The following is a 521,907-nucleotide window of genomic DNA, read 5'->3' on the forward strand; positions in this document are numbered from 1 at the left end:
ACAAAATGTGAGGATATTAAAAAGCCTTTTATTGTGTCCATCTAATGAAATTGAACTAACAAAGCCAAGAAGAAGAGATATCAGGTCCATCTCCACCTCCATCCCCAAGGCCTTCTCTATTTCCCCTACGACAGCGCTCCAGTATGCCCACAGTTTGTGGCAGGACCATAGACAATGAGTAAGCAAGCCATGCTCACTTTACATTTAGGACACACTGGAGATGCTCCCGTTTTAAATTTAGTGAGGTGGTCTGGGGCCAAATAGACCCTGTGGAAAATCTTCAATTGCAAAGCCTGGGTCCAGTTGCAAATCGAGATCCTTCTTGCTTTTTCCCAGATATCCTCCCATATTTCAGAAGAGATTTCAACGTCCAACTCCCTCTCCCATACCTTACAGAGCCGTTCAGTCTCGTCTGAGGAATCCTCTCCCAATAGGTGATAAGCATTGCTGACAGATAATGTACCCTCAGCACTCAACACCCTCTTCTCCATGTTGGACCAGTTAGAAGGATCAGTTAGAAGTGTGATGTCTTTTTCTATAAAATTTCTAATTTGAAAGAAATGAAAGAGGTCCCTTTTGGGCAATTCATATTTCTGAGCCAACTGGACAATGGACATCAATATGTCCTCTTTGAATATATCACTCCGGCTAGATACGCCACTAGCTGCCCATAGTTTAAACCCAGAGTCCATCAACCGTGGCTGAAAGCCCGGCATACCAACAATGGGTGTTAAAAATGATGTTTTGGCAATATTGCCCTCACCCTGATACATTGCCTTGACAGTATTGATGACTATTTGGCTATGGCAATATTCCTTAACTGTTCTCATTTTGTCTAAGAACAGCTGCCTATTAAGGGGGCAACTTGCCTGAGATGCTTTGACGTCCAATCAAAGTGAGTGAGGGTCCCCCCCGGGCCCAATCATTTACATATAATAGCAAGAAGCTTAACTGATAGTTTTTGATATCTGGGAGGCCCACTCCTCATAGTCTGTAAGGCAACTGCAATTTAGTCCATTTAATTTGGAGCCGCTTGCCATACCAGATAAAAGAACTGAACCAGCCGTTCGGTCTTCTAAATATTTGCTTAGTAAAAAGCAGTGGAAGCATTCTCATAGGATACAACAGGCAGGGCAGAATGTTCGTTTTAATGAAGGCTGTCTGACCTAACCAAGAGATCAGAAGCACTTTTCATCTACGAAGGTCCTGCATGATTCTGTCAAATAAATGGGCAAAATTAGCTTTAAATAGCTAATCATAAATGTGAATAATAAATATACCCAAGTAGAGAAAGCCCTACTGCGACCATCTAAAGGGGAACCAAGAACTGCCCTCAGGATCAGGCACTCTCGGGTGACCACCCATGGGCATGGTCTCTGATTTAGTAAAATTGATCTTATAACCCGAGAAGCCACCAAATAAATTGATGCATTGTATCAGGTATGACACTGAGATTACTGGGTTTGATAACAAGACAAAAACATCATCCGCATACAGTGCGATTTTATGTGACTTTGTCCCACGTCTGGAGCAGTTATATTGGAATCCCTACGTATTGCCTCCACCAATGGTTCGATCACCAATATGAAAAGCAATGGTGACAAGTGACTGCCCTGTCGACTGCCCCTTCAAATATTAAAATTGATTGACCGTACACCATTGGTGAGGACTGCAGCAAGAGGATCATTATACAAAACCTCCATTCACCTGATGAAGGTCTCTCCAGGCCAAACTGCTCCAACGTATGAAAAAGATATAGCCACTCAGCCGGGTCAAATGCCTTTTCCACATCTAAGGAGATCACCAATCCCTGTACCGATTGCTGTTGACATACTTGGATCATGTTAAGCAATCCCCTGACATAATCCATCAATATGCGACTTTTTATGAAACTCCTTAATGATGGAGGGCAGTATAGTTTCTAGCTTAATGCCAGAGTCTCAGATAGGATTTTGAAGTTGACATTCAGGAGTGAAATGAGCCTATAGGAAGCACAGTCCTCCAGAGTCTTCCTGTTTTTAAGAATGAAAGAGATGTTTGCCTCTCTTAGAGATGGTGGAAGGAGGCCGTGACTATATAAGTCATTAAACATACCAAGCATCGATCCTGACAATATACTTATAAATTCCTTATAGAACTCACTGGGGAGCCAGTCAGGACCTGACACCTTTCCATTCTGGAGCTGCCTCACAGCCTCCTGCACTTCTTGCTCTGACAACAGGGCAATGAGGAGAGACTCTTGTTCAGGGCTCACTCCCGGAAGGTCCAAATTCTTAAAAAAAGACTCCATCTTAACTCACCCACTCTCACAGCTTTCAGATTGGTATAATTCAGAGTGAAATATCTGGAATGCTGCATTAATCCTTTTAGAATTGTTGGTTAAATTTCCAGTGCACGCTCTGATTGAGGTAATGGCTTGGGGGGCACTCTTTTTCCTGGCAATGTACGCTAGGTACTTACCCGGCTTATCCCCATGCTCAAAACAGCCTTTGATTTGCAAATTTAAGCTCCCTCTTGGCTGTCCATGTTAGCATGGAGTTCAGTATAGACCGAAGCGCTGTGATCCTCTGCAGTTTAACCAGTGAAGGTCTGTCAAAGTATGCCTTTTCAGCTACTTTCAGAGCAAGTGTTGCCGCTCACCCGTCTGTCGCTTCTTACTGGCTGAATAGGAAATAACCAACCCCCTAGCATAGGCTTTAGCTGTTTCCCAAAGAACGAATGGGCTACTGGCCAAGCCATGCCCTCTGTAAAAACGCCATCCCATATTCCCAATTCATTCGTCTCCGCCGCATCTGCTCCCAGGAGGACCAGTTCCAATACCGTACAACCAAGATGGCCTCCTTCTTCAAGGACCACAATTTCCCCCCAGACATAATCGATGATGCTCTCCACCGCATCTCCTCCACTTCCTGCTCCTCTGCCCTTGAGCCCCGCCCCTCCAATTGCCACCAGGACAGAACCCCACTGGTCCTCACCTACCACCCCACCAACCTCCATATACATCATATCATCTGTCGTCATTTCCGCCACCTCCAAACAGACCCCACCACTAGGGATATATTTCCCTCCCCTCCCCTATCAGCGTTCTGAAAAGACCACTCCCTCCGTGACTCCCTCGTCAGGTCCACACCCCCCACCAACCCAACCTCCACTCCCGGCACCTTCCCCTGAAACCGCAAGAAATGCAAAACTTGCACCCACACCTCCCCACTTACTTCCCTCCAAGGCCCCAAGGGATCCTTCCTTATCCACCACAAATTCACCTGCACCTCCACACACATCATTTATTGCATCCACTGCACCCGATGTGGGCTCCTCTATATTGGGGAGACAGGCCGCCTACTTGCGGAACGTTTCAGAGAACACCTCTGGGACACCCGGACCAACCAACCCAACCACCCTGAGGCTCAACACTCCCCTTCCCACTCCACCAAGGACATGCAGGTTCTTGGACTCGTTCATCGCCAGGCCATAGCAACACGACGGCTGGAGGAAGAGCACCTCATCTTCCGCCTAGGAACCCTCCAACCACAAGGGATGAACTCAGATTTCTCCAGTTTCCTCATTTCCCCTCCCCCCACCTTGTCTCAGTCCCTCGAACTCAGCACCACCTTCCTAACCTGCAATCTTCTTCCTGACTCTCCGCCCCCACCCCCACTCCGGCCTATCACCCTCACCTTAACCTCCTTCCACCTATCGCATTTCCAACGCCCCTCCCCCAAGTCCCTCCTCCTTACCTTTTATCTTAGCCTGCTGGACACACTTTCCTCATTCCTGAAGAAGGGCTCATGCCCGAAACGTCGATTCTCCTGCTCCTTGGATGCTGCCTGACCTGCTGCATTTTTCCAGCAACACATTTTCAGCTCTGATCTCCAGCATCTGCAGTCCTCATTTTCTCCTGAAGAGTAGATTAGATTCCCTACAGTATGGAAACAGGCCCATCAGCCCAACAAGTCCACACCAACCATTCAAAGAGTAACCCACCCAGAACCATTCCCCTACCCTATATTTACCCCTGATTAATGCACCTAACATTATGGACAACTTAGCATGGCCAATTCACCTGACCTGCATTTCTTTGGATAGTGGGAGGAAACCAGAGCACCCGGAGGAAACCTACGTAAACACAGGGAAAATGTGCAAACGCCATACAGACAATTGCTTTTAATATCTATAAAAGCCCTGAACTCAGTAGAAAAGAATTCAATAAACCTGCTATCCTTGAGGATGAAGGGGTCCAGTCACCAGTGCCTTGAGCCTACCAGAGTAAGGATACTCTTACTCTTAACCATTAAATACACTGGGGCGTGATTGGAAATAGTGATATTACCAATTGTACATGACATCCAGATATGCTGGCAGGGGTCAGAAAAAGATCAATCCTGGTATGGCATTTATGTGGGTTCAAAAAGAACGTGAAGTCCCTGCCACTAGGGTGAAGGTACCACCTCCATCTACCAATCCCAATTCAGCATGCAAATCCCTTAAATGTTTCATATTGAAAGATGAAAAATAAATCCGGTTATACCCATTTTGGTGCAGCTTCAAATGCTCTGCATCATCCAAGTGTGTTTCTTGTAATAAGGCAATATCCACCCACTCCATTTTAAGGCTGGAAAGTGCCTTCTTCCTCTTGACAGGTGAATGACTCCCCTTTATATTCTAGGTGCACCCCTTAAACATATACTTAGCCAAAACTTTCTATAGCACCATTTAGACTCCAGAGGGGAAGAATCTTAACTACAGATCACTGAGCTTTAATGCAAAAGGATCCACAAAACCCAAAAACTACACAGACTAAAATAACTACAGCCAACAAATCTACAAAACGAACAAAAATTATATATAGCAAAAACAGAAAACCACGGTGGCACAGTGTTTAGCACTGCTGCCTCACAGCGCCAGAGACCCGGGTTCAATTCCCGCCTCAGGCGACTGACTGTGTGGAGTTTGCACGTTCTCCCCGTGTCTGCGTGGGTTTCCTCCGGGTGCTCCGGTTTCCTCCCACAGTCCAAAGATGTGCAGGTCAGGTGAATTGGCCATGTTAAATTGCCCGTAGTGTTAGGTAAAAGGGGTAGATGTAGGGGTATGGGTGGGTTGCGCTTCGGCGGGGCGGTGTAGACTTGTTGGGCCGAAGGGCCTGTTTCCACACTGTAAAGTAATCTAATCTAATCTAATCAAGACATCACCAAAGGCTCTGATTTGAGGAATTTACCTCTCATTCAAAGGGGGTGCCTACACATCCTACAACCTTACTAACCATCCCAACTGCTCTTTAAAATCCTCCCAACTAGGGTTGCGCCACATACACTGACCACCCAGGAGAGAAAAAGCTAGAGTACTTTTAATTTGGTGTTAATCTCAATTGACCGAGCGTTATCTCATGTTTACCGATCATTACTGTCTCTTAATTTCACCTAGCATTATCAAGCAAAGAAACTACATCCTTCAAGGTGCTTTCTTTCATAGCCATTCATTTATTTCTATATTTTTCGACACCAAAACCCAACAATCTGAGGAGACAAATTTTGTCTCAATGGTATCCTTGGTTCTATATCTATTGACTCAAGTGGCAGGTGTATGGAATGAGCTGCCAGAGGAAATGGTGGGGGCTAGTACAATTGCAACATTTCAAAGGCATTTGGATGGGTATATGAATAGGAAGGATTTGGAGGGATATGTGCCAGGTGCTGGTAGGTGGGACTAGATTGGGTTGAGATATCTGGTCAGCAGGGATAGATTGGGTATTCCTGATGAAGGGCTTTTGCCCGAAATGTCGATTTTACTGCTCCTTGGATGCTGCCTGAACTGCTGTGCTTTTCCAGCACCACTCTAATCTAGACTCTGCAGCATCTGCAGTCACTATTTTTACCTAGGGATAGATTGGACTGAGGGGTCTGCTTCTGTGCTGTACATCTCTACGACTCTATGACTGTACTGGATGGTTGTCTTCCTTTATCTAAGGATAACATTTCCCAATAAAATTTCCCATTATCCTATGCAAATTTTTATTTTGTAAAGCTTTCTGGATGATTGTCTAATTCAAAAATACATTCTAATCACTGATTCTGAGAGATAACTACAGATGACCGGAGGTGGGGTAGACATGAAGAATCAATAGTTTAATTGGCTGAACACATTTTACAACAGTGGCGGTAAGTCATCTGACAATAACAACAACAATGATTTGACAGAGTGAGTTATTGAATTTATATTCAGTAATAATGAGAGTATGATATAATGATATTTAATAAATCAGGATGGTGAGTGATTCAGAGAAACTTGCAGGTGGAAGCAAACCCATGCAATTGCACCCTCCTTCTCAGTAGTTAAGATTATGGTGGTTTTGAGATGTACTGTCATAGCAGATTCAATGAGTTGCTGCAGTGCAATGAAACGCATTACAGCTAATTTTCGTTACTGAGGGAAAGATATGTTTTGAATTATCAAATGTTTTTTTCAACAAATGGCTAATTATAATATTTCAGTCAATATGTTACTAATTACGCCATTTGATGTGCTGTTTTATTTTAGAGATCAATTTGAGGACACAAGCTCCCAAAAATTTATACTGGGGGAGGTGAGGGCCTATTATTGCTAGACTACTAATCCAGAGAAACACATAATATTCTGGAGATCTGGGTTCAATTCCCACCAAAGCAGATGGCGGAATTTGAATTCAATAAAAATCTGGAATTAAGATTCTAATGATAAGTATGAAACTGTTGTCAATTGTTGGAAAAAAACACATCTGGTTCACTAATGTTCTTTAAGGAAGGAAACTACTGACTTTACTTGATCTGGCCTTCATGTGACTTCAGACCCAAAGCAACGTGGTTGACTATTAATTGTCCTCTGGGCAACAAATGCTGACCTAGCCAACAATAACCATGTCCTGTGAATGAAAAAGAAAAAAAAAATCCACCCATTCCATTTTGTTCATCTGAGCTTTTCAGCATTTCTTTCTATTTCCTTTTCTCGCAGATGATGGTCACATTTCCTCGTGAGACCATGCATGCTATGCTTCCATTACTTCCCATGGCAACGAGTTCAACATGCCAAACAATCTCTGAGTGAAGAAATTCCTCCTTGTTTCTTAGCTGGGGACATTTGTAACTTTTTATGTCTACAGTTATGCATCCACCCGGAGCTTAGCATTCCACCACAAGGGGAAATGTTTTCTATTTATTTATGCACAGTGGCATAAATTGTGGCTATGTCTACATCTGAGATGCCTTGTGTAGATTCACTGCTATCAATAATTGTTATTGATATTAGTCTAGTTACTGAGAAGGATGTTCATGTGAAGTTTTAAGCAGAAGAGAGACTTAGTATTCTTGAACAGAATAGTTTATAGCAGTTAATTGCTTGTTATGTTACGTCTGAATTACACAATGTTCTCTTAAGAGACCTCAGGTCAGATTTAAGAGTAAGTGTACATTATTGTTTCTAAACTTTAAGGAGCTAACTGCCTTATGGAACACTCCCAAAACCATATATTATTTTGAAAACCTTGATCAAGTTTCCTCTCAGTCTTCTCCATTCAGAACCTTGAACACACATACCAATAGGTTCAAGAACAGCTTCTTCCATGCCATTATTAGACTGCTTAATGGACTCTCTAACTTCAAATAATCTTGATCTTGCTTTGTGCACCTTTTGTGCTGTTGTAACCTGGATGCCTCATTCTGTCTCAGCACCCTATGATTTGTATGTCCTTGGTTGCTATGATCGGCATGCACTGATCACAAAACAAAGCTTTTCACTGTACTTAGGTACATGTGAATACAATAGAGTGAATCAGAAGGGCAAAAAGAACTCTTGTTCCCAATAGTTGTAATCTCTCAGTTCTGGTGTCATCTTGTAAATTCTATTTACTCTAGCAATCCTCTTTTTTATATAATTGGAAGACCAGAACTGTTCATAACACTCCTAGGTTTGGCTTAACAAGGGCTGAATAAAAGTTGAACATAACTTCACTAATTTTGAATTCTACAGCAAAAAAAATTAGTATTGCTAATTGCTTTGTTGACCAGTGTTGCTTTTACTGATTTGTTCACCTGTATTTCTAGAACCCAATGTTCTTTTACTCAATTCAGTTTCTTATCTTCTGAGTGTAGATCTTTCTGATTGCCCTAATGAAGTGAATCATTTGTTTATAACTATGTTAAGTCTAAACTGCCATATAACTGCTCAGTCTTCATGTTTTGAAAGACTTTTTGTATTATGTTGCCTACTTCCTTGATGTAGCTATCATGCACAATTTTTATAATCTGGAAATTTTGATATTGAATTATGTAGTCCCAAATTCAAATCGTTAATGTACACTATGAGTAATAGTGGTCCAGCAGTCATCCTGTGGGAAATTGCTTTCCATCATTTTCCAAATAGAAAGACTATTCTTTATCCTTACTTTTTTTTTGGCTGATATGCTACTCATTCAGCTACTTGTTCTCTGACTCTGTATTACCAAACTTGTCGGGAGTCTAGCATGTGATAGCTTATCACACCCCTTTTGAAAATCTATGCATATGTGATCTTTTGTTTGTTTATTCAACAATCACTTCAACAATTTTTATCAGGTTATAATAGCCTTTATTAGGCACTCAAATGAGTGCAGTGAAAAGTTGTAATGTTGCCTTTCAGTGCCAGCTTAGCCACAGGATACCTAGGTTCAGATACCTTGTGTTTTTACAGAATTGAAGTAGTTAAAAAAAGGACTAGCATAGTAATACAAAGTTTAAATAGTCCAGACTGAGAATGAAAAATGTCTTCAAAATACTCAAGTTATCGTCTGTTTGTCATTGAGTCCATGCACACCAGGCTTCAGAACAAGAGGGCTCGCTGCCTCCATGCACTGGCCTCTGTCCAGGAACCACCTCCAGGACCTGTCCCCATGGCTGGCTTGGGCTCATTCTGCTCCCACTCTGAACTCCAGCCCTGGCTCAGCTCCCAGCTCAGCCCATGTTCATTCAGCTCCCCACTGCAGAAAAACTGCAGCAGGAAAAAAGAAAGAGGAAAAGGAGCTGGCGAGCAGAGGAGCTCTGGCTGGAGTTAAACATGATTTTACCTTTTGGAATCCATGCTGACATTTAATTATGTTTTCTTTCTCATTGATGTTTTTCAATAATTTCTTTCTTGTACAGATTTTAGTATCAGTGATATCATTGATTTCAGCTGACCATTTTACAGCTTCCAGGTTCTGATGAAAAGTTACAACCTGAAATATTAACTATGTTTTTCTCTCTACAGATGCTGCCAGACCTGTTGAGATTCTCCAGCATTTTTGCTTTGATTATGGTTCCAAGATTTTGCTGTGTCTCCTTTTTCTTATATCATGTGCAATGGGTTTTCCATAAACAGGATGGGATTTTTTTTGTTAAAAATTGGTAGGCCTGTAGTAGAACAGTATAAAAAAGCTTAATCTTCCTAATTCTCTTCTCTCCTTTCAGGCATGCCTTAAAAGCTTTTTTTTAGTCAAATGTTGCTCTATCATACTTCTGTGAAATGCTTTGGGGCATACTATTACACTAAAATTGCTGCAGATATATAAACACTATAAGGACTACTCATTTTTATTTTTTGTTTTAAAAAACCGGTGGACTGAAAAACCAACATTTGGAAGGGTGACTGCAGTTTTTACAACAGAGAACTTTTTATTTGCCAACAACTGTGTAATTAGTTTTTAAGTAACTGATTAGCTTGGAGATGGTAACATATTGCAGGAGAGAGGAGAATTCATTTCTTCACCAGCTCAGGAACAGTCTCTCTGTTCTTTGCAGACAAAACTCACTGTAAATTTGTAGATTTTTCCAAATATTTGTTTGTACTTCAACCTGCAGTTTGTTTCCAGGTGACCTTTGTGAAATAACATGCACTCATTGAGATATTCAGTAAATATCTTTTACTGATGAGATTTGTATGGATTTTGTTTTGCTTTCTTCAGATTTATTGTTGGAATTTAATTTGACGACTCTAGGTAGCAAATAATCATTAAAAATAGTTTTTGTAGCAATAGTTCCAAATACACAACCTTCAAGGCGAAAGAAAGCACACGCTTCAAAGTTATCCTACAAGATACTATCTTAATTTGTACATCGTTCACAATCCCATGTATTCTCTCACCATAGTAGGATAAGAAGAGATTTGATAGATATGATTAAAACATGAGTAGGTATAGAGAACTGTTTCCAACATCTGAAGAGCTCACAACAAGGATATACAGGTAGTGTAATGCGTATTGCCATCAAATGTGGCCATGATGTTCATCTGTATTACAATTGCTGAATAGCTCACCCCCACCCTCTCAAAGGCAATTAGGGATGAGCAACAAATCCTTCACTGAGCCAGTGAAGCTCAGATTCCACTTTCAAAGTAAGGAATCAGAGCCCAAACAATGCACAAAGATCTGAATGAATTCTAATTACTCTTAAGTTAAAGTGAAAGTTTTTAGATCTTGATAAAGACAAGATTTTAAAGTTCTGCATTGAGAAGCATATTTCAATTCTATGGCATAGAGATGAAGTGAAAAGTTGACTTTATTGCTGTTTATTAGTTTCATTTTATAATTGAAATCCATTAAATATGTGCATGAATAGATACATAGGTTGACAAAGAATGAAAGTACCTTAATTCCTATTCATTAAAAGATAGCTTTTAAATATTTTTGGGAACTCAGTCTCTTAATGAATTTGACTTTTATTTTATCCAAATATAACAGCTTTTAAAATAAAAAATCCACCTTTGCATCAGATTATTACCAAATCTATAAAGCAACTAGGCTGAAAAAAAACAGATATTGCAGTTTCAAGTCTTGAGTTTGGATATTACATTAAGAATAGATGCATCTCAAGACAAGTCATTATTCACATTTTATAAGGTGCACTGAAAGCTTCATAATACACTTCTTTGTGATGTTAGCTTTTCACTTAGAGCTTTGAACAGTACAATGGTTGCCATCTCCATTACCATGTAATTCCGAACAAATCCTGAACAATTATTATAGATTATAATTGCAATATCCTGTCGCCATGTTTACTAGAGGAACAGATGCAGTTTCCCAAATGTTGTGATCTTTTAAGATACTATTGATGACCTGACATGATTTATTTGAACCCTAACAAATCCCACAATAGCAGCAATACTGTCCACAAAACCAGAGACACACATCCTGCCTGGATGTGCATAAATCTTTGTAAGTTAACACTTTTCCTAGGAGTCATTTGTAATTTTCATTTTCTGTGCTAGAATTTTTGGAGATCAGATTAACTGAAAAAGCACAAGAGAAAATGCTAAAGAAATGTATATTTCATAAAATTCCCAATGATGAAAATTTATTTTTAACTTTCATTAGCTGTTCGCAATTCTTAATTTAGATTTGCATTGTTTTCGAAAAAATCCTTGGATGATAACATAAATATTAATATTCCAATGAACCAGCAAGAGCAGATTACTGTTTAAATATGAAGACATCAAATCATATATTTTTATAGGCTTTAGTTTAACTACACTGTTGGAGCTATTGCTTTGCTCTTTATTAATGAAATATAGTTCTTGAGTTAAAATAATTAAATAAAATGAATGATGAGTTTGGGGGTGGAAATTTTGCAGGCAAGCAGCTACCATCATCGGGAAATGGAATTGCTTATAAAAGTTTACACTCTGTTCATGTCAGACATAACCACAAGATAAATCTTACCTAAATCTTACTTTCGACAATATAATCAGATCTAGAGACAAACATCACCAGAAATATTTTTAAACTTTATTAATAACCTATTTTCATGGCCTAACAGGTTGTTTTGCCACTTCCAGTTATATAAACAGTGCGGGCAGTGCAGACAAAAAAAAAGGAACATCATAAAATGTCTTTAAAAGAATGAATTTTTTAAATATACTCTTCTCATGACCTTAGGATATCCCAGCATAATTCATAGCAAACACTTTTAAAGGTTACAGAAACAAAATGTTACAATAGATGGAAATTCAAAAGCATGAAATGCTGGAAATTCTCAGCAGGTCAGGCAGTATTTGTAGAAAATAAAACAATGTTTAACATTTTAGACCTGAGGGTCACACAGACTATTTAGGTCCTCAAATGTGCAACACCATGTAATTAGATCATGATTGTAACCTCAAATCCAATTCCAGTCTGACTTCGATAATCATTCAGACTCTTGCTTACCAAGAATCTATCTACCTCTGCCGTAAAAATATTCAAAAGCTCTGCTTCCCCCAACACTTGAGGAAAAGAGTTCCAAAGATTCACTATGAGAACAAAAATCATCTCTTTTCAGTCATAAATATGTAATCCCTTATTCATAAACAGTGACTGCTGGTTCTAGATGAAACAAATTTCTGAGTATCTAAAAAGAAACAAAAAGAACTGCACATGCTAGAAATCAGAAACAAAAACAGATTGCTAGAAAAGCTCAGCAGGTCTGACAGCATCTGTGGAGAAAAATCAGAGTTAATGTTGCAGGTCCAGTGACTTCTGAGGAAAGGTCACTGGCCCCGAAATGCTAAATCTGATTTCTCTCCACAGATGCTGCCAGATCTGCTGAGCTTTTCCAGCAATTTCTGTTTTTGTTATCATCTGAACATCTACCCTGCCAAGACCCCTCAGGATCTTATATTTCAGTTACATGTCCTCTTATTATTCTACACTCCAGCATATACAAGTCTAGATTGACCAACCTTTCCTTATAAGATAACCTGCCGAATCCAGATAATTATCTATTAAACCTTCTTGAACTGATTCCAACACATTTATCTTGCCTTAAGTAAGGAGGCGAATATTGTATGCAATATTCTATGTGTTTTCACCAGTGCCCTGAATAACTGAAGCATAACCTTCCCTTTTGTATTCCATTTCTCTTGTAATAAATTATAACATTCTATTAGCTTTCTGGAGAGCTTTCCACTAGCATTTTTTTTTCAATCCATCGCCATTCTATTTGACTGTCTCTGATTGGAAACAACAGAGGTCATGCACCCAATAGCTGCTGATCCCATGTACAACCAACAGGACACTTTCCTCCAGGATTATTTGATGTTAGTAAGGTAGGAGTCTGGTCTGCACTGTGTCTTTTTTGAAATTTTTAATAAGATGGCTACCCCAGTTTGTGTACCTCATGGTAGAGGTCACATACCTGCTCAAAACCAAGAGTCACATTGGTGCAGATTGCATTTCTATCTCACACATCCATCTTTTCATACAAAATAATACATTATCAAGTACATTTTGACCAATATATATACTATTCTCACACTTTAACATTTCACTATTTTCATCAATCTCTGATAATGAATTGCACACATAGTCTTTAAACTGTTGTGGTCTCTCAATGATTCTTGTCAGTGTTCTTGATGGCTGCACACCTGGAAGATTAGCGAGTTTGGAGAAGATTTGTAGCTCAGGTTGAGGTTCTGGATGTAGGTTTGCTTGCTGAGCTGGAAGGCTCATTTCCAGATGTTTCATCACCCTACTAGGTAACATTTTCAGTGGGCCTCAGGTGAAGCACTACTGATAATTTCTGCTTTCTATTTATATGTTTGAGTTTTTTGGGTTGGTGATGTTATTTCCTGTGGAGAAGTCACTTCCTGTTTTTTTTTCTCAGGGGGTGGTAGATGGGGTCTAACTCAATGTGTTTGTTGATAAAGTTCTGTTTGGAATGCCATGCTTCTAGTGCGTGTCTTTGTTTAGTTTGTCCTAGGATGGATGTGTTGTCCCACTCGAAGTGGTGTTCTTCCTTATCTGTACATAAGGATACTAGTGAGAGAGGGTCATGTCGTTTTGTGGCTAGCTGGTGTTCATGTATCCTGGTGACTAGTTTTCTGCCTGTTTGTCCAATGTAGTGTTGTTACAGTCCTTGCACGGTATTCTGTAAATGACATTAGTTTTGCTTGTTGTCTGGATAGGGTCTTTCAAGTTCATTAGCAGCTTATTTAGTGTGTTGGTGGGTTTGTGGGCTACCATGATGCCAAGGGGTCTGAGTAGTCTGGCAGTCATTTCCAAGATGTCTTTGATGTAGGGGAGAGTGGCTAGGGTTTCTGGATGTGTTTTGTCTGTTTGTTTGGGTTTGTTCCCATATTAGTATTTGGGAATTTGGATTTTTAAAATAGAGACAGATACATTTTTTAAGAGGTCAGAAAGCCATTTGAAAAATTGACTTAAATACATAATTTCTAAGAAAGCTTGTGACTTAATAAATACCGAGCAGGATACCTGTAGCATTGCTTGATGTAATGTTTACATTCCTGAATTTATGACATACAGCAAACAAACAAATGATCAGTGGCCACTGGTAATTTAGTTTGAAGTCAGTTCGGAAGAATGAGATTTCAGCTTCATCCCAATAGAAGAGTAAGATTTGAAGTTCAGCAGAATAATTTCACCCTAGCAGAAGGGTTTTAGTTTCTGAAGTCTTCGAGCTGTCAGATTGTGCAGGTCGTACAAGATTGTACAAGTTGTCAGAACTGAAGGACACTTGTAGGGCATCAAACCTGGAAAACGTCAATTAAGAAATAAATTAAAGAATTAAGACAGGAGAGACGTTTCACTGTATTTGAGTATTTGGAAAGGATGTTGCTGGAAAAACGTTCCTAGATTCATGCTTGGTTCAACTGGTATGTAAACTATCATCAGTGGCTCTGTAGCTTGCTTGGCCTAGTACACAATGCAAACATTTTACTGCCTAATGTGGTCCTTGATTTTGTGCTTATGGTTGCCAAGGAGAGGACATGTCTTGCCTTCTTCAACTTTGATTCAATTTGTTTGTGGCCTGCATTGTTGCTCCTACTATCCCCTCAACTCTTTAGGATGATGACTCCATTTCTTTTGTACAATATGCCATCTCAAACTGTCAATTCACCTTTGTATGCCCAATATGCACTTATGGAAACAGGAGTGTTTTTGATGGTTTTAGGCATCTTTTTATCACTAATTCTTGCAGCATTCAGATAATTACACCTCATTTGGTAGTTCATTTGATATGAGCAAAATGCTTGTGTGTTATGTTCACTCTGTCTCCTGGGTTAATGACTTCCATGAGGAGCTGCTGAGACTCTACCAAACTCTACTTTGTTCACCAAGAGTGCTACTCTTCACAACATGCCAGAGACCTACATCTGCATTCCTTGCTTGTATGTTACATCAACATGATATTTCTATAACCAGAGTAACCTTCTTTGAAGAAGCTTTGGAGTGGATATTAGTGGTTTGAGAAAAATTCTATATATAAAATGGCTTCTGGTCCAACTTGATTGTCACTTTGTCACTTCCTAATAGTATTGATGGAAACATTCACCAGCAAAGATAATGCCCAGGCATTCTTTGTCTGCTGTTTTACAACCTGAGTGCTTTGACACATGACAATTGCTTTCATGAGACCAGGTTTCTGCTCTTGTAGTAACTGCCTTCTCAGTGCAAGATCTCTTATGCCTAATATAATCCCATCTTCAATTAGATTATCTTTTAGTTGTGCAAATTCACATAATTCTGCAAACTGTGTTACAGAAGTCATATATTAAGATTCTTTTGCACTTTGAACCTTTAATATTGAACACGTACTGCTCACAAGTTAAGTTCACTTGGGATTCAAAGCATGCCATCAAGTCTTTCAAAATTTCTGCAGTTTATCACTTCTGTTTTACAGAGAGATTTAAGATGTAACACAAATTAACATTGTCTCTTTCCAATGATGAAAGGATATAGATATTCTTAGCTGTTCAAGTTTGTGAAGCACAACTGTCACAATTATGTAATTTTGTCATTGTATGTGGAAAAACTGCCAGTTTGGATCAGCTGTCACAGCTCAGAACTGTAAAGATTGTAACAATGTCAGCCAGGTGGTCCTTGTAGAAGACGAGTTTCCTGATTGGGGCAGTTAACCTGGTCCAATCGGGGAGCCCTGACTGACAGATATAAACAGAAGTATCAGAGGTTGTGTTCACTGAAAGAGCTGGATCAGTGTCAAGGACACTCCATGTTTCAATAACTGGTGACTTGGTGATGAGATACCAGCTTCTGTACATTATTTCATGAACATTCTTGTGCTTCTCTGTGAGTAGATTTTTTTTGCATCTCTTTAACACTCAGTCTCAGCTACACTTCTGACACCATGCTCTGTGTTCACAAGATGGAAGTCTGATCTATTAGATGTTTTTATTGCAGTGCCTATAAGAAGACTGCCCCAGTATGTGTGCTTCATAGTAAAGATCACATGATTGTGCCAAGCTTGGAAGCATAAAGGTATACATAGCATTTCTATCTCAAACATAGATCATCTGTCAATGATGCTAGAGTGGACTGAGACTGAGGCTGATGAGGGAGAAAAGACCAAGCCTAGGTTCGATAAGGTAGTTGGGCTTATGTCAAGAGTGGGACCAGGGATATGTGCAGAGGCTGAGAATTTGAATGGAATGGGGTACAAGGCTGAGAGCAAGTCCATGTGAATCCAGAATGGCACAATTGGCTTGAAAGCCAAACTCGCTGTTGACTTTAACCCTGCAAAATCTTTTTGTTCACTTACCAATTTTGTGTTGATACATATCTCTGGCAACAACTCTGGCCTTCTCTCCATCCCTGACATTAAGGAGTGAAGTAATTTAACTGATATTTGCAGTGGATATAGTGCCTAAGATTCAAATAATTTCGCTCATGGTATTCTTTAGCTACACAGCTCTTGAATTACATCAAGAATTCAAAACATGCAGTATGCACTCCTCAGAAAGTCTGATGTGCTCCTTCAGAATAAGTTTTCAAACATATACCAGTTGGAAAAACAATTGGCACTAAAATTTAGTGCGAACAAATACAAAGTGGTACACATAGAAAGAGAAAATAGAGAAGTATGAACATCATGAATTGTGTTGAAATATGAGCCTAGCGAACTCTAGACTTGATGTTAAACATGTCCAGAGCAGCAACCAATAAGATGTTAAACTTTACATTTAGTAGAGAAAGAAGGTAACTAATCAAGCTTTATAGTTCTCTGACCCTACCATAGCTTGAATATTGTGTTCAACTTTCATACCAAAAAAAACCAAAAAGACCACCAAATGCTGGAGGTGGAGTTGAAAAGACCATATCAAAAAAAAAGAGCTGGAGTAAACCATTCAGCCCTCAAGCCAGCCCTGCCTTTTTATAACATCACAGTCAATCTGCCCCAGGTCTCAATTCTTCTTTTGAGCCAATTCTTTATTGTCCTTAACTCCATGGTATTTCAAAAATCTATCTGCCTCCTCTTTCACTAATTTCAGTGCTCTAGCCTCTACTGTGCAGTCCAATACAAAATATTTTTACAAAAATTGCCATTACCTTGTACCATTATCCATACCCAAGTCACATCCCCCAAATGTCTCACACTTACTTTTGCTACTCATCTTATGGTCTAAAGAAGTTCTTGCTGTTTGTTTTTATATTTTGCCTCCTTACTTCCATTATTATATTCTCAATTTTTATAAGTGTTTTAGTCATCAGCTGCTGATTCCTACCTACCTATCCACCACTAATTTTCACTACTTTTTATGTCCTAGTTTTAGATTGGATACTCTTCTTGATCCCCTTTGTTAACCATTGGCTGAGCCACACTTCTTATTGAGTCCCTCTTTTAGACTGGAGTAAACTTTCATCTTCTATGTTACCTTGCCCGTCTGATTTGTTCAGGAAATGTGCAGATTAAAATCGCCCATGACAATTGTAGTGCCCTTCTTACGTGCTTAAACGTTTTCCTTAGTCCTACTGTGAAGGAACTCTTTTGAGGACTACAGACAACATCCCCCATGACTTCTTTGCCTTGCTCATCCGTATTTCCATTCAAATTGACAACATCACTATCCATTGCACTGATACCATGACTGACCACCACATTTTCCCTCCATTTCAAAGTTCTGCTCCAGCCCAAAAGAGATACACCCAACCTTAGCACCAGGCAGGCAACACAGTATTTCATACTCTCTGTATTTGCTGCAGAGAACACCATCTATTCCCCTAACTCCGCAATTCCCTATCACTGCGACATTTCTTATTTTACATCCCACTTGAATGGCTCTCTCGACCATAGTGCTGTACTTATTTCACTTATCCTTACAGCTGTCTGTGCCCTCATTCACACCAATTGTCCTTCATTCAAAACTGATTCCTGGTCTTGAAGATGAAAATTGGAGTAGAATTTATATTTTGTTCAAATCAGATGATTCCACTTCTGCGATCACTGTAAGGCCTGTAGCAGGAAATCGTTCCATACCTCATTTATTTATAGATCATATGCGATCACTTCCAACTGGATTTAGGAAAGAAGGCCTGTAAAAGGTAGCAGGCTTCCTATTTGAAAAGCTATTCGGAGAAAGTGAGAACTGCAGATGCTGGAGAGTCAGAGTCAAAAAGTTTGGCGTTAGAAAAGCACAGCAGGTCAGGCAGCATCCAAAGAGCAGGAGAGTCAACATTTCAGGCATAGACCCTTCATCAGGAATACAAGGTTAAGGAGCTTGGATATAGTGTCAAGCATCTGAGACCAGATAGCTGCTTTCCTTCACTCCAGCTCTCTCATATCCAGAGAACATGAAGGTAGTAAAACAAAAGGTCCACTCAGAATGCAGGAGGTGGTACAGGACGCCCAGAGTCTATTGCCCTCAATATGATTTCCTCCAGATGAGCTAGGTGCAGTGCCTCTATAGATTGAGAATGTCCTGATATGGTAACAGAACTGTATCATCTTCAGGAGCAGGACCTGCGATGTGAAGAGGTGAATAGCCATCCTGTCCCCGTGGCCATCAAGGTTACAGTATTGTGCTAAAATTTTACGCAACTAGCTGCTTGTAATTATATAACAGGAGCCCATATGGTTCCTTTTGATCCTCAGCCCACAAATGTATCCAGGTTGTTACTGATGGAATTGTGCCAGATCATACCATTTCCTCCTGTTCCCTTATGATGAGGTCAGTGCTGCAGCCTGAGAAGTAAGCTTTGCCAATGTAACTGGCTTCCCCAGATGTAAAGTGTTATAGACTCTACACACATTGTGCACGTCATAATACAGCTTCCATTAGGTCAATGTCCAAATCATCAATAAGCATCAGTGCCACATCTTAGAAATCTCCACCAGCATAACTGGGACCTTCCTTGCAAACTCTTAGGTTCCTGCTTAATTTCAAGGACTAATGCCTGACAAGGACAGTTACTGGAAGATGAGGGCTATTCTCTTCAACCGTGACTGATGACTCTGTTACTGAAATAACTTCATGGAGGCCAGTGTCCTGTCACCAAGTCAACTGTTATTTAAACTTGGAGAATTTTTAACACTGATCCTGAGAGAGTCCTTGACACTGGTCCAGAAAGAGTCGTTGACACTGATCCAAAGACAGTCCTTGACACTGATCCAGGGACAGTCCTTGAAGCTGATCCAGGAGAGTCATTGACACTGATCCAGCTCTCTCTGAGCCAGCTCTACCTGGCTGACCTCATTACAATCACTATACTTACACAACTCCTGACAGGGCTGAACATAGAAACAGTACAGCCCACTCTTCAATCAGGGGTCATCAGGAGCTGACAAAAGATCTCCTGATGATGAAGTTTCAATGCTTGAGGAAGTCTGCAATACATTCCAGACAGAGTATGCTACATATTGCCTGCATGTTGTGCTCTACCTAACTACAGTAGGCAAAGTGGCCATATTCAGTGCTGGGACAACAGTAGCAATCTTCTGCAGAGGAAGATGAGAGTATTGAGACAGAGGAGCAACACCTTCAGTATGATAGAGTAGTACAGAATCAGGTGCAACAAGCCAGTCAGGACCTAATTGAACCTCTTTCTAATAATTTAGAATGGGAGAAGTCTTCACTCATTGATAGTAAATTGTTGTTGCTCAAAAAACAAGTAGCACCTATTTAGTCTCAGAAACCCAGAAACAAATGCAGCTTTTTTGTTTGCTTTGTTTTGCTTTTCTTATTGTTTAGTAAAAAGTAACAGATTTTAATTGTTTGAAAAGTTTCCAATATGGTTCCACATGTGTGACACTGGGCATTAGAGGAAGTGTAGCATTTCTTGAGACTGGGTTTGAACATGGTACTGTGCTAAGAACAGATAGCCTTTGAAGCTTCACCCTTGTAGCTGCAATTACTATGACAGTCGATCAGGCAGGCGATGATTGAAAGAGGCAATATATTGACAATTGTAGGAATCTATTTCCAGTGAAACCCATGTGCCCTCAGGAGCTTTCTTTCTCATTTCCCACTATGTGCATTGTGAAGGCCAATTCCTGGCTAATAGTGATTGATCTGGTGCACACCTTTGCATGAAATATGATGTCAGTGTTGTGAATCCCAGAAGCTCCTAACAGCCGCGGGTACTTCTGCTACTGGTGAGTGCAAGACAGTGCAAACACAGCAACATAGAGGCTTGGTGCATTTGTGGGCGGCACGGTGGCACAGTGTTTAGCACTGCTGCCTCACAGCGCCAGAGACCCGGGTTCAATTCCCGCCTCAGGCAACTGACTGTGTGGAGTTTGCACGTTCTCCCCGTGTCTGCGTGGGTTTCCTCCGGGTGCTCCGGTTTCCTCCCACAGTCCAAAGATGTGCAGGTCAAGTGAATTGGCCATGCTAAATTGCCCGTAGTGTTAGGTAAGGGGTAGATGTAGATGTAGATGTAGGGGTATGGGTGGGTTACGCTTCGGCGGGGCGGTGTGGACTTGTTGGGCCGGAGGGCCTGTTTCCATACCGTAAGAAATCTAATCTAATCTAATCTAAAAAAAAAGTAATCTAATCTAAAAAAAATATAATGAGATGGGCAGTCAAGAATAGTATGAGATAACTGGCTAGAGCTCATGGAGAGAAACCTTTTAAAGTGGTTCATGCCATTTGGCAAATTTTATGGCAACATGCTGCCCCACATTTTTAGGGACTCAGGTTTGATTCCAGCCACGGGCAGGAGGTTTGCACATTCCCCCTATCTGTGTATCTGTCTCTCTGGGTGCTCCAGTTTCCTCCCACAGTCCAAAGAAGTCCAAACGCAGGGTAGGTGGGTTGGGTTAAATTTTCCATAATGTCCAGGGATATGTGGGCTAGTGTGGGGGATTAGCCATGGGGAAATGCAGAGTTACAGGGATTGGATAGGTCTGGGTGGGATGTCTTTCGAGGGTCAGTGTGGATCCGATCGGCTGAATGGCCTGCTTCCACACAACAGGGATTCTATGATTCCATGATTTTGATACAATTCAACCCTTGATTGCTGCCCCTTTATTGTTGCTGTGTCAAAACTCTGAAACTCCATCCCTAACAGCACTCTTGCTGGACTTGGACCACATGGACTCCTGCAGTTCAAAAAAGTGGTTCATCATCATCTTCTCAATGACAATTAGGGATGAGCAACAAATGTCACCCTTGTCAAATGGCATAAAATAAAGATTAAAGATTACTCTCAAAGCCTCTGCAACTTATTGTTATTTGTTTGGTTACTGCTAATAATGGTGGTGTTGTTGACACTGAACTAGTAAGTGAACAAATCTACTATCAAACTGACATCCTATGAACTATTAGTCACAATCCTTTTTTTTAAACCCCTCAATCTCAAAGGATCAATCTATTATTAGCTTCTGCCATCCTTTCTTAAAATACATCAAATAAAAGGGGGGCACTGCTGAAAGATGATGATAGCAATGAAGAATTAGGCAGTTTTATTTTCCCTCATGTTGCCAGTGTTAGAAAATCTCGCTACTCACTAGCCATACTTAGACAGCTTCCGGGTAGAAGATAAGTCTAGCCAGGTAGAAACCTATAATTTCAGACAGAGAATCAAACTCTGAGTGAAGCTAGCCAATTCTGAGCAAAATCTGAATGGAAAGGAGCATCAAGAGGCTTCAACACCTTAATCACATGTTACAAAATACTACTTTTATTTAAAAAAGCAATAAACAGAGATTATTTTGTTCATATTTTTAAACCAACAATAAAAGACAAAAAGTAAAATAGTTGAAATGCTGGAAATGTAAAATAAAGAAAAAAAGTGATGGAAATGTAGAGCGATTGCTGTAGTATTTGTAAAGTAAAAAGTTATCATTTTAGTCCAAGAATGGATCTTGCAACCAATATATGACCTGTCTTTTCTCTTTGCCTCTGTTGTCAGAAAAAAGTAAACATCGAGAAAACTTCAACACTGTGAATTCCTCGAATATATGGATAGCTGAAGCAAAGGCTCTCCAGGTGGAACAGTGATTTTATTGTAATCCTGTGAAGTAGGAAATTGAAGTTCTCAAAACAATGGGCAGGATAATGCCACAGATTTTGCAGGTGCCAACTCCACATGTTCCAGGAGACAGATTGGGTGAGGCTCAGGGGCTTTCCAATAGGCAGCTTTCACATTCACTGTGCTTATGGGTTGGGACATACGTAATGGTGATAATGGTACATTGATTTTGGCGGAGCTGTAGGTAAAATACTTAAGCTTTTCATTTACATAGTTGGGGAGTTCAGCCAGCTGCAAAACCAACTCCATGGAAATAAGTGTCATTGCTAAGCCTTCTTTTCCAGTAGAAGTTATATCCCTCTGCCCTCACCCCTGGAAAATAGGTCTCACTGAGGGTGCTGATGTCCTGATAGATCATGTGATAAAATTGTAGTTCTTCTTTCTAGTGCCTCTTGAAATGATCCTTGAGTACTCTAACACTGCAAGTTGCAAAATTTAAAATGTTCTTTCTTTGACCACCAAGATGGGTATCCTACAGGGTGTGCTTGATAGACGTTTTTTTGTGTCCATGGGAAGTATGCAGCCATCACTAATTACTCAGCCATTACTAATTAATCAACCACAATGCCATTGGTTTGGAGTTATAATTAGGCCAGACCAGCTAAGGATGGCAGATTTCCTTCCCTCGAGGAACCAGATGAGATTTTACAACAATTGACATGGTCAACAATAAGCTAGCTTGTTATGACAGATTTTTAATTGAATTCAAAGTTCACCATCTGCCATGGTGAAATTCAAACTCATGTCCCCAGAACCATGTCCTGAAATTCTGGATGATTAATCCAGTGACTTTACCACTACATCACCCCCTCAAATTAACCTTATGTGTCCCTGCCAGACCCTATTTGATGGTAACAGTGGTCTTCTGGCCAGGGGAAATTGGGACATATTTTATATTCCTTTCCACATTTGAGGATGAACAAAGGGTATCCTGAAACAAACTGCTCAGTTACAGATATAGCTGCCAAGAGATACTTCTGTCCAAATATAATTGCTCAATGACTTTTTGCATCTGTTGCTGTGTGCAGTTTCAGAACAGGGGATTCCTAGATTCACAGACCAATCCTATTACCAATTCTTCATTGTCAGAGGACCTGGCAAATGGACCCTGGTAGAAACCTGCACCTGACCTGGTTTAAAGAAGGGACCTTGGGGCACCAGCTTTAGAACATAGAACATAGAACAGTACAGCACAGTACAGGCCCTTTGACTCATAATCTTGTGCCAAGCATTTATCCTAATCTGAGATCAACCTAACCTACACAACTCTCAATTTACTGCTGTCCATGTGCTTGTCCAGCAGTCACTTAAATGTCCCTATATCTCTGACTCTACTACCACCACTGGCTGTGCATTCCACGCACCCACCAATCACTGTGTAAAGAACTTACCACTGACATCTTCCCTATACCTCCCTCCAATTACCTTAAAATTATGATCCCTCATGACAGCCATTTCTGCCCCGGGGAAAAGTCTCTGGCTATCTAATCAATGTGCCTCAATCCTGATGAAGGGCTTTTGCCTGAAACATCGATTGTCCTGTTCCTTGGATATTGCCTGACCTGCTGTGCTTTTCCAGCACCACTCTGATCTAGACTCTAATCTCCAGCATCTACAGTCCTCACTTTCGCCTAATCTATCAATGCCTCGCATTACCTTGTACACTTCTCTATCAAGTCACCTCTCTTCCTTCTTCTCTCCAATGTGAAAAGCCCTAGTTCACTCAACCTCTCTTCATAAGACAAGCCTTCCAATCTATGCAGCATTCTGGTAAATCTCCTCTGCATCCTCTGTAAAACATCTACACCCTTCCTATAATGAAGCGACCAGGAGTGTTCACAATATTCCAAGTGTCATCTAACCAGGGTTTTATAGATCTGCAGCAAAACCTTGCAGTTCTTAAACTCAATCCCCCTGTTAATGAAAGCCAAAACTCCATATGCCTTCTTAACAAACCTTTCAATGTGAGTGGCAACTTTGAGGGATCTATGTACATGGACCCCAAGATCCCGCTGTTCCACCACACTACCAAGAATCCTGTCTTTGATTCTGTCTTCAGCAATCAAATTCGACCTTCCAAAATGAATCACTTTGTATTTATCCAAGTTGGATTCTATCTGCCACTTCTCAGCACAGTTCTGCATCCTATCAATGTCTTGCTGTAGCCTGCAACAACCCTCAACACTATCTTACTCAATCTTGACAGGCTGATGGTCAGACCACCTTGATCCTGTGATAAAAGCAAAATGACGCAGCTGCTGAAGATCAGAAAGAAGCACAGAAAACACTGGAGAAACTCAGTAGGTCTAGCAGCATCTGTGGAGAGAGAAACAACACCTTGATGATCCAGCCTTCTTCCACCTTTGCAGCTAATGAGATGAAAAAATGTCTTTGGCTTGTTCTGTCTCTGAGGACCTTTTGGACTGCAGTTTTTCTGGCTATTTAGCCACCATGAGTGGCCTGAGCAGGAGCAAGATGCTTCGAATGGTATTACTCAAGGGAACTTTGGACAGCACAGGCCTCTCCAACACATCAAGGTGGTGATCCATGCAAAAGGAACATCACATGTTAGTTTAAAATATTGTCCATCAAGCCTCTAAAGAAGTGGCAGATTCCTGTATTCAGTATCTTCAACTACAAGGCTGTAAGTGAATTTCTAAAATAAGCACTACCACTTCCAAGACAGCTAAAAAATACATTTCAGCTACCTTCTTCGTTTGTTGATATTTATCAACTTGGAAAATTCAAAGGCAACCCAGGATATTCTTTCATTTGATAACACAACGATTATAATTTTTATTGCCTTGAATGCCTTGGTGGAATACTAAATTCTTCTACAATATTAATAGAGGGTTAAATCAATTGAATACAAAATTTTGTTTTTACACTGGACTTCTCCAGCATGTGGCAAACAGATGTTAAGAAAAATTAAGAACATATCAGTATAATGTAAATACAATGAACTTTGATGCACATACAATGTTTCAGTCCAAAATTATGAAATAGTTTGAAATAGTTTCAATGTAGAATGTAGAAAGCCTGAATGATGTTAAATACATTGAGAAATACTGCAAAAAGTAAGAGAAATCCTGAACTTTTTTTAGTTGACATAGTTATGTTTTAGAGCTTAAAAATGTGTTGCTGGAAAAGCACAGTAGGTCAGGCAGCATCCAAGGAGCAGGAGAATTGACGTTTCAGGCATAGGCCCTTCTTTAGGAATGAGGAGGGTGTGGCAAGCAGGCTAAGATAAAAGGTAGGGAGGAGGGACTTGGGGGAGGGGCGTTGGGAATACAATAGGTGGAAGGAGGTCAAGGTGAGGGTGATAGGCTGGAGAGGGGGTGGGGGTGGAGAGGTCAGGAAGAAGATTGCAGGTTAGGAAGGCGGTGCTGAGTCTGAAAGTTAGGACTGAGAAAAGGTGGGGGCAGGGGAAATGAGGAAGCTGGAGAAATCTGCATTCATCCCTTGTGGTTGGAGGGTTCCTAGGCAGAAGATGAGGCGCTCTTCCTCCAGGCATCGTGTTGCCATGGTTTGGCGATGGAGGAGGCCAAGGACCTGCATGTCCTTGGTGGAGTGGGAGGGGGAGTTAAAGTGTTCAGCCATGGGGCAGTTGGGTTGGTTGGTGCGGGTGTCCCAGAGGTTGTTTGAGGACGTGGCTGAAGAGCTTCAGGGCAGAGGAGATTATGTTTTAGGTTATGTTTTAGGCATCCATATCTCCAGAGGTTATAAGAATGTAAAAATAATCATGAATCTTGCTCACTTGATGTGTACACGTGCACATGCACACACATGTGACTCATTGATAATTTTTTTAAAATCTTTTTGACAATGTTAAATCTGTGGAGATAGTAAGAACTGCAGATGCTGGAAATCAGACTGGATAAAGAATGAAAAAAGCACGGCAAGTCAAGCAGCATCAGAGGGGAAGAAGAGTTGATAATTCAGATTGGAACCTTTCATCAGGACTCAGGGAGAGGAAGGGGGCTGTGAAATAAATGGGGGGGTAGGGCTGGGGGAAAGGTGGCTGAGATGGTGATAGGTGGCTGCAGGAAGGAGGTGGTTGTGATTGGTCAGTGGAAAGAGCGGAGCAGATAGGTGGGAAGGGAGATGGACAGGTAGGGTCAGGTTAAGGAGGCAGGGTGGAGAGGGAGTGCTGGGTCTGGGATGAGGTGGGGCTGAGGAGATTTGAAAGCTGGTGAACTCTGTGTTAAGACCGAATGGTTGTAAGCTGTCAAGGCGGAAGTCAAGTTGCTCTTCCTCCAGTTTGCCTGTGGCCTTCTGTTGACAGTGGAAGATATCTAGGATGGACATGTCGTTGGGGGAGAGGGGTGGGGGGTGGATGTTGAAATAGATAGCGATCAGAAGGTAGGGTTGGAGTGTACAGACCAAAAATGTTCCCTGAACCACTCCTCATGTTTGCACTCAATCTCTTCAATGTCGATGAGACCACATCGGGAGCAACAGATGCAGCAAATCAAATAGAGGAAATGCAGCTGAATCTTTGCCCCGAATTGGAATGATTCTTTGGGGCCTTGGACGGAGGTGAGGGGAGAGGTGTGGGGTCAGGTCTTGCACCTGCTGCGGCCACAGGGGAAACTTCTGGGTGCAGAGTAGGGGTTGGTAGAGAATGTGAACTGAATGAGGGAGTCGTGGGGGATATGGTTCTTGTGAAAAGCAGGTCGGGATGGTGGTGGAGTCAGACTGCAGGTGGTGGAAGTGGCGGAGGGTGATGTGTTTTAAATCTGTAACCTGTTAGGATCACCATAAATATTTCAATTGTCAAAAAGTATACAAACCGTTTGTATTGATGTAATAAATGATCATTACTCAATTGAAGAAATGTAACTACTTAATTTTGCCTTCACACTAATTTTCCACATTTTTAAAAGATCTACCTGAAATAACTCCACGAAGGCCAGTATCCCATCGCCAAGTCATCCTTTTTTCACATGTGCTGGACATGACACTGACCCAGTTAGGTCAGAGTCGGCTCTGAGAGTGAACAGAACACCTGAGATTCCGTTTTATAAAGATCTGTCGTCAGGTTCCCTGCACGAACCAGATTAACAACCTCAAATGAGGAAATCATATTCTGTGAAGTCTACCTGGGTGGCCTTGTCCCAATCACTACATTACCTTTCCAGTTGTAAATACAGAATATGTTTGAAGAAAAATAATTCAGAGGTTCACTTATAGCACATAAAGCCCTAATCCCACTGAACAAAGATGTAGGGTGCAAGTATAACCTCTGTGCTACCGAAACTGTCATTTGAGCTGCTGTACAAAACTTTTCTATTAGGGGAAAACTGAAAGAAGAGAAGCTGGTTTCTTTTACAGAATATCACAATTTTATCTATTGGTTCAGCAGATAAATGCACCACATGGTGTAGTGTGAAGTGGTAAAGATTGGATTCCCTGCTCTGTGCTGATTTATTCACTTCAGTCTGTGGTACATTCAGTATCCTGTGGCTAGGAAAGATAGAGAAAATAAATGTAGTTTTTGGTTAAAAAAAACTTGGTTGGAAAATACTTACATGAACCTTTCCACATCATGAAATGATGCTTTGTGCTGCAGTGGTCATCTCTGTGGGAAGCATTGCTTCGTGTGGCTCAGGAGCCCTGCATAGCAGTCTCTACCACATTTGTTGCAGAATAAAACAGTGGACTGAGAAGGTGCACAATTTAATGCCCTTTGTTTTCTCTTGGCCTAATTTTTGGCTCGCTGAACTTTCTATTTCTGCTCGCCTCTTCTATTGTCCTTCCAAAAGTAAGCTTCCAGAGGTGATGGCGTTGACAACACAGTTGTTGGTGCCAATGTCTACTATCCACACATCACACTTGCAACTGACCTTGTAGCAGAGGAATGGATGTCCAGCTAGCTGATTGTGTTTAAGTGCCAGTTCATAGCACAAAAGATTTGTGAGTGTACAGCTGTCACGTATCTGGTGAATGTGGCTGAAGAAGTGCAGATGTCACTGGCTCAGTAATGAATGTATGCTGATGGAATTAGTAAATACCAAGTTTGGCACCATATCCTAATGTAGAAATTAACATAACATATAATAAGATTGAAAATCAATACTTGCTACTGTGCTTTGAAGAAACTTGTTTCATGAGTTAAAAGGTGTAATTAGAGAATAAAATTGTTCGCAGCAAAAATTAACTTTAATGAATTTCCATTTGTACAACACTTGTCACACAATGGTTGAGAAATGTTACAACCAACAACAATTACAAAGACAATATAATATTGGATGGAAGTGCTAAATTGTATCTATCAGTTCGGAGACAGCAGTATTAACAGCAATTTCAGAACGTGCACAATTTTACCAAAGTCCACATATCTTCTAATACTTAGTTGTGTATATTTCTAAGGAATGTCATTGCATGGACTGTGACTTCTTGCATTAACATTGCTGAATTAATTCTCTTAAAGTACTAATCTAATAAAGCATTTTAGTCTAAAAGTGCTATGGAAAACACTTGATATTTGTGTCAATTCATATTTGTGAGATCAGCCAGAAAGTCGCTTTCAAAGACGACCTAAATAACAACCTCCTTCCCTTCACAGAAGGACTCCTCTCACTCTAACAATATCCTTCAATCCATGCCAAATCTTACCTCTAATGCAGGTACTGTCCTGCTCTAGCCTTCTTTCTCTAACTCTGACTACAGCCAATTACCCAGGGTGTTGACAACAGTCCAGTTCAGCATTACATGTGCTGATGACTCATTGGAACACTGCAGATTCTGTGTCAATATGAAAAAGAAGAGAACTGGAGGAGGAAAAGTAAAAGACTGAGAGAGGGAGGACAGCAGTAATTTGAAGTTACAATTGTACTGCGAAGAAAAAATACAAAGGAGTAATTATTAAGACAGGTATGGTGGAAATCTTACATCTTGTAAGATGATGGTTTGTGCTGTAGTGATCGATTGTGTGTTAAGAATTGCCTGTTGTGGCTCAGGCGCCCAACTTTGGCATAGCTGTCTCTGCTGCTGATAAAGACAGTGAGCAATTCACTTACCCCTGTTTCCTATGGGCCCTCTTCTTAGCCAGACGAGCATTTTGTTTCTACCTGTTTCTTCCCATGCCCTTGCAAACAGTCACCTCCACAGGTCATGAGCATCAGGAATTATCTCCCATTGTCATTGTCAATGTCGGCAATTTTAATATCTTGCTTGATGCTGTCCTTATAGTGGAGATGAACAGGAGCTTGGCCATTGTACAAAAGATCTTTAGATTTGCCACTAACATTCGTCTGGTGGATGTGACTGTGTCAGTGCAAACGTCGTAAATTTAGCAAGGAGTGAATGCTGATGGAATGAGTCTGTTCTAGATCTTGGTTGGTGACTTTGTCAAGAAATGTCATGGAAATGCCTGAGATGGTGAAGGTGGAAAATATTCAATCTTAACTCTTCATAAACACAAAATATACGAGAGAATCACAGCAGGTCTAGCAGCAACTGTGGAGCGAGAAACAGAGATAATGTTTTGAATCTGATATGACTCTTCTCAAATTTGAAAAGTATTAGAAAATATTCCTTTTTTTAGTTTTGAGAAAGCAGAGGAAGAGCAGGAGGGTAAATTGTTTCAAGGCCCCGTACAAAAGATGAAGTGGTTGCGAACAAGAGATGTAAAAAAAAGTGTAAAAATGATATAAGGTGTACCAAGTGCAGAATAGACAAAACACAAATGAAACAAAGCTGTGGGGGAGGGTAGGGCGAGAGAATGTAAGAAAAAATGGAGAACAGACATAATGCAGTCAACTGCTGAAGATGTGGAATTCAATATAGAGACATTGGGGCTGCAAAGTGCCAAAGCTGTGAATGAGGTGTTGTTCTTGGAGCTTGCTTTGTCATTTGTTGGAAAATTGCAGCAAGCACAGGACTGAAATGTTAGCATGAGAGCAAGATGGTTTATTGAAATGGCAAGAAACTAGGACATCAGGGTCATTCCTAAGGACAGAGTGGCAGTGTTCAATAAAGAGCACCTAGTCTGATCAAGGTCTCATCAAGGTAGAAGAGATTGCATTCTGAGCAGCAAATGCAGTAGACTAGATTGAAAGAAATCCAAGTAAAACACTTTTTCTCTTGGTAGATATGTTTGGTGCCTTGGACAGTAAGGAGGGAAAGGGTGAATGAGCAAGTGTTCCACATTTTGCAAATGCATGAGAAAGTGCCATGGGGGAATTAGGAGTGATGCAAGAGTGAACCAGGGTGTCATGGATTGAACAGTCCCTGCATAATGCTGACAGCAGAAGGAAGATATGTTTTGTGGTGGTATTCTGCTGGAGGTAGTGGAAATGGCAGAGGATGATCCTTTGAATATTGGAGACTATTTGGGTGGAAAGTGAGGAGAAGCGAAATATTATTATTGTTGTGGAAAGGAAGGAAAGGGCGAGGGCAGAAATATAGGAGATGGGTCAGATATGGCTGAAGGTCCTGTCAACCATTATGGGAAGGAATCCTTGGTTGAGGAAAATGAGACATCATGTCAGTGGCAGCCTGTTGGAAGGTGGCAACAGATGCGAAGGAGAAGGAGAAACTGGAAGGATGTCAGCATCCGTCTAGCATCTGTAATATTTTGCCTTTGTTCCACTTTTCTCCTTATATGTTGACTAGATGGCATCATTATAGAGGAATGTGTGGAAGATACAGGATTAGTAGACAAGTACTGAGTGATTAGGAGAAATGAACATTTGTGGGAGATCCTTGACTACCTGAAAGAAATACTTGAACTTTAACACAGATTGCATTTCATTTTTTGATTATTTATATGACTGGAGATGAGAAATAAAGTGTGGATGGAGAATAAAGGAAAGTGGGAAAGGAGAATGAAGAGAAGGAGCAGGAAGAATGAGCAAGAGTCAAAAAAGATGGGCAAAGGGAAAAGACTGGTAGGAGAAAGTGGGATAACAAAAAGAAAGAAACAGGTGGCAGGAAGTGGACAGGAACATTGATGAATGTATGGAGAAAGAAGGGTGAAAGGAAGGAGGAGGCAAGAAAGAATGAGTGGAAGGGAGGTTTAAGGGAAAAGAGAAACGGAAGGACTTAGACAAGAAGAGGGAAAAGAATGTCAATGCAGGTAGAGGAAAGAGAGGGAGAGGAACAAAGAGTGGGAGGAGTGGTAAAGTAAAATAAATATGTGAAGAACAAAAGGGTATATGTGGAAAATGAGAAGGTTAGGAAAGAGAAAAAGGAATAAAGGAGAGATTAATAAGAAAAATCAGGAGATGCACTTGGGAAATAATTTGTTTTGAAGTAAACCTACTTAATCATATGTTATTGTTGTCCATTTGACACTTGTTTTGTGTTTGTCAAGACTAAAATATTTTTAGAAACTGTAACTGTATATCAATTCTTAAAAGGTTTTGTATTAAGGAACTGTGTATAGAATATTGTTTAAATTGTCAGGAAGTGAAAGCCTAGCGGTATTGCCACTGGACTGTTAATGCAGGTCATACTCTAGGGACCTGGGTTTGAATCCTGCCCTGATGGAATTTAAACTCATTTTTTTTAAAAATCTGGAATTAAGTGTGAATTCACTGTTGGAAAAACAGTGTTCATGTTCACTGAAGGAAACCTCCAATATGGTTTGGCCTAACTGCATATGACTCCAGACCCACAACAATGTGGTTGACTCTTTACTGCCCTCTTGGCAATTAGGGTAGGGTAATAAATGCTGGCTGAGCCAACAATGACCTCACCCTATGAAAGAACATTAAAAGAAAGTCAGCTTTTAATCTTGTGTTATGGTCAGTTATATGTCAAAGAGGCAGTAAAGCAATCCATATTACTTCTGAGCAAATACAATACAGCACAGAAGACATATTATTTTATCCTCTACTTGCTATTTTTACAAATAAGAATACATACTTTTACTACCCATCATCTTCTACGTGATCTTTTTTTGAGTATACATAGTAATTATACACAGTAACATAGCCTGACAATTGCAAAGAGCAATGATCCCAGCACATGCACCTTAAATCTGTAGATAAAACACTAGCAAGCAGGTCAATTACAGTCATAGTTACATGCTGTGCCCATTTTCATTTTGTAACTGAATTTTGGTGTCAGCAAGCTTCTCCATACACACCAAATGCGTACACCTGCTATACCCTGAATGTACATTACAGTTAATTGGTGTGCAGCAACTTAGAAAAATCAGGCCTCTTTAAATCACTTCAGAGCACTTGCTCATTGTCGGGTTGAATGGGTGCTAAGTAAAAGAAAGCACCAGTAGAGCTCATTTTACTGTTTAAGCCTACATTCTGTGTTTCAAAAGACAACAGCACTCAATACAGCTCTATCTTGAAAGTCTTCCAGTACATAAAGAAAGCAAATTCTGCCTAACAAACAATGTGGCAGTTCCTGGGAAAAATATCATGAAACTGGCTCCATTAATTGGTACAACCAATTGTTTCAACAATTAAAACAGATGCTTTGTTGCAGCAATAAGGTCCACAATTACTTAAGGAGTGTACTTACATAAGAAAGTGGTGCTACCTTTCATCATCAATGAAACTAACAATTACAATGAACCAAACCAATAAGCTCTGAGGCCTCTCCTAGTACTGTTTCAAGCCCAGATACATTATGCTAGCCTAAAGAAAATATTGTGTAAAATCAGTTGAGCCTCAGAAATAAATCAGGTCTGAGTAAATTGAAAGAAGCAACTTGTTTGGCAAATATATAATATTAGTACATTCAACATAATGTAACATTTTAATAACTTGGCTGTTGAAACCAGTAACCTTAAACATGAAAATGTAGAGTTCATTTTTAAACAATGTATCAAACTATATGTTATACATTTACATAAATTTAACAAAATCTGCCATGAGCATGTTTGGATGATAACTGATTTAAATTCAGCCTTTTTGCCTTTCCTTTCTTCCTATTACTCTATATTTTGAACAAATGAAAGCCATTTACTGTATCAATATGGTGGGTTCTGTTCTCACCTGCTTCATTATTCAGCAGGCTATATACATGATTGAAGGGTCTAAACAAGTTTAAAATGTCTTTCTGAACCAGGAGTGCAAAATAAATTATCTGGGTACAAAGTTTTGACTGAATTAGTTGCCTTATTTTTACCTTCCTTATCATTTGACTTTAAAAAATGTGAAAAATATAAAATAAATATTGCAGTACAATTGTATTCACATGATTGACAAATGTATTTTAATCTGCAGATGGTATTCTGAAAGCATCAAGGAATTAGTCAGGCAAAGCTTTATACTTAGATTGCAAAGCACACATTTAATTGAATACATTAACTACTTACCTTTAACCATGAATATTTGATGAAGTTCCCACAATAAAGTATATCTGCTTCTCACTGGGCAATAAAATTTAATGAATTGATTTTAGTTAACAAAACCCTGCACAGCCACACTAGTCTGCTGTATGCTTGACAGCATGTTCAATGAAATGAACTTGTCTATTATTCATAGATTGTGAACAATACCCCCCTGGTTTTAGTCAGCAGAATTTGTACTGCGTTCAGCTGTAATGTTTGTATTGTATCCATTTCCACAAGGACTAACATAAGAACACTTTTTATTAACTTGCTAAACAGCTCTTTTACAGCATTTACATGCATGATGGTCATTAGTTCTAAACCAAGACCCTGGCTGCTTGGCATTCAAAACAGGGAAATTAAGAGGCCCAGAACAAAATGTGCTACAAAAGGCTAATACAACATGCTACTAATTCCTTTCCTTTCAAACATCATCCCATTTCTAAGTGGAAGTAATGCACCTGCAGATGAATAGCACTTTATTATTCTTCTACAACCAATTTTAGAGTAGAGGACTCTACAGGGAGTCAAAGGACAAAAAAGTTTTTTTGTTAATGTTTCATCCTTTGGACCACTTCTATTTAATTTTCTCTCTGCATTAAAAAAATGAACTATTTAGCAGTTGAAATACAAGTCTTGCCAATGTTTCACCACAGTTAGGTTCTATTTTTGTTTATAGTAACTATTATTTTACTCCATGATTTCAAAGATTCCTTATAGCACAATCTATAGAAAACATTTTTAAAATAATTTACACAAATCAATCTCAGGTTTGACCTTGCAATATTTTACATGCATCAAAAATAAAACTTTACTCGACCTGACATCCAACATCAAAAGTGTACCCCTTTAATGGTCTTTTCAAAGTTTTAGTGACAGATTAGTTATCATTTGAAAATACAAAATGCTGTTTAGACATTTCTGTATTAGTTAAATCACTGTTTGGAAAAATCAATCACCCAAATTGAATGAGTTGGGTGCCTTTTACATGTGAAGTCTTACAAATAGGAATTTATTTGTTACCTGACCAGTGACTATGCTTTTTGGGTCTTATTTGGCAGAACAGGGGCTCTAAATGATCATGTCTAGCAATTATCAGTGAGATAGCAAGTAACCCAGTAATTAAACTGGTCAGACTTACATTATTCTCGAAGACTGTTGATAATATCTCATTAATAGAACTTGAATGTATAAACCTACTGCTGAGGGCTAGAAAATTTTCTACTTAGCTCAATATAAGCCAATTGCCTAATAGATATCGTGATGAAAACTGGTCAAGAGTGGATAGCAGTTCTGGTCTAATGCATTACTTTAGCTGGTGAAGATCCATTAGATAAACAGGAATCCTGCAAGTCAGTACAGATTCTTGGTACACTTGTTTGAAGACTCCTAAGCACAATTGCAAATTATGTGACCACATCCAAGGTAGTTTGCTGCTTTAATGCAATATGCTCCTGTTATTATACTTTGCACCATAATTAGTACTGCAATTTTTTGTCCCCCCTGGATTTGATCAGGGGTTAGTGCATACCCAAATGAAAAATTCTTTCAAAGAGAAGGTCAGGGAGGAAAGGAAACACATTTACTTCAACACCTGATATTAAGATATGATCATTACAACTTCACATGTTCATTACTATTTTATTACATGCCTATCATTCAAGTTTGTATTATGAGTACACTGGAAACATCATTGTGTCCTTACACCTTTGTAAGTTTATGAAAATCATTTTCCACAAGTGAACTTTGTAGAGAATTTAGTGAGTGTATATAAATCTGGCAGAAATTTATCTAACTTCAGAAAGGGAAACTCTGCAAAAACATTTTTCAAGTTCTCAGAAAGCAATTACCCTAAAAGCTCAGTGCACATCACTCTTATATTAGTTCTGAAGAAAGGTCTTTGACTTGAAACATTTATTTTGTTTCCTTCTCCACAGATGCTACTAGACCTGCTCAATGTTTTCTGTTTATATTTCAAGACTGGCGATCCACAGGATTTTGTCTTAGTCATGAATTGTTGCACCTTCAACCTTCTTCTCCCAGTGAATGCAAGAATTCTTGATCTTTTAAGATTAAGAAGGGGGCTGGAAATTGAATCTACATCATTTTGTGAGCATGGGTATCATGACTTATAACTTGTCCACACCATTTGAGGATGGAGTTAAGCAGCTCACACATTTCGTTAATTTGCCTGATTGCAGCATAGGGTTGAGCATCTCCTGTGCTACATACTGCCTGTTGTACTCAGCAGGCAGCTGTGCAGTGTTTGCTTTTATCATGTGGTGTACACAGCCTTCTGTTATTAATAACAATCTGTCTCCCCTTAAAGGGATGCTATATTGAATTACAGGAGCTATTGCTGAACTAGTGACAAAGAAAAATGGAATACCAGGGTAGACAGGGCCATCCATGCTGCACTACAGACCTTCATGATGAGGTGCACAAGAGGAGTACTAAATTATAAGTAAACGGCAGACATATTGTGTTCAATTTTGGGTAGTACACTTTTGGAAGGATGTGAAGACATTAGACTGCAGAAAAGAGTTACAAGAATGATTCTAGGGATGAAAAACTTCAACAATTTGCTCAGATTATTCTCCATGGAGAAGAGATATCAAAATCACGAGAGTCAGGTTAGAATAGAGAAAAAAAATGTTCCTATGGCTGAAGGATTGAAACTAACTGCTTCACTGCCCCTGGGCCTTGCAGACAATTAGAAGCCATAGCTTCCCAGCCCTCCTATACTCCATGAGATAATACCATTTTGTACTGAATTGTTCCCTTTCATCATAATTATTCCTCAGTGATTCAGTTAAACAAACCCCAAGCTCAGACCTGAACCTCCCACTTGCTCCAGATCTACACAGGTTGCCCTCTGAAAAGCCCTTTTTCTGGTAATGCCCCAGGACTGTCCAGGGTCCATCCCCTGAAGATGGTCCATTCCCCAGGTGATGTCTCCACAACATTCTGACTGACAAGCATGTAATCTCTTGACTGGTGGCACTTGACCTGCAGGACAGACAGTTTCCCAATCTCCGGACAGCAAGAACACCATTCCCTGGATTCTGGTGGGATAAAGCATTTGAGCACTGACCATGCTCAACCCCAGACTAAGATTGGACTAGCCACTTGACCAGTCATGGTGGTACCCCCTGACTGATTGTAGTGCCCCTTCACTTCATGAAGAACTGGCCTCTTTTGATTTTAGATGTAACAATTTTGTTTACGGCCATGCAGCACATTTGCTGTGCATGCTGCTGGCATATACTGCAGGTGTGACATTGATATAGCATGATGCCATATACAGCAAAATGTCTTCTCCTCTTTGACAGTTCACTGCTCTGAATTGTGACTGGTTCTCCATCTGTGCTGAAAAACAATGTAAGCCAGAGAGGCTCGCATCTTCAAATAAACACAAAGTGAGTGAGCAATATGAAAGTAAGCTAAGAGCCATAAGATGCATTGTGTGTAGATGCATGGGATATGTGTGCGTTTTTTACATGCAAAACAACCTGTCAGAAGCATGCAAGACATAACTTTCCTTGTGCTTCAAAGTCTCGAGAGGCTGAAATTGTTTGTGAGTTGGGTTGAAAGTAGCCATAATGATGTGGTGAGGCTGGTGGTTTGCATGGATAGAGGGTGGAGAAGAATAGTGTCCATACAGCATGTAGAGATGATAAGGAAGATGGAACTGTCCAAAGGCCCAAAGAAATGAGCTGTGAGCTACTAACTCCAGGGAAGCAGAAAACCGTGTCGAAATGAGGCAAGATTAGCTCATCATGAGATGCGAATGCATGGAAGTAAAGCAGTCACTGCTCATTAGCGAAATTCAGAACTCACTGTTTAGGGGAAAATTGGAAATTACTTTTCCTTGAAATCAAAAGTCTGATTTTTCCATTTTCAATGTTGTTTCCGAACTTTCTTGTCATTAACCACAATCTTAAAAGGAATGGAAAATCCTACTTATTTTCTGGGCAATTAATAGCTTCTGGAGAGTCTGAGAAGAGTCTCTTAAGTCAAATATTATTGTTTTGATGAGTAGATTCTTGAACAATGTTCTTTAAACCATGACAATATTCTCAAGGATAAGTGGGAATTCAGCAGTCATTTAAGGTAGGTAAGGTCTGACCTTATTTGTAGGTTGCTTCCAGCACATATTGGAATAACTCAAAATTTGTGAGAATACATTTCTGTATACCAGAATCACTGCCAGTATCATTAGAAACTTATGTCCTTGCAAAGACAGTTATTTGCTAACATAGGTCCTCCACCACCTCAGGAATCTCAGGGTCATTGTATCGTTGTATTATATATTCATTATGTTTAAAAGTAGAATTCAGTAACAGAAAGTATTAGATCCATAATTTATAGGTTTTCTAAAATAAAATTCCAAAACTAGATATCCCACAGTTATTCATTCACTCATGAATTCCCAGCACTTTCCCAACTTCTGTAGGTTGTAACATGTATGGAGGCCAATAACCTTAATTAAATGAGGAAAATTGGCCTTCTGTAAAGACACAGGTTAATGAATTGGCCTGGAGCACTGAAGATAATGTTATTAGAACTAAAGTTTGAATGGGTTCCCTTTGAATGGGAGATAAAGAAGCCTGACTTGGGGCCAGGAAGAAACCAGGCATCCTCATTCTTAGATATAACAGACTTGTAGTGGATTTTTCAATCTGTGTGGGAAAGATGGCACTGGAGATGTGCTTTCAGTGGCGCAGGCATGCACCAAATGCGGGCAAATTAAGTGTCCTTTCTCCGACACTTTGAGTGGCACCACTGTGAGTGCAATTGCATCATTACTGCCAGGGTCACGTTCATACAAAATATTAGGATCATAAAATGTTATTTTCTTATGATATAAACTACCTAAAAAAAACTTTTTACATCATGGAACTAGAATGCAGCTTTTCACATTGTACAGTGGATAGCCATGTCTTCTTTTAAACGAGTTTTATTAGATTTATGACGCTGTAGTGAATAGCAGTGAATTGATTGCTACTTGACATTACAATGAAAGGGAAAATTTTCCTTTTAAGTGTTTCAATCTTTCAAGATCTCATCACAGGAACAATTTAAAAAATCACCTAGTTTGCTTGACATTTTCAACAATGAAGTTTCCTGCTGTAAATTAGGATGTATTTTGCCACAAACATTCTGATGCCTCACTTGCACACAAAAATGTTAAGTGGTTGAACTTAATGTGACAGCCGATGTTTTATTAAAACAGATAACAAACTGTGTATGGGTATATTATTGAGAAATTAGTGGTTAGTTTCTTTGTGTAAGTATAGATTTGTTTAAAAGCCAAGAAGAGTTTCTGCTTGGTCATATGGTACATTGTGAAAATATGCTTCCCATCTGCTTTTTACATAAACATCAGCACTTTGAGCTCTTTTCACGCAATCATTGCAGACTTCTGCCCAGGATCAAGGGAATGCAAAATTTAAAAATCACTCCATAAGCTTCCAATTTAGTTCTCATGTTTCTGCACAAATGATTTGGCCAACAGACAGTGAGTGAGAAGAGGGAGTGAGTTAAGTTATTAGAGCAATGGATAAGCATTGTCAAGTTGGATGAACATCAGTAAATGGAGTTTTCTACTGTGCAAGGCATATCTGAAACATTTGATTCCTGTAATTTAATGCATTGTACCCCTAATGTATTCAATTAATTGAATCCAGAATAATTTTTTATTAGTTTCAAATGCTGAATCTTGGAACACTTCAAAATATAGGAAAATGTGTCTCTTTTGGTATATTGTTTGTTCCCCTACAGTAAAATTGGTAGAATATTTAATTTGATTTACTTATTGTCATGTGTATTTTATTACAAAATACAGTGAAAAGGGTTGTATAGTACCGCCATTCTCTGGTGCCATCTTAAAACACAGAAAAATAAACTAAAACATAGAATATAAAGGCAAAAAATGAAGAACTAAAGAAAAATTGTTCTACTTTACAGTCCTTCTTGTTAAGTGCTCCACCATGGGCCATAGGCTGAGTGGCCAGGCATGAGTGCCCTTTGCTCTGCCACTGCTGAAACAAAAGTTGCCACTCTTTGGTGCCATCTCACCTCCACCAGATGCCCTCACCACTTTGAATCCTCATTGGACATTGCCAATGCAGATGCTACCAACCCTGCTGGTACTGCACAAGTCCAAACTCAATTCTGCTAATGCCAAGAGTCTGTTTTGGGCACACCTCACCGATACAGCTTCTGTTGATGCTACGGGTCTTATACTGGGCCCAAACTCACCTCCACAGCTGTCACCATGGATCTGTGCTGGACGCAGGTGCTATCGGGAGCCCAAACCCACCTCCATTGCAGTGGCTATCAGTTAGCGTGAGAACCGCCTCATCAATGCAGTTGCCACTGGGAACCCAAACCTGCCACTGTGCCACCACCAAGCGTCCATGTTGGCCCACTCAAACCCTTTCTGGGCCCATTAACTGCTGCCATCTCCCTGACTGAGCTCTTCAACAAAATTTAATTATAATAAAATAATAAAAAGAAAAACATGGAGTAAAGAGAAAAAAAGGAAAAGAAATGAAAAGAAAAGTGGATGGAGCAGATGAGTCCTGGGCTCAGTAGTCCTACTTCACTGCCATCTTACCGGAAGAATGGCATACAACTGTAGCTTAAGTAACACCAACTACATGTTTCAATGCAAGAAAACAAGAAATAGGAGCAAGTATAGACTATGTAATTCATCAAGTTTCTTGTGTCACTGAATATGATCACTACTTATATTGGGCTTCAACTGCACTTCCTCATCAGCTCCTCATACTGTTAGATTCATTGAGAGACCACAACTCTGTCTATCCCAGCTTTAGCTATATCCATTAATGGTTTATCCACAATCCTCTAGAACAGAGAGAAACCAAAGGCGGATACATTTCACCTCTTCTGAGTCCTAAATGATACGCCCCTTAAAGAAGATTCTGCCCCCAATATCTTAGTCCTTGACTAGAAGAAACCATCTCTTAGCATCTACCTTATCAAGCCCTCTTCATAGACCTGTATGCTTCAATGAGATCGTCTCTCATTTATCTGAATTCCGGATAACACAGGTCCAATTTAGTAGATGCTATCATAGGACATTGGACCAATGTTGTGAACTTTTATTGTACTGTCTCCAATGCAAGTACAACTTTCCTTAAATGGTATTGAGGCAAAAACTCCACACGTTATTCCAAATGTAATCTCTTCAAAGCCTTGTACAATTGTAAAAGAACTTTTTTTCCTGCATTCCGATCCCCTTGCAACAAAGGTCAACAATCCATTTGCCTTCTTAATTGCTTGTATTTTTTGCACCCTCATCCAAGCACATTCAAGTATCTTTGAACATCATCGTTATGCTTTTTTTCAAGTTTGAACTAAAATCAAATGGCCTTACAAAGGACATAATAAAGACATATTGAGAATACACAGATGATACCTTGTTCTACCAACTATGTCTTGACACCCTTTTGTCTACTGGTCTGAGTAGTTGTCCAGAGCTGGATAAACTGAAACTTCCTTAAATATTGGGAAGAACAAACAATCAACTTCAGTCCCCAGGTTCATCCTCCATCCCTCTCCATTCCCTCTGAAGCTGAATCAAGTTGTTTGAAACCTTGGCTCATGTTGGTTGCTGAGATGAATTTCCAATCACATGCAATATCAGTGTTGTCACTGAGATAACTTATTTCCATCTCCCAAAAATTTCCTGACTTGTCACATTCTCAAATCATCCACTGACAAAACTGTCTATCATCTGTTACCTCGGACTTGATTTTCTAATGCATTTCTGGTCAACCTCTATCTTTCTACATAAATTTGACAGAATCCAAAACTCTGCCACCCATTTCCTTACTTATATTGTGATTATTTCTCACGATTGCCACAGGAGTCTCGGGGACAGGTGTACAATTATTTATTCATGCCTGACTAGCTAGAATAGAACTCTGTTGATTACAAGAAAAAACATCTTTTTGTACACATTTGGTCATGCATTCAAAGTCAAATCTTGACTGTGCATAATCATCTCAAAGGCAGATTTATCCAGTCCTAGTTAAACATTGTTTATTCACTTAGGCAGGGGTTGTTTAATCTTACCCTAAGTTGACTCCTTATCTGTTTAATTTCTGTTTATTCTCGCCTCCCATTTCTGTCTTCTAACCAATGGCATTGGTCAGTGTGGTATACAAACTTTGTATGGGGAATTCTGTCCCTTTAGTTTTACTGTGAACTTAGAAATATCTATTTAACTTCTGCAAATTAATTAATGCTTAGACTTATCTCAAGTCCCAATAATCCATCATCCCAATACAGACCTACACTGGCTCCCAATTAAGCAACACCTCAATTTTAAAATTCTCATTCTGGATTAGTGGTGCTGGAAGAGCACAGCAGTTCAGGCAGCATCCAAGGAGCATCAGGAATAAAAAAAAGCTTTTTTTTTATTCCTGATGCTCCTTGGATGCTGCCTGAACTGCTGTGTTCTTCCAGCACCACTAATCCAGAATCTGGTTTCCAGCATCTGCAGTCATTGTTTTTACCTCTTTAAAATTCTCATCCTTGTCTCTAAACCTCTCTATAGTTTCACCCCTTCCTACCTCTGTTGAGTCATCATTCCCTGCAAATCCTCTGAGTAATCTGCACTCTTCCAATTCTGGCTCCCTGAGCAATCCCAATTTTGACAATTTCATCAGTGGTTACTGTACCTTCAGCTGACTACATCCTAATTTCTGAAATTTCCTTGTCAAAACTCTTCATACCTCTACCAAAAAACAGAATTGCTAGAGAAAGTCAGCAGCATCTGTGGAGAGAAAACAGGGTCAATATTTTGGATCCAATGGCCCTTTTTCAGTTCTATTTCTGTTTTTGTTTCTGATTCCAGGATCTACAGAAGTTTGGTTTTCTTTTTCTCTTCGTATCTCTCTCTCACTTTCTTATTTTACGATGCACCTTAAAACTGATCTCTGGCCAAGTTTTATTCATCTGCCTCAATATTACACATAAGTATGTGACTTAGTGTTATATTTTGTTTATAATTGACATAAAATATTTGATTATGTTAAAGACGCTACTTGAATGCAAATTCATTTGCCTTGGAATAGTGGACTTGGACATAACCCTTTATTTACGTTTGTTGATTAGTTTTAAGTTGCCTTGAATTGTACATTTTTTTGAAGTTGTGACAGTTTGACCATTTTCCTTGTTTGTAGGTTTGTGGTAGAAATAAAGAGTTACCTGTGGGAAACACTGTTGTTCAAGATGCCAATTTCAAACCACGAAATGTTTCATCCTCAGCTCTTTTTTTTGCTTATGATTGGCATGAAAAGGGAGCCTACCACTGCATTTGTGATGCAGTCATAGGCTCCCTACCTGGATGTGCTGGTTGCTGATTTGGTAGAAAGGAGGTGCCACAGGCTTACACTCAGATATCATATACTGACTGAAGCTTTAAAAGCTACCTAATCTGTCTCACAGACTGCTACTTCCTCCCTAACAGTAAGGAGAAGTGCAGATATTTGGATGTGGGATCCTTTGAAGATCCAAAGCACATAATCATATGGATAAGAAGACATTTATTCAGCAACAGAAAAGTTCATGACATACAATAATTACGAGGTCCACATGTACAATCCATCCCCTTGCATAGTTACAGTTAGATAGGTGAATATAATAGCTCTGAGGAGTTGCCTTCCACTATCATGTGTGAGAAGTGAGAAATTGCAATCCAAGGTGTGATTTTCAAGTTTGTGGGTCCACGTATATTTGCTGATCTACCGTAACAGGAGGGCAATTGAAATCAAGAATGAAATGGTCATGATTGCTGGTGGCCATAAGTTTTATTGTTCATTCTTATAACCTGCCAAAGAATTGCAATTTGCTTCCAGATTGGTTGCATTTCTGAATCAGTGGATATATGAATAATACAACTGCCCCAAATAAGACACTTTGGACAAAGATTTATACGCTGTCCCTAACAGAGAAACAGCGACTTGTTCTGTCCATTCTACAGCAGGATGCCACCACCAGATAAATTCCTCTCCCTCCCTTGTCAGCTTCCACAGAGACTATTGGCTCAATGGCATTCTTGAATTATTGGTGCTGGAAGAGCACAGCAGTTCAGGCAGCATCCAACGAGCAGCGAAATCGACGTTTTGGGCAAAAGCCCTTCATCAGGAATAAAGGCAGTGAGCCTGAAGCGTGGAGAGATAAGCTAGAGGAGGGTGGGGGTGGGGAGAGAGTAGCATAGAGTAGGAAATGACCTGGGAGTTGCAGTGGGAGAGGGACTCCCTGAGATTCTTGTAGAGAGAGGAGGAAAACTTCTTCAAGGCAGGCATCCTTGCAAGAGGATTCGCAGTAGGGTTAAAATCAACGAGGTAAAAACAATAACTGCAGATGCTTTACCTCCATGGCATTCTTGTCCAGTTTCTCTTCCAGCCCCAAAACGTCCCCCTCCTCACTCTCTCCCCACCCACAGCCCCATGGCACCTTCCCCTGTAACCACATTAGGTGTAACACTTGCCCATTTACTACCTCCCTCTTCACAATTCGAGGCCCCAGATACACCTTCCAGTTGAAGTAATGATTTAGCTGCAACTCATATGATCCCCCATTGTACTCTATGCTACTTTCTCTCCAACCTCACCCTCCTCTAGCTTATCTCTCCACACTTCAGGCTCACTGCCTTTATTCCTGATGAAGGGCTTTTGCCCAAAACGTCGATTTCGAAGCTGCCTGAACTGCTGTGCTCTTCCAGCACCACTAATCCAGAATCTGGTTTCCAGCATCTGCAGTCATTGTTTTTACCTCGTTGATTTTAACCCTACTGCGAATCCTCTTGCAAGGATGCCTGCCTTGAAGAAGTTTTCCTCCTCTCTCTACAAGAATCTCAGGGAGTCCCTCTCCCACTGCAACTCCCAGGTCATTTCCTCTGCCCTGAAGCTCTTCAACCATGTCGTGAAACAAACTCGCTACCACAGCCACATTCGCTTCCCCGTGGCCCAACATTTCAACTCCCCCTCCCACTCTGCCGAGGACATGGAGGTCCTGGGCCTCCTTCACCGCCGCTCCCTCACCACCAGACGCCTGGAGGAAGAACGCCTCATCTTCCGCCTTGGAACACTTCAACCCCAGGGCATCAATGTGGACTTCAACAGTTTCCTCATTTCCCCTTCCCCCACCTCACCCTAGTTCTAAACTTCCAGCTCAGTAACTGTCCCCTTGACTTGTCTGGACTTGTCCTACCTGCCTATCTTCTTTTCCACCTATCCACTCCACCCTCTCCTCCTTGACCTATCACCTTCATCCCCTCCCCCACTCACGCATTGTACTCTATGCTACTTTCTCCCCACCTCTACCCTCCTCTAGCTTATCTCTCCACACTTCAGGCTCACTGCCTTTATTCCTGATGAAGGGCTTTTGCCCGAAACGTCGATTTCGAAGCTACTTGGATGCTGCCTGAACTGCTGTGCTCTTCCAGCACCACTAATCCAGAACCTCATATGATCTAGCCTACTGTATTCACTGCTCACAATGTGTTCTCCTCTATATTGGGCAACCATTTTGCAGAACACCTATGTTCTGTCTGAAAACATGACCATGAGTTTCTTGTTTCCTGCCATTTCAGGACACTACCTTGTTTCTTGGCCAACAGCTCTGTTTCGGTCCTGCTGCAGTGCTCCAGTGAGGCTCAGGGCAAACTGCAAGAACAGCATCTAATTTTCCACTTGAGGACCCTGTAGCTTTCAGGAGTCAATATTGAGTTTAATAATTTTAGAATGTGATCACCTTCTTCTATGTTGCACCCCAGGCCCTGTTTTTGCATGGCCACTTTCATCACAGCTAACTCAGTTTCATGCACGAATGGTCCTTATTGCCAGTTTTTCTTGCTCAGTATTATCCATTCTTTTGTCTTCCCAATTGCTGTTCTCTCTCTCTGGGCTCTATCTCCATCTATTGTTTATTTCTTTAGCCTTCCCACCACCCTCTGTCTACAAGCTACAATCAGTTCTGAAGAAGGGTCATTGGACCTGAAATATTAACTCTGCTTTCGCTCTACAGATGCTGCCAGACCTCCTGAGTTTCTCCAGCAATTTCTGTTTTTGAACTTGATTTACAGCATGGTTTTAAGTTTGAAAATAATCACAGGCTTTAATTTCATTCAGTTGATCATTTGAGCTAGCACTGCAAATATTGTCTTTTCCTGTCCTATGCTTTTCGTCAGGCTTCTTTTTGAAGATTTCCACTCCACGGTCCTGTTGCTGAACATACTAAAATTCATGGCCAGCTCTCATCCATGTTACCTTGTAACATAATGAAGACTCGTAGTTTGTCTAATGATGAATTACTGGGAACTGCCATTAAGTATTTTGATAGTCTCTGAGCAATGTTGGTCTCCTACCACAATGCTAAATATTTTTGTGCCATAAAGCAGTTATACTAACTGACTGTTTCTTTGAAGTCTTTGTTGGACCCTGAGTTTGCTTTGATCCATATAAATGCATGAAAAGATGTCACATTTCTACTAATGATAAAACCATTCTGGTGATTTTAAGGACTCATTCCAATATATACTTCTCAAGATCAGTTTATTGGCTGGTTTCTGTCTCATTCAGTTTTGAATATCTTCTTCAGTGAAATCCTTTTTCTACTTGCAAGATGGGTCTTCACAAACACTGAATTGTCTTGCTCCAGCAGTTACTAAATGAGTTAGTAAATGTCATGACTGTTATATTGAAACCAGCTTCATACTTCTTCTGCTTTGTTGGAAGACTTGCTGCCTTTGCTTGCTATGCGGGGATCTATACATATGGACTGGACATACACTACTACATATCTCCACAATACAGTCGCTATTGCCTACTCATTCCTTTAATTGAGCTATTAATTGAAGTTGGTAAAACATGTATTTATGGGGTCAAAAATTGAGGTTGGTCAATAACGCAAGAATATCATGATGTGGCTGAGAAGTATGGATTGTATGCCAAGTGCAAAAACATGATTCTTGGAACTGGGAAAATGAGCTGTCTTACATGTCAAATCATCTTTTACCCCACAGTCTATGGCAGTGGTCTACAACCTTTTTAAGTACAAGATCACCTTATGAACTTAAGTGCGACCCAGCATTTACTCATAAGAAAATATAAACAGATGTTTTTGTGCCATTTAAAACTAAAACCAAGTATATATAATTATTCACTTTTTTCTTAACTCAACAAGTCTCGGTGTGACACCTGTGACTGCATATTATCTGCCAGAGCCTTGGGGACTGGTTGTAGTTTGAGACTGCTAGTTTATACATTGACCAAATGGCTAAATGTGAGGTGGGTGTGATATTTGATTTTTTTGGGGGGACAATGTTGTTTCACAGAGGTATGTGGAACCAAAACATCTTTTCACTTTAAAAGTGAGGATAGAAGCCAGTGTTTTTCACAGTTTATAGGCCTCAGAAAATTGCTGTCCTTTGATCTGACTTTCAGCTCAATATCCTTTTGCGTAGTATTTCCGTATTAAGTCCACTGCTTTATAAATCAAGCAGCTAACATTACTGAAAACCAACTCATCAATGCCTACTTGAAGAAATGGATTTGAGACAAATATGAGAATTTGTTTCATCACATCTAACTCCTGAAATTGCCTGCGGTCGTGATTTATTTCTGTCAGCTTCTGTCACTCAGATATTGGGTGTAGGACAGGTCAGCATTCCCCGTAAATTTTCTTTTTCCTGTATGGACCTCAGAACTCCCTGCGCAGCTATGGCTTCCAGAAGTGGAAGTCATGGAATGACATGACAATCAGCATGCATGCCCTACTTAGAGGGAGTGTTGGCACTGCATTCACTGTACAGCAGAGTTTGGCATGGGCAAATGATAGGCTGACATTGGAAGCGACTGTCAGAGATTTAGTGATCAACCAGTCGATCATGATGTACAGATTGGAAACCATGGATCAACAGTCCCCAATTAATTTTTGAACACCTATTATAAGTTTCCTTTCTGTGAATTATAATCAAATGATTGATATATATAACCAAATAACATATAGTCACTTTTCTTTCTCTTATAGTTAATCATTTGTGTCTGCACATTTACAGAAATATCCTCTGAATCCCCAAGTCAGAAAATGAGGCAAAGGCATTACAAGTTATGCAGTTTTGCTCCACAGCGATTCAATGAGAATATACAATACGTCATAACATTGTGTCAATGGATTCAATTCATTGACTTTTTGGAAATCTAAGGACCTATTTCTAATGTTATCAATAGTCAATCAGAAATACACTATCCACTTGTTTTGACCCCACATAAGTTGACATCACACCTTGACAATCATATGTTAAAGAACTGATCCATTTTCCTCTTTGCCTTTTCAATTTTCATCTTGCTAGCTCAATGTCGACACAGTGCGTTAACCTACATGTTGAAAAGCAGACTTTGTTCCCACCCTAAAATAAGTATACAAAGGCAGCAGCTTCTGAGGAAGCAGCTGAAGAGGATGAGATGTAGATGGAAACAACATATCCATACAATGCTAGTGCTAAAGTATTCAATAAGCTACACTCATTACGTGATTATTTTCAACAGGTCACCAATATAAATGGAAAAGCATTGGACCAGCTTCCCAGTAGAGAAGGAACAAGTGTCAAGAATGAAGCAGCTGTCATGAAACTGTTTTCAAAACAATTGATGATAATCTATTGTTAGCCATGTATTCTATTGCTTGTATTTTCCTTATGAGCAGTTCTACAAATGAAAATGGGTTTCAGGATTCTGTGATACCCATTTTTCTTTTAAAAATGATCATCAGTAGTGTGCATCAGAAAAAATTGATAAGACAACCTATTATCACTCAGCACATGATACATACTAATACATTTGATCCATCATCAAACTGGATCAATAATATCAACAACCTATTATGTCAATAAAGTTTATATAGGTTCAGACATAAATGGGTAATACGTGATTTGAGTCTACAATTTCCTTTCAATTTAGGACTTGTTCCACAAAGCTTTTGTGCTCTTTATTGCTGCTATAACTTCCACTGGAAGTCAGAATCAGTACAAAAAAGGGCCGATCCTCTTACCAACAGATGTAAGGAATTGATAAGATAATGACAGCATTAATCCAGCATCCCACAATTTCCATTAGGATTATCTCACATCTGGAGACAAAGGCATAAGTGGGTACAGCTGTCGACAAATGACAGAAGTACTTCTATTTTCTTGCAGATTTCTATGTTTTCTACAACAATTGATAACTTAGCTATTTCTGTAGCATCCCGAATTTAGATTTGAATTCATAATGGAGTGTCTCTTCTTGCTTCCATCTACCATCTGTGGCAATCTGTTTTTTTAAAAAAGTCATTACATCTCACTTTGCCTTGGATTTTCTCAAGGAAAGTACTCTGTACACTATATTAATTGAGTTAGAATTAGAGAGAGAGTTGAAGATTGCTTGGAATTCAGATTTCAGGGCAAGATACTGGGTGATTTGCAGTGTTAGATATCATAGGATTTCGATGAGACCTATTACATCCACCTGGTTCCAAGACTATACAGGCTTTGATGCTCCTTCCAGGATGTTACTCAAACAATAGTTTAAAGGGTGTTTCCTTCAACAAAAGTGTTTTGGATAAGCAATGCCTCATCCATAAGCGGAGCTACAACTCATCACCTCCAGTGGAGAATTTGTTGTTCATGTCATGTTAACAATAGTACTTAAGAATTTTTATTTGAGGTTCTTATTAGGATACATTAGGAAATTTTACAAATACAATCATCATTAAACTGTCCACTTTTGCATGCCATCAGAATTCATCAACATTATCATGTCACTCGCATGACAACATAAGGAAGATACTTTGTCACAAGATGGCCTCCCCAGAGCACAAAGTCACCCATCTGAGCCCAATTGCTTCTTTTCTTGACCCAGTGGAATCAAAAGAATGCATTTCCTTAAATATTCAATTGGTATCTGACCAATATTATGTAATGTTTCATGCCAATTTTCTGATAGCTGCCATTGACTCTTTTATATTATGGTACTCCTATAGTTCAGTTATCTTTCATAATAAAGTATCTGGTTGATTCCTGAAGGAGAATGACAACTGTTTTTTTGATAACTCATGCCTAGATAACTGCAATAATTGCTGTGGAAAGATATAATGAGGGTCATTCCATCACTATAGAGTACAACACTGGCAAGTTCAAGGAGAATTCCACAATCAGCATTGTTATGGAGGAGCTAAGTAATGCACTCTTTGTAAAATTTCATTAATTGTAGTTGCTTGCTGTTTTCTTCAGAGTTATGGTCTGCAACAGAGTCTTATGATAAATGCAGCTGAGGTAAAAACTGAAGGAAGTGTGAAACTATGCTTTGCAGAAAAAGCCACAACAGATATTGAAGGCATAAGAACAGCTGAGATCAGTAGCAATAGAGATTTAACATCAGTTTATTAAAAAATAACTCTTTGCATGAGTGGATTAAAGCAAAATCATTTACTACTCATTTTGAGTTCACCTAATAGCTTGACCTCTCCAAGGCGCCCGAGAACAGTTCTTTCACAGAAAGAGCCCACATCCAGAAAACCTATCACAGTTCATAATATTGCCATTTACCCCATCATAATATTATCAGTTTGTATCCAAGCTTTTAATATAGCCATAAGTAGGCTATTTTTCCCTTCTTCTGAACATTGTGTGCTTACTTAGGTGTTCCTTAATCCTATTTAAGTGCTGGCTAGGTATTTCCTGAGGGGTACTGGAATGGGAATCATGGCAATGGATGACTTGAAACTGGGGGCAACTGTGTCCTGGGAGACTTTGCTTCAGGCTGTATTTTCACGTGTGGCAATGAAAAATAATGCCCTCAAAACTCTCAAAAACTGCTTTCTATTTTTATCCCAAATGATTTTCCAAGGTCCTAAGTCAATAACTACACGAGTTAAAGATGCATACTATTGTGAAGGCCTTCCTTATGGGGAGATGAATGCAGCTGTTTCTAGCAATGGGGGACTCATTCCATCCAGCAATTATTGAAACTTTGTCCCAAATTATAGTACAGGATTAGCATTAGGCTCCATCATGATCCCTGCCAACTGCTTTGTATCCTCTACAATGCTCTTCAATGTCTGCACATAGTTGTAACACTGATCCATTATTGTGTCCCTTTGTCAATTAATAATCTCCTGTCCTACTCTTCTGAAAAAATAAGCATACTTCGTTTTGACTGATATATTGAACGATTTAGAAAGAATCATTCATGTACCTTTAACAACAAACACAGGTTAAATACCAGTCAAAGCCAACTTTTAGGAAAAGACTACACCATTCAGAATTTGCACTGTTCATTCTCCTCCCTTCATCCTATAATTAATGGTCAAAATTCTCAATTCCATCATTTGGTATGAAATATTTATCGCAATGCAAATCTTGTGTAAAAATTTAATTATCATTGCTGCACAAAATGGTCTCAGCACAAGATTGCCATTGATTGTACAGCAGCAAGTCAGTATTAAAGTATCACAGACAGGGTATTATCTTTTTAATCTCAGCACAATGGCTGTGACCTTTGTTGCATAATACTGTCAAACCCTTTTTTCTAAACTACTTAAAAATTATTATTGATAATGTAAGCTTACGAAAAGCTTAGGCAATTTTCATGCTGGTTTCTGTGCAGCTGGATAATTGTTCCAGTGCATAATTACAGTCAAAAGATAGATTCATGATGAAGTTTGTCAGGAATCCACGAAGTACAAGTTTGAACCAATTGAAACTGATGCTGATTTTCTCTGATGTATCATATTAATGTTAATGAATAGAAATACAGCAGCATGAATAAATGTGTATCAATTTGATGGATAGTCCATCTTCCCAGCGATATGAAGAAACTTTTAAGTTTACTTAAAATTCAAATGAGAATCTGAGTTGCTTGGGTGACAGGTTACCCAACTGTAACTATTGATAGTTAACTGGGGAAACTGATCATCATAGTCCACTGGGCTGGATTTTTGCAATTAAACACGTAGCTCAAATCATGAAATGTCATGACTTGCTGGACCTGCCTTGGTAAAGATTGCCTAAGTCAAAAGAACTTTAGCTCAGCAGAACTAGGGTAGAAAAGAGCCAGGTCTTTTGACCTGGCAAACACAGCATGTGTGGCGTGATAGGGATGAGTACCAGGGTGGGTTGGTTAGAAGACTTTGGCCTGTAGGGATAATGGAGAGAATGGGAGTTTAGATCAGAGTGGTGCTGGAAAAGCACAGCAGGTCAGGCAGCATCTGAGGAGCAGGAAAATTGACATTTTGGGCAAAAGCCCTTCATCAGGAATAGAATCAGGAATCTATTCCTGATGAAGGGCTTTTGCCCAAAATGTCAATTTTCCTGCACCTCGGATGCTGCCTGACCTGTTGTGCTTTTCCAGCACCACTCTGATCTAAACTCTGGTTTCCAGCATCTGCAGTCCTCACTTTTGCCTAATGGAGAGAATGGGTCTGACTAGATTGGCTTAGAGAGATGAGATGAGTTTGTTCTGTAGAAGTTGATAAGCCAAGTGGCATCCTTCTTAACTATAAAGACTCTCTAGCTCTTTGTTTCTTGGACAGGAAGTTTGGATGTAAACCATCTTCATTGATTCCCTAGTTTTCAAACATGATTTACCCTTTTCCAAGGTCTGTATGTCAAATACATCATTCTTTAAGGTGGTGAAGGCCAATAGCACTGCTGACTGAATTATATCTGTTATACACTCGGGTTGAAATGATAAGGATAAGACACAACTGCTATTATGAACATTAGTGGAATCAAGTTTACTGAACAGTGTAGAGAATTTGTTAAGTGGTTGCTACAGCTAATGACTAGTTGGAATGGACTTTGTTTTTGACATTTTGTCTTTTAATTTGTTTACTTTAAGACATGGGAGATCGAGATAATTCCAGCCTCCACTGCAAACAAACAGTATGCATGTACTTTATTCCATTATCATGGAGGGATCAGTGCAGGAGCTACAAGTATTAGAGAGAGTGTTGCATTTAGGTAGGATGAACAATGTAAGATATTACACCATATCACTTTGAATGAGGAACGTTGGATATAGGAAGACTTCATTGAGGAAATGTTTATTGGAAGAATGTGTTTTGTCAATGACAAAGTGGGTGAGCTTTTCAATCGAACTGCATGAGAACCTTTAACAAATGTTATCTGCTCAAGCTACTCTGTGGCAATAATGGTTCTGGCTAATTTGAGAGGCCACAGATGATCTCTGTACTGTCAGTCAGTCTGCAATAAGGATACACTTTAGTCAGGAAGTTAAAAATAATCTGACAGAAAAGCTGAGAATTTATCAAACTAGCTATCACTATTTTACAGTTGTGTTGATTTTCCTAAAGCTGTGAGTAACAATGATGGCAATCCCATTACCTTCTGAATTCCTATAGACAACCCTAAACTACATAAACAGGAAGGAATTCCTCTCTGAGAATGTTTGAATTGTCTGTAACAACATGCAAATGATTTAAAGATCAATGCAATAGCTGGAAGTTAACTTGAAGCATTTATTCTTCAAATTTCAGCCTTACCTATTTTATTTCAAAAAAGAAAATGTGAGTCAAGGGAAGAGTTATCTGTTGGTCCAATGGAAATGGAGTTTTACAAGAGAGTTCTGAAAGGCAGTAATGAAATGCTGCTTCTGAAGCACATGACTATCTCAGCATGTTTACCAAGAACTCCATTCAGGCATTTCTGAGTCAGCAGCTCTCTGGTAAGTTCCAACTTGTGTATCCTGCATAGCTTTAACCTGCTGTACCAAACACAACCTCACTTTAAAATAAAGAAGCTATCATTCAGTCCTATATTCACCTTAAATATGACAACATATCTGACATCTCTACAGCTCCGACATGATAATTCCCATATTAATCACCTGAATTCATAAGTCAGGGTCAAAACGTGCCCTCACGCAATGTGCCTCAAATGGAAAACGTGAAACTTGTGTATGTGAAAAATATGATCAGATCAACATCACAATTAATAATAAATTTTGAGAGACTTAAGTGACAATGAAACCTTGTTCATTGTTGGGGTTAGAAAGTAAAACTGATCGTATGACTTCCAGGCTTGATTGGATTTTTTTTTGTGTATGGAATTTTGGGTAAGCTGAAGTGAAACTTCAACACAAGCTGACGCAAGCTCCATTTAAATAGGATAATTTGTTAAATTTGAACTCATTGAGAATTGCGAAACATTCCGATTATTTATAAAAACAATACTATTTAATGTAAACAACTAGTTTGCTCTTGTTAATTCTATTCATGAATTCATATCTCTCGTAATAGTGAGACAATTATACAAAAAGCACCTCTCTTATCTTTCAATTTTCAGGCAATTGGACCTCTGTATAACACTGGTTAGACAAACTAGAGTATTGGGTTCAAATGAAACATGACACTTTAGAAAATATGTCAAGTGATGGAGATGGTGCAGACAAGGTTGAACAGAATAGTTCCAAGGTGAAGGGTTACTGACTCATTCAGATGCACAGCACGGAAACAGACCCTTCAGTCCAACTCGACCTTGTTGACCAGACATCCTAAAAATATCTGGTCCCATTTGCCAGCATTTGGCCTACAATCCTCTAAACCCTTCCTATTCATATACCCATCCAGATACATTTTAAATGTTGTAATTGTACAAGCCTCCACCACCTCCTCTGGCAGCTCATTCCATACATGCACTACCTTCTGTATGAAAAAATTGTCCTTTAGGTCCCTTTTAAATGTTTTCCCTCTCTCACCTTAAACCTACGCCCTCCAGTTTTGGACTCCATACCCTCGGGCATGTTTAGGAGAAGGTATGATCGAGGTGTTCAAAGTCACGAATGGTTTTCACTAGGAAAATAAAGAGAAACATTTTTTAGTAGCAGAAGGACCACGTAATCAGAAGCTTCAGATTTAAGGTGATTGGCAAATAAATGACAGGTGAATTCATTACACAATGAGCTGTTGTGATCTGGAGTGTACTGTCTGAAAAATGTCATAGTAGCAGACTAAAGAAAAGGCACATATTTGAAAAGAAAGAAATACAAGACTAAGGAGGGAGCAGGGGAATAGAGTTCATTGAATGGCTTTGTTACAGGCTGGCAGACCAAATAATCTCCTTCTGTGTTGCATCATTCTATCCTTGTTATGACTCCATCAATTGTTATTGCTGGATCAGTTAGAGCCCAGTCTAAAATCTAGCTTGATAGATCACTTATTTTTAATTATCCAGATTGCATTTCACAGAAGCACAAACACACGCTGTTGAGAAATGGTTTTAACAATAAAACAGAACTTTATTACATTAAGGAAGATAAAATAGAATAAATCAAGGAACTTACATATGACATAAATTTGAAAGACTTGAAAGACTCAGTAAAATACAACATTCCATACGCAAACAATAAACTTTATAGTTCTCAAATATCAGAGACAATTCCCTTTCAATCACATCTATAGATTTAACTTAACTTACTTTTAATTTTTGGTTTTGAAAATTTGATAGTCTCTTCCTTGAGTATTCACACAACTGACCTTGGAATTCTACAGCATCATGTAAGAGTTTCAGGGTTTTAATCAAAGCTTTTTGTTTGGAACGTGCAATCTGAAAGCCTTTTCATTGAGGTAACCTATTTCTAGTCTTACCTTGTTCCAGGAGAACTAGTTCAAACATCTACCTTATTTAAACAGGATGCTTGAGAACTGGAACAACGATCCCTGATTCTTCGAACTACAATCAACTTTTATTCTCTCTGTTTGTTAAACTCTTCCATTGCAAACAAATTCCTATTAATATAGTAGAAACTATCACTCTTATTCTGTTCTTTTAAAAAAAGTTCCAAAAATGCTGAGAAGTTAAAACCCATCCGTAGGTGTTCAAAGTTTGGGAGAAGATTTGTAGCTCAGGTGCTCGTTGTTGTGGTTCTGTTCGCCGAGCTGGGAATTTGTGTTGTAGACGTTTCATCCCCTGTCCAGGTGACATCCTCAGTGCTTGGGAGCCTCCTGTGAAGCGCTTTTGTGATGTTTCCTCCGGCATTTATAGTGATTTGTATCTGCCACTTCCGGTTGTCAGTTCCAGCTGTCCGCTGTAGTGGCCGGTATATTGGGCCCAGGTCGATGTGCTTATTGATTGAATCTGTGGATGAGTGCCACAAGACAGCAGACTTCCTAGCAGCACTAGAATGCACACTCAGAAACAATGGACTGACAGACGAGACACAATAAACAGTGAGACAAAGTATCGTACCCCTGATAACAAAGAAAAGACAAACACATAACCTCAACACCAAGGAGAGGGAAGCACTAAAAGCTCTAAGAAACGTTAAGAACATAATCATACTACCAGCAGACAAAGCAGAATGACGGTCATCCTGGACAAAGCAGAGTACAACCAAAAAGCACAACTACTTGCAGAAACCAACACCTGCCAAAAGACGGAGTTTGATGCCACCCTAGAGCTCACCAATAGGATAAACAACACACTGAGGAACCTACAAAAAAACGGACAGATAACCAGGTCTGACCTACAGAGAATGAAACCTGAAAGCAACAACACCCCCAGATTCTATGGACTACCTAAAGTGCACAAACCAGACATCCCACTCAGATCCATAGTATAACTACCAGGGACACCATCACACAAACTGGCTAAACAACTACAGCAGAAACTGAAACACCTGATCAGTGGATCCAGACACTCTATACAATCAACACAGGAATTCTTGGACATCATCAGAAATATGCACATAGACAAGGAAGAAACTATGGTCTCATTTGATGTAATGGCACTGTTCACCTCTATCGACAAAACCCTAGCCAGAGAAACAATAGCCAACCTGCTGGACATACAGAACAGACAACAAGACGTTGAACCTATCAACAAAGACAGCATACTCAAACTACTGGACCTGTGCCTCACAACACACTTCACATTCAACAACCAAATATATTAACAAATCAACGGCACACCCATGGGCTCACCCATTTCTGGACTCATAGCAGAAGCGGTAATACAAAGGTTAGAACAAACAGTCTTACCGCAAATTCAACCCAAACTCTGGGTCAGATATGTAGATGATACCTTTGTAATCATTAAAAACACAGAAATAGAGAACACACACCGGATCATCAACGTTACACTCACAGGAATCCGATTCACTAGAGAGGAAGAAAAAGACAACCAACTCCCATTCCTAGACGTGATGGTACAGAGAACACCGAATGGAGAATTCACCACAAAGGTATACAGGAAAGCCACACACACAGACCAAGTCCTGAACTACGAAAGCAACCACCCCAACACGCACAAAAGAAGTTGCATCAAGACACTGTTCAAAAGGGCCACAACACACTGCAGTACACCAGAACTGCAAAAAGAGGAAGAAGAACACCTATACAATGTATTCACCAAAAACGTATACTCCCGCAATTTCATCAACAGATGCCTAAGGGAAAGACAACAGAATGAGGACATGCCACAATCCAAAGGACTAGCCACATTACCATACATCAAAAACATTCCTGAACTGACAGCCAGACTACTGCGACCACTAGGACTCATAACAGCACACAAACCAACAGCCACTCTCAGACAACAACTCACCAGGACAAAGGACCCGATACCCAGCATAAGCAAAACCAATGTAGTGTACAAAGTCCCATGCAAGGACTGCACAAAACACTACATAGGACAAACAGGAAGACAGCTAACGGTCCGCATCCATGAACACCAACTAGCCACGAAACGACACGACCAGCTATCCTTAGTAGTCACACACTCAGATGACAAGCAACATGAGTTCAAACTTGGACAACACTACTATTATAGGACAAGCCAAACAGAGAACAGCCAGGGAATTCCTAGAGGCATGGCACTCACCCACAGATTCAATCAACTAAGCACATCGACCTGGACCCAATATACCGGCCACTGCAGCAGACAGCTGGAACTGACAACTGGAAGCGGCAGACACAAATCACTATAAATGCCGGAGGAAACATCACAGAAGTACTTCACAGGAGGCTCCCAAGCACTGAGGATGTCACCTAGACAGGGGACAAAACGTCTGCAACACAAATTCCCAGCTTGGCGAACAGAACCACAACTTTAAAACCCATCACACACACAGAATAAAATCTATATGGCACCAGTTCAAAATTCAAGCTGTAAAATATATTAGATTAATATATAGATAAATCATGTACTTTACATTAAAAAGTTTAATAACTGTAAATATAGTCTAGTCTACATCAGTCTAGAATTTCATATTTTCATTTGGGAGTAGCAATGTTCCTTGGAAGTCAGGCTGGGTGATGCCTGAGTGAGTGTGAAAGCTACTGGGTATAAACAAGATTTGTGACAGAGCCTTCCTCAGAACACCAGCGTTGTGTGAAAGATTAATAAAAAAAGGAATAAAGCCAAAGTCAGCCTTCCTTCACATTCCCCTTACACCCCTCATCCCCATAGACATTCTCCATGATCCACCCATGTTTCTCCAAATGGATATCCTAGTTTTGCAAGAAAATGTACAAACAATACCTTTGATATGATCTGTTCTGCTTTGCACACATCGGGTTGCATAATGAAGAGTCAAGATTAGAGTGATGCTGGAAATGCACAGCAGGTCAGGCAGAATCCGAGGATCAGGAAAATCAACGTTTCATCAGAAAGGGCTCCTACCCGAAACATTGATTTTCCTGATTAAACATCGATGTTCCTGCTCCTCGGATGCTGCCTGACCTGCTGTGTATTTCCAGCACCACTCTAATCTTGACTCTAACCTCCAGCATCTGCAGTCCTCACTTTTGCCCTGCATACTGAAGGGTGCCAAAGTTTGGTTTGACTGGAGGCATCTGATCATTTCAATGCTCAGCTATCTCTGAACTTCAGCTTGGTCCCAATTCCATCAATATGACAATACAAAGTGCCACATTTAGGATGGTTCATCCACCATTTTTCACATTGACATAGTGTCTCTTGTTTTGGCAAAATATCAGGTCAAGGAGATTATAAAAGTATTTTTTTAAAGAACTTATGACTTATTTTCTCCAATGTGATATACTAATGTCAATTTTCTAAAATACTCTTTGAGCAACTCAAATAATTTGAATTATGGTTAACTGAGGAAGCTAAAAATAATATCAAATTGAAACAACATAAAATATTGCCAACAAGATTGCCAAACCAGAGGATTGGTCAAGTCTTAAAAGCTAACAAAAGGTGACCAAAAAATAATACAGGGAGAAAATAAACATGAGTAAACTAGCAAATAATATAAAAATAGACATTAAATGTATAAAAAGAAAAGACAAGCTGAAGTGAACAGAGGCCCCTTACAGAATGAGGCTGAAATAAATAACAGGGACCAAGGAAATAGCAGAGTAAATTAATAAATACTTTATTCAGTCTTCATGGTAAATGACATAAATAGCATTCTAAAATAAAAAGTAGCCAAGCAGCTAAAAGAAGGGGAAGTCATTAAATACAATAACTAGCAATGGAGAAAAAATAGTAGGGAAGCTAATGGGGCTAAAGGCTGATAGGTCCCTGAAACTAATGGATTGCATCAAGGATTTTAAAGGAAGTAGCTGCAGAGAAAGTGAATGAACTGGTATTGGTCTTTCAAAAATCCTTAGGTTCTGCAGAAGTCCCACAGGATTGGCAAACTGCCAATAACACACTTACTCAAAAAGGGACAGACAATAAACAGATAACCTTAGGCCAGTAAGTCGAATATCTGTCATTAGGAAATATGAAGACTGTCATACGAGAGCATTTAGAAAAATATATGATCCAGCAGAATCAGCAAGGCTTCACAAAGGAGAAATTATGCCTGTCAAATTTATTAGAATTTTTTGAGGAGGCACTAAGCAGGATAGATAAAGGGAAACTAGTAGGTGCAATGTATGTTAATTCCCAAAAGGTGTTCAATAAGGTATTACACATTAGGCTACTTAATAAGTGAAAATTCCATGGTTCCTGAGGGTAGCATATTCACAAGGACAGAGGATTGGCTGACTTATAGAAGACTTTTGGAGAAAGGGGCTACTTCGAGGATGGCAAACTGAAGCTATTAGATTGCCACAGGGATCAAATCTGGGCTGCAATTATTTACAATAAATATGAACTACTCAGATGAGGTAACTGAATGTATATCACCAAGTTTGCAAATAAATGAGAAAGCATATAGTGAGCAGTGACACAAACATAGATTTGGGCAGGTTGACTGAGTGGACAAAAACTTGAGTGATGAAAAAGAATGTGGGAAAATGAAAATTCATGCACTTTGGCAGAAAGAAGTGATGAGCGGAATGCTGCAGGATATTTGGGGGTCCTTGTGCATGAAACACAACAGGCTAGCAGCAGGTAACAAGCAAGGCTAGCAGCAGGTAATCAGGAAGGCTAATGGACTGATCACCTTTATTTCAAAGGAAATAGAGTATCAAAGTAGGGAAGTCTTGCTAAAAAGATACAAGACATTAGTCAGATCACAGCTGGAATATTGTGAACAGTTTTGTGTCCCCCAATCTAAGAAAAGATATACTAACATTTGAGGGGGCCCATCTCCAGCAGCAGGAGCGGTGAGAGTGAGGACTGGGGGCTGCTGGGAAGGTAAGTTCCTCCTTTAAAAGCTTACCTCATGGGATCAGTGGCCTCCAATTCTGCAGCAGCAGCAGGAGTGGTGATAGCGAGGACCGGGGGCTGCCAGGAAGGTAATTTAGGTGTTTTCTATCAGCAGAGAGATGGAAGAAAAGATAGGACTGTAGATCTTGGAAAGGTGCAGATGTTAACAGAGTTGTTGTTATGGGTGACTTCAACTTCCCCGATATTGATTGGAACCTCCTTAATGCAGATGGTCTGTATGGAGCCGATTTTGTCAGGTGTGCCCATGAAGGATTCCTGACTCAATATGTAGATAGGCCAACTGGGGGAGAGGGTAAAAACAATGACTGCAGATGCTGAAAACCAAATACTGGATTAGTGGTGCTGGAAGAGCACAGCAGTTCAGGCAGCATCCAACGAGCAGTGAAATCAACGTTTCGGGCAAAAGCCCTTCATCAGGAATAAAGCTTTATTCCTGATGAAGGGCTTTTGCCCGAAACGTCGATTTCGCTGCTCGTTGGATGCTGCCTGAACTGCTGTGCTCTTCCAGCACCACTAATCCAGTAACTGGGGGGGAGGCCTTATTGGATTTGGTGCTAGGCAACGAGGCCAGCCAGGTGTCAGAACTCCTGGTGGGAGAGCTGGGAGGGGACACAAAAAAGCATTGGCTGGAAGGATTAGGGAAACCCCAAAGGTGTTCTACACTTGTGTGAGGAACAAGAGAATGATCAGAAAGAGGGTAGGGCCAACTGGGGTAGTGGAGGGAACTTGTGCCTGGAGTCTGAAGAGGTAGGGGAGGCCCTAAATGAGTTTTTTGCTTCAGTATTCACTAGAGAGAGGGACCTTGTTGATAGTGAGAACATTGTGGACCAGGTTAATAGGCTGGAACAGATTGCTTTTAAGAAAATGGATGTGCGAGAAATTCTGAGAAGCATCAAGATAAATAAGTGCCCAGGGCTGAACCAGATATATCCAAGGTTACTACAGGAAGCGAGGAATGAGATTGCTGCGCTTCTGTCGATGATATTTACATCCTCACTCTCCATGGGAGTAGTACTAGATGATTGGAGGGAGGCAAATGTTGTTCCTCTGTTCAAGAAAGGGAACAGGGAAATCCCTGTGAATTACAGACCAGTCAGTCTTACATCAGTGGTAAGCAAGGTACTGGAAAGGATTCTGAGAGATCAGATATATAACTACTTGGAAAAACATAGTTTGATTAAAGATAGTCAGCATGGCTTTGTGAGCGGCAGATCATGCCTCACAAGCCTTACTGAGTTCTTTGAGATGTGACGAGACAAGTTAATGAAGGTAGAGTAGTGGATGTAGTGTGTATGGATTTCAGTAAGGCATTTGATAAAGTTCCCATGGTAGGTTCATTCAGAAAGTTAGGAGGTATGGGATACAGGGAAATTTGGCTTTTTTCATACAGAATTGGCTGGCCGAAAGAAGACAGGTAGTAATAGTGGATGGAAAGTATTCCGCTTGGAGGTCGGTGACCAGTGGTGTTCTGTAGGGATCTGTTCTTAGGCCACTGCTCTTTGTAGTTTTTTCTCGATAGTATCGAGAGCTGTTGCAGCTGCAAAAAGACAATAACAAGATGTAGAGCTGGGCTGAGAAGTGGCAGATGGAGTTCAACTTGGATAAATACAAAGTGATTCATTTTGGAAGGTCGCACTTGAATGCTGAATACAGCATTAAAGGAAGGATTCTTGACAGTGTGGAGGAACAGTGGGATATTGGGGTCCACCTACATAGATCCCTCAAAGTTGCCACTCAAGTTGATAGGGTTGTTAAAAAGGTGTATGGTGTTTTAACTTTCATTAACAGTGGGATTGAGTTTAAGAGCTGCGAGGTTTGCTGCAGCTCTATAAAACCCTTGTGAGACCACACTTGGAATATTGTGTCCATTTCTGGTCACCCCATTATATGAAGGATGTAGATGCTTAGAGAGGATGCAGAAGAGATTTACCAAGATGCTGCCTGGATTGGAGGGCATGACCTATGAAGAGAGGTTGAGTGAGCTTGGGCTTTTCACACTGGAGCGAAGCAGGAAGAGAGGTGATTGGATAGAGGTGTACAAGGTAATGAGAGGTATAGAAAGAGTAGATAGCCAGAGACATTTCCCCAGGGCAGAAAAGGCTGTCATGAGGGGTCATAATTTTAAGGCCATTGGAGGAAGGTACGGGGAGATGTCAGAGGTAGGCTTTTTATGCAAAGAATGGTGGCTGTGTGGAATGCACTGCCAGTGATGGTAGTAGAGTCAGCGACATTAGGGACATTTAAGCGACTACTAGACAAGCACATGGATGGCAGTAGATTGACGGGTGTGGAGGTTAGGTTGATCTTAGATTAAGGTAAATGCTCGGCACATCATCATGGGCCGAAGGGCCTGTACTGTGCTGTACTGTTCCCTGTTCTACGTTCTAAGTTCACTCAGCTGATCCCAGGTTTTTCTTACGAGGAGAGTTTGAGTGAGTTGGGCCTGTATGCTTTGGAAATTAGAAGAATGAGAGAGGAAACCTTATTGAATCAAATGAGATTTTGAGGTGGCTTAGTAGGCTGGATATTCAAAAATGGTTTTCCCTTGTGAGACAGTCTAAGACAAGATGACATAATCTGAGAATAAGGGGTTACCCAATTTGACAGAAATGAGAAGGAGCTTATCTTAGAGGAATAGTGAAACTGTGAAATTCTTCACCACAGAGGGCTATCAAGAGTGAGTCAAAGTATATTCAAGGCTAAGACAGACTTATTTCTGATCAGTAAGAGAAATAGGGATTATTGGGATAAAGCAGGAAAGTGGAGTTGAGAATTATCAGATCAACATGATCTCATTGAATGAACAGACTTGATGAGCCAAATGCCTACTTCTGCTCCTATGTCTTATGGACTTACCTTTAACTAGCTTAAACAACAAATTTATAACTTAGAATATTCAATAATTCTAATTGACTTATGAATTATGTAATGTTGGATATTTGATCAATCAAAAAATAAAAGTTATTTCAAAAGTTAAATTATTCTAACAAGAAAATAAAGAACAACCAATTTAATGCAGTTTTTTCCTGAACCATCGCTACTCATTGATTATCCCACTAGCATCAACACCTCACACTCATTTGGTTCTTGTGGTTTCTTCATTTTTCACCCTATGAATTCCCACATGGTGCAACTTCCTGCACTCACTCACTTTCATGAATTAAAACAATATTTCAGACAAAAGATATTCCTACCAATGTCACTTCCATTTTGCAATGAATTCTGTAAATGCTAATTATTATCACCCTTGAAAACTAGAAAATGAATACTGACATTGAACAAGAAATAGATTCCTTGCTATGTGCAGATTTTAGTCGCTTTGACAAACATGGCGCTTTGCAACGATGGGTGATCATTAAAATAGGTTGTTGATCATCTTGGAACTATGAGAAATTGTGCCCAAGTTCTCATCTACAAGAAAAGTATTACTGGCTGCAAAGTCAGAGATGAATGAAAAGGCAAACTCTAAAGCACGTGATGTAATAATTAATTTATTCTCAGCTATGGCCCGTGCCATAAACAAGCTAAAATGAAGTTCTGCAGCTGAACATTTACTAACCAAAATGCTGTTGATTTAACTGAAAAGGAGGCCTTCATTAAGTGAAATGAAATGCTTTTTGAAGTAATGCTTGAAGATTGTTTGAAGCAGTTGAGGATAGATTATAATGCAGAGCATCATGAAATTAAGAGGATCATTAAGGAAATTAAACAAAATTAGTTAGACACCTTCATTAAAAAGGGCTTGTAATTATACAGAAAATAGCTCTGTGAAGGCTAAAGTTCGTTATCAATTGTTGTTGTATGTGTTCCTCTGGGTCAGTATTCATTATTAGGATGTCCAGCAATGAAGACATCTGGAGAAAGCAAATTGTGGTTAAGGGCAACTTACAATGATAAGAACATAAGAACAGAGGAAATAGGAGAGGAGTAGACCATTGTGTCCCTCAAGACAGCTCCATCATTCAACAAGACCATGGCTTATCTACCCAAGACCTCAACTCCTCTTTCAAGCCAACTATTCATAGCCTTCAACATTTTAAAACAGCAAAGTTTTTATTAACTGGCATCTATGGGACTAGCAGTGTGCCAGTTGATCAAATTTTGCGATTGAGAAGGGGTTCACATAATCAGAATAAAAACACTAAGTAATAGAAATGTAATGGAGGGACTATATACATCATTGCTATACTTTATTTACAGCATAAATCACTTAAATAATAATGAAACTTTGCCTTAAATAAAACTTACTGGCAGAGAGCCTTCTCATTCGCATCCTTAACAGACTACTTGGGCTAATCGCAGTCATACAGTATTTCAGGACTTTTTTGGCCAGTTTATCAAGGTTCATAAGGTGGTGGTTAAACAAAGCTTGAAGTATTTCAAAAAGCTATCACCTCCTCTTTAAATACTGTCAGTGATCAAACCTTCCCAACTCTTTGGAGCAAAGATTTCTGGACATTCACTATCCTCTGAAAGAAGAAATTCCTTTGCATCACAGTTTCAAATGAGTGCCCCCAAGTTCTGAAACTAAGTCCGCAGGCTTGAGATTCCACCATTCGTGGAAATGCCCTCCCAATATTGATCCGTTCAAGTCTTTCATAATCTTGTAAGATCACTGTGCATTCTTCTAAATTCAAATGAGAAAAGGTCTTTTTAGCCGAAACAGGTTTTGGTATTTCTTGTAAAAGGAATAGAGTATAAAAGCAGAGAAGTGTTGGGCAACTGTGCAAGGCATTAGTGAGACCACCTGGAGTATTGTTTACAATTTCAGTTCCTTTACTTGCAGGGGGGATGTAATTTTATTAGAGGTAGGTCAAAGAAGGTTCACTAGATTGATTCCAGAGATAATGGATTTCCTTATGAAAAAAGATTGAACAGTTTAGGCCTATATTCTCTGAATTTTAGAAGAGTGAGAGGTGATCTAATTGAGGTTGGTAAGATACTAAAGGTAATTGACAAAGTAGAAGAAGAAAGGATGTTTCCTCATTTGGGGCACTCTAGAATGTTTAGTTTAATGTTTTTTATTGTCACTTATATCTAGGGAGATACAGTGAAAAATGTTCTGTTACCACAATCTGGTGCCGGTTTGAGGTAGAAAGGAATAAGAAGAAAGTACTTAAACAGAGTTCATCTTCATCAGCTAGGATCCCAACACGGCTCTCCAGAATTTATACAAGGTTTCTGCAAGGACTTTGTTCCAGGCCTACCACAACAAGAAGTCCCCACTCAGCCATTGCTGCAGCCAACACCTTGCTGCTAATTCCAGGAGTCCATCCATTGGGCCTACAAAGCCAGGAGTCCCTGCTCTGGTGACTGTCACACTGCTCCAGCCTCTCTGCGATGTCAGGAAGATGAAGAAGGAAAAGAAAGGACAATAGATTAAAAAGGTAGAGAAAAAAAATAAATGCAGCCAGCCTGGAGCCAATGGGCCTATTGTGCTGGTACTGTCATTTTGAATAGCTGGGCTCATACTTCTAGGATGAAGGTTAGCAGATTTAAAACAGAGATAAGGAGAAATTACATATTTCAAAGGATTGGAAATCTATGGAATTTACTACCCCAGAGTGCGGTATATGTGCAGACATTAAACAAATTTAAGGACAGATTTTTAATTAGTAACAGGTTGAACAGTTTGGAGTACAGGACAGATGATGGCGTAGTGGTATTATCAGTAGACCATTAATCTAGAGACCTAGGTAATGTCCTGGGGTCCTGGATTTGAATCCTGCCATGACAGATGGTGGAATTTGAATTCAAAAATACTTTGGAAATAAGAGTCTGATGGTGGCCATGAAACTATTGCCATTTGTCAGGAAAAACCCATCTGGTTCACTAATGTTCTTTAGAGAAGGAGGTCTGTTGTGCTTACCTGGTCTGGTGAACACGTGACTCCAGCCTCACAGCAATGTGTTTGACTCTTAATTGATCTCTGAGCAATTAGGGATGGGCAATAAGTGCTGGCCTAGCTAGTGACATCCACATCTCATGAAAAAAAGGCATGAAAGTGGAGCCAAGGCTAAGATGAAATCAGTCATGATCATATTGAATGGCGCAGCAGGCTCTTGGGGCTGAATTTCCTACTGTTGCATCTAGCTTTTATGTTCTTATGTTTTTGATAAGTCAGCACTATCATCCCAAGAATCTTTTGATCTACCTCCAATGCCAACCTTTCTCACATACAAAAACCAAAAGTGTACACAATACTCTAGATTAGATTACTTACAGTGTGGAAACAGGCCCTTCGGCCCAACAAGTCCACACCACCCCGCCGAAGCGTAACCCACCCATACCCCTACATCTACATCTACCCCTTACCTAACACTACGGGCAATTTAGCATGGCCAATTCACCTGACCTGCACATCTTTGGACTGTGGGAGGAAACCGGAGCACCCGGAGGAAACCCACGCAGACACGGGGAGAACGTGCAAACTCCACACAGCCAGTCGCCTGAGGCGGGTATTGAACCCGGGTCTCTGGCGCTGTGAGGCAGCAGTGCTAACCACTGTGCCACCGTGCCGCCACTCTAGGTGTGGCCTTACTAATACACTGTGCAGTTATTACAAGACTTCCAACTCCAACCCATAATAGTAAAGGCCAAAATTCCATTTGCCTTCTTAATTACTTGCTGAACCTACATGCTAACTTTTTACCTACACTAGAACATCTAGATCTTTCTGAGCAATACTTTTTAGGAGTGTCCCCCCATTTAAATAAAAGTTTGTCTTTGATTCTTCCTACCAAAGGGCATGACCTCACACATTCTGACCATAAATGCCATTTACCAAGTTTTTGCCGAGTCACTCAACATATTTATATCTTCTTGCTGATCCCTTATGTCCTCATCATAACATGCCCTTTGACTGCTTTTGTAACATCAGTAAATTAAGATACATTATACTCTGTGCCTTCGTACAAGTCTTTATATAGACAGTAAATAATTGAGACCCTAGAACTGATCCTTGTGGCACTCCACTAGTTACATTGTTTCAACCTGAAATACTGACTCTATCTTTTGTATTAACCAATCCTCAATTCATTCTACTCATTACCCTTAATACCATGAATTGTTATCTTGTGCAATAACCTTTTCTGTGGCATCTTATTGAATATCTTCTGGGAACCCAAACACATACATTTACCAATTCCTATTGATCAACTCTGTTTATTATATCATCAAAAACTCTGATAAAATTGTCAAACATAAATTTATTTACACAAAACATGCCGATTCTGTTTTATTATGCTAAGCTTTTCCAGAGGTTCTGCTACTTCTTCCTTAATAATGGACCCTAGTATTTTCCTAATGACTGATGTTAGGCTAACCGGTACATAGTTTCCTGTTTTCTGTCTCGCTTTTTTCTTGAACAGAGATGCCACATCAGCGAGAACCCTCTGGAAAATTTTGACTGATATCTCCATTATTTCTGCAACTACTTCACTTAAAATCCTTGGATTCATACCATTAATCCCATTAGTTTGTCAAATAATTTGTACCTTGGGATATCTAGAGAGTTCATGGAGACTAATGCAAACTATTAGTTTAAATTATACACCGCTTCTCAGTTCCCCATTATTAATTCTCCAGTCATATCCTCCAAGAGTCCCACACTCACTTTACTTACTCTCCTTCTTTCTATATACCCATTGAAGCTCTTGCTGTTTGTTTTTTATATTTCATTCTAATATACTTTCAAAGTAAATAATTTCCCTCTTTATTATCTTTTTAGTCACCTACTACTGGTTTCTAACATAATTCCCTATCTTCTGGCCTATTATTAAGTGTGTCTTCCTTTTTGATTGGATATTCTTTGACCACATTTGTTAAGCATGGGCGGTTCATCCTTCTTGTCAGGTCCTTCTCTTTGACAGGAAAAACTTTTGCTGATTGTCATGAAATATCTGCTTAAATGTCTGCCACCTGACCCTTCTCTTAGTCTATTTTCCCAGTATGTTTTTAGACAACTCTTTCTTCATACCTTTGTAATTGCTCATATTAAAGTTGAGGACATTTGTCTGAGACCTGAGTTGCTCTCCATCAAACTTAATTTCAAGTTTTGGGTGGAGAGTGTGGTGCTGGAAAAGCACAGCAGGTCTGGCAGCATCTGAGGAGCAGGAGAGTTAACATTTCAGGCATAAGCCCTTCATCAGGAATGGTTTCCTGCTGGAGAGCTCATACCCGAAATGTCGATTCTCCTGCTCTTTGGATGCTGCCTGACCTGCTGTGCTTTTCCAGCAACACACTCTTGACTCTGATCTCCAGCATCTGCAGTCCTCACTTCCTCCAACTGAATTTTAAATTCTACCACATTGTGATCATTGCCCTGGGATGATCCTTAATTGAGAGGTCCCTTATTAAGCCTCATTTATTGAGCATTTCTAGAGCTAAAATCATCTGTTTCCAGCTGAGTTCTACAAAGTGCTACTGCAAAAAACTACACCTGATGCACTCTACAAATTCATTTTCCATTATAACCTTGCCCCCCTGATTATCTAGTCAATATGCAGATTAAAATCACCCATGACAATTGCAGTGCTTTATTACACACCTCCATTATTTGCCAAGTTATACTTTCTCCTAAATGAAACAACTTTTCAGGGCCCTATAGATGACTCCAACTCATCACTTCTATGCCTCACCATTACTTATTTCCACCCAAACTAATTCCAGATCATGATCTATTGCTCTTAAGTCACAACTTACCACAGGACTAATGCCTTATTTTATGAACAAAGCTACCCAGTCTCCTTTTCCTTATGCTTCCAGAATATACAATACCTTAAATACTGAGATTGCAGTATGGGTTACAGTGTAACCACACAATCCCAACAGCTGTCAACTTATGTTCATCAATTTCTATATGTGGCATCAACACACCTATCTTGTTATAAATGCTGCAAGCATTCAGATAAAGTGCCTTAAGCTTTGACTTCTTAGCATTATTACTTATTTTGGTGCTAATTTCTGTTGCACTCTTCTGCTTATTTTTAAAATAGAATCCCCAGAGTGTGGAAGTAGGGCATTCAGCCTATTGAGTCCACACCGGCCCTCTGAAGAGCATCCCCCCCATCTTATCCTTGTAACCCTCCATTTTCCATGGCTAATCCACCTAGCCTGCACATTCCTGGACACTATGGGTAATTTAACACGGCCAATCCACCTAACCTTCACATCTTTGGCCTGTGGGAAGAAAGTGGAGCAACCAGAGAAAAGCCACCCAGACACTGGGAGACTGTGCAAACTCCACTAAAACAGTCCACTGAGGCTGGAATCGAACCTTGGTCCCTGGCACTGTGAGGGAGCAGTGCTAATCGCTTGTCTGCCTCACCTGTCACAATTTAATTATAGTTCACCTCTTCACTGTCCTGCTTCTTTGCTTTCTCTCTTTTTGAATTTTTCAAACTTCTCTTCAGTTGAACTCTCTCCACCACTCATTAGTTCAAAGTCCTATCTCCAACCCTAGTTATACAATCTGCCAGGGCACTGGTTCCAGTATGGTCAAATGAAATAAACACTGGAAGTTCTTGAGAAACTCAGCAGGTCTGGCAGCATTTGGGGAGAGAATGCAGAGTTAATGTTTCGGGTCTAGTGATTCTTCTTCAGAACTCTGCTTTCTCTCCACACATCTTGCCAGATCTGCTAAGTTTCTCCAGAAATTTCTGCTTTTGTTTCAGATTTCCAACATGTCTCATAGAGCATAGAACAATATAGCACAGAATAGGCCCTCGGCCCATGATGTTGCGCCCGACCTGTGAACTACTCCCAGCTCGGCCCCCTACACTATCCCAAAATCATCTATGTGCTTATCTAAGGATTGTTTAAATCTCCCTAATGTGGCTGAGTTGATTACATTAGCAGGTAGGGCATTCCACGCCCTTACCACTCTCTGCATAAAGAACCTGCCTCTGACATCTGTCTTAAAACTATCACCCCTCAATTTGTAGTTATGCCCCCTCGTACATGCTGACATCATCATCCTAGGAGAAAGACTTTCACTGTCTACCTTATCTAATCCTCTGATCATCTTGTATGTCTCTATCAAATTCCCTCTTCACCTTTCTTCCTGTCAATGAGAACAGGTCCAAGTCTCTCAGCCTTTCCTCATAAGACCTTCCCTCCAGACCAGACAACATCCTGGTAAATCTCCTCTGCACCTTTTCCAATGCTTCCATATCCTTCCCGAAATATAGGGACCAGAATTGTACACAATATTCCAAGTGTGGCCACACCAGCGTTTTGTATAGTTGCAGCCTGCATTCCCCAGTACTGGTGCCAGTGCTCCATGAATCAGAATTCATTTCTCCCACATAAATCTGTGAGCCATGCATTTATCTCTCTAACTTTATTTACCTGATGCTAACTTGCATGTGGCTCAGGTAGTTTGGAGATTATGAATTAGAGTGGTGCTGGAAAAGCACAGCAGGTCAGGGAGCATCCGAGGAGCAGGAAAATCGACGTTTCGGGCAAAAACCTTTCATCAGGCCCATTCCTGCACCACTCTAATCCAGACTCTGCTTTCCAGCATCTGCAGCCCTCACTTTTGCCTAGTTTGGAGATTATTACCATTGTGGTTCTGCCTTTTAATTTAGCCCTGAGTTGCTTGTAACTCCTCAGCAGAACCGTTTTCATTGCCATTCCTATGATGTTGGTACCTATGTGGACCACAATAACTTGATCCTTCATCTCCCACTTCTGTTTCCACTCCAGCTCAGAAGAAACATCTTTAGTTTAGCCACCAGGTTGGCAATACAACTTTTGGGACCATCTGTCTTTCCTGCAGAGAACTGTATCTATTCCTCTGTCTATGCTATCCCCTATTTTAACTTTATTTCTTATTTCCCTCCTGTACAACCTCTATCCCCCCCAACAACAACCTCTACCCCCCACCACACACACACACACACACAATACTCTGCTGTGATCAGTTCACTCATCCTCCTTGCAGTCTGTGGCTTCATCCACAGCAGAAGCAATGACTCATAGCTATTTGAAAAGAGCAGTGGCCAAGGCATCTCCAAAGCTAAATTCTGGATCCCTAGAATGCCATTCCCAAGTATCCAGCACAGCTTAAGGTGCCTAAGAACCATTTCCTTGAGAAGAAATGCAGTCTGTTTTGTGCTAGGTAGCTAAACGTCACACAGCATTGTCACTATTTATCTGAATTCGCAAAAGTGATGAAGGAAGTGATTGTTGAAGGTGACTGATGGGGTACAAATCAAATAAGATGCTTTTTCATAGAATCATAGAGTACCTGTAATTGAGTTCAGCACAAAAATAAGCCCTTAGGCCATCATGTCTATGCTGTTATCAAGCACTTTGTATTTTATTTAGATTTTCAAGTTCTTGTCTGTATACTTGCATGCTTTGATGTGTCAAATATTCATCTAAACATTTCTTAAATATTATAAGATGGTTCCTGCCTCTACCACCCATTCAGGCAATGAGTTTCAGAAACTCACTATTCTCTCGGTGAAATAGAATTCTTACTTAAATCTCTTCTAAGCCTCCTGTCCCTTATCCTAAATCTATGGTGCCTGCTGATCATCTTTCTACTAAAGGGTAATGTTAGTTCCTATCTTCCCGATCCATGCTTTTCATAGTTTGGTAAGTCTCACCTCTCAGGTTCCCCCTCAGCCTTCTCTGCTGCAAGGAAAATAACGCCAACCTATCTAATCTTGCTTCAGAGCTGAAAGAACCCAGCCCAGGTAGGCAAATCTCCTTTGCATCCTTTCTTGTGTTTGTTGTAGTGCGCTGACCAGAACTCCGCACGGTACTCTCGTTATGTCCTAACTAAGATTTTCTACTGTTCCATCACCAGTTCCCTGTTCTTGTATTCAATGTTTCACCTAATAAAAGCAAGTATCCAATATCCCTTCTCAGCCACCATATCCACTCGTTCGGTTGCCTTCATGGAACTGTAGACAACAAGTACCCTCTGATCCTCTGTTCTTTTTAGGGCCCAACTATTTATCATGTACTCCAGTGCCTTGTTAGACCTCCAAAACTGCATCACCTCATACATTTCAGGATTACATTCCATTTGTCAGTGTTCAGTCGATCTGACCAGGCACCTACATCATCCAGCAATCTAAGTCTTTCCTCCTCCCAATTTACCACCAATTTTCATAGTTAAAAATCACACAACACCAGGTTATAGTCCAACAGGTTTAATTGGAAACACTAGCTTTCAGAGCACTGCTCCTTCATCAGGTGGTTGTGGAGGACACAATTGTAAGGCACAGAATTTATAGCAAAAGTTTACAGAGTGATATAACTGAAATTATACATTGAAAAATACCTTGATTGTCTGTTGAGTCTTTCATCTGTTCAAATACCATGATAGTTTCATGTGTAAATCGCAAAACATTTTTTTAAAGTTGCATTCTCAGGTTAACTGTAACAATTGGTGTTAGCTAGACAATATGTTAAAGGTTCTGGATTAGTGGTGCTGGAAGAGCACAGCAGTTCAGGCAGCATCCAAGGAGCAGCGAAATCGACATTTCGGGCAAAAGCACTTCATCAGGAATAAAGGCAGTGAGCCTGAAGCGTGGAGAGATAAACTAGAGGAGGGTGGGGGTGAGGAGAAAGTAGCATAAAGTACAATAGGTGAGTGGGGGAGGGGATAAAGGTGATAGGTCAGGGAGGAGAGGGTGGAGTGGATAGGTGGAAAAGAAGACAAGTCATGGGGTCAGTGCTGAGTTGGAAGTTTGGAACCAGGGTGAGGTGGGGGAAGGGGAAATGAGGAAACTGTTGAAGTCCACATTGATGCCCTGGGGTTGAAGTGTTCTGAGGCGGAAGATGAGGCGTTCTTCCTCCAGGCGTCTGGTGGTGAGGAAGCGGCGGTGAAGGAGGCCCAGGATCTCCATGTCCTCGGCAGAGTGGGAGGGGGAGTTGAAATGTTGGGCCACGGGGCGGTGTTGTTGATCGGTGCGGGTGTCCCGGAGATGTTCCCTAAAGCGCTCTGCTAGTAGGCGCCCAGTCTCCCCAATGTAGAGGAGACCGCATCGGGAGCAACGGATACAATAAATGATATTGGTGGATGTGCAAGTAAAACTTTGATGGATGTGGAAGGCTCCTTTAGGGCCTTGGATAGAGGTGAGGGAGGAGGTGTGGGCGCAGGTTTTACAGTTCCTGCGGTGGCAGGGGAAAGTGCCAGGATTGGAGGGTGGGTTGTTTGGGGGCGTGGACCTGACCAGGTAATCGCGGAGGGAACGGTCTTTGCGGAAGGCGGAAAGGGGTGGGGAGGGAAATATATCCCTGGTGGTGAGGTCTGTTTGGAGGTGGCGGAAATGTCGGCGGATGATTTGGTTTATGCAAAGGTTGGTAGGGTGGAAGGTGAGCACCAGGGGCGTTCTGTCCTTGTTACGGTTGGAGGGCTGGGGTCTGAGGGCGGAGGTGCAGGATGTAGATGAGATGCGTAGGAGGGCATCTTTAACCATGTGGTCTCTAAAGAAGGAGGCCATCTGGTGTGTTCTGTGGTGGAACTGGTCCTCCTGGCAGCAGATCCGGCAGAGGCGGAGGATTTGGGAATACGGAATGGCATTTTTGCAAGAGGTAGGGTGGGAAGAGGTGTAATCCAGGTAGCTGTGGGAGTCGGTGGGTTTGTAAAAAATGTCGGTGTCAAGTCGGTCGTCATTAATGGAGATGGAGAGGTCCAGGAAGGGGAGGGAGGTGTCAGAAATGGTCCAGGTAAATTTAAGGTCAGGGTGGAATGTGTTGGTGAAGTTGATGAATTGCTCAACCTCCTCGCGGGAGCACAAGGTGACGCCAATGCAGTCATCAATGTAGCGGAGGAAGAGGTGGGGAGTGGTGCCGGTGTAATTACGGAAGATCAACTGCTCTAACCAAACTCCAGTTTCCTGATGAAAGGCTCTGGCCCAAAACGTCGATTTTCCTGCTCCTCAGATGCTGCCTGACCTGCTGTACTTTTCCAGCTATACAGTCTCAACTCTGATCTCCACCGTCTGCAGACCTTACTGTGTCCAAACTCTAGAAAAGCTGAGCTGGGAGAACTGGCCACTCCCTTTTCATTGGACAAATGTTTTTTTTTAACTTAAAAGCCATTGACCCTTCATCTTAGACTTTTCAGAGTCTGTATCTTTTATGAACTCTCTGAAAGAAAACCAAGGACAACATAACCTCATTAAAGGAGCAGCATCATCACAAGTGGATAACTTCACACTTTACCACAATGTTCTCCACTTGATGACACTACTCACTGACCAAACTTCTCTATATTTGCCTGTAGCTACATTGTTTGCTTCTCACTGCTTCTCTTCACATGGAATTTTATGAGTAACGGCAGATAAACTTTGGTCTCATTTTCTGTTCTGGGGTCATGCTGGTTTTTATTCGATTCTATTTATTCATAATGCTACTAGTCCATGATTAGGGAATAAGTCTTGTTCTTAGTTAGAGTATGCTCTCAACTGGCATTAAGTGGTTCATTCTTTAACCACACAAGAGGTAGTCATCTTATTCAGTGCGTGATTTTGCAGGAAATGGAAAAATGCAGATGATAAAAATCTTAGAAGTTATGTGTCGACAAGCCAATACATAGTTTACCTTTTAAGGTAATATGTTAGTGTTTATTACAGAAATTCATTCTAAGTTCAAATCTCAACAAATTGTGTTAAAAATGAACTGATCGTTTGCCTACGGGAGTTCTTGTTGAAAGATTTCTGAATCTGTAATAATGGGGCTTTTAAAGTTCTTGTTGTGACAAGTACAAGTGTTCACAGATAGGCATAAAGACAGTGATATAACAAATTCCTCCTATTATTTGCAAAAGTGTGAAATAGGAAGCATAGAATTGATGCTCAAAGATGGGGAAAAAATACAGTATAGCTTTCAAGCAATTGTTATCTTTCATAGGCTGAACACTGTATTTAAGGCTAGCACTGATTAATTTCCTTTGCATGTAAAAGTTGATCAATATTGTCAAACCATAAAAATTATCCAAGTGCAAATATATTCTCAATCAACCACTATTTTGAGAGTCACCACATTAATTTCCATGTCTGAGTTGACAGATCTAAGAAATTACAAGAAGCTTTCTCTTGATGAGTAAAATGACAGACATTTTCACATTTAACTAATTGGATAACTACCTATCTACTCTAACACCTGATGTGCAGAACGACTGGCTGAGAGCTTCAGTAACTAAATGGAAAACAATGCCTCCAAATGATCAGTTCTGTAATTTTTATTCATCTTATTCACAGGTGATATTTGGTCCTGCAGTTTGGAACATTGACTTGTTAAGAAATTACATATTATTAACGGAACAGAAACACATTAACAGCAAATATCTGCCAAAAATGTATTTTCTAACTACATTGAAATATTGAAATAAATATGCTTCATGTGAAGCCAATACCAATCCTTACATTCTCAGCAACCATGTACTATCAGCATCAATAATACATCTAATCTCTACCACCCATTGTTCATCCCCAGGAAAACACATGCCACAATTTCACCTCTTCCACTGGCACACTTATGGCTACCTGACCACAAATACCTCATATCTTCCCTGTCAATGCCTTTGTTTTTTTTAATCAAAGTGCAGAATACATAGTGCATAATGTACAATTACCCATTGCTCTTTCAAATGAATGTGCAGGACTGCAGAAATTTAAACTTAACTGCTGGGTGTATGACTGCTTAGTTATGTCTGTGAGATGCTGATTGGCATGCATGTCGATCTAGCAGCAATGATTGTTTTAGGTGTGCCCGGCATTGCTCCTATGGGATGATGCTGCTCCTTTAACAAGGTTTTTCTGTCCTTTTTTTTGAGAGGGGTCATAAAGGCAGAGATTCCGATATGTCTGAAGCCTGCCTTAAAGCTTTTTTTCAAAAAAACATTTATACAATGAAAGAGGAGTGGCCAGTTCTCCCAATTTAGGTTTTTGTTTTGTTTGGTTTTAGCAAGCAATCTGTTTGAGGCTGCTGGCCAAAGAAACAGCTCCATGCTGATCCTCTCCCTCTCTCTGCAATCTCTCTCTGCTAAGAATCTGTGTTTGTTATTATTGTTTTTGCCAAGGGGGTGTTTATGGGGATGTTGCAAGTATTTGGAACAGCATCATTAAGGTGGGATGATCTGTTGGGTTTTCAGTTAGGTTAAGTTATTCAAAATTCAGTTCTCTTTTGTTCATGTTTCATTCAGTAGCCTGTAAATAAATTCTGTTTTGTTTAAACCTGTGTGGTTGGGACAGCTGAATCACTCCTGGAATATCCACTTTAAACCTGCTTAAAACAACTAGAAAAGTTAGGGTCTGGGCTACCTTCTTGAAATGTTTTGAGGGGGTCTGGCCAAGTCAATAGTACCTGGTATGCTGTCCTGCGCACCGATTCCATTTACTCATACATCTCCATATCCTTTATTTTAGAATAAATGGTGCTGTAATTATTAGTGAGTTAATCCATTGTAATATGACAATAAGTGATCAAAAGAGTTAATGGGATCTGTTACACTTCATTTCTATGCTCTTAGCAGCCCTTCAGTTTTCTAGTTGTTATTTTGTATGGCTGGTGCAAGTACCCACCAGTCTGTCATTCATTATGTTAGATAAGTGAGCAAAAAATCTTATTGCAGCTACACAGGGCTTGGTGAGACTACATCTGGAGTATTTTGTGTGGTTTTGGTCTCCTTACCTAAGAAAATAAAGACTTGCCATAAAGGGAGCACAGCGAAGTTTCACCAGGTTGATTCTTGGATTGGCAGGTCTGAGATGGTTTCTTTTTTGAGGAGATATTGGTATGACTGGGCCTGCATTCACTGGAGTTTCAAACAATAAGAGAGGATCTCATTGAAACATTTAAAGCTTTCACATGGCTGGACGGACTTGATTCAAGAGTGTTGTTTCCTTGGTTGGGAGGCCCAGGTAAAAGGAATATGGCAGTTAGCCTCTAACAATAGGCCTTAATTAACCTTTGATAGGTTTAACCCGTTCACCACTACCCATCCTTCCTCCAACAAAATGGTCCGGCTTTGGGATGGAGCTGGGGAATCAGCACATTGGTCGGCAAAGCAAAATCTCACACCCACCCCTGCTTGGGTCCAAACATTTAGCCACTAAGACATAGCAAAAGCATTCAAAGCTTTCTCTTTAAAAATCGAAGTGATTGCTTCTCCTATGACAATCTCCTGCCTGTCTAATCCTGTCTGTTTCTGTCTAATCACCTCTTCTTTAGATGAGCTATACGAAAAAGCTGCATGCTCAGAGCTAGAAAATTTCAGAACACAACAGATAGAGTGCTTATCAATTATCGAAATGTGAACAATATGCTTGCTGGTTATAGTCGAATCACACAATTTTATGGCACTGGAGGAGGTCACATAGCTCAATGTGCCTCTTTGAAAGTGTTGACCAATTCAGTTCACACCTTGTTTTCTCCCCAAATACAAATAAGTTATTTAAATATATATATCCAATGGTCATTTAAAGATTCCTATGGAATCTGATTCTATCACTCTTTGGGTCATGCATTACAGATCACAACAACCCTCAGTGTGGAATAATTCCTGTTTTCCCTTCTAATTGCTTTGCTGATTTTTAAATTTCCGCCCGACTGACTCAGTTACAGAGGAAACAGATCATCCCTATTTGAAAAACACTTGATTATTATGAATACCTCTATTAGGTCTTCTCCTGACATCCTCTCCTCTTAGCAGAATAATCCAAGCTTCTCCAAACTCTCCACATAACTAAAGTCCTTTGCCCTTGCAATTTTTCAGATAAATCTCCTCTATACTCTCTCCATGGCATTGGCATGTTTCCTAAGCAGATGTGCCAGTTTCTCTAGCCCAGCTGAGGCCTAAGCAATGATTTGTAAAGGTTTAACATTCATTCTGGTTTTTGTACTCAATGTTCTTACTTACAACATACTCTTTCTTAACCAGTTTATAACTCTGACCTGTCTGGCCTTGCAGCTTCCTCAAAATAGTATCATTTGGATCATGTTGTCACTCCATGTTGTTTCTTTGTGTACGCTTGAAGTCTGCTGCTAACTTGATTATTACTTATCACATTTCCAAGTGTTGTGTTAAGTGCAAACTTCATAATGTTACTCACAATATCCAAGTTCAGGTTATTTAAACATAACAAAAAAGCAACTGTCCAATAACAACACGTGGCATCCTGCTGGTCAGTAAAGCATTCATTTCCCCACTACCATCTACCTCCAATCCCCAAAACAATTACATTCTCAAACCCTTTAATATCATACACTTCTATTTCTGAGTAAGTCTGATATGTGGTTCTTACTCAATGTCTCAAAGTCCAGTTAGTGAGTCATAATTTGTCACTAACAAATCACTGCTGGCTATCTCTTATTAACCTACACGTTTCAACTGAGATTTAATGTTGTCCTTAGTTCTTGTCTCTAGTAGATTTCCTACTGTAGATATTAACCTGAATATACTGGAGTTAGCAGTTTTATCCCTCTTCTTTTTTTGAACAAGTATTAAACATTTGTGGTTCTCTAATCTTTGGACACCACATACAAAGTGGATCAAAAGGTTGTGGTCACAGTTTCTCCTATCTTCACCTCAGTTTTCCTCAAAAGGCTAGGATACAGTTCACCAGTAAATACTGCATTCTGGAGCTCACTGAACCTTTCATTGCAATGCTGCTGTCAGGCTGCTTTGCAGGCAGAGACAGGCACTTTCTCATGCTTCAGAACAGGGTGTATCCCAGCTAGCCGTTGAAACTTGAAAATGGGAGAAAAAAACCTTTTTACCTTTATGCCTAGAATCTTGAATTTTCAATCTCACTGTATTTTCCCAACTGTCCTTCCATTGCCCATGCCATTTAAAGGCTGGAAAAATTCTGCCCATTGTTATTGTTGTAAGGAAGCATCAGAAGCACCAGTTTGCAAACAACAAGCTCCTATAAACAGGAATCAAATAAATGACCAAATAAAATGTTTTAGTAACTGTCTGAGAGATAAGTGTTGGCCAGGACAGCAGGAGCACTCTCCTACACTATCATGAATAATATTCTATGATCTTGCCACTCATCTTAGAAATTTAACTTAAAGTCTGTTCTAAAATAGTACATTTAAAAAACATACGATTCCCTCAGTACTGCACCGTTGTATTAACCTATATTAGGTACACAAATTTCAGGATTAGAACACAGGTACAAGTGTGGGTTTGCAGACAACACAACCGGGATTTAATGGTTTGTTTTTATAGCTACTGAAGTTGAGGTGATGCTGCATCAGGTCATAGAGTCATAGATTCATACAGCATGGAAACAGATCATTTGGTCAAATTTGTCTGTGCTGACCAGACATCCCATTTGACAGCATTTGGCTCATATCCCTCTAAATCTAGATTAGAGTGGTGCTGGAAAAGCACAGCAGTTCAGACAGCATCCAAGGAGCAGTAAAATCGACGTTTCGGGAAAAAGCCCTTCATCAGGAATATAGACAGAGCTCCTGAGGGGTGGAGAGATAAGTGAGAGGAGGGTGGGGGTGGGGAGAAAGTAGCACTGAGTACAAAAGGTGAGTGGGGAAGGGGATGAAAGTAATAGTTCGGGGGGAGAAGGTGGAGTGGATAGGTGGAAAATAAGATAGGCAGGTAGGACAAGTCATGGGGACAGTGCTGAGCTGGAAGTTTGGAACTGGGGTGAGGTGGGGGAAGGGGAAATGAGGAAACTGTTGAAGTCCACATTGATGCCCTGGGGCTGAAGTGTTCCAAGCCGGAAGATGAGGCGTTCTTCCTCCAGGCGTCTGGTGGTGAGGGAGCGGCGGTGAAGGAGGCCCAGGACCTCCATGTCCTCGGCAGAGTGGGAGGGGGAGTTGAAATATTGGGCCACAGGACTGTGTGGTCGATTGGTGCGGGTGTCCCAGAGATGTTCCCTAAAGCGCTCTGCCAGGAGGCGTCCACTCTCCCCAATGTAGAGGAGACCACATTGGGAGCAACGGATACAATAAATGATATTGGTGGATGTGCAGGTGAAACTTTGATGGATGTGGAAGGCTCCTTTAGGCCCTTGGTTGGAGGTAAGGGAGGAGGTGTGGGTGCAGGTTTTGCAACTCCTGTGGTGGCAGGGGAAGGGTGGGTTGCAGGGGGTGTGGACCTGACCAAGTAGTCACGGAGGGAACACTCTTTGCAGAAGTCGGAAAGTGGGGGGGAGGGAAATATATCCCTGGTGGTAGGGTCCATGTGGAGGTGGCGGAAATTCCAGCGAATGATTTGGTTTATGCGAAGGTTGGTAGGGTGGAAGGTGAGCACCAGGGGCGTTCTGTCCACGTTATGGTTGGAGGGGTGGGGTCTGAGGTCGGAGGTGCGGGATGTGGACGAGACACGTTGGAGGGCATCTTTAACCACGTGGGAAGGGAAATTGCAGTCTCTAAAGAAGGAGGCCATCTGGTGTGTTCTGTGGTGGAACTGGCCCTCCTGGGAGCAGATACGGCGGAGGTGGAGGAATTGGGAATACGGGATGGCATCTTTCCAGGAGGTGGGGTGGGAAGAGGTGTAATCCAGGTAGCTGTGGTCGTCGGTGGGTTTGTAAAAACTGTCGGTGTTAAGTCGATTGTCATTAATGGAGACGGAAAGGTTCAGGAAGGGGAGGGAGGTGTCAGAGATGGTCCAGGTAAATTTAAGGTCAGGGTGGAATGTGTTGGTGAAGTTGATGAATTGCTCAACCTCCTCGTGGGAGCACGAGGTGGCGCCAATGTAGTCATCAATGTAGCAGAACGAAGAGGTGGGGAGTAGTGCCAGTGTAATTACGGAAGATGGACTGTTCTATGCAGCCAACAAAGAGACAGGCATAGTTGGGGCCCATACGGGTACCCATGGCTACCCCTTTGGTCTGAAGGAAGTGGGAGGATTCGAAGGAGAAATTGTTAAGGGTGAGGACCAGTTCGGCCAGATGAATGAGAGTGTCGGTAGAAGGGTACTGTTGGGGACATCGGGAGAGGAAGAAATGGAGGGCTTGGAGGCCCTGGTCATGGCGGATGGAGGTGTAGAAGAATTGGATATCCATGGTGAAGATGAGGCACTGGGGGCCGGGGTAATGGAAGTCTTGGAGGAGGTGGAGGGCATGGGTGGTGTCTCAAACGTATGTGGGGAGTTCCTGGACTAGGGGGGATATGACAGTGTCGTGGTAGGTAGAAATGAGTTCAGTGGGGCAGGAGCATGCTGAGACAATGGGTCGGCCGGGGTGGTCAGGCTTGATCTTTGGAAGGAGGTAGAACCGGGCAGTACGGGGTTCCCACATGGGCCGTATGGGCCCTAGCTATGCCTTGCTCTTTGCTGGCTACATAGAACAGTCCATCTTCCGTAATTACACCAGCACCACTCCCCAGCTCTTCCTCTGCTACATTGATGACTGCATTGGTGCCACCTCGTGCTCCTGCGAGGAATTTGAGCAATTCATCGACTTCACCAACACATTCCACCCTGACCTTAAATTTACCTGAACCACCTCTGACATCTCACTCCCCTTCCTGGACCTCTCCATCTCCATTAATGATGACTGATGCCCTCCAACGCATCTCGTCCACATCCCGCACATCCGCCCTCAGACCCCACCCCTCCAACCGTAACAAGGACAGAACGCCCCTGGTGCTCACCTTCCACCCTACCAACCTTCGCAAAAACCAAAGCATCCGCCGACATTTCCACCACCTCCACATGGACCCCACCACCAGGGATATATTTCCCTCCCCACTCCTTTCCGCCTTCCGCAAAGACCGTTCCCTCCGTGACTACCTGGTCAGGTCCCCACACCCCCCTACAACTCACCCTCCCATCCTGACGCCTTCCCCTGCCATCACAGGAATTGCAAAACCTGCGCCCACACCTCCTCCCTCACCTCCTTCCAAGGGCCTAAAGGAGCCTTGCACATCCATCAAAGTTTTACCTGCACATCCACTAATATCATTTATTGTATCCGTTGCTCCCGATGCGGTCTCCTCTACATTGGGGAGAGTGGACGCCACTTAGCAGAGCACTTTAGGGAACATCTCTGGGATGTACCAATCAACCACACAGCCCTGTGGCCCAACATTTCAACTCCCCCTCCCACTCTGCCGAGGACATGGAGGTCCTGGGCCTCCTTCACCGCCGCTCCCTCCCCACCAGACGCCCGGAGGAAGAACACCCCATCTTCCACCTCGGAACACTTCAACCCCAGGGCATCAATGTGGACTTCAACAGTTTCCTCATTTCCCCTTCCCCCACCTCACCCCAGTTCCAAACTTCCAGCTCAGCACTGTCCCCATGACTTGTCCTACCTGCCTATCTTCTTTTCTACCTATCCACTCCACTCTCCCCCCCCCCCCCCCCGAACTATCACGTTCATCCCTTCCCCCATTCACCTATTGTACTCTTGCTACTTTCTCCCCACCCCCACCCTCCTCTCACTTCTGTCTCCACCCTTCAGGCTCTCTGCCTGTATTCCTGAAGAAGGCTTTTGCCCGAAACGTCGATTTTACTGCTCCTCGGATGCTGCCTGAATTGCTGTGCTTTTCCAGCACTACTCTAATCTAGACTCTGGTTTCCAGTATCTGCAATCATTGTTTTTACCTCATATCCCTCTAAACCCTTCCTATTCATATACCCATCTAGATGCCTTTTAAATATTGTAATTGTACCAGCCATCTCCACCTCTTCTGGCAGCTCATTGTGTTCACAGATCACACTCTACATGAAAACGGTGCACCTTAGGTCCCTTTTAAATCTTTCCTCTCTCATCTTAAACCTATGCTCTCTAGTTTTGGACTTCCTTACCATGGGGAAAAAATCTTGGCTATTCACCCTATCCATGCCCTCCACGAATTTATAAACCTCTATAAGATCACCCTTCTGCTTTAATTATTTTTAGTTAAAGAGTTTCTGTTTGCCATTCTGCAAAGATAGAGACAAAAAAGCAGGTACTGGGATCCAAAGTGGACAGGCAGGATGCTAGAAGAACACAGCAAGCCAGGCAGCATGAGAAGGTAGAGAAGGGTTGAAGAAGAGTTACACCCAAAACATTGACTTCTCTACCTCATGATGCTGCCTGGCTTGCTGTGTTCTTCCAGCCTCCTGCCATTCTACAAAGTTGTTCATTAATAAATCAGTGCTGCAACATGTTTGCAAAAAATACTGTAGTTGGGTACAATGTATAACTCTACAGGTGCATTGTGCTGCAGTGTAAAAGCAATTTTCATTACCTGCCTTTGCATGGAAGTCAGCAAACTGTTAATGGAGGCAGCTAGATAGTTTCTGGATCGTTCCAGCTTCTGAGCAATCATGGCCAGCACATCACAGGACTGGCAGCATCACTCTGTTTTCTTGGCGAAACCGCAGGGTCCTCTCCTGCTCGTGCTGAACAGGTGCCTGATCTCTGCTACTACTCTGGCTGCAAGTTGCCTGGGTTGTTTCTCCCTTCCCCATCTGTACAACAATCAGTGTGAGGTTCTCAATAGCCTCTGATCCTAAATTCAGTTCATCTTTCGATCCCACTGACATTTCATTATCTGAGGTGGTGGGGGGTCCCATGTCAATGCTTTCTCTGGGCCATGAACAAGGGATGCTGGTCTTAGGGATATTCAGTGAGAGGCATGTCACTGTAAGAACATGTGGTAAGACAGGGTGCAAATTGGATGAGATACTCGCTATTGAGTGGCAACAGCAATGAATGCAGTTTGGTAAGATATAGTGAGGTAACTTGCTCAGTCTTGTGGTGAGGAGCAATCCACCAAAATTGATATGACTTGTGCTTAGGATAAAAACCACAAGATTCAACGATTCTTTTACTTGTAAATTATACGATTGAAAGTATATTGATGTTAAAGCATGCTCTACACCAGTGTTTCTCAACGGGGGCGGAAGCACCCCCTGAGGGGCGTTTGCCTTCCATCAATGGGCATTAACTCAAAGGGGACAGCAAGGGGGCACTGAATGATTTTGTGGAGAGTTAACCAATCACTTGGAAGACTGCCGTGTCCTTGAAGTCATGATTTGGAGATGCCGGTGTTGGACTGGGGTGTACAAACTTAAAAATCACACAACACCAGGTTATAGTCCAACAGGTTTAATTGGAAGCACACTAGCTTTCGGAGCGACGCTCCTTCATCAGGTGATGACCTTCAATTACCTGATGAAGGAGCGTCGCTCCGAAAGCTAGTGTGCTTCCAATTAAACCTGTTGGACGATAACCTGGTGTTGTGTGTCCTTGAAGGACATTGCTGTGTATAGATGGATAGTCGCATAACACAAGTCTGTTATTTTCCCTGCACCCATGGAGGCGTGCGCTCTGATTAGTTGGTGCGCTATTATTGATAGTCTTCTCTATGAATGGCAAATCATTTGAACTCGTTCGCAGTTGGCACTGATTCTACTGCCGAGATCAATATCACCTAACTTGTGTCGCTTCTAGGAAGACGAAACACAGCTTTTCAACTGTTTTACCAGGTGGCAGAATGAATGCACATTACAGCTAATTAGCCAATCAAATTTTGCCACTTGTCTGAGCATCTTATCGTGATAAGGTAATATCCATCAGGGTATTCGAGTGACAGTGTAAAAATGGCCGCATCGAGTAAGAAAAAGTGCAGGCAGTATAGCATGGACTATTTGCGATATGGCTTTATTCAATTTCCATCTAATAAGCAGTTACCACTGTGCTTGCTCTGTGAACAAAGTTTTTCCAACAAGGCCATGAAGCCTTCCTGTCTTATTAAACATTTGGAAAAGAAACACAGTGACAAAAAGGACAAAGATTTGGCATATTTTCAAACATTAAAGAATAAATTCAATCAGCAACCAACGATTTCCACTGCTTTTTCAAAGATGGGAGCCACAAATGTAGATGGCCTTGTGGCATCATACAACATAGCGAAGCTAATTGCAAAATGTGGTAAACCTCATTCCGTGGGTGAATTGTTGGTGCTTCCAGCTATTGCCGAAGTATTATCAACTTTGCTACATCAGGAACCCTCAATGACGATCAAGCGTATTCCTCTTAGCAATGACTCCGTGAGAAGGTGCATCGATGAAATGGCCTCAAATGTTGAGGATAAATGATGTTTCCTTTTGATATCGAAATAAATCACCTTACAAATTAATGAAAGTACTATATGCAGAAATCAAGCTTTACTTTTGGGGTACGTACGTTTCATCGACAAAAATGAAATATGAGAAGAACTACTTTTTGCTCTGGATCTACCGACAAATACCAAAGGTAAGACCATCTTTGACTGCGTCAAGGATTATTTTGATAAAAAGTCTGTTCCCCTCAAAAACATTTATGCTTGTGCTATGGATGGCAAGTGTGCTATGACTGGCCAACATCGGGGATTTATTGCATTATTAAAGAGAGAAGTGCCACATGTTTTCACAGTACACTGCATTATCCATCGGCAGCATCTGGCTGCAAAGAAACTTAGTGAAGCCTTCTCTCTACAAGTGGCAATAGATGTGGTAAATTATATAAAGAGACATGCTCTGAATGAACCACTTCTCCGCCAACTCTAAAGATAATGAAGATGAATTTCTGCAATTGCTGCTACACACAGAAGTGAGATGGCTCTCGAAAGGAATATGCCTCAATCGTTTCCATGAACTGTTCAATTCTATCATTGAATTCCTACACAGAAGTAATGAAAACCTTTGTATGAAAGCCGAAGCTGTAAAACACGACTGTGCATATCTTGCGGATATATTCGATAAGTGCATTTAACTGACCATGCAGATACAAGGAGATAATGTGAGTTTCATAAAAGCAAGGAATGCTGTCACATCTTTTATTGCAAAACTTGATCTCTTTCATTGGAATATCAGTCATCATGAGTTTTACCAGTTCCTGAGTTTAAACAAAATTGCGGAGGATGTTACTGATAATCAATTACTTATCTGCTCAGCTTTCATTTGTGCACTGCAGGATGATATGAAAATACAATTTGCTGATCTTATTGAGATGGAGATCCCTACATGGCTGACTGACCCCTTTATCTCATGCGCAGAAGAAATGGACGTTCGCCTTCAGGAAGAAATGACAGAGCTCCAAAATGACACTGCAATGAAAATTCGGTTTTCGCAAATGGGTGAGCCCCTTTTTTAGATTCAAGATGCCACCCAATGTCATTTCCTGCTATTAAGCGAAGATGCAAAGCGGTTTGCACTACCATTTCTTACCTCTTATTTGGTTGAGAAAGGATTCAGTGCCATCGCCAGAATACAAGATAAGACCCGCAATCACATGGATGTCGTTCAGCGTGGTGACCTGAGATTGCTTTTGACAAAAATTGAACCAGATGTATATGATTTAGCAAGACAACATGAACCACAAGGATCGCATTGACTATTTTGCTATCATAGACTAAATTTTATACAGAGTGAGCCAAAAGTAGGTGGACAGTAAGAACAGTAATAAATGATAACATTTATTTTTTGTTGTATATAAAACATATTTCACAAAAGTTTTCCATTTTCAGCACTGCAGTGTATTGCAGTTACATGTGCAAAAACAGACTTTGGTGATTGGGGGCATTGCATGATTTCAAGATAAGAAGGGGGCGTTGAATACGGAAAGATTGAGAAACACTGCTCTACACGATTAAATATTTAGTAATATAATTGAAATCACCATAATATATAGTAATTTAAAGGATGATCAACTAGAATGAAACTAGTGAGAAATCATTTTAACTTGGGATACATTTGTAGTGAATGTAGGTTCCCAATATGAATTACTATTAGGTAATTGTTTCTGGTAACTGCTTGTAATTTTCACTGGAATCCTATATCCAGTCTGTTTTCAAGACCCATTATTAATAACAGAAAATATATGCTACATTACGTGCCCAGTATTTTGCAGTATGTCAAAACCATATTTGTTGCATTTTTCAAATATAGGAAATTTTATTTAAGACCAAAAGGCATGTTAACAGATGATTTACTGTATTTTTTGCTCATTTTTTTATACTGCTTTCAATTGTCATTAAATGTAAATCTTGTCTGTTTTTAACGTAAACAATTTATTGTAATCTATATTCGATTTCAAAACTGTCTAAAGTAAAGTTTAACTAAGTTAACCCAGTTAACAAATGGCCAATTGGAAAACAACCAAACCTTTCAAAGATAGTCTTAATTTGATTTGCTGCATAGGTCTCGAATAGTGTTCCATTGGCACCCAGCCCAGATGTAGCACCTGACCACCGACTTAGTTCTACAGAGTGTACAAAAGTGGACTCTTCACTTATATATTTTCAATACTGATTTTAACTATTATCAGCATTGTTAGTTTTGGTGAGAAACTGTATCCATTATAAGAAAAAGGAAAATGTGTTTAAACTTCTTCCAATCACCAAGAAGCATCCAGTCCTTGCTCTAGCAATCTTTGTTGTTACCTTAAATTCTACCGTCAGAGATCAGTTAGCTCAGTTGGCTAGACAGCTGAGAGGTCCCAATAGTATTCCAATTTCTGCACCAGCCGAGATTAATGTAGAAGTTCTGCTTTCTCAATCTCACCCCTCACCTGAGATATAGTAATCCTAAGGTTAAACCCACTACCAGTCATCTTTCTCTAATGAGACTGTGGAACTATAAATTTTAGAGTACATTTCATTTTTATTGATCATTTCATAGAAATGTATCTGGCAAGTACCAAGATGAAGAAGGAACACCTGGGAATATCTGAATGTTTGTTCTCAGGATGGAATGGAGAATGCTGAGGCAAGAAGGAAAATGAAAATCCTACATGTTCCAATGTAACAACGTGAGAAACGTTTGTTTAGAATGTGGAAATTGCACAGTAAACCCATGAAACGTATTGTGTTCGCCATCAATAAACCAATATCCTATTTTTTAAGTTCAGCAAAAAAGCTCAGATGAAAATTGAGATTTAATGTATGTTAGAAAATCACTTGACAGAACCTAGTCAAGCAGTTGGAGTTTGTCGGTTGTATTAGTTCTGAAAAGATAAATTTGCATAATTTAAACAGGCCATAGTCCTGCTCTCTCTCTCTCTCATTAAAGAGAGATGACTTTTGGTGATTTAACCTGAGGGTTACAACGCCTTAGGCAAGGGGAGAGGTTGACAAAGAGAATTTTGCATGATAACCTCAGCCAGTGTGGGAATTGAACCCATTCTTGGAAGAGTGAGCTATGAGGAGGATGCAGAGATGTTGCAGTTGATTTGTACAGGCCGACTGAGTGAGCAAATGCAAGGCAGATGCAGTATAATGTGGATAAGTGCTAGGTTATTCAAATAGGAAGGCAGATCATTATTTGAATCGCTGTAAATTTAGAATGGAATGTTTGATGAGACCTGGGTGGCGTCGTGCACCAGTTGTTGAAAGTAAGCACAGAAGTGCAGCAGACAACAATGAGGGCAAACTGTGTGTTGACCTTCATACCATGAGGTTCTGTGTACAGGAACAAGGATGTTACACAGCTACACAGGGCATTGGTGAGGCCACACGTGGAATAGTGTATGTAGTTTTGGTCTCCTTATTTGTGGAAGGATATTCTTACTACTGAAACAGGGCAGCAAAGATTTACCAAAGTTAAATCATGAGGGGCATAGATAAAGATCTCTTCCCTCGGGTCAGGGAGTTCAAAATTAAAGGGCGTAGTTTTAAGGTGAGAGGAGAAAGACTTAAAAGGGACCTGAAGGGCATTTTTTTCACACACAGGATGGTTCATAAGTGGAATGAACTGCCAAAGAAGTGGTGGATGGAGGTATATTTACAACATTTAAAATACATTTGGACAGGTACATAAAAAGGAAACGTTTAGAGGGATATGGGCCAAACACAGGAAAACAGGGTTAGTTTACTTTGTAAAACTTGATCATCATTCATGAGTTGGACCAGTGTCTTGTTTCTGTGACTATATGTATAAGGGAAAATTGAGTCTTTTAGGATTGTATTCACTTAGAAGCATAAGGGGGAATCTGATAGAAACTATAAAATTCTAACAGGACTAGGTAGTTTAGACGCAGGAAGGATATTCTCAGCAGTGGGGGAAGTCCACGACCAGTGGTCATGGGTTAAGGATAAAGGACAAACCTTTTAGGACGAAGATAGGAGAGCTTTTTTTCACCCAGAGGATGATGAACTTGTGGAATTCACTACCAAAGAAAGTGCTTGAGACCAAAATATGCAACTTCAAGGAGGTAGCGCTCCTTGTCTCATAGCCAGAGAGGGATCAGGGAATGTGAGGGAAGTGGTGATTAGGGTATTGAGCGTGATATCAACCATAAATGGCAAAGCAGACTCGAGGATCTGGTTTGCAGCATCTGCAGTCATTGGTTTTACCTCGTTGATTTTAACCCTACTGCGAATCCTCTTGCAAGGATGCTTGCCTTGAAGAAGTTTTCCTCCTCTCTCTCTACAAGAATCTCAGGGAGTCCCTCTGCCACTGCAACTCCCAGGTACTCTATGCTACTCTCTCCCCATCCCCACCCTCCTCTAGCTTATCTCTCCACGCTTCAGGCTCACTGCCTTTATTCCTGATGAAGGGCTTTTGCCCGAAACGTCGATTTCGAAGCTCCTTGGATGCTGCCTGAACTGCTGTGCTCTTCCAGCACCACTCATCCAGAATCTGATTTCCAGCATCTGCAGTCATTGTTTTTTAGCAGGTTGAATAGCCTCCTCCGGCTCCTGCTCCTGTCAAGATTTCTCTGTAAACCCGATCAGTCAACTCGATCCACGTATATTACAGAAATGTAAATATGTGATTCAGATCCAACGCCCCATTTTCTCCTACCCCTCCCCTTCCCGTCCCCCACCAGGAGCCGCGAGCGCCGTTACCCGGGTGACTCTCTGACCTCTGACCCCTGACGTTTGCGCGCCTGCATTCCGGCGTCTCGTGACATCACAGTTGCAGCATGGCGGTCAAGGTGACACAAGCGAGATTCCCTGTCTCATTGTAGCTTTAACAGAGATTCACATTGAGGGTTGTACTGTAGATTCTGTCAACTGATGAAGGGTTTGACTAGTAGATCTGTATTGTATATATTTCAAATGAACGGTCGTCGTGTTTGTTTTTTTTGCACTCTGTTGATGTTTGCAGGCCTAGCGCTTGGCCTTGAGTTACCTTTAAACGATTTTAAAAAACGAAGTGTGTATTTATATTGAACAACTTTACGTGTTATTATCCGAATATGAGTGTTTTGAATATATGTATACTGCAGGCAGCTCACTGTCACGGTAAAGATTTATAATGTTTTGCGGATCGAAAGAGCTAAATGTGTTGTTTCGTATAACTGAAATAATGAAACTTAGTTTCTAAACGTAAAGTCGAGGCAGTTCGGACGTGTGTGAGCTTCTGCTAAAAAGGAAGGGTTAAGAAATCCTTATTTGGGAGCACCTTCTTCAGTGTCAAGCTTGCATAACTAGTTACAACCAGGAACAAGAGATAATTAGTATCATGTACCCATATATGTCAATTGAGCAAATTACAATTTAAATACTGTTCAAAATTGTGAAATGAATTACATTATTTAATGTACTTCTTTAGATATCATTTTCCAATATAATTCATTTGTGTAACAGACATAACAAGTGTTTTTGTTATTTCAGGTGCAGTCTACTAAAAGGGCAGACCCCAGTGAATTAAAAGCAGTATTCTTGAAGGTAATGGAAAGTTTATGTAATTTCGGTAAACTCTAATTTTTATTTGTATTTTAACTGTTACTATAGATTAAATAGACCTTTGGACTCAATGTGAGAAGTAGATCTTAACATTTTAAAATTTATATTAAAAATTATAAACAAAGTTTTAGGGCTTATTGATTCAATTAACATTTAAGGATGTACTAGGTGTATCAGTTGTGAATGATGAATTAATGCAGTATTGTGATTTTGGGAGGCAGGTGTACTAAGTAAAGTAACATTTGTTTGTGATTAGTTTCTTGTGTTTGTAGTGCTGAATGCAGTGTTTTCTTAATAGTGGAAATCTGAATATGAAATTCCCTTGACCTGCCTTTGTTCAACCGTTTAGAGGTTTAGCCACTAACAAAGAGATGATTATTTTCTGCAGGCTTTAACATAAAAGCAAAGTACTATCAATTTTGTAAATATTATGTAAAAATAGGTGGGAATGCTCTGCAGTTCTGTTACTATCTATGGAGAGAGAAATATAACTTGTGGGCGGCACGGTGGCACAGTGGTTAGCACTGCTGCCTCACAGCGCCAGAGACCCGGGTTCAATTCCCGCCTCAGGCGACTGACTGTGTGGAGTTTGCACATTCTCCCCGTGTCTGCGTGGGTTTCCTCCGGGTGCTCCGGTTTCCTCCCACTCTCCAAAGACGTGCAGGTAAGGTGAATTGGCCATGATAAATTGCCCGTAGTGTTAGGTAAGGGGTAGATATAGATATAGATGTAGGGGTATGGGTGGGTTACGCTTCGGCGGGGCAGTGTGGACTTGTTGGGCCGAAGGGCCTGTTTCCATACTGTAAGTAATCTAATCTAATCTAATCTAATCTAATCTAATCTAATAACTTGCATCTTGGCTATGTGCATGCATAGGGTGAATGAGACGCAACCGCATGTGGAAATTATTGAAAACATTGCATATAAAATTTCTCCTTGACTCTGCCATGCTCTGTAGTTGTAATTTTTATCCCCAAAAACTGAAAGTTGAGATAAAATACAGCCTTTTTTTTTTCTGTGCTGGTCTCTGCAAGTGCACATTTTGTCATGACAGCCGAAAATCACTTTTTAAGTCACTGATTCGCTGTGATACAATGAGGACGAGAGAATACCTTTAAGTAGACTTGGAAGTATTAGTGCTATATGTATTGTAACAGGTTAAACAAAGATCCATTAGAAGTGTTTAAGATGTCAAATTAAGGTATGGAATATTATGAAATTTGGACGAATCTGAGTCAATAATGATATCTGTGTGCAGATGAGACATGCACATAACAAATATTAGAGGATACTCGAATGGAATAGGGAAATAGTAGTAAGAGAGGGTGTTACATTATTCTGTTTTTTTGTCTATGAAGTTTCTTGCGTATTTAGTTTAAACCACTACAAATCATCTAATAGGGTACTAAGTGCTGCCTGTTATATTCCTTTGATGCTAGATATCAGCCTTTTGGATGGTCTCTGCAGTTTCCTCTTGCTTGAATGTTTGTTTTGATTTGGTGACCAAGCCCGAATCCAGCATTGGTGTTGTCAGTCATTCATCCTTAAAAGTGAAAAGTACTCCCTTGTGGTTTCTTTTGTCCTGGATGATCTGTTTGTGATAATTTAAAAAATGCGAACTGATTTACTGTTACATTAAAAACCTACAATAAAATATATTTTTGCTTTATTTCCTATATTTTCAATATTTACTTTGAGCATTTAGCAGTAGTCTTGGGCTGAAAGAAAATCATTTGTTCAACCAAGGAATTCTTAAGAAAGCAAAGCAGTTGTGTGCAGTGACTTGCCACAGGGATCAGTGCTGGATCCCATATTGTTTATGTAAGTTTGTGATGATACAAAGTTTTGTTAGGTGGTTGACTGAAGAGGTGGTGTTTGGTAACAGAAAGATGTTGAACAAATTGGTCAGGTGGGCAGATCATTGGGTGGAATTTAACCCTAATATCAAGGAGGAACAAGACAAGGGAATACTTAATGACTTGGCAGGACATGAGAAGTTCAGAGGGATCTCTGCGCGTTTGCCTATGCATTCATGAAGGTTGATAGAGTAATTAAGGCATACGGGATACATGCCTTAATCAGTGATGGCGTAGATTATAACAGCAGGGGCATCATATTGGAGCCTTACAGAATTTTGGTTAGGCCACAGTTGGACTACTGTATGCAGTTTTGGTAACCATACTGTAGGAAGGATATGATTGCACTGGAAGGGTGCAAAAGAGATTTACCGGGAAGTTCCCTGGGATGGAGCATTTCAGCTATGAAGAGAGGTTACATAAGTTCAGGTTTTCTTTTAAAGTTTGAGGGAGGAACCTGACAGAGGTGCATAAGATTAGAAGGGACGTAGACAGGGTGGATGGAGAGTAGCTGTTCCCTGTTAACTTGTTAACCTAGTGGGATCTGGAATGCACTGGCTGGGAGGATGATTGAAGCAGGAAATCTTGGAACCTTTTGTTTTTAAGCACTTGGTTGCCATTTAAAGTGTCATAACGTTCAAGGTCTTATGTGGCAAAGTGAAACTGGTGTCGGTAATGGCATATTTTTGGTGACACAGAATTGATGAGCTGATGGGCTTCTGTGTTGGCTGATTCTGTGCTTGCATTTATATGGCACCTTGCATTTATACTGCCACAAAGCATTTTAAAGTTGAAGTAATTTTGAAATGTAACTAATGCAATAACTATTGTCAATTATTATAAATGAAAGGTTAAATAGTAGTTTTCAGTTTCTGCAGAATAATCAGTAGTATTTCCTGACAAATTGTAATATCTTGGGGCATGCACTTAAAGTGAGAGGGGCAAAGTGCAAAGGAGATGTGAAAGGCAAGTTATGTTTACACAACGTGGTAGGAGTCTGGAACGCACTGTCAGGGCTGGTGGTGGAGGCAGATACAATAAGGGTGTTTAAGATACTTTTAGATAAACTCATGAATATGCAAGGAATGGAAGGGTATGGACCAAGGGCAGGCAGGCAGAGATTAGTTTAATTTGGTGCTATGTTTGACACAACATCGTGGGCCCAAGTGACCATTTCTCTGCTGTACAGTTGTGTTCACTGTACTGTCTCAAAATAGTCTGTTGAAGAATATGACAGCAACATTTGAGAAAATCTTCTGGAACTTGAATGGATGTTCACATTCCTTCATACTAGAAAGATGTCATGACATTTGATTCAAATTTTAACTGTTGTGGCTCTAGGCACGAGTTATGAATGGAACTGCATTAAGCTATTAATGTGAAGTATTATTTACATCCTAATAATGTTGTGACTCCAGCACGCTCCCGTGCTTTGCACTAGGGAGTGTAAGACTAAACCGGTTCCTAATTAATAGGGCATATATGCCTGGCCTATATTTGGCAACGTGAAGAAGTAGTTTATGTCAGTTCAGCATATAGTTTAAAAATTGCCTCTTGATATTTGCTGTAACGTTGTAGGCTGTCATTTGAGTCTTTCTTTTGCCTGGTACAGGTTGTCTGTTTTCACAAGCAACCTGGTAGCTTAGCCAGTTAAGTGCTATATTGCTATGTCTGTAATGCCACCTAACCTCCTGTAGCTGAATAAATGTCATTGGCACTTGAGGCTACTGTAATGGATGCCATATAAAAGTTAAATAGTTGATTTTGGAAGAAGCACATTTTGATAGAAGTGCTGCCAAAGTTTTTGGGAATTAAAATTGTACTTAGCTGACAAGGTATCACAGTATTGGCATCTGTAGTTAGGACTTTCTGAACCTTGCTTTTAAAGAATTTTGTAGGTTAGTGGGAAGGAAAGAGGTCTGTAGAAGTTGATAGTTTGGCAAGTTTTTCAAATACATTTTTATGGAATTAGTATGCAGTAAGATTTATTCTCCTTGATTTAAAAGCTGTATATTGGTATGTCAAGATGATGTGAACAAATTAGTCATAGAGCTATCCAGTGCAGAAAAAGGCCCTTCAGTCCAACGAGCCCAAAAGAGCCACCTAACTATTTTAATTCCATTTTTGGCACATAGTGGATTCTGTATACCTGTTTATCACTTATGCTGACTTAATTTACATTTAAAAGGTTATAAATACACATTAAAGTTAGGATGTGATAAACTTGGCACTTACGTAATGCAAGCACTTTACATCTATCACATTAACTTAAGAATGCTGGTAGTTAGTTCCAAAGTAACAATTTATTAATAATTTGGCTTGTCTTGTCTCTTTAAAAGAGTTATTGAATTAGTCCAGATCTTGAGCTATTTTTCCATAATCTTGCAAATTTGAAATAACTTTTTAACTATGTGGTGTATACATGCTTATGTATTATTGTATTGCTTTTAATTAATCTTGATGGGCCAGAATTTGCTGCAGCAGTTATTTGAACATTTTGTTGTCGTTTCACTAAGCCTTGCATGTTTAGGGTATTACATCGAGTCGTAGAGATGTACAGCATGGAAACAGGCCCTTCGGTCCAACCCGTCCATGCCAAACAGATATCCCAACCCAATCTAGTGCCACTTGTCAGCACCCGGCCCATATCCCTCCAAACTCTTCCGATTCATGTACCCATCCAGATGCCTTTTTAACTGTTCCAATTGTACTAGCATCCACCACTTCCTCTGGCAGCTTATTCCATACATGTACCACCCTTTGCGTGAAAGAGTTGCCCCTGAGGTCTTTTTTATATCTTTCCCCTCTCACCCTAAACCTATACCGTCTAGTTCTGGACTCCCCGACTCCAGGGAAAATACTTTCCCTATTTATCCTATCCATGCCCCTCATGATTTTGTAAACCACTATAAGGTCACCCCCACCCTCCAAACTTCCGACGCTCCAGGGAAAACAGCCCCAGCGTGTTCAGCCTCTCACCATAGCTCAAATCCTTCAACCCTGGCAACATCCTTGTAAGTTTTTTTTCTGAACCTTTTCAAGTTTCGCAACATCCTTCCGATAGGAAGGAAACCAGAATTGCATGCAATGTTCCAAAATTGGCCTAACCAATGTCTGCAACATAACATCCCAAATCCTGTACTCAATACTCGACCAATAAAGAAAAGCATACCAAATGCCGCCTTCACTCTCTTTCAAGGAGCTATGAACCTGCACTCCCAAGGTCTCTTTGTTCAGCAACATTCCCTGGGAGCTTGTGTCTTTTAGTGTGTCCAAGAGCTGAAAATGTGAATATAGAAGGTGAAAACAGTTATCTACCAAGTGATGGGGAGGCCACCAATTTTGTATCTTCTAAGCAATCAGGTTGAAAGACTATAACCCTAAAAGTATTAGAATTGAGAAATGCAAAAAAATGCAGGTGAACTCAATGCCAAATTGGTTACTGGAGGAAGTAGACATGAAAAGAAATTGGATTAAGGGTTGATGTGGAAAATGAGACAGGTAGCAAAAATAAAACTTGATAACGTTTTAAATTAAATTAAAACTTGACTACCATCTCCCCAGTAGTAGTGGATTGGTTAAAATTTCTGAGTCTCTGGGGTCTTTTGAAAGTGAGTGTCACTTTTTTTAACTAAAGGCAACATATTGCAGATACTAGAATTCTGAAACAGACACAAAATGCTGGAGAAACTCAGGTCTGGCAGCATCTGTGGAGAGAGAAACTTTATTCTGAAGTCTTTATTCTGAAAAAGTCATATCAGACTCAAAATGTTAACTCTGCAGATGCTACTAGACTTGTGATACTTCTATTGCAATGTTAAAATAACATTTAAAACATAGATCAATTATTGTCTTAAATTATGCAAAATCTAAAGAACAGATCAACTGTATAAAGCAACAACGCCGTGGTGGCGCAGTGGTTAATGCTGTAATCTCACAGTGCCAGGGACCCAGGTTCGCTTCCAGTCTTGGGTGATTGTCTGTGTTGAATTTGTACATTCTCCTCGTGTCTGCGCAGGTTTCCTCCCGCAATCCAAAGATATACTGGTCAGGTGGGTTGTCCATAGTGTTTCAGAATGTGCAGGCCAGGTAGATTCGTCATGGTAGATGAAGAGGGATTACAGGGAAAGGGTAGAAGGCTAGATCTCGTTGGGATCATCTTCGGGTGTTTGGTGTGGACTCAATGGGCCAAATGGCCTGCTTCCACACTGGAGGGATTCTGTTTAAAAAAATGGTGTGCAGTATTTATGTATCTAAGCTAGTGTAAAGCTAACTTCTGCCTTCAGTCCTTGTAAATTGCTTCCAAATAGACAACTAGATTTCCTTTTAGTTTGAAAGTTCAGCTTGAGGTGGAGGGAAAGCAATTACGCACATTGCAAGGAATATAATGCCTTCTTTCAGATGAGCACAAATTTAACTTAAGCAACAGACTCAAAATGTTTATTTTAAATCTTTAATTCCCTATTCTCTATGATCATCTTAAAGGCCATAGTAAAATAATTTGATTGAATGGTTAATTTTTCTCCTAACATATATGTACTCGTGCAATGCATATTGAATAAACTTTCTTAAAAGTCAACTTGGTAAGGGAGAAATTTTGTTGAGCTGTGAGTGGAAAGATATAGGAATAAATGTGGATGGCTTTTTGAAAGAGTTGAACATGATGGACATAATTACCTCATCTTTATCTGCTTGCTAGTTCTTGATTATCCCAAAAAAATGCAACATTTTTTCCCATCTAACCAGTGAAGACCCTCAGGATCTTATGTTTCAATCTTGCTCTCTTAAACTCCCAACAAGTATAAGCCTAGCCTGTCTAACCTTTCCCCATAAAGCAGCCCATCTATTCTAGGCATTAGACATGTGATAAAATAATAAAGACATGGATAGCTTTCAGAGTAGATGAGTTGGTCTGAGGCAATATTACAGAAGTGGAAATAGGTGGTTTTTGTAAAGGCAGATACGTGGTCACAAGCTCATCTTGGAATCAGCTGTGCAACCAAGGTTGCAAACTGTCTGGTTGAGCTCAGTTTCTGAGAGGCATAGGAAACAGTTTGTTCCTAGTACTAAAGGCAATCATATTTGCCTTGCAAATATTTAAGCCAAGCAAATTTTTGCTTAGTACTGTTAAAGATTTTGATTGCTAAGTTAAATTGAGATAGTTGAGAGGGCTGCTGCTGAGCTAGAGTTGGGTTCGTCAGTACAACTTGTGGAAACTATTGTATGATCTCACTAAGGTGCATCATGTAGATGAGAATAGGAGCGCTGAAGTGTATGTTATTGGTTGAAACTAGATATAGCAACCAGAATTGGGGAAAAATTGCTAGCCCTGGCTCAGTTGAAAACATTGTTGTCTTTGAATCAGTAGCTTGTGGGTTCAAGTTTCATTTCAGGGTTTGAGCACACAAATCGAAGCTGATAATATTGAAGTGACATTGAAGAGTTAGAGATTTTAAGAGTTTTGGTAGCGGTAATAATGTTATTGTAATAACAATTGCTATTTTGAACAACTGCTGCAGAAGCATAAATTCAAACCCCACCATCGAAGCTGGATGAATTTAAATCAAATTAATAAATCTGGAACTAAAATACTTGCCTCATTAGTAGCAATCATGAAACAATATATTGTTGTAACAACTCACCTGGCTCATGATGTTCAGTGGAGGAAACCTGTCTTCTTTCCCTGTACTGGTCTATGTATGCTTCTAGTCACATATGAGTGGGCCAGGTGCAAAGTTAATGTGTTCATTTGAGGAAGTTGGGAAACTCAGCATTTAAAAGATGTAAGAAGGACTTCATTGTACTCCGAATGGACCTGGAACAGCAGGAACCTTTATTTTAGGCCTAGCTAAGCCACCACCCTTGCCCCTACGATCATGGATCTCTGTTCAACTGACCATTGCACCATCTCTCCCAGCCGTTGTGATCTCTGTCATTCAGCAACCCAAAAAGCATAATAATTTTGTACTTTGTTCTGTTGGATAGCCACGTTAGTAACACCTTTGAATCAGGTTGGCTTCTGGACAGGGCTCTGCTTTTTACTTGTTTCCAAAAATAGCAAAATTCAGGGAATCTGCACTGTTTTCTCCCTCCATTGTTCTTGACAGGGTATGTAAGTAGTCCAACTAGGGAAGGCATTAAACTGGACCTGGTTTTGGAAAATGAGGCTGGCCTCGTGAACGCAGTTTTAGCAGGGGAGTATTTTGCGAATAGTAACCATAATACCTTGAGTTTTAAGATACTTGCAGTTAGGGATAACAGCAGACCTTTGTATCCTCTTTGGCCACAGGCAAGGTCCCAGACGACTGGAGAATAGCCCATGTTGTACCATTGTTTAAGAAGGGTAGCAAGGCTAATCCTGGAAATTACAGGCCTGTGAGTCTAATGTTGATGGTAGGGAAATTTATTGGAAAAGATTCTTGTGGACAAGATCTATATGCATTTAGAAGCAAATGGACTTATTAGCGATGGCATAGTTTTGTGTGGGGGAGGTTGTACCTCACGAATTTTATCACTTTTTTTTGACGAGATGACGATGATTGATTGTTGTTTACATGGACTTCAGTAAAGCCCTTGACATGGCAGACTGGTACAAAAGATGAAGTCACATGGTATCAGAGGTGAGCTGGCAAGATGGATACAGAACTGGCTTAGTCATAAAAGACAGAGGGTAACAGTGGAAGGATGCTTTTCAGAATGGAGGGTTGTGACTAGTGGTGTTCCACTGGGATCAGTGCTGGGACCTGTATTGTTTGTGGGCTACGTAAATGATTTGGAGGAAAACATAGCTGGTCTAATTAGTGAGTTTGTGGATGATACAAAGTTTGGTGGAGTTGCGGATAGTGAGGAGGATTGTCAGAGGACAGCAGGATATTGAGGCATGGGCAGAAAAATGGCAGATAGAGTTTAATCCGGACAAATGTGAGGTGAAGTGTTTTGGAAGGCAAAATGCAGGTGGAAACGATACGGTGAATGGCAGAACCCTTAGGAGTATTGATATGTAGAGGGACCTGGGTATGCGGGTGTGCAGGTCCACCGGTCACTGAAGGTGACAGCACAGGTAGGTAAGGTAGTTTTAAAAAAAAAGCTTATGGCATGCTAGCCTTCGTTGGAAGAAGTATAAGGAAAAACAAGTTATGCTGCAGCTTCATCAAACTTTAGTTAGGCCACACTTGGAATATTGCATACAGTTCTAACAGAAAGATGTGGATGCTTTGGAGATGGTTCACCAGGATGTTACTTGCTATAGAGGATTTTAGCTATGAAGGAAGGTTGGAAAGACTGGGTTTATTTTTGCTGGAGCACAGGAGTTTGAGGGCAGCCTAATAGAAGTTTATAAGATTGTGAATGGCATGGATAGTATGTGGCTTTTTCCCAGGGTGGGTCAATTACAAGAGGACGCAAGTTCAAGATGGTGGAGGAAGGGTTTTAAAAGAGATATGCAAGGCAAGTTTTGTACACAAAATGTGGTGACTGCCTAGAACGCATTGCTAGAGAAGGTGGTGAAAGCAGACACAATAGACGCATTCAAGAAGCACCTGGACAAATACATGAATAGAAAGGGACAAGAGGGATACGGATCCCGTAAGCAGACACTGTTTTAGTGTGGATGTATTGGTGCAGGCTTGGAGGGCCAAAGGGTTTGTTCGTATGCTATATTGTTCTTTGTCCTTATTCAGTAATTATCACAGTCGTTTTCTACCAGTTAATGCCTAAGCACACTTAAATTCCCAGACTACAATATGTGCTCCTGCTTTGAAATGTTTTGTTACAAAGTGAAGTCTATTTTGACATGTTTAATACAACATTCAGGCAAAAAATTGCCTTATTTCATGTGTCGAAAAGTTAATGTTTATATTGCAGTAATGCATTAAGTCAAACCCAAAAATCAAAATCTGTTTGTGTGTTGGAAGCTAGCTCTCCTTGTCCAAACGTTCTGTTTTACTTTATTCCTCCATCATTTTTCTTTATAAACCAAGTGGTCCCCTCAAGACACAAGCCATGTTGACTTGGAACTATATTGCTGTTTCTTCACTGTAGCTGGAATATGATCCTAAAACTCCTTAATAGCACTGTGGTGCACTGCACCAGGTGGACTACGACAGTTCAAGGCAGCACCACCTGCATGAGAACAATTTCAGATTTGCTGATGATGCACCTCATGGAAGACCTTCCTGAAAATAAAATCTGATCTTTCATATTCTTGTTTTCCCACTATTCAACGTGTAAGAATTTAATGGGTTGGACTGTTGAAGTTTTCATATCTGCTTTTAAGAAAAATTGATATGAGAGAACAATTGGGAAGGGCATGCCAGAGAAATGTTTGTAAAAGCATTTCTTTGTGTGTTTGAGTTTTGGAGTTTTATCAGTGTGAATGCTTGTTTAATGATTGGTTATGGTTTGACTTGCAAATCATACTATGCAGATTCTTAATAAATTTCCTATGTAGGGCATTCTGCATTTGTAGCTCTACATAATCCACTTCCATCCTAATATATTTAACTTTTTAGTAAATGAATTAGTGCCTTGTGATTTTGCTTTGTCTGAAAATAGTTTTCATAGATGATCTGTAGCATGATGTTTATACTGAACCTTGCATTTTAAATTTTTAAGATTTTCTTCAAATTACAGAAGATATGCAGTACATTTTGAAGTTAACATTAAAATAGCAGTTGAGCTTTCTACCATTGAATCTTACAAACTGGGACTATTTAATAATTAGTGGCAGTAGAACTCTTTCAGCTCTGTTCTTGTAGTTACCATCTAAGCAGTGTACATTGAAGTTTACTTATTTAAAAACTTAAACTGGAATTCTCACTCATAATTTTCAGACAGTCGGTCTACTTCACCTATATCTAAGGTAGATATTACTGCAAAAGAAGATAAGTACTAATGCATTATTTATGGATATATGGTTTTCCACATATGGTAATTTCTTTACAGTTGGACATGACATATTAGTATATTCAGTTTCTTATTCTCAATGTTTAACTGAAAAAATTTCAGGCATGTATGTCGTCAGATAGTAAGTAACTATCTTAGCTGTTTTGCATTGATTTTCAGTGATTCAGTCAAGCTTAAACCTAGGATCTCAAATCTGAACACAGTGAAGTATGAGGGTGAATTGGCTCTAGAAGTTTGGGAAGCTGTAAATTTAAAAAAAAACTTTAGAGAATCAATTTGTAATTTGAAATAGCTGTATATATTTTCAAAAAACCATGAGAAAGTGGTCTATCCATAGCCATCAAGAAGTTGATTGAGTAGATTGAAAGATGCTTGCAATGTTCATAAAAAAAGTACTAAACCTGACAAATGGAAGGATTTTAGAATACAATATTGTCTGATCAAGACATTAATGATGAAGGGAGAGAAGAAAACAATGAACTAGATAGAAACCTGAAATATACTGCAAAAGCTTCCATAGAAGTGCACAAAGGAACAAATGAATGAAAATAAATGTGGTTCCCTTTTGGGCAATGTATTTGCAGATATATTCTATTTTCGCTCAAAAAGTGCACAACCTGCAGGAAGTCAATCCATATAACATTTCATAAATTCCTACTTTGGAAATTTAACCAGTCTGACTCAAGATTGGGATACAGATGAACTCTAACCCCACGCCTTTAATGCATTGTCTGAGCTGAGATGTCACCTTTTTTAATCAAACCTTAAGTTATCTTGAGAATGTGGCTTAAAAGTTGTTCTGGGATTTACATATTAATGAAAATTACATATTAACCAAAACCTGCAACACAGTTTAAAGACGAAAGACTTAACAGCAATCTAGGTTTGTTCTATATATTGTTTTAATTGCATGAAACTGTGATCTTTTGCACTAAATTCTGTGTCTTATGATCCTGCCCCACTAGTTACCTGATAAAGGAGCAGTGCTCTGAAAGCTAGTACTTCCAAATAAACCTGTTGGACTATAACCTGGTGCAGTGATTTTTAACTTTCTCAAATTTCAGAGCTGTCTTTTCTAAAAAAAAAAGCCATAACATCATAGTGTAATGGCACGCTGTGGCCTCTACTCTGGCCCATCCTGATGAAGGGTCTCGACCCGAAACATTGACCTCTCCACCTCCTGATGCTTCCTGGCTTGCTGTGTTTGCCAGTCTCCTTTTGGTCTACTTTTAAAATCCAATTGTTATGAAGAAACCTGACCTTAAACCTCCCTGTAAGGCTTGAAGTCTATGCACAGTCAACACATGCACATGCCATTATCTAAGGTGTCAAAAAGCAGACCCTGCCCTCTGAATCTTTAACAACCAAGCCACACAAGCTTGTTGGCAGAATTCAGAGAAGGTCTTGTGATCCTTTTCATTCCATTATTTTGCCTTAAAGTGACATTCCAAAGCTTCATAATCTTTTAAACTTTGTTTGTAATACTGCATATTATTTTGGTAATAGCTGCGTTGTCCTTTTTTTTTGGTGTAACGTGCATTAAAGGTCGTCCTATTCAATTCTACATACCTCCAACAAAGCAAATATAATTTAATTTTACTTTTTTTTTCAGTTTTGTAGTGTCACCAAGGATGGGGAGCATTACATGACTCCAACAGATTTTGTGCAGAAATATTTGGGATTACACACCGATCCACATTACAACCCCAAGACTGTACAGCTCCTAGCTGGCGTGGCTGACCAAACTAAAGATGGGTAAGGTGATATTTAACTTTTAATTTGCGAAATAATCTAAAATGTCTTTTTCTCGCACTCTTTCTGTACATTTTGAAAGATGTTTGTTTATAGTTGTGCAAAATTAAGCACAAGATGTTCCTGGTGATAACAAAGAATCGATCATTTGTGATGTTTTGTCATTATCGCATGAACTCCAAAAGCAAGGTTGTGGACAACCAATTGCAGTTCAGGAAAATGATAACTAAGCTGTCAACTTCCACAAAGAAATTTATAACTTTACTACATATTTTTCTGCTCTTGTTCAGTTTTAAATAAATGCATATAATTAAATGATCAGAGTTTAGAGAGTGGGAGTCTTTTCCAGAAAGCTTTTTTTTATTGAGTTGAAGAGAAATGTGTGTCATTTGCTCTTCTACCAGGATTCAGTGAGATTAACTTTTAACGTTAAATTCTGTAGGAAAGATAAATTGCTGTCATTTTGCAAATCTGGCCATTAATCTTTTTTCATGTTTTCAGTGCAGTATATTTATAAGAAATTAAAAATTACTCAAATTTACTGAACTATGTCATTCACATTGCTTCTCTTAATTTGGAAGAATTTAGACTTTTATAAAATATTCACTCTCACAGAATCATACAGTACAGAAGAATCCCTTTGGCCCATCAAATGTCTACTGTCAAAGCTGCACTAATTCCACCTTCAAACATTAGGCCCATAACCTTGAATGCTGTGACATTTCAAGTGAAGCTTGATGTTGGTGAATGAGCACCAGTTACTTAAAATAGTGTTGTCATTCATAGCAATTGCAACCGGTTGAATTTCTGAAGCCATTAAAATTTTGTTCGTTTTTTTGCATTTGTTCAATTCTGTTTGTGTTGATGACAGATGTTGCTGCTTTACAAATTCTTAGAGAAGACTCTATATGCAAATTATCACTTACTTTTGTGACTAAAGAAAACTGTAGCTTCCTGATTAAGTGCTTTCTCCTTTTGATTGAGATTAGCACTCCATCACATCTGCTGCTTTAGCTTGCTCCCCCTGGATAAGGCTAAATCTTCACTATATTGCAAGGTGAATGTTGTAGTATCACATCACACTGCAGTTAATACAGAAACTGCCTGATTAGAACTCAGCAGATATCTGACAATTATTAAAACACTGCAAAGCTTTCTTTAAAATGAGAAGTCAAACAATCAAGTTTTGAATTGATTCAGCAGATACGTTAACGGTGTATTATACTTCTTTCAAATATCAGCTTTAAAAGAGGTTTGTTGTGTTCATTTACAGGAGCATGCCAACATGTCACGTTATGTCAAGCTAATTTGAGTTTTTTAAATTATCCTGTGGAATGCAAACACTTATATTTTAATTAGTAAAGGAATCAAGTATTATAGTGAAAAGGAGGGAATTAGAGTTGAGGATTATTGGATCAGCCATGAATTGAATGGCAGAGCGGTTGATGGGCTGAATGATGTGCTTCTGCTGGAAGGCCTTATAGGCCTAAAGCAAGTAAATGTTGGCACTATAAATAGTTGTGCATAAAATGACAACAGATGGATAAATAAATTGCTGTGGAAATTCCAAACATAAAATTACATATCAGCTATTTCCCATAAATAAATATGGTACAGCTTTAATTAAAATTTTGTATTTCAGTAAAAGTTAGCCTAGTATTTTAAATGACTTTTTCTATTTTTTTTCCTATTTTCTAAGATACTTATTGAAGAACCAGCACATATGAATTGATTGTGAAGTGAATTCTAATAAAACTTTAAGACAGACTGGATGTAATGAAGTGAAACAAGGTTTCAGGGTAAATTGGCAGGATATCAGAAAATATTCAAAAGAGAAAAGCCAAAACAATATTTTGATACTTTTTAATCGAGCCGTATAACTTAACGAATGAAATACTTGTGACATAAAAATTAGGCGCAAGAGTAGGCCATACGTTCCAGGGCTCTTCTCCATCATTCAATAAAATCTGCATGACCTCCAGTTTTCTGCTGTATCACCGTGTCTCTTGATTTCCTTTTGTGTCCAAAACATTAGCAGTTTTGTTCTTGATTGTCTTCAACTGGATGTCCACATTTCTCTAGGGTTGAGAATTCCATAGATTCACTGTCTTCTGGATGAAAACATTTCTCCTCATTTTAGTCATACATGACCAGCCCCTTATCCTAAAACTGTGAATCCCAGTTCTAGTCCAGGCTCGTCCAATAGAGCTCTGCTGAGGAATCCTCTGTGTCTGTTGAGCTGTTCAAAATATAGGTAATCATGATAATATGCATCTTTTGTCAGAACCTTTCATCATGGTACTTATTGGGATAATTTGCAAGATGCCTTGATGTGTATATGAGGAAAAGTTTTTTTTTCCCCAGGAGACTTCAAGTTCTATGCTACGAAACTGTTATATATCTAAGTGTAACTGGAAGATCTTGCAAAATCTGTTCTCCAATCAGCCTGTTTCTCTCCTGTATTTGGTGCTGATAGGTTCACTAAACACTGTCATTGGCAGAGTAGCAAGTGTTTCAACATTAGTTTAAATCAGCCTGAGGCCTTGAGACACAGTGTGGGTCTGTGGCATGGGGATTTGGAGGATTGTAAAACACAGTGGTTTTGGTTGAAGAAAAATGAGAGCTACATAACTGGCTGCCAGGTGGTTAGGAGTACAAGAGTCAGGCGTTTGCAGGAACGGTAGCGGGAAGTTCAAGAGCAGCTGTGATGTTGATCAGAACATGTGTTTGTACCTTCATGACCACGTGTCCCTTCAGTGATATTAATCAGGCAACCTTCTGGCTGTGAATGGATTAGTGAATGAATTACTGAGAAAGGATGGGGAATTTGGCGAGCGAATGGGCGCAGGCATGTTGTTAAGTTGGTGAATCATTGTGGTTGAGTCCATCTGGGTGAGTGTGTATATGTTTCTGAGCTATTCATACAACCTCCTTCCCCAAAAGCCTTTTTCTCAAAGCAGGGTAGGAGTGGATGAAAATTCAGGCTGAAAGGCAGTCCACTTCCAATCCCCACTTTCCATGGATTCTGCTGACGCCAGTGCAGAGTGTATGCTACGAGATGCAAACCAAAGTTGGTGTTAGTTAAATCAATTTTTAAAGTTTGGTCCTGGTCCCAATTCCATTCCTGAATTATTCGGGCTTGTGGCCTAGTTTTATTCTGTCTTCATCTCAGTTTCTGAACTGAGATGGGGTAGAAAATGGTTTTGCAATTTGGCATAGTTTCAGTGGGCATTTTTAACAATTACTCATTTGAATTCTCAACTAAATTGTAAAACTTAACATTTCTGCTGAAGGGCTTATGCCTGTAATGTTGATTCTGCTGCTCCTCGGATGCTGCCCGACCTGCTGTGCTATTCCAGCACCACTCTCTTGACTCTGATCTACAGCATCTACAGTCCTCACTTTCTCCCTATTGTAAAACCTAACTTGCTTAACTTTGATTGTTCCCACCCGTCTCTCCAGGCCATTCACGAGAGAACTATTGAAATATGGCCCCCAGTGAAAAAGTTGGTGAACCCTTTTCTAGACCCTACAACAAAGGGAAACAACTTTGCAACATTGAGTTTGTCAAGCCCTTTAAGAATTTTTGTTTGTATATTTCAATGAGACCATCTCTTACTTTTTAAACTCCAGTGTGACTATTCTACATGAATTCTTTTGATTCTAGGAATCAATTTAATGTGCTTTCAGTGTACCATCTATAAGTTAGAAATATATCCTGAGTGCACAGTGCTCCAGGTGTGGTCTTACTAGAGCTCTATAGAATTGCTGAAAAATGTCGTTAGTCTTTTAGTAAAGGGTAACATCCCATTTACATTCATTGCAATTTATAACAATGAAGGAATTGATTATCAAATAAAATTTTCAGTTTTATCCTAGATAGATGAATGACATTTGAAGCAAACGGTGTTAAGTTAACTTTTCAGGACAAATAAAGACAAGCTGGAGAGTCATTAATAATTTAATTGAATCTGAAGATAATTATGCAGCCTAATGCAATGGTGGCAGGAAGTAAACAGAATTTTAAACTAATTGTCAGACCTGAAATGAGAGTTATGTTTTGTTAGAAAGCCAGTCATTAATTATGCTTGGACAGAAAAGCAAAGCTAATGCACAGTCCAGTGTACAAAGAATTCAATGAATCTGCTTCAATTGCAGCCATTTTTAATTTTTCATAAACTACAAATTTCTCATTCTAGGTGATCAGTACAATTTTTATGATACAATATTTCATTGGTTTATTTTCTATCCCCACAAACCCATGGACCTGGATTGGATACACTTTGACCTCAGTTGGCTCAGAGATTCCATTACCACGTGTATATACGTATGCACTGGTGCTGCACCGTAGCTTAATGTTTCCTGACATTTGGCCACCTGGTGATACAGGACAATGTAAACAATGCAGATTTGATCACTGTCCCAGCTGAAGTAATTCCTGGGGCCTGCCTCACCTCCAGTATGATATGAAAAGAGTGAGAGTAATATAGTAATACTTTCTATCCAAGTTTGTTTATCGTAGATAGGTTAAAGTGGTTCTGAGAAGAACAAGGGCCCATTGCTGCACTATTTTACAATTGTTTTGACTCCAGTGCAATTACTGCTGGATCAGTATGAAGATGTGAGATGGTGCTTCTCGAGCAATGTCTCATGTACAGTACTTTTATCCATATTGAAGTTTTTATTTAATATTGATATGAAGCAGAAACCTCTTCTACAAAACTGAAGTCGATAAATTATGCTGTTGTGCATCAAAATGTATTTGGCTCCAGTGGATGATAATTTTTTCCTGGCAGTCTGAATATGGAGAGGGATTCCTTTTTCCTTCTGTCACCAATTCAATATTCATTTAGTTGACGACATCCAGAATTTGAAAAAGTTGATATAAAAGAAATGTAGGGTACTTTCTTTTTAGCAAAGCAAGTTCTTTATAATATGCTGAGGTTAAATATGAATGAAAAGGGACTAATGTTTTTGTACAAAAATCTGATAATCATTTCATGTTACATTTGGTTCTGGAAAGTTCTTGTCTCTTCTGACAATGTTTGTATAATTTATGTTTAGCATGGCACTGTTTAAAAACTGGGAATAATGCTAGATATTTTTGCCATCAACTTTGTCTATGTTCATTGCTTGTACTGTCAATATTTATTGTTATAGATCATTCTCAATTGAAGAACTGCAATGTGTATTGCTTTCATAAAAAACTCAGCAATATTAGAAAATAGTTGGGTAATATACCATATGGTGTATATTCAATGCCACTAATATTTTAGCAATCCCATTGCAATGATATGTGACTACCTTTTCCATAAGTTTTTTGTTGAAGTGCAGTTTAGTGTTGCTGTTTTGAAGTGAAGAATTCTGACATATGCTTTATATCAGTGCAACAGGATGTCGAAAATCAGCATGTGTTGATTGAAAGGAAGACCAAGGTTTGTGAAGGCTGCCATTACTGAGAGTTAGGATTCAGCAGCAGTTTGTCGTAAGCAGGCAGCCCAGCTTTGTCTGACAGGTGACTATTTAAGAGGGTATGATCCATGTTGCAGGATAGATTATTATGCAGTTAATTGAACTGAAAACCAATTTTTATCTAAAAGTTTAAGTGGTTAAAAACCACCCAATTTAAGTTTTGAAATAATGATTAAATAGTACAGGTGGAAACAGATGTAACAAACAAGTGCAGTTTTATGATTTTAAGTGCTTTGTCATGGTCAGTAAATTATTAAATAACTTGTGACACAACTAATTCAACAGTTCATACGTAATGGTGTGAACTACTATGGTCAGGATTAGGAGTAAGGTATAAATGTCAAAAAGTGTCCAATGCTTGGCTTCTACCCTGCCAAACAATGCTGATCCCTGATCCTGGATAGAGTGAAAATCTTGGAAAAACTGTTTCCACTTTTGTAAAATACAACCGTGCATAGCTCTCTTTTCAGAAATAGGTTCTTTATTAAATATTGTCTATTCAAAAGTGAATTAAGAAGCAATTAAAATGCCTTTTCTGAGAATCTGATGACATGCTCTAGAATACCACTGTAGTTGATGTTGGGCACTTGCTGTAAATTTTACACATTTTTAGACAAGTGGTCAGCTGTATGCTTAACATTTTGAATGCATCTATGAATGTATTATTGGGGAAAAAAATCTGGAATTCGTAATCCAACCATTTTACCTCTTCCTCAGTCTATTTTCTGACTACGTGAAATGATGAATCTCGTTTGACTCAATGCATTATGTACTGGTGATCAGGTTGCAGCTGAACAGGAATTCTGCTGTAATCTGATCAACTCACTTACCACCCAGTCCTAATGGGAAGCATGAGTTGTTGATATTTCTTTAAATGTGTATTTGTTGGAATTGCTATTGTTGTAATTCTGGCAATGTCAAATTAATATAGACACCTTTATACTGAAAATCCAGCAATGAATTTAAAAGTGTACTCTATAATTTGACATGAAGCAACTTGTGTTTGTTTCTTTAAGTATCTCAATTTTTGATTAGCCTTCTTTGATAACTTTTGCATTGCAATTATAGGTTGATCTCCTTTCAAGAGTTTCTGGCATTTGAATCTGTTCTGTGTGCTCCTGATGCCATGTTTATTGTGGCTTTTCAGCTGTTTGACAAGAATGGCAATGGAGAAGTAACATTTGGTAAGCACTGTAAGATACAGTATAAGTGCAATACTAAAATTAATTGATGTTGTTACCCTGTTATTTTTCCTCCCATTGTAGTGTTTAATCTGCAGGCATGCTGTTATCAGCACTTTAGCATGTTTTCATAACTACTCACTTGGATATAAATGTAGATAGTACAGACTGCATGAGTAACTAAATATAATGGAACAGAAAGTTCTATTACTTTGTGGAGAATTCCTTGGAGTAAGCATCAATGTTCATAAAACAGCAATTTGAGTAGTGTTTCAAAACTTAAGAAGCAAGCATTAGTTGTAGATTGCAAGTCTGACTTTAACCCTAATCTTTACTTGTTGGTAATGAGAATCGTGACAATCAAAAAATATTCTTTGCAACCAGAGGCTGCTATTTGTCATTTATGTTCGCGACAAATTTGTGTTGAGTGTTTATTCCATGATTCATGACCTTCCGTGTGACAACTGGTAAAGCTTTTACTGTGGGCTTCAGGACTCTAGTGTTGCACCAGGGCTGTCTTGATTGTGTTACGACAGGTTGTTCCACCATCTGATCAAGGATGGTGGGCAGGTTCCTGATTTTGCAGACCCAAAGAATCTGCAAAAGGGGAGGTGAGAGATCTCAAGGGTGTTACAGAATTGGTGTATCTTCAGACAGCCAAGCTAAATTTAAAATTTAGGAGCCGAGGGACATTATTATTGTCTATTTGAGAAACTGGGAATTTCTCGTTAAGAGCTCCAAGAAATGTTTTTTGACTTCTACATATAAGAGTAGTAGCCAGAGATTAAAGATGTGGGACAATGTTTGAAATGCCTATCTGTAACATTTTCTAGATATGGTGACCGGGTTTAGCATATCCATGTTGGTAAATAAGGTAGTCAGATGGACTGTAGTGAGCAAAGTCATGAAAAGGCACAGGCCTTGGTTTACCAACAAAATTTTTAATAGATAATACAGTTGAATTTCAAATTCCTTTAGATGGTTGGAAGGTTTGCCTCATACTAATTTGTATATGATTGGAACCCAAACTGCTTTTAATACATATGATGAGCCACCAGTACTGGAAGGAACAACGATCAGCGCTATCCTTTTTGCATTCATCTATGTGATTCACAGACAGTGTATTGGCCAGCAAAGTCAGAATACTGGTGGATGACCACATTAGTAGTACATGTGAGAAAGTCTACTGGAAAGTTAAAACTTGGCAAAGTATCCAAGATAAAGGGCAAGAAATGAGGGGGTGGATTGGCAGAATAGATTGAGAATGGAGAACTAAAAAATGTAGTGCTAGTGCTTATTTGGGGGATACATTTAGGAGAAAGAGCAGAAAGATTTTCAGCAGACATAGAAATACAATTATGGATGTTGGGCGGGAGAAGAGCTATCTGGATGCTTTATTCTGTAGGCAGTTACAGGTTTTGGGTTAAGTAGAAATTTTGAAGTTGATTAAAAATCAGAGACAGAAGGGTATGACTGTGATTCAGAGTGCAACAGGTGTGGGGGTCTAACATAGTAAAGGAGGAGCCTCAGCATTTGATTCTGACCAACAGGTACAAATACTTGTCTTCTCTCTGTATAAGAACAAGAACTGTAGGGTGAAAAACAAAGTAAGTTGCAGGATGCTTTTAAGCTGGGTAGAACAAAAAATGGAATGTGATGGTGTGGGGACAGTATAATTGGGAATAGATATTGCTGCTTGTAGCTACAAAACTGTTGGAGGTCATGTTGTCTGTCCAGATCAAGGATTTATGGACACATTTTCATGGCTATAGACAATTGAGTAAGAGGTGGAGGATTAGTGTGTTGTGGCCCATGTGGAAACTGAGCATAGCGGCTCTGATGGGAGTGGTGTGTTGGTAATTAAGCCCCCCTCGTCCATGGATTATACCAAAAGTGGAAGTGTCTTATTGAATCACCAAAATAATAAATTTATCTCCTTTGTGCTACAAAAAGAAATGTCCATCTGGTGCTTTAAACAAACTCAAAAATAACTCCTTTATGAAAAGCAAGAACGTTTTTCCAAGTAAGTTGCAAAAATGGTTAACAACTAAACTGTAATTAAGTATACTTTCCTCTTGGTTTCAAACAGGTCGATTCATACACATACAAGTTACACAGCTCTGCAGACATAATTATGGGTTGGAATGAAAAAGGGGAAAAAAAAGTCACCAAGTCAAGGGCACAGATTTAGAAGGTAGAACGTATTGACCTCTCACAGTTCCTTTGGTCCCTGAATCAACAAGATCAACTTCTTGGCAGTCGCAGAATGACAAAAGATCTTCAACTCAGAGTTTAGATTCAAATAGATAGGAAATAATTAGGAGTCTTGATATTTGAATTATTATCCTGTTTTCCAACTGCTGACAGAGATTTTAGCAGGTTTTGCTTTAAGGTTTGTCCCTTACAGCTTTCTGCTGCATGCCTGTCTGACAACAGTTATATAGATCTGTGAAAACACACAGCTCCACAGTCAAGAAGCTGTTGAAATAGCATTGATTCTAGAACTTATCCAAGTCTGTTTAGCCAGCAATTAAGAATCTTAAAATTCACCTCTTATATCTTCTGAAAGCTCCAATAGACTCTTCACTTGAAATCACTTCCCTTCCAAGAAACAGCAGCTACTCCACTGTTCTCTTTGACCTTTTGATTTTTACTTTCTAAAAGGATTATATGATAAATGAATGGGTGCAAAAATATCAAAACAGTTCTATGTTTCAGTCTTTCATAGTCCAGAAATATGTTATTTCATAATGAAGGTTTTTTTGGAAGATGTGAACATAATACAGTTCGATACCATGTTAAGTTTGAGAGCCATTTATTCAATCCCAAACAATAATCTTAAGTTGTTTGGGTAATTAGACTAAAAGGGATGGTGCTGAAAATGTGTTGCTGGAAAAGCGCAGCAGGTCAGGTAGCATCCAAGGAACAGGAGAATCGACGTTTTGGGCATAAGCCCTTCTTCAGCCCTTCTTATGCCCGAAACGTCGATCCTCCTGTTCCTTGGATGCTGCCTGACCTGCTGCGCTTTTCCAGCAACACATTTTCAGCTCTGATCTCCAGCATCTGCAGTCCTCACTTTCTCCTAAAAGGGATGGTGGTAAATAAACAGTGGTAAATGCATTTTGGGAAAGCAAATCTTAGCAGGACTTATACACTTAATGGTAAGGTCCTTGGGAGTGTTGCTGAACAAAGAGACCTTGGAGTGCAGGTTCATAGCTCCTTGAAAGTGGAGTCGCAGGTAGATAGGATAGTGAAGAAGGCATTTGGTATGCTTTCCTTTATTGGTCAGAGTATTGAGTACAGGAGTTGGGAGGTCATGTTGCAGCTGTACAGGACATTGGTTAGGCCACTGTTGGAATATTGCATGCAATTCTGGTCTCCTTCCTATCGGAAAGATGTTGTGAAACTTGAAAGGGTTCAGAAAAGATTTACAAGGACGTTGCCAGAGTTGGAGGATCTGACCTACAGGGAGTGGCTGAACAGGCTGGGGCTGTTATCCCTGGAGCGCCGGAGGCTGAGGGGTGACCTTATAGAGGTTTACAAAATTATGAGGGGCATGGATAGGATAAATAGGCAAAGTTTTCTTCCCTGGTGTCGGGGAGACCAGAACGAGAGGGCATAGGTTTAGGGTGAGAGGGAAAAGATATAAAAGAGACCTAAGGGGCAACTTTTTCACGCAGAGGGTGGTATGTGTATGGAATGAGCTGCCGGAGGAAGTGGTGAAGGCTGGTACAATTGCAACCTTTAAGAGGCATTTGGATGGGTATATGAATAGGAAAGGTTTGGAGGGATATGGGCTGGGTGCTGGCAGGTGGGACTAGATTGGGTTGGGATATCTGGTCGGCATGGATGGGTTGGACCTAAGGGTCTGTTTCCATGCTGTACATCTCTATGACTCTATGCATTTAAAGAATCAATTAAAAATGTTCAACAAAAATGCATTAAAAATCATTTTAAAAAAAGCAAAAAAGCACTGCGAGAAAAATCTATCTGGCGTATACTAAGGCAGTAAAGAGTATTATTAGGAATAATAGCAAGCCTGAGGATTGGAAATGTTTCAGAAACTGGAAGGCCTCCAAAAATGATGAAAGGGGAAAAACTGGAATTAATATCCCTTAATATAAAAACAAGAGCTATAAGAAATTGGTAAAATGAGAGTAGCTGAGGGAAATATTAGTCCTTTTAAAGGCAGAGACAGGAGAAATTATTACAAGAAGTAAGGAAATTACAGGGATATTGTATACATATTTTGTGCCTATCTTCACATTAGAACTCTTAAGTTACATGCCAAAAATATAGGGCAGCTGAGGAGCTAACAAAAAAAATTGGAACCTAATGTATTTAGTATGAGCTGAAACAATGAAGACTGACTAAATCCTTACATCATAGCATTCGAGAAGAGGTAGCTGCAAGATGGTCGAAGTGCACGTTATGGTTTTCTAAACTTGCCAAGATTTTAGAGCATTAAAATTATTTCTATTTGCTCACAGAAAATTTACAATGAAACAGCTGCTGTTCAGGAAAGAAGGCTGAATAAAACCATCCAGTTACAGGTCATTCTGGTATAACACACATTTTGTCAATGCAAATTGGCTATAACACAGTTGATGAATTATCGATACTGTTCAGATAATGCGAACTTTCTATTGAATGGATATAACTATCTTTTACAGCGTGATTTTCTGTAGCATGAAGTTGTAGAGGAACACATCTGTTGTGTTATACCAGATTGTACAGTGTGGGAATCAATTATGAAGGAAGTTTTTAACAATGAATTTAGCAAATCATAATATGAACAGACTAAGCCATATGATTACCTGAAAAGGAAATGATGCCTGAAAAGTATCAGTTTTGTTTGAGGATAGCTCCAGGATGTCACGCAGTAGCACAGGATATCCTTCAGGGAGAGGTGATCAGTCAGAAATCATGAGGGACGTGATGGTCTGGTGATATTATCGCGGGATTGTCAATCCATAGACCCAGATAATATTCTGGGGATCCAGTCTTGAATCCTGCCATCGCAGGTGGTGGAATTTTAAGCTTAATATTAAAACCTGGAATTAAGAATCAAATGATGCCATGAATCTGTTGTTGATTGTTGGACAAACCCATCTAATGTCCTTTATGGAAGAAAACTGCCATCCTTATCTGGTCTGGCAACATGTGATTCCAGAACCATGGCAATATGGTTGAATCTTAAAAAAATCAAAGCAAATTACTGCGGATGCTGGAATCTGAAACCAAAAGAGAAATGCTGGAAAATCTCAGCAGGTCTGGCAGCATCTGTAAGGAGAGAAAAGAGCTGACGTTTCGAGTCTAACTGACCATTTGTCAAAGCTTTGACAAAGGGTCAGATAGACTTGAAACGTCAGCTCTTTTCTCTCCTTACAGATGCTGCCAGACCTGCTGAGATTTTCCAGCATTTTTCTTTTGGTTGAATCTTATCTGCCCTCAGGGCAATTAGGAATGGGTAATAAATGCTGGCCTAGCCAGTGATGCCCGTCCCATAAATGAATTTTTAAAAAAATGGGTAGAAGAGGGATCAGGTTGGTCTTGATTTTAGGGAGCAGTAAAAGAATTTAAATAGCAAGACCTCGTGCTACAATTTCAGGATTACTCCCAATGTTATTTACCAGCGAGCATAGAAATAAGGCCATCAGAAATAGGAGTGGAAGTAAGGCCATTTGGCCCATTGAGTCCACTCCGCCATACAATCGTGGCTGATGGGCTTTTCAAAGCCTCTTACCTGCACTTTCCCTGTATCCCTTAAATCCTTGAGAGATTAAGAATTTATCAATCTCTGCCTTGAAGACATTTAACGCCCCGGCCTCCACTGCACTCCGCAGCAATGAATTCCACAGGTCCACCACTCTCTGGCTGAAGAAATGTCTCCTCATTTCCGTTCTAAGTTTTACTCCATCTAATTCTAAGACTGTTCCCACGAGTCCTAGCATCCCCGCCTGATGGAAACAATTTCCCAGCGTCCACCCTTTCTAAGCCATGCATTATCTTGTTAAGTTTCTATTAGATCTCCTCTCAACCTTCTAAACTCTAATGAATACAATCCCAGGATCCCATTCCAGGGATCATGTGTGTGAATCTCAGCTGGACATGCTCCAGTGCCAGTATGTCCTGTCTGAGGTTTGGAGCCCAAATGAGGCCTAACCAAATCTTTATAAAGTCTCAGTAGCACATCACTGCTTTTACATCCAACCGTCTTGAGATAATTGACAACATTATATTTGCTTTCTTAATCACGGACTCAACCTGCAAGTCAATGCCTAGAGAATCTTGGACTAACACTCTCAGATCCCTTTGTACTTTGGCTTTATGAACTTTCTCACCGTTTATAAAGTAGTTCATGCCTGTATTCTTTTTTCCAAAATGCAATACCTTGCATTTGCTCACACTGAATTTCATCAGCCATTTCTTGGACCATTCTCCTAAACTGTCAATCTTTCTGTAGCCTCCCCACCTCCTCAGAACTACCTGCCTGTTCACCTAACTTCGTATCATCGGCAAACCTCACCAGAATGCCCCTAGTCTCTTCAAGTAAGAGGATCTATTGGTTAAATCTCTTCTCATGGGGATTTGATAAGTGCTGTTGATGATCACTTAAAGTAGCTTGTTATGGGGGTAGAATCCTATGAGACAGCTAAATTGGAAGGAATTAAAGTTGGTAACAGGAACTGGAGAAGTGATGAATGAAATTAAAGGTATGCAAAATAAAACCAAGCATCCGCTAAGGTTAGAATATAAAGTAATGTTAAAGGCACTCCAACCTGAAAGCACGCAGCATTCACAGCATGGTCAGTGATTTAAAGGCACAAAGACGGGTATAATCTAATAGCTGTTGCAGAAACATGATTGTAGAGCAACCAGGACTGCGAACTTGGGATTCAAGGGTACAGGCTTGCAAATGTGTTCTCTTCTTGAGTACATTGGCAAGCTGATTTATATTCAAGTTAGAACACAATGTAGGATAATATAAAATAGGCATTCAGAAGTACAAGGAAACATTTGCATGTTAATCTTTAAAATTAATACAGCCTTGTATGGCAATTCATTTTCATGTATGAGCGTTTGTAATTAGAATGTTTGTTAATCGCGGATGACCCATATTTGTAATTTTAGGAAAGGTGAAAAAGAGGTGTGGTGTTGTGTTGTTGATAAAGGATGGGATTAATGGGCGGGTAAAGAGTAAAGTCGCCATAGTCCCTGAGGGCTGCTGTCTCATTTGGAGCAAGATGATTGGTAGTGGTTTAATTTGTCAGGTCACCAAACCTCAGGTAAGGGGAGAGATTGAGGAGGAGATTCCATCATGGTAGCTTGAGCATGTACAGCAATTGAACCTATGCTATTGACGTCACTCTGCATTGTAAACCAGCTGTTCATCTGAGCTGAGGACCAAGAAATTGATTTTTAAAAAAGGAGCAAATGCAATTACCGAAAAAAAAAGACGTTTCCATAGGTATTTAAATATTTGAGAGGATTTGTAACTCAGGTTCTGGATGTAGGTTTGCTCGCTGAGCTGGAAGGTTCATTTTCGGATATTTCGTCACCATACTAGGTAACGTCTTCAGTGAGCTTCTGGATGAAGTTGGATGTCTTTTCAGTGTTGTTTCTAATACTGCTAAGAAATCTTGCTTGTCCGCATCCTGGAATTTATAATTTAATGTATTCAAAAAGAACTGGGCCCAACAAACACAGTCCACCGATTTCTCAGCAACAAACCCAAATAAGCAGACAAAACACATCCAGAAACCCTAGCCACTATCCCCTACATCAAAGTCATCTTTGAAATGACTGCCAAGCTACTCAGACCCCTTGGCACCGTGGTAGCCTACAAACCCACCAATACACTAAAACAGCAACTAATGAACTTGAAAGACCATATTCAGATAACAAGCCAAACTAATGTCATTTACAAAATACCGTGCAAGAACTGTAACAAACACTACATTGGACAAGCTGGCAGAAAACTAGTCACCAGGATACATGAACATCAGCTATCCACAAAAAGACATGATCCCCTCTCTCTGGTATCCTTACATACTGATGAGGAAGGATAGCACTTCGACTGGGACAACACATCTATCCTAGGGCAAGCCAAACAGAGAACATGCATGAGAATTCCTAGAAGCATGGCATTCCAACAGGAACTCTACCAACAAACACATTGACTTGGATCCCATTTACCACGGGGGGGGTGGCAGGAAATGACATCAGCATAGGAAATGATATCACCACAGGAAATGACATCACCAACCCTAGGAAATCCAAACATATAAATAGAAAGCAGGCCACACCATCAGTGCTTCATCCGGAGGCTCACTAAGGATGTTACCTAGTATGATGATGAAACATCTGAAAATGAACCTTCCAGCTCACTAAGCAAACCTACATCCAGAACGAAAATGTTTGTTTAAGGCAGATGTGGCTCCATTACAAGCAGTGAGAAGAATTAAAAATGATTAATGGAGGAAAAGTCAGAGAAGCTAAATGGTTATTTATATTTGTTGTCTTTGAAAAAGAAACAAGAAATCTTCGAAACTTAGATATCCAAGGTACTAAGTAAAATGAGGATTAGAAGAAATTAATGGGTCTGAAGGTTGATGAGTTCCCCAGGACATGATATTCCACACCCCAGTGTGTTGAATGAGATACCTATAGTGATAATGGATACATTGGTGATCATCTTCCATTAGTTCCTGCAGATTGAATAAGTAGCACATGTCACCCCACTATTTAAGAAGAGAGAGAGAAAACTGAGAGCTACAGTCCTATTTGCCGTAAATCAGTAGTGGAGAGAAATGATATAGTCAAGATATTCTCTAACTAACCTGTTTGGAGATGTTATCACACTTATAGAGCAGATTAGACTTGAACCCAGGCCTTCTAGCTTGGAGGTGAGGAAGAGCCCACTGTGCCGAATGCTAGAATATATTATAAAGAATGTGATCGTTCTTGACTGATAGTGATTTGATTGGGCACTGTCAGCAGAAGTATTTGGGTAATTTTCTGATCTAGTGATAATAAATAATGTGACAAATGCTTTGCTAATTTGGAATTTTAACCATCTAATTTTTTTTAGTGCTCCTCTTTTATTTCTACGAACTCAATCACTGATGTACAAATGTCCTTGATAGATTTGCCTGTATCATTAACTATTGCCTAAACTTATTGTAACTTTTTAAGAAGCTAATGCATGTAATTTTTATTCTGTAATTTCTTTAAGTCCTAACGACCTTCTCAAAATTATTCTTAGAAAACATCAAAGAGATCTTCAGCCAGACAATTATGCATCATCACATTCCTTTCAACTGGGATTGTGAGTTTATTCGGCTGCACTTTGGCTTTGACAGGAAAAAGAATCTTTCATACTCTGAATTTACACAGTTTTTGCAGGCAAGTAATAATCTCGACCAATTATTACACCTAAGGGGAACCATCATTTGATCTGATCCGCGTATTAGATGTATGTCTGTGTTTAGTCTTCCCACTGACCTTCGCCAAGTAATCTTGTCTTTGCCTCCTTGTCTTAATTGCATTTTATAAATATTCTGCTTTTTTAATCATACAAAGTAAGCTCCTAATATGTTGTATGTTTTCTATAATACATGGTTTTCTTGTAATTTTTATCATTATTGAATTCTACCTTAAACAGGATAATTTAAAATTATATATATTCCTTTAATATAAAGAGAAAAATATAAAATCTATCTTTGAGTAGATTTATATAAAACTTGCATGGGACATAGATATCACAGGCTGGATCAATATTTGTTGCCCCTGAGAAAATGGTGTTGAGCTGCCACCTTGAACTGCTTTGGATCGTTTGTTATGGTACCCTCGCATGCTACGAGATAGGAAGCTCCAGGATTCTGACTTAAGCAGCACTGAACAAATAGTGATTATATTTCTAACTCCTAATTAAAGTGAAACAATTCTTGTTTCAAGAAGTCTTGTACAAAGTCACTTGATTATGAAAATGATTAAACCTGTGTATATATAACTTGAACAAATTGCATAGTCTGAAACAATCAGCCTTAACTTGAAATTAATCCTTGTTATTTAAAAATATGTTGCATTTAAACGTTATTTACATTAAAATCCAATTATGTCAGGCTCATGTTTGTTAACAGGCAATGGACTTGTTAGTCTACTTGACTCTTGTTTTTTCTGAAAATATGGTCTTATCTTGGCTACCTGTTCGTATTGGGAGGTTTTTCCTTCTGCAACAGCCATTGAGATATTCTGAAGTGCACATCTTTCTCCACATGTTCTGCAGTTGAGGGCTTATTTGTGAGAGTACTCCCTGCTGGTCATTTCTGGGATTCTCAACAAGTTTTCATGGTAACTGAAATGGTACAGGACCCAAGGAGTCATGCTTTCATTTTAGGAAACCGTTTCTTACTCGGGTTCTGTAGCAAAGAGATGGATAGTTCAAGGAACATTGAACCAGATTTGTTTTCTTCAGGAAGGGAAAATAAGAAGCAAATCTTTTGAGTTCACAGTTGATTTTATGACCAAGAACAAAATGTTCAATGAGCTCCAAGAATTCCCACTACAAAGCAAAGATTGCCTCATGACTTTGTCTCAAATATATATGTCTCAGTTCTAGATACTGGCAACAAACCCAGGAAAGATTTCTGTACCTAACCTGACCTGATTATAATCTGGAATGAAATTATTGACATAGAAAGGCATGCCGACACGAATGGCATTCTTCTCATCAACTGTGCAGAATGCAAGCTCAGCATCATTATCCTTTTGCAGGAGATGAACAGGTGCAAAATATGGCAATACATATGAGTACCTGATGTTGCTTTCTGTGCTCGCAATTGCAAAGATATTCATATTGCCACAGCATTGATAGAAGCTGCTGACGACTGGAATGATCACTGACTTCATTCAATCATATCCATTAAATTGGCTCCCAAAAGATGAATGCAACTGAAAACATGTCCACATCAGATTGATGTTGAAACTCTGAAAGACCCACTCAAAAGAGACCAAATCCAAGGATAGCTGGGAGGGAAAAGCTTTCTAACTCCAGAAAATGAATGTCCCTGGTTGCTTAACTATCCTTGAACTCAGTATCATTAGTGCCTGCAAAGATGTACTTGATTTTTTTCTGACACAAAATCCAGATTGATTTAATGAGGATGATCAGGATCTTAATGAGATCTGAAGGTTGATAAATCACCTGGACCCGATAGACTACATCCCAGAGTTTTGAAGGGAATAACTGAGGAAGATTGTAGAGTTGTTGGTGATCTTTCAGGAATCGCTAGAGGGAAGGTCCCACAGGATCATAAGACACATAAATTATCGCAAATGATCCTGTTCCACAGCCACTTGATGAAGGAGTAGCGCTCTGAAAGCTTGTGTTTCCAAATAAACCTGTTGGACTATAACCTGGTGTTGTGATTTTTAACTTTGTACATCCCAATCAAACACCGGCACCTCACGTCCTGTATGTTATGGTCTTGTAAAGCAAACTGATTGTAAGCTTTAATGTTTCTGTGCTGGCAGAATGTCCAAAACTCAAAGTAAAGGATTTGCCGACAGAGGCAGAAAACAGCATAACAACATGAAGAACAGGCAGTGGGTACACAAGGCAAAAGCAATTAACATGCTGACATGAATGGAAACTGTGGCTTCTTCACCGCCACAAAGACTATTTGTGTTCTCAGTACAGAAGGACAATATCCTCTGCAGCCTAGAGGTTTGGGAGGTCTGATCAAGAAAAGTGAAACGTCACCTGTTAGAGGGAGCATTTTGAAGATGCAAAGGATTCACTGTTGACAAGTATTTTCAATTCCAACCACAACACCCAGGTGGGGACAAGCTCTGAAATTTGCCAATGCCTATGGAGTAATGAAAGTGATGGCACAAATAAAGAACAGCATTGCATCAGGGAGCGATGGAATTCCCGCTCAAATCTTTAGGTACATGACTGAGGAATGAACATCTTTGCTTTATGTTCTACAAGTCATGAATGAAGAGGAGCTCCTGAATGATGGAGATGACATTATTGTGACAATTTTCAAAAAGGAGGGGAAAATCAAAGTATAAAGTGCAAAGGCGTTACCATGATGTCCAGTGCAGGAAAAGATCATTACAAAACTTTTTTTTTGAACTGGCTCATTATTTGCAGAGAGAATACTCCTGAAATCAGCACTAAATGACATGGTGGATATTACTTTTGCAGCTTTTCAATTTAAAAAAAAGTCACAAGCAACATAATCCTCTTTATTGCGTTTTTTTGATGTGCCAAAGCTCTTCCTATTCAGTAAATTGTGTGCCAATCTGTAGGATTCTGCTCAAGTGTGGATGTCCTTCAAAATTTGTCGTCCTTCAAAATTTGTCATCCTTCACCTGCTTCATGGTGCATGAGCAAGTGACCCTTTGCAACTAATCCTTTAACCATTTGAGGTTTGCAAAGGTGTTGAACATGATTGTGAGACTGTCTCTGTTCTTTTATCTTCTGAGCTGCAATGGTCCATTGATTAGAGACAAGTTTCCTGCCAGAGTGCAGTTTGTTTATTGAATGACCTGTAAACATTTAATTGCTGACTACAATCAAACTGAGACCAGCCTGACTTCTGGTATTATGCTCCATTATGTTAATGATAGTGAGCAACTGCTGTTTTGGGAACAGACATTCAGAGACTTAACAACTTAATTACCAAAGCCATTGCAAACCTGGGACTTGGGCTCAGTATTCAGAAAAGCAAAGTCCTGCATTTAGCAAGTTCCCAGTGTGCAAAGCTGAGCCCCACTGATCAGTATTCCTGATGAGTGCCTGGAAACTATCTTTAACAGATAACTGGCATTTGACAAAGCAATCCAGAATTGCCTGAAATCTGTTGGTGCATCCTTTGGCCATCTATGGAAGCAGGCGTTTGAAGATTTAAACATCAAATCTGAAAATAAGCCCATAATCTACCATAGAGCCATAATCCCTACCTTACAGTTTGGTGTTGAAATATGAGCAATACATAGGAGGCACTTCAAAAACAGGAGTCATACCATCCACACTACCTGCAGAAGATCTTGCATATAAAGTGCAAAATGATGCACCAGCATCATTGCTGTCTCATGAGCATATTGCCATCTGCCATCAGTTTCATTGTGTTGATCATATAGTTTGGATGTCAGATACCAGACTCAAAGTAGGTTGTTTTCTCCCAGCTAAGTTGGGAGAGGCACACCAGAGAAGGACAGACAAAGTACTTCAAGGATATTACGAAAGTCAACACGAAGAAATGCAGAAAATGCTAAACAAACTCAGCAGGTTTGGCAGCATCTGTGGAGAGAGGAATAGCGTTAACGTTTTAAGTTCAGGTCATAACGGACTTGAAACATTAAACCTGTTTCCCTCTTCACCGTTGCATCCAGCCCTGAGTTTTTCTTTGCATTTGATGTGTTTACTTCAGATTTCCAGTATCTACGCTACTTTGCTTTTATATGAGGAAATGCAATCTTAACAACTACTCCTGGGAGATGCTTACCCTTGACCAAAACAGATGGAGGCAATCTATGACAAGAGTTCCAAATTTTTGAGACCCAGCTATGACAAAAAAAGGAAGGAAAGTGAAAACAAAAAGAATAAGTCCTGACTCATAACAAATAATGCACAGTGGGACATAACATGAGAAATGCCCCATCTTTGGACTTGTGAAAGGCAACTGTCCTTATCCTGAGAAATGGCCATAAATGTTGTTTCTTTTAATTTGTAAAACAATGGTAGTGTCAAAAGGATAGTAGAATTTCTGGTGAACTTTTCACAGTGTTTGATTTAGTGATCGCTAATTTACAGTTTATATGATGGGTACAGATGTTGGAGTGAATCTTCTGATTTAATTGTTCTCAGTTTATTATTACTGATATTGTCCTTTTCGGAAGTTGTTCTGATTCCTAAAGGTGGTGATGGCTCTAATCCAAGAGGGAAATAATGTTTTTTCTTAAATGCATGTATTTTTGATTCTCTTTTTGCAGGAGCTACAGCTAGAACATGCAAGACAAGCCTTTGTACAAAAGGACAAAAACAAAAGTGGCACAATTGTGGCATTAGACTTCAGTGATATTATGGTTACCATTCGTTCACACATGCTAACTCCTTTTGTTGAAGAGAACCTTGTCTCAGTAAGTGAAATTAGCAGACTTTTTTCCCCCAAAAGTAGAGCTTGATGTTGTTTTTATAATGGAAAGCTTGTTCAAATAATTAGCTTCTATATTGAATACTATCAATCTTAATAATTTTAAAATTCATCACATTTACAAAATCAGTTCTCTGTTGCTTTAGATCAGTTTTGTCCAATGAAGGCTTGCACACTTGTTGAGTTGCCATCATGTGTGTATCAGAAATACACCTATTAAAAATTTAGTTTGTATTTTGAGTTTTCACTGGAATCAATTTCCTGAAATACTTCTGTCTTAGTGCAGATCAAATCAACATTTACAGTATCTAACGTAACACTGAGAATTAACTACAGCTGAGAGACACTCAATGTTTTTAAAAACAAGTAGATGAAAGCAAATGACAAGTGTCAATGGATGTTTTTTAACTGAACAGGACTTAGTTGGAAACCATACTACTGACAAGAAGATAACTCATTTTTATAACTGAGGACTATGGATGTTCAGTTTCTGCCATCAGGCTTGTTACGATGTGTCAATGCACACAGCAGGCTCACTGTTGAGCCTAAAAGCCTATTGGAAATTTTTGGTCTTTCTGCCTTTACCTCTCAGTAGATCTCTCCTCCTTCCCACCAATATGAGACATTAAAATGTTGAATTTGAGTTGGTTTCATGTGGAGCATGTTTGTAAACAGTGTATCTATTCCTGTGCATGATGCACAAATTTGTTACAACGGCAACTTAATATGCAAGTCATTGTTTTAATTGTGAACAGCTGTACTTTTTTAAGTTGTGAAGACCCAAGTTCCATTACTTTCTGGGGAAAAGAATTCCCCACGTGAATAACTCTCATGTGAGAAACTATTTTCCTAGAGTCTGCCTTAAAAGAGAGACTGCTGATTCTTAATCCTCCAGATTTAGTGTCCCTGAAAAAAGAAAAATCTTCAAGATATCCATCCTAAACAGTCAGTGGTTGACTAGAATTAAGTATTGTATTAGACTAAAAGAAGATACTTATAATACTGCAAAAATGAATAAAGTTGAAGATTCAGCTGTGATAAGAAACAGCAAAGAGCAACCAAAAAATTGATGAGCAAATAAAATATAAACTAAACAATTTTTAAAAAAAAACTCTATGCTTTACAAGTATATAAAAAGGAAGAGAGTAATAAAAGTAAAGCTCTTTTGAGACGGAGACGGGAGAAATTATAATGGGAATATTACTTAAATTTATATATACCTTCGTGGCAAAGACATAAAAAACGCACCAAAAATAGTTGGATATTAAATGACTCGTTAGACTGAAGAACAAAGAATAATTAATATTCATAGAGGAAATTAACTGGACATCCTAATGGAACTAAAAGCCTCCACTTCCCTAGACTGAATGGCCTAGCGTTCAAAAAGGGTGACCACAGAGATGGTGAACATATCGATTGTGGAATTGCAAAGTTTTCTTAAACAATCTTGACTGGATTTGAAGACAGTAAATGTAATGCTGTGTGGTGGCTCAGTGGTTAGCACTGCTGGCTAACAATGCCAAGGACCCAGGTTTGATTCCAGCCTCAGGTGACTGTGTGGAGTTTGCACATTCTCCCCGTGTCTGCGTGGGTTTCCTCCAGGTGCTCCTTTCACCTCCCACAGTCCAAAGATGTACAGGTTAGGTGAATTGGCTGTGCTAAATTGCCCATTGTTTTCAGGGATGTGTAAGTGAGATGCATTAGTCTGGGGTAAATATAGGGTAGGGGAATGGGTCTGGGTGGGTTACTCTTCCGAGGGTTGGTGTGAACTTGTTGGGCCGAAGGGCCTGTTTCCACACTGTAGGGATTCTATGATTCTATTGTTGACTAAGAAAAACGGAGCAGGAAATGGAACTTCAGGCCAGTTAAGGATGACACATGTGAAACAATGCTGAAATCTACGAATGAGGTGTTACTAAGACTTCACTATGTAGTCTCCATTATCATATGAAAGGGGAAGCTAATGGTGAACATAGTGGATGTGATCTCTGTTGGTATTGAACAGATGCCACATAAAATGTTGTTGTACAAAACAAGGGATTATGGTTTTTGGAGTAATTGATTAGAATTAATAGATTGGTTAATGGACAGAAAACAGAAAATTGGTATAAATGTGACATTTGCAAGTTGGCAGGCTGAACCTAGTAGGGTGTTAAGAGGATCAGTCTTGGATTTTTGATAGTAAAAGTCTCAATTCATGACCTAGGTTACAACCCAGTTAAGTATGGCTGACCCTCAGGTTCTTGGTCGATAGTTGGGTGCTGGTAATACCATTGAATATCTTGGAAAGCTCTTTAGATTCATTCTTGTTTAATTTGTCATTACCTAATACTTGTGTGGTGAAAATGTTACTTGCCACTTATCATTCGAAATCTGAATGCAGTCCATGTTTACTGCTTGCAGACTTGGTTTACTTCATCATGTGAAGAGTTATAAATGAAACCGAACACAGTGCAAACATCAGTGTGCATTTCCATTCTGGTCTTCCAGTGGCAGGAAGGTCATTGATGCAGGAACTCTAGATGGTTGGGTCCAGGACACCATCCTGAGAAACTCCTGCAATGTTGCCTTGGGCTGAGATGATAGATCTCCAACAACGACAACGTTCCTTCCCATGGCTTGGCATAACTCCCTTGGCTTGTCATTGAAGAGATTTCCCCTGATTCCCATTGATTTCAAGTTTACTAGGACTACTTCTTGCCACATACACTGAAATGATACCTGATGCCTCACCTCTTGAATTCATCTCTCTTGCCCATGTTTGGGATGTAATGAGATCAGGAGTTATGTGGTCCTGGGAGAACCCAAGCTAACTATTGCTGAGTGAGTGCTGCTTGATAGCTCTGCATGTGACCTCTTCCTTCATGTTGCTGATTGAGAATAGATTGGTTTGTTAATTGGTCAGACTGGAATTTTGCTGTTTTTTGAGGACATTACATACCTGAATAATTTTCACTCAGGTGTTGCCAGTGCAAGAGTTTTGGAGCCACTTTGCCAGAGGTCCACCTAAGTCTGGAGTGCACGTCATCAGCAGTAAAGCTGGGCTGTTGTTAGGCCAGAGGCTTTTACTGTATTGGATATGTTCATCTGTTTCTTGGTGTAACATTGAATGAACCTACTTAAAATCTGGCATTTGTGATGATCGGAGGAGACATTAGGAAGAGGCCGCAATGGCTGTCTGCTTTCTGGTTCTAATTCAAAGTAGTTGCAAAACCTACGATTTCGTCTTCGTACTCCTAACAGCTCCCCCACACCATCTAGAGTGGGAACATGAGGATAAACATGCAAGTTTATAAACAGTAAGACAGATGTCAAAAGTTTCTTTGTTTTTATAAAAGGGAAGAGAGGGGCCAAAGTTAACATTGACCCCATAGAGAATGAGGCTGGAAAAAAAAATGAGGAATCGGGAATCGGCAGAGGAATTGAATTTTTTTAAAATTAGTCTTCACAGTAGAAATTATATAGCATTCCAAAATAACTAAATAATCAAAGGGAGAAAGGAGAAGAGCAAATATATAATTAGTGGAAAAAGTGCTGAGGAAACCAATAGGTGCTCAAGACTGATAGGTCTCTTAGACCTGATGGGATGCATCCTAGATTATTTTTAAAAAAGTAACCACAGAGATAGTGGATGTGCTGGTAGGAAAATTCCAGGAAATCTTTGCTGGAAACATCCCAGAGAATTGTAAAACTGCCAATTTAAAAAGGGAGCAAGACAAAAACAGAACTATAAATTATTGAGCTGAAAATGTGTGATTGGAAAATGTCCTTAATAAAGGGCGTAATAGAAGTGCATTTAGAAATATATAATATGATCAAGCAGAGTCAGCATGGCTTCAGAAAAGGGGAATCATGCCTGACAAATTTATTAGAATTCTTTGAGGATGTAACAAATGGGATACATAAAGGGGAAGCAGTGGATCTAACATGTCTGGATTTTCAGGTAGTGCTTGGTAAGGTAGCAAATGGTAGCCTTCGTAGTAAGACAAAACCCATGAGTTGGAGATAGCCAATCCTTCATCCTTGCTAATATTCTAAGTAATAGAAGACCAAAAGTTGGGATAAGATGTGGGTTTATAGGATGTCAACCTGCAGCTAGTGAAGTGCCACAGGGATCAGTGCTGGGGCCACTGTTATTTACAATATATACTAATGACTTGGCTGAGTAAAGTGAATACTGTCACTAAATTTGTGGATGACACAAAAATAGGTGGGAATGCAAGTGATGAGAACTCTGGATGACGCAGGTGATATGCATGTTAAGTGAATGGAAACCTACTTCACAGATGGAATGTAATGTGCAATAAATTAGACGTCATGCATTTTGATAGGAAGAATAAGGAGCTAAATATTATTTAAATAGAGAAAGTGCGCAGAGCAAGGAATCCTGTTGCATAAATCACACAAAGCCAGCATCCAAGTTCAGTAGAAAATAGGGAAGACAAATTGAATTTTGCCTTTTGCATATCATGCCAGTTGGTCTTTGAAATAAAGAGAATGGAGTATAAAAATAGAGGGGCCTTGCTAAAAATATACAAGATACTAGTCAGACCATAGCTGAAATGCTATGAACTGTTTTGGTCCCTTAATCTAAGAAAAATATTCTGGCATTGAAGACAGTCACTATGGTAATCCTGGGTGTGAACAGACTATTCTATGAGGGCGAGTTGAGTAGATTGGTCCTGTACTTATTGAAATTTGGAAGAATGAGAGACAACCATATTGAAATATACAAAGATTTGACAGTAGATGTGGAAAAGTTGTTTCCCAGTGTGACAGTGACTAGGATCCGAGGGTGTAATCTCAACATAAGGTGTAACCCATTTAATATAGAGAGAAGGAGAATTTCATCCTGAGGGTACTGAATCTGTGAAATTCTTTACTGCAGCGGGCTGTCAATGCTCTCATTAAATATATTCAAGGCTGAGATAGACAGACTTTAAATCGGTTAGGGCTGGTTTTGAATATTATGGGGAAAAGGCAGCCAAGTGGAGTTGAGGATTATCAGAAAGCTGTAATCTCATGGAATGATGGAGAAGAAATGATGGACTGAGTGGTCGACTTGAGCTTCTATGTCTTATGGTCTTGTGGAGACTCTTCCACGTGATTTAGATGGAGCATAATCTAGGGAACAGGAATTGAAGTAAATGATTTGGCTTATTGAGGCTGTTCTGCCATTCAAAAGGACCATAGCTGCTGAATCATCATCCTAAGCCTTGTCCATCAGAAGTGGCAGCACACTAATGTATGATCGGCAGGTAGTAGTCCTGGGAGCCCTCCGCTTTGATTGACTTCAGGTCAAACCTGGGCAAGAAAACCTCCTGTTAATCACCATTGGCTGCCTTGTGAATCAGTATTCCTTACTGTTGAGCTCCATACAGAAGAGTCATTGAATGTAACAAGGACATGAATGGGAATTTTGGAGTTCAAATAGACAAAAGAAATTTACAATAAAACTTAACAAAATAGTTAGTATATGAGTCGTTCTGGGCTGGACTGATTATCTCAAATTGGTCGTTATGCAGCAAACCATAATGAATCCAGAGCCACCACATGGCATCCGTTTAAGCATCGGAGAAGACATTCAAAGAAATGGCTCTGTCGATGCTGTGAAGTCCTCCTTGCTAACATTTGGGGGCTAGTGCCAAAATTGGGAGAGGTGTCTCACAAACTGGTCAAATAACAACCTGACATTGTCTGTCAGGTATGATTCTGAGAGTATGACTATGTCCCAGCCATCACCATCGCCATCCCTGGATACGTCTTGTCCCATCCAGCAGAAGTATAGCGCAATAGTATACAGCCAGAAGAGAGATGGCCTCAGAGTTCTCGATGTTGACTTTGGACTCGTGAAGTCTCATGGCTTTAGATTAAGTATTAGCAAGGAAACATGCTGATTATCATATATCATCTTCCCTCTGATGATGAGTCAGTGCTCCCACCATGTTGAACAACATTTGGAGGAAACACTGGAGGTGGCCAAGGCACAAAATGTACTCTGGGTGGGGGATGTCTGACACCAGGAATGGTTTGGCAACATCCCTGCTGATCGAGCTGGTCAGGTCCTCATGGCAGATGGTGAGGGAATCAACAAGAGGGAAAAACGTACTTGACCTCAGCCGGCTGCAGATGCATTTGTCCATCACAGTATCCAAACGTGTGACCACCCTCATAGTCCTTGCAGAACCAAAGTCCTGCCATCACAGTGAGAATACCCTGCAACCATCGCTGTGGCTCCATCACTCTGCTAAGTTGGACAGACCTCAAGCATAGCTAGCAGCTCAAGACTGAGCATCCATGAAGCGCTGTGGGCCATCAGCAGCAACGGAGTTCTCCTCCAGCACAATCTACAACCTCATGGTCCAGCATATCCCCCGCTCAATCGTTACCATTAAGCCAGGAGATCAACCTGGTTTGATGGAGAGTGCAGGAAGGCATGCCAGGAGTAGCACTGATAAATCTAAAAGCTACCAAACAGGACTACTTGTGTACCAAACAGCATAAGCAGCAAGGGATAGAGCTGAGCAATCCCACAACCCACGGATCAGATCTAAGCTTTGCAGTCCTGCCATAGTCCGTTGTGAATGGTGGTGAACAATAAAATAACAGACTGGAGGAGGACGTTTACACACATCCCCATCCTCAGGGATGGAACAGCCCAGCTCATAAGGCAGAAGGTCAGGCTGAAGCATTCGCTGTCATCTTCAGCCAGAAGTGACAACTGGATGATCCATCTCTGCCTCCTGCAGTTGTGCTCAGCATTATAGATACCCCCCATTCTCTTCAACCAATTCAATTCACTCCACATGACATCAAGAAACAGTTGGAGGCACTGGATAGTGCCAAGGCTATTGGCCCTGACAACATTCTGGCAATAGTATTGAAACCTTGTGCTCCCGAACTTGCTGCTCCCCTGGGCAAGTAACATTTGCACCACACAAATGCCAGGCAATGACCATCTGCAATAAGAGACAATCTAGTCGCCATCCCTTGACACTTAGTGGTGTTAGTATCACTGAATCCCCCACAATAACATCCTTAGAGTTACCATTGACCAAAAACTCAACTGCACTTGCCACGTAAACATAGTGGCTACAAGACCAGGTCAGAGGCTAAGAATACTAAAGCAAGTAACTCTCCTCTTGATTCTGCAAAGCACTGTCTACAAGGCACAAGTCAGTAGTCTGCTGCTGGATTGGAGTATTCCATCAATGTGTATAATCTACAAGATACACTGCAGAAAGACACCAAAGGTCCTTAGATAGCAGTTTGAAACCCGCAACCACTTCCATCAGAATGACGAAGAAAACTGATATGTGAAACCTGTAGTTTCCCTCCAAGCCAAGCCCCAAGCCACTCACCGTTGTGACATGGAAATATATCAATATTCTTTCACTGTCACTATGTCAGCATCCTGGAATTCTCTCCCTCAGGGTATTGTGTGTGAACCCACAGCATGTGGATTGCAGTAGTTCAAGAAGTGGAGGAGCTGGTGTTGGATTAGGGTGGACAAAGTTAAAAATCACACAAAACAAGGTTAAAGTCCAACACGTTTATTTGGAAGTAGTAGCTTTCGGAGCACTCCTCCTTCATTAGGTGACTAGTGGGGCAAAATCATAAGACACAGAATTTATAGAAAAAGATCAAAATGTCATGCAACTGATGTGATATATTGAACACACCTACATTACTGTTAAGTCTTTCATCTTTTAGAATGAGTTGCAGGTATCGATTTAATCACACCTTTAATGCGTTGTCCAAGCTGAAATTGCACTTTTTTATAACACCTTAAGTTATCTTGGGAATGTGAATTGAAAGAAGTTCTGGGATTTAAATATTAATGAATCGGTACCTACAACCCATTCTAAAAGATGAAAGACTTAACAGCAATCTAGGTTTGCTCAATATATCGTATCAGTTGCACGACACTATGATCATTTGCTATAAATTGTCTTATGATCCTGCCCCACTAGTTACATGATGAAGGAGCAGCGCTCTGAAAGCTAGTACTTCTAAATAAACCTGTTGGGATATAACCTGGTGTTGTGTGATTTTCTAACATGGTTCAAGGAGGCAGTTCATCATCACATTCTCAAAGGCAACTAGGATTAGGTGCTGATGAGCTGACACCTTGATCCTTTGCAGTTCATTTGCTATATGTACATCCACTGCTAGGGAATGAACTACAGGATTTTAAACCAGGGATACAGGAGGAATGGTGTTTTTTATATATCAAGTTAGGACAGTGAGTAACTTGGAGAGAAACTTACAGGTAATGATGGCATTCCCTTGCTCTGTAGCTGTTATCCTTCTAGATGATAATGGCCGTGGATTTTAAAGATACTGTCCCACGAATATTTGGCAAATTTCTGCAGTGCGTTTTGTAGATAGTGAACATCTGTGAAGGAGGGAGTGAATGTTTGTGGATTTGGAAGCAATCTAGTAGGCTGTGTTTTCCTTGGTGTAATTTTTTGAGTATTGAAAAGCCTTTAGTTTCCAGATACTTTCTTCAGGAAAATACCTCAGCCAATGATTGACTTGTTAAATAATCACCACCCCTTTTCTGGTTTGCATAGATTGTTGATTTTTTTCAAAATTTGAACTTCCTTGTGTTTGTCCTGATGAGTGCAAGGGAAAATCCTTCAGCATGTCTGTCACTTCAGTAATATTCAAGTTCAGTTCTATCAAGTGCAAGCAACTTTTAGTACGTTTATTAGAATGATTGATTATGTTTAGTTGTATCCCCGAAGAATAATATAATTGCAACTTCGATTGCAAAATGTCTTCTAACTCAACCTGTGTAATACCATTGAAATTTAAAATGACAGTCAATAAAATCTTTGGGTTCCTTGTAATGCAAAGCAGTTCCTAAAGGCTTTGTGCTTTTCAAATGAAGCCTGTCACAAGAGATTCCAGCTGATATTTTGTTGGTCGACCCTCTTTTTTGACTTTAATTATTTGGCCCAGCAATCTTGTTCAAAAGTCCCAAAAGCTTTGTTCCATAGAACTTGCTGAGAGTTCTTCAATACTTGTTTAAAACTCTTGAAATCTTGCTGCAGGTTCTCAGCAATGGCTGGAAATGTGACTTTCACATCTTGGGCAAAGTCAAAAGTCACATGGCACCAGACTATCATCCAACAGGTTTATCTGAATCACAAGCTTTTGGAGTGCTGTTCCTTTATCAGGTGACCTCACTTGACGAGAGCAGCGCTCCAAAAGCTTGTGATTTCAAATAAAACTGTTGGACTATAACCTTGTATCGTGTGACTTCTGACTTTTTCCACCCCAGTCCAACACCGGCACCTCCACATTATGCTTCACATCTTGGAGAGAGAGAGAGAGAGAGACTCATAGTCATATTGCCTCTGAGAAAAGACTTCTTTGCTATTTTGACAGAAAAGGAACACTGATTGGAGTTGGGAATTTTTGTTTTTGAGAGTTTTAAACCAAGTTTTTAAAAAATGTTTATCAGTGTTAATACACCAGATCCTTTTCTAATCAATGTTGGCGAAACTCTCTGCAATATCAGTTCAAAACTTCGACAAGTGCTCTGTAAATTGTATCATAGAGGCCATGATTGACTGTGATGCAATTACAGCTCCGTCTGAGATCTTTTTTTTCCACTTACAGTCATGGCTCAGCTCTTGATTTTCATGCAAATGTCCATTTAAATATTTAACTAAAGTCTGAAGATTCTTGTGATAAGTCTAATATGTTCTGTAGGATTGCTTGATTTTGTTAATCATGCAAATTAGTAACCCTGTTATAAGACTGTGAAATGAAGCAAATCACAGCTGTGCCCATCAGTAATGATTAATATGGTAATAATATTGAGAATCATTGCATGAAGCATTGCAGTCTGTTTGTCACACTTGCACTTTCAATCCCCACCTTGAATTTCAGCTGCAGTTTTTAAACTTCAGTGTTTCTTCACTAAGCAGTTTTTAAGGTGAATGACCTGTGCTAAACAAAAGTTAGGTGTTTATGCTCTTTTAAATAACAGATCTATTTTGCCAAAATACTGCATTGTGTATTACATGGTATAATACTCGACTAATAGTAAATGTGATTTATAAAGAAAGATCAAAGAGACCTATGTATGTAGATTATTTATGTATTCTGTATGCAAATACTGTTAAAGAATTGACAGTGGTGTTTTATTAAACAGGCAGCAGGTGGAACTACCTCGCATCAAGTCAGCTTTTCTTACTTCAATGCATTTAACTCCTTGCTGAATAACATGGAACTTATTCGGAAGATATACAGCACTTTAGCAGGCACAAGAAAAGATGTACAGGTTACTAAAGGTAAAAATATCCACTTTTGTTTCTGCACCCTCACCCACAGCTAAAAAACAATTTGTAGTTAACTTATAATTCAATGAGTTTGAATCTAAACTCTTTCCAATACATTGTAGCTGAAGAGTGAGCTATGGAGTTGACCAGTTCCAATTTGTGTTTGCCTGGCAGTGGCCTGACTCATCAGAGTTGATTTTCCTGGTTTGAATTTAATAAGTTAATTATAGTAGTTAGAAGTCCCTTGCTGTATCTCCACGTGATTTAAAAACCAACCAATCAGGAATCTCTGTGTAAATATATCTTTCTAAAGTTGCTTTTCTTGTGTTTGGACTTGAATGGTGCAACACAAAAGGCTTCGACTTCATGTTTGTTTGTGGCAATGTTTAAAATTTGTACGACCAAACAATTATTTTTTCTAAATTTTATCATTTCTCTTAATAATCCCCAGTTAATTGTATCATAATTTCAGTGATTGACCATTTGTAGGTTTTATCGATTTAATAATCCTGTCTGATTCCAAAATACTATCTAATGCCCAGTTTTTCTTTTCAATCACTTTTAATGGTAAGGTGTTGTTGTGGTTCTGTTCGCCGAGCTGGGAATTTGTGTTGCAGACGTTTTGTCCCCTGTCTAGGTGACATCCTCAGTGCTTGGGAGCCTCCTGTGAAGCGCTTCTGTGATGTTTCCTCCGGCATTTATAGTGATTTGTATCTGCCGCTTCCAGTTGTCAGTTCCAGCTGTCCGCTGCAGTGGCCAGTATATTGGGTCCAGGTTGATGGTAGTGTGGCTAGTCCTTTGGGTTGTGGCATGTCCTCATTCCGTTGTCTTTCCCTTAGGCATCTGTTGATGAAATTGCGGGGGTATCCGTTTTTGGCGAATACATTGCATACTCCATACATCAAAACATTTGAGCTGACAGCCAGACTACTGCAACCACTAGGACTCATAACAGCACACAAACCAACAGCCACTCTCAGACAACTCACCAGGACGAAGGACCCGATACCCAGCATGAGCAAAACCAATGTAGTGTACAAAATCCCATGCAAGGACTACACAAAACACTACATAGGACAAACAGGAAGACAGCTAACGATCCGCATCCATGAACACCAACTAGCCATGAAACCAGCTATCCTTAGTAGCCACACACTCCGGTGACGAGCAACATGAGTTCCACTGGGACAACACTACTATTATAGGACAAGCCAAAAAGAACAGCCAGGGAATTCCTAGAAGCATGGCACTCATCCACAGATTCAATCAACTAAGCACATCGACCTGGACCCAATATACCGGCCACTGCAGCAGACAGCTGGAACTGACAACCGGAAGCAGCAGATACAAATCACTATAAATGCCGGAGGAAACATCACAGAAGCGTTTCACTGGAGGTTCCCAAGCACTGAGGATGTCAACTAGACAGGGGACGAAATGTCTGCAACACAAATTCCCAGCTCGGCGAACAAGAACGAGCACCCGAGCTACAAATCTTCTCCCAAACTTTAATGGTAAGGTCCTGGGGAGTGTTGCTGAACAAAGAGACTTTAGGAGGGCAAGTTCATAGTTCCTGGAAAGTGGAGTTCCAGTTAGACAGGATAGTGAAGAAGGCGTTTGGTATGTTTGCTTTTATTGGTTAGTGTATTGATTATAGGAGTTGGGAATTCATGTTGGGGCAGTACATTGGTTTGACCACTTCTGGAATACTGCATTCAATTCTGGTGTCCCTGATAACAGGACGGATGTTGTGAAACTTAGAGGTTTAGAAAAGACTTAAAAGGATGTTGCCAGATTTGGAGGGTTTCAGCTATAGGCTGGAGCCATTTTCCCAGGAGCGTCGGAGGTTGAAGGGCGTCCTTATTGAAGTTTATAAAATCATGAGCATGGATAGGGTGATTAGCCAATATCATTTTTCTGGGGTAGGGGAGTTCAAAACTAGAGGATATGGGTTTAAGGCGATAGGGGAAAGATTTAAAAGCGACGTAAGGGGCAACTTTTTCATACAGAGGGTGATGCATGTATGGGGTGAGCTGCCGGAAGTAGTGGTGGAGGCTGGTACAATCACAGCATTTAAAAGACATCTGGATGGATATATGAATAGAGGGTATGGGCCAAATGCTGGCAAATGGGGCTAGATTAATTTAGGATATCTGGTCGGCATGGAAGGGTTAAACGGAAAAAATTGTTTCCATGCTGTTCAACTCTGTGACTCTAAGCTAGTTGAGTAGAAAATCACTTGTGATTTTCAAAGCTGGACTAACTTTTTTCCTTGGAGTTTGTTGTATGATTGCTGGTCTTAATGGTTTTCTTTTGATAATACTAGACTAATAATTCAGAGAAGGTGAGTTTAGATCCAACCGTGACAATTGGGAAATTTGAAAACTGGTAAGAGTAAAAATGACTATGAATCTAGTAGACTGTTCCTGCTGATTTGCTAAAATCCTCTAAGCTGTAATATCTGACATTGCTACTGGTGTGGTCTGCTTGTCATGCTATTCTTACACCAAAGTGGTTGACCCTTAATTTAATGTCAACTGAGGATGGGACATAAATGTTAATGACATTCTCATACCAAGATTGAAACAAAATAAGAACTTTTAGACTTCGTTCAGCTGCATGACACTCGGAATTGATGAGTCACACAGATCAAGAAAGACGTACAATATGTAGGAATGTAGAGGAATTACTATATGGAGTCAGGTTTTTTTTAGATTAGAATACTTCCAGTGTGGAAACAGGCCCTTCAACAAGTCCACACCGACCTGCCGAAGTGCAACCCACCCAGACCCATTCCCCTACCTTTACCCCTTCACCGAACACTACGGGCAATTTAGCATGGCCAGTTCACCTAACCTGCACATTTTTGGATTGTGGGAGGAAGCCGGAGCACCCGGAGCAAACCCACGCACACTGAGAGAATGTGCAAACTCCACACACAGTCACCTGAGGCGGGAATTGAACCCGGGTCTCTGGCACTGTGAGGCAGCAGTGTTAGCCACTGTGCCACCTTGCCGCCCATTCATTGGTACAACTAGACTTTGTTGCTACTTACACTACATGCTGATTTCAGCTTTGTCCATTCATGAGCTAGTGAGAAGAAACCACATGTTTTGTACTGTCTTTAGTGGAACTCTTGAGACATGGGAGATAATGGAACTAAATATAGCTGCAAAACTTGGCCTCCACAATGCTGCCTCCTATCCTAGAAGCGACATATATATGCTTAAGGCAGTTTAGGACATTGTGCTGAAGAATGCATCTCTAATCTTTGCTTTTCTTTTGATATATAGAGGAGTTTGCTCATGCTGCCAATAAATTTGGACAAATTACACCTTTGGAGGTTGATATCCTTTTCCAGCTTGTGGCTTTGTACAGTCCAACAGGGTAATTAATCTTTAATTCAATAATTTGTATTTTAATATGGATATTCAAAACTTTGTTCATTTGACATAGAGTAGGTGATGTAGACGGTCTTTATTTAGGTGCAAATAAATTTGTGTTTGATCATTTTAAATTTTAAACAATACAGTAGGCTTAAGACCCAAGTAAACCTCAAGATTTGTTTAAATTAATCTGCTTTATAAAATGAGGTGATGCCAGTATAGGAAAGCAACTGATTAGTGAGCAGTTGATTATTTCTTCAAGTCTTCAGTTTTGTTTGTTCTCATGGCATTGCTAGTTAGGCCAGCAATTATCCCTCGTTGCCCTTGTGAAGGTGATGATGAATTGCATTCTTGAGCTGCTGTAGTTCATATGCTGTAGGTAGAAACACTATGCCATTAGGGAGGGAATTCCAGGATTTTGACCCAGTATGTCTGTTAAGTCAGTTATCCTGATATAGAGCTGAAAATGTGTTGCTGGAAAAGCGCAACAGGTCAGGCAGCATCCAAGGAGCAGGAGAATCGACGTTTCTGGCATGAGCCCTTCTTCAGGGATGAGGAAAGTGTGTCCAGCAGGCTAAGATAAAAGGTAGGGAGGAGGGACTTGGGGAGGGGCATTGGAAATGCGATAGGTGGAAGGAGGTCAAGGTGAGGATGATAGGCCGGAGTTGGGGTGGGGACGGAGAGGTCAGGAAGAAGATTGCAGGTTAAGAAGGCGGTGCTGAGTTCGAGGGATCTGACTGTGACAAGGTGGGGGGAGGGGAAATGAGGAAACTGGGGAAATCTGAGTTCATCTCTTGTGGTTGGAGGGTTCCTAGGCGGAAGATGAGCGCCTCATTTTCCACCTAGGAACCCTCCAATCACAAGGGATGAACTCAGGTTTCTCCAGTTTCCTAATTTCCCCTCCCCCCACCTTGTCTCAGTCCCAACCCTCGAACTCAGCACCACTTTCCTAACCTGCAATCTTCTTCCTGACCTCTCCGCCCCCACCTCCACTCCGGCCTATCACCCTCAACTTGACCTCCTTCCACCTATCGCATTTCCAATGCCCATCCCCCAAGTCCCTCCTCCCTACCTTTTATCTTAGCCTGCTGGACACACTTTCCTCATTCCTGAAGAAGGGCTCATGCCTGAAACGTCGATTCTCCTGCTCCTTGGATGCTGCCTGACCTGCTGCGCTTTTCCAGCAACACATTTTCAGCTCTGATCTCCAGCATCTGCAGTCCTCACTTTCTCCAATCCTGATAGAGGCATGACAGGACACCTTGTCATTTTCAATGCACATCTTGTTCATTGGGTACCACATGACGCTACTTATTTGCTATGAAACTAGCTGTGCAGGAGGTGTCTTCAGCTGCAGTAGATTGAGCTTCAAGTTACAGAATTTGAGTAGGAACTCCTGTTATTTTCGTGCATCTACAAGTCTGTGGATAGCTTGTTCTGGATTTGGTCACCCCACAGTTTGAATGTGCAGCAGAGGGGGAATGAGTAACTGACAGGCATTTTAGAAGTGCCAGAGATGCATGAGTTTCCTGAGTGCATCTTGCTGTCCAGTTTATACTGAGTTCTCTACACTGGTGAGAGTGTTGAAACTAAGTGGCACCACAGCTGACTGAGCTGTACAAAAAGCAGAAGTAAGTTTGGAGAAAGTATTAATCATTATGAATTCTACAGTTTGAAGAAGCAAGTTAGGGGATTGTGTAGTGCAGACATGAATCCAGGACGGTATATTGCTTCCCTGATGCTGGAGTCAAGGATGTCACCAAGTAGCTGCAGGGTGTTGTGTAGTTGGGAGCAGAGGGAGTGAAAGGGTGAGCAACCAATAGTCATGGGTCATGTTGGTGCCTAAACGATGGGTAAAAAGAAAGTTAAGCACTGTAGAGAGATTTTAGGGAGCTAAGTAGCAAGTTGAATCCCAAAGGTGGTCTCCAGATTAACGCTAGTTCTATTAAATAAAGGATGTGGAGGAGCCAGTGCTGGACTGGGATGGGCAAAGTTAAACAATCACACCATACCAGGTTATTGTCTAAAAGGTTTATTTGGAAGCACTAGCTTTTGGTGCGCTGCTTCCAAATACATCTGTTGGATGATAATCTGGTGTTGTGACTTTTTTTTTGAAACTATTAAATAAAGGAACAGGAGGGTATAACGTGAATGCTTGTTTGGAGAGATGGTGCAGGGTGGAGCATTCTGACTGGTTGTAGGGAAGTAGAGCCTGTATATGGTGGAGTAGCTGGTGGGGTGATTTCCTGTTTTTTTTTTTGGCGGGGGTGTGGCGGAAGGCGGGAGAGTTTCAAGCTATGTCAACAAGGATTAGGGAAGCAAGAAGTAAGCTGCACAAAGATTTAAGACAGGCAAATTACTCTTAAGTGAGAAATAGGAAGGGAGAATGCAGTAAAACTAAGGTTCATGGTGCATGTATGTAAATGCATTGAGTGTAATAAATGAGGCTGATGATTTGTAAGCTCAAAAAGCCATGTGTGAATGAAGTGTTATGGAGATAACAAGCCCTGAATCAACAAAGGATACAGTGTGTCCAGGAAAGGTATGAAAGAGCAAAGTGAGGATGGATGGTGGAACTGAACTGGAATGTTGCATGTTGGAGGGACTGTGTGTTCAAGAGGGGTCAATTATCTGATTGATTATCTGATTGGTTAAAGTTAAGGAACATTGAGATACTATTTAAAATACTATGTATTCTGTATGTCACCAGCTAGTGGGAAAGATGCGGTAGAGTAAATGTGAAGGAAAATTGTGGAGAGGTGTAAGAGCTATAGATCAGATATAATGATGGACAACACAGAGTGGGAAGAGTTCAGGAAGTGTGTTCAAGTGAATGTTCTAGATCAGTATTTGTCTGGCCCAATGAGAAAGGAGACATTACTAGACCTGGTTCTGGAGGACGAGGTTAATGAAATGGGTCGCATGTCAATAGGTTAGCATTTAGGGAATAGTGAACATAGTATCACAATGTTTGGGTTATTTATGGACAAGGAGAAGGAACATTCAAGATTAAAAATATTAAATCAGAGCAGGATTATTTTGCTTGGATTTCCTTGGCTAGCAGGCAAAATATATAACAGAATGCCAGACAATATATTGATAATACAAGTGAGACTAAGGTTGAATATAAAAACTTTTGGAGGGTGCGGTGAGAGGAAATAATGATAGCAAAGAGAACATGAGAATAAACTGGCAGCTACTGTAAAAGGACAAATATTCAACATATTCTATTGATATACAAATATCAAATCCTTAGAAGAGGGGAACTGGCTAATTAGAGACCAAAGTGGCAATTTGTACATGGCTGTGGTACTAAATAAGTGCCTCACTTGTGTCTTTACCAAAGAAAAAGATGCTCCCAAAGCGATATTGAAAAAGCAAGTATTTGAGGCACTTGATGGTCTTAAAATTGCTGAAGGGAAGTTATCAGAAAGGTGGGTTGCATTCAAAATTGTTAAGTTAATAGATCTAGATCATCAATGTCATCCGATTTAAGAACAATGGAAATTATGAAAATACTGGACATAGTGTTCCAATCCTCCTCATTTGGAAGGAAGGGAAATTGCAGATATTACACCACTGCTTATATATGGATAAGCTCAGCAACTACAGGCCAGTAAGTTTAATCTTTGGAAAGGTTTTGAGAAACAGTCTGGGACAAAATTGACTTCCACTTGGACAGATGCAGATTAAATGAGGAAAGCCAGTGTCAATTTGTTAAATTGCGTTTATGACTAACTTGATTACATTTTTTGATGAAGTAATGAGGATAATGTGTTTGATGTGTTGTATGTGGATTTCCAAAAGGCATTTGAAAAAGTGTCACAAAGTATTGTCAACAAAGACCATTGAAGAAAAGCAGCTCACTACCACCACCTTTAGTACAATTAGGGGTGGGCCATAAATACGAGTCGAATCAGTCATTCCCACATGCCTTGAATGTATTGGAGTAAAAAAAAAGGATATGGCACATGATTATACACTTGACTGTGTAAACGCTTATTGGGGACTGAGACTATTTAATGGTTGTTTTTCAGACTAGGGGAAGGTATTGGTGTGCTCCTCTATGGGGATGATTGCTTTCCTTGGCTGTTCAAGATTTCAATTCAGTTGCATGGCACAATTTCAAACGTTGCAGCTGTCATACCATTTTTAGGTAATGAGAACTGGGGAGGAAAGTGTTAGAATTTAGGAAGATATAGACAGGCTAAAATAGTTGGACACAGCAGGTGAAATTTAATGCACGTCATTGTAAAGTGAGACACTTGGGTAGGAATATCAGCTGATACCAATATAAAAGAATATACCAATATAAAAGAAAGCAATTCTTAACAGCTGCAGAAGAGAAACTTGGAGCTTTATAAATAAAGACATTGATTATAAAAGCAAGGAAATTATAGTGAACCATTGCAAAATCCTAGTTTGATCTCGACTGGAGTATTGTGATCCATTCTGGGCCCTGCTTTCTGAAGGATGTGAAGGCATTAGAGAGGGGACATAAAAGACTTGTAAGATTATTTCCAATTACTTGGTTATACAAAATTAAACATTATCAAATTGAGACATAAAGTTGGAGCTTTATATTTTATCATCACGATTAAAGCACACAAACCAACTTCAGAAAGTAAACTGCAGTTTAGACAACATGAGAAGACTTTGGTTATACTATGGGAGAAAGTGAGGACTGCAGATGCTGGAGATGAAAGCTGAAAATGTTGCTGGAAAAGCGCAGCAGGTCAGGCAGCATCCAAGGAGCAGGAAAATCGACGTTTTGGGCATGAACCCTTCTTCAGGAATGAGGAGAGTGTGCCAAGCAGGCTAAGATAAAAGGTAGGGAGGAGGGACTTGGGGGAGGGGCATTGGAAATGCGATAGGTGGAAGGAGGTTAAGGTGAGGGTGATAGGCCAGAGTGGGGGTGGGGGCGGAGAGGTCAGGAAGAAGATTGCAGGTTTGGAAAGTGGTGCTGAGTTCGAGGGTTGGGACTGAGACAAGGTAGGGGGAGGGGAAATTAGGAAACTGGAGAAGTCTGAGTTCATCCCTTGTGGTTGGAGGGTTCCTAGGCAGAAGATGAGGCGCTCTTCCTCCAACTGTCGTGTTGCTATGGTCTGGCGATGGATGAGTCCAAGGACCTGCATGTCCTTGGTGGAGTGGGAGGGGGAGTTGAAGTGTTAAGCCACGGGGTGGTTGGGTTGGTTTGTCTGGGTGTCCCAGAGGTGTTCTCTGAAACGTTCCGCAAGTAGGCGGCCTGTCTCTCCAATATAGAGGAGGCCACAACGGGTGCAGCGGATGCAGTAAATGATGTGTGTGGAGGTGCAGGTGAATTTGTGGCAGAAATGGAAGGATCCCTTGGGGCCTTGGAGGCAAGTGAGGGGGGAGGGGGGAGGTGTGAGCGCAAGTTTTGCATTTCTTGCGGTTGCAGGGGAAGGTGCTGGGAGTGGAAGTTGGGTTGGTAGGGGGTGGGGACCTGACAAGGGAGTCACGGAGGGAGTGGTCTTTTCGGAACGCTGATAGGGGAGGGGAGGGAAATATATCCCTGGTGGTGGGGTCCGTTTGGAGGTGGCAGAAATGACGACGGATGATATGATGTATATGGAGGTTGGTAGGGTGGTATGTGAGGGCCAGTGGGGTTCTGTCCTGGTGCCGATTGGAGGGGCGGAGCTCAAGGGCAGAGGGGTGGGAAGTGGAGGAGACGCGGTGGAGAGCATTGTCGATCACGCCTGGGAGGAAATTGCGGTCTTTGAAGGAGGCCATCTGGGTTGTACGGTATTGGAACTGGTCCTCCTGGGAGCATATGCGGCGGAGACAAAGGAATTGGGGATATGGGATGGCGTTTTTACAGGTGTCAGGGTGGGAGGAGGTGTAGTCTAGGTAGCTGTGGGAGTCGGTCGGTTAATAGTAAATGTCCGTGTTGATTCGGTCGCCCGAGATAGAAATGGAGAGGTCTTGGAAGGGGAGGGAGGAGTCTGAGACGGTCCAGGTAAATTTGAGGTCAGGGTGGAAGGTGTTGGTAAAGTGGATGAACTGTTCAACCTCCTCGTGGGAGCACGAGGCAGCGCCGATACAGTCATCGATGTAGCGGAGGAAAAGGTGGGGGCTGGTGCCAGTGTAGCTGCGGAAGATGGACTGTTCCACATATCCTACGAAGAGGCAGGCATAGCTGGGGCCCATGCGGGTGCCCATGGCTATTCCTTTGGTTATACTATGGTTGACATGAAGATGCAGCAGGACTAGTTAATTGATTACATTTAAGCCAGGCTGGTCAGCTTTGGTCAAAGTGTTGCTGCAGGGCACAGCTGGAATTGCCTAACTCAAAACTGTTCATTCAGTAAAAATGGCATGTTGTGTGCACTTATTCTTTTGCCTGCAAAAATGCAGCCATATGTATGAACAAACTTACCTTCTGGCATTTGCAAATCAGAGTTCAAAAATGACATTCTACCTACAACGAGCAATATAGTGTACAAGCTTTTATGTCCTGGGATGTGGGCCATACATCTTAAAGACTGGTGGACCATATTGAATAGCACATCCTGCTGACTATGCTGAACCAGTCTATGCTTGCAAAACTCAAGATCGTGACCAGCGTTAAATGTGATTCTGCTGTTGGGCAACAGTAACAGAATAATCCTGACTATGCTAATATGCATGTGTGGAATGAGCTGCCAGAGGAAGTGATGGAGGCTGGTACAATTAAAGCATTTAAAATGCATCTGGATGGATATATGAATTGGAAGGTTTTAGAGGGATATGGGCCAAGGGCTGGCAAATGGGACTAGATTACGTTAGGATATCTGCTTGGCTTGGACGAGTTGGACCAAAGGGTCTGTATCCGTACTGTATATCTCGGACTCTAATTGCATTGGAAGCCAATTTAAGATTATTATTTGAATTTGCAGAATGATTCCTTTGCGTGCTGGAAGTTATTGTGCAGGAGTTAATCCTTGTCATTCTCAAATACTCTCAATGTTTAAGCTCACAATAGAGACTATTATAAGACCTTTCTTCCCAATGGTATCTTCCTTGTCTGTTATCATTGTGACAATTATATAGTTGTTCCCACCACGAGGACTAATGCAAGATATTTTAATTTATCTGCCATTTGGATGGCACAGTGGCTCAGTGGGTTACTCTTTGAAGGATCGGTGTAGACTTGTTGGGCCAAAGGGCCTGTTTCCACACTGTAGGGAATCTAATTGTAAAAGATTTCTGTTATCAGTTCTAAATTTGCAACCTCCAAGGGTCATACTCTCACTTGGACTATTTTTTCTTTTTATATACTGTTACAAGATCTTGCATTTTTTTTAAAAAACTGCTTCCCAATTTTCTTTCATAATCAATTTCCTCCTGCTTTTTAATATGATTTTAAGTCATCTAGTTCCTAAAAGCGATTCATGATCCTCTGGTCTACCAGTACTTTTCACTATTTTGCCTTTTTTTTTGATTGGATACTTTCCCTGACTGCCTTTGTTAACTACAGTGGTTCATCCTTCTCATTAAGTCCTCTTTCTGGAATAGTATAGATTCTTGTAAATGTACAGACTAAGAATAAGAGTAAGCCACTCTGCCCTTTGAGCCTGCTCCAACATAGAGAAAGGCTGATTTGATTTTTAACCTCACCTACATTCCTTCGTATCTCTGATAATCTTTGATCCCCTTGGAAATCAAGAATATATCTACCTTGGCATTAAAAATATGTAAAGATTCTGCATCCACTATCTTTTAAGGAAGAGAATTCCAAAGAGTCAACCCTCTGAGAGAACTTTTTTCCTTATCTCAATCCTAAATTATCGATTACTATGACCTATTTTTCGATTCGCCCACAAGAGGAAACAACCTTTCTGAAGCCTTTCTGGAACTTGTTTGTTTCAATAAAGTCACCGTTGACACCTCTAAAACCTGAAAGTTAGTAGTTTAACTTATCTGGCCTTTCCTCATAAGGCAATCCACTCATTCCAAGTATTAGTCTAGTAAACCTTCTGTGAACTACTTCCAATGCATTAACATCCGTCGTAAGTATGGTGACCAATGCTGTACACAGTACTCCAGGTGCAGTGTTACCAATGCCCTGTATAACTGGAACATAACCTCCCTACTCTTGCATTCAATTCTTTTTATAATAAAACATAACCTACTATTAGCTGTCCTGAATAATTGCTGTACCTGACTGCTAACCTTCTGCAATTCGTAAGTCACATGGTATCAGGTGAGCTGGCAAGATGGAGACAGAATGGTTTAGTCATCAGAGAGAGGGTAGTGGTGCAATGATGCGTTTCAGAATCGACCATTGTGACTAGTGGTGTTCCACAGGGATTAGTGCTGGGACCTCTGCTGATCATGCTATACATAAATAATTTGGACGAAAACATGACTGGTCTAATTAAGTTTGCAGATTATACAAGGGTTGGTGGAATTGCGGATTAGGAGGATGATTGTCAGAGGATACAGCATGATATAGATCAGTTGGACACAGGCAGAAGAATTGTAGATGGAGCTTAATCCAGACAAATATGAGATGATATATTTTGGAACGTCAAGTACAGTAGGAAATTATACAGTGGATGGTAGAATCCATAGGAGTATTGATATGCAGAGGGATCTTGGTGTGAATATCCACTGATCACTGAAGGTGGTAACGCAGGTAGAAAAGGTAGTAAAAAGGCCTATGTCATGCTTGCCTTCATTGAAAAGAGGCGTTGAATATAAGGAGAGACAAGTTAGGCTGCAGCCTTCTAGAACTTCAGTTTGGCCACACTTGGAATGTTGGTCACACTACCAGAAGGATGTGAATATTTTGGAGATGGTTCAGAAAAGGTTTACCAGGATGTTACCTGGTATTGGGAATTTTAGAATACTGATCCTGTACGTGAAGACTCTTTTAGTATGGAAGAGCAAAATGTGTTGTCACAGGCTCGGAGGGCCAAGTGGGCTGTTCCTGTACTGTTTTGATCTTTGTTCTAATAGCAGGCCCTGTTTATATTATAGCCCGATGTATATTGTAGACTAGAACACCTAGATATCTCTGCATATTTTTGCTGAGTGTTATGAAATATCTGCTTAATGTCTGCCATTGCACATCCACTGTCTTTCCCTTTATTGTATTTTCTCAGCCCACTTTAAACAACTTTTCTGCCACTGTAAGTACCCTCATTTAAGTTGAGGGTATGTTTTGAGTTCTCAGTTGCTCTCCATCAAACTGAGGTTGAAATTTTATGATGATGTGATAATTTCCTGCAGAGGACCCTTAACTATAAGATCTCTTATTAATACCATTGCACTTTACTATATCTAAAATAGCCTGTTCACTGGAAAGATCTGCCACACACTGCTCTAAGAAGCCATCTCTGATGTACTGTAGGAATTTGTCTTCTCTTCCACCCTTGCCCACTTGATTTGTCCAGTCAATATGCACATTGAGATCAACCATGGCAATTGGAGTGCCTATTTTACCTGTCTCCATTACTTCCCAACTTGTACTTTTTCCTGCATTGAATGAGTTTTCATTAGTTTTCTTGAAGATTATTTTGCATTCTAGATTATTGTGACAAAATATTTGATAGGATGAGTAGAATGTTTTATACTTCTCTCTCTTGTTTCCCTCCAGGCGAGTCACTCTGGCAGATATTGAAAGAATAGCACCATTGGAGGAAGGGGCTCTACCATACAACCTGGCTGAAGTCCAGAGGCAGGTACGAGAGAATAAGTCATGCCTGTCAAATTTATTAAATTCTTTGAGAAAGTAACAGGATAAATAAAGGGGAAGTAGTGGGCCTTATGTTTTATGGTCTCAGAGGCAAATATAGTTGATCACTTTGAAATATGTGGATATTGTTGAGTTTGGAGAAGGGGTTTTGACATGTTTCATGTAAATAAATGACGTATCCCATACTACGTTACACTGAATGCGTGTTTGGGGATAAACCAAGTTAGTTGCCTGTTGCATTGCACGTAGAGATGACACATGCTATGACACAGGGTCAACTTCTCTGCTAATTTAAACCCGACACACACAAGATTCACCCCGTGCTGTAATCTGTGAAAATTCGAGAAGTAAAGAACTATCCCAAAAGTCACTATTTAAAGCAAAAATTAACAACTTTAATTTTTTAAAAGTCTCGTAAAATAATTAAGTAATAACTATTTACAACTCATTTATCTAAACCCACCGTTTACCTTCCCCTCTACAATACTGCTCCGATAAAACCCCCGATTAAGATTTACAGAAAAATTCAAATCTCAAAACCAGCCAGCTGTCGAATCTCCTCTTTGTATCTTCCTCTGTAGATTTGCTTTCTAGGTTGGTGTCGATGTTTTTTCTTGTGCAAACTCCTTCTCAGAGTTCTTACCTGCAGCCTACGTCTGTTCGTCTTTCAGCAGTTCTCCCCCAACTGTTCAGTTTTTCCCGTCTTGTACCCCAAAGCATTGCATCGTTTCATTGGTTTTAATATTGTCAAAATATCCAATTCAAACTTGATTGGACTTTAGTATCTTGGTGCATAATTTAAACAGATTGGCTGAATTTGAATTTGTTATTGTCTCATAGCAACCCAGGTACTGCTAGCTGCTGGACAAAATGTTACATTGTAAATTCTCTAGCATTCTGTGTGCTTGCAAGTCCTTCACCTCTCTTAAGGGTACAGTATCCCTTATGCCTTCATAAAAGACATCAGCCAGAAATTTTCAAGTGGCAGAAATCTTGCCAGGGCTGATGCAGGAGTTGACTTTGTTTTGGTAGGCAGTGGGACCCTGGACTGCTCCCAATCAAAGATGATGGCCTTTACCCAGAAGATACTTGCCGTGATCAGAGGGCTAGCGATGTCAGTCACGTCACTGCTAGCAATGGCCATTGCTATGGCGCAAGCTGCATAGTGAGGGTATGATGACAATAGTGGTGGTAGTTCAAGCCTTGAGATGTGATGGTCTTGATGAACATGTTGTTCCCAAAAAGCCAGCCATTGCTTCTAGAGGGCACATCCACACAGCAATGAATTGCTCCAAAATGAGCTCCCCACAACTGGAGATGACTAGATTTCACTGGGTAATCTCCCCACAAAAGTGGAAATGGCTCTTATTTGGATTTTTTTTTCCTCTTTGTTAAAATAATCTGATGGCAAATGTGTCAAAGTACCATCACTTACTGTGCCATTTGGATTGCCTTCCTGCCCCTTTATCGACTGATCAAATTCAATCTTAAAAGTACTATTATAATTGGGTACTGAAGAAGAGGAAGCAATAGGAAAGAGGGCAGAGGAAGGAAAGCATCAAGAAGAAGTGAGAAGACCATGGAAGAGCTGCATTTTGTATTGGAGGAAGTGAGGAAAATAGGAAGGGTTTAGCCAGACCAAGTACTGCTGACATTTAGATACAACCAAGAGAGTGGAGAATGAAATGGGAGAGGAGAGAGAAAACATTAATCATTGGAATGGATGACAGATGTCAGTACCTTTCTTGGTATGTTTTTCTCCAGTTCTCCTGTTTAAATCCAAGTTATTGTTAATGGGCTGGTTTAGAATGACAAATTGGTCCATTGAAGTGGGGGTTTCTCTAGCTTCTAGCCTTTTATTTTTGGGAAGGAGAAATAGGTAAATGCCATGGTCAGCAACTTGTTGTGTTAACATTATTTTTGCAAGGTAATTCAGCACAAATATATTTATTTTACTGAATACTCACCTAAGTAACCAGCCAAAGCTACAACAGTTAGTCTCCACTGTCTGCAACAAGCACTTGCAATGCCACAAACTCTTGATACGTGGAAAAAGTAGGATGTTTAATTGCACTTTGCCACAATGTTTTTTGTTGATGTAAGTACCCAGAAGTGCAGCAAGTTGAGAACATTATTGTTGTGTTTCATTTATCTTGAGCTGACCCTGAATCTCAATATCCTCTGAAGATATGATGTACAAATATAATTTGTTGAAGTTTGGAAACAAATTGGTTTATCCGTCTTGCCTGTAATTTTGTCATCACTGGTGTTTTGACTATCGAGTCTGAATGTTCTGTTACTGGTCTTGCATCTTCTGTTTAGTGAGTGCAGTGACCATCTCCAAGTATTGCTTAGATTACTTACAGTGTGGAAACAGGTCCTTCGGCCCAACAAGTCCACACTGACGAGCAACCCACCCAGACCCATTCCTCTAAATTTACTACTCCACCTAACACTACGGGCAATTTAGCATGACCAATTCACCTAACCTGCACATTTTTGGACTGTGGGAGGAAACTGGAGCACCCGGAGGAAACCCATGCAGACACGGGGAGAATGTGCAAACTCCGCACAGACAGTTGCCTGAGGCGGGAATTGAACCCAGGTCTCTGACGCTGTGAGGCAGCAGTGCTAACCACTGTGCCACCGTGCCACCACTTTGACAGACGTGCACACTCAGAATTAGAAACTGCCAAATTCTGTGACAGCTTAGCCTAATCATCTGCTTCCGGAAAGTGGGATTAGTGCAATTTTCCAACTTTCTGAAACCATACTTCCAACTGGCGCTGTGAGGCAGCAGTGTTAACCACTCAGCCCCTGTGCTGCCCCAAAAATTTCTTGATTGGGAATTGAACCTGTGCAGTGACTATGAAAGTGCCAAATCCTAACCACTTATTGAATCTGTACAGGTAGACAATCCTTTATTCGAAATTCCAAAATCTGAAAGGTCTGAAATCCAAAGTTATTTTCTCCATAACAAGGTGGTTTGGCGTGCAAACAGTTAACCCAACTCCACACCCACTCGACCCGTGTCACACAGATGTGACATAGTGACATGGCCCAGCACTGACAGGCGTCAATTCTATCTCAGTACTTGTAGTACAATCTGCTATTGGGTAATTTTGAAAAATTTTACTATGAAAATGTCATTTAATTCTTTATCCGAAAAGTTCCGAAATCCGAAAGACAGCTGGTCCTGAGGGTTTCGGATAAAGAATTGTTTACCTGTACGACTTGATATTCCTGTGAATGGATGCAAACTTGCATGCCTTTTCTGAATGGTTTCGTCAAGAGGTGGTCATGCCTGACCAATCTGTTAGAATTCTTTGAGGAGATAACAAGCAGTTTAGACCAGGGAGAGCCAATTAAGGGCCCATGCTGTTGGAGGTAAGGTACAAGCACAGATAGAAGATTGGCTGTCTGGCAGAAGGCAGAGGCCAGTGATACAAGGGTCTTTCTCAGGATGGAAGCTGGTGACTAGTGTTCCACAGGATCAATGTTGGGACTACAGCTTCTCACTTTATACGTTACTGAAGGAACTGAGGACATTCTGGCAAAGTTTCCAGATGATACAAAGATAGTTGGAGAGGAGGTAGTGTTGAAGAGGTGGGGAAGCTGGGGAGAAATTTAGACAGGTTAGGAGAGTGGGCAAAGAAGTGGGAGATGAAATACTGGGAAAGTGTGAAGTAATGCACTTTGGTAGGAAGAATAGAAGCATGGAGTATTTTCTAAATGTGGAGAAAATTCAGAAATCTGAAGTGCAGAGAGACTTGGGAGTCTTAGTCCAGGTTTCTCTTAAGGAAAACTTGCAGACTGAGTCAGTAGTTAGGAAGGCAAATACAATGTTGTCATTCATCTTGAGAGTACTTGAATATAAACACAAAGATACTTCTGAGGCTTTATAAGGTTCTGGTCAGATGACGTTTAGAGTATTATGAATAATTTTGGGCCCCATTTTTCAGGAAGGATGTATTGTCCGTGGAGCAGGTAGAGAGGAGGTTCACAAGAATGATCACAGGAATGAAAGGCTTAACATAAAGGAATGTTTGAGGATTCCGGTTTATACTTGGAGTTTAGAAGGATTATGGAGGGCGGGGGGGGAGGGGTGGTGATTGAAACTTAGAGAATATTGTATGGCTTGGACAGAGTGGATGTTGGGAAGATGTTTTTATTAGCAGGAGAGATGAGGACACGAGGGCACAGGGTCTGCAGGCCAGGTCACTGAGTATATTTAGCGCAGAGATAGGTCGGTTCTTAATTGCAAAGGGGATCAAAGATTATGGGGACAAAGCTGGAAAATGGGATTGAGAAAGTGAGGACAGCAATGTTGGGAATCAGAGTTGAAGAGTGTGGGGCTGGAAATGCATAGCCGATCAGGCAGCATCTGAGGAGCTGGAGAATCGACGTTTCGGGCATAAGCACTTCAATCCTGATGAAGGGCTTATCCACAAAACATGGATTCTCCTGCTCCTCGGATGATGCCTGACTGGCTGTCCTTTTCCGGCACCACACTTTGAAAAATCTATCCGCCATGATCGAGTGGCAGGGCAGACTTGATGGGCCAAATGGCCTAATTTCTGCACCTTTGTCTTATGGTCTTTATATGTAATAGCTTTAATGTCGTAAAGCATTTCCAATATATTTCACAGGAGGGTTGTCAAATAAAAAGTTTATACTGAGTCACAAAAGTGATATTAGGGCAGTTTTCAAGGAACGTCTTGAAAGAGAGAATGAAGTGGAGATGCTTGGGGAGGGTTTGGCAGTAATTGACTCCCAGGCAGCTGATGGCTCTGACCATGGGGAAAGTAGTTCGTAATACTACTCCCAATGATCTGATATATTCTACACTTATACCAGAAATTGTTTGCTAGCAGGTCTTCCTTCCTTGAAGGAACAATATGGAGTTAGGTTTCCATGCAGTATGCAGGGAACACACTGTTTGTATTGATATTAAAAAAATACAACTTGTGTCCAGCTGTACTGTAAAAATGCTCTAAGCACCATGAGATAAACTAAAAGATTTGTCCCATGATATACTTGGCTTATTAACAACTGATATTTCATCCTGAGCTATTTTCTTGGCAGTTTTTGCCAGTGGAGGCTTGAGATTATTTTCCACATTCTGGAAGGGTGATTGGACACATCTCAGGCTTGCTTCAACCAGAACAAGAATCAAACCTGTGCTGTTGGCACTCTCTTTAAGCACATGTCAGCCATGAAGGCATTGGGCTAATTGGCTTATAATTGGGAAATGAATCCTGGTTTGCATTCACTATTAGATATTTTGCTGTTTCGTTGGGTGACTTGTACTTTTTCTTGCAAAATAACTTCAAGAAGAAATTAAAAATCCCAATGGCCAGCTTAAAATAGTTGTATGAAAAGTCTTCAGCCTTTTGTAGTAATAAACAGATGAAAGCAACAAATACTCTTAACAATGGAAAACCATCTTGTTAATGCTTTAACGTTATTAAAATCTCCCTCACGATTACATTTTCCTCTGTTTAGTATAGATTTTTTTTTTAGATTAGATTACTTACAGTGTGGAAACAGGCCCTTCGGCCCAACAAGTCCACACCGCCCCGCCGAAGCACAACCCACCCATACCCCTACATCTACCCCTTACCTAACACTACGGGCAATTTAGCATGGCCAATTCACCTGACCTGCACATCTTTGGACTGTGGGAGGAAACCGGAGCACCCGGAGGAAACCCACGCAGACACGGGGAGAACGTGCAAACTCCACACAGTCAGTCGCCTGAGGCGGGAATTGAACCCGGGTCTCTGGTGCTGTGAGGCAGCAGTGCTAACCACTGTGCCACCGTGCCGCCCTTAAGTAGATGCACCCTTTCCACAGTTAATCCAAAGCAATTCTTAGCTCCTGAGCACTTGCTTTCTTTTCTTATCTCACTAGATGATTTTGAATTCCCAAATTGGCTTTTTATGTGGGTTATCATGGCGATTCCTTCCTCCAGCCAAAATTATGTGAATCTTAAATTCTCAGAAACTTGAGCTCTTCAGTCTGAGCACACATACTCAGCTGTGTTCTTGCATGGCATACTATGAAGATTTGCTACCTTTATCTCTTGGTTCTCGCCACCTCATATTTTGATAGATTGAAACCGGCTATGAGGTTCAGTGATATTTTAAGAAAACTCCCTGTAAGTGGTCCTACCATGGCTTCCTGTGAACTTTACTCTTCTAAGGACATCTCTATGGCAATGTGAACCACATGAATCATAGAATCTCTGTAGAGTGGAAAGAGACCATTCAGCCCTTCAAAGAGCATTCCATCCAGACCCAGCACCTCACTCTATCCCCGTAACCCTCAATTTACCATGGATCATATCTAATCTGCACACTGCGGATAATTTAATATGGCAAATCTACCGAACTTGCACAACTATGGACTTTGGGAGGAAACTGGAGTACCTGGACGAAATCTCCACAGACACAAGGAGAACATGCAAACTCCACACACAGTCACCTAAGGTTGGAATCGAACCTGCATCCCTGGTGCTGTGAGGCAGCAGTGCTAACAACTGAGTCACTGTGCTGTTCCACATGTCCAGATGGAAATGCAGTTAGCTATGATTTAGATTGCTTGATTGACTGCATTCTGTCCTGAAACTAACTTGATAGCTGTACAAAGCCTAACATATTTGTGGGATTTTGGAGGCAAATTGTCCATCCTGTGCTCATACAAATGCTCTCACCATTCTCTATAGGCGTGTACGTTGTGCATGTTCTTCCTAGTAAAATAACCTGTCTTTTTTTCTGTCAATTCAGCAGAATTCAACAGGTCACGATTTCTCCTCTTCGTTTTTACCAGAAGTGAAAGACACTGGCAAAAAACCCCACAATTTTAATGGAATGTTACATTTATTATGAGTGTCATGTTTTTTGTACTTTCTAGTGTTCTAAGAAATTTGTGAAATACCAGAAAATTGAAAAGTAAAATAGATTCCTTCTGTTCCTTACTTTGCCCCTTTGCAAGGAATAATTTAGCGAGAAGTGGTAACTTTTGATTCAGCTTCAGGTCAAACAAACTGGTGCAGTTTTCGAGGTTTGCCATGAAGCAAAAGAATGTCATGTCGGGCAGCAGATATTTGCAATAGCATCATGTCATCAAAACACAATCCTTTATTTTAATGATCCAACTGATGATAACTTTTGAGGTCTCAAATTTGTGGGTCGAAAATTTGAAAAAGTAGATCAGTTTAAAAACTGACAGGGATGAATCTATTACACAAATTATCTAAATGAACTGGTAATTCTATCAGTATAAATTGTACCTACTGTATTTATAATCCATGACTACATAAGTTTATGAAAGTTTAGTCTTTATTGCCGCACTATATCTGATTCCAAAGCTGTATGCTGGTTTGTGTTTTATTTATTAAAGAAATTTCCATGTGAAAATATTACTTTAACAAATGGTAGAGCAATTAATATTGAAGGTTTTTAAAATTGTGTTCAGTAGAATACTAATTTTAAAAGTTTTACACTGTATGAAGGCAACTGTTAAAAATGATTGGTGCCGTTTTAAGTAACTTATTTCAAATTATTTAAAATTATTCCAATAATAATGTTACTTAAATTTAAGCTAATTCCAGTTTTCCATATTTGCCAGTTTATGGTATCGAGCTACCAGTGTAACCGTAGTGTTAAGGTAACTGAGTCATATTCCTTTCCCCATTCATCCTTTTTTGTTTTTTGTTCTCTCTAGCAATCCTACAGTGATACTAGCAGGCCTATTTGGCTCCAGGTTTTTGAGTCTGCTTACAGGTTCACTTTGGGCTCAATTGCTGGAGGTGAGTGACATGTCTCAGTGCTGTTTTCCGACCCAGGCCATTGTAATAGGATCCAGTCAGACCAGTACAGATCAGCCAGGGTACAGGCTGTTGTAATAAAGGGCCAACTTTGGAAGGCTCTGTAAAGTTCCTTTTATATTTACTTGTGATCAGAAGATCTGACAGAGTATTACCATGTCATGTCTGGCTCCAGACTGTCTTCAGGACAAAATCTGAACAATTACATTCATCTTCCAGACCCAGCTGTGAATCATGCTAAATATTTGGTGGGAAAAAGAAAAAAAAAGTTTAAGGAATGAACTTAAGAATATCTTGGGCTAAGCTAAAATGTATGCTGTTTTAAAATTTCTCTACACAATGGCAGTGGAGAGAAACTACTCCAAAATAATAAATACTCTTTGATTTTACATTCTGCTTCCAATTTCAGAAGTGTCTTGACTGCCTTAGACTGAACAAAAATTGTAGGTAATGCAGAATTTCCATAAATAAGTGTTAAATTTGGCAAACTGCCTTTTTACCATACTTTGACATGTTGATAAAACTAAGTTCAAGAGACACATTCATATAGACTTTTTATACGCTACTGATAGAGATGAAATTTGAAAACTAACAGCTATAATTAGAAATAATATTCTGTAACAACCATAATATCTAAATGGGTCTTAATAATTCTAAAGAAGGGCTCATGCCTGAAATGTTGATTCTCCTGTTCCTTGGATGCTGCCTGACCTGCTGCGCTTCTCCAGCAACACATTTTCAGCTCTGATCTCCAGCATCTGCAGTCCTCGCTTTCTCCTTAATAATTCTGAACACAATATTCTATTATTTTTGACATATTCTTTTTCAGTCAAACTTTATCATATTTTATTTAAAAGGCTACAACAAAATTTGAAGGAAAGATGCAAGATATTTATTTAAAATTCTGTTTCACTGTAGAAATAGTGCATTTCCATTCAGGACAGTAGTTACCATTGAACATCATCTACATAGATATTTGATATGCAATTCAGCTGCAGTTCATCTTAACCCCATAACAATGTTATTCAGGGCGAAAAGGTATTAGAATGAACATGGATAATAATTGGAGGGTTTGTTTATATCTAAAACAAACAAAGCTATTGTGGTTGCTGTAAACTAAAAAGTGGCAGCAGGCTGTTAAACTTCTAGTAATCTGCTGCTGTGCTGCTTACAAAGTTGTTCCATTGTTTATACTGTTTCTGCTTGCTTCGTCTTTACTTGATCCTGTCCTGATTTACTTTCTTGCATCAAATTTATTGTCCAAATTGTTACCTTTTGTTGCTACAGGAGTTTTGCATTTGTTTTGTTCAGAATCAGGCATACTATTCTGCTTATTAAAACCTGTGCATGATTAGAATTGTCTGGGGCCTCTTGGTTATGTTTCATCTTCATCGATTTGAAGTTAGATGGCTTTATGCTACAGTCAGGCAAAGGTCTAGTAGAAGTGTAAAAGCTTTGACCTGATGGCATTACTGAAGTTTTGATGAAATTTTAACTTCAACATTCAGAAGGTGTTTTTGGAGCCAAACCAATAACTATGCTCTGGCAACAGTCACAATGATGAGAAGAGGCTACAGTAAGATATGACCATTAGATCGGGGGTATCAGAATTAGGCTTTTCACTCCGTCAGGTTTGTTCCATCATTCCAGTTCATGGTTGACCTGATAACTTTCACCTCTACTTTTCTGCTATTTCCCCATAACCCTTGATTCCCTTACTGATTAAAATTTTGTGTATCTCCATCTTGATTGTACTTAATCCAACTGGTGCAGCTCTCTTCAGTACTCTGAGAAGAAATTCCGTCTCACTGTCTTTAAATAGGTAACCCCTTACTTTTGAGATTATGCCCTCTGGTCCCAGTCTTTCCCACAAAGGTAAACATTTTGTCTGCCTCTACCAAATCAAGCCTGCTAGGAATCTTGTATGTTTCAATAAGGTCTCCTCTCATTCTTCTTAATTCTAATGAATGCAAGTCTAAACACCACCATACCCAGATCAGGCAGTGCACCTACAACCGGCACTCATTTAGTTTATGATTTTTAGAGCCCAGTTGTTCCTGGTCAGACTTAAAATGAACCCCAGTATCTCAATCATAAAAAGAAATAATAAAAATATTTTATGGGCACGTAAGAAAGAGGTTTACCTTTGACAGGCTAAATGTACAGTTGGTGTTTTCTGTTTTGGGAGAATCTAGAACTGGGACCTCTGATTAAAAATAAGTGGCTATCCACTTAAAAGCAATGAGGTTTTAGAATGCTTTTCTTGAAAAGACAATGGAAACAGGATCTTTGAATATTTTGTAAGGCAGAATTGAATAGGTTCATGGAGGGCAAGAAGCTGTAAAGTTATCAAGATTAGGTCGGAATGTAAAATTGAGATTACAGTCAAATAACCATGATCTTGTGAAATGGTGTAGCAGGTTTCAAGTGCTGAATGGCCTAGTCCTTGCTCATATGATTGTACTAAGGAGATAATAACAGGGCATTTATAATGTCAGAATTCTATCAGGTAGAGCCAGTATGGTTTGTGAAATGAAAGTAACATTTGACAAATTGGTTGGGTTCTTTTGACCAAGTAACAGGCAAAGTGGAGGAAGAGGAACCTGTAGTTGTGGTCTATTTGGATCTTCAAAATCCATTTGATAAGATGTCAAATCAAAGGCTACTAGAAAAAATAAGATCCTGTGATGTAGAGATGGGGAATGCATTTGTATTGATGGAGGATTGATTGGCTAACAGCATGCAGAGTGTGTGGATTAATGGGTTATTTACAAGTTGGCAAACTGTTATATCGGTGATTTGGATTAAGGGCAAACATGGCTAAACTTACTGATAGCACAGTAAGTAAGTTGTCAGGACGGCATAAAGTGTCTGCAAAAGGATTTGGATTGGTTACGTGAGTCCGATGCAATTTGACAAATGAAAAATGATTTGAAAAAATGCGAACTTGTCTATTTGGAAAGGAAGAAATGAAAGCAATGTTATTTGCATGGAGAGAGACTGCAGAACTCTAAGCTATTGCAGTCTTAGTGCATGAATCACAAAACATTAATTTATGGGTACAGCAAAAGTGATTCAGAATGAAACAGGAATTTTGTTTATTGCATTCTAAACGGTGAGAAAATTCGTAAATCTATAAGTACAAAGGGATCTGGGAGTGCTAGTCAAGGATTCTCTAAAGGTCAACATGCAGGTTGAGTCCGTGATGAAGAAAGCGAATGCAATGTTGTCACTTATCTCAAGAGGGTTGGAATATAAAAGCACCGTTGTGCTACTGAGACTTTATAAAGCTCTGGTTAAGCCCCATTTGGAGTACTGTGTCCAGGTTTGGTCCCCACACCTCAGGAAGGACATACTGGCACTGGAACGTGTCCAGCGGAGATTCACATGGATGATCCCTGGAATGGTTGGTCTAACATATGAGGAACGGCTGAGGATCCTGGGATTGTATTCATTGGAGTTGAGAAGATTAAGGGGAGACTTAATAGAGACGTACAAGATAATACATGGCTTAGAATGGGTGGATGCTAGGAAATTGTTTCCGTTAGGTGAGGAGACTAGGACCCGTGGACACAGCCTTAGAATTAGAGGGGGTCAATTCAGAACAGAAATGCGGAGACATTTCTTCAGTTAGAGAGTGGTGGGCCTGTGGAATTCATTGCCGCAGAGTGCAGTGGAGGCCGGGACGCTAAATGTCTTCAAGGCAGAGATTGATAGATTCTTGTTGTCTCGAAGAATTAAGGGCTACGGGGAGAATGCAAGTAAGTGAAGTTGAAGTGCCCATCAGCCATGATTGAATGGCGGAGTGGACTCGATGGGCCAAGTGGCCTTCCTTCCACTCCTATGTCTTATGGTCTTATGGGTATAAAAGCATACACATTTGGAACTGTTGGTAGAGTTGCAGAAAGTGTTAGCTGAACTGCAACTGGAGCTATGTGTATAGTTTAATTTAAGAAAGGGTATAATTTCATTAAAAGCAGTTTAATGTGGAAATAGTGCAATAGAAGCAGTGTAGAGAGTATGGTCTTGACTGATTCTGGAATGACAGTGTTATCCTTTTTGGAAAGGTTAAGCTGATTGAGAATGTAATTTAGAAGAATGGGATGACCTTAGTGAAAGAAGCAGGAGGCAGCATCATAGGATGGCTGATTTCCCTTTGTGGGGGTTAAGACAAGTGGCCAGAGTTTAAGGGTGTCCCACTTAAGGTGAGAGTGATGAAAAAATTGTTTCTCTCAAAGGGTCACCAGTGTGTAGAATTCTGTTCCCAACAGAGCAATGGAGATTGATTCATTGAATATGTCCAAGGCTGAATTTAAAAGATTTTTAATCAAAAGGGAACTGTGTGTATTGGGTATGATAACAGCCATTATATGGTCAGAAACAAAATTAGAAATTGTTGGAAATACTCAGCAGGTCAGGCAGCATCTGTGGAGAGAGAAAGTATAGTTACAGTTTTGGGTCCAGAGACCTTCAGAACAGATAACAGCTAGGAAAAGGTTGATGAGAAAGAGCAGCGGAGGGGGGGGAAAGGGTAAATGATAGGTGGAGATGGTACCCAGATAGGTTAGGCAGATAAAATAATGGGTAAAGGTCAGCCTGGAAGAATGAATAGCTGCTGCTGAGGACTGTTAGTGGCTGACAATGGGTTGTTTGTGACAGTAGTCCATGTGATGACTGGGAGCAACTGGCCAAAGTTCAATGGTTTAATACCTTAACAGGGAAGACCGTGGAGGAACAATGGCAGATATTTCTGTGTATAATGCAGAAGATGCAGGATCAGTTCATTCCTAAAAGGAAGAAAGATCCCAGGAGGAGACATGGGCGGCCGTGGCTGACAAGGGAAGTAAAGAAACATATAAGGTTAAAAGAGAAAAAGTATAACTTAGCGAAGATAAGCGGGAAAACGGAGGACTGGGAAGCTTTTAAAGAACAACAGAGGATTAGTAAGAAGGAAATACGCAGAGAAAAAATGAGGTACGAAGGTAAACTGGCCAAGAATATAAAGGAGGATAGTAAAAGCTTTTTTAGGTATGTCCAAGGCAAAAAAATGGTTAGGACAAAAATTGGGCCCTTGAAGACAGAAGCAGGGGAATATATTACTGGGAACGAAGAAATGGCAGAGGAATTAAATGGGTACTTCAGATCTGTGTTCACTGGGGAAGACACAAGCAATCTCCCTGAGGTAACAGTGGCTGAAGGACCTGAACTTAAGGGAATTTCTATTTGCCAGGATTTGGTGTTGGAGAGACTGTTAGGTCTGAAGGTTGATAAGTCTCCGGGACCTGATGGCCTGCATCCCAGGGTACTGAAGGAGGTGGCTCGGGAAATCGTGGATGCGCTGGTGATTATTTTCCAGAGTTCAATAGAATCGGGGTTGGTTCCTGAGGATTGGAGGGCGGCTAATGTTGTGCCACTTTTTAAGAAGGGTGGGCGGGAGAAAGCAGGAAATTATAGACCAGTTAGTCTGACCTCAGTGGTGGGAAAGATGCTGGAGTCTATTATAAAGGATGAAATCACGGCACATCTGGATAATAGTAACAGGATAGGACAGAGTCAGCATGGATTTATGAAGGGGAAATCATGCTTGACTAATCTTCTTGAATTTTTTGAGGATGTAACTCGGAAGATGGACGAGGGAGATCCAGTGGATGTACTGTACCTGGACTTTCAGAAAGCTTTTGATAAAGTCCCACACAAGAGGTTAGTGAGTAAAATTAGGGCGCACGGGATTGGGGGCAAAGTACTAGATTGGATAGAGAATTGGTTGGCTAATAGGAAACAAAGGGTAGTGATTAACGGCTCCATTTCGAAATGGCAGGCAGTGACCAGTGGAGTACCGCAGGGATCCGTGCTGGGACCGCAGCTTTTTACAATATATGTAAATGATATAGAAGATGGTATCAGCAATAACATTAGCAAATTTGCTGATGACACAAAGCTAGGTGGTAGGGTGAAATGTGATGAGGATGTTAGGGGATTACAGGGTGACCTGGACAAGTTAGGTGAGTGGGCAGATGCATGGCAGATGCAGTTTAATGTGGATAAATGTCTGGTTATCCACTTTGGTGGCAAGAACAGGAAGGCAGATTACTACCTCAATGGTATCAAATTAGGTAAAGGGGCTGTTCAGAGAGATCTGGGTGTTCTTGTCCACCAGTCAATGAAGGCAAGCATGCAGGTACAGCAGGTCGTGAAGAAGGCTAATAGCATGCTGGCCTTCATAACAAGAGGGATTGAGTATAGAAGCAAAGAGGTGCTTCTGCAGCTGTACAGGGCCCTGGTGAGACCACACCTGGAGTACTGTGTGCAGTTCTGGTCTCCAAATTTGAGGAAAGACATTCTGGCTATTGAGGGAGTGCAGCGTAGGTTCACGAGGTCAATTCCTGGAATGGCAGGATTGCCTTACACGGAAAGACTGAAGCGACTGGGCTTGTATACCCTTGAGTTTAGAAGACTGAGAGGGGATCTGATTGAAACGTATAGGCTTATGAAAGGACTGGACACTCTGGCAGGAGGGAACATATTTCCGTTGATGGGGGAGTGCCGAACCAGAGGACACAACTTAAAAATACGGGGTAGACCATTTAGGACAGAGATGAGGAGAAACTACTTCACCCAGAGAGTGGTGGCTGTGTGGAATGCTCTGCCCCAGAGGGCAGTGGAGGCCCAGTCTCTGGATTCTTTTAAGAAAGAATTGGATAGAGCTCTTAAAGATAGTGGAGTCAAGGGGTATGGAGATAAGGCTGGAACAGGATACTAATTAGGAATGATCAGCCATGATCATATTGAATGGCGGTGCAGGCTCGAAGGGCAGAATGGCCTACTCCTGCATCTATTGTCTATTATCTATTGTCTATTGTCTATTGTTTAGGGTTGGGAGAAGGTGATCAGGCCATAAAGTTGTTGAACTCAGTATTGAGTCCAGAAGCTTGCAGAGTTCCCAAGCAGAAAATGTTATTGAGTCTTATCAAATGGCTGTAGAGTTTTATGTTCCTTTGAATGGGTCGAGAAGATATGTGAACAATGAGATAACATCTGATCAAGTAGAAAGTAAAAACTTTTTAAAAAACAATCCGAAGTGCCCAGTCAGAAGATGAAATGTTCTGCTGTTTGAGTTTGAGTTGAACTGCAGTTGGGACACTGCAGCAGGTAAGGTTACAAAAGGCCAGAGTACAGCAAGATAAGAGAATTGAAATGAGAAACATCCGGAAGCTCATCTTTGTTAATGGACTGAATTGGATGTGTTCATATTGCATTCCCTTGTCTGCATTTAGACTCCCTAAATGTGGATAGGACTACATAATGGTGAATTCATTGTGCTAGATGTATTTGATGACATCATGTTGGAGGTCACAGAAATGACAGAGGATGATCCCTTGAATATGGAAGCTGGTTTGGGTAAGGAGATGAGGACAAGGATAGCCCTATTGTGGTTCTTCGAGAGATGTAGTGACAGAAAAGGTTTATGAATTCGAATTAGCCCCTCCCAGCAACATCAATCCTTTTATATCCTCCCTTTTCACCGGTTTTGTTTACTGTCAAATTAGCCAGACACCACCACCCACAACAAATCCGTGCAGATGACCTTGAATCTTTGAAATTTCAGTTGAATTTCTGTACTGCTGTTTATATGTTTATGCACTTCTCAGCACTTTGGCTGCACATTTAGTCCTATTTCCCTCTAACTCTTCCCCACTATTAACTTCTGTTAAGTGTCATAATCTCAAAGCCTTCCATCACGTTATCCCTCATTCTTTTTTCAAGAGAAACAGAATTGCCCTGTTCACCCTCTTCCATGCTTTCCTTATAATTCTTAAACTCTTTTTATAATCTTCAATTTGATTTATTATCACATGTACTGAGACACAGCAAAAAGTATGGTTTTGCATGTTAACCAGAAAAATCATACCTTACGTAAGAGCATCAGGGTAATAGAACAGAATGCAGAATAAAATATTATAGCTGCAGAGAAGGTGCAGAAAAAGATCAATTTTAATATGACAGATCTGTTCATAAGTCTGAAAACAGCAAGGAAGAAACAGTTCCTAAATCAGTTGATATGTGTTTTCAAACTTTTATATCCTCTGCCGAACAGAAGAGAGTATAGCCCGTGTGGGAGGGGTGCTTGATTATGTTAGCTGTTTCCCCAAAGCAATGGGAAATGTAGATGGAGTCATTGGAAGGAAGGCTGGTTTACTAGGTTGTGTTCACAACTTTCTGTAATTTCTTGCGGTCTTGCACAGAGCAGTTGCTATACCAAGCTATGATGCATCTGGATAGGATGCTTTCTATGGTGCATCAATAAAAATTACGAAGAGTCATTGTGGATATGCTGAATACCCTTCGTCTTCTGAATGTGCCTTTGTGACTATGGCATTAATGTTAAAGGGCCAGGTAAGATTGTTGGCAAGATTTACTCCTAGGAACTTCAAGCTATTGACTACCTCAGTCTCAGCATCATTGATACAGATAGGACGTGTCCTCCACCCAGCTTTCTCAAGTCAATGACCAGTTCCTTCATTTTGCAGACATTGAGGGAGAGGTTGGTGTCTTTACACTATGCCACTAAGCTGACTCTTTCCTGTATTTTGTCTCCGTGTTTGAGATCCAATCCATTACAATGGTGTCATCAGCAAATGGAGTTAGGGCCGAATTTCACCACATGCCATACTTGTGTATAAGGAGTATAGTAAGGGGCTGAGTACACGACCTTCCAGGGAAACCGTGTTGAGAATTGTTATGGAGAAAGTGTTGGCACCTCTCCTTACTGATTGTGCTCTCTTGGTCAGGAAGTCAAGGATCCAGTTGCAGAGCGGGAAGCAGAGTCCTAGGTCTCAGGGTTGGGAGACGAGTTTGGCAGGAATTGTGGCGTTGAAGGTGGAGCAAAAGCGAATAAATAGGACTTGGCTGTCGGTGTCCTTATTATCCGCATATACAAGGGACAGTTGTAGGACCAGGGAGATAGCATCCAGACCTATTGTGACAAAGGCGAATTGCAGTGCATAAAGGTAATCTGAGAGGCCAGAGATGATATGTCCCATTATTAACCTCTTGAAGTACCTCCGTGATGGATGTCATTAAGGCAGATTGCCTGATTTTTCTTTGGCACTGGGATGATAGTAGTCTGTTGTGGTTCTGTTAGCCGAGCTGGGAACTTGTGTTGCAGACACTACGTCCTCTGTCTAGGTGACATCCTCAGTGCTTGGGAGCCTCCTGTGAAGTGCTTCTGTGATGTTTCCTCCAGCATTTAAAGTGGTTTGTCTCTGCCGCTTCCGGTTGTCAGTTCCAGCTGTCCACTGCAGTGGCTGGTATATTGGGTCCAGGTCGATGTGTTTGTTGATAGAATCTGTGGATGAGTGCCACGCTTCTAGGAATTTCCTGACTGTTCTCTGTTTGGCTTGTCCTATAATAGCAGTGTTGTCCCAGAGACAAACCACTATAAATGCCGAGGAAACAACACAGAAGCGCTTCAAGAGGCTCCCAAGCACTGAGGATGTCACCTAGACAGGGGACGAACCACAACAACGAGCTACAAATCTTCTCTCAAACTATGATAGTAGTCTTTTTGAAGCAGGTGGGAACTTCACGTTGTAGTAAGGAGAGGTTGAAGATGTTTGTGAATACTCCTGCAAGCTGATCCACGCAGAATCTGAGTGCATAACCGGTACTCCCTCTGGACCTGTCACTTTCTGTGGTTTCACTGTGCAGTGGTGACTGTGGATACAGGTGCATTCTGAGGCTGTGACATCATTTCATTGACCTTCTGTTCAAAATGAGCATAGAATGCGTTGAGCTCATCAGAGAGGATGCAGTGTTGTCAGCGATTCTACTCACCTTTGTATCCCTCCAATGCTACTAATTCTTTGTTATTTTATGGTGCCAAGAATTGTTCTTAATCCTCCAGGACTGTTCCAAATACAGAGTTAGCAAAGGTTATTTATTTTTCAGTTCCATCCCTAATTTACCTTTAATTTATGTTGCTACTTCTGATCGTTTGTTTTGAACAAGTTGCAATTGTAAAGTGGAATTTCTCACACTAGCAGCAAGTAAGAAATTGTGTCCTCCTAAGATTACATGAAAATATAGGAAGATGTAAATTTATTCAGGGGTGGAGGCATGAAATGCTATATTTAATACAGTCAAGAGTGTCGTTGCTCATAGTGTTCGGAGAAATATGGAAGATAATAAGCTAAAAGGGGCAGAACAGGGAAGAGATGAAATACATTGATACTTTTACATTGACTAGATATTTAAAAGTACAAGCAAAGAATTGAGATTCACTTCTGAAATGAAGGCCAATCGGGGAAGTAATGCAGAGCTTTGTTTGGGGTGGTGTGTGCCATTCTAGTCACCAAACTACAAAACGGATAGACTGGGGAATAAGAGCAGGCCTGGTAGAGGTCTTCACTTTCTGAAAGGTTTTGACATGGTAGGCTTGAATCACTCTATTCTCTTGAGAGTTAGTTGAGAATCAAAATGGCAAAAATACAAGAAAGCTGCTAACAAATCAAATGACAAGTTTGTAAATAAGTGTTTTCTTTGGAACAGAGAAGGTTGCGGAGGGACTTCAAGGAGGTGTGTCAGATTGAGGTGCATGGGTAAGGTGAAGAAACAGCCATTCTGCTTAGTTGAAGGGTCAGTAACAAGGGGCTGTAATCTTAGTGAGAAGCAGGAGGGTTAAAGGGGATTTGAGGAAAAGTTTTTCACCGTAAGGGTGGTGGAGGTCTGGATGTATTGTCTGAGAAAGTAACTGAACTCTTTAAAAAAAAAACCTGGATGAGCACTTGAAATGTCATATCATCCAAGGCTAAGGACCTGATACAGGAAAGTAGGAATAGTATAATTAAGAAAATGTTTGGTGGGACAGATTGGATGGGCCATAAGTCCTCTTCTGTACTGCAAGATTCTGTGAATGTCTGCCTCTCACCTACATTTAATGAGCATCAATACATTTAAAGTGAGCCTTATTGTTTACATGATGGAGAAGAAAACAGAAAGATAGTCATGTTGGAACAGCCTCGTAGAATCTAAACACTGTCATAAGCCAATTGGATCAATTGACCTGTTTTGTGCAATACATTCTTTGCACATTCATCTTAGTGGTCTTACTTCCTCAACTCTTCACAAATTTCAGATAATCCAGAACATTAGTGCTCAACTCTTATAGTCTGCTCTTGCAAGTACTTCTCAAGCATTTTGCCTCCATTCCGAAAGAATGTAGTACCTTTGCCCCAATTGGTTTGTTGTGTCTTCTGGTAGCAGCCTATTACTGGTTCATGGCTAAACTGGTAACTGTCAACTCTGATTATGGTTTAATTTTGTTTTATGAAAGTAATGTCTGATGATGCAAAATTATAAATCATTGTAGTTTTAAAGTTAATTATTTGAAGGAGCAGGTATATTGGTCATTTTGAGATTTTAAACAAAACGAATGTTCAAGATCAATGGAAATGTTGTGCCTGTTTAGTAATATCATTTGTGATCTTGTTCTTTACAGTTAATTGTATAATTTTAATAATTCTGGTAAAATACTGAGTCAATATTGTTCACAATTTTCTTACAATTTTCTAAAGGTTAGTTTTCATATACAAATATATGCACCATTTATTGTCATGTTGATCAGTTCTGTTCGTTATAACAGTTTAGTTTACATTACAACATTATTGACAGTTAAACTATCAATGCTCCAGACGTTATCGAGGTAGTACATCATGAAAACCTAATAAGTTAATCCAAGTGTGTTAAAGGTAAAATCATATGACAGAATTAGATAAGTGATTCACAATAGTGATGATAGTAAAGTTGATTTTCATTTGTTTGCCTTACCACCTTATTAAATAGGCACTGAAACTATTGAGCTTCAAAGGCAATGATAGCAATTCAGGAGCTTTTGAAATTGGCCACAGCCCCACGCCCCTCCCATTTATCTCTCCACCTCCGAGGCTCCCAACCCCATTCCTCATGAAGGGTTTATGCCCGAAACATTGATTCTCCTACTCCGCAGATGCTGCCTGACCTGCTGTGCTTTTCCAGCACCAAACACACACTCTACTCTGATCTCTACATCTGCAGTCCTCGCTTTCTCCACAGTTCCTAGGAAGCAACTGACTTTGTTGTTTGCTTTGCAGCACTGCATCAACGTCATCTTGTAAATTTTTAACACACAAAAGTTAGTAAGTTTGAAATGGTTTATTCCTTTCAATCTATGGCTTTAACCGACAGGAGCAGAAATATTTGTACTCCAGGTAATCAAACCAAGTTTCTTGGTGGAGAATATCACCTGTACCCTCAACACTTGCTCCATAGCCAAGAAAGCCCAGCAGCGTCTCTACTTTCTGTGCAGGCTGAGGAAAGCCCACCTCCCTTCCCTTATCCTCACCACATTCTACAGAGGGTTCATTGAGAGTATCCTGAGCTGTCGCATCCCTGCCTGGTTCAGGAATTGCACCATCTCTGATTGTAAGATCCTACAATGGATAGTGAGGACAGCTGAGAAGATAATCAGGGTCTCTCTTCCCTCCATTACAGACATTTACGCTGCATCCGAAAGGCTAAAAGCATTGTGGAAGACCCCACACAACCCTCACTCAAACAGTTCCTCCTATCATCTGGCAGACTATGCTGGAGCATACGGTCTCTCGCAGACAGACTGTGCAACAGTTTCTTCCCCCAAGCCATCGGGCTCCTTAACACAGTATCATCGGGCTCTTTCCCATCTGAAATTCTTTTGTATTGTTGCTGGAAAAATGTCTATTATTCATCATTTTTCTGTTACATTACTGTGCATGTTTTGCACTTGTGCACTTTATGCCACATACAATTGTCTAGTTTGTGCTGTCCATGTAGCACCCTCGGTACTTGAGGAATGCTGTCTCATTTTTACTGTATCCGTGTATATGGTAGAAATAACAAAAAATCTTCTCTAACAAGACCTGATAAGCTTATGGAATTGCTTAAAATAGTTGGTATTGTAAAAGTAGCACCTTTGTAGTTGATTTCAATGATGCTGGAAATTGGTTCTAGGAATGTATGTTATATACCCTATTATTTACTGTAAGCATAAGCTTTGTAACTGTTCGAGACACGATTTAAATTTTAGGAACTAATGTGATTATTCATAATGACTTAAAAGCTATTCAACTGAATTTACCATTCTCTTTTTTTCATGTAGCGGTGGGAGCTACTGCAGTTTATCCTATCGATTTAGTGAAAACAAGGATGCAGAACCAGCGCTCTACAGGATCATTCATTGGAGAACTGATGTACAAAAATAGTTTTGACTGTTTTCAGAAAGTTGTACGATATGAAGGCATTTTTGGCCTTTACAGAGGTAAGAGTTTAGTCCAGTTATACAGTTCCTAATAATATTAAGAGAGTGTTGTGAATGTATGTTTTTCTTAGCCATGAAAGAAAGTTATCCAATTTATCACTTCTACTAAGAACAATAATATGCTTTCACTTCTGTACTTCCAGTAACATGGCAGTTTTGTAATGATGTAGATGAAATTGCAAAATCAGTGGCATAAGATATTCTGACTTTGAGCAGATTGGGATGCGCAGGGAATAATGTTTTATTTAAAAATAAATATTTTTGTTCCATTATAGATGCTACCAATGTATAATATATTAATTTTTCATTGCCCAGAGTTACTGTGAAAGTATATTTACATCCCTCTCTCTACACCAAAAATCCTCTTGTATAACATTTGAAAGACAGCCTGTTCATTCCCTCCATCACCACTTTTTTCAACTTGGGCTTTTTAGATCTTGTGGGTTCAAATTATGTTTCCTACTGAATGAATAGATTAATGAAACTTAGATGAAAAAAATGCTTATCTAGTCCAAGCCATACTTCCTGTTGCTCCATGTTTTTGACAACATGGGTCCAAATATTTAATGGTTGTCTTTGGAGAATCAGATAAAGTAGTCTGTTCATACTTTTCATTCTGATTGTCAGGAGTTTTAAAAAAAAGCACTAACTGAGCAAATCTAACTGAAGATAAATACCACTAATACCTTTCTAAAATAAAGGAAATACGAATAATATATAAAACAAATATCTGCAGGTGCTGGCAGTTTGAACAAAAATAGCAATTACTGAAGAAATTCAGCATGTCTGGCAATATTTGTAGAAAGGAATCAGGGTTAACGTTCTGAGTCCAGTGTCCAGTTCTGAAGAAGGGTCACTGAATTCAACATTAACTCTGATTTCTCTCCATGGATGAGTAGGCTTATCAGGATTTCGTTAATTGACCAAGATGTGCCTTACTAAGTTGCATGATCTGCCTATTAAGAAAAAAAGTAAAGGAAACAAAATTACGAAGAATATCCACCTTTCAAGCGAAGCACAATTCTGTTTCTAAGATGTATTCTTTTTTATTATTGTAATAAATGAAAACTAGATTGCTAATTCAGATCAAGGAAGGAGAGGCTGCCATCTGCTGATGACTTATTCCAGAAAACATATTAATTGCAGAGTTGGTGTTCTCTGACCTTAATGAGAAACTTTGACTGGCAGCACCAGGTATGCATGACTGCTTTGGCTGTGTACCAGCAAAAGTAACTCAACAGTTTTTTTTAAGAAGCAGATCAGGTTCACTGGCAGACATAAAGCATATGAAAAGGACTAAGGCCATCATTCTAACCTTTGAAAAAGAAACAGATTTGATGCATACAGAGGAAAAGCAGTAGATCGTGAGGTCCTACTAGGAAGTTGAACTTTCTTGATTAACGTAATTACTTTGAGTATATTTCCATGTTAAGGTCAGTTGTAGCATAGCTCCCTGTTTCGAATAACTTGCTCTGTATTTTTGGGTGTTGCATAAACCTTCCTTAAACCTTCATTAGGCTTTTAACATACCTGCCTGGTGTGCACCTTAAGATGTTTCTGCATTCAGAGTACTGTATAATTCAACTTATTGATGAACTCTGACATAATATTTGGAATATTACTCTACTGCAAGGGTCGGGGTAGGGAGGGGTGAGATGCAGATGAAACCTGGATCGTACTGCTGGTACTCGGCCAGAACAGTCATGCATACCTGGTGCTGCTAGTAAAAGGTCCTCATTAAGCTCTCAAACAACAGCATGTCATTGAGGTAATTTTCTGGAATAAGTCATCAACAGATGGCAGCCTCTCCTTCCCTATCTGAATGAGCAATCTGGATTTTGTTTATTACAGTAAAAATAAGTGCATGTCACAGAAACAGAATTTTGCTTAGCACAGAGGGTGAACATTCTTCTTAATTTTCTGGGTTTTTTTGATTAATGGGTAGAACATGCAACTTGGTAAGATACATCTTAATAAATTAAATTGAGGAAATCTTTCTCCTACAATTACTCATACTTGCCTTCATTTTAAAAAAAAGTATTGTTGGCATTTATCTATCATTTATTGTTATACTGTTTCTCAATATTTCTGCTTTTTATTTTTTCTGTGCAGTTAAGGTATTTTTGGAAGGAAATAAGTTCATTTGAGTATGTTTTACTCAAATTACAGCCCTGTTTTATAGAGAAAAATGTTGATTTGGTGTCTTTTGTAGTGATGTAGCCGAACAATGTAACATAAATATTCTATAATTTAAAAATAGTTACATGCCAAGGGACCTTTGGTTTTTGCTTGGGTTGGAGCTTCATGAAAATAAGCATTCATCCTGTGGAAGGCTCGTCAGTCCCTCAGATATAATGCTAGACTTTGCAGTTACATGTTTTTACTATTGTAACCATCTTTTGATTGAAATAGCTATGTTGTCTCTACATTCTGGGGCAAAAGTATTTTTGCAGTCTATACAGTGAATTTTGATTGTTAAAGTTCAACCAAGAGTCAATAAATATGGTAATTAAATAAATTTAACTGCTTTTTTTTAGCGGTAATTTAATGCATGTGAATCATTTTGTTCTTTGAATGGAACTGCGTTAAGCTATTTCGTCTTTAATGTGGGCAGCCAGTCAGGTTGTTGTCATTGCCATCCGTAACTGGTCATGGCATAGATAATATATGAGCAAAGGAGTTTATTTTCGTTTTAAACGTTTTTCAATCTGCAAGTGGAAAGAGGTATTGCATGGTCTACCTGGGAAACCTAATTACATTTGATTTTTGGCCCTCACTAAAATAAACTTATTGCACTGTCAGTACTAAGTAAGCATTGACAGTGAATTTACCAATCAGGGAGGTAGGATGGAAAGTCCTTCGTTCTCTGCAACTTTGATTGTACTTCATATCATCTTATGTGATTACATGGCTAGATATTAGTTTAATGTGTCTACCATTTTGACGTTAATGATTGCGATTTCTCATATTGCTTTTTTAAGGTACCCATTTAATTTTGCTAATCTTTTCCTTTATTTGTGTTTGTGAAAGCTCTTACTTGTGTTCAGTTTTCTTCTATCAATTTCTTGGACTTTTGCTGCTTTATTTTTGAAAATAACTTTTAAAACCTCAACCACTGCCTTCTTAAATCTAATGCTATTCTTCTACAGTTACCCATCTCATTTTCAATGACATTTTTAGTCATGAGAATATATATGCATTGAAAATTATGAATTCTTTAAATGTTCACCCATGATATAATGTCGTATAACCTAAATTTCCAATGAACCTCTAACATTGGCTGTTTTTACCTCTGTAAATGGGTTTATTTAAATTTAAGATCCTTTGGCTTTAACCACGTCACACTTGAACTTAACTGGATTTAATTTCAAATAAAGATTTCTTTTCTCCAGAGCATCCTTTTTTAAAGATCCTAAATAACTATCCTGTAATTGATTCCTCACAATGTTTCTTTTTAAAGTCTATGTGCTCCATAAATCTGTGTCTCAAGCTAATTTTTCAAATTTGGTTTGCCAAATCTATTATGAAGATTATTACATTACCCTTATTGCATGCTCCTTTAATTTCCTAACCAAGTTCTTTATTATGCTGGAATGTTGAAGTAGTCACAGAACTTGTCCTAGCTAAGATTCACTAGTTTTCTACAGATGATGGAATAAACCAGGAATCTTTCTCATTGGTATGGAATCTCATTTTTCAGTTTCTTAATTAGCTTTGGCACTGGTGTCTGGTAGCAGTCTGGTGAAGCAACATGCTTTCACTTCCCTTTATCCCCCTGCATCTTGGATCAGATTTTGAGTAACAGAATCCCATTATTCATCTAAAGCTTATCAAAAAACAAGGAAAAGAATGCAAGATTTTTTGACGTAGTAATTGCACAACTATATAGTAGTTGGTTTATGATACCGCAGCTGCACTATTTTTGTAGATTAGTCTCTGTTAATAGTGAAATCAGTTTACTGAATTTTGTTAGAAAATCAATAAAGTATCTTCATTAATCATTTGATTCAATTGTAACATTTTTGTGTTGTTAACATTCCAGTGACAAATTTATATTTATGTTTCATTATTGTTAATGGTTTGCACTATTCTTTTAAACACTTAGGTCTCTTACCACAGTTATTGGGTGTTGCTCCAGAAAAGGCCATTAAACTCACTGCAAGTATTCATTTTATTCTTTATTCTTTGTTTTTATTAGTTTACTTACTGTATCAATATGAACAATAAATACTCTAAAGTCTTTTATTTTTACATTCTCTGAGTATTGCTGTCTATTTAACAGAATTGTTCCGTGTAGAAGGTATATGCAGACATGCCTTGTACTTGATTATAAGCAATTTACTATTAATAACATTCTACTTGGTGAGTCCTAAAAAGCAAAATTTTAACCGATTAATCTAAATTTTGTGCTATACAGTATGGTACTGGTACTTTTTTAGTTTATTTTTTGAAAATGGATGCTCAAGTGTACTATGTAAGAGAGCCCAATGAACAGAATTGTATGTATCTAAGTTAATATACCCAATCTAAACAAGTACTATTCCCTCTTGCATTTGACACATCTATGTTATTTAAATTAAACACAAGGAAGTGATCTGCAACTTGAATTTTTGTAGCATTTCTTAACTTGTCAGGTGTCACAAGTTTGCAATGTTTGATCTCCTATTGAGGTAGGCTTCTTCTCCTAAACACGTTAAAGATTAATTTACTCAACTGGTTTCTGATATTTATCTCTAATATTTACATTTGCTGACTTTTTGTTCTATTTCCTATGTCTTAGTCACATCGATTCCAATTTTCTTTCTTTTCTCCTTCCCTTTCCTACCTCTTCTGCACCACCTAAGCAATCCCTTCAGGTTCTTGACCCTCTGTCCTGCTTGTACTTAATTGCAGCTGCAACAATAGCACAGCATTTGGTTATGATGGTTTCCTCATCAAGCCATTGTTTTAATATGTACAATCAATTGAATTCTGGCAATTTTTCTATGTCTTTGACTGCTTATTAACTCAACCACCAATGCACCCACTGAAGTGAAAACAGAGGATTGTGTTTGGCATTACTAGCTTTTAAACAACTTGAGAAATAGTTTTCTCTCAAGACCCTGATTTTTTTAATATATATTGACCAACACAATGTCCAGAGACCAGCAACTCCTCAACAAAGCTACTTTCAAATCTTTCTAAATCTCTATCTCTGTTTTGGTCCTCTGTTTGTTACAGCATTTCTCTAGCTACCATTCTGCTTAACATATATTCACCTCCACCTTTGATACCCTTGACTGCATTTAAATTGTTACTCTCACCACGTTCATTTCCTCTAGTGCAGCTTCCATTTCATCCCCTTAAGTACAAGGGCTGGAGGTTTGAAAGGATGTGGCAAAGAATTGGATTAGCCATTTGCTAGCTGATGAGGCTAGACTACATAAAATATAATTAGGTCCTGCCCTTGTGAAAAACCTGCAAAAATATCCCCTATTTTTATCTTTTGGAAATCTTTGTATTGAAAACCATCTCTTTGGCCTTCTTGTCTTGCATCTCCAAGAGTAAATTCAAGAATCTCATGGATTTCACTGCTAGTAAGTTTAAGACTATCCAATGATTCACTCACCTACTGGATCAAATGCTCTTTTTGCATACCTTCTGCACTAACCTTGAGCTGATATCTTTTTCTCCTACAAAGACAGAAATTGCTGGAAAATCTCAGCAGGTCTGGAAGGATCTATGAAGAGAAATTAGTTAATGTTTCAGGTCAAGTGAGGAATGTCACTTTCTGTCCACAGATGTGCCAGACCTGCTGTGTTTTTCCAGCAATTTCTGTTTTTGTGTCTGATTTACAGCATCCAGTTTTTTTTTCAGTTTTATCTTTTTCTCTTGTCTCCCTTCATCCCCTCTTAGGTCAGCAGCTGCTCTTTTCTACTAAATTGCTGCAGTACTTAGTTCCTGGCTTCCATGCTAGTTAAATTTGTAATGGATCTCCTTGATCACTCTTGCTGCAAACTGCAGCACACTCTCTCCAACCTGCTTTCCTCTCCAAAGTCCTAAGGAAAGTAAAATGATGTGGATGGGCCTAGCAGTGAGATTCCAGAGCTTGGGGCCAAGGCAAACAAAGTCACCGCTATCAGTGATTCAAAATCTGAGATGTTCACAAGACCAGAATTACAGGAGTTTGGATATTCCAGAGTTGTGGGGCTTGGATTGTTGGCAACCTTGACATCATATTTCACCCTAGGATGAGCTTCCAATTGCATTACATTACAAAGACGGCCTGTTTCCAACTCCGTAACATCACCTGGGTATGTCTCACTTCAGCACTTGCTGAAGCCCTAATCCATACCATTATTCCCTCTAGAGTTGACTGTTCTAATCTATTCCTGGTCACCCACCCAAATTCTACCTGCTGTAAATTTGAACTAATCAAAAACTCAGCAGCCCTGTCCTATCTTGAACCAAATGTTGTTCACAGTATGATCAAGACATTGATCATTTGTCCTATGATCTTTGTAGCTCAGTTTTGTACTTTGTCTTATAATACACCTGAGAAGAACTTTTCAGTTGTTTTATTGCATTAAGCCATTATATATAAATGCAAGTTCTTGTATATGTCCCAGGTCTGATGCTTGTGGGGTTGCTTCCAAGTTCCAGTACTTTCTTGAGACTTATGCATTTAAATAGCAAAAGCCACCAGAGTAACATCTTATACAATAAAAGAAAAAATTTTCTACCCTGTGATCTGGATTGTATATGACAGTTACAAACATTCAGGTTATTAAATCGACTATCTTATTTGACATTAAGGGCAATGTAGTCTTAATCTGATTGAGACTCACATGGAGGCTTGTTTTTGAATGCTGGACAAATCTGCTTGAGCTTTGAGCTTGAAGCCACAGATCACTTGTCAGATTCTGACAAAGTCTACACTCTAACAATTAAACTGTCCCTTGTCTTTTGAATGTAGACATATTTTATGGTACACGTTTAGAACTGTTAATTTTATTGTATATTGAAATGCAAAACTTGGTCTTAATCTGAGACAAAGGTATTTACATACAATCGTAATTAACTTTTTTATGATATAACAAATTGGTAAAGATGCTAAGCAGTTTGTTATTATTTTAGGATTGGTAGTTCCCATGGTCACTTTTCCATTTCCTCAGATTGCTCACGGTTATGAAACCTGTCACATATTATAAGCTGATACTGGCCTTGAAAATTATAATTCTTTAACATCGTGATGATACATAAGAACCACATTTATTTTCAAATTGTCTCAATTGTAAGGTTGACTAACTAACCGACTAAATAGTGTTTTACCTTACCACTGATCTGAAATAGCTGTTGACCAAATGAATGTTGCCCTCTGGGTAGAAGTCTGATGCCTTCTCTGAAACACTGCCATTGAGAGTTGCGGTATTAACTTGAAGATATTTATTGTTATCAGATATTTGGACTCGAAATAGCATAAGATTTGGACATTGTTGCCATTTTCTTAATTTGAATTTGAAGCCAAGTTTTATCTGTGTGCAATTTTTCTTATTATTTCCTAGTTTTGCTGAAAGATTTTGTTTAAGAACCCACCACAAATATTGCATTTCAAAGAATAAAAGTCTAAATTTTCTTTGCATTGTAAAATTGAACTTCTGTAATTGCTTTGATATCCTAGTCCCATGTTCCTAACTATGCCCTGAGTTCATCTGCCTTCCCTATTAGGCCCCTTGCAATGAAATAGACGCAGTTTAATTTATTAGTCCTACCTTGTCCCTGCCTGCCCTGACTGTTGGACTCTCTTCTGTTCTCAACTGTACCAGTCTCAGATTGATCTCTTTCCTCACTATCTTTCTGGATCCTACCCCACTGCCCCACCTTGCTAGTTTAAATCCTCCTGAGAATCTCTAGCAAATTTCTCTACCAGTATATTAGTCCCCTTCCAATTTAGGTGCAATCTATCTATCTTGTACAGGCCACTTCTACCCCAAAAGAGATTCCAAAAATGTGAATCCTTCTCCTATACACCAGCTCCTCAGCCATGCATTCATCTGCTCTGTCCTCCTATTCCTGCCCTTACTAGCTCATAGCACTGGGAATAATCCAGATATTATTACTCTCGAGGACCTCCTTTTTAAATTTCTGCCTAACTCTCTGTAATCTCCCTTCAGAATCTCGACCTTTCAGAATCTCCCTTCCTGTGTCGTTGGTTCCAATGTGGACAATGACCTCTTGCTGGCCCCTCTCCCCCGTGAGAACATTCTGCACCCTCTCTGAGTCATCCCTGGGGTCAGGATCAAGTTTACAGAAATATGGCTCAGGGTTGGGCAGGACTGGCAGCTTAATGTTCCAGGATGCAAATTCTACAGGAAGGATAGAAAGGGAGGCAAGTGATGGGGGGGAGGGGGAATGGCATTTTTGATAAGGGATAGCATTACAGCTGTGCTGAGGGAGATTATTCCTGGGAATACATCCAGGGAAGTTATTTGGGTGGAACTGAGAAATAAGAAAGGGATGTTCACCTTTTATTGGGATTGTATTACAGACCACCTAATAGTCAGAGGGAAATTGAGAAACAACCTTGTAAGGAGATCTCAGCTCTCTGTAAGAATAATAGGGTAGTTATGGTAGGGGATTTTAACTTTCCAAACACAGACTGGGACTGCCATAGTGTTAAGTGTTTAGATGGAGAGGAATTTGTTAAGTGTGTGCAAGACAATTTTCTGTTTCAGTATGTGGATGTACCTACGAGAGAAGGTGCAAAACTCGACCTACTCTTGGGAAATAAGGCAGTGCAGGTGACTGAGGTGTCAGTGGGGGAGCACTTTGGGGCCAGCGACCATAATTCTATTAGATTTAAAATAATGATGGAAAAGGATCGACCAGATCTAAAAATTGAAGTTCTAAATTGGAGAAAGGCCAAATTTGATGGTATTACACAGGAACTTTCGAAAGCTAATTGGAGGCAGATGTTCGCAGGTAAAGGGATGGCTGAAAAATAGGAAGCCTTCAGAAATGAGATAACGAGAACCCAGAGAAAGTATATTCCTCTCAAGGTGAAAGGGAAGGCTGGTAGGTATAGGGAATGCTGGATGACTAAAGAAATTGAGGGTTTGGTTAAGAAAAAGGAAGAAGCATATGTAAGGTATAGACAGGATCGATCGAGTGAATCCTTAGAGTATAAAGGAAGTAGGAGTATACTTAAGAGGGAAATCAGGACGATAAAAAGGGGACATGAGCTAGCTTTGACAAATAGAATTAAGGGGAATCCAAAGAGTTTTTACAAATACATTAAGGACAAAAGGGTAACTAGGGAGAGAATAGGGCCCCTCAGAGATCAGCAAGGCGGCCTTTGTGTGGAGCCGCAGAAAATGGGGGAGATACTAAATGAATATTTTGCATCAGTATTTTCTGTGGAAAAGGATATGGAAGATATAGACTGTAGGGAAATAGATGGTGACATCTTGCAAAATGTCCATTTTACAGAGGAGGAAGTGCTGGATGTCTTGAAACGCGTAAAAGTGGATAAATCCCCAGGACCTGATCAGGTGTACCCTAGAACTCTGTGAGAAGCTAGAGAAGTGATTGCTGGGCCTCTTGTTGAGATATTTGTATCATCGATAGTCACAGGTGAGGTGTGCCGGAAGACTGGAGGTTGGCTCATGTCGTGCCACTGATTAAGTAGGGTGGTAGGGACAAGCCAGGGAACTATAGACCAGTGGGCCTGATGTCGTTGGTGGGCAAGTTGTTGGAGGTAATGCTGAGGGACAGGATAGGATGTACATGTATTTGGAAAGGCGAGGACTAATTAGGGATAGTCGACATGGCTTTGTGTGTGGGAAATCATGTCTCTCAAACTTGAATGAGTTTTTTGAGGAAGTAACAAAGAGGATTGATGAGGGTAGAGCGGTAGATGTGATCAAATGGATTTCAGTAAGGCGTTTGATAAGGTTCCCCATGGGAGACTGATTAGCAAGGTTAGATCTCATGGATTACAGGGAGAACTAGCTATTTCGATACAGAACTGGCTCAAAGGTAGAAGACAGAGGGTGGTGGTGGGGGGTTGTTTTTCAGACTGGAGGCCTGTGACCAGTGGAGTGCCACAAGGATCGGTGCTGGGTCCTCTACTTTTTGTCATTTATGTAAATGATTTGGGTGCGAGCATAAGAGGTACAGTTAGTAAGTTTGCAAATGACACCAAAATTGGAGGTGTAGTGGACAGCGAAGAGGGTTGTCTCAAATTACAACAGGATCTGGACCAGATGGGCCAATGGGCTGAGATGTGGCAGATGGAGTTTAATTCAGGTAAATGCGAGGTGCTGCATTTTGGGAAAGCAGGACTTATACACTTAATGGTAAGGTCCTAGGGAGTGTTGCTGAACAAAGAGACCTTGGAGTGCAGGTTCATAGCTCCTTGAAAGTGGAGTTGCAGGTCGATAGGGTAGTGAAGAAGGTGTTTGGTATGCTTTCCTTTATTGGTCAGAGTATTGAGTACAGGAGTTGGGAGGTCATGTTGCGGTTGTACAGGACATTGGTTAGGTCACTGTTGGAATATTGCGTGCAGTTCTGGTCTCCTTCCTATCGGAAAGATGTTGTGAAACTTGAAAGTGTTCAGAAAAGATTTACAAGGATGTTGCCAGGGTTGGAGGATTTGAGCTATAAGGAGAAGCTGAACAGGTTGGGGCTGTTTTCCCTGGAGCGTCGAAGGCTGAGGGGTGACCTTTTCGAGGTTTACAAAATTATGAGGGGCATGGATAGGATAAATAGACAAAATCTTTTCCCTGGGTTCGGGGAGTCCAGAACTAGAGGGCATAGGTTTAGGGTGAGAGGGGAACGATATAAAAGAGACCGCAGGGGCAACTTTTGCACGCAGAGGGTGATACGTGTATGGAATGAGCTGCCAGAGGAAGTGGTGGAGGCTGGTACAATTGCAACATTTAAGAGGCATTTGGCTGGAAATATGAAAGGAAGAGTTTGGAGGGATATGGGCCGGGTGCTGTCATTTGGGACTAGATTGGGTTGGGATATCTGGCGGCATGGATGGGTTGGACCAAAGGGTCTGTTTCCATGCTGTACATCTCTATGACTCTGATTCTACTTTGCAAATGTGTACGTTTTGGAGTATATGCCAGAGGTTTTCAAGTCTACTAGGTTGTTAGGACACCAGATGCCTGTAATTGACTTTTAATCAGAGATCCATCCTTAGCATGATGAGGAAGCATCTTTAACCTTCATCGAACATTAATTCAAATTATATTTTAAGGTTGAAGTTAAATGTAAAATTAGTTTTCCTTCATGTTGTCTGTTGCTTTAAATCAAAAGTGAAACAAAATTCATTGTACTTATGCTTAGATTTCTGAAATCCAAGGTTTTGGTTTTCTCATTGGCAGCAGCCAAATGTGAAAAATGGCAAATGTCCTTTATCAGCCCTGAGGCATTTTTAGTACCTAGTGCAGATTCAATATGCTGAATGGCCTCCTTCTGAGTCATATTATTCTATGCCACGGGTCAGTTAGCACTATTGCTGGATGGCTGATTTTCAATGGGTGGGTTCAGTTCCCTCATTGACTGAGGTCACCATGAAGGACTTCCTTCTCAACCTCTCTTCTTGCCTGAGGTGTGGTGACCTCCCAGTTAAACCACCACCAGAGATCTCTCTGTAATGAGAGAGGAGCCTAATAGAACATAGAACAATACAGCACAGAACAGGCCCTTCAGCCCACGATGTTGTGCCGAACTTCTATCCTAGATTAAGCACCCATCCATGTACCTATCCAAATGCCGCTTAAAGGTCGCCAATGAATCTGACTCTACCACTCCCTCGGGCAGCGCATTCCATGCCCCCACCACTCTCTGGGTAAAGAACCCACCCCTGACATCTCCCCTATACCTTCCACCCTTCACCTTAAATTTATGTCCCCTTGTAACACACTGTTGTACCCGGGGAAAAAGTTTCTGACTGTCTACTCTATCTATTCCGCTGATCATCTTATAAACCTCTATCAAGTCACCCCTCATCCTTCGCCGTTCCAACGAGAAAAGGCCGAGAACTCTCAACCTATCCTCGTACGACCTACTCTCCATTCCAGGCAACATCCTGGTAAATCTTCTCTGCACCCTCTCCAAAGCTTCCACATCTTTCCTAAAGTGAGGCGACCAGAACTGCACACAGTACTCCAAATGTGGCCTAACCAAAGTCCTGTACAGCTGCAACATCACCTCACGACTCTTGAATTCAATCCCTCTGCTAATGAACGATAATACTCCATAGGCCTTCTTACAAACTCTATCCACCTGAGTGGCAACCTTCAAAGATCTATGTACATAGACCCCAAGATCCCTCTGTTCCTCCACCTGACCAAGAACCCTACCATTAACCCTGTATTCCGCATTCTTCTTTGTTCTTCCAAAATGGACAACCTCACACTTGGCAGGGTTGAACTCCATCTGCCACTCCTCAGCCCAGCTCTGCATCCTATCTAAGACCCTCTGCAGCCGACAACAGCCCTCCTCACTGTCCACAACTCCACCTATCTTTGTATCATCTGCAAATTTACTGACCCACCCTTCGACTCCCTCCTCTAAGTCATTAATAAAAATTACAAACAGCAGAGGACCCAGAACTGATCCCTGCGGAACTCCACTTGTAACTGGACTCCATGCTGAATATTTACCATCTACCACCACTCTCTGACTTCTCCCGGTTAGCCAGTTTTCTATCCAATTGGCCAAATTTCCCTCTATCCCATGCCTCCTGACTTTCCGCATAAGCCTACCATGGGGAACCTTATCAAATGCCTTACGAAAATCCATGTACACTACATCCACTGCTCTACCCTCATCCACATGCTTGGTCACCTCCTCGAAGAATTCAATAAGACTTGTAAGGCAAGACCTACCCTTCACAAATCCGTGCTGGCTGTCCCTAATCAAGCAGTGTCTTTCCAGATACTCGTAAATCCTATCCCTCAGTACCCTTTCCATTACTTTGCCTGCCACAGAAGTAAGACTAACTGGCCTGTAATTCCCGGGGTTATCCCTATTCCCTTTTTTGAACAGGGGCACAACATTCGCTACTCTCCAGTCCCCTGGTACCACCCCAGTTGCCAGTGAAGACGAGAAGATCATTGCCAACGGTACTGCAATTTCCTCTCTTGCTTCCCACATAATCCTAGGATATATCCCGTCAGGCCCGGGGGACTTGTCTATCCTCAAGTTGTTCAAAATGTCCAACACATCTTCCTTCCTAACAGGTATCTCTTCTAGCTTATCAGTCCGTTTCACACTCTCCTCTTCAACAATACGGTCCCTCTCGTTCGTAAATACTGAAGAGAAGTACTTGTTCAAGACCTCTCCTATCTCTTCCGACTCAATACACAGTCTCCCACCACTGTCCTTGATCGGACCTACCCTCGTTCTCGTCATTCTCAGGTTTCTCACATATGCATAGAATGCCTTGGGGTTATCCTTGATCCTATCCGCCAGGGATTTTTCATGCCCTCTCTTAGCTCTCCTAATCCCTTTCTTCAGGTCCCTTCTGGCTATCCTGTATCCCTCCACTGCTCTGTCTGAACCTTGTTTCCTCAACCTTATGTAAGCCTCCTTCTTCCTCTTTACTAGACATTCAACCTCCCTCGTCAACCAAGGCTCCCTCACACGACCATTTCTTTCCTGCCTGATCATAATGGCCTGGGAAAGATTCTGGAAACTTTACCTTTTTACTATTCTATGTTTCTAATATTGTTAACAATGGGTATTCAGGGTTGCTTGGCAGTAAGTTTCCTCAAGATGTTGGAAAGGGTACAGAAATAAAATGTGGTGCAAACTTTTGCCTTTTACTGATCCTTTTTTGTTGTTGTTTTTTATTTCACTTCTGGCACTTGGATTCTGACAAACCTTTATGCCAATTGTATATATGGAGAAAGGAAAGGACCATTAATTGATGCCAGCAAGTTATGCATCATAAGAATTGGTTTTGTGCTTATGTAAACAATAGAGAAAATGTTTCATTATGCAGTGTATTGCAACTGATGAGGCACTGACATGCCTACCACCTTAAATTGGCCTGCAAAGGGGGTTACTCCATAAAACTATTAAGACTAATTCTGGACTATAAAGTAAAATCTTCTAACCTTGTCAAAAATAAAGCTGTTAAAAAAATCTGTGTTTGTGCTGTCTACAAGTAGACCTTTCTTCCTCAAAAAATGAAGCCGAAGTTACGTTTTAACAGTTTTCTTAGAAAAGCTTCAAAGAGGTTTTTAAAGAGGAAAAATAGCTTGCAATTCCTGATCTGCTGCCTAGCCAACTAACCACCCCACAAAGGAATTCCAGGCAGCTAATTCCGGTTTTGAACTTTTTGACTGTATCTGAAAAAAATGCAAGGTCTGTGATAAATTGGTATTTCTCAGTTGCATTATGCGTCAATATTATTGCTAATCAAATTACATTTCCAATGTCCTTTTCAATTGAATCTCCAACCCTTGAGTGTTTATGAGCATGCCTGTGATACAAATGATAGATTATTCCCCCTGTGCCAATGTCTAAGAATGTGTGAAATAAACCATTCTTTATGCTTTAAATTTACAACAGTACATTGCAACCCCATTTTCAAAAGGGGTAAGATTATTTTAAAAATCAAAATTTATGTAAGTAGTGAGAGACTTGTTTTAATACTTATAATGTATCCGTAATTGACGTTGGGTCCTTGTATCCAGATTGGATTAAGTAAAATGAGCTAAAATGGTGCAAAGTTTGGCAAATGCCTAAGTATAAGAAACAAGCTAAAGTAAAGTGACTTGAAACAAAATGGAACAATTGGATCGCTGAAATGTCTACCAGGTTATATGGCTCCCAGAATATTGTCAGGACATGTTAAAAAACATTCATACTTTTCCATTATCTGGGTGTGTGGATACTCAAAAATTAATGGCCTGAATAAGCAGATACTTTTTTCTCCCCGGTCTTGTCTCTGGCTTGATGTGGCTGAATACTGTAAAATCTTCGATTCTTGCCAGATTCAAAGGAAATACCAGGCCACCACTAAACATGCCCTGTCTAAGACCCACGCATAGTTTTGGGGGACCTTTCTACCAATGGATGCTGTGGGGCCACTGTCCAGAACCAATACTAGCCACCAGTACCTCCTCACCATGATGGACAACCAACAGATGCCGAGGTCATGCTTCTCAGCAAAGTTACAGTATGCCTAATCCAGTTATTTACTTGGTCAAATCCACCAAGATAGATTCAGTTAGGTTGGGGAGCTAACGTCATGTCTCAAGTGTCTCAGGAGGTGGTGCACAGTTTAAAGATCAGCTGAAGTCTTTGTTGTATGACCCTCCAACTTCAGCAATATTAACAGACCCTAAAAACTGTGATCAGGACACATTGCACCAAATATTTATGTGACTGAGTTTCATGCTATTTGCTGCCAGGTACTCCACAATCAAGTCCACAGGCTTCAGTCTCTTTTAGGTTAATTTACAGTTATGATAATGGGGTTCCCTGCAGCAACTGACAAGCAAAGTTCTGGAGGCCAAGAAAGAGTCCCCAACGTATCTACCTCGCAGTTTCTTTTCAGTGCCTATGTCGTGGCCAAAGAGTCTTTAGAAATGTCAGCAAACACAAAGATGGACAGTCACGGCCAAGCTCAGATGCACCAACCCAAAAGCCATGTCCTTATGCTGCTTCCGCACCCCACTTACTCTCTTTCTAAGCTGAACTGGATGGTCAAAAGGATCAACAAAGTCAGTTACCTGATCAGTACTCCTGATTGGAGAAAAAGGCACCTGCAATACTACATTAACATCTTAGAGAGATTATTGCGAAAGCAGTCAATCTGTGGATGTTTGTCGGTAAATGCAAACATCTGAGCACAGTTGGGAGGAGTCAGCTCAGGAGGGGGTAGCTGTAGGGTCTCTAGTTGAACCTTTCGCTACTAAGGGGTTTATACTGTGGTCTTGGAAACTTAAAAGCCTACCTGACCCAAAAGCAGCAGGATAATGTGCCCATTCTGCTATGAAATTTAAAGAAATCTATCAGCACTAGACAGTGTGTACCATGGTAGCAGTTTGCAATCTAGGGATTGAGCGCACCCCAGCGATTAAAGCAAACCCCCCCCGGTTGATTCTTGATGGGCCAGCTCTGGTCAGGCAGAAAACCCAGTATGTGCTGGATAATAATATAAATGCGTTTAGCTAGAGTAGTTGGAGTTCTCATTGTACTGGTCCCAAAGCTGGATGGATTGACTGAGCTCTGTATCGACTACCAAAAGTAAATGCACTTACCTGGGCCAACTCCGATCCAATCTGACATCTTAAGAATTGTATAGACAGGATTGGCTGACCTTTAAAAAGGTTAGCAAGGCCCCCTGACCGCAAGAGTAAAAGAAATCGCAGCATTTGTCTCTGCATGGGCTGTCTTTGTCTCCATGTTGCCTTTAAAATGTGAGGTTATGTCCTTTGACCTCAAAAAATACTGCCACAACCTTTCAAGTTCACCAGTCAGGCAGTACCTGTATTCAGCAGTTGTACATTTACAGTGACACTTGGTATGACCATTTAAACCACCTGGAAGCAGTGGTCAAGGGTATGGAAAAGACTAATGTTGTACTGAACTTTACAAATGTGACTTTGCTGTGGCCAAAGTAATTTATCTAAATTATGAAGCGGAGAGCAAAACTGCTACCCCAGACTCCTGAAAACAAAGGGAGTTAATGTGTTTTCTAGATACGACCATGTTCTACTGCACGTATGTCCCGAACTTTAACACCATGGCCACCCCTCTGACATTAACCCTGACAAGAAAGTAAAAGGCATGCCAAGATCCTGTTTTTAAAATTGAAAACCATCTTGGCAAACCTTCCTGTACAGATGCCCCAGGCTTCAATAATCAATGCCAGCAATGTAGGGCTAAGAGCCGTCATCCTCCAGAAAGATGATACTGGAATCAAATGTCTAATTGGCTTTCTTTTCTTGATAAAATGCAGAAAAGATACTCTACCATGGAGAAATAATTTTTTTTTGTTAGTTTTGCAACATTTCGAAATCTGTGTTTGCCATGGACAAAGACAGACCCCTGTCCATTCTACACTGATCAAAAAAAGTTTAAATTCCTAGAAGTATTCAAAACGGTTAATGTTACATTTTTCTACTGGAGCTTGCTCTTGCAGCTCTTTAACCCAAAAGTAAACCATATCAACATTACATTGTTCTGTGCCTTGTCCCATTGGTAAGCGTCCACAATGTAGTAGAGAGCTATCATGGCACTACCTAATTGTGAGCTTGATTATTCTTACCCTAGTGTGAGTGAGAATGAATGTATACCTCTTCGTTTTCTTCCTTCTTGAAGGCATTAGATTTTTAAAAAAAGCAATTCGCCCCCAACCCTGGTGAAATGTTTTATATTTAGAGCACCTGAAATAACCCAACCAGGGGTAGTTGCTCCATGCAACGTTTGCCAACAGTAGCAAGATGTCTAATTCTGAGCAACGAGTAAAACAGCCCATACCTATGATTGCTTCACTTGTAGAGAGCTCAATGAAACAGAAGTTATATTTCAGCAAAAACATTTAGGAAAACTTTGAAGAGGTTTTATTTTAAGAGAAGAAATAGTGTACAACTCCTGAACTGTTGGCCAGCCATTCTTTCACTAATGATTTCTAGACCATTAACTACAGCTTTAGACTTGAATTTCATCTTAAAAGCAAGGGCATTGATAAACTAGCATTGCAAGATTACTTTGTACTTATGTTGCTAATTGAAAAACCTCTGTATTCTTTCTGATTCAGTCTATCCCATATGTATATACTTGTGTGCTTGGAAGTACTGAAAGTATTCCAACTCTCCTGTCTAAAAGTCTGTGAAGTAAACCATACTTGTAGTTTTGCTTTACTACAATGTTGCTGCAGTCCTTACAGAAATACAACTTGGCAATTTCATATTTGTACTCTGAAGTTTCCTTGGCTTACTTCTGCCTGTTTGTTTTTCCTAGTCTTCTGTTTCTTTTGCTATAGAAACAGCTGATAATTGCTTCAGAAGCAGTGATTTGCTCCAAAGGCTTTTAGAATATTTGTCACACTATTATGACTTCAACTTTTTAATTGTCCTAATTCCTATAAATTCGCTTACATTTAACTTCTCTCTGATACCAACGCTTGATCTTTTGATCCATCTGAATCTGAATCTGAGTATCATAATGAACTAATCTAGGAAAGTTGGGTGTAAACAGCGCAATCTTTTAAATCTATCGAAAGATCATACTATTCTTTCTGATGAAAGCAACCAAAGAATTGAGCTTTTATCCATGCAGCTTGCATTCTTTGACCGATTATTTAAGAATGAAAAAATTTACTTTATTAAATTGAGTTGGTTTGTCTAAATCGATAAATTGATATATTTTACACTGCTGCCACCTTGTATGTAATTCTAAGTTAACTGAGATCTTACTTTAGTAGATTGGGTTTGGATCTGCTAAACTACAACACCTACCTTTTATTGAGCATTATTGTTAGAAATTTTCTACCATTCTTGCTGTTTTGCTAGACCAGACTCTTATATTTAGAAATTTTGATGTGATGACAAAGAATATCAGAATAATTAGTAAGTACAGTTGGGCATCTTGTACCTCTTGTTTCTTTCTTTGAATTAAGCATTTTCTGCAAAACCCTCTTTTCCCAACTATATCGTCTGTAAGGATCAAAATGTTAACTATCTGGTTTCAGTTCTTGGATTCCATATGTATTGAAATCTCTCTGCAGATGAAACTTGATTAGCATTCTACATAAACTGATTTTAGGAATTGGATACACGTTAACAATGAGACTTATAAGTTTTACTTCCTCCTATGTTTGTACTTGGCAAATGTTTACTTTTGAGAGAATTAGATTGGGTGTCCTTTTATCCTCACATAATCTCAACCTCCATAAACAAAATCCTTACCTCACATTCAGTCCCTGCTTTTGAACTTGCCACATTTTATGATCTTCAAATGCCTATCATATCTATCCACAGATCAGACTACCTCTGATCACTTTCTTGTATCACTCTCCAGTAACATTCCAGCCATACCACCTTCTGTGTCTGTTCCCTGGCAAAACTAAGTCATGGCATAAAAATGAACCTGGCATTAAAGCTGACACCTTTTTTTTTAACTGGCCTCCAAAATCTCAACCCTGTGTTTTGGAAGGAGTTTTTGAAGCTTCATAGGTCTGCTTGTGTGGTGCCAAAATTGTAGCCTTCCCTCTGTTCTGATACATTTGTATGGACTCCTCATAAAGCACATATTCACTGTACCTGGTACAAGTGACTGTAATAAATCAAATCAAATCTACAGTATCTCTAAGGAACCCTCCTGTGACACAGTGGCAAGATCCCTTCCCCTGTATCAGGAGGCCTTGGTTCAGGTCCCACCTCCTGAGGTGTTTAATAACATCTCTGAACAAGTTGATTAGAAAAATAGGTTCACTATTAAAACTGCCTAGCTGTTCATGACATTTTTTCAAATTTTTGCTCCCTCGCTTAAATTTTGATGTCTTTATCCTCAGACTTTCCAAATTTTCTGGGGTCAGCCAAGGCATCGTTTGAAACAACGACCAATCTCTGAGTAGAAAAATGTGCATTAAAGTCATATTCCCAGAGCATACAAATCAAGGCTGACACTCCAGTTCAATACTGAAGGAGCACTGAGTTGTTGGTTGTGCCATCTTTCAGATTGACTGTGAAACTGTAACCTTTTCTGCACTGTTCGGTGGGCTTAAAAATCCCGCAGCCCTATTTTGAAAATCAGTACCACAGGTGGTCGTTATTGCATTGTTGTTTGGGGGACTTTGTAGAACTCTGAGCTCAAAAACTGCATGAATTTATGTAAGACTCCGTTATCTCACTTTTTAGATTAGAATCAATCTAAATATCATGGCATAGACAGAGAACACAGGAGGCCAACACCTTCAACATATTGTCTTGCTATCACCATTGTTAACAGCTAACCCGAGAATACAACCTTTTTTTAAAAAAAGGTTTTGTGATTTACACATGGAAGAAGTAGAACTATCACTGTATTCTAACAGATGAAAGGCTTAACAGACAATCAATTTTTCTATGTGTAATTTCAGTTACATCACACTGTAAATTTTTGCTATAATTTCTGTTAGGATTGAGGCCTCCACTATCACCTGATGAAGGAGCATCGCTCTGAAAGCTAGTGTGCTTCCAATTAAACCTGTTGGACTATAACCTGGTGTTGTGTGATTTTAACTTTGTACACCCCAGTCCAACACTGGCATCTCCAAATCTTGTTTGGGGGAGCTTGCCCTGCTCAAATTAACTACTGCACTTGCTACATTTCAAGGGAGGCAGGAAGTTAGAATTTAATGTTCGTAAAATTGTAAAATATGGAAAGCATTGTGTGGTCCTTTTTAAAAGATTATGCTTTTTCTGTGCTTAGATATTTAAATGGATGTCTGTCAGTAGCAGCTTGAAAGTTTTCTAGTACACAGAACCTGAACTAAAGCATTCGTATCTAAAGGCCGTACAGTTAGCAGGCCAGGCTGCAGTTTTTACCAAGACAGCAGGCTTTTGAATTTAGCCAATCAATTTGAACCAGACACTTAGAAGCCAAAAACCTATTCAATTTAAATCTGATCATTTTGACAACTGAGCACCAATCTTATTATATGAAATATTGATATGTCATCAAGGGTATAAAAGAAGGGGGCAGTTGAATAAAGATCCGAGAGCAAGCTGCCATCCACCAGAGCTAACATCCCTGAGCTCTCAAAAGGGAATTGCTGGCTCCCATGGCCTTATCAATGTCTTTGAGAAAGCACCATCTCAATAACAATGCTATCAATGATGGTGAAGACATTCCTGACAGACAAATTGACGGAGAAGACGCAGAACTTCTGGAAGACACACAACCTGGCTGTAATTTCAAGAGGCTAAATTCTATTTCTTTTATATAAGAGTGGGATTTGTATTAGTTGGAGCATCATACCATTAGAATATTGTTTTATTCAGGAATAGTTCGTCGTTAGAAGTGATTTATTCAATTTGTTGATAGTTAATTTGTTCACTGTTAGAGGTGAATAAATAAATCGTTACTTGTTGATTTTAAAGTGAGTGTCTGGAATTTATTTTATTTAACCACTAGAATTTGCTAAAGAGCAGGTTACATCACTTATCACACTCTTTTTCACAGATTATAGGGTGAGGCCCTCCTCTTTGGGTTCTCAGAGGGGGATCAACCTCAGCTTTATAACACAATATTGCAATTACAGTTTAAGCATTGACTGCAAAGTGTTCTTAGACATCCTATAATCATGAAAAGGGGCACGTTGGTAAGCTCAGTTGGCTGGACATATTGTTTGCAATGCAGAGTGCTGCTAACAGCATGGGTTCAATTCCCACACTGTTTAAGGTTACTATGAATGATTCCTCTTCTCAAGCTCTTCCTTGCTTGAGGCATGGTGACCCTCAGGTTAAACCACTGCCAGTTGTTGCTTTCTCATGAAAGAGCAGTCCGATGGTCCAGTGTCACTGTGGCAACTTTACCTTTTAGACATAAAAGACAATTAATAAATTCAATTCATTTAAATAGTTGTATCTTTGCAGCTTTCAGATTTTTGTTCAATTTGGAAAGGAGACCACTCATACAATTAGTCTGTGAAAATAAACAGGGAAATGGGAACAACCTGAGAGTTGCAGATTGTGATTTAAATTATATATAAATAAGGTTCTCTGCCTTTTAAATTAATGGTTGCTGTTGGTCAATAAAAATAATAAATGCTTTTTCCCTTGGCTGAGGTGGAGAAGTAAATATGAGATACTTCACTATTTGGAACAAGGGAAGTCTGTGGGAGATTTATTTTTGGCCATTCTTGGCACTTCCTGTGAAGTGGTTTCAGCACTGTCTGCCCAAATAACTTGCCTGTACATCCATCCACCTATAATAATTTTAGAAAATTGGGAAGGAAAAGGAATGCATATAACCAAAAAATATTTTGTCTTGCATGTGATATTTTAAGTCTTGTGCATTTTCTCTTTAACAGGTAAATGATTTTGTACGAGACAAATTCACTCGAAGAGATGGCTCAATTCCTATTATTGGAGAAATCCTCGCTGGTGGTTGTGTAAGTATTGCTTACACTTTCGCTACACATGACATTTATAAATCAAATCAAAATCTTCATGTATCGTGAAACTTTGAATGTTCTAATCTTTGGACTTTGTTGTGAAATTCTTTGCCTCAGTTGGCAAATTTGTACCTTACTTATTTTAGTTCATTTTTTAAAAGTGGGTTACAACTCGAATAGATAGTGATGACCCAGGCCAAAGGAATTTTTAAAAAGCCCTCAATATATTGCTATGTAAAAGCTGGCTAAGATGGAAGGATACAAAAATATTTTGACATTGTCATTCTAAGTTTATACCTCAGCGAAGTAAAACAATAGCTCTGTGTTATGGTGGGTGAGGACAAAACAATTAGAGTCATAAAGATATACAACACAGAAACAATCCTTTGGTCCAACTCTCCCATGTCGACCAGATATCCTAACCTAATCTAGTCCTATTTGCCAGCACTTGGCCCATATCCCTCTAAATCCTTCCTATTCATATCCCCATCCAGATGCCTTTAAGCTTGTGAGCAAACTTGGGAGAAATTGGAGCTATGGTTTTATGATCCAAAACCAGACTACTACCTAACGTTATGATCCCAATAGGATCACAAAATTATTATTATTTTGGTTAGGGGCAACTAACATTTATTTTTAAAATAGACAAAAGGTGAGATCCAGAGAATAAAGCCGCAATATTCCATAGTTCTGAATAAACAAGAAATATGCAATATACATGTTTGAATAGAAATACAATATATAATACATGTGAAAGTTAATTCTAAAAGCCATAACTAACGTGCTAAACATGAGTAATGTACTTTGATCAAATATGTCACAGCTCACAACAATTCGCAAATGCAATTATGACAGATTCTACAGATTTTGCAATAATTTCCCACAGACATTAATGTCACGGTTGCAGACCTCATTAAATTTCATCAGTTCCTCACCTTCGCTAATTTGGCTGTGAAACTCCCTCTTAAACTGTTCCATCATAGACTGCCTCAACGTCTGTTCTCATTCTGATTGATGACCTTCCTTTCCTGGGTCCACACTCTGGACTCTTGAGAATGGCATTCCAGTACTTATTCAAAAGGAGATCCATTCTTTCATCGATAGCTCCAATCTTGCTCAGTTACATAGTGCTTACGGATCTTTCACCCTCTTTGTTGAGCTAAATAATAGTGCTCCTTTTGAGCTGTTCACAGCTCTAGGGTTTCTCAAGCCTTTATTACCCAAAGTTGCTCAACTGATGTATTCCTTGATTACTCACTACACACAATCTGAGAGTTTCAGCTGTCTTTTAGCAGCACAGTTAATGACAACTCTGCCATAAACTTGGAGGTTCTATCTGTCTATTCTTCTCCGACTTGTTTTGACCCCAAAACTGCACCTGCGTGATCCCAAGCTATTCTGTCTGACCCATTGAAAACTTGGAATTAGCCCTGTCCCTATTTTGGTTGAGTTAATTGTAATTAATTTTGGAACAATCGAATGTAGCAATCATTAGAATTCTCTATACCCCTGAATGTTAAAATGTTGCCATTTTTTGCAGTTTTCAGTGAGCTTTCCATAGAATTCATCATAGCCTGTACAGATTTCATTCAATGAATTAATTCAACTTGATTGATCCTGACATAATCGAAAGTTTCACCCATATGTACAAATCTAACATTCTTCCTTGCTTATTTATTTCTGTGATTTGGAATTACTATCCTTTATAAGGAATGTGTATCCTGAACCGTCAGCTAATCTTCCTCTTCTGCTGCCTGGGCGATAACCTGATATTTGTTTTCTTCTATTTTGGTAAGCAGATAGCTCGTGTTTTAAATGAGAAAAGTTTGCAACCTCTATTAGAGCTCTAAATAAAAATACTTCATCTTATTCCAAACATTTTGGACAAGTCTGTGGTTCATTGTGTTACCAGAAACATTGCAAAAGATGGGGGAAGGGGTTACTGGGGCAAAGGATGATGCATGTCAACCTGGGGACTACAAATACCACTTGAAGCATGTTTTTCCTTAAAAATATTTCTGTTCCAGTCTATGCAGGGGATAGTAACTGAATAGCTATTCCAAAACTGAGATTGGATAATAGAACATTTTTCTGTTCCTGGCAAAGTTAAATCCCACAGGAAAATTCACAGTTCTGTACTTGTTGGTCAGGTGCTAGTCAGACAAACAGACCAACGGCAAATACCTCCTGTGGCCATCTGCAAGATTGCAAACTGGAACATTCAACATTATTGGTCCTAATTTGAGAGCCAGTGGTAATTGTCTTGCTATTGCTATGGCTTTTAGTATAACTGTATCAAAGCCTGCAAGTTACCTCCAAGTCACACACCATCCTGACTTAGAACTGTATCAGTCAAAGTCCTGGAACTCCCTTTCGAACAGCAGTGTGGTTGTACTTACCACCCCCAAGTACTGCAGTGATTCAAGAAGGTAGTTTCCCATCACCTTCTGAAGTACAATTCGGAATTGTCTGTAAATAATGGCTTTGCCAGTGCTGATCACATCCCATGAACATTTTTTAAAAAAAAATCCTCTGAATTCCACTGTCAGCTTTCTTTCTGCATACGTTTATCTCAATGTTCTAATTGTACACCTCGCTTAATGCATGAGGATGAATTTTAAATTGCTTAGTTTAGGTTCTAGTCAAGTGCCTTGAAAATTCAATTCCCACTGCAAAGTTCCCTCAAAATCTAATTTTTTTTTTTAAGAATCTGGTCTCAAATAGCTGGAAGTACTAGTCTGTTTTGTTGTATTTAATTTCAGTACTTCTGCTGTTACTTTTAGATTCAATGCTATCTGCTCCAGGCAAATAATTGAGTATATCATAGATTCAGATCTTGTATAGAGCAGAATGAGAAGAGATTATGCTGGCTGTACAGCATTTAATTAACTGGAAAGGCCAATGTACTCAGGCATTTTTCTCCTGTAGAATGATATTCTTATCTGTTTGGACAAATGAACCAAAAAAAAGACACATCATTCATGGACTGGGTAATCAGAAACTTAAAGCAAGAGTTTTGTTTCATGGTGAATTCACACTTAAAATAGATTCAGATGAAGAAATGTGGCATGTACTTTCTGCCCATAAACCTTTGCTTTATTTCAACAGTTATTTTTTAAACATGTTATATAGTATTTTCATGGATATTAAATGTATTTAAGCATAATCCAATAACAGCAAATGTCATTATTTAAATGCAGTCTTTCAGATGGATTTGTAATACCCCAGATCACGTCCTTTTTATTCATTCATTCATGGGATGAGGGCGTCACTGATTAGGCCAGCATTTATTGCTCAGGCAGTTAAGAGTCAACCACACGTGGGCCAGACCAAATAGGAATGGAAGTTTCCTTTCCTAAAGGTCAGGAGTGAACCAGGTGGGCATTTCTGGCAAAAAAATCAGCAAAGAATCCATGGTCATTGTTAGACACTCCATTCCAGATTTATATTGAAGTCAAATTCCACTCTTTGCCGTGGCAGAATTCAAACCCAGGACTGCAGAACATTACCTGGGTCTTTGGATTAATCATCCGGTGATAATACCGCTTGACCATTGCCTCCCCTCCAGCACCTAACATCTCTGTCCTGGGCTTTCTGTAAGTTCTGTGGTTGACCAGTTTTTGATTTTCCTGGTCTGCCTCAAAATAATTAAGAAAGTGAAATCTTTGAAACTCTTCTCTAGCTGAAAGTTTGAGGTTTTACTGATAGTGTTCCTCCACCTGGTAGATATTGTTTACATGGACTTTAGCCAGGCCTTCAACAAGATTGGTTAGTAAGGCTAGACCACATGGGATCCAGGGAGGTCTAGCCAATTGGATACATAAGTGGCTTACAGTAGGAGAGGGTGGTGGTGAGGGTTATTTTTCAGACTGGAGGCCTGTGACCAGCGATGGGTCACTAAGATCAGTGCTGGGTGTTCTGTTGTTTGCCATTTATATAAATGATTTGGATGAGAGTAATGGAAGCACAGTTAGTAAATTTGCAGATGATGCCAGAATTGGTAGTATAGTGAACAGTGAAGAATGTTATCTAAGAGTACAACGGAATCTTGATCAACTGGATCACTGCGCCAAGGAACAGCAGATGGCATTTAATTCAGATAAATGCCCAGTTCCCAGGGCAGGACTTGCGTAGTTAATGATAGGGCCTACGGGAGTGTTGTCGAACAGAGACCGAGGTGTGCAAGTATGTAATTCCTTGAAACTGGTCACAGATATACAGGTATGCCTTTGGCATACTTGCCTTCGTCAGTCAGTGCATCAAGCACAGGAGTTAAGATGTCATGTTACAGCTGCATAGGACATTGATAAATTCACATTTGAAGTACTGTGTGCAGTTCTGGTTTCCTTGCAATGATAATGATATTAAACTGAAAAGAGCGCAAAAAATTGACAAGGATGTTCCCAAGACTGGAAGTTTTGACTTATAAGGAGAGGTTGGATAGGGACTTTTTTCACTGGAGTGTAGGAGGTTGAGGGGTGACCTTGTAGAGGTTTCTAAAATCATGCGGAGCTTAGATAAGGTGAATAGCTGAGGTCTTTTCCCCAGGGTAGGGGAGTCCAGAACTAGATTTAGATTTAAGGTAAGAGTGGAAAGTTTTAAAAAGGACCTGAGGGGCAACCCTTTTCATGTAAAGGGTGGTGCGTACATGGAACAAGCTGCTAGAAGAAGTGGTAGAGGCAGGTACAATCACAACGTTCAAAAGACATTTGAAGAGGTACATAGATAGGAAAGGTTTTGAGAGATATGGTCCGGAAGCAGGCAAGTGGGAATAGTTCAGTTTAGAAAACCTGGTCAGTGTGGACGAGTTGGGCCGAACAGCCTGTTTCTGTGCTGTATTCCTCTGTGACTAATGCTTGAAATGCAGATGCTTTGAATTCTACATGCCTACACTCTCTTTTAATGAACTCCTCATTGCATAAAGCTTTTCTGTATTTTAAAACCTCTTGTGATGCAATGCTCTGCCAATTTACTTCAATTTAAAACAATTTCCTTGTGCCGTTTAAAAAAAAATTAAAGCTTATTTATATCTAAAATTCCTTAAACTTACTCAGTTTACAAATTTTCTCATCACTATTCATCCTGCTGTCCATAATTTATTCTAAAACATACCATCCCTTTCTCCTACATTGTCTTGAGATTCCAGCATTGCCCATCAAATGTTTACCTCTTGCTGATTCCCATGTTACTGTTCTCGTCTGTGGATACTTAATTGATAAATAATTTGCCATGTTAACCTTAAAAGGTTTGTTTTTGCTAAGTGAGTTTCTGTTGTCTCTTTCCTCCACTTGATTTGTTCTTTAAGTGTTCACTGTTGTCCTTTCCCACTGCTTCCTATCTTAATGTTACATGTTTCAAATAGTTTGTCACTGGCTATTTTCTTATTACTGATCTTTTTCCATCTTTCCATACAAGTTAAATTTTTAATCTCAACATTTCCAGCTTGGATATGTCATTCAAAGTTTGTGAGAAGATTTGGATATGTCATCTTCCGGTTTAGTTTGAAATGAACATTTTGCTATGCAATTTCCAATCCTCTCCCCTCCACTGTTTCTCTGCTGCTCTACTGTTTAAAAATTCGTTCAGACTTTTTCAGTTTGCTTAATTGCCACTAACTTAATTACCCTTTAAAGGAAGTGTGCAAGAGGGCATGCTAGAAGTGGTATTGGACATATCTAAAAATGTGGAAGTACTGCACTGGACTACTTGCATGCCAGACAGTGGAAGCAACCTGCGACGGGCGTAGCTGAATAATGTCACAACCAATGGATTAGATCTAAGTTTTGCATTCCTGCCACTTCCATTGTGAACGGTGGTGGACAATTAAACAGCTATGGGGAGGCAGAGGTTGCATTAATATACCCATCCATAATGATAGAAGAACTCAGAACATCAGTGGAAAAGATGAGGTTGAAGCATTTGCAACAATTTTCAGTCTGAAATATTGAGTGAATGGTTCATCTCTGCCTCCTCCAGCATCACTGAAAGCACTGGATATTACAAAAGTTATGGACCCTAACTGCATTCCAGCAATAGTAGTGAAGATATGCTTCAGAACCAGGCAAGTTGTTCCATACAGATGCAATACTGGTATGTACCAACAATGTGGAAAGTTAAACAAATATGGCCTTTTCACAATAAAAAAAACAATCAGTCTGGCCAATTACTGTCCCGTTAGTCCCCACTAGATCAACAGTAAAGAGGTAGAAGGTGTTACCTACAGTGTTATCAAGTGGTTCTTGCTCAGCAATAACTTGATGACATGTTCCACAAGACTACTCAACTTCTGAGCTCGTTACAGCCTTGGTTCAGACATGATTAAACGAGCTGAACTTTTGAGGGGAAGTTAGTTTGACTGCCCTTTAAATCAAGGCAGCATTTGATTGTGTATGTCATCACACTAGAAAACCTGGACTCCAGTGGAAATATATTCCACTGTACATAGCAAAAAATATGTCAGTGATAGTTTTAAATGCTAATCTTCAGTCATAGAGATGTACAGCATGGAAATAGATCCTTCAGTCCAACTTGTCCATGCCGACCAGATATCCCAACCCAATCTAGTCCTACCTGCCAGCACCCAGCCCATATCCCTCCAAATCCTTCCTATTCATATACTCATCCAAATGCCTTTTAAATGTTGCAGTTGTACCAGCCTCCACCACTTCCTCTGGCAGCTTATTCCATTCATGTACCACCCTCTGCATGAAAAAGTTGCCCCTTAGGTTTTGTTCATATCTTTCCCCTCTCATCCTAAACCTATGCCCTCTAGTTCTGGTCTCTCCCACCCCAGGGAAAAGACTGTGTCTATTTATCCTATCCATGCCCCTCATAATTTTATAAACCCCTCAGCCTCCGACGCTCCAGGGAAAACAGCTATAGCCCATTCAGCCTCTCCCTCAAATCCTCCAACCCTGGCAACAGCCTTGTAAATCTTTTTTAAACCCTTTCAAGTTTCACAACATCTCTCCGATAGAAAGGCGATCAGAATTGCATGTAACATTCCAACAGTGGCCTAAACAATATCCTGTACAGCCGCAACATGACCTCCCAACTCCTGTACTCAATATTTTGACCAATAAAGGAAAGCATACCAAACACGCCTTCACTATCCTGTTTACCTGCAACTCCACTTTCAAGTCCTGGAACATTGCTGCAGTAGTTCCTCCAGATAGTGTCCTGGCCTCATCTATTTTCAGCTGTTACATCAATGGGGCTCATTCCCTCATAAAATCAGAAGTGGGGATGTTTGCTGATGATTATACAATGTTGAGCATTGTTTCCATCTCCTCAGATACTAAAACTGTCCATATGCTGCAAGACCTGAACATGTTTAGCCTGATAACTTGCAAGCAATATTCACAACATAAAATGGGTCAGGCTATGACTAAGAAGAGAGAATCTGATAATTTGCCAATGGCAATCAGTAACTATTTTTACTGAATTTACCAGTAATACCCTGTGTTTAAAATTGTACTGGACCATCCCATTAAATTCTGGGGCTACAGCAGCAGGTCAGAAGCTAGGAATTCCGCAGAGAGGAACACATCACCTGAATATAGTGGAACACCTTACTGGTTAAGTGCAGCTCCAACTATATTCAAGATGCTTAATACCATCTAAAATGAAACAAGCCAATTAACTGGCATCCTATCCATTATGTTCCCCATTTAGTCCCTCCTCTACCAATGCACGGTGGCAGTAGTGTGTATAAAATCTACAAGAAGTCCTGAAAATCCATCTAAGCTCCTTCAGTAGCACCTATGATCTGTACTATTTGGAGAGACAAATACAGTGGATTTGTGAGCGTACCACTACCTACAAGTTCCCCTCCAAGCCCCACACCTTCCTTGCAGAACCATCTATCACAATCCTGGAACTTCCCTTCTAAAAGATTGTGGGTATTCCTACATCACGTGAACTGTTCAAGATTGCAGTTGACCACCTACGGTGAATTAAGGGTGAGCAATAAATTATGGCTTTTAGCCAGCCACATACGGACCCTTAAAAATGTATAACAGAAGGCTAAATAGGTTTGATTTAGTCTTTCCCAACTTACATGCTAACCCCCTTTATTGCAACTTGACTCAAAAGAAAACACACAATTCTTGTTTTATTGTACTTGCTATCTATTAAACTCAACTAGCTACACTTTGTTCATTACATGACTAATATGGTAATGTAGTGTATTCTTTGACTTGATGTCAGCATTTAACTTGCTAATACATTTCTGAAATGCTTGCTACCTGATTTGATTTGATTTATTGTCACATGTACCCAAGTACAGTGAAGAGCTTTGGTTACGAGCAGTACAGGCAGATCATAGTAAGCATGGATTTACAGATCATAAGGTGGAAAATAAAAGCTTAGAGGCAAAGTCAGAAGTCACATGACACCAGGTTATCATCCAACAGGTTTATTTGAAATCGCACAAGCTTTCATCAAGTGCAATGAGAGAGCATTGCACACTGACCCAGAGTTTATAGGCAAAGAGGTCAAAAGATCGTACAACTGGTATGAGTGGATAATATGTCACATAATATGTGGGTGACTGAGAGTGTCTAGACGGTATGGGAAGTGTTTATAAAGTCAGTATCAGTGCTGTGCTGTCATGACAATCAGGCAGAGTGATAGGAATATACAAAATGTGACACCTCAGGTCAGACACTGAATTTGTAGGTGTGAGGCCTTGTTCAAAATCTGTCTCAGAGTTTTAACCTGGAATCAGGCTGGTTTTATTCTGAAAACTGGAATTTATAAAGTACCACTTCAAAGACTTGATTATATGTGGACTTGATAAATATATAAAGAGACTTACTAGCAGAATTAATGAGGGGGGTACCAGTGTATGGGGTATGTTTGGAATTTCAAAAGATTTATATGAAATCCCACAGAAATTAAGGTGCACTGGTAGTGTGTCATCCTTTGGTAGAGAAGGCCTTTGTTTAGGTTGATTTTTTTTAAAAAAAAGAAAACGAAAGTATATGGAATTGGCAGTACTCACGTAGATTGAGGATTGTTTAACAGGCAGAAAGCAGAGGGTAGGAATCAATAGGTTGTTTAGGATTTGGCACTAGTTGTTCATTATCTGTTTAAATTATTTGGATATTGAGATCAGTTTTAAGGTTTCCAAACTTGCTGATGATACAAAACTTGGACTGAGAATTGTAAAGGGGAGGCAAAAAAGGCTTCAAGGGCATTTAGACTGGCTGAGTGAGGAAACAATAACATGGCAGTTGGAATCTAATTTGACTAAGAGTGGCATTCCTCCCATGGTGTTTTTCTTAAGTGGTGCAAGATTAGAAAGTGTTGATGTCCAAAGGGACCTGTGTGCCATTGTTAATAAGTTACTGAACACTAACATTCAGGTGCAGTAAGCAATTACAAAGGTAGACAGCATATTGGTCTGTATAACAGGTGACTTGAACACAGCAGCAAGGCTTGTTTCAATTGCTTAGAACAGTGGTAAGATTGTACCTGGATTATTGTGTGTTGTTCTGTTACACTTGCCTAACAATACATTGAGGGATTGCAGCAGAGGTTCACCAGTCTGCTTTCTGAGGGAGTAAAATTGTTCTCTGAGAAGAGATGAAGAGACAGCATGTATTCTCTGGAGTTTAGAAGAACTCATGGAATTTTATAATTTCTATGAAATTCTAATTGAGATGGAGAGTAAATGCAGTGCTGTATGAATCTGGTGCTTCCTTTGGCTGTGGGATCTGGGATGAATGGTCATGGTCCCAGAATAACAGCAAGCCATTTTGGACTTTTGGGAAGGAAGTCTTTACTCAGAGCAGTGAAGCTTTGAAATTCTCTACCTTTAAGTGCTACAAAAGCTTAGGCATTAAGAAAGTAAGTTCGACACAAATTGACCGTTTTCTGGTTATGACATAAAGGATCTGAGGAAAACCGAGATATGGCATTGAAGTCAATGATTAGCCATTACCTAGAATGCCAGCCTAGATTTGAAGGGCTGAATGGCCCAATCCTTTTAAAGTACTGATGGAGTGAGCAACTGTCACAGATTTAGTCTTTTGAATGAGGAGCAAAACCTGCCTTTCCAGGTGGATATATAAAAAAAATTGCTCAGTTCTGTGTCAAATACTTACATTTCAATTAACGTTATTAAAACATTTGTATTGGTGGAACCTTCCAAGCACAAGTTATCTGTTAGGTTTCCTACATGAAGTGACTACTCTTAAGTGACCAAAAAAGCGAAACACATTGGCATGTCCTGAAGTCACAAAAGGCACTACATGGATACAATATTTTCCTTTTCTCTTTTCCTATTCGATAACTAATACATCTGGGAGGTTGTGGTAGAGTGGTAATATGGACTAGTAATCCAGAGCTCCTGGCTGATGTTCTGGAACATGGGTTCAAACCTTATCATAGCAGATGGTGAAATTTGAAATCAGTAAAAATCTGGAAATAGTAGTTACATTTAGATTTTATTGTCACATGTAGTTGAATACAAAAGTAGAAGATGACTTGATGAGCTGTCAGGGTTACATCATAGGATATTAAAAGAAATAGCCACAGACGTGGTTGATATACTGATAGTTCCTTAGATTCTAGAAAAGTCACAGACAACCGCAAAGCTGACAATGTTAGTCCCTTTATTGAAAAGGGAAGGAGATAAAATAAAAGGACAACCACAGGCCAGTTAGCTTAGAATCTGTTATTGCAAAAATGTTAGAGTCTATTATAAAGGATAGAATAAGAGTGCATTTAGAATAACATAATATGTACAAGCAGAATCAGCAAAGCTTCACAAAGAGGAAATTGTGCCTGACAAATTTATTGGAGTTCTTTGATAAGCTCGCAAACACAGTAGATAAAGGGAAAGCAGTGGATGTAACATATTTGGATTTTCAGAAGGCATTTGCTAAGAGATATCACGTTAGGCTACTTCTTAGAATAAGAGCCCATGATGTTGGAGACTGACTAGCCAACACAAGATAAGACAGTTGGGGTAAGGGGTGCATTTTCAGGATGACTACTTGTCACAAGTAGAGTGTTGCAGGGATCAGTGATTATCTACAATATGTATCAATAACTTGGCTGAAGAAATTGCATGTACTGTCACCAAGTCTGTGGGTTACACAAAAATGGATAGGAAGGCAAGTGATGAGGATAATAGTTTGCACAGGGATATAGACATGTTAAGCAGAAGGGCAAAGACTTGGCAGCTGAAATATAATGTGGGAAAATTAGAAGTTATTGATTTTGGCCGGAAGGATAGAGGAGTTGAATAATATTTAAAGTAAGACTGTAGAAAGCTACAGCACCGGGATTTGGGAACCTTTGTGCATAAATTTCAAAAAGTTAGTGTATGAGTTCAGTAAATAGGGAAGGCAATTTGCATATTGGCCTTTAATTCAAAGGGAATGAAGTATAAAAATAGGGAGTTGTTACGAAACAATAGAAGGCACGAATTAGACCACACCTAAACAAGGGTGGCATGGTGGCTCAGTGGTTAGTACTGCTGCCTCCCGGCTCCAGGGACCCGGGTTCGGTTCCAGCCTTGAGCGTCTGTCTGTGTGGAGTTTGCATGTTCTCCCCGTGGCTGCGTGGGTTTCCTCCGGGTACTCCGGTTTCCTCCCACATTTGGAAGAATTGCAGGTTAGCTGAATTGGCCATGCTAAATTGCTCCATAGTGCTCAGTGATGTATAGGTTAGGTGCATTAGTCAGGGGTGAATGTAGCGTAATGGGGTAGTGGAATGGATCTAGGTGGGTTGCTCTTCGGAGGGTTGATGTGGACTTGTTGGGCTGAAGGGCCTGTTTCCACACTAGGGATTCTATGATTCTTTGAACTGAATAGTTTTAGTACTTTATTCAAATGAAGGTATATTGACGATGGAGGCGTTCTGGAGAACGTTCACTGGGTTGATCCTGGATTTTGAGGCACTGCCTTATAAGGAGAGACTGAGTAGGTTAAGCCTATACACTTTGAGTTTAGAAATGAGAGGCTACAGTATTGAATAAAATAAGATTCTTAGGGAATTTGATAGGATAGATGCTGATAGATTGATTCCCCCTTGTGTGAAAATTGAGGACCCGAGGGCATAATCTCAGAGCAAAGGGTTACCCATGTAAGACTGACGTGAGAAATTTCTTTTCTGAGGATATCAAATCTGTGAACCTCTTTGCCGTAGAAGTGAAATTGAGCATTATTATCTCAGTCTGATCTCATTGGTGGAGCAGACTCTGGTTGAAAAGCCTTTCTGTCCTTCGTCTTATGATCTCAGACACTGAAGCTATTTGTGCCAATATGTGACAAAACCTGGATAACATCCAAGCTTAGGCTGATAAGAATAACATTTACACCACACAAATGCCAGGCACTTAACCATCTGCAACAGGAGAATCTTAACTTTTGCTCCATGGCTTTCCCACTGAGGAAGCTTGACACCATCTAGTACAAAGCAGCCCACTTGATTGGCACTCCAAGCACTATCTTCATTTATCCCCCTCTCCATTGATGTACAGTAGCAACAGTGTACCATTTATAAGATATACTGTGGTAACTCACCAGGGGTCCTTTGACAGCACCTTCCCAACCCCTGTCCTGTACAGCCTAGAAGGATAGGGTTCAGCAGATGCACAAAATCACAACAACTTAGAAGTTCCCCTCCAAATTACAAGGCATTCTCATTTGGAATATATCTCCATTCTGTCGTTACTGGCTCAGAATTCTAGATTTATCTTCTTGAGAGCACTGTGGGTCTCCTGTAAAGGGAGCTCACTCCCACCACGTCTAGGGCAATTAGGGGTGAACAATAAATTCTTACACAGCTGGTGGCAACCACAACCCATATGCGAATAAGAAGAAAACCTAAATAGATGCTACCAGTAAAGAAACTTCTACCTTTCAGCTGTACAGTATTTGTAGTATTCATTACTGCCATGTACAACCTGCTCAGCATCAGTTGGAATGGATTCTTTCTGACTAGACTAAAACATTTCCTTAACACAATGGTGTCTGTGATGAGCTTTGACATAAAATTGAACGCAATTCCTTTGCTGAACCTTCTGGAAGTTTTCTTCTCTTTGGTAATTAGATTATATATTTGTGTGTATTTATTCTATGTATTTGATATGATATATATACTTTGGAAAACTGGTTTCCCAAGTTTTCTTCTGATACTCCGTGCCCTACTTTATGGAGATTACTTACTGGAAAAATTAATGATTATGTCTGCTCCTCTGGCACTTGGATTTGTGTTGCTAGATATTTTATTTGGGGAATGTCATTAAAAGTCAGAGTAAAAAGCCATGGGTATGTGATTGGGAGTCCATACAGAATAGGAAAATTGGAGTGTGTCAAACTTTGTATAGAACCTTGTATCAGGAATTTTAACATGATTTTTATTTTTTTCAGGCTGGAGGTTCTCAAGTAATCTTTACAAATCCTCTGGAAATAGTGAAAATTCGACTCCAAGTTGCAGGAGAAATTACCACAGGTCCTAGAGTCAGTGCGCTTTCTGTAATGCGTGACCTTGGGTTTTTGGGTTTATATAAGGTAGGTAACCATGTTAGCCTAGGCATGACAGCTTAAAGCTTTATTCCTGTAAGGAATCTATTACAAAGATAAATTGTTTGTACGTTGAATTTTTACAGTTTGAACACAGGCTTTTTTCAAGGTATATGGTTGTGTTTAAAGTATAAATGAAGGAATGGAATGATATGTTGGTATCATCACATTCAGATCAGATTGCTCAGGAACCAGTTAAAATATTTACATATTTAATTCACGGTCTCAAAATCTATCTGTGTTTTTTTTTAACGAGTTACCATTCAGTTGATATTCTTTTATTTTGTTACTGATTTGTTTCACTTTGAGTGATCCAGTTTATTTATTTTACAGAATTGTTCTTGTTCACTTATTTTCATTGTCAATGCAGCTGCTTGAATTCCTTCCATTGTGTACTTCAATCAGAGCCTTTCCTGATAAATTAATTTATCTTTTTTGTAACTATCTACAATCTTATTCATTTATACACTTCTTCCTGTGTCCTTTTCTTCCCCCAATTCTTGACAGGACCATAGAATTGTTATGGTGCAGAAAGTGGGTATTTGGCCGTCCTATCTGTACCAGCTGAATGACTATTATGACTTCTTGCCATTTTCCTGCCTTTATCCAAAACACTGAATACAGTTAGGTTTTTATTATTTGAATTGTCCCTGAATCTTGATCATCATTTTTACTTGCTGCATACCTCTCATAAAAATCTAATTATGTGCAATATTACAGCAAAGTTAACATTCTAATTAATATATTGTGTTATATAAACATTTTTCTTTATATTCATAGTTTCTGAATTTGCATGAGCAATCATCTACGAGATTATATAAAAGCAAGATGCATTGTCTGTTTTAGATGGATGTGTTTAAAATTTTTTGTCAATTTACAATATTTGACCTTTTAATCAAAATAAAGCACCTTGCATGATTCTGTTATTTCACAAAAGCAAAGTAATCCTATACCATTTCAAGCAAATGTGATAACTTTCATAAGTGTGAAAATGAGAGTTCAGAATCATTCTGTTCCTGTTTGAGTGAAAAGTAAGGCTTGTAGAATTGGAGAACAATGAGTGAATAAAGATATTGAGGTTCTAGTCAAAACTAAAAAAAAATTTGATATAAACAACTGGATTCAAATCTTGAGCAGTATAAATAGTGTAGGGGCATTCTTAAAAGGGGATCAAGAAGGCAAAGAGAGAATAGAGAGCGCCTTGGCAAATAAGGTTAAAGATAATCCAAAGACATTCTACAAGTACATTAAGAGCAAGAGAGCAAATAGAATGAGATTAGGGCCCTCGAAGATCAAAGAGATCGTTTTGTGCTGATTCTCAGGAGATGGGAGAGATATTGAATGAATATTTTGCGTCAGCTTTTACTGTGGAGAAAGAAATGGAGGCTAGAGAATTCAGTACAATGAATGTTTTGAAAACAGTTTATATTAGAGAAGAGGAAGTGCTGGAGGTCTTAGAAAAAATAAAATGGATAAACCTCCAGGCACCTGATCTAATGTATCCCAGGATTTAGTGGGAAGTTAGGGAAGAAATTGGGGGGCCATCTGCACAATTATTTGTATCATCGATAAATATGGGTGAGGTACTGAATGACTGCCTAATGTTTGTTTAAGAAGGGATCGAAGGAGAAGCCTGGGAACTATAGACCTCTGAGTCTGACTTCAGTGGTTGGTGCATTATTGGAAGTGATCCTGAAAGATAGGATTTGTATGCATTTGAAGAGGCAAGGAGTGATTGGGGATAGTCAGCATGGTTTTGTGAGGGGCAGAACGGTATACATTGTTTACCTGGACTTTAGTAAAGCCTTTTACAAGGTTGCGCGTAGTAGACTAATTGGTAAAGCTAGATCCTATGGGATTCATGGTGGGTTTGCAAATTGTATAGAACATTGACTTAACGGCAGGCGACAGAGTGTGACACTGGAGGGTAGTTTTCCAGACAGGATGCCTGTGACCAGCAGTCTTACACAGGGGTCAGTGCTGGGTCCACTTTTGTTTGTCATTTATATAAATGATTTGGATGAGAATATAGAAAACATGGTTAGTAAATGTGCAGATGACACCAAGATTGGTATAGTAGACAGTGAAGGAGGTTATCTAAGATTACAAAGAGATCTTGATCAATTGGGTCACTTTGCTGAGGAGTGATAGATCAAGTTTAATTTGGATAAATGTGAGGTATCGCATTTTGTAAAACAACCAAAGCAAGAACTATACTAAAAGTAGGGCTTGGGTTGTGTTGTAGAATAGAGACCTTGGGGGTTTATGTATTTAATTCTTTGCAATTTGCATCACAAGTAGACAGGCTAGTTAAAGTGTTTAGCATCCTTGTCTTCATTGCTCAGACCTTTGAATATAGGAGTTGAGACATCAAGTTGAGATTGTATCGGACATTAATGAGGCCTCTTCTGGAGTACTGTGAGCAGTTTTGTCTCTTTGTTACAGAAAAGATATTATTAAGTTGGAGAGAGCTCAGAAGAGATTTACTCGGAATGTGCCAGGAATGGAGGGTTTGGATTATAACGAGAGGCTGGATAGACTGAGACGTTTTTTTCTCTAGAGCATAACAAGTTGAGAGGTGACATTATAGAGGTTTATAAAATGATGAGGGGTGTAGATAAGGTGAATGGCAGGTGTATTTTCCTTAGTTTGGGAGATTTCAAGACAAGGAGCCATTTTTAAGGTGAGAGGTGAAAGATTTAAAATGACATAAGGGGCTTTTTTTAACAGTAGTTCATGTGTGGAATGTAATTTGAGAGAAAGTGGTTCACACAGGTACAGTTACAACGTGTAAAAGATATTTTGATAAGTACACGAATAAGATGTTTGGAAAGATGTGGGTCAAGTGAGGTAGGTGGGTCTAGTTTAGTTTGGAATTATGATCTGCATGGACTGATTGAACCAAAGGGTTTGTTTCCTGCTGTATGACTCTTGAGTGATCTTGATCATTAAAACCCCTTGATGAGGAATGTTCTTACCTTTTCCAAATTTTAAAAAGTCACGCTGCAAATGTTGGATATAAATATTACATACCAGCCATTACATAATGGGAAAAATGTGAGCCTCAGTAAAATGTTTACCCACTTATCAGAAGTGGAACAAGCTGTTGTAACTGCTAACACTTCAACAAAAACTTCTAAAATAGAAGAAACAAGTTTAACAAAGCAATTATAATGAATTACTGTCTGCATTGATTAATGCATTATCGAAAATGAGCATGAACTCCGACTTTAGACACACAAACTTTTTTGGCTATGTCAGTCTTTCTGATGGATCTATTAAAGGACAAGGGAAGTTAAAAGTGATCATTATTGTTTTGAAAGTCAGCGTTTGGTTGAGAGGTGTAGTTAGGACTGCAATGATAGCAGGCAGGGTTAGATTTTTCCACCCTGTTGTGTGTGTGATGTGTGGTAAATCACTAATGGAAATTAAAATTGTATCTTGTATGATGAAATCTATTTTTAAATTATTTTATTTAACCTGTTTCTACGAAATTGGTGTAGATGGGACGTTAATGTGGATGTTCTGTCCAGAGGCGGAAGCACTGCCACTATGCCACAGGAGTGCGAATTCTTTTTGCTGTATTTTAGCTGGTGTTCAGATTCATCATATTCTGCCATGTTAGTAACTCCCTGTCTGAAGTGTAATTAAAATGAATTAGAACCGTTGTCACTTTCAGAATTGTCCCAGAGTTTTAACAATCTTGGATATTCTGAATGAATTTAACACATTTCATTTAGCAGCAGGAATTTATGACTATGAAGTTTATTGTAGTGCATGGCATTCATATTTTTTTTGGTTTATCATGATACTAAACCTTTAGGCTAATCTTTGAGCATTCACCAATATAATTGCCATTCCTAATTCTTAACTTTGCTCTTAGAAGAGGAGGATTCCACTTGGTCTGTCATGGCCATTTCAGCTTTCTGTGGGAGCTGCTCAGCTAGTCTCTCTCATCTGCTTTTTCCCTGTAGTCCTTCTTTTTACTTTGTGTGTCCCTTTCTCTCCCTGCCACAGTTTTCCCAGCCGCATTAGAAGCAAAGAAAGTATTGCAATAATAGAATTTGGAAGAAAAGAGAAATTAAATTGCACATTGGAAGGGGTAAATTTAAAGCAGAAGACCAGAGCAAGTAATTACTTGTGCTGGCTTCTATTTGCAGGGAACTAACTCTCAGATTGACTTCAGCAGCAATGTAGTATCTGGAATAAAAGGGGGCGAGAAGGACAGCAATAACAGAGACTCAGACCTTGATGAAAAAATACAGAGGAAAAGAAACCTTGTTGGAACTAGGGCAGAAAGAGTACTTTGAGTCACAAGTGAGAGTACTTCTTGAATTATATTTCAGAAGGTAGTTCAAGTTAATGCTAGAATTTTAGCAGCAGCTATTTACTTTAATATAATTTTGTTTTGGAGATGCCGGTGTTGTACTGGGCTGTACAAAGTTAAAAATCACACAACACCAAGTTATAGTCCAACAGGTTAATTGGAAGCACTAACTTTTGGAGCACCATCTGATGAAGGAGCAGTGCTCCGAAAGCTAGTGCTTCCAATTAAACCTGTTGGACTATAACCTGGTGGTGTGTGATTTTTAATATAATTTCCTACTTCATCTTTCTCACAGACCTTTTATATGCCTTTTTTTTTCAGATATTTATTTCTTTTTCAAATTATATTCTCATCTTTGTTTCAATAACCACTTATGAGAAAACAGTCTAATGGCTTTAGTATGAAAAATATTTTAGTTTTTCTTCTAATGTAATCCTGCTTCTCCTGCTTACTAATTCATCAATTGCTGGATAAAACTATCCTTTCAAAATCTTTCTTAATCTAAAAAATCTTTGTTCCTGTGACTTTCTCTATTACACAAAAATCACCCAATTAATAGTCTTCCTTCATTGCTGTGTGTTTAACCAATTACATCTGTGCCAACACTTTGTTAGAGCAATCCAAAACAAATGCCCCTGGACAACCTACTCTTGTTTTTAAAATATTAATGCAGTCTTCTTCAAAAAGACACAGTGAGGTTTGCCTCAGAACTCCCTGTGGTAAAGCATTCAATTTTCCAACGTTCCTGTATAACAAGTTTATTTGGACTCTTCTATTCATTCAGTGATTACTTGTCATTGATGTCCACTTCATTACTGATTCTGAACTGGAAGAAGTACATTTTTCTCTCTCTCTATGCTGTCAGAATTCTTCACATATTCTTCTGTTGAATCTCCTGAGTTGTCTCTGCTTCAATAGAACTAATCCCACTTTGTCCTTTTAGCTGTAGTTTCCTAAGCCTGATATAATTATTGTGAATCTTTATTATACTTGCCAAGGCTTACTCAAAGCTGCATACATAAGAACAGGAGTCGGCTGTTCAAGCCCTCAAGCCTGTTCCACCACTCACTGAGATCATGGCTGATCTGTGGCTGAACTCTGTATTCCTGATTTTGGTCCATATTCCTTATAACTACTATCTAACTGGTTCTAGACTCCCCAATCAATGGAAATGCTACTTTGTTTTTTCCTGTTAATATCTTGAAGATGTTTATCCAATTATCCCTTAACCTTCTAAATTCTAGAGAAAACAAGCCTATTTTGTTTAAACTCTCTTCATAGTTTAATCCTAAAATCCAGACATCATTCTTGTAAACCTACATTGTGTTCCTTCCGAGGCCAATATATTCTTCCTATGCCATTTTGCTCAGACCTGTTCACAGTAATTCAAGTTGGTCTAACCAGGGTTCTGTATATATCTGTCATAACTTCTTTGTCTTAATACTCCAGATATAAGGGGAAGCATTCAATTAGTTGCCTTGATTTTTTTTTGCATCTGTTTGTGACATCTTAAAAATCTACGCACCTGAATGTACATTGCACTCCATCTGCCAAAATTTTGCCTGTTCACCTAGACTATCTTTGTATCATCAGCCATTTTGGATACATGACTTTCTTTTCTATTATCCAAGTCATTAATAAATAATGTGAATAATTAAAGCCCTAATATAGATCTTTGTTGGATGCCACTGATCAGATCCTGCCAGTTTGAATACCCATTGTCATAACTTTCTGTTGCCTGCCACTCAACCAATTTCCTAACCATGCCAGTAATTTGCAATTCCATGGGTTTCTACCCTAGTTAATAGTATCTTAATGTGGGACTTTATCAAATGCCTTCTGGAAGTTCATATAAAAAACATCCATAGACATTCCTAACCACTGCTTTAGTCACCTATTAGTGAGGTTTGTCAGGCATGGTCTATCTGCCATGAATTCATGACTCTCTCTGATTAACTGAAAATATTCAAGTTGTTCACTTATGCTATCCTTGATTATAGACTTCAACAATTTCCCTACCACAGACTTTAGGCTTAGTGGTCTATAATTCCGAATTTTCTCTCTTTCCCTTGAAATATGATTGAGTGCCTAAACCAGTTTTTTTTACCATAAATAATCATAACTTCTTGTCTGTCTTACTCTGTACCCCCTTTATAAAAATCCATATTTTTGGTAGCCTCTTTAAGACCTGATTATTGTTTGACGACGGCACGGTGGCTCAGTGGTTAGCATTGCTGTCTCAGAGTGCCAGGGACCCGGATTCATTTCCTGCCTCAAGCAATTGTCTGTGTGGAGTTTGCATATTCTCCCTGTGTCTGCGTGGTTTCCTCCCACAGTCCAAAGATGTGCAGGTCAGGTGAATTGGCCATGCTAAATTGCCCGTGGTGTTAGGTACATTAGTCAGGGGTAAATATAGAGTAGGGGAATTAGTCTGGGTGAGTTACTCTTGGGGGGTTCAGTGTGGACTTGTTGGGCTGAAGGGCCTGTTTCCATACTGTAGTAGTCTAAACCTGAATGTCTCTGTTTATCTGTATTTTCCAGTGTTTTCCATTAGGTTTATAGTTCCCTTCCTTGCTTTTACTTGCTCCCAAAAGTCATTAACCTTCACATTTCCACATTAAATCATGCATTTATAATGCCCCTTCCTAAATTTTAACCTAATTTTTGTTAAGCATTTTATCCACCAAATCTATTGCTTGATACTCTCCTCTTTTTTTTGCTTTAGTAGAATACGTCTGTTTTTTCTTTACCCCTTGTTGCATTTAGAGATTTTCCACCACTAATTTGTCAACCTACTATCCAGCTGTCTTGGTCACCTATTTTGGGCCAGGTTCGCTCTATCCTTTTACATTTTTTAATATGGTTTGATTGTGCACTTTTCATCAATATTCTGGAACTAAAAGATCTAATACAGAGATTGTTTTATCTTCACAAGCTATGTGGAGAAGCTTTTTAATTGTATTGGTTTATAGGAAGTTTTATATTGAATGATATTTACAGTTTTCATTTGTTTATTTTGAGCTAGCAGCTTATCTTTTAAGTGTTAAAAGTTGAGGTTGTTGGTAGTGTGATACTGCGGAGAAAAAAAGACCTCAGTCTGTGAAATGGCATTGTTGATGTTTAAAATTGTTTTTATTTACTTATAGGGTGCAAAAGCTTGTTTTCTCCGTGATATCCCTTTCTCTGCCATCTACTTCCCAGTGTATGCTCATACTAAACTGGCCTTTGCAGATGAGCAGGGTAGGCTGGGTGCGTTGCAGCTTCTTGCAGCTGGTGCTATTGCAGGTAAGAATGACCATTAATTACTTGAAATTGGTAGCTAACAATTGTTTTGATTGCAATGGTTTCACTTTTATTTTGACTAGTAATTTTCAGTTTAGTATGTGTATTTTAAATATTGGGCACTTTAAATGTTGCATTGTACAATGTTAGAACTGATGCAAGTAGAACATAATTTCAGAAATAGGAACAAGAGTTAAGGAATTTAGCCCTTCAAGTGTGCTGTACCATTCAATAAGATTGACTTTATTTCCACCTTCCCATGCCATCCCAGCATCAACCTTTTCAAACTCATTTAAAAATGTTATGTTTCATTGAGATCAAACTTCATTCCAGATCAAAGGAATATATGTCTGGTTTACATGTTTTTTTAATGTTCATTCATGGGATGTGGCTGTTATTAGCAACACCAGTGTTTATTGCTCTTGTTAAGATGGTAGTGAGTTGCATTCTGACTTGTGCTTTGTAGATAGTTAGCAGGCTTTGGGCAATTAGGACATAAGTTACTCCACACACAATTCCCAGATTGTTGTAGCCAGAATATTTATGCAGATTGTCCAGAGTAATCCCTGGGATGTTGATGGTGAGGATTTGAAGATAGTAATGCAGTTGATCATTAAGGGAAATTATTTATGTTCTTTCTTGTTTAAAATGGTCATTGCCTCAATAGTCATTGTACCATGTCATTTTCAGGTCTTGCTACGTGCTGGCATGGACTTCTTGAAAGGTGGACCACAAAACTGATGTAAAAAGGGAGGATATAGCATTAATGTAAATGAGCAAAGAACATAAAAATGGACTGTAAATGCTTCTGTGATTATGTAAAGGAAATTATTTAGATACATGAATTTATTGGAGGTAGAAACAGGAAAATTTATGATAAGGAAATGGCAGAGAAGCTAAATTTATTTTTTTGTCTCCATGAGAAAGATGTAAGAAATCCTCAAAAGGTGAGAGGTGCAAAATATCAGAACAAAAGTTATATTTAAGAATTTGAATATAAGTACAGATATGTCTTGATTCAATTATATTGAACCTCAGTGAGACTCCATCTGAAGTATTATGTGTGGTTTTCATCTTGTTGCCAAGGGAAGGATGTACCTGCTATTGAACTGCAATGGAGGCTCACCCAGAATAACACCTAAGGTTATAATATATGGAAAGAGTGAGAAAACTGTTTTGAGATTCTTTTTGAGTTTAGAAGAATTGACAGGAAAAAACAAGGTGGATAAAGATAAACTATTTCCACTAGTTGGGGATTTTGAACCTGGGGGACATAATCTCAGAATTTGGGCCAGATCGTTCAAGTGAGATGTTAGGAAGTACTCCTGCACACAGCATCGTAGATGTTTGGAACTGTCTTCCACAAATGACAGTGGATGCTGGATTAATTTTATATCGGCAATTGATAACTTTTTGTTAAGATATCAAGGGATATGGGCCAAAGGTAGGTATATGGAGTTAGGCCACAAATTAGCCATGATCTCATTGAATGATGGAACAAGATCAAAGGGCTTGAATGGCCTACTCCTGTTCCTGTAATGATAGTTGATTCAATTAAAACTTACAAAATTCTTAAAGTCTGCACAAAGGCTGTTTCATCTAGAGTGCTTAGAACCAGGAGACATTGTCTCGGAATCATAAGTAAACCATTTCCGACTGTAATGAGGAGGAATTTTTTTACTCAATCTTTTGAATTCTGTAAACCAGAGGGCTTGGGAAGCACAGCCATTGAGTATGTTTAAGATGAAAATTGATTTCTAGATACTAACAATTACAAGGAATATGAGTATAGCATATGAAAATGGCATTGAGGTCAATTTTCAGCCATGATCTCGAAAGGAAGAACAGGCTCAGGAGGCTGAAAGTTCTACTGCTCCTCTATCTCCTGTTTGAAGGGTTGCAAATGGCATTGAACATTGCAAACACTGCAAACATCAATGAACAACCCCACATTTGATCTTATATCAGAGGAATGATAATTGATGAAGCAGCTGAAGATGATTGGGTTTTGAACAGTGCTCCAAAGAACCTATTCTGAGCCAAAAGGCCTGTATTCAAATCCTACCTGCTCCCGAGGTGTTTAAGCACATTTCTGACATGTTGGTGGGGGGGAGGCATGGAAACATACTCTCAGCATTTACGTTGTCAAATCCCTTAAAGAATCTTGTATGTTTCAACGAGATCACTTCTGATTCCTGTAAACTGCAGTGAGCAGAATACCAATCTGTTTAGCCTTTGCTTATAAGATAATCCCTTCACATCAGGGATCATCCTGGTGACCCAGCTTTGAACTGTCTCCAATGAAATAATATATTTTTAGTTATGGGGACCAAAACTGCTCTCAGTGCTCGAGATGTGCTCTCACTATTCAAATCTTTCTATTCAAATTCCTTCCCAGGATATGGGTGTCACTGGCCAGGCCAGCATTTATTACCCACCCCTGATTGTCCAGCTGTTGTGTGAACCAGATGGGGTTTTCTGACAATTAACAGTTCAGGTATTTATTGAAATCAAATTCCACCACCTGCCATGGCAAGATTCAAACCCAGGTCCCGAGAACATTACCTGAGTCTCAGGATTGATAGTCTAGTGATAATATCATGAGGCCATCACCTCCCCTTCCAGCTGCAGTAAGACCTCCCTACTTGTATATTCCAAACTTATTGAAATTAGAGCCAACGTTCCATTAGCTGCCTTGATTACCTCGAAACAAAAAAAAGAACTGCAGATGCTGGAAATCACAAAGAAAATCAGAAATTGCTGGAAAAAGTAAGCAGTTCTGGCAGCATCCGTGGAGAGAAAGCAGAGTTAGCATTTTGGGTCCAGTTACCCTTCTTCAGAGCTAACACCTATCGTTAACTCTCTTCTCCTCCACCCCTCGCCTACCCCAATCCCTTCTCTTGCATATATTTTCCAAGCCACTACTCATTCTGAACAAAAACTGAACCAATGTTTCACTGGACTTGAAACATTTAACTCTGCCTTCTCTCCACAGATGCTGCCGGACCTGAGTTTTTCCAGCAATTTCTGGTTTTCTCTCTTGCTTACTTGCAGAACCTACATGCTTGCTTTTTGTGTTTCATACACAAGTGCCCAGACGTCCCTTTGTGTTGCAGCTTTCTGTATTTTTCTCCAAGTAAATAATATTTTGTTCTTTTGTTCTCCCTTCCTAAATGAGCGTCACATTTTCTCACACACTCCTTTTGCCAATTATTAACCACTTATTTAACCTACCAATATTTCTCTTTAAACTGTTTATATCTTTTTATGGCCTGGCTTTCTACCTATTTTTGTGCTGTTTACAAATTTGGGTACAGTATATTTATTTCCTTCCCTCAAGTTATTAATATATACAGTATTGTAATCAATTGTGGTCCCAGTACTGATCCCTGTGAAATCCTATTGGTTGCATGTTACTAACCCGAAAAAGCACCTCTTAATCCCACTAGCTGTTTTCTGCCTGTGAGTCATTTCTCCCTCCAACACTATGGGCTCTTGTGATTCCTGATTTTAATTTTGCTGGGTTCCTTCATACGACACATCAAATAATATGCTGTTGGGTGGTAATTTTCCAGATCTGACTTGTGCTGCTTTCTGTGGTCAGAACACGCTTGAACAATTATCCATTCAGTCAGGTAGATAATAGTATTGTCGCTGTGCTGGAACAGCTTGACCAACCACATGGCTAGTTCGACGCACAAGTCTTCACTGCTATCATTAAGATGTTGTCAACCTTTACTGTTTCCAGTGCACTGTGATGCTTCTTAATTAACACAGAGTGAATTGAAAACTGGCAACCTCGGGAGGACAAGATGGATATCCAGTTGGCACTTCTGTTTGAAATTGAATTCAGCTCTCTCTTTAATATACTCAGCTGCACAATCTTTGAAGTTTGAGGAGTCTCTGATTAGTTGTTTAATTGTTATCCACCGTATTGATTGGGCAAGGGGTTCTTTTGTATTTTCTTGTCTCAGTCAATTGCCTGTGGCTTTTCTGCAGCAATAATACAACTGAGTTGCTTGTTGACCATTTCAGAGGGCTCTTAGTAGTTTATTACATTGCTTTGGTCTAAAGTCACATGTAGGTCAGACTGAGCGAGGATAACAGATTTCCTTCCGTGAAGGATATTAGTGAGCATTTTTTTTTGCCCAATCTGGTAATTTCATGGTGGTTATTACTAAAATTGGCTTTTTAATTCCATATTTTTATTAATTAATTGAACTTATATTTTTTTCTCCAATAGTAATTGATTTGAAATTGTGTATCTAGACCATTAATCGTGGTCCCTGGCTTATTGGTAGAGTAATATTACCACGATGCTACCTCTCCAATCTCTCTGATACTGTTCATTAACTTGAGGCTGTGTTGTGTATTTTAGACCATAGGGTATTGGAGAATAATTACACCAGCTGTTGTAAAAGCTTCAGTGTCACAAAAGTGATGTCATTTATCAAAGTCATGTATTTTCTAGCACCTAACTCATGTCAGAGGAATAGTACACTTAGAAAATCAAGAAATGACATAACATAGAAATATCATTTATTCCATTGTGATTGTGAACCCATTGCTAGTGATATCCAGTTTGTTAAATCTAGTCTTTTCCTCCCGGACCTGAAATGTTTACTTCACAGTGACGTGATAAGCAAACATTGTGTGCTTTCCAGTTGAAAAAAGCAATTGTTCGCCACTACTTTGTGCTGTCTGTGTCCATTGCTAATTTTGTATTGACAGTGTTGTTTCATCAATTGCATTGCCATTAGTTTTATTGACATATCTTGTGTTTCAGTTTGTGTATCATTGATGTTAGTTTGATTGGCTAGATTTAGTTTATGAACAGATATAACATTTCTAATTTTGACTTGGTAAACATTCTCTCCCAGTTGCATCTTATCTGTAGTTTGAATGAAAAGTATATCAGTGCTAACTTTTTCTTTGTATTCACAATGTAACGTGCTTATTCAAAATTATTTTTAAAGGTATTCCTGCTGCTTCCTTAGTAACTCCTGCAGATGTCATCAAAACAAGACTTCAAGTCGCAGCTCGTGCTGGTCAGACTACCTATAGTGGTGTTATTGACTGTTTTAGGAAGATCTTAAGAGAGGAAGGTCCCAGAGCTTTATGGAAGGGAGCTGGAGGTATGGAATGCTAATGCTTCAAATGATTAAGGCTTGAATAGTAGAGGATAATCTATATAAAAATATCAGTCAAGTAACATGAAGAAACTTGCTTTTTAATTTTCCCACAGCTCGTGTCTGCCGGTCCTCACCTCAGTTTGGTGTAACTCTGGTGAGTTACGAACTTTTGCAAAGGTGGCTCAACATTGACTTTGGGGGAATGTAAGTACATGTTTGCAGTAAGTGTTTTGCCTGTGGCACAACATGACCAACAATTTGGATGTAGTTTTCATGTTATTTCTGATTTATGCAAAAATGACCAGACGCACTAGTTTTGTCTTGCCCTTCCTATCCTGTTCTAGCAATGCACTGCATAGACACTCCATTACATTACATACACACAGTAGTGTAAATTTTAGATTATGAAAACCAAACAGAAAAAAGCAAGTTATTGGGTTTTTTTTTACAAACGTTATAAGATAGTAAAGGATCTTTTATTATTTGTAATGCCATTGAAGCCTTGTTCTGGGGCAGCTGTTAAACAAATAATATTAACAATGATAATCGTGCAGTCTAAGCTGCTTTCTATCTACCCTCTCCATGTCACCCCCAGTTTCCCTGCCCACTTTTCTCTGCTTCAAATAAAATGGCCCTATCCTAGACAACATCCTGGTGAATCTTCTCTGACACCTCTTTAGTGCAATCACATCCTTCCTATAGTGTGGTGACCAGACCTGCCCACAATTCTCCAGCCATGGCTGAAGTCCTGGACATCTCCAACATAATCTCTTTGCTTTTATAACCTATGTCAAAATTGATAAAAGCAAGAGTGCCTCTTTAACTAATCAATTAGACTGTCCTGCCACCTTCAGGCATCTGTAGACTAGCACTCTGTTGCAAGAATTTCCAGGGTCTGATCGTAGCCCAACTATCTTCTATCTCCAGGGAGTTACCTGAGAAAAAAAATCCTTAGTGTTTAATAGTCCTTATTATTTAGCTATAACTAAGGAATTTAAAAACAATACCCCAGAGACTTGGAATAAATGATTACAGAGACAGGTACCACTGATGTTTTAGTGGCTTCTTCAGATGTTCAATGAATAAACAACTTTTTTTGACGGTAGGCTTTATCTTATGTTTCCCTTTGCTATCTGCAGAAGAGTCAGCTCCTAGAATAAATGGTCCTCTGCATTGTTTAACTAACAGTTATGTGTCCTTGTGAATTATTCACAGGTAAAAATTCACAACTGTATTATTGAATATTGCTGTACAAGTTATTTCATTAAGGTATTATTTTTTAAATCCTTTCCCACTCCAAATCACTAAGCTCTGGTGTCCTGCCATTCATTGAGTACTCCCTTGTCTTGTTACTATTTCCAATATGCATCACCTCACACTTCAGTTAAATTCCACCTGTCACTGATCTGACCAACCTGTTTATATCCTCCCGTAATCTCAGACCTTGTTGCTCAGTCAACCACCTGCCACTCTTCGTTTATCTGGAAACTTCTTCTCCCACTTCACGTTTTCTTCTATATCATTTACATCACAAACAGCATGTTGCAAATAGTAACTCACCAACCTACTCTAACACCTAGAAAGACAAGGGCAACACATGCTCCTGGCCACAATCCATCCTGATACGGAATTCCCCTTCTCTTTGCACTTGGGTATAAGGCAATCAATGCTTGCAAAGTGAGTGACACCCACATTCCATAAAGAAATAAGTTGTTAAAATAGCTTATACTTTGCTGCATAATCACAACAGTTCAGACCTGAGTTTTCATTGATACAGTGTACTATCAAATTAAGCATGTTCAAAAAAATTGTTGATACTAGTGGTCAACTAATTTTTAATGTTGGGTTCTGTTCCTGGGAGTTTTCAATCCCGTTCTCTTCAGTTAAAGTTAAAAGAATGCTATGCTATTCATTCCCATTACTTCTAATGCTGAAAATTGCCCATTAATACAATTTAATTGTATTCTAATTAGCTGAATTTTTCTTTTCCCATCTGGCAAACCGAAGAATAATTTCACAGTGCAGACATAGACCAGCACAGTCTGGTTTGAGAGCATGAGATGGGATGCAATTTTAAAAATCAGCTTGACTGAGAGAGATCATTCCTATTCTCCTGTTCAAAGTTGGCATTTTAACAAAACCTCTGCATTACACCTGTTTGAAATTCATCCTGAAAGAATGTGTAATGGGGGAGAAGTGCACTGTATTGTTTGTTTTGCTGCTTCCTCAAATTTCTATTCCATGAATACAGTGTTGGTGTGTTGCTCTCATTCTTGCAAGTAGTTTTCACCAAAGTCACTGCTAAAATCTTTTATTCAACAGCAAACCTGTTGGTTCTGAGCCCACACCGAAATCTAGGATCTCCGACCTTCCTCCAGTCTCGCCTCATCACATTGGAGGATACAAACTAGCTGCTGCCACTTTTGCTGGAGTTGAAAACAAATTTGGCCTCTACCTGCCTAAATTTAGATCATCAGGTGTGGCCTCAATCCATCCACAAACATCACCTGGTTCTCCAGAATCTTAAAAGATCTCCCAAAGGAATGAGGTGCAATGTGTAAAGCTGCATGTAGGTGGAGGTCAGTTGGAATTTGATTGAAATCATGTATTTCTTAATTAAATTTTTGTAATAATACTAAATGTTTGAATTGTTTGCATTGCAGAAAATTGTTGCTACAGAATTTACTTGTATAATTTTAGAGATCATGTGTAAAAGATGAAACAAAACTCCACCTACAGCTAGAAATAAATACTTAAAACCACTTAAATTTCATGATTGTTTCAAAAAGCAATTATTCAATTGTTGACTTCAGACTTGAATTCTGTTGATATATGTTGTGTTGACTGCTATGGACACTTTAAAAAGTTGCTTTATTCTTGATGTGCTTTTTCTTGATCTTTTCTTCTCTTGCTTATGAAGCACCAGAAAAAAGTTCAAAACAGAACTTATTATTAATGAAAAAGTATCTAATGTTACAAAGTTTAATGCACATTTTATTTTGTTCATTCATTAAAGTGCAGAAAAGTTATTTTAACTTGTTTGGGTTCAAAAATTGTTTTACAATAATGCAACTGATATCAAACTTGGCTGTAAATGTGGGCAGGTTGGTTAATGTTTTACTTCCGCACATTAAGACTCAAGCTTAATGTGTGGGCAGAGCTCATGCACATCCACAATGATCACCAATTGGTTTTTGCAATGAGAACACTGCTATAACATGAAAAACTATTGTAGTGAAATAACTCCCACCCTGACTTTTGTTTAATAATGTTGTCACTGAAGAAGGATTCTCTATAAAGTCTGTATATTAGACACAAGTTGAAAAGATGAACGAGTGTGCTCAGTATAAAGCAGAATTCTTTAAAAATGCGACAGGAGTAGTCAAGTAATGACTAACCCTAAGAATTTTCATGCCTTTCACGAATGTAAAATAAATGCCAGCTTCTGGCTGAACCATGTCCTCAGCATTGCCTAAAATCAATAGCTGTAATACATACAAAGGGAGTTGATTCTTCCTTTTGGAATTGGGTCACTTTTCTAGCTGGCATAATAATCCAACATTAATACTGATTTTAAATTTTTTAAAAGATTGCATTATTTTAGATTTTGCTTTACAAAACTTGTACTTGATATACCTGTACATATTGTACATCTGTACAGACACCATAGGGACTGAGTAAAACAGAAGTGGTGCAATAAGCTTAAGTTAAAGGTTGGTGGAAGACATTGTACAGATTATAATTTTGTTAAATCATGCCAGAATATTACTGTTTAAAGAAATCAATACAATGAAAATTATGATTCAATGAGAATGAGGCTGTTAGATTTGGTGTCTGAATTGCTGGGAAGTCTGGATCTAATTTTAGGCCAATAGATAAATCAACCTTAGCTCAAAAACTTGCTTTTTATGATGTATATTTCAGCACATTTGCTGAAGGTGTTCTTTTATTTTGTAATTGGGTGTTTCTCAGTAAATTGAAGCTGCATCTGAATTGTGTACAGACTAAAATTGCATTATTCATTAACCTACTACCAGCAGTTTGTGTGATAAGGAATACATCTAATGTGACATTTCTACAATTAAACTGTATATATGGCAGATAAAATCTTTTGCATTTCAGTATGTTTATGGGGAATTAAAAATTAATAGTAAATGTATAACTTGGAGCAAATAGATGGTGCCTGAACTTTTTCAATGTGGTTGAGAGTACGCTTGTGGTCTTGAACCACAATTATTTCCTCAATAAGGCTACTTTTCCTTTCACAGGAACTTTGCACTCCTGCTGCAAACAAAGCAACTAAACAAATAATGGAAGATTTGAAAATAAAAATGTAAATACTTTTAAGTATAGGCCACTTGGTACTATGGTAATAAGTTGACTGGTAATTTCACACCAATTCCTACATGAAAACCAGAACACATTTTTACTTGTTTTATTATTTATGTAAAACTGTCATTAAAACTAGTACACAACTTTATAAAGACCAAGTCATTTTTACCATTTTGTTAGTTTAATGAGCACAATATTTTTCTCCATTGTAATAGTACTGGACAAAATGCTCTACTCAGGATAACAAAAACCAGGCCAGTGAAATTCAGTAATTTCTGGAAATAATTCTTAGCTCTCAAACTTAATTGAAAGGACATATAATAAGCGATAGTCAGTTCAAGGGTCTTCTGTAATGGGGGATGGGAGTTTTCCTTTTTTTTTAGACCCTTTAAAGGAGAAAGGTTTTGAGCAAGAAATTGTAACCACTGGTTATTCTACCCCTTTTTTTGTCCACATGCCATATTACAGGTTGTCCAAATTACAACAGAATGGACCAGTTTAGGACAGTTACCACTACCCTTACCACTATTAGTGAAGAGAAATAATCAGCAAAAGTAGCAAGTGCAAATTTTATTCCCTGTGTTGTGACTTTGATATTTTTGAACCTATTCTAGAAAAGCAAATAGGTGAAAAATTCTTGCATCTGGCTCAGTAATCCATGGGTGAGGTTTAGGAGCTGGTTTACTAAGCCATCAAGTTATATTGAGAAAAAGCATAGAAAAATTACAAACCTGATTTGGAAAAGATAAAATTAAATTTGGAAGTACTCTACAATCAAGTCATGCCTTGAACTCTAATCTGCTATTCATGCTGTAATTTCATCTTCTGCATCAGCTCTGTTTGCATTTATTTCTGCCAGTGTCCGAGCAAATCGTGTCCATTCATCATTTCGAGGAACTGCTATTTGCTGTTAAAAGAAATGAGCGTTTAAAAATGCTAATCATTACCTTCAATATTAAAACTAAAAGATGCAGTTAAACGCAGTATTTAGAGTCCTTCTTCCAATTATTGATTTTACTGACCTGATAATATTGAGAATTAGTGATATTCCACCTGATTAGTTGATAGAACTAAACTGGAATTCAAATTTAAAAAATACTTTTTGCACTGAAGGTTCATGGAAAACATAATTTCCTATATTGGAGCAAAGGATCTAGATATTGTCTTGTTTATAATGTCGGGCAGTGAGATGATCATAGGGAGTAACTGTGCTAAGTGTTATTAGCACAGATAACCATGTACTCGCAGAAGATATCACTGAGCAGCACCATAGAAGAGGAAACATGTAATGGACCGTTGCAGAACTTGAGGTCTTAGAACTGACTGTGTGGAGTTTGCACATTCTCCCTGTGTCTGCGTGGGTTTCCTCCCACAGTCCAGAGATGTGCAGGTCAGGTGAATTGGCCATGCTAAATTGCCCGTAGTGTTAGGTAAGGGGTAAATGTAGGGGTATGGGTGGGTTGCGCTTTGGCGGGTTGGTGTGGACTTGTTAGGCCGAAGGGCCTGTTTCCACACTGTAATCTAATCTAAACTAAAAACTTAGAACATAGAACAGTACAGCACAGAACAGGCCGTTCAGCCCATGATGTTGTGCCGGCCATTGATCCTCATGTATGCACACACAAATTTCTGTGACTATATGCAAGTCCAGTAGTCTCTTAAATGTCCCCAATGATCTTGCTTTCACAACTCTGCATAAAGAACCTGCCTCTGACATCCTTCTATATTTTCCTCCAACCAGCTTAAAACTATGACCCTTCATCCTCACTGCCTGTAATCCTCTAGAGCTGAGCTTGACCCTAGCTTCCTCCACCTTCTGTAAGCTACCTTCTTCCTTTTGACGAGATGCTCCACCACTTTTTACCTTACCCCTTCTTGCCTGTCTCAGAGGGACATATTTGTTCATCACTCGCAACAACTGTTCCTTAAGCAGTCTCCACATGTCTATAGTGCCTTTACCATGGAACAATTGCTCCCAGTCCATGCTTCCTAACTCATGTCTAATCGCATCATAGTTTCCTCTTCCCCAATTAAATATCCTCCCATTTTGCCTAATCCTCTCCTTCTCCATTGCTATGTAGAATGTGAGGCAGTTGTGGTCACTATCACCAAAACGCTCTCCCACCACAAGATCTGATACCTGCCCCGGCTCGTTTCCGAGCACCAAGTCTGGAATGGCCTCTCCCCTCATCGGCCTGTCAACGTACTGAGTTAGGAAACCCTCCTGAACACACCTTATAAAAACAGCTCCAAATCTTCTGCTCGAAGGAGGTTCCAATCAATATTGGGAAAGTTAAAGTCATCCATTACAACAACCCTACTACGTCCACACTTTTCCAAAATCTGATGACCTATACTTTCTTCAGTCTCCCTGCAGCTATTGGGGGGCCTGTAGTAAACCCTTAAAGAGGTCACTGCTCCCTTGCTGTTCCTAATTTCCACCCATACTGACTCGGTAGGCAGTTCTTCCTCAACAATGGAAGCTTCTGTAGCTGTGATACCCTCTCTGATTAGTAGTGCTACACCCCTTCTTTTTCCCCCCTCCCTATTCTTTTTTAAATGCTCTAAACCCTGGAACATCCAGCAACCATTCCTGCCCCTGAGAAACCCATATCTCTGTTATGGCCACAAAATCGTAGCACCAGGTACTGATCCATTTGGATCGGGTCTTCATTTGGAAATTGGAAAAAATGCTACTGGTGGAGATGTAATGGAACAATTAAGAATAGAAGGGAAATCCTGTTGAACTTGACCCCTACAGAGGTATCAAAACTCCAATCCTTGAGGACATTGTTTGTGATTTTGACCAAGCTTAACTTGTTACTTTGGGAAGGGTACAGCCTCATTTGTACAGCTGAAAAAGGTCAGTATGTTAATCCTTTCATACCAAAATCCAATCTACTCCAGCAAACAAAGTAATATGATGAATTACTCACCTCTCCTACGTCATAAATCAATATCTGCCCTTCTGAGTCACCTACAGCTATTTCTCTTCCAGTCTGAGTCCATTTCACACGATTTAGTGCAGGATTACTCTCAACAGTAATGCTTGCAGTTGGCACCTAATTTGGATTTTAGAGAAAAAAAAAGTTTGAAATAATTGCCATGAATTTTGATTATCTCAAAGAAGTGAAAATGTAAGACAAAATATTTTTACTTCAGAATATCTATTTTCTCCAGACGGTACAATACTACTGGTACAAACTACTCAATATTAAACTTCCACCTAATTCTACTTACTTCAGTGTCATTGTTGAGATTCCATAAATCAAGTCTTCCCATTCCATCAACACAAGCAAAAAGGGCAGGATGTGTCGGTGACCACATGACATCATAAACATAATCAGCATTATCTTCAAAGGAATACAACGGTTTGTTATTCTGAAAGAAAGTATGTTTATATAACTTAAGGTTTTTTTGTACATAAAAAACAAATCCATAAATCAAACTATACACATTCAATTTCATTCAATTATTGTTATGAACTCAGAAGATTATACCTATGAAATTTTTACTTTTATTTTGTAGATTTTCTTCCATGCAACAATGTGCCAATCTGAAGTACTACAAGTTGAATATATTGACAGTATAAATACAGTTAATACCAGGAAGTCAAATTACCTTAGTTGTCCAAAGTTTGACTGTCCAGTCAAAGGAAGAGGTGACAAAAAGATGAGAGAAGTCAGCTGGTCCAGCTGCAGTGTGATAATGAATACCTGTGATCGGTCCTTGATGACCATCAAAAATCTCACTAATTCCAGCCTTGCTACAAGAAACAAGAGTTTTGATTACATAAATTGCTGTTAACAAAAATGTATAATTGACATTATAAAGTGAATACAAAATGCCCTTGTTCAGACAAATGTGAACTCTTCAGTTTTCTTGTCATCTAATAGGGAGAGGAAAGTTACTGAGATAAAAATATCTGGTCAACAAATTTTTCAAAATGGTTTTTCTTTAATGGAAGGATCAATTGAAAATAATTCTTTAAGCAAACACCCCTTCTCACAGTATAAGGAGGAAATTAACTAAGATTTACAGTTAACAATCCCTGTTCTTGGTCCTTGCCAACTTAAGTTTAACCCTTCAGCACTTCTCTTGCTCAGAAATTGTTGTTCCTTCACTAAGTTTGGTTTTTTGCATCCCAATCCTGATGAATCCAAGATGGAAGCTTTAAATTTGTTTATTTTGTAGTAATATTTAAATTCTGTACTAAAAAGGAATTATTTATAAAAAGTGCAGAAAGATGTCAGCACCAAGGAGACATGAGTATGAATTAGACTTCGGTGCCTTTCGGTGCACTCTTAGTCACCAATTTTCAATTTCATCACCTTCATTTTTATGATGGGTTACAGGTCACAACCCAAAATTCAAAAGTGACTCAACATACAAAAAAAATGAATTTTATTAATTTTCTCCAGCCACTTATCAATAAATACCTTTTTGTTTAAGGTGTAGTGTATTAAATGGGGTTTGAATATAACTTCAGAAAATTGCATTTTGGTGAAGCAAACAAGAGCAGGACTTATACAGTAATGTTGGCAAACAGAGACCTAGGGGGTTCAGATACGTAGTTCTTTAGAATTTGTGTCACAGGTAGACGGGTGGTTAAAGGTGGTGTTCAGTACGTTTACCTTCATTATTCAGTCTAGTGAGTATAGGAGTTGGGACGTCATGTTGAAGTTGCACAAGATATTGGTGAGGTCACTTCTGGAGTACGGTGTACAGTTCTGAACACCCTGCTATAGGAAGGAGGGTTCAGAAAATATTTACTAGGATGTTGCTGGGAATGGAGGATTTGATTTGTAAGGAGAATCTGGATAGACAGACTTTTTTCACTGGAGCATAGGAGGTTGAGGGTTGACCTTACAGTTTATAAAATGAGGGACGTAGATAAGATGAAGAGCATAATTATTTTCCCTTGGATGGGAGAATTCCAAACTAGGGGCCAATTATGACGGCAACAAGTGAAAGATTTAAAAGGGACCTGAGGAGCAACTTTTTCACATAGATTGGTTCATACTGGAATGGTCTGCCAGAGGAAATGGTATATGCAGGTGCAGGTGCAGGTACAGTTACAACATTTAAAAGACATTTGGAGAGGTACTTGAATAGGAAAGGTTTAAAGGGATGTGGGCCAAATACAGGCAAGTAGGACTATTTAGTTTGGAAAACTAGGTCGGCATGGATGAGATACCAAATGATCTGTTTCACTGCTGTTGGACTCTGACTCCGTAACAGCTTTCAAGGCATATGAGGTAATTGAAAGATTCACTGTATGTTCTACGCTGGAAATGTGAGAGTCATACAGCACAGAAATATTAATTGCTTAGTATAATAAATAAGCTAGATAATTTGAAAAAGAAAAATGCTTCAAGTGATCATAGTGCTTAGACAAGCTCACTTTTACTGTAGTTTACTCAATCCTCACACTAAATTTTGAGACCCATTCATCTAGCCAGAGGAAGTAGTGGAGGTTAGTACACTTATACCATTTAAAAGACATCTGAATGGGTATATGAATAGGAAGGGTTTAGAGGGACATGGGCCAAATGCTGGCAGAAAGGACTATTTGCTTGGGATATCGCTCAGCATGGACAAGTTGGACCGAAGGGTCTGTTTCTGTGCTACATATCTCTAGGACTCTATATCTTGTTTGAGGTTTAGAACTCCCAAGTCTCTAAATCCTTGTGCTCCATCATGAAGGACAAGGTGTGCAAGTGCACCATCACTTTCAGGTACCCCTTTGAGTCACATTCTATCCTGTCTTGGACATGTATTGTTGGTTCTTCTTTGATGCATTTTTCTGGAACTCCCAACCAGCAAAACTGTCGGGCATCACCCACAATCACTGCAGAGGTTCAACATGATAGCTCACAGTAACCTTCTCAACGGCAACAAATGCCATCAATATTCATATCCAAACTTTAAAATCCTCTAGCTTCTAACATACCTTTGTTATGCTTTGTGTCTTTTGTTTATATTTAAGGCACTATGTAAATAAAATTATTTGTTATTACTGAAAGCTGAATGAAATTGTTCTGGATTGTCAAGTTCCTTTTGTTGTATTTGAGACACTAGTTCAATAATCTGACTGATTCCAAGATACCAATCTTCTCCATGTGAGTGTATTCAAGCCAATCATCCCCACATTGGACTTCCATTGGTTACTAAGAGAATGCCAATGATTCAATGTGGTGATGGAAGGTGTTAGGATGGTTTAACAAAAAAAAAATGGAATATTTTTCAGTTTCAGCTGGAGTACTATACACAATTCTGGAGACCAGAGTTTAGGGAAGATGTTAAGACCTAGAGAACGTTCACTAGGGGATAACTGAAATCTCTAATACCTGCAATGTGAAGAGATTAGAGATGCTAGGATTATTCTTAGAGAAAGTTATGAGGAGACTTAAAGGATTTCAAATTGTTAATGACTTTGATAAGTATACTATAGAGAAAATACTGCCTTCACAGCAAGTAAATAATAACCAGAGATCAGATTTTAAACGATTGTTTAAAGATCTAGAAAAGGAAGGAGGAGAAATTTCTTTTGAGGATTGGTCAGATCTGGAACATATTACCTGAAATGGTGGTAGATCAGATTTCATGGGAGTTTATAAGTAATTAATGAGGGATCATTTGTAGTGTTAGGAGGAAAAGCTAAGGATGAAATTGGACTCTTTCAAGGACTAGTACAGTTGAGAGAGACTCAAAAGCTTCTTAGCAGGCTGTAAATTTCTATGATGAAGGACTTTTGCCCAAAACGTCGATTTCCCTGTTCCTCGGATGCTACCTGACCTGCTGTGCTTTTTCAGCACCACTCTGATCTAAAAACTGTAAATTTCTATGATTATAGCTTTACAACTTTAATGTCCTTTGAATTGTAATGTGAATAATGCATTTCAGGCAAAAGATTGTTCAACAGTCAAGCATATTTCAAAATTATATGAAATAACTGCTATTAACAAGGCAAATTTGAAACAGAAGAAAAAAATACCCCTAGTATATGTTTAATAAAGGAGGAGATAAAACAATTAAAGATTTAAAGAACTCAAGTATTAAAGCATGTGAGAGAGATATAGTATTTCACAAATGCATAAATAAGACATATTGACTGATGTATGAGCAGATGTTGAATTGGGTAGGATTACATTCACTAGAGTTCTATTAAAGGTCCTAAACAAATGCACAGTTATTGACCTGAAAGTAGTAGAGAAAAGGTTTCCGCTTATGGGAGTCCAAAACCAGAGATTATATTTAGAAGCTGATCACTAACAAGGTCAATAAGATATAAAGCTTTTCACTCAAGAGAGTGGAACAATGCAAAAACATAACTGGGAGAAAAAAAATCTACGTGTCCTTAATGGGGATACTTTATAGGCACGAGAGAGAGATTGAAAGGCTATGATGAAATGGTTTGATGAAGTAGGGTGGGAGGAGACTGAGTAATAAAGATTAATAAAGACCAGTTTAGTTGAATGGTTTGTTTCCATGCCGTACATGTGATGCAATTAAATGTGAGAGACTGTTTGTGGAGACCATGAACCTTTAAAGGGATTATGGTATTCTCCCCTCAAATATTTCCCTTGGGTTTTGTGGTTGGTAAAGATTACAGGTTTGCCTGCCAAGAAACCTTAATGGATTGCTGCATCACATCTTGTAAATAGTATACATTGTAGTGGCTGTGAGCTGATGACTAAAGGAGTGGATGTTTAACAGTAGTTGGTGAATATCCAACTTTATTCTGGCTGGAGTGGAGTTACCCGCTGGCTGGAGTGGAGTTACCCGCTGGCTAGAGTTATTAACGATCAAAGCAGGTAGAAAGCAATCCATGAGGTGGAGAAGGTTTGGGGAGTTGGGTGCTTAACTACTCATCTCAGAATGCCAGCCTCCGTCCTGATCGAGTGGGCCTAACATTTTTGTAGATGATCCAACTCAGTTTTTTGTCAATACTTAAGAATTGTGATTGTGGGCCATTTGGGAATAGTAATAAGATGGTACGGTGGGGGCAACAAGTGAAAATTTGACACCAAAGTAAGTTTATTTGTTTAAATAAGCACTAAAGCTTTTACACACAAATTATTCAATTTCAAAATTAATTAATTCCTCATAAGCACATAGAATCCTTATAGTCCAGAAAGAGGCCATTCAGTCCATTGAGTCTGCACTGACCCAGAAGCACCCTAACCTGACCTAGCCTCCGACCCTATCCCTGTAATCCTACATTTACCATAGCTAATGCACTGAGCTTGTACATCTTTAAACTGTGGGAGAAAACTGAAGCACCTAGTAAAAGTCCATGCAGTCCCCCAATGCTAGAACCGAATCTGGGTCCTTAATGCTGAGAGGCAGCAGTCCTAACACTATGCAACTATGCCCTGCTCTCTGAGGTTTTCAATAGGTTTACATTCAAAATTTCTAATGACAAAGTGATTTTTTCAAAAATCAGTACAGACTTATTTTTCATTAGCAGAATGTAAACTGGAATCTTACAGGGAAATAATTAAAACAAAGCATTTCAAATATTTTCTGTCTTACCTTCCATGGCGACATGCTGTGTATATAGAACCTTCTTCACTACCAACCACAAAATTATTAACATCACCCAATGGGAAGGACATGCAAGTAACAGCCACTGCTTTGGATTGCTTGTGCATCAACTCCATGCTGTCCTGTGCAAAACAAAACATTGTTGTTGATGTATTACTGTCTTTGTGAATCAAGGTGACAAAAGCATTTTACCTGATTAGTTACTTGCTCCAACATGTTGTGAAGGCAAGATATGTCATAAGGGGTTGTCAGAAATACTGAATGTCAGGAGCACAGAAAGAGTTTTGATGTTGTAGGTGGGATCTGCATTCACATCTGATGCTATTAAATTTTGAAAAGAAATTATTTGGTGCTAAGCAAAAGGAATTATCATCAGTCTCTCTCTTAAATATAATCAGAATTGGAGGAGAAGCAAGATGCCTATATACCCAGCCAAGAGGAGAATGGGTTCAGTGTCGACAGAAGGACCCAACAAGATGACACGAAGCTGAGTGAGAGGGTGAGCTGTAAGGAGGATGCAGAGGTGCTTCACTGTGATTTGAACAAGCAGATTGAGTGGGCAAATGCATGCTGAATTCAGTATAATATGTATAAATGTGAAGTTACCTTCCTTCTCTGAGGAAGGATGTTTTTTCTATACAGAGTGCAGCAAAGATTCACCAAGCTAATTCCAGGGATGACAGGACTGACATATGAGACGACGTTAAATCAGTTAGGGTTGTATTTTCTGAAGTTAAGAAGAACAAGAGGTGGATCTCATTGAAAACTAAAATTCTAATAGGACTAGACAGGGTAGATGCAGGAAGGATGTTCCTGATTACAGGGAGGTCCAGAACCAGGGGTCACATTCTAAGAATACAGTGTAAACGAATTAGGACTGAGATGTGGAGACATTTCTTCACCCAGATTGGTGAGCCTGTGGAATTGCTACCACAGAAAGTTGTCAAGGCCAAAACTTGCATTCTTTGAAGGAGGAGTTCAGTATAGCATTTGGGGCTAATGAGATCAAAGGATAGGGTGAAAAAGCAGAAACAGGCTGTTGCAATGGATGATCAGCCATGATCATAATGAATGGAAAAGTACGTTTGAAGGGCTGAGTAGCCAACCCCTGCTCATTTTTTTAACGATTGTATGATTTAGAAACAAGGATAAAAACTTTAAAGGCTGAGGGAATGTCAGTACAGAACTTATGCTGTGCAGCAAACACTCAGGTTCTGGGTAAATAAGTCTATAGGCAGCAGAGGTTTGCATGAGCTCAAGTTCATATAATATGCTCGCTGGATGGGCAGTCAGGAGAGCAGTGGAATAAGGTCCAGAAGTAATAAGGCCATGGATGAAAGCTTCAGCAACAGATGAGCTGAGGCATGACAAAAATGGCAATGTAATGAGAGAATTAGGCAGTCTTGCTGATTGAGAAAATGCAGAAACGCTGGGAAGATGAAACAGACTGCTTTGCAGAACATCTAAGTTGTGTCCTCAAAAATGACCTCGAGTTTCCAGTTGCCTGACACTGCAACACACCACCGTCTTCCACACCAACATCTCTGGCTCAGGTTTGCTGCAGTACTGCAGAAAGACTCGGTGCAAGCTGAAAGAATAACGTCCCAATTTCCGCTTGGGGACTCCACAACCTTGAGGACTCAAAACGGAGTTCAATAATTTTCATGCCTGGGCATATTCTTCCATCTCCTTCATCTACCCCACACACCAGGCCTTGTCATCACATGGGCTGCTTTCATCTCAGCCAACCTAGTTTCATATACTAATGGTCCCCATCAGGAGGTTTTCTTTCTCCTCAGCTCACCATTTTCCATTCTTTCATCTGCCCAGCTGCTGTTGTTTCTCTCTAGACTCCTTCACTATCTATCATTTACTTCTTCTCTTCCTCCCCCACTCCTTGTCATCAACATATATACCACTTTTCCCTAGCTAGTATCAGTTCTTAAGGAGAGGCACTGGACCCAAAACATTGACTCTGCTTTCTCTCCACAGTTGCTACTGGGCTTGAGTTTCAGATTTCCAGCATCTGCAACTCTGTGGGGGTTTTTTGTTACAGATTTAAAATAACTGGCAAAAGTAAAAATAAGACAAGAAAAATATGTTTACTCCTTTCAAGTGGTTAAGGTCTGAAATGCACCTCCTGAGACTGTGGTGGAGGCAGGTTAAGTATTCAAAAGAATATTGGATTGGTTGCTGCAATGTGCAGGTCTACAGGTATAAGGTGGAGCAACGGCAATAGACAAATAACTAATTTGCTGAATTTAGTGCACCACAGTGTGTCGAATGGTTTCCCTGTAACTGTTCCATGATTTTGAGATTAACAGATAATACATTTTTATTTATTCATTTTTGAGAGATATAATCATTGCTGACTGGTCAGCATTTATTGCCTGTGCCTAGGCGGCATCTATGGTAGTTTTTGCTGTAACTGTAAAGTTTGAACTGCTGTGCAATTGATACTTTTCAGAATTTAATGTTAACTTTTGTATTAAAAAAACCAAACATGCAAATTTAGTAGTTAAATGCAGGAAAATATAGGGAGAACAGTGGCACAGTATTATTGTTGTTTCAACACTTTGATCATGGAGAAGTAGAAAACAGAAACACATTCAGCTCCTTACAGTGGTTGGATCTCAGGGCATGTTTTCAGTTCACAAACTTCAGGAGCTGAGGAGATGACGCATTAGGTGTTTTACAATAGAGATAAATAAAGGTAGAAATCTAAATTCAGAGCTTTCTTTCCCAACATTATTTTTAAAAATAATGAACAAAATGTATTTGCTATTAAGAATAAGCCATATTGTTAGTCCGTAAAACTGTTAAAGGACTGCCTTTAACTGGTTTCTCTAGTTCAAGTATATAAAAACTGGGAGCAGTAGTAGGCCATTTGGCCTTTCGAGCCTGCTCCACCATTCAATAAGATCATGGCTGATCCTTTTGTGGACTCAGCTCCACTTACCCACCCTCTCACTGTAACCCTTAATTCCTTTACTGTTCAAAAGAATTATCTATCTTAGCTTTGAAAGCATTTACTGAGGAAGCCTCAACTACTTCACTGGGCAGGGAATGCATTGATTCACAACCCTCACGATGAAGAAGTTCCTTCACAATTCAGTTGTAAATCTGCTCCCGTTAATTTTGAGGTTATGCCTTCTTATCCTAGTTTCACCCGCTGGTGGAAACATCCTCTCTACTTCTATCTTCTCTATTCCTTTTATAATTTTGTGTGTTTCAGTAAGATTTCCCCCTCATTCTTCTAAATTCCAAAGAATATAATCCCAGTCTACTCAGTCTCTCCTCATAAGCCATCCCCTCAACTCCGGAATCAAGCTATCTGAACTTTCTCTGCATCCCCTATAATGCCAGTACATCCTTTCCCAAGTAAGGAGACCAAAATTGTATGTAGTACTCCAGGTGTGGTCTCACCAGCACCAGCTGTAACATAACCTCCCTGCTTTTAAACTCAAACCCTTTAGCAATGAAGGGCAAAATTTCATTTGCCTTCTTAATTTCCTGTTGCACCTGCAGACCAACCTTCTGTGATTCATGCGCAAGGACACCCAGCTCCCTCTGCACAGCAACATGCTGCAATTTTTTTTACCATTCAAGTACAATCCTTTTTACTGCTATTCCTACCAAAATGGATGACTTCTCATTTATTAACATTGTACTCCAATCTCATATGGCATAATAAAAATGCACTGAAAATCAAAGAACTGTAACAACCATGCAATTTTTAAATTAGATTTTCTTTACCTGTGGCTGAGAAAGCATATCCAAGCTCCATGAGCAGATCTTCCCATCAGTAGAAACGCTGATCAAGTTATGAGCATTCTGGGAACCAACGACATTCACACAGTAGACTGGATGCTGTAGGCAGATCAGTTTCTGCTTAATACCTTGTCCAATATGATTGTTATAAATGTTTTAATCATTTTACCAATACATGCAAAGTTTAAAAAACATTAAAAGGTCAATTCTACAATTTTTTTCAAAAATGATTTTTAATCTCTGATCTTCAAAATCTTAATTTAGCTAGTTGTTATTTTTGAACTGTACCGTGTGAGCAGCAGCAGAGAGTGGTGTTCTTTGGACTGGTGTCCTTTTATTACTGCGATTATCCCAGAGCACAATCTGGCCAGAATATGTTCCTCCAACTACAAGATTTGGATGAAATCGTGCAAAGGATGCTGACATCACAGATGACTGTTGAAAAACATAATAAAGTCAGTTGTCTATCAAGAAAAAGGAACAGAGCAAATTTCAATTACATTAGCTAGGTAGTTCCATTAAGGACTAAACCAGAATATTATGCTCATTCAGATGCTTTTTAATCTCACATCCATTAGACAATTTAAATTAATCTTTCAGCTTGACTTATTTCTTTGCAATAACAGACCATAGCAGGAGTAGGCCATCAAATCGATACAGCCATTTAACGCGATTATGGCTTATCTGATTATCCTCAATTCTAATTTCCTGCCTTATTCCCATAACCTTCAATTCCCTTAATGATTGGAAATGTGTGTGTCTCAGCCTTATACTGAACAGCCCATCCTCAACTGCCCTCTGTGGTAAAGAAATCCACAGAATCACTATATTGCTGAGAGAACAAATTCCTCCTCATCTCAGTGCTAAACTGGCATCTCCTTAGTCTAAGATTATGACCTCTGGTCCTAGACTCTCCCATAAGGGGAAACTACCTCTCTGCATCTATCCTATCAAACCCCAAAGATTCTTAACATTTCAGTAAAGTTTCCTCTCATCCTTCTAAACTCCATTGAGTACAGGCCCAACTCATTCCACCTCTCATAAGAGAACCCCTCCATTTCCAGGGTCAAGGTAATGAATATTATCCGGACTGCCTCTGATGCCAGAATACTTTTCCATGGAAAATGGGATCAAACTACTCCAGTATTCTAGTTGTGATGACTAGTACCTTGTATAGTTTTAGCAAAGCCACCTTTTTATCTGCTATTCCCTGTGGCATGAAGGGTAACAGCCCATTTGCCTTTCCTATTACCTGAATTTCGATGCTAGCTTCTTGTGATTCACTCATTGGAACTCGCAAATCCCTCTGTATTGCAGCTTTTTTGCTGTCTTTTCCAATTAAATAACCTCCAACTCTTCAATTCTTACTGTCTAAATGCATGACCTATCACTTTCCCACATTATATTCCACCTGCTGAGTTCTTGTTTACTCATTTCACTTGTTTATAACTGTAGACCTCTTGTGTCATCCTCACTATTACCTTCCCACTAATTTTATGTCATTTTCAAACATGATGATAGTACATTCACTTCCGTCATCTAAGTCAATAAAAAATACTGCGAATAATTGTGACATCAGCATTGATCCCTATGGCACTCCATAGCTACAGGATGCCATCTGAAAATGCCTCTTTTATCCTAACTACAATTGGTTCTGCTATAACAGGTGTTCCTTCAACACAAATTGGCTTTAACATGATTGAAGTACTTAGACTGTTATTTGCAGAAAGCAAACTTTTCTTACCCGTATTAGCTATAACGTGATTCTAGCCTGGTTAGTTTAAATGGCAGTTATTGCGCGATTTTCTTATAACACGAGATCACATGAGAATGGAACTATTGCATCATATCAGAACCAACAGTATCTATCTTTTATTCTATCCTCTATCTATTCTAATATACTTCCCAAGCTCATGGATTCTTATCTTATTAACTAGTCTTGTATATGGTACCTCAACAAATACCTTTTGGAAATCCAAATGTATTACAGCTACTAGCTCCCTTCATCTCTGCACTTGTTACCTCCTCAAAAAAACTGGATTAAGTTTGTCAGGCATAATTTCCCTTTCATATAGCCATGTTGACACTGCTTGATCATAGTATAGGTTTCTAAAATCTGAAAGAACTGCAATGCTGTAAATCAGAAACAAAACCAGAAGTTGCTGGAAAAGCTAAGTAGTTCTGGCAGCATCTGTGAAGAGAAATCAAGAATTAAACATTTTGGGTCCAATGACCCTTCCTTAGAACCAGAGATTTGAGGAAGGATCACCAGCCTGAAATGTTAGCTCTGATTTCTCTTCGCAGATGCTGCCAGAACTGCTTAGCTTTAGCAGCAACCTGTTTTTGCTTTATGTGTTTCTAAATGCTGTTTTATTACATCCTTTATAATGCTCATAATATTTTCCCAATAACAGATGTTAAACTAACTGGCTTTTGTCCCCCTTTTTGAATAAGGGGGTTACATTGGCACTTTTCTAATCCTGTGGGACTTTTCCAGAATCTAAAAATTCTTGGAAGATTACAAGCAGTGTATCCACTATCCCTGTAGGTGCTTCCTTTAAAATCATAGGTTGCAACCCATCAGGCCAAAGGGAACTTATTGTCAGTTGGACCCATTAATTTCCCAAGTACATTTCTCTAGTGATAGTTAGTGTTTTATTTCTTTTCTCTATGACCACAATGCCTCCATACTTTAGCCCTATGATTCTTTAATATTTTTGGGACACTATTAATATCCGCTATTATGAACTCTTCTGCCGTTTTGTGGCTCCCCAGTATTATTTCCCCAGTCTTGTTCTCTGAGAAATCCACACTCACTGTTGCCTCTTTCTTCCTTTTTCATGTATTTAAATCAGCTCTTACTACCTGTTTCTATATTACTTGCTAGTTTATCCCCATTGCTTATTTTCTCCCTCATTACTTTTCAGGTCATGTTTTGATGGCTTTTAAAACCTTCCCAATTCTCTGGCTTTCCTCTAATCTTTGCTACATTGTATTTTTTTCCCCCCAATTTGATACAGTCCTTAACTTCCTGGTTAGTTGTGGTTAGTTTAACACCTTTCTAGAATCTTCTTTTCTCATTGGAAAATATCTTTGCCGTGAGTCAAATGTCTGCTATTGTTCATTAAACATCCTTTCTGCTAAACTCTTCTCCCTATCCACTCCAACCAATTCTGACCTCATTCCCACCTTTTTCATTTTAGCACAGTTATCTCCGATTCAAATTCTTGCTCTCAAATGAATGCTAAATTCTACCATATTTTGGTCACTGCTCCCAAGGGAAACTAAGATCATTTATTAAACCTGCCTCATTATACATTACCAGATCCAAAACAGCCTGATCCCTGGTTAGATCCGAATATATTATTCGAGGAAACTATTTTGAGTATACCTACAAATGTTTCCTCATAGCTACCTCTGACAATTTTATTTTTCCAATCTGTATGATTAAAATCACCTATAATTAATATACTGCCTTTCTCATATGCCCTCATTATCTCCTGATTTAATACTTCTCCTACATAACTAGGTGCCTGTAGATCTCTGCCACCAACGTTGCCTTCTCCTCGTTATTGCTTAACTCCACCAATGTGGATTCTACACCATTTGGGCCAATATCAAATTTGCATAATATTGCAAGTGTATAGTCTTTTAACCCATACACATATCCATTGTGAGGACACAGGTATAATCTTCATAATAATCTTCATAATCTTTGCAAATGTGACTGTGTTAATTCACTTCTGAAATTTGAAAGATTATTTTCTATGTTGCTATTAAGAAAGGCATGTTTCCTAACCATTTTAGGTTGAACACATAAGGGTAAACTCAAAAATGCCAAATTTCAAACAATTCATACCAAAGGAGAGTGGAGTACTGGTTGGTTGACAAGTTGTCTCTGATTGTTTTCTTCACGACAGTGCCTCAGCCAATAGAAAAACTACAGGTCCTCGTTACTCCCAGTAATTCAATCAATCAATCATTAGGATATAAAATTTAAGCACCTAGTATCACAATGTCACCAAAATTCATACACTATACTCAACTGTATGGTCGCTAGGAAATCTTTTCAGTACTGGCATGACGCCAGATAGATAAGTCATATATCTCAGCAAGTGGCTGATTGAATCAAACTGCACGTCTTCAGTTGTTTGCTACAGACAGACACAAACCTTTACAACATACAAAACAAAATATCCACTGTTAGATAGAATTTTATAGTTGGGCAACATTTGCTGAACAATCGTGACTGTGCCAATTGCTCAACTGGCAACTAACTTAAGATAAGCAGTCAAAGGTGTAACATGGTACATTTACACTTGCTGGAACCAACATATATACATAAGCAAGGACTTGCTCCCTGCAAAGGAAGGATTTTAAGCCTTTCATGTTTTTTGAATTACCTATGAGTTTAGAGGGACTACAATTCCCCATTGTTTTCATTACAGAACCACTTCAGTCAAAAACAGTTGATCAGCCAAACAATCTGCACTTCCTTCAGGATATGTTGTTGCCACTGTTTGAGATTTAACATTTTTCTGTTTGTCCTGACAAGTGCAAAATGAGGAGCTTTGCCAAAATGTCTATCCTTTCAGCCATATTTCCGACAACAATTATAAATACTTCCATTTTACTCATTTGCATGTTTAACTCTGTATAGTTAGAGGCCCTCTCTTTTGTTTTGGTTTGGAACTGACAGTTAAGGTTAAGAATTAAACTTTGAAAGTTGGTTTTAAAGAAGTAAACAAAGATAGATGTGAACTGGCCTAGAAAATACTGCAATGCAATTACTATTTTAAGGACACTAGACACTTTGGCACCAAGATGCTGCTTTGCCCAGCTGGTTGGATGTTGAATTGGTCAATCAAGTAAAGACCAGTTCTAATCAGCCGATCACCGAGAACTTTGATTGGAAAGAAATTTCAAAAACCTTTCTGACTAGGTTTTTAGAAGCTCCAGAGACTGCTGCTGTGTTTTGCTGTCTCTAATTTTCCATCAAGTTATTGAATTGTTAAATGTTCTGAGAAAAGAATCCCTGTCAGTAGGAAATAAGTGAAAGTTTCAGAAGACCTTCAGAAACAATTTGCATTCACCAGTGACTTCAGATTTCAAACAAGCTCTAAATACATACAAAGCTTTCTCCCAGGATTTTATGAAAAACTGATATCCATCATATGAAATGATTTATTTAACCAGCAAATTACAATTCACTTATTTTCTTTAATTTTCCCTTAGCCATGGTCTGCTGTCTGTGTGACTGGAGGATTGATCAAAAAAGACTTTTTTAGGTTGCACATTAAAATATTAGTTGACCTTGAACATCAGTGTTCAACTAAAATTATATTGTTGACAATACATTGTTAATTTTTGTTTAAGCTATAAATGTAGTGTCCAAAATCTCTTATTAATGGTGTCACGGTGGTTCAGTGGTTAGCACTGCTGCCTCCCAGTGCCAGGAACCAGAGTTCAATTCCAGCCTCAGGCGACTGTCTGTGTGGAGTTTGGACATTCTCTCCAAGTCTACATGGGTTTCCTCCGGGTGCTCTGGTTTCTTCCTACTGTCCAAACACGTGTAGGTTAGGTGAATTGGCCATGCTATATTGTCCATAGTGTTCAGGGATGTGCAAGCTAGATGCATTAGCCAGGGAAAATGTAGATTAATAAGGTTGGGGAGTGGGTCTGGGTGGAATACTTTCCAGAAGGTCAGTCTGGACTTGTTGGGCCAAATGACCAGTTTCCACACTGCAGGGATTGTATGATTAATAAAATCTTGTTCGAACAACTGGGCAATTTTGAGAGTCATTGAATGTTTTAATTTAAATGTGTTGCAAATCCAGTGATAGTAAGGCTGATTTGGTTTGGTTTGCTATCTGTGTCATAACAATAGTAACAATGATAAATGGTCAATGTAGTTATGGGATATATTTAGTGGTATGACCAGCTTTTCTAAACATAGTTATTAATCTCACAGAGCTGTTTTAGCTGGAAGGCAAAACAGAGAAAAGTGTTGACTTGCATTGTTCATACCTAATCCTTACCAGCTGAATATTGCTGAGACTGGAAAATAGCTTCTTTGTTGAAACTGGATTTTTCAGCCATGCAAATAACACTGGGATAGCTGACATCTATTATGAATGCATTCACCAAATTCATTTCCATTGTTACAAGACATTAGACAAGAACTTTCCAAAGTTGACTTGGGGTGTTTGGGGTGTTTGGGGGGGGGGGGGGGGGGGGGGTGTTTGCAGGTAAAGGTACTGCTGGAAATGGGAAATTTTCAAAAGTTAGATGACAAGTGTCCAGAGAAGGTAAATTCCTGTTCCGGTGAAAAGCAAGGCTTGTAGGTGTAGGGAATGTTTGATGACTAGAGAAATTGAGGTTTTGATTAGGAAAAAGAAGGAAGCATATGCCAAGTATAGACAGCAGAGAGTAAGTAAACCCTTAGAGTATAAGGGCGGTTGGAGTATACTTAAGAGGGAAATCAGGAGGGCAAAATGGGGACATGCCAGCTTTGGCAAATAGGGCTAAGGAGAATCCAAAGGGATTATATAAATACATTAAAGACAAAGGGGTCACTAGGGAGAGAATAGGGCCCCTCAAAGATCAACAAGGCTGCCTATGTGTGGACCGCAGGAGATGGGAGAGATACTAAAAAGTAACTCAATGTTTACTGTGAAGGAGGACACGGAAGATATAGAATGAGGGGAAACAGATGGTGTCATCTTGAAAAATGTCCATATTACAGAGGTGGTGGTGCTGGATGCCTTTAAACATAAAGGTGGATAAATCCCCAGAAACTCATCAGGTGTGCACCAGAAGGCTGTGGGAAGCTAGGGAAGTGTTTGCTAGGGCCCTTGCTGAGATATTTGTATCATCAACAGTCACAGGTGAGGTGCCAGAAGACTGGAGGTTGGCTAACATGGTGCCAGTATTGAAGAAAGGTGGTAAAGAAAAGCCAGGGAACTATAGACCGGTCAGCCTGACATCGGTGGTGAGCAAGTTGTTGGAGGGAATCCTGAGGAACAGGAATGACATGTATCTGGAAAGACAAGGACCGATTAGGGATAGTCCACATCGCTTTGTGCATGGGAAATCATGTCTCACGAACTCGACTGAGTTTTCTGAAGAAGTAATGAAGAGGATTGATGAGGGCAAAGCGGTGGATGTGACCTATGTGGACTTGAGTGAAGCATTCGAGAGGCTCCTCGTGGTAGACTGGTTAGCAAGGTTAGATCACATGGAATACAGGGAGAACTAGCCATTTGGATACAGAACTGGCTCAAAGCTGGAAGACAGAGGATGGTGGTGGAGGGTTGCCTTTCAGACTGGAAGCAGTGACCAGTGGAGTGCCACAAGGATGAATGCTGGGTCTACTGCTTTTTGCCATTATGTAAATGATTTGGATGTGAACATAGGAGGTATAGTTAGTAAGTTTGCAGATGGCACCAAAATTGGACGTTTGGTGGGCAGTGAAGAAAGTTACCTCAGAGTATAACAAGATCTTGATCAAATGGGCCAATGGGCTGAGAAGTGGGAGATGAAGTTTAACTTAGATAAATGTTAGGTGTTGCATTTTGGAAAAGCAAATCAAGGCAGGACTTATATACTTAATGGTCAGGTCCTGGGTAGTGTTGCTGAATGAAAAAACCTTGGAGTGCAGGTTCATAGTTCCTTGAAAGTCACAGGTAGATAGGATAGTGAAGGCGGCATTTGGTATGCTTTGCATTATTAGTCAGAGCATTGAGTACAGGGGTTGGGAGGTCATATTGTAGCTGTACAGGACATTGATTCGGCCACTTTTGAAATAGTGTGCGCAATTCTGGTCTACCTTCTTCCTATCGGAAAGATATTGTGAAACTTGAAAGAGCTCAGAAAAGATTTACAAGGATGCTGCCAGGGTTGGAGGATATGAGCTATGGAGAGAGGATGAATGCAAAGGACAAAGAAAATTACAGCACAGAAACAGGCCCTTCAGCCCTCCAAGCCTGTGCTGATTCAGATCCTCTATTTAAACCTGTCACCTATTTTCAAGGATCTATATCCCTCTGCTCCCTGCCCATTCATGTATCTGTCTAGATACATCTTAAATGACACTATTGTGCCCACCTCTACCTCCTCCGCTGGCAACACCTTCCAGGCATCTACTACCCTCTGTGTAAAGAACTTTCCACACATATCTCCCTTAAACATTTTCCCTCTTACCTTGAACTCATGGCCTCTAGTAATTGAGTCCCCCACACTGGGAAAAAGCTTCTTGCTATCCACTCTGTTTATACCTCTCATGATTTTGTAGACCTCAATGAGGTCCCCCCCCCCTCAACCTCCATCTTTTTAATGAAAATAATCTTTATCTACTCAGCTTCTCTACATAGCTAGTGCCCTCCATACCAGGCAATATCAGGGTGAACCTTATCTGCACCCTCTCCAAAGCATCCACATCCTTTTGGTAATGTGGTGACCAGATCTGTACACAATATTCAAAATGTGACCAAACCAAAGTCCTATACAACAATAATATGACCTGCCAACACTTGTACCCTGTCTGATGAGGCAAAGCAAACCATATGCCTTCTCGACCACTCTATCGGCCTGTGTTGCTAACTTCAGGGTACAATAGGCCTGAACACCCAGATCCCTCTTTTTCCATCAATTTTCCTCAGGACTTCTCCATTTACTGTAAAGTTTGCTCTTGAATTAGATCTTCCAAAATGCATCATCTCGCATTTAGCCAGATTGAATTCCATCTGCCATTTCTCTGCTCAACTCTCCAAGCTATTTACATTCTACTGCACTCTGACAGTCCCCTTCAATATCTGATACTCCACAAATTTTAGTGTCATCTGCATACTTGCTAATCAGAACACCTATACTTTCTTCCAGATCGTTTATGTATATCACAAACAACAGTGGTCCCAATACGGATCCCTGTGGAACACCACTGGTCATAGTACTTCATTTTGAGTAACTCCCTTCCACTACTCTCTATTTCCTGCTGCACAGCCAATTCTCCATTCATCTAGCTAGTCCACCCTGGACCCCATGCGACTTTAGTTTCTCCATCAGCCTACCATGGAGAGCCTTATCAAATGCCTTATATGACATCTGCAGCCCTTCCCTCATCAATCAACTTAGTCACATCCTTAAAGAATTCTACTGAGTTGGTAAGACATGACCTTCCCTGCACAAAACCATGCTGCCTGTCACTGACAAGCCTATTTTCTTCCAAATGTAAATAGATCCTAACCCTCAGTATCTTCTGAGGCTTTCCTACCACTGACATCAGGTTCACCGGACTACAAATACCTACATCATCCCTATCCTTCTTAAATAAGGCTGGGGCTGTTTTCCCTGGAGTATTGGAGGCTGAGGAGTGACCTTATAGAGGTTTATAAAATCATGAGGGGCATAGACAGGGTAAATAAACAAGGTCTTTTCCCTGGGGCGGGGGAGTCCAGAACTAGAGGACATACATTTAGGGTGAGCGGAGAAAAATTTAAAAAAGACCTAAGGGGCAACTTTTTAAACAAAGTGTGGTGTGTGTATGGAATGAACTGCCAGAGGAAGTGATGGAGGCTGGTACAATTACAACATTTAAAAGGCATCTGGATGGGTATATGAATAGCCTGACCGAAGGGTCTGTTTTCATGCTGTTACATCTCTATGACATATACAATATCTTATATAGCTAGCATGTGACACAAAGTATTTAACACTATTACCAACATAAAAGTGTTGAAAATTAACGTATATGCTAGAGTAATTAAATCATTAAGTTGACAAGCATGAGAAAGTCTTAAGCGATGGGCCACATTTCTAAATGAATTAAATAAAGGCTTTGGCTGAACGAGATCTCATACTGTACCTGGCAATGGAAGACATATTCTGGAGTAGTTTTCTTAAATTTCATGTTCCACACAAGAGCTACACCATCTGGTTCATGAGGAACATCTTCATTGTTGTTATATGAAGCAACAAGTAGTTCTGGATACTGTTGACAGCAAGATCAGAAAAGAAACATTAACAGGAACAGTAAGTTGCCTGAGGCACAGCAATACTATGCTACTCGGTAGTTAACATATTAGCTGTACATCAGTCACTATTACAAACAGATGAGGCTGCAAACTGCCACAAGCTGAAAATCTACATAGTATTTCAGAACCTTTAGAGAATCAGAGAGGGCTGTGGTGAAATATAATAGTTTGTTACTAAGGATATTGATGGGATGCAAGTTAAACACATAACATTTAAGTGACGGACTACAACCACTCGTTTTTCTATACAGGTCTTTCCTGATTTAGACTGTGCATGTCAGGGAGAATTCTTCAATCTGACTGATTGAGGATGCTAAACATGTATGCCTAGTTCACACAGATCTTCTGTAAAGTATGCAGTTTTGCTTCAGGCTCAGTCACTAACTTAAAACACTGTTTGTCTCTCCATGAATGCAACCAGGCTTGTTGTGTATTTTTAGCATTTTCTACTTTTATTTCAGAATTCCAGTATCTGCAATATTCTACTTTTAGATTAAGGTAGAGGCTAAAATAGATCATAAACTTAACCAATGTATTGATTTATTGTGAATTTATCATGATATATAAAATGTTATTTTCTAAACATAAAATTCATTTTTCAGAATCAAACAGGTTATTAATTAAGAACTTAATACATTATAACGACTCAGTCACACTTTATTCAATACATAGCTTCTTCAAGGTTTCTGTATCAAGACTAAGAGTGCAAAAGTAAAATATTAACAGTGGACACCACAGAGAAGTATGTAATCCATGACTGAATGCATACATGCAAAATCCAGTAGTGCATTCCGAGATGTATGGTTTTATGTGCCAGCATTTTTTCTACCATGTTCAATATGACTTCCCTAGCTATCATTATAGTATCTAATTTAAATGGGGTAAGTCAAGGATGGGGAGCTCAAGGCACTCCTCCTGCTTATGTGGCAAGTTGGGCACAGTTCCAGTGCTTGGGACCAAAATGTGTGCAGGAGGTATCTCCATCTGCATCTCCTGGAAGTCCCAATTCCAGAACTTGATCAGTGACTTGGAACACTGTTGAGTATCCCCTCAGCTGAGTGTATCGTGGATAGCACACACAGAGAGAGAATGGAAGACCACCAGGCATAGGAAAAGGACCAGGCATGCAATGCAGGAATCCCCTGTGGCCACCTCCTGCAAAAGAGATATACCACTATGGATACTGTTGGGTGAGAATGACCTCTCAGAGGAAAGTAGCAACAGTCCATTTTTTTTTGCACCTTGGTGGCCTTGCTGCATGGAAGAAGAAGCATAAGCCTATAAATGCTACAATAGGGGATTGTTACTATAGGGCACTCTACCCGGAGTGCTGCTGTGGCCACAAACAAGATTCTAGGATGGTATGTTGCCTCTTGGGTGCTCGAGTCCAAGAATGGTTTGAAGCAGCACAAGATATTCTGGAGTGGGAGAGTGAATAGCCAATGGTCATAGAACTCATCAGAACCAACAACATAGGTAAAAATAAGGGACGATGTCCTAAAAGTACAACATAGGAATTAGGAAGTGGTGAAGCAATACATGCTGGACAGATTGCACCAGATCAGGAACAAAACTGATTTCCAAGGGAAATATTTCCAAGTACACTCAGGGAGGACTTAAACCAGAAAGGCCAGGGAATTTATACAGGGAAACAAGATGGAGGACAAAAATGTCAAAAACAAAATATAGAATGGATAAGATGATAAGTGATAGGCAGAAAATTCAAGGGCATGAATCAAACAGGGCTACAGTGCAAAATAATGCAAACGAGACCACTATGAAGTGAAGTGGAATCTGTATTGGTAGAGCTTAGAAACACCAAGGGGCAGAAAATGATCATGGAGTTATACAAATAAATTGTAGTGGTAAAGTTGAAGAAAGAACGAAACAGGAAATCAGAGATGGCTGCAATAAAAGTACAACTGTCATTATGAGAGATACTAACCTGATATAGATTGGGCAAATCAAATCAGCAACAATGCCACATAAGATGAATTCCTGGATTATGTGCAAGGTGGTTTTCTGGATCAACATGTTTAACTGCCAACGGGACAACAGGCCCTCTTAGATTGGATAAAGTGCAATGAGAAAAAAATAATTGGCAATCTAGCTGTGCGAGGCCCCTTTGGATAAGAGTGACCATAATATGACAGAATTCTTCATTAAGATGGAACGTGGTACGGTTGATTCTGAGACTTAGATCCTCAATCTAAATGAAGGAACTATGATGGTATGAGGCAAAAGTTGGCTATGATAACTTGGGAAATGTTAGTTAAAGTGATGAGTGGAAAGTCAATGGTAAACTTTTAAAGAGTGTATGGAGAAACTGCAATGATTATTCATTCCTTTCTGGCACAAAAATAAAACCAGAAAGGTGGCCCAATCAAGGCTAACAAGAGAAATTAAGGATAATACAAGATCCAAAGAAGAGACATACAAATTGGCCAAAAAAAAGCAAACTTGAGGGTTAGATGCAGTTTAGATTTCAGCAAAGGAATGCAAAAGAATTGATTAAAATGGAAGAAAAGAGAGTACAACAGTACAAAGAGCAAGCTAATTGTAAAAACTTCAAGATGTATGTAAAGAGAAAAAGGTTAATGAAGACAAGGTGGAAAAAGTACCCTCACATAGAAAATAAAAGTTGAACATTCTACCTGAGGTGACCAATCCATGCATGTAACAACGCGATGTTTTGACCAGCGCTCATCAAAAAACTGTCTGTTTATAGAAAGTTTAGCTCCACCTTGAAGTTCTCTGTTAAGAAAAAGTGCAAGTCAAAAATGCTGTTCAGTTCAGAAACAGTCTAGCCAAAATACATAAAATAACGAATAATACCCTTCTTTTTCTTCTAAATCCTTGCCACTGTAGTCAAAAAAGAGATCTTTATGTTCTGCAAGAGCTCGTTCAATTATTCTGGTGCTGTGATCAAAGAATGTGAGGAATTCATCAGAGTGAATAATTTGCTGTCTTTCCTCTTCTGTAAGTTCACGTGGTGCACCTGGTGAAACAAGGTGAGCAAATCTTTCTTACTTTAAGTTTGTTTTGAACATGCAATTCAGAAAGGTACTTTACGTCTTCACTTGGCCGTCTATTCAATCCAATTTCCTTTAAAGATGCATCAAAGTTCTCATTAGTGTAGCATTTAAGCATGTGGCCACAATGTCTAGTGCAATTTCTTGCTGAAATTCAAAACCGTCAACTACAAATTGATAAAGAAAAGGCAGTCCTGACATTTTTTTAAAAAATCTTCCTCATGCCAAAGAAAAATACATATAACATTCATTTCATTCGCATGTCAGAGTCATACAGCATAGAACCAGACCCTTCGCTCCAATTCGTACATGCTGACCAAGTTTCCCAAATTAAACTAATCTCACTTGCCTGCATTTGGTCAATATCCCTTTAAACTTTTCCTATTCATGTTCCTACCAAATGTCTTTTAAACGTTGGAACTGTACCTATATCTACCATTTCCGCTGGTAGCTCATTGCACGTATGAACCAACCTCTGTGTGGAAACGTTGCTGCTCAGATTTAAAAGGGACCTTTCTCTTCTCACCTTAAAAAATATGCTCCCTAGTTTTGAACTGCCCCACCTTTGGGCAAAGCCCTTTGCTATTCACCTTATCTATGTCCCTCATATTTTACTTGATCAATGAACTTATTTGCTCATGACCTAAAATATTTTTCTCTATACATAATGTCAAATTAATCTTTAATTAATCAAATTAAGATATTCTTTACAGAAAACATATAAATGGTGTGTTATTAACCCACGGAGACCAATAATGTCTCTGGTTATAACGTCCTTCATTTTGATGTTAGCTCATTTTAAATAAAGCAACAGTAGAAGCAAATCAAATCAGCACGAAACCCAGAGATGGAAGAAGTGACAAAAGAATGATAAAACTATACAGTGCTTTCACAATCTCAGGATGACTCTAAGAGATTCACAGTCAATCAAGTTTTAAAAGTGTAGCAATTTGCTATCTGGGTAGTAAATTAGATAATTAGTAAACAGCAGTAAGGTAAATGACCAGTTAATCTCTTTACTCTCTGGCAAACAGAGAATTATTCTTTGTTTTAAATAGTGGAAAGGATCTTTAAATCCATCTCTACCATAAGGGCCTTAACTCTATGTCTTTTCCAAAATCAAGAGCTGGGACATTCATCATCAACTAATTTCACCATCAGATGAGTTGACCATTATTACGCTATGCGCAGTTTCAGATGTTTCCAATGATGACACTTTGAAATACATATTTGTCCAGTGAAGAACTTTTGGGCTGTAATGATGCTCTAAAAATTAAGTATTTTTTTTCTAGATCCTCAACCTGGCAATAAAATTAAGCCGAGTGCTCAGGCCCTCTGAACCCAAACGTTCTGACAGCTGCAAGAGATTTGTCCCTGAGCCAGCCTTTTTGATTAATAAAGTCTATTAGCACTTTCACAACAAGAGCAATATCAAAAAGTGTTGATCCAATGTGATCCATCCTCTATCTAAAGTTTAAGATCATGTGCAGTCCAAGAATTCGGACCTAATCCCAGAGGATTAGGTATCATGTATCATTTCATTAAATGCAACAGCAGGTTGTAGGGTGTCAATGGCCTACTCCTGTTCATATACTTGGAAATATGCAATTCTGCGAAAATGATAACAATGTATATAGGCACAAATAATTGCCTACAGAACAGCAAGCACAATTTATTACAGCTGACATTAATGCACACTAGATTGAAAGTCTCCAAAATTATATAATGCATAAAAATTCACTGAGACAGACCACACTTAGAATTCTGTATTCTAGAAGTATGCACATAAAGAAGTGTGTATGTATATTATATATGCATACATCAGAAATGGTACAAGGCGGTGTAATTGCAGAAAAAAATTGCTGACAAATAAAGAAAGAGGACAGGCAACATAATCTAAAGAATGCAATTGTAAAAGGGTTGCAGGAACAAAGATGCCTGGAAGTTAATGTGCAGAATTGTTTGAAGTGGCAGGGCAGGTTGAGAAACTGTTGAAAAGATACTTGGGGTTACAAATTTGTATAAAGGGAAGCACAGAATCCAAAGGTAAGGAGGTTATTACAAAATGTTATGAAATACTGATTCGTTACAAACAGGTAGTGTATCTAATTATAGACACCATGTTTTAACTGGATGTGAATGTTTTGGAGAGGGTGCTGAAAAGGTTTACAAGCAAGGTTCCAGGAATAAGGAACTTCAATTACATGAACAGATTGAAGAAGAGCAAGTTTTCTCCTTAAAAAAGAGAAAATGGAGAGGAGATTTGATAGATTTTTTAAAATCTCCAAAACCTCAGGGTATTTAAAAGACACTGTTCTCAAAGTTGTGGACCAAAGGATACCAACTTAAGATGACTGGCAAAAGAAGCAATGGTGATTCGAGGATGATCTTCCATTTCACCAAGTGTTTAGAGAGTCTAATGTTCTACAGAAAAGTATGGTGGAGGCAAATTCAATTATGGCTTTCAACAATAAAGTTGATAAAAATCAGAAAAGTGAACAATTTCAGGGTTACAGAGTTAGGGTGGTACTGAAAGAATTGCTCTTGTAAAGAATCAACATAAACATGAACAGCCAATGGCCTCCTTGTGACATAATCAATTGTTTATCTCTTGACTAGCCATTACTAGCCATCCAGCCTAATCTTATGTTCAAACTCTTGGTCCAAAGCACTATTATTTTTTTTAAATGTGCATAGGGTGTCTGCCCCTCCCACTTATTCAGTCAGTGAGATCTAGACCCTAAACCACTCCGAATGAAATGTATTTATTCTTAATTCTCCTTGCATGCTTTCCTCAATTACATTAAAGCTTAATACTCTGGTCACTGACTTCTCTCTTCACGATAATACATCTTTCTTCCTATCTGTTCCATCTGGGCCCTTTACATTCTCTATAAAGGAATGTATCTGGTTTAATTAAGCCCAGAGAGCCAAGAGTCAGGCTAGGAAAAACAGCCAGTTGGATACAACCTCTCCATTGCAATAAACCTTCACAGTGCACTGGAGCAAAATTGGAAGATTTATATTGTAGACATTCCGCCCATCAAATCCACATTGATCCTCTGAAGAGGATCTCTCCCAGATCTCTCCCTCTACCCTATTCCTATAACCCTGCATTTACCATGGCTAACACACCTAACCTGCACATCCCTGGATATAATGGGCAATTTTAGCATGGTCAATGAACTGTGGGAGGAAACTAGAGCACCCAGAAGAAAGCACGCAGACATGGGGAGAATATGCAAACTCCATACAAACAGTTGCCAGAGGCTGGAATCAAACGTGGGTTCCTGGCACTGAGGCAGCAGTGCTAACCAGTGAGCCAATGTGCCACCCTCTTTGCTCCTCAATAGTGCCTGGAGTAAAATTATCAGTGTGTTCTCTTGGTTCCAAATTTCCAATGCAAGGTAACTCACCTTGAAGTCAGTTTGACCTCAAAGAAAAGCTGAGGATATTGAAGTGAATGTAAACAATTAAATCACACAGTAACAGATCTCTGCAATTTTGTATAATTTATATTATATACAGAATGGTAATATAAGACACTTAGATGTATTTATGACTTCAAATTAAATTTCCAAGGATCAATCCTCAGTCGCCATCGTATTGCCCCTCCGTGACATCACCAAATACACAGCATTAGTTTTCACTTTTATGCTGACAACACCTAATTTCACCACACAATCAGGTCTTTTGACTCTTGCACAGCTGCAAAATTATTAAACTGCTTATCAGATGTCAGTAGTGGATGAGGAGAACTTTCCTCCAATTAAATATTGGGAAAGACTGAAGGCATTGAAAGACTGGAGACTGATTACTATTCTTGGTACTCTCAGACTAAGCCCCACTCTCTGCAACTGGAGTTCGCTGATGACACCACCATAGTCAGTCGAATCTCAGATGGCAACAAAACAGACTACAGACGGGAGGTGGAAGACTTGGAAAAAATGATGCACTGAGGAAAACCTAGCTCTCAATGCTGGCAAAACCAAAGAACTCATTATTGACTTGTGGCAGGATGTTAATCGTACCCCTCTATACATTAACAGCACAGAGGTGGAACGAGTGGAGAGTGTCAAGCTCCTGGGAGTGGTCATCCACAACAAGCTTTCTTGGACTCTTCATGTGGACGCACTGGTTACAAAAGCCCAAGACATCTCTTCTTCCTCAGGCAGCTGAGGAAATCTGGAATGACAGCAAATACCCTTGCCAACTTTTATAGGTGCGCCATCGAGAGCGTTCTGTCTGGATGTATCACTACCTGGTATGGGAACCGTAATCATTCAAGATCGGAGACAGACACAGAGAATGGTGAACTCAGCCTGGACAATCATAAAGGACAACCTCCCAGCTATAGAATCCACCTACCAAGCCCGCTGTCAAGGAAAAGCCACCAGCATTCTCAAAAATCCATCCCACCTTGGCAACATTCTTCTACAACCTCTACCATCAGGGAGGAGGAACAGAAACCTGAACACGCACCAGTTTTCTACCCTACTATTGTTAGAATACTGAATGGACTCACAAACTCTTAACATTCGCCTGTACCTGCATCTTTGTTTTTGCTGATGTTTACCTACTATTTACTTATTTATGCTACTTAACTATGTGATCTGCCTGTATTGCTTGCAAGACAAAGCTTTTCATTGTGCCTCGGTACACGTGACAATAAATTCAATTCAATGCTTTTTATCCCCAATCCAATCTCCAACCTTGGACATCAACTCCACCCATCGCCCTAAGGCCACTCTGAGACCAAGCCAGTTTGTTCACAAAAATGTTGTCATATTTGATCCAAAGATGAGCTTCTGAATTAATGTTCGTGCCATTGCTAATATTGTGCATTTCCATTTCTGTAAAGTTATCCAATTTCATCCATTTCAACTCATCTGCTGTTGAAACCGTTATTCGTGCCTTTTTTACTACTATGCTCTATTTTTCCAACACATTCCTGGCTGATCTCTCATGCTCCATTCACTGCAGATTTGATATCGTCCATAAAGCTCCTGATTATGACTCAACTTACACCAAGTCCTGTTCCCCTATTAACCCTGTGCCACTGACCAACAATGGCTCTTTCTTAAGCAACACCTTAACTTTAACATTTTCATCTTTTTTTCAAACTCTCTTGTTGCCTTGCTCCTCCCCTTCTCTGTTATCTTTTCCAATCTCTCAAAACCAGAAGATGCAAGAGAAGTATGCTGCTCATCGAGCATCGTTTGTTTGGCCCATCGAGTCTGCTCGGAGATATCACTGCTTCTTATATTCTGGTCTCTTAAACAATCTCAATTATTACTGCTTCAAAATTACATAGATAACATGCTCTGAAATTCGCGCTGTGCACCTCTTTGCTTCAACACCTCACTTTAAACCTTTAAGACACTCCTTATCCAAGATTTAGGTCATCTGACCTCACACCTCTAATGTGGCTTTGTTCCCAATCTTCCTGTGAAGTGATTTGGAATATTTTGTTATGTTAAAGGAACTGTATAAATTTAAATTGTTTTAATAGTTTTGCTTCAACAATAACAAACTTGATAGTCAAGTGGTTGTCTGGGTGTAAAATGATCACCGTTGACACCAAATCACAGAACTGCATATGCAAAGTATACTACTATAATCAGGTTATATTGTTATGCTCTTCAGAACAAATTTTCACTATAAAATACCTTCTTTAACTTCTTCTTTTTGTATTTGTTCTGGTTCCGGTTCAATTACTTGCTTAGGTACAATGTCTTCCTCTTCCTCTTCAGCTGCAAAATAACAGTTTAGAAAATTTAGTGTTGCAACCTTGTAGATCCCTTGGAACATCTTACATTTAAGCACAACATTTTCATTCTGAAGTATCTGCAACAAATGTTCCCTTTCAGAAGCTATTAACATATTGACTTTAATTATCTAAAGAAATGTTATTCATTACTAAAGATGATGAAACAAGTAAATTATTTCATAGCTGTCTGAGTTGCTACTTGTAATCTTCAGGCCATCAATGTCAGGGCAATGAAGAAATAACTAATGGCTTCTATCTTGAAAATGGCATGACAATCATTTCTTGACATTACTATTGTCAGAGGTACTGACATTTAACTGCTTTTTACTTTGCTCAGTGCTTACAGCCATAACACCATAGGACTCTTACCAGGAAAACTAAATTTCACAATACACTTAGCGATTCCACATATGATATTCACACCAAATAATATTTAAATTCATTTCCTTTTAAAAATACAGTACAGAAAAACCAGTCAGTTTTCAACCATGTTAACTTTTCAACTTTTGTGGTTCATACCTTGAAATTCTGAGCAGATATTCAATTTTACTAAATTCATTACTAAAACAGTATAATTACCTAAGACTAATATAAACCATTCCAATTTGTTTTCTTTAAATTCACTCTTGGGACAAGGGTATCACTGGCTGGGTCAGCATTACGCCAATCCCTAGTTACCCATGAGAAGTTGGTGGTCAGCTGCCTTTTTAAAGCACTGCTGTTGGTGTAAGTTGACCCACAATGCCATTAAGAAGGGTGCTCCAGGATCCAGGTCACCCAATGACACTGAAGGAACTGCAATATATTTCCAAGTAAGGATGGTGAGTGGCTTAGAGGAGAATATGCAAGTGATTGTGTTCTCACATATCTGCTGCCTTTGTCTCACCCCAGTCCAACACCAGCACGTCCGCATTTGTCCTTCAAGACTGAACTGATAATGGGTTTGCAGAGTCTTTTCTGAGCAGTTTTGTAATGCATCCTGTAGATCGCACATAGTGTGGTTAGTGAAATTCAGTGATGAAGGGAGTGGATGTGGTATCGATAAAAAGAGCTACTTTGTCTTGGATGGTGTAAAGTTTCTTGAGTGTTGGAGCTGCACTCATCCAGGCAAGTGAGAAGCATTCCAATGCAGTTTTGAGTTGTACAATATAAATGGTGGATGGGCTTTGAGGAGTCAGGAGGTAAGTTACTCACTCCAAGATTCCGAGCCCTCATCTGCTGTTGTAGCCACTGTACATATATGGCTGGTTCAGTTTAATTCTGGTGAGAGAATTCTGATTATTCAGTGAAATAAGATATTGAACACTAAGTTAGTCAACTTAAAGATACAAGACAACTTTCAACTTAGACCTATAATAATGTCTTAAAACATCATTGTTTTTCTGATCAATTCAGTACTGGCACTGAACAGCAATCACAAAATGCCTCTTTGATAATACTTCAATATATAAATCGGATGAGATGAACTCTTATAAATGTTATGGTTCATTTTCCAAAGTTAAAAAATAATAAAGTTCAAGAATCCTATAGTTCCAACTGTCTTCTGTTTAGTAAAATACGAGATTGTCATACATCAATAAATCTACTGAGTTAATCAATTGAATTATTTGAAGTATTCAAATTTAGGGAGAGGTGGCAATGTAATGGCAATATCATTGGACTTGCAATCCAGAACCCCAGGCCAATGTTCTGAGGAAGGTTAAAAAACCATCAAAAGTGTAATCTTTGGTTTACTTTTGGAGACAAAATAAAGGAATAAAAGTACAGGAGAGATAAATCAATGGCTGAACAGATGGTACAATGTGCAGGAAATCAGTTTCTTGGATCACTGGGATATCTTCCTAAGTAAGAGTGAAAATAGAAAGAGAGATGAGGATGGTTCTGAATCAGAAAAGAGCAAGTTAATTAAGGAAAAACAGTCAAGAGTAAGTTAGACAATGATGTAACTGAAGAATTAAAATGCATTTATTTCAATGAAGGAGGTCTTCCAGGTAAGGCTGATGAACTCAGGGCATGTATGGAAACATGGGAATGGAATGTTGTAGCCGTAACCGAAACTTGGCTGAGGGAACGTCAGGACTGGCAGCTCAATGTTCCAGGTTTTAGATGTTAAAGGTAGGGAGGGGGGAGGGGGAGGTGTTGCATTTTCATTAAGGAAAACATTACTACTGTGATTAGAGATATTTCTGCAGGATCATTTAGTGAATATGTACGGGCTGAAATTAGAAATAATAAAGGCATGATCACCTTGATGGGATTGTACTATAGCCCCCTTCAATAGTCAGAGGGATGTTAAGAAAGAAATATGTAGACAGAGATCTCAAATACATATAATCATAAGGTTGAAATAGTAGGGGATTTTAATTTTCCAAATATTGACTGGGACTATCACAGTGTTAAAGGTTTGGATGGTGAAGAGTTTGTTAAATGTGTTCCAAGAAAATTTTCTTTATCGATAGGTATATGGTCCTACTACAGGAGCAAAATTTAACCACTCTCTTGGGAAATAAGATAGGGCAAGTGACTCAAGTGTTAGTAGGGGAGCATTTTGTGATCATAATACTATTAGTCATAAAATAGTTAGGAAAAAGGATAAGTCTTCCATAAGAGTTATTAACTAGAATAAGGCAAATGTTAGAATTATGAAACGAGAACTTCAAAAATTTGATTGGAGTAAACTGTTTGCAGGTAAAGGGATGACTGGCAAGTGGGAGGTCTTCAAAAGTGTGATAATGTAAGTTCAGGGGCATTATGTTCCTGTCAAAGTGAAAGGTAAGGCTGGTAAGATTAGGGAACAATGGATGAACAAAGATATTGAGGTTCTAATCAAGAATAACAAAGAACCATGTCATAGATATAGGCAACTGGGATCAACTGAACCTCTTGAAGAGTGTAGGGGCATTCTTACGAAGGAAATCAAGAAGGCAAAGACAGGATGAAATAGCCTTGACAGATAAGGTTAAAAATAATTCAAAACGATTACAAATACATTAAGAGCAAGAGAACAATTTGAAAAGAAATTAGGACTCCTCAAAGGTCAACTAGATCATTTTTGTGTTGAACCTGAGGAGGTAGGACAGAAAATAAACTGATATTTCACTTCAGTTTTTTTCTGATGAGGAAGAAATAGAGGTTAGAGAACTTGGAGATAAAATATTGAAGTTTTGAAAACAGTAAACATGACAGAAGAGGATGTGCTGGAGGTCTTAGAGAACATAAAGGCATATAAATATCCATGACCTGATCAATTGTATCCCAGGACATTTTAGGAAGTTAGGGAGAAAATTGTGGGGTCCTGAGCAGAGTATTTGTATCATCTATAGAGAAGGTAAGGTACCAGAGGATTGGAGGGTGGCTAATGTTGTGCCATTGTTTAAGAAAGGCTGTAAGGAGATGCCTGGAAATACAGACCTGTAACTCTGACGTCGGTGGTGGGTAAGTTGTTGGAGATGATTCTGAAAAATAGGACTTACATGCATTGGGAGCAGCAAGGATTGATTAGGGACAATCAGCATAGTTTTGTGCAAAGAAAATTAAGTCTCACCAACTCAAAGGAGTTTTTTTTAACAAAGTTACCAAAAAGATTAACGAGGGCAGAGCGGTAGACATTATTTACTTAGACTTTAGTAAAGCCTTTGACAAGGTTCCACATAGCAGACTATTTAGTAAAGCTAGAACAAATGGAACTCAGGGTAAACTTGCAATTGGACACAAAATTGACTTTGTGGTAGGAGACACAGTGGCAGTGGAGGGTTATTTCTCAGACTGGAGAACTGCAACCAGCAGTGTTCCACAGGGATCAATATGGAGTCCACTTTTGTTTGTCATGATTTAGATGAATATATAGGAAGCATGGTTAGTAAGTTTGATGATGACACCAAAATTGGTGGTATAGTGGAAAGTGAAGAGGGTTATCTAGGATTACAAAAACTAATGTTGATTGTAGGCAAAATCCATCTGTTTAATTAATGTCATTAGGGAGAGAAATCTGCTAGCTTTACCTGGTCTGGTCTACATCTGACTTCAGACCAATAGCAATGTGGTTTAATCTAAACTGCCATTTAAGACAACTGGGAATGAGCAATAAATACTGGTCCAGCTAGCAACGCCTGGATCGCATTACGAATAAAAGGAAGAAAAAGGATTTATTTTCAGTTACATTTCACTTAGAAGCAAAATCAACAAATTAACTGTGTAATAATTTGACTTCTTCTAGATCCTGATTACAAATAAATCAGTCAGCCTAATACTGTTCTTCTCAGGACTTTGAGAGATGTGATAACATTAAATATACAAGAAGTCACTTCTACCGATAGCTAATGGAAAACAACTCCATTCTTGTAACTGATGACTTCCATTTCTCAGGAATATATAAACGGTTTCTGTGCAAGTTCTAATGTTGGGTCAATAATTAATTAAAAGATATACAAATCAACAAAAAAATGGCACAAAGTGAGAATATTTTGCACAGCTAAGGACCACTACTATAATTCTATTACAATTCACAGGCATAACATTAGAAGAGCGAATTCTAAAATCAAGGCTACTGATAATTATGAAATTCTTATGAATAGACATAAAGTTTACAAACTGGTGCTGCATAAACACAAGCATATTTTGAGCAGCACTGTCTAACAGAAGCAAGAAAGGAATTTGTAATTAAGTAGCCCCGTTCAGATTCTCAAGAATTCCATTTCTTTTATTTGAAAGTGATATGTAATTGTTTACATCCACATCACCAGGCAGACAGAGCCTGAGCTTAACATCTCATATGAAAAACACATCCAAATACCACATCAAGGTATTAAGGTAGATTACATGCTCAGGTCACGCAATGAGGTTTGAACACACAACCTGCTGATCCAGGTAAGACTACCAACAAATAGCAACGCTAGCACCTTTGGTCATTTGCCAAACATTGGAATATGATTTTGCCACATGACCCAAATCTGATACACTGACTGGCCTAAACGATTATATAATTCTAGACAAGTCGAACACAAAGGGAAGAAAAATCTAAGGACAGTTCTTAATCCCTTATGTACAGTCGCTTCTGCTATAACAGGTGTTTCTTCAACATAAATTAGCTCTGATGCGATTGAAGAATTTAGACTGTTATTTGTAGAATATGAACTTTCCTTATCTGTAATGGTTATAATATGGTTCAGCCCCAGTAATTTAAATGGCGTAGCCATTGCATGATTTTCTTATAACACGAGATCATACGAGAATGGAACGATCTTGTTATATCAGAACCAACTGTATAAACAAGTGTTCCAGGAAAGAATTCAGTTGTTTCAGAAAACTACTTATTTTATCATTGGTATGGAAATCTTTGATTAGGATATCCCTCCCTGTTCAACCACTTTAGTGATCACAATTATGAGTGCTCAAGTATTGTCCAACTTGGCTTCAACCCAGTAGAGGACTGGGTGGTAGTGCAAATTGCAACTGAGAGGAAATGAGGTTGAGAAATTACTTTTATTGTTTTAAACTAATTGTTGTAAACTAAATAGTGAAAAAAGAAATAAATACGAAATCTATACCACGTTCTCAATAGAATGTCCTCTTTCATTCTCAAACTTGCATAGTTATGTCGGAAAAATAAACCAGTTCATATAATGAACAAAAAGGAAAAAAATCCAATAATTCCAAAGGGTTTAGAATTTATCCTACTGTTGCCACTTCCTGGGACTACAATATACAGTATGTCTAAGTTTCTATTTCCATCATATTCTGCCACAATTATTGCTTAACGTCTGAAAAAAATGTGGTCTTGTCAAAGGCTTCCATTCAACATGCTGGTTCAATCTTTGGAACCCTGCTATCATTTTACTATTATTCCACTTCTTCCAGTTCTACAGAATCATCTGGACTTTCTACCAAAATTTTCTAGACTCCTATTTGCTGTCAGGAATCCCCAGCTTGTTAAACAGGATATCCAGCCCAAACCTTTTAGCATTTAGGAAAATCCAGCTCTCAAGGCCCCTGAGCATGCAACTAAATATGGGATTCAAAGCTTACACGACTGACCTGGTAAACTGGAAATAAGGAAAGAACTCTTATTATTTTCATAAATTGCCCTCAGAATGGGGTATGATGCAATAAAAGCTTATTTATTGCCCATCTTCAGCTGCAAAGTGGCAATGTTCCTTTTCAGCAAACTGCTGTAAGTTTTTGTACTAATGACACTTAAATACATTTGGTACAAAATTCTAGGGTTTCAATACAGTCAAGAAACAGTGATGTTATGCTGTTATATATTCAACTGAATAGTGTGCAATTTAGAGGTAAAATTAAATTAATAATCTTGTTATTCTTAGAGACAGATTCTGGGATTGACCGGTGTCATTAAATTTTACATGTTAAGTTTTAGTGCATTCTTGCAGAGGACTTACTTAGTAGAGTGAAGAAAAAGTAACTCATGCCCTGGAGTCACATTATATCTAGGGTACTAGCAAAACTAGTTTCAAAAGTTACACTTTCCCTACACCAAGCTATTATGTGGCTTCAATTTGAAAATATGCATATTTTAGGCATGTGTTTTTAAAATATAGTTAATTCTGCATTGCTGTTTCATTCTAAACCTGAGATTGTGTGGTAAAAGGTCATCTTTTGTCAGGTCATCTGTCAAAAACAAAAGGACCAGCAGGAAACTTTCCTTTACTTTGAGAAACCAGAGTACAAGTTGAGTGGTGTAAGCTGTTCTATCACATAAGATAGGCTGGTCAGATGATGGGAAGCAGCTGCCTAGATCAGGTCTCAGCAGCCCAGCCAGATGACTAGACAACAAAGAACAGATGGTACTGCTGGGATTGTGTTCTTCACTACAAGGTGGCATTGGGATGGCACAAAGTTTTCTGCCTGACTGCCTCCAATCACATCTCCTCTGACAGCAAGACTGTGTAATTACTGGCCCACCAGGGGAGTTAAAGGCAAGCATTCAGGCTGAAAACTGAATAAAATACATCTTGTAGGCCATAACAGCTGCCAAGCCACACTAATCGCCACATTTTCATATCCTTCACAACAAACACATTTAGGCAGACAATAAAACATAATTAAGCCTGCAAGTAATAGAGCTGAGAAAAATAACAGTGAAATGCACACTATGATGTTAACTTGTGCTTTATCGAAATGATAATCGTATGTGCAAATTTAACGGTAGATGGAAATTGAATCTGCCTCCAATTCTGACAAGTTTACAGAAATGGGTTAATAACATGAACAATTTCAATATCCTGCAGATATGCTCATACTTTCAACCAAATGGGGAAGTTAAAATCTTTCCTTTCAAGGGCTTCAATCAGCTGCAAAGGAAAACAGTAATCACTGTCTTTTGAGCAAGCTCTGCTGCATTTGTCAGCCCTTTCTCTAAGAATGCAGCCAGAGCAATCAACCTGCCATCCATTCAGAATGGAAAAACAATCTGAAAACACAGGGTATAATGCACCTGCCAGAGAAAATGGCCATTTCAGGAGAAGCTAGTGATCTGCATGACCCCACTGAGGAGGCGGTGGTGCAGAGGGGAAGAAATGCTTAAAAAGAATTCACAGTGATTCCGATCTCTCACACACTGACACTTCCTTACAAAGCATGCCAATTATAGCTTTTGTGCTACTTAAAAAAATGAAAGCTTTTTTTCAAAAATAATCACACTGAGACACAGAAGATGCACATCCTTTCACAGAAATCACTTATACACTGGACAATCTATTAATCTGAAAGCAGTCTGACATGGTAGGGGTCCAACGTTGTTCAGCACAAAACCAAAAACGCGACACCCAAGATTGAAATAATCTCTGCAGGTGTGCTTGCCCCCCATGCCACTTTGTTGACAGTTTTACATACAATCATCAAATCTAAAACCTTTACAATAAATAATTTTGAAATGAACGTTTTCTCAGGACCAAAAGCTTGATACTGTAATAACTGCATTTTAAATGATAAGTCATCTTAAACTAAATAATGAAATACAGCTGCATTTGCTTATTGAAAAATACAATGAAGTACTGTTTTACCAGTTTGTCTTACTTAATCTTACAATACCTTGACAATTCTTCATACTTTTGTAGAACTGACCAACGATATTTCACAGTGAAAAGATATAATTTCGTTTCCAATGATATGGTAATGTATATTAAAGCAAAACTGATCTTAGCAGGAAAATATTCAATAAAGCTGCAGAATTTGAAAAGACTAAAAAGGTTAACACTGCAGTAAAATATGCTGCATTAAAAGAATGCTGATCTCTGCCAAAGAAAACTGCTGCCTGAATAACAACCCAACCTACAAAAAAGCAAAATGTAAATAAAGCATTTTGTGGATCAAATAATTATTGGAATCATTATAACAGAGTATTGACAATTTTTGATGATTAACATTCGCAATTGCCCATTAAAATTTGGACAGATGTTAAGCTTTAATGGAAACTGTTATATGAAAAATTACACCATATGGAAAATCATCTGCCATTTGGAGAAACTCAACTTGCCTTGAGAAAGACAATTACAAATTTATGATAAAACAGTTGAGTCATGCTCTACAACTTAAACTACCTACAGAAATCTGACGAGTAACTGGTTGTACAGGTTGTTCTGGTATAACGCGCATTTCATCAATGCAAATGTGCTATAACTTGATTGACAAATTGGGGATGCTGTTTCTACAGTGTAAACTTTTAAAATATGTGTTGGCTGTAACACGATTACAGCACTAACACTAAGCGCTGTTTCTAAAACCCAATTTTTCAACAATGCAGGTTTACACAAGAATGTAGCTATCACATTATAGAAGAACTGACTGTACTTAGAGGCTCAATTCTTAGGAAATAATTGACAAAGTGAATTGATGTTTTGGTTTTAAAATCTGCATTGATATCCTCATTTGATCTAAGGGATGTTGATCTATTGCTTGCTTCATGTAACCAGGAGAAAGTGAGGACTGCAGATGCTGGAGATCAGAGCTGAAAATGTGTTGCTGGAAAAGCGCAGCAGGTCAGGCAGCATCCAAGGAACAGGAGAATCGACGTTTCGGGCATCAGCCGCTGAAACGTTGATTCTCCTGTTCCTTGGATACTGCCTGACCTGCTGCGCCTTGCTTCATGTAACCGTCAGTTCTAAAATAAGCTTGGTTACAGATCAACATCCAAAAAATGAATTTCCACTTTAAAACAAAAAAAATCAGCACTAAGTTAACATCTCTTGGAAAGAATCTGGCTGATTTGGGAAATAGAAATACTCACAGTAGGGTACAGTGGTCTTTTCAGAGATATTAGGAATAATGTTAACCCTAAGCAGGAATTTGGCAGAGACCAAGGCAAGTACCAAATATCACTGACCTCAGCAGTTAAACATCCAGGTAATTTTAACTCCCCATGCATTCATATGCCCTTCATCTCAAGTCAGCTCCATACTCCTAGACTCTCATAATTTCCAAAAAGGAAATATTTTTGAAGGTTGTCAGGTTTCAGAAGGGAAAGAGAGAACCTAAACTTTCCTTATGGGTTTTCTCTTGATCTCAAAACAAGTAGCACAACATTTTACAAAGAATATGTTTGGGCCTCTTTTGTCCTCTATTTCTCTTCATACAAACTTTACCCAGCTTTTGTATTATTGGAAAAATACCTTACCTTTCTCAACTAGATAATTCTAAAGAAAACAGCAACATTATCTTCAGGATACTAATCATTGTAGGCATAGCTGGGGATGAAATGGGAATTAAAAACCTCCCTTGAAACTTGATTTCTAAAGAAGTTCTAAAAGAACACAATTTAGATCACTTGTTAGAACACAGGAGCTCAGATGTTCTTCCTTGCCTAGTTAGTTTTATTTCATCCAGAAATTCACCTAGCAAAAAATCAACTTGGTTTGTATGCCAATATGTTCAGGAGGTTCTTGCTGCTAATGGCAGTGAAGTTACTTACAAACTAGCAACACATAACTATCATTTGGGATTCTTACTTTAGAGATAGTTTATTTTCTGATAATATTATTTCCATTTAGGTTGTTTTATTTGAATTGCTAGATTAATAGAGTAAATATATCCATTTGAGTCTCACAGTGAAATCCCCACTTGAAAACAGACCTTTTCGAAATAGCTTGGTTTAATCTGGTAAGCTTGTGTTCCAGCACACACTAAAAGAAACACCGATGTGATCAATCATGCTTTTGTACTGCAGGCACCAATTTGATCCTCGTGTCTTTTGCCAACAAAATTAAATTATACTGCTCAGTCTGATTCATTTTAAAAATGGCTTCTCACAAGTTGGTTATTTTCTTTTGTAATCATGAGCAATAATTCAAAATATGAAATGTATCTAGATAGATTATTTTGAACTAATTCTATTTCCTTTTATGAAATACAGTTATCATTTTGGTTTAATATCTATGAAAAAGATTGACAGAACTCTGATTCCATTGCCCAAACAAGTTCCGCATTTGACTTTCCAAAACTTTTGAGTCTCCAAAACTTTTGACTCTTACTTGGAAAATTAAGGTTCAAGTTGAAACATTTATCATACTAGAGGAACAAACACTAAAAATATGGTTAAATTAATCTTCAATAACAGCTAGTTCTACACCCATCAGTTCAACACCAATATTGCTTAGACCTGAACCTTCATAATTCCAATGCTTTATGAGGAATGCACATGGAAATTTTATTTTCTTTCAAGTAAAGGACATTATTTCCCATTCAACAAATAATAACATGCCTAACAGATTTAGATACAAGAGAGTAGACATCAAAGCATCAAAATACTATATTGTCAATTTTTAAAATAAAACACCATATGCTTCATGCTTACCACAGTCTGGTTTTCATCAATAGATTTCACTCCAGCAGACTATACAATAAAGACACTGCACTAAAATAGCAGTTACTGCAGAAGTGACCAACTATTGTCGATGAACACTGAACACAAAGGTTAATGAACCACTGAGATTTTACTCTGTCTTAACATCAAAATTGTGATGTATTTCGTTGAGGTGGAAAGAAAGGCATTGCTGTAAATTAGGCTGCACCCAGCAATAACAATATGAGTGAAGTTACAGTTGTCTAGATGATGTGTTTCTATGGAGCAGGTTAATCAAAGTTAAATCATCTGTGAAATAGCTGTGTTTTGTTAACTTGGGTGTATTTGTATCCTTCCAGGCATACAAGGCATTTGACTCATGTTTTACTTCCTACATACAAAGACACAATCATCCACATTTTTGAAGCATTAAATCATCTGAACTCAAATAAATTACAATTCAAATATGCCTTTTAAATGGTGGTGAAAATTCCTAATAGAAGAAAAAACTTGAAGGTAAATTGAGGGCACATCTGTCAGTTTATGTTGTTCAAACGAACATTGAAGAAAGATCCCATTGTATAATTCGTAGAAGTGTCCTGAGCAACACATCTCTTTCAAACAACATTATTAAATCAGCTGGCTGTTGATCTCACTGCTGTTTACCATGCTGTAAGCTAGTTTTAAAATTATATCCCCTTGTCCTAGATGACTCTCGTTCACAGAAACTATCTACTAATTACTTATAAAATTCTTTTTAAAAAAGTCAAATATTCTGGGACCTTCTCCATTTCAGGAAATAAAAGTTTAACTTACATCATCTCTCACCACAATCTCTATTCCTTGCCACATAGCTAACATTCTGCACAATATGCAGTTGAGTGAAATGAGGGGGAGTCTCATAGAAATCTACAAAACTGACAGGGCTAGATAGGGTAAATATAAAAAGGATGTTCCCAAAAACCAAGGAATCCAGAACCAGGCATCACAGTCTAAGTTTAAAGACTAGGCCATTTAGGAATCATGACAGATTTCTTCACACAGTAATGAGTCGGTGGAATTTTCTACATTGAAGACGGTCAAGGCCAAAACGTTGAATTTTTTCAAAGAGGAGCTGGATATAGCACTTGGAGCAAAAGGACCAAAGGATATGGAAAGCTAACAGGATCAGTCAAGGTCTGATCAGGGATAGTCAGCATGGATTTGCACACGGCAAATCTTGTCTCACAGATCTTATAGAGTTTTTCGAAGAGGTAACCAAGAGGAAAGATGAGGGTAAAGCAGTGGATGTTGTCTATATTAACTTTAGTCAGGCCTTTGACAAGGTTCCACACAGCAGGCTAGTCATGAAAGTTAGGTTGCATGGTATGCAAGCAGAACTAGCTAATTGGATGCAAAATTGGCTCGATGGTAGGAAGCAGAGGGTGATAGTTGTAGGTTACTTCATGAACTGGAGGCCTGTGACTAATGGTATGCCACAGAGGTCGATGTAAAGATCTTTGTTATTTACATAAATGATCTGGATGTGAATGTACAAGGCATGATTAGTACGTTTTCAGATGATACAAAATTAGGACGTATTCTTAATACTGAGGAACTTTATCAAAAATTACAGAAGGATCTTGGTCAGATGGAGAAGTAGGCTGAGGACTGGCAAATGCAATTCAATACAGATAGGTGTGAGGTGTTGCACTTCAGAAAGTTAACTCAAGGTAGGTCATGTACAGTAAATGGTAAGGTCCTGAGGAGTGTTGAACAGAGGGACCTAGGAGTACAGCTACATAGTTCTTTGAAAGCAGTTTCACAGTTAGACAGGATGTTGAAGGAGGCATTTAGCATGCTGGCCTTCACTGGTCGAGGCATTATTTATAAGAGTGGGGATGTTATGTTACAGTTGTATAAATCGATGAGGTTGCGTTTGGAGAATTGTGTACAGTTTTGGTCACCTTGTTACAGGGAAGACATAGTTAAACTGGAAAGAGCTCAAAGAATATTTACGAATATGTTGCCAGGCCCAGTGGGCTTGAGTTATAGGGAAAGGTTGACCAGGATAGGACTCTATTATTTGGAACATAGGAGAAGGAGGGGTGACCTTATTGAGGTGCATAAAATCATGAGAGTCATGCATATAGTCTTTTTCCCAGAGATGGGGAATTGAAAACTAGAGGGCACAGGTTTAAAGTGAGAAGGGAAAGATTTAAAGAGGACCTGAAGGGCAACATCTTCATGCAGATAATGGTGCTTTTATGGAACAGGCTGCCAGAGAAAGTGGTTGAGGCAGTTACAATTGCAACATTTAAAAACATTTGGACAGGTATATGGATGGGAAGGGTTTAGAGGGATATGGACCAAATGTGGACAAATGTAGCTGAGTGGGCACCATGGTCAGTATGGACTAGGTTGGGCCAAATGACCTGTTTCCATGCTGTATTACTCTATCAGGGAACTGAGTTGGATGATCAGTCATGATTATATTGAAAGGTATAGTAGGCACAAGGGCCAAATTGGCCACTCCTGCTCCTATTTCCTATGTCTCCATATTTCTATACTTAATCATTGTATAAAATAAAACTATCATTTCAAGTCCAAACATTTTTCAACCTTCTCTTTCAGTCAGATCAAAATATTTACATTCAAAGCAACCTGACCAGCATTTACCCTCTCCTTTAAAATATACTTTACAGTTGTTGTAGTTCTGTTCGCCGAGCTGGGAATTTGCCTTGCAAACGTTTCATCCCCTGTCTAGGTGACATCCTCAGTGCTTGGGAGCCTCCTGTGAAGCGCTTTTGTGCTGTTTCCTCCGGCACTTATAGTGGCCTGTCTCTGCTGTTTCCGGTTGTCAGTTCCAGCTGTCCGCTGTAGTGGCCGGTATATTGGGTCCAGGTCGATGTGTTTGTTGATAGTGGATGAGTGCCATGCCTCTAGGAATTCCCTGGCTGTTCTCTGTTTGGCTTGCCCTATAATGGTAGTTTTGTCCCAGTTGAATTCATGTTGCTTGTCATCTGCGTGTGTGGCTACTAAGGATAGATGGTCGTGTCGTTTTGTGGCTAGTTGGTGTCCATGGATACAGATCGTTAGCTGTCTTCCTGTTTGTCCTATGTAGTGTTTATTGCAGTCCTTGCATGGGATTTTGTACACTACATTGGAAACAGCACAGAAGTGCTTCACAGGAGGCTCCCAAGCACTGAGGATGTCACCTAGACAGGGGACGAAACGTTTGCAAGACAAATTCCCAGCTCGGCAAACACAACCACAACAACGAGCACCCGAGCTACAAATCTTCTCCCAAACTTTGAATACTTTACAGTCACTTTTCATTTTAAAAGTAGTTCAATTCACCATTGAAGTTTTAATCGTGCTAAGAATTTATTCTTGCTTTCCTTTATTCCATTATTAAAAAGCAATGCAATGTGAAAAGCTGAGTTTCAGGCTCATACAATTTTGAGTTTAGTCTTGTTCTCCAACTTATTGCAACATTACACTAAGTTTTGAACACAAGGATAAATTTTAATTTAGGTAGATAAAAAGTAAGACAACTACAGGTAGACAACCCTTTATCCGAAAAGTTCCAAAGTTCGATGGTTTTTTTGTGAAGTTATTTTTCTCATTAACAAGGTTGTTTGGCATGCAAACAGTTAACCCAAACCCACACTCACTCGATACATGTCATTCAGATATGACATGGGGCGGGGCATTGCCCAGCACTGGCAGGCCTCAATTCTGTCTCAAGGCCACCTTTACTCAGTGAGTCTGCTCCTCTAGCAAGATTTCTTAAAATTTTACCATCAAACTGTCACTTATTCTGAAATTCCAAAAATTCTGAATTCTGAAAACCAGCTGGTCCCAAGCATTTCAGATAAAGGATTGTGCATCTGTATTATTAGTCGTTCCAATCTAGTTTCACTTTGAGTTAGGTTTTACATAGAAGCAAGGGAAAAAACCCCAAGGATGGCATTTGAATTTAATGCTTACAGATTCTTGCGAGGAAGGACATTTTAAATATCGATAATGAAAGATCGGTCAGTTTGTGTCAAAGGATAAGTGAAATTATAAGAAAGAAGTTCATTGCTCTTTTAAAGTTCCAAATTGATAAAGAGCTAAATTGGTATCGTTCCTGAAACAATCTTTTGACAACAGGGATAAAAAGCAAGGGTTCCCTTCAGCTGCAACTTATAGAAACTTGTTTCTATGAAACAAAAAGAGATGGCTTCCATGTGCGGGGGGGCGCGCGCGCAACCCAGGCTCAGCCTGTCAACTGCATTTAAAATTAGTTGGAGTTGAAGACTTCTAGAAATGTTGCATTAGGAACGAGGTGTTCCAAATATAGGGAAGACGTGACTATCATATCAAATTGCCCAAACATGGTTTTGTATTTGGTCTTTTAATATGAGCTAAATAACTGTTTCTGTACAGTTATTATATATAGGCTGTTTTTGATTAGTCAATCATCAAGGACAGGTTATTTTAAGGATAGAAAGTGCAAAATAAAAATCAAAAACGCTGGGGAAACTTAGCAGGTCTGTTAGTGACTATGAAGAAAGAAATAGTATTAATGCTGAGTGAATGACTCCTTTTCAGAACACAGATTTAAGTTTGAAGACCAGAAGTTCTCTTTAGTTCAAAAGGTAGTACAGCAGTTATTAAAATTAATCAATGCAGTTGTAAGACAGTGAAAATTGGAGTGCACGCAGTAAGTAGCATTTCCATCATGTAAGTGCTAGCCAACAACTACCATTTCCAACAGGAAAATGTCTATCCACTGTCATTAGATATTCAACGGCATTACCATAACCATTATCATCATCAACCTCAGAATCACTACTAGCTGAACAAAACACACAGAGGGCAAGAAAAGAGGAATACAGAACAGGACATTATATTGAAGATATGCCCCCTCCTTTAACCAGTATATTTTAAATAACAAGTTAGCATGGTTACTGGCTATTTTGTCCCGAAGTATAAAATACAGGATACAATGAAATGTGTTTTTTTTAAGTATTAAAATGTATATTTTAAATACAGACTGAATAGCCTTACAATCCTGATGGTCTAAGGATATTTCTTAATCTGTTTAGATTTAGATATTAGTGGAGTCACCAGCACTCTCTCAAACTTGCCAGATGGGAATTTTAAGGTTTTGGCTCAGTGATAATAGAATGGCAGTTATTATTCAAAATTATGTTGGTGTGTGACTCATCAGGGGATTTGGAGGGATAGTGTTACCATGTACCTACTGCCTAAAGCAATATTAGTAGTAGATTTAGCAAATCCTATCAAAGGAACCCTGGTGAGTTACTGGAGTGCAACATGTGGATAGCATGGCACAATCTGCATTTCACCAGTGGTGGTGAATGGGGTGTTGACCAAAGAGACCGTTTTGCCCTGGATGATGTCATAATTCTTGCATGATGTTGGAACTAGAAAGTGTTCAATCACAATCCTAATATGCTCTTTAGGTGGCAAAATTTATTGGGGAGTTCAGAGGGAAGTTACTCACCACTCTGCATTTGACATGCTCTTATAAGCACAGTATTTCATGGCTGGTTGAGTTAAGTTTCAGATCAATAGTGATCCTCTGGATAATGAAGGTTATGGTAATACCTTTGAATATCAAAGGAAGGTGGTTAGACCTCTGCATTTTGGAGATGCTAGTCAGTAATCAGCACTTACGTGATGCAAATGCTACTTATCACCAAAACCAGAGGTTATCCAGCTCTTGCTGCAGTCAGGCATTGACAGCTTTAGGAATTGAAATGGAAAGGGAACACAGTGCATTCATCAGCTAATGTCCCTGCTTCTGAATTTATGTTGGGAGATAGGTCATTGATGAAGCTGAAGGTAGGCAGGTCTAGGGAACCACCCCAAGAAATTCATACACCAATGCCCTTGGGCTGACATAATTGGCTTCCAATAACTCATTCATCTTCATTTGTGCTAGGTCTAGGTCAAAATAATAGAGAGCTTCCCTGGTATTACAAGGGCTATTTTCTATTCATGATGTTGGAGAAATGAGGGTGCAGCATGTACCAACTTTCTGGAATAGCAATTCAGATGATGCACAAAGTCTGCATATATCTGACTTATCCATTCTGTCTCCAGTAAACCTTGTAAAACAATGCAAATTCAGGACCACTATCTTGATCAATCATCATCAAAACTTTCTTGGAACAGAAAATGCTGGAAATATTCAACAGGCAAGTGGCATCTGTGGAAACAGGAGTAAAGTTAACATTTCAGATAAATAATCTTTTATCACAGTTAGGAATAGTTGAAACTGCAATACATTTTAAGCAGCTGAAATAGAATGAGTAGAAAAATATCAAACGGGAAAATATGTGATGATGTGACAGACAGGAGAGATTAAGTAAGAAAAGAGGTGGAAGTAGTAGTAGTGGTTGAGGCTAAATAGAATGGGGATAGTATCAACGAGGATAAGAATGAGCCTGGAGTAGCTAGGTTTCAGAAAATGATGAACGGCTGCCATCTGAAAGCTTAAACAAGAAACAAAAAGACGATGACCAAATTGCAAAGAATAAGAAACAAAATGGGCAGAGATAACAGCCTGAAATTACTGAACTTATTGTTGAGGGGAGATAACTGTGAAGTACCCAATTGCAAGATGAGTTTCTGTTCCTAGACCTTGAGTTGAACATCAATGGAACACTGCAGTACTGTGAGGATAAAAGGGTCAGCATGAGAGCCAGATGGCAAACTAAAATCTTAAACTACCTAGGTTCAGTGCAAACCCTGCAAAGTGATCAGCAACTCTGCATACAGCATATATTAACAGTCTTGAAAGGTAAAGAGATAATATGGCACATGTTATACCTCCTGTTTTTGCTTGGAAAGATACTGGGGTGTTGGGAGTGATTGATAGTGGACTGAGTGCAGGGGAAAGAACAATCATTTCAGGATACTGAAAAGCAGGGGAAGAAGATGTATGATAATCCATACAGAGCAAGGTGAAGTTATCTTGCTGTAGGTAGTAGAAATGGCTGGAGGATGATCTGTTGAATACAGAAACTGAAAACTTGAATGTGCGAGACAAAAGCGAACCCTATTATGTCTCTGAAAGGGAGGGGAATTCATGAAAGTAAACGTACAGAAAATATCATCATCATTGTCACTGGCTTTGCCAACTAATTTGGGAAAACCCTGAGTTGAAGAAAAAGGAGGACCTATCTGAAGCCCTGCTATTAGCATATACAACAAACAATGAAACTGTGAGAAAGGAATTAGAATAAAATTGCATGAAAGTGGTTGTGAGGAAGTTATAGATCAAGTAGCTGTGAGCATTAAGGGAGCTTATAATGAACATTGTTGATTATCTCAATTTCTGGGATGGTCCAAGATGATGATTAGATTACATTCACTACAATATGGAAACAGGCCCTCCAGCCCAACAAGTCCACACCAACCCTCCAGAGCAATCCATCCATCCACTCACCTACATTTAACCCTAACTAATCCACCTAACACTATTGGCAATTTAGCATGGCCAATATGCCTAACCTGCGCATCTTTGGACTGTGGGAGGAAACCAGAGCACCCGGAGGAAACCCACGCCAACACAGGGAGAATGTGCAAACTCCACACAGGCAGTTGCTCGAGATGGGAATTGAACCCAGGTCCCTGGCGCTGTGTGGCAACAGTGCTAACCACTGAGCCACTGTGCCGCCCTAAGGATTGATGTAGACTATTTGAAGTTAAGAGAAAGGAGTGGTAGTTTTCCAGGTCAGGCTAAGGATAGAAATAGCACAGATTTAGTTATCAAAATAGCCTCCACCACCCATTTCACCAACTTAAAATCTGTCACACTTATAGATTTTTCCAGTTTTAATGAAAGGTTATTGACCTGAAACATTCAGTATTGCTTTCTCAACAGATGCTAATTTACTGAGCATTTCCAGTATTTTCAATTTGAATTTCAGATTTCCAACATCCACAGTATTCCATTTTATTGTAGAAACACACTGACAGCATTGGAAGTGGAAAACAAAGCATCCAATTATATTAAATTCCTGATCGTTAGTCCCTAAAGGCACTTTGATGCAACTGCTCATTTCAAATATTTCAAAGCTAAAATTAGGACTTATTTAGTAGGATCAAGCCCATATCTTCCAACTAAAAAGTCAACACGTGCAACGCATGCCGCCACTGAATCAATCAAAAATATAGAGATTATTGGAACATATTAATGTGTTATCATTATTAAAATAAATGTTAATGTTTAAACAGTTATTTTTTACAATTTCAATTTACAGTTAAAACAGATACCTTTTTAAATGATATTTCCATCCTGAGTAAATAGGAGTGACAGAAACAATGGACCATATTTTCTGAACAGCGGCAATCTGTGAGAGAATGCCACTCCATTCTTTCCTTTTTAGGGAAGGGAACTGATTTATGACAGGAAATTCCATTCAGAGCTCCTTCAGAAATACAGAGCCATATTTTCCTTGACAGGTCTAACGTAGTGTAGAGCAGTCAGGGGAAAGCAAACCACGCCCCATGTTTCACAGCAGTTAGTTGTTGTATTCTGTAATTTAATGGTCCAGCATCACAGACAGCCATTTTGAAGCTTATATCAAAAAGTAAGTATGTAAGGTGATGATGAGTAGTGTATCGTGCAATATAGGATGGGGTGACAGGTAGATACAGTGTCAGGTGAGTACGTGCAGGGTGCCAGGTGAGTAAAGTCTTCGGTCCAGCCCTAGGAGAAGAGGGGACTGTTGAATCAAGATCTGAACATTTTGGAGATCTGGAGAAGACATAGTTGGGATGTGAGATACACTAGGAAATCAGTTGAATAATTATTTAAGGGTTAGATGAAATGTGAGTTGTCCAGAAGCATTTGTAAAAACACTGTCAGAACTGAAAATAGATGGGAAAGGATGGTGTTTTTGCTGATGATGGGGGGGGTTCAATACAGTACATGGAGATGTGGCCCAGTGACAAATATATAGAGAGAGAAGAGGGAGGAGAAAGAGAGTGTGAAGGGGAGGGACAGAGAGGGGTAGGAAGAGAAGAAAGGGAGACAGAGACAGAGTTAAGGAGAAAGAGAAACAGTGAAGGAAGGAGTTGGGGGTGTAGAGAAAAGGAGTGGGCACAGGGAGGGAAGAAAGAAAGACAGGAACAGAGAGGGGAAAGGCATTAAAGAGAGACAGACAGACAGACAAAGTGACGTGAAACAAACAAATAATGAGATAAGTTAAAAGAGAACTGGTTAAGGTGCTAATGAGAAGTGTATATGGTAGAAAATGGGTTGGTGTGCTAGGAGCAACACACATACAGGTGTGGGGAAAGGGAACGAAGGAAGAGGGTGATTAATTTTCTGAAATTGTAAAGCTCAGAGGACAAACTTGCTAATTTACCTCCTCCCTCTTCACTAGTAGCTAGAAAAGTCAAATGTAGCAATGTATTGGAACGGTCTGTTTCCTGAATGATATAATATTCATAGATTGCTGGTTTATACAGTAAAAAAATGGGTGAGAGAGTACAGTATTTACTCACACTAAATATGCAGTGCACATGGTATTAAAAAACGTTGACAAAATGCTAATCTGCACTCCAAGCAAATACAACCCATTTCTATAATATGGTATTTTAGGTTTTATAGCACATTGAGCTAGAAGATGAATTTTCCATCAAAAACATTTTAGAAGTTTTTTTAAATTTAATATTTACCCATGCAATTTACACCATCAATTAAACAGCACAATAATTTTTGTTCAAAAATATTACTTCAGAAATTCACAACACTATCAAGAAAAAAGTGCTTCATTATTTTTCGTACTTTTCTAGTAACATACATACATATCTGTCAGCTTACTTTCAGTATTTTGTGTAATCACTGGAGTTTGAGTTTCCTTTGTGTATGTAACAATCTCTCGTGGAGGAAAGTCTACTTGCGTGATTTTTGCCATCTCCAGTTTAATGGGTCCTCGTCTGTCAGTAAATGATTGGGACAGGGAGAGAGAATTACTGAAGTTATAAAATAAGTAACTGTATACAAAGCTAAAAGAGCATATGAAAAACATCGATTGATAAATATTTAAAACAAAGATGTAACTTTATCCCTCAATTCTGCAGACTAGCATGTGAGAAATATACAAATGGCAGAAAAGTACAATAAATAGAATGAATAAGCAATACCCAATATCAGCTTGAAGCTGCAGAACTGAAGGATCGGTATCCCAGTGAAAGGTCCTAAGTGATTGACAAGTCAACCGTGCAGCATTATCAAAAAAAGTTTAGATCAGTAATGTTAATATTGATGTACATTTAATTCAGACATTCATTTTCCATAAATATATTTAAACCAAGCACTAATTTTTAGCGTACTGTTTATTGTAACATTACCTGTTGTACAGGTGAATAATATCATTAAACATTTATTACTTGATGCTTGTACATTAGGAAGGATTTCTATGTTAAAACAAAATACTTAGGAAAAGTCACATTTCAGCTAAACATCAGACAATTACAGGCTGTAAGATAACTTTAATGTAAATGTTTTAAACATCACACAATATTGAGAAAAATAACTAGCAGCATGAAAAATAATAAACAGCTAAAGAAACAAGAAATGAAAAAGGATTGTAGGAAAAGTTATTACAAAAGCCAAAGACAGATCATCTTAGAATAGATATGGGGGAACTGTGATAGTGACGGGTTGATTGAAAGGAGACTTGGTTAGTGTCCAGGTGGCTGCCAATTGTGTTTTTTTGAATTTTAAAGATTTGCTTTTTGAACTTTGATAAAATGAACCTCACTACAAATCTCAATTTTTATTAAAATCAGGTCTCAAAAATAAACTTAATTAATTTTTCAGTTCTGAAATATTAGATTAATTTAATGGTCCAGCATCACAGACAGCCATAAGTTATGGTAAAATTAGAGACTTTATTTGGTGCCTACCAAAGGAATCTAAGGAAGTCACGAGTCAAACACAGTGGAAGCTGAATTACACAAAGGCAAACACTAAGTACTCACAAAAAAACAATAAGATGGCAAACAATTTCGCCAAGTTTCAACATGTTTTCCATTAATTCATGCCTATTCCAATCCATATCCAATGTGGTATAATGATTTGGAAAAAACACGTAATTCTAATTACCAAACAAATATAAACAAGTACTGATTACTTGGTTCACACTGAATCCTGCATTTGCAAGACCTCTTTCAGTGCATCATCTGCAAAATCAAAGGCACACTGTTCAGTTCCCGTGAGAAACACTGCCCTATAACCTCAAGTTCATCCTATCTTGCAACTTCATCACGTTGAGTCCAATGACGTGTCCTAATAAATTTAGGAATGCTACAAAGTATACAGCTTAGCAATTGCCTTGATAGTTCTTTCCACTGCAACATTGTTTGTGTCTTCTGTCTCACTGTCACTGAAACTTCCCTTGCAAGCTCCAAAGCAAATTACTCCAGTTAGCCATTTGAAGTGTTGTCCAACTGTTGCTTCAGTTTTGGAGTTTTCAGCATCATTTTCTTAACATTGTCCCATAACTTTTCCATCTCATCTACACATTTTTCAACATGGTTTTCAAAAACATCCTCAAATCATTCCTCCATTTACTATCTGCAAACCATCTTTCAGTTATTTTGCTCTCAGCAATTTTCTTCTTTGAAATATTTAGGCTACATTTTATCAGAGGCACCATACTATAAAACACAAAATGTTTCTCATGGTGGTAACATCAGTGTAGGTTAAAAACCATTAACACTAAAATATTGATGTTGATGCAATTGATGAGGCTCCTTGCCAGTTTGCTCAGCAGTCCGACAAAGAAAACAGTAGATGACAAATGTCTGCTTCCTCAACAACAGAACATTCATCAGTCACACTGACCACCTCAAGCATTAAAAGATGTTTACCACTATAAATAAATTTCCCCTGTCTAATGCACCTAACCAACACATCCCTGAATACTATGGGCAATTCAGCATGGCCAATTCACCTAATCTGCATATCTGTGGATTGTGGGAGGAAACAGGAGCACCGGGAGGAAACCCATGCAGACATGCATACTTCTCCCAAAGGGTTGTGAATCTGTGGAATTTGCGACCCCAAAGTGCAGTGAATGCTGGGACAGTGAGTAAATTTGAGGAGGAGCTGGACAGATTTTTAACCGTTACTGAGTTGAAGGGTTATGGGGAGAAAACAGGAGGAGGGAGTGAGAAGCATATCATCCATGATCAAATGATTAAGAATGAAAGTCAAAGTGGTTACTAGATTTCATAGAATCATTGGATGGTTACAAGCAATAACAGGCAGCTATTTGGCCTGTCATGTTTGTGCTGGTGCTCTGAAGGAACAATACAGATAATTGGAGACATTCCTGATGAAGGTCTTATGCCCGAAACGTCAATTCTCTTGTTTCTCGGATGTTCCCTGACCTGCTGTGCTTTTCCAGGGCAACACGTTTCAATACAACTAATACCATGCCACTGCTGTTCCCCGTAGCCTTATAAATCAGATAAAGATAAAGATCCAATTCCATTTTGAAAGCCTTAACTGACCCTACCTCGACCATGCATTCAGTTAGTGCATTCCCAGATCCTAAACACTTGCTGCATGACAATGTTTATTATTCCACTATTCCTTCTTCTCTTAACAACCTTAAATCAGTGCCTTTTGGTTATCTATTCTTCCTTAAAATGGAACAATTTCTCTCTATCTACTCTGTGGACTTGAATACCACTATCAAATCTCCTGTCATCGATCTATTCTCCAAAGAAAACAGTCCTAAATTCTCCAATCTTTCCATGAAACTGACGTTCCTCATGTGTGGAGCTATTCTTATTAATGTTTTCTGAACCCTCTCTCTAATACCTTCCTAACTTTTTCAAAGTAAGGATCTAGATGCACTATTTTATTCGAGGATAAACACGTGTTTTATACAGGTTTTACATAACCTCCTCACTTTTGTACTTTCTTCCACTAGTGTTAATTGGCCTGGTTGCCACATGCATTATTACTTGGTCTCTCAATCTTTCCTGCCACTTTAACAAATTATGCAAATATATACACACACACGCACACACACACAAAGGAGCATCTGATGAAGGAACAGCACTCTGAAAGCTAGTGTGCTTCCAATTAAACCTGTTGGACTATAACCTAGTGTTGTGTGATTTTTAACTTTGTACACCCCAGTCCAACACCAGCATCTCCAAATCATATATTTCCAAGGCAGGGTGGTGAGTGGCATGGATTGGAATTTGCAGCTAGCAGGGTTCCTGTCTACTACTCCGGGCCTTCTAAATGGAAGTGGTCATGGTGTTAGCTAAGGAAACTTAATGAATTTCTGCAGTAGTACATACTGCTGCCACTGTGTCAGTGGTGGGGAAAGTGAATGTTTCTTTGTGGATGTGGTGCCAGTCAAGCAGGCTACTTTGGCCTGGAGAGTATCAGGTTTTTTGAGTTTTGTTGGAGTTGCTCTCATTCAGGTATTCTATTGCACTGTTTCCTGTCACTCAGTAGAGTTTGCTTCCATGTTGTTCCGGACTCTCTTAGCACATGAGTTCTAACTTTGCTCACAAGTCTGTTCTCCAGCACTACTTTAATATTATTGGAAGACAATGTACACCACATCAACAGCACTACTCATGTTAACTGTCTCAGTTGCCTCAAAAAATTCAAGCGAGTTAGCTACAATTTTCCTTTGACAAATCAATGCTGGCTTTGTTTACTTAACCTACAACTGACTATTAATTTTGTCCTAAATTAAAATTTCTAGAAGCTACCCCGCCACCAAGGTTAAATTGAATGACTTAAAGTTGTGGGACGCAACTTTATACCTTTTTTTTGGAATAGGGATGCAACATATGCAATTCTCCAGTCTTCTGGCATCAGCACTACATCTGAGGAGCTTTAGAGTTATGAGAGTGTCCATGTATCGCCTACTCTCATTTCTTCCAACAGCCCCAGCTTCAACTTATCAAGGCCCAGCACCTGATCAACTTTAGGTCCACAGAGCCAATCGATACCTTCTCATCAAGTCTAAATACTTCAAGTGCCTGAACTATCTCCCATTTCAACATAACACTATTCCTTGATAAAGACAGATCTAAGCACAGAGCTAATACCTCAGCCATTCTTTTCATCTTCATATATAAATTGCTTTCATGATCATCCTACCACATACTACTAATATGCCTATAGAAGACTTTTGGATTTCATTTTATATAACTCTTATTTCTATACTCACTTGCAGGATCACTACTTCGGAGATGGGTTTGCATGCTAATTTCCTAACTAGCTCAATAAATTCTGACTACAGGACATTTCATTTTCTACCTACCTACCTCATTGGTGAGCCGTGAGGGCCATCTACAGCCATCCAGTGACATTCTTCACCTTGGCACTAGGAAGGCAACATACCATCCAAATCTATATGTGTGATTACAGAAATGCCAGTGTCCCACTAACAATTTGTTATACCTCCTTTATTGCTCATCTCATCTTCCTCTTGACCACTGCACAGCAGAATCAGCTATAGTGCCATGGATTTAACTCTAGCTGCACTCCTCAGATGAACCAACACTTTCATCAATATTCAGAACTGATTGATGGTTGAAGAGCTAGATGTACTCGGGGGCAACTGCATTACTTGCCTATTTGCTTTTGACTGTCATGTGATCACCCATTTAATCTCTTCCTGCAGACTGTTAAGCTTCACAATAACCACATCTATAAACATGAGACTAACAAAGCTCTTTCTTCATGGATATGTCCCAGTGATGTCAGTGCTACTCAAGCAGAGAAATTGACAATCCAAGCTGTTGCAGCTGACAACACTTCATATACATATAGCTATGTACATCATAGGTACTTTTATGGAGTTCGCACATGGAACAGGATACACATTCCCGGGGATCGGAGTTTCCCAGTTGTAAGAATAAAACTTCTCCTGTTGTCACTTAAGAAGGGAAACTAATTGAAATGTTTTATTTAACACTAAGCAAAACAAAAAAAAAATTAACTTTCCAGCTCCTTAGAATAACTTCCTAACTTTGGCGAATAATAAACAAAGCAACAACACTCATCGACTAATCAAAGCATGGGTTTCATGTGATGTCACAGTTTGATTCTTTTCTCTTCCTCAGTTCAGTGATCAGAGCTGAGCTGCTCCACACTGCTTCATAGTGATCCCGTACAAGTACTGCAATACCTGCTAATGAATCCTATAATCTGTCTACTAACAATGGGTAGAGTAACTTGTATTTCTGACCTAGATCACGTAGAAATATCTATCAGTTGCTGACTCTCTGTGCAAAATCCGAAAAAAGAATTTTACTCCTTTCCTCTGAAACATATATATACACACAGCTAAGTGCCAAGCTTTGAGTGCTTCTGAACTGAAACCAGCCTTAGCAAACATTTGAATTAATTTACTAACTCAGAAACAATGACGTTCTTGACCAGAGTCCTGTTGAGCTGCTATTGGCAAGATGGTGTTTACAATCTACTTCTCACCCTACACCTAACAGAGATCATCCTTTTTAATTCATTTATGGGCATCATTGACTGACTAGCATTCATTGCCCATCCCTAGTTGCTCTTCTGATACACTGATTGGTGTGCCAGGCCATTCCAGAGGAAACAGAGTCAAACACACTACTGTGGCTCTGGAGTCACATGTAGGCTAGACCAGGTGAGGCTGATCTTCTTCCCTGAAGGACATTAGTAAACCAGATGGTTTTTCCGACAATCAACAATGGATTCATGGTCATCATTAGCTTCTTAATCCCAGATTTTTACACAATTCTAATTCTACTATCTGCCACGGTGGGATTCAAACCCAAGTCCCCAGAACATTAGCTCACATTCTGGTTTAATAATCTAGCAATAATACCCCCAGCCCATCACCTCCCCTTGGATCTAATCCGAGCCAAGTAGAAATTTAAAAGAAGAGGAATTATTCACATAACAGCATAGTAAAAAAGCAGAATTAGTTCTCATTTCAAAATCCTAATCATGGCCCATCATTGCAAGATGAATTCATGAATTGAAGCATATTAGGACCAAAGTACTGGTAAATCACATAGCTAGGACTGTAGATAGGGATTTAAACTAAATACTGGAGAGGAAGGGCTCAATTGCATGGAAATTTTAAAATTAAAGGAGAGGAAAGAGTGTAGGTTAGTGATGAAGCACATTGTTACCAAGAAAAAAAAGGAAGGAAGTGTGTGGATGTCACATTGCACAAAAGAATCATAAAAGAGTAGGGATCGGCTTAGACCCCACCCTCCTCTCATTTATCTCTCCACCCTGCAAGCACTCTGCCTCTATTCCTGATGAAGGGCTTTCGCCCAAAACGTCGATTTTCCTGCTCCTCGGATGCTGCCTGAACTGATGTGCTTTTCCAGCACCACTCTAATCCAGAATCTGGTTCCCAGCATCTGCAGTCATTGTTTTTACCTCATACAACAAACTTAGCCAAGGCGCACAATTTAAGGAGGTTATGCTGGAACTATATATATGTTGGTTAGGCCACAGCTAAATTATTTTCTGCAGTTCTGGAATCCACATTATAGGAGGAATGTGATAGCGCTGGAGAGGATGTAAAGGAGATTTTCCAGCATGTTGCTATTCACTGAAGAGTTTCAGCTAAGAACAGAGATTGGACAGACTGAGTCTGTTTGCCTTAGAACACAGGAGATTGACAGGAAACATGATTGAGATGCATAAAATTAAGAGGCATAGTTAGGGTAGATTGGAAGAAACTTTTGTCATTAATTCTTCCTGAAGAAGGGCTCATGCCCGAAACGTCGATTCTCCTGCTCAATGGATGCTGCCTGACCTGCTGCGCTTTTCCAGCAACACATCTTCAACTCATTAATTCTTCCATCAAGGAGAAGGGGGCAAATATTCAAGGTAAGGGACAGAAGGTTTAGAAGAAATGCGAGGTAAACATTTTTATTCAGAGCGTGGTTGGAATCTAGAACTCTCTGCTTGTAAGAGGCAGAATGGCTCATAACATTTAAGTATTTAGATATATATTTGTGATGCCAAGGCATACAAGGTTAGAAAATTGAATTAGAATAGTTAGACGGTTGTTTTCAAATGGGCTATTTTTTTTTAAAAAAAGGGCCCTTTTCTAACAATGCATGAAACATTCAGGATAAAATTAATGAGTTAATAGTGCTATCAGAGATAAATAGGTACAATTTGATGGCAATTACTGAGACGTGGTTGCAGGTTGACCACATTTGTGAATTGAATATTGAGGGGTACTCTGTTTAAGAAGGATAAGCAGGAAGGAAAAGAAGTGGTATTTCTTTTGTGGGAAAGAACAAGATCAGTGTTTTAGTGAGAAATGATATAAGCACTAGGGAACAAGATGTAGAATCAGTCCTTTTTTTATTTGTGGTATATTGGCATCACTGACTGGCCAGCACTTTCATTGCCTGTCCCTAGTTGCCCTTGAGAAGGTGGTGGTGAGCTGCCTTCTTGAATAACTCTAGTCCACCTGCTGTGGGTTGACCACATTGCCAGGATTTTGACCCAAGGACAGTGAAAAAACGGCAATATATTTCCAAGTCAGGATGGTGAGTGACTTGGAAGGGAACTTGAAGATAGTGGTATTCCCATATAGCTGCTGCCCTTGTTCTTATGGATGAAGTGGTCCTGGATTTGGAAGGTGCTGTTTCAGGATCTTTGGTGAATTTCTGCAGTACATCTTTCATATAATACACACTACTACTACCACCACCACCACTAGTGGTGGAGGGTGCTTGGATAGAATTAAGAAATTGCAAGGGAAGGAAGTCATTGGTGAAGGTTATCTATAGGTCCCCAAACAGTAGTTTCATAGTAGGGCAAGTATAAACCAGGACACATTGGAGATTTGTTATAAAAAAGGAAAAGCCAGAATCACAAGTGATTTTGATATGCCTGAAGGATTGTTTATTGAATATATTAGAGCGCGTTTCTTGGAGCAATTACTTCACTTGATGAAGGACCAGCGTTTTGGAAGCTTGTGATTTCAAATAAACCTGTTGGACTATAACCTGTTGTTGTGTGACTTCTGATTTTGTCCACCCTAGTCTATTACTGGTATCTCCTATCTTCCTCAGAGAAACAGGCAATGCAGAGACTACAGAAAAGGAAGAACTTAATGAACTTAAAGAAACTTAACTTGGGAAAAAATGTTGAGAAAATTATTGTGATTAAAGGCAGACAAGTCCCCAGGGCCTGATGGGCTACAGTCTAGGGTGTTAAAAGTAGCAGCAGAGAGAAAAGATCCATTGGCTATAGTCTAAAATTCCCTGGAGGCTGGAAAGGTTCCAGTGGCTTAAAAAATGTGAATATAAAGTGCTCTTGCTCAAAATGGGAGGGAGGCAGACAATAGAAAACCACAGAATATTTAATGTCTATCACTGGGAAATTGCTAGAATCCATTATGAAGGAAGTGATAATTGGACATTTGGAAAGTCAAAATGCCTGTCAAAAGTCATCAGAGTTGGTATGGTTTCATGAAGAATAAATAATATTTGACTGGTTTGCTACTGCATCAGACTCAGCATGATGTCACGAAGAACAAGTCACGTTTGACTAATTTGCTAGAGCTCTTTGAAGATGCGATTAGCAAAATGAACAATGGGGATACTGTAAACATCATATATCTAGACTTTCAGAAAGCATTTGATAAGATGCCAGAGTAAAAGTTAATATACCAGATTAGATCACATGGGGTTAGGGGCAATATATTAGCTTGGACAGAGGATGGGCTTACCAATAGAAAAGAAAGTCAGGATAAATTGTTTTTTGTCTGGTTTGCAAGATGTAAGTGGTGGAATGACACAGGATTTGGTCCTCAGTTCCCAACTATTTACAATCAATGTCAATGATCTGGATGCAAAGATAGAAGGTGACACTAAATTAAATGGGAAAGCAAGTGTCAATAAAGAAATTTACAAGTGGATATGGATAAGTTAGGTAAATGGGCCAAAAATTGGCAGATGGAGTTTAATGTGGATAAGTGTTTGGTGATCCAATTCAAATGGAAAACAGAGAAGCAACTTATTATCTGGTGGAGAGAAACTTCAGAGTGCTTTGGTGCAGAGGGATCTAGATGTGCTTGAAATTACAGAAAACTAGTATGCGAGTACAATAGGAAAACAGGAAGTCAAATGGAATTTTGGCAGTGATTGTTAAAGTGATAGAGAATAAAAGTAGGGAAGTGTTCCTGTAATTGTACAAGGCATTAGTGACACTGCATCTACATGTAATTTTGGTTCCTTTAAGAGGGATGTAGTTTCATTGGAGGCATTTCAGAGGTGGTTCACTAGATTGATACCAGAGATGAAACTTTTGTGATATGAAGAAAAAATAAACAGTTTCAGCCGATATTCTCTAGAGTTCAGAAGAATGAGGAGATCTGTTTGAGATGGGAAGTGGAGGAGGCCGGTACAATTGCAACATTTAAAAGGCATCTGGATGGGTATATGAATAGGAAGGGTTTGGAGGAATATGGGCCAGGTGCTGGCAGTGGGACTAGATTGGGCAGGAATATCTGGTCGGCGTGGACGAGTTGGACCAAAAGGTGTTTCTATGCTGTACATCTCTATGACTCAATGACTGTATGATATCTATGCAAGATATAACGGGCATTGACACAACAGAAGTAAAGCAGATTCTGTTTTCCCTGTGAGGCAATCTAGAATGATAAGTTATAGATTTAGGATAGAGTTGGAAATTTTAAACAGAGATGGAGGAATTACTTCTCTCAAAGGGTCGTGAGTTTGTGGAATTACTGCTATAGAATGCAATGGATGCCAAAACAGGAGACAGACAGATTTAAGGATTTTGGAAAGAGATCAGTAAAGCTGAATTGAGGCTGAGATGGGATTTGCCATAACCCAACTGAATAGCTGAACAGATTCAATGGGTTGAATGGTCTACACGTGCTCCTAGTTCTTATGTTCTAAGATGTTAAGGAACAGCACAGCACTATACTATAGGTGGAGGAGGAAATAAAAATACATCTTAAAATGAAAACAGTCACTAGGCTGATACTATGTACCACCCAGCAGCTGCCTGAAGAATGGTATTTATAACCAGGTACAAAATCACACAATGTAGCTTCCAAAAACTGTAATGGGAGGAAAAACTGTAGAAATAAACACATTTCTTACTTTTGAGACAATAAAATCATAAAATTCATACATATCAGAAATTATACACTGTATAGATACAACAGAAAATGCAGAGTGAAATGTAAATAAGTGGTCATACCTTGCCCCAAGAGTGCAATCAGCAGAATCCTGGCTTCCAGCCTCACTTGGTGTACTCACCGATTTTGAGGGAGGAGATGTAGGAGGGACTAAATAGTGAAACAGACAGGTATCCGCTGTTACTACCCGTAGTGGATGCACTGGTAATGATGTTTCAAAATTAATTTAACATGAAATATTGAATAAAACAAAGGTGATGGCATTAAAGAAAAATACATGAATGAAATGAAATTTAAAAAGAGAGAAAGGAGAAAGCAAAGTTAAATTCCATGCAGTGGTTCATGCACTTAAAAATGTATGCAGTCAGTGCTTGGATGAAATAAATTTGGAATCATTTGTGCACTTTAGTCATGCTTTCCTCAAATATAAAACAACAGTATCTTGCTGATTATTCAACAAATCCAAACATGCACTATCCCTTTTGCTGACTAATACATATCATGGAGCAAAAACTGTCACACAGCATTTGTACTGAAATCACAAAACTTTTTAATACAAATAACATTCACAGTCAATAACACATCTGTTTAGCAATTTGTGAAAATAAACATTTATGCATAATTCTTTATGTAGTGTGTAACAGCTCCTTTCTAGAATCAAATATCATATTAGGTCAGAGAAAAGGGATCTTGCATAATAGGCGAATATGCCTTCAGTGAATGGGGGAATTGGAACACAAAGGGTACTACAAATGTGATGTTTTGCTTACAAGTCAATGATTAATAGAAGTAAAACATGATACAATGAAATAGTTCAGAAAATTGTATCTTAACATCAAGAATGACTTGCATTTAACAAAAAAAGTGTGACACACATGCAAAAATAATTTTTAAATCTTTTAACCTCTTTCACCACATAGTATATACAGCACAAAAACAAGTAATTCAGCACAACTAGTTCACTTGCCATTTAAGTTTAAATACATTTAAATATGTAAATATATAAAAATGAATATTTTTAAAAATGCCTTAAGTTGTGTGACAGCAATAGTGTTATTCCCAGGCCAGAAAAGATCCTACTGAACACAAATGTCAAAATGTGTGTGCCAGAGTGCGCATATCATACATGAAACATTAGAGACAGAAATCTTTCACAAATTTCATTTATAACTTGCACAATTTTTGAAATGTATACAGCTTAATGTAATAAAATAAAGGGTGTTACACAGATTCAAATCAACTCATTATATATATTGTAAATTCATGCTAGTAGAATTGGTGAAGACCTAGAAGCAGAATTACTGCTCTGTCCATCAATTAATGGATATGAAACTTTAATACTTAAATATCTGTATACCTCAGCAGGATTGAGCCACATGGCCTTGATCCAAATAGTTTGTTTGTTTTTATTTCTACCATATTGGCCATAGGAAGAACATTGATTTTGCAGGAATTCAGATATATCTTTGATATAAGTGCAAAGTCTCAGCGCCTGGAAGCATTATATCAATTCCCTTCTTTGGGGGCCGGTGGGTGTGGGGTTGGTGACGAGAGAAAGAATGCTAAGTATTATTTGTCCAACATTATTGAAACATTATTATCACAGTCCATCACCTTCCCATTTCTATATTGTAAAAATATTGAGGAATATGGAATAGTGCAGGAAAATGCTGATAAGATAGATCAGTCATACAGCTGTACAGCATAGAAACAGATCCTTTGGTCTACTCACCCATGCCAACCCGATATCCTAAATTAATCTAGTCCCATTTGCCAGGATTTAGCTCATACCCCTCTAAATCCTTCCTATTTATGCGCTCATCCAGACACCTTTTCAAAGTTATAATTGTATCAGCCTTCACCATTTCTTATGGTAGCTCATTCCATGCACATACCACCCTCTGTGAGAACTAAATTGCCCATAGTTTTCAGGGATGTGTAGGTTAGTAGGTTATGTACATGAGTCAGGGGTAGATAAAGGGTGGGGGGGGTTGGTAATGGGTCTGGATGGGTTACTCTTCGGAGAGTCGGTGTGGATTGTTGGGCCGAATGGCCTGTTTCCACACTGTAGGGATTCTATATAAAAAAAGGTTGCCCCTTAGGTCAATTTTAAACCTTTTCTCCCTCATCTTAAACTTATGCCCTCTAGTCTTGGACACTCCTACCCTGGGGAAAAGACCTTGGCTATCCACCCTATCCATGCCCCTCAAAGTTTATTTTATAAACTTCTGTAAACAGCCCTGAGCCTCAGACGCTCCAGGGAAAATAGTCCCAGTCTATTCAGCCTCTCCCTACAGCTCAAACCCTCCAATGTGGCAACACCCTTGAAAATCTTTTTCTGAACCCTTTCAAGTTTCACAGCACTCTTCCTTTTGTAGGGGGAATAGAGCTGAACGCAGTGTTCCAAAAGTGGTCTAACCAATGTCCTGCACAGACGCAACACAACCTCTCAACTCCTGTACTCAACACGTGCCAACAAAGACAAGCATATCAAACAGCTTCACTATCCTGTCTACCTACGACTCCACTTTCAAGAAACTACAAATCTGCACTCCAAGTTCCCTTTGTTCAACAACATTTGCCAGGACGCTACCATTAAGTGCATAAGACCTGCCCTGATTTGCCTTTCCAAAGTGCAACATCTCACATTTATCGAAATTGAACTCCATCTGCCACTCCTCGGCCCATCAGATCAATGTCCTGTTGTACTCCAAGATAATCGTCTTCGCAATTTTGATGTCATCTGCAAACTTACTAACCATACCTCCTTTGTTCACATCCAAATCATTTATATAAATCACAAAAATGCAGTGGATCCAGCATCGATCGTTGTGGCACACCACTGGTCAAAGGCCTCCAGTATGAAAAGCAACCCACCATCACCACCCTCTGCCTACTGCCTTCGAGCCAGTTCTATATCCAAATGGCTAGTTTTCTCTGCACTCCATGTGATCTAACCGTGCTAACCACTCTACCACGAGGAAACTTGTCGAATGCCTTCCTGAAATCCATATAGATCACGTCCACCACTCTACCCTCACCAATCCTTTGTTACTTCTTCAAAACTCAATCAAGTTAGTGAGACATGATTTTCCACACACAAAACCAAGTTGACTATCCCTAACCAGATCTTGCCTTTCCAAATACATGTAAATCCTGCCCCTCAGAATCCCCTCCATCAACCTTCTCACCACTGATATCAGGCTCACTGGTCTATAATTCCCTGGCCTTTCCTTACCACCTTTCTAAAGTAGTGCACAAAGTTAGCCAACATTCAGCACCTGGGCTGAAAATGTGTTGCTGGAAAAGCACAGGTGAGGCAGCATCCAAGGAACAGGAGAATCGACGTTTCGGGCATAAGCCCTTCTTCAGGAATGAGGCAAGTGTATCCAGCAGGCTAAGATAAAAGGTAGGGAGGAGGGACTTGGGGGGGGGGGGGGCGCGTTGGAAATGCCCCTCCCCCAAATGGGGTGGGGGCGGAGAGGTCAGGAAGAAGATTGCAGGTTAGGAAGGCGGTGCTGAGTTCGAGGGATTTGACTGAGGCAAGGTGGGGGGAGGGGAAAAGAGGAAACTGGAGAAATCTGAGTTCATCCCTTGTGGTTGGAGGGTTCCTAGGCGGAAGATGAGGCGCTCTTCCTCCAACCGTCGTGTTGCTATGGTCTGGCGATGGAGGAGTCCAAGGACCTGCATGTCCTTGGTGGAGTGGGAGGGGGAGTTGAAGTGTTGAGCTACGGAGTGGTTGGGTTGGTTGGTCCGGGTGTCCCAGAGGTGTTCTCCGAAATGTTCCGCAAGTAGGCGGCCTGTCTCCTCAATATAGAGGCCACATCGGGTGCAGTGGGTGCAATAGATGATGTCTCCGCCCCCACCCCACTCCGGCCTATCACCCTCACCTTGACCTCCTTCCACCTATCGCATTTCGAACACCCCTCCCCCAAGTCCCTCCTCCCTACCTTTTATCTTAGCCTGCTGGACACACTTTCCTCATTCCTGAAGAAGGGCTTATGCCCGAAACGTCGATTCTCCTGTTCCTTGGATGCTGCCTGACCTGCTGCGCTTTTCCAGCCATACATTTTCAGCTCTGATCTCCAGCATCTGCAGTCCTCACTTTAACCTCCAGCACCTCACCTGTAGCTATCAACGATACAAATATCTCAGCAAGGGGCCCAGCAATCTTTTCTATAACTTCCCAGAAAGTTCTAGAGTACACCTGATCAGGTCCTAGGGATTTATCTACCTGTATGTATTTTAAGACATCCAGCACCACTTCCTCTGTAATATGCATGTTTTTAAGATGTCACTATTTATTTCCCAAGTTCTCTAGCTTCCACATCCTTCTCCACAGTAAATCTGTTTAGTACCGCCCTTATCTCCTGCAATTCCACACATAGGTGCCCTTGCTGATCTTTAAGGGGTCCTATTATATCCCTAGTAACCCTTTTGTCCTTTATGTATTTGTAGAATCCCTCTGGATTCTCCTTAACCCTAATAGCCAAAGCTATCTCATTGACCTTTTTGCCCTCCTGATTTCCCTTTTAAGTATTCTTCAACTGCCTATCTACTCTTTTAGGGATTCACTTGATCCATGCTGTCTATACCTAACATATGCTTCCTTCTTATTCTTGTCCAAAATCTAAATTTGTCTAGTCATCCAGCATTCTCTACACCTACCAGCCTTACTCTTCACTCTAACAGGAACATACTATAGCCGGACTCGGTTATCTCATTTGTGAAGGCTTCCCACTTTCCAGCCATCATGATTTCATTACTTTACTCATATTTCTTGTGTTCTTATATTAATGCCAGGGTCCACTACTCCGATAATCACTAATCCTACCTTCCAGTCTCATTGAAGCTGTAATCATCCAACTGCAGTTCAAATCCTAACCTGGCCCATGGCTAGTACATCAAGCATATGTTCGCAGCAGCCTATGTTGTCCCTCAAATCCTCCAACACTGGCACAACACCAGCATTTCCCCTGATTTTCACTGACTCAGTTCTGCTAGGTTTTCATTATGCAGACTCTTAAAATACTACCTTGCTGTCAAGGGAGTTGCACATACATCATCTCTGGTGTTGAGCTCTTTTGTCCATGTTTGGACTAAAGGCGCAATATGGTAAGATAAATGGCCCCAGCAGAAGCCAAACTGAGCATCATTCAGGAGGTTATAGCCAGATAGGTGCTGCTTAATATGGTCAACAACACCTGCCATCACTTTGCTAATGACCTTGAATAGACTGGTGGAACTGTAATTAGCTGAGTTGGATTTGACCTGCATTTTGTGGACCAGACATACCTGAGAAATATTCCATTTTGCTGAGTAGATACCATTGTTGTAGCTTTACTGGAACAGCTCAGCAAGAGGCAAAACTAGTTCTGGAGCACAAGTCATCAGTACTATTATCAGACTGTTATTAGGGCCCATATTCTTTGCAGCACCCAAAGCCTTCAGTCATTTTTTGATATCATGTGCAGTGAACCAAATTGGTTGAAGACTGTAATGCTCAGTTAGGCACCCCAGGTTTCCATTACACCTGTCTTGTATATGTTTTCCTTTTCTTCAATTAGGTTCCTATAACATGCCTTAGTGCATTTGTGTTAAAGATGCACGATAAATGCAAGTTACTGTTTTATCAGTCTCACTTTTCTGGTCTCTGGCACTGTGCTCATCCTGTTTTCTCATTAGTCCTTCTTTTCACTCACCCAAGCTCTCCTGCCAACTCGAGCCCAGCACTGCTCTTCATTTTTATTTCCTTCCCCAATTTCAGTTCATTCAATTCCCTGAACATGCCTTAACTCTAGTAGTTAATTCTCTTCAAAAACCTCAAGGAATAAGCAAACAACCAACATTCTTTTTAAGAGTTTAAAGAGATATATTTGTAGTATTATTATTTTATTGAAAAATGTGGTTTTAGCCAGTTTAAAATAGATTTTCTCATGGTAGTGAGAAGAAATAGGACAAGTTGAGAAGATAGTGGATGGGGGGAATGTGACAGGAAGCACAGGATGGCATATGTGAAGAAAGACGACAAAAGGACGCTGTCAGGAGGAAAGACAGGATATGCTGGAGGGGTCACAAGAATGGGTTAATAAATTAGAGAAAAAGAGGAATAAAGAATTGAAGAGCAACAGAAGAAATAAGAGAGGAGAACTGCATAAATACAAAGAGATGAGTGCAAGACATAAGAACAGGAAGATGCTGGTAAGATTAATCGGGAATGCATAAGGGGTGGTTTTGCAGTTGTGAGCAACTGTAAGCAGAACCCAACTTTTGTTGACAAGGAAAGCAAATCAGAATAGAAAGGGAGGAGGTCAAGTGGAATTGTAAACAAAACAGCTGTGGGAAATATATGAGTTGAATGAGCAGTCTAAGTGAAAGGGATATGGGGGCAAGGGGTAGCAGGACTGAATTACAGCAAGGGTGAAACCAAAAACAATAAGGAAGCCCATTTGTCTGGTGTCTGTATTCTCACCAAAATGTTTACCATGTATGAGTCCATTCTTGTCCTCATTATATTATCCAATCTACCACTGCATGCCCAAAAGAAAAGTAAAAATTAGAGAGGATAGACAAGTCAAAAGAGATGCCCACACTTTAACAGAGCAACTTTAGACATCACTTTTAATGTATGAAAATATTTTTAAAAATTAAAAATAAAAAATATTCTCAACAGGAACAATCAAACATATTTAACACAGAGCAACATGAGATTTAGGACAGATTAGGAATAGATTGGCAAAAACATAGCTATAAGGAACATCTTAAAAGGTGAAAGCAGAGACAACAGAACAGCAACGCAAGCTAGTAGCACTAATTAAAACAGAAACTTCAGACTTAGTGTGCAGCATCAAGGAGGATCCACTTGTTAGTATATTGCAAGTCTTCAATATAGTCTGTATTGCTTGTGAATATAGCACTTTGCTGTCACAGTTGGTAGTGCTGTTTCACAAATGAACATCTCCAACTCATCTGAGCAATACCATAGTAGATCTGCTTTATGTTATTCTACGTCTTTGTAGCAATGACAGTAACAGTGTCAGTCCCAATTAACATTTCCTTGCAGAGCAAATGCTCTTTTTGGGATTTAACTCTCAAAAAATCAATACAACAAAACAAAATTGAGAGACATAGGTTTAGATTACCGTTTTGGTTTTTCCCAGTTAAACTTGTTATTCATAATTATATATTGTGTCTTTAAGGACACAGTAACATAATGATGCTCTACTGCCATCTACTGATAGCCCAATATCGTTATCTGTAATGTTAACATTTGCTAATTTATTTAGGAGTTAAGAAATGGATAACATAAAATATAAAAAAACACAAACTTTAGCTCTCAATATTTCAGTAAGCCAAAAATAATTAGAATCTGTTAAACCTTCATTCTGATTAACATTTGACATGTTTAGACAGTTATGTCAAACAAATCTGACATCATGTAAAAACAAACCTAAGTGCTACTCCCGTTGTAAATTATTAGCGAGCACTGTTTACTTTCATTTCCATGGCTCCAATTCAAATCTCACTTTAAACTGACTTTCATAAAACAAAATAAAACAAAACAGCACCTAACTTAGTAAAGTATTCACAAAGAAAACAAACCATATTCTCACATAAAATGAAACATACCTCATTAACAAAATCCACATACATACCAAAACAGGGCTCAGATGTAATGCCCATGCTCTGCAACAATGCCTCAGCTTCTCTTCGTTTCTTTTCAATATCAGATTCTTCGGTTTGTACCAACTCTTTTTTCTGATCGGCCTAAGGTAGAAATGACAAGTACAACACTTTTAGAAAAAATGGTCATGAATTGTGATTATGCAATAGAACTCAAAAAAAAAATGGTGCATCATCTATTTCAAGCCATGTTATCGTTGATTGTTCTTTTAACCAATTTTTTTTCAATCTCTCAGGTGCTCTCAGCTCTCTGATACTTCCTAAACATGTTCACTCTTAAGGCATTATCCTAGGTGAAAATACTTGACAAATTATTTCAGAAGAACATTATAATCAAGTCCAAAGCCATCGTCAAATATATATCATCATCTAATATGGTCTGAGGGAATGCCCGAGACCTAATGGAATGAGGGAATAGCTGATGGATATATAATACATGGAATTTAATTAACTAAATTTAACTAAGGAAATAAGGCTCTCACTAAAAGTGTGGACTTGGGACTCTATCCATTACCTTTTAATGTATAATAGTGGTAGTAGAGGATGGGTGAGTTGAAAAGTCCGGTGCTGGAAAAGTGCAGCAGGCCAGGCAGCATCCGAGGTGCAGGAGAATCGACGTTTCAGGCATAAGCCCTCCTTCAGGAATGAGGCTGGTGTTCCAAGCGGGTTGAGATAAAAGGTAGGGTGAGGGGTGCTGGGAATACAATAGGTGGAAGGAGGTGAGGGTGAGGGTGATAGGCCGGAGAGGTCGGGAAGAAAATTGCAGGTCAAGAGGGCAGTGCTGAATCCAGGGGTTGGGACTGAGATAAGGTAGGGGGAGGGGAAATGAGGAAGCTGGAGAAATCTACATTCATCCCGTGTGGTTGGAGGGTTCCTAGGTGGAAGATGAGGCGCTCTTCCTCCAGGCGTCGTGTGGCCAGGGTCTGGTGATGGAGGCGGCCAAGGACCTGCATGTCCTTGGTGGAGTTGGAGGGGGAGTTAAAGTGTTCAGCCACGGGGCGGTTGGGTTGGTTGGTGCGGGTGCCCCAGAGGTGTTCCCTGAAACGTTCCGCAAGTAGGCAGCCTGTCTCCCCAATGCAGAGAAGATCACATCGGGTGCAGCAGATACAGTAAATGATGTGTGTGGAGGTACAGGTGAATTTGTGACAGATATAGAAGGATCCCTTGGGGCCTTGGAGGGAACTAAGGGGGGAGTTGTGGGCGCACGTTTTGCACTTCTTGCGGTTGCTGGGCAAGATGCTGGGAGTGGAGGTTGGGGTGGATCTAACGAGGAGTCACGGAGGGAGTGGTCTCTCCGGAACACTGATAGGGGTGGGGAGGGAAATACATCCCTGGTGGTGGGGTCTGTTTGGAGATGGCAGAAATGACGGAGGATGATACGATGTATCCGGAGGTTGGTGGGGTGGAAGGTGAGGACCAGGGGGGTTCTGTCCTGGTGACGATTGGAGGGACGGGTTTCAAGGGCAGAGGTGCGGGAAGTGGAGGAGATGCGGTGGAGAGCATCGTCGACCACGTCGGAGGGGAAATTGCGGTCTTTGAAGGAGGCCATTTGGGCTGTTTGATAGTGGAATTGGTCCTCCTGGGAGCAGATGCGGCGGAGGCTAAGAAATTGGGAATATGGGATGGCATTTTCACAGGGGGCAGGGTGGGAGGACGTGTAATCTAGGTAGCTGTGGGAGTCGGTCAGTTTGTAGTAAATGTCTATGTTGAGTCGGTCGCCCGAAATAGAAATGGAGAGGTCTAGGAAGGGGAGGAAGGAGTCTGAGACAGTCGAGGTAAATTTGACGTCAGGGTGGAAGGTGTTAGTAAAGTGAATGAACTGTTCAACCTCCTCATGGGAGCACGAGGCAGCGCCAATACAATCATCGATGTAGCGAAGGAAAAGGTGGGGGATGGTGCCAGTGTAGCTGCGGAAGATGGACTGTTCCACATATCCGATGAAGAGGCAGGCATAGCTGGGACCCATGCAGGTGCTCACGGCTATTCCTTTGGTTTGGAGGGAGTATTGGAAGGAGAAATTGTTAAGAGTGAGGACCAGTTCAGTCAGTCGAAGGAGGGCACACCAGCCTCATTCCTGAAGAAGGGCTTATGCCCGAAACGTCGATTCCCCTGCTCCTCGGATGCTGCCTTGCCTGATGCGCTTTTCCAGCATCAGACTTTTCAACTCTGGTCTCCAGCATCTGCAGTCCTCACTTTCTCCTAGAGGATGGGTGAGTCAAAATGTCTAGTTTCAGTGTATGATTACTCAATGGTCTTCTGAAAATGAGCCTCAAGGCCATTGTTTGATTGAAGTTGTGATGCAGACGTGCGTTCCTTCTTTATCAAAAAGGAAATGAGATGTGGCTTTAGCACTTTCATGATCAGTCAGAAGCAGGATAAAATTCAACTTTTTTCTGGAATTAGAGCCTGATGATTTAAACATGGATGAAGTTTGGAATGCTTGTTAACTTGCATGGGAATAATTTCTCAAAAGATAATTTACTGACTGCTTATTAGGCATGGTCAAACTTTGATACATTTAAAAAGATTGAGAATAAGACCATTGAAAAGCACATAATGAAATTTGTAGACTGCGTGTAAAACTGCAGGTGGAAATGTGTGGAATAAACTGGCTAAAATGCTACCTCGCCTCTAAGTACTAAGGGTTGGATGAAAGCTAAGGAATTTGAGAGTGCTACCAGTTTCAGATTCGGGGATGATAACACAGTAAAATATTTGAGAAATAGTCATCCGTTATGAAACAATCAAAACTGAACATTTAGTTATGCAGCACCCAAGGAAATACTGTTACTATTGAGTAGGCGATGGTGAAAGCACACTGGATATGGAAAAGAAATCACTGAACTTGCATTTTACACAACTGGTACATTATAGTACAGGATGTAGAAATAAGGATGGTGAGTTCAATAAGAGTTAAGAGATAAGTGATAAATGTGAGAACTAATCGGCAAGTACACCATCGTGATTGATAGTAAGTCTCACCTTAACGAAAGATTTCAACACGAGTGTGGCTATTGATTTACAGATATAGATAATGTTTATTTTCACTTTAGATTTGTCAACCAGGTTTTGTCAGTCAACAACAACATAGCAAAACTAAGAAAATAACTGTGGATATGGTAATGGACAGGTGCCCAAAATTGGACCACTGACAAAATGTCTCTCCAATAACAGTGATGGAATTTGCAAAAAAATTCATTAGAACACATGAACATTATAGTTATGAAGACAGCAGCAGACAGCATTTTTAGCAACAGAGAAAGCAAAAGCAACCATTCAGAACCAAATTTATAAAATTTTGGCAGATTAGCCGAGCTGTAAACATCATCTGTACTATCCATGCTAAGAGTTTGTTGCAGATGGTTGAAGGGTACAGAAATCTCAGGTAATTTTTAGCAGGAATCCTGAAGTTTCATCAGTAACAAATGTTCAGCCCCCGGCGTGGGTTGGGGCTACAATTAACTCTACATTTTTCAGAGCATAAGCCCTTCTTCAGGAATTTATATTCCTCAAAAAACTCCAGCATCTGCAGTCCTCACTTTCTCCTGAATAGTATGGATTACAAATTTGCAAATTCTGAAAGCGTTGTAAAATATAACGAGTGAGGTACCTCTCATACCCAACATTGCAGAGCTATGTCAAAACTGTTGTGATTGAGAGTTTGTCTGATGATGAACAGATCAGTTCAGGCCACTGGTCCCAAAGGATAACTGCCAAAAGTGGGTACGAACCTCAAATATTTACGAGAAGTGGCTAGTCAATGGATAAATGTGGCCACTATAAGTAGAGCAGGGAAGGTCAATGGAAAATATAAAAGCTGAATGATTGTATTGAAATGAAGTGCAGATGGCTAAGGTCATGGATTGGGAACATGAGGTACAAAGATGAAAAGCAAGAAGATGCAGTATAAGTTCTAACAGTAGGTTGAGAAGCCAACACTCCCCTTGAAAGAGATCACAAACTATTGAAAGGAATCCTTTTACTTCCAGGGGAGATCAAACTGTAGTAGCCCAGAAGGAGATAGAAGGCCAAGAAATAAGTCATAGTTTTAACAAGGTTAAGAAATACAGTACAAATAAGGAACAATACCAAGAACAGAAGGCTTTGCTTTCCAAGAAGCCTTGGAAAGTCTTGGTGACTACAAGCAAACTAGAAGACAAGTTAATAAATGTTAGAAAATAACAAGAATTTAAAAATTGGAATGAATCTGGGGTTACTTGATAGGGTTCTTGTTAGGGAATAATCAGCTCTATCAATTAGGCAGAAATGCACAGAAAGGATATCACTTGCTGGGACTTGTAAGACTAAAACAATGAGGTTTTGAAGAGAAAATGGACAACCAAGATACAGAAGTGGATACACCAACAGCAGGAAAAGCAATTTTGAACTTTTTTTTGGTTCTGTTGTTAACAAATATTTGGGAGTGTAGACCAATTGATATTAAACCTGCATTTCTACAGGGAGAATCAGTTCAAGATGGAAATTTTTCTTTGTCCTCCAAGAGATACCAAGCACAATGAGGACACTCTGGAAGTTAAGTAATGTGTATATGTCCTGAATGATGCCTCTATGGTTCGTTATTTCTCAGTATGATCTGTCATATTAACATTTGGCTGCCTTCAGTTAAAAACAGATCCTGCCATGTTTTACTGGCAACATAAGGGACAGGTTTCAGGCATCTTTATGATGTATGTAGATGCTTTCTTTTGATGGCATGGGAGCATGAATTTTAATATATCATAAACAGGCTTAACACAGAATTCAAAATTGGAAGACAAGCTTCTGGGGCTTTTAAGATATTGCCAAAAAGCAGGAAAGCGGATTGGAGGATTATCAGAATTTATGATCTCACTGAATAGCAGACTCGATGGGCTGAATGGCCTACTTCTGCTCTTATGTCTTGTGGTCACTTTCGATATATATTTATTACATTAGCGAGAGGATTCTTGCACTGGTAATTAATCACAATGTTTCATAATGATATCCAAAGGAATTATTTCTTGCCTACAGGTATTGAAATATTAATCAGCTGGATGTTTCTCCATTCTTATATTAAAATGAAATTTTAATCTAATGACCCCACTGCAGCATTATGTAATCATCTTAAGTCTATCTTCAATTGCTCAATACTTTCAAATGCAGAATTTGATTTACATCCTTTTCTTTAAAAAAATCTAGCTTTAAATTCACCAGATATACTAGCAGCAATGTATCTGGAAATATACAAAAAATTAATTTGGTTAGGATATTTTTTTTTCTTGTTACAGGATAAAAGCAGTTATAGCCATAAATAGAATAAAACTCAAAAAATGCAAGCTGCATATATACAAGAGAGAAATATCCATGGACGATACAAATATATGATTTCATTTATGACTTACTTCTTTTTTCTTTCTCTCCTCTTCTTTCCTTGACTTTTCCTTCCTGATTTGAGCCAAGCGCTGCTTTTTGCGCTCTAATTCTGCTTTAAGTTCACTTTTGTCTTTGTCTGACATAATTGCAGCCCTGTTTTCACAAAATCAGAAGACAGGTATCAGCATAACGGTTTCATAAATAAATCCTTAATTGTCCTTGACATGTAAAATACGTAACTTAATTAACATTTTACACTACTTAAATGCTGGAAAACCACAAACAGTTTATACATTTTCAACAATTAAGAGTCTCATGCATTTTACAGTGGAAAAAAATTGCACGCTAGCCTTTTTTTAATTTAACCATTATTTCTGTTTTCAAAGTACAGAGATAACAAGTTAAAGACTAAACAAGAGAGCTTTAAAAAAAAACAAATGCATAAATTTACTGACGTTACCAATTAGAACCAAATACATGTACTCATTGCAGGATTCCACAGCAAGTCAGAGGTTAGACAGTCAGAGATGTACAGCACAGAAACAGTCCCTTTGGTCTAACTCATCCATGAGTCTGCGGCAAGTAACTTGCCTCCTGACTCCCAAAGCCTATTGACCATCTATAATGCAGAGATCAGGAGTGTAAGGGAATGTTACCCACATGCCTGGTTGAGTGCAGCTCCAACAGCAGTCAAGAAGCTTGATACCAGGAAGGTCAAAGCAGCTCACTTGATTGGCACCACATCCACAAATATTCACAACCACAACCACCACCACACACAGTAGCATAACTTATCATTTTTAGCCTGCACCCCAAGTCCTAGATTCTCCAAACAGTTTCTTTCATTTGCCCTTTCTAAGAATAAGTTCATCACCGTTTAAACTTATAATTCCAGGCAATACAATCTAGTTTGTGTATTTGTTCCTCTTAATCCTTAGGGTCAAGTATGATTCTGGCAAACATACCCTTCAAAGCCAATATATCCTTCTTAATTTGTAATGGCCACAACTGCTGATAGGCCACAGCTGGAATAGTAACTAGAGCTTGGATAATTAAAGCAGATCTTCAACCTGCTTTTACGTTAATCCTCTGGGTGTAAAGTCCAGCATTCAATTAGACTTTTTGATTATTTATATTTGTCATTATGACATTTTAAATAATTTCTATTGCTGTATCCCTAAGTATTTTTTGGATCTCCTATGTTTTCAACTTTAGAAGGCACTCTGTTCTATCCTTCTCAGGTTTAAAGTTGGGTGGCCACACATTTGCCTACATAGAAATCCATCTCCACTGTTTTGCCAGTCCATCAATTAATAAGTTTGTACTTTTTTTAGCTTCCATTGGCACAATTTATAATGCACCTATTTGTTTTTGTTTTCAGTTAATTTGAATATGTTGGTTCCTAGCTCATCATTATAATCATTAATAAATAATGATTATCCTATTTTGTATTCCTGCCATTCACCAACTCCTAACCGGGTCAATAATCTGTTTTCATTTCATAGCTTCATCTTTGGCTAACAAGTAGCATTTTGCTATGCTACTTCCATCAATTAGCTTAAAAATGATCAGATAATTCAAATATTTTTAAACATGAAAATCAAGAGGGAACTGTGTCCTACTAGCTGATTTAGTTATAATCTGTGGAGTCAAGGCCAAAACAGAACAGCACTATGCAGGCACTGATTTATCAGAATGTTCCACCCTTCAAAATAGATGTTAGAACAAGGTTTTGCAGATCTGTTTGTGGTTTGCATAGCTCCTGAAAAAAGGTTCATCCAATGTCCTGGTTCAACATTACTCCCTTTGGGCAGCACAGTAGCTAGCACTCCTGCCTCACAATGCCAGGGAGTAGGGTTCGATTCCTTGGGTGACTGTATGGAGCTTGCACATTCTCCTAGTATCTGCATGGGTCTCCTCCCACAGTCCAAAGATGTGTTGGTTAGGTGGATTGGCCATGCTAAATTGTCCCGTAGTGTTAGGAACGTGCAGGCTCGGTGGGTTAGTCATGGTAAATGTGGGGATAGTTTGGGGATGCTGGGTCTAGAAGGGATGACTTTTTTAGGGTCAGTACAGACTTGATGGGCCAAATGTCCTCTTTGCACACTGTAGGGACTCTATGATAAACCAACACCATCATCTCGCTGTTGTGGGATCTTGTCTCCCACATTCCTTACATAGCATACAATGCAGTAATACAATAAATTTACTGAAAAAAACAGCAGTGAAAAGGAAAAATATTACAGGTCAGTATTCCTAAAACTCACTTGCCTTACAAATTCACTTCAATTTTAGTTGCTTAGTATTTTTAAAAATTGCTCAAATTGCAGTTAACTTGATCTTTCCAAACCTCATCATCAATATGCACATTAAAAAAATATTTTGCTGTATATACACAATGTGTTGCTTTTGGCCTCTTTTGCAGCTAATTGATTTGTTCTTCGATCCTGCTTCTCCAAAATTTTCCTTCTTCTCGGTTACATGTTCAATTACTGAAAAAGATCATGCTGGTCTTTTAATTCTGATGTTAAATAAGTATGTCTGGCTAGAGCTAGTGTTGGGGTGGAACCACTAAGGATATTTTCCCACTTCTAAATCTCCCATAACCAGATCTATGGTCCAAGTTGCCTGATGTGCTGCAACGTCCAATACCAGTATCTTCCTTAATCACACCATCTGGTGTAATTATCAATCTTCTCCAGCAACACAAGAAAGACTGATCCCAAACAGCTGTAAAATATAATTTAAGCAAAATTTAAGTTAAGTCCTTTGACAAAATGTAGGGTCTTTTTCCTGCTCCCACCACATTGTTGCCATTTGTTACATAAAGAGTATGTCTTTTTGTACATGTATACTTTTGTACCTCAAATCAATGTTGATACATTGTTAAAATAGATTTAGACAGGTTATGTGGATAACATGGCCAGGAGATATAATCAGAAAAAGCCTTCTTGTCATTTCATAGCAGCAAGAACAAATTATAGCTCTTATGATGTAATTCTATTTACACTAAAGATTTCACCATAAGCACTTAGTCTTGTTTTTTAAAAGTGCCAGCTTAAGATCCAGGCACCAGCAAAAATGGCAAGGGATTAGTGAGTTTTGAGAAGACTTGTAGTTTAGATTGAGGTTTTGGATGTATGTTTGCTCACTGAGCTGGAAGGTTCATTTTCAGACATTTTGTCACCCTACTCGGTAACATCTTCAGTGGGCCTCAGGCGAAGCACTGCTGATAATTCCTGCTTTCTATTTATATGTTTGGGGGTTTTTTTTGGGTTTGTGAAGTCATTTCCTGTGGTTATGTTATTTCTTGGTGAAATCACTTCCTGTTCCTTTTCTCCGGGGGTAGTAGATGGGGTCTAACTCGAGGTGTTTGTTGATAGAGTTCTGATTGGAATGCCATGCTTCAAGGAATTCTCGTGCATGTCTTTGTTTAGCTTGTCTTAGGATGGATGTGTTGTCCCGGTTGAAGTAGTGTCGTTCCTCATCCTTATGTAAAGATACTGGTGAGAGAGGGTCATGTCTTTTTGTGGCTAGTTGATGTTCATGTATCCTGGACATGATATCGGGATACATCCAAAACCTCAACCTGAGCTACGAATCTTCTCAAAATTTGCTAAGACCTATGGGTGTAATACACTAAAAATGGCCTGAAAATGGGAAACGAATGCCACGCGACAGAGTGCTATCCACAAATAGCTGTACTTCCTGCATGAATGCCTAAGAAAACTGGTACTACCTAAATGCCTTAAATACAAACCTCTCCTTAACACCCCACTAGCCAAACAAATAGCAGAGCAAAACAGCCACAGAATGCTTAGAGAAATGATTAATGATGTCCACAACAGATTCCGGAAATACAACCAGGAAATTTTACTCATTCATGCAACAGACCATGAATGGATAGACACAGTACAACAAGCCATAGATATTAGACAGCGACAAACTCAGAACATGAAAAAAATTAGACAAACTTACACAAAGTAACAATATTGACAACACAGAAGCATGGATAAAAAGCTTATCTGACCAACCCTTAACAGACACTGAAAAAGCCGTCTTAGTAAGAGGATTAAATTACAACTGCCAGGATAAGGACAAGAAAGATTTCTTAGCAGCATTAGAAAAGACAAAAAGACAACCAACTCACAGAAGAAACCCTGCAAACCATCCGACAGGTAGTCGCACCAACATTAAGCAGAAAAAAGGAAGGAAGCATACTCAATACACAAGAAAGGAAAGCACTGGAAAGACTGAAAAATGATAAAAACATTGTTATCCTACCTGCAGATAATGGAGACTACACTGAATAAGCAAACACACTACTTACAGATACCAACAAGTGGCAATAGACCTGACCCCACAACTAGAGAACAGAATCACAGCCCTGCTCAAAAAACTTCAGAAATCTGGAAAAATAAATAAAACTGAATTCCAAAAAATAAAACCAGATGAATCCAACACACCATGCTTCTACGGATCACCCAAAATTCACAAACCAGGAGCCACCCTCAGACCCATAGTCTCACTATCTGGAACACCAACTTACAGATTTGCCAAAGAGCTACACCAAAGACTAAAATACTTAGTAAAAGACTCACACCACTCCATCCACTCGATCCAAGAATTCCTGAAGACCAAAGACACTAAGAAGAGGATGAAATAGTGGTCTTCTTTGATGTAACAGCCCTGTTTACATCAATTAACATTAACCTGGCCAAGGAAACACTCACTACACTATTAGAAGACCCAAAGACACAGACATCAAACACCATTAATTTCATTAACAAGGACAGTATCATCAAGCTAGTGGACCTATGCATTACCACATACTTCACCTTCAACAACAAAAGCTACAGACAAACCAATGGAACACCCATGGGACCTCCAATATCAGAGTTCTTAGCAGAGGCAGTAATGCAGAGACTTGAACAAACAGCTCTGCCAACCATCCAACCCCAAATTTGGGTCCGCTACATGGATGACACCTTTGTCATCACTTAACAAAACAAATTAGAGGAAACCTTCAAGACCATCAATAATACACTTACTGGCATAAAATTCACTAAAGAGGGGGAAAACAACAACAAACTGCCATTCCTAGACGTCACAGTAGAGCAAACAGCCAATGGGGAACTTCAAACCAGCGTCTACAGGAAAACACCACATATGGACCAAATACTGAACTACAGAAACTGGGACAACACATCCATCCTAGGACAAGCCAAATAGAGACATGCACGAGAATTCCTAGAAGCATGGCATTCCAACTGGAACTCTATCAACAAACATATCAAGTTAGACCCCATCTACCACCCCTGAGAAAAGGAACTGGAAGTGACTTCACCACAAAAAATAACATAACCACAGGAAATGACATCACCAACCCAAAAAAAAAACCCAAACATATAAATAGAAAGCAGGAATTATCAGCAGTGCTTCGCCTGAGGCCCACTGAAGATGTTACCTAGTAAGGTGACAAAATGTCTGGAAATTATCCTTCCAGCTCAGCGAGCAAACCTACATCCAAAATGGCAAGGGATTTTGAACACTGAGCAATTGATTTTATTAAAAAAAAAGATTCATGGGCATGAGTTTTATGATCAACTGGAAAGAATAAATGTCTGCCTGGCACTTCATTAGAATTTGGTATTTTCTACAAGGACCTGCTGGGTTTGTGCACAAGGCAAGTAACAAGAATGGATAAAGTGTGGCACTGGATAAAGCACAGCAGGTCAGGTAGCATCTGAGGAGCGAGACAGTCGACATTTCGGGCTTAACCCTTCATCAGGGCTTGCTCCTCAGATGCTGCTTTATCTGCTGTGCTTTTTCCAGTGACACACTATCAACACTGACTTCTCCGGCATCGGCATTCCTCACTATCTCCAAGTAACAACAATGATCAACCAATCAGATTGAAGAATTCTCACAGGCAACAACTGGGGAACTCAGCATTAGGAAATATAAATTATACTGAAATAATGGTACAGTTTCAATCAAAATGTGGCAGAGAGCTTTTTTTTCCAAAAAATGATATGAATATTTAAATTTCTGATGGAATGCAATTTCACATTTGTGAAACCAATTTTTTTCAGAGCCAGAGATTGCTCAATAGCAATTCTGATTTTGTACATTGTTTAAAAACTCAGTTACTTGTAACAGTAGCTTTCACAGAAATTTTTAATGGTATTTACAGTTAGCATAATGGATAGTTAGTATTACTAACTTGGTATGAAGTTAAACTAAGTTGATTGCATTGGCAAAGACTATAACTGCCCATCTTGTGAAGAACAATACTGTTGACGTTAACTAACATGATTTTTACACTTAATTGTGTCTCACCACTGTTACTACAGGAAGTTCCCTAGGTTACAAATGGTTTCCATTCCCATGTACATTTGTAAGTCAATCTGTACACAAGTCAGAACGTAATGTCATACAATATAAAATATCCAGTCGTAAGTACAACTGAATGCTTGAATTATAAAGTTGGATATTAGATTATTATTATGGGAATGCTCGGTGGCACAGTGGTCAGCACTGCTGCCTCACAGCGCCAGAGATCCCAGGTTCATTTCCCGCCTCAGGCGACTGACTGTGTGGAGTTGGCACGTTCACCCCGTGTCTGTGTGGGTTTCCTCCGGGTGCTCCGGTTTCCTCCCACAGTCCAAAGATGTACAAGTCAAGTGAATTGGCCATGCTAAATTGCCATAGTGTTAGGTGACGGGTAAATGTAGGGGTATGGGTGGGTGAAGCTTCGGCAGGTCGGTGTGGACTTGTTGGGCCGAAGGGCCTGTTTCCACACTGTAATGTAATCGAATGAAAAAAATCTAATGGAATGGTAATGATTAGATTAGATTACTTAGTGTGGAAACAGGCCCTTCGGCCCAACAAGTCCACACCGACCCTCTGAAGAGCAACCCACCCAAACCCATTCCCCCACATTTACCCCTTCACTCAGAACAGTTTAGCATGGCCAATTCACCTAACCTACACATCTTTGGATTGTGGGAGGAAACCGGAGCACCAAGAGGAAACACAGACAGTTGCCCGAGGCGGGAATTGAACCCGGGTCTCTGGTGCTGTGAGGCAGCAGTACTAACCACTGTGCCACCCACTACCTATGGGATCTCATTTGTAAGTACGAGTGCTTGTAAGTCGAATGTTCATAAGTCAAAGACCTTATGTACTACAAATTCTGGAGAAAGACATTTTTCAAGGTTTTTTTTGCATATGCTGCTTTATAAAGGCTTTGGCCAAAATTCAACTTCTGGCAATGTTCAAGTCATATAATCTGTTGGGCAGGAATAAAATTTAAGAGAGTACCCAAATAGGCAGGTCACATTTCAATTTTATTTTTGTTGACTTTACAAATCCTATTGGAGAATGGATTGGTGCATACTATGCCTATACTTACAATGCAAGGAAAAGATACAAGTAGCAAGATTTACATCTTTTTCAAGCCATCTTTCATGCCAATTTCAAACTATTGTGGTCTGTCATATCAAAGGATTTCCTATGGAAATCAACTCTAATTGGGAAAATAATAAATCTGAATGAGTTTTATTAATTATTTCCAACATCTTCAAGCATAGCCAATACAGGTAGAAGATCCTTTAGCTGAACATCCAAAAACCGACAAGCTCTGAAATCCGAAAGTTTGTTGTGAAATTTTTTTCAAATTAACAAGGTTGTTTGGCGAGCAGTTAACCCAAGTCGACACCTACTCTACATATGTCACCCAGATGCAGCACGGGGGCGGGGGGGGGGGCCGCATCTGGAGTATTGTGTGCAGTTTTGGTCGCCATACTATAGGAAGGATGAGGCGGCACTGGAACGGGTGCAGAAGAGGTTTACCAGGATGTTGCCTGGTATGGTAGGAAGATCGTATGAGGAAAGGCTGAGGCACTTGGGGCTGTTGGCCAAGAACAGACAGGCCTGGGGTTTCTCTGCGATTGCCCCAAAGTCAACACCCACTCGTTTCATGTCACTCAGATGTGACGCGAGGGGACATGGCCAAGTACCGACAGGCCTAGGGTTTCTCTGAACGCCCCCAAATCGACACTCACTTGATGTATGTCACTCAAACACGACATGGAGGGGTGTGGCCAAAGACGTTCTTACTTAGATGCCTGCTCCTCCAGTAAGATTTTTTTTTAAATTTCACCATATAACTGTCACTATTCTGAAAACCAAACAATTCCGAATTCTGAAAAACAGCTGGTCCCAAACATTTTGGATAAAGGATCTTCTACCTTTACAATGGTGCAGCAACGTGCCGCAGCCTGCCCGCCTCTAATAAAATGGACAATTAGAGCATGATATAGGCTACTGCCCAAAACTGACATTATCACCAACCGTAAGACCTGAAATATAGTCAGAAATACATTGAATTGTCAAGCTACGGACCTACTCTGTCCCAAATCTAATTCCTAAGTGGCCGAAAATAATTTATGTTTAGCTATTTACCACAACCAGAGTCAAGAAGGAAAACAGCTGTCAAAAACAATGTGCAGAAATTATTCAATCAATTTAATTGATTTAAATAGCACTTGCTGGTTTGTGAATTTTAAGTTTGAAAGCAAAAAAGAAAAATATTTGTCTAGTTTTCTGCTACTCATCCATAATGTACCTCATTGCAACTTCAAATTCATAGCCATTTATTCAATCAGATGGGAAATAAGTTTTTTAAAATGGTCTGAAAAAATTTCAACTGAGTAAGCTCTTCCTGTATTGAAAGTAAATATATTTCAAACAATTTAGACTCTCCATTTTTAGTACCAAACTTCCAAGTAACCTTCTATCAGTGGCCTTAATTAAATCACAATACATTGTATCCATTGTTCTACTCTATCTTCTTTGTCACACCCTCAAAAGAAACTAGCAATTTAGGTTGGCAAAATCTCTTCATTCAACAAACTTGCAATGGCTATCCTTTATTTCATGTCTACTCAGGTATTGCTTGAGCTTTGATAATGTTAACCACAATGAACATCAAGCTCACATTGACTATCATGTCTTTCACCATTTCTGAGTGCTAAGCGTGTGCATTTGTTGAGTAAAAGTCTTCAAATATTTGTGCAAACTTAATTTGGCCTAATTAAGATTATAATTTGTAATTTAATCTGTAGACAGGATCTTTCAGCAGGTTTGTTTTCAAGGGATGCATTGAAAGATCAGACTAATTAAGTACCAGCTGAAACTGGATCATCATTAAGAGAGGAAACTATGTGTTTTGTGTTGGGAGGATATATAAGCAGTCAAATTAGTGTGCATTACTGCCAGAGTTGAGTGTCTCAAAGAATTCAATGGAGGAAAGAGGGAAGTTTTTGATTACTTTTGTCTAAACAAAGCAATTGCTTGATATTTCTAGTCATTGAATTAAAATTAAGGTCTTCAGTTTGTGTTTAGGTCTCTATCCCTGCATCCCATTTTTCTTAAAGTTAAAAGTCACAACACCAGGTTATCGTCCAACAGGTTTAATTGGAAGCGCACTAGCTTTCGGAGCACTGCTCCTTCATCAGGTGGTTGTGTGAACAACCACCTGAAGGAGCGGCACTCCAAAAGCTAGTGTGCTTCCAATTAAACCAGTTGGACTTTAACCTGGTGTTGTGCGATTTTTAACTTTGTACGCCCCAGTGGAACACTGGCATCTCCAAATCATTTTTCTTAAAAATAGCTTATTAATTTTAAGATTGATAGTGTATAAAACAGAAAATTAAAAAGTACAGTAATGTGCCACAGTGGGGATTCCTCAAGTGTAAAGAGCAGGGTTACTAGAGTGATTTAATTAATTGAAAGAATTGATAGGTTGGGTGGTGTGTTGTACTTGCAAAATATGGCAGCAGCTGAACACAAAAGGTGATCCACAATTAATACATCTGTATCAAAAGTTTGCAGCTTGAGCAACTTTGGACCAGAATTGAGGAGCTGCAGCCCTTTCTGAGGACATTGTATCACAACTGGAAGGCTGAAAATTATTTTGACACTTCATTACAAGTGGTGGCTACACACATTCTGTAATTTAAACCTGCTGTGATTAAGGACAGGTGGGTGTGATTATAAGTGTTACAGATAATGAAGCCCTAAGAGGCAGATCTCCAAAGACATTTGTAAGGACAGAGGCTCTAACAGCTAAGAAAATTCTAAAGGTGTGTGAACAGCAGTGGGGGCTATAGGTAGGATGACAGAACTGACCATAACACCATGGTACAGGCAGCCACATAGGAGGAGGAAATAGGAACGTAATAGAGAACAGTACAACTTGGGAAGTAGATACAGACCTATGGAGCCATAAGCAGACACCCTGAAGGCTGTGTAGCCTGCCTGATTAAGGACATCTCAAAGCTGGAGAAGCATTTTGGAGAGGAGAAATCCTGTTGTCATTGTTCAGACTGGTACTAACAACGTTGATAGACTGGAAGGGAGGTTCTGAAGGGTGGGGTCTGTTTGTAGGTGGCAGAAATGGCAGAGGATGATAAGATGTATCCAGAGGTTGATGGGGTAGAAGGTGAGAACCGGGGTTCTGTCCTTGTTTCCATTGGAGGGTTCAAGGGCGGAGATGCCAGAATTGGATGAGATGCGCTGCAGGGCATCATTGACCACATGGGCGGGGAAATTTCAGTCTTTGAAAAAGAGACCATCTGGTGTGTTGTGATGGAACTGGTCCTATTGGGAGCAGATGCAGCAATGGCGGAAGAATTCCTGGCATTTGTGTGGTGTGAATGTTATCATTTCACTTGGCTAATATGCCTAACCTACACATCTTTGCAAACTTGACACAGACAGTTGCCCAAGACTGGACTGGTGCTATGAGGCAGCAGTACTAACCACTGAGCTATTCCTGGTCTTGTAACATGGACAATCACATTCCGAATACAATTTGCTTTGTCAGTTGAGTTTAACACTAAAATGAAAGGTTAGAGATATACAGCATGGAAACAGACCCTTCGGTCCAACTTGTCCAGGCCGACCAGATCTCCCAACCCAATCTAGTCCATTTGCCAGCACTTAGCACATATCCCTCTAAACCCTTCCTTTTCAAATACCCATCCAGATGCCTTTTAAATGTTGTATTTGTACCAGCCTCCACCATTTCCTTTGGCAGCGCATTCTATACACTCACCACCCTCTGCGTGAAAAAGTTGCCCCTTAGGACCCTTTTATACCTTTTCCCCTCTCACCCTAAACCTATGCCCAAGACTTTGTCTATTTATTCAATCCATGCCCCTCATGATTTTGTAAACCTCTGTAAGGTCACCCCTCAGCCTCCGACACTCCAGGGAAAACAGTCTGAGCTTATTCAGCCTCTTCCTGTAGCACAAATCCTCCAACCCTGGCAACATCCTTGTAAATCTTTTCTGATCTCTTTCCAATAGGAAGGAGACCAGAACCACACGCAACATTCCAAAAGTGACCTAACCAATGTCCTGTACAGCCGCAACATGACCTCTCAACTTGTACTCAATACTCTGACCAATAAAGGAAAGCATACCAAACGCTGCCTTCACTATCCTATCTACCTGCGACTCCACTTTCAAGGAGCTACGAACCTGTATTCCAAGGTCTCTTTGTTCAGCAACACTCACTGGGACCTTACCATTAAGTGTACGAGTCATGCCCTGATTTGCTTTTCCAAAATGCAGCACCTCACATTTATCTAAACTAAACTCCATCTGCCACTCCTCAGCCCATCTGATCAAGATCCCCTAAACACAAATGTGTACGTACGTACGTACGTTAATGCATTTGAGAGACAGGGCACCTAGGAACCACAGACACTCGTCTCCTCGGCGTATCTGAGCTAATGTTGTCTTGCAGCTGCGGAGACACTGAGCCCTTGGCTGTACTCCTCTAAGGATACTGAGCCCCCACTTAACGCACACAAGAGACACTTAAAACAACAACCCGTATCCCCGGGGAGAGCCCACCCCCACAATGAGCACCCTCCTCCCCTGCCATACACCAGGGGGGAGGGGAACGACACCGGGCACACAAGGACACCCCAGTCTCACACCGAGCGCCCCCTCCCCCAGACCGAGCAACGCCAAGCCCCTCCTCCCCCCCCGCGTACGCCGAGCCCTCGCCCTTTCCCACATCTCGGGAATATAACTCTTTGGCGACAGCGGCCTCTGCCAGCCCCGACACCGGCGGAAAGTACGGCCCCGCTCCCTGCAGTGAGAGCCGCAGCTGTGCCTAACTCGGTCATCCCTGATGGCCTGCCCTGCCCAGCCCAGCATCACTGACTGACCTGAAAATTATCCACAGGAGTCCCCCGGAACCGTCACAACTAGACAAGATGGAGCCGCAACCGGAAACGGAACTGGGAGCCACCACTTCCGGCCAGCTGGCAGCGGGCGCACAATCAATGAACGAGGAGAGCGGTAGCAGGAGGGAGTTTGCAGAGCCAACAGTAATATATAAACCATCAACATACAAAACTAACAGTATTACAGTATACATGAAAAGCAACAGCATCGTATACATATAAAACCAGCAGCTTTACAGGATACATCTAAGACCAGCAACAATATCGCATACAGATAAAACCAGCTGCAATATATTACATATGTAAAATCAGTGTCAATATAGTATGTATATAATATGAACAGAGACTCATATCTACAGAAAAATCTGTATCTACTATACATATAAAATCATATCGACTATACATATGAAACCAAGTCATATATATATGTTATATATATATATGTGTGTATACAAATTCAAAACCAGCAGCAATATAGCATACACAAAACCAATGTCATAGGTATACTTATAAAGCCAGCTGCTATGTATCATATATGCATATATATAAAGCCTACACAGTGATATATTAAACCAGTTGTCTTCTATGACAGTGATATATCTGACAAGATTTCAATTAGATGTCTCCTTAATTATCTATAAACAAACGAGCTTCCTATACAAACTGTCCTCGTCATTTACCCCCTAAGCCCAGATATCTTTCGTGTGAATCTGTTTTTCACTTTCTCTAGTGCTTATATAGCCTTCCAATGTGCAATATCTAGAACTGAATGAGGTACTTTAGATATTGCCTAATTGGAGCTCTGTATAATGATAGCATAACAACATCCCTCTGTATTCCAACCAGTACTAAATGAAAGTTAACATTCTATTAGCTGTTTTTGTACCTATCCACTGGTTTTAATAGTTTCTGTACATAACTAAGAGTCATAGAGTCTTACAGCACAGAAACCAACTCTTCGGTCAAACTTCTCTGCGCAACCGTCCCAATCCAACCTAGTCCCATTTGCCAACATTTGGCCCATAGCCTCTAAACCCTTCCTGTTCGTACAGATGTCAGTTGTAATTCTACCTACCTCCACCGCTCCTGGCTGCTCATTCTGTACACACACTATGCTCTGCAAAAAGGTTACACTCAGGTCCTCTCTTAGATCTTTTCCCTCTTACCTTAAACATATCCCTCTAGTTTTGAACTCTCCCAAACATAGGAAAAAGCCTTTGGCTGTTCACCCTGTCCATGGCCCTAATTTTATAAACTTCAGTCTCCAAGTCTCCAAGGAAAAAAGCCCCAGTCTACTCAGCCTCTCCCCATAACTCAAACCCTCAAGTCTGGGCAACATCCATACAAATCTTTTCAACAGCCTTTCAAGTTTAACAACATCCTTCCAATATACCAGTGACCAGAATTGTACACAGTACTCCAAGTGGTGCCTCGCTAATATCCTGTACAACCTCTATAAGATGTTCCAACTGCTATACTCAATGTTCTGACCAATGAAGGCAAGCATGCCAAACACCACCTTCACCACCCTGTCTACCTGCAACTTCACTTTCATGGAACTATCCACCTGCACCCCTCGGTCTCTTTGTTCAGCAACACTCCCCAAGGCTCTATCATTGACTGTATGCCCTGTCCTGACTTGCCATACCAAAGTGCAACATCTCACATTTATCAAAATTAAACTCCATCTGCCACTCCTCAGCCCATTGGCCCATCTGGTCGAGGTCCCATTGTACTTTGAGATAATCTTCTTCACTGACCACTACACTACCAACTTTCTCTGTCCTCACCATTTAGAAATATTCTTACAAATTAGAAATTAGATTACCATTTAGAAATGTTCTTACATTCTTACAATGCCTTTTCTCAACTGTCCATTATAATTTCTTCTGTTTCTTAAGGCTTCAACCCTGGCCTCCTCCTATCACCTTGATGCTGCATCTCAGTGACATTATTTAAAAACATGAAATTAGGTTCCATTCGTCTGAAATGAGTGATCTCACATTTTTGTCCAATCACTTTGATCCTTTGCAACTTTTTTCTCCTTATGCATTACACACTGCATCATTTAACATGGTCCAATCAACATTTATACAAATGCAAAAACAGAAATTGCTGGAAAAGGTCAGCAGATCAGGCAGCATCTGTGGAGAGAAATCAGAGTTAACCTTTCGGGTTCAGTTACCCTTCAGAATTTTATACATATGTCAAAGTAGTTGACAAATGTAGTGAAATACATAAACCTCAGGGATTGCTTCTGGCAACCAGATACCCAACACTGACCTGAAAATAGCAAGCCACCAGAGCCCTAGGGCCTGATTATTGGGCCTTGGGCCTCAGTCCAAATCCCTGTATGGGCCATATATGATTAAAATGCTTTGGCACCAGCTCAGGTGCAAGGTGCTCACACTTAAAATCTTGGACACCCCAATTCAGAAGTCTGCTATGGTGATTACTGAAATAGTTTAGCCTCATTTGTTTGCTTTTCATTCTCTCATACAAGAATATTGACATAATCAGTCCATTTCTTTCACAGATTACAATCTTGCAACTACAACCGATCTCTTAATCTATAATGTTTTGAAATATGTAGATTTCAAAATCTACATATTTTGTAAATGTAGATTTACATTTACAAAAGTTACTATTTACCCAGTAGATTTATTAGTTTGGTTATCATGCTGCTTTCAGCACTGAAATGGTCCAGACTTCTGATTAATCACCATGGTGACAGCTGATGTCTTCTCATCTCAGTTTTTGAAATGATTAACACCATTCTTCTTTATCACCCTCTCCTCCGAAGCACTATCCTCAAAAGGTTCGCCCATGCCCAGCTGTGCTATTGAAGTTCTTACAATGCTTTCTCTCACCCATCCTGCATTGTAATCTCTTCTGTTTCTTAAGGTTTCAACCCTGGCCTCCTTTTATCACCTGATGCTGCATTTCAGTGACATTGTTTAGAAATGTGAAGTTAGGTTACATTATATATTACAATGTTCAATTTTACCTCCCCACCTAAACTTTGATTGACTGTCCAACTGCATTTCACTTCATAAATGAGCTAGAACTTTTTTTGGCTCAACACTGGCAAGATTGAATTGAGTTAAAAATCACATTACACCAGGTTATAGTCCAACAGATTTATTTGGAAGCAGTAGCTTTCGGAAAACTGCTCCTTCATTAGGTGGTTGTGGAGTATAAGATTATATGACACAGGATTTGTAACAAAACAATACAATGTGATGCCACTGAAATGACAGATGGAAAAAAACTAGATTGTTTGTTATTTATGCAATTTTTGAGCAAAATAAAATGTAATTCTGCAAGTGCTCCGAAAGCTAGTGCTTGTGAATAAACCTGTTGGACTATAACTTGGTGTTGTGTGATTTTTAACTTTGTCCAACACCGGCACCTCCAAATCAAGATTGAATTGTGTTTCGAATGTTCTTAGCCAGTCATCTCAATTTTTTAGATGAATGCTCAAAAACAAAATGATAGTGAGTCTCTCCAATGTTTAATTTGAGCTTCAAACTACGCTACACTAATGATGCTGAAACCAGCATTCATTCCTTTATCAAAACCTGTGGTGTTTTTATTTCCAGGCCCTCTTTGCCTGAGTGCAAGCTGCCCCTTTATCTGTTGTCTCTCTCACTCTTTCTCTCTTGGCCTCTGCTTTTCATAAATGATATCTCATCTAGAACACTGTCATATCCTACAGAAAAAGTCCTTCACCTACCATCCAATGCTTGACAACATCAGCTAGCTCTGCCCTTTCACATTTGGATCATTATATACGGTTTCCTAATCTGTCCCATTTCTGGTGGCAAGACTTGTAGCTATGTCATGTTACTCTGTGAATGTCTAGATCCCTCTCTATCATTACATTTCACCTAGTATCAAAAGCACTATTCTCATTGACTTTGGATGCAGTCCAAATCTGACTTTTCATTATTAATGTTCCTTTCTCTCTTTCCTTCCCAATGCACACTCTGCAGTTCTCAAATCTTCAATTCAGATCCTATCTCTCCATGTCTGTTGTCAATACAGATGACGATATGTTTTATTTGTTCATGAGTTGTGAGCATCATTAGCTAAGCCATTCCTAATAGTACTTGAGAACTTGCTGAATTTTATCAATATCCTGGGGGTTACCAGCAACCAGAAACTTAACTGGACTAGCCATATAAGTACAGTGGCTAAAAGAGCAGGTGAAAGGGTAGGAACCATAGAGTGGTTAAGTTGCCTGACTCCCCAGAGACTGTACATGATGTACAAGGCACAAGTCAGGAGTGTGACAGAATGTCCCCTTCCCTTCCTGGATGAGTGAAATTCCCAAAACACACAATCCAAGACAAAACGTAGAATCATAGAGATGTACAGCGTGGAAACAGACCCTTTGGTCCAACCCGTCCATGCCGACCAGATATCCCAACCCAATCTAGTCCCACCTGCCAGCACCCGGCCCATATCCCTCCAAACTCTTCATATACATATACCCATCCAAATATCTCTTAAATGTTGCAATTGTACCAGCCTCCACCACTTCCTCTGGCAGCTCATTCCATACACGTACCACCCTCCATGTGAAAATGTTGCCCCTTAGGTCTCTTTTATATCTTTTCCCACTCACCCTAAACCTATGCCCTCTAGTTTTGGACTCCCTGACCCCAGGGAAAAGACTTTGTCTATTTATTCTATCCATGCTCCTCATAATTTTGTAAACCTCTATAAGGTCTTCCCTCAGTCTCTGATGCTCCAGGGAAAACAGCCCCAGCCTGTTCAGCTTCTCCCTGTAGCTCAGATCCTCCAACCCTGGCAACATCCTTGTAAATCTTTTCTGAACCCTTTCAAGTTTCACAATATCCTTCTAACATGCAATGTTCCAACAGTGGCCTAACCAATTTCCTGTACAGGAGCATCATGACCTCCCAACTCCTGTACTCAATACCCTGACCAATAAAAGAAAGCATACCAAACACCTTCTTCACTATCCTATCTACCTGCGACTCCACTTGCAAGGAGCTATGAACCTGCACTCCAAGGTCTCTTTGTTCAGCAACACTCCCTAGGTCCTTACCATTAAGTGTATAAGTCCTGCTAAGATTTGCATTTTGGGAAAGCAAATTTTATCAGGACTTATACATTTAATGGTAAGGTCCTAGAGGGTGTAAACAGTTTGTTTGATTGGCACCACATTCACAAACATTCACTCTCTTCACCATGACACTCAGTAGCAGTGGCATGTGCCATCTACAGAAATCTACCAAGGGAAAATTCATCAATCATCCAAAATCACAACCATTACCATCTAAAAGGACAAGGTCAACAGGTAGATGAAACACCACTATTTACAAGTTGCCTTCCAAACCACTCATAATCCTAACTTGTAAATATATTAGTGTCAGTGGGTCAAAATTCTGCCTCTCCCTTTCCAATCATATTGGGAGTGTACTGACACCAAATCGACTGTAGTGATTCAAGAAGCCCTGGAGCATCAGAGGGGCTGACGGATGACCTTATAGAGGTTTATAAAATCATGAGGGGCATGGATAGGAAAAATAGACAAAGTCTTTTCCCTGGGGTGGGGGAGATCAGACCTACAGGGCATAGGTTTAGAGTGAGAGCGAAAAGATATGAAAGAGACCTAAGGGGCAACTTTTTCATGCAGAGGGTGCGTATGGGTGCGTATGCCTATGGAATGAGCTGCCTGAGGAAGTGGTTGAGGCTAGTACAATTGCAACATTTAAAAGGCATCTGGATGGGTATATGAATAGGAAGGGTTTGGAGGGATATGGACCGAGTGCTGGCAGGTGGAACTAGATTGGATTGGGGTATCTGGTCGGCATGGATGAGTTGGACCAAAAGGTCTGTTTCCATGCTGTACATCTCTATGACTCTATGACTCAGGGCCACAAGGGGTGGGCAATAAATGGTGGAACAGAAAGCAATGGCCACATTCCATGAATTGATAAAATAAAATCATCCTTGATGTCCTGGGGCTGTCATGTTTGATCCCCAAGAATCATAACAATCTTCCAACCAGCAGAGGAGTCCCTAATGATTTCTATTGACTCCAATTTTTTGAGAGCTCATTGATGATATTTAAGTCAGTCAAGTGCAGCTTTGACGTCTAAGGTAGTTGCCTCACCTCTGAGTTCAGCTCATTTGTCCATGTTTGGACCAATGCTCTCGTGAGATCAGGATCTGACTAGCCTTGGAATAACTCAAACTGAACATCAGTGGGCATGACAGCACTTAAAATGACTCCTTCCATAACTTTGCAGATGATCAAGAATAGGTGAGATATTTGGCCAGGCTGGATTTTCATGGACAGGATATATTTGGAAACTTTGCACATTGTTGGATAGGTAATAGCTGAACAGGAAATGTTTGATGAAGTATTCCTGATGAAGTATTTGGGCTTATGCCCAAAATGTCGATTCTCCTGCTCCCCTGATGCTGCCTGACCTGCTGTGCTCTTCCAGCGCCACACTCTTGACTCCTCACCTGCACTCCTCACTTTCTCCCAGGAAATGCTTGGCCAGGATCCAGCTAATTGAAGAGTATTTAATTGTAAGATAAAATGTATAGAACTGTAGATCTTGGCTTAGAACTTCAGGATTTGCAAAAAGCCGCTGAAGCTTCGAGCATTGTGAGCATGAAGTATATGCTGTTTATGAAGTATATGCTGTCTATGAAGCTTATGCTGTTCATGAGCCATCTACCATATTGGTAAAGGCCAAAAACAATTCAACACTGCCCATGCTTCCTGATCTTTTTAAATTACATATTAGAAACAGGCTGAACTCAGAAGTGAGGCAACTACTTTAGACTTCAAAGATGCACTTGACTGACTTAAATATCATCAATGAGCTCTTAAAAAATTGGAGTCAATAGAAATCATTAGAAACCCCTTCGCTGGTTGGAGTCATGCCTAGTACGAAAGAAAATTGTCAGTTGGTTTAATAGATACTAGTTTGATAATAATGAAACCCAAGAACAATATCAAGTGTGTCTTGGGTTTTAACATTTAGTCACAAGATGAGTCACATAAGCCTGAAAAATAGGGTACCATATAATTTTAGGCTGTGCATGTCAACAGTTCCTGATATAACAGTCATGCTGTATGCCGATTGGTACTTTTGTGTTATTTGCTTCTTGATCTGTTTCTCTCCACTTCTCCGCTATAACAACATTTCATCTGTGACTGGTAAAGTATATCAGACAAGAGTTTGACTCTGAGGTCACACAGAAAGGACATTAGAACCTCCTGATCAAATTTTATATTTTTTTTACTGTCAACAAAGGTTCTTGAGAAATATTCCTTTGTCATCAATTCCAAAAATAGAGCAGTTATATAATTTGTGAAATAGTGGTTACTGATTACACAATGATAATCATGGCATTTGGATTCAGTCACCGAGCCTATAATTAAAGCTCAACTAAATAGAGATAATGAATTGTTGTTTTGAATTGCTTTAATGATGATGGGGTCTTCTCTTTGTGGCATTTCTATTGTTAATATTACTGAAGGTGTTTTTATAAATGATCAATTCACTCTTTGTGGATATCACTTTTAAAATGTGCTGAGCACAAAGAAATGAGAGAGGAATTATAGTTAGTAAAAGTTTACAGACTAAAGCTACTGATGACATTATTCTTCATTATATATGACTAAGAAAACCGATAATGTAGTGATTAAATGAAAAAGAACTAGCTAAATAATTTATAGAATAAAAATAGTTAATGCTGAGTGATTAAGAAATGTTCAGTTAATTAAGAAAGTTCAAACTGTCTCAAAAAATGGGAACAAAATTTTATCTTTTTAGAATGGAGGGAACCCAAAAGAGACAAAAGTTCAATCATTCTTTCCTCATATCATGCCTTCCTCTGTAACAAACATACTGTTTCTTCTCCTATTGGTTTGCATCTCAGGTGCAATTTGAGGGCCAATAGTATAAGAAATGGCTGATTGCTGTTGTGACACAAAAGGCTCTTGCAATTTAAAGGCTCTTCTTGGCAAATTGAAAGAAAGAGCCTGTATTATATTGCAACTGTTACATAAAATTGAACTGCAAAAACTTCGATAGGTATGGAGAAAGGAATTTTTTGGCTCGGGCAAATGTGCGTCAGCAGAATTTATAAAGGAGAATAGAGAAATGGTGGAGAAGCAAAATGTGCCTTGCCTTGTGTCTGTTTCACTGAGGATGATAGAAGAAATTTTCATGTGTTGGAGAGCCAAGAGACTAGGGAAAATAAGGAGCTGAAGGAAATTGGAATTAATAAAAAGGGTTTACTGGAATAATTAATGGGGCTAAAAGTTGTTAATCCCTGGGACTTGATAGTATACATCCCAAAATGTTGAAGGAGGAGACTAGGGAGAGAGCTGATGCATTGGTAATTATCTTCCAAAATTCCAAGGATTCTGGAATGATTCCTGCAGTTTGGAGGCTTACAAATGTCACCCTCTTATTTAAGAAAGAAGCAAGTGACAAAAATAGGGAACAACAGACCCATCAGCTTTCCATCAGTAGCAGGTAAAATCTGACATTGAGATAAAAATGATCTGATTGGGCACATTCAGCATGGATTCATGATTAGAAAATGTTTGACAAACGTGGAATTTTTTAAGGCTGTTACTAACAAAATTGATAAAGGAGAGTTGATGGCTCTAATATATTTGGATTTTCAGAAGGCTTTTGTAAATGCTTTCCATAGTGTGTAGGTTAGCAATATTAAATCACATATGATGAGAGATAGTGTATTGGCATTGATCAGGGATTGGCTTACAGATAAAACAGCAAGTAGAAATAAGTGACAGACTGTGACTAGTGAGATACCATAAGAATGAGTACACCTGGTCACGGGCAGACGGGTCTATCCGCTCAAGGATAGATTACCTGTTTGTGTCCCGAACGCTCTCGGTCAGAACCACCGACGTCAAGCCGGTGTTCTTCTCTGACCACTGCCTCCTGCTGGCCGACTGTCACCTACAGTACGAGCAGCGGGCGGACAAGGGAACGTGGAAACTGAACAATAAGCTGTTGACCCTGGGAAACATCTAGGAGCTCAAGAGGGACTACGCAGGTTGGAGAACTGTGAAGCCCCTCTTTGAGTCTCCAGCAGACTGGTGGGAAACGGTAAAAGGGAACATCAAGAGGTTCTTCATCCTCAAAGGTGTTCAGGAGGCAAGCGAGAGGTGGGGAAAACTGTCCCAACTCCAGGAAAGTATGCAGAACCTGCTCCTGCTGCAGATTTTGGGGGTTGATGTCACAGAGGACCTCCAGGAGGTGAAGGACCAGCAAGCCTCGCTCTTTGCCTCGGAGGCCTCCAGGATAATCTTCCGGTCCAGAGTCCGCTCCGTGGAGCAGGACGAGACATGCTCACGTTTCTTCTTCCAGAATGTGCACAAAGAGACCTCTATGCTCAGCAGCCTGAAGGAAGAAGATGGCTCGGTAACGTCATCTCAGGCTGACATCATGAGGATCAGCAAATCCTTCTATGCCAGTCTGTCTGACTCGAAGCCAACCGACAGCGCGGCCTCCCAGTCGTTCCTGTCCTCTATCACGGAGGTCCTAGACGACGGAACACGAGAGAGGCTGGACCAACCGCTATCTCTGGATGAGCTGACCAAGGCCCTCGAGTCCTTCAAAAAGAATAAAACTCCCGGAAGCAACGGCTTACCGGTCGAGATTTATTCCGCTCTTTGGGACTTGATCGGCCGGGACCTGCTGGAGATGTATGTCAGTATGCTTCGAGCAGGTACCATGAGTGAATCCATGAGGAAAGGCATCATCAGCCTCATCTACAAGCAGAAGGGGGAGAGGGAGGAAATTAGGAATTGGAGACCGATCTCACTGTTAAACACAGACTACAAAATCTTGTCAAAGGTCATCGCCAACCGGGTCAGGTCTGCTCTGGGATTGGTGATCCACCCTGACCAAACCTGTGCTGTACAGGGCAGGAAGATCTCTGAGAGTCTTGCGCTCCTCAGGGATACGATCGCCTACGTGCAGGACAGGGGGGTGGACACCTGCCTCATCAGCCTGGACCAGGAGAAAGCCTTTGACAGGATATCGCATACATACATGAGGGATGTCCTCTCCAAAATGGGCTTTGGGGAGGGAATCGGAAATTGGATCAGACTGCTTTACACCAACATTGTCAGTGCAGTCTCAATCAATGGGTGGGAATCAGATAGCTTCCCTGTAAGATCTGGAGTCAGGCAGGGCTGCCCCCTCTCACCCTCCTTGTTTGTGTGTTGCATAGAGTCATTTGCTGAATCCATCAGGAAGGATGCGAGCCTGAGAGGGGTGACTATTCCTGGCAGCGGGGGCCTACAGGTTAAGGCCTCTCTGTACATGGATGATGTTGCCGTTTTCTGCTCGGATCCGCTGTCCGTGCACAGACTCATGTGCATCTGTGACCAGTTCGAACGGGCCTCGGGGGCCAAGGTAAACCGAGACAAGAGCGAGGCCATGCTCTTCAGGAACTGGGCCAACTAATCCTCTATCCCCTTCACTGTCGGGACTGACCACCTGAAGGTGCTGGGTATTTGGTTCGGGGGGGGGTGGGGCGTGCGCCAAGACCTGGGAGGAGCGGATCAGGAAGATGAGACAGAAACTAGGCAGATGGGAGCAACGGTCGCTCTCAATCGTGGGAAAAACCCTGGTCATCAGGTGTGAGGTACTCTCAGTATTGCTATATGTGGCACAGGTCTGGCCTATCCCCAGAACCTGTGCCGCCGCAGTCACCCGGGACATCTTCCACTTCATTTGGAAGTGGAAGACACAATGTACAAAGATCGGTGCAATGGGGGAATAAACACGCCCAATGCCACCCTCACCCTGATGGCCACCTTTGTGTGTGGCTGCATCAAGCTGTGCGTGGATCCCCGGTACGCAAACACCAAGTGTCACTACGTACTGAGGTTCTACCTGTCTCCGGTGTTGCGAAGGATGGGCCTGGCCTCGCTGCCGCGGAACGCTCCGAGTAGTTGGACCATTCCGTACCACCTGTCCTTCGTGGAGAAATTTATGAGGAAAAACACCTTTGACCACAAGTCCATCAGGAAGTGGTCAGCACGTAGTGTCCTTGAGACCCTTCGGGAAAAGGAGAGGGCGGATCCTGTCGAGCGGTTCCCTGAGCAGACTGTCAAAGCCATTTGGCAGAATGCCTCATTGCCAGAACTTTCCAACAAGCACCAAGACATGGCTTGGCTGGCGGTGAGAAGGGGTCTGCCTGTGAGATCCTTTATGCACACCTGGACTCTCTGCCGCACTGCACGCTGCCCTCGAAGCGGCTGTGGGGGGGACGAGACTGTCACACACCTCCTTCTGGAATGTGCCTATGCAGAGGAAGTCTGGAGAGGAATGCAGTGGTGTTTGTCGAGGTTCGTCCCGAGCAGCGCCGTGACGCGGGACTCCGTGCTCTACGGCCTGTTCCCCGGGACTCACACCGAGACGAACATCAGCTGCACCTGGAGGATCATTAACTCGGTGAAGGATGCTCTCTGGGCGGTCCAAAACCTGTTGATCTTCCAGCTGAAGGAGTTGACCCCGACTGAGTGTTGCATTCCAAGGTCCAGGACTACATGTTGAGGGACGTGCTGAAGCTTGGGGCAGCTGCCGCCAAGGCGCGGTGGGGAAAGACCACCGTGTAACATCTGCCTGCCTAAAGAAGAACAGGGGGCCCATGCAGTCATTGGGCTCTGCTGATGCCTCAGCTAAATATATGGGCATATGATTGAGAAATGCACAGACCTGTATATAACAATGATAAATTCTGATCTGTGTATGTAAATGTTGACATATGTATGGCATGACCAAATGTACAGACCATCAAATCATTTTATGAATAAAGTATATTTTTGAAATGAAAAAAAAATAAGAATGAGTACTTAGGTTCCAACAAATCACAATATATTTCAATAATTTGGACATGGAGATAAAATGTAATGTTTTCAGATTTTTAAATGATAGAAAGCTGGAAGTGTTTTGACAAACTGGTAGAGTGTCTTGGACAGACACAGTGATTGGGCTAGAACATGGCAGATGGAACATAATGTGGAAAAATGTGAATTTATCCACTTTGGTGGAAAAACAGATGTTCAGGGTACTTCTTAAATGTCAAAAGATTGGAAAGAGGTGCAAAGGGAATTGGGTGTCCTTATCAGTAAATCATAGTAAAGTAAAGTTAAAAATCACACAACACCAGGTTATAGTCCAACAGGTTTAATTGGAAGTACACTAGCTTTTGGAATGATGCTCCTTCATCAGGTGGTAGTGGGGGCCGTACTACCACCTGATGAAGGAGCGTCGCTCCGAAAGCCAGTGTTCTTCCAATTAAACCTGTTGGACTATAACCTAGTGTTGTGTGATTTTTAACTTTGTACACCCCAGTCCAACACCGGCATCTCCAAATCATAGTAAAGTAAGGCTAACATGCAGGTATAGTAAGCTATCAGAAAGGCAAATGAAATGTTAGCATTTATTGCAAGTGGATTTGTAGTACAGGAGTGGTGATACCTTTCTTCAGTCATATAGGAGTTCAGGTTAGACTAAACCTGAAGTACTGTATGCAGTTTTGGTCTCCTTATCTCTGGAAAGATACCAATGCTACAGATAGCTTGCATAAAAGCTCCACCAGAATTGTCCCTGAGATTGTAGGACTCTACAATGGAAAGCAATTGGGGAAACTGAGACTGTATTTTCTAGAGTTTGAAAAATCATTGTCACCTATAAAACATATAAAGGATAGGTGCAAGTGAGATGGAAGCAAAGAGGTGCAGGTAAGATGTTTCCTGTAAGTTGTTGAGGAGTCTAGAACTAGGGGTAATTTTTTTCAATAAGGGGATGGCATTTAGGATCAAGATGAGGAGAAATATTTTCGCACGGGGGTGATGAACCTTTGGAATTATCTCCCCCAGTGGACTATGGAAGCTCAGTCTTAAGTGTTGTGGTTGTATATCTTGCAATACAATTGAGTGAATTAGGTGAGAACTAGCATTTAAGAGATGTCTGCCTGCTAACATCAAAAAATGTAATCAGCAGATAGCTGCTAAAGGAACATTTATAAGATTATATTTCAAAATTATTGTGATGTTGTTTCAGAAAATGCTAACACACATGATAAGGTCTTGATCAACTCTCTTACTAATTAACAGAGTTTAGCCAGCTCTGCAAGGGAGAGGGCAGTGTGTTACCTTGTCTTCCTTTATTAGGTCATTGAGCTATTTCCAATGTCAATTAGCAGTTCTGATGATGAGAGATATGACAGTCAGTGTCAATTCCACCCTCATTTATATGGCTCTTGAAACTTTTCTGTTGTTTCCTCCCACAGGTACCCAATGGTTTATTTCTCCATACATTTTACTCTGATGTGTCCAAAGTCCAATTCATGTACTGGTTGTTGGCTAGATACTGCTTGGATTTTGAAGCCTTCAAAATATCAGCCTCACCGCTTACATAAAACCAATTAGAAGTGTGTCATCTGCCGGTTTTAGGAAGGGCAAACAAGAAATGTTTCTTACCCATGCCCTAAGCAGGTGTTATTATTCCTTTCGCATATGTAATTGGCATAATCAATCCTACTCAAAGTTCCTGCTGCAAAATTTGTTTATCCTAAGGTCGCCAACCCTGAAGAATTTGTGCAAAGAAGTTGTTATTTAACTGAACCTAGAAGAAAAGATTCTTACCAATCCATGCTTTGGATGTTCCTGTTCATTAAGCTCCCTGCTAGAACTTCTTACCCTCCTTTCCCCATCTACCTGGACTTCCAGGCTCATGATATCCACCACTATATCCATCCATAGTTCTGACCACTTTTTATCCACTCGATGCCAACCCTAAGGCTCCGAAGCTAGCCTTCAATGCAGTAGATTAATGTCAACAGCTCCCCCAGAGACCTTCAATTATTCTAAAGGTTCACCTTAGATACAGTACTTTTATTTAACTAGAATTAATTAGCAATATGAATTCCTTCCCAGAAATTAGAAGTTATACCAGACTAGTACAAATGATAGTATTTGGCGTAGTAGGAATTGGTGAATCCCAGTTGGCCACCATTAGACCTTTTCTCAAGTTGTTGGAGATTTGTTACTGGTGACATTCCTGTTGCCGCTAGCAGTTGGAAATGGTTGTCACCAGTCGAATATTTTTTACTGGCTCATACTGGTATTTTCTGGACATAATGAGCACGCAAACCCTTATGATTATGATTGTTTCTCCAGTCTGCAGATTTTAAACATATGGTAATGTGGATCGTCAGCTAGATTAATAAAAGTAAGCTCGAGGGATCCTGGCTGTGAGCCAAATTAACTTGTCACAAGGCAAAGAGCAGCTCAATTAGAATTATTTATCAACAAAACCCAAAACATGAAATTAAATTTATGTACAGGGAATAATTAGCATACAACCGCAACATTTATTTACAAATTGTACACATAATGCCAACAATTATTAAGTCATTGTCCAGAGCTTCTTGTTCAAGTCTTGGCTAAAATATAGGCATTCATCTTGTGTATGAAGCCTTCTACCTTAGAAGCCTTCTATCTACTTAGGCCCTGGGTGTGAAGTGGCTGGTGAAATGTACTTTCAATGTAGAAAACAAAGAAATCTTAAGTATAAATTCACATTGCAAAATGCATGTCAGTCCAATAAATAAGAAAGGAACAGGTGTTAATACTTCACACAGCATTCAGCTTGACTGACAAAAGCACTGGCTTTGAAATGACCTTGCAATTCATAGATGGTGGGCTTGGTTGCGTCAGACTGATTTTTCCTGCACCACCTTTGTTCCTCAGATTCCAACAGCTATGTTCTTTATAAACACTGAGTTTGTCTTCTGGCTGCAGATCAAGAATCACAGGTGCTCCAGGATCTCGATTGCACATATCAGTTCATCCTGTAAGTTAAAAAAAGGAAATAGCAATACACAAAATTGACAAAACTGATCTATAGTGATGGTGCTGTTAGTACTCTATTTGCTGTCACTGAGCCAAGAGATTGGGTGGTGCCCTGGAATCCTGCCATCAATAGATGTCTAAGTGTTTGCAGCAATATCTCCAATGTCAAAAAGCACTGGGGACACAACAACGTGTGCATTGTCCCTCAGACTATAATGTAAAAAAATACAGTACCATTAAAGAGAATTTCAGATCCAACATTTCTACATAGCCACATAAAGAGGATAAAAGCTAACCTGATTCTGAGTGCATTCTCAAGCTTCATACTTTGCTCCTCGAGTACTGCAGGGTTGACCCCTCTTCCTCCACATTGTGCTACAGGGCTAGCCCCTTTTCTTCCAAACTCTGCCTCAGTGCTGCCCTTTGTTCCCTGAGGCATCCTCTCCTGCAGCCTGGTGATCGTCCTGCTTCTCATCAGCTGCAATTGGATGGACCTGAGGTCCACTGCAGTGCAGAGTGACCAAGCTCTCTCACCCGCTGCTGGGCAGTGAGTTCTTCCATCCAGGGCTATGAGGTTGCTTTCTGCTGACTCTCCTTCTCTGCTATTATTTCATTCAATATCACATAATCATTCAGCTGATTATTGTGAGTCTTTTCTCTGCTGAGGCCTTCTTTTATTTGTGGAGAAACAGAAATAAAAGCCACAGCAGCATGCAGCCATCATGCATATTTATGCAATACCTTGTGTCTATTCATACTTCCCAGCAACTGCTTTACTCTCATAAATTCTGTGCGGGGTACATCATCCCCATGACAGCTACCAGTCTCAGTGCTCATTGGTGGCATGGGGACTCTGCGCAAGTTTGTTTTTAAAATTTCATGATGATCTTCTAGATTACAAAACACATCAATGAGGTTACATTTAATCAGCAACTACCAGACATGTGGCACAAATGGAAGATCTTTGAGATTTACCTGCCAGCTCCAGAACCTGCACTTTGTAGAATTCATGAGATTCCAACAGTAGCACTCGTTTGTAGATCACATCAACTATTATTTTGATATAAACTGTACAGCATCAAGAAGTAACTTAAACTATTTGATCCTTTCAGCATTACATGGACTTTCCTATTCTGAACCTCAAATAATATTTCATTTATTCTGAAATCTGCAGAAATTTTTATTTGCGATGATATAAAACAGAAGCATATTTCAAAAGCAGAAGAAGGTTTTCTTAGGAATCAAAGCATTAACTGTTAGAAGACTTTTTTTTAAAAAATACTTACGTGATTTCTTGAGAGTGCTTTCTGTTAAGATCCCAGACCACAGGAATAAAACTTAATTTGCAGCCATTTGTTTTGACAGAAGCTTGGCTTATTGATTTGTTGAGGCAGTGAGGAGTTACAGTGAAGAGAAGACCACCAGCAGCAGCACCAGCAGGGATATGAATAAATATCAGTATGTGAAACCATTAATGATCATTTTCACTCAACTCTTTAGCTTTGGTCAGGTCACCAAAACCTTTTCCAGGTATTACAAATACAAACTGAACTCTGATCAGTTTTGCAAGATAAAACTGGACAATGCCCTTTTCATAAAAATGCTTTGTGACAGAAGTATTATTAATTGCAAATAAAAATGCAAATAAAAATTACAACCTGAAATCAATGTGCTTTTGGCAAGGGGACATGTAAAATATTCTACCCCTCCATAAAATGATAGGAGGGTGTAAACCAAAATTGACAGATTGATGTCATTTTTAAAAACATAATTTAGTGGGTAATTGAGTTTTCGCACAAGCCAATTAACCTGAATATTATAACATAAACCTTTTTTCTTTCTTAAGGAACAAAATCTTCAAAAATCTCATATGCATTGATACTCCTCCGTATTTTTCCTCTCCTCGTCTTCCCTCTGACTTGAGCCTTCTTCCAATCCCATCTCTTGCTGTATATTCACCATATACTCTCCCAATTATGATGCTTAACAAACTGTGTTCTTTTCTTCTGTTGCCTTCGACTCCATGCCTACTTCTTTGGACAGAAGTTCTCGCCCCATTCCACAAACCAAGAATGATCCATAAGACTATAGACATAGGAGCAGATTTAGGCCATTTGGCTTATTGAGTCTGCTCCACTACTTAATCATTCACCTATCTTCACAGTATCCTATCTTCTCCACGTAATGCTTAATCTCATTACTAATCAAGAACCTATCTCTGTCTCAAAGACATTCAATTATGTAGCCCCCTTAGCCTTCTGTGGCAATGTGTTCCACAGAGTTGTCACCCTCTGGTGAAGAAATTCCTCTTTATTTCAGTTCTCAAGGACTGTCACTTCATTCTGAGGCTATGCCCTCGGGTTCTAGTCTTTTCTACAAGTGGAAGCACCTTCTTAAATCCACTCTATCCAGGCCCCTCACTATTCTGTAATGAGATCCGCTCTCATCCTTCTAAACTCCATCGAGTACAGACCGAGAATCCTCAACTGCTCTTCATATGACAAGCCCTTCATCACTAGGATCATTCTTGCAAAACCTCCTTTGGACTCCCTCCAGTGCCAGCACATCCCTAACTTCCCAGTTGTTATTTCAATACACCATTGTGATTTTGTGAAAAAATCTCCCTTTTGAATTTGTTGCAGTGTTCCAGCAGAGCTCAATACAAGCTGGAGGAACAGCATTGTATTTTTCACTTGAGTAATTTACAGGCTTCAGGACTCAACAACGAGTTCAACAGCTTCAAAGCATGAACACCCATTTTGATTACACTTCCTTTCCCTCCACCCTGTATCTTGTTTGAATGGTTTGTTTGCATTTTTGGCTATTCACACCTACCATTAGCACCTAATTTGCATCAAGATTACCCTTAACCAGCATGTGCACATATTTTGCCAAAAGCATCCTCACCAGCTGTTCCACTTGCTCTACTTCCCCCTTTGTCAACAGTATAAAAGCCACAATTTTCCAAGCCCTTTTTAGAACCATCAGATCTGAAACATTAACTCTATTTCTCTCAATGCAAACACTGCCAGACCTATTGAGTTTCTTTTGCACATTGTGTTTATATTCCAGATTTCCAGCATCCACAGTATTTTGCTTTTATTCAACCTGAATATTATGTTGTCCATTCTATAATAGGCGGGGATGAGCTTAGCGGCAGGTGTTCGAAGACTGGTTTGGCAGGAAAGAAGTGGGGTACCTACTTCAGAGAGGAGGGTGTTTCCCTATCCCAGATGTTACCATTCCTCCCATTTTCACTTTCAACTTGGTCACCAAAACGTGCCCTCCAACACCTTCTCTAGGCTCCATGATACCTCCCTACCCTTAAATCCATGATATATCTATCCTTAATCTTCACGGGACATCTTACATCCCAGTAATACCTACAACTGAGCTCCAGTTACTAGATTCACTGGCCAATCAGACTGACTGCAAGCTTTCAAGGACAGCAATTCCCCCCTTTGATAGACAGAAGTGTGCTGCTCACCTCTTTAGGGTTGCCTGAGCAAATTATGTTTGCAAGGTGACCTTCCATAATGTCAGTCTATTTGGGACCCACCTTTTTTCCAGAGTGGAGGGATGGCTGAGCCTTCCTTTCTTTCTTGTAAGAGTGTTAGACAAAAATGTTTATAAGAAAGATCAGGTGTTTTAATCAGATTCAGCAGTCGATAGGATGTGAGGTTTAAGGCTCAATTTTGAATAAAACAGAACAAATTTTGAACAAATAGTTTGTATAATTTAGGCTTTATAGTTAAGAGACAACATAATTTTTTGAACAACTTGAAGAACAAGACAATATCTGAAACAGGAGCAACCTGAATGAGATGCTGTTTGAAACAACAAGGCACCCTGATTCTCAGATGCACCTTTGGAGATGGTACTGACTAAAATAAGGATTTTAATACACTAATATATTGTATAATACAATACAATACAATTCAATACAACACAGGAACAGGCCCTTCAGCCCACCAAGCTTGAGCCAATTCCTAATCCTTATTCAGACCCATAATAAAAATACCCATACACAGTTTCTATCCCTTTGTTCATCTCTCATTCATCTGCCTATCAAGATACACCTTAAACAATGCCTGCTTCCACCTCCGCTGGCAGGGTGTTCTAGGCACCCATCACCCTTTATGTGAAAAATTTTCCCCACACTTGTCTCCTAAACGTTCCCCCTCATGTTGAACCTGTGGCCTCCTGCAGTTGACATTTCCACCTTGAGAAAAAGTCTCTGACTATCCAACCTATCTATGCCTCTCATAATTTGTAGACCTCTATCAGGTTGCCGCTCAGCCTCCATCTTTCCAGTGAAAACAATCAGTGTTTATCTACCTTCTCACAATTAAAACCTTCCAAACTAGGCAACATCCTGGTAAACCTTCTCTGCACCCTCTCCAAAGCAACAACATCCTTCTAATAATGTGGTGGATAGAACTGCATGCAATGTTCCAAATGTGGCCTAATTAAAGTTTTATACAGCTGTAACGTAACTTGCTAACTTTTATATTCAGTTCCTCAGCTGATGAAAGCAAGCATGTTGTATGCCTTCTTGACCATCTTATTCACCTGTGTTGCCATTCTCAAGGATCTGTGAACCTGTATGCCCAGGTCTCTCTGTACGTCAATGTTCCTAATGGTTCTACCATTTATTGTACAATTCGCACCTGAATTTGATCTCCCAAAATGTATCACCTCCAATATTTGTCTGGATTAAACTCCATCTGCCGTTTCTCTGTGGAATTTTCAATCTATGTATATCCCACTGTCTCCTTTGACAATCCTCCTCACTATCTGCAATTCCATCAATTTTGGTATCATCCACAAACTAACTAATAAAACTAGCTACATTTTCCTCCAAATCCTTTTTATATATTACAAACAATAATGGTTCCAGCATTGATCCTTGTGGAATGCCACTCGTTAGTGATCTCCATTCAGAAAGGCACTGTTCCACTGCTACTCTCTGTCTTCCATGGTCAAGCCAGTTTTGTTTCCATCCACCCAGATCCCATGAGACTCCCATGAGATAAGTCTCAGTCAGTACAATCTCCATGGCCATCAGCCATTGGGTTCAGGAAGTTCAGCTTCACAAGGTTGGAAGGGAAAGTCATAACACTGTTGCCAATATATATCCTCTGCCTCCCAAAGGGCCTTCATGTACCTTTTTCTTTATCATTCTTTTTCTCAACATCTCGGTTTCAGGGAATATTATTTCTTCTGATTCATATTGCCTGCAATGGCACTTAAAATTGCCTCTACATCACATCATCACAGGATACATGCACTCATATGATGCATGCAGAAATGGGAGGATTCTATTTTCTATCTCTGTTAGAAATTGTGTAAACTTTTATGGAATATACAAGAGGCTGACAGCCCATAATATTTCTGTAATGTGAGGATTCCAGGAACAGCTTCTAAGTGTTTTTCTAGTTTCCAAAGTAATAGCAAACATTACTGCAAGAAATATTTTAAACAGACTTCTTTCAGAAGTTTATCAAGATCTGTTTGGAATAATGCAATGTATACTAACATTGATAAGTTATACCTTTGAGCCAGTATCCAGCATTAATTAGTTGCAAGGAGTGGTTGCAGATATTGTGATTTCTCTGGAGAGTGACATTTAATCTTCTTCCTTCGAGCTTCCTATGGTGCTTTCCGTGAGTTAGAACATAGAACATTACAGCGCACTACAGACCCTTCGGCCCTCAATGTTGCACTGACCTGTGAAACCAATCTGAAGCTCATCCAATCTAAGCTATTCCATTTTCATCCATGTTTATCCAATGATCATTTAAATGCCCTTAAAGTTGGTGAATCTACTACCATTGCAGGCAGGGCATTCCATGCCCCTACTATTCTCTGTCCTATATCTATTACCCCTCAGTTTAAAGCTATGTCCCCTCATGCTAGCCATCACCATCCGAGGAAAAAGGCTCTCACTGCCCACCCTATCTAATCCTCTGTTTATCTTATATGTCTCAAGTCTCCTCTCAACCTTTTTCTCTCTAATGAAAGCAGCCTCAGTTCCTCAGCCTTTCTTCATAAGACCTTCCCTCTATACCAGGCAACATCCTAGTAAATCTCCTCTGAATCCTTTCCAAAGCTTCCACATTCTTCTTATAATATGCACACAATACTCCAAGTGTGACCACACCAGAGTTTTGTACAGCTGCAGCATCACCTCATGGCACTAAAACTCAGTTGCCCCTACCAATAAAAGCCAATACACCATACGCCTTCTTAACAACCGTATCAAACTGGATGGCAACTTTTAGGGATCTATGCACATGGACACCAAGGTCTCTCTGCTTGTCTACACTACCAAGAATCTTACCATTAGCCCTGTACTTGGTATTCCTGTTAATCCTTCCAAAGTGAATCACCTCACAACCTTCTGCATTAATCTCCATTTGCCATCTCTCAGCCTAGCTCTGCAGTTTATCTATGTCCCTCTGTAATCCGCAACATCCTTTGGCACTATCCAAAACTCCACCGACCGTAGAATCATCTGCAAATTTACTAATCCATCCTTCTACACCCTCATCCAGATCATTAATAAAAATGTCAAACAGTGGTGGCCCCAAAACAGATCCTTGCGGTACACCACTAGTAACTGAACTCCAGGATGAACATTTCCCATCAACCACCACCCTCTGTCTTCCTTCAGCTAGCCAATTTCTGATTTAAATCATCAAATCACCCTCAATCCCATGCCTCTGTGTTTGTGCAATAGTCTATTGTGGGGAACTTTATCTAACGCCTCACTGAAATCTATATACACCTCATCAACCACTTTACCCTCATCCACCTGTTTGGTCACCTTCTCAAAGAACTCAATAAGGTTTGTGAGGCACGACCTACCCTTCACAAAATCGTGTTGACTAACCCTAATCAACTTCTTCCTTTCTAGCTGATTATAAATCCTATCTCTTATAACCTTTTACAACACTTAACCCACAAAGAAAGTAAGGCTCACTGATCTAGAATTACCAAGGTTGTTTCTACTTCCCTTCTTGAATAAGTTTTAGGCCTTTTTCTCCTTACCCTGCAAGAGAAAGATGGTGGTCACGGACTTTCAATGACAACCATTGCCATGAAACAATATCCTTAAAATTACTAAGATTCCAAAAGGACAATCACAACAGTCTCAAGTGATGTTTGTTTAATGTCTGCCACAGAAAAAGAACACAACAATACCTACAGCAGAGTTAGCGGTCACATTACTTCAGTATGCCAGGCATCACAATAAGCATAATAGCATTTCTCCAAAGATCCATTTTTTATAAAAAAGCAACAAAAATATACTGCATGTACTTCCAATTGTGGTTACAAGTATTAAAAGTTACACAATAAACATACTCACAAAGAAACGTATCCTTCATTAATGGATTAGTAAGGTAACTCTAATCAGTCCTCTTTCATCAGTCTTTACATTGCACACATGGTCTTTGAATACTACAGGTTTCCTAATGGCACACATGCACTTTGTTCTTGGCTGTTCCTCTGGTATCAACACATGCCTGTGTATTGTTTTCCCCTGAGAGTGTTGTTCACATGTCAAGTGCTGTTACTGTCATAAACTTTGTTGCTGAATTATTTCTGTTTCTGACGAATAGTGGACATCTGGGATGATAGTCATTTTGGAATCTGCAGGCAGCAGGAGGAGATCACTTTTTTTCTGGTTTGCTGCCTTCAATAAAGGAACAGCTTGTCTCATTGTATGTATAAGTCTGCAGCTGCAACTGACAAATTATCAACTACTCAGCTCTGACCATGACTTGGCAGTTTTATCAAAGTCTCATTTCACCTTGATTTTGTGCTCCATGTTGGCACCAGCAATGTAGGCAACAGTAAGTAAGAGGTCCTGTTTGGGAGTATCAGAAATTAGGAAAAAATTAAAAACAGGACCTCAAAGGTAGTAATCTCTGGATTCTTATCTAAACCATATGCAAATTGGCAAAGAGATAAAAAGATTACAGAAGTAAATGTATAGCTAAAGGAGTGGTATAGGAAAGAGAAGTTCCATTTCATGGGGCTTTGGCATTGCTATTGGGACAGGAAGGAATGGTACTATCAGCAAAGAATCCATCTGAACCATCTGGGACCAAGATTCTTGTGGAATAGGATGGTTACAAGGGGAAGCTCAGGAGAGATTTCCAGAACAGTACTAGGGCAGAGATTATGGAAAGGGTCAAGAATCTAACCTCAGGCATATCAGATAAGGGACAACTATGAGAAGGGGGCAGGGTGAGGTCAATGCAGGGCTGAGGGTGTTGTACTTAAATATGCATAGTATATGAAACAACGTAAATTGAGCTAGCAGCACGAATTGAAGTTGGTGGGTACAATGTTGTAGGCATCACATGGGGTTCAGAGCTAGGAACAAAATATCCAAACATAAATGTCCTATCAAAAGGACTGGCAGATGGGCAGGGGTGGGCAGGATTGCCTTGTTAGTAAGAAGTTAAATTAAATTGATAACAAGAACAATATAAGTTCAGTAGACATGGAATCTATGTGGGTAGAATTGAGTAATTACAAAGGGAAAAAAAGACCGTGATGAGAGTTGTGTACAGGCCCCTCACAGTAGTCAGGATGTGGAGCAGAAAATAAACTAGACAAGAGAAAAGGTGTGTAAGAAAGGTACTATTATAATTGTGGGGGACCTCAGTATGTACATGGACTGGGAAATATCAGGTGATAGTGGATCTCAAGAAAAGAAATTTGTGGAATGTCTAAGATGGTTTTTGGAACAGTTTGTGGTACAGCCCACTAAGGAACAGGCAATTCTGGATTTGGTGTTGTGTAATGAGTCTGATTTGATGAGGGAGTAGGTGAAGGAACCCCTTGGGGGACAATGACCACAATATGATAGAATTCACCCTGCTGTTTGAGAAAGAGAAACTGGAATCAGGTGTAATGATATTACAGTTGAGCAAAGGTAACTACAAAGACATGAAGGAGGAACTAGCCAGAGTTACTCAGAAGGGGAGCCCAACAGGGAAGATGGTGGAGCAGCAATGATGCATGTTTCTGGGAATAATTCAAGAGTCACAGCAGAAATTCATCCCAAGGAAGAAGAAACATATTAAGGGGAGGACAAGGCAATGGAAGTCAGGATCAGCATAAAAGCAAAAGAAAAAGCACACAAAGTAGTGAAGATTAGTTGAAGCCAGAGGGTTGGGAAACCTTTAAAAACCAGCAGAGGACAATGTAAAAAGCAATAAGGTGAAATATGAGGTAAGCTAGCTTGTAATATAAAAGAAGATTAGAAGGGTTTTTTTCAGATACAAAGAAGATAATAGAGAGGCTAGAGTGAACATATTACAGAGGAGGAAGTGCTGGATGTCTTGAAACACATAAAGGTGGATAAATCCCCAGGATCTGATCAGGTGTACCCTAGAACTCTGTGGGAAGCTAGAGAAGTGATTGCTAGACCTCTTCAGAGTCACAGGTGAGGTGCCAGAAGACTGAAGGTTGGCTAACGTGCTGTCACTGTTTAAGAAGGGTGGTAAGGACAAGCCAAGGAACGATAGACCAGTGAGCCTGACCTCGGTGGTGAGCAAGTTGTTGGAGGGAATCCTGAGGGACAGGATGTACATGTATTTGGAAAGGGAAGGACTGATTATGGATAGTCAACATGGCTTTGTGCGTGGGAAATCATGTCTCACAAACTTGATTGAGTTTTTTGAGGAAGTAACAAAGAGGATTGATGAGGGCAGAGGGGTAGATATGATCTATGTGGACTTCAGTAAGGCGTTCAACAAGGTTCCCCATGGGACACTGGTTAGCAAGGTTAGATCTCATGGAATAAAGCGAGAACTAGCCATTTGGATACAGAACTGGCTCAAAGGTAGAAGACAGAGGGTGGTGGTGGAGGGTTGTTTTTCAGACTGGAGGCCTGTGACCAGTGGAGTGCCATGAGGATTGGTGCTGTCTCCTCTACTTTTTGTCATTTATGTAATTGATTTGGATGCGAGCATAAGAGGTACAGTTAGTAAGTTTGCAGATGACAGCAAAATTGGAGGTGTAGTGGACAACGAAGAAGGTTACCTCAGATTACAACAGGATCTTGACCAGATGGGCTAATGGGCTGAGAAGTGGCAGATGGAGTTTAATTCAGATAAATGCGAGGTGCTGCATTTTGGGAAAGCAAATCTTAGCAGGACGTATACCCTTAATAGTAAGGTCCTAGGGAGTGTTGCTGAACAAAGAGACCTTGGAGTGCAATTCATAACTCCTTGAAAGTGGAGTTGCAGGTGTATAGGATAGTGAAGAAAGCGTTTTGTATGTTTTCTTTCATTGGTCAGAGTATTGAGTACAGGAGTTGAGAGGTCATATTGCAGTTGTACAGAACATTGGTTAGGTCACTGTTGGAATATTATGTGCAATTCTGGTACCTTCCTAGTGGAAAGATGTTGTGAAACTTGAAAGGGTTCATTAAAGATTTACAAGGATGTTGCCATGGTTGGAGGATTTGAGTTATGAGGAGAGGCTGAACAGGCTGGGGCTGTTTTCCCTGGAGCGTCAGAGGCTGAGGGGTGACCTTATAGAGGGTTACAAAATTATGAGGGGCATGGATAGGATAAATAGACAAAGTCTTTTCCCTGGGGTGGGGGAGTCTTAAGGGCATAGGTTTAGGGTGAGAGAGGAAAGATATAAAAGAGACCTAAGGGACAACTTTCCACGCAGATGGTGGTATGGATATGGAATGAGCTGCCAGAGGAAGTGCTGGAGGCTGGTACAATTGCAACATTTGAGAGGCATTTGGATGGGTATATGAGTAGGAAGGGTTTGGAAGGATATGGGCCAGGTGCTGGCAGGTGGGTCTAGATTGGGTTGGGATATCTGGTCGGCATGGACGGGTTGGACCAAAGGGACTGTTTCCATGCTGTACATCTCTATGACTCTATGAATCTATGACATTGGACTACTGGAAAATGAGACTTGAGAAGTAATGGGGAACAAAAAAATGGTGGCGGAACTGAAAAGGTACTTTGCATTAGTTTTCAAGTAGAATACGCCAGTAGCACTCCAAACGTTTAAGAGAGTTGGGGCACAGATGAATGTAGTGGTCATCACTAAGGAGTAGGTGCTAGGGAAGCTGCATTGTCTGAAGATGGATAAATCACCCAGACCAAATGGACTACAACCAGGACTCTGGTAGACCAGCTGAGAAGATTGTGGAGGTATTGATGGTGATTGTTCAGGAATCAATGGAGTTAGGGAGTGTTCCAGGGGACTGGAAAATAGTTAATGTGTCATCCCTATTTAAGAAAGGAAAGAAGCAGAAAACAGGAAATTATAGGTCAGTTAGCCTGACCTCGATTGTTGATAAGATTTTAGAGTCCATTATTAAGGACAAGATTGCAGAGCACTTGGAAGTGCATGGTGAAGTAGAGCTGAGTCAGCACAGCTTCATTCAGGTGAAGTCATGCCTGAAAAATCTGTTAGAATTCTTCATAGAATCCCTACAGTGTGGCAGGAAGTCTTTTGGCCCATTGAGTCCACGCTGATCCTCTGTAACCCTGCATTTCCCATGGCTAATGCACCTATCCTGCACATTCCTGGACACTATGAACAATTTAGTTTGACCAATCCACCTAATCTGCACATTTTTGGACTGTGGGAGGAAACTGAAACACATGGAGGAAACCCAGGCAGATATGGGAAGAATGTGCAAACTCCACACGGACAGTCATCTGAGGCTGGAATGGAAAGGATAGGGCAGCAATGAAAACTGCCGGAGGAAACATAGAGAAATCATAAGGCCATAAGATATAGGAGCAGACATAGGCCATTTGGTCCATCATGTCTTCTTCACCATTCAATCATGGTTGATATGTTTTTCAATCCCATTCTTCTGCCTTCTCCCCGTAATCCTTGATCCCTTTACTGATCAAGAACCTATCTATCTCTGTCATAAATCTGTGATGCTGTGACGCAGCTGTGAAAACCACTATACCACCCTGCCACCCCTTTTTGAGGAGGTAATGAGCAAGTTAGACAAAGGAGATCCAGTGGACATGAACTATTTAGACTTCCAGAAGGCCTTTGACAAAGTGCTGATCAGGAGAGGACTAAATAAGATAAGATCTCATGGTTTTAGGGTGAGGAACTAGCATGGATAGAGGATTGGCTGACTGGCAGAAGGCAGAGAGTAGGGATATAGGGATCTTCTTCAGGATGGCAGCCAGTGACTAGTGGTCCATGTTGGGACCACAAAATTCACATTATATATTAATGATCTGGACAAAGGAACTCAAGGTGCTGTTCCTGTGTTTGCAGATAACACAAAGGTAGGTGTAGGGACAAGTAATGTTGAGGAAGCAAGGAGGCTGCAGAAGGACTTGGACAGGCTTGGAGAGTGGACGAAGAAGTTGTACGTGGAATACAATATGGGAAACTGTGAGCTTGTGCATTTGGAAGGAAGAATAGAGGTATAGACTATTTTCTAAATGGGAAAATACTTTGGAAATCTGAAGCATACAGGGACTTAGGAGTCCTAGTTCAGGCCTCTCTTAAGGTTAACATACAGATTTGGTTGGTGGTTAGGAAGGCAAATACAATGCTAGCATTCATTTTAAGAGGACTAGATTACAAGAGCAGGGCTGTACTGCTGAGGCTGTATAAGGCTATGGTCAGACCATATTTGGAATATTGTGAGCAGTTTTGGGCCCATAACTAAGGAAAGATGTTCTGGCATTGGAGGGGGTCCAGAGGTGGTTCACAAGAATGATCTCAGGGATGAAGAGCTTGTCTTATGAGGAGCAGTTAAGGACTCTGGAGTTTAGAAGGATGAGGGGGACTCTCACTGAAACTTACAGAAAACAGAGAGGCCAAGATAGCTTGAATGTGGAGAAGATGTTTCCACCAGTAAAGACTAAGACTTGAGGGTACAGCCTCAAAGTGGAGGATGACCCTTTTAAATTGAGATTAGAGGGAAGACTTGATGGACCAAATGGCCTATATCTGCTCCTATATCTTATGGCCTTATGATTGCTTTATGATCCCTCTGGCAGTTTTCATTGCTCCTCCATCTTTTCCATTTAACTGGGAATCATGTGGTAATGAAATTCACATCATTTATGAAGTGTCAGAACTCTTCACTTATGAATTGTGTGTGATTGTCAATCACTGCACTGTCTAAAATGCCATAATGACCAAAGCATGCTTCAGACATTCAGTAATCTCACTGGTTGTCACTGACAACAGCTGGACTACCACCCAGTAAGTCAGAATAGTTGTCGACCATGACAAGATAATCAGAGTCTATTCCAAACTTAATCCACAATTGTAAGGCATACCCCATGCCAGAGCTGGTTCATTAGCTTGGTGTTAGTTATAGGCACTGCACTGACTGGTGCGGTCCTTAATTTCATTGTTTATGTTTGTTTTAAATTTGTGGACTCACATATTCAGTTCTTTAATGGTTGTGCTTTAGCACCTTTTTTTCTAAATAATTTAGGGATAATAACTCTATTGCCTTTGTCCAAGAGGCCACTTTGGATTATTGCTTCATCACTAAATAGATCACAGAACATAGAAAAGTACATCACAGAATAGGCCCTTTGTGTTGTGTTAATCCTAATGTAAAATATAGTACCTTAACCTATGCACCCCTCAACTCACTGCTATCCATGTGCATGTCCAGCAGTCACTTAAATGTCCCCAATGACTCTGCTTCCACAACCACAGTTGGCAACGCATTCCATGCATTCACAACTCTCTGTGTAAATGCCCAATACTCTCTTATAGTAACAGTTGTGTCCTAAATGTTTTGAAGCCATATTTTTATCCATTTTCTGCAGCAAGTGGTGAGTTGTATCTTATTGTGTGGGTGCCTTTTATGTTTTACGTTCAATGTCTCTGGTAGATTGATGATATTGAGCTGTTGTTTCTCATTGAATCTAGAACATTTCACACTCTGCCTTAGCATCCTCAATATTCTTCATAGGGAGTGCTGTCCTTGACTGCTGCTCAGAAATAAACATGTTTCTCTGCTTATATTATCTGGATGTTATTTCTGCAAAACAAGTAACATCCTGTGCAGGCACTGTGGAGCAGATAGAAAATGCTGTAAAGATAGAAGATTCCTTGAAGAAGATGCTTTACAATTGTTTGTAGTTGGAGCCACTGTCAGTTGTCTCTGCAAAATGGATATTGATTAAAGTGTCCCTGGATGCAACTTGATCTTGCTGCATGATGGTTGGTCAAATGCCTAAAATGTTAGCACCGTACTGCAAGGTGACTTCATCATTGGCATTATAATAGCTCAGTACTGGCAATGTCATCATTCCTTGTTAAAGTTTATTGGAAGCTGCTTCTGATTGTTTGTCACAATATCACAGCACATCCTGAAGAGTGAGCTTGTGTACAGATTCATAATCTGATTACAAATTAGGTAAGAACTTTGCCAACTCATTCACAAATCTAAGAAATCATTGCATTACTTTCACATTTATTGGTAGCTGTATCTTTACCACAGCTTTTACCTTGTCAGGTTTTTGGGTGACAACATTTTGCTGAGAGTATATCACATAGGTATTGATTTCAGGCAATTGCAATTGTATCTTTCTCTTGTTCAGGTTCCTTTTCATCTGGCAAGCTCTTTCCTGTTGATCAATAGACTTACAAATCCACAATGGATTCCACTCCAGGGAGATCACTGACTATCTTATACTGTCCTGTTGCTGTAAGAGTTAAATAGGGATTCGATGTCATTAGTAAAACAGAAGGTGCAGAATCCTCCAGATAAATCTTGTACACAAAAAGACTGAACCCTCCAGAAAGCTATTGAGAATCATAATGGATTAACTAGCTAGGAGACATAAGGGAGATCAGGATAAACAAATCATGCTTAAAGCAATTAGTAGGAACAAAGCCAAGCTAGGACAAGACAAAAGCTACACTGCTTTAATAGGTATAGACATATACTTGAGACTGGAGACATCTGCTTACAAATGGTTATCTCCCTTTTCCTCAACCGATTGTCCTCACTTGGCCTGTAGTGTCTCTCAACATAATGTAAAATCACATTTGAAATCCCTTTAATATCACTGAGCTGATGGTTGATAGTTTCAGTGCACCTGACATGTGAATAGCATTCTTGAGAATGTATTTCCCTTCTTCCAGCAAACATGCTCTCTTACTGGCTATTCTGTGCCTAATAGAATTCTATTTCTGACAGGATTATTGTTCAGTTAACTAAACGCTCAAGAGTCAGCTAGATGTAACAGTGCAATTACAAATTTATCAATAATCTCCCTTTCCCCCTTGTTCTGGTGTTGAGCACTTTTTTTTGCCTTTTGTTTACTGTTTCTTTCAATAGCTGGCTCAGTTACAGCTCTGAGAATCCACACATTTTCAGTTATGTTCCTGACACCACTTTCAAGTGACGTGTGTTTAATGGCTGCTACAGATTGCACACAAAGACAGTTACAGTAGAGTAGAGATTGCATGAATACATCAAGTCAGCCAGTATACTCAGGGTGCAATTGCATTTGTCCAAACATTAACCACTCAGTGAGATTGCTCAGGAAACACATTACAGAAGTAATTTTACACATTACACATTACACATTTTGGATGGGGCTTCATGGAATGGTTGTTGGGGATGGGGCGTTGTGGGGAAGTTGGCATTCTTATTTTGAATTCATTTACTTTCCCTGAAAAGCAGTTGACAGTTGCCCACATTGCTGCAGGTCTGAAGTCACATGTAGGCCAGACCTGGCAAGGATGGCAGATTTTTTTTCATAAAGGACATTAGTGAGCTAGATGAGTTATATGACAATTGGCAGTTGTTACATGTTGCCATTAGGCGAGCTTCTTATTCCAGACTTTAACAAATACCAATGGTGGAAAATAAATCCATGTCCCCAGACCATTAGACCAGGGCTCTGGATCCTTAGTCCAGTGACATTACCACTACACTATAGCCTGTTCTTGCTCACTTCCTGTCAGTGAGCTCATTAGATTGACAGTGACATTCCATCCCTCAGTTGGAGGAAGTCCAGCCTCAAGTGCTATGGGCTAATCTGATTGACTGACAGCTCCAGCTTTCCCAGAAGCACCAGCACAGAGTAGTGGGCACTCTTGGGATTGCAAGCAGGCTCCAGGAAGAATTTGGGTGGAACTTGAAGCCAGGTTAATCACAGGCTTTAACAGAGGAGAGAATTTGGCAGCCTATGGTACTATGAACATACCAACAAAAACAAGAGTAGGCCACTTAGCCCTTCAACAAGGTAAAAACAATGACTGCAGATGCTGAAAACCAAATACTGGATTAGTGGTGCTGGAAGAGCACAGCAGTTCAGGCAGATTTCGCTGCTCGTTGGATGCTGCCTGAACTGCTGTGCTCTTCCAGCACCACTAATCCAGCACTTAGCCCTTCAAGCCTGTTCCACCATTCAATAAGACTATGGCTGTTCTGATTCTAACCTCAATACTTAATATTTTGCTGCACACCCCAAATAACTTTTCATTCCTTTGGTAATTAAGAATCTGTTTAACTCTGCCTATGGAAAATAAAGAGCATGGAAGCATGGGAAGGGTTAAAGCATGAAGAGTCTGGATTAGAGTGGTGCCGGAAGAGCACAGCAGTTAAGGCAGCATCCGAGGAGCAGTAAAGTCGATGTTTCAGGCAAAAGCCCTTTATCAGGAATAAAGGCAGAGAGCCTGAAGCGTGGAGAGATAAGCTAGAGGAGGTGGGGGTGGGGAGAAAGTAGCATAGAGTACAAAGCATGAAGACCACTAGCAACCTGTGTTCTGTGGAAAGCAGGGGCAGGAGGGGTAACCACAGTGGAACATCTTTACACCAATTAGCAGAGTGAGGTTAAGGCTGAAAGGTCAGTATGGCGAGATGCGATAACACAAGTAATAAAGCAAGTTTCTCTGTTAAGTGTTATTATGACAGGATTGGGAGCATAAATATTTGGGACATGACATTAAAATATCTAATTAATAATTAGTAGAGTCAGCTTGAGACAGGAGACTATCGTAACAGATGGAATAGCTAAATATCTATCATGATAGGTTAGTCTGCAATGAAAGATCACTGCAGCAGAAGTGATAATAAATATCCAACTGTGACATTAGAATAACATCAAGTAGAATGTACAACTAAAGAGATAATGAGAACTAACATCACTGGTTTATTGTGTAGCTAGATTGAGGTACTTTGACTAATATAGTTGGACATGCTGATAAGTTAACAGAAACATGATTAAAAAAAATCACAGACCCTGAGGTTCATGGGCATTCGAGAATCAGCTTTCTCAGTGTCATGGTTTTTTATTTGCACATAAAAGACCTACTTCTTGAAGAACTCTCTGTGTCTCTTGGTGGTTCTCTATATTTTCTCCACAACATGCCTTACAACATTTCAAGATTCTGCACTCACTGCCTTTGAGGAAGGGACCTTCAAAGATTCCCAACCTTCTGAGAGAGAAATTGTTGCCTCTTTACTGTCTTAAGTAGGAAACACCTTATTTTAAAGCTATGACCCTGGATTTGGATTCTGCCACATCCTTTTAGTGGGAGGGAAGAGGGGATGGGGGAATAGACTTTGAAGGACAAACAAACAGGATGCAGAATTTGGGGAGGTGCCCCGACTAACTGTGTGGAGTTTGCACGTTCTCCCCGTGTCTGCGTGGGTTTCCTCCGGGTGCTCCGGTTTCCTCCCACAGTCCAAAGATGTGCAGGTCAGGTGAATTGGCCATGCTAAATTGCCCGTAGTGTTAGGTAAGGGGTAGACGTAGGGGTATGGGTGGGTTGCGCTTCGGCGGGGTGGTGTGGACTTGTTGGGCCGAAGGGCCTGTTTCCACACTGTAAGTAATCTAATCTAATATGGAACTGGAACCCTGAACTTTCCACCCCTTTTCCTCATCCACTTCTCCAAAAATGAATTTTTCAAAAGCAGACTGCTCATTTCAACTGAAATACAGTCAATTGACTTGATAACAAGCTCATGTGTCCAGTCATTATTTATTTATGGCAGGTGGGAGGCATGTAGGAAGGTAGTGGGTTTGCTGCCCTTCATGTTTTACAGGCCCCCGATCAAAAGCACACACGCATTACTTCAAAATAATTAGACACATAAATGGAGAGAGTGTAGAATTGTTCAGGGATGCACAGGTCTCTTAAGAGAACCAAAATATCTTTTCTCAACTATAGGCAGTGTATGATCTAGCATTAACACATAAAGGGTAAAATAATTGATATTGAATTGAAGTTGTAGATCGATAGCATGAAAACCTTTCCTATTCATACAATTGAAAGGATTGTCATATTGGGCTTTAAGCTGCATTTGTATTCTGTTGACAATCTGACAATAGTTATATGGCCAACCCAATGGAAAAGAAAATTGAGTGGGATGTATAACAAGCAGCTTTTGCAAGCTTTCTGCCACAGCTGCAAGTTAACATTAGCTTTACTATCTTGCAATACAAGTTTTATCTAAAGGATCCCACAGAGATACTTTTCTGGACATTTTTTCCCATGTTTGTTATTGCGGATCTGAAGTTCAACCTATCAACACTACTTGTGACCTGTAATTCTTGAGGGCCTCATAATGTTTGTCTCACCAATATTTGAAAGTAACAAAACAACTAGTCACTTCCTGGTGAATGCAAGCAGTGAACTTAAGGATTAACATTAAGTGACTCACAGTGTGCAGCAGAAAAAGAACATTTGATGATGGCAGATGGGCGGAGCAGGAACTTACTGGATGGATGGTTATATGCACCCTCAATAACCACCTTTGGGAAATGCAGCTGTAAAATTTGACAGTCCTGTCATGCTCCCTATTGTTAGTAAGTGGGAAAGAACACCAAAGTGCTGGTCATGATGATAGATGCTTCAATCACCTGTTTTATGCATGTCTGGGCTGCACAGTGGCTGATACTGCCCTTGATCCTTATCAAGCCTGGAGGAAGACTATGCAAAACGTTGAGAGTTCTGATATCCTTGACTGCCACAACTAGAGCTACTCTCAAGCTGACAGTTGACTATTAGTCTCCTTGAAGACGACGGTACAGAACCTGCTGATATTGTTCATCGCAATCGTTAGCAACAAGGAATGCTGCTATGGTTGGTGGTAAAGCATTTTGGTAAAGGCAGTTTCTGGTATGCATCTATTTCAACTTCTTAAAATTCATTTTAACTTTAAAGATTGTAATTTGGAGTGGTTTAGATAAAACTTTAATCATTTATTTTAACAACATATTGACCTCTTTTGGGATTTTGCAGCTTTTAAACAGAAGTTTCACCTGTCCCAGAATTCTTGTAAACATCGTAATGTCCCCGTTGCTGTTATATTATGTTGTCTGGTGCCAGCATTGTCATTATGATATAATGATTTAACTGAAAATTCTAGGGTAGATTCACAGCCACTGATGCCTTGTTTTCGTACTCGTATATGTTACTGACATCTTGTGGGCAAGAAAGCCCTTACGAAGTTTTATTTAAAAAGACACCCAAACAGCTACAAATCTGGCCAGGTCCTTTATATCCTGAGGGGCAGGATATATCTTGTGATGTCAGTTAACCCTTTTAGATACTAACTGCCTTGAACAGCATCCTACAATTGAGAATGATTACTTGTTCTTTTTATTTGCATTATTTACAAAATGCAACATTCATAGACATGCCTGCTGTTCTTCTAATCTGACCTTTGGCATCTGTTAAGTATTTGGGATAATAGACAAAAATGGTCAGCCAGGTTTAGTAGCGTCAAACTGAGAGAAAGCATAAAAGAAATTAAACGAAATACAGAATCTGTCATTGAACTAGGCATCAAAACAACAATGGCACTGCCAGCTCTGTTAACTCAGCATAGATAAGCAGGACTAGGATTCCAGTATCTGCAATTTTGTCTCTAGCTCTGATAACAGCAATGTTTTCCATACTAACATCTGTGAGCTTGTCTCAAAATTTGAAGAGTTGTCCACAGACTGGTTAAACAGCAGCCTGGCATAGTCACATTCACAAAACCATAATTACAGACCATTACTATTCTTGACATGTCCTTTCCCATTGATAGGTGGTGGCATTCTGGTATTCAGTCGAGAGGTAGCTGCCTGTGAGCCATAAGTGCTGGAAAAGCCAGCGATGTCCACATCCCATGATGTAATATTTGAAAAATGTCCCTAATACTGACTAATGATCTCATGAAGTCAGATGGCATCAGGTCAAACACAGAATAGGAAATATCTTGCTGATTCCCACTGACTTACTGAGACTGTACTGCACAGGACAATTCCAACCTGGTCAATTAGTGCCCCGTCAGTCTACTCTTGATCATCAGTAAAGCGATAGAAGGTGTCATCAATAGTGCTAACAAGCAGCACTTGCTTAACAATAATGTAAAAACAATGACTGCAGATGCTGGAAACCAGATTCTGGATTAGTGGTGCTGGAAGAGCACAGCAGTTCAGGCAGCATCCAAGGAGCTTCAAAATCGACGTTTCGGGCAAAAGCCCTTCATCAGAGTGATGTCCAGTTTGGGTTCTGCCAGGGTCATTCGGCTCCTGACCTCATGACAGCTTTGGTTCAAACATGGACAAAAGAGCTGAACTCTAGAGGCGAGGTGAAAGTGACAGCCCTTGACATCAAGGCTGCATTCAACTAATGTGGCATCATGGAGCCCCCAGCAAAAAATGGAATCACTGGGTATCAGGGGGCAAACTCACTGGTGATTGAAGTCATACTTGCCACATAGGAAGATGGTCGTGGTTGTTTGCGGTCAGTCATCTCAGCTCCAGGACATCTCTGCAGGCATTCCTCAGGGTAGTGTCCTAGGCCCAATCATCTTCAGCTGCCTCATCAATGCCCTTCACTCCAACATAAGATCAGAATTGGGAATGTTCAACGATGATTGCACAATGTTCAACTCCTTTGCTGGCTCCTCAGATACTGAAGCAGTCCATTTTCAAGTGCAACAAATTCGAGTGAATATTCACATTTAGGCCTCCTCTCTCCCACAGTAACCCACATCCTCCAATGCAGTGCCCTCTCTACTCATTTATTGAATCTTGCCCCCTTCACAATTGTCAATTCTGCCGGCCAATCTGCTCCTTCCACTGTCCAGAATTAGTTTCCCAAACTTCCCTACCACAGCATTGGCCCTGTTAACCCCACTTGACTTTCAGTAAGATGACCCTCAGCGGTGACCTTAACCTGACTCTCTTACCGTCTTGGATGTGCAGCTCCGGCTGATGAGTACTGGACTCCTGTCTGATCTCTGTGTAGCTCCCTGACTGACCTACCCTGACTCCCCAGACTGGTTGCACTGAACTTGCAGGACTAACTGTGGATCACTCCCTGGACTGTGGACCATCCTAAGTGACTGACTAACTATGTCCAAGACCAGGGACTGATAATAATAGCTTTGACTTACTGTGCTGGGACCCCCTAACTGAAGGCCTTTCAACTTTGAGACATGGCCATTAGGTTGAAGCACATGTAGTGTGTTTGCCATATAAGCTGCTGGCACATGGGGCAGGTATGACATTCAGCAATATGCCCACCCCCTGCTGACAACCATGACAAAGTGCCTGGCTTTCCTGTGTTAAAAGGAAATGGAAAACACAAGTACACTGAGTCAGAGAGGACTAAGCACAAAAAACGCAAAGCAACGTAGAGATGCTGTGAGTGTCCAAAGTGCATGAGCATTCAAGACATGCACCTTGGTCAAATCCATGATATTGATCACTGTTCCTGTGTGTGAGGTGTCCTAAGATCAGCAATGAAAGATGTGATGCATTTCACCGTGCAGAACTGTATTATAGGTGGGTCAAAGAGATGCAATGAGGATGAGGATAGTTTGGCACACCTTTGATGCCAAACTCCATGGATGAGGGGTTCAAGTGCTGCCCATGGACTGTGGGAACTACTTGCACAAATGAGCAAGCATTTAGCTGGATCAGCCAGAAACCTTGTCTTCCATTCATGTCAGGAAATACCACCATCTAATTTCTATATGTGAGAGAATAGGAAATTTTATCATAGATTCCCTACAGTGTGAAAACAGGCCATTTGGTCCATCAGGTCCACACTGACCCACCAAAGAGTAACCCAAACAGACCCATTCCCCCACCCTATTTCTCTACATTTACCCCTGCCTAGTGAACCTAACCTACACATCCCTGAACACTAGGGGCAATTTAGCATGGCCAGTTGACCTGACCTGCACATCTTTGGATTGTGCAGACTCAAGCAGACACAGGGAGGATGTGCAAACTCCACACAGTCACCCAAGGCTGGAACTGAACCCAGGTCCCTGGTGCTGTGAGGCAGCAGTGCTAACTACTGAGCCACTATGCTGCCCATAGGCATAGCAACTGAAATTAGATGCTAATGCATGCAAACTGGCCTCTTACCGCTCACAGTGCGATTTGCAGTGGTTGCAGAATCAAACTTCTTTTTCTCAACATCGAGACTCCCAATTGTACCAATCTCACCAAATTTGCCTAACTGACTCACCAACGCTCTCAACGTTCAGCGCCTAGGACAATTCTACCTTTCATGTTCTCCTGAAATCTTCTAAATTGCGGTTAGCTTCCTAATAATTTGCTTTTTCCAAATTCACATAAACATGTCCTTTTATAAGCCCCCTGAAACTGCAAAGCAAATAAAAACAAAATAGCTTAATAACATTTTTTTCCGAAGTATTCCAAAGTAAATTACAAAGTATTAACCTACAGAAAAATAGAATTTAAAAGCAATTTGAGCATTCCTGGTGGAACATATGATACTTTGATCCCAACCTAAACTCATGGCAAATCTCTGAAAGCTTAATTTAAATAATTGTAATAAAAGATAAATTTTACATCATGCTTTAGTGTAGGAAGTTGCTATGCCAACCAAAAAGCCTGGCTTGGAGATCACGCTTAAATGTGATGGCTGGAGATACAGCGCGAACGATCAGCTCTGACTTAATTTTTCTTGGAGCTGAAAAATTTTCACTTGCTTTTCTCAAGATACACTGGGAGAGAGAATTTATTTTATGATACTAGGTTTGCCTGATGGCAGTTGCAAAAATTTGCAAATCTATCATTACATATATCTACACAAAACAGAGATATTGACATGATTGAATTTGCCATATTTAAATGGGACAAGAGAGCTGAGGCTATTAGAAACCCTTCATAACAAATCTGATTTTTGACTTCAAGGCTTCCAAAATATTTTATGCAATAGGTAGGCAAAATATAGACTCATGTAAAATCAAATACAAATCAAATAAGTAGTTATATAAAGTTACAGCACAGATGGACATGAGATGGAAATTATTTTAAGCTTTGATCCTGGATAAGAAAAAGTTTTATTGTGAGAAATCAGAAACCAAAATGCAAATATTCAGACACCACTTACACATTTTATCAAAAGCCTTTACTAAAATAATCATTTGTGTGCCATTGGCTGACCTGAGAGAGCAATTCCTTCATTTCTATTCAACATTTTGGAGCATTCAGGATTGAGGTAGTTATATCGGTTGCTATGGAAGGTGGGTTATGACCCTGTCTCCACACTGATTGACTGCCATCTCTCTGTCTCAGTCATGATTGAAATTCTCTGTAAGTCTTTCATTTTGGCTCAAATCATAAGATATTACTGCTATTCTTTTGCCCCAAACTTAATCTTTCCTATGTTATTAAGCACTTCAACCCCAAAAAACTCATTTGTGACTGAGATAAAAATGTTGAAACAATATGGCTGAAGCCATTCTATTTGAGTTTAAAATGTGTCAGAAATGAGACTGTTTGCAAGATAGATGGATTCCTGAATTTTCTTACTATCAGCTCTAAATAATAATTTATTATTTAACTGATATGTCAGTTGTATCATGTAAATTGGAGGTCGAATTTAAACATTGTTATATTGCATGCAATTCATAATTGTCATTTCAGTGCTTTTAAACAAAATTTAATATCAAAATCATCATTTATAACCAACCATCCTATGAAGGTTAACTGCTCTTATCTAACAACCAGAAATGGATTTCATTCCAAGTAACTAAAATGAACCAATACATGAACAAAAGTGGCTATTTCATGGGTGAATCTTGACAGTATGCTATTTTAAGATAATTTGTTATGATTCCTTGCCGCAGTCATACTCATGCAATCTTAACTAACAGTGCTATCCCGAGATATGTCTTGTCCCTACTGGCTTGACAGACCAAGTAGAGGTGGAGGCACTGTAGTATATATTCAGGAGGGAGTTCCTTTTGAAGTCCTCAACATTGAATATGAAATACATATTGTCTCAACAGCATCAGTTTACACATGAACAAGGAAATCTCCCATTGATTACCACATACCATCCATCCTTGGCTGATGAATCAATGCGCCTCCATGTTGAACAACACTTGGAGGAACCTCTGAGGGTGGCAAGGGCACAGAATGTACTCTGGGTGGGGCACTTCAATGCCAACAAGAGTGTCTTGACAGCAAGACTACAGATCGAGCTGGTTGAATAGTGACTAGACTGAGACTGTGTCAGATAGTGAGGAAACCAACAAGATGGAAAAAACTTCCTTGACTGTAACCTCCCCAATCTGCCTACCACAGATGGATCTGACCATGACAGTATCATTAAGGATGACACAGTTCTGGTGGAGACAAAGTTCTGTCTTCACGTGGAGAATACCTTACACATGTCTTGTGGCACTATCACTGTGCTAAATGGGATAAACTTCAAATGGATCTAGCAACTCTAGACTGGGCATCCATAAGATGCTGTGGGCCATCAACAGCACAGAATCATAACGTCCAGCATAATCTGTAACCTCTTGATCCAGCATCTACCACCTACCATTAAGATCAAGCAAAGGGATCAACTTTGGTTCAATGAAAAGTGCAGGACAGCATCACAGGCAGCACCAGGAACACCTAAATATGAGGTTTGAACCTGGTAAAGTTACACAATAGAACTACTTACATGCCAAAGAGCGTAAGCAACAAGTGACTGACAGAGCTAAACAATCCCACAGATCGGATCTAAGTTCTGTAGGCTTACCATGTTCCATCGTGAAAGATGGTAGATGATTAAACAACTCCTGCAAGAGGAGACTCCACAAAGATCCCAATCCTCAATAATGTGAAAGTCCAACATATTAGTGCAAAAGATAAAGTTGATCTACTCACACCAATCTTTAGCCAGAAGTGCCAGATGAATGATTCATCTAGGCCTCCTCCAGGGATGCCAATCATTGATGCCAATCTTCAGCTAAATCAAATCACTCTTTGTGATATCAAGAAGTGTTTGGAGGCACTATATCCTATAAAGGCATTGGCTCCAAACAACATTTCTGCCATTTGTTTTGGAGACTTGTGCTCTAGACTCATCTTATCTAGACACTATCTGAGAAATGTCTCAGGAGAATACAATTCAGTTTGTAGTGAATTTATCCCTTTTAAGTCCATTCTTTGAAGCTTCCTTGACACCTCAACAGGCATGCCATTCCAGGGTTCAACTTTTCACATAGCCACTGAATTTATGTTTGCAGTCCTTTTTTGATTGTAGCAGTCCTCACTTTAAAACACATGTATGAATTAAAAATTAAGTATGTCCATTGGTGATCTAGGACTCTAACCTTTGGTCATGTCAAATTATTGCCTCATCCATCGCCACTTTGATTTAATGATCAGTGGGAGAAGCTTGCACCAACAAGTAACCAGGCAGTCTTGACCCTGTCAGCTACTGGCAAGTGAAAGGAAGAATGCCTCCTTTTCAAGTCTCCAGTGCCAGTTCAATGCTCCCCTCATACAGTTTGGACTCCATGCAATCTGTCCCCACTGCAACATACATGAACCCACCGACACAACTCCCTTGCTAAAGTCTGACAACACAATCCTGACAACATCCAAGAGTTAGCTGGAGGTCTGGGCTCATCGGTGAATGTCTTTTCTTTGGTTTAGCCCCAGTAATGGCAGTGCCCATCACTTCATTTGGCCGAGAATTCCAATTGGCTGGCAGCTCTTTAAGGTGGAGTTTCCTTTTGGAGGGACATAGATGTCTCATCTCAGCAGAATTAAAAGCTTATCAACCAAAAAGTGAAAATACTGTGAGCTGACCAAGGGGAGGTAGGCTTCCCCTCAATGCTTACACTCAGATGTGACAGCCCACCTTCACCATGTAGCCCAGACACACAACTCTATGAAAGTTGGATCTAACTAGTAGTTGAGTTCTAAAGCAGCAGGTTTCTGGTTCGTACCTACGGGCAAGCTGAAATAATGCTGTTCAGCTTAAGGTCTAAAATTCACGCTAAATCCAAACTTCTAAACAGGCTAGTCTCTTTAGGTCTTCACACAGTGAATGGCTGTTTAAACCCTTTGACAAAAATAAGCTTCTATGTTCTAGCATTGTAGTTATTATTACATTTCTGGATCTTTTCTAATCTCTAACTATTTTGGTTTCCTGTATCACGCACAATGAATCTCAATTCACATTACTTTTCAGAATTGATCTCTTCCTTGCTATCCAGGTAAGTTTCCAGTTCCATGTCTGGAAAAAAGACATACATCAGATTATTGTCTGGTAGTTGCTTTGAACAGCTAAACTTGAACCACACCTCCTTCAGATCACACCGAAGTTTTTAAATTCAGCAGAACATCAAGCCAGACCACATTAAAAATAATGCATTTATTTCATGAAAGAATTTATGAACAAGCAAGTGACAGCATATACTTATGTATTCATGGTGAACACCCCCTTCCCTTAACAGTTTGTTTAATCAAAATGATTAAAAAAAACCTTCCTGCCAAATTAAAACAGGTTCTAACCATAAAAATAGTGTGCGTCTTCTGTGGTTCTTATGGTGGTTTTCCCAATAAATCCACCCACCACCTCCTCACTGTATGTAACTCAAAATTCTTTACCTTGAATTTCTAATAAATCTATATTCTTCCTTATAAATGCATATTGATCTTTATTTTCTTCCTTTCAGAAGTTTCATATGAATTCCTCTCAATCAGATAGAGACAGTCTTCAATTTCTCAAAAGACAGCGACTGGGATTTCTTTCACCAGCCCACTATTTAAAAACTGGAGCAAATGGTCACTATTGCTGAAGTAAAAAATGCTGCTCTTTGCAATCTACAATCAAATGAACTAAACTTGTAGCACTACATCAGAAGAGTGGTGGTGCATAATAGTATCCAAACACAATAACGAAAGCAGATGCAGACCATTTGATCCCTTGTTCCTGTTCTGCCATTCAATATGATTATGAATGATGTTCTGTATCATTTTAATCCCTGACTATTCCAAATCTGGAGTACATAGTTCCAGAGATTCACAAACCTGGAGGAAAGACATTTCCCCTCATCTTAGTTATAGTTTTCTCAACCAGGGAAAACAGCCTCGTATTGCCTATCATGTGAAGCCTTTTGCAATCTTTTATATTCAATGAGATCACCTTTAATTCTCCTCAGAAGTAGAGGCCCAATTTGCTTGGCCTTTCATCATAGGACAACTCACTCAGTTCAGGGATTAATTTCGTGAATATTCACTGTATCATCTCAAAGCATAAGCTTCCTTAGATATGGAGAGCAAGGGACGAATTTTGTCCTTGCCAAAGGAGATTTCTGAATGAAGCCATTTAATTGGGTAGGAATGTGAAGAGTGGGACATCCCTGCCCTCCTATTTTGCTTAAGTAGTCAATGGGAATGCTCAAGAACATGTGCTTCCAATGAAGGCCTTTAAGTGGGCAGTTAATGCACAGCCTCCATGCCACCCTCAATCATGCAGCCTGTGTTCCTTGGTGATTTTGAGCCTTGAGTACGTGCATTATGGGTAGCTACCATAGCTTGCTGGTGGTGTTGCTTTGATTGGTCAACAGCTCTCAGAGGGTGGAACTGCCACCCATGGATCTTTAATTCTGGGGACAGTCCAGGCTTCATTTTGGTGGGCTGACCTAAAAAAAGGTCCGACTGGGCTCTCACCACATGTTGGAGACAGTGAGATCTGCAGATGCTGGAGATTAGAGTTGAGAGTGTGTTGCTGGAAAAGCACAGCAGGTCAGGCTGTATCAGAGGAGCAGGAAAATTGACATTTCAGGCCGGAGTGCTTCATCATCGGGCTCCGGCCCGAAATGTTGATTTTCCTGCTCCTCAGATGCTGCCTGTCCTGAAGTGCTTTTCCAGCAACACACTCTCAACTCTCACCACATGTTCTCAAGCCAGCAGGCAAGATGCCTATGGACTCTATTAAAATAGACAACTGGAAAACATACATTGGATTGTCGTCCAGTAGGTGCATTCTCACCTGAAGCCATACAAATTTGCAACAAGACTTTCTTATTTTTGTACCCACATTCCCTTGCAATAGAAGTCAACATGCCATGTACCTCACTAATTGTTTGCCACACCAGCAGACTGGTTTTCTGTATTCTTTGTTCAAGTGAATCCAAGTCTCTCTGAATAGAAACAACGAAATACTTCACTACTTTTTTCTGTCCTGGTTTTCTTTTTTTTTCTTTTTAATGGCTCCATTTACTCTTGCATATTAAAATTTTGTGTGGAACTGTATCAAAAACCATTTGGAAATCTCGGTATACTTCATATGCTGCTTCCCAGTTATCTATCCTAGTTACATTCTCAAAAAAGCTATAATAAAATTATCAATCATTATTTTCCTTCCTTACATGTAGGGATTATAGTGAATTGTAGTAGGTAGTAGGCAGAGAGGTTAACTCCTCGAGCCTAGTCTGCCAATCAGCTTGATCTTTGCTGATTTTACTACATCTGCCCCATTTTCCTGCACAATCCTTATATTCCTTTATGTGTTCACTATCTAGAAATCTATTGATCTGTTTTTAACATTATCAATGACTGAGTGTACACAGCCCTCTGTGACAGAAAATTCCAAAACCCCACCACATTCTGAGTGAAGAAATTCCTCGTTATTGCAGTTGTTCAACCTCTTATCCTGAGACTGCTTCACTAGTTCTGCCCACAGACGGGTAAAGCATCCTTTGTGATATAGTCTGTTGAACCCTTTAACAGTGTTGTATGTTTGAACAGTGTCACATCTCACTCTTCTAACCTCTAGAGAATAGAGATGCCTAGTCACTTCAATCTGTCCTCAGAGTTAGTTACATCCTCAAAAACGTCAACAGACTTGACAAACGTAATTTCCCCTTCATGAATCCATGTTAATTCAGCCCAGTCCTTCTAATATTTTCTATGTGCCCAGTTCTCACACCCCTTATAATAAATTCGAGCATTTTTTTTAATATGGATGCCAGGCTAACGGGTCCATAGTTTGCTATTTTTTTCTTACCCTCTTTTCTTAGATAGTGAGGTTATATTTGTAACATTCCAATATTAAAGACTGATACATAGGCTATAGAATTTTGGAAGGTGACCACTAATCTATCCATTATATCTTCAGCTACCTCTTTCAAAACTTTGTATTATAGATCATTAGGTCCCCAGGGATTTACCAATTTTCAGTCACAATACTTTCTCTAGTTCTACTTTTTCACTAATATTAGTTCCTTTTATTCCTCATTCCCTCAAGAGCACCAGCTCTTTGGTACTTCTAGGAAGATTTTGAATCTTCCTTCATTAAGAAAACACAAAGTATTTGTGTTGTTCGTTGTCATTTCCTTATTCCCATTGTAAATTGTCTTGTATCTGATTGTGATGGTCCCCCATTTGTCTTTGCTAACCTTTTCTCTTTATACGCCAAAGGAAGCATTTACAATGTGTTTTTATGTTTCTTGTAAGTTTACTTCTTTTTATTTTTCCCTTTCTTTATCAGTTTCGTGGTTCTCCTCTCTAAAATTCTTGAATTTTAAAATATTTCTAATCTTCAAGCTTCAGGGACAGCATGGTGGCTCAGTGGTTAGTACTGCTACCTCACAGTGTTTACCACAGATTCAGTTCCAGTGACAGGTGACTGTCTCTGTCAAGTTTGCATATTCTCCCTGTATCTGTGTGGGTTTCTGCCAGGTGCTCTGGTTTCATCCACAGTCTAAAAATGTGCAGGTTAGTTTGATTAGCCATGCTAAATTGCCCTGAAGGCATGTGCAGGCTTGATGGATTAGCTACGCTAAATATGGAGTCTTGGGGATAGGGTGGGATGCTGTTTGGATAGTCAATGCAAACTCAAAGGCCAGATGGCCTCTTTCTGCACTGTAGGGATTCTGTGATTCTTAATACTTTTAGCAACTTGATAAGCCTCTTTCTTTGATCTCACATAAATATCAACTTCTCTTATTAGCCACAATTGGTTTAATTTTCTAATGGATTTTTGTGCCTCAAATGAAAGTATATTTGCTGCAAAAAATGCAATAATTTGTTAAATGCCTGTTGACCCTCATATCGTTTAATCTAATTTCCCGATCTAATGCAGCATCTTCCTTTACGTACCTTTGTAGTTTCCTTTGTTTAGATTTAACATTCTGGTTTTTGATTGAACTGCATCACTTTCAAAATCATACACATAGGCACTCTTCCATAAAGGTTTCTCTATAGTGAGATTAATGAGCCTATTCTCATTGCACAGTATAGAAATAGCGCATTTTCCAGTTATTCTTCAACATAGAGTCATAGAGTCATAGAGACGTACAGCATGGAAACAGACCCTTCAGTCCAACCTATCCATGCTAACCAGATATCCCAATCCAATCTAGTCTCATCTGCCAGAACCTGGCCCATATCCCTCTAAACCCTTCCTATCCATATACCCATCCAAATATCTCTTAAATGTTGCAATTGTACCAGCTTCTACCACTTCCTCTGGTATCCACACGTATCACCCTCTGCGTGAAAAAGTGTCCTGTAGGTCCCTTTTATTTTGTTCCCCACTCACCCTAAACCTATGCCCTCTAGTTCTGGACTCCCCCACCCCAGGGAAAAGACTTTGTCTATTTATCCATCCATGCCCCTCATAATTTTGTAAACATCTATAAGGTCACCCCTCAGCCTCCGATGCTCCACGGAAAACAGCCCCAGCCTGTTCAGCTTCTCCCTGTAGCTCAAATCCTCCAACCCTGGCAACATCCTTGTAAATCTTTTCTGAACCCTTTCAAGTTTCACAATATCCTTCCGATAGGAAGGAGACCAGAATTTCACGCAATATTCCAACAGTGGCCTAAACCAATGTCCTGTACAGCCGCAACATGACCTCCCAACTCCTGTATTCAATACTCTGACTAATAAAGGAAAGCATACCAAACGCCTTCTTCACGATCCTGTCTACCTTGTATGTATTCTGTGAATTAATCCTCCATAGCACAAGTACAAAATGCATTATACCATTTGCAGATTAAATATAGATTGGAATTCTCCATGATTACTCTGTTTTTCTTCAAATATGCACATGTAATTTCTTGATCCACACAGCCTTCTACATTTCCCCAACAGCTTGGTGACTTATAAACAACTCACAATATTTGCTACTCCTTGCTGTGCTTTAGTGCCACTCAAACTGATTCATCCTCTCTCACTAATTTATTGCACTTATTCTTCATTAAAGAATACTACCCCACCTCCTTTTTTTTATGCCTATCCTTTCTAAATGTCAAATGCCTTGAATATTCTGAACTTCTAACTTTATTGTAATGCTGAATGTTTACCTTTACGTTTGCAATTTATAGATAAGATTTTATAAGAACTTTAAAGCTGATCTTTTAACTTTTTTTTTTCATTTTTCTAATTTAAGCCTGAGATTTTGTTACTTGAAATCTTTGTACCTAAGGTGCTGCCGGAAATCACTGTACTCACATATCCCAGTACTTGAGTAAATGTGTTAATAAACTTAATTGTAATTGTAATTCTAATATTCAGTTATCAGTCAGTTCTCAGGTCATCCTGCATTTATATCTCTACAATGATAATTATACAATAGCCATTTACTTCTATTTGTGTCATCAATTTATCTATCTTGTTGCAAATACTGTGTGCATTTAGATGGCATGCCTTAAATTTTGCCTTGTTAATATTTTGCCATATTTTGTCCAAGTTTGATGCTGACATATGTCTCTGCTGCTTTTCAATTTGGCTTATTATTTTTTTCTTCTTCATTACTAACTTGCCTGAATTGTCCCTGAGGTTTCTATCCTTTTGCCAAGCTAGGTTAAACCCCATGACTAGATCTAATGCAACTGACAATCAATGAACATGGAATAAACTTACCTAGTTTGTGCCACTGTTATTAGGCTGACCTAACAATTTTACTTAGAAGGCTATTTAATATGTAGTAAACAAGATATTCGCCCTCACAATATAAGATTTTACACAAATTGAAGATTGGGTATTGACAAAATGGTATCCAAATGATTATGATTTCTAAAGTATCTTGTTTGATCATTTTCAGGTTTTACTTGACAATATGTCAGGCTATTGTATATTGATTAAATACAAACATTCTGAATAACTACAAGCAAGAAATATATTGTGTAACAGCTTTAAAAAACTATACCCGGAGCTTGTATGAATGTTTCAAATAACTTCATTGACATCATAATTTCTCAAACATATTAAATTCATCATCTGAGGAATGACAGGCAGCATTAGTTCTTATTAATTCCACTTCAAAACAAGGAATTGCTCATTGTGTATGTCAGGGCTTGATTGGATTTTCAGATCTCTTTCAGCTGTTATTTCTGAATTGTTTGACACAATGTTGGTTACCCAGTGGAAAATTTCAGATTTACAGAATCTTTGAACAGCCTATTTTGATTAAATCAAATAACCACTCTGAGGCAAACTATATCTCTAATTCAGTTATTTTGCCAAAGAAAATGATGAGATGATTGACTGGAATAAAAGAAGTTATGAGCTGGTGACCATCTGGAATTTGTCAGTGGAAAGACCTCACTGGATATTGATGCTGATTCAAACTGGATACGAAGTGACAAATTATCTTGACCTTTTCAGAGCTGATTGAATTATGAATTACACTTCGAGTCATAGAGTCATAGAGATGTACAGCATGGAAACAGACCCTTCGGTCTAACCCGTCCATGCCGACCAGATATCCCAAACGAATCTAGTCCCACCTGCCAGCACCCAGCCCATATCCCTCCAAACCCTTCCTATTCATATACCCATCCAAATGCCTCTTAAATGTTGCAATTGTACCAGCCTCCACCATTTCCCTTAGCAGCTCATTCCATACACGCACCACTCTCAGACTGAAAAAGTTGCCCCTTAGGTCTCTTTTATATCCTTCCCCTCTCACCCTAAATCTATGCCCTCTAGTTCTGGACTCCCCCACCCCAAGGAAAAAACTTTGCCTATTTACCTTATCCATGCCCCTCATGATTTTGTAAACCTCTATAAGGTCACCCCTCAGCCTCCAACACTCCAGGGAAAACAGCCCCAGCCTGTTCAGCCTCTCCCTATGGCTCAAATCCTCCAACCCTGGCAAAATCCTTGTAAATCTTTTCTGAACCCTTTCAAGTTTCACAACATCTTTCCGATAGGAGGGAGACCAGAATTGCACGCAATATTCCAACAGTGGCCTAACCAATGTCCTGTACAGCCGCAACATGACCTCCCAACTCCTGTACTCAATACTCTGACCAATAAAGGAAAGCATACCAAACACCTTCTTCACTATCCTATCTACCTGCGACTCCACTTTTAAGGAGCTACGAACCTGCACTCAAGTCTCTTTGTTCAGCAACACTCCCTAGGACCTTATCATTAAGTGTATAAGTCCTGCTAAGATTTGCTTTCCCAAAATGCAACACCTCACATTTATCTGAATTAAACTCCATCTGCCATGTCTCAGCCCATTGGCCCATCTGGTCCTGATCCTGTTGTAATCTGAGGTAACCCTCTTCGTTGTCTACTACACCTCCAATTTTGGTGTTGTCAGCAAACTTACAAACTATACCTCTTATGCTCACATTCAAATCATTTATGTAAATGACCAAAAGTAGAGGACTCAGCACCGATCCTTGTGGCACTCCATTGGTCACAGGCCTCCAGTATGAAAATCAATCCTCCACCACCACACTCTGTCTTTTACCTTTGAGCCAGTTCTGTATCCAAATGGCTCGTTCTCCCTGTATTCCATGAGATCTAAACTTGCTAATCAGTCTCCCATGGGGAACCTTGTCGAATACCTTACCTTACTGAAATTATAGATCACATCTACTGCTCTGCCCTAATCAATCCTCTTGGTTACTTCCTCAAAAAATGCAATCAAGTTTGTGAGACATGATTTCCCACGCACAAAGCCATGTTGACTATCCCTAATCAGTCCTTTGGTTCCCAGTTGTTTTATCTTTCCTCTTCTACTCTGTTCAGTTAAGAAGCCAGCACTGGACAATGAACCTGATCATCAGTACATATGGTAGCAAAAAAGCTTGAGTACTGCAGGCTTTCTACTTTTCTTTTCTGAAGCTTTGTGAATCAGCTGTGGTGTTACTAAAAATAAATTCTTCCAATTCTTCCAGGTGAGTATTGCTAGTGCAAAGCTGATGAATACAAATAAAATTCAAGTGGTCTTGCTCAATACATCAGGTGAACTGAGGCAGGACACTCGCATTACAATACCTCTAAGTGAACAGGAATTCCAACTATCATCCATAATATTCATAGAACATAGATCAGTACAACACAGTACAGGCCCTTCGACCCTTGATGTTGTGTCTAATTTTTATCCTATGCTAACATCAGACTAACCAGCTTACCCTTTATTGTACTATCTTCCATGTGTCTACCCAAGAGTTCACCTAAATGTTTTTAATGTATCTGACTCTACTACCACTGCTGGCTGTGCATTCCACGCACCCACCAATCTCTGTGAAAAGAACTTACTTCTGATATCTCCCCTAAACCTTCCTCCAATCACCTGAAAATATGCCCTCTCGTGATAGCCATTTCCACCATTGGAAAGAGTCTCTGGCTAACCACTCTATCTTTGCTGCTCATCGTCTTATACACTTCTATCAAGTAACCTCTCATTCTTCTTCGCTCCAATGAGAAAAGCCCAACCTCCTTCAACCTTGCTTCATAAGACACACCCTTCAGTCATGCAGCATCCTGGTAAATCTCCTCTGCACCCTCTCTAAAGTTTTCAAATCCTTCCTATAATGAGACAACCAGAACTGGACACAATATTTCAAGTACGGTCTAACCTGGGCTTTATAGAGCTGCAGCATAATCTTGCAGCTCTTAAACTCAATCCCCTGCTAATGAAAACCAACCCACCATCTATCTTCTTAACAACCCTATCAACGTGGGTGCCAACTTTGAGGGATCTATGGACATAGACCCATAGATCCCTCTGTTCCTCCGCACTGACAAAAATCCTGCCTTTAACCCTATAATCTGCATTTAAATTTGACCACTCAAAGTGAATCATTTCACACTTTTCCAGGTTGAACTCGATCTGCCACTTATCAGCCCAGTTTGGCATGCTGTCAATGTCCCGTTGCAACCTCCAACAGCCCTCCACACTATCTACCACTCCACCATTCTCATGTCATTAGCAAATTTACTAATCCGTTCTTCCACTTCCTCATCCAAGTCATTTATAAAAAAAATCACAAAGGCAGAGGCCCCAGAACTGATCCCTTTGGAACACTACTGGTCACCAAGCTCCAGGCTGAACACTTTCCATCTACCACCAACCTCTGTCTTCTATAAGCCAACCAATTCTGTATCCAGACAGCCAGATTTCACTGTCTCCTTACTTTCTCAATGACTGACTATGGGGAACCTTATCGAATGCCTTGCTAAAATCCTTGTACACCACATCCACTGTTTTATCTTCATCAATGTGTTTTGTTCACTTCCTCAAATAATTCATAAGGTTTATGAGGCATGACCTGCCCCTCACAAAGCCATGCTCACTATCTCTAATCAAACTATGGTTTTCCAAATAATCAGCAATCCTGTCTCTCAGAATCCCTTCCAATACTTTACCCACCACAGGCATGAGACTGACTGGTCTGTAATTCCCAGGATTATCCCTATTCCCTTTCGTGAACAAGGGAATAACATTTGTCACCTTCTAATCATCTGGCACTACTCCAGTGGACAGTGAGGAAGTGAAGATCATCACCAAAGGTGCAGCAATCTCTTCCCTTGTTTCCTGTAGTAACTTAGGTTATATCCCGTCTGGCCCAGGGGATTTATCTATCCTTAGAGTTTCCAAAATGTTCAGCACATCCTCCTTCTTAACATCAACCTGTTCAACCAAATCAGTCTGTTTTATGGTGTCCTCAGAAATGTCAATGTCCCTCTCAGTAATGAATACTGAAGCAACGTTTTACATAGAACATAGAACATTACAGTGCAGCTCAGGCCCTTCAGCCCTCGATGTTGCGCCAACCTGTCATACCAATCTGAAGCCCATCTAACTTACACTATTCCATGTATGTCCATATGCTTGTCCAATGACGACTTAAATGCACTTAAAGTTGGTGAATCTACTACCATTGCAGGCAAAGCATTCCATACCCTTGCTACTCTCTGAGTAAAGAAACTACCTCTGACATCTGTCCTATATCTATCACCCCTCAATTTAAAGCTATGCCCCCTTGTGCTCACCGTCACCATACTTGGAAAAAGGCTCTCCCTGTCCACCCTATCTAACCCTCTGATTATCTTATATGTCTCTATTAAGTCACCTCTCAACCTTCTTCTTTCCAACGAAAACAGCCTCAAGTCCCTCTGCCTTCCCTCATAAGACCTTCCCTCCATACCAGGCAACATCCTAGTAAATCTCCTCTGCATTCTTTCCAAAGCTTCCACATCCTTCTTATGATGCGGTGACCAGAACTGTACACAGTACTCCAAGTACGGCCGCACCAGAGTTTTGTACAGCTGTAGCATAACCTCACGGTTCCGGAACTCGATCCCTCTATTAATAAAAGCCAAAACACTGTATGCCTTCTTAACAACCCTGTCAACCTGGGTGGCAACTTTCAAGGATCTGTGTACCAGGACACCGAGATCTCTCTGCTCATCTACACTACCAAGACTTTTACCATTAGCCCAGTACTTTGCATTCCGGTTACTCCAACCAAAGTGAATCACCTCACACTAGTCTGCATTAAACTCCATTTGCCACCTCTCAGCCCAGCTCTGCAGCTTACCTATGTCTTTCCGTAACTACACATCCTTCGTCACTATCCACAACTCCACCGACCTTAGTGTCATCTGCAAATTTACTAATCCACCCTTCTACGCTCTCATCCAGGTCGTTTACAAAAATGACGAACAGCAGTGGACCCAACCCTTGCAGTGCACCACTGGTAACTGGACTCAAGCCAATTACTGATCCAAACTGCTATATCTCCCACAATCTCATTCCTCCGCATTTTGTACAATAGCCCAATAGTGGGGAACCTTATCGAACGCCTTGCTGAAATCCATATACACCACATCAACTGACTTACTCTCATCTACCTGTTTGGTCACCTTCTCAAAGAACTCAATAAGGTTTGTGAGGCACGACCTACACTTCACAAAATCGTGCTGACTATCGCTAATAAAATTATTCTTTTCTAGATGATTATAAATCCTATCTCTTATAACCTTTTCCAACACTTTACCAACAACTGAAGTAAGGCTCACTGGTCTATAATTAGCCCAGTGGTTGTCTCTACTCCCCTTCTTGAACAGGGGAACCACATTTGCTATCCTCCAGTCTTCTGGCACTATTCCTGCAGACAATGACGATTTAAAGATCAATGCCAAAGGCTCGGCAATCTCCTCCCTGGCTTCCCAGAGGATCCTAGGATAAATTCCATCTGGCCCAGGGGACTTAACTATTTTCACACTTTGCAGGATTTCTAATATCTCTTCCTTATGAACCTCAAGCCCACCTAGTCTAGTAGTCGGTATCTCAGTATTCTCCTCAACAACATTATCATTTTCTAGAGTGAATACTGTTGAAAAATATTCATTAAGTGCTTCTCCTATCTCCTCTGACTCCACACACAATTTCCCACGACTATCCTTGATTGCCCTAATCTTACTCTCGTCATTCTTTTATTCCATAGATACAGATAGAAAGCCTTAGGGTTTACCCTGATCCTATTCGCCAACAACTTCTCAAGTCTCCTCCTGGCTCTACTGAGCTCTCTCTTTAGATCTTTCCTGGCTACCTTGTAACCCTCAAGCGCCCTAACTGAGCCTTCACATCTCATCCTAACATAAGCCATCTTCTTCCTCTTGACCAGAGATTCCACTTCCTTTGTAAACCACAGCCCCTGGGCTCGTAAGCTTCTTCCCTGCCTGACAGGTACATACTTATCTTGGACACGCAGGAGATTTTCCTTGAATAAGCTCCACATTTCTAATGTGCCCATCCCCTGCAGTTTCCTTCCCCATCCTATGCTTCCTAAATCTTGCCTATGTGCATCATAATTGCCTTTCCCCCAGCTGTAACTCTTGTCCAGTGGTATACACCTATCTATTTCTATCACTAAAGTAAACATAACAGAGTTGTGATCACTATCAGCAAAGTGTTCACCTAATTCCAAGTCTAACACCTGGCCGGGCTCATTACCCAGTACCAAATCTAATGTGGCTTCGCCCCTTGTTGGCCTGTCTATATACTGTGTCAGGAAGCCCTCCTGCACACACTGGACAAAAACTGACCCAACTATCGTGCTCGTACTATAGTGTTCCCAGTCAATATTTGGAAAGTTGAAGTCCCCCATGACAAATACCCTCTCTCTCACTCCTATCGAGAATCATCTTTGCTATCCTTTCCTCTACATCTCTGGAACTATTCAGAGGCCTATAGAAAACTCCCAACAAGGTGACCTTTCCTTTCCTGTTTCTAACCTCAACCCATACTACCTCAGTCGACGGGTCCCCAAACATCCTTTCTGTGACTGTAATACTGTCCTTGACCAACAATGCCACACCTCCCCCTCTTTTACCATCTTCTCTGTTCTTACTGAAACATCTAAATCCTGGAACCTGCAACAACCATTCCTGTCCCTGCTCTATCCATGTCTCCGAAATGGCCACAACATCGAAGTCCCAGGTACCAACCCATGCTGCAATTTCACCCACCTTATTCCGGATGCTCCTGGTGTTGAAGTAGACACACTTCAAACCAACTTCTTGCTTGCCAGTGCCATCTTGCATCCCTGAAACTTGATTTCAGACGTCCCTACTCTCAGCCTTTTCTATACTTGAACTACAATTTTGGTTCCCCTCCTCATGCTAGATTAGTTTAAACCCACCCCAATAGCCTTAGCGAACTCCCCCCCCCCCCCAGGATATCGGGGGAGGTTTTCATTAAGGACCTCCCCTACTTCCTCCAACTCCAGGCACAAGTTCCCTCCACTATCCCTGATCATCTCTACCCTTGCTCTGGCCATCCTCTTGTTCCTCATATAAGTGTAGAATGCCTTAGGGTTTTCCTTACTCCTACCCGCTAAAGCTTTTTCATGCCCCCTTCTAGCTGTCCTAAGTACATTCTTCACTTCCTTCCTGGCTGCCTTGTAACCTTCTAGACCAGTGTCTGATTCTGGCCTCCTCAACCTTAAGTAAGCTTCCTTCTTCCTCTTGACTAGATGTTCCACATCCTTTGTCACCCAAGGTTCCTTCAACCTACCGTCCCTTCCTTGCTTCAGTGGGACAAACCTGTGCAGCACTAACAGCAAATACTTCCTAAACAAACTCTACATTTATGTCATGCATTTCCATGAGAACATCTATTCCCAATTTAGGTGCCCCAGTTCCTGCCTAATAGCATAGTAATTCCCCCTCCCCCAATTAAATACTTTCCCATACTGTCTGGTCCTATCCCTCTCCATGAGTATAGTAAAGGTCAGGGTGTTGTAATCACTATCACTGAAATGCCCTCCCACCAAGAGATCTGACACCTGGCCTGTTTCATTGCCAAATCCAATATGGCCTCCCCTCTAGTCAGCCTATCTACATATTGAGTCAGGAATCCTTCCTGGACACACCTAACAAAAACTTCTCCATACTATTTGAACTAAAGAGGTTGCAATCAATATTAGGGAACTTAAAGCCACCTATGACAACAACCCTGTTACTTCTGCACCTTTCCAAAATCTGCCTCCCAATCTGTTACTCCATGTCTCTGGTGCTATTAGGGGGGGTCTGTAGAAAACTCCCAATAGAGTGACTGCTCCTTTCCTGTTTTTAACTTCTACTCATACTAACTCAGTAGACAAACCCTCCTCGATGACCTCCCTTTCTGCAGCTGTGATACTATCCTGATTAGCAATGCCACTCCTCCACCACTTTTACCTCCCCCCCCATTCCTTTTGAAACATCGACACCCTGGAACATTCAATAACCATTCCTGCCCCTGTGATATCCAAGTCTCCATAATGGCCACAACATCATAGTTCCAAGAACTGATCCACAAGTTCATCACCCTTATTCCTGATACTTCTTGCATTAAAACAGACACACTTCAACCCATCACACTGACTACATCTTTGCCCTATCAAGTCCCTATCCCTTCTCACAGACTCTCTGCATGTGTATCTGACTGTTCACTATCTACTCCATCATTTGATCCGTAGCTCAGGTTCCCACCCCAGTCTAGGTTAAACCTCCCAAAGTGCTCTAGCAAACCACCCATCCGGGGTATTGGTGCCCCTCCGGTTCAGGTGCAACCTGTCCTGCTTGTACAGGTCCCACCTTCCCCAGATGGTACCTCAATGATCCACATATTTGGATACACCAGCCCTGCACCCATGTCTTCATCTGCACTCACTCTCTATTCCTAGCCTCACTAGCACTTGGCATCGGAAGCAATCCTGTGATTACTACCCTGCTCGTCCTGCCTTCTACCTTCCAATCTAACTCCCTGTATTCTCTTATCGGGTCCTCATCCTTTTCCCTACCTGTCTCATTGGTACCATGACTTCTGGCTGCTCATCCTCTTCCTTAAGAATCCTTGATATTTTCCTTTGGTCCAATCTTGTAAAGTTAGGATAAATGGGCCATCTAATTGTTGCTGCATGTCTGGCCATTGCTCACACAGAATATGCATCATTGCAGTCATATTTATGTTAGAATGTCAGTATTTGCACAATGGAGCATAATTGTGCATTGCTTAACAAATATATATGTGTATATATATTATTTATATAAAATGCTTTTGTGCTAAGAGTGACATTAGGTAATTTAACTTACTTGACCCTGTTATACAAACCTCACCCTTTTCCAAGAGAACGTAGGGATGGCATTGGCAACTTTTCATACTGATGCTTGTAGCCCAAGAATTTAGCAGTATGAACTATGTACTTTATTTGCTGGTGAAATTCAGTTATATGGGAGTAGAAAGTAAATATAATTGTACCCTTTTTACAGGCATACAATAAGCACACAAGGTCCAATTTCAGGAATAAACATCCTGTGCCCATGAGAAACACTTCTGACCTGAAATTGGGTTGGTCCACATCAATACAGGTATTATGTTCACTGCCAATGCTAATGAGGGGGCTGTTGCTCTCATTAAAAGTCCTCAGGGAAACTGAGCTGCTGTTGGATTTGCTGAGCTCAGGGTTTTCAGGTACAGATGTGGCCCAGTCAGCAAGTGCTATGTAAATGGTAAGGGAATTTATTTTTTCTAAACACAAGCAGAGCCAGATGGAATAAAGTCATTGCAAATCTCCCTTGCCTCCAGGCACTTGCTTAACTTAAACTTCTCCTTCAATAATGGACGAGCTGCTCATGGAGGTGTAACAGATGCTGGTGCCTTGCTTATAACATTGAAATGAGTTCCAAGACTAATTTACAGGCCCCCCAGTCAGAACACACTAAATCCGCAGCATCGGCTTTGGGCCTGATAAGAAGCCTGATGAACTTTATGCACGATAGTTCTTTATACTTGCCTCAACAGTAATGCTGACTACCTGAGGAGAGACAGGGAAATGCCTTCAAGTTACATTTCATCACTCAACCCATGAGAAAATTGTACAGTACCAGCAAAGGTAAAAACATTTTTAATTGCTTGCACTTTCTCTCAATCATAATCCAAAATGCACTGTTCCAAATGATACAAAAAAGAGAAGTAGGTGAAAAGAAGTGGGGTGGAGAATGGTTGTTTAAAGAAACAATCACAGCTTTGAGGAGGGATGATTTACCAAATTAAGCATCATATGAGGGGTTGTCCTCAGAAATTAAAAAAAAGAGCAGCTACATTTCTAGGCGTGTAATATAGATTCCGCTCCCCCTACCAAAAAAAATAGTGGGAGAGGAACAAACCTAAAGGCCAATTCCTGAGTGCATAAACAATAGAGCAAAAATAGCTGGACTTCATCTACCCAAATATCAACTAGGATAGAGACAGCATGTGAACAGAGAGTGCACAATTGATGAACCGCCTTCAAGAGATTTTTTAATCTAGCATGTAACAAACCCAGTAAAAAAGAGGGCACAATTCTAGATTTAGTCTCATGAAATTAAGATGGACAGATGGCTGAAGTAGCAGTAGGTGACCATTTTTGAAACGGTGATCATAATAGTTTGATTTAGTATCATTGAGGAAAGGGGTAAAGATGAAACAGAAGTAAAAGTCACAAATTGGGGAAAGGCAAACTTTATAAGACAAAGAGATGATTTATCAAAAGTGGACTAGTTACAGCTATTTGAAGGAAAGCCATTGGCAAAACAGTGAAGGCATTCAAATGCGAGATTCTATAGGCACAGTGAACACATTTTTTTCAGAAAGATAAAGGCTTGTACTATCAAATCCAGAACACTCATGTTATCCAGAAATGTACAGGGTAGGATAAAGCAGAAAAATGAATCTCAATCTTAAAAAATGTAATACATTGTGATACTTTGAACAGCATAAAAGTACTGGGGTGAAGTGTAAAATGAAATAAGGAAAGCAAAGACAGGATATTCAAAATTAATGACCAATAAAAGTAAGGAAAATCCAAAGACGTTTATCAGTATATTAAGAGAAAGAGGATGTCTAAGGAAAGGGTTGGGCCTATCAGAAATAATATTACATAATAACTTGTGCGTGGATATAGAATATGTGGGCAAGTTTCTAAATGAAAGCTTTGTATCTGACTTCACAAAGGAGAGTAATGATGCAAACATTCCAGTTAAAGAGGAGGAATATAAAATATTAGATAAAATAAGCACAATGATAAGGGAAGTACTTGGATAGACTGACCTCTATGAAGGCAGATCTGTGAAGGGCCAGATGCATTGTTTCCTAGGTTATTAAAGTAAACCAGAGCTGAAACTACAGATGCCATGAGGATCATTTTCCAATCTTCACTAAATACAGATAATCGGAGGCGTAAACACACTATACCATCATTTAAAAAGGATGCAAGGAACAGGCTGGTCAGTCTGACCTCAGTGGAAGGCAAACTACCAGAATCAATATTAATGGATAGGATTTCTTGATGGGGCATGAATTAATTAGGGGGATAGTCAGCATGTTTTTGTTAAGGAATGGTCATGTCTTATTAATTTAATTGATTTCTTTGAGGAAGTAACAACGAAGATTGATGAGGGTAGTGCAGTGGATGGTGGATGCATGAACTTTAGTAAAGCATCTGACAAAGACCCACATGGAAGACTGGTCAGAAATAATGCAGCCTATAGGGATACAGAGATTGCAGTTAGTAGGAACCAAAGCTGGCTCCGTGACAGGCAACATTCCCTTTAAGTTTCCGTCCTCGGCCCTCTGAGGGCTGTGCTTGGCTAAAATGAATGGTCAAACTGACAGATATTTTTGTGAATGGAAAACGGTTTGGAGTGATATTCCACAAGACTCAGTTTTGTGTCCCTTAAAGCTTGTGGCATAAATTAATGATTTAGATTTAAGTATGGGAGGTATGATCGGGAATTTTCTGGCAACACAAAAATTGGCCATCTAGTTGATGGTGAAATGAAGAGAATGGCTGTCAACTGCAGAAAGATATCAATTGTTTGATTGAATAGATGAAAAAGACAAATAGAATTCAAACCAGAGAAGAATGAGGTGGGAGAGGGCAAACAAGCAAGTAATTAATAGGAATAGAGGAAGTGGAAGACCTTGAAGTTCATGTCTACAGGTCCCTGAAGATGGCAGGATAGGTAAATAATATGGTAAACAAGGCCTCTGGGATGCTTTTCTTCATCAGGCGAGGTATTGAAAAGAAGTGCAGGGATGCAATCATTTAACAATGTGAGTTCATAGTTAGGCCACAGCTGGAGATTACTGTACAATTCTGGTAACCAGGAAGGACATAATTGCTCTGGAGACACCATAAAGGAGGTTTATAAGAAGGCTTAAAATTTGTAGATATGAGGAAAGATTGGATAGGGTTCTGAAAAAGGATCACTGGACCCAACACGTTGACTCTGCCTTCTCTGCACAGATGCTACCAGTCCTGCTAAGTTTCTCCAATGATTTTTGTTTTTGTTTTGGATTGGTAAGTGTGGTTTTTCTTCACGCGGGTGACTTAATTGTGGTGTACTAAATAATGAGAGGTTCAGATAGAGAGGACAGGAAGACATGTTTCCCACAGCAGAGAAGTCAATTACCATGGGGCACAAACTGGTGATTGGTAGAAGGATAAGAAGGACAATGAAGTCAAACGTTTTCATCCAGAGGATGGTGAGTGTCTGGTATTCACTGACCAGTTTGGTGGTTGATGCACAAGCCATCAACTAGGTAAAAACAATGACTGCAGACGCTGGAAACCAGATTCTAGATTAGAGTGGCGCTGGAAAAGCATGGCAGTTCAGGCAGCATCCGAGGAGCAGGAAAATCGATGTTTCAGACAAAAGCCCTTCATCAGGAATAGAGGCAGAGTGCCTGCAGGGTGGAGAGATAAATGAGGGGAGGGTGGGGGTGGGGAGAAAGTAGCATAGAATATAATAGGTGAGTGGGGGTGGAGGTGATAGGTCAGGGAGGAGGCTGGGGGAAGGTAGCAAAGAGTACAATGGGTGAATGGGGGTGGGTATGAAGGTGATAAGTCAGAGAGGAGGGTGGAGTGGATAGGTGGAAAGGAAGATAGGTAGGTAGGACAAGTCATGGGGACAGTGTTGAGCTGGAAGTTTGGAACTGCGGTGAGGTGGGGGAAGGGGAAATTAGGAAATTGGTGAAGTCCACATTGATGCCCTGGGGTTGAAGTGTTCTGAGGCGGAAGATGTGGCGCTCTTCCGCCAGGTGTCGGGTGGTGAGGGAGCGGTGGTGAAGGAGGCCAAGGACCTCCACATCCTCGGCTGAGTGGGAAGGGGAGTTGAAATGTTGGGCCACAAGGCGGTGGGGTTGATTGGTGCACAAGCCATCAACCCATTTAAAAGGAATCTGGATCAGCACCTGAAATGTAGAAACTTGCAAAGCAACAGACCAGGTGCTGGAAGGTGGGTTTAGAGTCAGCAGCTAGTTTATTCACCTAGCATAGACACAGTGGCCTGAATGGCCTTTTTCTATGCAATAACCTTTAATGGTTTCTATGGTTTCTAAACTCTGACACCAAGCTACATAAGGAGATATTCAGCAAGATTACCAAAAGCATTGAAGAACAGGTAGATTTTAAGAATTCTTATGAAAGAGAATGGAAAGGCTGAAAGGGTTAGGGAATGAATTTTACAGTACAGGTCATGGCAGCTAAAGGCATAATAACAGTGGAGCAATTAAACAGATGCTGAAAATGCCAGAAATGGAAGTGCAATAATAACTTGGGGTAATGGGGTGGGAGATATTTTAAGACTGGAGCAAATCATAGACATAGATAAATGTGAAGCACAGATGGATTTTAAAATTAATTTGAGAATGTTAAAAGTGAGGCATTCATTGTTTGACATAGGTGAGGGTTTCACTCTCTGGTTTGCACCAGCCTTAAAATATCCCCCACTCCACAACTCCAAGTTATTTTTGCACTTCCAATTCTGGCATCTTCAGCATCTGTTTAATTGCCCCACTGTTGTTATGCCTTTAGCTGCCAATACCTGCACTGTAAAATTCCTTCCCTAACCCTTTCAGCCTTTCTTTTCTCTTTCATAAGACTTTTGATCTTAGACAAAGATGTAGACTGATGATATCACAGAGATGGAAATAGATGGCCTTAGTGATGGGGCGGGTTGGTGTATGACACTAATTTTGGAAGCTAAGGTTGGACACAGTGTGATTAAGCCTCTGAGAGTTGCTAGTTAAGGGGGTATGATTTGTGGCAGTTTGCAAAAACATGGAATCGATCTTCCCAATATTTGGAGGAAATTTCTGCTCATCTATACTGGAAGTTGTGCAAGTAGTCTGGCAATTTAGAGACAGTGATGAAGTAGAGCTGTGTGCCATCAGTGTACATGGAGAAATGATGTCCTGTTTTTGGATAATATCAAGTGACAGTGTGTAGTTGAGAATTTGGAAGGTTCAAAGTATAGTTCATTTAGATTTATCTTGGGTGCTGAAGCAGGAATAGAAGCCATTGCAGATGACCTCCTGGTTATGACTGGATAAGTAAGTATGGAATGAGGCAAGGGTAGTCCCGACAGCCTTGCCAATGGTGAAGTGTTACGAGGATGATGGCGTGGTCAGCTGGTTGTGAAAGTGGGTCACAAAAGACTAGGAGTCATAGTTAACCTTTGTCATAGTCACATGGGATGCCATTTGTGACTCTAATAAGGGACATTATGGTATAACAGTAGGGGTGAGAAATTGATTTGAGAGATTCAATCATGGAGTTCTGAGAAAGATGGAATCTGTGAGATGTCAGTATGTTCAAGTACTTTAGGGAGGAAGGGGGTGTTGGATATAGGCCAGTAGTTTGCAAGAATAGAGTGGCTAGTGCAATGTTCTGTATAAACTGCATGGCTGCAAAGCAACCCAGAGGTTACTGCATAGGCTGAACACTAGTCGATGCATTTAAATTACTGCACTTGCTACACAAGAAGAATAAAAGGGTCAGTACTGTTAAGTAAGGTGGATTTGCACAATAAACAAACAAGAATAAATGTTGATCAAGATTGATAGTTTTTTTTAGGAGAGAGTTGATAACAGTAGATTTAAAGAAGAGAGGAGCATAATCTAAAGAAATAGAACCATTAATAACCACTAAATATATCAACCATTAATATCAGCCAGGATGGAATATTGGAAGATCAGTTTATTGAGAATAATGTCAAGCAAGCACAAAGTGAGCACTTCAATGTGCAATATGTAACATTTTAAATTTGCTGTTTTCATTAAACAATTAATTTGAGCATTAAAAATTCCATTTTGCAAGCAAACAGTAGACCAAACTTTTAAGTCGAAAATGTTTCAGATATTATTTTGAGAATTGTGTAGAAAAGGTAATACAGCGCCACATGGTGTGCTGATCATGCAATTACAGAGCAATGAGTTTACATTGAAAAGCAAAATGCTGCAAAGTGAGACATCTGAAATCACAGCAGATAATCACCAAAATAACAAATATACTCCAGCACAATCTGACAGCTTGTCACAGACCTCATTCCATGACTATCATCAAACCAGTAGATGCGCATGCCATGGGAAGTATTATGGACTTTCCAAGTTTGAACCCATTGAAGGTACTACAGGAGGCTACATTCTGGCTAAACACCAAAAGCAGCAATTTGCAAACAGAGTTCTAAAGCCCAATAGCCAATCATAGAATCAGAGAAAAGCTCTGTAGTCCTACCATGTCTTATTGAGAATTGTTGACAAACAGTACAATGCATAAGACAAGTAAAGGTGTAAAGGATGGATCTTGCTGAGGTGGAAATTGGAACAGCAGAATTGTTCCCAACACTGCTGCCAAAAATAATGGGAATAATGATAATGATCTGAAATTGAGGACATTTTATGCTAAATCTGAAGTGTTACATGTGAAGTTTCTAATTGAAAGATGAGATGCAGTTCTCAAGTTTCATTAAAGCAGTGTGGAGGCTGATGTCTAATGGAGATGTATAAAGTTCCACCAGTATGAACAGACTAGATGCAGAGAGAACACTTTCCCTAGCTGGGGAATTTAGAACCAAATGTCACAGTCTTGAGATTCAGGATAAACCGGTTAGAACTGAAATAACAAATTATTTCTTCCCTCAAGTGTTGGTGAAATTTGGAATTCTCTATCACAGAAGGCTGTGGATGTCAAGTCACTGAAGTCAAGGAAGATACACACACACACATTATATATATATATATACATACATACATGTATGTTTAGGTTTTAACGTCATCAAGGAGAGAAAGTGGAAATGTGGCATTGAGAAAGAAGATCAACTGCGATGATATTGACTGATGGAGCAGGCTTGAAAGGCTGAATGACCTACTTTTGCTCCTATTTCTACATTTCTGAGACAGAAGAGCTAAGTGTGGGAGTGGGGTGGGAAATTAAAATGGCAAATAACATGGAGCTCAGGGATCAGACAGACATATTCCCTAAAGCAATAATCTAAAATATATTTGGTCTCCTCAATTGAGAAACCCACTTTGCATGTGATTCAAGTGATGTGTATTTGATGACTGATACAAATTACACATTATAGCCATTTTAGCAGAGACCATATGACAACAGCAGGCTAGTCAGTGCTGTAAATGCAATTGCATTTTCCCAAACATCCCCCTTTCCACAGAAAAATGCATGCACTATCATTTGCAGTTATAAATTCACCATGTTCCAAACATGTGTGTCTGAAAAAAATTCTTTAATCAAATATGTATTAATTAGTCAGTTCTTTTTCAATCAATCTCTGCACATGCATCAAATTCATTATCTTTAAAACATTTAGTTCTCTAAATGATGCACATTGTCGTTGGCTGTTTATCCAGTATTGCTTGTGCTTGGAGTGATAGTCTTCCTTTAGGGTTGTTGTGCCATTTTTATTGTTGGAGAATGATGAACCCCTGGAACTGAGGGTTATTCTGTCCAGGCACTTACACTGAAAGCACATTTGCCCTAGTTGTATGTAGGTGTCTGCAGTTGAGATCATTTGTGCTCACTGTGGACGATTGAGACTTTAGACTACATTATTTTCCATGCCTTCAGTAGATGTATTTCTCCACTTGACAATTGTCTTGTACAAGTCTGTGCTGGATAAGCTTGACTCACTTTAGGATCTCTCTGGCGATTTCACCCGTTGTCTCAGACTTTACATTTGACCGGGAATGGTATAACGTTGAATTTCCCAGCTCTTAATGAAGTGACTGAACTCTTCACTCCTTAATTAACTTGTGAATTAAGAGCAATTAATACTTATGACAATGTCAGAAATGCCAAAGCGACTGATGTGTGCTTTTATGCAATCTACAATCTCACTGGTTGTCATTAAAGTCAGTCATCTATTCAGGCAGCTACACTTCTTGTCTGTCAGGGATATCACCCATCATTTGTGGTTTTTTGCTTTGCTTAGCTTGGTATTTGTTACAGGCACTGCACTGGCTGATGTGGTCCTTATTCCCATTGCTTATTTTTGACTAGCTAGTCTCCTTTAGACTAAACACAATTCCTTGATGGCATGCTCAAATGCTTTTCATCATCTCTTTTTGCAACTCCTTAGGGGTAATGACTTTGCTTCCTTTGTACAAGGTGATATCTTAGGCAATTCCTTCACTCCTGTATGACTTTGGACACAATAAGGTCTAAAGGCATCAGGTCAAAGATAAGAAAAGAAGTCACCTGCTGATTACCATATAGAGCTGAAATATGTGTTGCTGGAAAAGCGCAGCAGGTCAGGCAGCATCCAAGAAGCAGGAAAATCGACGTTTCGGGCATAAGCCCTTCTTCAGGAATGCTGCCTGACCTGCTGCGCTTTTCCAGCAACACATTTTTCAGCTCTGATCTCCAGCATCTACAGTCCTCACTTTCTCCGAGTCGATTATCATATAGTACCAACCACATTTTTGTGAAGATTTGTAGCTCAGGTTGGGATTCCTGCTTACTGAGGCTGTAAGTTTGCTTACTGAGCTGGAATGTTTGTTCTCAGATGTTTTGTCATTATAATAGGTAACATCATCATTGAACCTCCAGTGAAGCACTGGTGTACTGTCCTGCTTGCTATTTATGCATTTTGGTCTGTTATAGTGGGTGATATCACTTCCGGTTCTTTTTCTGAAAGGTAGGTAAATGGGGTCCAAATTGATCTGTTTGTTGATAGAGTTCTGGTTTGAATGTCAGGCCTCCAGGAATTCCTGTGTGTGTCTTTGTTTAGCCTGACCCAGGATAGATGTATTGTCCCAGTCAAACTGGTATCCCTCGTCGTCTAGTGATAGTTGGTTGTGTCTTTTGGTGGTTAGTTGGTGATCATGTATTCTGGTGGCTAGTTTCCTGCCTGTCTGTCTGATGTAACGTTTGTTGCAGTCCTTTCAGGGTATTTCAATATGACATTCGTTCTGCTGGTTGTTAGTACATGGTCCTTTAGATTAATCAAGAGTTGTTCGGTGTGTTGGTAGATTTGTGGGCTACCATGATGCAAAGGGGCAGGAGTAGTCTGGTTGTCATCTCTGTGATGTCTTTAATGTATGGTAGTGTGGCTAGAGTCTCTGGGCGTGTTGTGTAAGAATCGGCGGACTGTGCTTATCGGTACATTGAATATATTGTTCTTGAATACATTGTATAGGCAGTTTTCTTCGGCATCTTGTAGTCCCTGGGTGCAGCATGATGTTGTGGCTCATTTAAATAATGTCCTGATGTAGCTCCGTTTGTGGGTGTTGGCATGATTGCTCCTGGAGTTGAGTATCTGGTCAGTGTAGACACTGACCTGGAGCTCTCCATTGGCTTTTCATTCTACTCTGACATCTCGGAAGGGGAACCTGTTGTTCTTCTCTTTCTCTTTGGTGAATTTTACACCAGTGAGGATGTTGTTTATGTGTTTGTGGGTTTCTTCTAATTTGTTCAGTTTCGTGATGACAAAGACGATAACCTACTCCACAAATATGAATGAGAAATTTTGCGCCAAAAGACTTTGTACACCAACATGACTGACCAGGAGTGGACAAGTACGCTAGAAAGAACCATCAACATAAAACAACACTGGACCAAGACAAAGAAAAACCTAGCCCGACAAGAAAAACCGGACTAACTCACATACAGTAATAACTTGCACCATTCAGAAGCTTGGATAAAGAACTTGTCAGATCGACCACTCACAGACACAGAAAAAGCCATCCTAGTATGAGGGATGAACTTCAACCACAGGGACACAGACAAAAAGGACTCCCTAGCAGCACTGGAATCGACCCTGAAAGACAACAGAATTACTGAAGAAATCCAGCAGGCCATCAGACAGAAAGTAGCACCAGCGCTATGGAGAAAGAAAGAAGGGAACACCCTCAACACACAGGAAAGGAGAACCCTGGAAGCACTTAGAAAAGACGGAAATATTGTAATCCTATTGGCAGACAAAGGGTGCATGACCATCATCCTAAACAGAACATAATACATTGGAAAAGCAAACACAGATACCAATACCCACCAACAGGTGGCGATGGACCTGACTCCACAGCAAGAAAACCCTATCACATCATAACTGAAGAAAAGCGAAGTTAACAAGACGGATCTCCAAATAATGAGACCAACACACCCCGTTTCTACAGATTACAAAAGGCACACAAACCAGGGGCCACCCTCAGACCCATAGTCTTACTCCCTGGCACACTAACATACAGACTAGCAAAGGAACTTCAACGCAAACGCAACGGAAATACCGAGTAGAAGACTCATGCCACTCCATCCACTCCACCCAAGAATTCCTGAACATCAAAGACACCAAGCTAGAAGAGGACAAGGTCATAGTCTCCTTCAACGTGACGGCCCTATTCACATCAATTAATGTCACCCTGGCCAAAGATACACTGACCGCAATACGAGATGAACCAAGGACACAAACACCAGAAAGCACCAACTCCATCAGCAAGGACAGCATCCTCAAACTCGTAGACCTGTACTTCATAACCCACTTCACCTTCAATGACAAGACCTACCAACAAATCAATGGGACACCCATGGGATGACCAATATCAGGATTCTTAGCAGAAGCAGTTATGCAGAGATTGGAATGAACAGTCCTCCCCACGATCCAGCTCAAGCTTTGGATCCGCTATGTCATCTTTGTCATCACCTTTGTCATCACGAAATGGAACAAATTAGAAGAAACCCACAAACACATAAACAACATCCTTACTGGTATAAAGTTCACCAAAGAGGAAGAGAACAACAACAAATTCCCCTTCCGAGATGTCAGAGTAGAATGAAAAGCCAGTGGAGAGCTCCAGACCAATGTCTACACTGACCAGATACTCAACTACAGGAGCAATCATCCCAACACCCACAAATGGAGCTAAATCAAGATTTTATTTAAATGAGCCACAACACAATGCTGCACCCAGGGACTACATGATGCTGAAGAAAAAGACCTATACAACATATTCAAGAAGGATGGGTATCCGATAAGCACAGTCCACCAATTCTTATACAACAAACCCAAACAAGAAAGACACAACATGCTCAGAGACTCTAGCCAAAATACCATATATTAAAGATATTTCGTAGATGACGACCAGACTATTCCGGCCCCTTGGCATCATGGTACCCCACAAAACTACCAACACACCGAACAACTCTTGATGAGTCTAAAGGACTCTGTACCAACAACCAGCAGAACAAACGTCATATACAAAGTACCCTGCAAGGACTGCAACAAATATTACATTGGACAGACAGGCAGGGAACTAGCCACCAGGATACATGAGCACCAACTAATCACCAAAAGACACAACCAACTATCACTACTATCCTTACACAGATGATGAGGGACACCAGTTTGAGTGGGACAATACATCTATTCTGGGACAAAGGCACGCATAGGAATTCCTAGATGCCTGCCATTCAAACCAGTACTCCATCAACAAACAGATCATTTTGGACCCCATTTACCAACCTCTCAGAAAAAGAACCGGAATTGATATCACCTACCACAACAGACCAAGATGCATAAATAAAAAGTGGGACAGTTCATCAGCACTTCAACTGAGGTTCATGGATGATGTTACTTAGCATAGTGACAAAACATCTGAGAGCAAAGCTCAGCGAGCAAACTTGCAACCAGTACCAACCATACCCACCCCACTCCCTTGGATAAATGTTGACCACCATTTAAAGGAAGCACTAAGGATGGCAAGGCACAAAATGTACTCTGAGTGAGGACTTCAATACTTCAATCATAAAAGTTACTCAACAGAGCAACTATTGGCTGAGCTGGTCAAATCTGAAAGGATAGAACAGCTCAGCTGGGTCTGCAGCAGGTAGTAAGGGAATCAACAAGAGGGAAACATTCACTTGACCTGAGCCTTACCAATCTATCCACCACAGATGTACTGGTTCATTACAATGAGAGTGACCACCACACAATCTTTGTGGAAATAAAGTTCCAACATCACATTGAGAATTCTCTCCATTATATTTTGTGGCATTATCACCATGTTAAATGAAACAAACTTTGAACAGATCTAGCAACTCAAAACTGGGCATCCATGACTTGCTGTGGGTCATCATCAGCATCAGAATCATACTGTAACACTATCTGTAACAATTCACTGGAAGAAGAGGTTCTACTAATATCCCTGTCTTCAATTTTGTGAAAACCAACACATTCATGCAAAAGATAAGGAAGAGGAACTTACAACTTTCTTCAACCTCCTCCAAATGTCCCCAGCATCACAGATATCTGTCTTCACCTAATTCAATTCACTCCATGTGAAATCAAGAAAAGCTGAATCCATTAGATAGTGCAAAGGCCATAGGTCCAAACAACATTCAGCCTGGAAACAAAATAGAGTTAATGGGAATCAGGGGAAAACTCACCATGGTTGGAATCATACCTAGCACAAAGGAAGATGGCTATGGTTATTGGAGGTCAGTCACCTCAGCTCCAGAACATCTCTGTAGGGAGTCCTCAGGGTAGTGTCCTAGGCCCAACCATCTAAAGCTGTTTCATTAATCACCTTCTCTCCATTATAAAGTCAGAAGTGGGGTTGTTTGGTGATGATTGCATATAATGTTCAGCACCTTTTATAACTGCTCAAATAACAAGATATGGACAACATCCAGGTTTGATCAGTGGCAAGTAACATTCGCACCATATCAGTGCAAGACAATGACCATTTCCAAAAGAGAGAATCTAACCTTCATGCCTTGACATTTTATCACTAAAATCCCCAGTATCAACACTCTGGGTATTACAATTGACAAGAAACTGAACTGGACTAGCCAGATAAGCAGAGTGGCTACAACAGCAGATCAGAGGCTAGGAATCCTGCAATGAGTAACTCACCTCCTTACACTCCAGAGCCTGTCCACCATCGACAAGGCACAAGTCAGGTGTATGATGGATTATTCCCCACTTGTCTGGATGAGTTTAGCTCTAAGAATACTCAAGAAGGATGACACCTTCCAAGTTTGAGCAGCTGCTTAATTGGCACCACATACATAAGCATTCATTCTCTTGATCACTGACACTCACTAGTAGCAATGTGTACCATCAACAAATTCATGAAGGCTCCTTAGAGCTTCCAAACCCATGAACATTACCATCTCGAAGACAAGGGCAGCAAATATATGAGAACATCAGCACTTGTATGTTCCCATCATTCACCAGCTTATCTTGCTGGATCAAAATTCTGGAACTCACTAACTGCTTTGTGGGACTACCAAATGGACTGCAGCGGTTCAAGAAGGCAGCTCACTACTATACCTTCTCAAAGGCAATGAGGGATGGGCAAGAAATGCTGGCGTAGCCAATGATGCCCTCATCCTTTGAATGAATTTAAAAGACTCTCTCTAATAACAAAAGGTGCATCCTTGATGGTGTCAGGCTATCCTTTCATCACTGCTTCCTACAGCAGGTATATCTTGTTGCATTGATATACGTAAACCATTTATGGTGAGAAATGGATTTGCAGACAGTCTGGACTTTTCCTGTGAAATGGATTCAGTTGGTGAGAAATTAGAGTTGGAAGAATCATGGATATAAGTAGCGACCAAATACAGAACAAGAAAAAGAGTCAAAAAAGAAAGAAATAAATTATTTGGGCAAGTGCAGATTGAAACAATGGACCTACCAGGGTTTTTTGTTTATGGAGCTTGGAAAGGAGGTAATGGGAAGTGAGTTTGAATTATTACTATTAAGTTCTGTTGTCCGGTTGATTACTGACAGAGAAATCTCAATTAACATACAGCACTTTAATGACACAATGTCTATTCACACTAAGCAGATACGTCCCCATGGCTTAGTTGTTTAATTGAGTGATTAGCTGAGTTCTGCAGACCAGTGTGGTCCCAGATCATATTCCTGGTCCATACTAGGAGTCAAGTTCAACATGTCTGATAGTTTTGCGAAGAAACTAGTTTGTTTGAGCTAGAAGGTCAGAAACCTAGTCAAGGTTTTGCAAAATAGTTGGATGTGTCTGCCTGCACATGTGTGAAGAGACAGGTAAGGCAAGTTGTGATATACTATGAATCATATCTCACTATTAAAGAATGCTCACTTTGATGAGGAACTGACTGAGGGGGTGGAATGAGATGGACACTTACTCATGAATCAATATCTTGTAAGAGGTTAATGCCTTCAGGATAGAACATTGAAAAGAATAAGGGGAAATGGGTCTAGATTCTAACCCTCAGTGGGAATGGGAAACCATGAACTTGGAAGCAATGGGGTGACATTTATATGTATAAATGAAACCTGGGAATATATTGTGGAAACTACTGGAAACATGTATCAGGTGATGCATTACCTGTAAATAGGAAAATAAACTGGTGGAAAAGGAGTAGAAAATAGATAATGGGTTTCACAGTCCTTAGAAGGAAATCATTTGTGTTGACTGACTTGAAAGGAGTTTATTAAATAAATATTAATATGCTTAATGATGGAGAAGATTATGTCACAGAGGCAATGAGAAAGTATTTTCTTAAAAGTAAGCACATTATCAATTACATAAAGAGCTAAGACTGTGAAAAGCATAGCAAACATATATAGTATCTGGACTGAGAACTGAAAATGCTGTACCCTTCTACAAAGTTTGCCAGTTGTATAAACAAGAAAAGTAGCATTGGTCCCCATCCAGGATGTTGAGTCCATTGTCAGAACAGGTCTCAAACTCTGTCAGTATTTCTAACATATTGTTGATGGGTTTAGAATCTAGGCCCATTTCCCCTTATATTTTTCAATGTTCCATCCTGAAGGCATTACCTCTGACTAGATATTGATGCATAAGTAAGTGTCCATCCCATTCCACCCCCTCAGTCAGTTCCTCATCAAAGTGGGCAATCTTTAAAAGTAAGATTTGATTCTTTGTATATCATAGGTTTGCCTGACCTTGCCTCATCACACATGTGCAGGTAGACACACGCCAACAATTTACAAAACCCTGAACTGGTTTCTGACCTTCTAGCTCAAACAAACTAGTTTCCTCGCAAAACTATCAGACATGTTGAACTCGACTCCAAGTATGGACCAGGAATATGATCTGGGACCACACTGGTCTGCATAACTCAGCTCACACTCACTTAAACAACTAAGCCATGGGGACTTATCTATTTAGTGTGAATAGATGCTGTGTCATTAAAGTGCTGTTCTTTAATTGAGATTTCTTTTAAGCAAATAAAATTTTCTCTCTCTGTCAGTAATAATCCAGACAACAGACCTTAATAGTAGCAATTCAAACTCAGTTCCCAGTGGGCACCACAGCTTATTAATCAGTAATTGTTGTGCAATCACACTTGAAGGACTGATATGAGAATTAGGTGTATTATACTGACACTTCACAAGCTGGTGTTTGGAGATATGTTTAGAGTATTAAAAATTTCAATAATTTTGAATAATTAATACATTTGTAGAAAGGATATTTGCAGAATAAGTGATATTTATGATAATTGTGATAAAGCTGCTATATAATTATTTTAAAAATAACTCTATTAACATTGTGATCATTGTGGAAATAATGGCCCAATTTTCTGATTACCAGACCATTGTTATTCCAATGCAAATGGGAGGTGTGAATGGGGATTCTGTGGAATTTCATTGTAGCAGACTCTGAAGGAATTGCCTTGGAAATTGAAGATTCCATAGGTCAATTCTCACAAACACTCACTGGACAGTGCATTTCAAACCTACAACTTTTACCACCTTGAAGGACAAGAGAACAAATACAATGGGAACTCTACCAGCTGTGAAGTTCCCTTAAAAGAACATGTCATTCTGAATTGGAACTATATCACCATTCCTCAGGTGAATCTATCCCTCCTGAGTCAAAATCCTGGAACACCCTTCCTCAGAGCACTGTAGGTCTATTTCGACCACACAGTCAGTAGCAGTTCAAGTAGGCAGCTCACCACCAACTTCTCAAAGGCAATTAGAAGTGAGCAATAAATGCTCACCTAACCAATGATGGCTATATCCTATGAACAATCAACTTTAGGCATATATTGATCATTACAATGTAGGAAGTAGGTTGCTGGTAATAATAATGGTATCTTTGAAGGAAAAGAAGAGAGGAAATCCAGGGGTGCTATTGCATATATATAGTTTAAGGATGAAACAAGACTTTGAAAACCGAACTGTAATAAATGTGGTAATGGATAGTAAAATATTCTACCATTCAAAACACAGGGAATCCTGTCCAGACTGTTAAACCTACACATTGTAGGAACACTGTCATAAATGGGATGGGAAGTACTACCTAGCTGTTTTAGTACAGCTATCACCTTGTGCTGGGCAACTCCAATTTAAATATACCTCTGTGGTATTATTTTAATTCATCATTTTCGACAGTCCCTCTGGTTTGAGGTAGACTTGCTCCGACTCCATTTCAATGAGCTCTGAGCTGATAACTCCAATGTGTGATCTACACATTCTGTCACATGTTGGGCAAAGAGTTGTTTGGAGATTTGTACATCTTTGCAGATACCTTGTCCTTGCCTCTGCATTTCCCTAATGAAGTTTCTTCAGCATTGCCTGCCCAAAACTCTTCTCCATTTAGTGCAATCACAAAGGCTGGTGACTCGCATAAATCAATGGGGATGTTCAAAGCCTTTAGGGATGCCTTGAGGACATCTCTAAAGTGTTTCTGCTGTTCTCCTGGGAGTCTGTCTAAATTAGTTCACTGCACATCCAATAGAAGTTTATGAAATGTAGAACCCATTTGAACAAATACCATAATAATTTTGCAAATTTATTGTCCACCCCTAATAGCCCTGGAGAAGGTAGTGTTGAGCTCCCTTCTTGAACCACCACAGCTTTTGTGCAGGTAATGTTAGAATGTGCTGTTAGGAAGGGAGTTTCCAGGATTTTGACTCCAAGGCAGAAAAGGATGTCAGGAGTATGTGTCACTTGTACAAATAACATTAGAATTCTATTGAGGGTACTGATTAGCTCAATTCACGAGATGGTAGTGTGTGGATCATGGTTCATGCCAACAGCACAGGGCTTGATTGTGGTTGCAGATAAGTTAGATTTAGAGCTGACTCCTCATTCTTTCCATAGTAAAACTCATGGCACTCAGCCATAGTTTGTTGAATAATCATCAAGAACAAGCCTTCGGAGAGAAAACTCTAGGAGAAAAAAAAAGCAGCTGATATAACTGTGACTACAGACCTGCACAATATAATGAAACAAACTATACAGTATGTTGAATACATGTTGCTCTGTTATAATGTGCGTTTTGTCAATGCAAATCCGCTGTAATGTGATTGATGAACTGGGGACTCTTCCTACAGCACAAAGTTTTAAAATGTGTGTTGGCTGTAACACAATTACAGTGCCAACATTTTAAGTGCTGTTTCTAAAGTGCAATGTTTCTATAATGTGGCATTGCACAAGAACGCAAACATCATGATATAGAAAAATAGACTGTACTGATACCATTTCCTGTTGAACTAGATGACAGCCTTGTCAAAGAGGAAATATTAGTACTATTTCATTGAATTAAATGGCATCTTGGACTTTGGGCGAATCCTGCCACATGATAAAAGGACAGAGCTCTGTCATATTGCTGATGGTCAATGGGAAGACCCATATACAAAGCAGCTTTGGCACAATATTTGATGTATTTGAGCACTATTGGAAATGATCCCAGTGGCAGCCTGAAATGCCCATGTCATAAAGACATTGAAAGAGATTATGACCTTGCCACCCACTGGCAGTGCATCCATAGAGATGTTTGCTATGTCTGCTGCCAGAGTAACTCTTTATGACTTCATGACTGAAACACATTCATTGCACAAACTGCTCGTTTTTCAGATCAACATTGTACGCCCTGATTATCATTTAGATGGTGGATGTCTCGTGTGCTGTCTGTTGAATCTAACCTCTTTGTGTTCTTCATTGACAGTTTTATTTTCTTTGCAGTAGCTCTTCATGGGAAAAGGGTTGACTCTTGAATGGAAGGTGTGAAATAAGTCGTTATCATAAAAAAGGTATATGTTGAAGCTGAACTTTGCTGAAGAAAGAAATCACTTCAAATAGATGCAACACAAGCTCAGAAATTTGTAGTTTCTCATCAGAAATCCTTTGGGTTTACTGTTGACTGTTGCTAATGTTTACCAGCAGTAGTCATCTCTTCTCTCCTGGTAATATTAGCATGGAGCAGAACAGAAATAGAAATGCAACTTGAGTGAAATTTAACCATAGTCACCCACATTTCTCCAGTTGTTTCTGATTGCCGTTATTATTTTGAAAAAAAAATTACTTCTGCTAGGGAAACGATGTAATATGTCCCTGCCCCGTTTTGACCCCTTGCCATTCATAAACAGGTATTAGCAGATTCACTACTAAAGCCAAACTTTAGAATTCTGTCAAAATGAACTGAATGTCAATCACAACAAAACTTCAATTTCGACTGATGTTCTGAATAAGAAACTACATTTACATTCCTGCTGGTTGACGACAACAGGGAAGAAGTTGAAGACCAGATAATACCCAATCAGGTAATTGTTTTCCTTTACTTATGGGGTCAGAAGGAGCAGAAATGATCTTACTGAACACACTGAGAAAACATAAGTTTCATCTGCCAGAGATGTAGCTCCTCTCTTCAACTCCTAAGCGTGATCCCCATGAGATGGTCCTCGTAGCTGATCGCACCATCTGACTGGTGTGGGCAGACCACCTCTAGGTCATACAATATTCTGCTTCTTCCAGTAAGATACAAATGAGATGTGGCTGTTAAAATCAAGAGGCTATCATTCTGCAGTGGGCCAGTAGGAAATCAAGTTACTAGTGTAGTTTCTCAGGTATTAAAACGCAAGGCTTTTTTTATTTACAGATACCTTATCAGCAGAGGAATATTAGCAGAAGAATATATCAAAGATTTAGAAAAAAGAAACTTTGATGGCTCACAGCTTCTGCTTGAAATGTCACTGTGTTAAAAAATGCCATTTTGTTAAACAATTTACCATTCATTGATTAAACGAAGGTTTTATTGAATGATGCGAAACATATTGATATTAATTGGAGCTAATGTAATCATCTTGTTACCTGAAAAGAGTCAATTAGTTTTAAAAATTATATAACTGGGATTTTTAAATTGGTTAGGAGAAATTCAGCAGATGGAGAAAAATATATGTTAAAAGTAAGTCTTTTTAATCACTGCCTTGATATCTTTAAGGACATAAACCAAACAATTTTAATTTAAAATATTTTGCTTTTAGTTTCGTTATAATTTAAAATTTTTGCTTTTTTAAAAATTTATGCTTCCATTGGTAAATTAATAATACCTCAATACAAAAAAATCCTATTTTCATACGCATCAAAAATTTGCCTCAGGACATTAGTGTTTGGTTCTTGGAGAATCAGAAGAAAGGAGCTCTGATGACTACATATCGAACAGATGTCAGCAATCTGTTTTAAAGCAATATATTTTAAACTGAGATTCTTACTCTTGTCTTCCTATATTGAAGAAAATATTTGTACAACTCATGAAAAATGAAAACCCCATCGATAAAAATTCAATCAATACCTTGTACGCTATTGAAGTAAAATATCTACCTGAAGCACAAAACATTAAAAAATTCAGACTGTGTATTAAAAACATCTCTAGTTTATGAATTTTGTTTATAAAATACAATATAAATATATTAAAATATTTCCTTAAATTCATAATGCTCTTAAAAAAAGAAAATGATTCTGTAATATAATATTGTTACAAATACTGCCTTACATTTATTAGTTTCTATTCCCTGTTAGTCCTTCTGTATGAAGTTGATCCTGTAATTAACCTTGTAGACTGCAGCTTTCCGGAGAGCAGATTGCTCGCAGCACAATTCTGAGTGAACAGTAAAACATTTCCAGATGTGCTTATGGTAACAAATTACACGACCTCCAGATATACTTCACATGGAAAGCATCACAACACGACATTTATTCACAAAACAGTCTCTGGGATCTGAGAAAAATAAGGATGTTTCTTAAAAAGTCTCTATCTATTCTCCTTCAGTCAAACTCTTTTACAACTAGGAACAATTCACAAAAAGGACAACAAAAGGAGTACTAAGGTTTGCACCATTCATTTGAGCTATTTACAATATTGAAAAGTATTTATTATTTTATTCACTACAATGACTTAAAAATATATGTAGAAACCAAACAGAATCATTCAGTATACGTAGCCCTTATTTTATGACGAGCTTGACTTAATGCTTCTCAATTGCAGCTTGGTTGGTATTATCGTAAATGTTTTGAGTTAAGAAAATGGACCATGCTACAGATAAGTGTCCACCTCATTTCAACTTTTAATTCATATATAAGAGGATCCTGTTTGAATTCTTCAAATGTTATCAAAGTTTCGCTCATTTTAAGCGCTAAACATGAAACAGGGAGAGGGGAATTGGCCTATTATAAAGTGGTCCTTCAGACTAGGTGTTGAATTCAATGATTAAAAGTAAGGTGGTTGTTTTTTTTCCCTATATGCTGGCATAGAATAAAGAAACCCTAGCTTTATCCAGACAAAGGAGTAATCTCACTGCTGGTCCACCTAACAACAGGGCTTAGTGTTAATGGTGGGGCAAGGAAAGGGTCAGGAAAATAAAACATTTGAAGCTCCAGTGGCATTACTGGGACATCTGGCTGTTGATGGAGATTGACATCAGTAGTGAGAAACCTTCCACCACATCTGGACATGCAAGGGAAGGATAGGTTTTGTGGGGGGTGGGAAGTGCAGTTTCTGGTGGGAATGTGGCATTAGAGATGTTCAAATGGGAAGGTTCATCCTGTTACTTTGAACTACTCAGACCGTCCAGTTAATTGGGATTTGGCAACAAACAACACTATCACATCTTTTCATCTTCCCGGTTAAGTAAGTGTTTTTAAAGAAAATAAGTGTTTTAAAGTTGGATGAATTTTTCCAGTGGACAGCACTTACTGAACTCATGTGGCTCAATTAAACTTGCAAAAGCTACATTTATTCATATCCTGGCCCATGTCCTCTGGAGGGGGAAGCAACATTTTCAGGCATTGCACTTTCTGTGAATGGAACAGAAGCATGGGGAATAATAGTTCCCTGATGCCTTTTCCTTAGCAACATCTTGACCAGACAGAGTCAACTTGCCAACCAATCAACACTCTGTTCTCATGCAGTATTAGATCGTTACTCCTTTTGAAATTTGCCATTTTGTGCCTGTCCTGATGAACTTAAGATGACAAGCTTTTTTAGCATGCCTCTATTTTTAACAAATACTAAAAGTAGAATTTATCATGCATCATACAATGGTAATTTCTGTTAGGGAAATTTCTACAGAATCATGACATGAAGAATCATAACAATAGAAAGATTGTCAGGTGCCCTATGAAGATAGATTTAAACAAACTAGACCTGTATTCTCTGGAGTTTTGAGGAATGAGAGATCATCTAATTGAAACTTAGAAAATACTTAAAGGGATGGACAGGGTAGATGCAGGTAAGATGCTTCTCCTGGTTGGAGAGTCTAGAACCAGAGGCATAATTTAAAAATAAAGAGAACTTAGGGACAAGCTGAGAAGAATATTCTTTTACTCATAGGGTTGTGAACCTTGGAATTCTCTAACACAGAGGGCTGTGGAAGCTCAATCTTTGATTATGTTTAAGATAAAGTTTGATTGATTTCTGGTTATGAATAGCATAAAGGTTTATGAGATGAAGTGGGTAAAATGCAAAACCAATTGTATGAGAGCACTGGCTGTCTCTGCAGAAGACTTTTGGAAACCTGATGGAGCCTTTGTTCTTAGTCCACAAGGATCAATTGGACTGTGTGGCTGCAATGTAGCAGGCTTCTTAAAGTAATTGGATCTCTCCAGAACATTGTTATGTTTAATCTATTTGAGCTCCTTTTGCTAGACTAAATTGGGTTGTTCCAAGGTTGTTGCAGCTATGGAATGCCAGACTAGTCAAGATGGTCTTAATCTCATTTGAAGCCAATTTTGAGTTCTGTCTTCTGTTCTTCTTTATTAACACCTCTCTAAAGATTAGTGAAACTAAGTGGTTAATGTTGTTCAACAAAATAAAATCAACCAATATATTAGACTACCAAGATTTCATCTGTAATGTTTTCACAACAATTTAACAAAAATATTCAATTTGTAGAGTCGACACTTGTGCATCTTGGGAAAATGAGTATACAGTTAAAGAGGACTATATAATCCAAATTCAGTTTGCTACAATCACAGCTTTATGTGGAAGTATAATCAGAAAAGCAAAGAGTTCAAGTAAATATTTTAATGAACGCATTAATAGAACATCGAGCATAATAGAGTTCAGTGCATATGTTTAAACTTGTGAAATATTTAATGCTTTAAAAATCTTTAAAATATTGTTTAAACATTTATTTTGGACATGAGAGCTTGAATTTGGAAGGAAGAAATGACAGCTAAAAATAATGTGAATTATATTACTTGAAAACACATTTTGAGTAACTTGTAGAGCAAAATCCTACCATCATGTGGCCAGATTGTGCAATTACAAGTTGAACCATTTACAATATACAGAATTAGCAGTTTACTCCAAGTCAGTAGACCTAGGTTCAAGTTCCACCTGGTTTAGAGATGTGTTTAAATATATGCGGACAATAATAAAATCAACAATAGTGTTGCAAAAAGAGTAACATAAAGAAGTTAGGTTCTGCAGAAATAAGACATAGAATTCTTATAATCTCACGTCATCTAATGGAATGATTGGTATAAATTCTGAAAATTCAGCAGTTTACATTGTATATCAAGTTAGCATGCAATCAAGATAAGCCCTGGGAAGATTTCAAAGATTTTGAAGTAACACAGATATCTCCCTCCCTCATTTTCTTCCGTCACATTAGTCCTGTCTAACAATGATAATCTACAACAAGTCATTTCAAAGTGTATGAAAAAAAAGGTCAAATTGACTTTCTGTAAGGAAACACACATGGTTCTTTTTCTCGAGATCTACATATAATAAGAATCTGCCTTATTTGAAACTGTGGACATCATTTTGAAGAAAAATATAATGTCAAACAGAAAACAAAGGTTTAACTCTTATACTTAAAAGCATAAATGTCAGCATTGTGGTTGTACCTAATCTCCAGGGACCACAGCATCACCATCTTCTCAAGGGCAATCATGGATGCGCAATCGATAGATGCCTAGTGAGCAAATAAATCAAGATAATGAAAATAAAATGTTTTGTGTTTTAGAACTAACCCACCTGTTAATTTTATATCAATATTGCACATTAGTTCATTTTTTAACCTTTATTTCCAATATATACCACTTCCACTCATGCCAAGATAGTTCAGACTGAGTAACACCTTGTCAAGGCCAAATCAAATGTTCAAATTTTGACAAGCTTGCTTTTTGGTTACAACAAATCAACGATGTCTACTCGAAAGCAGTAAAAAGATCTGATTCAGCTTGGAGTAGAGAAGATGTTGTGATGACAGTTGCATAGAACAGTAGCACATTGGAAAGTTGTGGAAAAAGACAATAGAAGGAGGAAGGAAAGGAAAAAAAAGGTCACAGAATGAGAACAACTGAAGCAATGATCTATTTCCAGTGTGAATATGACTATGATCTCAAAGAACAGCAATGTGTGAGGAAACCAAGGCAGCTATACATGAATTGTGGCATATCCTGGAACCTGGATGGCAACAAAGGAGCAGTAAGAAAAAATATTCTCAGCCAAAGTGACAATGGTTTCAGCTTTCTGGCTGCAACCTTCTGACCAACACTGGTAGGTATCTTTGCATGAATTCATCAACTTACAGTTGTGTAATTCATGAATTCATCAACTCACCATTGTGTTTCCCTTCTCCAGATGTCTTGTTTCAAAATGGAAAGTAATTTGTTCAGCCAGTGCCTGCACAAAGCAACAGAAAAGACTAACAGTGTGTTTCAAAATCTGTGACATATCTAGGATAAAACACTTCATCGACAACATCCAGGACAGTATTCAAAGCTCTGTTACGGATTCCGCAGAAGACAATATAACCCAATAAAATCCAAATGTTCTTTAACTATCAGCACAGAATTATGAAAATAAATGCATGAATAGCTTTTTTTTATCCACTGTGGACAAGGAACAGCTTGGTGGCAGAGCCCATTTGCTGATCACCTGGTGGATCCAGCAAACAACCCAACCATTTTAAGGGGCAGCTTTGCAAAGATTTATTTAGTGAGTTATGGACAGAAATTTAATGCTCTGCTCTGGATGCCATGGTATATGATGCCCCTGCTGGTCTCCAGGTCAGGAAAGGATAGATCTAAGGCAAGCCACCTTCCTCCAGGACCCGAAGCAATATTTTCAGATATGCATTTATTTTTCTAAATCAGTGGCTAGAGATTAATAACCTTCAGATGTGAGTAAGAGGGCAGGTATCTACCATGTTAGCAGGATGAAACAGTGGCCACTACTCCAAATAGCACTGCTGATACAGGAGAGCTATTGGGCTCTGGTTAGATGCCAATTCTGAGACTGGGCATCTACCCAACACCAAGATTTCTTGGCTGGGATATTCACATTAATTGATACAAGAAACATGATTGCAGGAAAGTCTGTATCCACTTGGCAATCAGGCCACTCAAAACTGGCTGTGGCAGAATTGACAGCAGAGGATGGGTCCCATGCTGTGACCACTAAATACCCCACAATACATTGACTTACATTTGGAGATTTCCTTTCTCTCAAGGATTTATTTCAAGACAATTAGGTCAGGGTGTAGGTTTGCTCACTGAGCTGTAGGTTTGATGTCTAGACGTTTCATTACCTGGCTAGGTAACATCATCAGTGGCGACCTCCAAGTGAAGCGAAGCTGTTGTCTCCTGCTTTCTATTTATATGTTGGTCCTGGATGGGGTTCCTGGGGTTTGTGGTGATGTCATTTCCTGTTTGTTTTCTGAGGGGTTGATAGATGGTATCTAGATCTATGGGTTTGTTTGTGGCATTGTGGTTGGAGTGCCAGGCCTCTAGGAATTCTCTGGTATGTCTTTGTTTAGCCTGTCCCAGGATAGATGTGTTGTCCCAGTCGAAATGGTGGTTTTTTTCATCCATGTGTAGGGCTATGAGGGAGAGAGGGTTGTGTCATTTTGTGGCTAGCTGGTGTTCATGTATCCTGGTAGCTAACTTTCTTCCTGTTTGTCCTACGTAGTGTTTGTGGCAGTCCTTGCATGGAATTTTGTAGATGACGTTGGTTTTGTCCATGGGTTGTACTGGGTCTTTTAGGTTTGTTAGTTTTTATTTGAGAGTGTTGGTGGGTTTGTGTGCTACTAGGATTCCGAGGGGTCTTAGTGGTCTGGCTGTCATTTCTGAAACTTCTTTGATGTATGGTAAGGTGGTTAGGGTTTCTGGCTGTGTTTGGTCTGCTTGTCGTGGTTTGTTCTTGAGGAATCTGCGGACTGTATTTTTTGAGTATCCATTCTTCTTGAATACGTTGTATAGGTGGTTCTCCTCTGTTTTCCGAAGTTTGTCTGTGCTGCAGTGTGTGGTGGCTCGTTGGAATAGTGTTCTGATACAGCTTCGTTTGTGTGTGTTGGAATGGTTGCTGGTGTACTTAAGTATTTGGTCAATGTTTGTCAGTTTTCTGTATACACAGGTTTGTAGTTCTCCGTTGTCCTTTCTACAAACTACAAACCTGTGTATACAGAAAACCGACAAACATTGACCAAATACTTAACTACACCAGCAACCATCCAAACACATACAAACGAAGCTGTATCAGAACACTATTCCAACGAGCCACCACACACTGCAGCACAGACAAACTTCGGAAAACAGAGGAGAACCACCTATACAACGTATTCAAGAAGAATGGATACTCAAAAAATACAGTCCGCAGATTCCTCAAGAACAAACCACGACAAGCAGACCAAACACAGCCAGAAACCCTAACCACCTTACCATACATCAAAGAAGTTTCAGAAATGACAGCCAGACTACTAAGACCCCTCGGAATCCTAGTAGCACACAAACCCACCAACACTCTCAAACAAAAACTAACAAACTTAAAAGACCCAGTACAACCCATGGACAAAACCAACGTCATCTACAAAATTCCATGCAAGGACTGCCACAAACACTATGTAGGACAAACAGGAAGAAAGTTAGCCACCAGGATACACGGACACCAGCTAGCCACAAAAAGGCACGACCCTCTCTCCCTCATAGCCCTACACACGGATGAAAAAAAACACCATTTCGACTGGGACAACACATCTATCCTGGGACAGGCTATGCAAAGACATGCCAGAGAATTCCTAGAGGCCTGGCACTCCAACCACAATGCCACAAACAAACACATAGATTTAGATACTATCTATCAACCCCTCAGAAAACGAACAGGAAATGACATCACCACAAACCCCAGGAACCCCATCCAGGACAAACATATAAATAGAAAGCAGGAGACAAAAGCTTTGTTTCACTTGGAGGTCGCCACTGATGATGTTACCTAGCCAGGTAATGAAACGTCTAGATATCAAACCTACAGCAGAGTGAGCAAACCTACACCCTAAACCTCAACCTGAGCTACAAACCTTCACAAACCTTGCACAATTAGGTCACTTAGGAACATATGAACAGGCGTAGGCCATTCAGCCCCCTGAACCTTCTCTACCATTCAATGCGGTCATAGCTAATTTATGACCTAACTCCATATACCTGCCTTTGGTCCATATCCCTTAATACCTTTTCTTAACAAAATTTACCTAGCTCAGATGTAAAATTAACAACGGATCCGGCATCCACTGCTGTTTCTGGAAGGGAGTTCCAAACATCCAACATCCATTGTATGTAGAAGTACTTCCCTAACATCTCTCCTGAAAGGTTTAGCTCAAGACTATGCCCCCTAATTTTAGAATCCCCAACCAGTAGAAATAGTTTATCTTCATCTACCCCATCTTTTGCTGTTACTATCTTGAAGACTTTGATCAGATCACCCCTTAACCTTCCAAATTTTAGAGAAAACAGGTCTAATTTGTATAATCTCTCCTCATAATTTAATCCCTCGTGTCCACTGTACCCCCTAACTACATTGCCTGGGATGTGGAACATTTTATCAGTCAGATATTTTGTAGTGTACATATCCCACAATGAACAATTATTTAAAAATATTCAATAGGTATACTATCTTCAGTATTCCTACTGTGCAAAATATACTTTGAAATATTTTACAAGTATAATCTCCTTTCCACTTCCTCCCCAGCAGCCATTGTTTCAGTAGTCAAGAGTATGTCTAACAACCTTTTGTTGTGTTTTTTAGCTTCCTAAAATAAAGGACCCAGTCTCACTTACATGAAACTTCCAAATTGCAAGTGAAATATTGAGGCTGCTGAAATATCTGAAACAGATACAGAAACTGCTGGAGAAACTCAGAAACACTTAGAGGAAGAAGAGACAATTAGACTTGAAATGTTAACTCTGTTTCTATCTCCACAGATGCTGTCAGACATAGTGTTATGTAACTAGCTGCGCTAATTGGGAGAAGTTGAGGACTGCAGATGCTGGAGAGTCAGTCGAAAAGTGTGAAGCTGGAAAAGCACAGCAGGTCAGGCAGCAGCCGAGGAGCAGGAGAGTTGACGTTTTGGAAATATGCCCTTCATCAGGACTATAACAAGGTGTCATGTGATTTTCAACTTTTCCCAAGCCATGGCCTCCACTGCCTAGAAACGCAAGGGGAGCAGATGTATGGGAACAACCTCAATTGCACATTCACCACCAATCACTTAGCATTATGACTTCGAAAAACATCTCCACTCCTTCTGTGTCACAGGGTCAAAATCCTGGACCCCTTACAACTTTGTGGGTGGCCTTACCCCATTGAGGTCAGGAAGGTAGCTCCCCACAACCTTCTCAAGGGATGGGGAAGAAATGCTGACCCAGTCAGTAACTCTCACATTCTACTGACAATTGAAATAAGTCAACTCTGTTTTCAGGGAGTTGCACCCATCAGCGTCTTAATGATAAATGAACTCAATTTTCAGTCTGAGAAATGAAAAGACTGGTAGATCTTAAAACTCCAATTATAGACATACTCAATAAAATAAATCAATGTATACTGAGATCTACATTCACCTTGATCTTATGAAAATTAGCCAACCAATACATTTATCATTTCCTTTTATAGCTGTAAACACTCAATATTTGTTTGCACCAAAATTGGCTTCAGCCTGATTGTAAAATTAATTAAAAAGCCTAAATGAAATGATTTTTATTGGCACAAATTTATTAAGGGAGATTCAAATATTATAAAACAATTTGTTTGAAAGATTCAGTATGCTATAAACATTCAATAAATTACATATTTACCTTTGGGTTAACTATCTAATTAACTGTAGTTTTAATTTTTTTAAAAATTGAAAGGAATTTTACAGGCTGCATTCAGCTTGAATACACAAAAAAATTGACATTACAAACACTGTTTTAATTAAAATAATTTTACATCCTGCTTCCACCTCCAAAATAAAAGAAAACCAAGTTGATATATATATGTTATATATATATAGTATAAGTTAATATCTAAACCCTTCCCTGGCACTAACTACTTCTGCTGATGTAATTGGACCATTTTTTATAATAAAAAAGGACATTGAATAAGAAAACAACAGTTACAAGCTCTACAATAGAAATTTTCAGTAGATGTATACATTACATTTAAAAAATATCTAGGCCTCACATGAAGGCTCAATATCTTTATAAATAGATAACCACAGAACTCCACCACCCATATCTTACCCTGTATTGATTCAAACTCACATCTCATGCCTAGTCTTGGCATCTTCCATTGTTACCATATCCACCAGTGTACCAAGATTCTTTTTATAATTTGCAAATCTTTCATGGTTTCTCTCTACCACTGCTTCTTTCTTGACTTTAATACTGTGGGAACCCATTAACTACAAGCTCCCCCTTCAGCTGAATGCCATCCTGACATAGACATATGTTGATTATCCATCATCATCGCTGAGTGAACATCCTGAAATTCTCTATCAAAGTTTATGACAAAGAACCAAAGTCTTAAGGATACAGTAGTATTGTGGTTATTTAAAATCAAGAGCCTTTCAAATCCAGCTATCATGTTTTTAAAAAAAATCTGGACATGGGGTTATCCAAGATGGCAGTGATCTGAAAGGTCTGCTTTGCTGAGCTCTGCATCACAGCCTAAGCAAAGTAGTACTCTAACCTACCCTACCCAAGCCAATTATTTAAAATTCAACACTAAAATAGTTACAGAGTCTTTAGTAATCCAGTTTTGTCGAGTGGAGATGACAAAGCACAGGAAAGGATCAAGTAAGTCCCAACGTGCAGGACACCCACCAGGGACACCAAGCACGCCTGCGGCCGTGGATGTGACACCCTGTAGTAGTTTGGTGGACCCAAACACTCACCAGGCCCTGGTCGCAGAGTTTGCGAAGTTGCATGAAATGACTGAAGCCATAATTGAAGAAAAGTCCAGCAGTAGATTGGACCCTTTCTCAGCCATGCTTCAAGAATATGAACAGCAACTTGAAAGCCTTGGGAAGAAAGTGGATGAGGTTGGGCACCAAACCACATTGGCAGAGACCACGATTGATTCCTCTAAGAAGCGGATCTAGGCCCTTAAAAAACAGGCCCGTACTTTAATGGAACAAGTTGACAACCTCGAAAATAGGGACAGGAGGAAGGATATTCATATCATTGTCCTACTGGAGGGGACAGAAGAGGTCAGCCAGTGAGTTTTTTTGAGAACTGACTGCTGTGATTCCTTCACTTAGAAGCTGAAGCACGACAGGTGAAGATTGAGAGATCTCATGGGGTTATGGCGCTCAGGTCAAGTTTGGACCAGTACCCTCACCCTGTGCTTGTACGGTTTCATAGCTATGGGAACAAACAAAGAGTTATGGAAGCCTCCAGCACCTGGGGAAAGATCCAACAGCTTTCATTCACGAGGGCTCCAGGATTATGTGCTTTTAGGGCTTTTCAGCAGTGATGATTCGGAAAAGGAAGTCTTTTGGTGATATCAAGAGAAAACTAAGGGAACCCGGGATTCAGTAATCTTTAAGGTATCCAGCGGTGCTCTGTATTGCTTTCAATGGATCCACGCACTCATTTGACTCTCCAGAGAAAGCAAAAAATCTTTATTGACACGTTAAATGGATATAGATAATCATGTTTGTTTCTCTAAGAGAAAGTTTGTTGGCTTTTTCTGGTATTAACCAGTGTTAAATTATAGTTGAGGATGGGTAGAGTACTTACTTTTAACTTCTTCATTAACATTACTATCTTTTTTTGCTTGTGTCTCGGGTGCAGCTCAAGCTGGAGGGAGTTATGAAGGTGGTTGCAATGGCTAAATGCCTATCTAAGGGCAGTTCAAGCCCAGTTTTTGTGTTTAATTGCCTTGGTTGCCATATTGGTAGCAGGGTAGAAGATAAGACTTTAGGATGTGTAAGTGTCTCCAGTGGGCAGGGGATAAACTCCTCTATTGAGTGCCATCGGCACTTTGTATTTTGTTTCATTTTTGGTTCTTTATTTATGTAGTTTTTGTAAGTTTTGAGAGGTTGTTAGTTGTAGTGGTTTTAGTTTAAGTAGTTTTTAGGCTCAATGAGTCTTTTTTCATTGATGTTCAGCGATTTGTAATTCAAGTTCTTCCTCTCTCGAGTTCAAATGTTGTTATGGCTAAAGATGGTGCTTAAATGGTGTACCTGGAACATGAAGAAGAGCCATTTGTCAGTCAAGAGGAAAAAGGTTCTTTCTAGTCTTAAAAAGGAGAGGGTGGATATTGCCCTACTGCAGGAGACACACCTTGATGACAAGGAACACGTGCAATTACAACAGGTTGGGTTTGATCGGATTTATTTCTCATCTTTTAATACTAGGAGTAGGGGAGAGGTCATACTTGTTAGGAAGAATCGCCCATTTAAATTACTAGATTGTATTAAGGACACTCACAGGAGGTTCATAATCCTCAAAGCCTTGATATATGGAGAAGAATTTTGAATATTTATTATCCCCCAGCAGACCCCCTTAAATTTCTGGTAGATGCATTTTCCAAATTGAGTAACCTTGCATTGCGGCACATTACCTTAGTGGGAGATTTCAACTGTCTTGTGGATCCTACGCTAGATAGAATGCCAAAAGACCCCCCAATACACTCTTTGCAATCTAAACAATTAGTGGATTTGTTTACGGAACTGGGGCTTGTGGATGTTTGGAGTTGGCTCCACCTCACAGGTAGGGATTTTACTTTCTTCTCTAATCCGCACAAGTGCCACACTAGGATTGATCTTTTTCTAACCCCTGCAGCACTCTTAGATTCGGTGGCATCCTGCACAATTGGGAATATTACCATCTCTGGTCATGCAGCAGTATATTTATTGGTTAAGATCAAGGGCAATATGACAGGTTCGAGACTCTGGTGCATGGATCCCTTTATTCTTAAGGATAGTAAGTTCATATAGTATTTCCCTAATGAATTCGGATCTTTCTTAGCCATTAATTCAGATGCAGCCAGTAACTCATCCATCCTCTGGGAAACTGCTAAGGCTTATGCCAGGGGAATAATTATTTCTTACTCTGCCAGTAGGAGGTGGCAGAAGGGAGATCAGCAACACTTGTTCGAGACACAGTTGAGGGTCACCAAGAGGGCATACTTTGATAGACCCTCAGTGGCTAAGCTTCAGAGGATCACAGTTTGAATTCCAGGCTCACATAGACAGCCAAGAAGGAATTTGCTATTGCAGACCAAAGCTTATTTAAGCATGGCAATAGGCTGGGCAAGTACTTAGCATATCTTACCAGGAAAAACAGCGACTGCCCCCCCCCCCCCAAGCCATTACCTCAATCAGGGAAGGGACTGGGACCCTTACCTGCGATTCTGAAAAGATTAATGCAGTATTTCAGAGATCTTACTCCAAATTATATAAGGCTGAACACTGTGAGGATAGATGGGTTAAGATGGAGTTTTTTTTCAAGAACTTGGATCTTCCAGGGGTAACCCCTAAACAAGCGTTTTCCTTAATGCCCCTTTGTCAGTGCAGGAGGAGCAGGAGGCTATGAAGCAGCTTCACAGTGGAAAGGCGCCTGATCCTGATGGCCTTCCTAATGAATTTTATAAAGAATTTATAAACATATTTTGGGAGCCGACGCTTAACATATTCAATCACTCGTACAGTCATGACTACCTCCCACCATCCTTAAATGAAGCTAAATTCTCTCTTATTCTTATGAAAGGGAAGACCCCAGAGGATTGTGCTTATAGGCCCATCTCACTTTTAAATGCTGATTTCAAAATCCTGTCTAAGACCCTTGCATTAAGGTTGGAAACAGTGCTGCCATGCGTTGTCAAAGAGGACCAGACTGGCTTTATAAAGGGCCGCAGATCTTCCAACATGTGAGGAGATTATTCAATATGATTCAAGCATGTCAACAACAATCTCTACAGGGATTAGCAATTTCTCTAGATACAGAGAAGGCATTTGACCTGGTTGAGTAGCTGTATCTCTTTTATACTTTAGAACAGTTTGGTCAAGGGAAAGCTTTTATTAAGTGGGTGAGGGTCCGTGGTTCTCACCAATGGTGTGTGATCCAGTAACTTTAATATTTTTAGGTGCAGTTGACAAGGTTGTCTCCTTTTGCTGTTGTTGTTTATGTTGGTGATTGAGCCATTAGCGGAGGCCATCTGTAGGCACCCCAACAAAATCTGCCCCAGACTTGGGATCAAAGTCACATAAGATTTACATTGTATGAAGATGATGTTCTTATCCTTTTGTCAAACCCAGCAGTTTCAGTATCTCACCTGATACAATGTATCAATTCGTTTGGCACCTCTTTGGGCTATAAGATTAATTTTACAAAATCGGAGGCCATGCCTTTGGGAGGTCTCAGGGGAATACCTGATACCGAGCGCAAATTCAGATTTCCTTTTAAATGGTCACAAGTAGATTTTCTTTATTTAGGTATATTCGTTATTCCCGTCTTTGATCAGTTATTTAAGGCAAACTTTGTCCACTTGTTTGACAAAATTAAACAAGACCTTTGAAGATGGGAGGCACTTCCAATATCCTGGCTTGGATGGATAGCCCTTATTAAAATGAATGTCTTCCCTCATTTGCTATACCCCATGTGAATGCTTCCTTCGATCTTTCCCAGACAGACAATGGTGAGACTTAATGGCTGGTTCAGCTCTTTTATTTGGCACCATAAGTGGCCCCTTATCAAGCTAACCAAATTGCAACTGCCCCACAGATTGGGGTGGGGAAGTATATCTCCCGGATATTAAACACCACCAATTAAGATCTCTTTTATCTTACGTGAGTGATTGGACCTGCGAGGACTCGGCGTCAATATGGTTAGATATTGAAGCTTCTCAGGCAAAGTGCCCCCTTATTAGTCTGCTGTTCTTAGACAAAATGAAGACAGCAATGGAGTATTGTCATAACCTATTAATTATCAATACTGTTAAGGCATGGAGGGCAATGCAGCAGAGCGAGGGCAATATAGCCAAAACTTCATTTCTTACCCCTATAGTTGGTATACTGGGTTTCCAACTGGGGATAATGGATTCCAGGTTTAAACTATGGGCAGTTAGGGGTGTGTCTTGCTTGAGTGACTTATTTGAGGGAGAAACAATGATGTCCTTTGATCGAATAACTTGTAAGTATGGACTATCTAGTAGAGACTTTTTTTTTGCTTTTTACAGTTTAGGGATTTTATTCAAAAAAGTACCACACTTTTAACTGACCTTTACAGATCTGACACAGAGAAGAGGGTGCTTAGTGTTAAGAACACACTTTCTGTCAGCACTCTTTATCATCTATTGGAGAGTGGCCCCTCGGACAAGACTGAGCAACTTTGTGAGGTCTGGGAAAGAGAGTTGGGGACTGGGATCTCCTCTGAGACATGGGAGAATACTTGGGAAAAGGCAAGAAGGATTTTGGTTTGTAATAGGACCCATGCCATGCAGTTGAAGATTCTTCATAGACTCTATCTGGCCCCAGATCACCTCTCAAAATTCAAAGTGGGAGTATCCTCAACACGTTCCAAATGTAGAATGACTGTGGGCATTTTTACTCATTGCTTATGTCCTGTCGAAGGCTTTGTACATACTGGAATGCTGTGGAAGGTGTGATAGAGTGGATCTTAGGCACCAAATTGGAGATGGACCCAGTATCTCTTCTCCTGGGCCTGCCCAGGGTAGCTCACTTAGATGTGCATAGGAAAAAAACTTTTCAGTTTCTTTACTTTTTGCACAAGGAAAAATATTCTGTTGTTGGCTGTCTAAAAACCTCCCGGATCTGTCGGGTTGGCATAAGCTAGTCATGGAGCATATCTCCTTGGATTTTTTCACATGTATGGCGTACCAAAAAACTGAGGATTTTTATAAGACATGGCAGCCCTTTTTGGATTACCTAGATACAGACTTATCTGTTATTCCAAAAAGGGCTTTTCTATAGCCATGATGATCTTGTCTAATGAATCTGAAATCCTGAGGGGAAGAATTATGAATATATAAATGTATATTGGTTAATCCTCTCTAAGATCGAGAGTATTGTTTTGTTGTGTTGACTTGTATTATTTATTATTTATTTTTATTTTTCTTCTATCTGTTAGCTTGCCATGTTGTTTTGTATGTATATGCACATGAGTGTAGGTTTGTTCAGTTTGTATTGTTTTTGAGTTGTGTTTTTGTTGGTGTTTGTTATATTAAAAAATTCTCTTTTTCAATAAAAATATTTTAAAATAAAATCTGGAAGTATAACAGAGTTATAAAAAAAAGGTAGTAATAACAATGGTGATAAGCTGTCGGGTTGTTATGAAAAGCCAACTGCTTGACAAATATCTTTTAGGGAGTAAATCCTGTCATTCTCACTTAATTTGGCCTGTATGTAAGAACAGTCCCACACAAATGTAGTTCACTCTCAACCATCTAATGAAATGTGATAGAAAACTGTTAATTTAAAGGCAATATATATGGATGATGCTAGTGATGCAAACACAAATCATGAATTGTTTTGAAAAAATTTTTTAATTAAATGAAACAAGCAGGTCCATTGTGCAATCAAGATGATGTCTCAGGTTGCAGCTTTTTTTCAGTACTGCTCCCGAAAGTAGTCCTTTCATCTTTTTTTTTATAAAATGAGAATATCTTGTTATATAAAATACATGGAAATATTCAGTGCTACCAAGGTTCAGTAACTAAATACATTTGTCAACAAAGAATCCAATCAAGATAAATCAACTTCGCAGCAGCTATTAGTAACAAAATAATATGCAGTGGAGCAGAAAATATGGTCCATTCTTCATATCATATAACTTGTCCATTTTGCATTCCTGAAGCTTTTTTTAAGAGTTGTTTTTGCTTATTGATTACCTATACTGTCAATTATTATATAAGTCTTTTAACTATTCTAAATTTAAATAGTTTTCTTCTAAATGTGCATCCAAAACACCTTTATATCCCTACATTCCAGTCAAATTTTCTCTTCCTTTTAATCGAAAATTATAGCTGTATATATTTTCCTTACTTCGGGTCTCTAAAAGTAAAATAAAGACATCACATTGAAAACATTTCAACCAATGCTTGCATTGCACACAATTTTAATTTCTGTGCTGTAAAACCTTTATACCTGCTGGCATTAATGTGAGTTTTATTGATTATCCTCTATAAATTAGTCCCATCTATACCCTTATGTTAAATGTTTTCATTAACTGGGGAAAATTATGATGGAATGTTATATTTGTCTCTACCTTTCATGTCTTTAAGACTTTTTGATCAATGATCTGAATATAGGGAAACTTCTAAATCCAACACCCCATCCCATGGAACAGCTGTTTGTATATAGTACAATTCCAGAAGAAAAGGATGCAGAACTCAAAATTATTCTGGATATGTTAGCTTTAACGAATCAGAAATTAGTTGGGGATGACCTTTGCTTTTTGACTGCTCCATTTTGAAGTATGAGCCTAGAGATGTGTGAAATTGAAATAGTAAAAGTAAACTCATGCACACCTTCGTGCCTGAGGCAAAGGCAAACTCAAATGCAATCTTCATATGAGGAGCTAAAACATCCCATCAGAAACTGTGTGGAGCTTCATAATTACATATATGCAAGTGAGGTCAGCTGACATTTAATTGTCACCACTAAGCACCATTTGTTGGACAGTAAACCTCCCCACAATTCATGAATGTTGCTGGGCAGGTAAGGATAAGTCTGGCATACATTAAAAGAATCATCAGAGACAGGACATTATTTTACCGATTTGGCAAATTTGAGATTTCAGGATTATCTCAAATTACTTCAATGCACCTTTATGTGAAGCCCTTAGTCCTTTAAATTGTATACTTTGCTACCTCCCACTAATCTATTCTATCCTTACCTATTATTGTGCTGCATGATAGCATCGAATGCACTGATAGATTTCCCAAGTGGCAAAGTAGCCGAAACACACATTTGGCTGACCAATCACATAGACATTAGACCTAATACTCAAAATAGTTCAAACCTCTCACAAACAATATCAATTGGACATTGTAACCATCGCATCCTCCATGTATACGATGTAGAGCCAAGGGGGAAATGATTGTGTGGTGGTATAGTCACTGGGCTAATGTAGGTACTTTATGGCACTGTTAGAATTCTGTGATTCCAAAACACCAGATCAATGTTTTGGAGACATAGGTTTAAAATTTACCATGATAATGATGAAATTTGAATCCAGTCGTCAAAAACCGGAATGAAAAGCTGGCCTGATGGTGAACACGAAACCACATAATATTTGTTGTTGATAAAGAAACATCTGATTCACTATCATCCTTTAGGAAAGGATGCCTGTCATTCTTAACCTGGTCTGGCCTACATGTGACTCCAGGTCCACAGCAATATGATTGATTCTTAACTGTCTCATGCATAATTAGGAATGGGCAGTACGTGCTGGCCTAGCCAGTGACACCATCGTCCCATGAATGAACAAAAACAATTTGTGATTATCCTTCTTGAATTATCTTTCATGTAATAGCTTTAAGAAATTCATGTACATGTTTACAAACAATGGACCTGATTTTGATCTGTTTTAAAAAGTCATTATGGGGTGTGGATGTTAGGCCAGCATTTATGGCCCATCTCTAACTGTTCAGAGGGCAGTTAAAAGTCAACCACATTGCTGTGGACCTGGAGTCACATGTAGGCCAGACCAGGTTAAGAATGACAGGGAGCTCAGTGGTTAGCACTATTGCTTCACAGCACCAGGGACCTGGGTTTGATTCCAGCCTCGGGTGACTACCTGGATGGAGTTTGCACATTCTCCCTGTATCTGTGTGAGTTTCTGCCTGGTGTTCTGGTTTCCTCGCAGAGTCCAAAGATGTAAGGGTTAGGTCATTGGAAATTGGCCATGGGAAATACAGGGTCATGGGGAGTCTGGGTTGATGCTCTGTGGAGGGTTGCTGCAGACTCAATGAACCAAATGAACTCTTTATGGCACTCTGGGAATTCTGTGAAACCAATGTTTTGGAGACATAGGTTTAAAATTTACCATGATAATGATGAAATTTGAATCCAGTCAAAACCAGAATGAAAAGCTGGCCTGATGGTGAACATGAAACCATATAATAATTGTTGTTGATAAAGAAACAACTGATTCACTATCATCCTCTAAGAAAGGATGCCTGTCATTCTTAACCTGGTCTGGCCTACATGTGACTCCAGGTTCACAGCAATGTGGTTGACTTTTAACTGCCCTCTGAACAGTTAGAGATGGGCCATAAATGCTGGCCTAACATCCACACACTTTTAGCCACACACCCCATAATGACTTTTTAAAACAGATCAAAATCAGGTCCATTGTTTGTAAACATGTACATGAATTTCTTAAAGCTATTACATGAAAGATAATTCAAGAAGGATAATCACAAATTGTTTTTGTTCATTCATGGGACGATGGTGTCACTGGCTAGGCCAGCATGTACTGCCCATTCCTAATTATGCATGGGACAGTTAAGAATCAATCATATTGCTGTGGACCTGGAGTCACATGTAGGCCAGACCAGATAAGGAAGGCATATTTCCTCCCCAATGAACATTAGTGAACCAGATGGGTTTTTCCTGATAATTGTCAATGTTTTGATGGTCATTATTAGACTGTTATTTCAAGATTATTATTTAATTCAAATGCCACCATCTGCCTTGATGGGTTTCAAACCCAGGTCCTCAGAACATTAGCTGGGTCTCTACATTAACAGTCTAGCAATAAAACCAGTAGGCCATTGCCTTCCCCAAGTAAATATTGTTCCTTGCATATTATTAATCTATTTGGTATACACCTTTGCTGTTGATCATAGCCAGTCAATGATGATATTGCCACTAAATCTTATTAATTAGAGTCATGGAAGTGCACAGCACAGAAACAGACCCTTCAGTCCAGCACATCCATGTCAACCAGCTATCCTATATTAATCTAGTCCCATTTGCCAGCATTCAGCCTATATGCCTCTAAACTCTGCCTATTCATATACCCATCCAGATGCCTTTTAAATGTTGTAATTGTACCAGCCTCCTCCATTTCCTCTGGCAGCTCATTCCATACACACACCACCATCTGCATGAAAAGGTTGCTCTGTGGGTCCGTTTTAAATCTGTGAATGTACCTAAAAGAGAAGTTGCAAAACCTGACCTACTCTTGGGAAACAAGGCAGGGCAGGTGATTCAGGGGTCAATAGGGGAGCATTTTGGGGCCAGTGATCATAATTTTATTAGTTTTAAAATAATGATAGAAAAGGATATACTGGGTATAAAAGTTAAAGTTCTAAATTGGAAGATGGTCAATTTTAGTGATCTTAGGCAAGAACTTTCAAAAGTTGTTTCGGGGTAGGGAGATGCAGATGTTTGCAGTTAAAAGGATGGATGGAAAATTGGAATCCTTCAAAAATGAGATTACGAGTCTAGTGACAGTATGTTCCTTTAGGGTAAAGGGCAAGACTGGTAGGTGTAGGGAATGCTGGATGACAAGAGAAATTGATGTTTTGGTCAAGAAAAAGAAGGAAGCATATGTCAGGTATAGACAGGAGTGATCGAGTAAATTTCCAGAAGAGTATAAAGGCAGTAGAAATATACTTAAGAGGGAAACCAGGAAGGAAAAAGGGGGACATGAAATAGCTTTGGGAAATAAGGTTAAGGAGAATCCAAAGGGATTCTACAAATGCATTAAGGAAAAACGAGTAACTAGGGAGAGAATAGGGCGCCTTAAAGATCAGGAAGGCTACCTATGAGTGGAACTGCAGGAGATGGGTGAGATACTAAAAGAGTATTTTGCATCAGTGTTTACTGTGGAGGAGGACATGGAAGATATAGCATGTGGGGAAATAAATAGCAACATCTTGAAAAATGTCCATGTCACAGAGGAAGTGCTGCATCTCTTAAAATGTATAAAGGTGGATAAATCCCCAAGACCTAATCAGGTGTGCCCTAGAATTCTGTGGGAAGCTAGGAAAGTGATTGCTTGGCGCCTTGCTGATATATTTGTATCAGTGATTGCCACAGGTGAGGTGCTGGAAGACTGGAGGTTGGCTAGCATTGTGTCACTATTTAAGAAAGGTGGTAAGGAAAAGCCAAGGAATTATAGATCGGTGATCCTGACATTGGTGGTGGGTAAGGTTTTGGAGGGAATCCTGAGGGACTAGATTTATTTGGAAAGGCAAGGACTGATATGGAATAGTCAACATGGCTTTGTGAATGGAAAATTGTGTCTCACTAACTTCATTGAGTTTTTTGAAGAAGTAATGAAGAGGACTGATAAGGGCAGAGTGGTGGACACGACCAATATGAACTTCAATAAGACATTCAACAAGGTTCCTCATGGTAGACTGCTTAGCAAGGTTAGACCACATGGAATACAGGGAGAACTAGCCATTTCAATACAGAACTGGCTTGAAGGTAGAAGACAGAGGGTAGTGATGGATGGTTGATTATCAGACTGGACCAGCAGTGTGTCACAATGATCAGTGCTGGGTCCACTGCTTTTCATCATTTATGTAAATGATTTGGATGTGAACATAGGAGGTATGGTTAATAAGTTTGCAGAAATCACAAAAATTGAATTGTAGTGGCCAAAGAAAAAGGCTGCCTCAGAGTACAATGGGATCTTGATCAGATGAGCCGAGGGGCCAAGGAGTGGCAGATGGAGTTTAATTTATATAGATATGAGGTGCTGCATTTTGGAAAGGCAATCAGGGCAAGACTTATACACTTAATAGTAAGATCCTGGTGAGTGTTGCTGAACATAGAGACCTTGGAGTGCAGGTTCATAGTTCCTTGAAAGAGGAGTCTTAGGTAGATTGGATAGTGAAGAAGGCATTTGGTGTACTTGCCTTTATTGGTCAGTGCATTGAGTAATTAAATTCCATAATAAGATATTTCAAACTTAATCAAGCAGTCAGTTTGTAGTTAGGGCATGGATATTTTATAAGTCCAAGTTCAAATCATTCTCATTTAACATTCACATGGAGTTTGTCCCATGTAGTGAATTATTGATTTAAGCCGGATTGTCTGACTCATACCCAGCTCAACCCAATTGTCAAAATGACAGGATGCCAGGAAGTCAGTAATTGCATTCTATACATTAGCAATTTTAACAGCGAACTAAAAAGGTTTATTTAGATAACCAATAGGTTCTCTTCACAGTACGATGTTTGTCAGTTCAAAGATAAACAGCTTTGATCAGAAGATGCACAGAGCAAAATGCATAAGACCAGCATATATGGTGCACAGTATTACTGGTTTATTTAAAGTTAATTTAATAAAGCATTCATTCTTATTTATTTCTCAAGGTGTAAAAATATGGTACAATATAGAGAACATTAAGGTAAATAGATTTGGAAACAGAAATTACTTTGCAACAAAGGTGATATTTTCACAGCTAAGTTTCAAATCATGTTATATTTTAATATTGAGCCACATTAATTATCTCCTTGATTGAGAAAGTGAGTCCAAAGTTTGATTGCTAATATAGCAGCAGATTTTGCCAGATGCTTTAAATTTAATAGGCTAATGAAATATCACTTGCTAACAGCTGCAGAATTTTTAGTAAGTAACTCAAGAAAAACATTAACATGTGGAGCACTTCTACAGGGAAGTATTTAATAGAAAAGTAATAGGTTCAGGAGTTAAATGATCTAGTCCTATTCTTATGTTCTTTACAGTTGAAGTGTTCACCTGCAGTTGTTTTCTTCTTAAACTCGAAAGCTCACTTCTATAGGAAATGCAGTGACAAATACTCTTTGCTGAACATAGTCTGGATACTCACTTTTAAATATAGTAATAACCCAGAATAGCATTTATCTCCATCCTGAAAATGATATTTCCACAATACCCATTCTGATTCCTGCTATAAATTATATTGCTCAAATATGAACAACCTTATAGAGTTCACTCGATTTTGATTGAACTATAAAAGGTGATTTTAACCCTGTTCACTCAACTGAAGCTAGGTAGGTGGGCAATTAAAACCCCTCGAGAAACTTGCCTGCACACATCCTTTAGTTCTCTATTTCACATTGCTCCCTTAACCAAGTGGGAAAAACATCCACCAAAAGACAAAAAACAACAGGCTGCTTTTTTAAATATGCAGATGAGATTCCAATCGTGTATGTGAGGCTCAAGTATTACTTAAACCAATGGTCTGAGTGGTACTGTCAGCCCAACTGGAAGGAATTCAGCAGGTACGTTTTGCATTTTTAACTTTTATTTGTTAGACCAAAAAGGTAAAGAGTATTCCTAGCAACAGTTTAAAAAAATGTAGAGTCTGACATGACTTCCCAACGATGTTCTGGGAATCTGAATTTTATGATCAATATAAGATCAAAGTCAATATATGAACACAGATTACGTGTGTACCATTGAGAAAACAAAGCGCACCTTTGGGTTTTAATTATTATTACAAAAGCAGGATAAGGTGCAAAATATTTTTGATACTAAAATAGGTTTTGATAATCTGTAATATTTATAGACAAAATATATAAGAATGACCATCTGTTAAATACTGTATGGTCAGATGTGTGGTCAAATGTTGATAAATTTAAAAAGCAAATGGTTATTCCATAGAAGAATATATAATGGAACGTAACAGATTACAAAATTCTATTTGGAGACTCCAAAGTTAGTGCTTGCTTTTAAATTGTTGAATTGTGCTAAGGTGTCGAATATGAATTTTAGAACATAGAACATAGAAGAATACAGCGCAGTACAGGCCCTTCGGCCCTCGATGTTGCGCCGATCCAAGCCCACCTAACCTACACTAACCCACTATCCTCCATATACCTATCCAATGCCCGCTTAAATACCCATAAAGAGGGAGAGTCCACCACTGCTACTGGCAGGGCATTCCATGAACTTACGACTCGCTGAGTGAAGAACCTACCCCTAACATCAGTCCTATATCTACCCCCCCTTAATTTAAAGCTCTGCCCCCTTGTAATAGCTGACTCCATACGTGGAAAAAGGTTCTCACTGTCAACCCTATCTAACCCCCTAATCATCTTGTACACCTCTATCAAGTCACCCCTAAACCTTCTTTTCTCCAATGAAAACAACCCCAAGAGACTCAGCCTTTCCTCATAGGATCTTCCTACCATACCAGGCAACATCCTGGTAAACTTCCTCTGCACCCGTTCCAGTGCCTCCACATCCTTCCTATAGTATGGCGACCAAAACTGCACACAACATTCCAGATGCGGCTGCACCAGAGTCTTATACAACTGCAGCATGACCTCAGGACTCCGGAACTCAATTCCTCTACCAATAAAAGCCAGTACGCCATATGCCTTCTTCACTGCACTATTTACCTGGGTGGCAACTTTCAGAGATCTGTGTACATGGACACCAAGATCCCTCTGCTCTTCCACACTACCAAGTATCCGACCATTAGCCCAGTACCCCATCTTTTTGTTACTCTTACCAAAGTGAATCACCTCACACTTAGCTACATTGAACTCCATTTGCCACCTTTCTGCCCAGCTCTGCAGCTTCTCTATATCTTGCTGTAACCTGCCACATCCTTCCTCACTGTCTACAACTCCTCCGACTTTCGTATCATCCGCAAACTTGCTCACCCAACCTTCTCACCCTTCCTCCAGGTCATTTATAAAAATGACAAACAGCAATGGTCCCAAAACAGATCCTTGCGGAACACCGCTAGTGACGGCACTCCAAGATGAACCTTTGCCATCAACTACTACCCTCTGTCTTCTTCCAGCCAGCCAATTCCTAATCCAAACCTCCAACTCACCCTCAATGCCATATCTCTGTATTTTCTGCAGTAGCCTACCATGGGGGACCTTATCAAATGCCTTACTAAAATCCATATATACCACATCTACCGCTTTCCTCTCATCCACCTCCTTAGTCACCTTCTCAAAGAATTCAATAAGGTTTGTGAGGCAAGACCTGCCCTTCACAAAACCATGCTGACTATCCTTGATCACATTATTCTTATCCAGATGTGCATAAATCCTATCCCTTACAATTCTCTCTAAGACTTTGCCCACAACAGAAGTGAGACTCACTGGCCTATAGTTACTAGGATTATCCCTACTCCCCTTCTTGAACAAGGGAACCACGTTTGCTAGCCTCCAGTCCTCTGGAACTACTCCTGTAGACAAAGAGGACACAAAAATCAAGGCCAATGGCTCTGCAATCTCCTCCCTTGCTTCCCAGAGAATCCTAGGATAAATGCCATCAGGCCCAGGGGACTTATCTATTTTCACCCTTGCCAGAATTTCCAACACCTCTTCTCTACATATCTCAAAGCCATCCATTCTACTTATTCGTGCCTCAGTATTCATATCGACAACAATGTCCTGTTCCTGAGTGAATACTGACGAAAAGTATTCATTCAGTGCCTCCCCAATCTCTTCAGCCTCCACACGCAACTTCCCATTACTATCCTTGATTGGACCTATTCCTACCCTAGTCATTCTTTTATTCCTAACATACCTATAGAAAGCCTTAGGGTTTTCCCTAATGCTACCAACTAAGGACCTTTCATGTCCCCTCCTTGCTGCTCTTAGCTCTCTCTTCAGGTCCTTCCGGGCTACCTTATAACTCTCAATCGCCCCTATTGAACCTTCACGCCTCATCTTTACAAAGGCCGCCCTCTTCCATTTAACAAGGGATTCCAATTCCTTATTAAACCACGGCTCCCTCACACGACCCTTTCCTCCCTGCCTGATAGGTACGAACTTATCAAGGACACTCAATAGTTGCTCCTTGAACAAGCTCCACATATCAATTACGCTCTTGCCTTGGAATCTACTTTTCCAATCCACACATCCTAAGTCATGCCTCACCGCATCATAATTTCCCTGCCCCCAGCTATAACTCTTGCCCTGTAGTACACACTTATCCCTCTCCATCACTAGAGTAAAAATCACCGAATTGTGGTCACTGTCCCCAAAGTGCTCACCTACCTCTAGTTCTAATACCTGGCCTGGTTCGTTACCCAGAACCAAATCCAGTATGGCCTCACCTCTTGTTGGCTTATCTACATATTGTGTCAGGAAACTCTCCTGCACACATTGGACAAACACTGACCCATCTAACGAACTTGAGCTATAGCTTTCCCAATCAATATCAGGAAAGTTAAAGTCCCCCATAACAACCACCCTATTACTGTCACTCTTCTCCTGAATCATCTTCGCAATCCTTTCTTCAACAATTCTAGGACTCTTAGGAGGCCTGTAAAAGACTCCTAACAGGGTGACCTCACCTCTCCTATTCCTAACCTCAACCCAAACTACCTCAGATGGCAAATCTTCGTCCATCTTCCTTTCCACCGCTGTAATACTATCTTTGACAAGCAAAGCCACACCCCCCCCTCTTTTACCCCCACCTCTGACCCTATTAAAACATTTAAACCCTGGAACCTGCAACAGCCAATCCTGTCCCTGATCTAGCCATGTCTCCGTAATAGCCACAACATCGAAGTCCCAGGTACCAACCCATGCTGCAAGTTCACCTACCTTATTTTGTATACTTCTGGCATTAAAGTATACACACTTCAAGCCACTCTTCTGTTTACAGGCACCCTCCTTTAAGATTGATGCCATATTCCTAACCTCCCTACACTCCAGGTCCTGCACCCTAAAGCTACAGTCTGGGTTCCCATGCCCCTGCAGAGTTAGTTTAACCCCCCCCCCAAGAGCACTAGCAAACCTCCCCCCAAGGATACTGGTGCCCCTCAGGTTCAGGTGCAGACCATCCTGTTTATAGAGGTCCCACCTTCCCCAGAAAGAACCCCAGTTATCCAAGTACCGAAATCCCTCCCTCCTGCACCATCCCTGTAGCCACGCATTTAACTGTTCTCTCTCCCTATTCCTCGACTCTCTATCACGTGGCACGGGTAACAAACCAGAGACAACAACTCTGTTCGTTCTAACTCTGAGCTTCCAACCTAGCTCCCTAAAAGCCTGTCTAACATCCTCAGCACTCCTCCTACCTATGTCATTGGTGCCAATATGGACCACGACTTCAGGCTGCTCCCCCTCCCCTTAAGGACCCGGAAAACACGATCAGAGACATCACGTACCCTTGCACCTGGGAGGCAACATACCAAACGTGAGTCTCTCTCGTTCCCACAAAACCGCCTATCTGTGCCCCGAACTATCGAGTCCCCAATTATTATTGCTCTGCTCTTCTCCACCCTTCCCTTCTGAGTAGCGGGGACAGGCTCCGTGCCAGAGGCCTGAGCCCCGTCACTTACCCCTGGTAAGTCGTCCCCCCCACAAGTATCCAAAACGGTATACTTGTTCTTGAGGGGAACGGCCGCAGGGGGTCCCTGCACTGGCTGCTTCCTCCCAGTCCCCCTCACTGTCACCCATCTATCTGCCATCTTTGGAGTTACTACTTCCCTATAGCTCCGATCTATGACCCCCTCTGCCTCCCGAATGATCCGAAGTTCATCCAACTCCAGCTCCAGTTCCCTAATTTTCTCATTGATACACACTTTTGGAACAAATGTCAGAAGCTTTAAAATAGTTTCTGAGAATAATGTTCATTTCCAGCAGCTTTCACAGCACAAATGAGGTGTTCAACAGCATTACAAAAAAATGGACCATTCAATGTTAGCAGCATTTCCAGGCCATAGGGTACAAGCATCTATATGAAAAAGACTTGTGAGTATCTATAAGCTGCGATAATAGGGAAATCTTTGACAGCTATGGCAGACAGTAGGGATTAACGAACTATAACAGAAGAATAAACCATACAAATGAATAAAAGCTCAGGGAATGTTTAATAGTTGTTTAATAGATGATTCAGTTGCAAAATTCAAAATATCATTAGTTAATCAGCAATCCTAAATGGAATAATAACGGTTTCAAAATGACCTTCAATATTAAAGGTTCAGAGGAGTAGATCATGATACTGATCAGGCAGAAAGAGTTGTACTTTAGAAGAAGTTTCAAGCCAGTATTGAGCACTCTAAATGCAGATGCATTCAATTCTGCTATTTTGAGCAGTGGATGCACATCCTCATTGTGGAATGGATTGGTTAAAATGTTACCTAGATGCTTTAAATCGTGAAGGGTGAAGTAAATTAGGGTTAGGGTCATATTTGTGTCATATTTGGCAGAGACAACATCTTAAAGTCAGTGTGTGCAAAGTAATTGAAATACTGAGTGTTGACTTTGTCATGTTCCTAAACTCAGGAAAAGAGAAAGAAAAAGAAAGATCCAGCAGTGATATTGCTCCTTACTGCGGCTTCTCTATTTTGTTCTTTCTGACTCTCCAGGTGTTTGAATAGAAATTGAATCCAGACAAGGGCATTACTGTGCCTGTCAGACCAGTCTCAATCATCAGCAGAGAGATGGAAAGTGTTGACAACAATGCTGTCAAGCAGCACTTATTCAACAATATTCTGCTCAATAAGCTTCTGAGCTCATTAGAGCCTTGGTCCAGGCACAGATAACTTTGATTTGCTGGAGACATTTAGTTCTAAGTATTCATATGCTCCAAGCTGATGCCTCTCTTGGTCCAGCTCATCTCTTTCCCATGCATCTTCCACTCGATAACAGGATGCAGCATTTCCACCTTCTCCATAACCATCACTGTTAAGTTTTGCATGGTCATATGCATTACATAGTCATCTCATAGATTCTGGAGGTGGAATTGTAGGAATGCTTCAGTTATATTCAGGCACTTAAAACAAAACTTCAGAATGGCAATGATCTGCTCTCATAGAGTTCTTGTAGTTGCACAGACATTACATTTTTTTCACGATCAACTTTTTCAGAATCAGGAACCAGGACTACAGGAAAAGTCTCTGACAAACTCATTACTTTCCTATGTGGTCATTTAGGGCTGATATGGCAGATTGTCGCATGATGAAAGCACCTTCTAAAATAGCAAAAGTAAGTGGCACTAAATGTGCTTTGGATGAACGTTTTCCTGTCATATTCAGTGCCACATTCATTTTCTCAATTGCCAATTGCCCATTGCCAAGTGAATTGCACTGCCCATGGCTTTATTTCACAGAGGTAATTAAGACCATAAGACCATATGATATAGGAATAGGAATAGGCCGTTGGGCCCCTCCAGCCTGCTCTGCTGTTCAATAGGACAATGCTTGATTCGATGTTTCTCACATACACCTTCCTGCCCTTTCCCCTGAACCCTCGATTCCTCTACTAATCAAGAATCTATCTAACTCAGCCTTAAATATATACAGGGACTCTACCCCACAGCTCACTGTGACAAGGAGATCCAAAGACGCAAAACCCTTTGACAAAAGGAGGTGTGGATGGGTTCTGTGGGGGTGGGGGGTGTGTGGGGTGGTTATTGGGGTTGTGAGAGGTGTTGGCAGATGTTGGCAGCACGTTGGCTCAGTGGTTAACACTGCTGTCTCACAGTGCCAGAAAACCAGGTTTGATTCCAGCCTCAGGTGACTGCCTGTGTGGAGCTTGCATGTTGTCCCTCTGTCTGTGTGGGTTTTCTTCATGTGTTCCAGATTTCTCCCAAAGTCTAAAGAAGTGTAATTGAGGTGGATTGGCCATTTCTAAATTGCTCCATAGTATCCAGGGATGTGAAGGTGAGGTGGATTAGCTACAGTAAATGTCGGGTCACAAGGGTTGGGTGGGATGCTCTTTGGAGGGTCAATGAGCCAAATGGCCCCTTTCTGTACAGTGGGGCTTCTATGATTCTCGAAAAAAATCCTCCTCATCTCAGCCTTAAATTGGTACCTTTTTGTTCTGAAAACTATTCCCTCTGGACCTAGATTCCCTCATGGGGGGGAACATTCTTTCAGCATTTACCCTGTCTAGCCCCTTAAGAATCCTGTATGTTTCAATGAGATCACCTCTCACTCTTCTAAATTCTAGTGAGGAGAGTTCCAACCAGTCTAAACTTTGCTCATAGATTATCCCTCCATACCAAAGTGAACCTTCTCTGAACTGACTCCAATTAATCTTTTCTTAAATAAGAGGATCAAAACTACTCCTAGTGCTCCAGAAGTGGTCTCACCAGTCTAAGACGTCCCTACCCAGAGATCCGGGTTCAATTCCCGCCTCAGGCGACTAACTGTGTGGAGTTTGCACGTTCTCCCCGTGTCTGCGTGGGTTTCCTCCGGGTGCTCCGGTTTCCTCCCACAAGCCAAAGATGTGCAGGTCAGGTGAATTGGCCATGCTAAATTGCCCGTAGTGTTAGGTAAGGGGTAGATGTAGGGATATGGGTGGGTTGCGCTTCGGCGGGGCGGTGTGGACTTGTTGGGCCGAAGGGCCTGTTTCCACACTGTAAGTAATCTAATCTAATCTAATCTAATCTAATCTAATCTACTCTTATACACCATCCCTCTTGAAGTTAGGACCAATATTCCATTAGCCTTTCTAATTAGCAGCTGTCCCTGTGTGCTAGCTTTGTGATTCGTGCACAAGTACCCCCATTTCCCTTTGTGTTACAGCTTTCTACAGTTTTTCTCCATTTAAATAATACTTTGTTCTTTTGTTTCTCCCTTTCAAAATAAACAAAGTTACATTTTCCCACATTCTACTCCATTTGCCAACTTTTTGCCCATTTACTTAACCTATTAATATCTCTCGGTAAACTGTATCCCTCTTGCAACTTGTTTCCACCTGTTTTTATGAAGAATTTGAAAAACAATTAACTGAGGTCTGAAGGAGCCATTGGTTAAACTTATTTCATAATATCGAGGTACAGCCTGATTAATGAAACAAAAATGATCAAACACTTTCTGGATAAATTCAGTGGCAACAAAAAAAAGAGAAGTTTTTTTTTGTGGACACCTTCATTGATTCAAACATTGAACAGCAGGAAGCCAGTTCACCCATCCAGATTGTTCTATCACAGTGAGGACAAGGTTGATCTACAAGCTCACTCCATCAAACTGCTTTGCCTCATGCCACTAATATATTTGAATAACAAAGGTCTATCAATTTGAGATTTAAAATTTGTAACTGATCCAGTGTAAATTGCCATGTAGGAAAGAGAATTCAAATCTCCCAATATGGAAAGTCTAACTCTAATGTTTAGATTGTGTCCCCTAGACTCTCCAACAATCAGAAATAGTTCATCTACTCAACCTATTCTCCTTAATGTTTTGTAAGTTTGAATCTTACCACTTCTTAGCTTTCTACATTGTAAGGAATGAAATACTAATCTGTGTAATTTCTCCATGTTACTTAATCTTTGAGTTCAGGTATCAATCTGGCAACCTACGCTGCACCCCTCAAAGAGCAGCACATTCTCCCTAAGGTAGCTCGGTTCACCCATTTTAAGTTTCTTGTTTTTTTTACATGTAAAGTGAATGACAAAACATTCACCTACAATGAAATTCATTAATCAATGTTTTGCACATTCACCTCGTCAATTAATTTCACTTAACAACTGTTTGCTTCCGTCTATATTGTCTTCAATGCCACCTGTATTTGGATCATTGACAAATTGGCAAGTGATATCCAATCTCATTGAGGTAATCAATAAATATGATGACTGATTGATCGAGGCTGTAGCACAATTTCTTGTGGGACACTGGTCACATGTACTCCTTCATTCATTCTGTCTTCTTCGGCTCAATTTCTAAACCAAAATATTTTACCATCATTCCATGTGCTTCAATGTTACCTAATAGCCTCTTAGAAGAAACGTTATGCTGAAGTGACAGCATTTACTACAGACTAGGCTGAGAAATGTGATAACAATTCATTCATCAGCTGCAAAGAGAAGTTCAACCTCTTTCTGTAACTTGGTCCACTGATTGAGATTATCAGCAGTGAAGCATTTCTGACAAAGTTACACACTCTAGCAATATCACATATCACAGGTCAGTCTTTAACTCACTTTTAAAGTTTTAAGTATTCTAAACACTTGAAACGTATAAAACTATCAGAGAAAAGAACCAATAGTATTTCCATAAAACAAATTCAGACCTGACCAGATATCAGTAATGTGCAAACCTTTTCTTTCTTTCCTTTTCAGCCTGGAACTTTACTGAAACTGTCCAAAATGATTCGAAATAACCTTTTGCCCACACCACCACCCATTCCACAATTCAATCATGTGTTAAGAGAGGATGTGGAGAAACTGAGATTTGCGAACTTTATTACACTACAAACACAACATGCTTTCAAAAAACAATCACTAAATTTACAATTTTTGATTTGCAATTTGCCTGAGATTCATTGTCCAAATTAGGTGCCTTGATCACAAATAAATGAGCCGAACGAATTTCATTATTTGTTGAAGTAAGCAGTTTTCATAGTTGTATCTCCTGTGTAGTAGAAGTCAATAGCTATTTGTCCTCAACTGAAAATGTATTAATTTTAATAAGAAATCAACTCTTCTGCTTTAGGTCAAATATTATTTCCACATTAGATATGTTTGCTTTATTATCTGAATACCAAGCCTTTGACAGTTAAATACTCAAACATACCTTAAAGTATACTATTCCTTCAGAACCATTTTCATCTGATTTTTACTCACTAATATAACAAATATCAAAGATTTATTTCCTTCTTGTTTAAAATTTGTATTTCATGCAAATAACTGCAATCACAGTCAGAATTTATGCTTGAAACAAACATGATTAAATGGGTGCACACATTAAACTTATCTAGGTACCTTTGAAAAGGAGCCAACAACATTCCATATTTCCCACATACTTACTGATTAAATATAGTTTCTGCAATAACATTTCATCGAAGCCTTGTTCATTTAACAATCCTCAATATTGCTGTTTGTGTGACTTCAATACTTAGCATCACAGCCAGCCACTTCACTATCACTCAAATTTTACTGGGCTCCTGATACGGGGCAATTGCTGAACAGCATCCCTTCAATTTCCCCAGCAATTCCCTCAGAGCCTGCTCTGTCAGGATTCTACAGGATCCCAATGTGAATTTCCAGTCCTTACTACTAAAAACAACTATCTGACCATCAAAAAACCCAAGCTGTTATATCCAGCACCAGTTGTGGGCAGTAACACAAGTTGCTGAAATTTGGGCTCTGTTGTTTTGTCAAGTCTTTGACAGGACCATCATCAGAGGCTGTTCTGGAGCTTGTTATGGCACGTAGAAAATTTTAGCTTCAGGCTCAAATGGGAACACTGGAAGTTATAGTTTTAACAACTGTATTGTTTTATTTTTCCATATTTTTATTATGGACTGAAATGAGAAAAGCACTGTTTTGAAAGCCAAGCTTATTAAATGGTTATTTCACTTTAATTTATTCTTAAATTAGTTCTTAATGTAAATACGATTTAAACAGTTTTTTGTGCAAGCTGTTGGGAAATGTCTTTTTGCAGATGAGCTGGAGCAAGAGGTATAGATGAATGGTGGTTTGGTTGGCCACAAATAACAGATTGGTGTGTGAAATGGTGACCAATGATCAATAACAAAGGCCTCTTGCCTACCAGCAACTACATAATTGGCTCCCAGGTAGCTGAACAGCTCGGGGATTTGTTTTTCTCATACCTTTCTTAAACATCAAATTTTCTAAAGGAATAGTCTTTTAATTGAGATAATGTTGTATAATCATAGTTCAGGCATTTTCAATATTCTTGAAAATACATCATTTAAATTCCTAGGATACAAATCATATGATCCTGGGTATTTTTCATTACTCTTCAGTACTATTATTTTCTTCATTGAGGTTGTTTTGCTTATGTTAATTTTATTGAATTCCTGTCCCTGATTCAATATCAGTATCCTTGTTCATGTGATTTCTTACCGTGCTATAAACATTTGTGTAATTATTCCACAGGTACAACATTTCCATATTTCCATTGACAGTAGTGTTATGGTTAGGGTTCCAGCGACATCTTTTTCCTGATTACCTTCTTTTCACAACGTAACTAAAACTTTTTTTTGTTGATTGATATCCCTGACAAATGCCTTGCTGTCTTATACCTTTCCTAATTACCAAGATCTGTGTTAGTTTTTTTTGTCATTCTGTATGTGTTTTGAGTATCTCTCACCACTTCAGTCGTCCATGGACACCTTTTCAGAAAACAGAGAGCTCTTGAGCCCTAAGAGTATAATCAGATTCTGTATCATTTTTTAAAAATTCCTTTTGAATGCTCGTCACTGATCGTTTAACCATTTTATGCAGTAATTGATTGCTCACATAACATTGTACTCATAAAAGGTAGCTTCAGGTATCCAGCCAGAATGTGTCTTTATTCCTCAATGACATCTGGATAGTAACAGGATGTTAAATTTTCCAGACTGTGTCAAAAACCCAATGGCAGGTCCATTTCCTGATCCTAATCCAACCCAAGGTTATTTTGTGACACCTAGCAGAATTTTGCAGAAAGCAACAGATTAGTCCAAAATTGGCCATTTAGTCGCAGGTGGCTAGAATATTTACAATGTCGGAGCTAACTGTAGCATCTATCAGACAACAGTCTAGCTGCAAGAAAGCTGTACAATATCAGAGAGCATAAGCGTTCAATGCAGCAATGTGGCCAACAGTTGTGAATGTACTGCCCTATGTTTTATGTTAGGAGTGGTAAGAGAGCAGAAGATTATCTTACTCATGGAGAAGGGTAGTAGGAGGTCAGCCAGCCAATTTTGTTAAGATTGATTGTGACTTGTTGCAACAATAAAGATGGTGCCTTTAGTGAATATAATTATTCACAATATAATTTCATAAGCTTTCATATCCTCATGAATATCTTCAAGATATCTAAAATAATGTGTAAATAGCAATGAAGAATTGTGACACCATAGAGACAAAGGATGTTTTGTTCCTTCTCGTCCTTGTTTTTGAACACAAAAAGTTTTATCATAATATTTTGCAACATCATAATCTCTAGACAATTCAGTTGTAGAATAATTTGATGATGTTTATTTAAGCTCATCAGTTGTAAAGTTCAGATTCAACATCTTTCTATTACATGACTAATTGACAAGTTAAAGTGGGGTTATTTAGAAATCTTTATTATCTAATGATTCAACTTTGGTCCATATTGGTGGCAGTGATTCAGCCTATTCAGCACAAGTAGGATTTAACATGCCACAGTGTCTGAGCAGAAGCTCAGAAGGTATACTTGAGTTTTATAATCTCTGATAATGTCTTGCATATAGATGAAAGGTGAGAAGCCATAATATAGTGAGCAGGATGTGCGCCCAGTGCAGATATTCAGTTGAAGTGTGGTGCAGGAAAAGCACAGCAGGTCAGGCAGCATCCAAGGAGCAGGAGAATTGATATTTCGGATATAAACCCTTAATCAGGAACGAAGGACTTATGCCAGAAATGTCTATTCTCCTGCTATTCCTGATGAAGGGTTTATGCCCAAAATATTGATTATCCTGCTCCTCAGATGCTGCCTGACCTGCTGTGCTTTTCTAGCCCACACTGTTCGACTCTGATCTCCAGCATTTGCAGTCCCCACTTTCGCCCAGTTCAGATAACACTTTTACAAATAGCTGATGACTGACAAGGTGAGTTATATGTGACATTCAGCTGGAAGCCATAAAGTCACTTTAGCAGCACACATCTGGGTAGAAAGGTGTCTATTCTCCTTTACTGTTTAACTTTTGCAAACAGCTTTGTTAAACAAGAATAAAAGACAATCTTTATCCTTTTCTGAAAACGGACTACCTCTTGAGCCCTAAGAGTATAATCAGATTCTGTATCACTTTTTAAAAAATGCCTTTTTGAAAATTTGTCACTGACCTTTTAACCATTTTATGCAGGAATTCATTGCCCAGGTAACATTGTACTCATGAAACTTGGCTTCAGGTATTCAGCCAGAATGTGTCTTTATCCCTCAATGACATCTGGATAGTAACATGACACAAAATTTTCCAGACTGTGTCAAAAAAGCCACTGTCAGGGGTTAACCCATTTATTTATTCACAGGTCTACTGAATTTTATCTTATTTCAGAATAACTTAAAATTATTATTCCACTGTTTACATTGTGAAAAATAAGAGGAAACCAAAGATAGATCTTTGAGAGTCTCTGAAGGAGAAACAGGAATAAAGTGCAGTTCCTACGCAGAAACAGAGAAAAATAGTGATTACAGGTGATTCTCTGGGAAGATAAAAATGGACCAAGATAAATGAAATCCCACTCAGCCATACAACACTGGAGAAGTGTTGAAGGAGGATAGTGTAATTGACCATGTGAAAAGCTGCAGACATGTCCAGTAGCAGCAGAGACACTGTCAAGTAAGACTTAATTTATGGCTTTGATAATAATCACTTCAATCTGACAGCGGTAGTTCAAATACAGAGTTTCCAGTAACAATTGCAAATCTGGGGGTTATGACTGCTGCTTTACTAAATTAAATAACAACAGTCTGTAGTCAAATAAGTAACACCTGCTGTTCCTTCCTTACTCATTCAATGAAAGTATACATCAGTTCTTCGTAAGTTTTGTTAATATTGATTGTGGCTTATTGCAACAATAAAGATGGTCCCTTCAGTGAATGTAATTATTCACAATATAATTTCACAACATTTCATATCCTCACAAATATTCTCAATGTATCTAAAATCATGTGTAAATAGCAATGAAGAATTGTGAGACCAGGGACATTATGTTCCTTCCCATTCTTGTTTTTGAATAAAAAAAACATTCTCCACAACCACCTGATGGGTGCTTCGAAAGCTAGTGCTTCCAAATAAACCTGTTGGACTATAACCTGGTGTTGTGTGATTTTTAACTTTGTACACCCCAGTCCAATACCAGCACCTCCAAGTTATTGCTTTATCATAATATTTTGGAACATCATATTCTCTGGACAATTCAGTTGTAGAATAATTTAATACCCTTCAGTTGTTACATTCAGATTCAATATCTTTCTATCGCATGGCGAATAGACAAATTAAAGTGACTTTATTTCAAAAAACTTCATTGTCTAATGATTCAACATTGATCCACGTTGGTGGCAGTGATTCATTCTACTCAGCACAACCAAGACTTGATACGCCACACTGTGTGAACAGAAACTCAGAAAGTATAATTGAGTGTAATAATATCTGATAATTAGATTACTTACAGTGTGGAAACAGGCCCTTCAGCCCAACACCAACCTGCCGAAGCGCAACCCACCCACACCCCTACATGTACACCTTTTTACCTAACACTACGGGCAATTTAGCATGGCCAATTCACCTGACCTGCACATCTTTGGACTGTGGGAGGAAACCGGAGCAAACCCACACAGACACGGGGAGAATGTGCAAACTCCACACAGTCAGTCACCTGAGTCGGGAATTGAACCCAGGTCTCTGGCGCTGTGAGGCAGCAGTACTAACCACTGTGCCACCGTGCCGCCCACTGTCTTGTAATGTCTTGTATAAAAATCATGGTGGCAAGTGCTTGCTCCATCTGGCCTAAATTTCAGCTTAATACTCTGACCATCTGTCAAATCTCTTGATTCTCTCTGAAGTCACCATCAGAATTTGGCTGTTCCGATCCCTTTCTGGAATTCAAAATTAAGAAGTTCCCCAGACAGAACATTATCAATTGACACTCATCAACTCATTGTCCATTTGTAGAAACATAGAAAATAGGGGCAGGAGTAGTCCATTCAGTCCAGTTAGCTTGTTCTACCATTCAATTTGATAATTTCTGATCCTCTCTCTCAATGTCATACTCCCAGAATTCCATCTATTTCTTTCTTACATTTATTCAGTGACTTGGTCTCCACAGCTTTCTGTGGTAGGTTCACCATCCTACGAGTGAAGAAAGTTTTCCTCCACTCAGTCAAAACTGGCCTATTACGTACCCTGGGACCATGACCCTTTATGCTATCCCCTAGTCAAGAAAAACACCATACCCAACAACCAGTCAGTTTATACCCATAGCAATTTAATTTATTTTTATGTGAGATCCCCTCCCATTCTTCTTAATTCCAATGACACAGGCCCAGTTAACTTGATCTTTGCTCATATGGAAAATCTGCCATTCTAGGAATCAATCTGGTAAACCTTTGCTGTGTTCCTTTATGACAAGTATGTGTTTTCTTCGGTAAGGAGACCAAACCTGCACACAATATGCCATTGTGATCTCGCCAAGACCCTGTACAGCTGCAGAAATGTTTCTTGTTCCTGTACTCAAACTCTCTTGCATTGAAGGCAAACATACTAATCGCCTTCCGAACTACTTACAATATTTTCAAATTACTTTTAGTGATCAGTGTGCAAAGACTCCCAGGTCCCTTTTACATCAACATTCTAGCACCATTTAAAAAGTATTCTATCCCATTCTGTGTTTCTTACCAAAGGGGGGCAAGATCACATGTATCCTCATTATGTAAATTACCTTGAAACCTTTTTACGTCCTCCTCACCACTCACAATCTCACCCAGTTTTGTGTCATCAGCAAATTGTGAAATATAATTTTGGTTCCCTCATCCAAATTATTGATAAAAAGTTTTTAAAAAATCAAAGAACTGCAGATGCTAGAAATTAGAAACAAAATCAGAATTTGTTGATAAAACTGAGCAGGTCTGGCAGGATCTGTGCAGAGAAAGCAGAGTTCGTGTTTGAAGACCAGTGATCCTTCTTCAGAACTGATAGTAGCTAGGAAAAGGTTGGTATATAAAGTTGACGTCAGGTGCCCAGATTCACAGGAGCAGGGTGAACAACTCCCAGCACCTGATTATGCATGGTGCTGTTCCTCAGTGCATGGAGCCAGTGAGTCTATCCCCTTTGATCTTTGCCCTTTCACTGGGCTGAGTTCGGTTGCGCACTGCTGTTACTGCAGTATCGTACTGGAGTGGAGCTGAGAGCATTGTGACTGTAGGAGCTGCTGCATGCACAATCTTGTTGTGAGACCTCTTTTTGAAAAGGAGTTGCGTCTGGGGGAGAAGGGTTCACCTCATAGTCTCATCCAAACCTGACATGGTTGAAGGAGGGGCAGCTTCTGCTACTGAAAAACAGGCTGCCTCTCTATGACTGGGCCACACAGCAACCTCTATAATATGGATGCATGTTGTGACAGGCAACTAATACAAATCTCTTTCAATTCCTTCTTCCCAACAGACCTTAGTTTCCCTAGAATTTCTAATAAGTTATTATGTCTTCCCCTATGAGAACCAAAGTAATCACTTAATTGCTCATCATTTCCTGCTGCTCCATCATTAAATCATCTGTTTCAGGCTGTAAGGGGCCTATATTGTATTCATTAGTATTTCTTCTTTTTATACTTGTGGATGCTCTGATAGTCTGTTTTCATGTCACTTTCAAGTTTATTCTCATGCTCTGCTTGTTCCCTCTTCACACCTCTTGGTCCTCCTCTGCTAAATGCAAAAGTGTTCCAAGTCCTCAGGTTAATTACTCATTTTTAGCAACTTTATATGACTCCTGTTTGGATCTGATACTACCCTTAATTTATTTTGTTAGCTATGGTTGTTAGCTATGTTTCCTTTTGTTGGAAAGGAATATATAATAGTTTTAATGCCTGTATCTGTCTTTAAATATCAACCATTGCCCACCCATTGCCATGCCTTTTAATGAGGTTATGCAGTCTACAGCACAAAACCCACTCCTCATACCTTTGTAACTTCCTTTGTTTAGATTTAGGACCGAAGTTTCAGATTGGACTATTTCAATCTATCCCAGTAAAGAATCCTACCATGCCATGGTCACTTTTTTCTAAAGGAGGTCTTATAACAAGATTATAAATTTACCCCTTCTCATTGCACAAAACCATATATCACATTCTGATTAAGGTTCCCATGACAAATTAAGCACCTCTTCTTCCAACCCCAGTTTTTCTTCTTATAATTTATTAAGCTATTAACCATTACGCCTTTTAATTGTCTCACTTCTGCTTCTACCCTTGTCAGTTTACACCACCTGCCCATTGTCAGCCGCATCTGTAAGTCATAATCATGTCTTAGGTTATGCAAGGTCAAAACAAAATTGTCTTTCCCTGAGATTGGTGGATACATAACTAATACAGTTAAATGGTAGTTATACTTGGTTTCACAGGGAATTAAGTGATAAAGGAAGAGGATAGGAATGTGAAGTTAAAGCCCAAAATTAGCCATGTTTATATTGACGGGCAGAAAAGGCTCGATCAATTTGGCAAATGTTCTCAAAGGAATTGCAATGAGTTGTTACGATTTATCTTGTAGCTGGTACAAACTGTTGGAGCAACATTCATGCAGGTAAGTAAAGAATATTCCATCAGCCATGTGTCTTGTGAACAGGCATGGAGAAGTGAGAAGGTGAGTTACTCACTGCAGAATTGCCAGCCTCTGACCTGCTTTTGTATCCAAAATAATTAAGTTGGTAGTCCAATTCAGATTCTGGTCAATGGGAAACCCCAGAATGCGAAGAGTGGGAGAATTAAGCAAGGGCATTATCATTCAATGTTAATCAACAATGTTTGGGTTCTGTCTTGTTGGTCATGGTCAAAGTTGGGCACATGTGTGGCATGAATACTATTTTCCACTGATCAGCCCAAATGAGAATGTTGTCCAAGTCTTGCTGCATATGGTCATGGACTACATCAGTAGCTGAAGAGTTGTGGATAGTCATAGAGTCATAGAGATGTACAGCATGGAAACAGACCCTTCAGTCCAACCTATCCATGCCGACCAGATATCCCAACCCAATCTAGTCCCACCTGCCAGCACCTGGCTCATATCCCTCCAAACCCTTCCTATTCATATACCCATCCAAATGCCTCTTAAATGTTGCAATTGTACCAGCCTCCACCACTTCCTCTGGCAGCTCATTCCATACACGTATCACTCACTGCGTGAAAAAGTTGCCCTGTCGGTCTCTTTTATATCTTTTCCCTCTCACCCTAAACCTATGCCCTCTAGTTCTGGACTCCCCCACCCCAAGGAAAAGACTTTGCCTATTTATCCTATCCATGCTCCTCATAATCTTGTAAACCTCTATAAGGTCTCCCCTCCGATGCTCCAGGGAAAAAAGCCCCAGCCTGTTTGGCCTCTCCCTATAGCTCAAATCCCCCAACCCTGGCAACATCCTTGTAAATCTTTTCTGAACCCTTTCAAGTTTCACAACATCTTTCCGATAGGAAGGAGACCAGAATTGCATGCAATATTCCAACAGTGGCCTAACCAATGTCCTGTACAGCCGCAACATGACCTCCCAACTCCTGTACTCAATTCTCTGACCAATAAAGGAAAGCATACCAAACGCCTTCTCCACTTTCAAGGAGCTATGAACCTGCACTCCAAGGTCTCTTTGTTCAACAACACTCCCTAGGACCTTACCATTAAGTGAATAAGTCCTGCTAAGATTTGCTTTCCCAAAATAGTGTTGAACATTTTGTAACCATCAGTGAACATCCTTACTTCTGACCTTATATTGGAGTGAAAATAATTGCTGAAGCAGCTGAAGATACTTGGGTTGTTTTAGATATTACCCTGAGAAACTCTTGCAGAGGTATCCTGGTCGTGGTTAAGTTGTTGGAGATTGTTAGCGCGGATGAAATGATCTCAGTCCGAGCCCAGACTGCGATTCGACAATCGGTAACTTTATTGAAGTATTTAACGCCAGCGGAGACCAACCGAGGTCCGAATCTCAATCGCTCTAACGTTTCCCGCGCGATGTTACAAGTTATATACTTCATGGGTCAGGATGTAGGAGGTTGGGTATGAATGAGTGTGAATGGTGGTAATCATGGCTGGAGTATGTGTGAATGTCAAGCTTCCTGCCATCCTCGGAGAGTCGGCAGCATACACAAAAGATGTGCTGTTTATCTTTACGTAAATGGGTCCGGGTGCTATCTGCTTGTCTCTCCGTGAGGGCTGGAGGCTAGCACCCCCCTTTGTTACTTCCAAAGTGTCTGTTAGGTTCATCGTGTTTGTTTGGTGTTTGCCTTTTGTGTAGGACTGTTTTGCATGATCAGGTTATGGGTGTGTGTCAGTTGGAACCTTGACGAGATTATAAGGTGGGTTTTGATCTGTGAGTCATGACCATTGTCTGGAGTCATGACTAGTGTCTGGTCTGGTATGTATTTGGATCTGTCTTTGGGCCCCCTTCTCCCGATCACGTGGTCGGGCTGGCAGCTGCTGTCTTAAAATGAATACTGTTTGCTTTAAATGGACACTGCTGGCTTAAAATGGATACTGCTGGTTTTCCCGATGTGGGCCTTGCTCCACGGTAAATACGGGGCGGTTTCTACCCGCCTTCAGAGATGATTCTGAAAGATAGGATTTTCATGCAATTGAAGAGGCAAGGAATGATTAGAGTCATTCAGCATGGTTTTGCATGAGGGAAATCATGTCTCACAAACTTGATTCAGTATTTTGAGCAAGTAATTAAAAAGATTGAGGGCAGATATGTAGATGTTGTTTATGTGAACTAGGACAGCCTTTGACAAGGTTGCATGTGGTGGACTAATTAGTAAAGTTAGATCACATGGGATTCAGGTTGAACTTGCCAGTTGGATACAAAATTGGCTTGATAGTTGGAGACAGAAAGCAATGGTGAATGGCTGTTTTTCAGACTGGAGGTCTCTTACCAGCAGTGTTCGACATGGACAGGTATTGAGTTCACTATTGTTTATCATTTATATGAATGTTTTGGATAAGAATATAGGAGGCATGATTAGTAAGTTTGTGAATGACATTAAGATTGGTGGTATAGTGGACAGTGAAGAAGGTTATTTAAGATTACAAAGTGATCTTGATCAATTGGGTCAGTGGGCTGAGGAGTAGCAGATAGGATTAGAGTAGTGCTGGAAAAGCACAGTTGGTCAGGCAGCATCCAAGGAGCAGGAAAATTGATGTTTCAGCAAAAGTCCTTCATCAGGAATGAGGCCGAGGAGGAGAACTTCTTTAAGGTCAGCATCCTTGGAAGAGGATTCACAGTGAGGCTAAAATCAACTTGGCAGAAGTGGGTACTGCAGATTTTGGAGATTAGAGTCAAGATTAGAGTGGTGTTGGAAAAGCACAGCAAGTCAGGCAGCATGCAAGGAGCAGGAAAATTGACATTTCAGGCAAAAGCCCTTCATCAGGAATGAGGCCTCATCCTGATGAAGGGCTTTTGCCTGAAATGTCAATTTTCCTGCTCCTCGGATGCTGCCTGACTTGCTGTGCTTTTTCAGCACCACTCTAATCTTAACTCTATTCTCCAGCATCTGCAGTACCCACTCCTGCCTGAGGTGTAGGAGATGGCATTCAGATTAGATTTAGATTAGATTAGATTAAATTCCCTACAGTGTGGAAACAGGCCCTTCAACCCAACTAGTTCACACCGACCCTCCGAAGAGTAACCCACCCTGACTAATGCATCTAACTCTATGGGCAATTTAGCATGACCAATTCACCTAACCTGCACATCTTTGGACTGTGGGAGGAAACCCACACAGATACGGGGAGAATGTGCAAACTCCACACAGACAGTCGCCCAAGACTGGAATCGAACCCAGGTTCCTGGTGCTCTGAGGCAGCAATGCTAACCACTGAGCCCTAATTTGGATAAATGTGAGGTATTGCATTTTAGTAAAACAAACAAGGGCATGACTCACACAATAAATGGTTAGGCCCTAAGTAATGATAGAACAGAGAGATCAAGGGGTTTGGGTACATATTTCTTTGAAATTTGCATCACAGGTAGACAGAGTGGTTGTGAAGGCATTAAGCACAGTTGCCTTCATTGCTTAGACCTTAGCGTATAGAGTTGTGATGTTACGTTGAAGTTGTACATGATGTTGTTGAGGCCTCTACTGGAGTACTGTGTGCCATTCTGGTCACCCTGCTATAAGAAGGGTATTATTAAATTGGAGTGTGTTCAGACAAAATTTACCAGGATGTTGCCAGGAATGGAGGTTTCAACTTATAAAAATAGACTGGGTCTTGTTTTTCACTGGAGCATTCAAGGTTGAGGGGTGACTTTAAAGAGGTTTTTTAAATCATGAGGGGTATAGATAAGGTGAATAGCAAGAGTTGTTTCTTTAGGATGGGGGAGTTTAAAACTAGGGCATATTTTTAAGGTGAGAGGAAAAAGTTTTAAAAGAGGCATGAGAGTCAATGTTTTTGCATACGTTCATGTGTGGAATGAATTACTAAAGGAAATGGTGGATGTAGGTATAGTTACAACATTTAAAATACATCTGCATAAGTACATGGATATGAACAGTTTGGAGGGATATGGGCCAAATGCAGGCAAGTCAGACTAGTTTAGTTTGGGAACATGGTTGGAATGAAGGGTCTGCTTCTATGCTATGTGACTGTTCCTGTATTACTCATAGAATCACAATCATCTTCATTTGTGCGAGGTATTATACTGGCTAGGAGACATTTTTGCCCTGAATCCTATTGACTTCAGATTTGTGAGGTCTCCTTGATGTCACCATATCTCACCTCTGGAGGTCACTTTTTTTTTATCCATGTTTGGACTAATTTCTCAGAGCATCAGGAGCCTGTTGGCACTGGTGGAATCCAAATTGAGCATCAGTGAGCAGGTTATTTCTTTGCACAAGCTACTCAATAGTGCTGTTGACCATACCTTCTCCTAATTTATTGGTGATCGAGTTGACTGATAGAGCAGTAACTGGCCAGATTGGATTAGTTCTGTTTTCTTTATGGACAGATCATATCTGAACTACTTTCCACATTGTTGTGCAAACATCAGTGTTCTAATTGTACAGGAACATCTTGGTTAGAATGCAGCTGGTTCTGGAGCGTGAGTCATCTGCACTATTGACTGAAAGTCATCAGTGCCCATAGGCTTTGCATTATCCAATCCCTTCAGTCATTTCTTGATATCACGATAACTGAATTAAATTGAATGGGTCATCCATTTAAAACTTCTGGCTGGAGTTGAATATAGATGCTTCATCTTTGCATTTACACTGATGTGCTGAGCTCCCCTCTCACTTGGAATGGGAATATTTGTGGGTCCTCATCCTCCTTGTTGGTAGTTCATTTATCCACCACCATTCATCACTGAATATGGCAGGATTGCAGAGCTTAGATCTAAAATGATTGTTCTGGGATCATACAGACCCGTTGACCTTTACAAGTAATGAGTGCTATTGTGGGGAAACATTCTGAAATACTGAAAAAAAATTAAATCAGGCTGAAATTACTGTAATGAACAATTAACAGACTAACAATGTGGAAATCTGGATTAATTTCAGCAATTTTTTCACTTCCTATTAAACAGTTTGGAGAATTTGAACATTCTAAATACTAATGAAGTTATACATTAAAATAAGTTGTGAAATTTAATTCACTCATTTGAGGACTAGGGCAAAAAAAATTGCAAAAACTCAAAGTGTTCACTCAAGGCCTTCAGGGAAAGGAAACTGATATTTCTAATTCAAACTGTGTGCTTGCTTCATGTTATCCTTTGGACAGTTAGGAATGGCCATGAAGTGATGCCTTTTCAGTGTTGTCCATGTGCAAGAATATGTTCAAAAATCTGTAAAGAACTGAAATAATTGTTCTATTTTTAATAAGAATCTTTTGAGGAAGGCTACATCTTCCAAAGTTCCCTCACCTTTATGTTTTTGGAACATAATTCATTGTTTCCAATGCCAAATCAATATTCTGCAGCGACGGCACAAGATAAAAAGCTTTCGATTTATAGTTTCTTCCGTTCAGGTTCTTATCCTTCTATATTAGTGTACTATTATTTCCCTGTTAAGCACACATACAGGATTAATACTGAAAAATGTGACTAGAGCTCAATTACTTCATATGATTGATCTCCTCGAGCACAGTTGTACGACTGACTTTTAAAAATGGCAATGTAACCCTTTAATTAGATCTCATTAGATTGTTAAGTGGTCATATTGCGTCATGCTCAAGCCAACCCAGGCGCTTCATTTTGCACGATACTCGAACATTATTTAAAAGATTCTGAAAGCGGACAGTCTTTGCCAATTGCTCAAAATCTTTGAAAACCATAGTGGGGAGCTTTGTATAGTGTAAACATATACTCCAGAACGTGAAAAGTTGAACGACGGACCTCATGTTTATATGAGTCGTTTTTGATTGTGAGATTAGATTCCCTCCAGTGTGGAAAGAGGCCATTTGGCCCAACAAGTCTTCACCGATCCTCTGAAGAGTAACCCATCCCTCTACATTTACCCCTGACTAACGCACCTCACACTATGGGCAATTTAGCATGGCCAGTTCGCCTGGCCTGCACATCTTTGGATTGTAGGAGGAAACCGGAGCACCCGGAGAAAACCCACACAGACACGGGGAGAATGTGCAAACTCCACACAGTAGCCCGAGGTGGGAATCGAATCTGTGGGGCAGCAGTGCTAACCACTGAGCCAAGTGAGTCAAGCAAACATACAATTTGCAAAGAAAATCACATGGGGCGGAAGGTTGGAACGAAACCAGAAAACAGATTGGGGAAAAATAATTTTAGCATTGGTTTTAAATGACACCTTTCAACTGTTCTGATGGAAGATCGCAAATGAAACGTTAATCTTCTCTAATGTTAACTTGAAATACCAGCTTCTTTTTGTGTTAGTAAATGACATTCTTGAGATTAAAAATAAAAGCTGCAGGTTTTAACCTGAGGTTAAGTAAAGAACTATGGGATGCTGGAAATCGGCAAAAAAAACAGAAATTGCTGGAAAAGCTCAACAGTTCTGGCAGCATCTGTGGAGGGAAAGCAGCGTTGATATTCCGGGTCGAGTAGAGATATTAACTCTGATTTCTCTCCACAGATGCTGCCAGATCTGTTGAGCTTTTCCAGCAATTTCTGTTTTTGTTTCTTGAACTTAACTTTGCCCACAGAAGTCACTAGGTAAACCCTGTCAGAAAAATAACGGGACAATTGTCTGGACAGGGCAAAAGTGAGGACTGCAGATGCTGGAAACCAGAGTTTAGATCAGAGTGGTGCTGGAAAAGCACAGCAGGTCAGGCAGCATTCCAGGAGCAGGAAAATCGACGTTTCGGGAAAAAGCCCTTCATCAGGAATAGTAAAGAATTGTCTGGACAGAGCCAGCACGGTAATCTCTGCGCCTGATTACAACTTTAACATCCAGAGCAAGACGCTTCTACAATATGTTCCAGTGAATACATTAGACAAAATTACATAATGTGTCAATCATACCAGAATACATCCAAATTGATGAAAACATTTTTACTTTATATTTAACGACTGTTAAGTGTACTTGTCATGTTTGAATTGTGAGGCACGGCTTTTGTTTCCCGTTACACAATACATTCCATATAACAATCACAATAGTGATTGAAACATCGTTCTAATTGAAATTTGCTGAGGATTATTGTTCCCCTATGATTTAATCCCTCAGGAAATGAATCACAAAGAGCAGCCTTTCTCCAGAATCACCGAGGTATCCGCATGTTCCAATGGCATGATGCAAGAAGATGTTCGTCAGAACACTTCTCTGGCCCCTCCCAGGGGAATAAGCCCAGATATTAATACCCTCTCCATCCATCCCAAATTCCATTGAAATCTCCGGGTGAAATCGGAAGCCTGACAAGGTAACTACACCATACCCATTCAGTTCATTGACAACTGTGTCTGAATTACGGATTAATGCAAGAGTTTTGTTTTGTTTTTGTTTTTGACAACTTCACGACTTTAGCTCGGGAGAGTTTCCAAAATGATGAGGGCGATTGTGTTTGCTGCTGTGTGCTGTGTCCTGCTAACGGAGGCAGTGAGCTGGCGGGAGGCGCTGGAGGAGAGGGAAGAATCTGAGCTGCCAAACCAGGTAATGAGAAGACCCGAAGGAAAGGATAACGTGAATCAATTCAATCGTGTCACCATGCTGTTTAACTTTATGTTTAAAATCACATTTTAAGGGCTGCATTTTGACGGTCACGGCATTTAGAGAATGTTGGCTCTGTTTTGTAAGGTGGTTTCTGAGGGGACTCTAACTGTAAGAGAGGAGGGTTACATTTTACCTCCATTGGCTATTCCCGTCTTCGGGAGGCGCGATCAGCTCCTTAATCTAACCTGTCCTCTTCTCGTCAAACAGACTGTTAACTAGGGGAATCTTGTTTCACCTTTCGTAATATATATTTATATGAAAAGTTCCCAAGTGACACCTATAGGGCAACGTTAGCGAAACGTACCTGTGTGATAGTGATAACTAACGAAGATGTGCCATATTAACATCTTATACCGGAATGTCCAGACTATCCTCTTCCCAAAGTTGGCTCCCGCTGGGGCACAAACCTCAGTGAAATTGAAATGAAAGATTTGGAGGTGCCGGTGTTGGACTGGGGTGTACAAAGTTAAAAATAACACACCAGGTTATAGTCCAACAGGTTTAATTGGAAACACTAGCTTTCGGAACTTCGCTCTTCATCTTAACACAACAACCTGATGAAGGAGCGTCGCTCCGAAAGCTAGTGCTTCCAATTAAACCTGTTGGACTATAACCTGGTGTTGTGTGATTTGTGTGATTTTTTAACTTTGAAATGAAAGAAGTTTAAAGTGTCGAGAAAATCCATTGCACAAGTTGCTCTGCTGCCGGTATTACCAGGCAGGCGATAAGTATTGTTACTAAATAACACCCCGCGATGGAGAGCGTTGCAGTGAGGCGACTGAACGCAATGGGCTAAACTCAATCATAGCTCATGTTATCCGAGCACATTTTCAATAAACATACGTATCACTGGTCATTTCCTGCGTGTATTTGGAAAACGTCCCAAAGCACTGTATTTCAAAATGAGCTGTCACTTTTACACTGTGTTCAAGATAAATATTCCCAGCCAGCGACAATAAGCTGATTCTTAATTCTATGATCACAACTTCCAACCAACTGCCTTTGCAGTTTGGCGCAGTTATAAATGTTACCTGCTTCTATTTGAGTGCTACAATTTGAAGAAGGAACAAGTTACAGAATTTCCTTTGAAAGTACACACACGCGGCAGAGTTCTATATGATTTTCTTCTTGCAGATCACCGAAAACGTTCTGGAATTGTCGCCAGAAGCTGATAAACACGGACCAATAATGAGGCGGTCCGGGTCAAAATGTCCAAACGATCCAGACTGCTTCGTGGCTTTAATGGGTAGAAGGTCAATAAAAAGAACAGCAAGTGGACCTGCAGCTAAAAGTAAGTTGCTGAAAGGTTTGTTGAGATGATTATTGTTCAGTAAAAGGCTGGCACAATTGTCAAGTTCAAAGATCCTGTAATAAACTAAAAGATAATCAATGGTCAAAATGGAACGGTGGTCCTCAAAGTTAGGAAACCGAGTGTTCTCACAATGAATAAATCAACACGTTAACACCAAAATTAATTTTATCAAAGTACTTGTAACTAAATTTGTAACTATTATAATTCTTACATTCTGAAGTTTCTGTTTAGAGACTAGCGAATGGTGCGATCCAGCTCCACTGAGTCACCTTGTTCAATCGAATTTAATCATCCTTACTAGCATTGAATCTACCCGAATAGAATAATATTAGCAGGTTGAAATCTGCTGTATGACATTTTTCTCTTCTAAACAGGAATTTGGAAGCAGCATAAATGACAAATTAGTATTTTTTTAAACTGACGATTTTATTCGATACATACACGATTTTGTCTATCGATATAAACAGGGATGAAACCTCCAGATAGTCCTGAAACAATGGAAGCTCTTTAAGTTCAGAGATTTGAAACTTTATGAAAATACCGCGCAACTACTAAATTAAAATATGTCGATGCACTAACCCACTTAAGCCTAAAGTTCTGTACAGTGTAGGGGGACAAGCTGAGAATAGTTCACAGGTCAGCGCAACATCGAGAGCCGAAGGGCCTTTTCTGCGCTGGATTGTTTTATGTTCTATGTTCTAAAATCAAGTATTAGAATGCAGAGGGTTATCAGAATAGTGTGACAGAAAACTTTATATTGAAAAATAAATGACCTTAAGTCACTAGATTAAGTGGTGTTAAATAGTGCTACATAAATCATATTTCTTAACGCCCAAGGCATGATATTTGAGTAACTTAAAATTGTTCAGCATCCTGGACCAGACTCTTGAGAAACTTAACCAGAGAAGATAAATTCTCTCTTGTAATTAATTTTCAATGATAAATTGGCCCACTGTAAAGTGTTTGCAGATGCTTAACAACAGGTTTTGGTATGAAGGCATATGCAAAAAATGTAATGTTAACTGTTCAATAAATTGTGATTTTTAAGTAACGATATCAGAATGCAAGGCATCCTTCTAAGCAGCAAAGTCAAAGTGTCTTGAGGGAAGACACCCTGGAAGATCCTCTGCAGTCACAATGCTGGGAATGTATTACAGATCACCCAACTGCCAGCAGGACAAAAAAGAGCTATGGAGTCAGTTTCTGGAAAGATGTGAAAATAAGAGGATTGTTGTGGTGGGTGATTTTAACTTCCCAATATTGACTAGAACTGCCTTAGTGTCTGGGGTTGGGTTGGGGAGTAATTTATTAGGTGTGTCCAGGAGGGTTTTTCAAAACAGTATGTGGATAATCCAGTGAGGGAGGGGGCCATACTGGGAAATGTGCCTGCATAGCTGATCAAAGTTTCAGTGGGGTGGCATTTTGGGAACAGTGATTCCATAAGCTGTCAGATACTTATGGATAAGAATGAGAGTGGACCTCAGAAGAAGGTGTTAACTTGGGGTAAGGCTAATTATCACTGAATTAGACAAGAATTAGAGAATTTGGATTGGGAGTGGCTGTTTGAGGGTAAATCCACAACTGACATTTGGGAGTCTTTTAAAGGCCAGGAACCTTGGATGACAGGGGACATTACCAGCTTGTTAAAAGAAGGACAGGCTGGAGGCTGGAAGATCATCGTAAGCCAGGCAGTATCAGGAGATGGAGAAGTTGACATTTTGGGTGTAACCTTTCTTCATGATTGGGGGTGGGTGTAGGGGGAGCTGCAGATAAAGAGGTTGGCAGGGATAGGGTGATGAATTGGGAATTGGTGAAGGCAACTAGAGGGTATGACCTGGTTGGTCAGTAGGAGAAATTAACCCAGTTGGTGGCAGGGAGGAGTGGAAGGGAGGGGGAGGGGCTGGGAGAGGGAGACAGTGATGGGAGGGGACATTATTTGAAATTGGAGAACTCAATGTTGAGTCCTCCCGGCTGTAGGCTGCCCAGTCAGAAGATGCAGTGTTGTTCCTCCAATTTGCGGTTTGGTTCATTGTGGCAATGGATGAGGCCAAGGATGGTCATATTGGAAAGGGAGTGGGAAGGCTAATTAAAATGTGCAGTGACTGAGAGGTCTGGTTGGTCCCTGCAGGCCCAGCTGAGATGCTTGGTGAACCATTCCCTAAGTTTGCATTTGGTCTCCCCTATGTAGAGAAAACCACGTCGGGAGCACCTGATGCAGTAAACTAGGCTGGAAGAGAGGCAGGTGAAACTCTGTCTCACCTGGAAGGACTGTTTGGGGCCCTGGATGGAGATAAAGGGCATGGTGTACCAGCAGATTTTGCATCTTTTCCGGTTGCAGGGAAAGGTACCTTGGGGTTCAAAGGGTTGGTGGGGAGAGTGGTGCAAACCAAAGACTCTTGAAGGGAGCTATCCTTGCGGAAGGCAGAGAGCAGTGGGAAGGGAAGATGTTCATGGTGGTGGAGTCTAGTTGGAGTTGGTGGATGTGTTTAAGGATGATGCGTTGGATGCAGACACTGATGGAGGGTAGGTGAGGATAAAAGGAACTCTGTCTTTATTGCATTGAGGGGGGTTTGGAGGAGTGGAATGGGGAATGGAGCTGGTGCAGTGGAGGGCTGAATGGATGACAGAGGGAGGAAAAGCACATAGTTCAAAACAGGTGGACATCTGGGATGCTTGGGAGTGGAATGTCTCCTCATCCAAGCAGATGCAGCAGAACTGGAGGAATTAGGAGAATGGGATGAAGTTCTTGCAGGATACTGGGTGGGAGGGTGTGTAGTCCAGGCAGTTATGGAAGTCTGTGGGTTTATAGTAAACATCTGTCTGGAGACTGTCACCAGAGATGGAAATGGAGAGGTCAAGAAAGGAGAGGGAGGTATCCGAGATGGACCAAGTGAATTTGAGGGCAGGGTGCAAGTTGTGGTTGAAATCAATGAACTGCTCCAGTTCAGCCTGGGTGCAGGATACAGCACCAATACACTCATTGATGTAACGGCAAAAGAGTTGGGATGCAGTGTCTGTGTAGATACTGAAGAGGCACTGTTTGACATAGCCAACAACGAGGCAGGTATAGCTAGTGCCTTCCGGGTGCCCGTGGCCACCCTCTGGATTTAGAGGAAATGGGAGGAGTTAAAGGAAATGTTGTTGATGGTGAGAACCAGTTTGGCGAGGTGGGTATTGGTGGAGGGGCGCTGGATGGGTCTGTTGGAGATGAAGAAGCTGAGGGCCTGAAGGCCATCCTTGTGGGGTTTGGATGATATAAGGACTGTACGTTCATAGTGAAGATAAAGCACTGGGGGCCAGGGAACTGGAAGTTATTGAAGAGATAGAGGGCGTGGTTGGTGTTATGGATGTAGGTGGGAAGTGCCTGAACCAAGGGGGAGAGTATGGAGTTAAGGTAGGACAAGATGAGTTCAGTGTAGCAGGAGCATGTTAAGGTGATGGGTCGGCCGGTGTAGTTGGGCTTGTGAATCTTGAGGAGTAGGTAGAACCAGAGTGCAGGGCTGGAGTCTATGAGTTTGCAGAGTAAAAACAAGGACTGCAGATGATGGAAACCAGTCTAGATTAGAGTGGCACTGGAAAAGCACAGCAAGTCAGGCAGCATCCGAGGAGCAGGAAAATCGATGTTTCGGGTAAAAGCCCTTCATCAGAAATAGAGTCTATTCCTGATGAAGGGCTTTTGCCCAAAACGTCGATTTTCCTGCTCCTCGGATGCTGCCTGACCTGCTATGCTTTTCCAGCACCAATCTAGTCTAGACTCTATGAGTTTGCAGGCAGTGGAGGGGAGATCACCAGAGGAAGCATACCTTGGGTCTAGGCAACTAAAAACAAAGACCTTAAAGAATACAGAGAAAGTAGTAGGGAGCTGAAACCAGGGAGTTAGGCCAACAAAAGGTGCTATGAAATGTCCTTAGCCAGTAGGGTTAAGGAGAATCCTAAGGCATTTTATCCATATATTAGGAGCAAGAGGGTATCTAGGGAAAGAGTAGAAACACTCAAGGATAAAAGAGGGAGATGATGTACAGAGCTTGAGGAAATGAACACGATCTTTAATGAGTACTTTACATTAGTATTCACCAAAGAGAGAGACGTAAGAAATGTTGAGGTGAGGGAAAGGTGTGTGAATACTCTCATGCAGGTCAAAATAATAAAGGAGGAAGTGTTGGATGTCTTGAGATGTGTTAAGTTTGGCAAAGCTCCTGGCCAGATAGGATCTATCACAAGATACTGTGGGAGGCAAAGGAGGGAATAGCTGGGGCCTTTGCATCCTTTTTGGCTTCAGGCAAGATTCCAGAGGACTGGAGAATGACTAATGATGTTCCTTTGTTTAAAAGGGAAACAGAAATAATCTAAGTAATTACAGACCTGACGTCAATGTTGGGGAAGTTTTGGAGAAGATTCTGAGAGACAGGATTTATTCACATTCGGAAGCAAATGGATTTGTTTGAGATAGGCGGCATGGATTTGTGTGGGGAAGATCATGTCTCACCATCTTGACTGAACTTTTTGAGGAGGTGACAAGAATGATTGGTAATGGAAGACCAGTAGGCAATGCCTTCTTAGGCATTTGATAATGTACTTTATGAAGGGCTGGTACAAAAGGTAGAGTCTCATGGAATCTGTGGTGAGCTGGCTAGATGAATATAAAACTGGCTTGGTTAGAGAAGATAGAGAGTAGAGTTGGAAGGATGCTTTTCGGAATGGAAGTCAGTAACTAGTTGTGTTCTGCAGGGATCAGTGATGGAACCTTTGTTGTTGGTAATGTACATAAATGATCTGGAGGAAAATGTAGGTGGTCTGATTAGTTAGTTTGTGGTCGACATCACAATTGGCTGAATTGCAGATAGTGAGGATGATTGTAAAAGGATACAGTGGGATATAGATAGATTAGAGATTTGTGGCAGAGAAATGGCAGATTGAGTTTAATTGGGACAAATGTGGGATGATACATTTGGAAGATCAAACCTAGGTGAGAGTTATATAATAATAATGGTTGAACCCTGAGGAGTATTGACATTGAGTCATAAAGTCATGCAGAACGGAAACAGGCCCTTCGGTCCTACCAGTACATGCCAACCATAATCCCAAACTAAATTAGCTCCACCTGTCTGCTTCTGGACCATATCCCTCCAAGCCTTTCTTATTCATGTACTTATCTAAATGTCTTAGAGACCGCAATTTCCCTTCGCACGTGGTTAAAGATGCCCTCCAACGCATCTCGTCCACATTCCGCACCTCTGCCCTCAAACCCCACCCCTCCAACCGTAACAAGGACAGAACGCCCCTGGTGCTCACCTTCCACCCTACAAACCTTCGCATCAACCAAATCATCCACCGACATTTCCGCCACCTCCAAAAAGACCCCACCACCAGGGATATATTTCCCTCCCCACCCCTTTCCGCCTTCCGCAAAGACCGTTCCCTCCGTGACTAACTGGTCAGGTCCACACCCCCCTACGACCCACCCTCCCATCCTGGCACTTTCCCCTGCCACCGCAGGAACTGTAAAACCTGTGCCCACACCTCCTCCCTCACCTCTATCCAAGGCTCTAAAGGAGCCTTCCACATCCATCAAAGTTTTACCTGCGCATCCACTAATATCATTTATTGTATCCGTTGCTCCCGATGTGGTCTCCTCTACATTGGGGAGACTGGGCGCCTCCTAGCAGAGCGCTTTAGGGAACATCTCTGAGACACCCGCACCAATCAACCAAACCGCCCCGTGGCCCAACATTTCAACTCCCCCTCCCACTCTGCCGAGGACATGGAGATCCTGGGCCTCCTTCACCGCCACTCCCTCACCACCAGACGCCTGGAGGAAGAACGCCTCATCTTCCGCCTCGGAACACTTCAACCCCAGGGCATCAATGTGGACTTCAACAGCTTCCTCATTTCCCCTTCCCCCACCTCATCCTAATTTCAAACTTCCAGCTCAGCACTGTCTCCTTGACTTGTCCGGACTTGTCCGACCTGCCTATCTTCTTTTCCACCCATCCACTCCACCCTCTCCTCCTTGACCTATCACCTTCATCTCCTCCCCCACTCACCCATTATACTCTATGCTACTCTCTCCCCACCCCCACCCTCCTCTAGCTTATCTCTCCACGCTTCAGGCTCACTGCCTTTATTCCTGATGAAGGGCTTTTGCCCGAAACGTCGATTTCGCTGCTCGTTGGATGCTGCCTGAACTGCTGTGCTCTTCCAGCACCACTAATCCAGTATTTGCTTTCCAGCATCTGCAGTCATTGTTTTTACCTCTTTTAAATATTGTAACTGTACCCACATCCACCACTTCCCCAGGAAGTTCATTCCACACACTAGCTACCATCTACATAAAAAAAATTGCCCCTGTATGTTTTTGAAATCTCTCTCTCCTCTCACCGTAAAAATGTGCCTCTCAGTGTTGAATTCCCACACCCTAGGGAAAATGCAACTACCATTATCTCTATATATGTCCCTCATTGACAGACAGAGGAATCTGGAAGTACATCTCCATAGATCTCTAAAAGTGGCAACACAGGTGAATAAGATGGTCAAGAAGGCATACAACACACTTGCCTTCATCGGCCAGGCATTAAATATAAAAATTGGCAAGTGATGTTACAGCTGTATACAACTTTAATTAGGCCACATTTGGAATATTGCATGCAATTTTGCTGGCCACACTACCAGAAGAAGGTAGATGCTTTAGAGAGGGTGCAGAGAACGTTTATCAAGATATTGCCTGGTCTGGAGGGTTTCAGTTATGAGGAGAGGATGGATAAACTCGGATTGTTTTCACTGGAAAGACAAGCTGAATGCAACCTGATAGAGATCTACAATATTATGAGAAGCATAGATAGGATAGATAGACAAACTCTTTTTCCCAGGGTGGATAGGTCAACTACAAGAAGGCATAGGTTCAAGGTGAGAGGGGGAAAGTTTAGGGGAGAAGTACAGGGAAACCTTTTCACACAGAGAGTGAAAACACTGCCAGTGGAGGTCATGGAAACAGGCATGTTAGCAACATTTAAGGCGAATCTTGACAGACACAAGAATGGGAGATGAACAGAGGGATTGAAACGGTGTATGGGAAATAAAATAAATAAAGACTTAGAATTGGTGCAGTCTTCACAGACAGAATCCCTACAGTGTGATTTGGCCCAAGTCCACACTGATCTTCCGAAGAGCATTCCACCCAGACCCATTCCTCTACCCTACTACCCTATGTTTACCACTGACTAATGCATCTAACTTACACATCCCTGAACACTATGGGCAATTTAGCATAGCCAATTCACCTAACCTGCAGATCTTTGGACTGTGGGAGAAAACCGGAGCTCCCGGAGAAAACCCATGCAGATATGGGGCGAATATGCAAGCTCCACACAGACAGTCGCCCGAGGCTGGAATCAAACTTAGGTCTCTGGTGCTGTGAAGCAGCGGTGCTAATGCCATCGTGTGCTCCAAATAATTAACTATAAATAGTTTTTAGGGAAAAAAAGGCCTGCCAATTGGAAATTAATGGTAAAACAAGTATGTCCATCTCTATATTGAATCATAACAAGGTTACTCTATAAATTCTAAAGCAAAATATTCCCCACCCCAGCAGGATTGCCAGAGGAAGATCCCCATATGGAGTTTAGCTGCCCATTCCCAACAATGGTTTGAAGCAAAACTATTAACATTTTTTAACATTGCCTGGCTGTTAGTTAGGTTGATGTTGTCTGGTAATTGGAGGCAGATCATATCAGATCACATCTGTACTCTATCAGTCAGGAAATAATGTATATAGTGGTTCTGCATATCTAACCACATTCTGCATTCTCCCAATTGTGTTATTTTCCTCGTTCTTCACATTATCATTATCAACAGAATTCAACAAAAGTTCTCCGCATCCTGAAAAACATCTCCACAAACTGTTGTCTTCCTACTTCCTTTTATAACATGCAAAAGCTTCCTCTAACATCCCTTTTCAACTATACTTTAAGTCACTTCTTAAAGCTTTCTCATATGTTATGGATTTAATTTTAAATAAATTATTTTGCAGGAATGTTTTGGTTTATTCTGAATCTGACAGGATTTTGTGATTTGCCTGTGATATTGAAGGGTACATTTTTAAAGAATATTCCAGCTGTCACAAAGCTAGTCTTTTTTTCCTAAAACCTGTTCCTTGGCTCAAGGAGACTCTGTCCTTGATATTTTTCAGAGGGGCAATAACTGGGCCGGGCTCCAATCAGTTTGGTTTGGTACAGAGATGAAAAGGATTTTGAAAGGCCTTTTGTTTATAAGTAAACAGATGAGACTTCAGGCCAAAGTGGTCATGTTTTAGAAGTGACCTGTATAATGAAAGGGCAGTGGGCAGCTCTTTAGCTGGTCTGAGCAGTTGTAGTTCAGTCCTGAACTGGGAAGTTCAGCAGGGAGTGGTGTGGAAATTCTCTCTCTTTCCTGCCCTTCAACTTCAACCTGTAAGCATGTGTTCCATTTATACTAATTTTTACAGGGTGTTTGCTTATTGGGACTGTTGTGTATATTCTGACCAGCATAACTAAGTCTAATTTACAAGGTTGAGTTCTGTAGGGGTTCTTTATTCTGTTCTTTGTGTTTCATTGTGTAATTTTGTGAAATATTTTTATCTGTTTTAAAATCTAGTGGTCAACCTAGCTAACTTAATGCAGGTAATCTTCACTGTACACTTACCAAAACAAACTGCAAAGTTATGGTCTGAGGCTGCCTGCTGACAAATGTTTTATGTGGTCTGATTTAGTCCATAACACAGTGACTGTGGCCTATCGCATGTCTCCTCAGGAATTTCCTTGTTTTCAAAACAGGCAGAGATAGACCACATGAATCTTGTTTTGGATTGAATCTTCAAACAAAGTTAGAATTGGTAATGGAACAAGCAAAGAACAGCAAGTATTTTTATTGCAGCTTTTAGCAATTTGGACAATAGAGATGAATAAATAGTGCCCCGTGCTGTTTAACTAAATTTCTATTATAAATATTCTTTTCCTTCCTTTTCAACGATTGTAGAAACATTTCACATCTTTGTAAGTCACAAGGAGACTGTCTATGAAGACACAAAATATTCCTCAGTAACAAAAACTGGCAGATTGAGAACTTGGTCTGAGACAGCAACTACAGTTTGATTAATTCTCTGTTCAACTTAATATGCTTCCAAACAGACACATACCAGAACAAATTAGATTACATGCTGCTTATTTAAATTAGTTGGATCACTGCTCCTTTAAACAGCTACCCAGTGATTAATTGATAAATAATTGCAACACGGTTTTGAATTTGATTGCAAATGAAATTTATTTGCAAACACTCTGTCCCCTTTGATAGAATTAAAGAGGCTCATATAGTGCTAAATATTAGTAAAAATCTTTGAAAGAAGATCTTTGAAATTAAACAAAATTTAAAGTCATGCATAGTTCTGATGACCATCTATGAAACTACTTTAAAGGCACTCCCTCATTATCGGTATTTGTCATTAGGATTAGGTAATCTTACTCAAATATTTAGAGATACAGATATGTCTTTGGCAGATGCCAATGGCAAGATTGTCGTAACAAATGTCCAAGTTTAACTTTGGTGGTGCAGAAACTACTTGCAACAATTATTCAGGACTAATGACAGAGTAGTTATGACAATGACAAATGTGGGTTAATCAAAGAAGGATCTTTTAAAGAAAAAGTCATGTTTAATTAATGCTGTTGATGTGGTGCATTTAGTTTTCTAAAAGACATTCGATACAATGCTACACAGCAGGCTTGTTAACAAAGTTATAGCTCATGGAAGAGAAGGAACAGTAGCTATGAAATTGGCTGAGTATCAGGAGACGGAGAGTAGTGATGATTGGAATTTTTTTTGCCTTGAGGGAGGGATTGTAGTGATGTCAGTCTAGATCAGTCAGTCTAGATCAGTCAGTCTAGGGGCAGCATGGTGGCTCAGTGGTTAGCACTGCTGCCTCACAGCACCAGATTCTCAGGTTCAATTCCAGCCTCGGGTGACTGTCTGTGTGGAGTTTGCACATTCTCCCCGTGTCTGTATGGGTTTCCTCTGGGTGCTCTTGTTTCCTCCCACAGCCCAAAGATGTGCAGGTTAGGTGAGTTGGCCATGCTAAATTGTCCATAGTGTTAGGTGCATTAGTCAGAGGGAAATGGGTCTGGGTGGGTTGCTCTTCAGAGAGTTGGTGTGGACTGTATGGGCCAAAGAGCCTGTTTCCACACTGTAGGGAATCTAATCATTAATATATATCAATGCTTTTCCTGATATATATTAATGATCTAGACCTCAGTGTGTAGGGGACAATTTTGAAGTTTGTGGATGATAAAACATGGAAGCAGATAAACTGTGAGGATGATAATGTATAATTTTAAAACTGAGCTGATTCATTTTGTACAAACTATAGAGAGACAATATAAAATAAAGGGGGCAAATTTAAAGGAGATGCATGAGTCGAGGAAAATGGGTGTATCTGTAGATAAGTCATTAAAGTTGGCAGGACTGCTTGTAAGAGTGGTTAATAAAGTATGCTGTATACATGCTCAACTTTATTAATCACTCTCCTATGTCTGTCCATTGTCTACAAGCCACTAGTCAAGAATACTGTCCATCTGCCTGGATAAGTGCAGTTCCAACAATACTCAAGAAACCTGACACCATCCAAGACAAAGCAGCCCACTCAATTGGCATCCCATTCACCGTTCACACTCTTAACCACCAAGCACTGTGGCAGCAGTGTGCATCAAGCTGAGTGACTATGGCTCTTCTGACAGTACTTTCCAAACCTGTAACCTATACCACCCAAAGGGACATGAGTAGCAGATGCATAGAAAGACCACCAACTGCAAGGTGCCCTCCTTTTTAACTTGCAAATATATTGCTTCTCCTTCACTATTTCTCGGTCAAAATCTTGGAACTCCCTTCCTAGTGGTAGATTTCTATACTCCCCAAAGATTGCAGTGGTTTAAGAAAGTAGCTCACCACTTTCTTGAGGACAATTACAAATGGGCAATAATTGCTGGACTTGTCAGCGATGCTCACATCTCATGAACAAACAAAATAAATGGGGCATAGAAAACCAGAGTAAAGAGTTTATGCTAATGTTGGATAAAGCACTAGTTTGGTCTTATGTGGAACATTGTATCCAGTTTTGAGTGCTGCACTTTAGGAAGAATGTGAAAGCATTTAGGACAGTGTGAAAAACATTCAAAAGAGTAGTTCCATGGATAAGGAAGTTCGGTGATGAAGATAGACTGAAGAAGTTAGGTCTGTTTTCCTTGGAGAAGACTGAGAGGATTGGCCTGAATAGATAGAACAAAACTGTTCCCACTGGTGAAGGGATCAAGGACAAGATGGTGAAGGTTTAAAGTAAATGGTGAAAGAATCAAAACAATATGAAAGAAAGCTTTTTCATGCGATAAGTGATTAAGGCTGACAGTATGCTCTAGGCAAGTTCAATTGAGGCATTCTAAGAGTCAGAGACTGTCATTGAATGAGACAATGTGCAGGGTAACAAGGAAAAGGCAGGAAAACAGCACTGTGAAATGCTCACAGAGTTGGTGTAGACAAGATTAGTAGAATGACTTCTTCCTGTTCTAGCAATTTTTGATTCAGTGATTCTATGAAGTTTAATACTATCCGTGCGTGAGGAACACTAAATCTTCAAAAGGGCATAATTCCTTTTGTGAACTTAAAATAATGGTATGGATTTTCCGCTCGCCTTATTATGCATGGGGGTCCTGCAGATTCCCCATTGTAACAGACTCCAAAGGAAGTGCCCAGTAAATTGAAGATTCTACTCAGCAATTCCTGTATGCCAAGAAAGTGAGTACTGCAGATGCTGGAGATCAGTGTTGAGTGCAGCACTGGAAAAGCACTGCAAGTCAGGCAGCATCCAAGGAGGAGGAGAATCGACTTTTTGGGCAAAAACCCCAGATTATGCCTGAAACATAAATTCCCGTACACCTGAAATCCTCCCAAAAATATCCATTTAAATTTGAGGCTTCAGATGATTCCAATGAAATTAGCTAAAATAGTTTCTCAGCAAAAGTTAGGTTATTAGCTACAAAGTTGAACTTCTGACAAACCATTTAACAAATCCCATACTTGCTTGATACCAGCAACTATACTCCCTCAGACCCCTTACCTCCCAAGACCCTGAACTGACATTTCCTGGTACCCTCTTCTTCTGCACCACATGACCCCCTCTTTCCCATCACAGGACCTAAATCCCTCTCCCCCCACTGCCAGACCTATACCCCTACTCTCCCCACTCCCCAGCCCTACTTTGCCTACTACCCAACCACCCCTTCCATCACCATTCAATATGCTCCCCTTTCCCTCTCCTTACCACCTTGCACCCTTCCTACCTTGAACCCTACTGCTCCATCTGGTACCCTACCCATCTGGCACCCTACCCATCTGGCACCCTATGCCTCTGATGCTCTCGCTCTCCACCCCAGCACCTTATTCTCTGAGCACACTAACATTACGCTGGCCTTATGTACTTACCATTTGACAACAGCTGTCAAAATGGACCTATAAAGGTCAGAATAGAACAGTGACTGCTGTGAAAAGGTAGCATGATTTGTCTTCACTGATGCTATAAAAGAACTGTCACAATGGAATTATGGCTCCATATTTCTGATAGAGTTTTATGCTGAGCCTACAGAAATGCTAAACTCTCTTGTTTTTTTAAAAAAGGAATGGCCACAGTAACTGCCTGCATGAGGCTACCAGTCCTCAGGAACATCAAAGCCATTAAAAACTGGTTCCATCAGTGGAAGCACAGCATTAATCTTTCTGGCCAATGGCCTTAAATCAACATTTCTACTTTTGTTTCAGACTTCCAGTATTTGTAGTATCTTGCTTTTGAGGAAGAAAAATAACATCTTGCACAAGAGTTTCCAACAAATTACACCGAAGTTAATGGTTAAGCAGTACAGACAGCATTTCTTTTCATTTGCATGAATCTTTAAGTGTGGAGATTTTATATCTCAACAGCAATTTTTGCTCAATCTATCAACAAAATGGTATACTTTGGCTAATTGCTGATCAATCAACACATAACTGGGGTCTCCTAATTTGTTAGATTTGTGTGTACATTTCATTATTTCATTTTCATTTCTTTATTGTTTTTGATATTCATTAGTCAACTTGGAAAACAATCCTCTCAGTCATAATAAATGGCATGTCATAACAAAATCAATTTATATTTTTTGAAATCTATTATGAAAATGTCCTCTGAGAGAGGTTTTGACACTTTGTTTCTTGCCAAGCTTATATCTGAAATGTTTTCTGTTATTGTGAGAAATACCAGGTGAAGAAATACTTTTATCATGTATAAGAATAATATATTTCATGGGGGTTTATTACAAACCATCATTAGTTAATAATTCACAGGGGCTCATAAAAGAAACAAAGCTGCCTATTAGTGGAACACTATGAATTTCAGTTCACCTTGATGCAATTTTTTTTAAATGTACTGTGTGCCTGCATGAGTCTCATTTAAACTCTTAGTAAACATCTCATTGAAAACTCTTAATAGCTTCAATCCCCTAGTAGGTCAAACCATGATCCAAAGAAAAGAGAATGCAAATGATGGAATACTAAATTAATGATTATTTGATAGGTGACAGTGTAAATATTGCTCATCCATCCCTCTTTATTAAAATGCAATTGATTTAAATCCTGTTTTGCATTTTAGTGAACCATAACTCTGTATAGCAATTTTTTCCTTTCTCCAATGGATCTGAATATTTGATATTTCTAAGTAGTAAAGGCATTGGAAACTACAATAATTGAAAATCTACATAATTTTCACTAGGGAACTCCACCAACCTAAATGAAAGTATTGAGAAGTGAGCTTGTAGATGTTATACCATCGATGAATCAAAACAAAGATGTTTACCTTACTTTGAAAATGATGTCACTTCAGCTACATTCTGATCAACATATTCTCTTCTTTGCTTTTTAGGATTAAACATAGCAAAGATTTTAAGAGGTCTACAGAACTACAACTTGAACCCACGATATGCTGAGTAACACAATACTGACAATACGGGCATAAATACATTGACAAAAGAAGTAAACTAATTTCAATCTAGATTTTATGTAAGAAAGAATTAGATTTGTAACAACTAAAATTGTTCATTGCATATGACAGACTTGGTTAGATTAAAACTTTATGGTTGGTCTAATGGAATAGTTTGATTTTCCATGATCTATTAAGGCTTTAATGTAAAGATACCATTAAAAAGTAAGTTAATGTATTTAGTTTTTCATTTAAACACATTATTGCATTTGAAGGTAGAGTTCCTGAAAGTACTTTATTCAAATGATATGAACGAGTTCTGGATTATTAATAAAGAAGACACCTAATTTCTGCAACATAATTCTGTGGATATATTTAAAATGTTTTAACATTGACATAAAAGAAACCTAAGGTTCACAATTTCTTAAGCAATCCATTAGTTCAGATTAAATTTATGTTGCATTTTCTGTGTTTGCACTTTCAAATTCAAATTATTATTAGATGCAAATTATATATACATTTCTGTGATTTAGTTATAAATCATAATCATATATTGAACATTAAATGTGGCTTAATCAAGTTCATATGATTAATTACATTAGGGCGATTCATATAGATCTGAGTATTTTACATCTTATGTTGCTGAAATAATTATACTAAAAACAATGTTTTCAGGTTTAAAACACAACATTTTCATAAATTCTGCTGACGTAGATAGCCGTCTAATGAAAAATTTTGTTTAAAACATAGATCATCAGATCAGTCTGGAAATTACTTTCACTCAAGATTTACATGTTTATTGTTGTCAAAAGGTATCAATGAAATAAAGTCACCTTCACTGGGGCTGAAAATTGCAATGAATGTTTTGTCTTTAACTTATGAAAATTGATTAAATTGGTGACATCTGCATTGTTAAACTATTCACAAAGTGAACAAGATGTTGTAAGAATTTTGCATGATTCATTATAAATTTTTTTTCGAAAAGGCAATACTTGCACATACAATTTCTTAGTAAGAAATACAAACTGAAGGCTAATTTTCCCTCACAATCAGCTAAATGTCAATTTAGGGAGGTTCATGGAGGATCTGCCTTTGTAAGCTCTGCTGACTTTCCTCATGTAATTTTATTCTGCTCACCTCATTAAATATATGTCACATATAGAACCACACTGCTCCTGCACTGTTTTTTGTTCAGCAGCAGTGAAATGATTGTTGATGCCAGGACTATCAGCATTCATGTGGTAGTTACTATATTTAAACCCCAGCTGTGCACTACATTAGATGCTGCTAGGTAACAACAATGACTGCAGTTGCTGGAAACCAGATTCTGGATGAGTGGTGCTGGAAGAGCACAGCAGTTCAGGCAGCATCCGAGGAGCAGTAAAATTGACGTTTTGGGCAAAAGCCCTTCGTCAGGAATGAAGGCAGAGATCCTGAAGCGTGGAGAGATAAGCTAGAGGAGGGTGGGGGTGGGGAGAAAGTAGGATAGGGTACAATAGGTGAGTGGGGGAGGGGATGAAGGTGATAGATCAGGGAGGAGGGTGGAGTGGATAAGTGGGAAAGAAGATAGACAAGTCATGGGGACAGTGCTGAGCTGGGAGTTTGGAACTAGGATGAGGTGGGGGAAGCGGAAATGAGGAAATTGTTGATGTCCACATTGATGCCCTGGGGTTGAAGTGTTCCAAGGCGGAAGGTGAGGCGTTCTTCCTCTAGGCGTCTGGTGGTGAGGGAGCGGCGGTGAAGGAGGCCCAGGACTTCCATGTCCTCAGCAGAGTGGGAGGGGGAGTTGAAATGTTGGGCCACAGGGCGGTGTGGTTGATTGGTGCAGGTGTCCTGGAGATGTCCCCTAAAGCTCTCTGCTAGGAGGTGTCCAGTCTTCCCAATGTAGAGGAGACCGCATCGGGAGCAACGATACAATAAATGATATTGGTGGATGTGCAGGTAAAACTTTGATGGATGTGGAAGGCTCCTTTAGGGCCTTGGATGGAGGTCAGGGAGGAGGTGTGGGCGCAGGTTTTGCGATTCCTGCGGTGGCTGGGGAAGGTGCCAGGATGGGAGGATGGGTTGTAGGGGGGCATGGACCTGACCAGGTAGTCACGGAGGGAACGGTCTTTTCGGAAGGCGGAAAGGGGTGGGGAGGGAAATATATTCCTGGTGGTGGGGTCTTTTTGGAGGTGGCGGAAATGTCGGTGGATGATTTGGTTTATGCGAAGGTTGGTAGGGTGGAAGGTGAGCACCAGAGCCGTTCTGTCCTTGTTACGGTTGGAGGAGTGGGGTCTGAGGGCGGAGGTGTGGGATGTGGACGAGATGCGTTGGATCTTTAACTACGTGGGAAGGGAAATTGCAGTCTCTAAAGAAGGAGACCATCTGGTGTGTTCTGTGGTGGAACTGGTCCTCCTGGGAGCAGATACAGCGGATGCAGAGGAATTGGGAATATGAGATGGGATTTTTGCAAGAGGTAGGGTGAGAAGAGGTGTAATCCAGGTAGCTGTGGGAGTCGGTGGGTTTGTAAAAAATGTCAGTGTCAAGTCGGTCGTCATTAATGGAGATGGAGAGGTCCAGGAAGGGGAGGGAGGTGTCAAAGATGGTCCAAGTAAATTTAAGGTCAGGGTGGAATGTGTTGGTGAAGTTGATGAATTGCACAACGCATCAATGCAGCGGAGGAAGAGGTGGGGAGTGGTGCCGGTGTAATTATGGAAGATCAACTGCTCTACGTAGCCAACAAAGAGACAGGCATAGCTGGGGACAATACATGTGCCCATGGCTACCCCTTTGGTCTGGAGGAAGTGGGAGGATTCGAAGGAGAAATTGTTCAGGATGAGGACCAGTTCGGCCAAACGAATGAGAGTGTCGGTGGAAGGGTACTGTTGGGGACGTCGGGAGAGGAAAAAACGGTGGGCTTGGAGGCCTCATGGCAGATGGAGGTGTAGAGGGATTGGATATCCATGGTGAAGATGAGGAGTTGGGGGCCGGGGAAACGGAAGTCTTGGAGGAGGTGGAGGGTGTGGGTGGTGTCTCGAACGTACGTGGGAAGTTCCTGGACTGGGGGGATAAGACAGTGTTGAGGTAGGTAGAAATGAGTTCAGTGGGGCAGGAGCATGCTGACACAATGGGTCAGCCAGGGTGGTCAGGCTTGTGGATCTTGGGAAGGAGGTAGAACTGGGCAGTGCGGGGTTCCCAGACTATGACGTTGGAAGCTGTGGGTGGGAGATCTCCTGAGGTGATGAGGTTCTGTATGGTCTGGGAGATGATGGTTTGGTGATGGGTGGGGTCATGGTCGAGGAGGCTGTAGGAAGAGGTGTCCTCGAGTTGGCGTTTGGCTTCAGCGGTGTAGAGGTCAGTGCGCCAGACTACCACTGCGCCCCCTTTATCTGCTGGCTTGATGGTGAGGTTGGGATTGGAGCAGAGGGATTGGAGGGCAGCGTGTTGTGAGGGTGAGAGGTTGGAGTGGGGGAAGGGGGTAGACAGGTTGAAGCGGTTAATGTCTCAAAGGAAATTGGAAATGAAGAGGTCGAGGGCAGGTAATAGGCCAGCGTGGGGTGTCCAGGTGGATGCAGTGTGTTGGAGGTGGGCGAGGGTGTCCTCGGAAGTTGGGCGGGAGTCCTGATTGTGAAAGTAAGCTCGGAGGCGGAGGCGACAGAAGAATTGTTCGATGTCACGGCGTGTATTAAATTCATTGATGCATGGACAGAGAGGGATGAAGGTGAGTCCTTTGCTGAGGACTGATCGTTCGTCCTCAGTGAGGGGGAGGTCTGGAGGAATGGTGAAAACTCGGCAGGGCTGGGAGCTGGGATCTGGTGTGGGTATGAAGCTGGGAGTGGGGGCGGAGTTGGTAACTGGAGTGGGTGTGATGGTGGGGGGAATGGGGGTGGAGTCATGAGCAGGGGTAGTGTTCCCCTCAGGGTTCTGGGGGCCGGGAATGGTGACAGTGGGATCTGTGGGGGGCGTGTCAGCAGAATGCAGGTGAGCGGCGTTGCCGAGAACATGGAGGTCCTGGGCCTCCTTCACCGCCGCTCCCTCACCACCAGATGCCTGGAGGAAGAACGCCTCATCTTCCGCCTTGGAACACTTCAACCCCAGGGCATCAATGTGGACTTCAACAGTTTCCTCATTTCCCCTTCCCCCACCTCACCCTAGTTCTAAAATTCCAGCTCTGCACTGTCCCCATGACTTGTCATGGACTTGTCCTACCTGCCTATCTCCTTTTCCACCTATCCACTCCACCCTCTCCTCCCTGACCTATCACCTTCATCCCCTCCCCCACTCACCCATTGTACTCTATGCTACTTTCTCCCCACCCCCACCCTCCTCTAGCTTATCTCTCCACCCTTCAGGCTCACTGCCTTTATTCCTGATGAAGGGCTTTTGCCTGAAACATCGATTTTACTGCTCCTTCGATGCTGCCTGAACTGCTGTGCTCTTCCAGCACCACTAACCCAGAATTAGATGCTGCAAGCCTAATCTGAAGTAGCCACCCAGGCCAGTGTAGTATCCAGGGTCTGGGGGAAGGTGTAGCAATGCCGGAAGATGGTTAGTGACCGTCTATGTTCCAAGGGTAAGTGCCACCACCTTCTCTCAGCTACCCACACTCACTCTAACTCTGCCTATGCATCCACACCCACCAAAGCTATGATCTACCACTCTCAATATTGCATGCAGCATCTTCCCTCACTTGCTCACATCAGCCCTACCATCTCCCCCCCCCCCCCCCCCCCACTTCCTGCCCTCTGCGGTTTGTACTCCCTCATTTGAAACACCTCACCACCTTTCTTGACTGATCAAGAACCAGTCCCTGACTGACCATAGAGCCCTGTAGTATTGGGCATAAAAATGATATTTTCAGACCATACCATTAAAGGTTCATTGTTAAGGGATATGGCAATGATCAATTGAAAGAATGTGGAAAAACACATGACAAAGGCCTGTTTTGGCTTGGAGGTAACAGCATAACCTGGATTGTCTTTGGGAAGCATTCTTTTATGTCATTAACATGGAGCCACCTGGACACCTTTTAAATTGTTTTCTGCACAACGGAATGTCTGGAAAAGTACTAAAGGTATTATGAAGTGAAGATTCAGAATGTAATCTTTGATTCAGAACTGTACTTATATGAGGGACTTTGCCCCACTGATTGGTCTTATCACCATTGGGCTGGGGCTCGCGAGACCAATGCCATGGAGGCTGAGATAGAGCTCTGAGTGCTACTGTCGCAAAGTCCCCAGTGGATAGAAGGCAGTGTTTATATAAACATTATGAACTTTAAGGTGAGAGATTCATTCATTAGTTGGCATATGTCTCTAACATATATTCAGTAGATTAAGCTAATGGATTTGCTTCATATTAGTGCACATGCCTTCTTGTAATCATTTTGATCAGACTTTAAAGAACCATTAGGTCTTTGCAGCCAAGTAGTACAATCCCTTATGCCTGTTCATTATGCTAAATGTGACAAGCCACCTGGCTACCAGATTGCATTACCAGGCAAGGCATAGATACTGTGAACATCCAGGTCAGCACAAAGTAAGGGAGCCCAAGGAAAGCAAGTTAAGAGCCGTGGGATGCTCCCTGTTCTGATACCTGAAATTAATGTCAGTCCCTGCACACAAAATGACCTGCCAAACTTTTATTTTGAGAATTGTTGCCATCTAGTTTCTCTACTGCCTGGGAGAATAGAAATCTACATATAACTGAGGCAAGACTGGGTAATAGTGGGGTTTTAGTGCGTACGAGTAGGTCCCCTGCTGTTCAGTCGCAAGATTCTCATCTAGCCATTAAAACCTAGATGTAAAATTGACCTTTTTCTTGACATAGAGTCCTATAGCACAGAGACAGGCCCTTTGGCCCAAACTGGTCCACACCGACCAAAATGTCCATCCACACTAACCCCATTTCCTTGCACTTGGCCCATATCTTTCTAAAAGGTAAAAACAATGACTGCAGATGCTGGAAACCTGATTCTGGATTAGGTGGTGCTGGAAAAGCACAGCAGTTCAGGCAGCATCCGAGGAGCTGCTCCTCAGATGCTGCCTGAACTGCTGTGCTTTTCCAGCACCACTAATCCATATCTTTCTAAACCTTTCCAATCCACATATTTGCCCAAATGCTTTTTAGATGTTGTCAATGTACCTGCCTCAACTACTCCACTTCCAAATGTGTACCACCCTCTGTGTAAAAAAAAAGTTGCCCCTCAGGTTTCCATTTATTCTTTCCCCTCTTACCTTCAACTGGTGCCTTGTAGTCATCCATTTCTCAACCCTGGGAAAAAAGACTGAGTGCATTCACCCTATCCATGCCTCTCATGATCTTATAGACGTTTTAGAGATCTTCCCTCAGTCTCCTATGCTCTAAAGAAAAAAGTCCTTGCTTGTCCAACCTCTCCCTATAACTCAGTCGCTTGAATCCAGGCAGCATCCTTGTAAATGTCTTCTGCACTCTTTCCAGTTTAATAGCATTCTTTCAATCGCAAGGTGACCAGAACTAAACACAATACTCCAAGTGTGGCCTCACTAATGCCCTGTACAACTGCAAAGTAACTTCCCAACTTCTATACTCAATTCCATGATTGGTGAAGGCCTGCATGCCAAAATCCCTCTTCACTGTTCTGTCTATCTGTAACTCAACTTTCAAAGAACTGTGCACCTGAACTCCAAGGTCCCTCAGTTCCATTACACTCCTTACGGCCCGACCATTCACCATGAAACTCCTACCTTGATTTGACTTTCCAAGATGCAACACCTCACATTTAGCTATGTTAAACTCCATTTGTCATTTCTCGGCCCACTTTTCCAGCTCATCAAGTTCCTGCTGCAATTTCTGATAACGCTCCTCACTATCCACCTATTTTAGTGTCATCTGCAAACTTATTAATCTTGCCTTGTACATTCTCATCCAAATCATTGACATAGATGACAAAAAGCAAGGGACCCACCATCCACCCCTGAGGCACCCCACTAATTACAGGCTTTCAACCCAACAAGCTTCCTTCCACTATTATCCTCTGCTTCCTACCGTCAAGCCATTTGTGTATCCAATTTGCTAGCTCTCCCTGGATTCCATGAGATCTAACCTTCCAGAACAGCTCACCATGTGGAACTTAACCCTAACCCTATCAAAGGCCTTACTGAAATCCATTTAGACTACGTATACCACCCTGTCACCATCAATCTTCCTGATCACTTCGAGTCATAGTCATAGAGATGTACAACATGGAAACAGACCCTTCGGTCTGACTTGTCCATGTCAACCAGATACCATAACCTAATCTAGTCCCATTTGCCAGCAATTGGCCCATTTCCCTCCAAACCCTTCCTATTCAAATACCCACCCAAATGCCTCTTAAATGTTGTAATTGTACCAGCCTCCACCACTTCATCTGGCAGCTCATTCCATATATGCACCACTCTCTGCATGAAAAGGTTGCCCCTTAGGTACCTCTTATATCTTTCCCCTCTCACTCTGAACCTATGCCCTCTAGTTCTGGAAGCACCCACCCTACATTGTCTATGTACCCTATTCATGCCCCTCATGATTTTATAAACCGCTATAAGGTCACACCCTCAGCCTCCAATGCTCCAGGGAAAACAGCCCCAGCCTGTTCAGCCTCTCCCTATGGATCAAATCCGCGAACCCTGGCAACATCCTTGTAAATCTTTTCTGAACCTTTTCAAATTTCACAATATCCTTCCAGTAGCAGGGAGACCAGAATTGCACCCAATATTCTAAAAGTGGCCTTACCAATGTCCTGTACAGCTGCAACATGACCTTTCAACTCATATAATCAATGTTCTGACCAAAAGCATACCAAATGTCTTCTTCAATATCCTATCTACATGTGACTCTACTTTCAAGGAACTATGAGCCTGCACCCAAGGTCTCTTTGTTCAGCAACTCTCCCCAGGACCTTACCATTAAGAGTATAAGTCCTGCTCTGATTTTCTTTTCCAAAATACAAAGAGCTGTAACAAATTTGAGAGGCATGATCTCCCAAACAAAAAGCCATGCTGACTACTCCTAATCAAACCCTGTCTTTCCGAATACACGTATATTGTATCCCTCAGAATCTTCTCAAGTAACTTACCTACCACAGATGTTAGGCTTAAGGTCATAACAAATAGGACCAGGAGGAAGACATTTAGCTCTGCCATTCAATAAGACCATAGCTGGCTTTCTACCTTCACATAAGTTTCCTGCACTTTTGCTGGGATAGGGACTCCAGAGTCTAATATTAGGCATACAAGCAACTTGTCCTGCCCAGCAGAGCTGGTTTTAACTGATCAGCATCTCAATGTTGGACAGGTTTGGGAGAGGATGCTGATGTTGGATGACCATTCTTGCCGCTGGATTTAGAGGATTTTGTGAAGACATCACTGGTAGTAAATTTGCAGTGCTTTGAGGTGTCATTATCATTTGAACCTTGATGAGATACAACCCTTAATCTATGCTTCTCAAATCTGTAGAATTCTAACCTCATTTGCCTATGTTAATAACTAAAATTGTAACAAATTAATCTTTGCCTTGGGCAGCTGGGTCATGATCCTATTGCTACTCAGTGGAAAAGAGATGTGAGGGCTGGTCATCAGTCACCTGATTAATACGTGTGTGACTGGCTGTCCTGAATGCATTGGATGCAAATATTTGAAGATAATGGTGACCTTGATTGAATGTTGCCATTAGTTTCCTGTTAGTTGCAGATATCCTTGTAGTAGATGGTAAAATTCTTCAAGTGGGTCCTTGTTGACCCAGTAGAGGTGGATGAAGTTGCACTTGGTCATTAGGAAACATAGCAAGGGGACCAAAGATGTAGTTGGTGCATTATGGTAAGCAACATAGCTGTCTACTGATTGTCCTGCCATGTCTCCTTTCCTATTGTACCACTTCAATCCTAAAATACTGCATTTGGGGGACATCCAAATCAACCCTCAGTGTAAGCTTTGATTTCAGTTGTTCCCTGCCTCTGCACTCTGATGTTTGACCTCTTCTGAAAATTGATATCAAACAACTTTTCTAAAAAAAGTATTTTTATTGAAAAGATAAAAAAATTACAAAATTGCAATGTTGTAACAACAATAAAACAACAACCAAACTACTCTATATAAAAAAAAACAACAACACAAACAGAACAAAACTGTACTCATGTACAAGACAAATAAATAACACCATTCAGTGCCACAAAACAATAGCTTTGACAGTGTTAAATATTACACCCGAATTTATTCAAAATTCTTCTTGGGACAGCAAGATCACTAAACCAAATCATCATGGCTACACAAAGGCCCTAATTAAAATGGCAGACAAATCTGCTTCTAGGTAACCCAAAAAGGACTGCCATGTCTTATAAACATTTTCAGTTTTTTGGTGCACCAAATTTGTGAGAAAGTCCAGGGGAATGTGTTCCATGATTAGCTTGCGCCAACCCAATAGACCCGGCGTGTTTTCAGACACCAAACACATCAAAATGTTTTTCCTCACACAAAAAGTAAGAATATTAAAAAGTTTTCTCCTATGTGTATGTGAAGAAGATAAATTGGGCAGGCCCAAGAGAAGAAAGACCAGGTCCATCTTAACTTTGGTCCCCAAGACCCTCTCTATTATTGCTGCCACAGCACTCCAGTACATACAAAGCCTGTGGTAGGAGCACAGACAGTGAGTGAGAGTACCAGTACTTATTTTACACTTGGGATACATTGAAGATACTCCTACCTTAAATTTCAAGAGACGATCTGGGGCCAGATGGACCCTCTGAAGAATCTTCAATTGCATGGCATGGGTCCTATTACAAATCAGAATGTCTTTTGCGTTCTCACAAATATCCTCCCATACCTCAGAAAAGATCACAACTCCTAACTCTTTCTCCCAAAGCTCAGATAATTTGGAGATGCCGCTGTTGGACTGGGATGTACAAAGTTAAAAATTGCACAACACCAGATTATAATCCAACAGGTTTAATTGGAAGCACTAGCTTTCAGAGTGCTGCTTCTTCATCAGTTGGTTGAAGGTGCAGCACTAGCTTTCTTTTTAACTTTGTAAACCTCACATAATCACTCCATATCATCTGAGGGACCAACCCCCCCTCCCAACAAATGATAAAGAGTATTCACTGAGAGAGTGCCCTCGGCATGAAGCATCCTCTCCTCTGTATCAGATCTGTAGAAGTCGGTCAAAAGCGTAGTTTCTTTTTAGATAAAATCTCTAATCTGGAAGAAACAAAAAAGGTCTCTGCTAGATAGTCCGTACTTATGGATTATTTGGTCAAACGACATCATTACTTCCCCTCAAATAAATCACCCAAAGAGGAAACTCCTCTGGCTGTCCAGAGTTTAAATCCAGAGTTCACTGTCCCTGGCTGGAAACCCAGCATATCAACTATAGGGGTAAGGAAAGATGTTTTAGACATATTACCCTCACTCTATGGCATTTCCCTCCACACCTGCCACCGTGCCACCATGTGGGCGGCACGGTGGCACAGTGGTTAGCACTGCTGCCTCACAGCGCCAGAGACCCGGGTTCAATTCCCGCCTCAGGCGACTGACTGTGTGGAGTTTGCACATTCTCCCCGTGTCTGCGTGGGTTTCCTCCGGGTGCTCCGGTTTCCTCCCACAGTCCAAAAGATGTGCAGGTCAGGTGAATTGGCCATGCTAAATTGCCCGTAGTGTTAGGTAAGGGGTAGATGTAGATGTTGGGGTATGGGTGGGTTACGCTTCGGCGGGGCGGTGTGGACTTGTTGGGCCGAAGGGCCTGTTTCCACACTGTAAGTAATCTAATCTAACCTTGACAGTATTAATAACTATTGGATTACAGCAACATTCTGCAACTGACCTCATTTTATCTAGAAGTAACAAGCTAATAAGTGGACATTTTTCCTGGGAGACTTGAATATCCAACCATATTGACACCGGGTCCCCACAGGCCCAGTCAAAAGATAAAAGGGAGCTTAATTGATATCGTTTAATATCCAGAAGGTCCACTCCCCTCAGCCCTAGGGGCAATTGTAGTTTCGCGAGTTTAATAAGGAGTTGCCTATAAGTCTCTGAAACACTTGCCTGGGAAAACTCAAAGGGAGCATCTGTGTAGGGTATAGCAAACGAGGAAGGACATTCATTTTAATAAGAGCTACTTGACCTAACCAAGATATCGGAAGGGCCTCCCATCTTTGAAAAGTTTGTTTAATCTTGTCAAACAAGTGCATAAAATTAGCCTTAAATAGCTGATTGAAGACGGGAGTAACAAAAAGGCCGAGATAGAGCAAGTATTCCCCTAAGACTCCCATAGGCATAGCCTCTGATTTTGAAAAATTAATCTTGTAACTCGAAAAACAGCCAAATGAATTGATAAACTGTATCAAATAGGGCACAGACACTGCTGGATTCTAAAGAAAAATAAGAATGACATCTGCATTTAATGTGATCTTATGTGCTTTTGATCCCACTTCTGGAGCAGCTATGTTAGGATCCCTATGAACAGCTACTGCCAGCAGCTCAATCACAACATAAACAGTAGAGGTGAAAGGGGACAACCTTGCCGACTGCCCCTACAAATATTAAAATTACCAGATCTTACATCATTGGTGAGAGCCACCGCCAGAGGATCACTATAAAGGACCCTTACCTACCTCATAAAGACTTCACCGAGACCAAACCGTTCCAGGGTATAGAAAAGATATGGCCATTCCACCCAAGCAAATGCCTTCTCTGCATATAAAAAAAACTTTTCCTTCAACCGATCACTGCTGACATACTTAAATCATATTGAGTAACCTCCTAACATTGTTGGAGGATCTGCAGCCCTTAACAAAATCCGTCTGGTCCTCTTTGACAATCGAAGGCAACACCGTTTCCAGCTTTAATGCAAGAGTCTTGGACAGAATTTCAAAATCAGAATTTAAAAGCAAGATGGGTCTGTAAGAAGCACAGTCCTTTGGGGTCTTCCCTTTCTTAAGAATAAGAGAGATATTAGCCTTTCTCAAAGATGGCAGGAGGCAATCATTACTGGACAAGTAGCTGTACAAAAAGAAGGACTCATGCCCGAAACGTCGATTCTCCTGCTCCTTGGATGCTGCCTGACCTGCTGCGCTTTTCCAGCAACACATTTTTCAGCTCTGATCTCCAGCATCTGCAGTCCTCACTTTCTCCAAGTAGTTGTACATGTCCAACATCAACCCTGATGATATATTTATAAATTCTCGTAAAGTTCACTAGGGAGACCATCAAGGCCGGGTGCCTTTCCACTTTGAAGTTGCTTCACCGCCTTCTGTACCTCTTACATTGTTAAAGGGGCATTAAAGAGAGACGCCTGTTTGGAGGTCACGCCTGGAAGATTTAGGTTCTTAAAAAGGACTCCACTTTATCCCACCTATTCTCACAGCATTCTGACTGGTATAGTTCGGAGTAAAATCTCCAAAATGCAGCATTAATCTTTTTAGAATCACAAGTGAGAGTCCCAGTCCCTTCCCTAATTGAGACAATAGATTTGGGGGGGGATGTCATTCTTTTTCCTAGCCAGATATGTCAAACATTTGCCCAGCCTATCAACATGCTCCAACATCCTTTGGTTCGCAAAGGCAAGTTCCTTCCTTGCTGTCTGTGTGAGCATTGAATTTAAGGTGGACCAAAGAGCTGTGACCCGCTGCAACTTAAACACCAATGGCCTATCAAAATGCCAACTTGGCTGCCTTCAATCGTGCCTTGAGCAGGTGCTGTTGCTTGCCCTTCTGTCACTTCCAACTGGCAGAATAAGAAATAATTATTCCTCCACCATAAGTCTCCCAGAGAATAGACAGGTTACTAGGCATATCCAAATTGATGGCCAAGAATGCTTTAAATTCATTAAAGAAGTACTCAATGAACTTACTATCCTTGAGAATAAAGGGATCCATTCACCAGTTTCATGAACCTGTTACATTTCCCTTAATCTCAACCACTAAATATGCTGCTGCATGATCGAAGATGGCAATATTCCCAACTGTGCAGGATATCACCGAATCCAAAAAAGTCATGGGGGTTAGGAAAAGACCAATCCTTGTATGGTACTTATGTGGATTAGAAAGAAATTAAAGTAGGGTGGAGACGTCTCCAAACATCCACCAGATCCAGTTCCTGACATAAATCAACTAGCTGTTAGATTGTGGGGATAGTTTTGGGGGAACCTTTGGGCATTCTATCCACCATAGGGTCCATAAGGCAGTTATAACCCCGCCCCATAATGATATGCTGCATTCCAAGGGCCAGCAATTTAGAAAATGCATCAATGAAAAATTTAAGAGGGCTCACTGGGGGATAATAAACATTCAAAATACCATACTCTTCACCGTATATTGAGGCTTTCAGAATTATGAAATACCTAAACTCATCTTTAATATGATGTATTACCTTAAATGGGAGATTCCTCCGAACAAATATGGCCACTCCCCTACTCTTAGTATTGAAGAATGAAAAAAAACACACAATTGAACCCACCCTGCTATAACTTCAGGTGTTCCTTATCATCAAGGTGAGTCTCCTGCAATAGGGCAATATCCATGCTTTCCTTTTTAAGATTCAACAGGACCTTTTCCCTCTTGACTGGTGAATGACTCCCCTTAATGTTCCAGGTGCACCATTTAAGAACACAATTAGCCATGACCCTCTACAACAACCTTTGAACTCCCTAGAGGAAGAATTTGACTTAAAAAATGCTGAGCATCAGTAAAAACAGACTCATGGAGTTTAAAACCTACATGCACTATAACTACTATACCTAAAGGACTATTGAACATTCAAAAACCACATCTACAGAAAAATTAGGTTACCTCAGATTACAACAGGATCTTGACCTGATGGGCAAATGTGCCAAGAAGTGGCAGATGGAGTTTAATTCAGGTGCTGCATTTTGGGAAAGCAAATCTTAGCAGGACTTATATACTTAATGGTAAGGTCCTAGGGAGTGTTGCTGAACAAAGAGACCTTGGAGTGCAGGTTCATAGCTCCTTGAAAGTGGAGTCGCAGGTAGAAAGGATAATGAAGAAGGCGTTTGGTATGCTTTCTTTTATTGGTCAGAGTATTGAGTACAGGAGTTGGGAGGTCATGTTGCGGCTGTACAGGACATTGGTCAGGCCACTGTTGGAATATTGTATGCAATTCTGGTCTCCTTCCTATCAGAAATATGTTGTGAAACTTGAAAGGGTTCAGAAAAGATTTACAAGGATGTTGCCAGGGTTGGAGGATTTGAGCTATAGGGAGAGGCTGAACAGGCTGGGGCTGTTTTCCCTGGAGTGTCAGAGGCTGAGGGGTGACCTTATAGAGATTTACAAAATTATGAGGGGCATGGATAAGGTAAATAGGTAAAGTCTTTTCCCTGGTGTCGGGGAGTCCAGAACTAGAGGGCATAGGTTTAGGGTGAGAGGGGAAAGATATAAAAGAGACCTACAGGGCAACTTTTTCATGCAGTGGGTGTACGTGTATGGAATGAGCTGCCAGAGGAAGTGGTGGAGGCTAATGCAATTGCAACACTTAAGAGGCATTTGGATGGGTATATGAATAGGAAGGGTCTGGAGGGATATGAGCCAGGTGTTGGTAGGTGGGACTAGATTGGGTTGGGATATCTGGTCGACATGGACCAGTTGGACCGAAGGGTCTGTTTCCATGCTGTACATTTCTATGACCCTATGACACTAAATCAAGTACAAAATACAAAATTCACCTAATGGGGGCTCCTACCCCTGCCCACAGGGGGCACTTACACCTCCCACATACACCTCCACTCTTCTGTCCAGCTTGAGCTGCACCCCAAACCCAAGGAAAAGAAAAAGAGGGAAAAAAGGCTAATATAAACAAATACATAAAAAAAAGGTGAGCACTCTGCCCATCTCCAACTATACATTAACACCAATTAACATCAGAAAAAAAATCCATTGACAGTTACTTTAAGAAAAAGATAGAAGTACGAAAGCAAAGGAAAAAACTTATCCTTTAATCCATCCAGTCTATTTTAAAGTGTCCAGAAAGTTTTTTGCTTTTACCAAGGAATCAAACGATCATACAGCCCTGTCATGAGTAACATGAAGCACCGTTGGATACCTTACAGAGTACTGAATACCAAGGTCCCTCAGTTTTCTCTTCACCTCATTAACTTCCTTTTATGCATCACGGCCGCAGAAAAGTCTGGAAGAACATTATCTTGGATCCCTTGTAAATCAAGGTCTGTGGATCCTTCCCCAGCATGCTGGATGTTTCCATAAGTCTTTACTGGTCCCTTTAGCATTGGAATTGCACTAGGATCGTGGTGGGGGTCTGACCCGAGCCTGCATACCACATCCCACGGAACTCTGTCAACCTTCACCCGGCCCACCTCAGCAGCCTAACCAAGAAAACGTGGCAACCAGTCTTCAAAAAAACTTGCTGGCTGCCTGTCTTCCACTCCATCCAGCAGCCCAACGACATGGATATTCTTTCTCCTACGTCCATTTTCGAGGTCATTGACCTCTTCAGTTCAGGCCAGGACCTGTTTCTTGAGGGCCTGGATCCACTCAGTCAAGGACTCGATTACAGTTTCCGATGTTGCAGTCCGCTACTCGACCTCTTCCATCTGCTTTCCGAGTCCTTCAAGCTTCTTCTCATACATGTGCATTCTGGCCGAAATTGGTTCAGATGAGTGTGACTGTCATTGATCAATGCCTCAATCATCTCCTGGAGCCTCACTATTTCTACAGCCACAGTCTGTTGGGTAGGTGATTCCAATGGAGTTGCAGAGGAAGCTGCAGTTGCAGTCGAAGATGCAGGCGTGTCCAATACCATCAGCAAATGTCCCGTGTGTTGGGATTTAGTTGAACTTTTCCCTTTAGTCATCCTCGCTTATCAAAACTGTTTTACAAGAATTGTTTCGAAAAAAAACTTAAGTGGCAGGTGGGATGGAAACACCACTACGCCTGGGTTAGGGTGCAGAGCTCAGCAAGGCCGCCATCTTGGATCACCCCAAAACAGCTCTTTTTTAGGCACCTTCTCACCTGCACTTGCTCTGCCTTAGCACTGTATATATTTAACTTGCAGTTCATTTTTCAGTGATTTAGTGGGTGTTATATATTTAGGATGCTTAAACTCAAACATGCAACTGTGAAATATAATTGTCCTCAAAACAGTTCATAGTCATATTCAGATAAAATAACATGAATATTTGAAACAAGAAGTCTCCAATGAAAACAAATATTTCTATTTAAATAAGAAGCACTGCTATGAACGAAGGGTGGTAGATTGATGTTTGGACTTTCTTCAACAAATTGAAGTTGATGCTAAATCAGTTGTTAGTTTTAAATATGGAATAGATAATGTTTTGTTAAGCAAGGGTATTTAAAGGTATGGGCCAAAGGCAAGCATTGGTGTCTAGACATAGATCAACCATTATCTCGTTCAATAGCAGAACCAGCTCGAGTGGCTGCATGGCCTACTCCTGTTCCTATGTTCCTCAGAAACATGGCAAGGACCAAAGATGTAGTTGGTGCCATTATGGTAAGCAACATAGCTGTATACTGATTGTCCTGTCCTGCCATGTCTCCTTTCCTACTGTACCATTTCAATTCTAAAATACAGCATTTGGGGCACATCCAAATCAAATCTCAGAGAAAGCTGTGATTTCAATTGTTCCCTGCCTCTGCACTCTGATGGGTTGAACTCTTCTGAAAGTTGATATCAAAACAACACTTTCTTAGGTGCTCTATCACCTGCATCTGCCCAGCAACAGCCCTGTACATATTGAACTTGTAGTTCACTTTGTGTAGCTGTGAAATATAATTGTCTGCAAAAAAGTTCATTGTCATATTCAGAAAAATCTACATAAATATTTGAAACAAGAAGTCTCCAATTAAAACAAAGCACTAAACTGTTCTGTAAAAGCACCCAATGTACACACAAAGTTCATTTAAAATGAGTTATGTGGGGGGAAGGTGAAGTCCTGTTGCAAAACCTGAATAATTGCTCTCAGTACTCAATTAAATATTTTTGAATATTTCTGTGGCATCAAGACAAGATGGAATCTGTGCTGATATTTTAGCACACAATGTAGCCAAAAGAAAACTTATGTCACATAAATAGTACGCCTACAGGTTGGGCCTTTGCACCAGCCCTCCATTCCACTGCACTTGTACAGTCGACACAGATGACCAGAAAACCAAAATTCTGTTTTCTATAATGTATTCATTTTGTACACCCATTAGCTGGTTGTCCCACCGTCCTCTGATCGATGCCACATTCCCTTGCTACAAGGACTTGGTAAAATGGCACTATATATATTGTAGCATCAACACAATGTTCTATGTAGCAGCAAGTACATTTCCTCTGCTGCATCAGACATGCTGGAGATTTTGCAATTCAGGCATTCAAGGGAACAGGAACAGTGTAAAACTGAATTGTTCCCTGGGTAGTTCTTGTGAGTCTCCTAGCAGCCTGTCCAGAATGGCAATGGCAAAGACCTAGAAGCAGGTTTCCATGCATTCATCTGTCACTGATGACACTGGGAGAAAGTTAAAGTAATGAACAAAGGTGTGTTGACTTAATTACAATTTTTCCTAATGTAATGGTCGTAATACACTAAGGCGGCTGACAACATTGATGGGAATATTCCAGGAATATGCTTTCTTATGTCATTGGATTGGTGAATCATTGTGATTCTAAGAATCTTACAGTAAAGAGGCTACTTGACTTATCGTGCCTGTGCTAACTCTTTGAAAAGAGACATCCAATTTAGTCCAAGTCATTTCTTCCTCCCCAGAACTCTTCAAATTAATCCCTTTCAAGTATTCATCCATTTTTTCCTTAAAATTCTAATGGTATTTGATTTTACCACCCTTTCAGGTAGTGCTCCAGATCTTTAAACAAACCCTTTCGATGAAGAAATTTCACATATCCTCTCTCACTTGTATGCAAATTATTTCAAATCTTTGACTTCCAATCACCAACCCACTTGTCTACCCAATTCCCTCATGATTTTATGCATCTACGTGTGTGGAAATAATACGCATTTCCACACACAAATGCTGGTTGATAGAGGTTTGGAATTTTCTTCCACAAACTGAAATTGATGCTAAATCACTTGTTAGCTTTGTTAAGCAAAGAGTTATGGGCCAAAGGCAAGCATTGGAGTTAAGCCGTAGGTCAACCGTGATCTCATTCAATAGCAGAACCAGCTCAAGGAGCTGCATGGCCTACCCTTGTTCCTGTGTTCCTAAAACATCATTTCAGTTGTGCAGAGTCTTGAAAGGAGACCTTTGTCGAGTTCTTTGTGGGGTTTAATGATCCCTGCAAGCTTGCAGTAAGGCTATTTTGAACATTCGTTGGATCTCTAATTTCTGATTTTACCAATATGCAAATGTAAATTGACTTTAGCAGTGTCAACAGGGATTCAGTGGACAGCACTCTCACCTTGGGAGCCAAAAGCTTGGACTCAAACCTACACCTTGGACCTGAACCACAATGCTAGAGATTTCCTTCAGATGCCTGCTTTACTGGCTCAGGTGAGTGCTAATGATCCCATGAAAGAAGTAGAACAAAAAAAGAATATTCTTGGAGTGTCTTCCAGTATCTTAGCCAATATTCTTCCAACTTGGTTGTGGAACATTGCTGCATACAAAATGACTTCCATAGTTACCTATGAAATCAATTACAATGTAGTCATTTATTGTACTGAAATGCTTTGGTATGCTTCTGAGTTGTTTTAAGGCACTGTATAAATGCAAGATTTTCCATTGTTAAGAGGTGTGAAAGTAGCATGGACCAATTGATTTGAGTTAGGATGTTGCTTCCTCAAACCACTTTTCACCCATCACCTTTCTGCCATAGTCATAACCCTTTCCACAATGAATACTCCTTTAGCAGCAAAAGAAAATGCAATAATAACACATATAGTAAATGATATTGTTCTGGTGTGATCCTTTATATTGACTATATCTGTTACCCCATCATTGCTGAAATCTTGGGCACTTAAAAAACAAAGATATTTACTCATGAACAATTTAAACGCACTGTTCCTCTAGTATTCTTGGCTGAAAGGACAGGGTGACCTGTTTCTTGACCTTCAGGTATGTTGCTTCTGAACAATCCTGTATCAATTCACATCTGACTATCGCCCAATCTCTCCTGACAAATGGACCTGCAGGCTGCTTTTCACCTCAAAGCATTCTTTTCTGTGAGAATGCTTACATACCATGCTCATCACCTCAACCCCAATGTTCCATTACTGTATGCATTAGTTTAAAACTACTGAATATTTATCTCAGTCTCAAGCCTCCAACTCCGCCCTCCCGACCTGTCCATCACTCCCCACTCTGACCTATCACCTTCTCCCTCACCTTCATCCACCTGTCGCTTTCTGAGCTACCTTCCCTCCAACCCCCAACCCCACCACCTCCCCACCACCCCCCCCCCCTCCCTTTTATCTCTCAGCTCCCTGGCCCACAAGCCTCATTCCTGATGAAGGGCTTATGCCCGAAATGTCGATTCTCCTGCTCCTCGGATGCTGCCTGACCTGCTGTGGTTTCCCTACAACACACTTGGATTTCCGGCATCTGCAGTCCTCACTTTCTCCTTCTGGTTAACATAGTCTAGTTTATAATCTGATCGCTACTGCTTTGCAATGTCAGGCACTCCAACAGCTGCAGCTAACAGAGGGTGGATCGAATTAGTTTCCAAATTTCCAACATGTTCTGTGTGCTGGGAGACTTGTCAGGGACTGTTGGCAGCAGAAGGTGTGGAATGAAGAGCCCTATTAACAAGGAGTAAGGGCTATTGGCAGAGTCTCATGTACTATACTTGCCAAAGGGTCAAAATTGCAGCAGCAAATAGCAGACTACAGTGTTTAGTCAGTACACTGCGCTTTCTCAGTGGTAATGGTTGGATATTTATGGAATGAATGTCAGAGTGAAGTGATGAAAATCAGAATCTAGACTTGTCATTGGTTAAATACTGCCCCATTCCTGCAGTGGAGGTCAGTTAGCTGAATAGTCGGTTTGCGATATCGAATAAGGGCTACAGTGCATGTTCAATTCCTGTACCAGCCGAGGGGCACCATGAAGGTCCCACTTTCTCAACTTTGACCCTCAAGTTAAACCACAAGTTGGACATGACACCGTGAATCTGCAGACTGACATTCAATGAAAGGGAAGCTGCTCTCCAGAGACTTATTCTGTTTTACCAAGTGCAGTGGAAGCACCTACAGGCCTCCTCTTCACTCAGGGGATGGAGTGTGTGGCACATGAACTATATTTGAATTAAGTGCTGCTCTGTCTTGATTTCCTCTCTGGTTATCTCCTTTTCTCATTCTCTCCTGAAAGCTTAACGCCTAAACGAATATATCTCCCATAATTCTGGATTCAAATAGTCAAAACCTCTGAAAGTAATGTATTGACCATTAACTGTTCTTGTAAATCTGCTCCTTCCCAATTTAATGCTCAACTTCTCATCAACAGCAATCAGCTGAGTATTGGAACACCTCATTAAATGTAAAATGGCTGCTGGATGTTCTCAAATTTGCAGTGTCAAAGGTCCAGTTAGATGTGGTCACTTGGTGGGGGAACAAAGTTACCTGAGCCCTCCTGAGTAGCAGATGGGCTCTTTATTTTGACTAAATTATTTAAACACAGATACTGCACTGGAACACAGCAGAAAGCCAACACTGAGCAAACACTTACACAATGCAGATAGTTAAAAATCACACAACACCAGGTTATAGTCCAACAAGTTTAATTGGAAGCACACTAGCTTTCGGAGCGACGCTCCTTCATCAGGTGGTAGTGGATGGCTCAATCCTAACACACAGAATTTATAGCAAAAATTTACAGTGTGATGTAACTGAAATTATACATTGAAAAATTGATTGTCTGTTAAGTCTTTCATCCGTTAGAATACCATGATAGTTTCACTTCTTTCATGTGTAAATCACAAAACCTTTTTTAAAAAAAGTAGCATTCTCAGGTTAGCTGTTAACAATGGTGATAGCTAGACAATATGTTGAAGGTGTTGGCCCCCTGTGTTCTCTGTTTATGCCATGACGTTTAGATTGATTCTAATCTAAAAAGTGAGACATTGGAGTTTTTGCATGAATACATGAATGCATGCAATTTTTGAGCAAAGTACAATGTAACCCTGCAAGTACAAATTCACCCCACAAAATATATGTGTGCATGTGGGTCTTTGTCTGTGTGTGTGTGTGTGTGTGTCTGTCTGGGGTGGGGATTGTGGGTGTGAGAAAGTGTATGTGTATGTGTGTAGTGAGTGCAGAGTGTCTTAAGTCTGTGAGGGGGTGCATGTGTGAGTGTGGGAGTATGTGTGGGTGCCTGTGTGCTCGTCTGTGTGTAACCTGTGTCCGTGTGTATGTGTGTATAGGAGTGCCTGTGTGTGTGTGAGAGAGTGTGTGTGTGTGTGTGTGTGTGTGTGTAGGAGTATCTGTGTGTGTGTGTGTGTAGTGCAATGGTGGTCACCTGTAATGTGACATGAACCCAAGGTCCCGGTTGAGGCCCTCCATATGGGTACCTCCCTATTGGTACCCATAGGGAGGGCCTCAACGGGGACCTTGGGTTCATGTCACATTACAGGTGACCACCATTGCACTACACACATACACAGATACTCCTACACACACAGTCTCACACACGCACAGGTACTTCTATACACACATACACACAGACGCGCACACAGATACCCACACACACCCTTACAGACACACATATCCCACACTCACACATGCACCCCCTCACTGGGTGGGATGCACTTAGAAGGGTCAAGGGGCCAAATGGCCCCTTTCCACGTTAAAGGGACTCGATGATTCTAGGAGAAATTCCTCCTCATATCAGCCTTAAATTGGTGCCCTTTTGTTCTGAAACTATTCCCTCTGGTCCTAGATTCTCTCATGAGGGGGAACATTCTCTCAGCATTTACCATCTGAAGAAGCCATTGGTTAAACCTATTTCATAATACTGACTACAGCCTGATTAATGAGATAAAAATGATCAAATACTTTCTGGATAAATCAGTAGCAATAAAAAAACATGAAATTTTCTTGTGGACACCTTCATTGATTCAAACATTGAACAGCAGGAATCCATTATCCATTTCACCCCTCCAGATTGTTCTTTGACAGTGAGGACATGGCTAATCTACAAGCTCACTCCATCAAACTGGTTTGTGTCATACCACGAAATACATTGGATGACAAAAGTCCATCAACTTGAGATTTAAAATTTGTAAGTGATCCAGTGTAACTTGTCATTTAGGAAAGAGAATTTAAATCTTCTACTATTATGGAAAGTCTAACTCTAATGTTTAGATTGTGTCCCCTAGACTCTCCAACAAACAGAAATAGTTTATCTCTAGCTATGCAACCTATTCCCCTTTATGTTTTGTAAACTTGAATCTTACCATTCCTTAGCTTTCTACATTGTAAGGAGTGAAATACTAATCTGTGTAATTTCTCCAAATGATTTAATTTTTGAGTTTCAGGTATCACTCTGGCAAACATATGTTGCACCCCTCAAAGAGCAATGCATCCTCCCAAAGGTGTAATGGCTAGGTTCACCCATTTTGAAAGATTTTTTTACAAGCATCTACAGTGAACTCTATTAATCACTGTTTGCATATTCACCTTGTCAATTAATTTCACTTAACAATTGTTTGCTTCATTTATATTGTCTTCAATGCCATCTTTATTTGGGTCATTAACAAATTTGGCTATGTGATACTCAATCCCATTGAGATAATCAGTAAGTATAATGACTGATTGATTGTGGCTCTAATACAATTTCTTGTGGGATACTGGTCACATGTACCCACTCAATCACTTTCTGTCTCCTTTGACTCAATTATTAAACCAAAATATTTTACCTTCAATTTATGTGCTTCAACTTTAGCTAACAACCTCTTAAGACGAACTTATATTGGGATTTTGTGGTGAAGTGACAGCATTCACTATAGACCAGGCTGAGAAATGTGATTACAATTCATTCATCAGCTGTAAAGCAAAGTTCAATATCCTTCTGCAACTTGGTCTACTGATAAGATTGTCAGAAGTGAAGCATTTCTGACAAAGTTGCACACCCTGGCAATATCACCTGCTTAAGACAGGTTAGTCACCAACTCACTTTTGAAATTTTAAGTATTTAATACACTTGTAACTTGTAACACATAAAACTATCAGAGATAAGAGCAAAAGTATTTCCATAAAAACCAATTCAGACCTCACAGATATCAATAGTACACAAACCTTTTCCTTCTCTCCCTATCAGCCAGGAACTATACTGAAACTGTCCAAAATGATTCAAAATAATCTTCGGCCCACACCACCACCCATTCCACAATTCAATTAAGTGTTAAGCAAAGGATGTGGAAAAACTGAGATTTGTAATCCTTATTACACTACAAACGTAACATGCTTTCAAAAAACCAATCACTAAATTTACAATTCTTTGATTTGGAATTTGCCTGAGATTCATTGTCTAAGTTAGATGCTTTGATAACAAATAAATGAATCAAGTGACTTTTATTATTTGTTGAAGTAAGCAGTTTCCATAGTTGTATCTCCAGTGTGGCATAAGTCAATAGTTCTTTGTCCTCGACTGAAAATGTATTATTTTTAATAAGAAATCAACTCTTCTGCCTTAGGTCAAATATTATTTCCACATTAGATATGTTTGCTTTATTACCTGAATACCAAGTCTTTGACAGTTAAATACTCAAACATACCTTAAAGTATACTATTCCTTCAGAACCATTTTCATCTGATTTTTACTTACTAACATAACAAATATCAAAGATTTACTTCCTTCTTATTTAAAATTTGTATTTCATGCAAATAACTGCAATCACAGTCAGAATTTACGCTTAAAACCAACATGATTAAATGGGTGCACACATTAAACTTATTTAGGTACCTTTTGTAAGGAACCAACAGCATTCCATATTTCCCACATACTTACTGATTATATATAATTTCTGCAATAACATTTCATCGAAGCCTTGTTCATTTAACAATGCTCACAATATTGCTCTTTGTGTGACTTAAATATTTAGCATCACAGCCAGCCACTTCACTATCACTCAAATTTTAGTGGGTTCCCGATACGGGGCAATTGCCCATCAGTATCTTCAATTTCTCCAGCAATTCCCTCAGAGACTGCTCTGTCAGGATTCTACAGGATCGCAATGTGAATTTCCAGTCCTTACTACTAAAAACAACTATCTGGCCATCAAAAAACCCAAGCTGTTATATCCAGCACTAGTTGTGGGCAGTAACACAAGTTGCTGAAATTTGGGCTCTGTTGTTTTGTCAAGTCTTTGACAGGACCATCATCAGAGGCTGTTCTGGAGCTTGTTATGGCACGTAGAAAATTTTAGCTTTAGGCTCAAATGGGAATACTGGAAGTTATAGTTGTAACAACTGTATTGTTTTATTTTTCCATATTTTTATTATGGACTGAAATGAGAAAAGCACTGTTTTGAAAGCCAAGCTTATTAAATGGTTATTTCACTTTTAAAAATAAATTAATTAGTTCTTATTGTAAGTACTATTTAAACAGTTTTTTGTGCAAGCTGTTGGGAAAGGTCTTTTTGCAGATGAGCTGGAGCAAGAGGTATAGATGAATGGTGGTTTGGTTGGCCACAAATAACAGATTGGTGTGTGAAATGGTGACCAATGATCAATAACAAAGGCCTCTTGCCTACCAGCAACGATATAGTTGGCTCCCAGGTAGCTGAGCAGCTCGGGGATTTGTTTTTCTCATAACTTTCTTAAATAGCAAATTTTCCAAAAGAGTAGTTTTGAATTGAGATAATGTTGTATAATCATAGTTCAGGCATTTTCAATATGATCCTGAGTATTTTTCATTATTCTTCAGTACCATTATTTTCTTCATTAAGGTTGTTTTGTTTATGTTAATTTTATTGAGCTCCAGTCCCTGATTCAATATCAGTATCCTTGCTCACATGACTTCTTGCTGTGTTATAAACATTATGTAATTATTCCACATGTACATTTCCATATTTCCATTGACAATAGTGTTATGGCTAGGGTTCCAGTGGCATCTTTTTCCTGATTACCTTCTTTTCATAACGTAATTAAAACTTTCTTTTTTTTTGATTGATATCCCCGACAAATGTTTTGCTATCGTATACCTTTCCAAATTACCAAGATCTGTGTCAGTTTTTTTGGTCATTCTGTATGTGTTTTGAGTATCTCTCACCACTTCAGTCATCCATGGACACCTTTTCAGAAAACAGAGAGCTCTTCAGCCCTAAGAGTATAATCAGATTCTGTATCATTTTTTAAAAATTCCTTTTGAAAGCTCGTCACTGATTGTTTAACCATTTTATGCAGTAATTGATTGCTCAAATAACATTGTACTCATGAAAGATTACTTCAGGTATTTAGCCAGAATGTGTCTTTATTCCTCAATGAAGTCTGGGTAGTAACAGGACGTTAAATTTTCCAGACTGTGTCAAAAACCCAATGTCAGGTCCATTTCCTGATCCTAATCCTACCCAAGGTTATTTTGTGACACCCAGCAGAATTTTGCAGAAAGCAACAGATTAGTTCAAAATTGGCCATTTAGTCGCAGGTGGCTAGAATATTTACAATGTGGGAGCTAACTGTAGCATCTATCAGACAACAGTCTAGCTGCAAGAAAGCTGTACAATATCAGAGAGCATAAGCGTTCAATGCAGCAATGTGGCCAACAGTTGTAAAAGTGCAGCCTGATGTTTTATGTTAAGAGTGGTGAGAGAGCAGAAGGTCATCTTATTCGTGGAGGAGGGTAGTGGGAGGTGAGCCAGCCAATTTTGTTAATATTGATTGTGACTTGTTGCAACAATAAAGGTGGTGCCTTAAGTGAATGTAATTATTCATGATATAATGCCACAATTTTCATATCCTCTCGCATATCCTTAAGGTATCTAAAATAATGTGTAAATAGCAATGAAGTGAGACCATATCGACAAAGGACATTATGTTCCTTCCCATTCTTGTTTTTGAACACAAAAAAACCTTGCTTTATCACAATATTTTGCATCATCATATTCTATAGACTATTCATAGAACATAGAACATTACAGCACAGTACAAGCCCTTTGGCCCTTGATGTTGTGCCAACCTGTAGAACTAATCTGAAGCCCATCTCACCTGCACTATTCCATTCTCGTCCATATGCCTATCCAATGACCATTTAAATGCTCTTAAAGTTGGCAAGTCTACTATTATTGCAGGCAGTGCATTCCACACCCCTACTACGCTGAGTAAGGAAACTATCTCTGACATCTGTCCTATATCTATCACCCTTCAATGTAAAGTTATGTCCCCCTGTGGTAGATATTGCCAATTGAGGAAAAGGGCTCTCACAGTCCAACCTATCTAACACTCTGATTATTTTATATGTCTCAATTAAGTCACCTCTCCACCTTCTTCTCTCGAACAAAAACAGCCTCAAGTCCCTCAGCCTTTCCTCATAAGACCTGCCCTCTATACCAGGCAACATCCTGGTAAATCTCTGAACTCTTTCCAAAGCTTCCACATTCTTCCTATAATGCGGTGACCAGAACTGTATGCAATACTCCAACTGCAGCCGCACCAGAGTTTTGTACATCTGTAGCATGATCTCACGGTTCCAAAACTTAATCCCCCTACCAAGAAAAGCTAACACACCGTATGCCTTAACAACCCTATCAACCTGGGTGGCAACTTTCAGAGATCTATGTATATGGACACCGAGATTTCTCTGCTCATCCACACTATTAAGAATCTTACCATTAGACCAGTACTCTTTACTCCTGTTAACCTTTCCAAAGTGATTCACCTCACACTTTTCTGCATTAAACTCCATTTGCCACCTCTCTTGCCCAGCTCCGCAGCTTATCTATGTCCCTCTGTAACCTACAACAACCTTCATCACTATCCACAACTCTACCAACATTAATGTCATCTGCACATTTACTAACCCATCCTTCTATGCCCTCATTGAGGTCATTTATAAAAATGACAAACAGCAGTGGACCCAAAACAGATCCTTGCAGTACACCTCTAGCAACTGAACTCTAGGATGAATATTTCCCATCAACCACCACCTTCAGTCTTCTTTCAGCTAGTCAATTTCATCCAAACCATTAAATCACCCTCAATCCCATGTTTCTGTATTTTGTGCAATAGCCTACCATGGGGCACCTTATCAAACGCCTTACTGAAATCCATATACACAACATCAACCACTTTACCCCCATCCACCTGTTTGGTCACCTTCTCAAAGAAAACTGCACAATATCAGAGTGAATAAGTATTCAACGTAGCAATGTGGCCAACGGTTGTGAAAGTGCAGCCCTACATTTTAGGTTAGCAGTGGTGACAGAGCAGAAGATAATCATATTCATTTGTAGAATAATTTAGTGACACTTACTTAAGCTCTTCAGTTGTTACATTTAGATTCAATATCTTTCTATCGCATGGCGAATAGACAAATTTTAGTGACTTTATTTTGAAAAATGTTATTGTCTATTGATTCAACATTGATCCACGTTGGTGGCAGTTATTCATTCTACTCAGCACAACCAAGACTTGATACGCCACATTGTGTGAACAGAAACTCAGAAGGTATAATTGAGTGTAATAATATCTGATAATGTCTTGTATAAAAATCATGGTAGCAGGTGCTTGCTCCATCTGGCCTAAGTTTCAGCTTAATACTCTGACCATCTATCAAATCTCTTGATTCTCACTGAAGTAGTCGTCAGAACTTGGTTGTTCAGACCCCTTTCTGTAATTCAAAATTACTGACTTCCCCAGACAGAAGACACCCATCAGCTCACTGTCTAATTATAGAAACATAGAAAATAGAGGCAGGAGTAAGCCACTCAGTCCATTGAATCCGCTCTACCATTCAATTTGATAATTTCTGATCCTCTCTCTCAATGTCAAACTCTCAGAATTCCATCTATTTCTTTCTTACATTTATTCAGTGACTTGGTCTCCACAGCTTTCTGTGGTAGGTTCACCATCCTACGAGTGAAGAAAGTTTTCCTCCACTCAGTCAAAACTGGCCTATTGCATATCCTGGGACCATGACCCTTTGTGCTATCCCCTAGTCAGGAAAAACACCATGCCCACCATCCAGTCAGTTTATACGCACCACAATTTAATTTATTTTTAAATGAGATCCCCTCCCATTCTTCTTAAGTCCAATGACACAGGCCCAGTTAACTTGATCTTAGTTCATATGGAAAATCTGCCATTCTAGGAATCAGAGCTGAAAAATGTGTTGCTGGAAAAGCGCAGCAGGTCAGGCAGCATCAAAGGAGCAGGAGAATCGACATTTTGGGCATAAGCCCTTCTTCAGGAATGAGGAGGGTGTGCCAAGCAGGCTAAGATAAAAGGTAGGGAGGAGGGACATGGGGGAGGGGCGTTGTGAATGCGATAGGTGGAAGGAAGTTAAGGTGAGGGTGATAGGCCAGAGAGTGGTTTGGGGCGGAGAGGTCAGGAAGAAGATTGCAGGTCAAGAAGGTGGTGCTGAGTCCGAGGGTTGGGACTGAGAAAAGATAGGGGGAGGGGAAATGAGGAAGGTGGAGAAATCTGCATTCATCCCTTGTGGTTGGAGGGTTCCTAAGCGGAAGATGAGGCACTCTTCCTCCAGGCGTCGTGTTGCCATGGTCTGGCGATGGAGGAGGCCAAGGACCTGCATGTCCTCGGTGGAGTGGGAGGAGGAGTTAAAGTGTTCAGTCATGGGGCGGTTGGGTTGGTTGGTGCGGGTGTCCCAGTGGTGTTCTCTGAAATGTTCCGTAAGTAGGAGGGCTTTCTCCCCAATGTATAGGAGGCCACATCAGGTGCAGCGGATGCAGTAAATGATGTGTGTGGAGGTGCAGGTGAATTTGTGATGGATATGGAAGGATCCCTTGGGACCTTGGAGGGAAGTGAGGGGGGGAGATGTGGGCGCAAGTTTTGCATTTCTTGCGGTTGCAGTGGAAAGTGCCGGGAGTGAAGGTTGGGTTGGTGGTGTGTGTGGACCTGACGAGGACCTAAGTCATGTAGGGAGTGGTCTTTTCGGAATGCTGATAGGGGAGGGGAGGTAAATATATCCTTGGTGGTGGGGTCTGTTTGGAGGTGGAGGAAATGACGAAGGATGATATATGTATTTGGAGGTTGGTGGGGTGGTAGGTGAGGACCAGTGGGGCTTTGTCCTGGTGGTGATTGGAAGGGCGGGGTTCAAGGGCGGAGGAGTGGGAAGTGGAGGAGATGCGGTGGAGAGCATCGTCAACCACGTCTGAGGGGAAATTGCGGTCTTTGAAGAAGGAGGCGATCTGGGTTGTTTGGTATTCTGATCTCCAGCATCTGCAGTCCTCACTTTCTCCTAGTTCTTTCTAGGAATCAGTCTGGTAAACCTTTGCTGTGCTCCTTTATGGCAAGTACGTATTTTCTTCGATAAAGAGACCAAAACTGCACACAATATGCCATTGTGGTCTCGTCAAAACCCTGTACAGCTACTGAAAGATTTATTATTCCTGTACTCAAAGTCTCTTGCATTGAAGGCCAACATACTCATTGCCTTCCTAACTGCTTGATACATTTTCATACTTACTTTGAGTGATCAGTGTGCAAGGACTCCCAGGTCCCTTTTACATCAACATTTCCCAATTTAGCACCATTTAAATAGTACTCTGCCACATTCTGTGTTTCCTACCAAAGGAAGCAAGATCGCCTGTATCCTTATTATGTAAATTACCTTGGAGCCTTTTTATGTCCTCCTCACTACTCACATTCTCACCCAGTTTTGTGTCATCAGCAAATTTTGAAATATTGTAATTTGGTTCCCTCATCCAAATCATTGATAAATATTTTAAAAATCAAAGAACTGCGGATGCTAGAAATTAGAAATAAAATCAGAATTTGTTGATAAAGCTTAGCAGGTCTGGCAGCATCTGTGCAGCGAAAGCAGAGTTAACGTTTGAAGACCAGTGATCCTTCTTCAGAACTGATGGTAGCTAGGAAAAGGTTTGGTATATATGCTAGTGAAGGGGCAGGGTTTGATGCCAGGCGCTCGCTGAACAATTCCCAGCATCTGATCAACGCATAATGCTGTTCCTCAGTGCACGGAGCCAGTGAGTCTATCCCCTTTGACCTTTGACCCTTTATTGGACTGAGTTAGATTGTGCACCGCTGCTACTGCAGGATCGTACTGGAGTGGAGCTGAGAGCATTGTGAGTGTGGGAGCTGCTGCATGCACAATCTTGTTGTGAGACTTCCTTTTGAAAAGGAGCTGAGTCTGGGGGAGAGGGGTTTACCTTACAGTCTCATCCAAGTCCTGCAATGTTGGAGGGGGGCAGCTTCTGCTACTGTCAACTAGGCTTCCTCTCTATGACTGGGCCACACAACAACCTCTACAAGATGGATGTGTGTTGTGATGGGCAACTAATACAAATCTCCTTCAATTCCTTCTTCCCAAATAGACCTTGGCCTTGGCTTCCCTAGAATTCGTAATAAGTTATTGTATCCTCTTCTTTGAGAACCAAAGTCGTTACTTAATTGCTCATCATTTCCTGCTGCTCCATTATTAAATCATCTGTTTCAGACCGTAAGGGGCCTATATTGTATTCACAAATATTTCTTCTTTTTATACTTATGGATGTTCTGCTAGTCTGTTCCTTGCAAGTTTATTCTCATGCTCTTTTTGTTCTCTATTCATAATTATTGGTCCTCCTCTGCTGAATTCTAAACTGTTCCCAGTCCTCAGGTTGATTACTCTTTTTCAACAATGATATATGACTCCTGTTTGGATCTGATACTATCCTTAATTTATTTTGTTAGTCATGGTTGTTAGCTATGTTTCCTTTTGTCTGAAAGGAACATATAATTGTTTTAATGCCTGTATCTGTCTTTAAATATCAACCATTGCCCATCCATTGTCATGCCTTTTAATGAAGATATGCAGTCTACTGCAGAGAATCCACTCCTCATACCTTTGTAACTTCCTTTGTTTAGATTAGGACTGAAGTTTCAGATTGGACTATTTCATTTTCTATCCCAATGAAGAATCCTATTATGTCATGGTCACTTGTTTTTCAAAAGGAGATCTTACAACATGGTAATAAATTAACCCCTTTTCACTACACAAAACCATATGTCACATTCAAATTGAGATGACTAGATTTGGTTCCCATGAGAATTTCTCATTCCCATGAGATCTACCTGTTCTTGCAATCCCAGTCTTTCTTTTTATAATTTATTAAGCTACTAACCATTACACCTTTTACTTGTCTCATTTCTGCTTCTACCCTCATCAGCTTACACCACATGCCCATTGTCAGCCATATCTGCAAGTCATAATCATGTTATGCAAAGGACAAAACAAAATTGTCTTTCCCTGAGACTGGTGGATACATAACTGAATACATTTAAGACTGATATTGGCAGATATTTGATTTCACGGGGAATTAAGTGATCAAGGAATGTAAAGTTAAAGCTCAAAATTAGCCATGTTTATATTGATAGGCAGAGTAGGCTCGACAGGTTTGGCAGATCTTCTCAAAGGAATTGCAATGAGTTGTTACAATGTATCTTGTAGCTGGTACAAACTATTGGAGCAACATTCATGCAGGCAGGTGGAACCTATTCCATCAGACATGTGCCTTGTGGACAGGCATGGAGATGTGAGAAGGTGAGTTACTCACCACAGAGTTATCAACCTCTGACCTGCTTTTGTACCTATAATAATAATTAAATGGCTCGTCCAATCCAGTTTGTGGTCAATGGGAACTCCCAGAATGTTAATTGTGGGGGAATTAAGCAAGGACAATACCATTCAATGTTAATCAACGATTCTTGGATTCTCTCTTACTGGACATGGTCAAAGTCGGGCACATGTGTGGCATGAGTACCATTTGCCACTGATCAGCCCAAACGAGAATGTTGTCCAGGTTTTGTTGCATATGGTCATGGCCTACCTCATTACATACAGACTTGTGGATAGTGTTGAACATTTTGCAGACATCAGTGAACATCCTTACTTCTGATCTTATGTTGGAGTAAAAATAATTGCTGAAGCAGCTGAAGGTATTTGAGTTGTTTTGGGTGTTACCCTGAGAACCTCCTGCAGAGGTGTCTTGGTGGTGGTTAAGTTGTTGGAGATGATTCTCAAAGATAGGATTTTCATGCATTTGGAGAGGCAAGGACTGATTAGGGACATTCAGCATGGCTTTGTGTGAGGAAAATCATGTCTCACAAACTTGATTGAGGGTTTTGAGGAAATAATCAAAAAGATTGAGGTCAGATATGAAGATGGTGTTTACATGGAGTTTAGCAAAGCCTTTGACAAGTTTCCATATGGTAGACTAATTAGTAAAGTCAGACCAGCGGTGTTCAACATGGATAGGTACTGTGTTCAATATTGTTTATCATTTATATGAATGTTTTGGATAAGAATATAGGAAGCATGATTAGTACGTTTGCGGATGACATTAAAATTAGTGGTATAGTGGACAGTGAAGAAGGTTATTTAAGATTACAAAGAGATCTTGATCAATTGGTTCAATGGGCTGAGGAAAGGCAGCTGAAGTTTACTTTGGATAAATGTGAGGTATTGCAATTTGGTAAAACCATCAAGGGCATGACTCACACAATAAATGGTTAGGCCCTGATAGAACAGAGAGATCTCGGGGTTTGGGACATAAATCTGTGAAATTTGCATCACAGGTAGACAGAGTGGTTGTAAAGGCACTGAGCACAATTGACTTCATTGCTTAGATCTTAGAGTATAGGAGTTGTGACGTTATGTTGAGGTTGTACATGATGTTGTTGAGGCCTCTTCTGGAGTACTGTGTGCAGTTCTGGTCATCCTGCTATAGGAAGGATAGTATTAAATTGGAATGAGTTCAGACAAGATTTATCAGGATGTTGCCAGAAATGGAGGGTTTAACTTATAAAAATAAACTGGGTCTTTTCTTTCATTGGAGCACACAAAGTTCGAGGGGTGACTTTAAAGAGATTTATAAAATCATGAGGGATATAGATAAGGCAAATACCAAGGATCTTTTCTTTAGGGTGGGGAGTTTAATACTAGGGGGCATATTTTTAAGGTGAGAGGAGAAAATTTTTTAATTGGCATGAGAGGCAATGTTTTTACATATGGTGGTTCATGTGTGGAATGAATTACCAAAGGAAATGATAGATGCAGGTTTAGTTACAACATTTAAAATACATCTGAATAAGTACATGGATAGGAACAGTCTGGAGGATACGGGCCAAATGTAGGCACGTGGGAATATGGTTGGTGTGTACTAGTTGGAACGAAGGGTCTGTTTCTATGCTTTGTGACTGTTCATGTATTACTCATGGATTCACAATCATCTTCATTGGTGCAAGATATTATTCTGGCTTGAAGAGATTTGTGAGGTCTCCTTGATGTCACCATATCTCACCTCTGGAGGTAACCTTTTTTTTTATCCATGTTTGGACTAATTTCTCAGAGCATCAGGAGTCTGTTGGCACTGGTGGAATCCAAATTGAGCATCAGTGAGCAGGTTATTTCTTTGCACAAGCTACTCAATAGTGCTGTTGACCACACCTTCTCCTAATTTATTGGTGATCAAGTTGACTGATAGAGCAGTAACTGGCCAGATTGGATTAGTTCTGTTTTCTTTGTGGACAGATCATATCTGAGCAACTTTCCACATTATTGAGCAAACATCAGTGTTCTAATTGTACAGGAACATCTTGGTAAGAATGCAGCTAGTTCTGGAGTGCGAGTCATCAGCACTATTGATTGAAAGTCATCAGTGCCCATAGGCTTTGCATTATCCAATCCCTTCAGTCATTTCTTGATATCACGATAAGTGTGATTCAAATTGAGTGGGTCATCCATTCAAAATTCTGGCTGAAGTTGAATATGGATGCTTCATCTTTGCACTTACACTGAATTGAATTGAATTGAATTTATTGTCATGTGTACCCAGGCACAATGAAAACCTTTGTCTTGCGAGCAGACAGGCAGATCACAGAGGTAAAAACAATGACTGCAGATGCTGGAAACCAGATTCTGGATTAGTGGTGCTGGAAGAGCACAGCAGTTCAGGCAGCATCCAAGGAGCTTCAAAATTGACGTTTCAGGCAAAAGCCCTCACAGAGTTAAATCACATATGTAAGTAAATAATAGGTAAACAGCGTCAAAAACAAAAACACAGTTTCAGGCAAATGTTAAGAGTTTGTGAGTCGGGGGATCCAAGATGGCGGCGACCCAGCAAGTCTGAGTCTATAGTGCTCTTCCCAAGACTTGGGTAAAGTGGGTCACCCACCCCCACCACACTCAATCAAATCATTCAAAATAGCTGTTAAATTTAATTAGTTGCTTAGTATTACATTTAAACAGTCTAATATTTAGTAAAAATGACCAAAGGGAAGGGAGCCCACAGCTCTCAGCAAGCAGGACCTCCTCCCCCACCCTCTCCCTCTTCAGCTGCAGCAGAGGCGTCCACAGCCGCCCTGGGGGACTTACCTACAGTAACAAGCCTTGTGGAGATGATCTCTAAACTGGACGCGAACATCGACGCTTTTATCGAGGAGTCCCAAAATCAATGGGACTCACTCTCGGCCGCGCTGCAGAAGCACGACTGAGACATCCAGGAAATCGAGCGCCGAGTCGGAGGGGCGGAGCTAAAGGCCGCGACCTCCGAAACTACAGCTCCATCGGCCGTGGATCAGGTCCGGACTCTCGAACAGCGAGTCCGGACCTTAGAGAATTACATTGACGACCTCGATAATCGAGGTCATCGAAAAAATATTCGTTTGCTGGGCCTTCCCGAACGGGAAGAGGAAGGCCAGCTTACAGCGTTTCTCGAGCAGTGGCTGCCACAGCTTTTAAATCTGGAAGCTGGATCAGGCCAGGTAAGGGTAGAATGGGCCTATCGGGTCGCAATACGCAGGCCCGGCTTGAACCAGCGCCCACGCCCGGTCCTGTTCCAGCTGCAGAGCTATAGGGAGAGGCAGATACTCCTAGAAGCTTCTAGAAATCTTGGAAAAGACCCCCAAGCTATGATCTATAAAGGATTCAAGATCATGTTATTCCAGGACTTTTCTCCAGTTCTGGTCCGAAAGAGGAAGGCATTCGACAAGGCGAAGAAGCGTTTAAGAGACTTAAATATTCAGTACTCCTTACGCTAGCCAGCGACGCTACGCTTTAACCATGAAGGATCCGTTTATAACTTCGGATCACCAGAAAAGGCTAAGGAATTCTTGGATTCTCTTAGATAAATTGTAAGAGATAATGGATGTTGGTTTGCCTTTCCCCCTGCTTTGGTTTATATCCCCCCCTTTTTTTTCTTACCTTACTGTTTAATATTATCATGGGGGGTGGAGAGAGGGATTTGATTTTCTCCCTCCCCCCCTTGGGGTTGTTTCTTTTATTATTTTATGTATATATGTGGGTATGTATATATGTGTATGTATATGTATGTATGTGTATGTGTATATATGAGTGTGTATGTATTATATATATATATATACGCTGGGGGGTTTGGTTAATGTTGGTGGGGGGAGGTGGTTACCTTATTCTATTTTACCTCTGTCTTTAGGAGCGGGGTTGTTTCTCCCTTGTTATTTTGTATTATTATATTTAATTATTATTTGTTGAGGTTGTAATTTTATCGTTATATGTTTATATATGGTATTAACATTACCAAATATATCCAGGTGTTGGTATGGGTGGGGGTAGGGTGCTCACTGTTAACTCTAGCTTTGTATTATATCTGAATTCTCCTCATTTTATTGAGGAGTGCTCGGGTAAAGGGTGGGGCATTGGTTGGGAGAGGATATGATGGATTTTTGGAGAGGAAGTGACACCCCCTGGGAACAAGGGGGAAAATCTCCACTTAGATATGTTTTTTTTAAATTTAGAAATAGTTTTTTATTATACTGTTGTGAGTGTATTAGAGAGCCTTTATTTTTGTAAATTTTATATGCTCTATGCTCGGGATGTTCTGGATAGGGTTTCCCCTCCCGAGGGGTCTCGGATTTGCCCTGATGATTATGGCTGATCAGTCGGTTAAGTGGTGCACCTGGAATGTCAAGGGGAGTAATTCGCCAGTCAAAAGGAAGAAAATATTATCAAATCTTAAGAAAGAAAGAGTTGATATAGCTCTCCTACAGGAGACACACCTGTCAGATAAAGAACACTTGAAATTACGACAGGGTGGATTTGAACAGGCCTTTTTTTCTTCTTTTAGCTCAAAAAGCAGGGGAGTTGTTATTCTTGTTCGGAAGAATTTCCCTTTCAAAATCCTAAATCAGATAAAAGACGAAACTGGACGATATATTTTGATTAAAGCCCTTATAAATGGAGAATATGGGATTTTAAATTTGTACTGCCCCCCGGCACACCCCTTTAAATTTATAATGGAAGCCTTTTCAAAATTGATGGCTTTTGATGCCCATCATACAATTATAGGGGGAGACTTTAATTGTATTATGGATCCGGAAATAGATAGGATTCCCAAGAGTACTGTAGGAGTATCTCCCAGATCTAGACAATTGGTGGATCTGAACAAAGAATTAGGATCAGTAGATGTATGGAGATGTCTTCATCCACAGGGCAGAGATTTTTCTTTCTACTCCAATCCACATAAATGTCATACCAGAATTGATATGTTTTTTGCCCCCTCGATTTTTTTAAATTCCATATCATCCTGTAAAATAGGTAGTATAGCAATTTCCGACCACGCTGAAGTATAAATGGAAACTAAGGCGAGGAACAATGGGACATCCCCTCGGCATTGGAGTATGGACCCCTTCTTAATGAAAGATAGTAAATTTGTAAAGTACTTTTCTCAAGAATTTAAAACTTTTTTAGAAATTAATTCAGGTACGGCTAGCAACCCATCAATGATGTGGGAGACCATTAAAGCTTACACGCGATGTTTGATCATCTCCTACTCAGCGACCCAGAAAAAATTGAAGGGAGAACAACAGCGTCTGCTCGAAGCTCGCTTAAAAGCAGCTGAAACAGCATACACTGATAGACCTTCTATTATTAAATTGCAAAGGATTACAGCTCTTAGGACAGCTCTAAACACTACGCTTACTCAAACAGCTAAGAGGGAAATATTATTTGCAAAACAAAGGTTATATGAATATGGCGACAAACTGGGTAGATACTTGGCATTTCTTGCAAAGACAAAAAAGGGCCCTCAGACTATTACGTCTATCAAGGAAAGTATGGGTATTTTGACTCATGATCATAAAAAGATTAATGCGATCTTTAGAGAATTTTATTCTGAGTTATATAAATCGCAGGATTGTGAAGATAGGACTAGGAGGATGCAGTCATTTTTTAAAAATTTGACCTTTCCGTGTCTAACTCCGGAACAGGTATCGGTCCTAAATGCTCCTCTAACAGTCCAAGAAATAGTTGATGCAATTAGGCAACTTCAGAGCGGGAAGGCACCAGGCCCAAATGGTTTTCAAGCTGAGTTCTATAAAGAATTTACAGAAATATTGGCTGGTCCTCTTATGGACATGTATAACTATGCATATAGTCAGGGCTGTCTCCCGCCTTTGCTGAAAGAGGCAAATATCTCTCTTATCCTTAAAAAAGGAAAGGATCCAGAAGATTGTACATCATACAGACCAATATCCTTGCTAAATGTAGATTTTAAAATCCTTTCTAGAACGTTAGCACTGAGACTAGAAAGGGTACTACCACTTATTATAAAGGAGGATCAGACAGGGTTTATTAAGGGCCGGAGATCATCCAATAATATTAGAAGGGTTTTGAATATGATTCAAGCCTGTCATCAGGGAAAGATACCAGGAGTAGTAGTTTCATTAGACGCGGAAAAGGCATTTGATAGGGTTGAATGGTCATATTTGTTTTACACATTGGAAAGGTTTGGCGTTGGACAGGTGTTTACCAAATGGGTCTCAATATTGTATAGTGATCCCAAAGCAGTTGTGGTTACCAATGGATTAGGTTCGGATCGCTTCAGTGTGGGCAGGGGCTGCCGTCAGGGATGTCCTCTCTCGCCATTGTTATTTACGCTAATAATTGAACCGCTAGCAGAAGCTATACGAGCTGATCCTAATATAACGGCCCCGAGGATTGGTACAGGTAAACATAAAATTACCCTTTATGCAGATGATGTTCTTCTATTACTCAGTAATCCTCTGATGTCTGTACCTTGCCTAATCCAAGTTATTAATACATTTAGCGCATTCTCAGGCTATAAAATTAATTTTTCAAAATCAGTGGCTATGCCAATGGGTGGCCTTGCTATGATACCCCATTTAGTGGACGGATCCCTTTTTCCCTTTCGTTGGTCCCTGGAGGGTTTCTTATATTTAGGTATTTTTATTCCCCAGTATTTGGTCAGTTATACAAGGCTAACTTTGTGCATTTACTGGAAAGGATAAGGCAGGACCTCTAGCGATGGGGAGACCTTCCAATTTCCTGGTTGGGTAGAACAGCACTAATTAAAATGAATGTCCTGTCCTGTCTCCTATACCCTATGAGAATGCTTCCGGTGATGCTGCTGAGAATGGCTCTATGTAAATTATATGGCTGGTTGGGTTCCTTTATCTGGAATCATAGACAACCCGTCATTAAGCTGAAGAAGCTACAGCTTCCACAGACAAGGGGAGGACTGGACTTCCCAGATTTTAGGAAATATCAGTTAAGCTCCCTATTAAGTTACATAGCTGATTGGGTTTTGTCTGATCCACAATCAATCTGGTTGGACATCGAGGCCTCTCAAGTAAAGTACCCACTTATTAACCTTTTATTTTCAGACAAGAGGAAAATCATTACAGATCACTGTAAAAACCCTATAATACTAAACACAATTATGGCTTGGAACATAATGTGGCAAAATGAGGGTAACTCACATAAAACATCCCCCTATGTAACGATAGTGGGAGCATGGGGATTCCAACCGGGGCTTACAGATGCCACTTTTAACTCTGGAGATCCAGGGGTATCTCATGTTTAGGGGACCTATTTAAGGATGGGGTCCTGATGTCTTTTGAACAGCTGTGTCAGAAATTCGGATTACCTAATGGAGACCTCTTTCAATACTTCCAAATTCGAGACTATATACAGAAGAAGACTACGTTATTAGATAGTCTTTATAAATCAGATAGAGAATGGAGTGTCCCACGACCAATGGGGGTATCCTCCATCAGTACCATTTATCATTTACTACATGATGAAGTATCGGGAGATATGGACAATCTGCTTAAAACATGGGATCAGGATTTGGGACTAGAAATCTCTATAGAAACGTGGAATGATATTTGGGAAAACGCTAGAAGAATTACTATCTGTAACAGAACCCAGGCTATCCAGCTGAAGATACTTCATAGGGCCCATATAGCACCGGTTCGATTGGCAAAATTTAAGGCTGGAGCATCTCCAATGTGTCCCAAATGCAAAATAGAGGTGGGCACTCTTGTACATTGCCTATGGACCGGTCATAAGATCCGTAGATATTGGACTAAAGTAGCAAGTACCCTGACAGAAATTTTAGGAACGGAAATTAAAGTGGACCCTGTATCTCTCCTTTTGGGCTTTTCGAACTTTCCCTCCCTGGATATGTACGGGAAGAGACTATTTTCTTTTCTCTCTTTCTGTGCAAGGAAAAATATTTTGGTGAACTGGGCGGCTGAGGGCCTCCCTGGACTTTCAAACTGGCACAGATTAATTATGGAATGCATTCCCCTTGACTTCCTTACAAATATGGTGCACCGAAAGACCGAATTATTTTATAAAATATGGCAGCCCTTCTTGAATTACATAAATACAGATATTTCGGCTATCCTAACAAGGGCTTTTATTTAATTGAGATTACAAACCTGGCTGGTCCGGGGCCCCTTAGGAGAGGAATCCCGCATGAATACGGGTTTTATTACATTTGATGTTAACACATTCCGAGCATGTAAGAGACTTAAATATATACTCTGATTAGTTGTAGGTTAGATTAGTAGACAGTTGAGTCTTGTTTTTTTTTCTTTTTCGGTATTTTTTTGTCTTTTGTTAAATTTTGGCTATTGTATATTTGATTTAATTGTATATCAATGTTTGTATTTGAGAGTTTTGTTTATTTTTGTAAACTTGTAAAAATGTTAAATTTCTAATAAAAATATCTTTAAAAAAAAAGAATTTGTGAGTCCATTCAGTATTCTAACACTGCCGAGCTCCCCTCTCACTTAAAATGGGAATATTTGTGGGTCCTCAATCTACTTGTTGGTAGTTCATTTATCCACCAGGATTGCAGAGTTTAGATCTAAAATGTTAGTTCTGGGATCACACAGCCCTGTCAATTTTTACAAGTACTGTAATGAGTGCTTTTGAGGGGAAACATTCTGAAATACTGAGAAAAAATTAAATCAGGCTGAAATTACTGCAATGAACAATTAACAGACTAACAATGTGGAAATCTGGATTAAATTTTCACTTCCTGTCAATGAGCTTTGAGAATTTGTACATTCTAAATAATTGTGAACTCATATATGTAAGAATGTTGTGAAATTTAATTCACTCATATGATGAATAGGAAAAAATATTAAATTTTAAACACTCAAATAGTTCACTCAAGGCCTTCAGGGAAAGGAAACTGATATCTCTAATCCAAACTGTGTATTTGCTACACGTGATGCCTTTTCAGTGTTGTCCATGTGCAAGAATATATTCAAAAATCTGTAAAGAACTGAAATAATTGTTCTATTTTTAAGAAGAAACTGCTGAGGAAGGCTAAATCTTCCAAAGTTCCCTCATCTCTATGTTTTTGGAACATAATTCATTTTTTCCACTCTGGTATACAAATTTTTTTTTCCAATGCCAAATCAATATTCTGCAGTTACTGCCCGAGATAAAAAGCTTTTGATTTATACTTTCTTCCGTTCAGGTTCTTATCCTTCTATATTAGTGTACTATTATTTCCCTGTTAAGTACATCTACAGGATTGATACTAAAAAATTGTGACTAAAGCTCATACAATTGATCTCCTGGAGCAGAGACCTAAGAGGCAACTTTTTCACACAGAGGGTGGTACGTGTATGGAATGAGCTGCCAGAGGATGTGGTGGAGGCTGGTACAATTGCAACATTTAAGAAGCAATTGGATGGGTATATGAATAGGAAGGGTTTGGAGGGATATGGGCCGGGTGCTGGCTGGTGGGACCAGTTTGGGTTGGGATATCTGGTCGGCGCGGACAGGTTGGACCGAAGGGTCTGTTTTCATGCTGTACATCTCTATGACTCTACGACTTTCAAAAGTAGCAATGTAACTCTTTAATTATATCTCATTAGACATTTAAGTAGTCATATTCAGTCATGCTCAGGCCAACCAGAATGCCTCAATTTATTCAAACCTCATTTAAAAGATTCTGAAAGCGAACAATCTCTTCCAGTTGTTCAAAATATTTGTATACCAGAGTGGAGAGCTGTGTACAGTGTAAACATATTCTCCAGAATGTAAAAAGTTGAACGACGGACCTCAAGTTTATAAGTCACTTTCAAAGTGCGTCAATCAAACGTAGAAATTACAAAGAAAAACACAAAGTGTGGAAGATTGAAACGAAACTAGAAAGTCTTGGAAAACAGGTCGGAGAAAAAAAAGTCAGCATTCATTTCAAATGGCACCCTTCAACTGCTCTGAAGGAAGATCCCAATAAAACATTAACCTTCTCAACTGTTAACTTACTTACAATACCAGCTTCTTTTTACGTTGGTAAATTACATTATTGAGGTTAAAAAGAAAGCTGCGGGTTTTAATCTGAGGTTAAGTAAAGAACTATGGGATGCTGGAAATCGAAAACAAAAAGAGAAATTGCTGGAAAAGCTCAACAGTTCTGGCAGCATCTGTGGAGAGAAAGCAGGGTTGATATTTCGGGTCGAGTCAGAGATATTTAGTCTGATTTCTCTCTACAGATGCTGCCAGATCTGCTGAGTTTTTCCAGCAATTTCTGTTTTTGTTTCTTGAGGCTAACTTTGCCCGCGTAAGTCACTAGGTAAACCCTGTCAGAAAAATAACGGGACAATTGTCTGGACAGAGCCAGCACGGTAATCTCTGCGCCTGATTACAACTTTAACATCCAGAGCAAGACGCTTCTACAATATGTTCCAGTGAATACATTAGACAAAATTACATAATGTGTCAATCATACCAGAATACATCCAAATTGATGAAAACATTTTTACTTTATATTTAACGACTGTAAAGTGTACTTGTCATGTTTGAATTGTGAGGCACGGCTTTTGTTTCCCGTTACATAATACATTCAATATAACAATCACAATAGTGATTGAAACATCGTTCTAACTGAAATTTGCTGAGGATTATTGTTCCCCTATGATTTAATCCCTCAGGAAATAAATCACAAAGAGCAGCCTTTCTCCAGAATCACCGAGGTATCCGCATGTTCCATTGACATGATGCAAGAAGATGTTCGTCGGAACACTTCTCTGGCCCCTCCCAGGGGAATAAGCCCAGATATTAATACCCTCTCCATCCATCCCAAATTCCATTGAAATCTCCGGGTGAAATCGGAATCCTGACAAGGTAACTACACCATACCCATTCGATTCATTGAGAACTGTGACTGAATTACGGATTAATGCAGGAGTTTTGTTTTGTTTGTGTTTTTGACAACTTCACGACCTTAGCTCGGGAGAGTTTCCAAAATGATGAGGGCGATTGTGTTTGCTGCTGTGTGCTGTGTCCTGCTAACGGAGGCAGTGAGCTGGCGGGAGGCGCTGGAGGAGAGGGAAGAATCTGAGCTGCCAAACCAGGTAATGAGAAGACCCGAAGGAAAGGATAACATGAATCAATTCAATCGTGTCACCATGCTGTTTAACTTTATGTTTAAAATCACATTTTAAGAGCTGCATTTTGACGGTCACGGCATTTAGAGAATGTTGGCTCTGTTTTGTGAGATCGTTTCTGAGGGGCCATAGGCATGAAGGCTCAGTTAGGGCGTTTAGAGTTACAAGTTAGCCAGGACCTAAAGAGAGAGCTAAGAAGGGCCAGGAGGGGACATGAGAAGTCTTTGGCAGGTAGGATCAAGGAAAACGGTAAAGCTTCCTGTAGATATATCAGGAATAAAAGAATGACTAGGGTAAAGGTCAGTAAGTGGGAAGTTGTATGTGGCGTCCAGAGATAGGAGAGGCACTAAATGAATATTTTTCATCAGTATTCACACAGGAAAAGGACAATGTTGTCTAGGAAAATATTGAGATACAAGCTACTAGACTAGACGGGATTGCAGCTTCTAAGGAGGAGATGTTAGCAATTCTGGAAAGTGTAAAAATAGGTAAGTCCCCTGGGCCAGATGGGATTTATTTTAGGATTCTCTGGGTGAGAGTCTGAAACCTGAATATGGGCTGAGTTAGAACATGGAGACTCATGGCCTACGTCTATGTGACTATTGCAGCTAGAGACAAAATGGTTCCCTGTGCCTACATGACTTGCTGCAGCTAGTCTCTAAAGCTACATAAATCACTAACCGCTAGAATGCAGAAATAGACCGATAAAATGAGGAAATGCTAACCACACTCTGCACAGCCACAGGTCTTTGTATCACAAGATAAAATGACCAAACCATTATGACCTAGGTTGCTTACCACTTGATATCATTGGATCAAGCAACTATCAATGGAGAGATATCATGTATTAATTGGTAATTGTCTGAATACATGATGCAATCACGCCTTATGTTCTGCTTTAAGAAAGGTATAAAAATGCCTCTATATTAAGCCAGTGTGTGCAGTTCCTCTGAGGGATACGGAAGTACATAACTACTGTGTTTCCACACGTTCTGTAACCAACCGTATTGAAAATAAAGTGTGAAGCCTTAATAGTCAGACCGATTGCAAGTGTTATTGACCAACCACAGAACCAAGACAAACCCCCCCGCCCCAGGTTCAGATCTTCATGGAAAGCTGAAGTGGAGATTGCAGAGCCTTCGGCTTTGATCCTTATGTCATCATTGTCTACAGAATAATGCCAGAAGACTGAAAGATAGCAAATGTTGTTCCCTTGTTCCAAAAGGGAAATAGACACAGCTCCAGTAATTATAGAACAATGAGTCTTACTTCAGTTGTGGGTAAAGTGTTGGAAAGGATTATAGGGGATAGGATTTATAATCATCCAGAAAATAATAATTTGATTAGGGATAGGCTACACAGATTTGTGAAGGGTTGGTTATGCCTCACAACCCTTACTGAATTCTGTGAGAAGGTGACCAAACAGGTGGATGAGGGTAAAGCAGTTGATGTGGTTTAAATGGATTTCAGTAAGCATTTGATAAGGTTCCCAGGGCAGGCTTTTACAGAAAGTACGGAGGCATGGGATTGAGGGTGGCTTAGTGGTTTAGATCAGAAATTGGCTAGCTGTAAGAAGACAGAGAGGTTGATTGATGGGAAATTTTTAGACTGGAGTTCAGTAACTAGTGATGTACCACAAGGGTCTGCTTTGGGACCACTGCTGTTTGTCATTTTATAAATTACTTGGATGAGGGTGTAGAAGGATGGCTTGGTAAATTTGCGGATAACACTAAGGTTGGTGGAATTGTGGACAGTGCGGAAGAATATTGCAAGTTACAGAGGGACATAGATAAGCTGCAGAGCTGGGCAGAGAGGTGGCAGATGGAGTTTAATGCAGAAAATTGTGAGGTAATTCACTTAGAAGGAGTAAAAGGAATACGGAGTACTGGGCTAATGGTAAGACTCTTGGTAGCATGGATGAGCAGAGAGATCTCAGTGTTCATGTGCATAGGCCCCTGAAAGTTGCCACCCAGGTTGATAGGGTTGTTAAGAAGGTTTACAGTGTGTTACTTTTATTGGTAGAGGGATTGAGTTTCAGGGCCATGAAGTTATGTTGCAGCTGTACAAAACTTTGGTGCAGCCACACTTGGATTATTGCGTACAGTTCTGGTTGCCATATTACAGGAAGGATGTGGAATCATTGGAAAGGGTGCAGAGTAGATTTATCAGGATGTTGCTTGGTATGGAGGGAAGGTCTTATGAGAAAAGGCTGAGGGATGTGAGGCTGTTTTTGTGAGCAAGAAGAAGGATAAGAAGTGACATTATAGAGTCATACAGTCTTAGAGATGTACAGCATGGAAACAGACCCTTCGGTCCAATTTGTCCATGCTGTCCAGATAGCCCAACCCAAACCAGTCCCGCTTGCCAGCACCTAGCCCATATTCCTCCAAACCCTTCCTATTCATTTACCCATCCAGATGCTTCTTAAATGTTGCAATTGTACTAGTCTCCACCACTTCCTCTGGCAGCTTGTTCCATACATGTACCACCCACTGCATGAAAAGGTTGCCCCTTAGGTCTCTTTTATATCTTTCCTCTCTCACCCAAAATCTATGCCCTCTAGTTTTGGACTCCCCCTCCCCAGGGAAAAGACTTTGTCTATTTATCCTATCCATACCCCTCATGATTTTATAAACCTCTATAATGTCACCCCTCAGCCCTAGCCTATTCAACCTCTCCCTATCCTCCAACACTGGCAACATCCTTGTACATCTTCTCTGAACCTTTTTAAGTTTCGCAACATCCTTCTGATAGGAAAGAGACCAGAATTGCATGCTAAATTCGAACAATGGAAACCAATGTCCTCTACAACCTCAACATGACTCCCAACTCCTGAACTCAATACTCTGACCAAAATAGGAAAGCATACCAAATGCCTTCTTCACTATCCTATCTACCTGCGACTCCACTTTCAAGGAGCTATGAACCTGCACTCCAAGGTCTCTTTGTTCAGCAACACTGCCTAGGATCTTACCATGAAGTGTATAAGACCAGCTAAGATTTGCTTTCCCAAAATGCAGCACCTCGCATTTATCTAAATTAAACTCCATCTGCCACTTCTCAGCCCATTGACCCATCTGATCAAGATCCCATTTTAATCTGAGGTAACCTTCTTCGCTGTCCACTATACCTTCAATTTTGGTGTCATCTGCAATCTTACTAACTATACCTCTAATGCTCACATCCAAATCATTTATATAAATGATGAAAACTAGTGGACCCAGCACCAATCCTTGTGGCACTCCACTGGTCAGAGGCCTCCAGTCTGAAAAACAACCTTCCACTACTACCCTCTGTCTTCTACCTTTAAGCCAGTTCTGTATCCAAATCGCTAGTTCTCCCTGTATTCCATGAGATCTAACCTTGCTAACCAATCTCCCATAGGGAACCTTGTTGAATGCCTTACTGATGTCCATATAGATCACATCTACTACTCTGCCCTCATCAATCCTCTTTGTTACTTCTTGAAAAAACTCAGTCAAGTTTGTGAGACATGATTTCCCATGCACAAAGCCATGTTGACTATGTAAAAACAATGACTGCAGATGCTGGAAACCAGATTCTGGGTTAGTGGTGCTGGAAGAGCACAGCAGTTCAGGCAGCATCTGAGGAGCAGTAAAATCGACATTTCGGGCAAAAGCCCTTCATCAGAAATAAAGACAGAGAGCCTGAAGCGTGGAGAGATAAGCTAGAGGAGGGTGGGGGTGGGGAGAAAGTAACATAGAGTACAATAGGTGAGTGGGGGAGGGGATGAAGGTGATAGATTGGGGCCGGGGGGAGGGTGGAGTGGATAGGTGGAAAAGAAGATAGGCAGGTAGGACAGGTCATGGGGACAGTGCTGAGCTGGAAGTTTGGAACTAGGTGAGGTGGGGAAGGGGAAATGAGGAAACTGTTGAAGTCCACATTGATGCCCTGGGGTTGAAGTGTTCTGAGGCAGAAGATGAGGCATTCTTCCTCCAGGCGTCTGGTGGTGAGAGAGCGGCGGTGAAGGAGGCCCAGGATCTCCATGTCCTTGGCAGAGTGGGAGGGGGAGTTGAAATCCTTGCTTTCCAAATACATGTACACCCTGTACCTCAGGATTCCCTCCAACAACTTGCCCACCACTAACATCAGGCTCACAGGTCTATAGTTCCCTGGCTTGTCCTTACCACCTTTCTTAAACAGTGGGACCACATTCACCAACCACCAGTCTTCTGTCATCTCACCTCTGACTATTGATGATATAAATAACTCGGTAAGAGTCCCAACAATCACTTCCCTCGCTTTCCACAGAGTTCTAGGGTACACCTAATCAGGCCCTGGGGATTTATCCAAGTTTATGCATTTCAAGACATCCAGCACTTCCTCCTCTGTAATATGGACATTTTTAAGATGTCACCATCTATTTCCCTACATTCCATATCTTCCATGTCCTTTTCCACAGTAAACACTGATGCAAAATACTAATTTAGTATCTCCCCCATCTCCTGTGGCTCCACACAAAAGCCACCTTTCTGATATTAGAGGGGCCCTATTCTCTCCCTCGCTACCCTTTTGCCCTTAATGTATTTGTAAAAACACTTTGGATTCTCCTTAACTCTATTGGCCAAAGCTACCTCATGTCCCCTTTTCGCCCTCCTGATTTCCCTCTTAAGTATACTCCTACTGCCTTTATAATCTTCGAAAGATTCACTCAATCTATCCTGTCTATACCTGACATATGCTTCTTTCTTTTTCTGAACCAAACCCTCAATTTATGTAGTCATCCAGCACTCCATTTACCTACCAGCCTTTCCTTTCACCCGAACAGGAATATACTTTCTCTGGATTCTCGTTATCTCATTTCTGAAGGCTTCCCATTTTCCAGCCTTCCATTTACCTGTGAACATCTGCCCCCAATCAGCTTTTGAAAGTTCTTGCCTAATACAATCAAAATTGGCCTTTCTCCAATTAGAACGTCAATTTTTAGATCTGGTCTATCCTTTTCCATCACTATTTTAAAACTATTAGAATTATGGTTGCTGGCCCCAAAGTGCTCTCCCAGTGATACCTCAGTCACCTGTCCTGCCTTATTCCCCAAGAGTAGGTCTAGAGGCATACAAGACCATGAGAGGATTAGATATGGTGGACAATGAGAGCCTTTTTCTTCCTATGGTGATGGCTAACATGAGGGGACATAGCTTTAAATTAAGGGGTGATAGATATAGGACAGATGTCAGACATAGGTTCTTTACTCAGAGAGTAGTAAGGGTGAGGAATGTCCTACTTGAAACAGTAGTAGACTCCCCAACTTCAAGGGCATTTAAATGGTTATTCGATAAACATGTGGACAATAATGGAAATAGTGTCGATTAGATTGGTTTCATAGGTCAGTGCAACACCCAGGGTTGAAGGGCCTGTACTATGTTGTAATGTTCTCTGTTCTATCTCTTTTGACAGAGTTTTTAAAACTGTAAGAGAGGAGGGTTACATCTTACCTCCATTGGCTATTCCCTTCTTTGGCCGGCGCAATCAGCTCCTTAATCTAACCTGTCCTCTTCTAGTCAAACTGTCAAACAGTTAACTAGGGAAATCTTGTTTCACGTTTAGTAATATATATTTATATGAAAAATTCACAAGTGACTTCTGTACGGCAATGTTAGCTAAACATACCTATGTGATAGTGTTAACTAACGAAGGTGTGCCATGTCAACATCTCATACCGGAATGTCCAGTCTATCCTCTTCCTAACTGGCTCCCGCTGGGGCACAAACCTCAGTGATACTGAAATGAAAGATTTGGAGATGCTGGTGTTGGACTGCGGTGTACAAACATAAAAATCACACAACACCAGTTTATAGTCCAACAGGTTTAATTGGAAGCACTAGCTATCACAGCTTCGCTGTTTATCTGGACACAACCTGATGAAGGAGCGTCCCTCCGAAAGCTAGTGCTTCCAATTCAACCTGTTGGACTATAACCTGGTGTTGTGTGATTTGTGTGATTTTTAACTTTGAAATGAAAGAAGTTTAAAGTGTCGAGAAAACCCATTGCACAAGTTGCTCTGGTGCCGGTATTACCAGGCAGGCGATAAGTATTGTTACCAAATAACTTCCCGCGTTGGAGAGCGTTGCAGTGAGGCCACTGAACGCAATGGGCTAAACTCAATCATAACACATGTTATCCGAGCACATTTTCAATAAACATACGTATCACTGGTCATTTCCTGCGTGTATTTGGAAAACGTCCCAAAGCACTGTATTTCAAAATGAGCTGTCACTTTTACACTGTGTTCAAGATAAATATTCCCAGCCAGCGACAATAAGCTGATTCTTAATTCTATGATCACAACTTCCAACCAACTGCCTTTGCAGTTTGGCGCAGTTATAAATGTTACCTGCTTCTATTTGAGTGCTACAATTTGAAGAAGGAACAAGTTACAGAATTTCCTTTGAAAGTACACTCATGCGACAGAGTTCTATATGATTTTCTTCTTGCAGATCACCGAGAACGTTCTGGAATTGTCGCCAGAAGCTGATAAACACGGACCAATAATGAGGCGGTCCGGGTCAAAATGTCCAGGCGATCCAGACTGCTTCGTGGCTTTAATGGGTAGAAGGTCAATAAAAAGAACAACAAGTGGACCTGTAGCTAAAAGTAAGTTGCTGAAAGGTTTGTTGAGATGATTATTGTTCAGTAAAAGGCTGGCACAATTGTCAAGTTCAAAGATCCTGTAATAAACTAAAAGATAATCAATGGTCAAAATGTAATGGTGGTCCTCAAAGTTAGGAACCCGAGTGTTCTCACAATGAATAAATCAACACGTTAACACCAAAATTAATTTTATCAAAGTACTTGTACTATCATAACCACACCTGTAATTATTATAATTCTTACATTCTGAAGTTTCTGGTTTAGATCCAGCTCCACTGAGTCACTGTGTTCAATCGAATTTAATCATCCTTTCCAGCATTGAATCTAACCAAATAGAATAATATTAGCAGGTTGAAATCTGCTGTCTGACATTTTTCTCTTCTAAACAGGAATTTGGAAGCAGCATAAATGACAAATCATTTTTTTTCAACTGACAATTTTATTCGATACATTCACCATTTTGTCTATTGATATAAAGAGGGATGAAGTCTCCAGATATTCCTAAAACAATGGAAACTCTTAAATTCAGCGATTAGAAACTTTGTGATCAATGCCTGAAAATACAATGCAACTACTAAATTAAAATATCTAGGTGCACTAACCCACTTAAACCTTAAGTTCTGTGCAGTGTTCCAGTAATATCAATTATTACAATGCAGAGGACTGTCAGAATTTTGTGACAGGAAACTTGATATTGAAAAATAAATGACCTTAAGTCACTAGATTAAGTGGTGTTAAATAATGCTACATAAATCATATTTCTTAACGCCCAAGGCATGATATTTGAGTAACTTAAAATTGTTCAGCATCCTGGACCAGACTCTTGAGAAACTTAACCAGAGAAGATAAATTCTCTCTTGTAATTAATTTTCAATGATAAATTGGCCCACTGTAAAGTGTTTGCAGATGCTTAACAACAGATTTTGGTATGAAGGCATATGCAAAAAATGTAATGTTAACTGTTCAATAAATTGTGATTTTTAAGTAACGATATCAGAATGCAAGGCATCCTTCTAAGCAGCAAAGTCAAAGTGTCTTGAGGGAAGACACCCTGGAAGATCCTCTGCAGTCACAATGCTGGGAATGTATTACAGATCACCCAACTGCCAGCAGGACATAGAAGAAGAGCTATGGAGTCAGTTTCTGGAAAGATGTGAAAATAAGAGGATTGTTGAAATCCCACATCCATTATCTCTATCTATATCCCTCACTGACAGACAGAGGAATTTGGAAGTAGAAGTCCATAGATCCCTGAAAGTGGCAACACAGGTGAATAAGGTGGTCAAGAAGGCATACAGCACACTTACCTTCATTGGCCAGGCATTAAACATAAAAATTGGCAAGTTATATTACAGCTGTATACAACTTTAATTCGGCCATATTTGGAATATTGCATGTAGTTTTGCTGGCCACAGTTTTGCTACCAGAAGAACATGGATGCTTTAGAGAGGGTGCAGAGAACGTTTATCAAGATATTGCCAGGCAGTAAATGAAGCTGTTTCAGGTAATTTTTTGACAGAAATACTGATGGTGGCAATATTTTAAAATGTAAGCAAGAAAAATGGGCTTGGAATCATAGAAAGACAATGGGATGTTGGTGCTGATAGTGCTGTGGAAGAATCACTCAATTACCAGGAAACACTGAAAATCCTTCTCGAAATTAAACTTTAATTTTGCAAAATCAAAGCTGTTACAGCTAGTAAATGTCTTCCCTGTCTGTCCACAAGCCCTTTGTTTCTCTGCAATTCATTAAGTTGTTGTTCTCGCACTTATCTGATAACATTAGCATAATCAATCATCATCTGCCACACTAGTTCCCTACAGTATGCTTAATCTATCACAGCATACTACCATTATCTGTTACTGGAGCCCTGTAATATGATCCCAGGCTTGCATTACAACACTAAGTTAACTACATAGCTGCCAGAGTAATTTCCATAATAGACATGAATTATCTAGCTAATAAAATGCAAAATATGTTTTATAGAAAATGACAAACAAACACATGTACAATGCTGATTGTGGGCAACCTGTTGTGATTAACTTATGGCCATAACAAAATCATTGACTCCAGTTCATGAAGAAATGTGGGACTGAAGAGGTTTGGGTTGAAGCGAAGCAGCTCACCCACCCACTGTACTCTTCCTTTGGTTCAGGGCAACAGTAGCTAACTTTTAAAATGTACAGAATGCCATATTGTGCTCCAAATAATTAACAACCAATAGTTTTTAGAGAAAAATGCCTACCGATAGGAAATGAATGGTAAAACAGGTAGGTCTATTTGTATACTGAATTATAACAAGGTTGCTATATAAATTCCCAATTAAAATACTCCCCACCTCAGGAGGATTGCCAGAGGATCCCCATATGTAGTTTAGCTGCCCACTCCCCAAGAATGGTTTGGAGCAAAAATGTTATTTTTAAAAAAAAAACATTTCCTGGCAGTTAGTTAGATTGATGTTGCCCAGTAATTGGAGACGGATCATATTAGATCACATCGATACTCTGTCAGTCAGGAAATGATATACAGAGGAACCTCGATTATTCAAACGAGATGGGCGGGCACTATTTTATTCGGATAACTAATTATTCGGTTAATCGACGCAATGCCTCTCCTCTGGGGCTCAGAGTGTTTTGTTAAGTCAGCTCCCCGTTCAGGAGACTAGACAGCAGCACATCCCACGCGAGCCTCTGCACCCCCCCATCCGCTCCCATCCTTGCACCCCTGCCCACCCTCCCAACCCGACCCAGCACCGCACTCCCGCCCGTCTGAACCTCATTCACCCCCCAACCTCATCCAACCTCGCCCCGCCCCCTCACCTGCCCCCAACCCTGTGAAGAAATCTGAGCTGATTCATTTTGTACAAAGAATATTGAGAGACAATATAAAATAAAGGGGGCAAATTTAAAGGAGATGCATGAGCAGGGGAATACAGGTGTATCTGTAGATACGTCATTAAAGTTGACAGGACTGTTTGTAAGAGTGGTTAATGAAGCATGCTATATACTCAACTTTGTTAATGTCTCCCCTATGTCTGTCCATCATCTACAAGCCACTAGTCAAGAATACTCTCCATTTGCCTGGATGGGTGCAGTTCCAACAATACTCAAGAAACCTCACACCAACCAAGACAAAGCAGTCCATTCGATTGGCATCTCATTCACCGTTCACACTCTTAACCACCAAGCACTGTGGCAGCAGTGTGTACCATCTACAAGATGAATAATAATAACTCACTATGGGTCCTCTGACAGTACCTTGCAAACCTATAACCTATACCACCCAAAGGGACATGAGTAGCGGATACATAGGAAGACCACCAACTGCAAGTTGCCCTCCTTTCTAACTTGCTAATATGTTGCCACTTCTTCACTGTTGCTCGATCAAAGTCCTGCAACTCCCTTCATAACGGTAGATTTCCGTACTCCCCAAGGATTGCAATGGTTTAAGAAAGTAGCTCACCACTTTCTCGAGGGCAATTATGAATGGACAATACTTGCTGGATTAGCTAGCAATACTCACATCTCATGAACAAACAAAATAAAATGGGGCATAGAAACCAAGAGTAAAGAGCTTATGCTGATGTTGGATAAAGCACTAGTTTGGTCTTATGTCGAGCATTGTATCCAGCTTTGAGTGCTGCACTTTAGGAAGAATGTGAAAGCATTGGGGAGATTGTGGAAAACATTCAAAAGAGCAGTTCCAGGGATAAGGATGTTAGACTGAAGAAGTTAGGTCTGTTTTCCTTGGAGAAGGCTGAAAGGAGAGATATTTGACATCATGAGAGGATTGGGCTGAGTAGATAGCACAAAACTGTTCCCCTGGTGAAGGGATCAAGGACAAGATGGTGAAAGTTTAAAATAATCGGTGAAAGAATCAAAATAATATGAACGAAGACGTTTTCATTGCCATAAGTGATAAAGGCTGACAGTGTGTTGTAGACAACTTCAACTGAGGCATTCAAAAGGGTCATAGACTGTCATTGAGTGAGACAATGTGCAGGGTAACAAGGAAAAGGCAGGAAATGGCTCAGAGAGTTCGTGTAGACAAGATTGGTAGAATGACCTCCTCCTGTTATAGCAGTTTTTGATTCAGTGATTCTATGAAGTTTAATATTATCCATGCATGAGGGACACTGGATCTTTGAAAGGGTATAATTCCTTTGGTGAACTTAAAATAACAGTGTGGATTTTCTGCTGGCCAGACAGTCATTATCCCAAGTTAGATGGTCGTTGTATGTGGGGTTCCTGCAGATTCCCCATTGTAACAGATGCCGAAGGAAGTGCCCAGTAAATTGAAGATCCTACTCAGCAATTCCTGTACGCCCGAAACCCTTCCAAAAATATCCATTTAAATTTGAGATTTCAGATGGTTCCAATGAAATTAAGTAAAATATTTAGGCTATTAGAGATAAAGTCTAACTCCTGACAAACTTTTCAACAAATCCCATGCTTCCTTCTTATATCACCAACAACACTCATCAGACCCCTTACCACCCTAGACCCTGATCTGACATTCCCTGTTACACCCTTCCTCTGCACCACATGACCCCTCTTTCACATCACAGGACATTAATCCTCTTTCCCTACAGCCAAATCTGCCCTGCCCCCACTCCCTACCCCCACTTTGCATACTACCCAATCATCCCTTCCTCCATCACTCAATGTTTCCCCTTTCTCTCTCCATCCATTACCAACTTGCACGCTAGCACCCTACCTAACTTGAACCCTACTGCTACATCTGCACTCTATCCGTCTGGCACCCTACCCATCTTGCACCCTATACATCTGGCACCCTATGCATCTGATGCTCTAGCTCTCCACCCCCAGCATCTTACTCTCCGCTGACCTTATGTACCTATTGTTTGACAGCAGCTGTCAAAATGGACCTTTAAATATCAGAATATGTCAGTGATTTCTGTGAAAAGGTAGCATGATTTGTCTTCACTGATGCTGTAAAAGAGCTTTCACAATGGAAGTATGGCTCCATATTTCTGATAGAGCTTTATGCAGAACCTACAGAAATGCTAAACTCTCTTTTTTTTAAAAAAGGAATGGCCACAGTAACTTTCTGCATAAGGTTACTAGTCCTCAGGAACATCAAAGCCATTAAATACTGGTTCAATCAGTGGAAGCACAGTATTAATCTTTCTGGCCAATGACCTTAAATCAACATTTCTATTTTTGTTTCAGACTTCCAGCATTTGTAGTATCTTGTTTTTGAGGCAGAAAAATATCTTGCACAGAGTTTCTAATAAATCACATCAGAGTTACATTGTTAAGCAGAACAGACAGCATTTCTTTTCATTTGCATGAATCTTTAAGTGTGAAGATTTTATATCTCAACAGCAATTTTTGCTCAATCTATCATCAAAATGTTTTAATTTGGCTAATTGCTGATCAATCAACACATAACTAGGGTCTCCTAATTTGCTAGATTTGGGTGTATATTTCTTTACTGTTTTTAATATTCATTAGACCACTTGGAAAACAATCCTCATTTATAATAAATGCCATGTCATAACAAAATCAATTTATATTTTTGAAATCTATTATAAAAAGTGTCATCTGACAGAGGTTTTGACACTCTGTTTCTTGCCATGATTATTTCTTGCATGTTTTCTGTTGTTGTGGTAAATAGTAATTATTCTGTTATTGTGAAGAAATAGTGTTACTATGTATAAGAACAATATATTTCATGATTTATTACCAACCGTCATTAGTTAATAATTCACAGGGGCGCATATAAGAAACAAAGCTGCCTATCGGTGGAAACACTATGAATTTCATATACTGGATTAGTGGTGCTGGAAGAGCACAGCAGTTCAGGCAGCATCCAACGAGCAGCGAAATCAACGTTTCGGGCAAAAGCCCTTCATCAGGAATAAAGGCAGTGAGCCTGAAGCAAGGAGAGATAAGCTAGAGGAGGGTGGGGGTGGGGAGAGAGTAGCAGAGAGTACAATGGGTGAGTGGGGGAGGAGATGAAGGTGATAGGTCAAGTAGGAGAGGGTGGAGTGGATAGGTGGAAAAGAAGATAGGCAGGTCGGACAAGTCAAGGAGACAGTAACTGAGCTGGAAGTTTGAAACTAGGATGAGGTGGGGGAAGGGGAAATGAGGAAGCTGTTGAAGTCCACATTGATGCCCTGGGGTTGAAGTGTTCCGAGGCGGAAGATGAGGCGTTCTTCCTCCAGGCGTCTGGTGGTGAGGGAGCGGCGGTGAAGGAGGCCCAGGACCTCCATGTCCTCGGCAGAGTGGGAGGGGGAGTTGAAATGTTGGGGCACGGGGCGGTTTGGTTGATTGGTGCGGGTGTCTCGGAGATGTTCCCTAAAGCGCTCTGCTAGGAGGCACCCAGTCTCCCCAATGTAGAGGAGACCACATCGGGAGCAACGGATACAATAAATGATATTGGTGGATGTGCAGGTGAAACTTTGATGGATGTGGAAGGCTCCTTTAGGGCCTTGGATAGAGGTGAGGGAAAAAGTGTGGGCACAGGTTTTACAGTTCCTGCGGTGGCAGGGGAAAGTGCCAGAATGGGAGGGTGGGTCATAGGGGGGTGTGAACCTGACCAGGTAGTCACGGAGGGAACGGTCTTTGCGGAAGGCGGAAAGGGGTGGGGAGGGAAATATATTCCTGGTGGTGGGGTCTTTTTGGAGGTGGCGGAAATGTCGGTGGATGATTTGGTTGATGCGAAGGTTTGTAGGGTGGAAGGTGAGCACCAGGGGCGTTCTGTCCTTGTTACGGTTGGAGGGGTGGGGTTTGAGGGCGGAGGTGCGGGATGTGGACGAGATGCATTGGAGGGCATCTTTAACCACGTGGGAAGGGAAATTGCGGTCTCTAAAGGAGGCCATCTGGTATGTCCTATGGTGGAACTGGTCCTCCTGGGAGCAGATACGGTGGAGGCGGAGAAATTGGGAATACGGGATGGCATTTTTGCAAGAGATAGGGTGGGAAGAGGTGTAATCCAGGTAGCTATGGGAGTCAGTGGGTTTGTAAAAAATGTCAGTGTCAAGTCGGTCGTCACTAATGGAGATGGAGAGGTCCAGGAAGGGGAGCGAGGTGTCAGAGATAGTCCAGGTAAATTTAAGTTCAGGGTGGAATGTGTTGGTGAAGTTGATGAATTGCTCAACCTCCTCGCGGGAGCACGAGGTGGCGCCAATGCAGTCATCAATGTAGCGGAGGAAGAGGTAGGGAATGGTGCCGGTGTAATTACGGAAGATCAACTGTTCTACATAGCCAACAAAGAGACAGGCATAGCTGGGGCCCATATGTGTGCCCATGGCTACGCCTTTGGTCTGGAGGAAGTGGGAGGATTCAAAGGAGAAATTGTTAAGGGTGAGGACCAGTTCGGCCAAACGAATGAGAGTGTCAGTGGAAGGGTACTGTTGGGGACGTCTGGAGAGGAAAAAACGGAGGGCTTGGAGGCCCTGGTCATGGCGAATGGAGGTGTAGAGGGATTGGATATCCATGGTGAAGATAAGGCGTTGGGGGCCAGGGAAACGGAAGTCTTGGAGGAGGTGGAGAGCGTGGGTGGTGTCTCGAATGTATGTGGGGAGTTCCTGGACTAGGGGGGATAGGACAGTGTCAAGGTAGGTAGAGATGAGTTCAGTGGGGCAGGAGCATGCTGAGACAATGGGTCGGCCAGGGTGGTCAGGCTTGTGGATCTTGGGAAGGAGGTAGAACCGGGCAGTGCGGGATTCCCGGACTATGAGGTTGGAAGCTGTGGGTGGGAGATCTCCTGAGGTGATGAGGTTCTGTATGGTCTGGGAGATGATGGTTTGGTGATGGGGGGTGGGGTCATGGTCGAGGGAGCAGTAGGAAGAGGTGTCCTCGAGTTGGCGTTTGGCTTCAGCGGTGTAGAAGTCAGTGCGCCAGACTACCACTGCGCCCCCTTTATCCGCTGGCTTGATGGTGAGGTTGGGATTGGAGCAGAGGGATTGGAGGGCTGCGTGTTGTGAGGGTGAGAGGTTGGAGTGGGGGGGGGTGGGGGAAAGACAGGTTGAGGCGGTTAATGTCCCGGCGGCAGTTGGAAATGAAGAGGTCGAGGGCAGGTAATAGGTCAGCACAGGGTGTCCAGGTGGATGCCATTTTTTAAAAAATGTACTGTGTGCCTGCATGAGTCTCATTTAAACTCTGAGCAAACATATCATTGAAAACTCTTCATAAATTTAATCTCCTGGTAGGTCCAAGCATGATCCAGAGAAAAGAGAATGTAAATGATGAAATACTAAATAAATGATAATTTGACTGGTGACAAATAATCCATCCCTCTTTATTAAAATGCATTTGATTTAAATCCTGTTGTGCATTTTAGTGAACCATAATTCTGTATAGCATTCTTTTCCTTCCTTCAATGGATCTGAATATTTGATAAGATATTTCTAAGTAACAAAGGCATTGGAAACTACAATAATTGAAAATCTACATAATTTTCACTAGGGGACTCCACCAACCTAAATAAAAGTATTGAGAAGTGAGCTTGTTGAAGTTGTTGATGTCAATGAATTAAAATAAAGATGTTTACCTGACTTTAAAAATAATGTAAATTCAGCTACATTCTGATCAACATATTCTCTTGTTTGCTTTTTAGGATTAAACATAGCAAAGATTTTAAGAGGTCTACAGAACTACAACTTGACTCCACAATATGCTGAGTAACATGATACTGACAATCCAGACATAAATGCATTGGCAAAAGAAGTAAACTAATTTCAATCTAGATTTTATGTGATAAAGGATTAGATTTGTAACAAGTAAAATTGTTCATTGCATATAACAGACTTGATTAGATTAAAACTTTATGATTGATCTAATGGAATAGTTTGGTCTCCTTCCTATCGGAAGGATGTTGTGAAACTTGAAAGGGTTCAGAAAAGATTTACAAGGATGTTGCCAGGATTGGAGGATTTCATCTATAGGGAGAGGTTGAACAGGCTGGTGCTGTTTTCTGTGAAGCATCGAAGGCTGATGGGTGACCTTATAGAGGCTTATAAAATCATGAGGGGCATGGATAGGGTAAATAGACAAAGTCTCTTCCTGGGGTGGGGAGTCCAGAACTAGATGGCATAGGATTAGGGTGAGAGGGGAAAGTTATAAAAGAGACCTAAGGGACAACTTTTTCATGCAGAGGGTCATACGTGTATGGAATGAGCTACGAGAGGAAGTAGTGGGGGCTCGCATGATTGCAACATTTAAAAGGCATCTGGATGTGTATATGAATAGGGAGAGTTTGGAGGGATATGGGCCAGGTGCGACTAGATTGGGTTGGGATATCTAGTCAGCATGGGTCTATTTTCCAACACTTTGCCCATAGCCATGAATGTTGTGACATTTCAAGTGCTCATCAAGTATTAGATTAGATTACTTACGTGTGGAAACAGGCCCTTCGGCCCAACAAGTCCACACTGACCCTCCAAAGAGCAACCCACCCAGACCTACACCTAACACTATGGGCAATTTAGCATGGCCAATTCACCTAACCTGCACATTTTGGGACTGTAGGAGGAAACTGGAGTACCCGGAGGAAACCCATGCAGACACAGGGAGAATGTGCAAACTCCGCACAGACAGTTGCCTGAGAACAGGAATTGAACCCAGGTCTCTGGCGCTGTGAAGCAACAGTGCTAACCACTGTGCCACCGTGCTGCCCATTTCGGTGCTGTATATCTCCATGACCCTATGACTCTATAAATCTAAGGTTCACAATTTCTTAAGCAATCCATCAGTTTAGATTAAATTTATGTTGCATTTTCTGTGTTTGTACTTTCCAATTCAAATTATTATTGGCATGTAAATTATATGTACACTTCTGTGATTTAATTATAAATCATAATTATATATTGAACATTAAATGTGACTTAATCAAGTTCATATGATTAATTATAGTATGGCGATTCATATAGGTCTTAGTATTTTACATCTTATGTTGCTGAAATAATTATACTAGAAACAATGTTTTAAGGTTTAAATCACAATCATTTTCATAAATTCTGCTTACATAGATAGCCATCTCATAAGAAATTCTGTTTAAAACATAGATCATCCGTTCAGTCTGGAAATTACTTTCACTCAAGATTTACATGTTTATTGTTGTCAAAAGGTATCAATGAAATAAAGTCACCTTCAGTGCGACTGAAAATTGCAATGAATGTTTTGTCTTTAACTTATGAAAATTGATTAAATTGGTGACATCTGCATTGTTACACTATTCACAAAGTGAACAAGATGTTGTAAGAATTTTGCATGATTCATTATAAACTTATTTTAGAAAAGGCAATACTTGTACATGTAATTTCTTAGTAAGAATTACAAACTGAAGGCTAATTTTCTCTCACATTCAGCTAAATGTCAATTTAGGGAGGTTCATGGAGGATCTGCCTTTGTAAGCTCTGCTGACTTTCCTCATGTAATTTTATTCTGCTCACCTCATTAAATATATGTCACATATAGAACCACACTGCTCCTGCACTGTTTTTTGTTCAGCAGCAGTGAAATGATTGTTGATGCCAGGACTATCAGCATTCATGTGGTAGTTACTATATTTAAACCCCAGCTGTGCACTACATTAGATGCTGCTAGCCTAATCTGAAGTAGCCACCCAGGCCAGTGTAGTATCCAGGGTCTGGGGGAAGGTGTAACAATGCCGGAAGATGGTTAGTGACCGTTTATGTTCCAAGGGTAAGTGCCACCACCTTCTCTCAGCTACCCACACTCACTCTAACTCTGCCTATGCATCCACACCCACCAAAGCTATGGTCAACAACTCTCAATATTGCATGCAGCATCTTCCCTCATTTGTTCACACTCGCCTAATCCCCCCAAAATACAAACCCCTTCCTGCCCTCTGCAGTTTGCACTCCTCATTTGAAACACCTCACCACCTTTCTTGACTGATCAAGAACCAGCCCCTGATTGACCATAGAGCCCTGTAGTATTGGGCATAAAAATGATATTTTCAGACCATACCATTAAAGGTTCATTGTTAAGGGATATGGCAATGATCAATTGAAATAAAGTGGAAAAACACATGACAAAGGCCTGTTTTGGCTTGGAGGTAACAGCATAACCTGGATTGTCTTTGGGAAGCATTCTTTTATGTCATTAACATGGAGCCACCTGGACACCTTTTAAATTGTTTTCTGCACAACGGAATGTCTGGAAAAGTACTAAAGGTATTATGAAGTGAAGATTCAGAACGTAATCTTTGATTCAGAACTGTAATTATATGAGGGACTTTGCCCCACTGATTGGTCTTATCACCATTGGGCTGGGGCTCGCGAGACCAATGCCATGGAAGCTGAGATAGAGCTCTGAGTGCTACTGTCGCAAAGTCCCCAGTGGATAGAAGGCAGTGTGAGACTCTCTTGTTTATATAAACATTATGAACTTTAAGGTGAGAGATTCATTCATTAGTTTGCATATGTCTCTAACATATATTCAGTAGATTAAGCTAATGGATTTGCTTCATATTAGTGCACATGCCTTCTTGTAATCATTTTGATCAGACTTTAAAGAACCATTAGGTACTTGCAGCCAAGTAGTACAATCCCTTTGCCTGTTCATTATGCTAAACGTGACAAGCCACCTGGCTACCAGATTGCATTACCAGGCAAGGCATAGATACTATGAACATCCAAGTAGGCACAAAGTAAGGGAGCCCAAGGAAAGCAAGTTAAGAGCCGTGGGATGCTCCCTATTCTGATACCTGAAATTACTGTCAGTCCCTGCACACACAGTGACCTGCTAAGTCTTTATTTTGAGAATTGTTGCCATCTAGTTTCTCTGCACTGCGTGGGAGAATAGAAATCTTTATATGACTTAGGCAAGACTGGGTAAAGTAAGGTTTTAGTGCGTATGAGTAGGTCCCCTGCTGTTCAGTCGCAAGATTCTCATCTAGCCATTAAAACCTAGATGTAAAATTGGCTCTTTTCTTGACATAGAGCCAGAGTCCTATAGCACAGAGACAGGCCCTTTGGCCCAAACTGGTGCACGCCGACCAAAATGTCCATCCACACTAACCCTATTTCCTTGCACTGGCCCATATCCTCTAAACCTTTCCTATCCACATATTTGTCCAAACACTTTTTCAATATTGTCAATGTACCTGCCTCAACTACTCCACTTCCAATTGTGTACCACCCTCTGTTTAAAAAAAGGTTGGCCCTCATGGTCCCAATTATTCTTTCCCCATTAACATTAAACTGATGCCCTCTAGTCCTCAATTCCCCAACTCTGGAAAAAAGATTGTATTCACCCTATCCATGCCTCTCATGATCTCATACACTTCTCTAAGATACCCCATAGTCTCCTATGCTTTAAAGAAAAAAGTCGTAGCTTGTTCAACCTCTCCCTATAACTCAGACCATTAAGTCCAGGCAACATCCTTGTAAATTTCTTCTGCACTCTTTCCAGTTTAATAACATCCTTCCTATAACAAGATGACCAAAACTGAACACAATACTCCAACTGCAGCCTCACCAATGTCCTGTACAACTGCAACATAACTTCCCAACGTCTAAACTCAGTGCCCTGATTGATGAAGACCAGTGTGCTAAAAGCCTTCTTCACTGCTCTGTCTACCTGTGACTCCATTTTCAGAGAGAACTGTGAACCTGAACTCCCAGATCCCTCTGTTCCACTCCACTCCTTAATGCCCTACCATTCACCATGAAACTCCTATTTTGATTTGACTTTCCAAAATGCAAGACCTCACACTTTTCTATATTAAACTCCATTTGCCATTTCTCAGCCCCCTTCCCTCATTGATCAATAACCTTCCTCACTATTTTTGTGTCATCAGTAAACTGACATGAAGAATCTCATTTTTCTGTTCTTGTTATATTTTCCCAATTGACTTGCCCATTCCCCACATTGTTCAAGGGCTGGGAAGATTCAAGTTTGAATCTAACTTAAGATTATTCATAATTGTCTTACCAATTTCCTTTTAACTCACAACAAATTCTGATCATTCATTACTTTGTTCAATGATCTACATTGGCACTATCGACTTTAGAATTTTTGTTACTGTTTTGAAATTCTTTTGTGGCCCCCCTCCATATCTCTAGAACCTTCTCCAAGCCCATACCAATGTACCTTCTGACATTTGTTTGTATTAATTAATCTGTTAATTAGACACAACGTTGTGCATGTGCTCATTCAAAGGTGATATTGTTTGTGCACGGCCTGCTTATCTCCTACAGGACACATTCTGACTGTTGTTCGAGGGAGCATCGTCTACAACATTCCAATATTACTGCATTCAGTTAATACTGGCCACTTCAGCACTCCTGAGTTTAATTGCATTGATCATCATGTTGTCAGTACACAAGGGTCTAAACTCTGGAATTCTCTTGCTAAATCCTCTCAGGTCTCTACTGCTCCCTTTCCTCCTGCAAGGCACTCTTTATGACCTATTACTTCTACCAAATGTTTGTCCATCTGCCCTAAAAATAGGTCAGAGGACAAATAGTGAGGATGACACAGAGTCTGAAGAGGGATACAGACAGGCTATATGAGTGGGCAAAAATTTGGCAGATGAGGTTATGCAATGTGGGAGGAAGAATAGAGGAACTGAATAATATTTAAATGGAAAAAGACTGCAGAAAGCTACAGGACAGAGGGATTTGGGAATCCTCATGTGGGAATGAAGAAAAGCTAACATTCAACTTCAGTGGGTAATAGAGAAAGCAAATGGAATGTTGGCCTTATTCCAAAGAGAATGGAATATAAAAGAAGGGATGTTTGATGAAAATAGTACAGCTTATTGCTACTTTAGAATAAAATTCACAACTATTAATAGTAAATTAGAAACCTTAATCAAAATCGCAAAATATCATTAAGCTGGTAACAGGCTGAGCAACATCAGGCTGATAGTTAACACTTAAAATAAAAACCCTACTTTATTTAACATTTTGTTTTTCTCAACCATATATACTCTCTTTTTAAAAAAATTTTAGGGACTTGTCACTCTTTGTTTAAATATATTTATGGGAGTTCAAGCTTTTTGATGTCAGAAAGTACAATCATTATCTAAATCCACATGCTACATATGTATTTGAATGACACATTCAATGAATAGCTCTACTGGGGATTGTTAGTGACTGATAATGGTTCATTTCTGGTAGCAGCCCGTGTGATGACAAGGCCTAGTGTGTGGGGGATGGAGTAAGGGCATGGGAGAAGGTGCTCAGGCCCTAAAATTATTGAACTTGATATTGAGTCCATAAGATTGCAGAGTTCCCAAGCGGAAAACGAGGTGTTCTTTCAGGCAAAAGTGAGGACTGCATATGCTGGAAACCAGAGTTTAGATCAGAGTGATGCTGGAAAAGCACAGCAGGTCAGGCATCATCCAAGGTGCAGGAAAATCAACATTTTAAGCAAAAGCCTTTCATCAGGAATAGAGGCAGGTAGCAAAGGTGAATGGGGGTGGGGGTGGAGGTGATAGGTCGGAGAGGAGGGTGGAGCGGATAGGTAGGAAGGGAGATTGGCAGGTAGGACAGGTCATGAGGATGATGCTGAGCTGGAAGGTTGGAACTGAGGTAAGGTAGGGGGAGGGGAAATGAGGAAACTGGTGAAGTCCGCATTGATGCCCTGGAGTTGAAGTGTTCTGAGGCAGAAGATGAGGCGTTCTTCTTCCAGGCGTCGGGTGGAGGGAGCAGTGGTGGAGGAGGCCCAAGACTTGCATGTCCTTGGCAGAGTAGGAGGGGGAGATGAAATGTTGGGCCACAGGGCAGTGGGGTTGATTGGTGTGGGTGTCCTGGAGATGTTGCCTGAAGCACTCTGCAAGAAGACGTCCAGTCTTCCCAATGTAGAGGAGACCGCATCGGGAGCAACGGATACAATAAATGACGTTGGTGGATGTGCAGGTGAAACTTTGATGGATGTGGCAGGCTCCCTTGGGGCTTTGGATGGTGGTGAGGGAGGAAGTGTGGGCGCAAGTTTTGCAATTCCTGCGGTGCCAGGGGAGGGTGGTTTGTTGAAGGAGTATGGACCTGACCAGGTAGTCACGGAGGGAATGGTCTTTGCGGAAATCGGAAAGGGATGGGGATGGAAATATATCCTTGGTGGTGGGGTCCGTTTGGAGGTGGCAGAAATGTCGGCGGATGATATGGTTAATGCGAAGGTTTGTAGGGTGGAAAGTGAGGAAAAAGGGGGGGGTGTTCTGTCCTTGGAGGGGTGGGGTTTGAGGGCGGAGGTGCGGAATGTGGATGAGATGCATTGGAGGGCATCTTCAACCATGTGAGATGGGAAATTGCGATCTCTAAAGAAGGAGGCCATCTGGTGTGTTCTGTGGTAGAACTGGTTCTCCTGGGAGCAGATACGGCAGAGGTGGAGGAATTGGGAATACGGGATGGCATTTTTGCAGGAGGTGAGGTGGGAAGAGGTGTAATCCAGGTAGCTGTGGGAGTCGGTGGGTTTGTAAAAAATGTCAGTGTCAAGTCAGTCATCATTAATGGAGATGGAGAGGTTGGTGTTCTTTCAGCTTGTGCTGAGCTTTGCTGGAGCACTGTAGCAAACCTGAGGCAAAGTTGGCCAGGTGATGTGTTGAAATGGCAGGCAACTGGAGGCTCAGGGTCATTTTTGTGGACAGAATGTTTATTTTTCATTTGGAATTTATGTTTCCCTAATGGTAAACTGGCAATTGTTGCTTTTCCACCATTTCACCATTGACAATGAAAAGTAAGGTATGAGAGAGTCAGATGGTCATTCCATTGAGTCAATGTACCATGTAAGGCTTCCCTTATGCTTATCTCCACTCACTTATTTCATTCAACACCCTGCATTAAGTAGGCAGAATTGGAAGAGTAGAAACCGTGTTATATGTAATGTGAGTCCATTAAAACGCACATGGTTTCTGTTGGCAAAGTGTTTCTATTAGCAAACTTCCAAGACATACTTCTAACATTAGAAGAGTATTTCAGTGCTAACAACAAAATCCGTCAGCAGAAATATAGGAATTTGCTTGGATGGTTTGCATAAAATCATGGACAAGCTACATTAGGTGTCAAGCCTTAGTCATAAGCACCGGGTAAGAGAATTACTCCTGAATTACTCCCAAAACTATACTGGTGGGAAACTAAACTCAGTTTTTCTGTCAATTCTAAGTAGGCATTTTGAATGGAGATGTAATATGTGGCATCTCCCTCTAACTGAACTGCAAATGTATCAGGTGTATTCAAACACCCGATGTCCCACTTTGTATGTTACATAATTTTCAAATTTACCATCTTTCAATTAAATGCAAACAGTAGTTCTTTAATGATCACCCAAAGTAATGTCACCTGTCAAGCTGCACTTATGTCTATCTAATAAATTACAGTTGGGACTAATCAGATATAATATTTGTCCAATGGATTGCAAAATAACTTATGTTTGTAATGTCATCACCCGACTATTGTTTCATCAGGGTCAATCTTTGAAGTAAAAATATATTCAACAGATACATAATGTGCATCCCAATAAAATAAAAGCAAAGAAACAATTGAGAATTTAACATTATTTGATTGAAATGAATGGAATCTTTAAGTTGTTTCATTGCAATATAAACCAAATACAAACTTTATTTGCTCAGATTAGAGGAATGTTTGCATTTTCTGTGAAAAGGTGAAAGCAAATAAAAATAAATATTAAGCATATGGCTTAAAAGGGAGGAAATGGTAGCTAACCACATAAACAAGCAATAAAGACTAGCATTTATCATGTTAAAAATCACACAAAACCAGGTTATACATCACTAGTCCTTCCAAATAAACCTATTGGACTATAACCTGGTGTTGTGTGATTTTTAACTTTATACTTTCCAGTCCAACACTGGCACCTCCAAATCATGCATTTATCATGTTTTTCATGACTTCAGCACATCCCAGGAGAAAGTGAGCACTGCTGATGCTGGAGATCAGAGTCGAAAAGTGTGTTGCTGGAAAAGCACAGCAGGTCAGGCAGCATCCGAGGAGCAGGAGAATTGACGTTTTGGGTAGAAGCTTTCCATCAAGAGCACATCCCAAACTATTTTACATCCAATTATTGTTATGATATGGGAAATAATAATATAACATTGCAAGATTCCCACAACAGCAATGTGTTATTGACCAACTAATCAGATACTCTATGATGTTAGTTGAGGGATGAATATTGAGCAACTATTCTTTTAAACGCCAAACATGACTTCAGTTTTTTATGCCAAACTGAGATGATGGACAAGGCCTTGGTTTGACGATTTCTGTGAAAACAGCACATCAAACTGTGAATCATGTCCTCAGTATTGCATTCAAGTGTTAGCCTGGATTATGTATTTAAATCTCCACAACATCAGTTTTAATATTGAACTAAGGTTCACCCCAAAAAATTGTTTATTAGCTGGAAAATGATTGAGTCTCTTAAAAAATGGAGAATGGGGTTTGAGTAGAAAAATAATCCAAGAAGAAACACATATTGTATTTTTTTGGTTTTGTCATACAAGGTTAACTACTATACGACAGATTGCTAGCTCACATGTAAATTGCATTACCTTTACTGTAGGTGACGTCATTTTAGAGAGTCATACCTGATACATTTGATTAAAAACAAATTTTATATTTATGTTATTGATAGCTTATACTGAAAATACAACTCAACATGTGACATTTTCAGACAGATTAATGAGACACCTGGGATTGTTGAAACCTGTCAATGACAAGGTCAATTATTCAGATGAAACAACTGATAAATCTGGCGACTAACATAATGAAAATAAATTTTCAAATATCACTTGACCAGACTTAACAACCGGGGAACAATATTTTGTTTGACAACATCCACTTTTGTGATCAGAAGCATTTCATTCTAAAGATGTCTATTGCTATTTATAGCCAACTGATGTATGCTAAATGTATATAATATTAAATATATTGCTTTATTACATTCCTAAAGTTAAACCCATTGTTTAAAACTAATTTGCCAATTGATAATCACTGTACTTGTCAGTTTGGATTACTTGGTTGCTTTATTCTTTTTGCAAACAAATATGATGTCTTTATTATAATAATGACTAAGTCATAGTTTGCTTTGTTCTGTTTGACTGCCTGAAAATAATCAGGCAGTTTCCACAATATAATTTCCTGCATAAATTCATAACTGGCTTCATTGGAGCTTTGGAAATTTCCATTGTCATTTTAATTCTATTCTTAGAGGAGCAAGCTGCCAGATTGAATCTATATCAACATTTATTTTCCAAGATCATAGTATTTGTCATATTTGCACAATGGCACACAAAAAGAAAACATTGATTTCACAATTAATTTCAAATCTGCTTGGGTGGTTTAATAAGATAAGAATAAATAAAACAAATTGCTTGAAAACTTTTAAAAGCAAAATACTTGCAGAATCTGCAAAAAACATACAAGTTTATAATGTGGGTATTTAATAGAATATATTAAGTTTGAACTTATCTTTTGAAAGCCACATCCTTTGTTCTTAGCCAAATCGTGCTGTAAAGTGAGTATATTAGCTTATAAGCATGAGCTAAATTTTATAAATCAATTCAGGTTCTGTTTGAGAGTCGTTTATGAGTCCAAACTGTAAATAGGACATTCAACTGTAGAATTGCATAAGTGATGTTATTTCAATTATCATGTGGATAGGCTGCTATCAGCTGTATTGTAAAGGGCAGAGATGTGAAATAAGACAAAACGTTATGGGCCTGTATATCTGTCCTGCCCTTAATATAATTGCAGTTGCTCATGGAAACATAGGATTGCATTTTTGTTTATTTCTCTTATTGTTGGTGTTTCTGAATTACCACGTTCTTTTTTTCTCACACCTGTGTCAACCATATAGGTTTTTGGCCCATTCTAGGATTTTTAATATCTGTATGAGTTATTCCTTCTGGAATAAACATGCTACATTAACTAGACATATTATTGAAACTGTAGTTAGAACATTATGCAAAACAAATTATCTTTTGAAAGCTTGAGTTCCATGTTTAGCTTCAATATCTGAAATGCTTCCCTCAGTTACCAATTATAATACTTTATTAGATATATACTGTGACCTCAACATGGCAGTGAATGCATTCAAACATGTTTCAGGAGACAAGAGCCTCCTTTATTTCCACAAAGTTGTACAATCAACTTCATCGACTTGGCTCTCAAATATGCTATTATATTGTTAACACTGAAAGCAGTTTGAGGTTATCAAATGAATCTCTTTTACTAAATCATAAACATTTCAAATGACTAATGGATTAATGTGAGTCCTCTTCTCTAACATATTTAAGATATTGTATTGGAAACAAATAGGGAAAATACAGCTCAAGAACTCGAATTATCAGACAGATTAATGAGACACTGGGATTGCTAATAGATACTTGGCTATGCCTAAGGCTAGTTATTCAGATGAAACAACAGATAACCCTGCTTACTAACATAATACTCAGATTCGTAATGATATCGGGATCTTTCCAGCAATTAATTCTACAACCACAGGAAGTGATTACAGATGAGAATGGGATTATCACATGCTTATAAATTGCAAGGTACGTCTCCTTTCAATATCAGACGCAACAGTCACAAAATTATATTCTTTGCCTCTACTTAATTTAATTTTTGCTACATTTGCTCTGGTAAATTTGCAAACAAAACTAGTCAGATGTTTTATCATGAAGTCAATGAGGAACAGTTCTGTCATTTGTAGTAATAGAACCAAATATGGCATTTAAAAGAGCAAAAAAAAATTATTAGCCATACGTGTATTATTTATCATTGATTTAAATATTAGGATTAACTTGTTTCAGAAAGCCAATTTCTTTAACTATAGTTTTCATTTAACTCATTTCTCAAGGTTTTATCTTAAATCTCAGTATTCGATGTTTACAAAATCAGCAAAATTAAACAAGGGAGTGGCATTATACACGACTATTAACTGGAAACAATTATATGCAATAAATAACAAACTACTAACTTACAAATTGCATGTTGGAACCTAATGAGTTGTTCAGTGAAAGAGTTAGTTGCCTGTTTTGCACTGTATTCATATTTTATCAGGTCATATGTTGGGGGGTTTGTGGTCATTGTGGTTGACTATCTGGAGAGCCAATGGCAACCAGGGGATTTGCAAGAGACCTATTGGGGTTAAGTCCCATTGAGGCAGCTATTGGCTTTTGTGGGGTTTCATGCTAAACCAGAGGAAATATTCCACTGCACTTGCTCTTGATGCAAGGATCACTGGAATTTACAATTAATCCATTAAGCTTAGAAGGAACTCATGGCATTAAATTTCTGTATGACACATTGGAGGAAGTACATTCTGGAATTCTGGAGCAAAACTGTAGTTAAAGCATCATAAATGTAAATTTTGGCATACAATGGTGGGCAAACTTCCATATCATCCTCACATTTAAAAGAAAAGAGCTAAACTAAGGGATTCTGTACTGAAGTAGACCCTAGGAAAAGGATTATTACTTGAGTTCTGGAGTTGGGCAGGATCCCTGGGGTCAACAGACAGCCAGGGAAGTGGGGGGGAGAGAAGGTCAGGGAAAAGAGCAGGGGTTTCTTCACCCCAAGTCTTCACACCACCAGTGGACACTTCCATTGGGCACAAGAGGCCTAAGAGAGAATCCTCCCCCTTTATCACCATGCTCCTTCCTGCCCCATTAGACTGCACCCACCCATGCCCAAACCTCCTTTTCTCATACAAAAGGAACATCAAATTACACCTATGGTTTCAGCAGTTTTTTTTTTTATCTGTAGTAGACACAGGGAATGCTGGAGAAACTCAGCAGGTCTAACAGCATTTGTGGACACAGAAAAAAAGTTAACATTTCACGTTCATTGTGACACTTGGTCAGAACTTCTACTTGTAAAGTAAGTTATAGAAAAAGTAATAGGCATAAGATATATTCTGTTTAATGCTATCCTGATTTGTAACTAAAAGGACTATTGCATTGTATTTTATGCTATGTGTTCAATTCATATAGTTTAGTGAGTGAGAAGATTTTAAAATCAGAATCTAAACTCAGAGATATGAGCAGTTTAGCTGACATAATGACTGGGCAGGAAGTTGTGATAGGGCTGAGTGCAATGGCTTTGGACTCCCTCATACCTTTAATTGTCATTATTAAATTCACTTCAGTGGTTTTGAATCCCTTAGTTTAGCTCTTTTCTTTTAAATGTGAGGATGATATGGAAGTTTGTCCACCATTATATGCCAAAATTTACATTTATGATGCTCCTGAAATCCTTTAACTACAGTTTTGCTCCAGAATTCCAGAATGTACTTCCTCCAATGTGTCATACAGAAATTTAATGCCATGAGTTCCTTCTAAGCTTAATGGATTAATTATAAATTCCAGTGATATCTTACTGCAGCTGGAATTTTTCTGCTCATTTCATGTATATGATATCAAGATGTTTTTAACATTTACATTTTTCTCTAATGTTCCATGATATTTTTATTAAAATTATCCCTTAAATGTTATCATTGATCTTTAAGATAGTTGTAGTTGAATTGCAAATATATTGATCACCATCCTTCAATAACTCCCTTTTGCTTCCAATTTTCACAATTCTAAGAAACAATTGGATTTAATTTGACTTTCAGGTCAGGACTTAAAGTAAGGACATATAAAACCTAAATGCTATAAATTGAAAAGGATCCAAAGAGAGGGGGAAGTGGCAACCTGTCCAAATGTATAATTGGATTGTAGGGCTGCTGTGGTACACTGGTAGTGTCTCTATCTCTGACCAAAAGACATGAGTCCAAGTCCCACCTGCTGCAGAGGTGGTTCGTAACAGTTCACAGGTCTGTGGTCCTTTGAATCTGGTTCTTGAAATGATTCAAGGTTCTTAGAAGATCAAGAAAAGTTAGCGATATAATACTTACAGGTGTCAGGCCCACAATTTGATCTTTCCAGCATTCTCCTGTGCAACACACCTCCATTCATTCCTCTCTGTCTACAGTGATATCCTCAAATCCCAATCTTAGTCGTTAAATCTCACTCTCATTTCCATGTTTTCTCACAACCTTGACTAACAGTAACCATCCACAATGTTGGCCTCCTCTCCTCCAAATCATCCATTGTTCACATTCTCAACTTTTAACTTTCTCGCTTTGTAGAAGAACTGGCTGCAGAGCTTCAGGGACATGAACAGATTGGGGCAGTTGGGGCCTGGGGGCAGAGTATGAACAGAGGGAAAGGGGTGCCCTCCATTGACAGGTACCTTCATGGCCATTGGCAATGTGTGCTCATCTGGCCCACTAAGAGAGTTGGCTTGCTCCAGGAGGGTGCAAATGTCAGCACACCAACATTTTACAGAGGCAGCTGGCCATTTAAATATTAGCTGCATTCAATCAACTGGAGTTTCAGCATCTTGAAGTGAGATCAAATTGTGCAGAATAGACCTGGTCAAAACAGGTCTGAATGCTGTCTGAATGTTGTACATTTCTTCAGATACCCAGAGATCCTTTGAATCTGGACCTAAGAGTTTGCTGGTGGTCTGTTGCCCTTTCGAATTGTTACAAGTAGACATAAATTTGCGTAAGAAATGCATAAAGCAACCAACATAATCAAAGACCCTTCCTACCCTGATTATACTTTCTTTCACTTTGTCCATCAGACAGAAGATATAAAAGTTTGAATACAGGTACAATCAGACTTAAGAACAGCTTTTTCCCCACTGTTATCAGATTTTTGAACAGACCTCTCAAATGTTAATTCTGAACTCTCTGCATCTTCTCTGCGGCTGTAACACTGCATTGTGCACTCTATTCCGCTATACTGCTGCACTTTGTATTGTACGATTGGCCTGTTGCAAAACAATATTTTTCACATACTTCAGTAGATGTAGCAACAATAAATAGAACAATAAACTCATTATTGTCAAGCTCATTGAAGCGGAACTGACCAGGGTCACAGAGTTGGGATTAACAAGTCAAGCCCAGTTTAAATCTGAGACTGTGACCCCTGGTTCTGAAGTCCACAATCAGGGAAGTGTCTTTCCTGCATCCAGTCCGATAGAATTTTATACACTTCAATCAGATCCCAGATATTTCTTGCCTAATTGTACCAATCTCTTGTCATGCTGTCATCCCCAGTATCAGCCGAATGAACTATCATTGAACTTCCTCTAAGGCAAAAATATCCTCACTTAGATAGGAAGATCAAAACAGCACACAATACTCCAGGTGCAGTCTCACCAAAGCCCTGCATACTGTAAGAAAGTTTTACTTTTGAATGCAAATCCTCTTGCAATGAAGGTCAAAATACCATTTCTCGTCTTCATTGCTTGCTACACCTAACTGTTGCCTTTCATTGAAAGGTATACAAGGATCAGAGTCGAAAAAGTGTGGTGCTGGAAAAGCACAGCAGGTGAGGCAACATCCAAGGAGCTGGAGAGTTGACATTTTGGGCATAAGCTCTTTATCAGGAATGTGGAGGGGAAAGAGAGTTGTGAGACAAATATGGGGTGGGGTGGGGCTGGGGCGAGGGGAAGGTAGCAGAGATGGTGATAGGCAGAATGCCCAAATCTCTTTGTACATCTACATTTCACAATGTAGCACAAGTTAATTAATTCTCTGCCTTTGTGTAACTTAGAGGGAACATTGGAGGTGAGGGGATTTTTTTTTCTCTCAGAGGTTTGTGCAGTTTTGGAACTTTCAGCTTCAGAAGATGGTGGAAATGATGTCATTGAATAGTATTAAGCTGAAGATAAACAGATTATTCTTCAACAATGAATCAAAAACTAATGGGGGTAGATGGGAAACAATGGAAAAACCATGATAAGAATCCAAATAGATAGCCAAATCATATACATACTGTTGGAAGCTGCAATCCCTTTTAAGGAAGTTGATGAGGCTGGCACAAAGTATGAAAACTTCTAGATTCGACAACAAGCAGAACAACATACTTTGGAAGTTATCAATATTTATGGACTAAGCCAGACCATTCAAAACATTCTTAAGCAGGCAGTACAGACCATAACTTTGCAATTTGTTTTGGTAAGTGTACAGTGAAAATTACCTGGAGTAAGTTAGCTAGGTTGACTACTAGATTTTAAAGCAGACAAAAATTTACTCACAAAAACTACACAATGACACACAAAGAACAGAATAAAGAACCCCTACAGAAATCAGTCTATCCAAACTGGACTTAATTATGCTGTTCCAAACATACACAACAGCCCCAATAAGCAAACTCCCTTTAAAAACCAGTATAAATGAAACACATACTTACAGATTGAAGTTGAAGGGCAGAAAGAGAGAGAGAGTTTCCACACAGATCACTGCTGAACTCCTCACCAGTTTAAGACTGAACTAAACAGCTCAGCTGGAGAGCTGACCCCTCCCCTTTCATTATACAGGTTGCTTCTAAAACATGACTACTTTGGCCTGAAACCTCATCTGTTTACATATAAACAAAAGGCCTCTCAAAATCCTTTTCATCTTTGTGCCAAACCAGCCTGGTTTATTACCCCTCTGAAAAATATCAAGGACAGAGTATCCTTGAGCCAAGGAACAGCTTTTAGGGAAAAAAAGGACTAGCTTTGTGATAAATATAGCAGAGACTTTAGATCAAACAGACAAGAATCTTATTCAGGTTAAGTGCTATGATCCCAGCTGATGTTATTAAAGGTCAAGTCAGATCCCAGACTGAAGTCTAGCTTGATAGATCATATTTTGATTTGTGTTATTTTTAATATTGCTGGAACATAATCATTCAATGCTTGTAAACTAAACCAACTACTTAATACAAATTCAAAGAGGTTTAAGGAAACAACAAAAGTATAATGTTACTAATGATGCTTAATAATCTTTTGGAAGACATTATGAATACTGTAGACAATGGGGACCCAGTAGATCTGGTACATTTAGATTTCCAAAAGGCCTTCACAAGGTGCCGCACAAAAGTTTGTTGCATAAGATAAAGATGCATGGCATTACAAACAATGTATTAGCACGAATAGAGGATTGGTTAACCAAAGGGAAATAACGAGTGGGAATAAAGGAGTGTTTTTCTGGGTGGCAATCAGTGACTAGTGGTGTGCCTGAGGGACTGCAATTATTCACAATTTACATAGATGATTTGGAGCTTGGTACCACATGTAATGAGTCAAAGTGAAGATGACACTAAGATGAGTGGTAAAGCCAAGTGTGCAAGGGACTGTGAAATTTTGCAAAGGGACATAGATAGATTAAGTGAATAGGCAAAGGTCTGGCATATGGAGTACAATGCTAATAAATGTGAAGTTATCCATTTCAGTAAGAATAACAGTAAAAAGGACTATTACTTGAATGGTAAGAAATTACAGCATGCTGCTGTACAGAGGGACCTGGGTATTCTTTTGCATGAATCACAGAGGGTTGGTCTGCAGGTGCAACAGGAAATTAAGAAGGCAAATGGAATTTTGTCCTTCATTGCTAAAGGGATTGAATTTAAAAGCAGGGAGATTCTGTTGCAGTTATATAGGATGCTGGTGAGGCCATACCTGGAGTACTGCATGCAGTTTTGTTCTCCTTACTTGACAAAGGATGTACTGGCACTAGAGGGGCAGAGGAGGTTCACTAGGTTTATCCTGGAGTTGAGGGGGATTTTATATTCATTAGAATTTAGAAGAATGAAGTGGGATTTTATAGAAACATATAAAATTATGAAGGGAATGGATAAGATAGAAGTAGAGAGGATGTTTCCACTGGCAGGTGAAACTGGGATAAGAGGGCATAGCCTCAAGATGAAGGGGAGCGGATTTAGGGCTAAATTGAAAAGAAACTTCTTCATCTAGAGGCTTATAAATCTATGGAATTCCCTGGCAAATGAAGTAGTTGAAGCTTTCTCAATAAATGTTTTTAAAGCTAAGATAAATAATTTTTTGAACAGCAAAGGAGTTAAGAGATATGG

General features: G+C 40.0%; 2 protein-coding genes, 1 long non-coding RNA gene and 1 pseudogene across 10 annotated transcripts; 2 read left to right on the top strand and 2 right to left on the bottom strand.

The window, feature by feature from the left end:
• The first annotated feature begins 84,757 nt into the window (after window positions 1-84,757).
• On the top strand, window positions 84,758-85,705 carry LOC140481762 (zinc finger BED domain-containing protein 5-like; annotated as a pseudogene).
• Window positions 85,706-89,993: 4,288 nt separating this feature from the next.
• Window positions 89,994-221,794, top strand: slc25a12 (solute carrier family 25 member 12). 4 transcript variants are annotated; one of them, XM_072579241.1, is made up of 18 exons: window positions 89,994-90,074; window positions 90,757-90,810; window positions 103,201-103,343; window positions 109,881-109,996; window positions 119,262-119,401; window positions 124,001-124,147; window positions 134,330-134,468; window positions 137,750-137,843; window positions 147,444-147,528; window positions 155,271-155,355; window positions 168,545-168,703; window positions 172,809-172,861; window positions 190,731-190,811; window positions 204,200-204,340; window positions 211,826-211,964; window positions 216,938-217,096; window positions 217,207-217,297; window positions 219,416-221,794. In XM_072579241.1, exons 1-18 carry the CDS (start codon window positions 90,063-90,065, stop codon window positions 219,618-219,620), a joined length of 2,043 nt encoding a protein of 680 aa, XP_072435342.1. In that variant the 5' UTR covers window positions 89,994-90,062; the 3' UTR covers window positions 219,621-221,794. The 4 variants fall into 4 exon arrangements, with proteins under 4 accessions (XP_072435342.1, XP_072435343.1, XP_072435344.1 ...); XM_072579242.1 differs by lacking the exon at window positions 89,994-90,074 and adding an exon at window positions 90,143-90,163; XM_072579243.1 differs by lacking the exon at window positions 89,994-90,074 and adding an exon at window positions 90,275-90,295.
• Window positions 221,795-221,894: 100 nt separating this feature from the next.
• Window positions 221,895-308,884, bottom strand: LOC140482190 (cytoplasmic dynein 1 intermediate chain 2-like). Of its 5 annotated transcripts, none has more exons than XM_072579249.1 (17): window positions 308,852-308,884; window positions 296,631-296,754; window positions 291,222-291,333; window positions 283,629-283,767; window positions 273,530-273,583; window positions 273,207-273,322; window positions 252,479-252,562; window positions 246,613-246,775; window positions 246,432-246,531; window positions 243,609-243,734; window positions 234,035-234,181; window positions 233,732-233,845; window positions 229,964-230,097; window positions 225,047-225,191; window positions 224,666-224,806; window positions 224,362-224,487; window positions 221,895-222,332 (listed from the first exon to the last, which is right to left on the bottom strand). In XM_072579249.1, the coding sequence occupies exons 2-17, from the start codon at window positions 296,742-296,744 to the stop codon at window positions 222,231-222,233; spliced, it is 1,917 nt and encodes a 638-aa protein (XP_072435350.1). In that variant the 5' UTR covers window positions 296,745-296,754; window positions 308,852-308,884; the 3' UTR covers window positions 221,895-222,230. The 5 variants fall into 5 exon arrangements, with proteins under 5 accessions (XP_072435350.1, XP_072435347.1, XP_072435346.1 ...); XM_072579246.1 differs by lacking the exon at window positions 308,852-308,884 and adding an exon at window positions 308,698-308,716 and having other exon boundaries at window positions 283,629-283,716; XM_072579245.1 differs by lacking the exon at window positions 308,852-308,884 and adding an exon at window positions 308,698-308,716.
• A 14,704-nt stretch (window positions 308,885-323,588) lies between these two features.
• Window positions 323,589-520,309, bottom strand: LOC140482197 (uncharacterized). The gene is made up of 4 exons (XR_011961684.1): window positions 520,246-520,309; window positions 388,944-389,006; window positions 388,226-388,293; window positions 323,589-323,773 (listed from the first exon to the last, which is right to left on the bottom strand). It is a non-coding gene; the product is annotated as an uncharacterized lncRNA (long non-coding RNA).
• Between the last annotated feature and the right edge of the window lie 1,598 nt (window positions 520,310-521,907).

This window comes from Chiloscyllium punctatum, chromosome 10 (assembly GCF_047496795.1).
Source record: "Chiloscyllium punctatum isolate Juve2018m chromosome 10, sChiPun1.3, whole genome shotgun sequence".
Classification (NCBI taxonomy): Eukaryota; Metazoa; Chordata; class Chondrichthyes; order Orectolobiformes; family Hemiscylliidae; genus Chiloscyllium; species Chiloscyllium punctatum.

Coding starts and splice junctions, on each gene's coding strand:
- slc25a12 (XM_072579241.1), top strand. Junction 90,811..103,200: donor TAAAAGCAGTATTCTTGAAG/GTAATGGAAAGT, acceptor TTTTTTTTTCAG/TTTTGTAGTGTCACCAAGGA. Junction 134,469..137,749: donor AGATGTACAGGTTACTAAAG/GTAAAAATATCC, acceptor TTTGATATATAG/AGGAGTTTGCTCATGCTGCC.
- LOC140482190 (XM_072579245.1), bottom strand. Junction 233,846..234,034: donor TCTCTGCTGCTGCTCACACG/GTACAGTTCAAA, acceptor ATCTGCCTACAG/CATCCAGTCTACTGTGTGAA. Junction 224,488..224,665: donor ATCTCAACAATGACACTGAA/GTAAGTAGAATT, acceptor AATCCAAATTAG/GTGCCAACTGCAAGCATTAC.